The following is a 573955-nucleotide window of genomic DNA, read 5'->3' as shown; positions in this document are numbered from 1 at the left end:
GAAAGAAGAAACAGCAGTTTTTATTGGATTCGGGTGGAATTTGTATTTTTGGTGAATATTTTAAAGAAAAAAGTAGCCATTTTTCATGAAAACCTCGGCCCATTTTTTCAATAGCTTCCAGGTCTTTGGACCGATTGACTCGAAATCGCTCCCAAATGTGGTCCTATACTGGCTGAACGAGACACAGCAGTCCCCATCCGATTCTGGTGGAATTTGTCTTTTTGGTGAATATTTTAAAGAAAAAAGTGGCCATTTTTCATGAAAACCTCGGCCCATTTTTTCAATAGCTTCCAGGTCTTTGGACCGATTGACTCGAAATCGCTCCCAAATGTGGTCCTATACTGGCTGAACGAGACACAGCAGTCCCCATCGGATTCCGGTGGAATTTGTATTTTTGGTGAATATTTTAGTGAAAAGGGACAATGTTTCATGAGACTGGCTTAAGGCTGGAGTTAGGGTTAGGGTTAGGGTTAGGGTTATGGGGCTAGGGTTAGGGTTAGGGTTATGGGGCTAGGGTTAGGGTTAGGGTTAGGGTTAGGGTTCCGCTTGACCGATTGACTCGAAATTTACCACAAATGTCGCTGGTACTGGCGGAAAGAAGAAACAGCAGTTTTTATTGGATTCCGGTGGAATTTGTATTTTTGGTGAATATTTTAAAGAAAAAAGTAGCCATTTTTCATGAAAACCTCGGCCCATTTTTTCAATAGCTTCCAGGTCTTTGGACCGATTGACTCGAAATCGCTCCCAAATGTGGTCCTATACTGGCTGAACGAGACACAGCAGTCCCCATCCGATTCTGGTGGAATTTGTATTTTTGGTGAATATTTTAAAGAAAAAAGTGGCCATTTTTCATGAAAACCTCGGCCCATTTTTTCAATAGCTTCCAGGTCTTTGGACCGATTGACTCGAAATCGCTCCCAAATGTGGTCCTATACTGGCTGAACGAGACACAGCAGTCCCCATCGGATTCCGGTGGAATTTGTATTTTTGGTGAATATTTTAGTGAAAAGGGACAATGTTTCATGAGACTGGCTTAAGGCTGGAGTTAGGGTTAGGGTTAGGGTTAGGGTTAGGGTTAGGGTTATGGGGCTAGGGTTAGGGTTAGGGTTAGGGTTATGGGGCTAGGGTTAGGGTTAGGGTTAGGGTTAGGGTTCCGCTTGACTGATTGACTCGAAATTTACCACAAATGTCGCTGGTACTGGCGGAAAGAAGAAACAGCAGTTTTTATTGGATTCCGGTGGAATTTGTATTTTTGGTGAATATTTTAAAGAAAAAAGTAGCCATTTTTCATGAAAACCTCGGCCCATTTTTTCAATAGCTTCCAGGTCTTTGGACCGATTGACTCGAAATCGCTCCCAAATGTGGTCCTATACTGGCTGAACGAGACACAGCAGTCCCCATCCGATTCCGGTGGAATTTGTATTTTTGGTGAATATTTTAAAGAAAAAAGTGGCCATTTTTCATGAAAACCTCGGCCCATTTTTTCAATAGCTTCCAGGTCTTTGGACCGATTGACTCGAAATCGCTCCCAAATGTGGTCCTATACTGGCTGAACGAGACACAGCAGTCCCCATCGGATTCCGGTGGAATTTGTATTTTTGGTGAATATTTTAGTGAAAAGGGACAATGTTTCATGAGACTGGCTTAAGGCTGGAGTTAGGGTTAGGGTTAGGGTTAGGGTTAGGGTTATGGGGCTAGGGTTAGGGTTAGGGTTAGGGTTATGGGGCTAGGGTTAGGGTTAGGGTTAGGGTTAGGGTTCCGCTTGACCGATTGACTCGAAATTTACCACAAATGTCGCTGGTACTGGCGGAAAGAAGAAACAGCAGTTTTTATTGGATTCCGGTGGAATTTGTATTTTTGGTGAATATTTTAAAGAAAAAAGTAGCCATTTTTCATGAAAACCTCGGCCCATTTTTTCAATAGCTTCCAGGTCTTTGGACCGATTGACTCGAAATCGCTCCCAAATGTGGTCCTATACTGGCTGAACGAGACACAGCAGTCCCCATCCGATTCCGGTGGAATTTGTATTTTTGGTGAATATTTTAAAGAAAAAAGTGGCCATTTTTCATGAAAACCTCGGCCCATTTTTTCAATAGCTTCCAGGTCTTTGGACCAATTGACTCGAAATCGCTCCCAAATGTGGTCCTATACTGGCTGAACGAGACACAGCAGTCCCCATCGGATTCCGGTGGAATTTGTATTTTTGGTGAATATTTTAGTGAAAAGGGACAATGTTTCATGAGACTGGCTTAAGGCTGGAGTTAGGGTTAGGGTTAGGGTTAGGGTTAGGGTTATGGGGCTAGGGTTAGGGTTAGGGTTAGGGTTATGGGGCTAGGGTTAGGGTTAGGGTTAGGGTTAGGGTTCCGCTTGACCGATTGACTCGAAATTTACCACAAATGTCGCTGGTACTGGCGGAAAGAAGAAACAGCAGTTTTTATTGGATTCCGGTGGAATTTGTATTTTTGGTGAATATTTTAAAGAAAAAAGTAGCCATTTTTCATGAAAACCTCGGCCCATTTTTTCAATAGCTTCCAGGTCTTTGGACCGATTGACTCGAAATCGCTCCCAAATGTGGTCCTATACTGGCTGAACGAGACACAGCAGTCCCCATCCGATTCTGGTGGAATTTGTATTTTTGGTGAATATTTTAAAGAAAAAAGTGGCCATTTTTCATGAAAACCTCGGCCCATTTTTTCAATAGCTTCCAGGTCTTTGGACCGATTGACTCGAAATCGCTCCCAAATGTGGTCCTATACTGGCTGAACGAGACACAGCAGTCCCCATCGGATTCCGGTGGAATTTGTATTTTTGGTGAATATTTTAGTGAAAAGGGACAATGTTTCATGAGACTGGCTTAAGGCTGGAGTTAGGGTTAGGGTTAGGGTTAGGGTTAGGGTTAGGGTTAGGGTTATGGGGCTAGGGTTAGGGTTAGGGTTAGGGTTATGGGGCTAGGGTTAGGGTTAGGGTTAGGGTTAGGGTTCCGCTTGACCGATTGACTCGAAATTTACCACAAATGTCGCTGGTACTGGCGGAAAGAAGAAACAGCAGTTTTTATTGGATTCGGGTGGAATTTGTATTTTTGGTGAATATTTTAAAGAAAAAAGTAGCCATTTTTCATGAAAACCTCGGCCCATTTTTTCAATAGCTTCCAGGTCTTTGGACCGATTGACTCGAAATCGCTCCCAAATGTGGTCCTATACTGGCTGAACGAGACACAGCAGTCCCCATCCGATTCTGGTGGAATTTGTATTTTTGGTGAATATTTTAGTGAAAAGGGACAATGTTTCATGAGACTGGCTTAAGGCTGGAGTTAGGGTTAGGGTTAGGGTTAGGGTTAGGGTTAGGGTTAGGGTTATGGGGCTAGGGTTAGGGTTAGGGTTAGGGTTATGGGGCTAGGGTTAGGGTTAGGGTTAGGGTTAGGGTTCCGCTTGACCGATTGACTCGAAATTTACCACAAATGTCGCTGGTACTGGCGGAAAGAAGAAACAGCAGTTTTTATTGGATTCCGGTGGAATTTGTATTTTTGGTGAATATTTTAAAGAAAAAAGTAGCCATTTTTCATGAAAACCTCGGCCCATTTTTTCAATAGCTTCCAGGTCTTTGGACCGATTGACTCGAAATCGCTCCCAAATGTGGTCCTATACTGGCTGAACGAGACACAGCAGTCCCCATCCGATTCTGGTGGAATTTGTATTTTTGGTGAATATTTTAAAGAAAAAAGTGGCCATTTTTCATGAAAACCTCGGCCCATTTTTTCAATAGCTTCCAGGTCTTTGGACCGATTGACTCGAAATCGCTCCCAAATGTGGTCCTATACTGGCTGAACGAGACACAGCAGTCCCCATCGGATTCCGGTGGAATTTGTATTTTTGGTGAATATTTTAGTGAAAAGGGACAATGTTTCATGAGACTGGCTTAAGGCTGGAGTTAGGGTTAGGGTTAGGGTTAGGGTTATGGGGCTAGGGTTAGGGTTAGGGTTAGGGTTATGGGGCTAGGGTTAGGGTTAGGGTTAGGGTTAGGGTTCCGCTTGACCGATTGACTCGAAATTTACCACAAATGTCGCTGGTACTGGCGGAAAGAAGAAACAGCAGTTTTTATTGGATTCCGGTGGAATTTGTATTTTTGGTGAATATTTTAAAGAAAAAAGTAGCCATTTTTCATGAAAACCTCGGCCCATTTTTTCAATAGCTTCCAGGTCTTTGGACCGATTGACTCGAAATCGCTCCCAAATGTGGTCCTATACTGGCTGAACGAGACACAGCAGTCCCCATCCGATTCTGGTGGAATTTGTATTTTTGGTGAATATTTTAAAGAAAAAAGTGGCCATTTTTCATGAAAACCTCGGCCCATTTTTTCAATAGCTTCCAGGTCTTTGGACCGATTGACTCGAAATCGCTCCCAAATGTGGTCCTATACTGGCTGAACGAGACACAGCAGTCCCCATCGGATTCCGGTGGAATTTGTATTTTTGGTGAATATTTTAGTGAAAAGGGACAATGTTTCATGAGACTGGCTTAAGGCTGGAGTTAGGGTTAGGGTTAGGGTTAGGGTTAGGGTTAGGGTTATGGGGCTAGGGTTAGGGTTAGGGTTAGGGTTATGGGGCTAGGGTTAGGGTTAGGGTTAGGGTTAGGGTTCCGCTTGACTGATTGACTCGAAATTTACCACAAATGTCGCTGGTACTGGCGGAAAGAAGAAACAGCAGTTTTTATTGGATTCCGGTGGAATTTGTATTTTTGGTGAATATTTTAAAGAAAAAAGTAGCCATTTTTCATGAAAACCTCGGCCCATTTTTTCAATAGCTTCCAGGTCTTTGGACCGATTGACTCGAAATCGCTCCCAAATGTGGTCCTATACTGGCTGAACGAGACACAGCAGTCCCCATCCGATTCCGGTGGAATTTGTATTTTTGGTGAATATTTTAAAGAAAAAAGTGGCCATTTTTCATGAAAACCTCGGCCCATTTTTTCAATAGCTTCCAGGTCTTTGGACCGATTGACTCGAAATCGCTCCCAAATGTGGTCCTATACTGGCTGAACGAGACACAGCAGTCCCCATCGGATTCCGGTGGAATTTGTATTTTTGGTGAATATTTTAGTGAAAAGGGACAATGTTTCATGAGACTGGCTTAAGGCTGGAGTTAGGGTTAGGGTTAGGGTTAGGGTTAGGGTTATGGGGCTAGGGTTAGGGTTAGGGTTAGGGTTATGGGGCTAGGGTTAGGGTTAGGGTTAGGGTTAGGGTTCCGCTTGACCGATTGACTCGAAATTTACCACAAATGTCGCTGGTACTGGCGGAAAGAAGAAACAGCAGTTTTTATTGGATTCCGGTGGAATTTGTATTTTTGGTGAATATTTTAAAGAAAAAAGTAGCCATTTTTCATGAAAACCTCGGCCCATTTTTTCAATAGCTTCCAGGTCTTTGGACCGATTGACTCGAAATCGCTCCCAAATGTGGTCCTATACTGGCTGAACGAGACACAGCAGTCCCCATCCGATTCTGGTGGAATTTGTATTTTTGGTGAATATTTTAAAGAAAAAAGTGGCCATTTTTCATGAAAACCTCGGCCCATTTTTTCAATAGCTTCCAGGTCTTTGGACCGATTGACTCGAAATCGCTCCCAAATGTGGTCCTATACTGGCTGAACGAGACACAGCAGTCCCCATCGGATTCCGGTGGAATTTGTATTTTTGGTGAATATTTTAGTGAAAAGGGACAATGTTTCATGAGACTGGCTTAAGGCTGGAGTTAGGGTTAGGGTTAGGGTTAGGGTTAGGGTTAGGGTTAGGGTTATGGGGCTAGGGTTAGGGTTAGGGTTAGGGTTATGGGGCTAGGGTTAGGGTTAGGGTTAGGGTTAGGGTTCCGCTTGACCGATTGACTCGAAATTTACCACAAATGTCGCTGGTACTGGCGGAAAGAAGAAACAGCAGTTTTTATTGGATTCGGGTGGAATTTGTATTTTTGGTGAATATTTTAAAGAAAAAAGTAGCCATTTTTCATGAAAACCTCGGCCCATTTTTTCAATAGCTTCCAGGTCTTTGGACCGATTGACTCGAAATCGCTCCCAAATGTGGTCCTATACTGGCTGAACGAGACACAGCAGTCCCCATCCGATTCTGGTGGAATTTGTATTTTTGGTGAATATTTTAGTGAAAAGGGACAATGTTTCATGAGACTGGCTTAAGGCTGGAGTTAGGGTTAGGGTTAGGGTTAGGGTTAGGGTTAGGGTTAGGGTTATGGGGCTAGGGTTAGGGTTAGGGTTAGGGTTATGGGGCTAGGGTTAGGGTTAGGGTTAGGGTTAGGGTTCCGCTTGACCGATTGACTCGAAATTTACCACAAATGTCGCTGGTACTGGCGGAAAGAAGAAACAGCAGTTTTTATTGGATTCCGGTGGAATTTGTATTTTTGGTGAATATTTTAAAGAAAAAAGTAGCCATTTTTCATGAAAACCTCGGCCCATTTTTTCAATAGCTTCCAGGTCTTTGGACCGATTGACTCGAAATCGCTCCCAAATGTGGTCCTATACTGGCTGAACGAGACACAGCAGTCCCCATCCGATTCTGGTGGAATTTGTATTTTTGGTGAATATTTTAAAGAAAAAAGTGGCCATTTTTCATGAAAACCTCGGCCCATTTTTTCAATAGCTTCCAGGTCTTTGGACCGATTGACTCGAAATCGCTCCCAAATGTGGTCCTATACTGGCTGAACGAGACACAGCAGTCCCCATCGGATTCCGGTGGAATTTGTATTTTTGGTGAATATTTTAGTGAAAAGGGACAATGTTTCATGAGACTGGCTTAAGGCTGGAGTTAGGGTTAGGGTTAGGGTTAGGGTTATGGGGCTAGGGTTAGGGTTAGGGTTAGGGTTATGGGGCTAGGGTTAGGGTTAGGGTTAGGGTTAGGGTTCCGCTTGACCGATTGACTCGAAATTTACCACAAATGTCGCTGGTACTGGCGGAAAGAAGAAACAGCAGTTTTTATTGGATTCGGGTGGAATTTGTATTTTTGGTGAATATTTTAAAGAAAAAAGTAGCCATTTTTCATGAAAACCTCGGCCCATTTTTTCAATAGCTTCCAGGTCTTTGGACCGATTGACTCGAAATCGCTCCCAAATGTGGTCCTATACTGGCTGAACGAGACACAGCAGTCCCCATCCGATTCTGGTGGAATTTGTCTTTTTGGTGAATATTTTAAAGAAAAAAGTGGCCATTTTTCATGAAAACCTCGGCCCATTTTTTCAATAGCTTCCAGGTCTTTGGACCGATTGACTCGAAATCGCTCCCAAATGTGGTCCTATACTGGCTGAACGAGACACAGCAGTCCCCATCGGATTCCTGTGGAATTTGTATTTTTGGTGAATATTTTAGTGAAAAGGGACAATGTTTCATGAGACTGGCTTAAGGCTGGAGTTAGGGTTAGGGTTAGGGTTAGGGTTATGGGGCTAGGGTTAGGGTTAGGGTTATGGGGCTAGGGTTAGGGTTAGGGTTAGGGTTAGGGTTCCGCTTGACCGATTGACTCGAAATTTACCACAAATGTCGCTGGTACTGGCGGAAAGAAGAAACAGCAGTTTTTATTGGATTCCGGTGGAATTTGTATTTTTGGTGAATATTTTAAAGAAAAAAGTAGCCATTTTTCATGAAAACCTCGGCCCATTTTTTCAATAGCTTCCAGGTCTTTGGACCGATTGACTCGAAATCGCTCCCAAATGTGGTCCTATACTGGCTGAACGAGACACAGCAGTCCCCATCCGATTCTGGTGGAATTTGTATTTTTGGTGAATATTTTAAAGAAAAAAGTGGCCATTTTTCATGAAAACCTCGGCCCATTTTTTCAATAGCTTCCAGGTCTTTGGACCGATTGACTCGAAATCGCTCCCAAATGTGGTCCTATACTGGCTGAACGAGACACAGCAGTCCCCATCGGATTCCGGTGGAATTTGTATTTTTGGTGAATATTTTAGTGAAAAGGGACAATGTTTCATGAGACTGGCTTAAGGCTGGAGTTAGGGTTAGGGTTAGGGTTAGGGTTAGGGTTAGGGTTATGGGGCTAGGGTTAGGGTTAGGGTTAGGGTTATGGGGCTAGGGTTAGGGTTAGGGTTAGGGTTAGGGTTCCGCTTGACTGATTGACTCCAAATTTACCACAAATGTCGCTGGTACTGGCGGAAAGAAGAAACAGCAGTTTTTATTGGATTCCGGTGGAATTTGTATTTTTGGTGAATATTTTAAAGAAAAAAGTAGCCATTTTTCATGAAAACCTCGGCCCATTTTTTCAATAGCTTCCAGGTCTTTGGACCGATTGACTCGAAATCGCTCCCAAATGTGGTCCTATACTGGCTGAACGAGACACAGCAGTCCCCATCGGATTCCGGTGGAATTTGTATTTTTGGTGAATATTTTAGTGAAAAGGGACAATGTTTCATGAGACTGGCTTAAGGCTGGAGTTAGGGTTAGGGTTAGGGTTAGGGTTAGGGTTATGGGGCTAGGGTTAGGGTTAGGGTTAGGGTTATGGGGCTAGGGTTAGGGTTAGGGTTAGGGTTAGGGTTCCGCTTGACCGATTGACTCGAAATTTACCACAAATGTCGCTGGTACTGGCGGAAAGAAGAAACAGCAGTTTTTATTGGATTCCGGTGGAATTTGTATTTTTGGTGAATATTTTAAAGAAAAAAGTAGCCATTTTTCATGAAAACCTCGGCCCATTTTTTCAATAGCTTCCAGGTCTTTGGACCGATTGACTCGAAATCGCTCCCAAATGTGGTCCTATACTGGCTGAACGAGACACAGCAGTCCCCATCCGATTCCGGTGGAATTTGTATTTTTGGTGAATATTTTAAAGAAAAAAGTGGCCATTTTTCATGAAAACCTCGGCCCATTTTTTCAATAGCTTCCAGGTCTTTGGACCAATTGACTCGAAATCGCTCCCAAATGTGGTCCTATACTGGCTGAACGAGACACAGCAGTCCCCATCGGATTCCGGTGGAATTTGTATTTTTGGTGAATATTTTAGTGAAAAGGGACAATGTTTCATGAGACTGGCTTAAGGCTGGAGTTAGGGTTAGGGTTAGGGTTAGGGTTAGGGTTATGGGGCTAGGGTTAGGGGTAGGGTTAGGGTTATGGGGCTAGGGTTAGGGTTAGGGTTAGGGTTAGGGTTCCGCTTGACCGATTGACTCGAAATTTACCACAAATGTCGCTGGTACTGGCGGAAAGAAGAAACAGCAGTTTTTATTGGATTCCGGTGGAATTTGTATTTTTGGTGAATATTTTAAAGAAAAAAGTAGCCATTTTTCATGAAAACCTCGGCCCATTTTTTCAATAGCTTCCAGGTCTTTGGACCGATTGACTCGAAATCGCTCCCAAATGTGGTCCTATACTGGCTGAACGAGACACAGCAGTCCCCATCCGATTCTGGTGGAATTTGTATTTTTGGTGAATATTTTAAAGAAAAAAGTGGCCATTTTTCATGAAAACCTCGGCCCATTTTTTCAATAGCTTCCAGGTCTTTGGACCGATTGACTCGAAATCGCTCCCAAATGTGGTCCTATACTGGCTGAACGAGACACAGCAGTCCCCATCGGATTCCGGTGGAATTTGTATTTTTGGTGAATATTTTAGTGAAAAGGGACAATGTTTCATGAGACTGGCTTAAGGCTGGAGTTAGGGTTAGGGTTAGGGTTAGGGTTAGGGTTATGGGGCTAGGGTTAGGGTTAGGGTTAGGGTTATGGGGCTAGGGTTAGGGTTAGGGTTAGGGTTCCGCTTGACCGATTGACTCGAAATTTACCACAAATGTCGCTGGTACTGGCGGAAAGAAGAAACAGCAGTTTTTATTGGATTCCGGTGGAATTTGTATTTTTGGTGAATATTTTAAAGAAAAAAGTAGCCATTTTTCATGAAAACCTCGGCCCATTTTTTCAATAGCTTCCAGGTCTTTGGACCGATTGACTCGAAATCGCTCCCAAATGTGGTCCTATACTGGCTGAACGAGACACAGCAGTCCCCATCCGATTCTGGTGGAATTTGTATTTTTGGTGAATATTTTAAAGAAAAAAGTGGCCATTTTTCATGAAAACCTCGGCCCATTTTTTCAATAGCTTCCAGGTCTTTGGACCGATTGACTCGAAATCGCTCCCAAATGTGGTCCTATACTGGCTGAACGAGACACAGCAGTCCCCATCGGATTCCGGTGGAATTTGTATTTTTGGTGAATATTTTAGTGAAAAGGGACAATGTTTCATGAGACTGGCTTAAGGCTGGAGTTAGGGTTAGGGTTAGGGTTAGGGTTAGGGTTAGGGTTATGGGGCTAGGGTTAGGGTTAGGGTTAGGGTTATGGGGCTAGGGTTAGGGTTAGGGTTAGGGTTAGGGTTCCGCTTGACCGATTGACTCGAAATTTACCACAAATGTCGCTGGTACTGGCGGAAAGAAGAAACAGCAGTTTTTATTGGATTCGGGTGGAATTTGTATTTTTGGTGAATATTTTAAAGAAAAAAGTAGCCATTTTTCATGAAAACCTCGGCCCATTTTTTCAATAGCTTCCAGGTCTTTGGACCGATTGACTCGAAATCGCTCCCAAATGTGGTCCTATACTGGCTGAACGAGACACAGCAGTCCCCATCCGATTCTGGTGGAATTTGTCTTTTTGGTGAATATTTTAAAGAAAAAAGTGGCCATTTTTCATGAAAACCTCGGCCCATTTTTTCAATAGCTTCCAGGTCTTTGGACCGATTGACTCGAAATCGCTCCCAAATGTGGTCCTATACTGGCTGAACGAGACACAGCAGTCCCCATCGGATTCCGGTGGAATTTGTATTTTTGGTGAATATTTTAGTGAAAAGGGACAATGTTTCATGAGACTGGCTTAAGGCTGGAGTTAGGGTTAGGGTTAGGGTTAGGGTTATGGGGCTAGGGTTAGGGTTAGGGTTATGGGGCTAGGGTTAGGGTTAGGGTTAGGGTTAGGGTTCCGCTTGACCGATTGACTCGAAATTTACCACAAATGTCGCTGGTACTGGCGGAAAGAAGAAACAGCAGTTTTTATTGGATTCCGGTGGAATTTGTATTTTTGGTGAATATTTTAAAGAAAAAAGTAGCCATTTTTCATGAAAACCTCGGCCCATTTTTTCAATAGCTTCCAGGTCTTTGGACCGATTGACTCGAAATCGCTCCCAAATGTGGTCCTATACTGGCTGAACGAGACACAGCAGTCCCCATCCGATTCTGGTGGAATTTGTATTTTTGGTGAATATTTTAAAGAAAAAAGTGGCCATTTTTCATGAAAACCTCGGCCCATTTTTTCAATAGCTTCCAGGTCTTTGGACCGATTGACTCGAAATCGCTCCCAAATGTGGTCCTATACTGGCTGAACGAGACACAGCAGTCCCCATCGGATTCCGGTGGAATTTGTATTTTTGGTGAATATTTTAGTGAAAAGGGACAATGTTTCATGAGACTGGCTTAAGGCTGGAGTTAGGGTTAGGGTTAGGGTTAGGGTTAGGGTTAGGGTTATGGGGCTAGGGTTAGGGTTAGGGTTAGGGTTATGGGGCTAGGGTTAGGGTTAGGGTTAGGGTTAGGGTTCCGCTTGACCGATTGACTCGAAATTTACCACAAATGTCGCTGGTACTGGCGGAAAGAAGAAACAGCAGTTTTTATTGGATTCGGGTGGAATTTGTATTTTTGGTGAATATTTTAAAGAAAAAAGTAGCCATTTTTCATGAAAACCTCGGCCCATTTTTTCAATAGCTTCCAGGTCTTTGGACCGATTGACTCGAAATCGCTCCCAAATGTGGTCCTATACTGGCTGAACGAGACACAGCAGTCCCCATCCGATTCTGGTGGAATTTGTCTTTTTGGTGAATATTTTAAAGAAAAAAGTGGCCATTTTTCATGAAAACCTCGGCCCATTTTTTCAATAGCTTCCAGGTCTTTGGACCGATTGACTCGAAATCGCTCCCAAATGTGGTCCTATACTGGCTGAACGAGACACAGCAGTCCCCATCGGATTCCGGTGGAATTTGTATTTTTGGTGAATATTTTAGTGAAAAGGGACAATGTTTCATGAGACTGGCTTAAGGCTGGAGTTAGGGTTAGGGTTAGGGTTAGGGTTATGGGGCTAGGGTTAGGGTTAGGGTTATGGGGCTAGGGTTAGGGTTAGGGTTAGGGTTAGGGTTCCGCTTGACCGATTGACTCGAAATTTACCACAAATGTCGCTGGTACTGGCGGAAAGAAGAAACAGCAGTTTTTATTGGATTCCGGTGGAATTTGTATTTTTGGTGAATATTTTAAAGAAAAAAGTAGCCATTTTTCATGAAAACCTCGGCCCATTTTTTCAATAGCTTCCAGGTCTTTGGACCGATTGACTCGAAATCGCTCCCAAATGTGGTCCTATACTGGCTGAACGAGACACAGCAGTCCCCATCCGATTCTGGTGGAATTTGTATTTTTGGTGAATATTTTAAAGAAAAAAGTGGCCATTTTTCATGAAAACCTCGGCCCATTTTTTCAATAGCTTCCAGGTCTTTGGACCGATTGACTCGAAATCGCTCCCAAATGTGGTCCTATACTGGCTGAACGAGACACAGCAGTCCCCATCGGATTCCGGTGGAATTTGTATTTTTGGTGAATATTTTAGTGAAAAGGGACAATGTTTCATGAGACTGGCTTAAGGCTGGAGTTAGGGTTAGGGTTAGGGTTAGGGTTAGGGTTAGGGTTATGGGGCTAGGGTTAGGGTTAGGGTTAGGGTTATGGGGCTAGGGTTAGGGTTAGGGTTAGGGTTAGGGTTCCGCTTGACTGATTGACTCGAAATTTACCACAAATGTCGCTGGTACTGGCGGAAAGAAGAAACAGCAGTTTTTATTGGATTCCGGTGGAATTTGTATTTTTGGTGAATATTTTAAAGAAAAAAGTAGCCATTTTTCATGAAAACCTCGGCCCATTTTTTCAATAGCTTCCAGGTCTTTGGACCGATTGACTCGAAATCGCTCCCAAATGTGGTCCTATACTGGCTGAACAAGACACAGCAGTCCCCATCCGATTCCGGTGGAATTTGTATTTTTGGTGAATATTTTAAAGAAAAAAGTGGCCATTTTTCATGAAAACCTCGGCCCATTTTTTCAATAGCTTCCAGGTCTTTGGACCGATTGACTCGAAATCGCTCCCAAATGTGGTCCTATACTGGCTGAACGAGACACAGCAGTCCCCATCGGATTCCGGTGGAATTTGTATTTTTGGTGAATATTTTAGTGAAAAGGGACAATGTTTCATGAGACTGGCTTAAGGCTGGAGTTAGGGTTAGGGTTAGGGTTAGGGTTAGGGTTATGGGGCTAGGGTTAGGGTTAGGGTTAGGGTTATGGGGCTAGGGTTAGGGTTAGGGTTAGGGTTAGGGTTCCGCTTGACCGATTGACTCGAAATTTACCACAAATGTCGCTGGTACTGGCGGAAAGAAGAAACAGCAGTTTTTATTGGATTCCGGTGGAATTTGTATTTTTGGTGAATATTTTAAAGAAAAAAGTAGCCATTTTTCATGAAAACCTCGGCCCATTTTTTCAATAGCTTCCAGGTCTTTGGACCGATTGACTCGAAATCGCTCCCAAATGTGGTCCTATACTGGCTGAACGAGACACAGCAGTCCCCATCCGATTCTGGTGGAATTTGTATTTTTGGTGAATATTTTAAAGAAAAAAGTGGCCATTTTTCATGAAAACCTCGGCCCATTTTTTCAATAGCTTCCAGGTCTTTGGACCGATTGACTCGAAATCGCTCCCAAATGTGGTCCTATACTGGCTGAACGAGACACAGCAGTCCCCATCGGATTCCGGTGGAATTTGTATTTTTGGTGAATATTTTAGTGAAAAGGGACAATGTTTCATGAGACTGGCTTAAGGCTGGAGTTAGGGTTAGGGTTAGGGTTAGGGTTAGGGTTAGGGTTAGGGTTATGGGGCTAGGGTTAGGGTTAGGGTTAGGGTTATGGGGCTAGGGTTAGGGTTAGGGTTAGGGTTCCGCTTGACCGATTGACTCGAAATTTGCCACAAATGTCGCTGGTACTGGCGGAAAGAAGAAACAGCAGTTTTTATTGGATTCGGGTGGAATTTGTATTTTTGGTGAATATTTTAAAGAAAAAAGTAGCCATTTTTCATGAAAACCTCGGCCCATTTTTTCAATAGCTTCCAGGTCTTTGGACCGATTGACTCGAAATCGCTCCCAAATGTGGTCCTATACTGGCTGAACGAGACACAGCAGTCCCCATCCGATTCTGGTGGAATTTGTCTTTTTGGTGAATATTTTAAAGAAAAAAGTGGCCATTTTTCATGAAAACCTCGGCCCATTTTTTCAATAGCTTCCAGGTCTTTGGACCGATTGACTCGAAATCGCTCCCAAATGTGGTCCTATACTGGCTGAACGAGACACAGCAGTCCCCATCGGATTCCGGTGGAATTTGTATTTTTGGTGAATATTTTAGTGAAAAGGGACAATGTTTCATGAGACTGGCTTAAGGCTGGAGTTAGGGTTAGGGTTAGGGTTAGGGTTATGGGGCTAGGGTTAGGGTTAGGGTTATGGGGCTAGGGTTAGGGTTAGGGTTAGGGTTAGGGTTCCGCTTGACCGATTGACTCGAAATTTACCACAAATGTCGCTGGTACTGGCGGAAAGAAGAAACAGCAGTTTTTATTGGATTCCGGTGGAATTTGTATTTTTGGTGAATATTTTAAAGAAAAAAGTAGCCATTTTTCATGAAAACCTCGGCCCATTTTTTCAATAGCTTCCAGGTCTTTGGACCGATTGACTCGAAATCGCTCCCAAATGTGGTCCTATACTGGCTGAACGAGACACAGCAGTCCCCATCCGATTCTGGTGGAATTTGTATTTTTGGTGAATATTTTAAAGAAAAAAGTGGCCATTTTTCATGAAAACCTCGGCCCATTTTTTCAATAGCTTCCAGGTCTTTGGACCGATTGACTCGAAATCGCTCCCAAATGTGGTCCTATACTGGCTGAACGAGACACAGCAGTCCCCATCGGATTCCGGTGGAATTTGTATTTTTGGTGAATATTTTAGTGAAAAGGGACAATGTTTCATGAGACTGGCTTAAGGCTGGAGTTAGGGTTAGGGTTAGGGTTAGGGTTAGGGTTATGGGGCTAGGGTTAGGGTTAGGGTTAGGGTTATGGGGCTAGGGTTAGGGTTAGGGTTAGGGTTAGGGTTCCGCTTGACCGATTGACTCGAAATTTACCACAAATGTCGCTGGTACTGGCGGAAAGAAGAAACAGCAGTTTTTATTGGATTCCGGTGGAATTTGTATTTTTGGTGAATATTTTAAAGAAAAAAGTAGCCATTTTTCATGAAAACCTCGGCCCATTTTTTCAATAGCTTCCAGGTCTTTGGACCGATTGACTCGAAATCGCTCCCAAATGTGGTCCTATACTGGCTGAACGAGACACAGCAGTCCCCATCCGATTCTGGTGGAATTTGTATTTTTGGTGAATATTTTAGTGAAAAGGGACAATGTTTCATGAGACTGGCTTAAGGCTGGAGTTAGGGTTAGGGTTAGGGTTAGGGTTAGGGTTAGGGTTATGGGGCTAGGGTTAGGGTTAGGGTTAGGGTTATGGGGCTAGGGTTAGGGTTAGGGTTAGGGTTCCGCTTGACCGATTGACTCGAAATTTACCACAAATGTCGCTGGTACTGGCGGAAAGAAGAAACAGCAGTTTTTATTGGATTCGGGTGGAATTTGTATTTTTGGTGAATATTTTAAAGAAAAAAGTAGCCATTTTTCATGAAAACCTCGGCCCATTTTTTCAATAGCTTCCAGGTCTTTGGACCGATTGACTCGAAATCGCTCCCAAATGTGGTCCTATACTGGCTGAACGAGACACAGCAGTCCCCATCCGATTCTGGTGGAATTTGTCTTTTTGGTGAATATTTTAAAGAAAAAAGTGGCCATTTTTCATGAAAACCTCGGCCCATTTTTTCAATAGCTTCCAGGTCTTTGGACCGATTGACTCGAAATCGCTCCCAAATGTGGTCCTATACTGGCTGAACGAGACACAGCAGTCCCCATCGGATTCCGGTGGAATTTGTATTTTTGGTGAATATTTTAGTGAAAAGGGACAATGTTTCATGAGACTGGCTTAAGGCTGGAGTTAGGGTTAGGGTTAGGGTTAGGGTTATGGGGCTAGGGTTAGGGTTAGGGTTATGGGGCTAGGGTTAGGGTTAGGGTTAGGGTTAGGGTTCCGCTTGACCGATTGACTCGAAATTTACCACAAATGTCGCTGGTACTGGCGGAAAGAAGAAACAGCAGTTTTTATTGGATTCCGGTGGAATTTGTATTTTTGGTGAATATTTTAAAGAAAAAAGTAGCCATTTTTCATGAAAACCTCGGCCCATTTTTTCAATAGCTTCCAGGTCTTTGGACCGATTGACTCGAAATCGCTCCCAAATGTGGTCCTATACTGGCTGAACGAGACACAGCAGTCCCCATCCGATTCTGGTGGAATTTGTATTTTTGGTGAATATTTTAGTGAAAAGGGACAATGTTTCATGAGACTGGCTTAAGGCTGGAGTTAGGGTTAGGGTTAGGGTTAGGGTTAGGGTTAGGGTTATGGGGCTAGGGTTAGGGTTAGGGTTAGGGTTATGGGGCTAGGGTTAGGGTTAGGGTTAGGGTTCCGCTTGACCGATTGACTCGAAATTTACCACAAATGTCGCTGGTACTGGCGGAAAGAAGAAACAGCAGTTTTTATTGGATTCGGGTGGAATTTGTATTTTTGGTGAATATTTTAAAGAAAAAAGTAGCCATTTTTCATGAAAACCTCGGCCCATTTTTTCAATAGCTTCCAGGTCTTTGGACCGATTGACTCGAAATCGCTCCCAAATGTGGTCCTATACTGGCTGAACGAGACACAGCAGTCCCCATCCGATTCTGGTGGAATTTGTCTTTTTGGTGAATATTTTAAAGAAAAAAGTGGCCATTTTTCATGAAAACCTCGGCCCATTTTTTCAATAGCTTCCAGGTCTTTGGACCGATTGACTCGAAATCGCTCCCAAATGTGGTCCTATACTGGCTGAACGAGACACAGCAGTCCCCATCGGATTCCGGTGGAATTTGTATTTTTGGTGAATATTTTAGTGAAAAGGGACAATGTTTCATGAGACTGGCTTAAGGCTGGAGTTAGGGTTAGGGTTAGGGTTAGGGTTATGGGGCTAGGGTTAGGGTTAGGGTTATGGGGCTAGGGTTAGGGTTAGGGTTAGGGTTAGGGTTCCGCTTGACCGATTGACTCGAAATTTACCACAAATGTCGCTGGTACTGGCGGAAAGAAGAAACAGCAGTTTTTATTGGATTCCGGTGGAATTTGTATTTTTGGTGAATATTTTAAAGAAAAAAGTAGCCATTTTTCATGAAAACCTCGGCCCATTTTTTCAATAGCTTCCAGGTCTTTGGACCGATTGACTCGAAATCGCTCCCAAATGTGGTCCTATACTGGCTGAACGAGACACAGCAGTCCCCATCCGATTCTGGTGGAATTTGTATTTTTGGTGAATATTTTAAAGAAAAAAGTGGCCATTTTTCATGAAAACCTCGGCCCATTTTTTCAATAGCTTCCAGGTCTTTGGACCGATTGACTCGAAATCGCTCCCAAATGTGGTCCTATACTGGCTGAACGAGACACAGCAGTCCCCATCGGATTCCGGTGGAATTTGTATTTTTGGTGAATATTTTAGTGAAAAGGGACAATGTTTCATGAGACTGGCTTAAGGCTGGAGTTAGGGTTAGGGTTAGGGTTAGGGTTAGGGTTAGGGTTATGGGGCTAGGGTTAGGGTTAGGGTTAGGGTTATGGGGCTAGGGTTAGGGTTAGGGTTAGGGTTAGGGTTCCGCTTGACTGATTGACTCGAAATTTACCACAAATGTCGCTGGTACTGGCGGAAAGAAGAAACAGCAGTTTTTATTGGATTCCGGTGGAATTTGTATTTTTGGTGAATATTTTAAAGAAAAAAGTAGCCATTTTTCATGAAAACCTCGGCCCATTTTTTCAATAGCTTCCAGGTCTTTGGACCGATTGACTCGAAATCGCTCCCAAATGTGGTCCTATACTGGCTGAACAAGACACAGCAGTCCCCATCCGATTCCGGTGGAATTTGTATTTTTGGTGAATATTTTAAAGAAAAAAGTGGCCATTTTTCATGAAAACCTCGGCCCATTTTTTCAATAGCTTCCAGGTCTTTGGACCGATTGACTCGAAATCGCTCCCAAATGTGGTCCTATACTGGCTGAACGAGACACAGCAGTCCCCATCGGATTCCGGTGGAATTTGTATTTTTGGTGAATATTTTAGTGAAAAGGGACAATGTTTCATGAGACTGGCTTAAGGCTGGAGTTAGGGTTAGGGTTAGGGTTAGGGTTAGGGTTATGGGGCTAGGGTTAGGGTTAGGGTTAGGGTTATGGGGCTAGGGTTAGGGTTAGGGTTAGGGTTAGGGTTCCGCTTGACCGATTGACTCGAAATTTACCACAAATGTCGCTGGTACTGGCGGAAAGAAGAAACAGCAGTTTTTATTGGATTCCGGTGGAATTTGTATTTTTGGTGAATATTTTAAAGAAAAAAGTAGCCATTTTTCATGAAAACCTCGGCCCATTTTTTCAATAGCTTCCAGGTCTTTGGACCGATTGACTCGAAATCGCTCCCAAATGTGGTCCTATACTGGCTGAACGAGACACAGCAGTCCCCATCCGATTCTGGTGGAATTTGTATTTTTGGTGAATATTTTAAAGAAAAAAGTGGCCATTTTTCATGAAAACCTCGGCCCATTTTTTCAATAGCTTCCAGGTCTTTGGACCGATTGACTCGAAATCGCTCCCAAATGTGGTCCTATACTGGCTGAACGAGACACAGCAGTCCCCATCGGATTCCGGTGGAATTTGTATTTTTGGTGAATATTTTAGTGAAAAGGGACAATGTTTCATGAGACTGGCTTAAGGCTGGAGTTAGGGTTAGGGTTAGGGTTAGGGTTAGGGTTATGGGGCTAGGGTTAGGGTTAGGGTTAGGGTTATGGGGCTAGGGTTAGGGTTAGGGTTAGGGTTAGGGTTCCGCTTGACCGATTGACTCGAAATTTACCACAAATGTCGCTGGTACTGGCGGAAAGAAGAAACAGCAGTTTTTATTGGATTCCGGTGGAATTTGTATTTTTGGTGAATATTTTAAAGAAAAAAGTAGCCATTTTTCATGAAAACCTCGGCCCATTTTTTCAATAGCTTCCAGGTCTTTGGACCGATTGACTCGAAATCGCTCCCAAATGTGGTCCTATACTGGCTGAACGAGACACAGCAGTCCCCATCCGATTCTGGTGGAATTTGTATTTTTGGTGAATATTTTAGTGAAAAGGGACAATGTTTCATGAGACTGGCTTAAGGCTGGAGTTAGGGTTAGGGTTAGGGTTAGGGTTAGGGTTAGGGTTATGGGGCTAGGGTTAGGGTTAGGGTTAGGGTTATGGGGCTAGGGTTAGGGTTAGGGTTAGGGTTCCGCTTGACCGATTGACTCGAAATTTACCACAAATGTCGCTGGTACTGGCGGAAAGAAGAAACAGCAGTTTTTATTGGATTCGGGTGGAATTTGTATTTTTGGTGAATATTTTAAAGAAAAAAGTAGCCATTTTTCATGAAAACCTCGGCCCATTTTTTCAATAGCTTCCAGGTCTTTGGACCGATTGACTCGAAATCGCTCCCAAATGTGGTCCTATACTGGCTGAACGAGACACAGCAGTCCCCATCCGATTCTGGTGGAATTTGTCTTTTTGGTGAATATTTTAAAGAAAAAAGTGGCCATTTTTCATGAAAACCTCGGCCCATTTTTTCAATAGCTTCCAGGTCTTTGGACCGATTGACTCGAAATCGCTCCCAAATGTGGTCCTATACTGGCTGAACGAGACACAGCAGTCCCCATCGGATTCCGGTGGAATTTGTATTTTTGGTGAATATTTTAGTGAAAAGGGACAATGTTTCATGAGACTGGCTTAAGGCTGGAGTTAGGGTTAGGGTTAGGGTTAGGGTTATGGGGCTAGGGTTAGGGTTAGGGTTATGGGGCTAGGGTTAGGGTTAGGGTTAGGGTTAGGGTTCCGCTTGACCGATTGACTCGAAATTTACCACAAATGTCGCTGGTACTGGCGGAAAGAAGAAACAGCAGTTTTTATTGGATTCCGGTGGAATTTGTATTTTTGGTGAATATTTTAAAGAAAAAAGTAGCCATTTTTCATGAAAACCTCGGCCCATTTTTTCAATAGCTTCCAGGTCTTTGGACCGATTGACTCGAAATCGCTCCCAAATGTGGTCCTATACTGGCTGAACGAGACACAGCAGTCCCCATCCGATTCTGGTGGAATTTGTATTTTTGGTGAATATTTTAAAGAAAAAAGTGGCCATTTTTCATGAAAACCTCGGCCCATTTTTTCAATAGCTTCCAGGTCTTTGGACCGATTGACTCGAAATCGCTCCCAAATGTGGTCCTATACTGGCTGAACGAGACACAGCAGTCCCCATCGGATTCCGGTGGAATTTGTATTTTTGGTGAATATTTTAGTGAAAAGGGACAATGTTTCATGAGACTGGCTTAAGGCTGGAGTTAGGGTTAGGGTTAGGGTTAGGGTTAGGGTTAGGGTTATGGGGCTAGGGTTAGGGTTAGGGTTAGGGTTATGGGGCTAGGGTTAGGGTTAGGGTTAGGGTTAGGGTTCCGCTTGACTGATTGACTCGAAATTTACCACAAATGTCGCTGGTACTGGCGGAAAGAAGAAACAGCAGTTTTTATTGGATTCCGGTGGAATTTGTATTTTTGGTGAATATTTTAAAGAAAAAAGTAGCCATTTTTCATGAAAACCTCGGCCCATTTTTTCAATAGCTTCCAGGTCTTTGGACCGATTGACTCGAAATCGCTCCCAAATGTGGTCCTATACTGGCTGAACGAGACACAGCAGTCCCCATCCGATTCCGGTGGAATTTGTATTTTTGGTGAATATTTTAAAGAAAAAAGTGGCCATTTTTCATGAAAACCTCGGCCCATTTTTTCAATAGCTTCCAGGTCTTTGGACCGATTGACTCGAAATCGCTCCCAAATGTGGTCCTATACTGGCTGAACGAGACACAGCAGTCCCCATCGGATTCCGGTGGAATTTGTATTTTTGGTGAATATTTTAGTGAAAAGGGACAATGTTTCATGAGACTGGCTTAAGGCTGGAGTTAGGGTTAGGGTTAGGGTTAGGGTTAGGGTTATGGGGCTAGGGTTAGGGTTAGGGTTAGGGTTATGGGGCTAGGGTTAGGGTTAGGGTTAGGGTTAGGGTTCCGCTTGACCGATTGACTCGAAATTTACCACAAATGTCGCTGGTACTGGCGGAAAGAAGAAACAGCAGTTTTTATTGGATTCCGGTGGAATTTGTATTTTTGGTGAATATTTTAAAGAAAAAAGTAGCCATTTTTCATGAAAACCTCGGCCCATTTTTTCAATAGCTTCCAGGTCTTTGGACCGATTGACTCGAAATCGCTCCCAAATGTGGTCCTATACTGGCTGAACGAGACACAGCAGTCCCCATCCGATTCTGGTGGAATTTGTATTTTTGGTGAATATTTTAAAGAAAAAAGTGGCCATTTTTCATGAAAACCTCGGCCCATTTTTTCAATAGCTTCCAGGTCTTTGGACCGATTGACTCGAAATCGCTCCCAAATGTGGTCCTATACTGGCTGAACGAGACACAGCAGTCCCCATCGGATTCCGGTGGAATTTGTATTTTTGGTGAATATTTTAGTGAAAAGGGACAATGTTTCATGAGACTGGCTTAAGGCTGGAGTTAGGGTTAGGGTTAGGGTTAGGGTTAGGGTTAGGGTTATGGGGCTAGGGTTAGGGTTAGGGTTAGGGTTATGGGGCTAGGGTTAGGGTTAGGGTTAGGGTTCCGCTTGACCGATTGACTCGAAATTTACCACAAATGTCGCTGGTACTGGCGGAAAGAAGAAACAGCAGTTTTTATTGGATTCGGGTGGAATTTGTATTTTTGGTGAATATTTTAAAGAAAAAAGTAGCCATTTTTCATGAAAACCTCGGCCCATTTTTTCAATAGCTTCCAGGTCTTTGGACCGATTGACTCGAAATCGCTCCCAAATGTGGTCCTATACTGGCTGAACGAGACACAGCAGTCCCCATCCGATTCTGGTGGAATTTGTCTTTTTGGTGAATATTTTAAAGAAAAAAGTGGCCATTTTTCATGAAAACCTCGGCCCATTTTTTCAATAGCTTCCAGGTCTTTGGACCGATTGACTCGAAATCGCTCCCAAATGTGGTCCTATACTGGCTGAACGAGACACAGCAGTCCCCATCGGATTCCGGTGGAATTTGTATTTTTGGTGAATATTTTAGTGAAAAGGGACAATGTTTCATGAGACTGGCTTAAGGCTGGAGTTAGGGTTAGGGTTAGGGTTAGGGTTATGGGGCTAGGGTTAGGGTTAGGGTTATGGGGCTAGGGTTAGGGTTAGGGTTAGGGTTAGGGTTCCGCTTGACCGATTGACTCGAAATTTACCACAAATGTCGCTGGTACTGGCGGAAAGAAGAAACAGCAGTTTTTATTGGATTCCGGTGGAATTTGTATTTTTGGTGAATATTTTAAAGAAAAAAGTAGCCATTTTTCATGAAAACCTCGGCCCATTTTTTCAATAGCTTCCAGGTCTTTGGACCGATTGACTCGAAATCGCTCCCAAATGTGGTCCTATACTGGCTGAACGAGACACAGCAGTCCCCATCCGATTCTGGTGGAATTTGTATTTTTGGTGAATATTTTAAAGAAAAAAGTGGCCATTTTTCATGAAAACCTCGGCCCATTTTTTCAATAGCTTCCAGGTCTTTGGACCGATTGACTCGAAATCGCTCCCAAATGTGGTCCTATACTGGCTGAACGAGACACAGCAGTCCCCATCGGATTCCGGTGGAATTTGTATTTTTGGTGAATATTTTAGTGAAAAGGGACAATGTTTCATGAGACTGGCTTAAGGCTGGAGTTAGGGTTAGGGTTAGGGTTAGGGTTATGGGGCTAGGGTTAGGGTTAGGGTTAGGGTTATGGGGCTAGGGTTAGGGTTAGGGTTAGGGTTAGGGTTCCGCTTGACTGATTGACTCGAAATTTACCACAAATGTCGCTGGTACTGGCGGAAAGAAGAAACAGCAGTTTTTATTGGATTCCGGTGGAATTTGTATTTTTGGTGAATATTTTAAAGAAAAAAGTAGCCATTTTTCATGAAAACCTCGGCCCATTTTTTCAATAGCTTCCAGGTCTTTGGACCGATTGACTCGAAATCGCTCCCAAATGTGGTCCTATACTGGCTGAACAAGACACAGCAGTCCCCATCCGATTCCGGTGGAATTTGTATTTTTGGTGAATATTTTAAAGAAAAAAGTGGCCATTTTTCATGAAAACCTCGGCCCATTTTTTCAATAGCTTCCAGGTCTTTGGACCGATTGACTCGAAATCGCTCCCAAATGTGGTCCTATACTGGCTGAACGAGACACAGCAGTCCCCATCGGATTCCGGTGGAATTTGTATTTTTGGTGAATATTTTAGTGAAAAGGGACAATGTTTCATGAGACTGGCTTAAGGCTGGAGTTAGGGTTAGGGTTAGGGTTAGGGTTAGGGTTATGGGGCTAGGGTTAGGGTTAGGGTTAGGGTTATGGGGCTAGGGTTAGGGTTAGGGTTAGGGTTAGGGTTCCGCTTGACCGATTGACTCGAAATTTACCACAAATGTCGCTGGTACTGGCGGAAAGAAGAAACAGCAGTTTTTATTGGATTCCGGTGGAATTTGTATTTTTGGTGAATATTTTAAAGAAAAAAGTAGCCATTTTTCATGAAAACCTCGGCCCATTTTTTCAATAGCTTCCAGGTCTTTGGACCGATTGACTCGAAATCGCTCCCAAATGTGGTCCTATACTGGCTGAACGAGACACAGCAGTCCCCATCCGATTCTGGTGGAATTTGTATTTTTGGTGAATATTTTAAAGAAAAAAGTGGCCATTTTTCATGAAAACCTCGGCCCATTTTTTCAATAGCTTCCAGGTCTTTGGACCGATTGACTCGAAATCGCTCCCAAATGTGGTCCTATACTGGCTGAACGAGACACAGCAGTCCCCATCGGATTCCGGTGGAATTTGTATTTTTGGTGAATATTTTAGTGAAAAGGGACAATGTTTCATGAGACTGGCTTAAGGCTGGAGTTAGGGTTAGGGTTAGGGTTAGGGTTAGGGTTAGGGTTATGGGGCTAGGGTTAGGGTTAGGGTTAGGGTTATGGGGCTAGGGTTAGGGTTAGGGTTAGGGTTCCGCTTGACCGATTGACTCGAAATTTACCACAAATGTCGCTGGTACTGGCGGAAAGAAGAAACAGCAGTTTTTATTGGATTCGGGTGGAATTTGTATTTTTGGTGAATATTTTAAAGAAAAAAGTAGCCATTTTTCATGAAAACCTCGGCCCATTTTTTCAATAGCTTCCAGGTCTTTGGACCGATTGACTCGAAATCGCTCCCAAATGTGGTCCTATACTGGCTGAACGAGACACAGCAGTCCCCATCCGATTCTGGTGGAATTTGTCTTTTTGGTGAATATTTTAAAGAAAAAAGTGGCCATTTTTCATGAAAACCTCGGCCCATTTTTTCAATAGCTTCCAGGTCTTTGGACCGATTGACTCGAAATCGCTCCCAAATGTGGTCCTATACTGGCTGAACGAGACACAGCAGTCCCCATCGGATTCCGGTGGAATTTGTATTTTTGGTGAATATTTTAGTGAAAAGGGACAATGTTTCATGAGACTGGCTTAAGGCTGGAGTTAGGGTTAGGGTTAGGGTTAGGGTTATGGGGCTAGGGTTAGGGTTAGGGTTATGGGGCTAGGGTTAGGGTTAGGGTTAGGGTTAGGGTTCCGCTTGACCGATTGACTCGAAATTTACCACAAATGTCGCTGGTACTGGCGGAAAGAAGAAACAGCAGTTTTTATTGGATTCCGGTGGAATTTGTATTTTTGGTGAATATTTTAAAGAAAAAAGTAGCCATTTTTCATGAAAACCTCGGCCCATTTTTTCAATAGCTTCCAGGTCTTTGGACCGATTGACTCGAAATCGCTCCCAAATGTGGTCCTATACTGGCTGAACGAGACACAGCAGTCCCCATCCGATTCTGGTGGAATTTGTATTTTTGGTGAATATTTTAAAGAAAAAAGTGGCCATTTTTCATGAAAACCTCGGCCCATTTTTTCAATAGCTTCCAGGTCTTTGGACCGATTGACTCGAAATCGCTCCCAAATGTGGTCCTATACTGGCTGAACGAGACACAGCAGTCCCCATCGGATTCCGGTGGAATTTGTATTTTTGGTGAATATTTTAGTGAAAAGGGACAATGTTTCATGAGACTGGCTTAAGGCTGGAGTTAGGGTTAGGGTTAGGGTTAGGGTTAGGGTTAGGGTTATGGGGCTAGGGTTAGGGTTAGGGTTAGGGTTATGGGGCTAGGGTTAGGGTTAGGGTTAGGGTTAGGGTTCCGCTTGACCGATTGACTCGAAATTTACCACAAATGTCGCTGGTACTGGCGGAAAGAAGAAACAGCAGTTTTTATTGGATTCCGGTGGAATTTGTATTTTTGGTGAATATTTTAAAGAAAAAAGTAGCCATTTTTCATGAAAACCTCGGCCCATTTTTTCAATAGCTTCCAGGTCTTTGGACCGATTGACTCGAAATCGCTCCCAAATGTGGTCCTATACTGGCTGAACGAGACACAGCAGTCCCCATCCGATTCTGGTGGAATTTGTATTTTTGGTGAATATTTTAAAGAAAAAAGTGGCCATTTTTCATGAAAACCTCGGCCCATTTTTTCAATAGCTTCCAGGTCTTTGGACCGATTGACTCGAAATCGCTCCCAAATGTGGTCCTATACTGGCTGAACGAGACACAGCAGTCCCCATCGGATTCCGGTGGAATTTGTATTTTTGGTGAATATTTTAGTGAAAAGGGACAATGTTTCATGAGACTGGCTTAAGGCTGGAGTTAGGGTTAGGGTTAGGGTTAGGGTTAGGGTTAGGGTTATGGGGCTAGGGTTAGGGTTAGGGTTAGGGTTATGGGGCTAGGGTTAGGGTTAGGGTTAGGGTTAGGGTTCCGCTTGACTGATTGACTCGAAATTTACCACAAATGTCGCTGGTACTGGCGGAAAGAAGAAACAGCAGTTTTTATTGGATTCCGGTGGAATTTGTATTTTTGGTGAATATTTTAAAGAAAAAAGTAGCCATTTTTCATGAAAACCTCGGCCCATTTTTTCAATAGCTTCCAGGTCTTTGGACCGATTGACTCGAAATCGCTCCCAAATGTGGTCCTATACTGGCTGAACAAGACACAGCAGTCCCCATCCGATTCCGGTGGAATTTGTATTTTTGGTGAATATTTTAAAGAAAAAAGTGGCCATTTTTCATGAAAACCTCGGCCCATTTTTTCAATAGCTTCCAGGTCTTTGGACCGATTGACTCGAAATCGCTCCCAAATGTGGTCCTATACTGGCTGAACGAGACACAGCAGTCCCCATCGGATTCCGGTGGAATTTGTATTTCTGGTGAATATTTTAGTGAAAAGGGACAATGTTTCATGAGACTGGCTTAAGGCTGGAGTTAGGGTTAGGGTTAGGGTTAGGGTTAGGGTTATGGGGCTAGGGTTAGGGTTAGGGTTAGGGTTATGGGGCTAGGGTTAGGGTTAGGGTTAGGGTTAGGGTTCCGCTTGACCGATTGACTCGAAATTTACCACAAATGTCGCTGGTACTGGCGGAAAGAAGAAACAGCAGTTTTTATTGGATTCCGGTGGAATTTGTATTTTTGGTGAATATTTTAAAGAAAAAAGTAGCCATTTTTCATGAAAACCTCGGCCCATTTTTTCAATAGCTTCCAGGTCTTTGGACCGATTGACTCGAAATCGCTCCCAAATGTGGTCCTATACTGGCTGAACGAGACACAGCAGTCCCCATCCGATTCTGGTGGAATTTGTATTTTTGGTGAATATTTTAAAGAAAAAAGTGGCCATTTTTCATGAAAACCTCGGCCCATTTTTTCAATAGCTTCCAGGTCTTTGGACCGATTGACTCGAAATCGCTCCCAAATGTGGTCCTATACTGGCTGAACGAGACACAGCAGTCCCCATCGGATTCCGGTGGAATTTGTATTTTTGGTGAATATTTTAGTGAAAAGGGACAATGTTTCATGAGACTGGCTTAAGGCTGGAGTTAGGGTTAGGGTTAGGGTTAGGGTTAGGGTTAGGGTTATGGGGCTAGGGTTAGGGTTAGGGTTAGGGTTATGGGGCTAGGGTTAGGGTTAGGGTTAGGGTTAGGGTTCCGCTTGACTGATTGACTCGAAATTTACCACAAATGTCGCTGGTACTGGCGGAAAGAAGAAACAGCAGTTTTTATTGGATTCCGGTGGAATTTGTATTTTTGGTGAATATTTTAAAGAAAAAAGTAGCCATTTTTCATGAAAACCTCGGCCCATTTTTTCAATAGCTTCCAGGTCTTTGGACCGATTGACTCGAAATCGCTCCCAAATGTGGTCCTATACTGGCTGAACAAGACACAGCAGTCCCCATCCGATTCCGGTGGAATTTGTATTTTTGGTGAATATTTTAAAGAAAAAAGTGGCCATTTTTCATGAAAACCTCGGCCCATTTTTTCAATAGCTTCCAGGTCTTTGGACCGATTGACTCGAAATCGCTCCCAAATGTGGTCCTATACTGGCTGAACGAGACACAGCAGTCCCCATCGGATTCCGGTGGAATTTGTATTTCTGGTGAATATTTTAGTGAAAAGGGACAATGTTTCATGAGACTGGCTTAAGGCTGGAGTTAGGGTTAGGGTTAGGGTTAGGGTTAGGGTTATGGGGCTAGGGTTAGGGTTAGGGTTAGGGTTATGGGGCTAGGGTTAGGGTTAGGGTTAGGGTTAGGGTTCCGCTTGACCGATTGACTCGAAATTTACCACAAATGTCGCTGGTACTGGCGGAAAGAAGAAACAGCAGTTTTTATTGGATTCCGGTGGAATTTGTATTTTTGGTGAATATTTTAAAGAAAAAAGTAGCCATTTTTCATGAAAACCTCGGCCCATTTTTTCAATAGCTTCCAGGTCTTTGGACCGATTGACTCGAAATCGCTCCCAAATGTGGTCCTATACTGGCTGAACGAGACACAGCAGTCCCCATCCGATTCTGGTGGAATTTGTATTTTTGGTGAATATTTTAAAGAAAAAAGTGGCCATTTTTCATGAAAACCTCGGCCCATTTTTTCAATAGCTTCCAGGTCTTTGGACCGATTGACTCGAAATCGCTCCCAAATGTGGTCCTATACTGGCTGAACGAGACACAGCAGTCCCCATCGGATTCCGGTGGAATTTGTATTTTTGGTGAATATTTTAGTGAAAAGGGACAATGTTTCATGAGACTGGCTTAAGGCTGGAGTTAGGGTTAGGGTTAGGGTTAGGGTTAGGGTTAGGGTTATGGGGCTAGGGTTAGGGTTAGGGTTAGGGTTATGGGGCTAGGGTTAGGGTTAGGGTTAGGGTTAGGGTTCCGCTTGACTGATTGACTCGAAATTTACCACAAATGTCGCTGGTACTGGCGGAAAGAAGAAACAGCAGTTTTTATTGGATTCCGGTGGAATTTGTATTTTTGGTGAATATTTTAAAGAAAAAAGTAGCCATTTTTCATGAAAACCTCGGCCCATTTTTTCAATAGCTTCCAGGTCTTTGGACCGATTGACTCGAAATCGCTCCCAAATGTGGTCCTATACTGGCTGAACAAGACACAGCAGTCCCCATCCGATTCCGGTGGAATTTGTATTTTTGGTGAATATTTTAAAGAAAAAAGTGGCCATTTTTCATGAAAACCTCGGCCCATTTTTTCAATAGCTTCCAGGTCTTTGGACCGATTGACTCGAAATCGCTCCCAAATGTGGTCCTATACTGGCTGAACGAGACACAGCAGTCCCCATCGGATTCCGGTGGAATTTGTATTTCTGGTGAATATTTTAGTGAAAAGGGACAATGTTTCATGAGACTGGCTTAAGGCTGGAGTTAGGGTTAGGGTTAGGGTTAGGGTTAGGGTTATGGGGCTAGGGTTAGGGTTAGGGTTAGGGTTATGGGGCTAGGGTTAGGGTTAGGGTTAGGGTTAGGGTTCCGCTTGACCGATTGACTCGAAATTTACCACAAATGTCGCTGGTACTGGCGGAAAGAAGAAACAGCAGTTTTTATTGGATTCCGGTGGAATTTGTATTTTTGGTGAATATTTTAAAGAAAAAAGTAGCCATTTTTCATGAAAACCTCGGCCCATTTTTTCAATAGCTTCCAGGTCTTTGGACCGATTGACTCGAAATCGCTCCCAAATGTGGTCCTATACTGGCTGAACGAGACACAGCAGTCCCCATCCGATTCTGGTGGAATTTGTATTTTTGGTGAATATTTTAAAGAAAAAAGTGGCCATTTTTCATGAAAACCTCGGCCCATTTTTTCAATAGCTTCCAGGTCTTTGGACCGATTGACTCGAAATCGCTCCCAAATGTGGTCCTATACTGGCTGAACGAGACACAGCAGTCCCCATCGGATTCCGGTGGAATTTGTATTTTTGGTGAATATTTTAGTGAAAAGGGACAATGTTTCATGAGACTGGCTTAAGGCTGGAGTTAGGGTTAGGGTTAGGGTTAGGGTTAGGGTTAGGGTTATGGGGCTAGGGTTAGGGTTAGGGTTAGGGTTATGGGGCTAGGGTTAGGGTTAGGGTTAGGGTTAGGGTTCCGCTTGACTGATTGACTCGAAATTTACCACAAATGTCGCTGGTACTGGCGGAAAGAAGAAACAGCAGTTTTTATTGGATTCCGGTGGAATTTGTATTTTTGGTGAATATTTTAAAGAAAAAAGTAGCCATTTTTCATGAAAACCTCGGCCCATTTTTTCAATAGCTTCCAGGTCTTTGGACCGATTGACTCGAAATCGCTCCCAAATGTGGTCCTATACTGGCTGAACGAGACACAGCAGTCCCCATCGGATTCCGGTGGAATTTGTATTTTTGGTGAATATTTTAGTGAAAAGGGACAATGTTTCATGAGACTGGCTTAAGGCTGGAGTTAGGGTTAGGGTTAGGGTTAGGGTTAGGGTTAGGGTTATGGGGCTAGGGTTAGGGTTAGGGTTAGGGTTATGGGGCTAGGGTTAGGGTTAGGGTTAGGGTTAGGGTTCCGCTTGACTGATTGACTCGAAATTTACCACAAATGTCGCTGGTACTGGCGGAAAGAAGAAACAGCAGTTTTTATTGGATTCCGGTGGAATTTGTATTTTTGGTGAATATTTTAAAGAAAAAAGTAGCCATTTTTCATGAAAACCTCGGCCCATTTTTTCAATAGCTTCCAGGTCTTTGGACCGATTGACTCGAAATCGCTCCCAAATGTGGTCCTATACTGGCTGAACGAGACACAGCAGTCCCCATCGGATTCCGGTGGAATTTGTATTTTTGGTGAATATTTTAGTGAAAAGGGACAATGTTTCATGAGACTGGCTTAAGGCTGGAGTTAGGGTTAGGGTTAGGGTTACGGTTAGGGTTAGGGTTATGGGGCTAGGGTTAGGGTTAGGGTTAGGGTTATGGGGCTAGGGTTAGGGTTAGGGTTAGGGTTAGGGTTCCGCTTGACCGATTGACTCGAAATTTACCACAAATGTCGCTGGTACTGGCGGAAAGAAGAAACAGCAGTTTTTATTGGATTCCGGTGGAATTTGTATTTTTGGTGAATATTTTAAAGAAAAAAGTAGCCATTTTTCATGAAAACCTCGGCCCATTTTTTCAATAGCTTCCAGGTCTTTGGACCGATTGACTCGAAATCGCTCCCAAATGTGGTCCTATACTGGCTGAACGAGACACAGCAGTCCCCATCGGATTCCGGTGGAATTTGTATTTTTGGTGAATATTTTAGTGAAAAGGGACAATGTTTCATGAGACTGGCTTAAGGCTGGAGTTAGGGTTAGGGTTAGGGTTAGGGTTAGGGTTAGGGTTATGGGGCTAGGGTTAGGGTTAGGGTTAGGGTTATGGGGCTAGGGTTAGGGTTAGGGTTAGGGTTAGGGTTCCGCTTGACTGATTGACTCGAAATTTACCACAAATGTCGCTGGTACTGGCGGAAAGAAGAAACAGCAGTTTTTATTGGATTCCGGTGGAATTTGTATTTTTGGTGAATATTTTAAAGAAAAAAGTAGCCATTTTTCATGAAAACCTCGGCCCATTTTTTCAATAGCTTCCAGGTCTTTGGACCGATTGACTCGAAATCGCTCCCAAATGTGGTCCTATACTGGCTGAACGAGACACAGCAGTCCCCATCCGATTCTGGTGGAATTTGTATTTTTGGTGAATATTTTAAAGAAAAAAGTGGCCATTTTTCATGAAAACCTCGGCCCATTTTTTCAATAGCTTCCAGGTCTTTGGACCGATTGACTCGAAATCGCTCCCAAATGTGGTCCTATACTGGCTGAACGAGACACAGCAGTCCCCATCGGATTCCGGTGGAATTTGTATTTTTGGTGAATATTTTAGTGAAAAGGGACAATGTTTCATGAGACTGGCTTAAGGCTGGAGTTAGGGTTAGGGTTAGGGTTAGGGTTAGGGTTATGGGGCTAGGGTTAGGGTTAGGGTTAGGGTTATGGGGCTAGGGTTAGGGTTAGGGTTAGGGTTAGGGTTCCGCTTGACTGATTGACTCGAAATTTACCACAAATGTCGCTGGTACTGGCGGAAAGAAGAAACAGCAGTTTTTATTGGATTCCGGTGGAATTTGTATTTTTGGTGAATATTTTAAAGAAAAAAGTAGCCATTTTTCATGAAAACCTCGGCCCATTTTTTCAATAGCTTCCAGGTCTTTGGACCGATTGACTCGAAATCGCTCCCAAATGTGGTCCTATACTGGCTGAACGAGACACAGCAGTCCCCATCGGATTCCGGTGGAATTTGTATTTTTGGTGAATATTTTAGTGAAAAGGGACAATGTTTCATGAGACTGGCTTAAGGCTGGAGTTAGGGTTAGGGTTAGGGTTAGGGTTAGGGTTATGGGGCTAGGGTTAGGGTTAGGGTTAGGGTTATGGGGCTAGGGTTAGGGTTAGGGTTAGGGTTAGGGTTCCGCTTGACTGATTGACTCGAAATTTACCACAAATGTCGCTGGTACTGGCGGAAAGAAGAAACAGCAGTTTTTATTGGATTCCGGTGGAATTTGTATTTTTGGTGAATATTTTAAAGAAAAAAGTAGCCATTTTTCATGAAAACCTCGGCCCATTTTTTCAATAGCTTCCAGGTCTTTGGACCGATTGACTCGAAATCGCTCCCAAATGTGGTCCTATACTGGCTGAACGAGACACAGCAGTCCCCATCGGATTCCGGTGGAATTTGTATTTTTGGTGAATATTTTAGTGAAAAGGGACAATGTTTCATGAGACTGGCTTAAGGCTGGAGTTAGGGTTAGGGTTAGGGTTAGGGTTAGGGTTAGGGTTATGGGGCTAGGGTTAGGGTTAGGGTTAGGGTTATGGGGCTAGGGTTAGGGTTAGGGTTAGGGTTAGGGTTCCGCTTGACTGATTGACTCGAAATTTACCACAAATGTCGCTGGTACTGGCGGAAAGAAGAAACAGCAGTTTTTATTGGATTCCGGTGGAATTTGTATTTTTGGTGACTATTTTAAAGAAAAAAGTAGCCATTTTTCATGAAAACCTCGGCCCATTTTTTCAATAGCTTCCAGGTCTTTGGACCGATTGACTCGAAATCGCTCCCAAATGTGGTCCTATACTGGCTGAACGAGACACAGCAGTCCCCATCGGATTCCGGTGGAATTTGTATTTTTGGTGAATATTTTAAAGAAAAAAGTGGCCATTTTTCATGAAAACCTCGGCCCATTTTTTCAATAGCTTCCAGGTCTTTGGACCGATTGACTCGAAATCGCTCCCAAATTTGGTCCTATACTGGCTGAACGAGACACAGCAGTCCCCATCGGATTCCGGTGGAATTTGTATTTTTGGTGAATATTTTAGTGAAAAGGGACAATGTTTCATGAGACTGGCTTAAGGCTGGAGTTAGGGTTAGGGTTAGGGTTAGGGTTATGGGGCTAGGGTTAGGGTTAGGGTTAGGGTTATGGGGCTAGGGTTAGGGTTAGGGTTAGGGTTAGGGTTCCGCTTGACCGATTGACTCGAAATTTACCACAAATGTCGCTGGTACTGGCGGAAAGAAGAAACAGCAGTTTTTATTGGATTCCGGTGGAATTTGTATTTTTGGTGAATATTTTAAAGAAAAAAGTAGCCATTTTTCATGAAAACCTCGGCCCATTTTTTCAATAGCTTCCAGGTCTTTGGACCGATTGACTCGAAATCGCTCCCAAATGTGGTCCTATACTGGCTGAACGAGACACAGCAGTCCCCATCCGATTCTGGTGGAATTTGTCTTTTTGGTGAATATTTTAAAGAAAAAAGTGGCCATTTTTCATGAAAACCTCGGCCCATTTTTTCAATAGCTTCCAGGTCTTTGGACCGATTGACTCGAAATCGCTCCCAAATGTGGTCCTATACTGGCTGAACGAGACACAGCAGTCCCCATCGGATTCCGGTGGAATTTGTATTTTTGGTGAATATTTTAGTGAAAAGGGACAATGTTTCATGAGACTGGCTTAAGGCTGGAGTTAGGGTTAGGGTTAGGGTTAGGGTTAGGGTTATGGGGCTAGGGTTAGGGTTAGGGTTAGGGTTATGGGGCTAGGGTTAGGGTTAGGGTTAGGGTTAGGGTTCCGCTTGACTGATTGACTCGAAATTTACCACAAATGTCGCTGGTACTGGCGGAAAGAAGAAACAGCAGTTTTTATTGGATTCCGGTGGAATTTGTATTTTTGGTGAATATTTTAAAGAAAAAAGTAGCCATTTTTCATGAAAACCTCGGCCCATTTTTTCAATAGCTTCCAGGTCTTTGGACCGATTGACTCGAAATCGCTCCCAAATGTGGTCCTATACTGGCTGAACGAGACACAGCAGTCCCCATCGGATTCCGGTGGAATTTGTATTTTTGGTGAATATTTTAGTGAAAAGGGACAATGTTTCATGAGACTGGCTTAAGGCTGGAGTTAGGGTTAGGGTTAGGGTTAGGGTTAGGGTTAGGGTTATGGGGCTAGGGTTAGGGTTAGGGTTAGGGTTATGGGGCTAGGGTTAGGGTTAGGGTTAGGGTTAGGGTTCCGCTTGACTGATTGACTCGAAATTTACCACAAATGTCGCTGGTACTGGCGGAAAGAAGAAACAGCAGTTTTTATTGGATTCCGGTGGAATTTGTATTTTTGGTGAATATTTTAAAGAAAAAAGTAGCCATTTTTCATGAAAACCTCGGCCCATTTTTTCAATAGCTTCCAGGTCTTTGGACCGATTGACTCGAAATCGCTCCCAAATGTGGTCCTATACTGGCTGAACGAGACACAGCAGTCCCCATCGGATTCCGGTGGAATTTGTATTTTTGGTGAATATTTTAGTGAAAAGGGACAATGTTTCATGAGACTGGCTTAAGGCTGGAGTTAGGGTTAGGGTTAGGGTTAGGGTTAGGGTTAGGGTTATGGGGCTAGGGTTAGGGTTAGGGTTAGGGTTATGGGGCTAGGGTTAGGGTTAGGGTTAGGGTTAGGGTTAGGGTTAGGGTTCCGCTTGACCGATTGACTCGAAATTTACCACAAATGTCGCTGGTACTGGCGGAAAGAAGAAACAGCAGTTTTTATTGGATTCCGGTGGAATTTGTATTTTTGGTGAATATTTTAAAGAAAAAAGTAGCCATTTTTCATGAAAACCTCGGCCCATTTTTTCAATAGCTTCCAGGTCTTTGGACCGATTGACTCGAAATCGCTCCCAAATGTGGTCCTATACTGGCTGAACGAGACACAGCAGTCCCCATCGGATTCCGGTGGAATTTGTATTTTTGGTGAATATTTTAGTGAAAAGGGACAATGTTTCATGAGACTGGCTTAAGGCTGGAGTTAGGGTTAGGGTTAGGGTTAGGGTTAGGGTTAGGGTTATGGGGCTAGGGTTAGGGTTAGGGTTAGGGTTATGGGGCTAGGGTTAGGGTTAGGGTTAGGGTTAGGGTTCCGCTTGACTGATTGACTCGAAATTTACCACAAATGTCGCTGGTACTGGCGGAAAGAAGAAACAGCAGTTTTTATTGGATTCCGGTGGAATTTGTATTTTTGGTGAATATTTTAAAGAAAAAAGTAGCCATTTTTCATGAAAACCTCGGCCCATTTTTTCAATAGCTTCCAGGTCTTTGGACCGATTGACTCGAAATCGCTCCCAAATGTGGTCCTATACTGGCTGAACGAGACACAGCAGTCCCCATCGGATTCCGGTGGAATTTGTATTTTTGGTGAATATTTTAGTGAAAAGGGACAATGTTTCATGAGACTGGCTTAAGGCTGGAGTTAGGGTTAGGGTTAGGGTTAGGGTTAGGGTTAGGGTTATGGGGCTAGGGTTAGGGTTAGGGTTAGGGTTATGGGGCTAGGGTTAGGGTTAGGGTTAGGGTTAGGGTTCCGCTTGACTGATTGACTCGAAATTTACCACAAATGTCGCTGGTACTGGCGGAAAGAAGAAACAGCAGTTTTTATTGGATTCCGGTGGAATTTGTATTTTTGGTGAATATTTTAAAGAAAAAAGTAGCCATTTTTCATGAAAACCTCGGCCCATTTTTTCAATAGCTTCCAGGTCTTTGGACCGATTGACTCGAAATCGCTCCCAAATGTGGTCCTATACTGGCTGAACGAGACACAGCAGTCCCCATCGGATTCCGGTGGAATTTGTATTTTTGGTGAATATTTTAGTGAAAAGGGACAATGTTTCATGAGACTGGCTTAAGGCTGGAGTTAGGGTTAGGGTTAGGGTTACGGTTAGGGTTAGGGTTATGGGGCTAGGGTTAGGGTTAGGGTTAGGGTTATGGGGCTAGGGTTAGGGTTAGGGTTAGGGTTAGGGTTCCGCTTGACCGATTGACTCGAAATTTACCACAAATGTCGCTGGTACTGGCGGAAAGAAGAAACAGCAGTTTTTATTGGATTCCGGTGGAATTTGTATTTTTGGTGAATATTTTAAAGAAAAAAGTAGCCATTTTTCATGAAAACCTCGGCCCATTTTTTCAATAGCTTCCAGGTCTTTGGACCGATTGACTCGAAATCGCTCCCAAATGTGGTCCTATACTGGCTGAACGAGACACAGCAGTCCCCATCGGATTCCGGTGGAATTTGTATTTTTGGTGAATATTTTAGTGAAAAGGGACAATGTTTCATGAGACTGGCTTAAGGCTGGAGTTAGGGTTAGGGTTAGGGTTAGGGTTAGGGTTAGGGTTATGGGGCTAGGGTTAGGGTTAGGGTTAGGGTTATGGGGCTAGGGTTAGGGTTAGGGTTAGGGTTAGGGTTCCGCTTGACTGATTGACTCGAAATTTACCACAAATGTCGCTGGTACTGGCGGAAAGAAGAAACAGCAGTTTTTATTGGATTCCGGTGGAATTTGTATTTTTGGTGAATATTTTAAAGAAAAAAGTAGCCATTTTTCATGAAAACCTCGGCCCATTTTTTCAATAGCTTCCAGGTCTTTGGACCGATTGACTCGAAATCGCTCCCAAATGTGGTCCTATACTGGCTGAACGAGACACAGCAGTCCCCATCCGATTCTGGTGGAATTTGTATTTTTGGTGAATATTTTAAAGAAAAAAGTGGCCATTTTTCATGAAAACCTCGGCCCATTTTTTCAATAGCTTCCAGGTCTTTGGACCGATTGACTCGAAATCGCTCCCAAATGTGGTCCTATACTGGCTGAACGAGACACAGCAGTCCCCATCGGATTCCGGTGGAATTTGTATTTTTGGTGAATATTTTAGTGAAAAGGGACAATGTTTCATGAGACTGGCTTAAGGCTGGAGTTAGGGTTAGGGTTAGGGTTAGGGTTATGGGGCTAGGGTTAGGGTTAGGGTTAGGGTTAGGGTTCCGCTTGACTGATTGACTCGAAATTTACCACAAATGTCGCTGGTACTGGCGGAAAGAAGAAACAGCAGTTTTTATTGGATTCCGGTGGAATTTGTATTTTTGGTGAATATTTTAAAGAAAAAAGTAGCCATTTTTCATGAAAACCTCGGCCCATTTTTTCAATAGCTTCCAGGTCTTTGGACCGATTGACTCGAAATCGCTCCCAAATGTGGTCCTATACTGGCTGAACGAGACACAGCAGTCCCCATCGGATTCCGGTGGAATTTGTATTTTTGGTGAATATTTTAGTGAAAAGGGACAATGTTTCATGAGACTGGCTTAAGGCTGGAGTTAGGGTTAGGGTTAGGGTTAGGGTTAGGGTTAGGGTTATGGGGCTAGGGTTAGGGTTAGGGTTAGGGTTATGGGGCTAGGGTTAGGGTTAGGGTTAGGGTTAGGGTTCCGCTTGACTGATTGACTCGAAATTTACCACAAATGTCGCTGGTACTGGCGGAAAGAAGAAACAGCAGTTTTTATTGGATTCCGGTGGAATTTGTATTTTTGGTGAATATTTTAAAGAAAAAAGTAGCCATTTTTCATGAAAACCTCGGCCCATTTTTTCAATAGCTTCCAGGTCTTTGGACCGATTGACTCGAAATCGCTCCCAAATGTGGTCCTATACTGGCTGAACGAGACACAGCAGTCCCCATCGGATTCCGGTGGAATTTGTATTTTTGGTGAATATTTTAGTGAAAAGGGACAATGTTTCATGAGACTGGCTTAAGGCTGGAGTTAGGGTTAGGGTTAGGGTTAGGGTTAGGGTTAGGGTTATGGGGCTAGGGTTAGGGTTAGGGTTAGGGTTATGGGGCTAGGGTTAGGGTTAGGGTTAGGGTTAGGGTTCCGCTTGACCGATTGACTCGAAATTTACCACAAATGTCGCTGGTACTGGCGGAAAGAAGAAACAGCAGTTTTTATTGGATTCCGGTGGAATTTGTATTTTTGGTGAATATTTTAAAGAAAAAAGTAGCCATTTTTCATGAAAACCTCGGCCCATTTTTTCAATAGCTTCCAGGTCTTTGGACCGATTGACTCGAAATCGCTCCCAAATGTGGTCCTATACTGGCTGAACGAGACACAGCAGTCCCCATCGGATTCCGGTGGAATTTGTATTTTTGGTGAATATTTTAGTGAAAAGGGACAATGTTTCATGAGACTGGCTTAAGGCTGGAGTTAGGGTTAGGGTTAGGGTTAGGGTTAGGGTTAGGGTTATGGGGCTAGGGTTAGGGTTAGGGTTATGGGGCTAGGGTTAGGGTTAGGGTTAGGGTTAGGGTTCCGCTTGACTGATTGACTCGAAATTTACCACAAATGTCGCTGGTACTGGCGGAAAGAAGAAACAGCAGTTTTTATTGGATTCCGGTGGAATTTGTATTTTTGGTGAATATTTTAAAGAAAAAAGTAGCCATTTTTCATGAAAACCTCGGCCCATTTTTTCAATAGCTTCCAGGTCTTTGGACCGATTGACTCGAAATCGCTCCCAAATGTGGTCCTATACTGGCTGAACGAGACACAGCAGTCCCCATCCGATTCTGGTGGAATTTGTATTTTTGGTGAATATTTTAAAGAAAAAAGTGGCCATTTTTCATGAAAACCTCGGCCCATTTTTTCAATAGCTTCCAGGTCTTTGGACCGATTGACTCGAAATCGCTCCCAAATGTGGTCCTATACTGGCTGAACGAGACACAGCAGTCCCCATCGGATTCCGGTGGAATTTGTATTTTTGGTGAATATTTTAGTGAAAAGGGACAATGTTTCATGAGACTGGCTTAAGGCTGGAGTTAGGGTTAGGGTTAGGGTTAGGGTTATGGGGCTAGGGTTAGGGTTAGGGTTAGGGTTAGGGTTCCGCTTGACTGATTGACTCGAAATTTACCACAAATGTCGCTGGTACTGGCGGAAAGAAGAAACAGCAGTTTTTATTGGATTCCGGTGGAATTTGTATTTTTGGTGAATATTTTAAAGAAAAAAGTAGCCATTTTTCATGAAAACCTCGGCCCATTTTTTCAATAGCTTCCAGGTCTTTGGACCGATTGACTCGAAATCGCTCCCAAATGTGGTCCTATACTGGCTGAACGAGACACAGCAGTCCCCATCGGATTCCGGTGGAATTTGTATTTTTGGTGAATATTTTAGTGAAAAGGGACAATGTTTCATGAGACTGGCTTAAGGCTGGAGTTAGGGTTAGGGTTAGGGTTAGGGTTAGGGTTAGGGTTATGGGGCTAGGGTTAGGGTTAGGGTTAGGGTTATGGGGCTAGGGTTAGGGTTAGGGTTAGGGTTAGGGTTCCGCTTGACTGATTGACTCGAAATTTACCACAAATGTCGCTGGTACTGGCGGAAAGAAGAAACAGCAGTTTTTATTGGATTCCGGTGGAATTTGTATTTTTGGTGAATATTTTAAAGAAAAAAGTAGCCATTTTTCATGAAAACCTCGGCCCATTTTTTCAATAGCTTCCAGGTCTTTGGACCGATTGACTCGAAATCGCTCCCAAATGTGGTCCTATACTGGCTGAACGAGACACAGCAGTCCCCATCGGATTCCGGTGGAATTTGTATTTTTGGTGAATATTTTAGTGAAAAGGGACAATGTTTCATGAGACTGGCTTAAGGCTGGAGTTAGGGTTAGGGTTAGGGTTAGGGTTAGGGTTAGGGTTATGGGGCTAGGGTTAGGGTTAGGGTTAGGGTTATGGGGCTAGGGTTAGGGTTAGGGTTAGGGTTAGGGTTCCGCTTGACCGATTGACTCGAAATTTACCACAAATGTCGCTGGTACTGGCGGAAAGAAGAAACAGCAGTTTTTATTGGATTCCGGTGGAATTTGTATTTTTGGTGAATATTTTAAAGAAAAAAGTAGCCATTTTTCATGAAAACCTCGGCCCATTTTTTCAATAGCTTCCAGGTCTTTGGACCGATTGACTCGAAATCGCTCCCAAATGTGGTCCTATACTGGCTGAACGAGACACAGCAGTCCCCATCGGATTCCGGTGGAATTTGTATTTTTGGTGAATATTTTAGTGAAAAGGGACAATGTTTCATGAGACTGGCTTAAGGCTGGAGTTAGGGTTAGGGTTAGGGTTAGGGTTAGGGTTAGGGTTATGGGGCTAGGGTTAGGGTTAGGGTTATGGGGCTAGGGTTAGGGTTAGGGTTAGGGTTAGGGTTCCGCTTGACCGATTGACTCGAAATTTACCACAAATGTCGCTGGTACTGGCAGAAAGAAGAAACAGCAGTTTTTATTGGATTCCGGTGGAATTTGTATTTTTGGTGACTATTTTAAAGAAAAAAGTAGCCATTTTTCATGAAAACCTCGGCCCATTTTTTCAATAGCTTCCAGGTCTTTGGACCGATTGACTCGAAATCGCTCCCAAATGTGGTCCTATACTGGCTGAACGAGACACAGCAGTCCCCATCGGATTCCGGTGGAATTTGTATTTTTGGTGAATATTTTAAAGAAAAAAGTGGCCATTTTTCATGAAAACCTCGGCCCATTTTTTCAATAGCTTCCAGGTCTTTGGACCGATTGACTCGAAATCGCTCCCAAATTTGGTCCTATACTGGCTGAACGAGACACAGCAGTCCCCATCGGATTCCGGTGGAATTTGTATTTTTGGTGAATATTTTAGTGAAAAGGGACAATGTTTCATGAGACTGGCTTAAGGCTGGAGTTAGGGTTAGGGTTAGGGTTAGGGTTATGGGGCTAGGGTTAGGGTTAGGGTTAGGGTTATGGGGCTAGGGTTAGGGTTAGGGTTAGGGTTAGGGTTCCGCTTGACCGATTGACTCGAAATCGCTCCCAAATGTGGTCCTATACTGGCTGAACGAGACACAGCAGTCCCCATCGGATTCCGGTGGAATTTGTATTTTTGGTGAATATTTTAGTGAAAAGGGACAATGTTTCATGAGACTGGCTTAAGGCTGGAGTTAGGGTTAGGGTTAGGGTTAGGGTTAGGGTTAGGGTTATGGGGCTAGGGTTAGGGTTAGGGTTAGGGTTATGGGGCTAGGGTTAGGGTTAGGGTTAGGGTTCCGCTTGACCGATTGACTCGAAATTTACCACAAATGTCGCTGGTACTGGCGGAAAGAAGAAACAGCAGTTTTTATTGGATTCCGGTGGAATTTGTATTTTTGGTGAATATTTTAAAGAAAAAAGTAGCCATTTTTCATGAAAACCTCGGCCCATTTTTTCAATAGCTTCCAGGTCTTTGGACCGATTGACTCGAAATCGCTCCCAAATGTGGTCCTATACTGGCTGAACGAGACACAGCAGTCCCCATCGGATTCCGGTGGAATTTGTATTTTTGGTGAATATTTTAGTGAAAAGGGACAATGTTTCATGAGACTGGCTTAAGGCTGGAGTTAGGGTTAGGGTTAGGGTTAGGGTTAGGGTTAGGGTTATGGGGCTAGGGTTAGGGTTAGGGTTATGGGGCTAGGGTTAGGGTTAGGGTTAGGGTTAGGGTTCCGCTTGACCGATTGACTCGAAATTTACCACAAATGTCGCTGGTACTGGCAGAAAGAAGAAACAGCAGTTTTTATTGGATTCCGGTGGAATTTGTATTTTTGGTGACTATTTTAAAGAAAAAAGTAGCCATTTTTCATGAAAACCTCGGCCCATTTTTTCAATAGCTTCCAGGTCTTTGGACCGATTGACTCGAAATCGCTCCCAAATGTGGTCCTATACTGGCTGAACGAGACACAGCAGTCCCCATCGGATTCCGGTGGAATTTGTATTTTTGGTGAATATTTTAAAGAAAAAAGTGGCCATTTTTCATGAAAACCTCGGCCCATTTTTTCAATAGCTTCCAGGTCTTTGGACCGATTGACTCGAAATCGCTCCCAAATTTGGTCCTATACTGGCTGAACGAGACACAGCAGTCCCCATCGGATTCCGGTGGAATTTGTATTTTTGGTGAATATTTTAGTGAAAAGGGACAATGTTTCATGAGACTGGCTTAAGGCTGGAGTTAGGGTTAGGGTTAGGGTTAGGGTTATGGGGCTAGGGTTAGGGTTAGGGTTAGGGTTATGGGGCTAGGGTTAGGGTTAGGGTTAGGGTTAGGGTTCCGCTTGACCGATTGACTCGAAATTTACCACAAATGTCGCTGGTACTGGCGGAAAGAAGAAACAGCAGTTTTTATTGGATTCCGGTGGAATTTGTATTTTTGGTGAATATTTTAAAGAAAAAAGTAGCCATTTTTCATGAAAACCTCGGCCCATTTTTTCAATAGCTTCCAGGTCTTTGGACCGATTGACTCGAAATCGCTCCCAAATGTGGTCCTATACTGGCTGAACGAGACACAGCAGTCCCCATCGGATTCCGGTGGAATTTGTATTTTTGGTGAATATTTTAGTGAAAAGGGACAATGTTTCATGAGACTGGCTTAAGGCTGGAGTTAGGGTTAGGGTTAGGGTTAGGGTTAGGGTTAGGGTTATGGGGCTAGGGTTAGGGTTAGGGTTAGGGTTATGGGGCTAGGGTTAGGGTTAGGGTTAGGGTTAGGGTTCCGCTTGACTGATTGACTCGAAATTTACCACAAATGTCGCTGGTACTGGCGGAAAGAAGAAACAGCAGTTTTTATTGGATTCCGGTGGAATTTGTATTTTTGGTGAATATTTTAAAGAAAAAAGTAGCCATTTTTCATGAAAACCTCGGCCCATTTTTTCAATAGCTTCCAGGTCTTTGGACCGATTGACTCGAAATCGCTCCCAAATGTGGTCCTATACTGGCTGAACGAGACACAGCAGTCCCCATCGGATTCCGGTGGAATTTGTATTTTTGGTGAATATTTTAGTGAAAAGGGACAATGTTTCATGAGACTGGCTTAAGGCTGGAGTTAGGGTTAGGGTTAGGGTTAGGGTTAGGGTTAGGGTTATGGGGCTAGGGTTAGGGTTAGGGTTAGGGTTATGGGGCTAGGGTTAGGGTTAGGGTTAGGGTTAGGGTTCCGCTTGACCGATTGACTCGAAATTTACCACAAATGTCGCTGGTACTGGCGGAAAGAAGAAACAGCAGTTTTTATTGGATTCCGGTGGAATTTGTATTTTTGGTGAATATTTTAAAGAAAAAAGTAGCCATTTTTCATGAAAACCTCGGCCCATTTTTTCAATAGCTTCCAGGTCTTTGGACCGATTGACTCGAAATCGCTCCCAAATGTGGTCCTATACTGGCTGAACGAGACACAGCAGTCCCCATCGGATTCCGGTGGAATTTGTATTTTTGGTGAATATTTTAAAGAAAAAAGTGGCCATTTTTCATGAAAACCTCGGCCCATTTTTTCAATAGCTTCCAGGTCTTTGGACCGATTGACTCGAAATCGCTCCCAAATGTGGTCCTATACTGGCTGAACGAGACACAGCAGTCCCCATCGGATTCCGGTGGAATTTGTATTTTTGGTGAATATTTTAGTGAAAAGGGACAATGTTTCATGAGACTGGCTTAAGGCTGGAGTTAGGGTTAGGGTTAGGGTTAGGGTTAGGGTTATGGGGCTAGGGTTAGGGTTAGGGTTATGGGGCTAGGGTTAGGGTTAGGGTTAGGGTTAGGGTTCCGCTTGACCGATTGACTCGAAATTTACCACAAATGTCGCTGGTACTGGCGGAAAGAAGAAACAGCAGTTTTTATTGGATTCCGGTGGAATTTGTATTTTTGGTGAATATTTTAAAGAAAAAAGTAGCCATTTTTCATGAAAACCTCGGCCCATTTTTTCAATAGCTTCCAGGTCTTTGGACCGATTGACTCGAAATCGCTCCCAAATGTGGTCCTATACTGGCTGAACGAGACACAGCAGTCCCCATCGGATTCCGGTGGAATTTGTATTTTTGGTGAATATTTTAAAGAAAAAAGTGGCCATTTTTCATGAAAACCTCGGCCCATTTTTTCAATAGCTTCCAGGTCTTTGGACCGATTGACTCGAAATCGCTCCCAAATTTGGTCCTATACTGGCTGAACGAGACACAGCAGTCCCCATCGGATTCCGGTGGAATTTGTATTTTTGGTGAATATTTTAGTGAAAAGGGACAATGTTTCATGAGACTGGCTTAAGGCTGGAGTTAGGGTTAGGGTTAGGGTTAGGGTTATGGGGCTAGGGTTAGGGTTAGGGTTAGGGTTATGGGGCTAGGGTTAGGGTTAGGGTTAGGGTTCCGCTTGACCGATTGACTCGAAATTTACCACAAATGTCGCTGGTACTGGCGGAAAGAAGAAACAGCAGTTTTTATTGGATTCCGGTGGAATTTGTATTTTTGGTGAATATTTTAAAGAAAAAAGTAGCCATTTTTCATGAAAACCTCGGCCCATTTTTTCAATAGCTTCCAGGTCTTTGGACCGATTGACTCGAAATCGCTCCCAAATGTGGTCCTATACTGGCTGAACGAGACACAGCAGTCCCCATCGGATTCCGGTGGAATTTGTATTTTTGGTGAATATTTTAAAGAAAAAAGTGGCCATTTTTCATGAAAACCTCGGCCCATTTTTTCAATAGCTTCCAGGTCTTTGGACCGATTGACTCGAAATCGCTCCCAAATGTGGTCCTATACTGGCTGAACGAGACACAGCAGTCCCCATCGGATTCCGGTGGAATTTGTATTTTTGGTGAATATTTTAGTGAAAAGGGACAATGTTTCATGAGACTGGCTTAAGGCTGGAGTTAGGGTTAGGGTTAGGGTTAGGGTTAGGGTTATGGGGCTAGGGTTAGGGTTAGGGTTAGGGTTATGGGGCTAGGGTTAGGGTTAGGGTTAGGGTTAGGGTTCCGCTTGACCGATTGACTCGAAATTTACCACAAATGTCGCTGGTACTGGCGGAAAGAAGAAACAGCAGTTTTTATTGGATTCCGGTGGAATTTGTATTTTTGGTGAATATTTTAAAGAAAAAAGTAGCCATTTTTCATGAAAACCTCGGCCCATTTTTTCAATAGCTTCCAGGTCTTTGGACCGATTGACTCGAAATCGCTCCCAAATGTGGTCCTATACTGGCTGAACGAGACACAGCAGTCCCCATCGGATTCCGGTGGAATTTGTATTTTTGGTGAATATTTTAAAGAAAAAAGTGGCCATTTTTCATGAAAACCTCGGCCCATTTTTTCAATAGCTTCCAGGTCTTTGGACCGATTGACTCGAAATCGCTCCCAAATGTGGTCCTATACTGGCTGAACGAGACACAGCAGTCCCCATCGGATTCCGGTGGAATTTGTATTTTTGGTGAATATTTTAGTGAAAAGGGACAATGTTTCATGAGACTGGCTTAAGGCTGGAGTTAGGGTTAGGGTTAGGGTTAGGGTTAGGGTTAGGGTTATGGGGCTAGGGTTAGGGTTAGGGTTAGGGTTATGGGGCTAGGGTTAGGGTTAGGGTTAGGGTTAGGGTTCCGCTTGACCGATTGACTCGAAATTTACCACAAATGTCGCTGGTACTGGCGGAAAGAAGAAACAGCAGTTTTTATTGGATTCCGGTGGAATTTGTATTTTTGGTGAATATTTTAAAGAAAAAAGTAGCCATTTTTCATGAAAACCTCGGCCCATTTTTTCAATAGCTTCCAGGTCTTTGGACCGATTGACTCGAAATCGCTCCCAAATGTGGTCCTATACTGGCTGAACGAGACACAGCAGTCCCCATCGGATTCCGGTGGAATTTGTATTTTTGGTGAATATTTTAAAGAAAAAAGTGGCCATTTTTCATGAAAACCTCGGCCCATTTTTTCAATAGCTTCCAGGTCTTTGGACCGATTGACTCGAAATCGCTCCCAAATGTGGTCCTATACTGGCTGAACGAGACACAGCAGTCCCCATCGGATTCCGGTGGAATTTGTATTTTTGGTGAATATTTTAGTGAAAAGGGACAATGTTTCATGAGACTGGCTTAAGGCTGGAGTTAGGGTTAGGGTTAGGGTTAGGGTTAGGGTTATGGGGCTAGGGTTAGGGTTAGGGTTATGGGGCTAGGGTTAGGGTTAGGGTTAGGGTTAGGGTTCCGCTTGACCGATTGACTCGAAATTTACCACAAATGTCGCTGGTACTGGCAGAAAGAAGAAACAGCAGTTTTTATTGGATTCCGGTGGAATTTGTATTTTTGGTGACTATTTTAAAGAAAAAAGTAGCCATTTTTCATGAAAACCTCGGCCCATTTTTTCAATAGCTTCCAGGTCTTTGGACCGATTGACTCGAAATCGCTCCCAAATGTGGTCCTATACTGGCTGAACGAGACACAGCAGTCCCCATCGGATTCCGGTGGAATTTGTATTTTTGGTGAATATTTTAAAGAAAAAAGTGGCCATTTTTCATGAAAACCTCGGCCCATTTTTTCAATAGCTTCCAGGTCTTTGGACCGATTGACTCGAAATCGCTCCCAAATTTGGTCCTATACTGGCTGAACGAGACACAGCAGTCCCCATCGGATTCCGGTGGAATTTGTATTTTTGGTGAATATTTTAGTGAAAAGGGACAATGTTTCATGAGACTGGCTTAAGGCTGGAGTTAGGGTTAGGGTTAGGGTTAGGGTTATGGGGCTAGGGTTAGGGTTAGGGTTAGGGTTATGGGGCTAGGGTTAGGGTTAGGGTTAGGGTTAGGGTTCCGCTTGACCGATTGACTCGAAATTTACCACAAATGTCGCTGGTACTGGCGGAAAGAAGAAACAGCAGTTTTTATTGGATTCCGGTGGAATTTGTATTTTTGGTGAATATTTTAAAGAAAAAAGTAGCCATTTTTCATGAAAACCTCGGCCCATTTTTTCAATAGCTTCCAGGTCTTTGGACCGATTGACTCGAAATCGCTCCCAAATGTGGTCCTATACTGGCTGAACGAGACACAGCAGTCCCCATCGGATTCCGGTGGAATTTGTATTTTTGGTGAATATTTTAAAGAAAAAAGTGGCCATTTTTCATGAAAACCTCGGCCCATTTTTTCAATAGCTTCCAGGTCTTTGGACCGATTGACTCGAAATCGCTCCCAAATGTGGTCCTATACTGGCTGAACGAGACACAGCAGTCCCCATCGGATTCCGGTGGAATTTGTATTTTTGGTGAATATTTTAGTGAAAAGGGACAATGTTTCATGAGACTGGCTTAAGGCTGGAGTTAGGGTTAGGGTTAGGGTTAGGGTTAGGGTTATGGGGCTAGGGTTAGGGTTAGGGTTATGGGGCTAGGGTTAGGGTTAGGGTTAGGGTTAGGGTTCCGCTTGACCGATTGACTCGAAATTTACCACAAATGTCGCTGGTACTGGCAGAAAGAAGAAACAGCAGTTTTTATTGGATTCCGGTGGAATTTGTATTTTTGGTGACTATTTTAAAGAAAAAAGTAGCCATTTTTCATGAAAACCTCGGCCCATTTTTTCAATAGCTTCCAGGTCTTTGGACCGATTGACTCGAAATCGCTCCCAAATGTGGTCCTATACTGGCTGAACGAGACACAGCAGTCCCCATCGGATTCCGGTGGAATTTGTATTTTTGGTGAATATTTTAAAGAAAAAAGTGGCCATTTTTCATGAAAACCTCGGCCCATTTTTTCAATAGCTTCCAGGTCTTTGGACCGATTGACTCGAAATCGCTCCCAAATTTGGTCCTATACTGGCTGAACGAGACACAGCAGTCCCCATCGGATTCCGGTGGAATTTGTATTTTTGGTGAATATTTTAGTGAAAAGGGACAATGTTTCATGAGACTGGCTTAAGGCTGGAGTTAGGGTTAGGGTTAGGGTTAGGGTTATGGGGCTAGGGTTAGGGTTAGGGTTAGGGTTATGGGGCTAGGGTTAGGGTTAGGGTTAGGGTTAGGGTTCCGCTTGACCGATTGACTCGAAATTTACCACAAATGTCGCTGGTACTGGCGGAAAGAAGAAACAGCAGTTTTTATTGGATTCCGGTGGAATTTGTATTTTTGGTGAATATTTTAAAGAAAAAAGTAGCCATTTTTCATGAAAACCTCGGCCCATTTTTTCAATAGCTTCCAGGTCTTTGGACCGATTGACTCGAAATCGCTCCCAAATGTGGTCCTATACTGGCTGAACGAGACACAGCAGTCCCCATCGGATTCCGGTGGAATTTGTATTTTTGGTGAATATTTTAAAGAAAAAAGTGGCCATTTTTCATGAAAACCTCGGCCCATTTTTTCAATAGCTTCCAGGTCTTTGGACCGATTGACTCGAAATCGCTCCCAAATGTGGTCCTATACTGGCTGAACGAGACACAGCAGTCCCCATCGGATTCCGGTGGAATTTGTATTTTTGGTGAATATTTTAGTGAAAAGGGACAATGTTTCATGAGACTGGCTTAAGGCTGGAGTTAGGGTTAGGGTTAGGGTTAGGGTTAGGGTTAGGGTTAGGGTTATGGGGCTAGGGTTAGGGTTAGGGTTAGGGTTATGGGGCTAGGGTTAGGGTTAGGGTTAGGGTTAGGGTTCCGCTTGACCGATTGACTCGAAATTTACCACAAATGTCGCTGGTACTGGCGGAAAGAAGAAACAGCAGTTTTTATTGGATTCCGGTGGAATTTGTATTTTTGGTGAATATTTTAAAGAAAAAAGTAGCCATTTTTCATGAAAACCTCGGCCCATTTTTTCAATAGCTTCCAGGTCTTTGGACCGATTGACTCGAAATCGCTCCCAAATGTGGTCCTATACTGGCTGAACGAGACACAGCAGTCCCCATCGGATTCCGGTGGAATTTGTATTTTTGGTGAATATTTTAAAGAAAAAAGTGGCCATTTTTCATGAAAACCTCGGCCCATTTTTTCAATAGCTTCCAGGTCTTTGGACCGATTGACTCGAAATCGCTCCCAAATGTGGTCCTATACTGGCTGAACGAGACACAGCAGTCCCCATCGGATTCCGGTGGAATTTGTATTTTTGGTGAATATTTTAGTGAAAAGGGACAATGTTTCATGAGACTGGCTTAAGGCTGGAGTTAGGGTTAGGGTTAGGGTTAGGGTTAGGGTTAGGGTTAGGGTTATGGGGCTAGGGTTAGGGTTAGGGTTAGGGTTATGGGGCTAGGGTTAGGGTTAGGGTTAGGGTTAGGGTTCCGCTTGACCGATTGACTCGAAATTTACCACAAATGTCGCTGGTACTGGCGGAAAGAAGAAACAGCAGTTTTTATTGGATTCCGGTGGAATTTGTATTTTTGGTGAATATTTTAAAGAAAAAAGTAGCCATTTTTCATGAAAACCTCGGCCCATTTTTTCAATAGCTTCCAGGTCTTTGGACCGATTGACTCGAAATCGCTCCCAAATGTGGTCCTATACTGGCTGAACGAGACACAGCAGTCCCCATCGGATTCCGGTGGAATTTGTATTTTTGGTGAATATTTTAAAGAAAAAAGTGGCCATTTTTCATGAAAACCTCGGCCCATTTTTTCAATAGCTTCCAGGTCTTTGGACCGATTGACTCGAAATCGCTCCCAAATGTGGTCCTATACTGGCTGAACGAGACACAGCAGTCCCCATCGGATTCCGGTGGAATTTGTATTTTTGGTGAATATTTTAGTGAAAAGGGACAATGTTTCATGAGACTGGCTTAAGGCTGGAGTTAGGGTTAGGGTTAGGGTTAGGGTTAGGGTTATGGGGCTAGGGTTAGGGTTAGGGTTAGGGTTATGGGGCTAGGGTTAGGGTTAGGGTTAGGGTTAGGGTTCCGCTTGACCGATTGACTCGAAATTTACCACAAATGTCGCTGGTACTGGCGGAAAGAAGAAACAGCAGTTTTTATTGGATTCCGGTGGAATTTGTATTTTTGGTGAATATTTTAAAGAAAAAAGTAGCCATTTTTCATGAAAACCTCGGCCCATTTTTTCAATAGCTTCCAGGTCTTTGGACCGATTGACTCGAAATCGCTCCCAAATGTGGTCCTATACTGGCTGAACGAGACACAGCAGTCCCCATCGGATTCCGGTGGAATTTGTATTTTTGGTGAATATTTTAAAGAAAAAAGTGGCCATTTTTCATGAAAACCTCGGCCCATTTTTTCAATAGCTTCCAGGTCTTTGGACCGATTGACTCGAAATCGCTCCCAAATGTGGTCCTATACTGGCTGAACGAGACACAGCAGTCCCCATCGGATTCCGGTGGAATTTGTATTTTTGGTGAATATTTTAGTGAAAAGGGACAATGTTTCATGAGACTGGCTTAAGGCTGGAGTTAGGGTTAGGGTTAGGGTTAGGGTTAGGGTTAGGGTTAGGGTTATGGGGCTAGGGTTAGGGTTAGGGTTAGGGTTATGGGGCTAGGGTTAGGGTTAGGGTTAGGGTTAGGGTTCCGCTTGACCGATTGACTCGAAATTTACCACAAATGTCGCTGGTACTGGCGGAAAGAAGAAACAGCAGTTTTTATTGGATTCCGGTGGAATTTGTATTTTTGGTGAATATTTTAAAGAAAAAAGTAGCCATTTTTCATGAAAACCTCGGCCCATTTTTTCAATAGCTTCCAGGTCTTTGGACCGATTGACTCGAAATCGCTCCCAAATGTGGTCCTATACTGGCTGAACGAGACACAGCAGTCCCCATCGGATTCCGGTGGAATTTGTATTTTTGGTGAATATTTTAAAGAAAAAAGTGGCCATTTTTCATGAAAACCTCGGCCCATTTTTTCAATAGCTTCCAGGTCTTTGGACCGATTGACTCGAAATCGCTCCCAAATGTGGTCCTATACTGGCTGAACGAGACACAGCAGTCCCCATCGGATTCCGGTGGAATTTGTATTTTTGGTGAATATTTTAGTGAAAAGGGACAATGTTTCATGAGACTGGCTTAAGGCTGGAGTTAGGGTTAGGGTTAGGGTTAGGGTTAGGGTTATGGGGCTAGGGTTAGGGTTAGGGTTATGGGGCTAGGGTTAGGGTTAGGGTTAGGGTTAGGGTTCCGCTTGACCGATTGACTCGAAATTTACCACAAATGTCGCTGGTACTGGCAGAAAGAAGAAACAGCAGTTTTTATTGGATTCCGGTGGAATTTGTATTTTTGGTGACTATTTTAAAGAAAAAAGTAGCCATTTTTCATGAAAACCTCGGCCCATTTTTTCAATAGCTTCCAGGTCTTTGGACCGATTGACTCGAAATCGCTCCCAAATGTGGTCCTATACTGGCTGAACGAGACACAGCAGTCCCCATCGGATTCCGGTGGAATTTGTATTTTTGGTGAATATTTTAAAGAAAAAAGTGGCCATTTTTCATGAAAACCTCGGCCCATTTTTTCAATAGCTTCCAGGTCTTTGGACCGATTGACTCGAAATCGCTCCCAAATTTGGTCCTATACTGGCTGAACGAGACACAGCAGTCCCCATCGGATTCCGGTGGAATTTGTATTTTTGGTGAATATTTTAGTGAAAAGGGACAATGTTTCATGAGACTGGCTTAAGGCTGGAGTTAGGGTTAGGGTTAGGGTTAGGGTTATGGGGCTAGGGTTAGGGTTAGGGTTAGGGTTATGGGGCTAGGGTTAGGGTTAGGGTTAGGGTTAGGGTTCCGCTTGACCGATTGACTCGAAATTTACCACAAATGTCGCTGGTACTGGCGGAAAGAAGAAACAGCAGTTTTTATTGGATTCCGGTGGAATTTGTATTTTTGGTGAATATTTTAAAGAAAAAAGTAGCCATTTTTCATGAAAACCTCGGCCCATTTTTTCAATAGCTTCCAGGTCTTTGGACCGATTGACTCGAAATCGCTCCCAAATGTGGTCCTATACTGGCTGAACGAGACACAGCAGTCCCCATCGGATTCCGGTGGAATTTGTATTTTTGGTGAATATTTTAAAGAAAAAAGTGGCCATTTTTCATGAAAACCTCGGCCCATTTTTTCAATAGCTTCCAGGTCTTTGGACCGATTGACTCGAAATCGCTCCCAAATGTGGTCCTATACTGGCTGAATGAGACACAGCAGTCCCCATCGGATTCCGGTGGAATTTGTATTTTTGGTGAATATTTTAGTGAAAAGGGACAATGTTTCATGAGACTGGCTTAAGGCTGGAGTTAGGGTTAGGGTTAGGGTTAGGGTTAGGGTTATGGGGCTAGGGTTAGGGTTAGGGTTAGGGTTATGGGGCTAGGGTTAGGGTTAGGGTTAGGGTTAGGGTTCCGCTTGACCGATTGACTCGAAATTTACCACAAATGTCGCTGGTACTGGCGGAAAGAAGAAACAGCAGTTTTTATTGGATTCCGGTGGAATTTGTATTTTTGGTGAATATTTTAAAGAAAAAAGTAGCCATTTTTCATGAAAACCTCGGCCCATTTTTTCAATAGCTTCCAGGTCTTTGGACCGATTGACTCGAAATCGCTCCCAAATGTGGTCCTATACTGGCTAAACGAGACACAGCAGTCCCCATCGGATTCCGGTGGAATTTGTATTTTTGGTGAATATTTTAAAGAAAAAAGTGGCCATTTTTCATGAAAACCTCGGCCCATTTTTTCAATAGCTTCCAGGTCTTTGGACCGATTGACTCGAAATCGCTCCCAAATGTGGTCCTATACTGGCTGAACGAGACACAGCAGTCCCCATCGGATTCCGGTGGAATTTGTATTTTTGGTGAATATTTTAGTGAAAAGGGACAATGTTTCATGAGACTGGCTTAAGGCTGGAGTTAGGGTTAGGGTTAGGGTTAGGGTTAGGGTTAGGGTTAGGGTTATGGGGCTAGGGTTAGGGTTAGGGTTATGGGGCTAGGGTTAGGGTTAGGGTTAGGGTTATGGGGCTAGGGTTAGGGTTAGGGTTAGGGTTAGGGTTCCGCTTGACCGATTGACTCGAAATTTACCACAAATGTCGCTGGTACTGGCGGAAAGAAGAAACAGCAGTTTTTATTGGATTCCGGTGGAATTTGTATTTTTGGTGAATATTTTAAAGAAAAAAGTAGCCATTTTTCATGAAAACCTCGGCCCATTTTTTCAATAGCTTCCAGGTCTTTGGACCGATTGACTCGAAATCGCTCCCAAATGTGGTCCTATACTGGCTGAACGAGACACAGCAGTCCCCATCGGATTCCGGTGGAATTTGTATTTTTGGTGAATATTTTAAAGAAAAAAGTAGCCATTTTTCATGAAAACCTCGGCCCATTTTTTCAATAGCTTCCAGGTCTTTGGACCGATTGACTCGAAATCGCTCCCAAATGTGGTCCTATACTGGCTGAACGAGACACAGCAGTCCCCATCGGATTCCGGTGGAATTTGTATTTTTGGTGAATATTTTAAAGAAAAAAGTGGCCATTTTTCATGAAAACCTCGGCCCATTTTTTCAATAGCTTCCAGGTCTTTGGACCGATTGACTCGAAATCGCTCCCAAATGTGGTCCTATACTGGCTGAATGAGACACAGCAGTCCCCATCGGATTCCGGTGGAATTTGTATTTTTGGTGAATATTTTAGTGAAAAGGGACAATGTTTCATGAGACTGGCTTAAGGCTGGAGTTAGGGTTAGGGTTAGGGTTAGGGTTAGGGTTAGGGTTAGGGTTATGGGGCTAGGGTTAGGGTTAGGGTTAGGGTTATGGGGCTAGGGTTAGGGTTAGGGTTAGGGTTAGGGTTCCGCTTGACCGATTGACTCGAAATTTACCACAAATGTCGCTGGTACTGGCGGAAAGAAGAAACAGCAGTTTTTATTGGATTCCGGTGGAATTTGTATTTTTGGTGAATATTTTAAAGAAAAAAGTAGCCATTTTTCATGAAAACCTCGGCCCATTTTTTCAATAGCTTCCAGGTCTTTGGACCGATTGACTCGAAATCGCTCCCAAATGTGGTCCTATACTGGCTGAACGAGACACAGCAGTCCCCATCGGATTCCGGTGGAATTTGTATTTTTGGTGAATATTTTAAAGAAAAAAGTGGCCATTTTTCATGAAAACCTCGGCCCATTTTTTCAATAGCTTCCAGGTCTTTGGACCGATTGACTCGAAATCGCTCCCAAATGTGGTCCTATACTGGCTGAACGAGACACAGCAGTCCCCATCGGATTCCGGTGGAATTTGTATTTTTGGTGAATATTTTAGTGAAAAGGGACAATGTTTCATGAGACTGGCTTAAGGCTGGAGTTAGGGTTAGGGTTAGGGTTAGGGTTAGGGTTATGGGGCTAGGGTTAGGGTTAGGGTTATGGGGCTAGGGTTAGGGTTAGGGTTAGGGTTAGGGTTCCGCTTGACCGATTGACTCGAAATTTACCACAAATGTCGCTGGTACTGGCAGAAAGAAGAAACAGCAGTTTTTATTGGATTCCGGTGGAATTTGTATTTTTGGTGACTATTTTAAAGAAAAAAGTAGCCATTTTTCATGAAAACCTCGGCCCATTTTTTCAATAGCTTCCAGGTCTTTGGACCGATTGACTCGAAATCGCTCCCAAATGTGGTCCTATACTGGCTGAACGAGACACAGCAGTCCCCATCGGATTCCGGTGGAATTTGTATTTTTGGTGAATATTTTAAAGAAAAAAGTGGCCATTTTTCATGAAAACCTCGGCCCATTTTTTCAATAGCTTCCAGGTCTTTGGACCGATTGACTCGAAATCGCTCCCAAATTTGGTCCTATACTGGCTGAACGAGACACAGCAGTCCCCATCGGATTCCGGTGGAATTTGTATTTTTGGTGAATATTTTAGTGAAAAGGGACAATGTTTCATGAGACTGGCTTAAGGCTGGAGTTAGGGTTAGGGTTAGGGTTAGGGTTATGGGGCTAGGGTTAGGGTTAGGGTTAGGGTTATGGGGCTAGGGTTAGGGTTAGGGTTAGGGTTAGGGTTCCGCTTGACCGATTGACTCGAAATTTACCACAAATGTCGCTGGTACTGGCGGAAAGAAGAAACAGCAGTTTTTATTGGATTCCGGTGGAATTTGTATTTTTGGTGAATATTTTAAAGAAAAAAGTAGCCATTTTTCATGAAAACCTCGGCCCATTTTTTCAATAGCTTCCAGGTCTTTGGACCGATTGACTCGAAATCGCTCCCAAATGTGGTCCTATACTGGCTGAACGAGACACAGCAGTCCCCATCGGATTCCGGTGGAATTTGTATTTTTGGTGAATATTTTAAAGAAAAAAGTGGCCATTTTTCATGAAAACCTCGGCCCATTTTTTCAATAGCTTCCAGGTCTTTGGACCGATTGACTCGAAATCGCTCCCAAATGTGGTCCTATACTGGCTGAATGAGACACAGCAGTCCCCATCGGATTCCGGTGGAATTTGTATTTTTGGTGAATATTTTAGTGAAAAGGGACAATGTTTCATGAGACTGGCTTAAGGCTGGAGTTAGGGTTAGGGTTAGGGTTAGGGTTAGGGTTATGGGGCTAGGGTTAGGGTTAGGGTTAGGGTTATGGGGCTAGGGTTAGGGTTAGGGTTAGGGTTAGGGTTCCGCTTGACCGATTGACTCGAAATTTACCACAAATGTCGCTGGTACTGGCGGAAAGAAGAAACAGCAGTTTTTATTGGATTCCGGTGGAATTTGTATTTTTGGTGAATATTTTAAAGAAAAAAGTAGCCATTTTTCATGAAAACCTCGGCCCATTTTTTCAATAGCTTCCAGGTCTTTGGACCGATTGACTCGAAATCGCTCCCAAATGTGGTCCTATACTGGCTAAACGAGACACAGCAGTCCCCATCGGATTCCGGTGGAATTTGTATTTTTGGTGAATATTTTAAAGAAAAAAGTGGCCATTTTTCATGAAAACCTCGGCCCATTTTTTCAATAGCTTCCAGGTCTTTGGACCGATTGACTCGAAATCGCTCCCAAATGTGGTCCTATACTGGCTGAACGAGACACAGCAGTCCCCATCGGATTCCGGTGGAATTTGTATTTTTGGTGAATATTTTAGTGAAAAGGGACAATGTTTCATGAGACTGGCTTAAGGCTGGAGTTAGGGTTAGGGTTAGGGTTAGGGTTAGGGTTAGGGTTAGGGTTATGGGGCTAGGGTTAGGGTTAGGGTTATGGGGCTAGGGTTAGGGTTAGGGTTAGGGTTATGGGGCTAGGGTTAGGGTTAGGGTTAGGGTTAGGGTTCCGCTTGACCGATTGACTCGAAATTTACCACAAATGTCGCTGGTACTGGCGGAAAGAAGAAACAGCAGTTTTTATTGGATTCCGGTGGAATTTGTATTTTTGGTGAATATTTTAAAGAAAAAAGTAGCCATTTTTCATGAAAACCTCGGCCCATTTTTTCAATAGCTTCCAGGTCTTTGGACCGATTGACTCGAAATCGCTCCCAAATGTGGTCCTATACTGGCTGAACGAGACACAGCAGTCCCCATCGGATTCCGGTGGAATTTGTATTTTTGGTGAATATTTTAAAGAAAAAAGTAGCCATTTTTCATGAAAACCTCGGCCCATTTTTTCAATAGCTTCCAGGTCTTTGGACCGATTGACTCGAAATCGCTCCCAAATGTGGTCCTATACTGGCTGAACGAGACACAGCAGTCCCCATCGGATTCCGGTGGAATTTGTATTTTTGGTGAATATTTTAAAGAAAAAAGTGGCCATTTTTCATGAAAACCTCGGCCCATTTTTTCAATAGCTTCCAGGTCTTTGGACCGATTGACTCGAAATCGCTCCCAAATGTGGTCCTATACTGGCTGAATGAGACACAGCAGTCCCCATCGGATTCCGGTGGAATTTGTATTTTTGGTGAATATTTTAGTGAAAAGGGACAATGTTTCATGAGACTGGCTTAAGGCTGGAGTTAGGGTTAGGGTTAGGGTTAGGGTTAGGGTTAGGGTTAGGGTTATGGGGCTAGGGTTAGGGTTAGGGTTAGGGTTATGGGGCTAGGGTTAGGGTTAGGGTTAGGGTTAGGGTTCCGCTTGACCGATTGACTCGAAATTTACCACAAATGTCGCTGGTACTGGCGGAAAGAAGAAACAGCAGTTTTTATTGGATTCCGGTGGAATTTGTATTTTTGGTGAATATTTTAAAGAAAAAAGTAGCCATTTTTCATGAAAACCTCGGCCCATTTTTTCAATAGCTTCCAGGTCTTTGGACCGATTGACTCGAAATCGCTCCCAAATGTGGTCCTATACTGGCTGAACGAGACACAGCAGTCCCCATCGGATTCCGGTGGAATTTGTATTTTTGGTGAATATTTTAGTGAAAAGGGACAATGTTTCATGAGACTGGCTTAAGGCTGGAGTTAGGGTTAGGGTTAGGGTTAGGGTTAGGGTTATGGGGCTAGGGTTAGGGTTAGGGTTAGGGTTATGGGGCTAGGGTTAGGGTTAGGGTTAGGGTTAGGGTTCCGCTTGACCGATTGACTCGAAATTTACCACAAATGTCGCTGGTACTGGCGGAAAGAAGAAACAGCAGTTTTTATTGGATTCTGGTGGAATTTGTATTTTTGGTGAATATTTTAAAGAAAAAAGTAGCCATTTTTCATGAAAACCTCGGCCCATTTTTTCAATAGCTTCCAGGTCTTTGGACCGATTGACTCGAAATCGCTCCCAAATGTGGTCCTATACTGGCTGAACGAGACACAGCAGTCCCCATCGGATTCCGGTGGAATTTGTATTTTTGGTGAATATTTTAAAGAAAAAAGTGGCCATTTTTCATGAAAACCTCGGCCCATTTTTTCAATAGCTTCCAGGTCTTTGGACCGATTGACTCGAAATCGCTCCCAAATGTGGTCCTATACTGGCTGAACGAGACACAGCAGTCCCCATCGGATTCCGGTGGAATTTGTATTTTTGGTGAATATTTTAGTGAAAAGGGACAATGTTTCATGAGACTGGCTTAAGGCTGGAGTTAGGGTTAGGGTTAGGGTTAGGGTTAGGGTTAGGGTTATGGGGCTAGGGTTAGGGTTAGGGTTAGGGTTATGGGGCTAGGGTTAGGGTTAGGGTTAGGGTTAGGGTTCCGCTTGACCGATTGACTCGAAATTTACCACAAATGTCGCTGGTACTGGCGGAAAGAAGAAACAGCAGTTTTTATTGGATTCCGGTGGAATTTGTATTTTTGGTGAATATTTTAAAGAAAAAAGTAGCCATTTTTCATGAAAACCTCGGCCCATTTTTTCAATAGCTTCCAGGTCTTTGGACCGATTGACTCGAAATCGCTCCCAAATGTGGTCCTATACTGGCTGAACGAGACACAGCAGTCCCCATCGGATTCCGGTGGAATTTGTATTTTTGGTGAATATTTTAAAGAAAAAAGTGGCCATTTTTCATGAAAACCTCGGCCCATTTTTTCAATAGCTTCCAGGTCTTTGGACCGATTGACTCGAAATCGCTCCCAAATGTGGTCCTATACTGGCTGAACGAGACACAGCAGTCCCCATCGGATTCCGGTGGAATTTGTATTTTTGGTGAATATTTTAGTGAAAAGGGACAATGTTTCATGAGACTGGCTTAAGGCTGGAGTTAGGGTTAGGGTTAGGGTTAGGGTTAGGGTTAGGGTTAGGGTTATGGGGCTAGGGTTAGGGTTAGGGTTAGGGTTATGGGGCTAGGGTTAGGGTTAGGGTTAGGGTTAGGGTTCCGCTTGACCGATTGACTCGAAATTTACCACAAATGTCGCTGGTACTGGCGGAAAGAAGAAACAGCAGTTTTTATTGGATTCCGGTGGAATTTGTATTTTTGGTGAATATTTTAAAGAAAAAAGTAGCCATTTTTCATGAAAACCTCGGCCCATTTTTTCAATAGCTTCCAGGTCTTTGGACCGATTGACTCGAAATCGCTCCCAAATGTGGTCCTATACTGGCTGAACGAGACACAGCAGTCCCCATCGGATTCCGGTGGAATTTGTATTTTTGGTGAATATTTTAGTGAAAAGGGACAATGTTTCATGAGACTGGCTTAAGGCTGGAGTTAGGGTTAGGGTTAGGGTTAGGGTTAGGGTTAGGGTTATGGGGCTAGGGTTAGGGTTAGGGTTAGGGTTATGGGGCTAGGGTTAGGGTTAGGGTTAGGGTTAGGGTTCCGCTTGACCGATTGACTCGAAATTTACCACAAATGTCGCTGGTACTGGCGGAAAGAAGAAACAGCAGTTTTTATTGGATTCCGGTGGAATTTGTATTTTTGGTGAATATTTTAAAGAAAAAAGTAGCCATTTTTCATGAAAACCTCGGCCCATTTTTTCAATAGCTTCCAGGTCTTTGGACCGATTGACTCGAAATCGCTCCCAAATGTGGTCCTATACTGGCTGAACGAGACACAGCAGTCCCCATCGGATTCCGGTGGAATTTGTATTTTTGGTGAATATTTTAAAGAAAAAAGTGGCCATTTTTCATGAAAACCTCGGCCCATTTTTTCAATAGCTTCCAGGTCTTTGGACCGATTGACTCGAAATCGCTCCCAAATGTGGTCCTATACTGGCTGAACGAGACACAGCAGTCCCCATCGGATTCCGGTGGAATTTGTATTTTTGGTGAATATTTTAGTGAAAAGGGACAATGTTTCATGAGACTGGCTTAAGGCTGGAGTTAGGGTTAGGGTTAGGGTTAGGGTTATCGGGCTAGGGTTAGGGTTAGGGTTAGGGTTATGGGGCTAGGGTTAGGGTTAGGGTTAGGGTTCCGCTTGACCGATTGACTCGAAATTTACCACAAATGTCGCTGGTACTGGCGGAAAGAAGAAACAGCAGTTTTTATTGGATTCCGGTGGAATTTGTATTTTTGGTGAATATTTTAAAGAAAAAAGTGGCCATTTTTCATGAAAACCTCGGCCCATTTTTTCAATAGCTTCCAGGTCTTTGGACCGATTGACTCGAAATCGCTCCCAAATGTGGTCCTATACTGGCTGAACGAGACATAGCAGTCCCCATCGGATTCCGGTGGAATTTGTATTTTTGGTGAATATTTTAAGTCAACACAAACACACGTCACCAAACACATTGCCTCCATAGTAACTGCTTTTATTTTAACACCTTTGCTTATGATACTTACATATTTTGACTAAACAGAGTATTTCTGTATAGAGAAGCGAAGTCCTGACCCATTTGATGTGCCCCATGGGACATTATTTCATAATAATTACATGTTTCAGGAACAGAAATGTACAGTAGTCACAGGCGAGATAAGGTATATTTTTGATCCAGTTTGAATTGTGCCATGAATTACACAGATAATGTTTGTCAGGTTAAAAGATCATTTTGCAAGTCAACAAAGTTGCAGTTTGAAGCAAAGATAGTAAAATACCATTTAGTGAACTACAACACCAACGTGACCATCACCTCGGCACAGAAGAAGTATTTAAAAAAGTTTAACCAAAACAAGAGTTGGTCAGTTTTGAGGACAAGCTGATACACGTGTATATACAAGGTTTCAATTATGAGTTTTGGTAAGCGTTAAACGTCACTTACAATATGCAACTGTTGGGTGTGTAGTCTTTCTAATTACTTATTTTCACAGTCTTACACGTGATTAGTTTTATGACAAACTGCAACTTCAAATAATTATTTGTACATCAGTTCACTACTATTCTGAAATAATGATGGTCCGGCTATGACTTTGCCTCGTTAGAGACGCTACAGATGAAAACAGTGTTTTCATGCACTGGTCAGTTTGGATATTTTACACTACTTTGCATCCATAACATGTCATGTTTTAGACTAATGGAAAGAAAACATCCAAATACATATTTAGTTATTTATTTTAGCTCAGATTTCTGTTCTGGACATTTATGTAAGTTAGTGTATATTTAAGTAGATGGCCTACATATTTAAAGAGGGTAATCTGTAGAGTCTTTCCTTGAGTGAAACATCTGAATTTTTCCATGACCAAAAGTTACGGTTTTTCAGCCACAGCAGTTATCATTTTGACTTTTTAGTCACTCACAAATCTCCCAACTTTATGAAAATGTCATACCAAATCTGTTTACAATATAAGCCTTTCATTATACGGTATATCGACTGTATGTAGAGATCAGTGAGGAATCTCCATCAAATGGAGCAAAATGGCTTAACTTTATGATTATAATGTAACATACAACAACATGTAACACATTTTTGATCAAACTAGCCTAATTTGATTATGTTTTTGTCAGAATGTCTCTACGAAGCATAACACAAACAACATGTGGTCTCCGTATTTGAAAGTCAAATGAATCTTGCATGACTGTTTCCTTTAACTTTGCATGCCCTCAGTAAACTCTTGCAGCTATTCCTGATAAACTGCTGATATACTGTTTATGACTGCATTTCTAGCAAGAGCTGCATCAGTGGGCGGCTGTTGTTCACGGGCACAGAGAGGTTCTTCTAACGTCGTGAGACACTGCTGTGATGGTTCACTGATACAAACTGAAGAAAACAGGTGAGCTGATCTTTCTATTCTGATTATATATCATTAAAACACACGTCATATTTTCCTACTAAACACATATATTATGTTTTATACATGCATGCTGTCAAAAATACACAGAGCAGTTGAATGCATTGGCACCTTGTTTTACAGAACTGGTAGCACACATTTCTAACATGTCTCAGCTGTTTTAAAGATTATTATTATTATTATATACATTTTTTCAGCTCAGTTGTTCCTTCTGATTTATTCTAACTGCTGTGACAGATAATATGTTTTTGTGGGAAGCTGAGCTGCATCCTCAATTTTTTTTTTCAATTATGATTTTTATTGTTTCCTTTACAGACAACAGTAAAACCGTGTTACACTGTACAGCTCACAAAAGGATGTTGACAGACACATGGGACAAAAATCAACAACAAAAATAATAAGGATCAGATAAATAAATGAGAAAAATAGATAAATGAGATAATAATGAGAATAAAAAATAAGAAATAACTTTAAATAAGAAGAAAAAAAACATTACATCTCCAAAGTAAGATTAAGATTACAACAAAACCATAAAAATACTACTGAGGTCTATACAGTGGATAAGGATATACATGTAGATACACAAACACAAATCTCCATACACATATCCTCTAAGCGTATATACACATACACCTCTGTATACACAGAAGGTGCCTAAATGGACACTATTTTCTCCCATCCCCTCGTCCTACACCTGCCCCGCCCGTGAAACACAGAGCACTGTGGGCTTGATTTAGATTATATGTATGTCAAATTTAACTTGGGTTATGTTTCCCTAATCTGAGTTTAAAAAAGGGCCTCAATTTTCCACATTTTCCTGTTTATTTTGTATATCAATCTCTCATAAGAAGTTTCTTACCCATTCAGAGTGGGTGGGGTCATGTCCCCCCTGTCCAATGCCGGAGTATGACCCTCTTAGCTGTAGTAAGAGCAACCTTCAGCCACCGAGCCTTCTTCACACCAATTCTTTCATTCCCAAACTGTTGCTGATCTTTTCCATGATGTGAAGATTCTGATAAAATGCACAGTTAACTTGAGTTCTTCCCCTTAGCTTTTAACATGTGCTTTGTGGTTTGGTTGATGCTGTAACATGACTTTTTATTCTCCTTTTGCAATCTCCAAATGCCTGAGGAAAAATAACTAGTGTTACCACACCTGTTAGACTGGGAGTGCTGCACAGTGTATTAAATACTGGTTATTTCAGCTGCTGTCACCAGTCTTAGTTTCCATCATATTCAGCCTATGTTTATAGGTCAACCTATATTTTTACTCACATTTGTGCATTTTGATTGACATGAAACAAAACACATCCCTTTACCCTTTTCTTTTGACAAACACTGGATTAAAACCAGATTTTAGGAAAGTAATGTGTGTCAAAAACATCTTTCCTGCATGCAATGGTTTGATTATTGACACTATAGCCAATGGAAATGTGAACATGAGGGTGACAAAGAGCCACAATCAGCCCACAGGCCTACGTTTTATGATGCTGACATATTATCAGCAGTCAGTGAACAAGCTTTTGTTGAGCACAGGCCAATGCAAATTACTTCTTATGTTATTATTTCCAGGGACAGGATGTGGCTCTTTATATTGCTTTACATCTTGGGGCTAAACATTTCTCAGGTACGTCAGTAAGATAAGATCACCTATTATTAGATCATGGAATTAAAGACTACAACATTAAATTGCTTTTGATTTTTGATCAAGTTATTTTTTCTCTTTTACAGGCTGCTGGACAGGGTAAAATGATTTGTATTTTGAGTTTCAAATTGAGCAATTCAAGCATAACGTTCATCATCTAACATTTTTCACTAAGTTGTCTGTCTGTTTTGAATGTTTCAGACAATTCAACACAAATGTACTATGTCAAACTCATAATAGAGGAAAGTGCAATCGGGAACATAACTGACTTACTGAGACCTTTTGTGACAGACACCAGACTGCATGTTGACGACCTTCAAAAGACAACAAGTAAACACATTTAATGTTTCAAAAACTGAATGTTCTGGCTAATTTTGATTAGAAAAAAATGATTCTTATAAAGTAAAATGACTCTGCTTTTCTTTCTAATCAGCCTGTCAGAGTGACTCGGCCAGCACAGAGTGTACCTGTGAGCCTCAGTACAGATGGAGCGATAAAGTTTGTGAATCTAAACTGAAATGTTGTGGCAACAACAAATGCACCTTCCCCAAAAAACCTCCTCTCATGTGTGTTGCAAACACTGCAGGTATTTGGTCGTTTCGACTGTGTTTGCATCGGCATATACACTATGTGTATGCAAGTGTCCAAAGAGCTGACAACTTTTTTTCTTCGCAGCTACTGTCCAGGGGTTCATTTCTGTGCCAACAAAGTATAGTGACTGTCTGTCAGAAAACACCACTTTGAGTTATAAGACCTGTAATAACAAACTGTTAACAGAGGTAAAAACAATGAATAAGCAGCACATTACTCAAGTACCTTTATCAGATCAAGAATAGTGTATTTGCCAATAATATACTGCTGTGTGTACATTCATGAAGAGTTGTTACCTTTCAGATGAAAACAGTGTACAGCACTATAAGGGGATTTGACAGCTTGACAATTATCAACTACAGGTACTTTGTTTAATAACTAAAAAGATTTCTGTTATTTTTTTCTTCTTTTCAAAATATAACTCACATCTGTGTTTTTCTCTTCAGGGTTGGAAGCATCATCGCAACTTTTGAGATGACCATTGCTTACCATCTCAAGCCCCAAGATCTGGTTGACAAATCCACTGAACTGACCAAGAATTTGTCAGGAATTCTTACTATGGAGACTGCAGGTAAACATATCTATTACCCCTTTTCCACTGGTCAAAAATCCCACTTAAACCTGCTAAGATCAGGCTTTTGTGTGCAATGGGAATGTGCATTTATACCCGGGTCAATTGACTCTGCAGTAGACGCGGGTTTTTATCACCTCGGCTCAGCTGTGATCTAAACCTAAGACCCGGGTGAACACGCTCAATTCCGCCGCGCAAAGTGATGACGCGTTATAAACATCTGGCGTTGGCGCATAAATAAGGAAGTAATGGATGCGGTCTATTGAGGCACGTTTTATTACTGGACACAGTGTTGGTGGAGGAGCCCCGTTCATTCCTATGAAAGCTGCTCAGTTGTGTTTTAAGCCCAAAAAAGCTTGACGTCCTGGCTATAAAAATACGTGAATCGCCGACCAACTTCCGCCAAGCGCCTGGCTAACTTGAAGGCGGATAAAACAATTTAATCGTGCGGCTCTTCTAGACTTTCCAAATGTTATTGGAGCGAATGGCTCAGATTTTGATAGTGAAACGAGTCATTCCACAGGGGTTGTGACGCTCAAAGTAATGCATCCACCGTTTTACAGACGCTTCTTTCACAATGGCTCTATTGTTGTTTTCTCCTCTGTTATTCAACAAAGTTTTTTTTTTGCAGGTGTTGTAAATTTAACGATGCCACCCAACCCTGTGCGTTACAAATCTGAACACGACCTCAGATGCACAGTACAGGAGGATCTGGGTGTCAAAGCAGTGTGGCAGCTGACAAGAGGGGGCCGAGTGTTTGACATAACGACTGGCTCAGAGGCAACTCTGAGATTTCAAACAAAGCAGAGTGATGTCGAACTTCAGAGAATAACAGAACTCTGGGCAGGTACATCTATTTCAGCCACTCTATTTACATTTCAGTACATTCACTTAATTTTAAGGTACTTGTTTTTGCTACTTTACACTTCAACTCCACAGGTAAATGTTGTACTTTTTACTCCACCACATGTATCTGAGAGCTTCAGTTACAAGTTACTTGATAGGTTAAATTGTGATCTGATTTTACGCATCATAGTCTGTTTACAGGTCTTGGGGATTACTACTACATATGTGAAAAAAGATGCATGAAAGTCTTTTGTGGTTCGCTATACATTAAACTACCCAATAGAATATGAAATAGTTAATAGTAGCTCCAACTGGACCAGCTGCAACATTAAAAGTTGCTTAATGCCCTTACTTAAATTAAGTCATCATAAAATGGAAATATTCAAGAAGTACGAGTGCATCAAAATTGTACTAAAGCACAGATAAAATCCCACATAAACATAGACGTAGTGGTTTTAACTCTGTTTTCCTATTTCTTAGGAGAGTACATATGTTTCTACCGCCAAACATCAGAAACATTCACCATAACTCACAAAGCCAGCGCTGTATTGGACGTATGCCTCCTGCCAAACATTGAAATCACAACGCTTCCAAGTTTTCCGCACTGCAAAACGAGTACAGATTTACTGAATCTACAAGTCAAATGTGAGATAAAGATGAGCAGTGAAAAATATGACGTGAGATGGACCAAACAAAACATTGAAGCAAAACTGAGAGACATAACTCGTTGTAAGAACATTTTCTTTCTCCATTCATTTAATGAAACCTTGTGCAAACTTGTTGTGAAAATACATAACATGCATGTTTGATCTTTGCAGATTCTTCTGAAGGAGTAGATGTTAATTCGGTTAGCACAGTTATTAAGTGCGACTCACCCCTGAAGAACTATAATGTAACATGCACCTTTACGAACAGGTGCAATCAAACGAGATCTTCTTCAGCAAATATCAACATTATATATGGTATGTTTATAGCTTCGTCCGACATCCCTCCATTGCCCTCAAATGGACACTAGTATGAAAAATACAGTATCCATAGAATGTGTATTCCTTTTAGCTGAAAATTTCACTCCAATGCTCAGCCTTGGATTGATATGTGAATTATGACACCTGTCAGAAGATGCACAATGATGATGATTCATAAATTAATGAAATCTTTTCTATAATTTTCTGCACACTCTTAATTAAACTGTAGTAGGCAGGGCAGTAGGGTGATTGTCTCGGCCGTGAGCCTTTAAAGCAAAGCAATATTTCTGCCCAGTCGCCAGAATAAATGTTAACAATGTATGTTGCTGCAAACCACAGCTGTGCTGAAACTACATTTCTTTATGTTGCAAGTTTAGTTTCTTAAGGTAACATTTTTCAAAATTTCATCCTGTGACAACGCTATGCTTATGGTCTGCTTAGGTTTAGGCAAAAAACCCACCTGGTTAGGGTTCAGGAAACGATAATGTTTTGGTTTAAAATGCCTCTTTTGGTCAACGCTTACTTGACTTCCCATCAAACATCTCTTTTACTGTCTCCACAAATGCGGCTGGATATTGTCTCAACGTCGCTCTTAAAAATATTTACTGGTGTAATGCTTAAAAATGGTGAAACACCATCTCGAACTGCCGTCGCTGGCTTGCTGTCAGTTCATAAAGATGTAATACGTATCAGTGGTTTGCAGAAACATCAGCTTCCAACATTTTATCCTGGTTACTGGGCTGAATATCTACTAGCTACAATATGTCACAGGTTGCAGGTAATCATGACCTAGGCTGCTAAATTTGTGAATAATCGGTGAGATTGAGATATTGCCATTTCTCCCATGAAGATTTGTGGACGTGCTGCCTTTAAACCTTTTGGCATCCAGCAGTTAGAATTTCAGATTATCTTCTTGTTCAACCGAAGTTAACTTTGTACAGATATTCGTTGTTTCAGTTAACAAATGTAATAAATGATAAATAACATCTCTCTTCACCTTTCTTCAAAACAGGAGATGATAAATTCTGTGAGGCTGAAGGTGACTGGGAGACAACCAAAGCTGGATTCACTGCAGTGTTAAAATGCAAGGATGCGGCTGGAATAAGACGAAGACTCTGCAGAGAAGGGTACAGCTGCTATTAATGATTATTTTCATTGCTGTTCCAATCAAGTCATTAAATGTTTGGTCCATATATTGTCTGAAAAAAGGCATTTGTTATTGGTTTATTAGGCAGTTTTGCTTAAAAAAAGACTTAAATGTTCAATTGGTAATCATATTTGTTGACAACTAACTCTCTGTCGACCCACTAATCAGTTAACTGACCAACTGTTTCAGGGATGGGATATGGAATGACGAGGTCTCATCGTGTGTGAACCAGGACCTGAACAGTGTGCTGGAAAAAGCACTGGTAAGCCTAACTTTCAAAATAAAAGGTCATAATTGAGATCGTCTGAATTAAAAGCCACTCAGACCAAACCAACTTATAGTAACATAATATGAAGCACCAAATTAAAGTAGCTGGCTGTTAAAAGCTGTTCTGTGAAAGAAAGATATATTAAAAATAATATTTTACAGAAAGGATTCTCTAGTTTTTACACAGTGCCTCAGCTTCTTGGAGATGAAATCTTGAAGCGATAACAGACGGACCACACTTTGACACAGTTAATCATCACCCATACACCCATCACTGTTGTTTCAGATTGCTGACATTGGACTTGGCGAACTTGATGAAAATGCTGCACGTGTATTTTCCCTCCTTGATGCTGCCACTAATAACTCAAACACTATCAACACTGACGCCAATGTTAATGCATCTGTTCAAGTGCTCTTTACTTTGAGTGAAAAGAAAATACAGCCAAACAAAACAACAGCAGAGGTAAGCATTACAGTTGTTATTTATATTTATTGAAAGTTATTAATGGGTTTCAGTTTCTTTTTTCTACAAGAGCCATTCATTGTATTTAAATTCAGCAATGTCCTCTTTATACAGTAGTTGTCATTGTTAGTGGCGGAGTCCGCCATTCCTGTGGGTTCAAACTGCCCAAGCAATTTCTTTAATTTGTTAGTCGTTGGCCTTAACAATTGATTGCCAGTTAATCATTAATAATATATTAGTTATGTTGGACATTTCTCCAAAAACAAAAAAAACAAAATAATGACTTCATTTTTAATTGCTTAGCTCCCGTCTTTCGCCATTCAACAAATACAATGTGATAAGCAAGTATTTGTTATTAGTAACAAGATGCTTTGTGATGTATTTATGGCCATCACCGATTGTCGTTTAGCACATTTTTAATGGTTAAATTCTTACTGTTGATTAATCGATTTACACTCATTAACATTCCAAGCTTATGTCCATGAGTTTCCAGCTGCTACTGCTTCACATTCAACTGGTGAATAACACGGTGGCTTTTATTGTTCAGGAGCAACAGCAAATGCAGTGTAGCGCGTTTGCGTTGAGAAATAATTGGACATACCTCACATGACTGAAGCTAATGATGCTATAGCTGCTATTTCACTGTGACTTTAACTTCTCAGCAAGCTGACTAACTTTACTGTGTGCTGCTGTTGTGTAGAAAACACCGGGTTGCTCGCGCCATGATAGAAGAAGGCAGATATGTGACCAACCACAGGTGTCAAATAAACCAGGGCTGAAATCTTTAAAGGATATGTTCAGTCATTCAGAAAATTCAGCCATTGTCCACTCAGCCTCATGCTGATGGAAAGACAACAACTTCACATGAGGCTGAGTGGATAATGACTGAATCTGTTCTTTAACCTGTCAATAATGATTACTTGGAGTTAATATTCATTCTTAACTGTCAAACAGACACATTTTTTTATGTGTCTGTGAATCTTTTTCATTATCAATCAACTGTAATTGAAACAAGCTTCTTTCTTTACAGGACTTCCTGGATTCATCCAGCAATTTGCTGGACAAGTCTCTAAGCAAAACATGGACTAATGACCATGACACAGGCAATGCTTCAATGGCTGAGAGATATCTGACCTCTGTTGAGAGAATAATCCAGATGGCAGATATAAAAGACGTCCCTGAAAAGAATAACATAGAGGTAGCCGTACGCAACTGCTCACAGGAATCAAAATGCACCAACGAGGTATTTGGTGTCACCGTTAATCTCAAAGATCGAGAACCAGGCAGTGTAAAAACAGCTGGGTTTAAAGAACTGGAGAACTATCTGCCAAACGACGATGACGAGTTCAAGCCGAACAGCATTGTCGTGTCAACAACTACTGAAAGGAAACCATCAGATGAAGTTGAGATTAGACTTAACTTCACATTGCACAAGCCTAGGCCTCCCAACGTTGTGATAAAGTGCGTGTCATGGGACAATAGCTCTAGAAGATGGTCAGACAGAGGATGTGAATGGATAGGTGAGGCACAGTGTGTTTGCAGTCATTTGTCCTCATTTGCCATTCTAATGTCAAGGTTTCCCTTGGACATACCTTGGATAAACGAGGTAACCTACGCCGCACTGGCTATATCAGTCGTCTCGCTCATTATTAGCCTTGCCATAGAACTGACCGTCTGGGTCGCTGTGGTTAAGACGAGTACTTTATATTTACGCCACACTGCCCACGTAAACATTTCTCTATGTTTGCTAGTTGCAGATATCTGTTTTTTAGCATCTTCTAAGCCAAAAGATATTTCAGTACTCTGGTGCAAGACCGTTGTGGTGTTGAAGCATTTTTGTTACCTGGCCATGTTCTTCTGGATGTTTTGTCTGAGCACCACGCTTCTCCATCAAGCAGTTTTCCCGTTCCATAGCGTGAGCAAGAAAAACTACATGAAATTTGCATTAGTCGTGGGCTACGTGTGTCCTCTGCTTATTGTTATTATCACATTTCTTGCCAACAAGGGCGGTGCTGAAGGCTATTACTACTCCAAAGAGACCTGTTGGCTGGTTTATACTGGACTCATGGTAGGGTCCATCCATGCATTTGTCCTACCAGTTGGAATAATTGTTTTCATCAACATTTTCTCCATGCTGGTGGTAATCATGAAGCTTCTGGATCGCACTAAGGTTGCAGAGGCATCTCGTGACAAAGAAAAAACGGCTGCCATAACTGTCATGAGGTCAGTTATTTTTCTGACCCCAGTCTTCGGTGTGACTTGGGTCTTTGGCTTCGCTGTGATGCTTCTTGACCTCACAGACGGCCCTATAGCCTTCGCAATCAATTATATCTTTACCCTGCTGAACGGATTACAGGTATAGTCAATATAACCTTCCACTAAACATCTGGAGCAGTATAAGTATTTCTTGCTCAGTGACCTTTGTCATTTCATTTGCAGGGTTTGTTCATTTTGTTAACAACATGCTTGGGGGACAAACTGGTAAGGTGGTTTTATATGTTAAAAGAAAAATTTACTTTGGTAGTGGGCCAGCAGAAAGTATTCTGAATACTTAAGGTCCAGAGTGTAGGATTTAGTGGCCTTTAGTGGTGAGGTTGCAGATTGCAGTATCCCTCCTCTACGTTGGAGGGTGAGATGCAACAGGCCCTCTCTTGTGTCAGTGTTTGGTCTGTCCACTCTGGGCTACTGTAGAAACATGCAACATGGCCGACTCTGATGTAGACGACCTGCTCCCTCTGTAGATACAAAAAGCACAACAGTTCTTAGTTTCAGGTGATTGTACGCTAATGAAAACACAATTATGATTATTAAATTCCATTTCTATGCCCAAATACTCCTTAATCCTACATACTGGACCTTTAGAGCACAGAGAATCAAAGAGGAAGAGCTTTTATTAAAATGCCATTCTGCAATTATATCAACCATACTAAAGATCAGAATTCACTGCAGCCACATTTATAGATGGGTTAAGTTGAGCAATATTAGGTAAAAAAAAAAAAAAAAAACCTAACACACTTGTTCATTGTTTATTATACTTTAATGTACAGATAAAAAAAAAACAAGATGTGTGTTTATTCTGTGATCTTAAGAGGTGGTGGTTGGCAGATTTAGATCTTTTTTGACAGAGTCAGGCTAGCTGTTTCCCTCTATTTCGAGTCTCAATGCTAAGCTAAGCCGCTAACAAGCCACTTGCTTCAACTTCAAACATAATGAACAGATATTGAAGTGCAACAGACATCTCATCTAACTCTTGGCGAGAAAGTATTTCCCAAAATGTCAAACCATTCCTTTAAAGAAACACACTCCAGCTTAAAATGTCCTCAAATATTAGAGTGAAGGCATTTTTTGGTAATTGTAGTGATCTTCAAAACATCAACAGATATCTTGCAGGATTCGCGGTCACTGTTGCCACTGTACACCAAAATCAGGGAGTGTTAGAGTTTTTTAAAGAACTGTGTGATTAAAAATGTTATAAACCACAAACAGGTTGTATAGCATCATTAAAATTGTTTTAATTCAACTTTGACAGACCCGTGAAGCACTGCTGAATCGTCTGAAAACACGTGTAAGTGCAGTAAACTGGGTTCACTCATATGTAAAATACCACATGGGCTGATAAGTGTAATACATCTCTCTCCTCTCCTCTCCAGGCTCCAGCATCCATCTCTGAGAGCTCCACGAAGTCAGACTCATTTACGAAGAAGTGAAACTCATCTCAAACGTGTGCACTCTTCAACAGCGTAGTACTACGCTACATTTACTCTCTGGTTTGATTATTTCTTTGTTGTTTATTTTGCTTCACTAGTTGTGATACAAGTTAAAATCCACTACAATATTGAAATGTTTTGTAGATATCTCTGTTTCTTATAAGGCATAATTGGGAGCTGGAATCTGTGTTTGTAACTTTAAATTAACTTAATATTAATGTCAAGCAAGTCTGTATATTAGATGTTTTTCATTAGTACTAAGCACTGAAATGCCACAGAAATGCAGTCAACAGAAAGTCACACTTTGTTATGTATATGTGAGCCAGGCCTATGTCTGTAAATTGCTTTTAGAGATCCTGTTTTTTTTCATTTTCTTTGCCCTGTTCTGCCCACTCCTCGTCTGTGTCGTCCATTGATATCCCTTTTTGGGCTGCCATCTTGCGGTAGGCCTGGCACTCAATTTCTGCTCTGCGACACACAAAAACAGCCATTTATTCGTTAACTGCTTAATAATAATAATCATAAAAAGCTTTGTATATAAAAGAAAAGGTTGATTGAAGTGTAATAATCTAGAAGGTGTGATTCATAGAATAAAATAAAACCAGTGATTGAAGAATTGAAAATCTGGGCTTCATTTCATACTTCTTAAGGAATCGAACGCAGTCCAGGTGTCCATATATTTCAGCTATTCGCACTGGTTTGTCTCCACAGCAGTCCTCCTTGTCAATAGGCGCGTGGAGGGAGTGCAGCAGCCGCAGCACAGCCAGGCGGCCTGACTCTGCAGCAAAGTGTGCGGGGGTCCATCCGTGCTCCGTCCTCAGGCACGGCCTGGCTCCATGCTCAATGAGGATCCTGACCGTGTCTGTGTGTCCTGTAGAAAAGACATCACAGGGTGATTTGAATTACGCATTTAAAGGATAAGTTCAACCACAAATTAAAATTCAGTCATTATCTACTCACCCTCATGCTGATGGAAAGTCAGGTGAAGTTTTGTAGTCCACAAAACATTTCTGGAGCTTCACAGCGAAACAGAGTTGCAGCATTCTCCTAAACAACTTAAGTAGATGGTGACATTTAAAATGTGAACAAACTGGGAAAAAGCATAAAATGGCTCCGTACAGCTTTTCCTTAGTAATCCACAACCCCTGAAGCCCCGAGATCCTTAAACGATTTGAAAAGACCTTATTAACAGCCTTCGTAAGCCAAAATCTTCACCACAGCTGCAAAGCTACAAGCGTTAGCGCGAACCCCGTCAGAAGTGGGTGAACAAGCTTGACCTCTCAGGGCTTCCAGAGACTTGGATAACGCCGGGTGAGCTGTATGGAGCTTCAGTTGTTTCTTTAGCTTTTAAAGCAAGTCCCCATCTACATCAGTTATGTAGGAGTTGTTCAGGTTGTTTTGTGAACTACGAAACATCACCTGACTTTCCAACAGCATGAGGGTGGGTGGATAATGACTGAATTATTTTATCCTTTGGGAACCTGGTGATGGTTAAGAAACAAATTGCCATCTACTGTGCTAAAGGAAAATCTTGCACCGACAAGAAGAAGCAACAAGAGGAAGCATGGAGGACACAATACAAAAAGCAATAAATTCAGTAAAAAGGGTGCTACTAATTGAAGGTGAATGTTTAGGATATGAGGAGATTTAGGAGCCGAAACAGGATATATTATTCATAATTATGTTTTGATTAGCGTGTAATCACCTTAAACATACAATCATGTTTTTTGGTCCCATACAGTGGGAAAACAACCTTTTTAATCTACAGGGGGAGCAGGTGCTTCACTGGCTCTAGAGTGCCTTTTTTCACCTTTTTAGCAGCCAAGGTATGTGCAGGGTGAGACAAGGGATGTTCAGTTGGTACCGGCTAGATGCCACTAAATCTTACACACTGGACCTTTAAAAGTACAATCTATTACGCGAATTTAAAACAACAGAGCATTAGGGGTTGAACAATTAATCAATTATTGATCGATAGAACATTTTTGGCAAGAAATGCAATAACTGATTAAGGGGTTGTCAAGTAAAAAACCTCAAACATTCCCAGTTTCTCTGATGTGACCAGTTGCTGCTTGTTTTTTATTTTTTCTGTTTGTTTTATGTCAATGCAAACTGAATATCTTTAGGATTAGCCCCGCTGTTCAGACAAAAAGACAACATCTGAAGTTGACCTGTTGAACCCTGGGAACTTGAGATGGACAGCCAAACGAAAATATTTGAATAGTCAACTACAGTAAATATAAAAAAGTCCCCTAGCAGGAAAGAGGGAACATGCAGTACGATACTCTCCACTTTCATTCCTGTAATATTTAAAGCAGTATTTGCATGGCCCCAGGTGTAAAACAACTGATATTTGAGACCTGTAGGTGTTATCAGGAAAAACGATACAACACACTTCCACTGCCCCACACGCTACCTTTAGCTGCTGCCCAGTGGAGAGGTGTCTTGTAGCTCCAGTCGACGTCCCTCTGATTGGGATTGCATTTATTTTGCCCCAGAATCTCCTCAACTTGATCGAAATCCCCCGCAGCTGCTGCCTGGTGCAACTCCGTCATGTTGTTACAAAGGTTGCCTAGCAACAGTATGTCAACACAAGATGGAGCCAAGCGCTAACCTGCACTTTCTGGCAACACACTGACAAAACACAATCTCTTTTTGGACCTGGAACTTTGTATACTGGGTGGCATGTATCGGCACAGTTTTTGTTAATAGCTCTATATGTTGCCAGTAAGTGTTTATCAATAGAGCTGTGCCCCAAGATACACTTAAAGATATGGCAGCATATAAAAAATATAAAATGTAACTGTCCAGCTTTGTAGTGGAACTCTTTTTTTGATGTGGGTTGGTTTCAGGAGGGGTCGGGAATTTTATTTTGTTTGAACTGAATGCAGGATTTTGTGGTTAAAAACACCAGAACTCAGACTATCCTTGAGATTAAACACATACTCGAATTAGATAACTTTCATTTCGACATAAATAAACCAAGTGACTGTATATCTCACCATAAAGCTGAAGATTAAGCAATCTGTTCTTTCCTGGTATTTTTAGAAAAAATTAGTATAGCCGACAAAGCCTGCAAAACAAACTTTTCAACTGTATGTGGACAATCATTTTAAAAAACCCTTCAAGGATAGTGAGTTAGTTTATTGACACAAATTAACAACATGACATACTTAATTTCATTTAGTTTGTAAGAGTTGGTAAAAATTTCCAACAAGACAAACATGCAATTTCTTTTACAAAAAGGTCAAGACTGCAATTGTCACAATTGGATTTCCACGTGGGCGTTTCTGTGTTAAGAGCTGAAACAAACAGATTAGACATTTTCACACAAGAACCTCCATGACATGTAAAAATTTCCCATTGTCCTTGTAGAGGAAAAATTGAATAATAAATAAAAAAAGGAAATAAATCCTACCTTTCATTCCCAACTTTTTGATGCCTTTAATTCTCGAGATTCGTCATCCCCCTGGTCCACTAAAGATGAGAGATCAAATGGCATTAAATTACTAGTTAATATGAAGTTCATTAAAAACAGTAACCAGACCTATAAGGTTTCAAGAGGTGAGTAAAGAAGAGTCTACTTACCCTATCCCACACCTCTACCAAGGTAAGGCTTGTGTCCAGTCCTTTCCAGTGTTTTGCCATCCTTGCATTCACGACCACTCCCTCACACTCTATTTCCACTGTATACTGAGGAACTGCAATCTCTGAATGATCTTCCATGTCGAACACTGTCAGTTCGAGTTGTTTATCAACCAGAAGATTGTAGAACTCATCGTACGCTTCTTCATCCCAGGAGCCCTCAGCCTTAACAAATCCATCCAAAGAGCACAAAAAGGCCTGAGGAGCTGTATCCAGCAGACACTGAGGCACTGGCCTCACATCCTTGATGTCTACATCACATTCATTTCCATAGTCGATAAAAACAACATGGAATGCATCGCCAGCTCTGTGGATTACTTGAGCTCGATACCACTGTTCATCACTGGAAAACAGAGCAAGGCATGGACTGCCGGGGCCAATAGTCTTGGGGAACATTACATCCTGCGGTGCCTGACCTGCTTCCTGAGCAAGCCTCGACAGTTTGTTGAGCTCCTCCGTGTTGGTGTATTGACACCAGAAGAAATGAGGTTCTGCAATACAAGAGGCATATACCATCTCTGTCTTGTGTTTGGAAATGTTTGGGTCCTTGTACATGTCTGTATTCATATGTCCATTGGAAACACTGAGGTGTGTCATGTTGGATGCTTGACCATCTTGGAGAAGAGTTTCTGTTTGAGGGTTTCCTATCAAAACACGTTCCTTGGCAACTGGTTTCCAGTATTTCTTCATTGCTGCATTTACATCTACTCCCTCGCACTCAATTTCCACTGCATACTGAGGAACTGCAATCTCTGAATGGTCTTCCATGTTGAAGACTGTTAGTTGAAGTGGTTTATCAACCAGAAGATTGTAGAAGTCATCGTATGCTTCGTCACTCCAGGAGCCCTTGGACTTAACAAATCCATTCAAAGAGCACAAGAAAGCCTGAGGAGCCATATCCAGCAGACTCTGAGGCAGTGGTCTCACATTGTTGATGTCTACATCACACTCATTTCCATAGTCGATAAAAACAACATGGAATGAATCATCAACTCTGTGCATTACCTGGGCTCGATACCACTGTTCATCACTGGAAAACAGAGCAAGGCATGGACTGTCAGGGTCAAGAGTCTTGGCGAACATTACGTCCTGCGGTGCCTGTCCTGCCTCCTGAGCAAGCCTTGATACTTCGTTGAGCTCCTCTGGGTTGGCGTATTGACACCAGAAGAAATGGGGTTCCACGATACAAGAAGCATATACCTGCTCTTTATCGTTTTTGGAAATGGTTGGGCTCTTGCACATGCAAGTGTTAGTATTTCCCTTAGAAACATCAAGATTTGTCTCATTGGACACAGTTTGGCTATCCTGGAGTGAGTCCTCTGTTAGACTGTTTTCTGTCATAACATGTTCTGTGGTGACTGGTTTCCAGTATTTCAGCATTTCATCATTTACAATCATATTTTCACACTGTATTTGCACTGCATATTGAGGAACCGCAATCTCCGAGTGGTCTCCGATATGAAACGCTGTTACTTTGAGCGGTTTATCGACCAAGAGAGTGTAGAAGTCATCATAAACATTGTCATCCCAGGAGCCCTTGGACTCATCAAATCCATTCAAAGAGCACAGGAATGACTGAGGATCCTTCTCTAGCAGACTCTGAGGCAGTGGTCTCACATTTTTGATGTCAACGTCACACTCATTTCCATAGTCAATAAACAGAACGTGGAGTGTATCGTCAGTTCTCCGAAGTACCTGAGCTCTATACCACTGGTTGTCACTGGAAAAAAGAGCAAGGCATGGACTACCTTGATCCAAAGTCTTGAGGAAAATTATGTCCTGTTGTGTCTGTCCTGCCTCCAGAGCAAGCGTTGATACTATGTTCAGGTCTTCAGTGTTTGTGTACATACACCAGAAGTAATCTGGTCCAACAATGCAGGAGGCATACACCTCCTCTGTCTTGTTCAGAGAAATGTTTGGCCTCTTGTACGTGCAGATTTTTACACCTTCCTCAGGGCAAGAATGAAGGGAAAGTTGTGACGCTTCTGAGTCACTGCTGCCAACTTGTAGGAAAGTCTCTGCCAAGACAGTTTCTTTTTCCTCAAGAATGACATCCAAATCTGGGTTTCTCCTTTCGTACAAAGTCTGTTCATGTTTAATCTCTGCTGCAGAGACATTGCTGATGGATTGTGAACTCATATTTAGCTCATCTCCAGCACACATACCATTGTTGCTATGGACCTCATTTTGTTCCACCTTCTTTAATCCTGATCCATTCATGAGCTCTTGCATTGAACAGTCCTCAGTAGCATGTTTTGAGTTTTTAGAGAGCTGGTGGTTAGTCTCCTGAATGGGACGAGGCATTTTTTGTTGCGTCATCTGTGAAATCAACCCTCTGACTTCTGCATTTACATTTACAGATCCATCAAAGAGTTCAACAATTAGCTTCCCTTTTGCTCCTTTGGTGACCACTGAAATGGTCAAACTATGCTCAATCGCACAATCTGCAAACCACTGGTTGACCTTCTGTGGCACTTCTTCAGGGACACCGAGCAGTCCAAGTGGAACAGCCTGCACAGGAGCAGACCTGGCAATACTTGCTTCACTGGGAAAGGGGCAAATATCAGATTCTCTCACAACAAGGGTTTGACCATAGTCCACAAATTGCACCATAAGTTTTGGAGACATTTCTACTACTTGACCTCTGTACCACTGATTATCAGTGTATCTAGCAAGGCAAATGCTTTTGAGTCCAAGGGGGTGATCTGTGCGCTGTGTCTGGCCAACGAGTTGTTTAACATTGTCCATCACTTTTTTAAATATTTGGGAATTCCTGTCCAGTTGGCAGTAGAAGTGATTGACACTGTCTGAAGAGGTTACCCACACCTTTTCTTGTACACCCACCTCAATATTGTATGTGGAGTAACTGTATGATTGAGCTTCAGCTTGCGCACATCTCTTGAATGCACTGTCAGATGGTGTTTCAATATCTACCACATTAAGCAGCAGACCTTCTTCATCAGACGTTACAGCTTTAACAATGCATTTCAACCCAAGGTCTGAAGAAGCGCCTGAATCCACAAACTTCTGAAACTCTGTTAATGCAGGATCAGACCAATTGACAGCAGTTGGATTGGTGTGATTGTTTGGATTGTATAAGCAACACTGAAAAGCTTGTTCATTCAGCCGTAAGAAAGTTGGGTCAATGGGGTACACATCTCGCAGATTGACCTTTTGAGTTTGGCCATAGTCTATAAATCTCACGTCGACAACAGGGGACTGGTGACTTTCAATGAACCTTGCTCTGTGCCACATGTCATTGATTGGATTACGGGCGACAAAGATGGACTCAATAAGTGGCTGAGGGTGGACGGATGCATAGTGCTCTTGTAGGTCTTGCATGAGGAGTCTAAGAGAGTCCACATTCTCTGTTTTTTGACACCAGAACTTCTGAAGACTTTCAATGTTAGATACGTTGACATTGAAACTACTTCCGACAGTAAACTCATCATCATCACGATCATTTTGCATCTCAGAGGGGAAACCTGATGAAAGATGTCCATTGCTCTGAACTAGAGGGTCTGGATGTTCTGGACCATCTTCGATATAAATATCATCAGCACCAGAAAGAGGTTCCTCATCTGTCCAGCCATTGACTGCCAGGTTCTTGGTGTCTGGCAAAGTTTCTTCTTGTAAACCATCAGCATTAACATTGTTTAGTACATCCACGCATTGTTCATCTCCAAGTGAACTGAGAATTAATGAGGAAATGGGTTCATTCTCGTCATTTGAATCCGTTGTAGAGGGTCTAAAAAGTCCTGCCTTCTGTATAAAACAACTGTTTATGCATGCAGAATCATCATCATCATCTTTGTAGACAGTGATAGAATAGACATCTTGAGATATATTGTGGTGGTCAAACTTTGCAATGACAGTGCGGTGCAGGAGCAGTGATTTTAAGTGATCAGTCTGGTCTGTAGTCCAACCTGTGCCTTGATCTTTTACACCTTCAAGAGAACAGCGATATGTGACAACTGGCATTCTCAGAAACTTTCCATGCAGTGGTTTGATGTCTCCAGCTGGGACTAACTCTGTTATTCCTTCATCCACATGCAAGACTTCAACAGCATCATCGCTAGTCATGTCTTGCTTTAGCAATGAGCGATGCCATCTGCCATTCAAGCCTCTAGCAGCGCATGCATCTCCACAGGTCAGCGGTTGCGCCTCTCCCAAACCAGAGCTTTCTTCATAGTGCTGGTGGATCTGTTCTGACAGTATCTTCACTGCCTTGGAAAAAATTAGGAGTTTGCAAAAAATGTTCTGTGGATTAATTACCTCTGTCACGTAAAGACTTTCAAAAGTGTCAGTGAACAGTTCTGGGTAAAAGTATTGGTCGTGCTTCTCAAGTTTGCAACTAACATTCATACTCTGTTCCTGTGTTATGAGGCAGGCCTCAGAATCCTCTCCTTTGGGTAAATGAAGACATTTCAGTACAAGGGATTTAAACTCATCTACTGGCATCTTCTTTACAACTCCACCCTTACATATGTGCTTGGAAACAATTGGTATGTCGAGGAGAATGATCTTGTCTGGCATCAGCACATCCTGAACTAGTCCCTTAAACTTCTTGCCAGGCAGAGACTTCAAAAACTTTGTGGCTCTTTCAGGCCAGTTATTCTCAAGGGAGACGAGATTTGCGAGTATGCATGGTTCAATTTCAGGTGGAAGGAGAAAACTGTCACTCTGGCCGCATGCTAAAGCTTCACTGGTGGTGGTATGGGGCCGTCCTTGGTCAATTAGAAAAACATTGCAAGTTTCACTTTGAATCGATACAATCCGAGCTCTGTGCCAGGTGTCACTGATGCAAACCAGGCAGAGGTCCCCTGCTTTTCCTTCTGATTCATTAAACTTCCTTTGAGGAATCTGAATTTCCTCTCTCATCTGCTCATAAATATGCTTCCTTCCATCATCCATGTTAACCCACAATTCCACAAGACCACATTTGAGGTTTAGGTTCACCCTCGTGATGAGAACAGGTACCTCTGATCCCGGAGATGGAAACCCAGGAATCGAACACATTTTGAAGCTCAGAGGTTAAATATCCCTGCAAAGAAAAAAATACATAAAATAGTCCATTATCATAAAGAAATTAAGGGTGAAGAATTTCTAGGACAGTTAAAGGTATACTATGTAGGAACTTACTAAAAACAATGTATATACAAACATAATCCTTCTCAATCACCACTGTTTTAAGTGTGCTGTGTGCGGACGTTTCTAGAAGTCAATCTGGAGAAAGATACTTAATCTGTGTTTGTGTTGTGTGTGTGTTTACAAGCAACCGATAAATTGTGACAAACCAACAAAATTGACAAATCCTGCATAGTATGCCTTTAAGTAATTTGCTTGAATTATCATTTAACTGTTTAAAATGGCCGACACATAATGCTAAGACATTAATATATCTTATTTAAGAAGTAAATATATTTAATTGATCACTACTTCAGTTGTTTAGGAGAATTTTGCAACACTGTTTCACTGTGAAGCTCCAGAAATGTTTTGTCGACTACGCAACTTCACCTGACTTTCCATCAGCATGAGGGTGAGCAGATAATGATTTTAATTTCTCTTTGAATCATGTGAACATGTCAAATACAGGAAACCTGCATCTGCACAGTGGAGCACTGGTCACATGTGCACACTCAAACACTAACATACTGACATTTGTGTCATGAGATGATTAAACAGCTCTGTCAGCTTTAAAACAAACATTTTGAGCTTCATTTAATTGGCATTTAGTGCCATCCACTGTCCATCTGCTGAACATGCCAACGTTTTAAACATATGAACTGGAATTTTAACTTCAAGCCGTAACATGTCTCATTAAAACAACCTCAGCATCCAGTTAGTTGGAAAAGTAAATGAATAAATTCTGGTGATTCACAATCATGTCCATGTTGGCCTGAGGTCTTCTTAAATCATCAAAGTAGACTTTTGAGTCTCATTCCCAAATCGCTTTGGGATTGTAGGACGGGTCGGCCGTCATCCCAAAGCGTCATTGTTTGACGAGTTGTGAATGAGACTCAAAAATAGGTCCTTTAACTTCATATTTTTAATGAATTTCTGCGTAAAACACTTTGAATTGCCTCGTGTCTGAATGGTGCTATATAAATAAACCTGCCTTGGTGCTCAGCATGATAAATTAAGTGACAAATGCTTCCTGGTTGACACATGTTGCACTGATTCAGTAATCTTTACACTTAATAATACAAACTTTTGTGCTTCAGAAGAGAAAGATCTTCAATGACTGATTTCTTTTATGCCTAAACAAACTAAATAAACTTTCTTTGTTTTTCATGACTGATAAACTGAAAAAACAAACTGACCTTAAAGGACTTCATACTGTTTTACTTTGTTTATATTTGGCGGACCCTGCCAGCTTCAAACACTGTTATCCTCTGAGGACAGCTTGTTTATCAGTTATGGAGAAAATAAACATTTCTCAAGTTTGAAATCTGTTCTCCAAAACTACTTAGTGCCCCTTTAAATGTGTAAATGTTTTTGTGAAAACTGGACCAATTCAAAAACTATGCAAAAACTTTGCTATTGGTTATATGAGACAAGAATTGATTGATCCTAAAAATAAGTGGAAAATACAGCTCCTTGTACAAAAGCCTGGTGATGAATGTAAACACTCAACATTTCTTTTTCATAGATAGATTGATAGGAAGGAAGGATGAAAGAAAGGAAGACAAATAGAGATGAAGAAAGGAAAAAAGGAAGATAAATAGAAAGGAAGGAAGAAAAAATAGAGGAAGGAAGGAGGACAGATAGAAAGGAAGGAAGGAAGGAAGGAAGACAAATAGAAAGGAAGGAAGGAGGACAGATAGAAAAGAGGGAATGAAGACAAATAGAGAGGAAGGAAGGAGGACAGATAGAAAGGAAGGAAGGAAGACAAATAGAAAGGAAGGAAGGAGGACAGATAGAAAGGAGGGAAGGAAGACAAATAGAGAGGAAGGAAGGAGGACAGATAGAAAGGAAGGAAGGAAGACAAATAGAAAGGAAGGAAGGAGGACAGATAGAAAGGAGGGAAGGAAGACAAATAGAGAGGAAGGAAGGAGGACAGATAGAAAGGAAGGAAGGAAGGAAGGAAGGAAGACAAATAGAAAGGAAGGAAGGAGGACAGAAAGGAGGGACGGAAGACAAATACAAAAGGAAGGAAGGAGGACAGATAGAAAGGAAGGAAGGAGGACAGATAGAAAGGAAGGAAGGAAGAAAGAAAGAGAGGAAGAAAGAAAGAGAGGAAGGAAGGAGGACAGATAGAAAGGAAGGAAGGAAGACAAATAGAAAGGAAGGAAGGAGGACAGATAGAAAGGAGGGAAGGAAGACAAATAGAGAGGAAGGAAGGAGGACAGATAGAAAGGAAGGAAGGAAGGAAGACAAATAGAAAGGAAGGAAGGAGGACAGAAAGGAGGGAAGGAAGACAAATACAAAAGGAAGGAAGGAAGAAAGAAAGACGGGAAGAAAGAAAGAGGGGAAGAAAGAAAGAGGAAGGAAGGAGGACAGATAGAAAGGAAGGAAGGAAGGAAGACAAATAGAGAGGAAGGAAGGAGGACAGATAGAAAGGAAGGAAGGAAGATAGGAAGGAAGGTAGGAAGAAATAAAGAAAGACAAATGGAGAGGAAGGAAGACAAAGGAAGGACAGAAGGAGGACAGACAGAATGGAAGGAAGGAAAATAGAAAGGCAGGTAGGATAGATAGAGATAGATACTTTGACGAGGCTCAACAATGCACACGAGTCACATTTAAAACACATTTTAAAACGTTTAAAAACATTTGAAACAGACAAAAGGGGACTGTCCAAACAACAACTGGTAAAAACATTTGAAGTGCAGTTTCTGTGATACATTGTTCAGGGTGGTTCCTGCAGAGGTAATCAAAGACTTCAACTGAAGCTATCATCTGCAACCAACTGGCCTAAAAACAAACTATCAGACTGTGTTTTCTCACCGTGTTCTCTGCAGACGTCTCATCATCATCACCACCATCTGCCTTCAGGTGCAAGAGGTGCGGGCGGGCGCTCACGTGCGGTTTTAAAGGCGTTGATTGCACGCACGCTCCCCCAAAACAAAACACCCGATGCAAGACAACCAGCAGGGTGTTTTTACTCATTCAAATATCTTACGTGGAGTCAGAGTTAAATGCTGCCGCGCTTTGAACGGCGATTTAAGTTTGCGTCGACAACTTTCCATTCAAAAACAAAACGTGGGCTTTTTACTTGTGGAGGCACGCGGACGCACGCACACGCACGCAGGTGGGCGGGGAGCCAGTCACGCAGCGCAGCACGCTCTCGGTTCCGTGTTTGGGGGAGTGACGTGACACCCGCAACTGTCAGCTCACTTCACCCTCTCAGACCAGGAAGTCTCGCAACGCCTCCGTCTGCTCATGGCCATGTTATTCCCGCAGGCTGCACACTGGTAGGAGAAGTTTCCGACGAGCTTGTGATCATTTGCTTGCGATCCGTGAATAAAGCTAGAAAAGTTTGAGGTAGTTTTTGGATCCACCTGCTGCTCTCTGCTGGCTGGACTTTGTGTGTGTGTGTGTGTTGTGTTCAACAATGCTGCAGAATGGTGGGAAAACCCAGCATGCTCAGCTGAGTTTGAATAACTTGTAGATATCTGCTGGTTTAGAGCTTAATCACATTTAAATCCAATGAGTAGAAGCTTTTGAGGTAGGCTTATGAAGAGCCTGGTGGATCTTAATGTCTGTACGAATCAGTTGGAAAACATTTAGAAACACAAAAAAAGCTGCAGTAATTGTGTGTCTGCTGTTGTTATTACACAACAACACCTGCCGCTGCTGTGCTGTGTAACTGCTGGTTTCAGGCCTGGGCTTCCTGGCTTCAAGACAACAGGCTCACATTTCTTTCTCTGTGCTCACTCTCATTTAAAACCAGTTTTTGTGGTTGCATTTGTTCGGTGCCTTCAGATGTTTCCCTGCAGCAGCTCTGATGTCATATTTTTACACTTCTAAAAAAAGGAGGAACTTGCTGGTGACACTGTGTGACGGACACAATTAGCAGCTGATGTGCCTCAATTTAAAATGTGTTTTTGTGAGTCTGCACATTAGAACTAAGTGGGGATTAAATAGACTTAAGTATGGCTTCCTGAGTCAATATGTGTCAGCTAATTGTTGCACTTTAGTTCAAAAGTATGTTTTTCTTTGAATTAATTCTCTTGTACATTTTATTCACCACTTTTTTTTTGCAGTCCATAGGTGGAAATACCAGAAGGGGGCACTACAGAGGAGCATTAAGGCCCGAGGTGAGAAAAAAAATGAGAGGAGGAAGTTTTTTTTTATTATGCACCTCCAGAAAAAAGTCGAAATGTCGAGAATAAAGTCGACTCTTCTGGTCCATCAAGTCCAGTTAGGGGAGCGACTGACGTCCGAGTCTACGGTCTCTGACATTAGTTCATCATTGGAGTGTAAAGTTCTGTGTGTGGTGTAACAATCTCTTCAAAGTCCTACTACTGATAACTACACTGTTTATGAGCTAAAAGAGAAATAATGTCTTTGTCGCTTAAGCCGATTCATTCATGCATTTCGTTGAGGCAGTCACACACACCGTTTGATGTCCTCTCAAAAGGTCGACTTAAATCTTGAAATGTCAAGTGTATTGTCGATATTTAACGTTATTCACAAAATTGTATTTAAACTTTTTTCTCCACATTTCGACTTTTTTCAAGTGCATAATGAAAAAAAAAGTCCTCTTTTTTTGCACCCCTGGCCCATAAACTCAACCCCAACAACCCCCCCTTTGCTGGGAGAAAAAATATGTGATTAGCTGCCCCCTGTGGGCATGGTTGGCTAACGTTACTTTAAAAAGTAACTTGTTACGTTACAAGATTACTGGCATGAAAAGCAACTTGTTACGCTGCGTTATCTGCTGAGAAAAGCAACACTCAGAGTACTTTACAGTTACCAATGATTACGGTAAAACCCCTTTGCGACTCGTAGATGGTGTGTAGCCAACTGTACATGTACCTTTGAATGTATTGACCCTACCGCCATTTTATAGCCTTCTTTACGGCCCCACTATCTGTAACTCTGCAGCCTAATAACAGGAATGACAGATGCAATATTTTACATTTACAGCTGTTTATTTTGCTAACAATCTGACAGAGGTGTACAGTATTAGGCACAGCTGTTTCAATGAAAACAATACAACACTGCTCTTATAGCCAGTACATGATGTTTAAAAATGCAGCTAATTAACCCATAAACTATGAGTGCTTATATAGAAACCATAATAACACAAATACGATGAAAGTGCATTTAGGCATTAGCTTAATGAGCAGGAACAGCTAAATGTAGCAGTTCACCTCAAAAGTACTTAATTTACTACTTTTATGTTGTGACTGACTGGCACGTGATGTGCATTGTTTTGTGAATATGACTCGAGCACAGTCTCTAACAGTGTATGATTCAACTTTTTCCAACGGTCTAGTGTTGAAAAAGCCAACAAATTAAATCGTAAATCGTGATTTCGAATAACAATACATCTCGAACCAAAACCCAAGCATTGTGGTAATAATCGGGAGATGAACATATCGACCAAGCCCTGAAAACCTCAGAGTTTTTGTTCGTCACAAACTTACAACAAAAACCTACAAGCTTTACAAACTGAACTGTCAACTGTGACCTGTCAGACTCACCTAAAGAGGTCTGTCTGTCTGTCTCATAGTGAGAAATGAAATATGATAAATGATCTGAAAGTACAGGCGTTAGTTCTGAGTCTTCCTGTTAATTCTATTTACAGTGACTTGTTTCAAAATGAGTAAGAGGAAAGGCAAAGCGATCGGTGATGTGACAGCTGTCAAGAGCCGCAGGGTGACAGCTGCGGGTATCGACGACGCGCCAGATGATACAAACCATCAGAGACCCTCCTCCAGCAGCTTCTCTCTCTCTGCCACAGTGAGTCATTCCCCCACCGAGCACTAATTGTTTGTCTTTACTTCTCACCAGCTCATTAACGGCTGAATATTGTCCTCTGTGTGTATTTCCAGGGAGATATCGGCCTCATTGAAAGCGTCACTCTCAAGAATTTCATGTGTCACCATTTGCTCGGTCCGTTCCAGTTTGGGCCCAATGTGAATTTCATCGTCGGGAACAACGGAAGTAAGAACCGGATCTCTGAATGTCATGAGATCCGCTGTTGACTCTGGCTTGTGTTTTACACGTCTCAATCCAGCCTGGGTGACAGATCCACTGTATATGGTCCCATTAAACAAGGCAACAAGTCCAGTGATGTTGGTTAAAGACACAGGACTGTATTTTATTTAATTTTATTATAGAGAGGTGTGCAGTAACTGTAGCGTGTTACCTTTAAATCACAGTAAAATGTAGTTTTGTTACAGACAGACACGATAGATGTACTTTATTAATCTGAGCTGGAAATGGCAGTACTTTATACTTACTTTTATATATTATACAGAGTATATCAACTATATGACCAAAAAATATTTTTATTTTCAATTCATCTGCAGATTTCTGTCTTGATCCTGTGGTCTGTAAAATGTCCTAAAATCAAGGAAGATTGCACATCACAATGTCCTTTTCCTCATTTCCTGTCATAAAAAACTGTCTGTTTTTCACTCAGCACTCTCCGTAACTTGGAAATTGCTTGAAAAATGATAACGGTGAATTGATTATTAAAATAGTTGCATTATTAATTGTTATTAATCATTTTTTAGAGTCAATCAATGAACCAATTATTTGAGCTAACAGCTCCCACCTAATTTTGGTGTTCCCCTCTTTGTAGATAATTAGAAAAATCTGTCTGAATAAGACGTTTCCCTTCATATATATTTATATATCTATATATAGATATTTAAAGTGGCGTCTGTGTAAAGGAATTAATACGGAAGCCCTGAGAGGCAAGTGAGAAAAAACAGTCTTGTGATCCATTTTTGAAGTCTGATTTCAGTTGTTGTGTTAATGACTCTACAATCGGCGGAAACATTTATTCTTTTTCCAGGATAATCTTTCTAAATTCCCTTTTCTTTTTTTAATTTGTGAAAACAGGTGCCTTCATTGGTTGGGTTGGTTAGGTAAAGGCAGTGGTTCCCAAACTTTTTCTCCTGGGCCTCTCTTTTGTAGATTTTCATGCTGATGGGAAGTTTCCTCAAAACATTTCTGGAGCTTCATAAATGAACAATGTTGCAGCATTCTCCTAAACAGCTGAAGTAAGATGGGGACTATTAAAGCTTTAAAAAAACAACTGAAAAAAATATTGAAAGGCTCCAGAAGCCCGGAAATCCCAAATAGATTTTAAAAGGTATTATTTACACCCTTTTTAAGCTGCACTTAAAGCATTAGCACCCACTAAAGCACCCCACATCTAAAGTGGGTGCATGAGCCTGACCATGCATCGAAGCGTGTAAATGCTGTTTTGCTGTGAAGCTCCAGAAATGTTTTGAAGAATTTGTTTATTCAAAGATGACCCTCCTGATTTCTGCGGATGGCTGACTTGTATTTATTTGCATACAATCTTTAGTTCTGCCTGTGAGCCAGCACCTTCTGTTGTATCCTTTCCATGCACTCATTTCCATGAGTTAATCCCTCGTCTTTGCTGTTTCCGATTGAATTCTCAGGCGGAAAAAGTGCCATCCTGACTGCTTTGATTGTTGGCCTCGGTGGAAAGGCTACCTTCACAAACAGAGGAGCGTCACTGAAGGATTTCGTGAAGACCGGTGAAAAGTAAGTCAGTGTACATAATGTTTTATTCTGTAATTTTCTTTACCAGTGGAGCACCGGTCCAAGAATGTCATTACAGTACTGTCTGCTCTCTAGTTCTGCAGATATAATGGTTAAGCTGAGAAACAGAGGACCAGATGCGTATAAAAGGGACGTCTACGGTGAAAGCATCTCAATCGAGCAGCGGGTCTTTTGTGATGGAAGTCGAAACTGCAGACTGAGGAGCAAAGCAGGTACGTTTCCTGAATAACGGATGTTTTCCAAGTCTTATTAAACCTTCACTTGATGTCCAGTAAACCAGACACACTTGGGACTGAAGACAAAGCGCTTCAATCGGACCTGAGCTGTTTACATTCTTTGCTTTTGGACAAGAATTTTCCTCTATAAACTTACACGCGTGTGTTTTATATGCACGGCACTGTTTCACTGTTTTGTACCATCCGTCCAAGTGTGAATACATAAAATGGACATATTTACATTCACACGTGGACTGATGTTTCTCATAAGTTGTAAATGTCACTGAGTCATTTTTAAAAAAGGATGTTGAACTGCACTTGCCAGCGTGCCAGTTGCTGATTGAGCTCACAGAAAGGTTTACCTCTGAACATGGGCAGAAGGACTCGTTCTCAAACTGTGACGTGTGTTTAAAGATGAGGTATCTAAGATGTTTTTTTTTAAAATGTCCTAAAGAACGACGAGACTTTTGTTATATATTTTAATGAGCTGTGTACTTTCATTATCCCAAATGTTTCCAAACGAAACCCACATGTTAATTTTTTTTTAATTATGGTCCCAATATGGGTAAAAAAAAGACATTTAGGGTGTGGCTACCTTGTGATTGACAACTCTCTATCATGGCATGTCCTCAGGTTCAATCGTGATGGAGGCGTAGCAATGTGTATCCTCCCCAGCTCCACCCTGTAGTTCAAATATGGCCACTTCTGGCTCCAAAAAAAACAAGATCGCATGATGATATTGTTATTTTAAGACACTGATACCAGAGAATGTTTTCATTTTAATTAAAAAAAGCATTTTAAATGATGAAAATAGTTGTTTCTTTGCTGCTCGATGAATGTTGTGCCATTGAGTGTCATGCAACATCAGGACAACGGAGCCTTTAACCACATCAGTCATCTCTCTTGTGTTTCAGGCATACTTGTCTCAAACAAGAAGGAGGAGCTGACGGCCATTTTGGACCACTTCAACGTCCAGGTACTGACTGTCATTTCTTTTTGCCCTGCAACTCTTTAACTTGCATTGAATGCACCATTGCTAACCTCTGATGTTTTTAAATGGAGTGATTATTTTAGCTTGTTGAACGCATCCTCAATTATACCTGAAGGCCTCAGCAGCACACTTGTTTCATGTGTTGCAGCTGGATAACCCAGTGTCCATTCTCAACCAAGAAATGAGTAAACAGTTCCTACATTCAAAAAACGAATCAGACAAGTATAAGGTACAACACTGCCTTATTATTTATGAGTTTTAAATATTTAAGATTTGACCCGTATTGTTATATAATATCATTTCCACATGTTGAAATGAATGTTTTTGGCCTCCTCTGTAGTTCTTCATGAAAGCGACTCTGCTGGAACAGATGAAGAGAGATTACATCCACATCAAGCACACTAAGACAGTAACGAGGCAGCAGGTTGAGAGACAAGAGGAGGTACTGTGGATGCTCGCTTACCCACCGTTCATATGCATAGCGTCACATGTGCAGTGTTTTCTTTTGCCGAAAGAAAATTGAATCATTTAAGCTCTCGCACATTTTTGTGTTCAGTGTCTCAAGGACCTGAAACAGGAGTTTCTACAGAAGAAGGAGAGGTACGACAATCTGTCGTCCTTCAGTGAGATGAAGGTGGTGTTGGAGAATCTGAAGAAAGCGATGGCATGGTGTTTGGTAAGAGTTTCTCTGTCGCCATTGTATGAGGCAGACTACAAAAACATACATTTATTTTATTGTTTATCAAGTTTTATCTGCTTTCCTAAATAATTTAAATAAAAAATGTTGAAGAAGCATGAAAGTAAAGAAGAAGAGGAAGAAACAAAACCAAAGAAAAAATGAAGGCATACATCGCCAAACATTTCCTTTGGGACTATAAATCATGGCTATTTTCATATTACTGTCAGGTCCGTGAGAAGGAGCAGTTTGTGCAGCAGTTGAAGGAGGACATTGAAAAGGAAGAGAATAATTACAAACATCAGGACAACCTTCAGCTCTGTCAGGTGAGTCACAAGTGCTCCTATTCTGTTAAATATATACAAGTCTATTTATAAATGTTGGAGCCCTTCAAACTATCACCGCCATATAAACCAACTGTCCTTAATTCACTTGGTGCATTTTAATGTTTACGATAGATGTCCTCGGTTGGAAAAAAACAACCTCTTCTCGCTTCGAGATGTTGTCTCTAAAGGTCCTTTCTCTTATCTTTCACGCAGACGAGGGTCACACAAGTAGAAAAGAAGCTTCAGTGCGTCAAAAGCGGAGTTGACAGTCTGAGAGAGGAACAAGAGTCTCTATCAAGGGACAATCACAAGTTGAAAGAGCAAATGAAGACCATTAGCAAAGCTCACAAGGAACAGGAGGTACTGATTGGGAGTTGTGATGACCTGGTTTTGTGCAAACCTTTTTATTCTGTTCTCTGACTATACATCATTTATATCAGTGAAAGTGACATAATCTTTTCCCTTAGCTCGTTTATTTTCGGGCTCTGAACAAGCTCAAACAATCAGAGCAGGAACAAAACCTTCTCCAGGAGAAAATTAACAAGGCAAAAACAAGGTAGGGGAGTAGAAAGGTTTTTAAAAAAAGCCTCTGAATGACATCTTTACCTGCATACAAGTACATGTGCATTTATGTTTTTCTCCACATTTTAGCGTGAGTCTTAACAGCGATGTGGAGACAGAGTATGCAAAACAGCAGAAGAAAATATCCGATCTGAAAGAGCAGCTCGCAGAGCTTGAGAAAACGTGCTCGCAGCTGAACGAAGAGATCAAGAACAAACATCAGGCACTCTTCAAAGGGAAGGAAGAGCGGGACAAGCTGAGGTACGAGAAGCGATGTTCGCTTTCACATGAGTGGATCTGCATTCCACCTGACATTTCCTGATCAATCTGTCCTTCGCTTTGACTAGACTGGAAGAAAGAAACATCCACGTTTTGTGCGCGTCAAAACTGAAGAGGAAGAATCAGCTCCTCGCCAGTCGATCAAACAAGCTGAAGCGGTTTGGAGAGCATGTGCCCGACCTGCTGGATTCGATTGCTGAGGCGTATGCCAAAGGACGCTTCCTCAAGAAACCTGTTGGGCCAATAGGTAGGCATCAGCGTTATGCTGGAGCTAGCAGACCGACGCCTCTAAAGCTCACTTATTGATATGTCATGTCTTGTTTGTGTGTGTTCAAGCCACACCTTGTGGTTCTGTAGTGGATCATGAGCCGGAATAGTTCTTGTCAGTGACATCCTTGAGTCTGGCTCCATCGCCGGTATTTAATGAGCTGGACAGAGCAAGGCCTGCTGTTTCTCCCTGTCTCCAGTCTTTATGCTATGCTAAGCTACACTAACAGGCTCCTGAAAAATATCGATTTGGATAGTAGCCAAAATGGGCTCCAGACAGGGCCTTTCAGTTTTTTTAGAGGTATTAGCGATTGTTTACAGCTAGTTGCCACTAAATCCTACACACTGGACCTTTAATTCATTTTCTATTTTAACTATTAAAGTATTAAAGAGGTATAAAATGACTGACTGTCCTCTGAAAACCCCACAAAGGACCATTTGGTTTTGGTTTACTCACACAGTCAGTTTACACATGTGCAGTAAAGCAAATAAATTCAGTTGAATTGTGCTGACAGTCTGTGTTTGCTCTCAGGGGTGTGTATCAGTTTGAAGGATCCCATGTTGGCTGTAGCCATAGAGTGCTGTCTGCGGAGCTTCATGAAGGCTTTCTGCTGTGACAACTACAAAGACGAGGCGGTCCTTCAGGAGCTGATGTCTCACTATTATCCGAAGGGCAGCAGGCCGCAGATCATCGTCAGCCCTTTCTCTGAAAAAGTTTACAATATTCATGGACGGTCAGCAGCTGCAGCATGTTCACATTTGTTGTTGTTGTTGTTGTTTCTTTCGAGGCACATTGTAAAACTTTATGTTGTTTTCCTTTTTGTAGGAAAGCACATCATCCAGAATACCCATCAGTGCTGGACATGATCACGGCATCAAACCCGGTCATCATCAACTGCCTGATCGATATGAGGGGGATAGAGTCGATTCTGATCATCAAAGTTAGTGTCGTTATTGAATGTGGAGTCATTTTAGGGATTGATGTTGTAAGTTTTTGTTTCATCACCATCTGATCTGCGTTTTATTGAAAGGAAAAAGACAAAGCGAGGAGGGTAATGCAGCAAGGACGACCGCCTAAAAACTGCAGGGAAGCCTTCACTGTGGAGGGAGATCAGGTGTTTCCAAACCGATATTACACCTCTGAGTTCAGCATGGCCAAATATCTGGGCGGGGATATCGAAACTGAATTAAGGTAACTACGGCTGTTTTTGATGACAGTTGATTTGCAACAAGCAATTCTCCCAAAATACTATTCTTTTAAATTTAGAAATACTGCACGTTGTTATGGACATTTTATATACAATATGCTGCATTTGTGGTAACTTTTCAAGCGTGTATAGTTCAGGTTTGCTGTAAAAAATCGATCCCGTCTGTCACAGTATGTTGGAGTCCGACCTGGAGAATCACAAGGCTCAGCTGTCCAGGTTTGAGCTCCACGTGACCTCTGTGTCCGAGGACATCGTGAGCATGGAGAGCCAGCTGAACAGCACCGTCATGACCCTGAAGAAGACACTGGTCAGTGAACCAGCCAGCAGCAGCTGATACTGTTTACATTTTCTTCTTCTTTTTTTACTTTTTGCATTTTCATTTCTATCCCTCCTGTTCTTGCTTTCTCTGCTTACATCTACATTTTTATGTAAATTGGAAATTATTTAATTATTTTCTTTCATGTTTTTAACTCAGGCCTCCGTGAATCAAATCAAAGCGTCGATAACCGAGCTGGAGACTGCTGGTGAGGACCAAATCGATGACATCAGCTCCTTGGTGATCATTTAGTTTTTTATTTGCACACCTTCTAAACAGACGTAAGTCTTCTAACGGATTATGTAAGTCTGATGTCTTCAAATACTTCTTGCAGGAGGAAGTTGCCCAAGAGAGCCGTCAGAAGATAGAGGCAGAGAAGCAGGTTGTTCATGAGGCAAAGACGGAGCTCGACAAGCATCAGAAAATGGCAGAGGACGTAGAGTCGGAGTACGCTTCTGTTCGAGAACGGATTGATCAGCTTCCTGATCACATGGAGCCACTGAGGGTACAGGAAAGCTTTGTTGTATCACGTTGGTTATACGTTGGTTGTCACGTGTTTTGACCCCCAGGGCCGCCATAGTTTTCAAACCTTTTTCGAACTATGAATCGTCTGATCCAAGGGTGTTGGCTTTTAACCTGTCCTCAAGAAGCAGTGATGGTGAAATTGATTATTGCTGTGTGCTGACCCTCAGGATGAGCAGATAAAGCTGGAGACTGAGTGCATGAAACATGAGCGAAACCTGAAGATTTTAGAAAACAAGCTGAAGACTCATGAAGACAACATCCAGGCTATGAAAAGTGACCTCACCCAAAGAGAAGAAGAGTTACAGGTAACAACAGCTGTACCTAATTTGTTAGTTAATACACCTCATGCATTGAAGCTTTTCTAGATACGCTATGTATTATAGATCACACCCAGTTGTTTCACTTGACCTATGCTAAGCTAACAGTTAGTAAACTCACCCATAGAGAGGATTTACCTCCTCCAGAGTACTGTGGTGTCTTCAGCAAAATGTCACCAGGCTCTCACATGTGATGACAGGAATATGTGGCCAAAGCCACGGAGATCAGTCCCGAGCGGCAGCAGGTGACCGGCAGCACCAAGAGCATCGACACGGAAATCACTCGGCTGAAGAAGAAAATCAAGGTGTACGAGAGCAGCCACGGCCAGCACGAGCAGGTGGTCAGGTGAGAAAAGATTTGAGAAGCGCCCTTCCGTCTTCGTGTACCATTTCTCTGGGTTTCAGCTTAAGTTATCACGTCAGGCAAAAATGTGTTTCTGCCCACTGAGGTTCAGCTCATCCAATCAGATTTCTCCTCCGCACTGACAGTTTTTCACTCTGTCAAAGTCAATCCAATCTGCCCGTTGGCCATCTCTAAATCATCTTCTGGCCTTATTCTGGAATAAGAAAAATTTCGGCTATGTCATTTTCTGTCCTCTGTCCTCATTAGGGAGTACGCTGAGGCGCTCTCTCTGTACAGACAGAAAACCAACCAAGTGAGAGATCTGCGGAGGTTCATCGATCGACTCGATAACATCATGTCAGACAGGCAGAACAGATACAAAGTAATGCGCAGGTAAAAAAAACAAACAAACAAAAAAGGTCTGCTAAGTTTGATAAAGAAGTCAGAAATATATAATTATTGTGGAACGTCCTGTATTTCTTCTTCTTCTTCTTCTTCATAAAGGTCCCTCTCAGTCAGGTGCAAGTTATACTTCAATAACTTTCTGATCAAGATGAACTGCTGTGGCTCGATGGTTTTTGATCACAACAACGAGACGCTCTCAATCTCGGTACGTCTGTTTATCTGTTGTTTTTTATAAAGTACTTAGACGATTTGTTTCTGTGGCAGATTGACTTTGTGAGATATTTCATTGCAATATTCACGTCATATTGAAGTAACAAGAAAGTTTCAATGTCTTGGACAAAAAGCTGTAACCTGCTACAGGCCCTTTCTTTCATATTTATGGAAAAAAACGCTAAATAGAAATAAAAACACACCTCTTCTGGTAAAAGGTGAAGCCTCCGGGCAGGGAGGAGGATGGTGTGAGTGACATGAGGTCGCTGTCCGGCGGTGAACGCTCCTTCTCCACTGTGTGCTTCATGCTCTCGCTGTGGGAGATCACCGAGTCACCCTTCCGATGCCTCGATGAGTTCGACGTCTACATGGTGAGCAGAAATATGAGAAACACAGTGTGATCTTGCACGCTTACACAATTAGTATGAAACTTACACAACGTGTATGAAATTGTGTAAGTGTGACTGACTTGGTGAGCTCTGACTCACTTTGATTGACGCCTTCATTTTGATGTGCAGGATATGCACAATCGCAGGATCTGTCTGGATCTCCTTCTGGAGCTGTCGGAGCGGCAGCATCTCCGACAGTTTGTCTTCATCACGCCTCTCACCACCAGGTGACGCTCTCATTTATGTTTAAAAAAAATGTTATTATTAGCTAATTTTTGTTCGTCCTTTTACCAATTGGATTTAATTAAATAATTAAAATACTCATTTAAATGCACAATATGAAATTTTTCTGCCGCTACGGGTCTCTCAAACAAAACAATAAAAAGTAAAGGCATAGTTCGAAGTTGTGAAGTAGTGTGGGATCATGGGAGTTGAAGTCTTCATTGTTAAAGGGGCACTATGTAGTTCTAGAAAATACAAACTCAGAATTTTTTTACAATAGTAATGAGGTAACGATACAAGCTAGAAGCTAGAAAGATGGCAGGGTCCGCCACATATAAACAAAGTTAATTTTTACGGCGCCCACTGCCTTCTCAACACTTTTAACTCCTGGTGACTCTCTCTGCTTTTATCAAGACTTTGTCCACCGCATCATTATTCACTGATTAGATGTTAATCGTGCTTTGTCTCTTTCAGTAATCTGCCCAAAACCCGCCTCATCAAAATCCATCACCTTCAGGATCCAGAAAGAGTCCGGAGTGAAGCCAGGGAGGAAGACGTTTGAGCTGAGCTGCAGTGACAGAAACATCTGGAATGTTTGAGACCGGTCACTGTGGTGTGACTTCAGTATTACTAGCTGTGCTTTTAAATGTCTTTCAGTCAATATTTTACTGTTGTGGTCGCTTCACTCCGGGGGCTGTTTCTGTACGAGGGAAGACTGAGGACGCTCGATTGTGAATGATGGAAAAAAAAAAACAAATACAGCTCTTAGGGTCGCAGCGATATACCATTTTAAAGGTACACTGTGTCTGCGTGTGGTGTGTACTGTCTTACGGTAATGAATTGTACCGTAGTGTTTTTAAAAAATATCTGAAAGTTTAGATCAAGCTTCACGTCTGTCAGGACACAATATTTTTTAAATTATTATCAAGCGTTTTTGTTCTAACTCACATCCCTTCTGTGTTCATTCTGTCATTGTGGGGTCATTTTAACTGACAATTAAAAATTCGAATGATTGTATACCGTGACACTGATATTCTCTGAGGTAGTTATTGTAAAATCTCATGCAACCTGTTGTAACTCTTATTTTTAAAGGTGCTCTGTGGAGCTTTTGTGTTGTGCTGGAAGCTGGTCTTTAGTTTATGTTAGCAGACTCAATTTCTAACTAATGTTAGCTATTGTTGCTCTCTGTTAGCGGAGCAAAGAGAGGCACTGAGGCGAGGCACTCGAGAACGTACATTAAGTCACATCCTTTGGACTGTAGCGGAAAATCCAATCCGAGTCTTTCACAAAGAAATCGACAGTCCAGCTGCATTAAACAACTTCAACAAATCGTCTACAGGCTTGTAAAAGCAGCCGGGAGAGACGGGGAAGGTCTCATTTTTAACATCGCGTTACAGTCCGCTCACATGTGGACAAAACTGTATTTATCTCATTGGTACTGGTGTAACCTGCAGCAGTGTGTCCTGGTGTTGCAAGGTCACGGGTTGGATTCTCTCCACAGCAAAAATCATGTCATTACAGTTACAGTTTGCGTGCTAAGTGGCGTGTGCGCTGCACCACTTTCAGGATTGTCTTATAATGGTTTTCTGTTTTATGCTCAGCGGGTGTGATGTATGGCACTGACTGGTCGCGTCATTTTAACTTTTACGTGTTTTTTTATGAAATATTCTAAAAAATTGATATGAATGTGTGTTTGAATCTTTGGACTTATTGTCTGTTTCATCTCGTAATGTTGTAATGAGGCAAATTATTCACAATCATATGCAATAATTTGATTTTTTGTCATGTGAGTTTACTAAACATATGTTTTTTTTTAATTGACAGTTTCTTTAAAAGTGTTACAGCCAAACTGTTATAACGGTTAACTGTGTTTGTCTGTCCGTCAGTGTGAATACTAAGTTTGCTTCACTGTAACCACTGACTGAAGATGATCATATTTGTGCGCTGTGACAGCCCAGTCACCAGGATATAATGTAAGCGGTTAACGTTTCTGCAAACCACAGATGCGTCCAAAGTTGACATTTGTACCAAACTTGGCATATCACGCTCACATTATACGCTTATTAGCGGACTTTCACATCAAGCCAGTAAGGCCGGCAGGTGGGGTGACGACAGTTCAGCGAACAAAACGGGCTATTTTTCACAGGAAGATGTGATTGTGGCGACATAAATGGGATTTTAAGCCAAACCCTGATGTTTTCCCAAACCTAACCAAGAACGAAAAATAGAAAATTGAACCGAAACAAATTTAAAGCTGCAACGTAAACGTATCACTTATCTGTGGTTTTGCAGAAACGTACTTATTCTGGCGACTGACTCGGCTGTGATATAAACATGTACACTATCACCCTCCAGTTCTCTCACTTGTAAAAAACGCTCATCTTGCTGTAGTGTCTGTAAATACTGTAAAGAGTCATGACCCTTTGTTACAATCAACTTTGAGAAGAAACACTTTTGTATCTGTCATATTTTTCATACATACAGGGCTTTCCATTCATGCCGTCGTCCCTCCAGCCATATCCAAACATTCACTCAACGCAGTCTTAAAGGGGAATTCTGGTGTTTTTAAACCCAGGCCCTTTATTTACACGTCTTGGTGTGTAAATTATACAGACTTAGCAATGTTTTTGGAATCGGTACGGTAGATTGCGTCAGTCTTTGGGGCAACTCTGACAAAGCAGCGTCCATTAAAAGTGCTTGTTTTTGCCACTGACAGGCTGCGGTTGTGATTCAGAGTGTCTGACAACATTACAGAAAGGATTGTTATGGTGACAGACTTTTTTTGTTCAATCACAAGATCCTTTTTGTCTCGCTGAATTGGAAGTCTCGCTCTGAAATCTCGCAAGAGTTGAGTAGTAGCAGGAACACGACGGTGGAAGTGTGAGTCAGAGTTGGAGAGAGAATTTAATTTCAACGGTCATGGCTGATTATTCAATCGATTCTGACAATCTAGATGATGCAACAACTCACTTCTTGCGAAGTTTCAGAGTTAGACTTTTTCTTGAATGAGACAAAAAGGACTTGCACATTAACAAAAGGTCTGGGTCAGGTTTTAAAAAATACCAGAATTCCCTTTGTAAAAGCAGCGTGGCCTTCGTTTCCATGAATTACACCGGTAGACCGAGTCTTTTGAAAAAGCCTGGTGATGGTTTATTCAGTTTAATCACTACAGAATTATTTTTGGGTGCAAGACATGCCACATGTATAAAAGAATACAGTCACTTGTATTATGATTTTTCATATTTGATATAAACATTTACTAGACAAAGAATCTGACATTAGTGACTGGACTGAAATGTATAAATTAGATAGACATTTATAATAATGTGAGGGGTTGGTTTTCAGTTATGTTATAGACAGAACAGTGAAAAGCTTCTGCAACCTCCACTACTGTAAGTGGACTACAAGCAGACACTCAGTCCGTGCTTGCATAGCCTAGAAATGGGGAAGCAAAACTGTTGAAAGAGAATTTCCGCAACAACTTTAACCCAATCATCATCACCACCATCATCATCATCATCCAGCCGCCGTCTCACACCGAAAAACACTCTTTCAAAAGCTTTGTCGAGCACCTCTCTCGAGGGTCCTGCGTCTTTAATGATTGTTGCGAACGGACTAGATTAGAAGATGAGACCTTTCAATAAAAAGTTTCTCCTTTACAAAAAAGTTTTATACGTAGGAATGCAGTGTGTCCCGTAAACATATAAGAGGCTTTTTCCCTTTTTTTTTTTTTTCATTGCTGCATTGGAAGTGGAGCCCCTCTCGCAAGGTCCCCGGCCTAGAGAGCGAGCTCCCAGCAATAAAGGTCAAAAGCCAAGACTGTCGTCATTTTGCAGTGCTCTTCTTTCTGTAAACATGTTGATATGTACTGAGTTCAGTTATTTAAGTCTAAATCAAATAAGCAGCCTGAAAGAGAAGCCAATTGTGGATCATCGTGGGGGGATAATGAGTGAGTACTGTGCCTAATAATGGAAGCGGTAATTTTGGCCCTTTTCCTCTAGATTAAGCGGCAGCAGTAGAATAAATTCATCAAAGGAATGTTGCTCCGTAAATATATTCCTGCTCATCCCAGAAGTCACTGAAGTGAAACATAATACAATGTTTATGTGAAAGCTCTTCCTCGGAGATTAGCCCACAACCGCAGCCCAAATATAGCTTTCGAAAAAACTCGAAGTGTCACACATACACGTGTATCGAATGGAGGGAAGCATGCTCCCACATTACTGGAGGTGAACTAATGAAAGTCTGATGAGTCACATACTGTACATCCCATGCAACAATACTAAATGAATTTCCGGAGGGTTTCTCTTTTATAACCACCTAAAGATGCAAAAGGTAAGAGATTATATTTTTTGACACATAATATATGCATGCAAAGAACCTACTCTTCTTGGTTCCATCATGTGAAAACATCTGGAACAGACAGGAGCCTCTCTATTCTCCAAGAGCTCAACAAGTCTGGGTAGTAGAGACAGTTACAATTATCATAGGAATTATTGTTTTGTTACTATTATGTAAAGCGTACAGTAGTTGCAGCAGTCAACACTGGGGGATCCTAAATACTGCAGGAACATAATTTAATGCAGTGCTCCACTGATATACAAGCTAGGGTTGAATGAGAATGTATAGGGTTACTGTGCACAAATCACATTGGCATGTTTTGAGATAGAAATGTATGATATCTTATAGCTATATTCAAAATTATTCAGCATTTGACATTCTCATGCATACAACCACAAGAAGCGAGTCCATTGAAAAATAGTCCAAGCATTGTTTTTTTCCTGTGGAAATGGCAGAGAACCTAATGAGACATTAAAACATGTGCTGCTGTCCAGAGTGTGTGGATTACAGACGGGGAGAGGAGCGAGCAGGGAGGGCTCACTTCTGCATGTCACACTGCAACAGGAGCACGATGGACGGGTCGCTCTTCGCCGCCTCCTTGAACTCCTCCAACGAGATCTGGTCGTCGTTGTTCTTATCCATTTTGCTGAAGATCTTGTCCACCCGCTGCTCTGGTGTCAAACCATCCTCGTTCATCTTCATCATGATCACAGTGCCCACCATTTTGTAGATAGCCTGTGGGTGAGGCGCAGCGAGAAATTAGACTGAGGATTGATTCTTATGTAATCCTGTGAAGAGCCCACATGTGTTCATTTGTTTATCGATGTAGATCAGTGGTTCCCGACAGGTACTTGTGACATGGGAGCACTTTTGCTGTTGTTGAGGAGCACAGGGACCCTTAACTAATAAAAAATAGACTATAATTTAATATGTTAACATATTGTTGTAAAGAAAAATAGACAACAGTTTGATGTGATGCTAATGGTCAATTTACAATATAAGCTGCCTATAAACTGAGTCACTTGACACCCTTTAACACCACATGTTGTAATTAAGAGTGCATGAAAATTAGCTAGCAAGCGAGCTGAAAAGTAATGGATAAATGTTTTAAATTCTTTGCTTAAAGTGACGAGTAAACAATTGACATGGTAAGCGAATAAAGTAACGTAACGTTTTAAATTGGTAGTTAATCGATTTGAAACTGTTAGCTAAATGTAAAAACAGTTTAAATTGTTAGATTAAACATTTAATTGCTAAAATTAAGTAACAGTTGACACTGCTTGCTGAAAGTGACAGCTAAATGTGTAAAATTGGTAGCTAAAAGAAGTGGATTAGCTAACAGACTAAAAGTAACAAATAAACGCTTGTCGTTAGATAAAAGTAGCCTGAAGGATAAACAGGGGGAGATTGTTAGCTTAAAGTTATACCTAAACAGTTGAAATACATAACAGTAAAGGCTAAATTTGCCACTAAAAGTAATAATATGAATGTGAACTTGACCAATGTAACCTAAACGCTGACAAACAACTGTAACAGTAACTGCTTTTAGATAATGGAGAGTGTTATATAACATGTACTTTATGATCCATTCATAAGAACATATTAGGAAACCTGACAGATGATGCCAGTAAAAGGGCCAAACAGGCCGGGAACCACTGATGTTGATGCATAATAGTACACGCCATATTTATGAAGACAGGAATTGTCAATATGCTCCAATATCACGAAGACATATCAGATTTACTATACTGATTGTGTTTCCAGAAATGGCACAGTGTAATTCAATACGACTGCAGTTTTGTCGTTATGAAACCGGCTGTGCTGAAGGCATTGCAGGTGTGCAGGAGGCTGATAACAGCGACCATAAAAGCAGAGCCAGTCCCCTGATGACAGCTGCTTAATGACTCGATAATCCCCCTTACCTCGATTATCTCCAGCATCTCCACTCTGGTGATTTTGCCGTCACCATCCAGGTCATACATGTTGAAGGCCCAGTTGAGTTTCTGCTCAAAGCTGCCACGGGATGTGATGGACAGAGCGCAGATGAACTCTCGGAAATCAATGGTCCCGTCTCCGTTCTTGTCAAAGGTTCTGAAGGCGTGTTGTGCAAATTTTGATGCATCGCCGTAAGGGAAGAACTGCAAATGTGGGAGAGATGTGTTCAATAATTCAACCGGGGCTTATGAAAGACTTTGCGGTGATAGCACTGGTTTTAACAGCCGAGGCGATGCAGACAAAAAGGCTCTGACAGATGTGAGGAGGAGAGGCAGGGGTTCACACAAACCTTGACATACAGCTGCTGGAACTCCTCCAGATTCAGCCTGCCAGTGGGGCAGTCTTTCAGGAAGCCTTTGTACCACTGCTTCAGCTCGTGTTCATTAAACTCTGTGCTCTTCACCAGATCCTCCATCACCTCGGGAGTCAGCTTGCTGTTCTGCTTTCCCATGGTTCCTGTGGTGCAAGAACACGTGAATAATGCATTTATCTATGCTTGAGCGATGGCAGTATGAGAATCTCTAGCACTACCTTTTTTTTCTTTTTTACGTCCTCTTCAATGACTACAGAGAGTAAATGTGTGTTTTTTGGGGGGAGGGAGTAGGCAGCAAATATTTCCCTGGTGCTCCTGTTCTATTTCTGTCCACTTCAGCCTGCTTGTGCCAGTCTGTGGCCCCTGTGTTGCTCTGACCTGGATCATCACTGTCACGGCAGATCCAGTTCATCAAATGTTTCGATCGGCGCTATCAAGTTTCCACTGCAAACACTGTCCTATAACCTGACAATGACAACAAAGCCTCGTACTAGAGGGACCGCTGCGCTGAATCCAGAGAGGAGGGATGCAGGAGCCCACAGGAGGCCTGCTGTAATCTGGATCAGAAGGGAATATAGCTTATAACCGTGCGGTGTGTATATAATATAGCGTTTAAGCCAGTTGTGGTGCAATCCACAGACCAAATCAGCCTGGATTAGTTTGCTATCCACACTGAGGGGCCTCAGTAACAATCCTGACAACTTGAGCAGCCTGTCAGAAGCCCCAGATTCATTAATTATTGACTCACGGCGTGGCAAATGACATAAAGTGGCCAAGAATGCGTCAATCCTCAATCCATAATTTAACAAAATGAGACAGCAGAATGGTATTTGCACGTCCAGGCTGCACATTGTGGGAACCTCCACCTCTTGAGACCAGCATATGGTCCACATCTCTGCAGCAGCAGCAGCATGACAGCAGGCTGGACAGCTCCACCACACACACAGACAGCAGCAGCAGCAGCAGCAGCACTGCATTGGCTCGGGCCTTCCACAACAAACAGCAGAAATGTGTGCTGCAGCCAAAATCAGTGCAAACCACTGCCTTTAATGTGCACAGGCTGCTCGGCATATAAGCAATCCCGCCGAGCATGATTGGTAATTATAGGAAGCGACTGTGGGTTTAATCTCTAAAATAGGCTGCAGTGAATGACCTTGAGGACAAAACATTTTGCAGGAAGATGTCATAAACGGGAGCAGTTTTGCGCTCAGAAAAACGGCTCGACATCAACTGCGGTGATTTTTTTTTTTTTTATAGGAACACCCGCCTCATGTCGCTCGGGCCACAGGTACGAGGGGGCTTGTTCGGCCCGAGCAGAGGCCAACAGATGCTGTTTTTATTTCACGCTTTGGGCAATGACATCCCGAGTTAATGCTATTAAAGCTAACCGCCTCCTGTGAGAGCAGAGAGGAAGCTGCTGCTGCTGCTGCGGCTGCATTCCGATGGAAACGACGCAGTGAGAGTATTTCCAGATCAGATCCCACCATCCTGCACCTAATGACATCTCTGCATGCGCATCGGGGCGTAAAACATGTCCAAAACACCAATTTCATAACCAAGACCTATTTTTACAAACAAGACAGCTCCCTCGGTGCCACCGCAGAGCCACATCACAGGCCCATGAAAGCCAATTAAATGCGCAAATCTCGCTGTCAATTCGTCAAATGCTCTCCTCGGCGCCCTTATTTCATGTTTTTTTATCGCTTGTTTCCAGGCAAAAAACGCAGTGGCTTTTATTTTAAGGGATGCGCAGGTGCCCGTTGTGCCAACCCCCCCTTCTTTTTCTCTGCTCGATCCCATTCATTCAAACAGGAGGAAAATATGAGAAAAAATACTGCGTGACACATTCACATAAATCATCCACCGCCCGCTGCACCCATAATCTAAATAAATGTAACACATGACATCTGCAGGCAATCACTTCTTACCTTGTTACAGCCTCTGTGGTGATTCTCTATCGGGATAAATCTGCTCTGGCTTTCTGCAAAGTACAGAAAACCCTCTTCCGATTTGGAAACGTTTGCCCAAAAGGGGATTATTCTCAACACAGCTCGCCTCCTTAAAAAAAAAACACCCCGCTAATGAAATTTCTGGATTTTCCCGACGTTATTCCAGATGAGGCGCAGCAGGGACCGATCCCACGCCAGTCTTTGGTTATGCGACTACAGGAGCGCGGCGTCACCCGTGTGCATCACAGCCTGATCATAAGTTCACTGCTGCTCTGCTTTGGCTTCAGCTGGATCCTGTCACGTTATAACAGCATCCTTCATCGTGATGAGGATGGTCAGTCTGGATTTCTCATCAGCAGGACACGTTTTTGTGGGATTGAGGTGCGCAAATATTGTGTGATTCCTGATCAGTCACTGGAACTAATCAGGGAATCAGATTCAATCAGGGGGGGAATATTTGAGTCACATGGTCATCAAACGTGGCATTAAGAAGAATAGTGGAGGTAAATTGGCCCCTAGAAGCGTCATGTGGGCTTCTAGGATTTAAGAAAGTCGTGAGTCCCCACTCCTCAGGAGGTTTTGAGCACACACCCAAAGGTCAGGAAGATTCAGAAACATCTGCTTACACTTCCCTGAAACATTAACAAAAAAAACAACATGGACTCGTAAATAAACTGGAGTGTTGAGGATGACTTCAGGAGTCTCTGTAGTCTGGTGGTACGGCAGCGGATACTTCTGTATCTCTTGTCAGATGAACAGACCGTGGCCGGGGGGTGGGTGTCATCTTTTCCTTTGTGCTCTGTGCAAAACATCTCACTTCACTGATATCGCTGACGATCAGTAGACTCGGGCTTGGGGAGTAATGGGAGTAATACATGTAACAGGATTACAAAATCGGGACTGTATTCTGGTAAAGTTACGGAAAAAAATATGTATTTAGATTACAGATGCATCAAGTCAAAAAGGGGATTGCTGACAGGTCTAACCAGTGCGCAATACTGTGCAGGAAATGTGTGATCCTGATCAGTCACTGGAACTAATCAGGATTCAGATTCAATCAGGGGGAAAATATTTGAGTCACATGGTCATTAAACGTGGCGTTAAGAAGAATAGTGGAGTTAAATTGGTAAAAAATAGGGCTGGGGAACAATATAGACTCATGAATAAATAATAATCAAGTCAGAAAAATAAACTATTCATGTCAGAGTGTTGAGGATGACTGTAGTGTGGTGGTAAGGCAGCGGGTACTTCTGTATCTCCTGCCAGATGGCAGCAGGGTGAACATAGCGTGATGCTCGGTAGAAAGGCTTGGGGAGTAATACATGGAATATACGTGTAACAGGATTACATAATCAGGATAAGACTGTATTCTGGTAAAGTTACAGAAAAAAGATGTATTTAAGTTACAGATGCATCCAGTAAAAAGAGGGGATTACTGACAGGATTACAATTTTAATATAAAATAATGAATGATATACGAGTCTGTAACCAGGCACATGTGCACACATGACAACAATTCATGAGTCTCACACATCATCGCTGTAGTGTGGCGTAAAAACATATACACACTCATCTTTATTTGCATACGTTTGGTACTGAGGTCATCCAACCATGCCAGTTTGTGATGTTTCCAGTCAGGATGCTTTCTACTGCTCCTTTCTTCAGCCGTCCTAAGTTTCCAATGATCTGCAAGTTTCATCTCCCTGCACAAACGCTTCAAGCTTTAGTCTTTATGCTAATTACTGACTATTCACTGAGCTTTCAACCGTTTCCCCCAGAGGACGTTTTTTCATGTGTGTCTTCAAGGTCAAGAGTTAATCCCGTGCTCTTTCTTCACACTGTAAGGACGTAACATTCTTGTGGGAAAATGCTGAGTCCTTCATTCATTTCTGGTCACGTTTGAATATATAACACATATTGAAATTGTGTATTATGGCAGGCGAACACCATTTTAGACTTCCTTCTAACAATATATAATAATGTCCATTTGTAGAGTGAAGGAGAAATGGTCGCTGCAGCTGTTCCTCCTGTTCATACTGGCTCTGAAGAGACAGGGCCAGGCTAGCTGTTTCCAGTCTTTATGCTAAGCTAAGTTAACTGGCTGCTGGCTCTAGCTTCATATTCGGTGCACAGGTGTGAGGGTGGTATTAATCTTCTCCTCTCACTCAGCAAGAAAGCAGATAAGCGTGTGTCCAAAAATATTAAATGACTCCTTTAATGCCTTTATTGTTACAGCTGATATCGTGGTTAGCTATATGTTGCATATTACCAAACTAATTAATGATACACAGCAAATCTGGGGTGAGGCAACATTCTAGGAAACATTTATCTAATGCAGACAGATGGAGAAAAACAAGGGAGTCATTAAAGACCCACCTGCTCATTTCTGCACCGTTGCTCCTAAGCATATTGATCCAGACATGACTAAAATTAAAACATATTTCACCATGACTCAATCCTGGTGATGATATAAGGGAGGGATCCGATAAATATTTTCATGCCAAGGACCTCTAAATAGATCCACATTTGTTCACACACCTACAAAAGTTTGCTGTGAGGTGTCAGTTTTCCCAGAGTTTATGATATATGCGGGGTTATTGGAGTGAAATCTGTGAAATTTTACAGTAAGTTAAACAGTAAAGAAGTGAATCTGTTCCTGATTTATGGAGACCCCACGAGATCCCTGATACGATCCCCTTGGAGGAAACCAGTTTGGGAGCCGTCGATATGGGTCACCTTTGTTAAATCATTCGTTTTGAAGCACAGATGAGGCCCCCAGCTAAAGTAAGTCTCAGACGTGTGGACCCACATCCAAATCTGGATCCGCTTAAATTTAAGTATGAAAAACAAGCGATAACTTTCACAGCTGCATCCAGAATAGACGCCAAAATTGGGAAATAAAAAGTCTGACTCACACGTACATCTCTGATTACTTGATTTCTTAATTTAATACTCACATACAGTACAGTATACACATAAGATTTCCTTTACATCTCACGAACACAAAGGCAAACAGTTAAATACATAGATAACTTTTAGCACCAGCATAGAGTACTGATCCGCTCAGCTTTCTCTAAAACTCTTATTCATAGTGATTTTCAAAATAAAACACCTCAGCTTGATCTCACTAGGCATGGCTTACATGTAATATCTTTACAGCAGCATTCACTTACAAAGGTTAATTGATTAAAAAAGGATGCATACTGTACACCAAAAGTGGTATACAAAAGCAATACTATATTATATACCCATTTACATGGCCGTTTAGGTTTTCTCAGTGTAACATTTACGAGTTTAGTGTGTTTTGAAAGCTTTTGTATCAACACCGATGCTTTGATAAAAACATAGAAACATATGAATTTAAAAAAACGTCTGTATGAGTATACATGAAGAGCCTATGGAGATAATTGGCATTGAACAATCTTGCATATCGAAACATAAATATATCACGTCCACAATGCTCTCATTTTTCTTTATATATACTAACAAGAGGGCTACTGTCTTTCTATGTATGTTTTGTTTAGGTTATACTTGTTTTTTTAATAATAAATTATAATAAAAAAGAATGACAAATCCAATGGGAACATTACTTTTTTTTTGTTACACAGTAATGTGAAAAAATAGTATCAAAATGATTTTCTACAGTAAATCTCTCAATCAAAAAAGCAATGTAGTATTCAATGCACCATTCTGAAGTACAGTTATAGATATGTTTGTTTTCAGCGAGTAAACAAGATCCTTTATAGTAAGATTTGACAAAGTGAGAGTTTCTTAAGGTATAAAGTGTTTTCTGGTGTACATTTCTCGTCAGATGATGAATATATAGTATACATGTCATGAAATCTGCACGCGGCACACAGATGTGCCGCTCATGAAGGTTTGTGAGACTTTATTCTTACACTGGCCTTCTTTTCTAATTATGTTAACGAGTGTATGACGGATGCAGTCCACAATCTGAGGGTTTTTAGTTCAAAATCTGTGCCAAAAATAGAAGAAGTAAGTAAGAGAAGAGAGAGAAGAAGAAGAGGGGTGAATTTGTGACTATCACTACATGACATCATGGAAATCTTCAGCAAAATGTGACGAGCGTCAAACCGTCGACTTGTGAGCCATCGGGACAGAAAGTCCAGCTATGAGGTGCTTCACTTCCTTCAGTCTCATTTATTAAACCGGATTTGAACATTCAGATTTCAGAGTTACTGTTTTGGTTCATTCTCACTGCTCTGATAGCCAACTGTACACAATCTGCTCAGCACCAGAATAGCAGACAGACACAGTTAGCAACTAGCTTAGTGCAGCGTTCAGAAGCTAAAGAGACAGATATTTCCCTTGGGGGGTTGGTATATATGGAGGACTAAAGCCACCAAAACCAGAAATAAATACATAAATAAATAAATTAGTAAACAAATAAATTAATATGCCATTAAATGACCAAAATGTAGAGTCCAATACATAAGAATATTGGACTTAAATTCACCAGGTGGCCATTAACATGACTCCAAATGAATGATAATGTTATAACATCATATTTTTTGCTTAAAAGGTGGTAATACATCACTTTCAGTGAACGTTACTTTGACTGTCGTAGTTGCCCCAAAGGATTACATTGCTGCTGTGTCGTGGCTGCCAGCTGAGGTGATCTACTGCACCAGTCCCAAACATTTTGGTGAGTATGACTCATTTACACATTAAAATATAGAACCTGGGTTTAAAAATACCAGCATTCTCCTTTAACCCTACAAGAGTTAACTCGGATCCTAAAAGACTGAAGGTAAAGCTTATCTGCCCAGTAACTGAACATTTGATCCCTTGTGTGTCTCTTAGATTTCTATAAAGGATTTAAATTAATCGTGAAGTACTTTCTTATATGCTTTAATAAGTTTGTGACATCTTAATTCTGGGGATCTTGAAGGAAGTGATGCACCACATGCCTGTCGACCCTACCTTCTTCCCATTGGCTCAGAGACCTAGACGTTTCAAATGTACTCTTGGATTCAAGGGGGGAAATTTAAGGTAGAAGACATTCAGAACTTAGTCTGCTTTAGTTTGTCGATGTGGTAGCAAAGCTTCAAGGCCGGCCCCAGCTTGAGTCCGAGGTACTTCATGATCATGTCGCTCTTTAGGAGCAACAACGCGTTTCCATCGATCTCCTGAGGGAGGCAGAAGAAGACGTTGGTGGCAAATCGCCAAGAAATAGCTGGCCAAGACAATAGAAAGTGAACTTACGTGTTTCCTAAAGACGTCTGCGTGGGGCCCGAGAGCCTGGGGATCTGCATCCCTGATGAACCAGACAACATCTTCAACAGACCAGGTGGATGGATCCTTATTGGGTGGAGCCTTGGACTCCTGGGACTCTGAAGATGCGTTATAACCTCCTGGAAGAACACAATTTTAAAATAGAGCTTTACTTTCAGAGAATCAAACACAGAAGCAGTCTTGGTTTTGTCTTTCTGTGACTTCCCACCTGTCCTGTTGCTCTCTGGGAACGTGTTCGGGCTTGTGGCCGACTGCCGGCACATGCTCATGGAGGCCGAGCCGTTGGAGAACTGCTGCGACGAACGAAACCCGTAGGAGGACTTTGGCGAGTAGGACGAGCTTATGGAGCTGAAAGCAGAATCGCCGGGATCCACAGAGTAGCGTTTGCCGTCCGACTGGTCTAAATGGTAGTCCTCGGCCATAGACGTCTCAGCTAAAGACAAGATTAGAGTCAAAATTAGTTCAAAGAATCGGTTGATATTAGCATAGCAGCTTCTATTAGACAAGTACCATCTGATTGGTAGGAGCCACCACTGTGCTGGGTGATGGGCTGATCACTGAAGAGGTTTTCACAGTGCAAGCTGCGGCACAGCTTCTTCAGAAAACGAAGCACATAGTCGATGCTGTTCACCACGGGGAGGCTGAGAAGGTGCTGCTTCCCATCAAACGTGGCTGGAGGAGCAGAACAGGGGACAACACCACCGTTTAGATGCAATTTTTAAGCTTGAATAAGTGATTTCTACTCAGCACCATCTCAGGTGAAGTGGTTACAAAATAAAGCTACTGAACAAATAGAAAGCAACACCTGAGGGAGGTCTTTGTACAACACCTGATATTTTTTCTCCCCCGTAGCCTTGTGTGAGGAGGGTGAACACTGTTTTCTGCTGGAAGGCGCTGTCGATGCAGCCTTGGACGGCCTGCTGGAGCACCACGGAGGGCCGGTCGGGTCCGAAGTGATCAGGGAGCTGCTGGATCTTCTTCCTGTCCAGGTTGGGGCCCGTGTTGGCCTGCTTGTTGATGTAGATACAGACTGAAAACACAGATGGAGAGAAAGTGTCTGTAAAAAAGGGGCCATTGATGCTTCTTACGCTGGGTTTAGAGTGTTTTGTGTCCTACCTGTGAGCACCTGGGGCGTGGCAGAGTGGGGGATGGTGGCGGCATCCTGAGGAATGGAGCTCATGTCGGGCTCAGGGGTGCTGCTGGGTGGAGAGATAGCCAACGGTGTCATCACCATCCTCGGTTTGAGCTGCAGAAGAAGAAGTTTTTACATTCAGGCAGATCGTTTATTTACTAAATCGTGTCGGGAGGGGAATGGTGGAATAATCAGGATCCCAAATCTGTAGTTTTTCTGCTACTTTGTGTGACATATTTACAATAATGACATCCCCTTTCATGATGTTCAACTACAGCAGATCGCAGATGTTAAGTCTCTCTCTGTTACACTGGGGTCCCACAAAATCTGAAGGGCATGGAGCCTGTGTGTCTGTGCCTTTCTGTGTACACATGCATTTTTAAACACACTGCACTCCCAGACAACATCCCCTCGTCCCCCCCCTCTAGAGGCTGACCTTGAAGCCCGGCTTTCTCCCCCTCTTCTTCGGCACTTTGAGCGGAGGGAGCGACTCGGGGTAACGGTTAGGAAAATCCATCTTGGCGACATTGCGGAGCGGGGGTCTCCCTCTCTTCCTGCCCGGTATCTTCCCCGACTGGCTGGGGATGAAGGAGGAGGGAGCCACTGCAGCTGATTGCATCTCACTGTTGTTGTTGCCGTCTGATTTCTGTGCCGTCGCTGCAGGTACACTCATTTGGAGCTGGAGACAAAGGAAACAACCGTTGAGCTCAGGCTACAGAGATGCAAGGCAACTTGCACTTTTCGCCTGCACATGAATCCTCCTCGTCAGCAGCTACACATTTAGGAGCAGCATCAATTTAGAGGAAGCAGAATGGCTTGGCAGAGGCAGCAACATCCAAACACAGAGAGGCTGCAGAATTCACAGCTGAGCTATGCGGTGAGAGGAGAGCACCATAATAATCAAACAACACAAAAGGCAGCCATGCATGAGCTGTGGGGGAAACAGCACCTCCATCCTGCACTGATAACACACCAATAAACCTGAGAGAGGGAGAGAGAGGAGGAGGAGGAGGGTGTCTATTACCTGCTGTCTTCTATTGTGAAAGCCCAAGAGCCGAGCCCCTTTTGTCTTAAATCCCAGGAGCCTAAAGGTGACTACGAAGCTAAATCCCTAACAATGCAGGGAAAGCCATCTTGCTCTCGCTGTGTGTGGCTTTTTCCTCGTCCCCTTTTGGTTAACACACTACTGCTACTGCTGCTGCTGCCGCTGCTGCCGCTGCTGCTGCTGCTCGGCACACAGGCTGCAGACATCTCATTAGACTAATGCATTCAGCAGTGGCAGAGGGAGGGGGGGGGGGGAAATTGACTTCACCATGGCTACCCAGCTATGAATTACCATTACGGTGACAGCTTCCACCCTAATCTTTAAAAGAAATGATAAAAAAACAGCAGCTAGAGGAAAATAAACCATGTGGCACTTCTCCCATCCTGCAGCAGAGCTAACGGCAACAAAACAGCGATTTAAACCGCCATCGTGGATCCCATTTATAAGCAGATTTGTCAAAGGATGCAGCATGTAAACAAACAATAACCGGTCAGCAGGCACTCACCATCCAAAACAGATGTGGAGTGTCCCCCTACGCTCCTGGCTGTGTTTCCTATATTTTTTTCCTGCTTCCTGTAGCAGAGCGAGGATCTCAAAGCAAGGCGGATTCCACTGTAATACTGTATATGTGTGTGTGTATGTGTGTACAACAGAGGCAGACAGACAGAGAGAGAGTGACAGTGTGTGTGTGTGTGTGTGTGTGTGTGTGTGCATTAAAGAGAGACTGAGAGGGGGGGTGGATGGCTCCTCTGTTGTCATGGCAACAAGCCCGTAAGCCCTGTAACACCCTTTCGGTCGTCTGCCATGTTTGGTCTGCTCAGAGCTGTGGAGGTATAATTATAGCGAGGACAGAGTTTCTGCTGTTCATTATGATGAGAATATTCATCAGGAAGTCTCAAAGTATGAACGTTATTTTTCTCGGTTTCTGCAGCAGCATTCCAGCTGTGTAAACGGTGTAAATGCTGTATAGATTTTGATCTATAATTAAGAAATGGTATATTTAGAGGCGGTCAATTAATGAGACGATCGATAGAAAAATAATCAGCAACGATTTTTATAATTTAATGATCATTTTAATAATTTTTTGAGCAAAAATACCAAACATATCCAGGTTAAATCTTCTAAAATATGAGGAGCTGATGCTTCCTTTTGTCATATATGATATTAAACTGAATATATTTGGATTTGGATTTGACGTTTTTATTGATTTTTAATTTAAAGATAGCCACAATCAATACAAAGAACAGTCTAATAACATACTAATATAGACAAAGTGTGTACATATCACAAATGCACTATCTTGTATGTCATTTAATTTCATCACTGCCTTTTTAATGCAATTTTCGTTATCCCTGTGTTTGTGCATGGGAAGGTTCATTCGTTTTTGTATTTTCATTTCAGTGATTTGCATACGTGCAGTGTCTCTGCCATCCTTTATTTCTGCCACATGAAACACAACATGTCATTGTAGTGTTTCCATTGCAGTATTTCATAACTTGGGCGTATATGTTCTAAATTTAGCCTAAAGTAACAGCATGGGGCATTCATTTTTGTTCTTGATACAGAGACACCAGTGGGTACAGTCATAAATCTACATCATGCCAAATCAGGTGTAGTGTGTGTATTGTGCAAGGTTGGGATTAAGACTGCAACTGTATTCGTTTTATTGATTTAACCATCTAATATTGTTTTTCAATTGATTGTTTAGAGTAATAAAATGTAAAAAAAAAAAAAAAAAAGGTCTTTGATTGTGTTGTTTTTTTCAACCAATAGTCTAAAAACAGTTCAGTTTGCAATCATATACAATTGAATCAAGCAGCAAATCCGTCCGTTTAGGATCCTAGAACCAGAGAATAGTTGTCATATTTCAAAAATGTGCATTTTTTTTGCACATCAACGAATTTAATAAGCTCTACTTGAGATAAAATACAATAAAGTACATAAGGTAAAAGAATAATAAAATAAAAAGGTTGAAATAAATACACGGCCTCTCTGGATGCCACTGTGTTCAATAAATCTCAGGTTTATTTCTTTTCTGTTTGCCTTTGACTTTTATTAAATAAAAATCTGGACTTTTCATTCGCATCCTGTTCTGAACTGTAATTTATTCTCCTGTTTTATTCAATTTTATCTTGTGTTTTATAATCTATGTTACCTTATATTTTAGTTATTTTATTAAAAAACACACAAAATAACAAGGATAACATCCAGTGCAGGAAGAGGCAGAAAACCTGGCATATTTGAAGCCTCCATGTAAATAATGTTAAGATATCACTGTTATCATTTAATACCTTTTATGTCCTACATAAAGCACTTTGAATGGTTTGTTGTTTATTGTCTTGCTTTGAATCTATCAGCACAATAACAACACACTTTAATTATCCCATTCCTTATTATAACATTATGATAACACAGTATATGTGTGATATTATGATAATCCTTAGAATAAACATTAGAATAAAACCCAGAATCGTGAAACTGAACGAAACTTCGCCCCCTGCTGGCCGACACCGGGACGCGCTTCTGTATGTTTTGTATTTGTCAATAAAGTTATGTTGATGACATTTGAAACCAAGATGGCGGCGTGCATACCGCTGTCGGTAAAGATGTCACCCTCAGCTTCTCTGGGCTTTCGGTGTCTTTTAACAGAGCAATATTCCTCTAAATGGCTGCTAAAATCTTTGACAGAGCTCTGCAGACGAGGTGAGACGAGTTTTTGGTGAGTCGTGTTGATGGCGAAAGTGTTAAAAGGCGTTTTTATAACGTTACTGAAAAGTCGATGTAGCTAGCTCTAACCTTACTTTGAATCAGTTTTTGCTTTAGCTTACTCTCTCTTAAAGTTAATCTAGTATCACGACAAATATGAAAGCCTGTGGAGAAACTTACCTTTTTATATTCGCTGGTTGTGTCCAGCTCTGACAGCTGTCAAACTAGCTGTCACTTAGCTAACCTTTGGTCTCTGGCCACAGCAACAACATCACCTTAACTTCACACATCAGTGAACTCCTTTAAATGAATCTCTAAATGTATATAAAAGAGTTAACGTGACGTTTCTGTCTTTGTTGTCATCATACCAAAGGTTACTCGGTGAAAGCCCAGCAGGCGGCGGAGGAGAGCGGTGTGAGCGCCGCCGGGTTCAGCGGCCCTCTGGATCACTACACCGGGCTGATCAGAGACGGGTCACTGCGGGAGGACGAGCACCAGAGAGCGGTGCTGCAGACCCTGGACCAACTCCACAAGACACTGAGAGGATACAGCAACACGCCGACATCCATCTTGGCCAAGGTAGAGAGAAACACCCCATCACTGATGATGTTTACAGCCTTTCACTTAAGGGGAAACACTACAGGTGAATATGGTAACTGATAGAAATATAGAAATAAATCAGGCTTTAAAGACATATAAACAAACCGGAGCTAAACGGAGCTATCTAATTTAATATGCACTAATTCAAATGTCCAGAACAGAAATCTGAACCTAAATAAAAACCTTAATGTGTACATTGGTTGTCAGTCTGATTGACAAGTTATTTATTTTGGAACATTTTTTTCTGCCCATCTGTCTTTCAGTTTTTCACCAAACCGAAGCCTCCGAAAGGTTACTACATCTACGGTGATGTTGGTAAGAGAGATTGGCCTCAGAGTTTCTAATACACATTTAATGTTTTAGATGTACTCTTTTCTCATGCTTTTTATCGTTCCAGGCACAGGAAAAACTATGGTGATGGACATGTTCTACACATATGTTGAGACTGAAAAGAAGAAGAGGGTTCATTTCCACGGCTTTATGTTGGACGTGCACAAAAGTGAGTTCTGATTCACTTCCTTTTTTTGTTCCTTACAGCCACAAGGGGGCAAATAATTGACCTCTGAGTAAGGACACGGATGCATGAATGAATAAGTCAAACATGATGGATGATGGATGAGATGTCCTGCGTCTTAAAAGTGGAAGTTGTGCTCAAAGCTGCAAAGGTTGTTTGATGCGGTGGGAAGAAAAGCAACCAAGATACATGTCCCTACATTAGAAGAAAACTGATGTTTTTACACCAGGTTATATGTTGTCAGTGTTTCCAGATTTAGACACCTGTTTTGTATTTTTGTTAGCTGTTTTTCGTCTTATCAGGGGAGAAAATATCAACCCAGGCCCTCATCTAATCAATTTGAACAGTACATTACAACAGAACATTTTCCTTGTAGGCAGAATTCTTTCCACCAAAGTGCAACACTGTCTCTTAGCTAGCTTATATTCACTCATTCATTTATTAATCATTAATTTCTCATGAAATCACCTGTCAGTGGTTACAGACAACCCACTGAAACAGCAGCTCCATGCAGGGTGATTTGGCTTCCACGACACCGTGCATCCTTGTTAATATTTGGGTGTCAACAGCTCAGTGTATTTTCCATTTCATTTCACATGTGACCTACATTATAAAGAAGAAAACCAAGTCTCCATACTCTCCTATACATGTCAGTATTTTATTCTGAAAGGATCTAAATATGTTTCAGTAAGGGGGAACTTATATTTCATTTTATTGGAACACAATGCTCACATGTCAGTTCTGTTGTGAAACCAAAACTTCAGAACAAACTATATTTAACATAGAACAACGCAGTGCTGTGGTTGTTTAACTGAGCTTATACTTCCTGTTTTAGTCACCACATTTCATTTTGTTACATTTAAAGCACTGCTGACATGTTGCTGTATATGCTTGCTGCTGACACAGCAGTTCAGATGTGTCTGGTAAACCTCTTATCTTTCATTACATAGTCTCAACTGTAACTCTGCCAAGTAAATCTACAGTCTTTCAGTCCCAAGTCTTCAATATTATTCTTTTCTAAGATTAAAAAAAACTATATAGGGACATATATCAATATTTAGCAATATTTATTCAGTCTGACTTTAAATTTTGCAAACAGTTTTACCCCAAACTAAATTTAGAGACCTTACATTTATCATATGTGGAGGTTTGTGCTTCACAGGTGATGTTAGGGTTAGCTCAGCAGTTTCTAGTATTCATGTTTAATATTTTGCTCTTATCCTGCAGAGCCACGAAGACTAAATTTATGCTCTTTTTTCTTCTTCAGGGATTCATCGGTTGAAACAGAGTATGCCAAAGAGGAAAGCAGGCAAAATGGCCAAATCCTACGACCCCATCGCTCCTGTTGCTGAAGAGATCAGTGAGGAGGCTTGTCTTCTGTGCTTTGATGAGTTTCAGGTAAAGATCTTTCGATGACGGTACCTGTGGTGGGATCTTATCATTTATCCTAGATAGTGTTGTTCTTTTTTATTTATTTGTAACACACATTTCAGGTCACTGATATCGCTGATGCCATGATCCTCAAGCAGCTTTTTGAGAATCTGTTCATGAAGGGTGTCGTCGTTGTGGCCACTTCTAATCGTCCCCCTGAAGGTACGTAACAAGTGTTAAAACATACCCTAAATATTTTTGTCTGCCTCAATGCCTTCTGAATCTCGCTGTTGTTTGACTTTGTCACAACATTTTATTTCATTAATCTACATCCTGTATCACCTGGTGTCAAAGTATAGAATTTACTGAAGAGGTACTTTTCAGTGGTACCACACAGAATGTTTTGGATGTTCTCAGGATGTCAGCGTTGATGGTATTCAGTTTATCCTTTATGAATTAAAGTCATATACAGTGTGTTTCTATAAAGTCTCAACGATGATGATGATGCATATTTTCAGTGTTCATAGACCTAGGACAGTTTTTGGGGGCAGCTGACTCTCCTGTACTTTTTTTGTTTTTCCTACTCTATTCTAGCAGCGAGCATCAAGCGCCATCATTTGATTCAAGAGAACATAAAGTTTCAGTCTGGCTCATTTAAAATCCCAAATTTACATTTTCTTTGACTGAGAAGGAATGAATTTTACAGAATTTAAATCATAACGGCAGTCAGAATTTGGTGTGTTTTTGTTTTTACTGTGAACTCAGACAGAACCTCAGGAAGTTTAGTGTTTTTTTTAAAGACATACTTGGATGTTTAAGACTTCTGTATGAATTTTTGTCAACATCTGACCTTTCTTAAGCAAGTTACAGCCATTTATTAAAATATTATCCTCAACCTTTTCTATGAAAAACAGGTGTAATCCTGTATTCAATTTACTGTCCATATGGATGTGTCCATAAATGTTCAGAGAGTCAAAGAAAGGTTATTAAATCAGCAGAGGACATTGAAGCAAGAGTGATTCAACTTATGGCTCTCTCTTCCCCTCAGACTTGTATAAAAACGGGCTGCAGAGAGTCAACTTTGTGCCGTTTATCGCTGTGTTGCAGGTAAGAAAGAAGATGTTTTCATTCATTCATTATGCTCACTGTATTTTATGCTAGTATATTAAGAGACAACTATATTAAAATGTCTTGTAATCGTTTGTGTCTCACATGCAGAAATATTGCCACACTCTTCGCCTGGATTCTGGGATCGATTACCGCAAGAGGAACAGACCGTCTGCAGGAAAACTCTACTTCCTGTCAGTAATCCTTTAAGAAAAATTGTATTGTATGCCAGATTTTGATCTGTTGTTTTCATGTTGTGTGTTTTTAACTTTAACTTTTCATTACCTGCAGCTCCAGTGAGCCTGATGTAGAAGCAACACTAGACAAGATGTTTGATGAGCTGGCTTTTAAACAAAATGACAGTAAGTGGACTTTTAATGTTATTACGCAGCTGGTATGTAATTAGGTTTAACCTCCATGATGTAATAATTGTATTATCATGTGCTGTTCTTACTGTCCTGTCTTTCTCCGCAGTAACACGACCAAGAGTTCTGAATGTTCTCAACAGGAAAGTGCGTCTGAACAAAGCATGTGGGACCATCGCGGACTGTACATTTGAGGAGCTGTGTGACAGAGTAAGTCTCTAAGACCGTTACCTTGTTAAAAGTGCAATACGTAAAACATTCCCGGTCCGGCCGTGTTCACTGAGAGGCCACTGACCCCAGTTCCGTTGGCCGCTCATCTGGATCTGGTTCTTGTACCCATCTTGGCGCTGCTCCTCGACAGCAATACCCGCTGCGTCCTACAAACCTCCTCCTCCCGGGGTCCAAAACTCCTGTGGTAGCGGTGTAAACAACATCAACACTCCCCTTGTGCCCTGAACTCCCAGCCCAGATCGCTAGTTGCACAGCTAACTAAGCTATGGATATGATGAGATCAAAACTCCAGCAACACTTGTCTTGTATAGAACAAATTTGTTGTCTAACAAACGAGTTTTGGCATGTGACCTCCGTCTGGATCATCATGAAGCACTTACTTTTAGACTTTCTCTTCATCTTGCACCTTGGATGTAGGTGAAGTTCTGCCAGAAACTCCTACTCTGCTTCTCCAGGACTTTACGATCGATATGATGACATAATCGTGTCTTTGTATTGAACATTCAATTTTAAAACTAAGTTAACCTCCAAGTTCAGGATAACTAATCAGTTTACACTGCAGCAGTCTGGACATGCTTGGTTTGTCTCAGGAATTTCAGATTTGACTTATTGAACATACAAACTTGGGAGTGTTTAGTTTTGAATGTATTGTGGTATCTACATACTGTTGACACAATCCAGCTATACTACCTTAAAATGTCCTTGTACAGTAAGCTTCATAGACAAACATCCACACTGTATGTGTTGGACACTGAAGCTGATAATATTGAATGGAATTTTCAAACAAAATTTAACAGCTACTATTTCCTCAATCATGATCATTTCACACACCTTTCCCTGTAATTTAGCCTCAGTCTGTTTTGGTGTCAGTTGAAACGGTTTGGATCTCAACCAGACGTTAAAGCAAAGTGAAACAGGTTTGAACAGTTTTGGTTGTGTTGGAATGATTCACTCACAGGTGGCTGAAGCAATCCAAAGAAATAGAAAAGTAAAAATCGAAGTAAGGACAATCTCATAAAGCCACAGGTTTCTAATAAACAAGCACTTTCAGACAAAGTGTGGTTTAATTAAATCTCAGGAAATGTAAAATATGCAGCACGTCAATCCAAAGAAGTTTATTACACACCATTTTTTGTGCTTGAATTCAGCCTTTAGGGGCCAGTGATTACCTGGAGATGTCACGGCTGTTTGACACCATCTTTATCCGACACATTCCTCAGCTGACGCTGAACAAAAAAACTCAAGCCAGGCGGCTCATAACACTCGTGGACGCTCTCTACGACCACAAGGTAAACTGCTGTTATCTGCACACATACTCGACCTACAGTCAAACACCAAACTTCAGCTTTTTGTTTGGGATTTTTATAATTATTTGATCGTGTTGCAGGTGCGGGTGGTGATTCTTGCAGACCGTCCGCTGGAGGATGTTTTCATACTCGATGGTGATCACGGTCATGATGAGAGTCACATTCTGATGGACGATCTGGGGCTAAAAAGGGTGAGAGCGCCGACTGTTTTCACATCTAAACCAGTTTTTCAAGTTGGGTGTGTCCTCTCAGTCGTAAAACGTTGATTACTAAGCTGGCTGAGGCTGTTGACTGTTGGTGACTACAGTTTAAAACTCACATCTGAAAGTATGTCAGACTACTTTGTTCATCTTTACCTGTGCGTCAGTATATTACCGACTGCAGTACGGCTATAAATCCATTAGATCTCATTTTGGACTGAATAAACAGTTGTGGGGATACATGAGTTCAATTTTATGTATAGTGAGTGCTTTAGTCTCTCAGTGTTAAAGGATAAGTTCACCAAAAAATGAGAGATCAGTCACTATATACTCACCCCCATGTTGATGGAAAGTCAGGTGTGATAAGTTTCATAGTCCACCAAACATTTCTGGAGATTCGCAGTAAGACTGCGTTGCAGCGTTCTCCTAAACAACTGAAGTAGATGGAGACTTGTTTTTTAAACATAAACAAACAAATGAAAAAATGTAAAATGGCTCAGTAAAGCTGCTCCAGCATGTTACGTACACCTTCAAGCTTGTGCACCAACTTCAACAACGCTTTTAGCTACGGCAACTCCAACATCCCCAGTTCAAGTTCATCTGGGGACCTTTGTTGCATCTCTGTCAGCCTACTTTCTTGTTGCCTCTCTTAAATGTGGAGATTTGCTGCTTTTCTTTGTCATTTATGAGAGTAAATGAAGAGTTTGGGAGTTTTTGACTGTTGGTTGGACAAAAAAAACAATCTGAAGAATTTTTCACATTTTTTGACATTTTATACACAAAAACATGAACGTGAAAATAATCTGCAGATTAAGCGATGGTGAAATAATAGTTGCAGCCCTAATGTAAAGATAAAGACTGTTGTAATAACTCATGTAAAGCCATTTGATTGATGCATGTTTCACTATTCAACTTTTAATATGGGTCTCGACAGGATGAAGCGAGCAGTCTGGCCATCTTCAGCGGAGAAGAGGAGAGGTTTGCCTTCCAGAGGACGGTGTCTCGACTCACAGAGATGCAGACAGAAGAATACTGGCTCGAGGGAGACAGAAGCTTAAAGTCACAGGTGTAACATTTGGAAAAGTCGGCCATGTTACACAACCAACATACTCCATAAACTGCACTCTGCCAAAAAAAAACAGTCCAGACCGAACACTATTCCTCCTACTCATCTCGTCCAGCACAAACCCAGTGGGACTGCTCAACAGTATGAGTGCAAGTGTTGCACAGAGAATATTTATTGAAATCTTAAGGCCTTTATGACTTTATTGTGACGTTGCACTTTACAGATCATTTTTAAGAGAAACGGGAGGGTGTCATATTGCTTTTAACTCTGTATCATATCGTGGTCCAACTGTATTTACTTTTATAAACCTGAGCTGGACGACCTCTGAAAATGGATTCCCAGAGGAGCTTTTATGAAGATTTAAGGGACATTTTACTCACTTTTGTGCTACACAATGTTTATGAAAATATAATGCATCGCAACGAGTTATATATGATTCTCATGCAAGCCTAAATACAATGGCAGCTGAGCGGTTGGGAGATTTAAACTTGTGTGTTTTATTTCTGATTTGTGGATGAGGTTTATGAAATGTTCGTCTGACTGAAAAATAATTTCTGACAGGATTCATCAGTATTGTAAGTAAGTGTTTCCTCCAGGGCACTTCATGTTTATGCATCTGTCTTCGATCAAGTGTCGGGAGTTTGCTTTAACTTTTTTGGCAACTTGCATGAATCTTTTCTTTATGTAAACACTGAGTAATACACGCCGCCTTTCAAAAACAAAGAAGCGTGGGCAGTGAAAGTGAGAAAAACACTTTAAAGTTTAACTCCTATACAAACAGAAAAAGTGTTATTGGTACAGAGACAGTTGGTGGCATTTTATTTAGTGGAAGATATTATTTTTTGCAGAAACTAAATCTCAAGTGTGAATTTCAGCAGGTTAAAGCTCAGATGAAAAGAAAAACAGCACTGTAAAGTAACTCTGTCAGTTTTATTAATTTTCATCACAAATCTTGACCACATCTTCTCTTCTTAAACCCTCAGATGTCTGCTGTGATATAACAGCAATATTGTAGCTTGTAGCCTCACTTAGGACTGGGCATGCGTTTGATATTTCTTTCTAAAATGTATTTATGTATATACATATGGTCTGTGGTTGCAACTTTTGATCTCACAACAACAGACTAAGCGAAAGTTCTGCGGGAAAAAAAAAAGGTAAGTCCTGGAATTCTCCATCAGTAATTCAGTTTTTAAGTTAAGACTATACAATATCTGTATATCAGACTATATTGTTATATTATGATATGACAAGGCCGCATTACAGTAAAGTAATTTCCCTACAATATTGTGGCAACATCGATATCAAAGTATTTGGCCTAAAAATACAGTGACATTTGATTGTAGTCTTCATGAAGTGCTTTAAAAGAGTTTCAAAAAATATTGATCTACATTGTGCATCTCAGTATGGACAAATAAATATGAAAATATTGTTATATCATTATTCCCCATGAAGGGAACTATGGATGGAATATGGGAATATATGATGTCTGATATGTGCAGATATGAATATTTTACAGAACATTGTTTAGCTATAAAATATCCTACCTTTATATTTACCTTTATCACAAGTGTTTGATGACCACACTTTATGATATATTCTATATATTAGCTGATATGATATCGGATCTTTAACTCCCTAATATCGATATCGACATCAGCCCCCCAAAAATCGAGGATCAATCAGGCTCTAAAGGTGTTTTAGCCTCAAATATTGTGATATTATTTCACCCAGTCATGTAAAGTCAGCTGTATTTTGCAGAATTAGAGACTCCCATGTTCATATGAGAGGTGTAAACGGTGATGTCACCGGCCTGCAGACATCTCCACACTGTCACTTTAATTTCAGTGCAGTCCAGGGGGCAGGATCGAGGTTTTTTTTTTTTTTTTCCTTCCTCCTCTTGGACTCGGAGCGTTTGCGCAAAGCACAGCAGCAGCAGATTGAATGAAGTGTTTGCAGGCTGCTGGACGCGCAGAGGAGAGGACACCGTGCTGCTGCTGCTGCTGCTGCTGCTGCTGCTGGCTCCTTCAACATGCCACACATGTACAGCCAGGATGCATGAGTGTTTTCTCCGCGGATTTGAGCCTCGCCACGTTTCTCCACCAGCCCCCCTTTAAGAAGAAGAAAAAAACGCTGCGGGGCCTTGAGAAAAAGGCAAATCTCCGCCTTGATGGTATCTGGACAGCAGCGCAGCGCTCAGGCGGCTGGCAGCCCTCTGCACGGATGATAAAGAACTTGGGAGAGAAGGAAATGGTCAAGATGGCAGCTGTGTGCGGAGTGATAAAGCTGATGTGGAGGCATTAGGTGGAGTGGTGTAATTTTTTTTTTTCTTAGTTTCTCTGGCATGCACGTCGCAGGACCGCGGTGCAGGACGCCTGTGAAGGAACGCGTCTGGACACTCTCCGCGCACTCGTCCTGTCTTTAACTCCACATTTCAACCACATTGCAATGCATGTTGGCCAGGGTGTGGGCTGTGCACGAGAAAAGCCAATGTTTTGTTAATGCTGCGGACTGGACGCCGTGCAGGAGGACAGACGGGGACGGACTGACGGACACGTGTTTGGGACTGGGGCTGCAGGCTGGACATTTTTGCATACCGTGCATAGTAAATAAACTGCCTCTGAAGCCCGCACACAACATTGATGGAATGCGACCTGAGTGATTTTATAACCCTTTGTGCACCGACCGAGATATCGCGATTAAAATGGCTGAGGCGCCGCGCAGCAGCAACGAGCCTCCCTCAAACGTTGAGATCGATCCGGATTTCGAGCCCCAGAAGCGGCCGCGCTCCTGCACTTGGCCCCTTCCCCGTCCGGAGTCTGGTGCGGGCAAGCCCGGGACGAATGACGCTGACGTAATCCCCGAAGAGGAGGATGATGAGGGTGGCAGCACGGGGAGCGGAGATGCGCAGAAAGACAGCGGCGGCGGTGTTAAACCCAGGGAGCCGAGCAGCAGCTCCGTCTCCCAGCCCGTGGAGGTCCAGCGCGGCCCCTGCAGGGAGGAGGCCGCCGACGGCTCGCCCTCCTCGGCGCAGACCCCCTCCGCGGCTCTGGGCGGTTCTGCCTCCCAGCAGCTGAGGAAGTCCTCCGCCCGCAGGAACGCCTGGGGCAACTACTCCTATGCAGACCTCATTACCCAAGCCATCGAGAGCTCCCCCGAGAAAAGGCTGACCTTGTCCCAAATCTATGACTGGATGGTGAGGTCTGTGCCATATTTCAAGGACAAAGGCGACAGCAACAGCTCTGCTGGCTGGAAGGTGAGCGGTGGCATGCTGGCGCTGCTGTCATCATAACAAAGACCATACTGTGGTCATGTAAAGACACACAAGGCATGCACACACACAGATGGAGGAGGAGGAGGGTGCAGACACCAACACGTACAGGATGATTTTATGAATATGTGAATAATAAGCAAGGGGATCTGGGAATGTTTGGCCACCTGACACATGATATGCTGTCACAATATAAGGTTTCAGTTGCAAGAGTGCAATCACACTAATCCAGCAATAACAAGGCAGCAGGTTAGGGGTATGAAAGTCGATACTCAAAAACAGGCGATGCAAAGTTAATTTTCACTTTCAGACAAACTGCTCACACTGCAACAGAGGGGCTTCTTACAAGCCCCGCTTCTGTTTGATTTTAAGGATTAGTTCGGCCTGGAAAACCAATTCATCTGTCATGGAATCAAGTCTGATGAAAGCTTTGAGCTTTGCAGGATTTAGATGTTGTGGTGGGGGTGGTGGGGGGCTAGAAAAACTCTGGAAATAGGTTTGTAATCCTGCACAACTGTGTGGATGTGGGCTGCAGGCTGACTCCAGGAGGTTTCTTCATGAAGGGTCGATGCTTTGACCCTCGTCAGTGTGTTTGGGAGACAAATTGATCCTAATAGCTGATTAATCTGCACAGAATCAGCTGGTTAGTTAATGCATCAGATTAGCGGCGCTCCAGCTTTTCATTCATGTTTGGATGCTGCAGACGGATACAGGCTTGCAGATGCAGAGGAAAGGGTTAACGGTGAGGCTTTCAGAAAGTGCTGACATCAGCATTTCCTGGGAGATGCTTTGTAGCTGTGTGACATTCAGCAATCAGCTTTAAAGGTTGGTCATCTGCATGAGGAGGAACTGTGAGCAAAAAGAAATGTCCTCAGGCATGTTCAGGTTGTAAACCCAGACCTGGACACCAGGATCACACCAGATTTCACTGACAAACGTTGTGTTGTCGCTCCAACGCGAGGGTTAAACGCTCAGATTTCCCTCTCTGATGTGAATCCAAACAAAACACTCGGCTCCTGTATAAATGATGACCATGCAGGCAGGCAGGCACAGCGGCTCGACCTCCGCTTGTGTGCCACACTGTCTTTTCATGTGGCCCGGGCACAAGAATCAATCAGCTGACTATAAATTATGTAGGTCAATGTGTAGCAGTGTGAGAGAAGCTCAGTGTTTTCTCTCTTCGGATCTGGCTCTGGCTAAACTGGCATTGCTCCAGTCCCCGCTCAGAACGAGGCTTTGCTCAAAGGCTGCTGCTGCTGCTGCTGCTGCTGCAGAGCTGCTATGACTGCGTGGGGGAGGGGCAGGCAGGAGTTGCTCTTTGTGATTTATCTTTTTAAAAACGCTGTATGGCTCCTACTGTACGTACCTGTGCAGCATTTGGGAGATTTAACGCGTCCCCGAAGCTTTCAAGATACAATAACGTCCTCGAGATCTTTAATTCGAGATGCAGGCCGGACGGTTTCAGCTGCTACATGTCACACAGACCCAGAATAAAGCAGGAATGTTGTGTTTATGAGGAGACATTTGAATTGTTCGGGGTAGATTATGTTGTATTGTTCTGTTGGACTGCTGTTTTGCCCACCTGCTGTAACATAATACAGTCTAATCCAGCAGCTTTACAATTTACAGCCTCATAAATGTCTGGAGAGTTGATCAAAACCTCTCCGACAGGCTCAACCAGAACTGAAGTGTCACAACGGGTTGGTTATTTATTTATTTATTGCAGGGCTGTTGTATTGGATTTCATGCTTTTAGTGTGTCTGCTCCCTGTAGGTCATGACGTGAGTGATTAATGGCTTGCTTGGCTAATGTTTTTAATCTGTAAATTTTAGCATCTACAGACGGGTACAATTTGTTTCATTTCTCGAGGAAAAACACCTACAAACATACTCTTTCATTCTGATTAGGTAGAAGGGAGCTTAAGTGCTCAAATCCTGCTGAAAATAGGGATGAAAACAATCGTAAATATTCATATTTGGTCCGGAAATCAAAAACCACCTCCGAGTTGCTCCCCCCTGTGTGTTTTATCAACACCTGCGCTGCTCTCAGCTTCATCTCCTTGGCACTCTTCATCAAACAATCAGAGATTTATCTCCTTTTAATTATCAGTCCAGTCCTCTGGTTATAAACCCAGCTAAAGGAAATGGACTCAGTCCAGCTGATGAGGAAATGTGGAGACTTGAGGGTTTTGTTTAAGCCACATTGAAGCAAGATGAGTCAAAGATCAGGTTAAAGGTCAAAGGCGTAGTGCTCAGGATTTGTTGGTTGGTGTTTGCAGCAAGCAATTCTGAAGAAAGATGGTTGATAAGTCTGATTCACAGGTCATCAGATACCAGCGCGTTGGACCTGAAGTGTCAGTATTTGACAACCTGGGAATGAGACTCAACAAATTGTCTTTCGGATGTCCAGAAACGTCCCAAACACAGCAAAACAAAAAAACTAAATACAGGAAAAGGGAAATGTCTCTGCATAATAAACCATTAAGTCTGAGGATATATTACTTTTTCATATTATTGAATAATCCCCTAAAAGGGCCAAAAACGAACAATGAATTGATCCTACTACCAAGTACTGTCTGTGTAGACAAAGCCTGATGTATCTCATTCCTGAGTGCCATAGAGCTCCATTGTTGTCCAAAAGCTATTAAAAACACATCAGTGAGTCACGTGGGTGCACTGGGTGACATGTTTGTTGATAAGGACACCATCCTGCTGCTGTTAATAGGCCCACTCACAGGCGCCTGTTCGCCTATTTTCTGGATAAAAATAGTCCCAAAAAATTCACATTTGTGAAAAACTACAGTGCGGAGCTGTTGTAGGAAATTTCTTTTAATCGCTCCGTATTTTTCCGACCTGATTTAAGAAACAAGATGCTGACGAGGAACTAACCGTTAACTGTTACCCTTGTTTCCAGTGTTTGTCATGCTGGCTTCCCCTGTTTATAGTTCCCACTGCCTCCATTGTTTGCTCCTACTCATCCACATTACTGATGAATACTTATCAAGCTTCGTATTTAACGCACAGACCTGAGAGCCTGGACTGACTGCCACAGTTTAAGGAAGTTGGAAAGTATTGAGAGACAGACGAGCGCACTGTCTGTTCTGGTCTTTTCGTGGGATTTGTTTGCAAGATGTAAACTAAAGAAACACACCACCCTTATCTCAAAAGTCAGAGGGCAAGCCAGACACTCCAAATATAAGAAAATATGCCAAACCAACTGAGTCACTTCATAGTCAGGAACCTCATAAGGAGATCTTTGTTTTTTTCTGAGTAATAAGCAAAAGCCGCCAACTTTCCAGCTTATCTGCGGTGAGAGAAAATAAGAAATAAGAGCAGTGAGGTACTGCTGTGTTATTTCTGCAAGCCACATGTTCTTTGTTGCTGTAAGTGATGAAAGTGTTTGCTTGTTGGCCTAATCCTTTAATTGGCTTGTGGTGAGGGCTTTGCTGGAAGTTTGGTGTCAGCGGGTCACTCCATTGACTCACTGCATCCAGAGGAAAACCGTGGGCGACGCTCGTCTGTGATCTCTCAGTCATCACAAAGCTGGAGAGCAATTTCCCTTCACATCTGCCATTTATAGGATCCATATTGTCAAGGCCATGGGCAGCTGTAGTTTGAATGTTTGTGTGAGCTTGTTTAGTGTTTGATTGGTTTAATCTTCTGAGGATTGGATTTAAATATGACCTCAGTTTACTCGAGTTAATTCAAGCTTAAGTGAATTATGCTGGACCTTCTCCCAGTGAAGTCGGCCTTTGGGCTGCAGAGATCACTGCAGACTTTTTCTCCTTCTGTTACTGCAGTGTGACTTAGTGTGGGCCGGTCACGCTGGCTCCAGCTGTTTAATTTTGTACATGGTTGGGAACATCTCCAGGGAAATCCTGTAGACCTTTCCGAGCAGCCAGAAATAGGTCACACAGTGTGAGGTGCACAGGAGACGTGTCTCTTCGAAGACACTGCAGTGTTAGTGTGGCTCGGTATCTAGTTGTAATAGTTTAGTGTCAGAAAACCCTGAATCTTCTGTTGTGGGAAGCCTACAGTGTTAAATATCTGTTTTTATCTTCAGAGCAGTGTTTATTATCCTCTTTTGGTTTGTGGCCACTTAAAATAAAGAAGTGTCTGCTTCTGACTTGGATCGGGCAATGTGGGTAAAAAGTATCACAGCCTGTTTAATTACGACAAGGGCCACAAACCACGGCCCTTCCAAAACATGCCCACTGGTACACTACACTATGGTGGCCCAGAGGGGCAACAGACCACAGCTGATAAAAGATGAATTGAAAATGTTAATAAAGTTAGAACATTTTAGCAACTGTGAGGCAAAAAAATAACAATAACACCCTAAATAATGTGGTTTTAACAACCAAAATGTAAATTTCCTTAATAAAGTAGGCTATGTTTATGTCTACTTAATAAAATAATGAAAAGAGAAGGTGCCTTAGGCAAACAAAATAATTTGAAAATCTAGAAATGTGCTTGGTATTTTACACTTAAGCAGAAAGCAGGGGGATTAACTGCTAAAATTATATTTTGATATTATAAATTATTTTATTGAGTGGTCTGTTAATAAAATGGTCAGAGCGAACTTAAGAAAACAAGACTACACATCCATTAGCAGTTATGCAGCATATACCGCCTATGACTTTTATTGTGAAAGGTACAAAAACAGAGAGTCTGCCTGCAGCTGTGAGTGAAATAAAAGTTAGCTGTTCAGACTACGGAGACAGAAGTAAGAGGACATTATATACAGTGATCTCTTATAATTGCCTGAAAAGTCGATTGCAGATGCCCTCAACAAAAATCTGAAAAAAATCTACGTGATTTTGTGCGTCAACAGTGGTGATCAGATTACTCAAACAGCTCAAGGTCCATTCAGTAGCTGTTCTGGAGCTTTCAAACGTGTCACATGATCTTCCACAGCAGATGCACAGTTGTCATGGAGTTGTAGATGTCAAATTGTCCATTTTTCTGACGAATTTAAAGACCTTTGTGTCCACGTTGGCTTGAAAGACTTAAACTGATGGTTAAATTAACCCTCAAAATGGAAATCTTGCCGTGACGGCTCGCCACCTGCTGAGGAAGATTATGTGGTTCCATGGAAAGCTCCAGCTCGGCTACTAATTTCTTGACCTAGTTTCCAAGGTCAAGAAATGAAGTTTCAATCTCAACTATTTGTAGTAAACGTCACAGTTTACAGACCAACTTTCTGTCTCAATTTTGACTGACTGAACTTGCCGTACGAAGGAACAACAAGAATTAAACATGTATTTAATTGTTTTCGTTTGTTTTTATTTCAGAATTCCATCCGACACAATCTGTCCCTCCATAGTCGTTTTGTGAAAGTCCAGAATGAGGGGACAGGGAAAAGCTCCTGGTGGATGGTCAACCCTGAAGGTGGTAAAGGAGGCAAAGCTCCCCGACGACGGGCTGTGTCGATGGATAACAGCAAGTACATCAAAGGTGCCCGAGGACGTGCCACCAAGAAGAAAGCCTCGCTGCAGGCAGCTCAAGAGGGCAGCTCAGAGAGCTCCTCCAGCCTCTCCAAATGGACAGGAAGTCCCACCTCCCGCAGCAGTGACGAGCTGGACGCCTGGACAGACTTCCGCTCCCGGACCAATTCTAACGCCAGCACACTTAGCGGTCGTCTGTCCCCGATCCTGGCCAACCTGGAGCTGGATGAGGTGCCTGATGATGACTCGCCCCTGTCCCCGATGCTGTACTCCAGCCCCAGCAGCATGTCCCCGTCCACGGGGCCCACGGGGCTCTCTGACCTGGCAGGTACCATGAACCTCAACGACGGGCTCTCTGACAACCTGATGGACGACCTTTTAGACAATATCAGCCTGACAGCATCCCAGCAGCCTCCTCCTGGAGAGGAAGACAACGGAGCCAACGGTCAGGGGTCAGTGTTTACTTTCAGCTGCTCAGGAAGCAGTCTGGGGAGCCCCTCTGGCAGCTACGGGCCAAACCCTCTTTTCAGCCCTCCGTCCATCACAAGCCTGCGCCAGTCGCCCATGCAGACCATCCAGGAGAACAAGCAGACCACCTTCTCCTGCATCCCGCACTTCAGCGACCACCAGACCCTGCAGGACCTGCTCAGCCTGGACTCCCACAGCCACAGCAACGTCATGCTGACGCAGTCCGACCCGCTGATGTCGCAGGCCAGCACCGCCATCGCCCTGCAGAACTCGCGCCGAAACGCCATGCTGCTCCGCAAAGACCACATGCTGGTGAACCACACCAGCGCAGGTCAGGCCCAAAGCTCTTCAGTGCCTGGTTGGCAAGCTGGCTTGTCGACCTCTGACAACGACGCCGGCCACAACGACGCCAAGCAGCCGCACCTGAAGTCTCCCAGCAAGAACGCCTCTATGCAGCTCGGCTCTGGTTTATCCGGCCAGGACCGCTTTCCCGCTGATCTGGACCTCGACGTGTTCAACGGCAGTCTCGAGTGCGACATGGACTCCATCATCCGCAATGAACTGATGGACGCAGACTGCCTGGACCTGAGCTTCGACTCTCGCCTCACCTCCGCCCAGAACGCCAACAGGAATTCAGGAAGCTTCTCGAGTTCGAAACAGACCTCCCCTCACAGCTGGGTGCCAAGCTGAGAAGCTCTGTCAGAGCTCGGCATGAGTAAAAGAAAAAGAGAAGTGGGGGAAATGTAAATTGGGGCTCATTGTGCAACTAGAGGGAGGAAAGTATGTAAAAGTGTATTCATGTAGTATTTTTTTCTATAATTTCAACGTGAGGCATTAAGTTTGGTACTGTAATCTAAGTGTCTGAGACACACAAAGGTGTGTTCACAGAGGAGAAACAAAAAAAAAACGTCTTTAAAAAGATCAATGCCTGGGCGGTGTGAACAACAGTATTGACTGGAAGTACAGGACATTTTGTTAAAACTATATGAAAAGCATCAACTCGTGTTAGTCTCAGGGAATCACTCGTACAGTATCACAAAGTGATACATGAAACTGAAGATAAAATATGTTTTCACCCTGCTTTCTCTCCTCTTTCACACCCTTTCATACCTAAAAAGAAAAAAAAAACATTTTTGCCAAACCAGCTGTCAGCCTGTTGCGAGTTGACAGCCTGTTTACAGAAAAAAGCTGCAGAGAATGTTACATTATTACGTTCCAGTGGAGGATACTTGACAAGCTTTTTTTTTTTTTTCCTTAAAGTTTCTTTGAGAGACGTAGCCTAAACGGACTAAAAGATTTAAAAAAAAACAGGTGTTACTGAAAAGCTTTTTTTTTTTGTCCTATCGATGCACAGAGTCACGCACCAAATATCAATCTGTAGAGGTTAATAATGTTATCAAGATGTGAACTGATCTACATTGTGTGGTTTTTTTGTATGTAATGTTTTATTTTTATTTAGCGAATTTTACCCTGTGATTTTAGTGACATTACTGTGAATTCTGTTCCTTCTGAAGAGGTGCATTACTGAAGTCTTGATGATATGGTGTTTCTGCTGCAGATCCCCTTTCACCATCTCCCCTCTTCCTCCTCTTCCTCTCCCACTTACTGCAATATTGGAAGTACTGCTCAGTATACAGAGTTTAGGACAGACGTTAGGACCATGTTTAGCTCTAGTCGACACCATTTACATTAGCAAACACTTAGAACTATCCGGATTAAAAATAACCACCCTTTAGAGACTCCACAGCACTCAACTACAATATTTTTGGTGTTTGTTAATTTGAGGGAGTTCTTGGTGCTATAAATAAGAAGATAGCAGGGAGTGGCTGCAGATGGAGCAGCATTAGTAGCCTCCCCCTTTGTTATCAGCACTATAGCAGGTGCTGGGCAAAATAGTGTTTCCAACCCTGTGAGAGGAGGGCATGTAGTATGTTAGAGCCATGTTTGCCATTTGAGGAAAAAAAAAAATCAACCACAGTATTTTAAATATTGCCAAAATATTTCTGCATTTAAACAAGTGGAAATAAGAGGATATACAGTGTATAAATGTAAGGAACCAGTGCTATAAGGGCAAAAAAATTAAATCGTCATCAGCACAGTTTTTGTAGGAACGGCAGGATGATTTTTTTAGTTTACATTTTTATCAACTTGTCCATTTGTCTTTGTTTTAAAATGACATTTTATTTATTTTTTCTTTTCCACATGTACATATGTTACGCTCTTCCATATGACATGAGGAAGAGCTGTGTAAAAGCACTTTTGTTTTCATGGTCTGTTCACCTCCCATCGGGTATCGATCAGGACTGACAACGGACGGCAAATGGTGCCTGAAATAGTGTCCTCCATTAGAGGTGATTTTAACCGACATTAACTGAATCGCAGTTTGCTTCATTTTTCGATTTCACAAAAATAAATTCAGCACAGACGTGCTTCCAAATATCATTTTTGTAGCTTCACGAGGATGATTTAGTCCTAAAAATACACAACGCTGACTTGAAGCTTCATTTTTTTTTTAACACTCACTGCCAATATTCAAACACCATTTCTTCCTATTGCTCCTACAAAAAAAAGAGAGAGAGAGACATCATGTTGACATTGCCAGTTGTAATTCCAACTCCTATCTTGGTTGTATCAGAGATGGTGCATGTAAATAAAGCTTAAAGAACCACTGAAACCTGGAGTTTTGTTTGATATTCCTTTTTTCATGTCTGTCTCTGGAGGAATTGCACAGCTGCAGACTCTGCAGTCACCACGGAGGTGATTTCCTATTGGATAATCACATCATGAGCTAAGAACCAATCACACACTGTATCCAAGAGGACTGGACCTGCTGAGATTAAATGAAGGTTTTTTGAATGCGTGATTGCTGAAGGTATGTGCAGCTCAACGACTGGTGCACCATGCATTGTGTCATATTTACATACCTCACTGTATATTACAGAATTACAGCTCAAGTGGTGAGTATGTAAAAAGGTAAACATTACTGACATCATTATTCTAACAAAAGGAGCACTCCAGTGTGACATTAGAGCCCTCTACAGATCAAATGCAGTCACTGAGTCCTCACGGGGACAGGAAATGGTAGAGGAAGTCCAGCTGCATGGACATTAGTCTCCATGGATACACCCCAACAAGTCAGCATGTGGAGGCAGAGATTTGGCAGGACTTAAGGAGGTGCATTTCTTTTTTTTATGTTGGATTTGGCAGTTTCTAACCCTGTTAACCCTGAGCAGAGAACAGGTCTGCCATGTGTGACGTATACAGAGTGTCCTCCTCTGTTAAAGTGGAGCAGATGGAGGCAGAGCTGTCACATCAACTCTCAGCACTCAGGGCAGAAATTGAAGAAAATGGATTTCCCCACAGAGAAGTGCCCTCCAGATGTTACAGGTGTGGAAGCTTGGCTGATGATTATTTTATGTAACGGTGTCAGATAACAGCTGCAAGTGATTGATTTAAAATGTGAAGTTTGCCAAGTAGGTAAAGTATCTTCTGCTTGGTGTTACCTCAGCTGGATGTTTTAGCTTCATTTTGCAGTTTGACACAAAGTTTTCATTTATATATTACCTTAAAGTTGAAGATGTTTATGTACAAGATGATTTTGTGATGGCATAACAGTTTGGAAGATGATCATGGTCCATCTTTTTCTTCTTCTTCATTTCTTCTATCAAAAGTCTCACTTTAAATGCTTTTTAAATTAATTCCTAGTTTTCTTTTAGCTCTGTTTCACCTCCAAAGGATATTTCCTTCTTCCGTGTGGAGAGGGAAAATGTATTGAGGAGAGGGCTTCAGGTAAGAATTAAAATTGACTGAGGGCTGCAGAAGAATGGTAACTTAAAGATAAATCTTTTTACTAACCTTTTAGCCTTCTCTGGGCTCCTCTCTCCTCCTGGTTGCAGGTGTCTGAAGCTTTGCCAGTCCAGTCTCAGGCTGACATCGTGCAGAGAGAGCTGGACAGTTGCTTGAGTTTAGAGTACACTCCTGAAAGTCTGCCTCCACTGCTGCACCAGGTGAGGACAGCACAAACACTCACAGTGAACAGGAGAATATAAAAGACTGAGTCGAATACAATAGAAACAAGATAAAGATCATTAGAACCAATTTCCTTTTTTGTGTCTGCAGTTCTTTACCGACAGATCGTATCACTTGGCTCAGATCAAATATCTGCTCATGCTGAGATGGAGGAGATTCTGCCGCCACAGTGGTGTCATTGAGACGCTTTATCCTCATTACAAGGTGACAACCTGAGGTCTTTTTAACAGAACTGCAAAAATGACACATCAGGACTCATATGACAGGAGGTGTTTCTTCTGATGGCTCATTGGTGATTTGTTTTGTGGAGTGTGAAGGCAGATAATCGTTCTCTATTTCTCTGTTTATGCCAGAAATATGATGATTATATGATCTTTAAAATACTTTCAAGGAGTTTTTTTTGGCAACTTATCATTTAATTGTTCCAGCTTTACAAAATAGATGAAATACATGACTCCTTTTAGTGCATTTACTCTGCAGGGAGACGATACAAAGATACAGACAAACAAATCTTAACTGAGAAAAAAACAAAAACATTTTGGCACCATGAATATTCAAGGGAGACCTCGATAATCTTACTACTGGAGGAAAATCCAATTAATTCTTAATTCTTGACACACACAACAAAAGGAGCTTAAATATAAGACTAATGACAAAACAATAAGCTTTCCTATCTGCTGTTGAAGTAAAGAAAAGTTAATCAAACCTTCACTGCTGTACCCTAAAGTTTTTAGCTCTTCTGCAAATGTGTAAAAAAATACAAGAGGAGAAACAAAGATTTTTATAATTGTTTGCAGGATATTGCCTTCTCTTCTCTACCAATCACAATAAAATAAAGGAGCGGTGGTGGTTTCATGATCAGTGCTGAGTCTAAATAAATTATGATATTTTTATTGCCTGCACACAATTTTCCGGCTGATTGGTCACATCAGACTTGTTCTCCCTCAGGATCAGGTGTCGTATTTGACGTGCGAGTACGAGGATGCCGTTCAGAGAGCTCGCAGACTGTCGGTGAGCAGAGATAAGATCCTGACCGGCCGAGGAAATGCCGCCAACCTGCTCACTCAGGATGATGTGGTCATTTACCTGCGCTGGCTGGTCTGCCATCTGCACTCTGTTCAGACTGTTCACAACTTCCTCAGGGTACAAAAAAAAAATCCACAGACAGCCAGAGGCTTTTGACTTTTCTGTTTTATTTTTAAGATGTTGATTTCCTTCTTTAAAACAATCTTGGACAGGTGCTGCACTACATACCAGCATGTGAAAGAAAAGAAGAACCACAGTCAAAGGTTTATGAGGGAACTTCACATAAGACTCAACATGCTGCTGGTGAGAATCAAACCAGCTGTGTTCTTTTAATTCTGTTGTTTTGTAGTTTGATGGATCAGACAAACATCTCCATTTACAAATACAGGTGTTTCAGGAGCGGCTGATAATGTTCCCCTGCACACTGTTCACCTGGAGGAGTTTCTACCTGAGCTGCAGGCTTTGATCGCTCACTTCCACCTGTCCCACGACCCTCAAAAACTCAGGACCACTGCAGACGAGATGGAGCTATTCAGCACGGTAACACTGTCCAACGAGCTACTCAAACAACTTGCAATATTTACGCTTGTGCACTTGAATGGCATGAGTCAATCTGAATCCGTCTCCTCAGGTGTGGAGGGAGTTCAGGACGGTTTTCAGACAACAGGAGCAGATGAAGACGTTTCCTCAGTACGATGGTACGGAGGTCAAACAGAGCCAGTGGGGGAGGAAGAGTGCCAGCCTGGCTCTGAGGAAGGAGGCCGACTGGATCCCCTTCATTCAGGTTCGAGTAAATAAATTGGGTTGGAGGACAGTACAAACTGGATTCTGATTGTTTGGATTCTGTCCTGTAGGTGAAGCCCAAACGAGATCCGTGGCAGCAGAAACTCATCATGAAGCTGAAGGAAAAGAAATCTGTCGACGAGCTGCTGAAGATGCACAGCAGGTTTCTTCAGGTATCAGTGACGTCTGCTCTGACACAATGTTTCATTACACATAACTATCATCTATATAATGGCTTATTAAGATATTATTATGTTGATCAGAAAGTATCCAACAGTCATTTTTAGTCCTTTAAGGAGGGACAGTGCAGATGAAAGCACAATTTTTTCATGCACCGCCAATTTTGAGCTCTATTTCATCATGAAGCTTCAGGTTGTGTATCCAGTGTTGTCTTTTCTGTGTCTCATCAGGTCCCTGATCTGCTCCGCGTGGCCGCAGCTTTAAAAGCACACGCTGCTCATGTTGCTGACTTACAACCTGCACCGACTTCCTCCTCACTGTCACAAGGCAGCAAGACGAAACGACACAAAATCTCCGAGATCTGGACGAGTATTTACAGCGCCGTCTCTCTCACTCAGGCAGGTATCGTCCAGTTTTTCTGCTCTCCTCCGAGCTGCCTGGTTCGGAAAAGATGTTATATCAAAAGTGACATTTGTCTTGTTAGGAAACACATGAGCGGTCAACCAGATCTGGAGGCAGAGGAGGTCACGAGAAGGAGAGCTTGAAGAGTCAAACAAAAGAAAGGTGTGTGTGGCTGAGGGAAGAATGTGGCTACAGTATGAGCCATGGACAGTTGACTTTGCTGTCTCTGTTGGCCTCCTGTTTTTATCTTTGGTGACCTCTTGACCACATCATCACCACCAGCCACTTTTTACTCACCTTAGATGTATAAAACATAGAAATACTCCACAAAACTATTTTTTCAATTTTCACGGCCTTTGCTTCCTCTATAAAACCACAGCTACTCTTTCGAGGACAGCCTGCAGCTGCTGGGTCTGGATGAAAGTTTAGAAGGGGGAAGCTCGGATCCCATCGTAACCAGAGGTGCTTACCTGTCTCTGATTCACCTGCGTCATCTCAAACTCAGACAGCTCAAGGTGAGGCAAACAGCACGTCATGATGAAGCAAGATGTGCTCTGGATGATACTAGACATCAACGTCTTTGCCTTCACTTTTCCCGTCCACAGCGCATTTCTCTCGGGCTGCTGAACTACCTGCGCTCTCTGGAGAGGACTTTGACCTTTGACCTGGCGGGTCTGCAGCTGGAGGAAGGAGAGCTGTGCAGCTCAGCGGAGGAAACAGGCTGGATGAACGCAGCCGGAGGAGGAGGAGGAGGAGGAGGGGAGGCAGCAGGCCTCGGCTCGCTCCAGTTCAGCCACAACACTCCTGTTGACTGTAAGGTGAGAGCTGAGATTCTGATTGGTGGGTCCGTCTGCTGGAAGCAGTAAGAGTCACTAAATATGACTAAATATAATACAAAATGTAACAACAAGGAAGGAAATGTAAAAAGCCTTTATGTTAGTGGCTAAATGGTTAAAACAGAAAACATGTTTCGACCACTGTAGGTCTTCAGGTCTTCAAAAAACTACCTTCAATATTTCCTCCCTTGTTTGTTACATATTTGAGTTCCTGGATTGACCTCTAGCAGGTGTATTTTATATGGAGCAACCAGTCATCTCTTTTCCATCACTCTCCTCCTACTTTAACAAAGAAACTAACAAAAACAGGTCAACTTAACCTCTGTGAAAATGTTTATTTTAAAAAGCCTCTTCAAAGTTCTGTTTATGATCTCTGCTGTTTGCATGAATACAGTATATGACGTCTTCTTAATCCAGGTCCATTGCTCAGAGTTCATGGAGTTTGCAGAGGTGGAGAACCTTCATGATTTCTACAGTGTAGAAGGCCGGTTCGTCCACACTCAGGACCAGAGAGGTTTCTATATCGTGTACGACGTCACTCTGAAGGACCTGGAGGAGCTGGAGAGGGAGATTCTTCTAGTCGGCTCATGTTTCATCCAGAGAAACGCCATTAAAAAGATGGGAGATACAGAGACAGCAGACGTCCACTCCTGGGCCGGGACAGAGGTCGACCGTGTCGCAGTGCTCCTCGACTTGTGGACATGTGAGACTGAGTTTTTGGAGAGCAAAGTACAGGTACAGTGACAGAAATGAGGACTGTGGATTTGTTTTTGTCTGTCAAATATCTATTGGACCAGTTTAATCTCTAATCTTTTCCAAAGCTTCCAAAGTTAAATGCCATTAACTGCTCGTTCCTCCTCGCTGTTCTCCAGCTCTTGAACTGTTACTACGAGGCGTACCAGCATGCAGCAGGGACCGAGGAGAGGTTTGAGTTGGCTCGAGTTGTTACCGACATCATGCACAGTCGGCCACAATTGGACCTGAACCAGGATTACTTTGTTCAGGCCTACAGAGCTGAGATAGACTGCCTGCGAAGCCACCAGCAGCTGATCAGAGACATTTTGGACAATCAGGTGAAAACTAAAAGTTTGCAAAGGATTTTATTCATGTGTGAATGTTACTGTTTGACTCAGAGCTGCAAAAATATGTAATTTGTTTGATTATTAGACGATGTTGTGACAGATTGTGTTGTTTGTCCCACCAGATCGACAAACAGCGGCAGTACCTTGAACGCATCTGGAGAGATGACCACAAAGGCTCTGTTCATGATTTCGGCCGTCCACCAAACTACATCCCCAAACATCAGGTCTCACTCGGAGGCAGCAGGCGAGTACATACAGAAGTCTCACTACCGTAGATTTGGTGTCCTCCAAAAATATGTTTACCTTCTTGTGTCCTGTTTGCAGCCCTGCACTGATGAATGTTTTCCTCCTGGAGGTCCATCCGTCCCTCTGCCTGGCTTCTGCAGTCTATCACAGTTTAGTTCAGGCTCACACAGAAATCTGTCAGCTGCACCGAGCCACCAGCACCACCGACAAGCTCGTCCTGCGACAGAAGCTCCTGCAGCGGGCCCTGCAGAGCTGGAACAACCTGGCTTCACCTGGAGCCCCCTACAGCTCTCAGATACAGAAGGATGTAGGTTTGTCTGTCTTGAAAATCTGTCTAAATCAGCTTAAAATAACAAAGCCAGCCTAACCTCTGTTTGTCTACGGCCAGTTGTTCTCAGATGTGTTTTTTGAGGACCCGGTTTTGGTCCAGAATGTGGGGTTGTCGTTAGTGAGACCTGCAGAGGAGACAGACATGATGCAGGGAAGAGAGAAGCAGCTGTACGCCGTGGAGACTTTCTCCAAGCTGCTGGAGCTCGTCACCATCCGCCATCGCCTGCTGGAGTCAGCCTCGGAGACGGCACACCTGGCTCAGTTAAGATAACATTAACCATAGAGAAACACACAGGGAGCAACATGTTGAAGGAAATGTCAAAAATGATTTGCAGAGGTTTGGTTAAATCACTGTGAAGCTGTGACAGACTGTGACACTGAATGATTCTTCACAGGTTGTACAGAAACATGGCTTCAGAGCTCGGCTTCAACGACTTCCACCTTTACCTGAGGCCGGTGCAGTTCGAGGTCGCTGAACAGAAAGACAAAGTAGAGCAGAGGCCTGTTTTTATCACAGCAATACTGGAGGACGACAGCTCTGTAGACAGGTAAATAACTGCAGAACATGTCCCATTTCCAGTGTTCAAACCTGCCTCTGATAATTACAGACAGTCTCTTTCTCCTGGACAATCATGAAGAGACACTGTAAGACCTGCAACAGATGTTAGGATTTTTCTGAAATGTGTACACACAAGCACTGAAGTCTCTCTGCTGCAGGTTCAGCCCGTCCCACCTGCCCCTGAGCATCCAGGAACTGGACGAGAACCAGATCGGGAGGTTCAGCTTCAGCTCAGAGGAGGCGGTTCTTCATGTGAGTTTAAATCCTGGGGCACATTATCTAATGATTTTTCTATTATGGACTGAATTGAACCCTTTTTTCATCTCGTCACAGCTCATGAACAGACACAGTGTGGAGAACCTCCAGGTGACTCTGGCCTGTCAGGTTACACAGAAGAACGCTTTAATCAGTGCAGTGAAGCTGGTTTGTCTTTGTCGTCGGGCGGAGAGTGTGACGCCTTCAGCTGAGGTGGGTGGTGTTCATGATGGAAGTATGAGTACTCAAGTACAAGCACTTCTACTTCACTACAAACAGCAAATATTGTACTTTAAATCCACTGACAGCTGGGGTTACTAGTTATGCTTCACAGTCATATTTTCACTAATAATATAATACATAAGATTTCTGCATTAAAACATCTAAAAAGACTCAATCTTTGTTATTTATTAAGATGAGTTGTGTACCTCAACACTCTTTTATATTTTTATATATATTATATGATATAATATATCAACCACATGGCGCATTTTACTGCAGAACAAGTACTTTTACTTTTGATACTTTTAATGCTTTAATTACATTTTGCATTTACAGATTTACAGATTTTGAATGCAGGACTTTTACTTGTAATGGAGTATTTTTACATGAATGTTTTGATATTCAGAATACTGCCTCCACTTCTGCTTTTGTTTATACTTGAACACAAATAAACTGCAGTTCAGATATTTCAGTTTGTTTTCCAATTTCCTCCCAGTGTGAAGCCGCCCTTCATCCTGATAAAGATTTAACAATCAACTACAAATGTGAAAGCGGCACCGACAAACAGCAGGAGAAATCCAACTCTTTGCCTTCCGAAGGCTCGGCAAGAACTCCCACCACGACCAAGGAGAGGTAATTTCCCCACTCCAGAGAACAAATTACACCGCCGATGATTAACAGCGCCTTTGTTCTGCCTCTTTAATAAACAGAATCTTGTTTTGTAACTGCAGGCTGATGGAAGCTTTTGTGTCCATCCAGCTGGAAAAAGTGGGCCTGCGTGACGAGATGCTGAATTCATTTATGAAGAAGAAACAGGCTGTGGGGGGTCTTATAAAAACCCCAGTGAGTTGCACACAGTGGTAGATGATTCTCAGGCGGTTGAGCAGGATGATGAATGTGATTGGCTGCCCCGTGAAGTAAATTTAATTTCTCTCACACTGCAGGAGGAAGCCGCAGCGATCAAAAGGGGGCTCGTGATCGACTTTCTCAGGATGTACGTCCGTTAAAACATCTGAATCCCTTTTGTTACAAGACAATATGAGATTTCCACACTGTAGAAACTGTGTCTACCTGTTTTTTTTAACAGATTCAGCTCTCAGATATCTCAGTACTGTGTGAGAGCGCAGATTGTTGCTTATTACTTCAGTCTAACCTCCCTTTTGGACAACGTCCCCATCATCCGTCAGTCCCACTTCATGATCGGGAGAGCTGGCGAGCCAAAAGTCTTTCTGGATTCAGGGGCTGACCTTTGCCCCGACCCCAGGTACAAGCAGCTGGAATATTATGTATCATTAACGTGCAGAATAGAAGAATATTTCACCGCACATCACATGTAGACATGATGATGTGGGTCCTTATTGGTCTTATTTTGAATATTTGTGTCAGACCTCTTTGTCTCAGATTTTAAAGGGTGAGGGGTGTTTAAGGGGACATGAATACATCTTCAGACATTGTGGTTTAGAGTCAGTGTTCAGGTGTTACTTACATGCAGAAGCAGAGAAAAACCTGATGCGTTAATCAAACCTTTCTCCCCAACAGGACCTTTCAGCGTCGGCCGCAGCAGCTGCTGTCTGCAGATGGAAAAACTCTCCTCAACTTGTGGTTCATCCCACACTTCTCTCAAGTGCTCCACATGTTCAAAACACTGAGTGTTTCAGTGAGTAAATGTAGCTGCATTCACGTCAATTCATTCAGTTTTCATTTTCTTTGTCAATAATTTGCCCTTGCTCCGTTGATCTGATTCAACAGGCCTGTACCGCAGCTCTCCATCACACTCTGCAGATAGTTTCAGCTCTTCATGACATCATTTATTACCTGGTTAGTTTCTCCAGACTGGGGAACACAGGTGAGGACGTACCGGGCTCCCTCGCAGCTGACTGGGGAGGCACTGAAGGCATCGGTAGGTGGATCACAGTTATTACAAATACCTCACTGAACACTTTCCAGATCATCTTTTCGATCTCAGCTGACCACACGATAAACAGTATCTAACAAAAGACCAGTAGAAACCAGTATGTTGACCCTCCTCTCTACAGGAGCAGAGCTGCTGGAGATCCAGCGTCAGGTCGACCGTCTGCCTGCTCCCAGCAGCCCAGAGACTGTCGGCCGTCTGCTGCAGCTGCGCAGGCAGGTCCTCCTGCTGCAGTTTGATGCTGCAGTCAGACACCTCATCAGGTCAGTCATCATCATATCCTGCTACAGTTAAAACATCTGGTTTGAACAATCTCATCTGTCTCTGCTCTCAGGGACTTTCTATCACACCCGTAAAGGCACTCATTAAACTGTGGATTATTTTATGTATTTACTCTTTTTGTTGGTTCCCTTTGTCATGTCCAATGTCTCACTTTGGCTACTTGCATGAAATTGCAATTTTGTCCCCTAATCCTTTACAAGAAGACAGTTTCCTTCCTGGCAGGCCAAAAAACAAAAGTCTTGCCTAAAATTAAAAAGGAGAAAGAGCTTTTTTTTATGAAGCAGTTACTTCACATTGTCCCATTTTCAATTCCTCAAGTGATCTTCATACAAGACAAGATATTTTTCCTCTCACCTGTAGTGCTATTTACCCATCTAGATTGTTTTGGTGTGAACTGTCGAGTTTATGAGATTTCAGCCATAGAGATGTCTGCCTACTAATATATTGGAACTAGATGGCACTCAGCTTGTAGATATATTAGATAGCAGGCAGACATCTTTACGGCCGATATCTCCAAAACTCACACCAAAACAATCTAGATGGATAAAAAGCACTACAGGTAAGGATTTTGGGGTGAACTGTCCCTTTAAACGCCTGATATTGCATGAAATTTGGTGTCTCTGGTGTTCAGGGAGGCGTTCCTCTCCTCTGGTGATGTCGCCTCTTACCAGAGCGTGAGCGACAACATGGCGACCGCCCTCCCCCTGCTGAGTGACAGCATCCAGCCTGACATGTTCAGTCTCACGCTGCCCGTTCCTCCACCTCTAGAGGCTCGAGGCCATCAGGTTGGTTCAGCTGCGTCATGTCAGCGGACAAATATCATATCACATCAGTTTAAAGTGTAACTCTGCCTGTCAGGTTATTTTATTTGTTGTCTTCCTCTGCAGGCACAGATGATGTATCCGTGGAGAAGCTTCATGGCCTGTCAGGGATTGTTCCCTCTGCCTGTTTGGGACGTCCCTCCCATCGAAGACTGCATGCAGGTTCAACATCTCATACGATTTTACCCGTTGATGATGTGGCCTTAAATGTAACCCAGACAATTTGATTCAGAACATGATTTCTCCCTGAAATTTGAGAAAAATACTCATTTACTTTGTTTCCTCTTGCACTGTTATCAGGACAAATTGAGCACTTAACACACAAATATTAAATTTTCTAGCACACAGATGAACACACAATCATGTTCCCTTGAAGATGAACTTACAAACTCTGAGTTACTCTGCTGACTCTACTGCGTTCGTGAGCTTTTAAGTCGTAATGTGAAAACAACATGGTCGCTAAAACCACTCGAATACTGATTTACCTGACTTGTTGTCAGGATTAATGCTAATAAATAACTTCTCCAACTAATCTAGCTCGATCTGTGTGGACAGCAACTAACAATTACAACCTGAAATCATAGATTCAGATTCAGATCTAGATTGATGTTGTGCAGGGTGTGGAGACTGGCTCCTAATTAATGATTGAGAGCAGCTTGGGGCATTTTCCCTCATAGATGTTTGAAAAAAAAGCCTCAGTTCACCTTAGAAGCTGCCACCTTTGGTAAGTGGAGAGTTTGTTTTTAATACAAACTCTTCGAGAACTTGACATAGTGTGTTGTGTTTGTGTGTCTGCAGCTGTGCCTGAGCGGTCTGAGTGATCGCAGCAGACTGCAGGCCAACGCTGCGGTCCTCGGCGTGTCGCTGCTCATGGAGGACGTCCTGAACAGCGGAGGAGAGGCAGAGCCCGTTCGTCTCCATGGCAACAGAGACGACCTTCTGCATGATGGAAAACCTAATGAAGTAAAAGACTGTTTATAAGTTGTTAAGCCGGTGACAGCTTGGATCATCTTTAAATAATTGAACGTATCAACGAGGCCACAAACACAGTTCTATTATTATCTGTCACGTTGTGGCTTGTTTATGTTTTGTCTTTGCTTCAGCGGGATGAACTCTGTTTGGAAGCTGAGGCAGAAAATACTGGAGTGTCAGACTCCACGTCTCCACACCAGGACCCGATCAGAGTCCAGTCAGTGCTGAAAGGTTTTCTCCTGCTGATGAAGCAGCTTCAGGTGTTCAAGGAGAGCTGGGCACGGAGACGTTTGGGTGTCCAGATGTGCAGGACGCCCAGTTTGTACCAGCAGTTTGTGAAACTCTACAGGTACTGTGTCAAGTCCGGATACAGTGAGGATTTTAGTTCAGATTTATGCTTCATTTGCATATTTAAACATAAGATATCAGAAAACTTAATACAGAAGAATAATTGTCTTACTTGCTAATCAACTGAAGAAGTTATATGTTGATATCTATTAGTTAAAAATGTTTTTCATCTGTAGTGTTTACACAACTCGAACTTGAACATTTAAATATCCTCTATTCAGTAGGTCAAAAATCTTTGCATTCTGTTTACGTTTTGAACACATTATTTAACCCCATATTTGAATTGTCTGTACTCACTTCACAGAGCTGAGATCATTCACCCCAGTATGAGAGCTCTGGCCCAACACATGGGTACAGAGCGGGACTACGAGCTCTTACTCTCTGGCAGCCAGTCTCTCCTGTCGCCACCCGGAGCCTCGGAGGTCGATGTGAAAACCTGGCAGGTACAGTACAAATACTAACTGTATTACACTGTCTTCTGTATTTACACCTTGTAAATACTTTGTCTTCCTCTCAGCTTCACAAACTGCTGGAGAGCTGCGAGTGTGACATGATCAGAGCGACGCAGAGGAGGATCAACACAGAGCTGACGCTGGTGGTGTCAGAGAGGACTCGACAGGACACAGGCCTCCCTACAGGTAATCAGAAAAAACACAAAATATTCCTTTTAAGGAAGATTATAGAAATGCAAAAATATTGTGTGTGTTCAGATCTGTGGAAGAAAGCACCCTTGAAGTACAGTTTGTCTCCTGAGCGGCCACAGATTGTTGAGACGTTCATCCAGCAGCTGATGGAGGGAGCTGAGGAGGCGGAGGGACAGGTACAGTTAATACATTATCTTCATGTAAATACCTACTAATAACATGCTGTAGCTGTATTTTTGAAAGAAGAACTTAGATCTGTTACTGTCCTCATGAGTAATAACCCTCCTGAGTGTCTCCTCTTCCAGCTGAGGGTCTCTCACGATCGCCTCCAGCAGTGTCTCACTCATCTGGGCTGCTCCCTGATGGAGCGAGAGCGTCGCAGCTTCCTGCTTTACTCCCAGTTTTATGAACAGATCCTGCAGCAGGAGACTCAGCTGCTGCATCAGAGAGAACAGGTGCATCACACACACAGTACAGTGTTTCATTTAGCTTTCTCTCAAAACTAACTTGGGCAAGTTTTTAATCCTCCTGCAGGTGTCACCGGGTGTTTTTAGTAGCACGTGTGACCTGTTTCATAGATCTGTGGCTCACAGAATCATCACTATATTGTTCTTTAATGTGTCGTATGATTTCTTTTCCATTTTCAACTTTAGGATCTAAAGAATTTTACCGACCCTAAGACGAGCAACACTCACAACGAGGTATTAACTTTTAAAATGACAAATTAAGTGGTTATTTATGTCATACTGTGTGTTATGCTACATGATTATTATTATACTCATTAATTTAGTTTTATTTTCCCTTTTAAGAAACCTATAGCAAATGTTGTGTGTTTTAAAAATGAATAGATAAATATATAAACATTGAAATAAAGTTTTAGATTTGACATTCTTCTATATTTTTAAATATTTGAAAATGTATGTTAAACATTATTTCAAGTAGGCAGTTCTCTTCTCCTCTGTCTGGGCCACCTTGTGGCAATAAGGCCCAAGGCGACCTAATGTTTAATAAAAAAAATGAAAATATATCTTCAGTTGTGTTGCTGTCTGACAGGTGGCTGCTGTTTGTCGCGGGATGATGTTGGAGGTCTCAGCGCTGCAGGCTCGGGTCGCTCACCTGGAGCAAGAGAAGAGCTCTCTGGAGGAGAAACTCAGTCTCACATTCAAAGAACGCTACGACCCTTTGGTCCGACACCTGTTCTCCACTTGCATCCAGCTAAAGGTGAGAAATAAGATCTTTAATGTTTGACGGCTTCTTATCCAAATAATGGGTGGGATTTTGTACCTCTGACTCATTTTCAAGTGTTAAAGTGCATATGAGACAATTAGTCAAACTTGTGTGTTGCAGGTTCATCTTCACTTTTTAAATATTGTAATCTCTATGCTGAAACTACTGTCTTTTCTCTCTATTGTATGAAATTGCTGTTTGCAGCTTTTATTCTCCAATTTCTAAGTTTCAAATGATGTCCTCGATGCATGTTTGTATCTCAGGCCAGGCTAGACGAGTACCGCCGACAGATGGAGCAGGATGTGAGTGAGATGGTGAACAGAGTCAGAGGCGAGGGAGTGGACAGAATTATTAAACTCAAGAAGACGTACGGCTGCACCAAAGACAACGACGGACTCACCCTCATACAAATAATGGTACGGTAAGGCAGACAGAGCAAGAATCTGGACTTTAATCAAACATCAATCAAACCCCCCGTGATCATTTCGATAAACATCTCAATTTGTTCTGCGTGTTTTATTAGAAAGAAGAAGTCCATGAGTTGCAGCTGGAAAACAGGCAGCTGGATGCTGTGCTCTGTAAGCTGAAGGCACTGAGCAGCTGGAGGCAGCTGGTCAACCAGGAGAAACTTCAGCAACAGCTGCTTCAGACTCAGCAGGTCAGCAGCAGAATCACCAATACTTATAACTCAAATTCATCCTCAGTAGGACGACGACTACAGCAAAGTACTGTAGATTGACTGACACCAGACCACCAATCAAGAAGACCAATAACTGATATTTGTAACTGAATTACATGTACATTAACAGAAAAAAATTTAAGTTTAAGATAGCCAGTGATCGAATGCAATGAAGTACAACACTCAGCAGCCCAATTGTTTTTGATTCAGGGTTTGCTGTTTGGGAATGTGGACATAGTATCTCAGTGAATACGATAATGATAATTACATTTTTCATGGTGTCCAGAGGGAGATTATCAGTCACACCGAGGCTCTCAGAGTGAAGATGACCTCAGAGGAGGAGGTGGTGCTCCTGCAGGAGGAGCTGGAGGCTGTGAGGAAGGTGTTGGCTCGCTGTCAGGCCGAGTGCAGCAGCACCAAGAGGCTGCTTAGCAGGAAGGTACATCGAGTCTCATCCACACTTTCAGATGCCCAAACGTAGACCATACTTACATTTCTAATTTAAGTTCTAAGTTAAAAATTAGGAAAAAATGTGTAAACATGCACCTTCCATTTCCATTTCATGGAAATCTCGACAATTAAGTTTTAAATGATCCTGATATCAAACTCTGGGAGGCTTATAAAGCTGTCGAGTGCAGCCTGGATGTTTTTCCAACAAATACCCACTGATACACAGACAGAGGAGCTCCAGGTGTCCAGGCATCAGTCGGCTCAGGAGGCCCGCAGCAGGCAGGAGCTGGACAGCTATCGAGTGCAGCGGCTGGAACAAATGAAAGTCGACGTGGAGGACAGAGAGAGACAGCTCAGGGAGCTCAGCCAGCAGCTGGACAGAGGCAGCAGGATGAACCAGTTACAGCGACAACGCAGCGCCAAAGAGATCCGACAGGTCTGTAAATGATCTTTATCTGACTCATAAGTGTGAACCACAAAGTTACTGCTCAGGAGAGTGTAACTGCTGTCATTTTGTAAATTGTGGTGCACTTGAAATCTCACTCAAGACCACAAATGTCAACCTCATGGTGGCGCTAGAGAAAAAGTAAAAGAATATCTCCAAAGTCTGGAGTGCTGCTCCTCTGGAAACCATGAATGTCTGTGCAAAATTTCATGGCAATGCATCAAAGAGTTGATGAAAGTTTTGGTGGTGGGCGAACCAACTGTCTGACAATACCAGCCAGAGACACACCACCAAAAAGAAAACAAGAAATGATCAAGTGATAAAAGATTCTTCTGACTTCATGTTTTCTGTTGTGTGGGTGTAGGTGAGGGGGCAGCTCCAACACGAGCTCAGCCTCAAACACGAAGCCTTCCAGCAGGTGGATAAACTGCAGAGCCAGGTGAACGATATGGAGGCGGCTTTCTCCAGAAGCAACTCTACGACAGGTACAAACCAACAGACATACAGTCTGATGGAGACTCCTTGTGCATGTTTCATGAGAGTTTCGCCATTTCAAATGATCTGACTTGACATTTCACTCCTAATTCTCTCTGTATCTGTTCCATCACAGGGCAAAGCAGGACTTATTACACGCTGTCAGTCAGCAGATTGACCACTAGAAGTCCCTCAGCAGGTACTGTACCCACTTTAATCTTACCTTCATCTCAAAGCAGTGAAGTGATCATCTACAAAGAAATCACATCTTGTGAGTTAAACCTTGATTTCTGTCTGCTCATGCGGCAGAGATACTCCTAACTCTTTGTGATGACATTTTAAATTCCATCATAGATTGTATTTTGGAGCTCAGTGTCTGTTCTATTTGTGTCTCAGGTCTACACAGGGCCGGTCGGCAGCAGTCCGCCCCGCAGCTTGGCAGCCTCACAAACCACGCCACACTTCAGGACTTTGCTGCGGAGCCAAGACACCAGAGAGCCGAAACAGCCAGGAGCCGTTCTATCACAAGAATAGACCGGCCGAAAGCAGTGAGTGAGCCTCAGCAGCACAGAGGACCGTGTTTTAACAAGTTCAACTAAAGTTTAAACTTTGAAAAGTGCTGAAGTTAAGTTTAAAGAAAAGAGGGCAACACGAGCACATAGTAAAGTCTTCCATTTCTGTAATATTATGATTGTATTCTTTACAAAACAGATGTAACGTCGTGTTATGAAGTTATAATGTCAGTGAGGCTGCTGTTACAGTGTCCACCATCAACATTCACATCAGCCTTTGTTGTTGTTTCAGGATCCGACTCGCCTGCGTGTCAAGACTGCTGAGACAACCCTACCAGACCTGTGAGCTTTACCCCAGGGCTGTTCTGAAAAGCAACACCAACTTGTTTAACAAGTTCGCTGCCGTTTGACATGCAGAGCGCTCTGAGGTGTCTGGGCCGACTGTTGATTCCACCAGGTCTTATATATGTTACTTTAAAAGCTGAAACACAAACCTCAGACAGGGTTTGACTCGTTTTCATTCATCAAGGCCATTTATTATTTAGTATTTTATCCACCAGCCGTATACTGTACATGTGTCATCTCTTCAAAAGCGCCATGCAGCACCCTTACCATAGTTCAGTCCCACATGTTAACGTAAAATTCAGTAATTATGAGATCATTTCTATCAATTGAAAATAAAATGTTATATTCAGTCTTGATATGTATTGCATGTTTGCCAAATGTATTGCAACTCTCAGATCTCAGAGGCCAGAGTTTCCTAGGAAACAAAATGATACAATAAACTTAGTAGAAAATAAAAGGTCCTGCTTTGACTGTTATTTTGGGATGCTTTGAAAGATTACTCCATTATGATACCTTAGTTCATCCATTATTAATGTGACCTGTAGCAGCATTATTAGTCTGAATCCAGCCCACACTCAGCTCTCCTGCGGCAGCCCGGTGGTGTACAGGTAGGACACGGTGCCTGCCTGGATCTGGAACGTCTGTCCCTGGATGTGGTGGCTGGAGATCTGCTCGCTGGTCTGGCTGATGGAGATGGGCTGGCTGCTCTGGCTGCTGATGTGAATGGCCTGGCTGTGCTGCTCTCTGCTCGTCTGTGAGCTCTCCTGAGTGACGGCCAGCTGCTGGACCGGGTGGTGCATCACCTGCAGCTGCTGGATGGGTCGCTGTGCTATCTGAAGGGGCTGCGGGGGGCCGTGATGGGCCTGTAGCTGCTCCATCGCCTCTTTACTCAGAGTGATGACGTGCATCTGCTCAGGCTGGTGCGTCATCTGGCCCTCCAGCATGCTGATGGTCTGAATCTGAGGGCTCTGCTCCACCACGCCACCCTGAGCGACCAGGGCCACGTTCTGCACGCTCCCTGACGACTGGGTGAGGAGGGTGAGTCTGGAGTGGGCCGACTCTGTTGTCCCCCCCTCTGTGGTGATGATGCTGATCTCCTGGTCCTGAGCCGGCACAAAGTTGATGTTGTCCACGTCTCCGGTCACCACCAGCTGGATCTCCTGTTCAGAGCTGGAAGGCAGCTGGTACTGCTGCAGCTGCAGGATGTTACGCACCTCCTCTGGCGCTGCTGCAGCATCCGCTGCATCTGATGAGGATTCTGTTGATGCAGCTCTTTCCTTGTTGTGAGTCTTCATGTGTGTTTTCAGATTGTCTGCGCGGGTGAATGAAAGGCTGCAGAAGGAGCAGGTGAAGGGTTTTTTTCCTGAGTGAGAGGTGACGTGTCGTCGTCTTGCGCTCGGGTCTGAGAACGATCTGTTGCAGATGTTGCAGTGATACGGCCTCTCACCTCTGCAAAAAGACATTTTGACTTTAAGTTTGTTTTGAATTTGAAGTGGCAAGAATAAATGTTCTCTTAAAGTTTGTGTGTAGGATTTTTTTTTGCATCTAGCTGTCAGGTTGCAGATTGCAAACAACTGAATATACCTGCAAGCAGTGACAATATACTGTGATATGCGATTCACATTCCAGGTCTTTGTTCATTGTCTTGTCTGTAGTTTAGTGTTTTATTGTGTTGTCTTGTCAGTAGATTAGTTAATAAATGTTTGATCCATAAAATCATTGCATTGGTTTTCTGTACTTTGACATTCTCGTTCTTATTCTTTCGTTGCTGTTATCATGCACACCATGAAATATTACTGCAGGCCGACGGATTAAAAGTAGTTTGTGTAATAACTTATTAACATTCCCCATATTTAATCTATAATTTTCCCCATACTGTTCATTTCATTTTGATCATTTTAACTGAATGAAAAATGGGATTGTCAAGCAGACAGACTGACAAATACTGTCATGAAAATGAAATAATCCCCCTCCCAATCCCTGATATATTTGTTTCTTACCTGTGAATTCTTATATGAGTCTGCAGAGTGCTCTTGGTTGTAAAACACTTTCCACAGATCTCACAGGTGAAAGGCTTCTCACCTGTAAGGATATTATTAAAGTCATCAGCTGGCAGTCAGTCATGATCTGTTATAATAGCTCAGAAATGATTTACAGGTGTGTTTAAGCCTCGTCTGATTTTACCTGTGTGCGTTCTCAGGTGCTTTTTCAGCTGAGCCGTGTCCAAAAACTTGTGATGACACTGAGCACACTCTGGTAACGATTTGCCTTCAATTAAAGCAAATAAAAAAGACATTATTCAGCCTTTAGGAGCGACTACATCAGAATTAACCTGCTGCTGTTGAAGTGACGTGATTCTTACCTGTATGAACTCTGAAGTGGCTTTTAAGTTGCCTCTTCTGACTGAACGTCTTTCCACATTTCTCACAGCTGAATGACTTCTTCCCTAAGGATGCAGGTAAGAGAGATCATTTAAGTCCAAGTAGAGAAAACGAAGAGCTAAAATGATGAACTCCAGACAGATTCTACCTTCATGGAGGTTCATGTGCTCCATTAGGGTGTGTTTGGAGGAGAGCGCTTTGGAGCAGACTGAACACACATACGGCTTTTCTCCGGTGTGTATGCGCTGGTGAGACAGCAGAGCGTGCTTCTGGGTGAAACCCTTCCCACAATCCAGGCAGCGAAAAGGCTTCTCTCCTAGAAGAAAAATGATGACAGTTTAGGAACAGTATCATCTATGAGAAGAAACACACTGAGGTTAATTAAATCAGTGACTACGATTACATGCACACTAATATTCCATTCTGAATTTGATACCGGTCATGGAAACAGCTTAGTAGGAGTGCTGTTTTTTTCAGAATAAAGGCAAAGCCAGAAATATTTGTGCATTCAGATGTAGTCAGTGTTGACAGACAGGCGCTCCAACTTAACACTTTTCCTCACAGAGTCCGACATCTGTGATGAATGGTACACGTGTTAATTAAACCCCAGTCAGCAACCTAACTCTGTAACACACAGGTAGATATTTACTCTTTACCTGAGAGCTGCCAGCACAACTTAAGCTGAGCAGCTGCATCTTTCACATGGGCACCTCTGCCTTATTAAAGGGTAATTCTGGTTTATTAGGAATAATTAAGTCAAAGCTACGAAAATAAGATCAAACTTATAATAAACTGAAATCATCCTTTTATGGAGGGGAAGGTGTTTCTCATGATCAGGGATTCAAACCACCCGATTTAAGTCCTAACTAACAGAGCAGATTACCTGTGTGAGTCCGCTGGTGAATCTTGAGAAACAGGTGGTTTTTGAACACTTTGTCACAGTCGTCACATCGGGCCTCAGTGTCGGGGTATTTCCTCTTCCTGCCTCTCTTCTTCTCTTCTTTGCCTCCTGCTGTGTCACTGCCCACCTTGTAGCCCTCGTATTTTACTGGAGGCCGGACTTTGCGTTTGCTCTGCCGGTGGGCTGCTGGGTTATAATCTTCATCTTCTTTAGGTGTCACCAAATCGTCACAGTCTATATCAACAGCTTGGGTCTCTTCTGAACTCTCATATGGTGCACATCTTGCCTCTGGCTCTGTTAGAGGCAAATCCATGTTTTTCTTTGGGCGTCCTCTTTTCCGTTTCAACCGATCTGGCGCCTGGGCTACAGCTGCTTTCCCCTCATCACCTCTGACCTCTGCAGCAGAGTGTGTGAGTTCAGTTAGCACCTTCACCAGGTCGTTGACCTCCATAAGACGAGCCGTGGCCAGTAGCTGCTCTGTGGTGCTCTCCTCCACACACACCTGGGCACTGTAGATGAACTCCAGCACTGATGCAAACATCTCAGCTGCCATACCCTCCAGCCTGTAGGTCGGCTGGCTGATACGATCCTCTGCTGTGAACATGAGCGAGAAATACTCGCTGCTTGCTGCCAGCAGGGCTTTGTGGGCCTTGAAGTGCACGTCCTCCACAACGAGAGTGATGTCACACAGCAGGTCTCTTTTCCTGAGCTTGTTGAATTTGCTCAGGATGCTCTGCTGATGTGAATCTGAATGGACGGCCATGAGTGAGGAAGTTCTGGTTGTTGCTTTCTGTGACATGTCACAACAATCACTTCTGTTCCTGGAGGAAGGAAAAGAAACTCTCCATCAAAACAAGGTTACAGTGCAGAAGGCTTACAAATACCTCTCAGATCAGTTTCAACCTACTTAATGTTGCACAACTTTATTGGTACTTACAGTATTTCTTTCTTTATTTGGGATAAATATATCCGGCTTATAAATTATCTTGAGTATTTGATATGTATGCAAGGTTTTTGTAAGTCTGTTGCTTGCTTGTTTCTTTATGTGAATGTTTTTTTGTATAAGTTTATTGTGTGTTCTTGGTCAGGGCTCCCTTGTAAAAGACATTTTGAGTCTCAATGGCAACACTCCTGGAAAAATACATAAAATAAAACAAGATGCCTTTAAAAAGCTTATCTGAACATTCAAAACCCAACCTAACAATGTAAGTTAAGCAAGAAAGGGGTCAAGGCGTCCTTACACTTTGAAAAGCCAGAAACAAGACTGTTTGGCATTTATTTCCTAATAAATTACTGATTTTCAAATGCTATTATGTCAATGTTTTAATCATTACAGCACTTGTGCATGCTACCATACACACATCTTATTAATCTAACCATATTTTCCACAAATATTGCGTGCAGTGCAAGTATTTTGTACTGTTAACCACATCCAGACAAAGTTTACTGACTGATGTCTGGTCTCTGAACTACACATAAACCTTCTGCAGGGATGTTAGCAAACAAGCTAACTCAACATCGCCTCACACAATGCACTCGCAGCTCGCCAGAAACGGGCCACAACTCGCACAAACAGCAGGATAGCGAGTTAAACGAACCACAGTGGAGTAATATCTATGTTTGTGACAGGACCCGATAGGTTGAAGCGCTCAAAACCGCGGCGTAATTTAAAGTAGTGAGCTTTTAGGACCTTACCTTCTACCACCGTTACACGAAGGACGTGAATGTGACTTATCGCGAGAGATGACGAGATTCACGCACAGCTGAGCTACAGCTGCAGCGGATCGCAGGAGCACCTTGCATGTAAACAGAGCGCATACCTTCACATGTTTAACAGAACAAAACCTGCACGAAATAGACATTTAACGAGCTATTTCTCTGCGGATGTTCATTTTTAAAATGTCAGCACAGTCAGGAGAAAGCTTCAGCACGAAGAGGACATTATTTTTTTTCTAGAGGACTTTTGTTCATTCATTGTAAATAGTAGTTGTCACTGCAGAGGGGACTTTGTTCAGGACCTGTGCGCCCTGTAAACACGGCAGGAGCAAACATTTATCGACCTCTGTGGAGAGAAAGCAGGAGAAAGTCATACACATTACAGGCAGGTGAAGTGAGGTGAGTGAGTTGTACTCTGACTGTAGTGAAATATTCTGTCAGAGGCTAAAAATATCGTGTTTTAATCATATTACACGTGTGGATCAAATCTCACTCCTCACTCACTGCAGTCAGCTGGATCTCACTACCTGTTCTTGCATTGGTTGCACTGACATGCTTCACTGTATATGAACCATAATATGAACCTGAGATCAATAATAACCTCCAAATGACTTAGTTTAAACAATTTGGATGCACTTCACTTGAGTATTCCTATTTTTATGCTGCTTTAAAAATGGAGCAGGCGTACAGAAGGAAATATGGTACTTTTCACTCCACTATATTTATCTAAGATAAGATAAGATAGAGCTTTATTAATCCTGAAGGACATTGTTGTGCCAGAGATTGCTACAAACATTTACAGTACAATGGAAAAATTACTAACTACAAGTAGGTTCAGTTTAAGACAATAAATAAATATATAAATATAAATATTAGTGAAATATACAATATATATAGTGTTTAAGGAGTTATATGCAAAAAACAGTGCCTAATTCTATCTTACAATAGAAGGTAGTACTTGAGTAATATTAAAAAGGTATCTGATAAAAGTATCATAAGTAATTTATTGGATTTGATATTCAGCATTTACCTTAATATCCGCATCAGTTTTATATTTTAATCTGATTGCCAATAAAATAAAACAAATTAAAAATACTGTTTTGGCTCTGATGCAGCATGTAGCCAGCAAATAAAACTAGTAACTGAAGTTATCAAATAAATGTATTAGAGTAAAAGTACAATATTTGCTTCCAAAATGTAGCAGAGTGGAAGTATGAAGTCGCAGAAAATGGAGTAAAGTACAAGTACCTAATTACATTCAGTCACTGTCTACAATATTCTAACAGTACAATGAACAAACAAGAACAATGTACATCAAAGAAAACCTCAAATGAGCGACTGGCTGTGTGTCCCAGTTTACAACGTGTTATGTAATGCATTATTGAAGCAGGCTTTGTCTTACTGATCCTTGGACCGTGCGGTTATTTTAGATGTTAAGGCTCGCAGTTGTGGATTAACTTTTTCATCACAAAGGTTGTCTCGTAGCAGTCGAGCAGCGTGTGACACAGTTCTCTCCTCCAGTTTGAGTCTCAGGCCCGTCCAGGATGAAACGTGTCAGGGTTTGTGTGGTGGGAGCAGGCGTGATCGGCTTCTCCACCGCGGTCTGCATCGCCGAGGCTCTTCCCTTCTGCTCCGTCACTCTGCTGGCTGACGAGTTCAGTCCAGACACCACCAGTGATGGAGCTGCTGGGATCCTGTTTGCTGCAAAGTTTCCAGGTATGCAACAATCTCTCAGATATTAGTACATTTTAACACACATTACATTAGCTTTGCATGTTAAAAATAACAATTTCTCTGTCAGATATTCCTTTGGAAAGACAAAAGCACTGGTTCAAGGACAGCTTTGATCACCTGTTGGCCATTGCTCAATCCCAACACTCACCGGAGGCCGGAGTCATGCTGAGCTCTGGGTAACAATAGTTCTATGATGCTATGAAAAGTGCCAAACGCTCAGCCAGGCAACTCTAATGAAATAGATTTATTTTTTCTTTGTTTTGATCTTCTTCCAGCTGGCAAATCTTCAAGGAGGTTCCAGCCGATAAGAAGCCCTTCTGGTCAGATTATGTGATCGGCTTTCGATTCATGACTGAGGGTGAACTGAAAAGGTTTCCAGATCACAAGTTCGGCCAGGCGTTCACCACCATAAAATGTGAATGTTCCAGCTACCTGCCGTGGCTCGAGAAGAGGTTTGTCTTCTTTATGAAAGTCTCTTTAGCCCTCGTTACATGTACAATATTATTAATAATTACAGTTCAATTTCTGTTCTTACACTGAGGAAGAGGTAAACAGTTGACTTCACCCTTGCTGACATAAACTCTTGTCGTACCTGTTGTGTTAAGGTTCAGAAAAGCTGGAGGCCACGTGGAGCAGAGGAAGATCAACAGTCTTCAGGAACTGAGCAGCAGCTACGACATCATCGTCAACTGCTCCGGTCTGGGCTCCAGAACGCTGGTGCATGACAACCAGGTGTACCCGGTCAGAGGCCAGGTCCTCAAGGTGGAGGCCCCCTGGCTGCAGCACTTCATCAGAGATGGAGACGGTAAGACCTACATCTACCCCGGCATCCACAGCGTCACTGTGGGCGGCACGAGGCAGGAGCAGGACTGGAGACTACAAGTGGACGACGGAGACACCAGGAGTATCCTGGAGCGCTGCGGCAGGCTGGAGCCGTCGCTCAGCAGAGCCAGAGTTCTCAGCGAGTGGGTCGGTCTGAGGCCGAGCAGGAGGAACCCGAGGGTGGAGAGGGAGCTGGTGCAGCTGCGGGGTCGCAGGGTGCCCGTGGTCCACAACTACGGCCACGGAGGCTGGGGAGTCACCCTCGCCTGGGGTACGGCCCTGGACGCACTGGGGCTGGTCAGGCAGTGCCTTGATGAAATGCGGCTACAGGCTAAACTATGAGTAAAATACTTTGAGATAACACTAAATCACAATACACACAGGCAGGGAGATTTAAATCACTGATAAGACAAAAAATCTAAAGATTTGCACTAGGTTTTACATTTAACACAGTGTATGTAAAGAAATTAATTATATAAAAAATGATGTAATGGAAAGATTACAGTGGTGAGCAATTGGTTATGAGAGAATGCTGCTCTTTAATTTCTATGTCGTGCCAATAACAGCTGCTTTAAATACAGAGAAAATTAACTCCGTTCAAACAGACAGTTTATTTTTGTCAACAGAGATTAAAAGCCATGTCAGCATTTTTTACAATGTATATAGAAAAGAAAGCTTTATTAATTAAATTAATGAACAGGAAAACACTGTACACAGTTCACTGATATGAAATAAACAATTTGTAAGACGAATGCTTGCTGGGTGGATTTTTGTTCAGCTGCTAAATTACTCAACTTTCTGGCAACACTTAAAATGAAACTGGTCATTAATTACTATTATGACTCGCAGTTAGAATACGCGGATATATACATGTATAAAAAAGTAACGATGGTCCTGTTCTGACCACGTGACAGTGAACCAACATGTTCTCTACCAGGACCCTGAAACTGAAGCAGCTACATGGAATTCAGCACACAAACTTTTATTAATAACACTATCAAAAAATATGGTAATGGAGATAAATTATACACATATATACTATATACACTTGAGTCAAGTGAATTGACTAATGAAAGCTTTGTTTCTCGGGGGATAAATGGCCACAAGGAGGTTATGTTTTCAACCTGTGTCTGTTCTATAGTTGGTTTGTCAGCAGGATTACACAAAAACTACTGAACGGATTTCCGTGAAACTTGGATGGAGGATGGGTCTCAGCCCAGAATAGACCCCGGTAACTTTTGGTGCTGATCAAGGAATTTTTTCTCACTTTTATTAACATTGTGAGAAAGGCATTTTTCGACATATTGGTGATTTTCTCAGGGACTATTGCATGGATCTTGATGAAAAAAACAGGTGTATTTAGGTGGCTGGTATCTGTAAGTACAATTTGATGCAGATCCTAGATCTGGTGAGCTTAAATTAAGGTTCTCTGTGGTTTAAAATTTAGAGTGATAAGGGCTACTGAGTTTGATATTGGATTCTTGGTGGAGGTTTGCCCTCTAGTGAGTGCATCTATAGCTTCTTGTGTAACTGTTGGACTCTGACCTCTACAGACTGGATTCAGTTGAATGGAGAACGTCTACAATAGATATTACCAATCGATCAAACTGTAAATAGTTAGTAATATAAATCAACTATGTCTAAACTGTAGGTATGTGTCCTTCAATAAGATTAATTCTACTAGACTGATTTTAGTTTGGATGTAATCCACCTGAGCCTACCAAAAAGTGACAATCCTTTATTTATACCCATTTTTATTAAACTTTCTGCAATCAGGCAGTCGGCTGAATAAAGAGAAGGTAACGCCTGCATGCTTACTCCGTGCCAGAGAAGTTTAATAAAGACAATGATCTGAAAAACGTTGTCTTCATTAAACATCTGTGGCATGGAGTAAGTGCAGACGTTACCTTCTCTTCATTACTGTGGGAAACTGCCCCACAAAACACATGAATCAACTTGCATATCCCCCTCAGATGAAGTTTCATGGCACGCTATGAATCCATGCTCACACTTTCAAATATCATTGGTTATCTGGAAGAAAAATAATTCAAACATTCTTAAAGAAATATGGTTTTAAGATGGTCATCATCCAAAAGCAGCTATTAACATCTGTGAAGCGACAGTTCATTGTACTCCTGAGGCTAACGAACCTTGTCAGAAAGTGGCTCCATTTTGAGATCGGCTACAGTCTCTCTTCTATCAGGGAACCCAGATTTACTGAGTTCACTGATGGCTTCTTACTTCTCTTCATTTTCAGCCTGCGGGCTTCAACAGTGGCTGAAACTGAACGACGGCTCGTCTCCTCTGGCAACACGTGGTGTGTGCAGTCGTACAATCCGGCAGTCTGTGTCGTTACGGGCTCTGGCCATGGGTTTGTTACGGACGGTGTAATTAAAGTGTGATTGGGCCTTTCTGCTGGGACTGTGGGTGGCAGCTGGAGGTGTGTGCTTTGTGTTGTTTCTGCTTGTTTAGGGGCAAACACTTTAACTGTGTCTCTGTTGAAAGTGCTGCACACAGACTGGGAGGACGGAGACATGACTTCACACTGTTTCTGAGGATTTACTGTGTCCTGCGTGCTCTCCTCAGTCTTGGTGTGAGGGGTCAGATTCCAGTTTTGAGGGTGGAGTCGTCGTCTCTTCTGCTCTTTGTGGAGGACGGTCAGGGAGAAGCTCCGCCTCGGCAGCACTGCTCCTCGGTTTCTTCTTAGCTCCATGCAGCTCTGGCTCCTGACAATGGCTCCACTGGGATCATGACCTTTCGCTGGGCTTAGGAGAGTTAAGCTGCTCTTAGGGGGCCTTAGTGATGGTGAGATACAGGGCAGGCATGCTGGTGGAGTCTTACTAGAGCCGCTGGAGGTCAGGGTGAGGGGGTGGGCAGGGAGATCTGGAGATGGGAAGTGGCTTGACTCAAATCCGGAGGAGGACCTGCTCATGGATGAAGATGTCTTTCTGTCCCTTCCTGAAATAAACAAGTGAAGTGTGTGCAGATCATGCAGGTGCCTGTGACATGTATTTGACTTAAAGGAACAGTTCACCTGGAAATAAAGATTCAGGTGTTATCTACTCACACTCATGTCGATGGAAAGTCAGGTGAAGTTAAGTCTCCTAAACAGCTTTAGTAGCTGGAGACTTCTGGACCCCCAAAAAACTATGAAATAGCTCCATACTGCTCTTCTGCGTTACCATGTACTCATCTGAAGTTGGTGCACAGGCTTGGCCTCATGTCGAGGGGGCTGTACAGAGCCATTTTATGTTTTTTCCAGTTGATTTTTGTCCGTTTTAAAACAAGTCGGCACCTATTTCAGTTGTTCAGGAGAATGCAACAAAGCTCCAGAAATGTTTTGAGGACTAGGAAACATCATCTGACTTTCCGTCGGCATGAGGGTGAGTAGATAATGACTTGGATGAGCCTTTAAAAACAGAACAGCAGCAGAGCGCTCGGTGTTGCAAAAGAGGAGCTGTTGTGAAAGGATGCTGAAGAAAAATTCAAAACAAAATGAATGATGAACGAAAGAGAAGAAGGAAGCAGTCAAGTCTGGTGAAGCATGGAGCAATTTATTCCTCACGCTCAACCATGACAGAAGCACACCTCAGAAAATGAGACTTCAGACCCTCAACCCGCCACACTTCTGTCAGAAGTGTTAGAATGAGTTTAACTTTTAAACCGTTTTTTTTAAAGGTTGTCCTTAGTCTGCATTTTAGTGCATTTACAGTTATACAAAATGCCATATTTGAACAATAATAGTATTTAGTAAATATTTTAATTCTTCTGCAGGATGCAGCTTTCAGGCACATGATAAAATATTGTGCAACGTTATATTTTACTGGACTAAAAAAATATACACACAAACAGCAACATCTTGAGAGAAATACACTGTACAAGCGTGGCTGATCTGACATAAGTTCTCTAACCACATGACCTTTTGACATTCACAAGAACTCTTTGCATTTTGACAATTTTTAGACTTTTTTTTAAAGACCAAATAACCACAATAAGAATGATATAGCTATGAATAAAGCAAGCGTTCACAGTAGATATGTACTGCAATTACTGAGAAATGTTTTTTATTTTACTATTTAAATCTTATCACACGCTTATTCAACAGTCACCATTTTCAGCAAACGCAAAAAACCACCACACAACTCACAACTGCAGCTCTATTTGTGAGTAGACCTACAAGCGGCTCCACATATAGTTTGCTTAAGGGTGTGAGAAAAAGTCTTTAGAGGTCACTGCTCTGAACGCGAGTGAACTTTCTAGTCCCATAATAACATATAACCTTGTGTGTTATCCCATTTTGCTTGAAAAGAAAAGGCAAGTAATGCTCTCAAAAGCACTGAACGGACAAAAAAGTGACTGCAGAACAGTTTGGTTCAATGATGCAGAAACAGATGAAAGTATGACTTGAAGAAGAAGAAGATGCTTGGGAAAATAAAAACAGAGCACCAGGAGTAAATGTGACGATAGCAGAGTCTGTCCAGAAGAGCATGGAAACTGAATTTTGGCGGCTTGGAATGCTCGAGCATCGAGAAGGACTGAAGACCACACGAGTCTTTTCTAGTGAAGGATGAGGCAGAGGAGCAGGACAGTGTTCACAGGCGACTCAGGCTGTCATTACCGTTCTCCAGGTTCTCATTACTCTCGTAGCAGCCGGAGTCCCGCGGGGAGTCTCCCGCGAGGCCACGCCGGTCCAGGAGCAGCTTCTCCTGGGAGCCTCCAGACTGACTGCTTCGCTCTGGGTCGCTGCTTCCTGCAAGGCACAACACCACCAGCAGGGGGCAGACAGTCACATCTTATGATCTCAAGAGAAAAGTGCTGGGCAGCTTAGCATGTGTTGCTTTGAAGACACATTATTTAACATGGTGACGGTCTGGAATAAGCTTCATCACAGCTATAAATATTGCTAAAGGTTTTTTCATGTTGTGCTGTGCTCAGGTGAGATGTAACACCCTGTTGGTTACCTGACCCACCATCATACTCTTGCAGCAGCTCCACAGCAGTGAGCAGCACCGCTCTGTGCTGGGAATCTCTGATGTTCAGCTCATCCAGGTCCTCCTCCTCTAACAACTTGAACGTGTCCAGATCCTCGTAGCCGTTAAAAAGGAAGGTGGGAAGATGCTCCTGTGGACAGGTGAGGACAGGTGAGGACGGAGGAAAGAAGGCATTAAAACTTGACCGTGCACAATTTGGATAAAATAAGAACAACAACAACAACAACAAAAAACTTGTAGATGAGAAGTGTCCCATCCCTGTTGTAAATCAAAGATTCAGCATTTCTCTCAAATTTCAGATTACAAAATGTCAAAGTATAGTTTAACATTTTGGGAAATATAGCAAGACTGCATGGAAAATATGAGGCTAGAGCCAGCATATGATTAACTTAGTGCCTGGTAGGCTACAGCTAACAAATATTTCCATTGTCTATTATTCAATTTGTTGTCTGGTCTATAAAATGCCAGTAAATGTAAAAAGAAAAGTGGCTCAAATCAGGGAATAATTACTTTTTCCCCAAAAAACGTACTCAAAGCAGTTTATAGTCGTAAGCTAACCAAACCATTGCCTGGTTTTACCTTTTTATAAAGCATACACACATGAAAGTGATAACAATCTTCTAATCTATCTCTCAAGAGACTGAACATGTATAGTTTCCAAAACGTCTCACTATTTTTGTAATAGAGCTAAAACCAGTGTTGTAAAAAGTACCTAACAGTCATACTTGAGTCAAAGTACGGGACTAAAATGTACTTTCACCCACTGGTATTCTTTTTATCTAAAGCTCATACATTTTAGAAATCCATACAGTGACAATCCCAGAACTGGTTTTGTTTTCAGGACAGATGGTGATGACGTGTTGAGTTTATTACTTTGAGGTTGATGCGATCAAGCAGCTCCTCTACAGACGTGGGTTTGGGTTGTCGGGCCTTCCTCCTCCGGCGCGTCTTCTTGGGCTTCACCTGCTCCTCGTTCAGGACGTCCACATAAATGAACTTGAAGGTGCCGACTTTGCCGTTCAGCATCCCCATCCATGTACCCATCGGAGGCTTGCTGATGATGTCGATGACGTCTCCACTCTGCAACGCAGGATGAGAGGAGCTCAAAGAGATATCAGCTCATCTCAACGTCTTGTGTGATTTACTGGACTGACAACACGGTCATACCTTCAGTTTGAGGGAGTCCGTGTCGTAGGGACTGGGGGTGAAGTCAGTATGAACAAGAGCGCGTCCGCAGAAGGGTCCGCGGTAAGGCAGCTCATCCTCTTCCCCGTCCTCAGACTTCACGCTCTCTCTGTTGCTGTTGGAGGAGTCAGTGGTTCCCACTGTCTGACCACCTTCGTAAATCACGGAGAGACACATGAGCCACTTCCAGAGCACAAGACTGCACGGGTGTGTTAGTATGTGAAAAATATCTTTAATACGTCTTTGAGTCTAACTGGGGTCCCACACGGACAAATACACAGAGACCAGAAAGTTTAGACTATCTCAAAGGCGTCCTTGAAACACCTTTCTGATAAACAGCACACATCTGGAGTTCAAGGCCAAGTTAAAACAAACACGAGAGTTATTTGCAAGTACACCCAGATCTGGCACACTGTAAACACGCAGACTTACTCATGGAACTTTGTCCGCTGAGGGAGCTCCTCAGGCTTTCCACAGACCCTCCAGGCTTCAGTTTGGGTTTCTCCAAAGAGTCTGAGTCCGTCTGAGGTGAGTGAGGGCAGCTGGATATGCGGTCTGGGCTTGACTAGGACACAGAGAAGAAAAACAAAATATAACCTTTTTCCTCACAGACTTCCAAACATTACCTTTAGGAACAGTCTATGGTACATACCTGTTCAGAGAGAGAACAGTGGTATCTCTTGGATATGTGTTTTCTCATCGTTTCTCTCACTGACTTGACTTTTTTGCCGAGGGAAATACGAGATGTCGGTGGAGACTTGACGGGATCTTGCAGACCGTCGCCGTCTTTATTCTAATTCACATACACAAGAAGCAGAACAAAGGCAGATAAATAAACAAACTTCTGATTCAGACAATGGAAATTGAGGAGGAATGACTGTTACATACAGTGTTATCATTGTCAGAGATGACCGCGTGCAGTGAGCGGTTGGTCAGGTCAAATCCTCCAAAGCTACAAGCTCTCTGCGGAAAAACAAAAAATAAAAATAAAAAAACCTTCATAAGCGGAGATGCAGAGACGAAGGTGAACTGAATACAGTGAGTCTTTAGAGCACCCAGCCACCACTGGAGTAACTGTGCCTTGAGCACCTGCTACAGCTGCTGGTTTGTTGAGGATATGTGATTATGTTTAAGCTGCAACATGCATCATATACAGTAAGTTCCTGGAGTGAAGGTCACCACACAAACACAAAACAATTCCTAAGAACCACCAAATGATTCATGTGACAAAATTAGGACATTTGTAAAAACAGAAATCTTTTTTAGAGTCTGTGCAGGAAGGACCCTAGCTTGCAAAGATCACATCCTGTGATATATTTGTGTGATGTTGCAAATTCATCGTGCCAGGTTTCAAACTACGTGCATGTGGCCAAACACAGTTGACCCAACCAGCGTCCTATGAGGAGCTACTGGCAGGCACAGGCATGGTTTAGGTGTGACAACTACTGCAGCAAGAGAAGCGACTGTTATATCAGAAGTGGAGAGTTCATTTAATTGAAAGAAAAACAAAAAAAAAACCCGGCACTGTAGGATTTTCTCAATGGAAGATATGTTGTCGCTCTTGTTAAGGCGTGTATCAGTGTGTGTCAGTGTGAGACTGGACATCACTGACATACACAACTTCCTGTGCGTGGCCATCCGTGAGCTGGATTGTGGGTGTTACAGTTCTCTAAATCTCAAGCTGCAGAACGCTACTTGAAATGATTGGTTTTGCTTAAAGAGGTCGAAGGATGCAACCGACACGACAACTTCCTACACTCACCCCGTGGTGGCTGAGCGGGTTGAGGATCCGGTGTCGGAGCTCTCCGTCGGTCACTGAGCGAGCGATTTTGGGTTCCTCGTTGCAACCGTCCATTTCAGAAAAGCTGGAGCCGCTGCCTTCACATGCCTCCCTGGCCTCCCCTGCTACACTTGTCTCTTGATGAACGGGGCTCCCACCAGACTTGCCGAAGGCCTGGAAGATCTTCTGGCTGCTGCAGGTGTCCAGGCTGCTGGAGGAGGGGGAGGTGGTCAGGCTGTCAGAGTCCCTGTCGTAGGTGAGCTGTTCCCGTAGAGCTGAAGCCAGGGAGTCCACAGGGCAAACAGCAGGCTTCTTCTGCACACCGGAGTACAGGGAGCTGCTGGCGTCTCCACAGGGAAGGCCATCTGTGTTCAGGTTATCTGGAGGGGAAAAACAGGGGAATGGAGGGAGGAAATCAAATCATCTTGTTTACAATTTTTTTGTAGTAAAAATGATCTTAGGACTTTTTTTATGTTGGATTGAAGTGTCCCACATCTGTTTCAGAGGAGAACAATCTACTGTCCCATCACTGATAACTTTCATGTTTTGGCTTTCTAATTGTCAAACAGAAAAACATGTTGGAAAAACAGTATTCTTCAAAACATATATTCATGCAGACTACACAACTAGTGAAATCACGAGGTAAATACTGTTATTAAAGTAAATATACTTAGTCAAACAGTAATTACGTCTAGCACAACTACTGATATTTTGTCTAGACTCTGCGTCACATTCATGCTGAATGTGTGTGTTGTCCCAGGTGCACCATTACGCACTATGTCCTGCCTGTAAACACCTGCGTGTTTGTACATCACGGCTGCATGTAGAGCGACATATTTATGGACTTCTTCTGAAACTTCTTTCACACTTTCTTTTTTTAAATCAAGTAGCAGCAAGAGTTTCGATGGCTGCCACATTATAAGATACAGTCTGTTATAGGATTAAGTACCATCAGCTCCGGGCCTCTTAGACTCGTCGATTCTGATCAGCTTCTTCTTCACCTTCCGGGTCGAGTTGACAAGTTTATGGAGTCTCCTGAATGTCACAGATTCCTCTTGTTCAGTGTCTGACAGGTCGCAGGGCTGATGGGAGAGACCAGAGAGAATTTTATCTCTAAAAAAACTTTTGTCTTATTACAGGAGCTTTGCAGCTATGGTGAACTAACACTATGAGTCAGTTGGAAATAGATTATTATTAAGTTGAGATATGACAGGATATTACATGATACCGACACTTTTGATGTCTTTATACTCAGATATAGCACAAGAGTTCATAAAATTGTTTTCCACTTCTTGTAACTTGAAAATGAAAATAAAAAGGTACGTGGTCTGTGTTCATGCTACAGTACTGAGCCTTCTGTAGAAACTACTTGTAGCTTAATATAAATATGTGGTAGGAAACCACAGTGATGAACCTGGGGCCGTGCAAACAGCTGTCCCACAAGCTGTGTGTCACGGCAGACTAGACAAAAGTTTTTTATATGTGGGAAAAACACGAAGCTGAGCTTCTTGGAAATCACCTAAACCATCATATGAAATATGGTTAGTAAAAAAGTCAGCGGTACATTTGAAGACTCAAGGTCACAGTTTGAGGTTTCATCTGGTGGACAAAACATGAGCGGTACGTGTACACCCCAGAATAAGCATCAGAAGACAAAATGAAAGCACATTAGCAGTTTTAAATACACGACAGACATGCAACGAGATAGAGGTGGTTTATACTTATAAATAATTAAAAAAGAAACAGCGGGGGACAGGGCAATGGACCTGCAAACATCACACACTCACACAGAAAGAGAAAGTGAGAGGAGAACAACACACAAACACACACAGCAAAGAGAAATAGTCAGGCCATCCAGACGAATCTGAAAAATGTGGCCTGAACCTGAGCCCCCTAATCACCCCACCCATGCATAAAAGAGCTGTGGCCTGCATAACAGGGCCCTGTGCTGAATCCACCCGCTCACTACAGCACAATAGGGGGTTAGCGCTTTGACAGCGATGAATAGAAGTCCGCCCAGTGGCCTGCAGTTGGGAGAAGGCCCTGAGCTGCAGGGCTTTAGAGGGGCCCCGGTTCATCGGTGGGACAGGGCAGAGGGAAAGAGAGGGGCGCTGTCAACAGCTCAGCAGCCTTGGCACTGGTGGATCGGAGGCCTTCGTGCACAGCGCACCGCCTGGAGTTGTGATTCAGCATTAAAAAAGCAACTAAGATGCCGTCAGACCGGGCGCTTAGACACTTACGTTGCAGTTGAACAACTCATTCGGGCTGGGACTGGAGGGCTCGGTCCACTCGGTGGGATCGGACCTGCACGTCTGTCTGTTTTGTACCTCAAACTCTTTCAGCTGCAACAAAAGAGGAACCTGTTAGTACATTAACCCACCAACTGACCTGTTATGTATCCTTGAGCTGCTGGCACACATAAAGGGAATCATGAAAGCTGCATTATTCAGACGACAACATGCTCTGAATATGAGCCCACATCAGAATATTATCAGAAAATGCTGTTAACAGCTCACAATAGATCAACTATTTTCAGATTTACACACAGATTTTGCTACAACTCAATAAAACCTTTTTGCAAATGATTCAGAATTCAGAAAGGGCTTCTTGTTTGGAGAAACCACCCATATAATATTAAAGAATAATGTGTTTTTTGAATGAACACTGGGACATCATACCCGTGCCAGGGCTTCCTCTATAGAGATCATATTCTCCTTCACCATCATCATCAGCTGGATACGCTCTTCATCACTCATGGTGATTTCACTGGCCACAAAACCAACATCATCACCTGTCAGGTAGAAAAGTAGAGATATCAGCTGATCGGACCGAACAAAACCGAATTTTATCAAGACACATACTGAATGTCAAATCACTTTGTGCTATTCTCTGAACGTACCTTTTGAAATCTGACGCGTCACTCCTTTCTGCGACTTTCGAAAACTCTGCCAAATAGACTTGCTTTTTCTCTTTCCGTCCCATTTTCCTTCATGGTACAATGATTTAGTTTGAGTTAGTGCAGGAAAAACAGCATCACCACAAAAATAAACATATCCATTTTATAAGCAAAAGACGCCCCAAAAAACCCAAATTAGTTACTCAAAATAAGATATTCTCATAATACAATCATTATGTTCACTCTGCATGTCAAAGAAGAAATATGACCTTCAACTAGCAATACACACAAAAACATTTTTAAATGAGCTTTTCTTAGTTTAGTGTAAAAACAGCTGAGACATTTTGATATCAATCTGATTGCACTCTACAATTAAGCCTCAAGTATATGATGCATGTAAATAAGAGTCATATAAAATGTTCAACTCACCTCCTGATCCATCATCAGAACTAGATTTGTGCACAGGAAACCTAAAAACCAGAACAAAATATTAACTTCACCTGAAGAGTTCAACCGAGGAATCACAGCCATGCAGAAACAGACCGGTACCTGTTGTCCAAAGTTATTTTCTTCATTTTCCCTCCTATCCCACCATCTCCCTGAACATATCTTTCTATCCTCTCGACTTGCGTCAGATTTACAAAAAAAAAAAAAAAAAAAAGAATCACAGAAGTGCTCTGTCCATCATGACACTAGCATCATAGTGAAGGGGAAATCAAAGTAGTCAAAACAGATGAAAAAGACTGGCTGCTGTTGGCTGATGAACAGAGGTCAGTGCTCTACGGCCATGGCAGGAACAATAGAGTCTTTTTCATGTCCAGTCAGGGTTTTGCAGCAGCAGCAGCGCAAACGTGGCCTCTGCATTCCCTGCACACTTTCACCCTCCCTCTCTTTCTCTCTCTCCGTCTGTCTCTCACTCTTCATCTCTCTGGGCTGTTTGTTGTCTATATCTGTCTCTCTCTCTCTCTCCCTCCCTCTCTCTCTCTCTCTCTCTCTCTTCACAGTCTCTCCCCTCAGTTGACACTTGTTGCTGGTGTTGGGTCAATGCACTGTATGAGTGAGCAAACAGATCAGATCTGTACTTTTTGTTTTCTAAATGAGATATTAGTTGTCATATCTTCCACTGCTGAAGTGATAGAAGTAACAAAAACTGTTACCTGTAATCAAATATATACATTTTTGTTCATATTTAGATATTTTTTTTTACATTAATCCACAAATAAAATGTCAGTACTCTGGTTTTCGGTGTCTCTATAGCAGGAGTGCCCAAACCTTTTCCCTTAGATGGCCTAAAACTGAACATTAATGGAAGGCTATGGGCCCAAAGCAAGCACCTGCTGTACTGTGTTGTCAAAATGCAAAGTGGGACAAGGATCCCAAGTTCCCTTAATTGACTGACTGGGTGTGCAAGGTGTCTTTCTGCCAGCTGTGCTCAGATTTTGAAAAATAATTAATAATTAGGAATCCTACTCATGTCTGTCCTGGGAGAGGGATCCCTCCTCTGTGGCTCCTCCTGAGGTTTCTTCTATCTTTTTATTTTTTTTCTCAATATGGCAAGTTTTTCCTCACTGGAATCGAGGGACTAAGGACGGGGATGTCGCTCGCTGTACAGATTGTAAAGCCAACTGAGGTAATGTGATCGTGATTTTGGGATATATAAATACAACTGATTTGAAAGAGCATTTTAAATGATTTTTAATGCTGTATTTTTCTGCTTGGAACAAATTTGGACCATATGGTGGCCAGCTTTGGCCTGCGGGCCCCACGTTCTGCAGCCCTGCTCCAAAGGATACACCGAATATATTTAGACCATAATAAAATCTTGAACACTGCCTTAAATATCATCTGTATGAGTGTAAAACATGTCTGTATTGGTTATTATGAAAGAACAATTCATTTTAATACACCTTCACACAGTTCATGAGGCCAGGAGTAGACCATGATGTTCAAACTCGACTCAGGAGTGAGACATCAGCACCGTTTCCCCTCTTTGATTGAAGAATGTGGGAGACAATAAATATTTGAAATATTCTGGCATGAAAATAATAACAATGAAGTTTGTGTAGCTGTTAACAGTAACAATCTCGAAGGTCGGTGCCACGTGAACTGTGATAAGAGCAAGAAAACTTCTGAAAAAGAAATATTGAAAATTGGAAATGTGTGCAAAAATATACAGAAAAGAAAGAAAAAGATTAATTAACACTTTTAAGATATCGATTGACAAATAATGGTGCAAGTCATCAAACTTATCAGGTGCATTTCCCACTAGGGGGCAGTGTAAGTTTCCTGTGAATCCCATCTTATTGAAGGATATTTGTCTGAGCTGTTCCTATCCAGGTTCTGAATAATACAGGCCTGTTTGTTATTATATCAAAATCCTTAAAAATGTGGATATTGCTCATTTTTGAGAGTTATTATGACTCTTTATCAGGCCTAATCAAATCAATATGCTGCGTTATCATTAGTCATCGCCCGACTCCTTCATCACATGACAGAGCGAATATGACTAATGTCCTCAATCTCTCAAAGGAAACAACAGAAGGAAGGAAGGAAGGAAGTTTAGAGGTGACACAGAAATGCCTCATAAATGCGACTGGACGGCAGCAGGAAGCAGAGGAAAAGCACGAGAGGCACAAAGAGATAATACATGAGGAGGAATCACAGGTCAGCTTCCAACAGTGATCTAACTAATAAATGATAATGTGTCTGGAAAGCCACGACACCACACACCATCTGGACAAAATAACTGTTCCAGCCACTTTCATGACTTTTATCTATTATAGTGTTTCCGTGTGCTTATTATTGCCCCTTCAACCACGTATGTCCTTGTCCTACTTATTGTTCACCCCAGCACCTCCCGAGTCAAGAATGCTGGACCTCTCTGACGCCTCAAGTTGTGGATTCTCGACGTCCTTTTAAAAAAATAAGTCATTATTGGGATTTTCTTTTTACCTTCTCTCTGTCTCTGGAGTGGAGGTGTTACTGCTGAGCCCGAGGGATTCCTGAAGGAGATGAGAAACATGTGACAGTTTTGTTCCAGATTCAGATAACAACCCTTTAAATAAAAGTATTTTTTAAGAAACGACATTTTAAAATATGGCATTTTCCTTTCAAGAAAAGCAGACAAATGTGGAGCAGACAAATTATATTATACAGACAGAATCGACTGTGATTAAAGGGTAGCAAAAGAGGAATTCAGGGTATTCCCTTATTTGTAATGTGTTGCCCTTTTAAAATCTTGTTATGTGGTGGCAACAAAACCCACATATGCCACTAGTTACATTTTTAGGATCTATTCCCTCACATTCCAGGACAGTGTGAAGGCCAGCTCTCTGCATCACAGACAGTCATATGATGCTTTTAAATCTTCTTCTTGGGTTTTACTCAGGATAATCATGACAGGGCAATTCCAAGGCCCCTTATCGGCCCGTCTGCTGACGCACACAGCAGGAAGTTGCCTCCTCTTGGGGGTCTCACACACTCGGAGCTGGACACTCACCTGGATCTGCGAGCGGAGCTGCAGTGATGTGGCCGCTGAGTCAACCTTTCCCTGAAACACACAGGCAGGGGAAGCGGAGGAGTAAATTATAGTGTCATCCTAACGCAGAAATAGAAATAATATTCAGCTTGCTGAGTCGGCCAGCACATGTTGTGGAATAACACCAGTTACCAGCTATGTGTTACCTCTGCAGTGACTTTACTACTAACAGGAAAATATTTGACTTTTATGAGTTTTTATTTGACATGATTTAACAATGTCAATAAACCTGCAGGCATGTTTTCATCTGTTCTCCAGAGGCGGGCTATAGGTAGCCTCAGGTTAAAAGCAAATAGTCATAAACTACTTTAACACAGACACTTAACACAGCATGAAGGAAATATAGACCTGTAAGTTAAAGGACCAGTTCAACATGTCAGGAAACTGAAACTTCACTTCCTTGCTGAGAGTTAGAAGAGAAAATCTCACCGGACACACTCATGTCCGACATTAAATATGTACCTACAGCTGTCAGCTGGTTAGCTTAGCTTGGCATGAAGACTGGAAACAGTTAGCTAGGCTATAAAATGTTCATTTGTGAGTTTTAGTGGTGCTGCTAGGTGGATTTTGTCTGCAACAAACGATCGATTGATTAATCGATTCGTATTTGGTTAGTGTTATAAAATGTCACAAAATTGTAAATAAAATCCCAACCAACAGTCCAAAATACAATGCCTCTTCATTTACTGTCATAAATGAAAGAGAAAAACAACAAATACTAACATTTAAGAAGCTATAACCAGCAAATATTTGACATTTTTGCTTGTGAAAAATAGTTGGTTGGTTAATTATTTTTCAGTCAATCGTCTAATCCAGGGGTACCCAAACTTTTCCTTGGAGGGCCCCCACAAAAAATAAAACTGCATAAAGAGAGATTCATTTTATGATTTTCTTTTCATTCATTTCTTTTGCGAGAAACATCTGGCAGAAATCAAACCCAATGATGGGCCAACTTTGGCCTGCAGGCCTCCCTTTGGGCAGCCTTGGTCTCATCAATCAATCGACTCAGAGTTGAGGCTCAACTGGTGTCGATCTTTTAATCTTTCCCAAGAAGCGAGAAGTGAATAAGCATATTATTTAGTTTAACTATTCCTTTAAAGTAATAATATGTTACTTTCCAGAGTAAGATAGTGGATTGTTGAGTCTCATCTCCAGGACATCAGATATTGATGCTTTGGGTTGGTGAATCAGATACAATGGCAACCGAAAGCATCAGTATTTGATAAAGACATGGTGGTAAATTATGGCAGCAGAGAGAGCCTCAATAATTTAACGCTGAGATATTAGATTTTTTGATGAGCCATGGTTTTTACTGACATGAAGAAGACTGATAAGGCTGTTTACCATCTCTGCATCTTGCACTACTTTGCGTTTCCGTAGCTCCTCCATCCTTTCACACACGTCGCTGAGGGAGGTGCCGTAATACTGAGAGTACTCCTGAGCCAGGTCATCAAGGTTCCCCACGGAGCCATCCTGAAAGAGATAAAGAGGCATTCAAGCACTCGACCACAGACCAGAAGAGGAAAACGACACCCCACAGAGGTCGAGCAAGATGCCGAACAGCAGGCAAACACTGTAAACACTGACCACTGTCATGATTACAGCCATTGTCTTAAGGTTTAGTACGGTCACCAGCAAAACAAACAGCCAGGAAACACTGAGATAAAGCACCAGGAGTGTAAAAGCATCGCAGACGTCCAGCTGTGATATTGCCTCTGTCTTCACCAGCTTGTCGTCTTCCTGCCCAGCGACCCCCTCCACCTCTTCAGACCCGACCCCCTGACCAGAGGAAGCGCCGTGTGACGCAGCCACGACTCTCACTCAGCTCTCATACACTCGTCAGGAGTCGACTCAAGAGGCCACAGTTCAGTCGACCGTAAATCACAAGAAGCAGAACCACTCAGTCAGATGAGTCCTGACACAGAGCGAAACCTCCTGGACGTAACCCCTTTTAGTTTCCTACAATTGTGCTACCTGAAGTTATGTGCCTTTTTGCCATGTGGGAAGAAGGAACGAATAAGAGATAAATCACTTCAGGGATTTTTTGCTGAGTTTTATGACCTAAAGTGACCTTTGGGACCACACAGGGCTGGTTTCCTTCTCAGTGGAGTAACAGTTATTTGCAGATGAGTGTACAGGTTTCTGTGCTTTATTTAGACAGTCACCACAGTTTCAATGCCTCTGGATTTACTATTTCTTACATAGATTTACCTTTATATGAAAGTGAAATACATTTTCGCTGCCTGGATTTTGTGTTCTCATTCATATCCAAAAAGTTGAGATTTTCAGGTTATACTGTATGTTCAATCTCAACATTTCCTCTATATGACAGTATATAGCAGAAGTTTTCAATTAAAATTCAGAGAGTGAGCAAAGCGTGAGAAATGTCTCTGACCCACTTATTTTTCTGACTGTTGTCTGTTGTCTGGTCTCTTCGTGTGAGTATCTCTCACTGACTCGAGTTGCAACACTTATCAGACTTGATTAGCTGAGCAGCATCACGTAAGATGATTTACAACGTATTCAACTGATCTGTGAGTTTCCTCGTCTGGGTCTGCACCTGGATCACCGTCCGCCTATTAGCAACCTCGGCTATAATGATAGTTTCTTTTATTTTCGTGTCACCCACACAAGTGCCCAACATTGGTTTAGGAGACACCAAAAGCACAGTTGCAGCAGTCAAACATTTCATTTCATTAAAATTACAGGTTATTTTGAAGCTCTTGATAGATATTCTGCCAAAATAAATCAGCATAAATGTCTATTTCAACTCGCTCACACAACAAACAATGTCTGTCCACCTCTGGAGTCAGACCTCAAATAGCATCAAACCTGCTATTATACTCCTACAGTACCTGTGATGAAAGTAAGCTACATTAACTGATTTTTTGGCCACTCTGGGGCAGAGGAAACAAGCTGTAAAGAGAATATATCATCATATCATCACTTTATGAAGTTTTTATGGCTAACATGTTAGAATCAGTATTTTGACATCAAGCAGACACGGAGCAACATTAGTTTTCATTCGGTGACGTGTTTCTGTCCACCTGAGGTTACGAGCATTCACTCCTCTTTTAGCTCTGTTTTGTTCTCCACCAACTCCTTCTTCGAAATGCTCCTCAGTGTAAACAGCCGCCTGCTGCATTTAGAAATGACACTATGAAAGCAGTGAGGTTTTTTTTCCCCTCGGCAGAGCTCACGTAGACTGCAGCATTCAGGTGGTAAGTATCTGTGGGTTTGTCACCACAAGAGACCAGTTTCACACACACATGTATTCAGGTGAGATGTGGTTAAAATTGACATATTTATTATAGCCATTATTAAGAAATAACTTATGCAAACCTTTTTTTTTTTGGATTGAGTCCTATCCATGCAGTTTGAGGCCCAGTGAAGGTGGCGGTAGAATATTTATTCAACCACAAATATGTGCATTTGTTTCCTAGTCATCCTGTGAGTCGCATTAAATTGGGAAAAAGATCATTTAATTCTGAAAATATATGTTGCCTATTTCACTACTATTTCCTGCTGCTGTGTAAACAAAGAAAGACTTCTATCATGCAGTTAATGAGACAGTTTGAGTCATTCCTGACGCACACAAATAACTAGATAATAAGACAAATAAGATATAATTATATTGTGGGTGCGACAACATGTAAGATACTTCCCCATCATGCCCAGTCATGAGTTAAGACTGGACAGACCAATAAAAGCTGTGTCTCTTCATCAGTAATAGCCATCCAGTATGTCCATAAACTGTTTCACGCATTGTTATTATTGTTATTGTGCTTCGCTCATGCCGTACCCTGAAGGTATGCAAATGTGCCAACTGAAAACAGTCCTCTGCAGTGAAAAGTAATACTGTGGGCTCACTTGTCTCGTGGCATGATGGACTGTGAGTGGCTCAACTGTCCAGAAAAGAGGGCCATTCATTTGGTAAATGACATGCCCCCGGGTGGAAAACGGCCTGAAAATCTGGCTGCTTTTCATACAGTCGAGAAACGAGGCTGAGGCCCGACTGAGAAGCTCTGCACTGTGCCTGGCTGCAGCCTCTCTTCTGTCACTGATCCACATAAACAGCTCATTGTGACACAGGCACATGATATTGCATGGCCCTGAGTGCTTATTAGACACGCAGCATGTATACATCCTCGTCTCAGATGTAGGTAAACACAGCCTACGCACGGATAAAACAAACTGACCTGAATGTTCAAATCAAATAAATAAAGAGTCCAATTCTCGTGCTGAAAATTCAAACAAAATGGGAGTTTGGGAAAATATTCCAGTGTGCTTTATATTTCCCTCTGTCTCCAAATTAATGGCCTCCAAGCCAAAATTGCAGCATGAGACATCAACCACAGAGGCTTGAAAAGGAGAGAGTGGTGTCGCATTTCTGAGGCTCCGAGCATCTCGTAGGCAGACAAAAGATTCACGTGCCCCCAGGGCCCGCAGTGTCTAATGAGTGTTTTTACAGTTCCTCTGTCTTGTCTCAACCTTTCAGGCAACCAGACCTGGGTCACAAAGTACCAGCACATAATTTGTATCACTTTACTTTTGCTTGGAGTCAGAGACGATTTACAAAGAGCATACAGGGAATCAGGTAACAGCTTCTGTGATAACACATTTCCTGAGGGTAAATTTAAGTCACACTCCTTTTAAACCTACTGTGAGTTTGTAAGAAACTGTCTTACACAGATTACAACATCTGACTGATGATGCATTGACTGAAAAGTGTGTTTGTTTTATATCCCATTTGAAGATTTCATTTAAAAACAATACATCCTACATTAACTTATCATACACATGTACTTGTGAGAGCCTTGTCATTCATCTGTCAATCAAATAAGCTGTTTTAATCAGATGTCAGCAGAGAAATACATGTTAAAACCTCCCAGACTGAAAGACTAGTGTCTCAAACAGTGTATATAAGTGATGTTTCAAAAGACCACATGAACAAGCATCGACTTGTTAAAGCTTTTTCTCAGATGCACACACTCAGTTGTCTTTTAAAAGGCTATATAGAATTAAATTTTGCTCTGTTAATCTACAGGAAACTAGCCGCTCTAACCATTAGACTACATTCCAGCGCAAACATAAAAATACACTCACCACAAGCAGGCATCTGGCTGCCAACAGTAGCTACCCAGCACTAGTTGCTCGACACAGTTTTGAAACTTAACTCAGCGCAGCAACTGGAGGACAATACATCCTGAAGAGAAGGGGAGGGGTGTCCGGCAGGCGTAAATCAGAGGGAGTTTTGGTGAAGGGGAGGCTGGCTGGGGGAGTTGCAACCACATGTGACGCTGGTGCTGCAGGGTGGGGCGCTCTACTCTCTCCAGCTGCGGCCCACAGGGACTGGCTGACTCACATGTTCAAATAAACCACCACCTCTTAGTGTGTGAGAGTGTGCCCTGCATGTTTATGTCTGCAGTGGAGTTAGAGTGATGTGTCAAGCTTTATAAGAAAGGTTGACTAAAGGGTCAGATCTGTCTCCCTCTGCTGATATGGAGGCTTCCTTCTGACTGAGTCTTAGCACTTTTTATTTTATAGGTTTTTTTTATAAATTGTTACTTTGAATCTACCATGTAAAGTAGTGTTGACTTGACTTGAAAATATCTATACTTGACACAATGTTTGATGCCACAGGGGGAAAAAAATAGAGGCAACAATGAGGGCGTAGGAATTTTAGATTTTAAAAGATAAATATAACAAAGCTTGCATGCTGTGTCGTGAGAACAGCATCTAATTTAATTTACTTCTGAGCAGAACAGTGGGAGGAGACAGGCCTATGTGGGAATTACAGCAGTGCGTGTGTCAACTCGCTATCGGAGAGAAGAGAGGTGTACTACTGGTGTATCGATACTGCGGAAAATAAGTATTGAACCACTGTGAAGTTTTCTTGTTGACATATCTCACAAAATTGGATTGTGTAACGGCTTGAATATATTTCCTTCCTCATACAAAATTTGCAGCACAGATTTGTGATTGCTTTCATACGTCCATGTTTGATAACTTTCAGTCTTCTTCTTCACTGAGGAAAAAACAGAAATATACTGACCTAAGCAAAAATGTGCATTGCCCTGCGTGTGTGCTTGCACAACTCAAACATGAACCCACTTGTACATAAAACACTGTAACAAACTGCTACAGCTGGTAAAAAACTTGGAAAAGTTTGGTTTTTTTAGTCCCAAATGCACTTTTACCATCAGCCTTTATCACTGAATGATTGGCTGAATGAAAGAAAAAGCATAACAACATATATATTTTTTATATCACAACACCTGATCTATATCTCCATATTTTGAAAACTCCTCAAAAGCACTTTATAAATGTTTTATAGGACTCGGCGACAAATCTCACAATATCTATGATCAAATGTTGAGACTGCGACAATATTGTAGGGTTGACTTTTGGTAATTTCACATAATATTAAAATGAGATTTTTGATAAATAAGAATCAGTAATATGGACATAATGACTAAGTGGGTAAAGGCATCAGAACAAGTAGAACAGTTACATCACTTCAGCCTTTAAAATCAGGAAAAGCTAACACTTTAGATAAGATAAGGATATATACGGATATATTGGCCCGCCCTTAGTGCTGATACCGATTAAAAACTCTACAGGGTCCCAAATGTACTTTCATCTATGGGTCTTTATCTATGAATGAATGACCTGATGAAAGAAAAAGAATGATAACTGGACTAAGTGTTCATCACACTTCATACATATGTGACAGATATACACATGAGCATCATAGAAGAAGACTAAAGTAAAAATTACAACACTGGCAAGATGGTAAATTACAAGGTTTACTAGCTCCCATCTCTCTTGTTGTCATCTTTCATAAAAGTAAAGTAATCCAAACAAAGGTGTAAATGCTGATCAGTCTGGAGGTATAGCAGTCTGTGCACCAGCAGGGGGCAGCAAATAGTAACTCTACATCTCTTACTTACTGATGTGCCCCAGAGTGATGAAGGTAACTGTGGTGAATTGAAAAGCTCAGTGAAGCGCACACACTGACGTGGAAATCAAATATGCCCTCTCAACATAAACAAAGTGAGGTGATGTCAAAGAATTCTCTGTGCATTAATAATCTATAAAATATGAGAGTCAGCTCGCACTGAGCCTCGCAGTAGAAGTGTCAGCAGATCCAGAAGAAGCAGAAATGTGTGATTCCTCCTCTGCTCATTGCTGCTGTCAACATAAAGGCATCTTCACATATCCTCAAGGTATTAAGGATCAAGGGTGGTGACCTCGTTTGTTTGTAGCATTAGTCAGTGAGATTAAGTGTGGAAAAATAACCCTCAGCATCTTTGATTTTCACGGCCCCACTTCCTCTAACCTTCATCTTTAGTAGCTGACGACTGACTCCAGAGCAGTGAGCAGCAGCAGCAGGAGGTAACAATACCAGTGTTAGATCTCCAGCGGGAGGCTGCAGATAACGCTGAGCTGCAGATGGATGGTGGAGATGGTGGACGGCTACGTTCTGCGCTCTGTGCCAAAGGGCCAAGGCAGCTTGCGCCAGAAAGGGCAGTTTTCCGCCTGGCTACACAGCGGCGAGCTGCTCGTCACCTCGGAGCGCAGGGGGAGACGGGAGATAGACGCCATTCCTCCCTGCCAGCCAGCTCCACTCCTATCACCGTCAAGGCTTCTGATTTTGCCTGTGCCCAACCTGGAGCGGCCTGAGCGCTCATCTGAGCTTTGATCCCAGCGGAGATCACTCTGTGTGTGAGAGACGCAGTTCATGTGTCTGTGGAAATAATAACCCATTTGATCACGACTGTGGCCTCGCAGCATCACATCGACTGGAAAATCTGTAATGGCAATAACACAAACTCTGAATTTAAGTCCAGTTCTAGGGCAAAATCTGTCATGGCACAAGCCTCTGCTGAGGGATGGATGGGTTACTTGAGGTGATTTTCTCAAAACCACAGAAAGCCATGAACTCATTCAGCTGAAGTTTAAACATTTAGATCACTGAAACTGCAATCACAAGGCTTTCACATGCTCTGCTCCTCTGACTGGAGCAGAATCAAACCAGGCTGCACTCATTTAGGAAAAAGTGAATATAACAGTGAGAATGTGTATAATTAGTAGAGTTATTACAGTACTTATTCATATTAAAACACTACCTTGTATCAACAATGTCACTTTAATATATATTACATATACAAGTACTGCTTACACTTTTCTAACTAGTGTATATTTTTTTGGTTTTATCTGTTATGTCCCTCCAGCGTATGAATAAACATACATACTGAAACTAGAGCTGTATGATATTGGAAAAGCTCACACTGTAAGATTGTGATATAAACTGTGTTATGAAAAAATGCAAAAAAATGAATTTTCTTTCACCAGATAACTTGGAAATAAGTGTTTTGTAGGGGAGTGCATGATAGTGTTTTTATAGTGTTAAAATCAAACTGTGAGAAAAGTCAGTGTGCCAGAAGGCTGTATATTTGATGTTTTAGAAAATAAAAAGATACCGCCGTCTTTTAAGCTTGATGATAACATCTTTTTTAGATCCTCCACTGTTTTCTGAAATGTTTCCATCTAAACTGCTACAGAGATGTCTAAAACTCATGCAAGTCTGAGAACTGTAAGCAAAAAGAGCTTCAAGTGACAGCAGTGACATGTGATAGATGTGTGAAATGTGAGCGTGTGTGAATTTCTGCTGTTCCAGAGCACCCGAGGGCCCAGTCCAGATCGACAGCCCCGGGGCCCCCTACAGTGAAGAAGAGGATCAGTGGAGGAGCTTAACCATTCATGTCAGACTGGTAAGTGGATTTTGACAAGTCTCAAACGAGGGTCTGATGAGGAGGGTCACACTGTGACATGCATGCTGTCAGTCACAAATACACACACTGCATATACAATACCTGGCCTTGTTTGAACTGCATTAGTAAGGTCTGCGACACACAGCTCCGCTTCATCCTGTCAGTCACTGAGCAAATATCTCTCACTGCTGACAGAGACAAAAGAGCTGCTTCACTGCTGACAGAGACTTCTCAGGCTCTCAGTCTGAATGGTGGTCAGAGGGAACAGAAGTGGACGCAAAACGGGTCCGAAAAATAAAGTACACTGATCACCAGGATGAGTGAGTGGATCGGGACACAAAACTAAAATGGAGACAGTTTCCAAAAAGGCAAATAAACAACCACATTGTTGTCTTCCTTCATGCGGCAATACAGATTCATGACACTAAGAGAAAACAGCCTGCGGTCCAGATTAAAAAACGATGCGATGAAGCTCCAAAGAAGATTAAAAGGGCAGAGGGGAGGCAAAGAGCAAACCTTAAATATGGTAAATCTAATCAGGATTTTAAACATTAGCTAAAAAAAACACAGAGTCCAGATTTAGACACAGGAAACACACAATGCACTCTCCAAAAAAGCCATTGGCTATAAAATGCTGGACAATTCTCATTTGGAGATATCTATTATTACTGTTATTGCAAAAGCACCCTGCTTGTTTTAAAGCAGCTTTTGGATTGTCCCTGTTCCTTGGAGCATGTTTAATTCAGCAGCGCAGAGATCAAATAGAGACTCATCCCCTTTAAATTTCATTTAAATTACATGCATGGAAATTCATCCCCTCTGGATGGCAGTGTGTTTTTTGTAGTGGGGGGCTGGCCCGGAGATCATTCCCATTCCTTGGAGCATGTTTAATTCAGTGGTGCTGAAAACAAATACAGAGACCTCGCTCTAAAATTCAACACTATTCACACCTAAGAGAGGCCGTGTGTAGATGTAAAAGGCTCTCGTGAATGGTTCGGGGTTCGTAGTGAAGCAGCCTGTGGATTGTTCGTATTCCTTGGACCATGTGTAATTCAGAGGTGCTGAAATCACTTCATCTGCCCCTCACCCCTGTGCTTGAGTAATTACCCTTGTGTGACTGCGCCGCGATCCTCTGAGACACGAGTGCCAGCTCACACCGTCTCCGGCTGTATTATCAGCGAGCCAGCTCGCCCTCACAAGACCACAACATCCACCGATCCCTCCAGCGAGACACAACGCAGGACTCAAGGGCAGCTGTCCATCATGCAATGTAAGACCATGGGGCCCCCAGAATGAGGTCATTCTACATGGTGTGAACAACAAGTGAATTGGTCCAATGAGGAAAGAAAATACCCTCTGGACATTTCTCTTTTGAAACTGTCCATGGGAAAAACATGCAGAGGAGGCACTGACTTGACTTTAAAAACAGTGCACAACAATTAGTGGGGTGAAGAGAAGAGAATGAACAGACCTGTGACCTGAGAAGTGACTGATGTAAAAGTGTTACCAACACAGCTGCAATGAATGACTATTCTCGTTATCCATTGATTTCATGACTTGATCGTTTAGTCTATAGGGTTAGGGTTAGTCAAGGGATATCTTTCTTTTCCAACCAACAGTCCAAAACCTAAATACTTTTCATCTACAATCATAAATTACAAAGAAAATTCTCACTTTTAAGAAGCTGGAATCAGCAAATGTTTGACATTTTTGCTTGAATAATGACTAAAACATTTTATTGACAATCAGAATTTTTCTTTTTTTTTTTGTTTCTTCCCTTTTTCACTTTTATTTTCAGTTCCTGTTCTTAGTCGTTGTTTTTACACTCACTGTTGTAGTGACTACTCACCTATGTCTGTTTTATTGTTAGTCTTTACACCTGTAATAGAGCGTTGTACTGTGTGTTTTATTCCTTAAAAGCCTAACCAGGGATGAGGACTGCAAATTAGCTACGGCTAAAAGTCCTATACATTGCATCTGCTGCATTTTGTTTGGATGTTACAAAGCCTACAGGTATTGTTCCAGTCAAATAATCCAATAAAATGAAAACATAAAATTAGCTGGAAAGTAATTTTCTGTCTCGCTTCACTAGAGCAGTCTGAGGTAAAAAAGTAAGAGTGCTAAAGAAAGCTCAACGGCAGCAACACCAAATGTAAGTTAAATGTGATGCCACTCTTCAGTGTTGTAGTGCTACTACAACAATGCTGTACTACATTAAGAACAAGCATCCTGCTGCCATGTCTGAGGACGTCTCACAGACAAAGATTGCGTCGCTGCTAGTTAATTTTTATGGGTGTCGGGGCTGTTGAAAGCAAAATTAAGTGAAATCAACATCCCTAGCTGCAGCTCCAGTTAACAATGGTGTCACATGAATGGCTTTCATGCAGAGTGGGCTTTACTGATGTCAGTATTTCAACTTTATTGAGACAGAGACACCAGACTGGATCTCAGGCCAACAGGAACATATGTTGTTCTGCAGAAACTGAGTGACACTTACACAACTACATTTTCTAAGGGCACAACCAGAACAGTCGTCATTCTATGGGAATTAGTGAGATCGTACTAAGATGTGTCTGACAACACTTCTCTCTGTCGTCTTGTCTCTGCCAGACTTGCCATTTAGCTCTCCCCTCTGGGAGAACCGTCTCTCAGAGAGCTGCATCTTAACACCGCGGATGATGTACTTCGAACGTTCAGGAGACGGTGCTCGCTGATCGCACATGCCCCTTTTGACAACCGCAGACATCCCAGCAGACCTGGTGACAATGTCTCCTGCCCAACTCAATTTGCCTCCTCGTCTGAACTCCCAGTTCCGTCTCCTCCTCCGCCATTCCAAGGACATCCACCTTGCAGCTACTACATCCGTTAATGGATGCTAACCGCAGCTAGCCAAGCATGCTCTGACATCATAAGAATTGCATGAGGATCTATAATGAACCTGAAGACCTGTTTCCAGCTCAGCATCCGAGAGAGGTCTCGCTTTCGGTGTTTGACATCTATTCCGTGACGGATGACTAGCTATTAAACCTTGATCTCTTACGACTCAGATATTCCCCCCTGTAATCCATATACTGGTAAACTGCTAGAAATGCCAATATATAATTATTCTGCTGCAACATCTTATTTCTCACTGCAAAAATGTATTTCACTTGAAAAAAGAAAACTCTTTGAAAGACTTGATGCTTCATGGTGATTAAATATGCATAATCACTAATCAAAAACTATCTCTTAATCGATCAAGCTCATTCTTGAGGCCAGCAAAACTTATGAAATTTATCTACAGAGCTCTGTATAGGTGAGCTTTGAGGGACAGTTGGACTATTTTTTCCTGAAGTGCATTTAGATGATCGGTGGAGGCCATATAGTAAAAATATCACACAAACTTTAATAATGCAGAATGCTTAAACCGTGTTGAGTCAAGCATAAGCACTCAGTAATAAAAAATTCAATAATTAAATTCATGCATTATAAATGCTACAGCAGGCTGTACAATTCACACAAACATACTGTGGCTACAAAAACAAATCAAATGAATCGATACGATGAATTTAAACTGCAAGAGTTTCTTGATTCGGTTGGATCTTGTTCCTGTTGGGTTACATCACTCATCATCGAGAACTCATCCAAACCTGGCCCTCTCCATCTCAGAGGAATGTCAGGCTTCGATGGCTCTTCGATCTGTTTCTTGATTGAAAATCTCTACCTCATCCTCGCCCGTTGTCATCACACAACGGGCTTTAACTGCCGCCTCCTCACTAGCTCTGTATTTGGCTCTGCTTATTCATAACCCTTACTTTTCTTATCTCTTCTGTCCCACTTTTTTTCCTTTACTTGTCTTTATCTCTCTTCCCTCAGGCCTAACGTCTTCTTGCCATTATTTCTTTAGTATCGTCACCCAGTCTGCCGACCACTTCAGACTGCAGGCAGATGCCTCCGAGTTTGCTTGATGATGCATGAAAACAGGCATTATTCTGCATTATGTCATAAATCCTGTTCTTAGAGGGTCTAAATTACGACTGTGCATTTGGACGTTGAATGTGGATAATAAAAATAGATGATTCATACAATGTGGCCTTGTAAAAGCACTTTCTCTGAAGAGGTGAAATAAGGGTCATGGCAGGGTGAGGAAGACATGGGCCAAGAGAGTATAAGAGAAATGCTAAGTAGTGATGAAGTTAGTCCATATAGTCAGTAATGGCTACTGCATGGATGGGTGAGTTGGAAGTAGAATAAAATAAATGTAAATAATCTAACAGTGCTGCGCAAAACCTTAAAGAGAATGTTGCAGAGTGATGAAAGTTTTGTCGCAAGTAAAAATATTGTCAAACATACACACATTTTGATTACATAGGAATATTGCATGTAACGCTCAGCTTGTAGACTTGATTAAATGCAGACTCAGCTGTGTTCTGCATTTGGCAGCGTAATTATGTGTGAGGAGATCTAAATGACCCGGGTGGTTGAGTCACACTGTTTACTTCTGAAATTGGCCATGCACTGACTGCACGATCCTGCTCATACAAGCATACGCTGTCATACACCAGACAGAAATATAATTAGTCTACATACTGCATGACATATTTTACTTTTCATTTTTCAGCACCGATTTACAGTCATGTCATTAATTAGATTGAAGGCGGCACAATTATGAAATAACACCAATAATTGTCATATTTATACTGATGGCATTAAACTAACATAAGTGTGGTGTGAGTATCAATATATCTGTGCATAAGAAACAACTGTATCATGTTTTTATCATGTGTTTATTTGTCTAACTATGTAAACATATAACTAATTAATCCCGACAGGAAGGTTACCTGCCAACTTTGACTTCAGAAAGGTCGCGGGGGACTTTTTCATTTGCCCCGTCCATCCTGCAGGCCGAGCAGATACCATAACTGTCATACAACTTCCCGTCATTCCTCACAGAAATGCACATTGTGCACTTTCTTTGTAGCTTCCCTATCACAGTTATCACCACAACACTCACATCCTCTTTTTTATGTTCCCTTTGTACAAACAGGTAGACTGTTATTAAAAAAGAAACCACCATCAGAAGTATGCGGAGTGTGTTCATCAGCCATAAAACATTTTCCATGTTGAAGGACTTTGTGGTGAAAACATCTCAGCCATGTCATCTACTGGTACTTTACAAGGGTTACCTGACTGAAATCGCACAGCTCAATATTTTATTCTACTGCACCTGTTTAGCTGCATGTTTGGAGGAAAGAGTCTGGTTGCCTGCACCACACCCTGATCAAAAAGTCACCTCAATGTCTGCCCTCCCTCCCTTTGTTGTAATCTGAAAATTAAAAAAGTTACTACTGCAGTCTTGTTTTTATTAACACGGGGCCCAGCTGAGCACATTTTATTTCCTTCCAGTCATTCATCCATTTAATTTTACTTGAGCAGCTGAGGCTGTATGGGAAGGCTGGCAAATCATTGATTTCACTTGAGCCAAAGCTGGGTGAGAAGCCAAAAACACAACAAAAAAAAGGCCAAAATCGACTCCAAGCGGCTCCAGCTCAGACTGACACGACTGACTGGAGCTTTTACAGGTATGAGTGAGCAGCTGTTTATCTGGCACACTGTCAGGGTTGCAGCAAAACAGGCTTAAATTATGTTCTCAGATCAAAGTCAAACAGGCATATCAAGCTTAGTACTGGGCCGAGGACAATTTTTAACAATAATATATGCTATATCAGTCTTAAAACAAAGGTGAGCTTAAAACTAGCACTAAAACTAAGACATAGTGCTGTTTTCAGAGAGAGGATACAGAGAAAGGTACATCACAGTTAAAAGCACATCAAAGATATGGCAAGCTGTCAAACACGACTTCAGTCTGTGGAGCTCAGAGTGAAATTCCACGACTGCTTGCAAATCTGGCAACCAGGTACGATACTGACACAGATGCCAGATTTGCAGTGAAGCTGAAAATAACATCATTAGCTACACTGAAGGTGAGTAACATTTCTGGCTGTTCAGATGTTAACATCAAGGTTATAAAGTGTGTAAGTGATGTTATCAGTTGAACCGGCAGTAATGATCTCAAAGGGAGCTCAGTGTCTCAGTCACTCCTCGGCATATAAGGTGATTTAGGCCAACCGAGCCATCTTTGTTAGAACAGTGGTTTGAATGCAATTACAGACATTGATGCACACAATAAAAGTCCAATCACAGACACAAAGCTCTTTGAAAACTGCGTGAGGACATCTACTGGAACAGTTATCACTATGGTCCAAACACTCCTTTGGCAATATGTCTGGATCTGTGTAAACAGGTCAAAATTAGGTTACGGTCTGATGATCGCAAAATGGAAAATATTTGGCAAACGACTGGGATTTCTACATTATTTCCACTTAGGAGTCATTCTAGTGGGTAAAAAGGAAAATTATTGCTTGAACACAACAACACAGCACTGGAAACACTGGAAATATCCATCAGGTCGGTCCAGTAATAAATTCTTCAAATCTAGTTTTTCTTGAACGATCTGCGCAAAATACATCAGTAACTGGTTCATTAGGTACTTCTAGCTCAAATTAAAACAGTCTTGCAGTCATTCCAGTATTTATTAAGCTGTACAGGTATTACACGGTGTTGAATATATAACTGCGTGGTCATTGTGGAAGTGCTAATTATTTTCTATTGCCTTACCTCGACAGGCTTTTCTGATAAATTTTCCATCCGATTGATATCAGTGGGGTCCACCTGTCATTCTAATCTTCATTAAGGATCTACTGTTTCTGTATTAGACTGCATTAGTTTTAGCTACAGTAGGTTTACCTTATAAACTGGAAACTGAGTCAATTCCTGAAATCATTAAAAACCTATATTCATTCCTTTCGGTGTGATTTTTGTTGTCAGCACAGATCTACTGAAGTCGTCCAGGTGCAATAATGTTCAAAAAGTGGATTTACTCTCTCTTCTCAGCCCGTCTGCAGCAACGAGCCGTGTAATCTACTTTAATTGTCTCTTATTTGAATGCTGAATGGAGGGGAAATGTAGGATAAAGACACTGGAGGATAACAGAAAGATTAGGACTCTCTGATACAGTGCTGGATTCAGTCTGAGCTAAACTGAACACAAATTCAGAAACTATCATACAACTAATGTAGATCAAGGATGTGCACAGATAGCTTGTTAGCTTTAGCCAGATGTTTTTAAAGCATTGTTACTGTCAACATAGCGCAGATCACTTAAAAAAAAGCTCTCAAGACAACTTTATTTTGGTACATCAGACAAAGATTTAACGATGAGACATGCAGAAAATACACGAACATCGTGCGTGTCTTTTTTGGAGGAGAAGCACATAAAACCCCTTCCATCAAGGCCTCCAGGTGCAATCACATGGAAAAGAGAACAAGAGAAGAGACAGCTCCAACTTCCAAAAGGACAAAGAGGACAAGCGGCTTTAGTCTGACTGTTGTAAAGAAAATGTCTACACCCATCGGCAAAGGATGCTTGTCTTTCACAGATAGAATGCAGTAATGCGTTTTTTTCCCTGTACTTCACCCTAAATGTGGATATTGATTTATTTTGTCATCATAATAACACTGAGCTGTGTACATGATCTGATTAAACTTTCTATGGGCACACTGAGTAATGGTGTTATCTACAGCGAGCTGCTGCAGGAGAGCATCTACATACTGTAAATCATGCATGAGGTTAATTTTAAGTGCTGGAGGTTACTCTGTCTTCCCCACAGAACAAAGGAAGCACATTAAAGAACAAAAGAAGTTCTTTCTACAGCGTAATAAAAACTCATTGCGCGCGTGATATCCAGTATGTAAAACTTATATGGGGACGAGCCATAAATATGTCACTCTGCAGAGCTAATGAGATAATAGATGAACACAGTCACGTTTCTCGTACAGACTTTAATGGCCACCATGGAGGCAATTACGTGATAATGTCTAATAGGCGTTTAGAGAAAACTGAGTGAATAATGGATGCAGTGCTTCAGATGTGGACTTAACCTTGACGAATGATATAAAGACCAGACAGGCAGAGCAATCTGTATTTTACATTTTATACACTGTACAGACCTAAGACAAACAGTAATGTATACGTAAAAGACCAATCAATCCACAATTACTCAAAAAAAATTACAACTGAGCCTTTAAATACCAATTTGCTTTAAAAAAACAGATCAGTGTCAACTTCAAACCCTGAAGTACGAACTCCTTATACTATCTGTTATAAATGGCATCTTTGTGGATGTGGATTCAAGCCAAGAAGTTATCTTTTACTCCAGAAATTTTACTTTACATCCATGGTTGAACCTGTCTGTGTCTGTCTCATGTCATCCATGTAAAATGTATTGCACTTTGAATCAATTTTTCTGCCACGATGACCCCAGAGAGGAACTTCAGCGAGCTGAGAGCTAAATGTCAGCGGCTCTGACCTCTCCCTTGTTTACTTCAGCGTTTCATCAAGACTAAATTTTTTTTTTTTACTTCAAGTCAACCAAGTTTTAACAAATGATCGAGTGATAAAAGATCCACAGTCAGCTGGGTAATATGTTCAGACACTTAAGCTCATGAGAATGAAACTTAAAAGCACGTTCGAATGATAAATATTCAGCACGGTGGATTTGAGCCACAAATGGATGCATCCTGCCTGCAGGCAGACCTGAGCTCATCAGGGACAAACAAGACTTCTTCTAGGAATCACTGCAAACTCAGGTCATGCGATGCATTTGAGGAAGAAAAAACACTGTAAAAATGAGAATTGTGAGAGATAAAAATGATTCTGGTACCGATACACTGACTTCGATCCCGCTTCCTAAACAATACTTTTTTCATTACCAACTCTATGAAATCTGTATTCACATAAGATTACATTGCAGAGACACGTGCTAAGCTCGTCTCTGAGCGTAGTCACCAGCACTGCTAGATCTTGGCAGAAAAAGCATGCTGCATGATTATTGGCTCATCCAACAGCTATTAAAAATTAAGATGGAATGCTATTATCTTATCGTTACATCAGTGGAATAAAACGATCTTAAAATTACAATGACATATCGTGCATCGCAATTTTCTGGGACAATGAATCCTCCAACAAAAGTGGTTATCATTAGCCAAATTATGAACAGCATGTAAATATTGTTGACAGCGTGCAAAACTAAATATCAAATAACTAGCAGTTACAGCCACAGGCAGACATTTCAGACATTCAGACAAGTATTTCGAGTCTGTCCTCGTCAGTTGGTTTGATTTGCATTCATGTTTTGACTAATGTAACTGATGCAACCGTCTCCAGCACTGTTGACATTTTCCTCCAAAGGCATGCCCCCGACCTGGCCCTGTGAACGATCCATCCATCTGCTACACAAAGGAGATTAAAACAAACGCTTATTATTTGCCAACAATACTTGACGCAGGTCCAACTGCACTGAGCTGATGTTTTCCATCATTGTTTGACTTCAATTTTTTTATTTATTTCTCTCTATTTTGCTGAGATCGTCACACAGCTACTGCCGAATGTTGTTATGGTCTCCAAATCAAAGTGACATTTTAAAAACACGGAGAGGACAATACGTTAACCTCCAAACCGTGGCACCATCCACAACCTTTTCACTGAACTTAAATCTAAATGCCAAGAATAGCTTGGCATGGTTCCTGACAGTGACATAATAACTATGTGACATTTAAGAAACTTTCTGCAAGATGCAAACTGTCTACTTGGATAATAGTCAAGAAGGGGTAAGCAGGAGGCCGAAAATCAGGACCTTAATGAGTCATATCTCTCTTTTGCCAAGTTCATGATTTTAATATTCATTAGATGCATGACTAGAGGCACTAACACTCTAACTAGTGAATCATCCTGACTAGAACCCACCAGACACGGGGCCAAAGGCCCTGGTGCGGTGGTACGTTGGCCTCATTGTGCCATATGGAATTTTTTTTTAGCTTGTCTGCACTAATCCTCCTGAAAGCCAAGCGTACGCCAGAGGACATGCCAACTTCTGAAACCTGCTAGTGCAAAGGTGAACCCCCGGCTTCAGTATCTACCACAGCTGTCATGTTTGGGTGGATGACTGTGGGAGCCTGCAGCAGAGTGGGCAGCAAGACGAGCCAGGGTTAGTCATGAATGCAATAGCTAATGGGCCTCCTGTCAGTCTGCCAGATCAGACTCCATAAGGTACCTAACCAACACTCACCCACTCCACCCAGAGGGTGTCACTGAGCTAATGACTACCCAAAATGCACTGCTCAAACAGTAGTTGGACAGAAGCAGCAGCAGTAAGAAAACAAAAGAACAGTTTAGAAACAAAAAGCAATATTCTTGATTGAGACGTGCACATATTGTTGGCACAGTAATATGTTTAGACTGAATCCAGCATTACTGATCCAAATAGCTGTATGATCGCAAATTGCCTCTCACAGGACTTATTCAAATCCCTCTGTAGCTTTCCATAAATAAAAGGTTACGCAGAGGATAGGATGGATTTAAAGTGCTTTGATATTATTAGTTTTTTGTATTCTCAGAGGAAGGTGGAACGGTTCACAGCGAGGTGGTGTGTGGATTATCCTGTGTATCCGGCACATTGTGGTTGGAAAGACACATTGCTGCACGGTTTTCAAACATTTTTCACACTTAACGCAACACAAATACAGTTCTACACTACACTGAGCTGCAGAAATTATTTAACTAGAGATCTAATATCCTTGGCAAGTAAAACAGAATCCATCTGCATGATTAGATACTGCTGGATTTTAAGTAGTGAAAAATGTTTTTCCTCTGTGACACTGTTTTCATTACTAAATGCCACTTCAATATGATGATTTTCCACAGTGACTTGAAGTGACCTGCCATCACCATGTTTCTGCACTTTAGGCATGAGCCATTAAGGCCTAAAAAAAGCCAGATACTGTGCATGGATAGGAAAACTGCACTTCCTGGGCCCCTGGTTCTACATGACATTATCAGATCACACATCAAGGTCGGACACAGGCATCGCAGTGCAGTCTCTCCATCACGTATTCTCTGTGACATACGACCTCACACACAGCTCCTAATGGACCCAAGATCAGATCGAGCTGCAGAGAGGAAATTCTCTGCAGTTCTCAGAGTGGAGCTTTTCTGACCAAAATAGGCACAGAATTAAATTATAATGTGAGCGAGTGCATGAATATACAAATATCAAGCACTCTGCACAACTGCACTCCAGGACTTTAACACAATACAACAATATAATTATGGTTAACATAAAAAAAAAGTTATTTAATGACGGCATCTCGTTTCGTTACCCAGAAATAGCCATAAGAAATGAGAGGTTAAGCCTAGAGGAGGTTTATTTGTAAATCCTTAATGACAGGCAACAGGATGCCGCTAGTGTGTGGACTTGCATGGAATATAATAGTTGGGAGTGTTTAAATTACTGTAGTGTGTCAGTTTTGGTAAATTTTCCTTACAATAGCCCGACACCAATTAAGCAGTAACTAACTGGTAAATTATAAAGGAAATAAAACAGGCAAAATGATGTGAAATCCAAGAGGCACTGTCCTTTTAGTCCAGTGCTGCTCCGTTGACTCAATGAGCTCTGGTGCACCACAGAGATCTTTTCAATGTGTTTAGTCACAGCAGCCCTTGTGGCCTAACATAGTCTGGCTTTGAAACCCTCGCCCTCTACCAAACTGATTGGCAGCATATATTATCTCCTCGGACCAGTGCATCACACTGTCTCCGTCCCGCCTCGCAGCGACGTGATCTTTGTGTAGGAGCCATCCTCAGACATGGCAGCAGGGTGCCTGTTCTGAATGTGGTACAGCGTGGTACTAGTATCGGACATATTAACTTCCAGTCCACTTTGTTGCCTTTCTGGAGGAAATGAACCCACACTGAGCTTCATTTAATGTGCTTCTCTCTTAACTTTGCAGAAGCAAAACCGCAAATTAAACTAAAGCATACATGCGTAACTGGTCAAAAATATTCTTGGTGGTTAACCATTGATGTCCCGAGTTTTAACACGCGTATACACCTCCCACTGCCATATGTAATTGCCAAATTTAGCATGAATAATATGTTTACCTCTATCAAAATGAGACCAGGTAAGCAGTTGCATTGCATACTCCTGGTTTTGATGAATAAATCCAGTGAAATTCACTTTGTAAATGAAACAATAATATAAAAACACTTATTTTCTCAATGATCTGGGATGACCAAAGTCATATACATGTAAATGTGTCGAAACACACGGGTTCAAACAGTTGGATCACACCTATTACAGCATGAATGATTCAAGTAGCTCTTCATCTTTTTAAAGACGTATTACTTCCATTAAAAATGATCACTTATGATAATAAAACAGTAAATAATGCACAGATCCACATACTGTGACTTCCTATTAGAAAATATAGATTTCCATTCCTGTCGTGCCTTTTCTGTGCGACAGACTTTAAGGAGGGCAAACAAAAGACTTTCAACACATGAGCAGAAATCCGAGCTACAATTAGACAAAGCGAGTGGGATCAATAAAACTGTGCCAGAGGGAATTCCCTAATCAATGGTAATTGATTGAATTGAGCCAATTAATTCCGCCCTCGTTAAGTGCCGCTGCAGTTTCAAAAAGGATAACACGCAGTGGTTTAATCATAGCCCTTAGTATCTTCCCTCAGAGCTGTCTACATCTATGACAAAATTTAAATACATGCTAATTTATCCAAAAACAAGGCAACCCTCATCAACTGAAGCAAACAAAGCCTTCTGGAAATCATGAATTCCTCTGGTAGGGTAAAGAATGAAGCTATCTACAAATAATCTGTGTAATATCACCCTGTTGGCAGCGCAGGAGAAGGGATTTACCCAAGCTATCACTTGAGTGCCGGGCAGTATAGGTCAGTTCTACCATAAGACATCTCATTTAACATTTAACTGAGCCAGTTGGCAAAAAACGCCAGAGGATGTTTGTAACATTCGTAGCCTGTCTGGCTTTTTTTGGGCTTGCTGCCTGGCTACTGTTCAGTTCCTTCCTTCACTAAAACACAACTCTCTCTGTGGAATTTGGGGAATCAGCACACAATGTCAGACTAAGTGAATATCTGGACACAACCCAAACACACAGTTGAGAGGATGCAGATGACTGGAGCCTGGAGACTTAAAAAAGGCTTTCAACGCTGGAAAGATGGCCATTGCCTGAAACTGGGCTGTCAATGTGGCTGAAACGCAACTTTTTAAATGAAATTGTTGCTGCACCGGACCAACAAACTCCCACGCTGACGGGAGACGCACTTGCGAGCTGGGAGGTGCTTAGTTTCCGTTCATTTTGAAACAGGAAATAGTATAGCTGCCGACTGGCAACACACTACATTGTATTACATCTAAACAGTTCATTAAATGTGTTTTTAAAATACATTCTCAGCGAGAAATAGACAGTGAACAGGATTGTGGTTCATATTTGATCAGCAATGCCTTGTTTTACGGTACGATCTCAGTTTTTCAGCCTCTGTCTTTACATTATAGAGTTCTGGGTGCAGAGATACACTACCAGAATTGTAGTGACACAAAGTTGGCTGAAAATCGCCAAATGTCCTGTTTAATGAAGACGATGCTTCAGTAGTCAGCTGTTTATCTTCGTCGTGTTAGCTGTATACAGTTTTAAACAGACAGATCCTCAGGTTTGTAACACTTCTGTCCAGCTTCTTGACATCTTCTGTGATTTCTTGGCATCATTTTGTATGTATTCAGACTTGGATTCAATAATTGGTTTGGTTTTCCTGATACCTAATGGGATGGGTGTGTGATCACAAATACCTGGCAGAGTTAAAAAAGAGAGACATCCACACACTAAAAAGGCTTCTGTTGGAGGACCTTCAAAGGGGAGCTGTTGGTGTACATACCTCTCTCTTTTCCAAGTACACCGCTCTTTAAAAAAAAACACTTAATCATAGGTTTTACATTTGGAAATACAAGAGCACTGTTTATTGTCCATTTTAGTCTTGGGCCGGAATAAAGTGTGATATGCTTTGGTCTGTCTTGGCTTCGTCTGAGAACTGTTTTGGGCTCAACTCCAACACATCACATTAACAAATCAAGAGGGCGGTTGTGACTACAACTCTGTCTACTCTCTTGTCTTCACACAATGAACAAATGCGTGTTTAATCAGTTGTACCAACTGCATGAAACATCTAAATTAAAGGGGCCAATCCTCTCTAGCATTTAGGATTGGGCGACCTTACTGTAACAAATCCTGGGGAAGAACTTTCATGTTAAAAGTTCAGATTGTGTAACCATGCTCAGTCTGAAAGGTCATGTCTGGAGCAGGTCTGTAGCTCCATGCTGTCGTACCTGTAGGGTTGACGGATCCGTCCTCCAAGAAGGAACAACAAAAACATCTAATTGCTGTAGCAATCTAATCATATCAGATTCAAAGTCACTGCTGTCGAACTAAACAAACTTGATATTCACTCTTAAATCAGGCCTTTGAACCGTGGTTTGGCTCATCTCATGAAGACAACTGAAGCATGCGAGTGACCTTTTCAGCCTTCAACCTTTTAATCTTTTTAGATGGCATTGACAGTCGGTAACCCCCAACTCACTGTACAGGATCCCACTGTACAGTAAGATTAAAGACTAAGCATAGCCACGGCAGCAACCCTTTCACTAAGCCCTCCAAACAAAGACTCTACAATAAACAGTGAGACATAAGAATGTAAGCAAAAGAGAGCAGCACCATGAAACCTCGCGGCACCGCCACGACCACGCCAGCAAACAGGCACCACAAAAAGCAGAGAGGAAACTGACCACAGTCTTCAGCCCCAAAACTGCAGCAGCATCTCGTGCAGATATAAAAAGTGACAATCAATATTTCACAACGGGCACTACTTCTTATGTGGATATGCATAGTCTCACAGAGTGCTAAAATGTTTTTGTTTGCCCTGATTCTTTCAGTTGATAACACAACACCCACCCTAATGGTTTCGGAGACATACTCTAACAGCACTATCACTTTCCTTCAGCTTCTCAGCGTTCACCTTAGGGATACGTCGTAGTCGTACGGTACACGTGAACTATTACTCCAAACATCTCCGCTCGCTGCCATCTACTTTCCCAGGAGGCACAGCCTGCTCCTCAGAAGCTTTTTTAGAGGAAGACGCTTCTTCACAGTCACTGAGGCAGGAAAAACATTGCTATCTATTATTCAGAGAGTTGTCACATGTATTCAGATAAGATGTAAAAGATATGCAGCATGGAAGCTCTTGATGAGACTGATGAGAAGCAAGAGAAGAACAATTCAAAGCTGGTTTTAAACCTTGACTTGAGGTCCATTATGCTCAGTGTAAGGTTTATATTCATATGCCTTTTTCTACCTGGATGTATTTTGGGAACTATTTACTTTGTTCCTCGCAGCAGAGAGTTTTTTTGTTTTGTTTTATTGAATGATATAACAAAGCTTGTGTTCTGTGTGTTAAGCACAACAGCGATCAAAGTTAATTTACTTCTGACCACAACCGAAACAGCTCACGGAGGCTGTGGACCTGCTTTCAATAATGGGCTATAACAACATAATAAAACAGAGCAAATGAGACGATCTCTAAAGAAGACGAGAGCAAGAAAGCATAGAGAGTACCAGAGCGGTTAAAAACAGGATGCATTGAGGGATTGATGGGTGAATCATAATGGAGTCAAATCACGAGGTAAAGAGTCACACCTCTGGTTCGATGACTGAATAAATACCAGCGATGTTTGACGGACAGCTTACAGAGAGTCTATTGTGCTACACAAAATATACAATTTGTTTAAGACTGTCTTAAACTAGCTTCACGGTGCCGGTGTGAAGATACCAACTTGAGAAAAAACGTATTTTTTGTTTTTTGTTTTAAATTGCGTGACATCAGTCCAGCAGATCTTAATGTTTACCTGTTTTTAGAGAAGAAATGCATTTTTGATGAGGTGAAACCTAACACGTCAACAATGTCCGAACCTGTGTGCCACAACAGCACTTTTCGTCATGTTCATCTGAGCATAAACCTCAATTTGACATTTTTGAAATCGTTATCTAACCCAGGCAGATGCTTCCAGCCACTGCCGCCACAGTTAAACATACCATAATATTTACATTTATCAATAACCCCTCACAGCAAATGGGTAGTGTAGAGTGGATGTTTTATTTTCTCAGGTTTGAAATGTTGACTACACTAAAGCTGGATTTATTCAGTGGTCTGTTTGCGTTACTTAACGCTTCAGTGATCCTGCAACCAGAAGGCAGTGGATCAGATATTGTCTGGAAGGTGCAACTGAGGAAGTCTGTGATGCATTAACGCAATCAGCCTTCTTGCATTTTCTACTTTGAGAGAGTTGTTAGTGTTTTTTGCAGGCTCAGGTTACCAGCCTCGCTCTATACAGAGAGGAAGGTAGCAATGTAACAACATACAATATTGGCTGCAAAAACATCCCATAATGTAAATTAACACTTATTATAATAATAGTAGAGATGTCTTCTGTATTCTTACTTTAAACTATATTGAAAAATTCAATGCAATATGAATAATTTTTAAAAAGTGAGTGCCAATAATCTCGCAGCCACAATGTTTCCTATAATCCTTCACATGTGGAGCGAAAAACAGTTCGTAAAACTTATAATAATCCACTGCGACTGAAAAAAGGAGGCTAATGGGTGAACCAAAGGCAAACAAACACGCCACAGCTACTCGATATAACTTCGTTTTCTTGGACTGAATACATCATGTGTGCTGACAGAGTGGCATTAAGAACATTAAATATTCCCGGGGAACCAAATGCAGAACAATGGCGATGAATTTAAGAATCGCATCCTCTTAATTTCACATGGCGTTGAACACAGGAAATGCCATATTTTATGCAAATGGCGCATCAGGGGAAGCAGCTCAGCTAACAGTTTGTTGTGGCTAAATCTATGCAATAGTGTCAGTTGACTTGTCATACGAAATTTATAAGGGAGGAGGGCCGTAGCTGCTATGGAGAGGAGGAGGAGGAGGAGTGAAAAGTGGGTCACCATCTGAAGATACAGTGTTCACTCTACTACAGGCTTGTGACCCTTGGCTTTTTCCCTGTATAAACACCAATAGCCTCCCTGAAAGGTCAGATTCAAAGCTGTTTTTACAGTATGGGCAGATCTTGCAATCTTCCAACCAATACAACACAGCTGGATGGAGACCAAGCCGCGAACGACTGTCCTACAGCCTACCAGTGGACAGAAGAGGCAGCAGCAGACTCTGTGGGGAGCTGGACTGTCACTGGATGAACATGCAAACTAAAGCTGATGTGAGACTGCTCTTTACATCGTATATAAGGTGTATTCCCATGGATTCCCCAGGATATACATGAGTGAAATATCACTTCTGTGACGCTTTTGTCAATGGGTGGGGCCAGTCAACAGAACAAAATAATGCAATATAAAACAATGCATTTCCTTCAGTTAAAAAATAGGTTTGCAGTAACCAGACAGTAAAACCTTGTCTGCGAAAAGTGTTTAAAGAGATGAGAATCATAAACTGATTGAGTCTCCTTAAGCTCTTAAGGCCCTGGCAGCAAAGGCACCAACAGAAGACATCCGATCACATTCAGTTCGATTTATTTTAGTTTTTTTTAGTGTTTTCGTTTCGATCGTTTATCGCCGAACACCCAGCGAACAGACGCACAGAAGCAGAGAACAGAAAAAAGATCAACGCAGATCAACTTAGATGGATACATGTCATCACGGCACACTGTACGAGCTGTAACAGTGGAATATATCTAATCCCTTGGCCCTTTAAGGCTATATCACTAATGGATCAGAACACCACGCGGATGGATTGGAAGCCAGAGATTTACTCTAAGCCACTAAAGTCAAACCACTGAAGCGTCCCATTGACCACATCAGAAACCTTCGCACGACATGAACAGTAGAAACTCAACACTGCACCTGAATACATTCATAAGAGTGCTGACACATGTTTGTGTTTCATCCACGTCAATGAGTTCCTGCATGTTAACTCCAATGAGCCCAAATAGTTATTTCAGTTTGTCTCTCACTCACCCACATGAAACCTCTCTCTTTCTGTCTCTCTTCATGTGTCTATTTTCAGGCCGGTCACGTAGTCAGCGTTAATAATGCTGTTTTAATCAAAAAAGTTTAAATGATGCACCAGTGCCACAATATATCTGACCTAGATTCGAACTGGTTAAGGAAAAGTGTGTGAAAGCAGGTCAGACAGGCCTGGAGAGGCCATCAGGAGCACTGAGAGAAATCCCAGTGACCTGGCAAGCCGAGTGGCCTGGAGTGTCAGGCTAAGGCCAAAATGTTAAATGAAATGTGTAAAGAAAGAAAGAAAGAGAAAACAACACATGGCAGCTCCAGTTACTCAGAACTGTAGACTGTCAATCCCCCCACGCGGTTAGTCACCGCACATACACGTCAACACAGCGTTTAGTCAGTGAGCAACAGACAATACAGGAGAGACAATGAGAGAAAGAGAAAAGGTAGAGCTGAGAGGAAGCACATCAAAAGGAGAAAAGACCCCGAGGAAAGTGCTGCTAAAAGAGAAAAAACATGCTGGCAGGGACGCCTCTCAACACGTCACATCACAGCTACATTTCCTGACTTGATTTTGTGTTTTAAAAAACATCATGTAGGAAAACAAAAGATGCTTTTAGGTCCAGTCAGAGCTCTGAGCTGCCAGCTGCAGAACTGTTACTCCAAAAGTGCACAAAAAATAAATAAATCAATATTTATTATGTTACTGGCATAAACCAGTCAATATAAAAAATAGTTCAACAAAACGCTGAACGTATACGCGGTCTGCTGTGAATGGAGTGACGGTGGAGATTGTCCTGGACTGATGTTAGATTCCCAGCCTGAATCATTATCTCGGCCTGCTCCTGAGGTTAGATAACGTTTGCTGACCTGATAAAGGGTCATTACAATCCTACACAGGAATTCAGTGAGGAGATGCACTGGCTTTGTGCCTGTAAACAGATGACACAATCTGTTCTCAGCTTGCAACGTTTGGTAATATTTTTTATTACTTATGTAGCATCTTCAGTGGGAAATCCATTTACTTGTGTTTGGGTTTGCCTTTAACCAGCCAGCACTCAGACAACCAGATGTTAGGCTTAATTCGGATCTAAATTACGGAGCGTCTTGTTGTCATCGTCGCATAAAACGCTTCCCACACTTCACCGGCTGGTTCGGTCCCCACTGTGACTGCCAGACTCACGCAGCTCGGTGGGTGTTTCCACACTCAAAACAAGTTCACAAGGTTAAATATTCCCCAAACAAGACAGACGGCAAAAACATCCTGTTTGATTTATGAGGGCCTCAAAGAGAAATGCCGCGCAGACTTTAACATTAAAATCGAATGGAAGGCAGAGAGCTTAGAGCTCTGAGAGAAGAATTTCAGCTTCCTTCCATGTTTAACTTCTTATAATTGCTTCTGCTTGATCATCTTCAAAGAGAAACCTGCAGGCCTGTCTGGTTGGGAGCTTTGTTAGATAAAACTGAGATTGTGGAGATGCTAACAGAGCAGAGACACACAAAGTATTAATTTTTAACTTTGAAAAAAAAAAATCTTTATGCCGTTTGTTTGTCAATTAAAGATTTAGTATCTAGCGTCTCGCAGGTGTTCTGACTGGATGCTGCAGTAGCTGAAATAAGCTAAAAGCTTCTCCTCCTGTTGACTGTTGACCTGAGAAGAGTTGAAGCTTCAGTGCCAGACAACCTGAGCGATGCAGTGGGCGTACGACTGCCTGACAGGCACGATTCAGAAAAAAGTATTTCGGTGTTGCGGGATGTTAAGTGCTGAGCTGACCTGCGGAAAACAAGCTTGAAGTGAATTCTAAAGCCGACTGCCAAAATCTGCAGAGATTTGACCTGTCGGGTAATGTGTAGAGTTTTCTTGTTCTCTCTTCCGCCTTTTGCATTTTGTATGAGCTGTGGGCAACTTTTAGCGTTTTGTATGGGGGGGCAGAAAAAGCAGACAAAGTACAGATGAAGACAAAGAAACGGAAATTCAGCAGATTATCAAACAACTAGAGCGGCGAATGAGTGCTAATCAATTTTTTAAATGAGTTTGTGATGCGTCTCCACTTTGTTCTGACTTTTAAAACTTTAACCAAATGACTTGAAAGTGAAGCTGCATTTGTAATTTATTGCATTACATTCCTCTGATCAGAGTTAAATAAATGGGGGGGCATTGTGCATCTCAACACAGTTCACAAATCACAATCTAGTATTCTGTTAGTTCGCTAATTGTCTGAATGTAAAGCCCTCAACTATTCGGCAAAATCAATACTTTGTTCTACAAAACGGTTGCTCTCTTTTCAAATGACCTCAGGCAGTCAAGTGGTGCTGTAGAGTTCATTCAAATGAACAGCTATACAGCTGCACACTATATAAGAAGGCAGTAGAGACTAAATAAATACCAAAACAAAAACACTCACACAGATTGGACCGACATCACATCCTCTCTATGATGCACTGAATCACAGTGAGTCACATTATTAACGTGTCGTGTGGAATTAGCACTAATGTCCTGAGAGAGTCTGAGCATGTAAACAATCTATAAGCTGCAATCCACATATGACCTATATTTCAGAAGAAAGTGGATTGAAATATCTCTAATGATGAGCGATGAGAGCAAAGTCCCTCTTATTGTCCCGTACAGTAGAAATGTGTTTGCATTTGTGGGTGATGGATTAGTGCAGTCGGCCTGAGGGCGTCTAGACAGGTCAGTTAGGCCGGGGCTGGCCACAGTGTTAATGAATCTTCACAAAACATTTAGTCACTAGAAGCAGATGTAAGCAGAGTCGTTATAGTCCAATAATTAGACAACACACACAGAGAAATTACTACATTTTGGCTGTCAATGTGATACAAGTCCTCTACATTTACTCACATAATAAATATATCCTTATATTTGTAAAATGTTACATTTCCATTGAAACTTTCCCACAGTAAAAAAATAAAACCAGAAATGAATGGATTGACTTTTGTGAAATACTAAAATTAAAATTACATTAAACCTTTGCAATATACTAATAGTTTGTACCCAACCATGCAAAATGCAAAACCTAATACATAAATAACGAAAGAAATGTATAACTGCATTAGAGTAATGGTGCCTCCCTTTGAAAGAAAAGCTCTCTAATCTACCTCCAGAAACGAGGTTCCTCTGCTTGACTGACTGAAAATACTTGCTAACCCAGCTGAAATGGCCCACCGTGCACATGCAGTAAAAATAGCCCAGCAGAGAGCACGGGAAGACCTTTGTAATGGAACGTGATCAAGGTCAATGTAGTGTGGCTCAAAGACCTCCAAGTGCCTGGTGGTGACGCAACACACAGAGAAAGAGGGGTCAGGGTCAAGGAGAGGCTCAGAAACAAACACAAGCCAGGGCCGAGGCACAGCTGTACATTAGTCCGGTCAAATGATGAATGTTTTTTGATCAGCTGCCTCAAAGATATTTAGAATTAAAAATAAGAAAGCCATTCAGCTTATGTTTCTGCTTTACTTATTCTTGGAGGACTTGGGCGATGTGGTAGAAAAAAATAAGTAAGACACTTTGAGGATGGAAATGTCTCCAAAGCAGCTTTAAGAACATAATATGATGTCAGAACTGTTCAGTGGAAGAAAAACTGCGACTGACTTAAGGCTCTGTCCACACAAATCCCTAAAACAAATCTTTTTCTATGCCTTTTGGCCTTTCGTACACACAAAAACAGCATTTTAGGTCCCTGAGTTCTTCTGAAAAATTCCCTCCAGTCTGCAGATATTCAGAAACTCAGAGTTCACATCTGGATGACCAGACACATTTGGAAATGATGACGCAGACCCCAACGTTCGCTGCCTAGTGCGGCCTTATAGTGTCAGTGTAGCATCATTGTCATATGTCCCCGAAAAGTATTACTCTCAAATATCAGAGAGGGTCGTGAAGACATTCTGCGCTCGGCGTTCGCTTTGACACTTCAGTCAAGCTCCCCCTCTCAATTCAAACGCCTCTTGCGTGTGTCTGCTACGAAGCGAAAGAGGCTTTCTCTGTCACTTTTCTCTTTAGTGATTTAAATTCAGAGAGCGCCTCATACTTTCAAAGACCTACTTAGCATTGTTATACAATCGCTGAAGCAACAGAGGTAAAGGCTGGAGACTGAAGAGTGTTTCAATAGCGGGGGGTGCTTAAGGGAAATGATTTCACAAAATACTTCTCATTCAAAGAGAGGAGAAAGATAAAGCCCTCCCCTCGTGTGCTGGTGTGTTGCCGGGCATAAACTGAGTGCGTGATGCAGTACTCTTGGTTTCTCTGGGCATCGCCCCTCCAGATGCTCTTCTGAATAATTTCTACTTGAAGGAGACATGAGGGCTATTTTGACATGAAAATAAAATAACTGGAGAGAAGAACACAGAACAATGAGCTACGAGCAACATCTGTACTTAACCTCCAGTCCGATGACCATCTACTGTTCTAATCTTATATTCACAAATATAGGTCAGTGATTATGCCCTGCTTCACACATTGGTTTACATTATACATAGCACAGTATTCCCTGTGTGCACAACATATACATCTCTGATATCGCTCAGCAGTGATGTAATGTGCAGCGGCTGAACGTGAGCTGGTACGATGACAGCTGTCCTTGTACAGTCTTGTTTTGCTGGGGAGACGAACACACTTCTGCATGAGTAAAAAGCCGGACAGGACTTTAAAGGATCTCAAACTATAAGCGACAAGCATGTTCATGGCATGTTAAGCTTTTGAGTGCTATGTGCAATACTGCTCAACACACACACACACACACCCCCTCGGCACCATCGGTCCAATAATCCAGCAATATTTCTGTAATGGCCTCCTGGTTTGACTTAATCTATACTGACATATCATGAATAAAGGCCATAAGTAGGCCCTCCCTACATTACACTACATGATGAGCAAGAGGAGGGCGACAACAGAAAGATCACAGACACAATCAAATGTGAATATATGATTTGTGCACTACTGCATGACTAACGAGGTGGACGGAAATTTACCAAACAGCTTCGGCTGTTTGTGTTCAAACAGGACGGGATACTTCAGACTACACCATGAAGATACGGAGCAAGATTTCTGAATGAAGTGGAAATAACTCCAGTGTGACAACCTAAAAAATATAGCACCATGTACGAGGGTTGGGCAATATATCGATGGTTCCTGGTTTTGCTTACCAGACTGTTCTATCATGACAGCATTATGTAGCCTAAAAATGATTGTATTAATTATTATTCTATTATACTATATATTATTTTAAGCTCTATCGCCAACATTAGGACAAACCAAGTGATTTGATTTTCCATAATTTTGGTATTTCACCAAAAAATGTTCACCAGGCAGCATTAGGAGTGATAATTACACACGCAAAGATCCAATTTTTTCTTTCCATCTCGATACAGATTACAGCACCTCAATCTGAAGGTATCCGCCGACATGGATTACCAACCTGATATCCTTTTTTCCCCAATGCTGTAATCTGTATACATCACTGCGTTGGATTTGTTATACATGGTAACATGAAGCCAGGGATTGCCGTGGTATTAAAATAAATAGTTGGTGCCCTCCTGAGACTGAATGAATGATAGTGAAAACACAGAATTGTAACACAGAAGAAGAATCTTTATTTAATGTGGATCAGTCACATGTGACCGATACTTAATCTGCTTAATACGGATGGAGAGTCTGGCCCGGATAATTCCAATAAGGGCTTTAAAGTTGAGCACATTTACATCACAATATTTTTATTCTACAGATTCGTAGTGGTCAGGGTGCGTCAGTTAGATTACACATTTATCCATCCGTCATATCATCTGTGCTAGTTTATCCTTAACAGGGTAGCCTGAGGCTGGAGCCAATCAACTTATATTAGGCAGGAAGCTTATACAGGCCTGATACATAAAGCATACGACAAGGATCCACACACAAACCCATGGGCAATTCACTGAGCTGAACTCAAACCCAGGAACTTGTTGCTCTGAGGCGACCGTGCTCACCCAGGCCAAGTAACAAGTTGCTTTGTTTCAGAGGTGATAGGGACGAAGCACTGAAGTAAACAGAAGCAAAACTGATTCATGTTATCAATCGTTAAACTACAAAACCACAGCTCCTCCTCCACATCCCGATAGTAAAAATCAGTGCTGGTGTTTTGAAACCAACTTTGTTTGACACAACCAGTTCTATTCAGTGTCCTTTTCATATTGACAAAGGCGGCGACAGCTGTCAGCTGCTGCAGAGCTTGTATTTTGCCAGGCTCTATTCAGACTGGCTTTTCTTCCGTCAAAAGCGGCCTGCTGGTTTTGCTTGTCCTCCGATCCTCTGGCAGAGCAACACAGGGAAATCTTCTGAACAACTAAGATTTGTTCCCATTCTGAGGATGTTTTTCAGGCCGGGCAGTGCGAGGAGGCCTTCGAGGGATTTAGAGCCCTTTTGTTAGGACAGCTATAAAGGGAGTCCTTCCCAACGGGCTCTGTGTGATGAACACTATACTTCATGCTTTGCTGTCTAATGACAAAAGCCGATCATTTGAAGCACAACTTAAAAAGCCTGTTGATCATCTTGATGAGAACTGTTGAGCTTGACAACTACATTTTAAATTCAATAAGGAAAGATTTTTATTTTTATGTTTTAGACTATCAAGAGACGAGGCAGCAGCTGAGAAGAGCTTCTCATTCCCAACAATATTTGAAACTTCTGGTGTGGACTACTTTTTTACAAACAGGAAGTGCCCAATAGAGTGGTGTAGTCTGTAGCTCTAAACCCCAGAAATCAGTTAGCATTTTTGCGCATTTGGTTCCCTCATCTCAAAGTCTATGAGTTTTTTGCATTGGTTTTCTTGCTGAACAAAATGCTTATGGAGGGAACTAGGCATTGCTACACCGATCTGTTGCAATTAATTTTGTGAGCAGAGAGTCTCGACAAAGTTTGGTATAGCGCATTAATCAGCCTGGTAAACATAAGTATCTGACATGCATTTTACAGTTTTACGTTATTTGTGTGTGTGATAACATTTTGAAGCTGCAAACAAGTAAGTGACCCCCTGCACAGCACAACAACGTCTGGTATGAATTTAAGTGCAATTTGTTGTTGTGGATTTGTACCTACAGTCCCTAAAAAATTCACAACTCTTGTTATTCTGACAGCATGACCGGGTCAGTCCAGGTTTGTGTGAAACAAGCAAAACACCATGTACTGTTGTTTCCGGTACAATGAACCCACATCTGGCTGTAAAATGTGATGTGTTTATTTGGGTTATACCTTCGGGAGAGGCAACTTCACAGTTTTATGTTTAGATTGTGCTTTTTCATGCTGTGACTTCTGTTTTATGTAAATCTCTTATACACTTCTGTGAAACACTTCACGGCGGCAGTGTTTAGGTCATTTACAGCTCAACCCGCTTTAATCACATCACTTTTTTCTCTTTCACTCAAAGTCACTAATAGGTCCTCTGGGCCTGAGTGAACAGGAAGTCATGCGTGCAGAAAAGTCAGGAGAGTGCATTGGGAATTAATTGCATTACCGAACCCAGACAGGCAGAGGAATCGTGGGATTAAAGATGTAAACTACTGCAATTCCTGAACTGCAGACAGAACAGGGCCTGAGGACAAACCACACTGTTGTTTGATCTCACATAGATTAAACTCAAACAAGGCAAATGTGGGTTAAACAAGTGTGAATAACAGCGATGGTATGAAGTTGACTTCATAAGTATTCTCACATACGATTCATTAACTAGAGCAGCTGGCTCATAAAGTAATATAACAAGGGTATACTGTAGTGTTTCAGACTTTTAAATACATAGTTTTTATGCTGCAGTATTTGTGTGTGCCAATACCACTGTACCACAAAAATATTGATACTGACAAGTTTGACAGTTTACTCATTTTCTGCAGTATTGATTGCAGCTGCATGCCCTCACTCTCTTCTCTCTCACAGTGAGAATATGCATAAATATACATAAATACTATTTTTAAGGCCTAAGCTAAAGAGAAAAAACTAATATTTTCAAAAAAAGAGTGATATTTATCGTTTCCTATTCTTTCTGCTGTTCTCTGCAACAAGCCAGGAAGGGAATTCATTTTTGAATAAAAATCCAAAATTTGATGCCCCCAATTTTTCCCTTTGGTATCGAAAATGGTATCGAATATCCATATTTTTCAAGAAATTGTATTAAAGTTAGAAATTCCACTATGGTGTCAACAATACCTGTTTTCCAATGTGTCATTTTTGTCACGTTTTATGGTATTTTGTCCAAAAAAACTAGAAAAAGACAACAATAACCAAAATCCCTGACCATATTTAATTGCAAAACACAATATTGATGTGTTAAAATGATACACTGATATTCAGCCTAGTTCTGTACAGATTTACTAAAGGAGTATTGCTTACAGAGCTTGACTTAGCCTGAAGCTGCTGTATGCTATTCCTGGTGAGAAAATGGGCCGCAGTGGCCTACATACCTGCATCCTGCAACTATTTAATGGACTCAAATCAATCTGATGAACCTGGCTCCAAAATGCCGTTATCACACAGCGCTAACCTGTCTCCGCTGATTGTTTTAAATCAACTCTTCTCTGAGGAGCTGCTCCGAAGCAAAGGTGGTAGTTAATATTCATGCAGTAAATAAATGAAATGATTGTGCATGTCCTCTTAATGAGAAGTTTAATTAGTCGGAAAAAAGGTTGGCCTATTTAACACGATGACATAACACGCCGAATGTTAACCACACTGTAAGGCTGGAGAACCACAGTTAAACATAAATGATTTGTAATGACAGTAATGTGTTGCTTTGCACGGGTTCTGCCCTGTGAGTGAACTTGGTTGTGCCGACTCCACGGCTGGTGAAGAAGAGAAACTTCTCGGTTTGACTCTAACTGTGCCACTATTGGCTGTAACCTACAAAAAGGCTGGAAGTGAATCACAAAGTGCCTTTGCACTTAGTAGTTTATAGCCTCTGAATCTTTCATGAACAGCGTATGCGTGGAGCCGTGAAACTGGCCAGAACCATACAGTACTGTTGGTACAGCGCAAATATATTAAAGGTAATGGCACTACAGAGGTGCAACGTTAACCTTTCTAATTAAATTGTCGTTATTAGAATTAATGAAAATGCGCCAAACCCTGCACAATTCTCCCTTTAGATACATAAAAGAGTGCGCATGCAACAGAACGGCTTGTGTAAAGGCAATCTAGCATCTTCTATGATTTGTTTGTGACAAAGATCAGTTCAGTCACACTGGAAACCTGCATCTTTACTCGCCTGTCTCTCAGACCACATTCATTCATTGTTGATGAGCAGCGTTTTAAGCTTGTATCTGCTGAGGAAAGACAAAACCAAGACGAGCATAAATGTGAATTAAAGGAGTGCGTCCGCTCTGGGCTAAGTGCCACTGCTGAGAACACAAACTGTGCCTTAGGTCTGAAAGTGTAAAGATATTCTGGGGCGGCGTCCAACAGTGTTGCTGAGCAGATTCATTCTGACACTCTGTTACAGATGAAACAGATTTATGTCACCAGTGTTCCACGTTTTGTCCGATGATCGGTTTTCTGTGATAAATCCAGGATCCGTCAATCACGCACTCCACTGACAGCGACAGATTGTTGACAATAAGCCAAATGTGACACTCAGCTTTTCATCCGGCCGGCCGCAGACAATTCACTGAGTGTATTAAGGACTGAAGGGATTTTGGTCAAAGCCAAAGCAGAATAACAATCCTCTGCAATTACATTAACTAACAGTCTCTGCAGTCAACACAGACTGAACAGTTGACAGAACAGAGAAGATCCCCAGAAATAAAATGGCCTGCTTCCAGAAAATGTTTCATCCGTGGACTAAACATCTGTCATCGAGACAGACGGATCCATTGTCCTACTGACCTCCGCATACAGAGGTCAGGGGATTGTTAACACTTGTTCATTGATTATGTGTTGACTGTAAAGTACAAGGCTTATGTCACTGTTACCAGCTGAGCTACCAACCAACATATTATGAAACCTAAATGTATTCAAGCAGATATCTCACTGCAGTTCTTTGCCTCTCTGGATCAACAGTATTTTGTTTTGTGGTGTATTTTACAGCTGCATTAACATGGATGGTAATTGGGTAATTGGCTGCATTTATGGAACGACACAGTCCAACCATTGGTAGCAACTGATAATTAGTTTCTTGCTCAAGAACACGTTGACATGTAGATCGAACAGACAACCTTGGGACCAGTGGACGACCTCTTCCTCTTCTATCATCTGAGCAACATCCACCCTACAGCATGACATTCAGGCTTGGGTACCGACCTTGGTACCCATCGAATTACATCAGTACTTCAGAGTACAAATTCAAGTTGAAACGATTTGTGCCAAAGGTCAGTGACTGAGAAAAAAACATACGTATATATATCCCCGGCAACAGCTCACAGTCAATAAAGTCAACACTCGCTGCAATATTTGTAACACAAAATACAAAGCATCTAATCTGAGGAAACAACTGGTCAAACATCAAATACATCCCAAGGCTGAACACTGAGCTGTGTTTGACAGCCTGAAAGCCAGGTCTCCTGCAGCATCCCCAGCTGACTTCAACAAGCCTGCAGCCAGAGCTGCGCTGGTTTACAGAGAGATGAATGCTCCTACATGAACAGCGAGGATTCAACATCATCAACATCAGAGAAGTTGTTGTTGGAAATAACTGAGTTGATAACTGAACTAGTTATTTGTTTTTTTTTATATAGTCCAGTAATTGTGCTGATATTCCATCAGTTCGTACATTTCAGTCCAGGTATCCGGTCCAGGACTGAGTGAAGTGCACAGTCATTGAAGCTTTGCTGGTCGTGTTTGGTGACTTATCTATACAGCCAGAAAGAAAGACAGAGAGACATAAAGACAGCCAGAAAGAAAGACAGAGAGACATAAAGACAGCCAGAAAGAAAGAAAGACAGACAGAGAGACAGAGAGAAAGACAGACAGAGAGACAGAAAGACAGCCAGAAAGAAAGAAAGACAGAGAGAAAGACAGTCAGAAAGAAAGACAGCCAGAAAGAAAGAAAGACAGACAGACAGAGAGACAGAAAGAAAGACAGAAAGAAAGACAGAGACAGGAAGAAAGAAAGGAAGAAAGAAAGAAAGACAGTCAGAAAGAAAGACAGACAGACAGAGAGACAGAGAGAAAGAAAGAAAGAAAGAAAGATGGAAAGACAGAAAGACAGAGACAGACACCCAGAAAGAAAGAAAGACAGAGCCAGAGAGCAAGAAAGAAAGAAAGACAGAAGGAAAGAAAGAATGTAGATCAGAAGAAACCTCAGATTCACTCAGTCAGTGAAACATTTGCCATCAGAACCCAAAACTGATCACACGTCTGCTGACATGAAACAGTCAGTATTCAGAGCAACTCGGGCCGATCATTAAAAAATGATCTGAGCACATCAAACACCACCACACTGAATGTCAGCAGATCCTCGCAGGGGAAACCAGAGCATCCTTGAAGCCATAAAGAAGAATAAATGGACGTCAGCACCATCAAAGAAATTTGTCACACTCTTCACCACAAACACAACAACGTGAGCGTATTAAATCCAACAAGACAACTTCAAGTGCCAGCACCAACACTGTGTGAATGAGAAGGAAGTGATTACCTTGTATGTGTAAGGAGCTTCTCCCAGGTTGATCCCATCTTTTGCCAGTTTATCCCTTATCAGCACCTTGAGCTTCAGCTTGGGGTAAGTCACAAAGTCATTACAATCGGTCAGTCTGGGGTTATGGTTCCCGGGACAGGAGGCCTGGTGCACTCCTGTGCCCCTCAAGTGTGACCCCAAAGTCCTGAGGTCCTCTTCTCTCTTGCAAGTCGAAGGACTCAGAGGCTCCAAGGTGAAGTAGTAGCTCAGTGCTTTCCTCTTGTCCTCATCTATGAGCTTCTGCACTGCTGCGAGCAGCCTGTGTCTGTGGTACTCAATGTGGACCCCGATGGCATCCAAGTCCGGCTCCCCGATCTGCTTACAAACTTCTAAATCATCATACCCATTGTCAATGAACGCCTCCACATACTGAGCCAGGTGGAGCTTGGACAGCCACTCCAGGACGAGGTTTGGCCCTTGGCTCATCTTCAAAACTGGATGTCAGGAGCCTACTTTAAGTGAACACCATCATATCCAGCAGTGTGTGTGTGCAGCAGTCTGCTCCATGCATCTCCAGATCAGACACAGACCAACAGGAAAAACGGTGCAGGCATATTTGGAGACAGCATTTACACATTTACCTTGTCAGGAAGTCTTTACAGAAGTATCTGCCCTGTGTTCTTGTGGCCCCTGACCTCTCACATCTCTCGGAGGAGCTTCTTTTGACTTTGAATGAAACCTCTGGAGCTACTTTGTGTTAACTTGTGAGAAAAACCTCTAACCGAGTTGTCCACATCCCCGAGAAGTTACCCCCTCAGTCAAACCTGGTTAGGGGAGGTTAACAGTTGGCGTCTTCTCCGGCTGCGTCCATCCTCTTTGTCTGCGGATCACAGACGGAGACGCTCCGGTGCGTCAAACATTTACGCAGCGCAAAAAATTTAAAAGCTTTGTGATGTGAAACTCCCGCAGAAAAACGCTCGTAGAGGATACAACGTGTCAAATCGTCCGTACCCGCTCACAGTGCACTTGTTGTGGCCGACTTTGTGTCCAGCTTTCACCGCGTTCAACTTTGCGCTCCCTCCGCTGCATCCGCCGGTTCAGGCGGTGTGAGGATGCTGCTCAGCCCGGGCTGCAGCTGTAGTCTGTGCCCCGCTGGACGACGGGAGTCCAGCGAGCACCTGCGCCACCTGCAGGGGCTTCTGGGTAATGTAGGATAAAATATAAGATGAGATAGAAATTAACATAAAACGTTAATGAGAATTATTTTTTTCTTTAATTTGCATCTTTAAATGTGCACTATGAATTTTGAAGGAGGAAATTTTCATCATAAGAGAAAAAAAGAAAGAAAGAAAGTAAAATAAGGAGGGAAGGAGGGAAGGAAGGAAAGAACAAACCTACCAAGGCTTCAACTAACAATTATCTTCATTATAAGTTACTCTTCCAACTATTTTCCTCATTAATCATCAAAATGGCAGCTTCTTTTGTCCAACCACCAGTCGAAACCCCAAATTTCTCCATTTTCTTTCATAAATGACATAGAAAAGCAGCAAATCATAATATTCAAGCAGCTGAAACCAGCTAAAATATAGATTTTTTTGCTTGAAAAACGATTAATCGATTATCAAAATAGTCTGCAACTTAATTCCTTTTAATCGACTAATGTATTAAACGACTAATTGTTGTATGAATGCTCACTCTGATGCTGATGGATCTTTTTGTCCCTTCCTGAAATGAACAAGTGTGTGCAGATCATGCAGGTGCCTGTGACGTGTATTTGACTTAAAGGAACAGTTCACCCGAAAATAAAAAATTCAGTCGTTATTGTTCGTTCTCATGTTGATGGAAAGTCAGGGGAAGTTTTGTAGTCCACAAAACATTTCTGGAGCTTCACAGCAAAACAGCGTTGCAGCATTCTCCTAAACAACTGAAGTAGATGGAGGCTTGTTTTAAAATGTTCAGACGGGGTGTGCGCTAATGTTTTTAGCTTAGAAGCTATACAGCGAAGATTTCGGCTTTTAAAGGGGCGTAAATAACATCTGTTCAAATCAATTTGGCTTCTCAGGCCTTCAGGAGACTTGCGTTGGACGAGCTGTATGGAGCCATTTTATGTTTTTTAAAACAAGTCTCCGTCTACTTCAGTTGTTTTAAGAGGACGCTGCAGCGCTGTTTGGCTGTGAAGCTCCAGAAACGTTTAGTCGATTACGAAACTTCAACAAACTTTTCATCAACATGAGGATGATTTTTCAGTGAACTTATCCTTTAAGCAAGACGCTTAAGTCTACACCCAACATGGACCTCAGCCCTGAGGAGGGGGGAAAAGCCCATAAACACTTTTCACATGTGAAGAATCAATAAGGAAATACTTCATAATAAAAGTCAGTGATGAAACAGAAAACACGAGACAAAACGTGTTATGATTGGTTTTACATTTATTTTCCATTGCACAATAATATATATATACTGTATCTACAGTCTAAATTGTTTGTGGCAGCAGATTAAGTCAGACATCCATGTGAAATTTATTTTAATAAAACTGTACAAAAATTGCCTACTATGAGAAAATACTGCAACTCCACAGATATTCATCCCAGAAGACAGACAGATGGATGGAAGTATGGCGAGTGAGAAACCCTTGAGCTCTCCTGCACGGCGCTGCGAGCCTACGGCTTTACGCTTTCTACGCATTTCACTACAGCGCAGGGGAAGCAAGAGTTTTCATGGAGCAAACAGTAACATAAACGGATGTACCAATAAAATAAATATATGCTCTCACACTTATACAACTGGCATGATCGAATGAAAATGGGACACGCGCCTGATGTGTGACGAGAACTTCAGCTTTGTTCAACTTGGTGGTAAATACAAATGCCAGAACAGACAATCTCTAAGAGGGATAATACATGGTTGTTTCAAGTTTGTAAACACTTAATATCATGCATCCTTCAATGTGCAATAAGAGACCATTTAGGACATATATGTTGCAAACTGAAGCACTTTAAAGTCGAGGCCACACTTCGTAGAAAGACTCAGCGGCCAACCAAGAGGAGACGACCCCTCCTGCAAGTAGCGAAGCTTGAATCTGAGATGAGCATGTTCAATATATAACCAGAAAATGTTTATTGTCGTGTCTGGATGATGGATAATTATGCACAACCATTATTCTGGACATTAATGTGAGTTATTCTATCCCAAAAATTACATTAAAGGTATTAATTTGATAGATTATTGAAATTAAAAGTATATATATATTTGTTTTCAAATATATAAATATATCATAGTTATCATTAACCTGACGTTGAAAACAAATCTGAGAGTGAAGCAATCAGCAGAATTGGCAAATGACATAGATAAGCATAGGTTCTGTCATGTTTTGGTCCTTTCAAAAAAAAAAACAAAAGAAAGAAAATGGGACAAGAAAAATAAACACTAAAAATTATACTAACAAAATTATTTTAAGTACAAAAAATAGTGCAAAACCCACATAACTGCTCTTTGAAATGGGTTCATCTCAGTAGTATACAGTAGATTAAAATCCAGCCAGCTAAAAAGTGAAGGGTTTGATTCCAAAATGTTTTATCCAACTTGAATAAAAACATTTTGGTGTAATTTATAGCTCAACATCTCCTCCCTGCACGCAGGATTTAATACTCTAAAAATCTAAGAAAAGCAATCAAAACTTCTCACAGTTTTTACGTCATGTCTACAACCATTTTTCCATGAGCTGCATGATTTTCTTTGGTGGACATCTCATTTTGGAATGAAACTCTTCAAAATCCTCTGAACACGTGTACAGCAGTTTGGGTGACGAGGGTGGTATTCCCGTCAGAAGAAGCTTAATTGAATCTACTACCCCCCCCCCCTTACACACAGATGACTTCTTGACTAAAGAGTGCTGTCCAAGATATCCAGACTGACTCTTATCCATTTTGGGAAAAAAAAAAAAAAAATCAAGACAACTCTGTGAAATTAAGCAACTCTTTGGTGTCGGAAAAGAACATGGCCGCAAGCGTACAGTTATGTCACGTTGCCTGAACCTGCACTGTCAGATTTGTGTCCAGCTGTCCCGTTATTTACAACATTTGGCAGCAAATCTGGACCGACAAAGTCTTTGTCTCTCTTTTCAAAATAAAAGACCGACAGGTAATGCTCCTACATTGACACAAATAGCAGCGTATCCTCGCACCTCATGAGAAAGAAATCTAATTACAATAGAATTCTAGTTAATCACATTGAAAAACACTGTCAAGCAAAAACAAAAACCTCAAAAGACCTATTGTAATACACTGTATCTATGTAGTATTATAAATATTGGCGCCCATACACATATTCCTGAATATATGTATGTTCACAAACACACAGACATACACATAGGTAGAGGTTAGCATATATGCGTCATGAGGCAAAGGCAGAAGAGAAACAGTTTTTTTTAAGTGAATGGTTCAGAGAGAGATGACCAATGGCACTGCGTGGAAACACTCTGTGGTGCTTGGTCATTTCTACCGGCAGCTACGAATACAAAGACAGCATGACCATTTTCCATTGTGCTGTAAAGAGACACATGCTTTTTTCCCTACACATTGAGAAACGAGACGAAAGTCAGCTATGACAGAAATGCCGAAAAAAAAAAAAAATCTGAAGAATCGTGTACAGATAGAATCTTTATCACAAAAAACTTAAAATTGTAACCAAAATATACATTTATGCGAATCATATTTCGGACAATCTTTGTCTCGCCCTTCGACGCGTCATCCTTCTCATACGTGACTTCGCTACAGCCCCGTGAAAGCTCGAGGAATAAGAGACCTTCAGGGTTTTTTTTCCAGTGTATCAACTCTTCATTTTTCTGTAAACTCTTCAGCAGGGGGTAAACATTTTCAGCACTTTTTAGCGCAAAAGGAAAAAAAAAATTAAATTAAATGCCCAACATATAAACTTCTTTTACGTTCTATCTCTTTATACTCTTCCAATAAATAATCTAATTTAAAAGTGACTCAGAAAGCATTTGCCGTTCTCACCTAAAACAACCTGGTTGGAAAAACGCTGTAAAAGGATTGGTCGGTGATGAACTAGTGTACTACCAGCCCTTATTCAGTGAGAGGCAATAGATTCATCATCTCCCCGTCTATTCTCTACGGTTCTAAGTGCTTGAAAGGCCCTTTCTGGACAAAAAAAACATAGAGACTGAACAGACTGACGAAAGCTTAGAGATCACACTCTAAAAATAATTTAGACCAGAAAAACAAACATACACAAGTCCTTCACTGATTCAATCATTCATGTAGAAACTTACATCTTCATTTACTTGATTAGATTTGAAGGACAAGGGGGGGTCATCAGACTTTTCTCCTCGTTTAAGTCCACTGTGTTTGGCAGACACCATAAAGGGCAGAGAAAAGGAAACAAATATGCAATCAGGCCTCCACAAGTACATGTTTTGCAGAATTGTCTTTTCCTCTTCCAGAACAAAACAGCAGGGTGTGTAGATATATATATATGAGATATATATGAGTGCATGACTGATGGATATGAAAGGTCCCCTCTCTCCTGTTCTGCGGACTCGTCATGAACACCGTCGCTCTCGACTGAAATGGAAAGAGAGATTCCAGAGGGCTCCTCTTCTTCCATTTCTTTCCATTCTCATTACGTCGGGTCGGCCAGTGTGTCTACTCCGCGGCAGTCCTCCGGTGACTGAGGTAATGCAGAGTGTATGATATTGTGCTGAGAGTAAAAGCATGAGTCTGTCGAGCAGAACCCCCCGTGGAGAGAAATAGAGAAGAGAAGAAGAGGGACCCGCGGCTCCTCGGAGACACTGGTGTTTGCGTGATTACAGAGTCCGATGCTCCACATGCTGCCATCAGAGCTGGTACCACTTCTTATCTTTGTACTTCAGCATCATCTGAAGGGAGGCAGAGAGAAAACGAAAGTCAGACGTAAGGAGTTAACCTAAGAAACAATGTTTTAGTTACTCAAAGTAAAGTCAGGCGCATACATCATGAGCATGTTTGGAAAAGGACTCTGCGCTGGACATCATGGCTGCCGTTCTTTCCTCCAGTTCGCCCAGTTTCTGCCCTCTCTCGTCCAGAGCTATCCGGGCACGGGCCAGGTCTCCCACAACCCCGGATGCAGCACCCTTCATGCCCTCCATGCCCCCTGGGCCAGGGATGTGCTGGGCCAGGCTACGAGAGGCCTTACCTGCAGTTGTTTCACCAACTACCAAAGACAGGAAAAGAGAGTAATCAGTTTAATGTGTTCATAAATTCCGACTGTCTCTTTGCACCTTTGGCGTTTTAGGATATTGTCCTGCAACTGAAAAAATCTCCCGTAACAAAAATGATGATCTGATACTCGGCCCTTAAGTACTCACAGAGATCCTCCCTGTCCAGAGATTGAGCTCCTCCACCGAAAAGGCCTTTGAAGAAACCTCTGTTAGGAGCCTCTGGTGTCTCCACAGGGGTGAATAACTCACTGAGCATCTCCTGAGGAAGACAGAAACATCAGCACGTTTGTATCAATTTACAATATAGATGGACCAATAACCCCATAGGGTAGTATTTATACGTTTTAAGGTATGCCATGCTATACAATATTGTTGGTCATCGTACCTTACACATTTGCTTATCTATAGTACTGAACGTTACTGTATTAGTGTTATTAGAAAATGTTATATTTTCAGTTTATATCTAGTTTCATGTCTCAAGTTTTTTCTCAACCAAATAAAATCTTCTGTTTTCAATCCCTTAATCGTCATAATTACTGGTAATAATATAAATTATTGTGTAATATCATATATCATGATTTCTTGAAACCTTTAAATGATCTGAGATGGTTATTGTGCTGTGAAAATCTCATACCCTACAACCCTAATTCAAAAAAAGCTGGAACACTGTGTAAATTATAATTTACGTTTCACCTCGTCACCATCTTTATTTTTGTAAATATATGCGTATTCCGGATTTGATGCCAGAAAACAAAAACTTTACAGCCGTGGAGTTGAGATGAAAATGAAGACTGAGCTTGGAGACGTGTGTGTTCTGACCCATGTGTACTCATGTAATAATGTCGTAATTATGTCATAATGTAGTAATAACTACTGAGGAGTCATGGGTCAGACCATTGTCGGGCGCCGCAGCTCATGTAATCCCATCGTAAGACGGTCTCTAGTTGCATTCTGTTTTGATTTAACACAGAGTCTAAATGTTTTTGGAATCAGGGTTGTATCACGTTTTGCAAAACAAATTCCCTCGCCAGTGCCAAGAATGGACACTAAATTATATAAAAGATCACAAATGTTTGGTTTTTTTTAAATCTACCATTTAATTATTATTATATATACATGTATGTGTATAGCATGCCTTCTTATGTGTCGATGTTATATCTGAATTTAAAAAAACGACCGAGGATTTCTTCTTGCCCACAGAAGATGCTTTGTGTGTTGTTGTTGTTGTTAAGAAGCCCAAAAGATTCATTTACAAGCACGATGCATAATATTAAAAATGACATTCCACAGAGTCCACAGCGCAGGAAGTACAAAAACTTCTCTGCACCCACACAGTCTAGTGAAGCTTGTTTCCTCACAGCCTACATGGAAAGTCTGTTTCTCCACACATTAAACATGAATACAAATTTCTCCACAACTCATTCACTGACCTGCAGGTTATCGCAGGTCTCCTGGCTGTAGGTGATCCTCTGGATCTCGGTGGCAGAGGTGAGATACAGGGCCTGACCCAGGTTAGAGAAGCAGAACGTTCTGGCTATGCGCATGTCTGTCAGCGGCAGGTAGTTCACATCCAACAGAGGCCTTAGGCTGGGTAAACTGGGATCATACAAAGAACAGACATCATTTCACACCAAGAACTGTTCAACACAAATGTAGTTGTCGTGATTTCATAAGATATTTTGAAAGTAGAAGCTACTATAGATGATACCTCAGAGTCATGATGTGCCCATTAGCACAGAAACAGGCGATGCAGTTAGCTCCGGCCATCACCACGACATCCGCCCTTAGCACAAAGGAGGACTCTGTGATGTTGTGTTTGTAGATGCGGGTGTGGGAGGGCATGGCCACCACCTTGGCCTGTTTCTCTGAGCACAGCACTGCAAACTGGGACTCTGGACCCTCTTGTGATGATGGAGGGGAGGCCGGCCTACGCCTCCTCGTCTTCTCCTTCTCCTCATCTGAGGCGTTTGGGTCATACCATGGCTCGTAGGAAGGGGGCAGCAGAGTTCCAGTAGAGTCCAACAGGGCCATAGTCAAAATGCCTCCTTTGAGACTGACCAGAGTGCCTGAAGAGTGAGTATCACAGAGGGATTGTTTTTCATTTGGATTAGAGGCAGCCTTCAAACTACGACAGATTGAACATTTTGATACTTTCACAGGTTGTACATAGCACCTATACCTGCTTTTTTTAAATCAAAAATAGACATGGAAATCTCACTTTATAGGATTAAGGTAATATGGGCTCCATGTGAGCTTTTAAATTCTCCTTAAAAAGTAACATGAATATACAATGAGAGACTCGATAACAACTTCCCACGCTGCAGACATTTCAGGGACTGAAAACTGATCTATCAGGAAACAAAAATTCTTGTTCAAGTGAACACAATTTCCCTCTGTCTCGCCCCACCAACACTTCCTTCCTTAATTTTAACGATTCTTCACAGTGCAAGAAAACATTAAGACATTTCAGGCCAGAAAGAGTCATTCTGATGTCTGAACCCCTGCTGCAAATAGCTAGTATTCTCCAGTTTGTTAGGAATGAGCGATTTTTAAGAGGCTTGGAGTGGTGACTGCACTGTAGACAGGTGTAGGAGATAAGTCCAGTACTGTTGTTTCTTAACCAAGTTCAGTTCAGTGTCTTACCACAGGAGGAAATGCCAACCGGTTGCTGCAGCCTCTGGTCCCCACCGGGCGGCAGGCTGAGAGCCACCATCATCACAGTGCCCTGTGTGGTCCCCACCAGCAGACAGGGGCTGATCACGCTGTCATTCTTCCTGGGGTAACTCTCACAGAAGTGAAAGGAGGAGATGGCCTCTCGAGATTCTCTGTCTATGCTGGTTACACTTGAACTACGTGAGCGGGTGAATGAGTTATCCTTGGCATCTGGACAGCAGGACAGGAGCACAAAATAAGAGAATGAGGAAACAGTGTATGCAAAAAGAAAGTTTATAAGAGGCAAAAAGCAGAATAACAGCTGTTACTGGCATAAAATCCACCAGCTCAAAGCTCAGGTAACATGTTAGAGCAATGTCCTGCTGCCGTAAGTTGCACCAAAAAGCTTTTTGACATTGAGAAGCTCTTGCACAGTTTCTTTTCTTTAAACTGTTCGCAGAATGTAACCTTTCTGCAGCTAAATTTAACAACAACATTCTCAATGTGAAAAAAAAAAAAATGCTTAAGATATGCTTGTAGTACTACAGGGACTCCAAAGGAAGAGCTGGTATTTAAGGAGCAAGAATTATTCATGCCTCATTACTGCGCTGACGGCAGCTGAAACACAAGCTTTTACCCTCTTTAAAAAAGCTAACGAGGGATCCCGACAGAAACACGAAAAAGATCTGCGACACAGAGAGGGAGGCTAAAGCAAACAGCCCGTCATGTGTGTCCTTCACAAGGAAAAACTGCAAACAAGAAAAGCAGGATTTTTAACACCCGAGTGCAGTCAAAACAGTGGAGCATCCTCAGACAGAATGAAACCGTCACTGTGAGAAGATTAGTGTCACATGTCAACCCATTCAGAATAAAAGCCCCAGCAGTGGTGGGGGTTAGTACCAGTTATCCCACTTCAGACCATGTCAGACCGCGGCCGGTCCACTCACAGGAGTTGGGGGCTGACTTAGTTCTACAAACGGCCGCCTTCAGGCTCATCCTGGCTGCCCGCTTGCCTTCCATCACGTAACAATTTTGCTTCTTATATGTGAGAGAGCGCCATCGTTGGGACCTGTCCTCTGCTCACAGTGCAAACAAAGTTCGACTCAGCGTACATTAAAGCATCCCAAGATAGAAGGAGTCTCATATTTAGACACAACATGCTTGGACAATAAGCAGTTCTTCAAACCAATCGCCAGAATAAATGTTGTCATTGTACACTGCTGCAAACCTCGGATGTGGTGAAACTTTAAGTGTCTTAATGTTTCGATTTCCTGTTGTGACAATGATATGCTTACGATCTCGCTTAAAACACTTGCCACAAAGACAGCTGCAAAATGTACCGTTTTTTTTGCCCTGTAGCCGTCTCACCAAGTGAAATTAAAAACCATCATTCCCTCTGTCTCCTGCCAAGAAAAAAGCTCATATACACGTAAAGTATCTATGAAACGTAACGTATCCATGGTTTGCAGAAATGTACAGTGCCAACATTTTATTCTGGCGACTGGACTGAGCACTCTCACAGATATAATTTTCAGCTGTGAACTGAAAACAAAGCAGCTGCCAAAAGGAAAACCTGTAGAAAAAAATGTAAAGATTCTTGGAAGCTAAAATTCAGCAGTTTTTGGCTTACCCATGTCTGGCTTTTCACTAGACGAGCTAATTTTCCGTGACATCTTGGCTGCAACAGAAACAAATACTACTATTTTATTGTATCGATGGCTAAAAGTGAAAAAAGATACTTTAAATAAATTACAATCAAAGATTCCATAATCATCATTTAAGTAAGCTGTGACATTGTTTGAACTGTGAACTGATTGAGTCATTCTTAAGGGTGGTGATACACACTGAAGGACAACTGTGGAGGATATACATGCATTTTCTACGTTATGCTCACAAGACTTATCTTTATAAGAAGAATATTCTGAGTCCAAAAACATTTCACTTGATTTTTAGCTGTTGCTTTTAACGCTGCTTGCTTGCTACCAGGCTTGTTGCCAATCCAAAATATAAAACCTCAAAAGTTGCCTGTTGCAGTCTATAACCACCCTTAGAGGAACCCTGAGAATACAAATGAGGCTTAGAGGCATCACAGACAACCAGAGGGCCTGTAATGTCAAACAAAGCAAGAGGCAGACAAGAAAAAAAGGTAATTGCAATTCAGTGAACATAGTTATGCCAAGAGAGTGGGAGGAGGAAAAAATCAGTGGGTAGCTAAACAGTTAACACTGAATCCCTGGAATCAGAAACACAGACAGCAAGTGTCTACAGTCGGAGGGAAATAATACACTTAGACATTTAAGTGACACGGTTAGACATTAGTACTGTAAAGAATAAGGCATAACGCAGATTTTCTATGCTTTCGAATTAGTAGGAAAAGTAACATTTGCCAATTTAGCATAATATTTTAGCAGCAGCCCGAGGCTTTCTGACAAAAATCTGCATAGAAAATCTGAGGCCTGAAATTCGAAAAAGATCTCCTGTCATGCATTTGGTAAAGAATCCTGATTAATTTCACAAATCAAACCCCCCCAGAACCATATGATTAGTAAAGAATCCATTTCTTGAGCTCACGTCTTTCTTTCATTGGCACAAGATGCACAGATTGACGGTGGATTAAGGCACAGTGTGGTTAGAACGCTGTCATTCACAGAGAGAGAGAGCGAGCGAGTGTAATCAGAGAGAATAACGTCTGGATGATACACTACCAAAGTCATTGGCAACCGTCTTGGAAAAGCGTCTGCTTTTAGACTTCACTGGAAATGAGGTTCAAAAAGACAAATCAGACAACTGCAGCCATTTTAAAATGCTTAAATGTGAGGGGACATGCAGCTCTTGACTATACAGTACCCTTCTCTATGAACCTCTGTTTTCTTTCATCATCTGAATTGCAAGGTGAGGTAGATCCTACGTGACAGATGGCAGCATTTGAACAAGATGTTATCTAAAATTTAAAGTGTCTTTTCTTTGTATGAAGCACTCAAGCTTTAGGGAGGCTTACCTGAAGTGGGAGATTTGCAGCGATCCTCTGAGGTGTTGGACCCATCATTGGAATCACAGAGAGCTGTGGGAGCCACAAAGGTTGTAATTAAACATGGCAGAATTAGTCCTAAACGTGGACTACTCTTAGCAAGTTTTACTAAAGCTATGCCAACTCCTACGTGGAAATAATTGAGGGTCACCTATCTGAAAACAGGCAGGGACAGCTACCAATGCAGTGTAGTAAATAAGCCACACTTGAGTTCAATGCACAGATCTAGAACAAATCTGTTGACTCAAGCTGTCAGAAGATTTAATCTAGTAAAATAGGAGGCAGGGTTTAAATAAAGGTTTTAGATAAACTACCTGATTTTGATCAAGTGCGCCAAAGTCTCAAAATTCCCCCCCAGTTTACTGCTGATGTTTTTTTAAAAAGCCAACAGTGAGCTTCGGGGCTTTGGGGGCGCTACATCAAAATCAGGGATCGAGAAAAGGGGAAGGCTTGGAGGAAAGAAATGATACTGTAGGGGGAGGAAGAAATCGTGACACAACATAACTTACTGACATGAGATGGGCGAAGTTTTTTCATAGACTCAATATACAAGTTAGAAAGTCTGGACATGCAAGACATCTTAGGTGGAATGTCTTAATCACAGAGAGAGATCGACAGTGAAAAACAGTGAATCAGAAAAATTAATGGACATCAGAAGTGCAAAATTATAAGAAGAAGAGTCTCAGTGGCTTGTTGCTGGATTTCTAATTATTGTTAGGGGAAACACTACAGGTGAATTTTTAGATATATTTTTACTATATGACTAGAAAAAAATACATCTATCAGAAATAAAAATTGCTTTTAATGGCAGAGGATTCAGTTAAGAGTCTTGAATCTAACATCAGACCACTGAGACTGAAAAGAATGAACAGAAACAGTGAACGACAGGATGATAAGACAGAGACAAAAACAAAAGACATGTCAGAAACAGCAAGCAAATAAATGTGAACTATGTGTTGTTTTATCGCAGTAGTCGCTCTGACTGCACGGATCATGAACACGCATGCTCCACTGTCTCTGGTCCGTCCAACTGAACAGATGGAGAATCTGTCAGTGATGCCCCCTGTTGAGGGACAGGAGCTACTGCAGGGGGCGGTGCTCATGGTGTGAAGTCAAGGCTGCTGCCAACTGTCAGCCCTGCCTCCCCAACCCACCGCTCAACAGCCAGAACCAGAGTCAGCTAACTGCTAATTGTACTGAATATATAAAGCATTTATTTCAAGGTTAATAATGTGAGGGCTGGTACTGAGCTACAGAGAGTGACCAACAGTAAAATGTTGGAGTGCAGCTCACCTCCAGAGGGCTGTCTTTGTTTGCGTGGGGAGCGAGGCTGCCTCTGGTAGGGGTCAGATGGGCTGTAAAGCTCCGACGTGCCCATGTTGAGGAGCAGAGTTTTCTGGAGGTAGTCCACCACAGCCAGACCGTTACTGTTTCCAAACACCACACTGAAACACAGGAGGGAAGAGGAACACAGTGGAGTCAGGATTTGGATGCTATTTTTACTTTTAACCCTTTGAACTCTGCAATGGAGAAGGTCCGCGCCAGTGCTTACATTGGTATTTTCGACTATTTTCAAATGCTGCATATTCTTAAAATCTGTACACTAAGTTTACTAAATAAACACAAGAAATACTGACAAGACAAGAACATGATTCTGAATGTGGAAACATAAACAAAATATTTCTTAAACTCCACCAATTTTACACATTTAAGTGTGTTTACAGGTCTTGGAGAGTACTGGAGCATAGGTGAAAAAATTAGTATATAGCCTTTTGTGGCTCCAGAGGAAGCTGCATGTAATCTGATAAATTGGCTCCAGTGATGTCACTCAGCGGCTAAGTTGCACTGTGGGTAATGTAGGTACCAGGTTTTGAAAAGCAAGAAGAATGCATGGAAACAAAAAAGGTGATATCTCTGGTTCTTCCATATCAATTTTATATCTGCTGCCTACATGACCCACAATGCAATTTAGCCACCGACTACCGTCATGATCAGTAAAATTATTAAACTGTGTCAGAAAAATCAACCAGCTTCTCTTCTCCTCTGGTGTCACTCCATGGCACCAGTACATGTAACATAACGACAACCTCACAAGCGTACAACATGATGACGTGACAGGCAGAAGCCTTATCTTTCCACTCTCAAAGGAATTAATGCTCTCGAATATGGTTTTCACCTTAGATTCAATTGAACAGGATCATGCAGACAATATCTCCTGTGGCCACTGGGAGGTCAGTTTTCAGAGCTATGTTACAGGCAGGCTTTATTTACAGTTGCAGGATATAAATGGTTGCTGCTGTCTGTGAGACAGGAAGTAATTTAAGAACCTTGAGGCAACACAAATTTAGCACAAAAACAGCTGCTGGACGGGGATAACCACCACTATCAAGACAAGTGTGGGCATAAAGTGATGTGATCAAGTGTACATGTGGTGTAGAGACTTACAGCCCGTAGGAGGAGTTGATAGCCAGGCTGGTGATTGGCTGAGGTGGCTCCCCGCTCACCCACACCAGCTGGATCACCAGCTCCACCTGGTAGCCCGGAGACTGCTTCAGCGGGGAGCTCCGCACCCTGCATTAAACACACAGCAGGATGAGACATGCTGGAATGAGTTATCAGCCCCACTGACAATATCATCACTTTTTATTATTGTTATTCCCCTTTCCACAATTTTACTGTCAAAACACTCTCATCATTTTTAATATTTTTTATAAGGAGGATTATTTTCCCCTGGTGTGCTGATGAAGGATTGAGCAGCTGACTGAGAGGAGAGAATAGATGACTACATTACTTAGTTTAATGATCTTTTTGCCTTCAGTTTTTATCTGTTCAGTGACAACCTGCTTCACAATGACCTAAATAACTGATCCCAATTCTAGCGAAAAAGAAATTGTCCTTACTGCAGGCATGGTATATTGTCCCGCGGTCCATCAGAGGAGTTGCTGCCTGTGGAGGGTTGGGCGAGAGGCTCGCTCTCCTGAGGGCTGGAGGAAGCTCCCGGGGTGAGCTGGGTGGGGGTCTGATCCCCTCCCGGGTCAGGGGAGTCCCCATCGTTGAACTCGCCCTGCATTCGCACCTCCAAAAGCTACAAACAAGAGATAAGTTGCAGTTTTTTGGCACGTCGACAATCACCTCTCAACATACTTGTATCTCTTCTGGCCTTGGATAAAATCATGCCAGAACTGTTTATTCCCTGAACTTTACAACTATTCAAACAAATTAAATAAAATACAAAGGATCAGGGTCTGTCTGCTGTAAGATAGTTTTCAAGGCTAAATTTGAATAATAGTAACTGTAATTCTGTGTGTTTCTAAACACCCACTGTGATGGATGATGATCGTTTACCCACCTGCACTTCTTCAGTAGTGATTTCCTGTTTGCTGAACCTGTAGGCGATAACGTGAGCAGACACCCCGGCCACACAGAGCATCCTGCTCTCAGGGCACCAGGACAAGGTCTGGATGGCAAATGGGTCCTCCTCTACTATATCTGCACTCGGCTTCTCCTCCTTACCGCGAGCCCTCTCAAACACCTTGGCAGTCTTCAGCTTGTACAGCACTTGAAGCATAACTTTGAGGAGAGTGAAAAAAAACGAAGTTAGAAAGATAAACTACCTTCAGTTAATGTTTCTGTGACTGTGATCAGATCAGAGCAGCATGAGGTTGTGTGCTTAGGTCAATAATATACTGTAGTTCCAGGCAGCACAAGTGCACAACGGTTGTACAACAGTGTCAGAGAGTGGAGATGTTTTTATGCAGATGATACTGTTGTGTATGCACATGCTTCAGCACCATAGCCTGCTACCTAAAAACTTACTATGGCCATGTAAATAATAAGCAAATGTTTGTGAATGTGCCACTTAATGTTATCATTAATATAGGCCTGGACATAACATTGAAAATATTGTAACATTTGATTTTAACACCCAGTTTATGAAGTGCTTTTGAGGATATTTCAAAATAGAGATATGTATTGTACATTGCGATATAGCCTAAAAATTAACCTAATGAGGAAAATAACACGTTCATAACTGTTCCCTGCAATATGACTTCTGAAGGCCAACGTCCAGTGTCCAAAAATATTGTACATACCTCCCTACATATAAATTGAATGAAACAAATAAAAATACTCACATGCAGAAGCATCCCAAAACTTGATCGACCCATCAGCATGTCTATAAAGAAAACAATAGAATATGAGATCATTCGTATGTGACAATACCATGTTTGTATTTGAATAATAGTCGTGAATCAAAATAAACTGATTGATTCATTTATTCATTAATAATTAGTCACTAACCCAGTGATTATGATCTCTGGATAACTCTGAGTGCCTTGACCCCAGTTTCCTCCACTAATGGGCCACTCCTGAGAAAAGGACAAAACACACCTTCAGTTTAGAAATGTATTTATATGAAACTGTTTTTTTTTTTTTTTTTTTTGCAGGCATCTTACCGTTGTGTTACCAGTTTAATAGCATAAAAAGTACATGTACACAGATGAGTCGTTTACCTTCTTGCTATAACCTTGTCTCTTTTGCCGGCTGCCGACAGAGTAAAGTGCAGGGATGAGTTCAGCAGGGCAGTCGGCAAAGTACTCACAGCAGGTCACTGGTGACTCATGGATAGTCAGAGGATATGGGTTCTCAAATATTGGGTACCTGTCAAGATAATGCGCAAGAGGTCAGATCTGAAACACACTACATCTTCAAAGTATCCGCACTTGTCCATCAACTGGAGATGAAAATGACAACTTGCTTGCTGCCAGTCGATGCCTTTGAATATTCTGGCTGACTGACCAATCCGTTTATTAATCCTGTTCATTTATTTGAGTCTGAAACGTCTGAGTCACACATTTCTGACTGAAATGATCATTATCATTAACAATTAGCAGTATTTCTTGCATGCTGCCTATTTATAGCGTGCTTGATCTCCAATACCCATATTCCTTGATGCATACCAACAACGCTCTATATTTAGAAAGCAGAATAATTACCCAATCTGTCCAAGGTCTATTACAACTAAATCCTTCTCGAGGAGGACCACCACAGCATAAGGCTCCTGAAAGTCTGGCATAAAAAACAAAAACAGCATGAAATTAACAAGGATGTCATTTCATTTAGCTAATACTGAGACTAAACCTGCCCAGGGCGAGTGTTGCAGCTCACCATTTGGATATGGAGTTTCACACAGCGTTAGGAAGTCTACAATGGGGTAGTCCATCTCCAGGACGGCAGTGCTCTTCCCATGCATCACAGTCAGACAGGCTCTCCTCCCCACTGTATCGTAAGACAGACCTCCAGACAGGACATGGAATGGGTCCCTGGGTTCAGGAAACACACACACGCATTTTAATTGCTTATTCAATACATTTCAGCTTGTTGTGAGAAGCTACTAGGTCCAGTCAGTGGTAAATGGCTGAAGAGGGACACCAACATTTTTACTGCATTCTCTGGAGATTCTTCGCCCCCATTTCAAGAGCATCTATGAAGGGAGGAGCCTACTTTTTAATTATAATGACAACTATATTAATCCCTGTCCTCTAATACCTGAAAAAATGTGAGGGATAATTAGATCAGCTTCGGTGAAACAGTTAATTTTTTATGTCATGTTTTTATAGGAAAGTTCTGTCTTTTCCTTTATGACCTTGACGTAACAAGCGTGTTCTCTTCAGACAAAGATAATTGGGTTAATAGTGATCATCAAAATGTGATTAATGGAACAACAAATCATTTGTCATGATCATTAACTAATGATCACAACAAAACAAAGCCCATGAGAGCATAGAAATAATTATTAGACAGCTTTCCACCTAATTTCCATCAGCAGCAGGACATAGTCCACAGGACTGGCCTGTTAGACGCATGCTGCTGTTGTGATAGAAAAACAGGAAAGGCCACTTTCAGTACAGGATATGGATTTTAAACCAGAGTCGTTGAGACACAGGATGGGTGTTACCATCACACATACCCAGCCCTTGTTGTTTTGTATTCCACCTTCAGGATAGGCTTGCATGGTTCTGGCTTTTTTCCATCCTTGGGCTGCTTTCCTAATGGAGGTCAAATGGGAAAAAAACAGAGGTCAGCAAAGGAAAGTTCAAATGTCAGACGCCAAAACAACAAAAAAATACCACTCTTCTGGGATTCAATAATTGACAGCAAAAGACAGAAATTCAGTTTGTTACTGAGTTTGGTTTCTCAAATATATCCCAAGTGAACCATTTTCCTGAACATGTCAATAAAGGATCTCTGGCAGTGTTATCAGGCCTGTTCAGCTCACTTTTTCCCTCATGAGACCCTCTCCGCAAACAAATCAATAAAGGGTCTCTGAAAAAGAAAAAGCCCATATTCTCAGATGAGTTACTTCCGCTATCAGTTAGCATTGTGGTTGATGGTTTTCTTTTCTTTTTCTTTCTTGAGACGCACGCGATTAAGTATCACTGATCATGCTTTTGATTTCAATGCTCGAAACTGAAAGCTAATTTTGAAAAAAGCAAGTCTTATCATCTTTAACTTTGTCATCCTCCTCACGGTCGACAACCAGCTCTTGCACGAGAGGTGCTACATTCTGTCTAATAGTACACATCGATAGGGAAGTTGTTCTTTCAGCCATTTTCAGACAGTTGGGCCGTTTATTGATTCATACAGAAAGAGCAGACTCTATTACTTTGAACAGCCACGCTCTCATTGTAGTGTAGAGCATCAACTAGGATTTACAAACGCACCCTTAATTTGCACAAACGCTGCACATATGGTGGATGCTCCTGTACAGGCGTGGACGTGCCGCCACCACCCATCTGTTTTATACACGAGTCACACCTCTTAAGATCGGAGGGACTTTGAGCCACAATATGTGCTTTTAAAGACATACTTGGCTTCTCTCCAGCGTGCCTGCCTGTGCGTGTGTGTATATTAACAATGCTACAGTGTGTGTGTACAACAGTTCCTACCATGTGGTGTGATGATCTGTGCAGCCTTGGCTGGAGCTCTTACATTCCATGTGGTCAGAGTGCCATCGGAGTGGCTGCAAACAAACTGTTTACCCTCATGGTGCCAGGCGACTGAGTGGATCGCCTGAAACACAAACAGCAGCACGTCATTAGTGCGTGGTGGATAAAGCACATGCTAATTTTACAGCTGTTCAACGATAACTAAGAAGATTTGTAGCAGCTCTGTGCGCAACCTGTTTAAAAGGATAATGCTGGATTATTCTATTATGTTTTTCTTACTGTCAACAAATCCCACTGACAAGACCAGAACCAACAGCAGCTTCACTGTCTAGTAAACAACAACAAAAGTCATCTGAAATGGAAGCTCATGAGACAAAATCTAAAAGGGTCCCAATGAGCAGATGTTTCAGGTCAAAGGGTCAACAAACTAACGAATACTCTCACAAGAAGCGAGCAGAAAGGAAATAATGCCTTACCTCATCATAATTGTAGCGGTAGTCAGCTTTTTTGCACTTCAAGTCCCACAACACCACTACCCCACACTCAAATCCAATCAGAAGCTGCAATAACAAGAGGAACAAAGCAAAGCTCAGACCACTGCTGTGAAATCACATTTGACACATGTAACTCAGCCTGGAGTTAACACGACTTTATCATCACTGCCTGTCATGTTCACAGGGACTTTGACAACAAAACAACGTTTACTGAAACTAAACTAAAAACTAAAACATTTTAGTCGACTGAAATAATATTATAGTAACTTTATAATATTATAATTTTATAATTACAATAAACTTATAAAAACTAAACTAAAAATCAAATGAAAACTTAAAATACTTCTAATATGTAAATACCAACTAATTTAATGACTTGCTATGTTTTTACCAGAATACTTCGCAATTTTGTCCAATCATTGCAACATTTTGTGAATTTGACCAATAAATGTAGTGTTACCAATCAAAAGTTGAGTCAGACATGTACATTCTCAAACTCACTTCCTTGTTTCTGGTTGTGAATTTACAGACATCACGCAAATGTCTCACATTTCCAAACAAAAATGTCTGCCTAAGACTGCGCAAGGAAATTCCCTAATGTTCTTCACAAAAGCTGGGGTAAATGGTTGTGCACCACGTGCAATGTTGTGGTGAAGCAAAAACAAAAGTAATTAAGTCAGATGTTTCTACTGCACAGCAGACCTGGAGAATGACTGAAACTTGGAGAAAAAAGACAAAAAAAAAAAAAAAGAGAAGTCACTGAGGCTGTTGCATCCAGATAAGTTCAGGAGTCAAAACTCTTAAGAAAAATGTTTAAAAGACAAGTGTGAAAGCTTTATTCAATATGTCACGTGATGTGTAGTGAAATCTGAGATTGAGAGCATGTTTGTGGGTGATTATACCAAAAAATGTAAAATTAAAAAAATAAAATTGCAGTTATTTTCCACTTGCAAAAAATGATTAAATACATCACAATTTTTTAGAAAAGCTGCTGTGAAGTCAGGCATTTTAGGCCTGCAGAAGTTCAAGTAAATATAATAGAAAAAAGAAAAATAACTTCATGTTAGCAGGATTAACCTGTTGCATTCAATCAAAGAATGGTTTATGGGCATAAACATTTGTCAAAGAATAGTTTGCTACTAGGTCCATTCAGTGGTGAGCATGCATTCTGCATTCATATCCAGTGCTTTCTGGTCTAATGATGCTACTGTCAATACAAAAAAACAATCAGTGTCTCTGTCTCCTCTGCCATGACACTCTCTGTGTAACATTGTGGAACGTTTGTGTAAGCCTTTAGTCGGGGAAGAAACATTTTCTCTTTGATTTTCACACCACATTCTGATGTCTATCATTGATATTTCAATTAGCTGAAGATGTTCCACGATCATTCTCCATTGTAGTTGCACAAGCCGTATTGACATTGTGCCATGTGCACAGGAGCGGTTATCCACAGAGAAGAGGAAAGTACACTGACTGGTTCACAAAACTGTACAGTTTACATTAGAAAAGAAAAGTGTCTGTATCTTTGTTCCACAGCACATGTTGTGGTCAACTATCAGTTACCTTTCCTTCATCCATGGGGTTATCACTGATGTGCACGACAGGCCCTGGGTGTGTCTTGGTGGATCTGTGCAAGTGTAAGACAAACAAGAAGACAGAGTGTGTTAATGTAAGAATATTTGTGCTCTGCTTACTGACATGACGCAAACTTGATAAATAAAATGTATCCCAAGTGGTGTCTAAAACACACAGTCTAGCTTTTACAGGAAGAGAAAAAGACAGTGAAGCAATTAGGGAAGACATCCAAAAAAAAGAAAGCAAGAATATAAGATGAAAATGTGCATCAGTGCACCAGAGAGAGTCATGACATATGAGAGAGACAAATAGAAGAGGAAGAGGGAGAGAGAGCAGGGTCACATGAGGGTCTATGAGAGATTATAGTGTGTGGAGACAGCATCACCGTGGCAACAGAGCAAGGGGCATGGAGGAAGTGAAGGTCTGGCCTAAAGAAAGTGTTGCTGCCTCTGAATGTGGTCTGGCTCCAGTAGCTAATGATCTCATTGCTGCTGATGAGTCGATGCAGTCAGATATGTAGCAGCGAGTAAAAGGCAGGGACGGACTCCAGTCGGTAATCGCCACATGGTAAACCATCAACACAAACAACTGCTCTTATATATATACAATATATATATAGTCATAATACATTTACAGTATGTTTGACAGTCTTAAGAAGAATTGTTTGAATGTAGTTTAAAACTGAAAACATATAGATAGATAAACATTTCCCAAAAACAATAATGAGTTTAAGCTACGTTCAAGGCTTTCCACTACAACACTAAATATGATCATTAAGACCACAGGCTGTTTCTGTCCACTGCAGAAAAACCCAGACTGTGAATTCACAAGTTTGCAGAGACAACAAACTATGAAGCAGAAAGTGTGATGAAAAGATTTCTCTATCAGAGGCCGGACACTTAGTCCACCAAGAAATGAAGTGAATATTATGTTGGAAATTTCACACTACAGCCGAGAGCTCCTTTCTTTAATCATTTTCACAGTCAGACAGACAAAATCATTCCCCCCATCTCCTCTGTCTGTGTCGGAGACATTTATCTGAGCTGATGGCATACTTTGGTGCTCTGACACTTTCAACTCCCAGATCTGAAACGGCAATTTATCAGATTTCACCAGCAGCCTCGCACACATACATACCCACACACCTTTATACTCTACTGCCAATTTTAGCTGCCAGTCACCGTCTGAAATTATTATTTTTTTAGCTTGCTGGTGGGTGCCCTAGAAGAATTACCTAGAAAGTGTAACTCTGATGAGCTAAAGTTTTTCATTTTCCCTTCAAATATTTGTCACACTATTAGTTTCTGTGTTATTTCATGCACAGATTCAGGCATTATTATAACCAAAACATTTAAACGCACAATGTGTCATTTTCTCTCAATCACAACCAAACAAAGCACATACAGTAAGTAGCTTGGGATCATTGGAGTTGTTGTTTTCATCGCAAAACAATCACAACTGCAAATGAAAATCTATCTACGAACTCAGGAAGAGGTGTTCAAGGTGTTTTGATATTATTCAAGTTTCTTTTAGTCTCCTCCGCCGACTTCCTTCCTCCCTCTCGGACTCTCTCCCAGAAATTGTAGCGACCAGGAAAAACTCACTGTTACCTTGAGTGAACTTGTGGATTTGGTTTGGGTTTCAACATTTTTGGAAACATTTGGGAAAATGTAATTAAACAACTCAACAAAATCAGTTTTTAGACATTTTAAAGGGATAACATGTAACATTTCTGCATTTAAATGTCTGCATTTATGTGTACTTATATCATCTCCAAGTTTACACAAGGTAGTTTTGGTTTGGTTGCAACTGTCTAGGAGAGTCAGACAGAGAGTGAGGAAGGAAGACTGCAAACGAGACTACAACGTAACGTGAATAAACTTAATTAAGGTGCAGTATGAAAGAACTGTCCACTTAGTTAGTTCAGTTAGCCATGCAGCTAGTGGTCCTGTCATAGATACTGTATATACTCTGCCCTGCTAGGAGCTAGGAGCACTGGGGGAGAGGTGGTATCGCTAGCACAGAAGCTTTGGAGTGCCGGGTGGCTAACTTTTTCAGGCTCATTGATATTAAGTCATAATTGTTATTTCTTCACACTCTTTGAATTTTACTTAATTTTTGAATGTTTTAAACTAAAATTCTTACATATTGCACCTTCACGTCATCATCAAACATCACCTCATCCATGAACATTTGTGTGTCACATCAGATTTTCATCAGTGCGAGTGTTTATTTAGTCAATAATTGAAGTGTACATTAGCCGTAAGGAAGCTAGCAACAGCACGGACCGAGGGTGTGTGTGTGTCTGTGTGTTTGAATTCAGGTCAACCTCTGACATCATTCAGCACTCACCAGAGACTCCAGTTCTCTCACTTCTTTTTCCCCTCTCCCCTCTGCAATATTACGTTGATGAAGTAACGCACATTTCCCCTCCAGCTCCAGTCGGTAGTCAACATTACAGAACATAAACACCTGTCAATCGAGGTCACTTCCCCGGATTGCTGCTGAAGTCACACGATAAATCCACTTTTGAGCTCTCCTCCCGCTGGTAAATGTCTCTGGTTAGAGCAGAATCCAGCGTGGCTCTGGGTAGTTATTCCTCCAGATGGTCTGGCTCTGCAACTGGCCAGCAGTAAGCAGCTCGGCTCAGCTCTCCCTACATAACACTCATCCAACATATTTTGTTATGTTTTGACTGAGAGACTCCAGAGATTACATATTGTGAGTTTAATGCGGAAACGTTACATATTATATCGAGGACTTTTAGTCAGTGTGTTAGGTGACACTGATTTTACCCATCCAGATCTAATTTTACCTGCGTGTGGCGCCTGCCAAGATATATCTGAAACCTGCAGGAAAGGCAGCGCATCGCTCACCTATGCAGAGGATATGATGTACGATTCCTTGTGATCCTCACAGTGGGTGTTTACACGAGGGAGTGGGTGACACAGGATAAGTCACCGGGGTTATCAGGTGGGCACTTCCTATCACAGATGTTCCGTTAAATCAGGCAGCAAACACCTCCAGAAGTCTCAACAGCAAGTTCTGGCATGGCACAATCACCACCTCCATGCCGCCCTCACACACTGATCAGAGCTACAGTATTCTCAGCGCGCAGGACACACAGTATCTGCTAACACATTCCTTTGCATTTCCGAGTTTGCTGGTTGAGTGTCAACTCACACAAGTGCACAAAGAAGATATGCAAATGGAAAGAAAGTAAGAGAAGAAAAAAAACAAAAAAAAAACAGAGAGAGTTGTGAAATACAGACTCACAGTTCGATGGCTTTGTTCCACATGATGACGTAGCCTGAGAGAGTGAAGGACTCCACGTTGACGATGTGGATGTTTCCCCTTTCTGTGCCAATGTAAAGCCATTTGCTCTGGAAGGGCAGGTGGCAGTATGTGATTCTGCAAGAAGGGAGATCAGGATCCATCACAGCCCGGCTTTTCATTATCTCATGACTCAGTCCCATCAAAGAGTCACCCTTGTCCCTAATCAGGCTGCTCCAACTGGAAGGAGTAGCGAGTGACTAAGATTTAATTACAAAGGCCTTGCTCTGTGTCACACTAATGAAGCCAGACTATATATAGATCTGTGGGGAGGAATAACGGAGTAAACACTGCTGTCTTTTCTCAACTGCTAGGAAGAACATATTTACGATGTCAAATGGACAGGGCTGACTGTCCACACGTCATACGAGACGTCTCCAGTGATAGTTTCTGTGATTTTGATTGAACATGGTCATTTTGAATAAAGCTGGATAACAAACGTATTCTTGCCTTGTACAAAAAAACATTATCCAAATAAAGTTGTTTCAAATGATTTTGTTGGGCAAACTTAAAACGTAACATCTGACAATCATCATCTGAAAAACTTGTTATGATCAATGCCAGGAACAACATGAGCATTCAACTGAAGTCATATATTTCCGTCCGTTAAACTCTGTTTCGGTCTCTCCTATTTTTATGAATAAAAATACCTGGGGGAACTATTTACCAACTATTGTATGTTGTTTGACACCGGACAGCTGGCATGTAGTAGGTTTACATTGTTATTTTCATAATTTATATTTTTAATTTATATTTCAATGTGTTATTATTTTCTTTTTGTTAAGCACTTATTGCATAAATACAATAACAATGTTATTTGCTGACAACAGCTGCTGGCTGTTCCTGAGAATGGGAGCGGTGAGAGGAGAATTTGCAGGGCAGAAAACAAAAACAATGAGCTAAAAGCTAAAACTTGATCCATCAAGTGGTCAGTAATTAGATTTTAGGCCTCATTCAGAAAAAATCGGGCGTTGCAGCAAAGCAGTAGTTCTTCAACTTAGGGAGAAGCGCAAACCTACATCACACTGTGGTGTCTTATCACTTAGGCTGGAAATCAGACTGGCTGGCCGACACTATTGTTGCTCAAGTGATTTACACTTAATTTATTGACCTCATTCCAACTCATCTGGCTCAAATTATGAGTGCAACTTCCGGTGCGTCCCGCCACCGAACCGGAACCTGCATTTCCCATGATAACAGGGCGCTAATCCTGTCTCTTAGAGCGATTGGTACGGCACGTCATTCATTCATGAAGATCTAGGTCAGCAACTTTATTTAGTAAATAAATAGCCTACTTGAAAATGCTGCAAGGGTCATTTATTATGATACTTTGATACCTACGCTAGGCCTGTATCACCCATAATCATTTCCCCAGTAACTTGTGGATGGCATGACACTATGAATACAGTCTACTAATATACTGTTATAATTACAATGGAGGTTTTTCATGTTTAATTTTGTTGGTTGATATGACAGGTTCAGTGTCAGGGTAAAACAGATAATGTCATATAGGCCCATGGATAAACATTTAGAGGTTCGCCATGTTGCTCCAATTTTCTATTTTGCTTGGTGCCTTCAACAACATCACTGCGAGGAGACTGCATCAGCAAGGAAGGAGAAATATTATGCTACTTGTTGCGGTTGAAGAAAGCATCTCTGAAAGAGTTGTTGTTCCCAAGTCGGGAGCTGAAAACAGGACGCTATCCAGGCAGAGTTCACGACCCAAATGATGATAATCTCCCAGTTTTTCTCTCGAGATTTTGGTCTGAATGAGGCCTTGACAAAAAAATATTGGTGGTGGTTGTTGGATAGATGGGTAGAAAAACTTACACGGCCACAAATAAAAAAAATACCAAAAATGGAATATCATCAGCTAGAGAGCTACTTTGACCTTCTAACTTCTCTTTGCCTTTGCCAGAGGAAAATCACTAAGGGAACAACTAATGAGTTACTTTTCCTGACCTTTTCCTGAACAGAGCGGCAGAAAGAAGAACGCGTTACTTTACCTCTCCCTGCTGAACTTGAGAGAATGCAGGATAGCGGGGATTTTTTGCCTCAGGTTCCACAGGTGGATGCTGTCATCAGCTAAGGCACTCACCAGCGCCCCCTGAGGGGAGGGTCAGAAACGATGGGGTTATTACAATCCACAAAACACCTTGTGGCGTGGTACTGCCTGTTTTATATGGTTGTTTCATCAGCACATAACTATGAGGGCATTATAGAAGCATGTGGGTCACAACACCAGCATAACTGTTAAATCAATTGATGAATAAAGCTGATTCATGGCCTGAATAAGTACCAGTGTGTATCGTATCTGCTACAGGAACATGGATAGACGGATACAGGGGACAGTGGTCAAACTCAGAGTTAAGGGAGAAGGAGAAGAGAAAACCAAACAAGGAGCATGTTAAGACAACAAACCTCGTTGATCAGGAACTGGAGCTGGATGACAGCAGCACCGCTCTCATGCTGACAGTAGCACTCCACGCCCGCACGGCCAAAGCTAACAGTCAGTTTGGTCAAAGAAAACTGGACAAATACATGATGTAGATACACAGCAACCTTGTGTCTGTGTCTTGATTGCTTTGGTAAATTATTTCCAAAGCTGACATTTTCAGTTTGCATTCGTTAACAGGCACTGGCAAGAACATGAAGCACATCAAACTAGTTTTAGTTATAAATAAAATGAGTGAGCACTCCCTGCCTTCTTTATTCACATGCATCAGCCAGTATGAGGGCAAAACATTCAGCTTTCTCTCAGCTCTCTCTATTGGACTATTAAGATCAGGTTAGAAACCCCCCCCGCCTGCTTTAACTGTCCATTCAAAAACAGCCGAACCACCCATTCAGCCAGTACATGCCTCGGTTTGAACTGTGTGTGAACTAAAAGAGGAGCCAAAATGAATGCATGTGTGGCAGGGAGACCTGGCCGTGGTGGAGCACTGCCACGTAGGCACCAGGGCTGTTATGTATCCAACAAAAAACCTCAAAATATTTCCACAGACAGCACAGAAATGAGAAGCAGGAGGAGGAAAAGCTTGTCCGCTTCTACCAGCCTTTAATCACTTTTACAGACGGATAGCATGTGCACTGACTCATGCACGCCAGCACAAAGAGAAGGAGGAGGAAGCAGCACGAGATCTAATCAGAGAGAGAATCTCTATGCAGACACAAAGGTGCTTCTTCTTGATGCCATTATGCTGAAGAAAAGCTCCAAAGACAGACAGCTATGTTCACTATCTTGAATCCACTTTGAGCTGACACAGCATTACAAGTCCGAACAGGATTAACTAAGCTGTGGTCAAACAATCCCTCAGTGCCTAAAACAAACTAAGGTGGGGTTGCAGGAGACCATTTCAGGACAGGCGCAACAGTGGGCATCACTTCTGCACAAGGATGGAGGCGAACGCAGACTTTCAGACTGGGAGCCGGCGCCAGTCGAAGCCCGCTGGCAACTGAACTCACATTCACCCGCGACCTTTCTGTCCAGTTTTAGCTCCCGGCCCTGCAAGTTCTGTACAACATTTGTCAGAAATATTAATGGATATCATGTCTCCACAGCTGCACAATGGAGGAGGAAGAGTCATTAAGTGTGTTTCATGGCCCCTGGTCGTGCATAAATAAGAACAGAGCGTTGGTCTAAAGAGCAAGAATGTTAATATGCAACGCTGTTGTGTATTCATGTCGCTAACATCAAGCAGGATCACCTCTAAAGCCTCGTAACTCTTAGCTCAAGCTACTGTCACTGCCTTTGTTAACTAATCAGTGTACAAACAGGTGTCTGGAGTACGAGTCTGATGTAATGTAGGTTAATGGTGCTGCTGAGCCAAGCCACTTTCTAGGCCAGCAGGAAATTGACGAAAAAATGAAACTCAAAACCAGATTTTTATCACCGACGTGAACTCTGAAGTGGAGCATTCTGTAGGTACTTCCTTCAACGCTGCATGATCAAAAGCCACAGGTAACAAACTACGGTAAAGTTTAAAGTCTATCAACGGAAACCGTTTTAGATTACAACACCTTTATCTCATTAGTAGAACATATGCATCAAGGACTGTGTCAGCACAGGAAGTCGAGTCACGCTAGTGAACTCTGCACTACAGCAGAAGGATATATCGATACGATAATGTTTTTGTGACACGAGACTATAGATCATCTTAAATTTTGGATATTGTCGCATCATGATAATGACAGAAGTGTTGTCTTTTACTTGTTTTAAAGGCTGCATTACTATAAAGTGATGTTATTCTCTGAGCTTAGAATTTTCTAAATATTGAAATATATATTGTGAAGTCCCACCCGTACTTTTTGGGGCCGCTGGCGGTATCAATATTGTGGGGGAAATTTGCAATGACCCCTTAACCTTAACCTTCGCCCAGGGCCAACAGTGCTCTTTAATTCAATCAAGCCTAATCAAATATTAAACTCAAAAGCCCTGTATTACTATTTTAAACCACCAATAACTGCTTAACTATCATTTAAACTCACCAGATCTGTAACAACCAGTAGGGCAACAAACAATGTTGTGGATGAATAATATTAGGATCCTCACATTATTCCTTGTGAAATTAACAAACGTGTCAAACACGATCTATCTTGCAAAAGAAAGTGAGAAAACATTCCTGGATCCGTCCCCTTATCCGGATCACACCAAATGTTAATATTCTATTCTGGGCTGAGACCCGACCTCCATCAAAGTTTCATCCAAATCTGCTCAGTAGTTTTTGTGTGATCCTGCTGACAAACCAACCAACAAACATAACCTGCTTGGTGGAGGTAATGAAGACATCTGTAAGCTCCAGCCTCACTTTCCATGTGTCAGATGCAATATATATTATCCATTTCTATTACTGTTCTTCGTACTGGAGAAAAGATGTTTTCAACTTGATGTCATATAAACAGATATGCAACATGTTGCTCTCTGAAGCTTTGTGAGGATCTCCTGATCTCCTGAGAGTTTAACACCTCATGCACTTGAACATCAACACTTCCGCATTTGGTAAACCACTGCGGTTTACCACAGTATTTCAACATCAGCGGGTTTTCTTGTTTAGTCAACTGATACGCATCTCAACAGGAAGTTATCCTATCAAGCTAGCTGACGAATGAAAAAACTGAAAAGGCTCTCTGCAGAGTTTCTTAAACTTAAAGCATTGTCGACGGCTAAAGAAGAGGAAGCTGCAGGCTTGTCTGCTGACCATCTGAACAGTTTACTGCAGTGTAAGCTCATCGCAACAAACTTATGACTTTCAGCATGACTAGTAGGCTGCAAGAGGATATGCAAACTACAATGTTGTGTAATATTTAATCCATTTTGCACAACTTTCCCTCTAAAAAGGTTCAAAACATTTCTGCCTGCCACTGCTGGCCTCCATTCCTGTGTGGTATTAGCCAGAGCAGGCGACGGTCTACAGTAACACACTGATTAAAACACTGTAGTAGAGACAGATCTTGTAAAAGCAGACATTTATTGCTTGTAGACACCTCATTGAGCTTATGTCTACTGAGCTGTGGCAGCGTTTCCAAACTCCGGGGGCAATGAGGTGGATCAATACAGCCTGTCTTTTGATAAATGGACCTATTGCCTGAATGAGAGTAATCCCATCAGCTCCACCTCGCACATTAGGACAATATGGAAGCGGTGTGTGTTCTCCGGGAGTCGCACGTGCAAACACAATGCTCTCTTAATCTGGAGAGTGGATAAAGACGAGGACAGAGCCACTTGTAATGAAAATCTAAATAAAGCAGATGGGCCTCCCGTGCAGGATATCAGCACAAAGGGAAACCCTGTGTTTACACATTAATAGTCCAGCCCTGAAGACATGTTGTAAACAGCATAACCTGGACACAACCACACTATCACATGCAGGGTTTAATTGGTGTGACTCATGAGAAGTTGCTTGGTTAGCTGTAAAAACTAAATTTTATCTGTGAACACAAACAAATACAAAACTGACTCCCAACAGCCCGAGGGGCCACACGGCACTGGAGCAGCTTGATTGTGTATGTGTGTGTGTGTGTGTGTGAGTCCAGTGATGTTTACAGCACATGTGAAGTGGCATCCTGGCACAGGCTGGGCAAGCACAGTTGATGAGGTTGGCTCCTCGGCATATGGCGGAGGAGCTGTTCATGCTACTGCAGAGATACCACTAATGAGCCTGGTGCTCCAGGAGAAGGAGGCTGCTGGCTGCACACAAACACATCCCAGCTAGCGTCTACCTCTGAGCTGGTTGGATGACAGGAGGCGAAGACGGGTCACTTACTGGATCAATCCCCCAGAGTTAGTGCAAGGCTGGAGGGCGACGTTTGCAGAAAGGATGTCAAGAAGTTCGACATGAGCCTCATGTGTGTTGGGTTATGTTTGTGTGGGTGTGTGTGTGTGGAGTAAGAATCAGTGGAATCATCCAAGCTTTACTTTCCTTGTGTGGCTCCCTTCATTTTCATTTTTCCCGTGGAGAAAATAAAAAGGATACAGCCTCATAGCTCCAGCCTGAGTCCCGATGGCCAAGATTTTCTGCACGGGGTCAAAAGCCATTGAGGATGGTTGATATGGGAAGCCATGACGCACAGTCTGCAGGAAAGAGCAGAATTTATATTAGACCTCCAGTCAGCTAATCAATCATGTGCTCCAGTCAAGCTGGCATCAGTGGAGAAAAAAACATTACCATAATCTCCCAGAAATGTAATCCATCAATGTGGAAAATTAGTCTTATTATCAAAATAAATGAGATAAAGCATAAACATTAGCTCAAAAGGGGACTGGAATATTTTTCTTATATGAATCTGACATGTGTGCCAGGCTCAATCCTGTAAAACATCAGTAATAAATTCATTTTCTCCGTCCTGACGCTCACATTTTCAGCCTCGGAGCGCACTTCACTGCCAGGATCTTGCAGTCCCCCTGAGCCACCAAAATGTTATCATCATCAGGCATCTATAACTCAATTGTTTCAAGGTTGGAAACCTTGCCCAGCCATCTATGAGCGCTGTGCAGCTCACAGTAGCATTATGTAACAGGTAATGCCATGGCCCCTGTAACCTGGGGAGCTGACCTGTTCGCTCCCAGCTGGGGCCGAGGCTGGTGGGCCGGCACTCAGAGATGTTCGACACATTTCACACAAGCCAAACCTCTCCAGCCAGAGCTAACGAGCTGGATTATTAAACCACGCTTGATTAAAAATTAGTACGGGGAAATCATTTGTGCCGACCAAATGAGGCTGGGACTTAAAGGACAGGGTCACATATTTTCTTTTTCAATATGTCTATTATTTTCTTGATTATCAGTGAGTTGTTTGGTTTATAAACTGTCAGAAAATGGTGGAAAAGGTTGTTAAGTGTTTCCCAAAGCCCAAAGATGACGTCCTCAGGTGTCCTGCCTTGCCAACAAGCCAAAGACACTCAGTTTATATCTTTATAGCGAGGTACATAAACCAAAAACATTCACATTTAAGAGCTGGAATCAAAGATGATTTTGGACTTTAACGGTTCCTCAAACGAATGAATCAATTATCCAAAAATGCTTGTATGTGCACAAAAAGACTGGGTCGCTTTGGTAAGCCAGAATAAAAGAATTTGGGTTTTTCTTAAAACCGATTATCAAAATAGTTGCAGATTAATTTAATAGTTGACAACTAATCGATTAATCGTTGAAGCTCGACAAAGATTCAGCTGAACTTAGCTGAGCTGGACAGTAGGTACCAAAGTTACGGTCTTTTTAGTACCAAATTCTCTCACAAAAACTCACATTTCGATATATTAATTTGATTTGTCAAACTCAGACTTAACTTAAACTGAATTAAAGGCATTTCTACACAGATGGAGGACTTTAGATTTTGCCCCCGTCTCTAAATATCACATCAGCAGAGACAGCAGCAGCTGTCACAGCAGTCTGTATGTAGATTAAGGCGTGTGATAGCTACAGTAAGACAGATCTGACAACACAGTTTAAATCAAAATGCTCCTTCTTGGGCGCTGATTAGTACAGATAGCCAAATAAAAACAGCGTCTTGAGGCGAAGATTCAGTGCAATGCAAACATCCCTGGTGCTGTGACAGCCCGGATACAACCATGGGACACAGCCAAGCAGGCAGTGAATAATTAAAAAATCATCCCCCCCTACATTTAAAACTTGCACTTTAATACCTGGACTACATTTCTGAGGGTCATTTCATTTCCAGCCGACTGAGCTGCTGCTGACGGATGAAAACAACGCCAGGCGTTTGGTCACGCCGCTGTCATCTGACTGTCAGTGTGCAGAAAACAACCCTGTTAATGTTGAGCTGCTGTTTAACACCAAAAAAACCCACCTTGCAAAGCTGGAAATGCTCCGACTGGAGAGTCTCCTGGATAACATCGTTTTCCCTGGGAGCACCCGGCTGAGCAGTTGCGGAGGAGGAGGAGGAGGAGGAGGAAGAAGCCGCTGTCAAGCCGTCCAGCACCTTCCTAATGTTAAACTTCTTCATTTTCCTCCGGTACAGACGCGACGGATTGAAAAACAGATCAAGCGAGCTACCATAAATTGGATAGAGGGGAGGGGAGGGGGGGGGTAGCTGCTAGCTAGTTAGCCGAAATAACGCACAGTTAATATCTTTCTGTATACATCTCACATGTTACGGAGGGTGTTGCCAGCGCACTCTCCAAAAGCACCCGAGTCACGAACATTGATTTAGCGAGTCCTTGCCGATGTGAGTGTTAATCCGCCATTTGTGTGTCCAGCTTTGGCGTTATTCGATCGGGATCAATCGTTTCCGTGAGCTGTTTCCCCGGCCAGGGCTCAGCGGGTAGCAAACTGGCTACGGAAACGCAGTGAACTGCAGCGGGGATTGCGCCTGCGCACTGCGGTCCCCCGGATGCTGGGCCGGTGTTACGGCGCATTGTGCGACCCGGCTCATTCTGTGACCTCGACGGGGATTTTAGCTAGCAAATGTAGCTTTTTGCAAATAATTCTTCACAGGACACGTATTTTTATAACTATTACTTGTAGCTGAAGGTACATTTACTCGAGTACTGTGCTGAGGTGATCAGTAACTTCTTTTAAACCCACTTTTATAGTATTGTTTTTATGTGAAAGCACCTTTTTTAACTGAATTTTCATGTTTATGTTAATTTTATTGCACATTAGCAGGCCAGAGTCTATTATGTAAATGTGACAGACAGGCTAATTTTTAGCTGTAGTCCCTGGCAGGTTGATGGCATTAATAATATTTATATCATGTAGCATATAGGCACTGATAAAAGCACAAACAAAGCACATCAGCACATTAAAATTAGCACTTAAGCATTTGAACACAGACAAAACATCTTTCCATCTTTCCTTCCTTTTACTGGGCACAATATTTTTATCTGATCTTAATTCCTGTGATGTGACATCGTCTTCCTATCGTCCTTTAATGATTTTATTCTTTATTTATTTCTATTTTTGCATCCCTTGTTTTTCTTCTCTCTCTTCTGATCTGTGATTTTGCCTGTTTTATCACTTTTATTCTTTTTACTTGTAATGACTCATATTGACTTTGTGTTTTCGCATTTTCTGTTCTGCCTCCTTGTTTAACTCACCTCAGACGAGGCTTCCTTGTGTTTGGCTCGTCTGTTTATTCTGTAATACTGTCCTCCTGAGTTTCCTGCTTTTGCTTGTTTGCCAAAGCACTTTGTAAACTCTGTTTTTATAGGTGCGATATAAATAAAGTTTATTATTTACTATAATAATTAAGTATAATTTTGAGGTACTTGTAGCCTATTTTACTTGAGTATTTCCATTTTTTGCTGCTTTATACTTCTAACCGCAACAATTCAAGGCAAATATTGTATTTTTTGTGTTGCACTTTCACTACATTTACTTGACAACTTTACTTAATTTTTAGATTTGGTTTAAAAATACAAAATATATCCTCTTTCACTGGTTCTCAACCTGTCAGTCGGGACCTCCCAAGAGGTCACAGGTTAATTTCCAGGAGTTGCCAGATAGTTGTGGAGAAAAAAAATACAATTAGATATAAAATAAATCTAACATTGATGGGGAATAATTTTCGCTTTACATCTTTACCTGTATCCGTGATATAATTTGCCTTAAAATATACTTTATTGAGTGTCTGGTGAGAGCATTTAAGGATGTGGGGGTCAAGACTTGATGTTGCGAGCCACTGGCCTGATCAACTAAGAAAATCATAATGCAATATTATAGATTAGGGTAAAACTTTATTGATCCCAGAAGAGAGATTCAGCTACCCGGCAGATAAACTACATAAAGTAGTTAAATCACATTTACAAGCCTCAGCTCAACTAACAAAATCTGTTTAAAACATTTTAATAAGGGTAAATGAACAGAGGAATCTGAGGTTTTGTGGCCCCCTGCTGGCTGAGGAGCAACTGTGATGCTTTGTGGCTGGGAAAGAAAAGAATAGCTGCCTTCGTGACAGCTATAAAAGTCTTAAAGTTTAAAACAAAATCAAAAAATAATGCAGGAGAAGTGAGAAAAACATTTGATCAATCCAGAGAACCGTCACAATTGTGCATCATCCTCTTCACTACAGATCTTTGCCACACTCAGAAATTTGATAGGAGGGTAAACCTTTTGTAAACAGTTCAGTTCCCAGATCAGGATTCAAACTATTGTGTGTGCATTGAAAATAGGCTGTGTTTCCTGCTTCCTCATGTTTCCCAAGAAGGAAAAACAAGGCTATGTTACCTCCACAAAGAATTAGAAAACTAGAAAATCTGGTTCGATTAAAACCAGAAAACCTGGTTCAATGGTCACCTCACTGATGTGTCATTTAGGAGGGTCAGTTTTTTATTGGCTGGCGCGTCTTTGGTGATTTTTTCTATCAGGAATTAAGTAGCACTCCTTAAATAATACATCTGAAATATTCTTATAGAAGAGATGTAAGATAGTAGGCTACAGTTAATCCCAATGTTGTTTTATAATGAAGTGAACCACATGTCGCTGAGATTATTATACATTATTTATTCTGTGAGTCACATAGATTTAAGATTTTAAGAAAAACATGGACATTTATTTCTTTGAAAAATAATTTTACCTTCTTTAGTGTTGCCAGATAGTTGTGGAGAAAAAAATACAATTAGATATAAAATAAATATAACGATGGGGAAATAATTTTCACTTTACATCTTTACCTATACCCGTGATATAATTTGCCGTTAGATATACTTTATTGAGTGTATGGTGAGAGCACTTAAGGATGCAGGGTTCAAGGCTTTGAGAGCCACTGGCCTAATCAACTAATAAATTATGATGCAATATTATAGATTAAGGTAAAGCTTAATTGATCCCAGAAGGGAGATTCAGCTACCCGGCAGATAAACTATATAAAGTAGTTAAACCACATTTACCAGCCTCAGCATTAGAGTGGTGAACACATTCATCCATAATTAGGCCTAGTTAAATATATAATCTAATAATATACATTATTTCATTCTGCATAATGAGTACTTATTTTACACCCTCAATGGAGCCATTCTGCATAATGCCTCCTACCATCCTTTTTGTAAGGTTGAATGCTTGTCACTGAGTATTTTGACATAACTACACTGCTAACAAACAAAGTTGATGATTGAGGATGTGTCACCATGCACGTACAGAAAGACAATATATTGTAACTGATTTCCAAACAAAATGTCACTAACAGATTTGCACCAGAAGGCTTTCCTTCCTTTAACTATCTTTGCACATGCACGTTTTGTTCACTAGATGGCATCGCCTACTAATATTATAGCTTCATGCAATCTAACTCCACTTTGTAGTGGTGGAGGGCTTTTCTTATAGCCACAATTCAGCGCCATGGACAGCAACATATGGATTCCTACCTCTGATTGGTTGCCTTGATGGTACAGGATATGATCTGTTTTTTAATGATTAGGTTGATTCACATTCTGGCATTTTGGCACACACTCAGAATTTGCCTTCTTCCTGTACCGGCCTCTTATTTACGTCAGCATTCCACGGACAGTGAATGCTTAATTAACGCAGGCCATCATAAAATGGGTCACTGGAGGCGCAGTAAGAGACACGCACACTGCTTCACTCTTCATCAACCTATTCACAAGTTTGACTAAATTGAAATTTTCATGCAATCATGAATATATGAACGAAGCCACCAGTGATAATGCACACTGGAGGGCAGATAAAATAGGGCAATATCAATAATGCACATGTAATGGGGATCTGTTGCAGAGAGTGCTCCTCCCACTTCGAATGTCGTTTTTAAAAAAACAACAAGTCAGGAGGCTGAGCTTTTGTGTCCGATGTGTGGAAGTAATGGGGCCAGCATCCCTGTCTGACTCCTGAGTTTAGGTCTCTGTATAGTATCTGTGTAGTATCTGGGACATACATCCATAATTAGCAGTTGTGTTTTACTTCTCCCCTCAGTTTCCAGAATTGCCACTTGAGGTAAACTACCTTTCCTGGCTGTTATGTGGTAACTCACTTGATCAGCAAAGTGTATAAATGCTGGTATGATAAAACAGTGTGATGTTTTACACATAGACTATTTCAAGTTTAAAAGAAACACATGATATGTTGCATGACAAAGCAACTGTGTATAGGTACTCGGCAGCAGGATGTGGGACAGTTCCCTAGATGCACAGCAAGGACAGCGAAAAGTAAAACTACAGGACAGCAAAGGACAGATTGGTGTGCAAAAATAACCTGAGTAAAAGCCAACACGTCAGTGAACGTTTAGGACAAGGTTTCACCAGCACCAAATATTTACATGTGCTGAATCAAATCAATGACTGATATGATGATCTAAAAATATGGATTGTTAATAAATCTTATTTGAGAAAGGGAAAGTAAAAAGAAGGGAAGGGAAAGAAGAGTATTTTCACCTGGACTCACGTCATGTCCACAAAGCCTATTTCTGTAATCAGTGTAATCTGATATCAGCTCTTTATGCCACAGAAACCCAGAGGAGGAGGAAGAGGAGGAGCTGAAGAGGAAGAAGAACAAGAAGGGAAATAAGGGAAAAGTAAAGGAAGGGAAAGAAGAATAATGGAAAGAAGAGTAATGGAAGGAAGTGTAAGGGAAAGAAGAGGAAGGGAAGGGGAAAAAGAGGAAGGTGGTGCAGTAGTAAGTATGACAATAAGCTTGTAAATAAAAACCACTCTTTTTGAACGATCTGTCTGTCTCTCCAATCTCATCTCCATCTCTATCTGTCTGTCTGTCTGTCTGTGATCCCTCACATCCCGCTGCCCTCCCTAGATGTTTGCTCCTCTCTCTGTTGGATGGTTGCCCTTGTTTCTCTCTTTGATGCTCTCTCTCTTCCTCACTTATTATTAAATCACGCTAAATGGGACAACTATGCCACCTGCTGCTGTAAATTTGTACCTGTAATCTATAAACCTCCATTCGTTTGCAATGGTTTCCTCCAGGTGCACCAATTTCTGCAGGCGGATTTCTGCAGGTGAGGTGAACTACAGTAGAGACTCCATATTTCCCAAAGCTGTTATTGTTAGTGTAAATGGTTGTATGTCATCCTCTTTGCCTGCAAACTTAAGCTACTGGATGGAGATCTGTGTTTGTCAGTATGCACGTCCTAATGATGCACATGATCCACTGTGGATACTGGAGTTTATAGTGCACTGATTTGGCAAAGCACAGTGATTTTGCAGTGTCCCCATTGAAGACTACATACATTACAAAGAAATGTATAGATGTTTTGAAATAAGCAATCACTCAGAAAGAATGTGTGAGATAAAGATGTTAGTCCCTATTTTATCCCCCTGGTATCCACCATCTGTCCCATCAACATGTCTCTTCTTCTACATCTCTTCTTCTTGGACTGGAGACGTTTTACTGCCTATAATTCCTTGGTGAGGGCTCCTCTCGTGCACTGAGATGTGACTGTGCTGGGGGGAACAATTCATTTGCTCGTGAGGGCATCAGGGGGAGATGTCAGACATGAGGGATCGCTCCTTGCCATGGCAGCTTGACAACAACTCCTACAGTTATACACAACTGTGATATTCTGTAATAAACATACAATTATGTGTGCTTTTATTTGTGAGCATGTTCTTTGTGTCTTCAGTTGGCTGTAGAGGTATTGAGTTCATTTTTTCCCTGTCCTAATTTGGACACTGAATCTTGTTCCACTGAGCATTAACTTCACAGTTGCATGAAAAGCTGTGACATAATTATCTATTACACTTGAATCTGTTGCGGCTTCATGAGTGCTTTGGTCGTTTTGCCGTGGGATTTGAATTATTAACAGTTGTGATCTCATTGCACTAAAAGTCGTCATAGCCAGCTGTGGTCAGTAGGGGGGAGTGTTGCGATATAGATGTTCATTCATGAAGTCATGTCACCTCAATGAAATTCCTTCAATACATCATTGACAGTATGCGCTTTGATCTGTTTGTTAACAGGCTAATTAGGCTCATTGTCTGTTGCTATGTGGAAAAATACTTTTTTCCTGTTCTTTTGACTATATAATGTTTCTTTTTCAATTATGAAAACTAATAAAGAAAAAAATAAAGTGCATTGTTGATACACATTTAAATTCCAAGCCTTACAGGTCAGACAGAGGGGATATAAAAGTCCCCATGACACTTTTTTATCAAATCTGGCCCTTAGTAGTTGAACAGGCCTGATATAGAATGAACCAGGGGTTTGTAAGAGGTCTCTATGGGTTTGAGGTCATGGATCACGTTCCCAGGCCTTTCATAATTTAGACTCTTTCTTGAAATACTTTTTACTAAAGTCAACATTACATTTGGTTGAAAAGTTGTTTTTTCTCCTATCATAAAATATAACACAAACCTTAGCAGAGGTCTCAAACCAGCCCATGAAGCTGGTGTCTTTACAGAAGCTGTCCAGAGAGGACACCAAGCCTCTGTCCCTTCCTGTCATGTCACATTTGTTGGCCAGCAGGACAGCAGGGACTGGACAGCCGCTATCCAGATCCTGCTTCCACTGTGAGGCAGCCTCCGAGGTGGAGCTGTTTGTAATGTCAAAGACCACTACTGCTCCCATCGCTGCTTTGTAGTACACTCTGGGCATCTTCTTATACCTCTCCCGGCCTTGAAGAGAAGATAAATCTGTGTAGTTAAAGCTTCAACACAGCTGAATTCATTTTTGACAGATAGTCTGCTATTACTTGACAAAAGGCTTCCAGTTTATGGACACACAGTCAGTAATGCTGCTGTTTCTTTATTGTGTTTGACTTGAATTACTATATCAAATCAAATTTTACATGCTGTTATTATAGAAATTGCACATTTCTATGACATTATATTTTTTTAAAATGGTAAAGCAGATACCAGATGTCTCTGCCCTATTACTGTGTTTTGGCTTTGAAGACAATTGCAACAGATATTTCCTCATTTTTACACTCACCTGCAATATCCCAAAGCTGCAGTCTCACCACTGTCTTGGCGTCCCATTCAATTGTTTTTAGAGCAACCAATGCTGCTTCCTCTCATGCCTAGATCAACGATGACCACATTTTAAACTGATTCTCTGTCTTCTCCCTAAACCATTGCAAAACTGGATCTGCCTCTCGTCCGGTTTTACAAATATCAGCTCATAAACAAACAAGTTTTTCACAGTTTTGAAGTAATCTGCATTTAGACGTCTCAACCCTACATGTTCCCTTTACGGCTCTTGCTGTAAAATGACAATAAACAAACCTTTACCCCTTTTTTTTGTTTGAACCTTTTTACTTTGAATGTCTTCCTTTACACAAAGCCACAAATCTTTGACCTTCAGACTTGATTTGAAACAATTGATTGAGGCCATGAAACACAGGAGACAACAGCATAGAAAATACTAAATTTACTCCAATCAAACAAGTGTCCTTTTCAATGCTCTACAGTAAGTATTTGTTTAAAATGGCAGACTTTATTTATACTGTGTATCAGACTGCAGGTAGCTTATTCAGAATATTACGTAAAACGGTAACAGTAGCACGTCTTCATCACATTATATGGTTTGGATAGGCTCTTAAACTCTAAAAGAAATTGACTGGTGTACACAACCAATCACACATTAGAAGCATACACAGCTAATAAGTTCCGTCTAATATTGTAATGCATATAGATATCATCTGAATACCAAAATATGTTACATAATCCATACATTTCACAAAACATATGTATGTTTATTTATCTTATACATAAATCCATGAAAGTAGATGTCTAATTATAAAAGTACACACTTCGAACTAGTTGAACTTGCATTTCAGGATCATAGAAATAAGATTGATGTACAAATTAAAAAAAAAAACTTAATGAAAATATGGCACTTGTCTTCTGCTACATTCGTGACACAGTCAGTGCATTTGCCTGGCAGTACTGCATCAATCAAAATTTCACAGATAATTGCTCCAATGAGAACTCATGTTGACACGTCACCTTTTTAATTTCATTAAAAGAACATTTCATTCTGCTCTCCTAGCTCAGAGCAGAAGTTCATTTTGGAAAATATACTAATTCGCTTCCCTACCAAAAGGTCGATAAGAAGATTGGCGTCACCCGTTGAGACTAAATATGACACGACCGCCGGTGGGTGGTTAGCATAGCTTAGCATAAAGGCTGGAAACAGGGGGTGGGAAACAGATAGCCTGGCTCTGTTTAAAGGACACAAACTCCCGCCAACCCACCAGCACCTCTAAACCTAACTAATTAAGACATTATATAACAGTTTAATCAGTAAAATGTAAAAATGTCAATTTATACATGAATTGTCACCTTTGGACAGAGTCAGGCCAGCTGTGCTTCATTTCCTGTTTCAAATGTTTATGCTAAACTAATGATAGTTTTTTATACGTCTTTTCTGGACGTTGTATAGATGTTTATATGTCGTTTGTCGACTAATTCTGGCTGTCCGTGGACGTCCAGATCATAGCCGGTATGAATGTCTCTTCTCAACTAATTCTGGATGTCAGCGGATGTCTAGATTATGGCCTGACTGGACGTCTTTTCTCAACGTCATTTATTGACTAATTCTGGCTGTCAATGGACGTCCAGATCATGGCCTGGCCCGACGGACCTGATATCAACCTGTTTTGGACGTCCACAGACGTTGCCTGCTCAGTGGGAAGCTAATGGCTGCTAGTTGTAGCATTATATTTAGTGGGCAGATGTGAGAGTGGCGTCCATCTTCTCATCAAACTCTCGTCAAGAAAGCAAATAGGTTTATTTTCAGAAATGTCAAACAACATGTGCACATAAAACAGATTTTCTCCAAAAATCTTGGTGACAAATTGTTTTTGCAATACATACAAACTATATTCACCATCGAGTTGCCCTGTTTAAAATCAGCAAACTAATCTGCTTTTTATTTGTCCTATATTTATCAAATAAATCTATTTATATAATAAATGTACATACATAGACTGTCTTAGTTGTTTGTCTCATATTTATCCTAATAGATTATGTTAGTTTATAAATATTTAAGTCAAATTCTTTCACTATTGTAGACAACATCTAAAAGAGTTTTAAAATGTGGCTCCTTGTTGTTCACCCTTATCATGTAAAACCTATTAATTATAGAGTGAAAAATGACCACAGAATGACTTTTTCCTTATATAACATCATCATATACAGCACAAGTCATCATGAACTTTAAAATATTGTACAACTGGCAAAACTGAGTCTGCTCCCTCACAGAGTCGAGGAGCTTTGCTTGAAGTCTTTGAGGATGACAGAGGCGTACGTCACATTCGGAGGGCTGCACAAAATCGACTCGGACACCGGCGAATTGGGGAAGGGCCTCACCGGAGCACCAGCGCAATCTCGGAAAGGAGAAGGAGGCATCAGAGCCAGAGAGTCCTCCATGGCTAATTTGCCCTCAACCAAGTCCTCCTCCTCGTGGATCTTGGCGTTGTTGTACATGTAGCCGTGAAGTAGGCCAAACTGCTCATTCTCCATCTCCTCCTCCTCTAAAGGGGAGGTGGGCTCCTCGTCAAAAGGGTCGAGATGCATAGGCAGGACCGGGTCCTGCTGGATGAGGTGTGCCTGGTGGTATACAGGCATGCCGCCGCTCACAGCCTCAGGCATGCTTATCATATTATTAAGCTCAGGGATGTCACTGGCGAATTTACGATTTACCACCATCTCCCCCTGGAGGTGGTCCATGTTGACGTGCAGGGGGATGACACTATTTGGCTGCAGATGCTCAGGGGTATAGAGCTCCACCACCTCCTCCATGTCTTTCATCAGCCCACAGGCAGGAATCTGCCCGTGGGCCATCATGGGGGGAGTGACGGGGGGATTGTATCTGACAGGGTCACTCTCGTCCTCCTCAGCCACATTGTACAAAGTCTTAGTGCTGAGGTCTGAGAATTCCAGCGCCCTGTTTTGGTACGTATTAGTTAAGGGTTTGATGACAGCCATCTGATTGGAACCTGCTTCCTGTCTCTTCACATGCACTGACAGTCTGTGCCACATATGATCCCCTTTTGGAGGATGTCTTGCACCTGGTTCAGACCATGACACAGACTTTCCATTAGAACTATGAACAAAATAAAGATGGCTGTTACTTTAGGAACCCAGGAAAAGTGGAGAAACATAACAGCATCTCTGGTTCATGTAAGAAAGAAGGATTTTTACTTAAAAAAAAAAAAAATCTAAAAAATATGTATATTGTATGTAATGTTCCAGGGTATCTGCAGGTCTTGCAAAAGCTTAAAAAAACATTGACTTCAGTTTCTACATACAAAAGAGCTGGAGAAGGTATTTAAAGTCTTAAATTCAATTCACAAATGTCTTAAATATTTCCTCTTGCCTGCCATAGATAATAATGTTAGATATACAATGTTTCTGTGTTCTGTGTTGTGATTCTGGCTTGAGTCGGGAGCTGTTACACCCTGATACACTAAAAGTGGGATTGTTTTGACAGTGGATGTGCACACAGGAGGATGTTCAATCCTTCTTTGTGGTGTTGAAACCATCAAATCTGTTGAAATGAATGTCACTACAGTGAGCTAAAGTATCTAAGAAGTTCATCCACTCGTAATGGGCAAGTGCTGACTTTTCATTGGTTAATGTATCCACCTATTTATCCTTCATCTATTAAAGGAGACATATTATGCTCATTTCCAGGTTTCTAATTTTATTTTGGGTTACTACTAGAATAGGTTTACATGCTTCTGTGCTCAAAAAACACATCATTTTTCTGATCCATTTCTGCAGCACTGTATTCCCCCTCTGACTGAACTGCTCTGTTTTAGCTCCTGTCTCTCTAAGGCCCCCCTCCTGATTAACCAGTCTGCTCTGATATGTCAGCCTGAGCCAGCTCTGCTCTGTCATGTTTTCATCTTCCAGTTAGCCTCAATATAGGCGTACATTTTGCAAATGTGTGACATGTTGACGTAGTGTGACGTCAAGAAGTCACTGAATTAAAAGTGGGACTACTGACGAGGAGCTCCCGTTGGTGCAGACTTTGGGCTTTTTAGCTTTCAAGATCTTTTATGTGCACAAGAACCTACATGACACACTGAAGGAAAGAAAAAAACTGACAAAAACATCATATTTCTAAGTTAGTTTTATCATTGGGAATCATTATTTTATCCTGTTGGAAAGTGCTAAGAAAACCAGGAATATAATGCAGGCGTTAAATTGAATTAAATTTAAATGGAAGTTGGTGAATCCTGCAGAAACCCTGCATTCTGTATTTATGATCCCACTTGTCATCCCTTAGCACACAGAGATGCTTGTTTTAATTTAACCGTGAGTTTAAAGGTTAAAATGACTGTGTGAATTGAGCACTGACCTATATCCGTCACACTTTACAACAGGTGTCCCTATGAAAGTGAATACAGTAAGACATCAGGCTCCCTTTGAGAGGGAATTACAGTAAAACCAGCATCCCAGAGGTGCCTCAGGAGCAGGACTCACGGATTCAATTAATGAACCTACCTGCCGTTCCCAGTGTTCTTCTTCCTCTTGAACATGTTGAGCAGGCTGTTGCTCCGGCAGGCAATTTTCCCATCTCCTACGTGCATGCGCACAGCATCGGAGGTGGTGAACGCGCTGCGCACATTTCGCTCTGGTTTGGCGATGATGATGTACATCTTTGGTGTGAACATACAGCCCAGGGCTACAGTCACACTGAGGCTTACGGAGAACGACGTGGTGATGATCTTGTAGTTGCTGCCAAAGTAGATCGGCACAAACGCCAGCCAGATTATACACGTGGTGTACATGGTGAAGGCGATGTATTTGGCTTCGTTGAAATTTGCAGGAACGTTGCGGGTCTTGAAGGCATAATAAGTGCAGCTCATGATGAGCAGGCCGTTGTAGCCCAGAGGGGCCACAACACCCACATTGCTGGTGTTGCAGATGAGGAAGACTTCTCTGATGCTGGGGTAGGATTTGATTGGTTCGGGAGGCTCCATGATGATGAGGGTAACCTCCAAGGTGAGCTGGACGCTGATCAGGATGGAGGCAATGACCACTTGAGCCCAAGCACTCATGAACCTCGGTTTCCTGGTGCAAATCTTCTTCTTGCTGCCGGCCAGAATGCGGGCGATGCGGTTGGTTTTGGTCACCAGGGCGGAGTAGCACATGGCAGCTGAGAGTCCGACAAGCAGCCTCTGGAGGTAGCAGGAGGCCACTGTGGGACGTGCGATGAGGGTGAAAGGACACAGATAGCCCAGGAAGATCCCAGCAAGGATGATGTAGCAGAGCTCCCGGCTGGAGGATTTGACCACAGGCGTGTCTCGATATAAGACAAAGATGAAGGCAACGAATGACGTGACCAGGATGCCCAGGCAGGAGAAAACCACCTGGATAATGGACTCTGGATTGCTCCACTCCAGGTAACGGAGAGGGATTGGTTCACAGCCTGAAAGGGATAAAAACATAAAAAAACATATAAACACAGAAGCCACAGTATACTAAAAGCAGCTCATAAAATTTTCAGCCCTTCAGTGTCAGCTTGGTGGTTATATTTCTGATTATCATGTCGAGAAAAACTGCATAAATAAAAGGTCATTTTAAGGAGAATGAAATGAAAAGTTTTATGTTTTCAAGGCTTTATTTTGTGGACACATTCAAAATTAATCAAATACATTTTAGCCTGAGAAAATACAGTAAGTCTCAAAGTAGGTTTTTAGCTCAACTATAAATAAACCCCTTTCTACTCAGCCATGGCCAGGCTGAGCTGCAGCCAGCAGAGGAGGGGGGCAATGCACCAGGACAAAGTAAATCACTGCGTTTTTCATGGATCCAAATAAGATCTCCTCTCCGCTTCATGTCGAGAACACACTTTAAAAATATCTAATTTATGTTGTTTATTTATTTATTGTATAACAGCTTACAGAGAGTTCAGGTCAGAAAAATGCACAGTAATTTCTATGTCATCCCCTGCACTCCACATTTTCTCATTTCTCTTTATACCCAAAGGTCCTGTGGTTAAAAAAAAAAAAATTAAACAGCATGGAGGCAGGATGATCCTATTAAGAAAGTGACTTGTCTTTGAACAGCACAGAAGGCCTTTGAAAGTGGGCCAGAAGAGCGGTAAGTGAAGTAGGGCTGCTGTCGGATAAAATGGTGAAGATGATGAATGGCTCTCAGGTGTCATGGGAAAGCAATGGAAAATAGGACAGACCAGGTTTGTGAAATAGCGCTGCAGAAATCTTCACAGGACAAACTTTACAGAGTACATGTTGGGGAAGGATGGGAGAGGAACTTAACTTTTTTCCGGAGCCTGAGTTTAATAAGACTCTGATAAGAATCTGCTCTTATCTCTGAAAGCATCAATCATGCAACAGGATCTCAGCCTGTGGCCACGAGAGTAACCTAAATTCATCTAAATTTAGATGTAAAAATTGCAGAACAGCAGAATCTTCTGTTCTAATCAGATCAGATGGGGCTTATTGTCCTAATTTTACAGAGAGACTTAGGTGATTTGAAGCAACATTTTGGGAAATAAGTTTATTCACTGTCTTGATTGGCATTAGATGAGATGATTGAAACCTCTCTCATATGAAGCTATAGTTAGCCTGGCCTGTCCAACAATTAAATCTGCCTTAGAGCACCTCTAAAGTTCACAGATTAACATTATATATCACATTTGTTTAATCCATACAGAGGGTAAACCTACCCTCCAGTTCTTCGTCAGGCCACCAGCCCAGCTCACAGGCCTTGCATGTGAACTCGTCCTGGACGTACTCGTTGTCCTTACAGGCAGTGCAGATCCAGCAGCAGCTCACCTCTCCCTTCCTGATCACCTGGTCGACAGAACGCGACAAAAACACTGCATCAACATGTAGCAAACCAAACTGCAGGATGAAGCCCTCGAGAACTGCAGCTCTAACGTTTTAAGAACAGGGACTCCAATGCTTCAGAGGTAACATGTCGTCACAATATTGTCTAATGGATTTCTCCCTCACCTTGATCTCTCCTTTGGAGCAGGGCTCGCTGCAGACAGAGCGGACCATGTCGCTGCGGTTCATCTGAAGCATTTCCTCGTCCAGACTCAGAATGCCCTCATGCCAGGAACCAATGTTGATATAGTCATAAACACCAGGCTCCACATGCTGGAAGTTCATAATCTCATACCTGAGAGTGGATAGAAAGTCATGAGTTAGGGGAGGACGTGACTCAACAAGGTTTCAGCAGGAGGAATAGTAATAAGAAATATGCTGCCACTTAGCACAAATCTGCATGTTTTATCAGCAGGGGGCTGTCAGGTTATTGATCAGTGACTCAGGGATATTATTTTTTGCCAGGTGTGCTGATGTGTCTGGATTTCATCTCTCTTCCTCTTGGGTTTGGGATAAAAACTCCAAAGTGGAATTCAAGACCCAACTCGACCCCGCCCGAAGATGTAATTGTAGTTGCTCGCTGATGTTAACCTTGAAACAGCAGATGTATGATTTTATAGTGCAGCTGTATATTCAAAAGAGATCCTGTGACTTTGGCAGGATTATTCATGGGAGTTTTAAGTACAGTACATGAATAATTTAAGTGACCAGATCATTTCTCATTACAGTAGGGACATTATTCTTCGAATTTAAAAGTACCATAAAATGACCAACTGAAAGCATCCATTTAAAAAGGTTTAATTAAAATATATACATGTATATTGATAAACATGAATAATGCAAACATGTTTTTAGATGCAGCCCCAATTGTTGTAATAACTTGTCCACATCCTCATAAAATGACTGGAGTGTTACAGTATTTTTACATTGTTGTATTGGTACTTTTACCTCAGTCGAGAACCTGAATGCTGCTTTAATCACAGTATTTGGAATAAAATCACCTAAGAATCTGAAGAATTACTGCACAGTATTTCTAGAAGAACGTAAGGGAATTGTGTTTTACCTTCCAGGTGAGTCGCCGTTCTCATCAAACCAAATGTCCTCTCCAGAAACACCCGCGAAGGTCGTCTTGAGAAGAAAGTCCAGTAGGTGGCTGCCATCAATGGGCTTCATGTTGTCACAGAGCCCCACGTGACCGGGGCAAAGATGAGTGTGCATGTCATGCAGCCCGTGGGCCATGGCATAGATGGCGTTGATGACGAAGCCCATCTTGCTGTCTTGAACGTAGTTGTCCTCCAGACTTTCATAACCTGCCCACACATGAGAGAAGGGTGAGGACTCGCCTCCAGGACAGATTTCATTTTAATGGAAAGCCTTACAGGAGGGGGCTTCATTGCTGCAAGCGGTAGCATGTTATGCTTTAAAAATTCATTCCTCAGTTTCAGGTCACTTTACAGGTGTGTCTAGCATGATGTAACATATTACAAAGGAGTGATAGGGTGCTCACAGATGCATTGTTATAATTATTCTCTGAATTCAGGCAGCACGCCTCCTTGCCTCTGTGGGAGACTTCTTTAAAAGAACTGGAAGCCCTCAGAAAATGGCTTCAAAGAAACCTTGTTACCATGGCAAGACTATCCGTTTCAGCATTCATGAGTCAGGATTAAATTAGAGGCGGTCTAAAGTACTGTGAGATTGTGTCTCCTCAAGCAGAAGAATTAAGCAACTGTTCTCACGGAGTCTGTTGTTGTTGTTTTTCCTCAGACAAACACGATGAGACAACAACGATTAATATTTGGAAACAAACAGCGTGTGATGTTCACACACACCCTATCAGTTCAGTGTAATGCAAGCTAGAAGCAGAGTGAGCAGGTTTTTTAGTTGCTTTGTGTCAGAGTAAGATGTCAAGTTAGTGTCGTTACAAAGAGCTTCATCATGCATTCAGTATATTTGGGTAACACATGGGGGCAGGTGCAGATGTGTTGGCTGTTTTTTTTTGGTGAAAAGCATCTTTTCCTACAGCACAGACACCTCTTGTAATATCAGCACTAGGTAACAAGGCAAAACTAAATCTTTCTCTCTACCAAATAACTGTGGGTCCTTACAAAGGTACAGCACCTTTCACCTTAATCCACACATGTACATTAAAAGGATACTTACTGAGACAGAAAGATCACGTTTGTTAACATACTTTAAATTAGCACTCTAAATGATCACAGTGGAGGAATTGTAATCTAAACAATGGAAACTTATTGATTATAGGAGTAAAATTATGTGTGAGCTGCTCTCATTCACTTCACTTTTACCTTCACGTGTGTGTAGTGTGATCAGTAGCAACTATTTTATCAATGATGCAATAATACTGTGACAGTGGCTTAACTTTACGTTTTAAAGCAAGACTATTGTTAAAATGTCAGCTAAAAGTGAATGAGTCTATCCTCTTCATAGCTTTATTTGTCATCAATAAAACAAAATAAAATGTAACAGCAATTAATTACACAGTTGTCTATGCAATCCAGCAACTCAGATTAGGTCAAATTACCCTTTGTTAGTATTTCTATATGTGTACAATAATAATCTTAGACACATTGTCAGATTGTTTGTTTATGGTTTGTTTTGCAGAATATCTAAAAACCTGTTTAATAATAGTTTTTTTTTTAAAGGATTTCTTAATTTTGCAATGCAGGACATTTTTATGAACCTTGGTAACACTTTAAATTAGTGAACACACATTGATAATTAACTAGTTGCTTATCAGAATCAATATTAGAGGCTTAGACGCTCTTTATTAGTTGTTAATGCCTTATTCTGCATGATCATATTCTAGTCTACAGCTTCTAGGCCATTCAGCGTTTTGGTGCCTTATAAGGTGGTAGTACCACAAAAATACTCCTTATCCTTTAATAACACTTAATAACAATGGTGTAGTCTTATGTAACGCAGCACAAAAAAAGTAGCTCCAGCTATGAATTAATTATTTTTCAACACAGAATATGCTCACCACTTCCAGTGAGGTCTTGCTCATAACTAATTCACTAGTCGTTTAACTCTTATTAACCCCCACAGGCTAGTCTAGTGAATAAGTTATGAGAAAAACCTCACTTTAGAAGTGGGAACATACTCTGAGGTAGAAAGACTTCAGCAGGAGTTATTAACACTTGTAGTTTTGTTTTACTACATAAAAATAGACCATATTTTTTACTTGTTATTAAGGGAGAATGACAAATAAGTGTGGTATTACCACCTTAAAAGCCCCACACTGAGCAAAGCATATTAAGATAGTAGTTCATGAACAACAACTTCCTTATTTGCAGAGTAAGATATTAATATATTAATGTTTTAATTAATGTTTTAACTGCCAGATGGACCGCAGTCAACTTTCCACCTACAGCATGTGGACATTAAAGCTGTATTGTATTCTATCATATGATTGTCTGTCACAATGTTTTAGTTGATGCAGATACAGATTAAAAATCTAAATATTTTTTCTTGCATACTAAAATGTTTGAAGGACTGTGCAGGCTTGACAGAGATCTTACTCACATAACTTGTCATTTACATTGTCAGTTGCTACAACTGTGTAAAACAGGATTCACCGGCTTCACACAACAACATTTATCTGTAAGATACACGAGGCTGACGGGCTTCGTGAGCATCACCCCCATCGCTTGTGTGTTTTTTCCTCTCCGCTTGTGTTAAATCAAGTAATGATCGTTAAAGAGCACTGCTGGGAAACTGACTGCCTGCGCAAACAAACACATAAACAGTAAATTCAGTTGGGTAGCAGCTGGCTGAGCGTCCGATGGGAGCTGCTGGTGATGACCTAGTTTAACAGCTCCTTGGCTTTGACGCTCGCTGAGCTGTGCGAGCTTCAGTCATGATGAAATGATGCCGTGATGTCAGCATGCAAGCAGAGGACCTACTGCTGCACGTCGGGATTAGTCGGCTGCATGACAACTCAACCTTCTCTGTCCAAATATGAGTAAGACTACAGTATGATGCTTCTGGAAAAATCTGTTGCAACACGGCTTCGCTATTTTCTGGGGCTACATGCAGGTTAAGCCGGAACAGCCAGTTACCATCTCACTCAAAATGTTATTGGGCTGTTTCATACGACTGTCTTACGGGTGTGAGAGAGCACAAAGTGAGAGCAGATCAAGAGTCAATTGTGAGGCTCTCTCTGCAGTGTGAGAGAAACAAATACAAACATCCCAATAGCTTCATATATTAGAGGTTAACTGAGATTAATAGTACAAAGTCGAGATGATGAAATAAATCCTTAATATCAGTCAACCTCTATGTATATTCCTAAAGTGAGGAGCGTTATGGTTCCATTCAGAGGGATTCACTCACCGTCTTGGAGTTCTACACCAAAAAAATAAATACAAAATAATAAAATAAAAACAATAGAAGTGACAGGACAGCAGACAATAACTCTATCTCCAGAGCTTTTATGAGCCAAAAGTAAAATACTCTAATGAGAGCTTTAAAATGTGATGCTTTGTAGGAATGAATAAAAAAGCTTGAGGTATGTGCGTAAGAAAGAAGAGAGGCACTATTCTTTTAAATAATGTGCAAATGCTGCGAAGAAATTAAAAAGGGAAGTGAGGGGCTTTGGAAAAAACAAATTTACTTGAAGAATCTTGAGCGCTTTCAACTGAAACGTAAAAAATAATGGTTTTGTTTTGTGCTGCATGCATTATTTTATATTTACGTTCCACAATATGATTAATTTGAAATAATTTAAAGGTTGAGTTAAAGGGTAACACCACCAATTTTACACACAGAAGTGTGTTTACAGGTCTTGGGGTCACTACTGCGCTGCGTGTAATCTGACAAAAAAGTGACTGACAAACACTGTGAAAGTGAACAGTACATCTTAAACCTCATTGCTGGATAAGGGATTTAAATCTATAGGCTAGCTGACAGGCTAACCTCGCTAGTTAAAAACACCTATGGATCATCTAAATAATCAAAAAATGTTAAAAACACTGAATTCAAAAACAAGTATTTTAACTAAGTTACAGATAAAAACTGAGATAGCTATTGACTTTATACTGTCGAGTTGGCACCAGAAGCAAAAGGACATCACACTACCTGTACATTGTGCAAGTGGAGAATTGCCTCAAGTGATGTCACTGAGTGGCTAAGATGCATTGTGGGTAGTGTAGGCACCGGGTTTTGACTGCTGGACTCATTGTGGACAATTTAAAAACAAGCAATCAAATCGATACAGCAGAACAAGGGATATTGTATTTTTTATTCCACACAGTCTTCTTCCTTTTCAAAACATGGTGCCTACATTACCCACAATGCAACCTGAAGGCAGTTTATCATTAGATGCAGAAACAAAAGGCTTTGTAGCTATTTTTTTTCACATATGCAGTCATACTCCCCAGGATCTGTAAACACACTTTAATGTGTAAAATTGGTGGAGTTACCCTTTAATATTGAAAACGTAAATATATATTCTGTAAATGTATCTTCCACAGAAATATGTATGAGCAGTATGTAAAAGTATATTTTGGAAACGTGCTTGTTGAGCACCGTTTCAGGAAACCAAGACGTTAAGCTAATGCATTGACTTTGTTCCTTTGTAAAAGAAAAGGATTTAATTTACCTAGATCATCATCCTCTGTAAGGCCGAGTGTCACAGAAATGAACAATATGAAACAAACGTTATTGGATTGACTCAGAGAGAATTCTACCCGCTGGCAGTCCAATTCATAATTAAAGAGTGTGTTCCAGTTTACGGGGCCTTTTGGCATCCTCCTCTGGGCATTGCACACATCAGAACAGTTATAGAAGACAAGCTGATGTGCACACTGGTGTAAAAAATGTCAACCAGAAAAACTGCAGGAGAAACAGCATAATTGCCTGTCGAAATTGTTTAGCTACCTGAGCAGTTTCGTGCATAATTCAGGTTCTCCAGCGGGTGTCCGGGAAGGCGGCACTGAAACCGGTACTGCCAGAACTCTGGGAACCATGGGTTGCGGGTGTTGGTGCTGAGTTTGAGCTTCAGGAAGTAGTTGTCAAAGGAGGAGACCTCTTCGGACTGCAGCTTCACAGTGAGGCCACCCACAGCCTCCTGTTCGTATCCCTCCACCACCTCGACCCGGTCTGCCCAGCCGTCACTGCAGAGAAACACAATGCAAATAGTACCACTAGAACCAGATTGTGCCTCTCATGATTTGAGTTACAGAGCTAAGCATCTGTTTGTCTGACAAAATAAACATCAGACGACCTCTGAAAAACCCTGAAGGTCACTTTCAACACTTGCAATTTTTCTGAAGGGATTTCCAGAATCCTCAAAGGCTTTTTTAAACATCTGATCAATAAATATTCTGTCTGCATCATGAAAAGAAACACTCAGTTTCAAATTCTGACTCTTAATTCCTTATTCAAACAAAAAATGTTGCCAGAATTGGTGAATTTAAGGTGTCACACAGATTATTATATCAAAATTACCACAGTGTGAAACATGAAGGGTTTATTTGCAAAATATTTATCTGTTTTGATTTATTTTCCTAAATTGTGTTTTTATTGCGCACTCCAAGGGTAAATCACAGCCCAGTCGCCAGTATAATTATAATTTTAACATTTCTGCAAAGGTTCTAGTTGTTTTTGTGGCAACCAAAGCCGGCTATTTTTCACGGGAAGTCGGAACATCTCCATCCGTTTTTGTGGCGACCAAAATATCTATTTTGAGCCAAACCATGACGCTTTAATAAAAAGCTTTACCTCTCGTTTAAAGGAATATTTCACTCTAGAACGAAATTCAGTCATTATCGACTCACCATCATGCTGATGAGAAGTCCGTTGTAGTTTCTTAATCCTCAAAGTGCAGCTGGAGACCCACGGGGGTACGCACCTGCAGCAATAATCCATATAACGGCGTAAATGGTGTCCGAGACGAAAAGGTCCATAAAACTACACAAAAACTTTGTAATATTCCTCCATACTGCTCGTCCGCTGCAATCCAAGTGTCCTGAAGTGGCGACACCCAGAATTTACTCGAAACAACGTCATTTAGTACATTTTTCTAGCCTAAACAGTCACTATGCTATATTTGGGTCAGTGACAAATAAGGATTTGCATTATGAGCAATTCAAAAATGTTTTAAAAAATTGTTTGAAAAGCTTCCATCAGGTTTGCTAAAATGTATATTTTGTATTTATGTTGGTTTCATGTAATTTGAAAAGGCATTTGAACTATTTTTTACGAAAGGTAAGACTGATTGCCCCTGAAAATGTCAAGTGGTGTAACCACAACAAAAGGAGGAATATTAAATATTTCTTTCCACCTAGAGTGTATGCAAGTGTACTTATGAAAACAGTTAGTTAATTTTAAAATATCACATGAAAATAGATTTTATTAGAATTATTTTAAATTAAAATTGTATGCGTTTTTGTAATATAGAGCAGGACAAATGCTGAAAACACTTTGTGTTTTCGAAATAATATTTGACAAATTATGTATAAACTGTTGAAAAATAGGGCAGAGACCATTGTTTCCCACAATTTTGTCTGAGGGCAGGTGAATCTCTCCTGGTCTCAGGGCAGAAGTTGTATTTTTCTGTTTTAAGGCAACGTAGTTGGACAAAAGGGAGTCAACTGTCTCCTCTGGTCTCAGGGCAGAAGTTGTCTGAGGGCAGGTGAATCTCTCCTGGTCTCAGGGCAGAAGTCGTATTTTTCTGTTTTAAGGCAACGTAGTTGGAAAAAAGGGAGTCAACTGTCTCCTCTGGTCTCAGGGCAGAAGTTGTCTGAGGGCAGGTGAATCCCTCCTGGTCTCAGGGCAGAAGTTGTTTTGTAGGATTTTCCTCATGGCTGTTTAGTATCATCTGGTCCCAGGGCAGAGACCATTGTTTCCCACAATTTTGTCTGAGGGCAGGTGAATCCCTCCTGGTCTCAGGGCAGAAGTCGTATTTTTCTGGTCTCAGGGCAGAAGTCGTATTTTTCTGTTTTAAGGCAACGAAGTTGGACAAAAGGGAGTCAACTGTCTCCTCTGGTCTCAGGGCAGAAGTTGTCTGAGGGCAGGTGAATCTCTCCTGGTCTCAGGGCAGAAGTTGTCTGAGGGCAGGTGAATCCCTCCTGGTCTCAGGGCAGAAGTTGTCTGAGGGCAGGTGAATCTCTCCTGGTCTCAGGGCAGAAGTTGTCTGAGGGCAGGTGAATCTCTCCTGGTCTCAGGGCAGAAGTTGTATTTTTCTGTTCTCAGGGCAACGTAGTTGGAAAAAAGGGAGTCAACTGTCTCCTCTGGTCTCAGGGCAGAAGTTGTCTGAGGGCAGGTGAATCCCTCCTGGTCTCAGGGCAGAAGTCGTATTTTTCTGTTTTAAGGCAACGTAGTTGGACAAAAGGGAGTCAACTGTCTCCTCTGGTCTCAGGGCAGAAGTTGTCTGAGGGCAGGTGAATCCCTCCTGGTCTCAGGGCAGAAGTTGTCTGAGGGCAGGTGAATCTCTCCTGGTCTCAGGGCAGAAGTTGTCTGAGGGCAGGTGAATCCCTCCTGGTCTCAGGGCAGAAGTTGTTTTGTAGGATTTTCCTCATGGCTGTTTAGTATCATCTGGTCCCAGGGCAGAGACCATTGTTTCCCACAATTTTGTCTGAGGGCAGGTGAATCCCTCCTGGTCTCAGGGCAGAAGTCGTATTTTTCTGGTCTCAGGGCAGAAGTCGTATTTTTCTGTTTTAAGGCAACGAAGTTGGACAAAAGGGAGTCAACTGTCTCCTCTGGTCTCAGGGCAGAAGTTGTCTGAGGGCAGGTGAATCTCTCCTGGTCTCAGGGCAGAAGTTGTCTGAGGGCAGGTGAATCTCTCCTGGTCTCAGGGCAGAAGTTGTATTTTTCTGTTCTCAGGGCAACGTAGTTGGAAAAAAGGGAGTCAACTGTCTCCTCTGGTCTCAGGGCAGAAGTTGTCTGAGGGCAGGTGAATCTCTCCTGGTCTCAGGGCAGAAGTTGTCTGAGGGCAGGTGAATCCCTCCTGGTCTCAGGGCAGAAGTTGTCTGAGGGCAGGTGAATCTCTCCTGGTCTCAGGGCAGAAGTTGTCTGAGGGCAGGTGAATCTCTCCTGGTCTCAGGGCAGAAGTTTTTTGTAGGATTTTCCTCATGGCTGTTTAGTCTCATCTGGTCCCAGGGCAGAGACCATTGTTTCCCACAATTTTGTCTGAGGGCAGGTGAATCTCTCCTGGTCTCAGGGCAGAAGTTGTCTGAGGGCAGGTGAATCCCTCCTGGTCTCAGGGCAGAAGTGGTATTTTTCTGGTCTCAGGGCAGAAGTTGTCTGAGGGCAGGTGAATCCCTCCTGGTCTCAGGGCAGAAGTTGTCTGAGGGCAGGTGAATCTCTCCTGGTCTCAGGGCAGAAGTTGTCTGAGGGCAGGTGAATCCCTCCTGGTCTCAGGGCAGAAGTTGTTTTGTAGGATTTTCCTCATGGCTGTTTAGTATCATCTGGTCCCAGGGCAGAGACCATTGTTTCCCACAATTTTGTCTGAGGGCAGGTGAATCCCTCCTGGTCTCAGGGCAGAAGTTGTCTGAGGGCAGGTGAATCCCTCCTGGTCTCAGGGCAGAAGTTGTCTGAGGGCAGGTGAATCTCTCCTGGTCTCAGGGCAGAAGTTGTCTGAGGGCAGGTGAATCCCTCCTGGTCTCAGGGCAGAAGTTGTTTTGTAGGATTTTCCTCATGGCTGTTTAGTATCATCTGGTCCCAGGGCAGAGACCATTGTTTCCCACAATTTTGTCTGAGGGCAGGTGAATCCCTCCTGGTCTCAGGGCAGAAGTCGTATTTTTCTGTTTTAAGGCAACGTAGTTGGACAAAAGGGAGTCAACTGTCTCCTCTGGTCTCAGGGCAGAAGTTGTCTGAGGGCAGGTGAATCTCTCCTGGTCTCAGGGCAGAAGTTGTCTGAGGGCAGGTGAATCTCTCCTGGTCTCAGGGCAGAAGTCGTATTTTTCTGTTCTCAGGGCAACGTAGTTGGACAAAAGGGAGTCAACTGTCTCCTCTGGTCTCAGGGCAGAAGTTGTCTGAGGGCAGGTGAATCTCTCCTGGTCTCAGGGCAGAAGTTGTCTGAGGGCAGGTGAATCCCTCCTGGTCTCAGAGCAGAAGTTGTTTCGTAGGATTTTCCTCATGGCTGTTTAGTCTCATCTGGTCCCAGGGCAGAGACCATTGTTTCCCACAATTTTGTCTGAGGGCAGGTGAATCTCTCCTGGTCTCAGGGCAGAAGTCGTATTTTTCTGTTTTAAGGCAACGTAGTTGGACAAAAGGGAGTCAACTGTCTCCTCTGGTCTCAGGGCAGAAGTTGTCTGAGGGCAGGTGAATCCCTCCTGGTCTCAGGGCAGAAGTTGTCTGAGGGCAGGTGAATCTCTCCTGGTCTCAGGGCAGAAGTTGTCTGAGGGCAGGTGAATCTCTCCTGGTCTCAGGGCAGAAGTTGTCTGAGGGCAGGTGAATCCCTCCTGGTCTCAGGGCAGAAGTTGTTTTGTAGGATTTTCCTCATGGCTGTTTAGTATCATCTGGTCCCAGGGCAGAGACCATTGTTTCCCACAATTTTGTCTGAGGGCAGGTGAATCTCTCCTGGTCTCAGGGCAGAAGTCGTATTTTTCTGTTTTAAGGCAACGTAGTTGGACAAAAGGGAGTCAACTGTCTCCTCTGGTCTCAGGGCAGAAGTTGTCTGAGGGCAGGTGAATCTCTCCTGGTCTCAGGGCAGAAGTTGTCTGAGGGCAGGTGAATCTCTCCTGGTCTCAGGGCAGAAGTCGTATTTTTCTGTTCTCAGGGCAACCTAGTTGGAAAATAGGGAGTCAACTGTCTCCTCTGGTCTCAGGGCAGAAGTTGTCTGAGGGCAGGTGAATCCCTCCTGGTCTCAGGGCAGAAGTTGTCTGAGGGCAGGTGAATCTCTCCTGGTCTCAGGGCAGAAGTTGTCTGAGGGCAGGTGAATCCCTCCTGGTCTCAGGGCAGAAGTCGTATTTTTCTGTTTTAAGGCAACGAAGTTGGACAAAAGGGAGTCAACAGAACCCGCGATATTTACATCCTGCTGTGAGTTTCAAAGTTTCAAATCACTAGTGCAGGCAGATCCCTCTTGTGTTTGTGTGTCGCTTGGTCGCTCAAAGCAGGATGTAAATACCGGTGTGTATCTATCGCAAGTTCTAGTTGATCTTGTCTGGCGCGGCTTCCGTAGTACAAGTGGCTGTGAGGGAGACTCGCATGCATGCGGGAGCGTGCCTCCAGGCAAATATAGTATAGTGACTGTTTAGGCTAGAAAAATGTATTAAATGATGTAGTTTCGAGTAAACTCTGGGTGTCGCCACTTCAGGACACTTGGATTGCAGCGGACGAGCAGTATGGAGGAAAATTACAAAGTTTTTGTGTAGTTTTATGGACCTTTTCATCTCGGACACCATTTACGCCGTTATATGGATTTTTGCTGCAGGAGGGTACCCCCGCGGGTCTCCAGCTGCACTTTGAGGAATAAGAAACTACACCGGACTTCTCATCAGCATGAGGGTTAGTCGATAATGACTGAATTTCGTTCTAGAGTGAACTATTCCTTTAAGCTGGGAGGACATTTTCAAGGGTGTTGGTACTGCAGTGCAACCAGAGGATCATTTCTGGCACATCAGAGACTCTGTCTGTTGAGGAAATTACAACGACTTTCTAACAGCAAAGACAATTCTACTGCACCACTGTAAACATGTAAAACAAGTCCATGTAAAGTCAAATGATCTCTTTTTTCTCTGCCAGCTCTTAGGAGACGGTCTGGAGTGGCATCCAGTTAGAGTTGTGGGTTTTTTGACCTCGTACACTGTGTTCACTACATGTTCTTGTCAGTTCACCACAGTGTTCTCCTGTACTGGCTGTAATTTGTGTGGAAAACAGAGGCATGAAGAAGATGGACAACAACAGATGTACGTCAAATGACGGTAGCTGAAAATGAAAATGTCTCCTGACTTCAATTTAAACCCACTTTAATTTCTATCACCAGGAGTCTCTCGATCAAAACAAAAGAGTAAGCAGTGTGGGATCATGGGAGTTGTTTTCATTTTTAACAACCACCACTGCTAATGAAGATCTATCTGAAGTGACTCAGGCAGAATTGTTTACCGATGAAGAAATGTTTTAAAGTTTTATTCACGTTATTTTTAGTCCTGTACGCCGGCGTCTTTCCTCACTCTCTGAGTCTCTCAGAAGTTATAGCGTGATCTTTTCCTAACCCTAACAAAGTGTCTTTTGTGCCTAAACCTTACCATACTAGTTTCGACATATCTGTGGTTTGCTGAATAGTACATTGCCAACATTTCTTCATGTGACTGGGTTGGTATAGGCTGAGAGGTCTGCAAGATTTGGGGGGTAATACAGATTTTCAAACATTTATTTGCTGCAACTCTAAAAATTGTATGACAGGTAACAAACAGTAGTCAGTATCAGGCAGAAGGAAAGTCTGTGACAATGTGGCGTTTGAAGCTCCATGCAGCCTCACTAACGAGCCTCACACTGAATCCTGCAGAAACCTTCTCCCTTTTTGTTGCCCGAGCTTTATTTCTCCTTCAGCCTCCCCGCTGAGGGGCGTGGAGTGCTCACTGTACTTGCCGAAAGAAGAAAAAAAAAAGTCAACACAACACAATCACAAGTCCGGCGAGAATTCACAGATTAGTACTGTATCAGTACAATCTGCCTGGAGAGAAGCGAGCTCCCACCTTCCACACAGACTCAGACTCTTAAGTGTGATTCTGCATCTCTGCTGGTCTTAGTTTGTATTTATAGTTTACATCCTCGGCTGCTTTTTGAAAATCCATTCTGCATTGAATCTCACACAAAAGACGACGACGATGAGAGTGCTTTTGTTTGACACTTCAGATTTGAATCATACGCAATAAAAAAAATTTAAAAAACTCCCTTCATTTGAGTTGCAAATGCAGCTTGAGGATTTTCAGAGCAGCTTTCGGCAGAGTGGGATGAAATCTGTGATGCATATATGTGACTCTGCATGAAAAATGAAGGAAGAGAATAAGGAGTACGGAAAAAACTCAAAAAGCATCTTTCCAAGGATTACAAGGATATATATATATTTTTGGCTCCAAACTCAGATCTTTATGTGCAGAATGGCAATACTCGAATACCTTTATGAGCCAAAAACTAACCTGTAATGACTTGAACAAACAGACACATATATTTGTACTGGCAACAGAAAAAAACAAAAACATGTGGAGAACATGCTCAAACCATCTTTTTATACATTGGTGCTATTGAAAGAAGCTACAACGGTCAGATATAAGATCAATCAGGTCTTCAGAAATCAATTTCGGCTTATGGAGACCTAGATTGTGCTGGACGAGCTGTATGGAGCAATTTGCTGTTTTTTCAAATGCTGCAATGTTGTTTTGCTGTGAAACTCCAGAAATGTTTTGCGGACTACTAAACTTCACCGGACTTTCCATCAGCATGAGGGAACTGAATTTTCTTTGTGTGAGTAACACTACATTAGGAAGCTACTGAGATTTTTCTAAAACAGTTAGCTGCTTCACAGGCTTTTCACCCTGCAGAGACAAGTGGATCTGGGGCAAAACAATGGATCTCTGTATTCTAAAGAGAGTCATTTTAAGACACTGAATATGGCACAAAATACAGTTTATCCGCAGTACAAAAATACACCAGCCTAGTACAAAAACCCACATTTGTCGTAACTGAAGCCAAAAGCCCGTTTGGCCTGGCTGGCACTTCAAGAATGAGCTGACAATGGCTGTCCAGTGTGACAGGATCAACAGTACCTGGCCATCTGCTTCTCAGCATCACACTCCCTCCAGTCCAACACTGAGAGTGCCAGGAACCTACAGCACTGACGTCAACGCACGGACACACTGGACAGATTCATACCACGGCTCTGATATCACACACTCATGAATCATGTGATTTAAGCAACGGAGGCATTATTGGAAGAGCAAGCAGAGAGTGTTTATGCAAATCTGAATTATGTTTTTGTGAAATTAATCATGGAGGGAGAGGCCAGACACATTATGAGTCAAATGTTTGGGATCGTAAAACTGATATATTCTTTAATCCAAAGCGATGGGAGTTGATCAAGTGAGTTGTCTGTTGTGTGTGTGTGTGTGTGTGGGGGGGGGGGGGGGTGGGGGGGGTGGGGGTGGGGGGTGGGGGGTGGATGGGTGGTTGGGGGGAGAACAAGCCATTTCTTTCATCCACCACACAGCAGAAGACGGATGGCTGATGACCAGCACCTCAGGCATTCTCCATTGGCCCGTTGCACATTGCCTGCATGTGTTCACTTACTGCATTGCTCTAAAAAAACATTTTCCTTTCCTTTTTCAGTAGTCTCCTTGACCCAGAAAACACACGCACAGACACACACACACACACACACACACACATACACACACACACACACACACATGCACCGCTCTCCCAAACTCACGCCCTCCTTATCTTTCCGTGGAGACTTTAGCTCAGTGCAAATTCAAGTGGAAGGGGTGAGAGCAAGTTTAGGCTTTATAACACCCAGTTTTTTTCATCATCATCTGGGTCGAGCGGGAGGGTTCTGACTCCTTCCCTTCAGCTGCACATTAATGAACTGCTCTCAGTAAATTAACCATAGCGAGCTTTTGTGGCAGCCTCGTTTTCAGGTGCTGCTGAACGGCTCCTAACAGGACTTGAGGTGAGCCGAGACTCCACACAGAGGGAGTGTCTGCTATAAGTGCTGATATGAGCTTTGATGTTCACGACTCCACACTCCCCAGCTTATGCTGGAGGTGCTGTCCCATATTAGCCCATCCTGCCTGTGATCTGACAGGGAGAGGGAGAGCTCGCTGCGTGGATGCATTATTCATTACCGAGCCTGACTCAAAGCATCTTCTGCTTTCAGAGGAACTCAAATCCCAGTAGGAGAAAAAAAAAAAGAAGATTTCGATTCCATATGAACTCATAACATCCATCCTGAGTGTGACTGAATATTATAACGTGTATTTTATAATTCAACTGTGTTTTCGTCACAGAGTTATGGAGTCATTTGCATCAAAGATTTACTATTAAGTGATTATCTCATTTTATATTTTAATGTGTTGTCTTGTGATTTTAGCAGGATTAGTAGGATTAGGATTTTATTTCAAGAGTAGCAGGAACCCAGCTGCAGGGATATCACTGCACTGAAGACTTTTTTAATACATTTTGTCCTAATGATGGCTTGATACTTGCACAAAAACTTGTTCTGTTAGGTGGATGGTTAAAATTGGAAAAGGAGTGTTGATTGAAGTTGATTTCAGCTCCTTATTGTTTTCCTTAAATACAATTTCCGTTTGTTTGATTGTTTTTTATGGAAAAACCAAAAATTTGAAGACTGACTTTGGTTTGCATGTTCCACATTTTAGCGCAAGGCCTTGGTCTCAACACACTCTGGTCTTCCTCATGACTTGGTCTTGCTTTAGGTGGTCTTGACTGCAATAGTTTATAATGATAGAAACGTGATCATCCACAACTATCAACGTTCTGGCACCAAACACACATTGCGCTCTCCAGATGAGTCAGCTGCTTAGGAAAATGGTTACTGATGATATTTTACTGCTATAAGTAGCAAAAAACACCCAGAAGGATATGGGTTCATCAAAGATGAGAGGAGTTAGAATAATCCTGGAAGCCCAGAGATGCCAAATTGATTTGAAAAGATGTTATTTACACCCTCACTTCAGAAGTGGTGTGCGCTGATGCTTTTAGTTAAGCAGCAACAGTAAAGATTTCAGCCCCCCAAAAAGGGGCAGTGTGAACAACATCTTTTCTAATCACCTTAGGATCTCAAGGCTTCCAGATACTTGGATTATGATTTTATGCTTTTACACAGTTGTTTTTTTGACGTTTTTTTACGTACGACCCCATGTTCTTCAGTTGTTTGTGAGAATTCTGCAACTCTGTTTTGCTGTGAAAAACCAGAAATGGCTTGTGGACTATGAAACATGACTGAATTTTCACTTTTGGGTGAACTGTTCCTTTAAATTAAAGCTATTGATCAGCTTCTAAATGGATCTTGTGGAGAGATTAAAACTGACACTTACTTGTCTTCATTATTACCACAAATGTCATGAATCCATGTGGCACAAATAGCTGAAGTTATGAAGAAATGTGAAAACAGAGTTTTATTTATCTTCATCTATAAAGCACTGAGAGAAAGAATTCTTTTCATCCTTCGTCTTTGCACTTGTGTGCTTTTCACTCCCCCCCTTCCCCTCCAAAAAAACCTGACGGACAAAACAACATCTCCTGTGGGAAAACAAACTCTAACAAACCTGCCAATTAGGAGGAACTCTCCGGCTACTCCGAGCCGTCTCATGGCCATGAGCAGCCCGCGGACTGTCATGCCTTCACAGAAGCAGACGACGACTCTGGCTTTAGGCAGACGCTCGCGCAGCTTCCTCAGCAGCCTGTCAAAGTGCTTCTCCCCGGCGTTGCTGTAGATCTTGTCTGAGTGGGCGATGCAGAGGCCGTCCTGTGAGGCGAGCTCTTTGAACACTTCCATCCCGCTCTCGCCGTAGTTACCTGAGAAAGACAAGAGGAGCTGTTGAGTTTCATTCAAGAAAGAATCGGTGGAGTCTGATTCACAGCTTCATTTCAGATTGTTTAATCATCTAAACATGGTCTTTCATCAGGGAGAGTTTGCTGCGAAAACACATCGCCTCCTTTAGTATTTAAGTGGCCCGTTACGATTTCTTTTTATGGAATCAAGAGCAGAACAACTAGAGCAAACAGGGTGACCTCGACAGCTGTATCTGAGGACGAGGGGAGCACTATTAGGTTACACCATCGCTGATAAACCTGAGAATTTATCTGACAGGCTTCAGCATTTATGCAGAAATACATCTGCTTATAATGACATCTTCATCTCAGTAAACACAGATGTCTTGCCAGGTTCTGATTGGATTTTTTATCAGCTTATCACAAGTACAGATGAGATTCCAGCAGCTGCTTTATGTGTATTTCACGTATGCATATCACATTTCTCCTTTGCTCAGCACTGTGGGTGGAATCTTAATTATTATGATCTGTATCCTAATTTATATACTCTAGATAATGTAGTTTTCATATAATCTGTTAATCTTATGAAAGATTTGTGGAAAAGTAATGCCAAAGTATGTTTTTTTAAATTTTAAAAGAGCAAAAAGCAGCTGGGTTTAGTACAAAACAGCCCAAAGACACGACTTTACATGAGACACGTGCATTTCTTCAGTATTATATATATACATTCCTCCCCAGCCCTGGATAAAATGTTGGCAGTTAACCTTTCTGCAAACCACGTGCACGCTCACAATTGTACGTGCCATATTGACATTTCTGCAAATCAAGTCACATCACGTTCACATTACATGTTTGTGACCTTACTTGTATCTCAGGAGGTGGAGGGGGATGGTGGTGGTGTTACTGGCAAGAAGGCTGTCAAGCCAGTGACCGCAGTTCAAGACGAGTTTCAACATTTGTAAGCAGGACAGCACTGGATATTTTTGAAGACCTTTGGGTTTCCAGCCTTGTTTGTGCCGACAAAAAACAGGTATTTCTGACAGGGAGCTGCGTTTGTGGTGAGCAAAACAGGTATTTTAAGCCAAAACATGATCCCTAACCATGTGTTTTTTGTGCCTTAACCTAACCAGATCATCAGCACAGTCAAAAGACAAAATGAAAAAGCTAAAGAAACACAAGTTGCAGCATAAAGACATGTATAGTTTCAACATATCTGTGGTTTGTAGAAACATTAGTAGCATTTGAAGCCAGTGAAATATGGCCAATGAGGAAGGTACTCGGTACATTTTAGCTGTAAATTTATTATGTTATCTTATGTTTGCTTTGTCCTTGTGAGAAATGACAAAACAAGTGAACATAACATAACAAGTAAAAGTGTCATTTTTCATACTTCCATTGTTGTTATTGTCTCAACTGGACAAAGTGTGATTTTGAGACTGTAAAAGCAGAGGAAAATAAAATACTCCTTTGGATAAGTGAGATTGAAAGTGTTTCTTTTGTTTCTTGTACTTTGACGTTTCTTTATCTTGCTCGGGTCTTTCTCTCCTTTAAGCTCTTGATTTTGTTGTGACATACAGCACATAAGTCAAAACTGGTTCTTGATTAACTGATTATTCAATCTGTTCAAGAAAAGAGCGATGGATCATCTTGAAATTGTTTGCTTTGTCATATAAAACAGAGAAAAGTAGCAAATCCTCACTTACAAAAGGCTGAAAACATGTTTGGAATTTCCATTAATCAACTAATTGTTTGAGCTCTACTTACAACAGCAGCTGACACCTGCAGAAGCCACTAAATCAAGAAGAGAAAAGAAAAGAAAAGAAAAGAAAAGAAAAGAAAAGAAAAGAGAAGAAAAGAAAAAGGAAAAGAAGAAAGTCTCTTGATGATGTGCAACCAGTCTTCATGGGTTTTGATGCATAAAGACGAGCCCTACATTCTCCACAAAGCCAGACCTCACAAAGCGAGCACCCAGGACACCATTTTCTCTCCTCCTCTGAAATTGCTCTCTATTTATACTGATATCATGTAGATGAGCCCAACACACAAGATCAAAAATGTCTGCAGCCATCTGCTGTTAGAACAGCAGTCTAAATATGTCATTCACAGGATAAAACACTGCATTATTGCAGCAAAACACAGCAGTGCTCAGCTGGTGGAGACGGCTCAAATCTCCTGCCTCTGTGCTGAGATGTGCTTTTTTTTGCCCTCTTGGTGGATCAACAGGAAGAAAAAACACTAAGTAAACAGGACTCATTCATTAAAGTGGTATCTACTGATTTTACACATAAAGTTGAGTTAACTTGTCACGATGATTTTCTAAGATGATGAAGTACTATAACGATGCTATCAGGGAATCAGGTGACTTAGTAAAAAGTACATACACCCAGACTTTCACTGCTGTTTGTGTCCCGTGTAACATCGAAAGTACTTAAGTTAGCTGCTCAGTTGTTTTAGTCCAAACCTTGATTTCTTCCTAATCGTCTCCTAAACCTAACCAAGCAGTTTCGGTGCTCACCTGGACACCAAAGATGCTGCTGTTCATGTGTCATTTGAAACCAAAAGTACTTAACTTACATCACATACGTCAAATAACTTAACACAGTTATTTCAACCCAAACTGTGATCTTTTTCTAAAGCTAACCCAATTATTTTGGTGCCTAAACCTAACCAAACACAACCATATGATGATAAAGTTCCAGTAAGACGTAGGTCTGGTTTGGCAGCCGATGTATTCTTCAACATTCAGTTATTAGGCCCAGCACACCAAACCTCAAAGAGCTAGCAGCAAAAAAGCTGCACTTAAACACACCACAAAGACTATAGCCAGAATCAACGAAAATTTAAGGTTTTTTTTTAAGCTTTAAGTAAAGTAACAAAGTTATTTTAGCCCAAACCGTAATCTTTTACTAACCTTTTCCTAAATCTAACCAAACCTGGTGCACACCAAGAGTTTTAACTGAACTGCTGTTCGTGTCCCATTTGAAACCAAAAGTAAGTTACTTATGCAACTTTTGTAACATTATTTTACCGTTTAAAGCCTTTTCCTAAACCTAGCCAAGTACTTTTGGTGCCTAAACCTAACCAACCACATGATGACGGAGGTCTGGGACGCTTGTCACTGTACTTTTCAAAAGTCATGGGGCCTAGACATGTATATTCTGCACCTGCATGAGAGGAAATAACTCTCCATACCACCAGGTAGCGCTAGTCTGAATTTGTCAATCATTAAAAGGAAACTGAAGGGCTCAGGACTGCTGATGTACTAACTGTTGTTACGATAAAGCAGCAGTTTTCACACCACTCTTGCACATATAGACATTTCTAATCGAGAACATATCTTATAATGCAAATGTCAACGAAGAGATGGAGCCGAAAAATAAGGATAAACTGAAACAAACTGGTGAAATCATGGATGCTAAAGTGACAGGCTCGAGGGGCTTTCGCTTTTCAGCTTCCACGTGCTCAGTCGGCCTTAAAGCTGCCGACAAGGGCAGACTAGTGCCAATGATGCAGGAAACATCACAAAAAGTAGAGCCACAGACACTTAACGACGGCTCGGATATCTTCAGCCTTGTGTGTCGGGGCCTTTCAATGATAAGCTATGTCGTTTTGGAAGTAATTGTGACATGTATTCAGTCGTTTAGGTTCATGGCACGTTGATATGAGGGATTAAAAAGTCAGGATATGGCTTCTTTTCCTGCTTCACCTGCTGACTCTCTCTTTTAATGTGTCTCTTGTGAGTCTTGTTGTTATATGAGTGCAATAAATCACTGAAGCAAGAGCGATGTGTCTTACCCTCTGTGTGCACTGCAGACACATAGGTCCAGTTGTATCGTTTGACGATGTCCAGGAGGGCCCTGGCCTGAAGGGTGTCTGAGGGCACGACCCTGAGGAAGTACTTAAATAAGGTCTTATCACTGAGGTCAATACTGGTGGCAGAATATGCGATCTGCGGGATGTTGAACAGCTGCAGGAGGTTTTGAACTTGAATTGCGACTGAGCTCGAGCCGGGCCCGATGACCCCTGCGATGGGCTTCTTGGTAGGCGGCGGCTGACTGGAAGGTACCCCCTCGATGCACCACCTGGAGCCGTCCCTGTCGTCCCTGATGGAGATGAGAGAGTCTCGTATGAACTCGATGCTCTGCTCCAGAGCCACCGAGGAGTGCCAGCAGGAGTCCCTGATCTCACAGCCCAGGGTGATGTTGGGCAACAGGTTCGGGTCCGAGTTAATCCGATCCAGCGTGTGGAACATGGCCTCCACTCTTTGGATGCCGTACTGCTCACGAACCTCCCCACATTTCCTCTCCGCCACCTTCTCAGCTGAGGGTTGGTGGTGCACAGAGAAGAGGGCGCCGATTATAACATCCCCGTCCATCCTGGCCACCAGACGAGAGGCAGAACTCGGCACCACCGACCTCTGATACTTGCCGTTAGACAACACAAAGGCCTCAAACAGCAAAACGGGCAAGTACAGAATGCTGATGGCAGTCAGGTAAATCATATTCGACATTGTGCCACAGGTGCTGAACGTTGAATCATGTCCACTTGGCCATAATGGAGGTCCATCAATCCACTTTGGGATGAAATGTTGACTAAATCGGCTGTTTCTTCATCAGTGTTGTCGCCCTAAATGTGAGACATGGAGCATTAAATCCTGTTTTTCACACACACTGCACTGGATCTCAAGACTAGGAAAAAGACTTTTTGTTAGAAATCTTACATACTGCACCTTTAATGCTTTTCTTTGTCTAGAGAATGAATTCGAACTGTCACGTTAGGCTCAGAGAAATAGTGATTTTTGATTTTTAATGTTAGTTTAAGTAATCATATAATAGAGAAAACAATCAGCAGATGAATCAATATTGAGTATAATCATTACTGTATTTGCAGCCTTGCATGTGACAGTCATTTGACTTCTCTAACTGTTGTTTCATTGGGTCAATTGCATCAACGTTTATGAAATGTTGACTGATTTAATCTTCCTTCTTCATTTTCTATCAGAAATCATGCAAAGGAGAGTGAAAGCAGACATTAAAGTTCACGCAAATAGGCAAAGTTGTGAGACTCTTGTTGTAATAAAGTATGAAATGACCTACATGATAAGATTTAAGGACACTAAATGCTCCATTTGAGGGATAAAAAGTCCCTTTAACAGGAATCCTTCAGAGTTTCAGCACCACGGACAGCTGCCTCTGTGGAGGCTCTCATTCATTCAAGCTGATCTATTTCAACATGCGACTGTTTCTTCAACTTTTACCCCTGATAGCATCACATACAGACACTGGGATCAGTTGAATCCTCTCTTTTTTATTAAAAAAAAAACAAAAACTGTCTGACAGCTGACTGGAGCTGCTTGGTCTCAGCTCTGCAGCCGGTGTCATTTACAGGACAACATTTCCAACATCGTCACCTACATCCACATGCATCCCAATTAGAGGGTGAGGCTTAACAGCCTAACAGAGCAGACTGAATATTCAAGCATGTTAAGCAAACGCTCCATATTAAAGAGGCAGTGTGTGTCTGCAAAGCACCGAGTCTAGTAACTGGGAATGACTTCACCTACCTGCAGCAGGCGATTCGAGACATATCTGGTCTGTGTCTCTGGTGAAGCAGCCAGACTGGACTCCAGCTCTTCTGCTGAGAAAACACTGAGCAACTGACTCACTCTCTCTCTCTCTCTCTCTCTCTGTCTCTGTGTGTGTGTGTCTCTCTCTCTGCACTGATCATGAAGTGCCCCCTTCTTCTCCTCTTCCTCACTGCATCTTGTAAGCGGGTCACACTCACTGCAGTGCCCCTGTTTCGAAGCCAAAATCCTTCCTCACACGTCAGAGGGATGTTTCAGACAATCAGTTCATGGCATTTTTTTTTTTGACAGAATGTATTCAAGTGCACATGAGGGGGGGTGGAAGCAGGCAATTCAAGAAATATGTCGCTTGAAAAGACAAGGTAAAGATATCAAATCCATGTGAAGAACAAGGTTGTTTATTCTGCTGATGAAAACTGAAGGGACTGGTCAAACTTCACATAATCAGTCCAGCATCGTCGTGTCTGTCAGAGACAGATGTGATGCACCTGCAATTCACCGCTGCAGCCTTGAGAAGATCAAACTCTGCTGCCACCGTGCGGCTCATTCACAGTATTGCAGCTGCACCATGATTTTTAAATACAACGAGAAGGTCACAAAAAATCTTCCCAAGGCTAAAGAAGAATGGTTTAACTCACTAGTAGAGCCATCAATATGAGGTTGACCTCTGTTGTTTTTATTGAACATCTTTTCTATTTGGAAAAAGCAAAAAACCCTCTTATAACTAAATAACTTGGTTATTTGATGAGTTTAAGGATGATTTTTCTTGTTTATAAATACAAGCTGATACTATCAGCCAATGATCATCTAGCTGTTGATTGGTTCCCCACTATATTAATGATGCCTGACATGATTATTAATTTTAGTTATTTAATTTTATAATCTGAACTTGATCTATTGACTATTTAAGTGTGAACTTATTCTATTTAACTATATTTACCGAATTTAAGTTTATTTTTGTGTTCATTCATTTGTTAATGTATTTATTTTGTGGTTGTTGTAGCCTGATGGTTGTTTAATTTGTGCTATTTTTCTCTAGGAATGCACTGTAATTTCCATGATTTTGTATCATAAGATTAAATACTTTTTTTTTAAAGTTGCAATGACAGCAAAGCTTATAAAGTGCTGATTAAGACATACTTCACTTTGCATCAAAAATATTGCAAAATGTATTTTTAAAGTAATTAATCTGTCTTAAATTAATTAATTACTCTTTCTATAGCTTATCAGAAAGGGATAACAAAAAACGAGAACTATTATTTAATCAAAACAAACAAAATTGAATCAGAAAAATACGATAAATTAAGAAATATTACTACAAAAATATTGTTTATAAAAGAATGCTCATTATAACAAATTGATATAGTATCAGTCCACAAATAAAATTAGTGAGTAATTTTTATTTTAGTGGCAGTGGTTAAAGCGCGAGTAGTGCCGGAGTTACGCCACTTCCGGTGGGATCTTATTTCAGAAAAACTTTGCGACTTTCTCAAGTTGAAAAATTATCTTTTAAATTAACAAACATCATATGTGACATTCATGACACAATTCAAACGGGATCAGAAAAATATCTCTCTCTCCATCCACATCTCATCCACTACAGTACGGAAGTTTATTCTGAAATAAGATCCCGTGCGGAAAACCGGAAAAGGCGTGACGTGCGTTGTCCCCAGCCCTGACGTCACTTCCTGCATTTAAAAATGGCGAACAGCAACATTGGGGCATGAATGTATTATTTGGGGTCGGTGAACGTGTGTTTTGGTGCGTGTTAGGCGGATTATGTGGAGCTGCTGGGACGTGAAACGACTTCGGGTGCGGCGATAGAAGCCGGAGCGCTTTGTGGGAGGCTCGAAGAGTAAATGTGCTTGTTTTTATTCGCTTGTTTACAGTCAGACGATAAAAATACGCAGCCGCACAGCCTCAAAGTGTTCTCATTTTGTAACAGGGTTCACGCACTGCACACCTGCTGCCAGTTTTCTCGGATTAAAACTTAATCTAAACTAATTAGTGTATTTAAAAACGGTGTTGTGTCAGCCAAAAATGAACTAACACACTCGTTAGCTAGCTAGCAGTCGCTTTACTGAGAGCTTTGGTACCTGATTAATACAGAAGATGAGATGTGAAGTGAAAGAAGTTAGCTGCTCCACCTTGTGTTAACTCATGTACATCAAATACACAATAAGTGCACAAGCATGTCGTGAAATAGTTAGTTTGCCTTGTGGGATATCTGTTATTCACACACAAGAACACTTTACTACTTCTGCTTCTTCTTCACTACTTTGACTACATTACTTCATTCTTCCAGTCAGCTTCATTTTGGAGGCGAATATTGTACTTCTTACTCCACTTTATTTGATTATGATTTGTGATTGTAGTTACTAGTTACTTTCCAGAGCACATTTTCATTAGGCGAGGCAAGTTTATTTGTATAGCACAATTCAGACACAAGGCAACTCAAAGTGCTTTATGGGGGCATAACATTACATTAAAAGGCATTTAAAAAATTGCATTTAAAATACATCAAAAACAAGTAGGAAGACATCAAGAAGCAAAACATTAAAAGCAAGTTAAGAAATAGGAAAGTAAGCTAAGGTAGAATAAGTTTAAAAGAGACAAGAAAGAATAAAAGTCACAGTGCAGTTCAAAGCCTTGAAACTGCCTCAATGAAAGGATGTGGCAAACAAAAAGGTCTTCAGCCTTGATTTAAAAGAGGTGAGAGAGGAGAAAACACTGACTTTAAAAATCAGAAAAACACCGAACATCAGATCAGATAATTGGCCAGGCAAGTAATCGATCACACTTTCCAAATTGAACAGGTGTGGACCGTAGTATACAGTATATACATGTAAAAAATGTAGGAAAAATGTAACCATCAAAACCACAAAAAATGAAACCAATGAGTGATTGGTGGAAAGGTTGAAGGTTAGATATATGTAGAAAGGGCTGGAGTTGGTTTGTTAATATTGGAATATTTTGTGATGATCATTTTCAATTATGATTCAATATTGTCCTCATGACTTAGCCCTTAGACAGAAACTAGAATTTTTTGGTAATTAACACTTCATTTGCTTTTTGTGCAGAGTTTAACCATGAGTAGCCGAAGAAAGAGGGCCCCTCCCGTGAGGGTGGACGAGGAAGACAAGAAGAGGTTGAACTGGAACATGCTGGAGGACCGCAAGAACGAGACGATTCAGGAAGATGACCAGATACCAACCTCCTCCGTTCTTCCTGTAGACCCGACTCCCAGTAGCACCTTGCTCTCGACCGCCGAGGACGTCACAGAGACGGCCTGTACCAGCACTGTCCGGTTTACAGAGGAACTCCCTGGTACGTCGTCAGATGGCGTCTCTGCCTCAGCCTCCCTGGCCCTCACCGTGGAGCCAGCTTCGAAGCTGGGCCACATCTGGAAGGCGCTCATTGGGGAGTTCAGCATCCGGCCGGCTTGGATCCCATCTGACTGTGAACAGAGAGCTTTCATCCTCCACAGGATGGGTGAGCAGCTCTGCGTCAGTTACAGTAGCTGTGATGAGAGTTCAGGACTGCAGTGGCGGCCTGATGAGGACACTTGTACAGCGGAGTACAGCCTCAGTGTGATCCCACTGGAGGACTTCGACTGGCTGCAGAAGAGGAGGGTGGTGCAGCTCTGCCACCAGACTAAAGGGGAGTCAGTCAAGGTATGAGATATATGAGATATAAGATATTTCAAAGAAAAGAGAATGAGATTAGAGCCCAACTAATACTTGATATTTGGGGTCAATGCTGATATTGGGAAGTAAAAAAATTTGATATCGATATATCTGCCAATATACACACAATATCTGCATATATGTGGCTATCAAACACCCTGTTACAAAGATATGTAACAGTAGCAGGATATTTTAAAGTTTAACAATAAACATAATTATCTTAAATTATATCAGTGCACTGAAGCAGTAAACATCATTGGGAGCCAAAGCCTTAAACAGTCAAATCCACTGTCATAGTTTTTGTTTGGAATGAAGAAAACCTTCATACCTGCTCCTTATGTTGGCGAACAGTCAAAGTTCTTCCCTCCAATAGCTGTTGTCTTTGTGTGTCTGGCAGGTGGGGATTTACTTGCTGGAAACAGGGCTCGGGAAGCCCGAGTTCCTCAGTGAGGGAAATGCTCGGATGAAGAAAGCAAATCAACTCATGCAGAAGTTAATGGAGTATTTCTACGATTTTATTATCCCCGGTAAGTGTCTGCTTTAATGCATGCTTTGATCCAAGTCATCAAATACCACGACTGCCTCACCATTAAATTCATGTAAAGCAGTGTGAGGCTTGAAGCGAGTATAATCCTAAACAGTAATTATAATAAGAAACATTCTGTCTGGAAAAATAAGATTTCTCTGCTGTGTTTTTCATGTAGAAGTTGTAGAGAATGATGAGGAGGAATGCGACACCGACCTGGAGAGGCAAAATGTCGAGGAACTCTACGACTACGTCAGACATCAGCACCAGAGAGAGAACCGGGAGGTGACATACGACGTCCAGCACAAAGCTCTTATTCCTGTTCTCAGACCCTATCAGAGCCAGGCTGTCAACTGGATGCTGAGGAGGGAGAAATTCAGGAACACTTCACCTAAAGGTACTCACTTTTGGTCTGGTACACCTGAACATTGCCACCCTGATTCTTTACTGCACTCTTGACTGATGGTTATACTAATTCTTTTCTAGTTAAAGAGGACTATTATGTAAAAGCAACCTCTATGTTACAGGTTATTAAGCTTCTGTTGTGGAAAAGGCCCATTAGAGGCTCATTAGAACAATGAGGACTGTTAAGATTGTCAATAATTCCTATGTCTTTGCAGAACAAATGCTGCATTTCCTCTGGAGGGAGATGATCACCTTGTGTGGAAAGAAGTTGTTCTATAACCCTTTTACTGGCTGGTAAGAAATTGAATCCCCTCACGGTAACAGGTCAATTCACTTAAATCACAAAAACATATTTCTGTTTTACTAACAGTTCTAGCTACCTAGAAAGATCTAAAATCTTTGCTGCCATCACTGAGCAAAAGGGATGAATGGATTTATTTAAGGTGCCCAAAACATAAAAAAATAACATTAGAAAAGCTTAAGAGCAACTTATTTTTCCAGAAACAATATTTTTATTACTCAAAATAATCTGCTGACTTTATTGTTAACAACTTTCAGAGAAATGTGTTCTTCAATTTGACCAGCACAACATTCACCTCCATTGTGGTGGGTCAACGGCAAAGATGTCATAAACTTGTATCTCAATAACTCAACACCTCAAACCGAACCAACATGGAAGTATTTTTATTTTTTTTATTTTCAGCTTAATCCGAGAATTTCCCCTGGCGGGTGTTGAGTGGCCTGGTGGGATCCTGGCTGATGAAATGGGGCTGGGAAAGACGGTGGAAGTTCTGGCTCTTATCCTGTTTCACACTCGACAGGGCCTGGCGCAGGAGACCCTCACCCTGCCTGTGGTGAGGATCAGTAGGCAGCAACAGTTTAAAAGACAGAATATCAACTTTAACTTAACTTGCAGTGCTATTTATTTGTATTATTTTGAGTAACTTGTTTTATGACTAAGTAAAGTCATGATTTCTTCATTCAAATGTATCTTTTTGGCGCTTTGAATTCCATTATATTCAAGATAAGGCAGACATCTCTATATCCTCAAAACTCAGCAACAGTTATAGAAATATTCGTATAACATTGGACATTTTTCTACTGTTTTATTTTTTTTAACGTGCTCTGTATAGGAGGCATCAACTAACCTGTGAAAATGTAAAATCTCTTTTGTTCTTGCAGGGAAAATCTGTAAATTTCTTCGTACCTCCTCCTCCCCTTGAAAGACAGAAAGTTAACCGCTGCAAGACCGAAGTGCAGCCGAAAATAAAAGCATCATACCCAAGTATGTCACTCACAATCCTTTCACACATCGCAGCTTTTATTGCCACTGCAGTTTGATTGAGATTTTTTCTGTGCAGCTGTGCGAGTCATGCTCCTCACTGCAATCAAGGAGATGAGAACTGGCAAAGGGGCCTCCGTCAACGCCATCTTCACCTACATCCGTGCCACTTATGGTTATGACCTCTTAAAGAACCGTAACCACATCAAGAAGACCCTGGTGAAGCTGATAGATGAGGGGCTGGTTGATCGGGTCAAAGGTCGAGGCTTGGCAGGGTCGTTTAAGCTGGGAAAGAAATACAAAGAGACAAAGAAGATGTTAGCAGGAGCATCCAAGACTGTAAGAATAAAGAGCTTCAAATATGAATGTTTTGTGTGACAAATATTACTTTGTTGTATTATCTAATTGTGTCTGATTTCTTTTTTTGCTAGACTTATAAAAGCACAGAGAGCACGCCCAGGAAGATGTTTCAGAGACGAGCAAAAGAGAAGGCAGAAGCAGCTCTGCAAAACTCTCTGACAGAAGATCAAATGGATCTGTACTCTCCTACATCTGAGTGTCTGGCACAGAAGGAAACGGAAACAAAGAAGCAGTGGGATGAAAGTCTGAAGGAGAGGGCAGATCAGTCAGACAACATGCTGGATACGTCCACGACAGCCTCACAGACGTCTCAGGATAAGTCAGACACACAGGACATTTCCAGACTGGTTGATCTACCTGAAGAAGCTCCTCAGCTTGACTCGCATGAGGAGACAGAAACACCCACCAGAGCATCTGTTTTCCCTTTCAACACCCCGGATTACCGCTTTGAGTGTATCTGTGGTGAACTGGGTATTGTTGACTACAAGGCTCGCGTCCAGTGTATGAACTGCCAGCTGTGGCAGCATGCAGACTGTGTAAACTACAAAGAAGAAAGCCTTGAAACGACACCTTTCTACTGCCCTCACTGCCTGGTCGCCATGAAACCCGTCTCCACCGGCGCCACCCTCATCATCTCCCCGAGCTCCATCTGCCACCAGTGGGTGGAGGAGATCAACCGGCACATCAGGTCCTCCTCACTGCGAGTGCTGGTGAGAAAGTAGATGGATGTAGATGTTCTTTTATCCACAGGGTTGAAATGTTACATGTTACCATCTCACACTTCTGCGATAATTCAACAGAAATTAGAGCCAAATGTTAGGATGTCTTTTGTCTCTCAGGTTCCCAAATGTGACTATTTTTCCTGCTGGTGAAGCATTGAAATAAAAACAGCTGCATTTTCTATAGAATGATCAGCCATGTTAGCCGTTAACAAATAAAATTGAGTACCAATGTTTTAAAGCATCACAACTACGTATGTTTCTATCATGGATGGTGGAACGAAAAAAGTCAGATTCTCACCCTGACACAGTTATCAGAACCTCTGCACACCAGCAGCACGTTTGGAAAGTGTCTTTATTTGGTGTGGTGGGTAGATGGGTACATTCAATTGAAAAGTCTAAAGTCTAAATAACATTTAAATTTAGCCTTAGTTGCCATAACTACCTCTAACCTCTTCAACTTGTGTGTTTTGTCAAGCCTGATGCAAGTTGCACAGTCACACATTATTAAGATGGCATTACTTACACGCAGCCTTTTGTCTCAAGTGTTAGTTTTACACAATTAAGGCAGATAAGTGTGATGTTAAGTTCTCTGTAGCTGTTGCTGCGTTTACGCTCCATCTGCTGCAGCTGTTGTGTCTTTACACACAGTCAATTCCAAGACAGAATAAGAATTATAAATGTTGAAGAGACCTCTGAGGCACACTTGACTTGTGTTCTTCATTAATGCGCCTACACACTTCTCTTATCAATTATGGCTCTCTCACATTTTAATTAGCATTCTCTAGCTCTTCCAAAAACCACTCACTGACAAAACTGTAAAGCTCGAAGTACTTTGCTAATTAATTTGACCTCTCCGTCTCAGGTTTATCAGGGTGTGAAGAAGCACGGATTCATTCAGCCTCATATGCTCGCTGAGCAGGATGTGGTCATCACCACCTACGACGTGCTGCGGTCAGAGCTCAACTACGTTGACATTCCCCACAGTAACAGCAAGGACGGACGCCGCTTCCGCAACCAGAAGCGTTACATGGCCATACCCAGTCCTCTGGTGGCTGTGGAGTGGTGGCGGATCTGTCTGGACGAGGCTCAGATGGTCGAGTGTCCCACTGCGAAGGTCAGTCCAAAATAAGTACCTGTAGGTTTTATTGGATGGGTAGTTACTGTCTGTATAACCTTATTTCTATAGTCTGTAATACTTTATTGATCCTGTCCACAGAGTTATTTATGCTCGCTTTTATTTTTCTGTCAGGCTGCAGAGATGGCACTACGTCTTGCATCTGTCAACCGCTGGTGTGTCAGTGGCACTCCTGTCCAGAGAGGCTTAGAAGGTAATAACAAAAAAAAGGATTGCATAATACCCAAGTATTAAAGCAGGCCTTGAATGAATGTTTGCGAATCGAAGAGACGATGGTATTCAGCGTCCTCTTACATCCGTTCTGAATAGTAAAATATCAATAGTAAATAATGCAAAGTGAGTTATAGCTACTAACACGGTGGATGAGGAGCTTGTGAATTATTTTAATTATTACAGTATTGTGTTGTAATGTTGCAAATGGAGTAATTTAAAATAATTAAAGTGTGACTATGGTCTACAGGGCATTTCAAAATTGAGAAAAAGAATGCAAGTTAGATTGTGCATCGTAATTGCGATTAAATAGATTGTGATATCATTTGATGATTCCCCCTCCAATCTGGTTGTCTTTGCAGCAGCAGCGACAACAATAATACCACTTGAAAACGCAAGTGTTTACGTTCCTCTGAATTGATATTGTTTTGTGTACAGATCTGTATGGCCTTGTACTTTTCCTGGGAGTGGACCCGTACTGGGTAAAACACTGGTGGGAGCAGCTGCTCTATCGTCCGTATCGACGTGGAAACACGGAGCCTCTTTACTACGTTATTGCTCAATTATTGTGGCGATCAGCGAAAAAAGATGTCATTGATCAGGTAAATTTGTGACTATTTGATTCTCAGTTACAAAACTTTGAACACAATTTTTAAAGAATCCCTTATAGACAATTAAATTGACTTAATGTTGTAGTTGAGGTGTGTTTGATGATCTTGTCTTTGCTTTCCAGATCCAGATTCCCCCACAGACAGAGGAGGTGCACTGGCTGCACTTCTCGCCCGTCGAGGGTCACTTCTACCACCGTCAGCACGAGGTCTGCTCCCAGGACGCACTGGTCAAACTCAGGAAGATCTCTGACTGGAGCCTCAAACTCGGCAGCCTCGACCGCCGCACCGTCAACACCATCCTGTACCCGCTGCTGAGGCTGCGCCAAGCTTGCTGCCATCCACAGGCTGTGAGGGGGGAGTTCCTGCCTCTGCAGAAAAGGTAGATGACACTTAATGTTCTCAAGCTGCTCGTAGACAAGAGGAGAGGTCTTTATCTGAAGGCAGCTGCAAGCTGCAGCGGTTAATTAACAATCTTTCTTGACTAAATAGTAGCGGTAATAGACTGCAGCGACCTTTTTGTCAATTATACATTGTGTATTTGTGTTTATTTAAAGTTGACCCATTCTGTGTCATTTGCATTGGAGGGTTTTGTTGAGTGGTTTTATCTGCCGTGCCTCCCTTCCCCAGCACCATGACGATGGAAGAGCTCCTGAAGTCCCTGCAGAAGAAATGTCGAGTGGAGTGTGAAGAAGCTCACAGACAATTGGTGTGCGCACTCAATGGCCTGGCTGGAATCCACATCATCAGAGGTATAAATCCCCACTTCTGTCCTTGTGCTTCATCTGCTCCCAGTTTCCCATGGGAATCAGTTCACACAAAACTCAAGCCCCGATCTCATCTTTGTGTCCCCCAACACTTTTTTGTACCGAGATGTTTTGTTTCAGAAAGGAGATATATGTGTATATGTGTCTTGGGAGTGCTGGGGTCGGTTTGTATAGCACGCCTCATTAGCTCCATATGTGGCGGACATATTGAGTGTCACTAATCATCAACGGTTCTTTCGACACCTGCAGATGAGTTTGCAGACGCAGTAGAGCTGTATAGAGAAGTGCTTCGTTCATCAGAGGAGCACAAAGGCAGACTGAAAACTGATTCATTACAGGTATACAGCCTCATCCCATTCATGTCTTTGTCCTAATTAACATATGAAGGGTCTCATTTCTCAGACAGCCTCCATCTGTCAAGAAACAGCCAACAGAATTAGGTTTAAATTGAATTAGGTTCAAATACAGTTGCCTTTTTAACTATACTGACATTGAGTCATGATGCACATCAGATTTCCTTTTTTCCCTCTTACCATAAGTGGATACTGTGAGTTTATATAAACATTTCTGATTACTCTGTCTTTTTTACTGTTGCGTTAAAACAGAGGCTTCATGCTACCCACAATTTGATGGAACTGCTGAGCGCAAAGCATTCTGGGATACCTCCTACGCTGAGAGACGACCGACTAAGTGATGAGGTAATTGAGCCCGGACAGTCATTGAAAAGTTCTTGTATTTGATGTGTTGAAGAAGAAGATATGGGAAGAATGGCAGCTGCAGTTTTCTTTCACTCGTCTTTGTGTCTGTGCAGGCGGAGCAGCTTCGACAGCACTACATGACCAAATACGACTCTGAGGTAGCAGACGCTCTACAGAGTCTGCAGCCGGTGCTACAGAATATCAAGGAGCTGAAACGCAAAGTGAGAACTCCTCTTACATCTACTGTTAGGCTGTTTAGTATCATTGTTTGTATGCATATATATTGGGAGATGACTTTTAATAAAAACTTAATACCAAGCATAAACCTGAATTTAAACTTGAGTGTGGCTCCCAAGATCAGAATATCCAGTTGTGTCCCCAGACTGCAGTAATTAGCAGTTTAATTGCTCTAATTTTGCTACGTTCAAATGGAATTTCTTTTATGGAAGCACTTGTTGTTAATATTAAAAGTTGAAACCCTTTTTTTAAAGATGATAAGAATATATTTGTTAAGACAGAACCAAAAACATATTTTCTTCATATATCAAATCTTAAAGATCAGATTGTATTCATTCAGAAAGGAAACTTAACACGATTAACTTCTTCCTCCAGGTCAAGCTGAACTCTCCCTGGTGGCTGGATGTCATCCAGAAGGCGATCCGGTGCTCCAATGACGACGATCTGGTGTCCCGCGTCAAGAACGAGCTGACATCCAGCTACAAACAACAAGCACACAAGCTCTCCATGGCAGACAAGTAAACAAATTATTTAATTTAAAAAAAATAGGACAATAGTTCATCACAACGCAAATGTGTTAAAAGCACTTGCGACCTCCTGCAGGTTCCGTGATGCCTGTGGTCTGCAATTCATACTCACATCCCAAATGCAAGATCTGATGAAATCCCAAAAGACGGTTCAAGACGCGGTGAAGAGTCTTGAAGGCCCGGCTTCACAGAAAGTGATCGACGAGGCCACCGTCTGTCACCTCAGGCCTATGAGACTGCCGCTCAATAAGTAAGACATCAAGCTTGATTTCAGGAATTGTGGCCAAATTTTCTCTTAGTGTAACCTCAGAAATGTGAAAATCTGCTTTTAAAATTTGGACAGTTTAACTTAATTTTTGTTGTAACTAATATTCCCCTCATGTCATATTCTAGTTGCGTTTTTTGCAAAGCGGATGAACTTTTCACAGATTATGAGTCCAAGCTGTTTTCTCACACGTAAGTAGAGCTACGTTTTGTACCCGACTATCACTCAAATTGCATGAAAACTGAGTTGCTGATTAATGAGAAAATTTCCCTGACAGGGTGAAAGGTCAGACGGCCATCTTTGAAGAAATGATCGAGGATGAAGACGGGCTGGTGGACGACCGTCTCCCCACCACCAGCCGAGGTCTGTGGGCAGCCAGTGAGACTGAGCGCACGCTGAAAGCCATCCTGTCCTTCGCCAAATGGAAGCGCATGGACCCGGAGCTGGTGGAGGAGGGCAACACTTTCATGGAGCTGTTTGAGAACTGGAAGAAGGAGTACAAGGTCTGTACACACACTTTGAACCCATCTGTGGCTTTTTAGAAAGGTTGTGCTTGAAGATGAAGAGTTTGGGAAACAACAGAATCCTTTCCAGCAATTAAAAAATCTGTACATTCTCCTCTGTATTGTGTGACTGTTCTAAGTGCTGATATTAATTAGAGAAACATTGTAGTGAAAGCTTCCTCTGTCCCTTCTCAGGTGCTACATGAGTACTGGATGGTGCTTAGGAATCACGTGTCAGCCATCGATGAGCTGGGTATGGCCACTGAGAGACTACGTGTACGTCTGCCCGATGAACCAAAGCCCAAACTGCTGCACATCATCGAGCCTCATGAGGTGAGTTACAGACAATAAAACAACGCCATCCACGGTCCATTAACTTGTGGACAATCTCCCCTCACTCTACGGCTCCGATCTACTGAGAATCACAGACATGCTTAGCAGAGAAGCAGAGCGATAGATAAGACTCTCGTAATAAGGAGGATATGAACAAGATGTTTCTTTTATGCTCTTTAATAACATAATGCCACAAAACCAAGAGAAAAATTGAGAGAAAGCAGCCTGACTCTCACCGAGTGTTGGGCACAATTGTTTTGTTTTTGTTGGTGAAAGTTTCTCAGGATGTAATATTCTGCCTTAACTATTTTTATTGCATTCCTGACCTCTGCCCCGGTTGCTTTGCCTGCAGGTGGAGCAGAACAGAGTGAAGCTTCTGAACGACCAGGCGGTGGCCAAGTCTCAACTCCAGAAGAAGCTCGGCCAGTTTCTGTACCTCACAAATCTGGAGAAGGTAGTTTACGTTTGATAGTAACTAAACAGCACAAAGCACAAATTGTGTCCCACTTCCTTCAGAAGCTTTATCTTAAACTGTGTGGTCTGAATCTCAGTCCAAATAAAGTAAATTCTTTTGTTCCAGTCCCAGGACAAGTCAACTGGAGGGCTGAACCCAGAGCCATGTCCCATCTGTGCCCGGCCCCTGGGACAGGAGGTGAGTGTTGTTAAGATGGTGGTAGATTTTAAATGTCTCAGAGATTGTATTTATATGTGAAACATCTTTACCACTTACAGATGTGACTGTCTTAAGCTTTTTAACCTGACTGTTAACTGATTTGAATGATTTCAATTGATTATTTACAGTTTAATTGTATCATTGTCTCTCTGTCTCTTTAAGCATTTTGTCGCTATGTTAAGAAATGTACTCTGCAAATAAAATGATAATTTTTCCAACCAAAAGTAGTGTCTCATTTTGTTCTGATCGTCTCGTCTAACTCTCTTTTCCAGTGGGCAGTGCTGACCTGCGGCCACTGCTTCTGCAACGAGTGCATTGCCATCATTGTGGAGCAGTACAGCGTGGGCTCGAGGCGGCGAGCCATCAAATGTGCAATTTGTAGGCAGACCACGTCGCACACTGAGATCTCCTACGTGTTCACCACCCAGTCATCCAGCCAGGACCAGGACATACCTGTCAAGGTCAGTCAGCAGCACTCTGCCTCAGATCTGGATTTATTTTTCTTATGTTAGTTATGACTAGATCCAGATCTTGTTGGATGTATTTTGTTGCTCACCTGGTGGGGTTATATATTTGATTCATGCCTTATAATGTATGTTAATTATAATTTAACACAGCTTTATTTGGCCCATATTCATTAATTTAAACACGTGAGTCTAATTTTCCTCCTCCTGTGGTTGTCAGGGAAGCCACTCTACCAAAGTGGAAGCAGTAGTGAGAACGCTGAAGAAGATTCAAGTGACTGACCCCGGGGCCAAGTGTCTCGTCTTCTCCACGGTAACTGTAAACCATCCCCGCTCTGTGAGATTTATATTGACGATATCGAGTTTGGATTTGACCCAGTTTGTTTTCGTGCACAGTGGCTCAGCGTCCTGGACATCATCGCGAAGGCCTTGTTTGACAACAACATGGAGTTCTCTCAAATCAATGGGATTCACAAATTCCAGGTTTGAATTTTCATTTCAAACATTTCCCCACTTCTTTGTCCAAACACAACATTACCATGAGCATATTTTTGGTTTAAGAGATTATTGCTGTAATGAAACCCAAAAGTAATCCCACACATGTTGTACTCGAACAAATTAAGCACAAGCCAAAAATGAAGATATCCTTTGACTTGTGTGATTGTAACTAGAGCATTGACTTGAATTTTCCAGGAGAATCTGTGTTCCTTTAAATACGAAGAAAAGATCAACATCCTCCTCCTTCCTCTCCACACCGGATCCAACGGTCTGAACATCATCGAAGCGACTCACGTGCTGCTGGTGGAGCCGATCCTCAACCCTGCTCACGAGCTCCAGGCCATCGGCAGAGTGCACCGGATCGGTCAAACCAAGTAAGAAGCAGGGAGTTAAATCTGTCAATAGACAACAGTATTTTAGATCTGCAAATATACATGTGTAGATGTTTTGATCTATATGTAATTACAGTAATAAATGCTGCTATTGTTAATCTGAGCCACCTGCAGGTAACAAGTGTTGCAATGGTTTAAATAATTCTCCTTTATCAGAAAAAGTCTACCCTAGATGAAAAGTTTTGTACATTGGGTGTAATTTGTGTGTTTTTCTCTGTCCACCAGGCCAACGTTTGTTCACAGATTTTTAATCAAATCTACTATTGAAGAGAGGATGCAGGCAATGCTGAAGACAGCAGAGAAAAGGTGAGAGTCACAGAATACTAAGTAGTTAAAACCAAGTAATTCAGGTGGCTGAAGGGACTGATAAAATCTGTTTTTTTAATTCTAGTCACACCAGCACCACCATGAAGCACTCGGAGGCAGCCGTACTGACAGTAGCCGACCTGGCTGATCTGTTTACTGAAGACACAGAACATCTGGAGTAACACCTGGATACACCTGCTGAAGATACACAGGCAAAGAGAGCTCACTCTTTACACAGTGGTTATAGAAATACTCTGATTTTGCACATTTAACTTTTTATACAGACATCTTAAAGTTATCGAATGCATTCCCAAAAAGATATTTTAGCAGATCACTGACGACAGACTGCGACATGTTTCTTAATTGTATTTCATTTTTAATCTCTTTTAAATATTTGTGTAATTGGCTCACTTGTCGTCATGGATGTAACTGATTCAGTAACTACTAAGTAAATGTTTGATGATCACATTTGTACAGTAATGTTGCTTGTGTTAATCTAATAATAAGTATTTGCATTTATACACGACTTCACTGTAAGTTAAGACGGATGGAAATGGAGGACTTCAGATTGTGATTGAAGGATTCTCACAGCAGTCAGGAAATAAACGACTGTCGATGGCCAGAGGGTGTCGGCCCGTTATGACCAGCTCTTTTTGTTCGGTGCTTTTCTTGTGGTTTATTTTCTGTGTAGTAAAAATGGAAGCAGGAAGGAGGCTATTGACCTTTACAACAGAAGTGAGAGATTTTGGTCCAGCAGACAATCTTATTTAAGCTATTTGTCTGCTAAAACAATGCCAGACAATTCAGCCAAACACTTACGCCTGTCTTATTTGCAAGACAAAAACAGCACAAGATTCAGTGTCTTGGAAACTAATCTTGTAAATTAAACTCATAAAAGAGTGAAAATGGTCTTATCTTTCTCTTATATTGCCACTCACAGACTGTCTGGACAATTTTAGCAGATATGTGGCTGCTTTAGTCCATTTCTTCTTTTTCAAAGCTTTCTTAAACGTGATCAAAATAATCTTTCCTTCCTTGTGTTTGCATGCTGAAGTATTTTATGGTCTGTTCCACCACACACGTACACTCACAGGTCTTTGGCATGGTGTCTGAATTGCCCTTGACTCGTAATGACTTTCTATTCGCCTGACTGACTGGGATTCCCGCACCAGTAAAGATTTTAAAATGTCCAGACAAAAGATGTAGACAACAAAGAGGGCCAGCCCAGCTCTGTTGTTCCTCTTTACATGGTTACCAGCCTTCTTGTTGCTCCCTGTAGTAAGAAACAGTTGTAAGATGTTTACTAAGAGGACATCACCGCAGTAGGCGGTAACATACGTGTTACCTTGGACTCCCCTCAGTTCCCTCTATTCATGTGCGGAATCTCATTGTTGGTGGGGACATCATTCAAGCTGGTGTTTTAAGGCCAGAGGGAGGCTCCCAGTTCATTAGAGCCGTGTTTCGAGGGTTGGAGTAAGAAGAGGGGTACTACGTCTTGTGGTGACAGCGAGTTCCCCAGGAGATTCACAGAGTTTCAGGGGGAAAGGGCCAAGAGGTAGTGGTAGTGGAGTGGCTGAGCTAAGAGAAACCGGAGGGAGAGTCCTTGGAAGATGGCACCTGCCAGTTTGGTTTTTGCCTGGTTACTGTTCACCATGAGGATGGTCACCTCGGCAGTGTATCTGGAGCCTGAGGAGGAGGGTGAGCTCACACCTCACATCACACAAGCAGGAATCAAAGGTCAAGTGTCAAACTAACTGATTTTTAAAGGAGTCGTTAGAGAGAGATTTTTCATATTGACAATTGTTGGTTTAACTTGTTTGCAAGGGCTTTGTAGTGTTCTCTCAATACTTGGAGTCGAGTAAAACATTTCTTGAGGTGTTGCCAGTTTCTTTCACATCAGCTGCAGTCAGATATGGTATTATGCATTTAAAATAGGTTACAAAATACAATACAATTATAAATTATTCAAAATCGTACTAAATGCAAGGTAAAAAGTATCAAGAGTATAAGTACTCATGCAGCAGAATGACCCCTGTCAGACTTCAGTTACACATTACATTTTTTAATCATAATTTTTATTTTTATGTAGCTGGTCAACGTAGAGCTAATTTTAACTACTTGATGTACTATTTGGTATTTTATTTGGTATTTTAAGTGTTTTGTGTGTACAATCTTATTTTGCAAAGTAACTAGCAGTCAGATAAAAGATGTAGAGTAAAAAGTATACGGAAATGTAGTGGAGCGGAAGCATAAAGGAGGAGAAAATTAAAATACTTGAAAGTACTTGAATGAACGTTACTTTCCACCACTGACTTTTATATTTTGTATTTTTTATATATTATGTTAAATATATGGATTATCTGAGAATTAACATTAAAGTATGTAATTATGCACAAACTAATGGAAATATTTGTGTTTGGAGTCTAATAGGACAAATGACAGAGGACCAAAAAAATCCTCAAAATCTCCTTATTTGAAACAATCCCTTTTTGTGCTGGATTTAATCTGTTTTGTCTTCTTTCTATTAGAGCTCAATGAAACTGTCATCTGTACAAACGACCATATGGAGGTTGTTATTCCCAGCGCTTTTTTCCTCAACAAAGTGCCTCCAGTTCATGTAAGTGAGCACCAGCAAAACTCGAAAGCTCTGACATTCCCACACACTGATATCCTAAATTGTTTGCAGTGCGATTTTGCCTACAATTGATTTTTCTTGTATTGTGTTTTTCATGTTTAGGTTTGGGATTTGCATTTGAATGACCCGGAGTGCCGCGGCGTCGAGGTCGGAGACGACTACGTTTTCAGCATAAAGACGAACCTCTCCGACTGTGGGACCATAATGGTATCACCTTTGATCTTTTGCTCAACATTTGCATTAAAGTCAGTGAGGACTTGTTAGTCAGGACGTGTCTGCGGGAGACAAACTAATCAAACGTTGCACGTGAACTCAGACATTGAGAAGAACTCTGAACAAAAGATATGAAGACAAACTACCAATATTGACAACATACGATCCCCATCATAATAAATCAGCTATTTTACGATGTCTGCGGTTGTTGTGGGAACTGGCCCCCCAATCAGGATCCTTTCACTGCTTAAAAAAAAAAGCTGCTTCAGTCAGTTTATGGCACTTTACATAACAGTTGAAGGTAACGCACACACCACTTTGTCTATCGCTTTTTTTGTGGTGCAGGGAACCAAATCCACAATAAAAGAATAATCCTGCACACACTTTTCACCCTGCATTAATTGATTTATTAAAAAAGGTCAACAATACAGTCACAAAGATCTTTTTAAGCACTAAACGTCATCAATGGAATCACTTTAAATAGCACTAAAAATAGCTTGAATAAAACCAGACTCTCTTGACACTTTTTCCCCCCTATCTGTGACGTAAATGTGGACTGTGAGGCTCTGTGTTCACGTGGAATTAGCTCATAGCAAAGTATAATAAGATGGACAGAGAAAGGCACATACATACAAGGAGTGAAGAGAAAAGAAAGGAGGGGGTGTGGCGTGTATGTCAAGAAAGAAGGGCGGCGTTGTTCCTTTTGCCTACAACAGCGCGGGACCTTATTCAGAGCAGGAAGGGGACCCTGAATGGCCTTGCGGTTCTAAATTATCAGGATTTACATGGAAATGATGATTATTTGTTGATGTTCAATGAATAGGAAGGCCTTAAATCATCGGCCAACTAGCCCCCTCGTTATCTTAATCCAGCCACTCTCATGGATTTAAACCTTGGCGAGGTTTAAATCCATGCTTCAGCTCCACAAGTGTCCTTGAATTATTTGCTTGGAATGCATTTATTTTTTTCTTGTAAAGCAAGCAAAAGGTTAAAAGAGCTTTCCACTGGGAGGAAATCTCCCAGTTCTCCACCTCAGCAGTTTTTACAAGGTTTTTGCTCATAGCGGCTGAGGAAAGTAAGCCTGCTCCGGATTAGGTGGCTGTTGCTAAAGAAGAAGAATGCCAGAGCTGTCAATCTTGCTTTCACCTTGAACTTTGAGCGTTTTAAACCGGCCGTCAGAGGAGAGGTGAATGAATTGTTGAGTTTAAAGGTCAGCCATTTTTATTGAAACATGATGGCGTCCTTGCTCATGTTTCAGTGATGGTTTGTGAGACAGTGATAAGTGCAAGTGCCAGTCATGAAGACCTGCTGCTCGCTGAGACCTGTCAGTGGTGCTCATAGTGTCGGGGGTGGTGTGTTTACCCAGAGGCAGTAAAAGATGTCTCGAGTGGCAATTCATTCTGCTCAGTGGCTACAGAAGCCACCATCTGTGCTCAGTGGGAGTCCAGACAAACTTTGGACGCAACCTTTTCACCCGTCCACATTTTATGGTTTCTCCTACGTCAGCTGCCAACGCTTGAATATTGAGCAGCGTCGCTCACATTTACAGTGTGTGAGAGGATGATGGCTGTAGAGGTTACAGCTGGGGGGGAGAGGTTATGTAAAGGAACCTCCTGTTGCGTTTTAATGTGATTCTCACAACTGGAAATGACTGCAGCTTTCTCAGCCCATCTTACGTCATGTTTCCCTCTGACCACATTCACACATACTGTATACAGGGGACTTACTGTCTCTCCTTTATCCTGGACTTTTGTGCTGTATGTCAAGTAGAGCTGCAACAATTAGTCAATTAATTACTTAGTCGATAGTAAGAAATTATATCTGCAGCTGTTTTAATAATGAATTATTCATTTAACACATTTTTCAAGCACAAATATCAAAATTTTGATTGTTTCAGGTTCATAAATGTGACAATGTGTTGCTTTTCTCTGTCATACATTGTAGTAAACTAAAAAAACTAAGTAAAGAGTCAGTTAATCAGATAATTTGATAATGAAAGTAATTATTTACTTGCAGCACTTTTTTAATAATAATGATAATTTATGTAGCACATATCAAAACTTAGTAACAGAGTGCTTTACAAACCAGAAATACAGTTAACCCATTAATATATAATTATATATTTTTTTATGTTGTTTATATGGAAGGCCAAGAAGATTTTTTTTCTGTCAGAGGTGAAAAACTAAATTTACTGTGAAACTGTCAAAATCAAATGTTCACATATTTATTATGTCTCAATTGGTGGACAAAGTTAATTTTCTTTTAAAAACGAAAAAAGAAAAGAAAATTAATAGAGAAAAAATAGTTACAGAAATGAATTGCACTTAGAGATTACAACATCTCTTACATGATTCTTTTTCCACTGACTTTTACATTTCTCTTTCCCTCCTCAGGCATCAGATAATACGCACATCATGTTCATAAACACTATACACAACAATGATTCAGACATCATAACAAGAAATTACATCAACATAACATTTGTGTGCCGCTACCCCATCAACTACATGGTCCAACAACCAAACGGAGAAAACATGATCAGAGTTGATGTTAAGTAAGTGTTCCTTTATAAAATAATGCAGATTCACTGCTGAGCCGACAGCAAGATTTAATTCCTCCTTTAATCTTGTTCTCTCTACAGAACCATCACTCTGAACACAGAGGACGGGAACTTTTCGGTGTCAATGTTACTGTACAAGGATGAAGCCTTTGAGGACAGATGGACCACTGTGCCATCGCTGACACTGGAAGACGACATCTTTGTGAAAGTTTTCATGGTAAATAATCGTCACAGACAAAGTCCATTACTGTGTTTATTTGAACTTCATGCCTACACCTCACACTGACCTGATCATTGTGTATGCTGTGCTAGGGCTGGGTGGCATGGCCTCAAAATAATATTGCTGTATTTTAAAGCTGTATCACAATACATAATTTATTCTTGATATATGGAAATCTCCTCAAAAGCACTTCATAAATGCAAGGACTGGATGAAAAAAGCAAATATCACAATTTTGTTTGCCAAATGTTTTGATATCAGTAGTAATCTAAGATGATGTATTCTGTATACTCACTATTGACAGTTATTTTTGGATGAGGTTAAGCACGTTACACGATCTTAAGCAATATGTTATGCTGCAGGATGTTCCAAGAGATGGCTGAAATCCAACACTCCACCCGTGACCAGACAGTAATTTGAGTGTTGTCACAACCTCTCTGTACAGCTGTTGTTTACGTACTATGAATCATCATTTTGTGTCCCAGTGTGGAAGGGTATTAATTGTCTGACTTGCCTTACACCCAACCCTGTCCGTCTGTTTGGTAGATACCGGCTCACCTGATGCTGCGGATAGAGAGATGCTGGGCGACACCGACCAGCGATCCTTACAGCAACATCCAGTACACCTTCATCAGTGACAGGTCAGAACAGTTTAAACAAATGTTTATTTTGTAATAAGAGCAAAAAGGGGGGAAAAACACATCTCATAATGGAGGTTACGCTGGCAAAACCTAAAAACTAAACAAAGTAAGAATATATATAGGTCAAGACTCCCATTTTGCACAAGATACTTCATAGATGGTATGTTGAAACCTGCTTATGGAAAGCTCTCTGGCTCTGTTGTTTCACCACACTTGCAAACAGCTCTAAGCCCTCTTAGGGGAGCTCTGTTGAAATCTGAAATAAGAGAATTTGTTGCTTAGAGAGCGGGGCCAGACAACAGCTCTCAGAGGCTGGTCATGTGACTGCTGTCTGAGAGGCCATATGCGTTTCAGTTCAACAGCTGCGCATGTCCTTGACAACCAGGCAGTATTTGGTACTGTTAGCAACAGCGGGGCAATGAAATGCCAGGGGGAAAAGAAAATACTCAAACAAATCTGTCTCTCACTCAGAGAGTGTTGACATTATTTCTTAGCTTTGCACTTCATCACATGAGCTGAGATCTGCTCCCTTAGAGTACAGTATTTCATTATAGATTTAAATCTCACTACCACCACCTGGCTGCCCTGACTACTTCTTTGTCTCCCTCCCGTAGCTGCCCGGTGTTGTCAAACAAACAGACCCTGAGCGTGCTGAAGAACGGTGAGGGTCCGGAGGCCACGTTCAGGATACAAATGTTCAAGTTTGTCGGTGGCTCTTACACCAACGTCTTCCTCCACTGCAACGTCCAGATCTGCCACAACAGCGTGGGGCTGTGCCAGCCTGTGAGTGAGCACATTCCTCCTACAGGCAGTCAGAGGCTAGTCCAGACAAGTGGCCTACTATATGTGCAGCTTATGTCCTTAATATAGACCCCCATGAGTCTGGAAATGTTTTACAGCCACATGAGCTTGTAGGTAAAGGGGTCCTCATTTTAAATGTGCACTGCCTGACCTCTCTTTCTTTAATGCTTTACTCATCTCTTTGCCAAACAGAACTGTTCCAGTGAAGATGGATTAATGAGGACACGGAGAGACGTCCCTCTGTCCCATACAGTGTCTTATGGACCAATCAGACGACTACTAAACAACAGCGAAAAGCCCGTTCTGAGTATGTTTTCACCTTTTGTGTTACCTCTGTAACTCATCTGGATATTCAGGCTTTAGCTTTTAAAACTTCAAAGCTTAAAGATTCTAGATAAGCATGCTTGGTTCATATGTAAATTGTGTAAACCTTTGTCCTCAGATGCAGGCGGAGTCCCTCCCGTGGAGACCTTTGTTCTTGGGGGGCTGCTGGTCGTCCTACTGCTGATCACAGGAGTGTTCGGGAGGCTGTGGCTTCGCTCCAGGCGTTTCTACCCGGCGCGAGAGGCCCAGCTCACCCTGTCCAACATTCACCACATCTCAGAGGTGGCCTCGTGAATCAGGGAAACTGGGACCTTCTTGAGCAAAGAAATGGACATTCAAATACATAACGTGTACATGATTTAAACATTTATAATAATTATGAAAGTCTTGTTTCTTTTCATAGAATTTCTAAAATTGTAGGTAATCGACTTAAATAATAAAGGTCTCTCTCTCAAGTGTTGTCCCTGATTTTTTTCTGAATGGTGAAAAAGTGCTTTTACACTATACTATGGTTTGATACTCAAACTGGATAGTTTATAGTAAATAAAGAAGTTGCTGGGGACTATTTTACTTGTGGAGTCACACAAAATGAACCACACTGCCCATGTTTGTGGTATTGAAGGAGCATGTCACTGAGTCAACGGTGTGGCCCACTGGTGTGTTATTAATACTTTCGGACTGTGGCAAAGAAAAATATGCTGTTTCATGCTTTGATGGGTATATTCAATGTTAGTTTTGTACTTTAAATTGGATTATACGAAGGAAAATATTATAATTATCAACAGCCTTGCAACTTAATCCACCATTATTTTATCCTGTATGTATTTGTCAGTACTTGGCGTTGCCTGTTGTTAATAAAACTAAAAGCAAAGACACTTAAGCAGTGAGTACAAGTTAAACTCCAGTGCCCTCAGCTCAGGGGTATTCCCCATCTGTCTATTTCAGTGCTCTCATAGGTCTGCGTCCATAAACCTAAATATGACTGGGACGACGTGCTGACGTCTGACGCGACGTGATGACGTTGCACTGCGGCGTCCCACTCCAGGATCAACACAAATGCCGACCGACTCAGACCAGCGAAGGACTCACAGCCGGAGAACCAGCTGCAGCCAGTTCATATCTTAAGAAGATTTTGACATTTAACACTGTGATTATGTCGCTGTAGTTTCCGCGTTACTTGATGTCGACGGAGACGATTTAAGTTAATAAATAGTGATAAAATACACCCGGAGAGCCCCGAAACTCGGGTAAGCAGTTTCTAGAAGCTACTCAGGCTAGGCTAGGCTAGGCTAACGAAGTGTAGCTGCTAGTGCTAACAGGCTGGCCATGTTGTTGTTGTTCTTTTGTTTAACTTTAAAGTTTTGTCACTTGTCAGTTCACATTTTTACGTTGAGATGTTTTCGTGGAAATAGGTTATTGTAGTACAATAGACGATGGCGACATTATTGGTGATGAAACGCCAACGTTAAAGCAAATTGTTAATAACTATTTGAACCGGCTGTTTGTTTTTAGCTGTTTGCTATCCTGCCAGCTATGCTTGCGTAATTTAGCTAACTGTTGCTGGCCGTGGCTGTAAAGACTCAAACAATAGCTCTCCTGTGTGGCTTGGCATTGTTGTGCTTCTTTTAAAATGCCGATTGTGTCACTGTAGCCAGCAATCCTATAAGTCCCTTTGCAAAACTAACACTGCCAAATAATCCCCAGGCTAATTATTCAGATTTTTTCACCTTGTGTCACCTTTCCTGCTTGCAGGCAAGCAGTTTGCATAATATATTGAGATTCTTACTTGTCACCAAGCTCCATTAGTGAAGGTCAGTTCGCAGAGCCTAAAGGTGAGAGGTCAGGTTTGCCCTGAAGTCCTGGAGGAATCAGTGTCACCATGAAACCTAAGATGGGTGTTGTGAAATGTTACCGAACAGCCTAAAGATTTAGTAAACACTTGTGAGACTAACTTAAGGAATAGTCTGAAGGAATGGGACGCATGTGTTATGTTGGAGGGTTGCATTAATGTCCGTCGGATAATGTTACACTAGCATGTTCTGTTCCAGTCGACTTCTCCATGTGCTTCCATAGAAACAATGTTGTTACCTTAGACTTGTGAAATACATTTCTTTCTTTCTGACTTTGTTCCAGGGTTGAACTTGTCGCCCCCTTTCCCTTGCCAGACCCATTTGGGCGAGGATCAACACACTAAAAATGGAGACCCTCCACTCCCACTGCCTTAAGTGCATCAACAGAAGATGCATGGTAAGACCAGAGACTGGTGTTTCCTGCGACCTCATCGGCTGTCCTCTTGTATGTGGGGCAGTTTTTCACTCGTGCAAACTAGACGAACACCGTCTGCTGTGTCCATATGAACGGTTGCCATGCCTTAACAGCGGATTTGGCTGCCCGTTCAGTATTCCAAGAATCAAGATGGCGCAACACCTTGAGACGTGCCCGGCAAGTATAGTATGTTGTACTATGGAGTGGAATCGCTGGCCTGTGAGCTACTCTGATCGCAAGTCCTATGAAAACTTGAGCAAAGACTTTGATGAGGTGGAGCAGCTAGACATGGCCTTGGCCCTTCAGGATCAGAGGATGTTGTTAGAGTCTCTGAAGGTTACAACCACCGTGTCAAAGAACGGAGCCAAGGAGGTAGACGAGAGTGACAAAATGGCCACAGCATCAAGTCTACCAGAGACAGTGTTAGGCAATGGGACAGTGGAAATGGAAGATGAGCCCTACAATGAGTTGTATAGAGCCTCAGTGGAGACGAGCAGAAGTTTAGCAGTGGCCTTGGACATCCTCTCTAATTCCAAGGATATTGGTGCAATTGTTGGTAATTTAAATGGGGAAAAGGCTGACAAGAATGGAGCCCTCCACAATGGAGAAAATGGTAGTAGTCATAATGTTTATGTTGCTGAGGGCGGGAAGAATGTAGATATGCAAGGTAGTGACTCTGATTCAGAGTGTGAGCTTGGGGCAGTAGGTGGAGTGGATTGTGCAGTGGGGACAGATGGAGAAGAAGATGGTATTGGCTGGGCAGAAGAAAATGATTTTGTAGAGTTGTTTTTTGAGGAGAAAGAAGATGTTATCGAGGAGCCAATAAATGATTCCAACCCTGTGTGGCCTGAGATGCCTCAGGATTACATGCCTGTTATAGCACTGGAACGTCCTTTGCCTCAACAAGCACAACTTTCACCTCCAATGCCATTCCTGCTGTCTGATCACGTGAGAAATAACTTCTTACAACAATTACCTACTGAACTCAGGTATAGGTGTTTGGAGCGTAAACTGCAGAATGTAGAAGTACTGAGAGGAATAAGTATGTTTACATTTAATGGCCGTCGAGCTCTGCTGTCAGACCCCTACTTATTTCGAGCAAAGATGGAGGACAAAGCAGTAGACACGTCTGACCTGGAAGTAACAGATGACCCCATGGGCCTCCATGGCATCGATCTCATCACTGCAGCTTTGCTCTTTTGCCTCGGCGACTCTCCGGGAGGCAGAGGGATCTCAGACAGCCGGTTTGTCGATGGCTACCACATTGACTTTGGTACTCAGACTTTCTCCTTCCCCTCAGCCATTCTTGCAACCAACACCATGGTAGGAGATATCGCTTCAGCCTCAGCCTGCGATCACGCCAGCCCACAGCTCTCCAATCCAAGCCCCTTCCACACACTCCGGCTGGACCTGGTGCTCGAATGTGTAGCTCGATACCAAACAAAGCAGCGCTCCATGTTCACGTTTGTGTGTGGGCAGCTGTTTCGTCGAGACGAGTTCTCTTCTCATTTTAAAAACGTTCACGGGGATATTCATGCCGGACTCAACGGCTGGATGGAGCAACGCTGCCCATTGGCCTACTACGGCTGCACCTACTCCCAAAGACGATTCTGCCCGTCTGTGCAGGGCTTCAGAATCATCCATGACAGGCACCTCGGCTCGTTTGGGGTTCAGCCTGGTTTGCCCTTAAAAACTGGGGACAACCTTCACAGAAAACCCCGCCACTTTTGCTCTCAGTACGATCTGTTCAGCAGTCTTCCATTCGAGGTGTTGCAACATGTAGCAAGCTTCCTGGACAGCTTTAGCTTGTGCCAACTGTCCAGAGTGTCCCGCACAATGAGGGATGTGTGTGCCAGCCTGCTGCAGATGCGTGGCATGGTCGTCTTGCTGTGGGAGAAGACACTGCGTGCTGATGGCACTCCTTCATGGCAGATCACAGACAAGGTAAGTCATTTTTTTCCTATTTAAAACATTCAATAATCAATTTAACTTAAAAAATGTAAGGGTGGGAGAATTTCCTGGACTCAGATTAAGTTTGTTAGAGGTGCTTGTTGGATAGGGATACATGTAGACTTAAAAATCAGTCAATCACCAACTGTTTTGTTAAGTTATTTATTGTTTCAGTCATTTCCCAAGCAAAAGTGTCAAACATTTGCAAGTTGCAGCCACTTAAATGTGAGGATTTGCTGCTTTTCTTTGTCATTTCTGGCGGTAAATGAAAGAGTGTTTTGGTTTTGAACTGTTGATTGGGCAAAAGAGGCACTTTGAAGACGTCTCTTTGGGCTCTGGGAAATTCTGATGAACATTTTTCAAAAAAAATTTGTTTTTGACTTTTCATAGCAGACCTATTAATCCGTAATTAATTTCGTTTGTCATTCAGGTGTGGAGATTCAGCACAGCTTTCGGTACAGTGAATGAGTGGAAGTTTGCCAACATCGCCAGCATGGCCGACCACCTCAAGAAGTGCAAGTTCAATACGATCACTCGTCGGGAAGAGGCGATCCCTCTGCCATGCATGTGTTTCACCAGAGAGCTCACAAAAGAGGGAAGGTGTTTACGTTCAGTTCTCAAACCAGTAGCATAAGTGTTTTTTTCAAAGATGAAATCATCTTTTGGACATTTCTGAGACCATTAGAACTCAAATACACGTGTGTTTTCCTCCAGTGTTTACAGACACGAGTCTCTTCCAGCCTCGAAAAGATAGGAAACTCCCGATTGAACGTTCTTTGCTTCACAGTGGGAAAAAAATCCTCACCCATCAGTAAAACAAAGCCGATTTATACTTGAGTGGAGGCTGACGTGCTCTCTAGCCTTGTATCTTCCCCTCTGATGGATTTATTAATACCAGTGTACTGAAGTTGTTCCCTCATCTACTCTGACATTGTGTAAATAATCAGATGTTTTGATGTAGAATCTTTTTATTTTTATATCAGAAGTCAGTACTGTGCTACATCGGAGGTAAGAGTAGAGCCTTAACTTATGATACACTTGATTTTCTAGTCATGAGGTTGTTCTAAACAGATTGTTCATTGAGATTTCTCTGCTGCTTCTAGCTGGAACAGCGTACTGGTATAGTGGACAGTTGTATATCTTCTCCTGATACCTAGAGTGACCACCACTTAGAGCTCATAGATTTCAAGGCTTTAATTCTACATGTTACGGTCCTGTCCACACGTACACAGGTATTTGTTTAAACATAGCCTTTTCTATGTGTAAACGGCATTTGAGCTCAATCAAAATGGTTCTTAGGAAAACTCCTTCCTAATTGGGCGTTGTTAGTGTGTAGCATCTTTGGCAAGTGTGAAATCGGAGTATGTGTTATGATATTGTGGAGTATTTGAGTTTGTACATTGAACGAATTGATGTCATAGGCCCATTGTCTGTATTTGAAGAGAAGAAGAGACACTAAAATACAGTCAAGGAAGAGGGGGACAAAAATAGCTGCTGACGGTGTCTTTTATTGTTTTCTTGTCCCGCCCAAATAAAGGGATAGACGGTATTATCTTCTTACAGCAAAGACGACATGTAGCCTCATTCAGATCCCTTGGCTCGCTATTTTCTCCCACTTTAATCCCAAAACATTGCTAAAACGGCAGAACTGGCATTCTCAGAAAGCAAGGCATCCGTGTCTGTGTGTTAAAGCACTGTGAGCATGCCTCTACAATAGGCCAAGTGACCTGTAGTAACCTTCGCCAAAATAAAATCCTGTAACAGCTGCTAGATATTCGATATTGTCAAAAGATTTGCAAATCACTGCAAATATTTCGATAATGTTGTATTTCTCCAAGCCTATTGAAAAATATTTTTTTCTGCCTCATTTTTGTCCTGTTGTCAGGAAAAATTGCCTTAGTATCTCCCCTAATACCTGTAACATATAGGCTGTAATAGGGTTAGACAATCTGCTTCCTGTTTACACTAATAGGCACATGCCAGGTGTACGTGACTGGAAAGACAATGCAACAATGCCTAAACACTCGTCTGGACAGAGATTGTTTTTGCTTTAAAGCCCTGTTTCCAAAAATACCTGTGTACGTGTGGACTGGGCCTAAGACTGACCAAACATCTGTAGTAGCTGTGCACAATGTTTGCCATCTTACAGGATGGTCATACTGAATTCACTGTGGGTGTTTTTGTTCACCAGCACAAGACATGTCACCATCATCACGTGTGGTGTTTTTAATAATAGTGTGTTTTGTGGTTTGGCAGGTTATATCCGTAACAAAGGTGGTCCAACCTTTTTTTCTTAACCTCACCTCAGACTAATGGGCTGGCGTGTTAGTCAAGTGAGAGATGAAAAACACTACTCATATTTTTAGCTGTGGTTGGCTTGTGGTTTGACTGTTCTACCAGCTATTTTTACAGATAACCAGCAATTGTTTGTGGGCTGTTTTATAAAAAAACATGTAGCAATTCAATCGATGAATGTACTCAGTTAATATTAGAATCCATCAGTCAGCAGAGCAGTCAGCGCCAGACCTCATGAAACCCTGCAGGCCAGGTGTTAAGAAGTACAGCGGGCACACGCTTCCCTCCAGTAACGAGCATCACTAATTATGTTAATCTTCATTATTTATCACGGTTGCGTGTCCACTGTGTTCAAATGTTGTTGGCGCCTCAGGGTTGTAGCACGACGCTTTGTTGCTTGTGTGTAGACAACAGAATAGCAGATCACAGTGCAACGACTCGTCAGCTACTTGATTATTGTGGGGTCTTAGAACTGACTGGTGTACCACTCAGTATTATAACATAACGGTGTGTGTTGCAGTGCTGGACTAATGAGATGTTTTCAAGTTTGTCATCTATCAGGGTCGTGTTTATAACTGAAAAATGCTGTTTTAATGGAGTGATCAGACTGTTTTAGTTTGGATTAAGAGGTCTAACAACACATGACTGTATTTCTGCTCCCTTTTGTGAGAAAATGGCTTCTGATGTTTTATGATGTGGAAAGCAAATTGGTTGAAAATGTCACAGAAAAGTACAAAATGGGTATTCCTTTGAGAAAAATGTGTGTTTTTGTTGATTTTTTTTATATTTAAGTTTGATGTAAAGCCCTAAGCGATTTCAGAACTAAGCTGTCTTTTTAATCTAATAAGTCCCAATTTATGTTTGGTTTATTTCTTATTTTTTTGTACTGGTACTTTTATTTGGAAAGAAGAAGAATCTGCCTCTAATGTCTAGATTTGTATTTGAATTGATTTGCACATGAAGGCATGTACTGTAAAATTGTAATCATGATGCTGAGGGATTGTCTTTGCTCACGTAGCGGGAATTTTTTCTCCCTCATGTTTTTGCATGTGAGTTTGATGTATTTGAAAGAAATGTGTCAGTTTGGTTCCAAACTCATTTACACAGTTTATTTCTCAGGCACGGAGCATTTTCATACATCAACTGTTACAATTTTTTTTAAAAACTTGCATCATAAAAACTTTATCCAGATCTGATCACATGCTGTCATTCTTCGGGTTTAAAGGATGACCTGAGCATTAAATCAGTCTTCATATAAAAGTGAGACATGTATTTTATTTTCAGCACACCTTTTTTTAGTAATGTGGTCTTTGCAGGCACCTGGTGTGTGAACACTTTCATCAGCATTTAAAGTTTTGTTTTCACTCCTGCTGAAGTGTATTTTTCACCACAATATGCCAGCTTCATTTGTTTGACTTTTGAAGCATTTTAATAAAGAGGCTCAGTTTTTAAATGTGGATCATTTGTCCTTTTATTGCAACAGTTCTCAATTATGTGCCTAAATGTAGAGCCCGGCCGACATATCAGAAATCTCTCTATAATCAGTATCAGTGTGTACTGTTTTCTTTTTTGCGATTATTAATGTCGATAAAGATGCCTGAGATAACTCAAATTTATTCCCAGTGAATTTTACTTAGTACACTGATGTTTTGGACAATAACGTTTATGGTAAAACAGTAAAATATCCTGCCTCTTACATATCTTGTTACAAAAGCTAGATTATAACATTTCTGGGATCATTGGGAAAAATTAGTGCATTTTGGCTGATATATCCAGATTTATTGCTTCCTTATATTGGCATCAACCCTAAAAAGTGAGGATCTGTCTGGCTCTGTTACACTGATCAACTGCTCTGTGGTGCTTTGTTTAATGGCTTACATCTGACAGTGTTAACAGTGCTTCCTGGTCAAGGAAAAAGAAAAATGTAGACTTTCTAGTTGTGTGCACTGTCAAGTCTGTATTTAGGTCAGATACAGGATAAGAAATTCAAGGGAAAAGTGGTATTTTCATACTGGATTAAAGCTCCCAGAACTTTATTGGACTGAAAAAAGGCAACCATTCAATCCTACTGGGTCTTCAACAGGCCAATATAAAGGAGCAAAAAGTATACAAAGTGCTCAAACAAATGTATTTTTCAGGCTAAGTTTTAGGAACCTAAATGTAATGTGGATACTCTTACCAGAGGAAGACAAGAGTGATCCACAGCTTTACTACAATCAGAGAAAAGTTAAATGGTCATTTTTGTGACATGTTCACATATTTTACTGCTAGATGGCGCCAGAAGTTTCCTCTAGTGTGATGAACCAGTATCTGTGTGAAATACTTGAAGGATTGTATGAGAGGTTAGGCTGATTTCCTGGTAATGTGGTAAACACTGGATCAGGCACAATGAAACGCAGGGAGGAGGATCCACTTCAACTGAGGTTTATTGTAGACCCGCAGGTGGAAACTGGCACCAATGGAAGCTGGTTTTATCAAATATCAGGCTGCTCTGCTTGTTGAACAAACAATTCTGTTTCAGCTTAAATGGTTCAAACACCAAGCTACTGGCAACATAAATGTACAAGGAACACATAACTCACATTTTCACTCAGACAAACACTTGCTGCGAGCAGGGAGGCCCAGGTTCTGCTGCAGGTGGTGAAAGGGCTCACACCTGAACTCGATCCTTTAAATACAGGTTCTGATCAAGTCCTGCTCAACAACAATGTGACTTAGCTCTGTCTCATTTTAATGAATGTGTGCACTGTGAATAGGATAAAGGCCACATCATTTTTTCACCCTTATGCAACTGTTGATACATTTTATGTTTTATTAACGTTCATTTTTGCATCATTTTGGCTGTATTAATGCATAATGCATGTTTTTCATCCCACTGCCCCATAAGCCAAAAACATGCTATTTCCCTTGTGTCCTATAGGGGGCTTTGCCTCATAATAACACTTCATAAAACTCTCATGCAACTGATAAAAGACCACATTTAGTACCAAAAAAATGTTCCATGTCAAAAACTGCCACTAAAATACTAAATATGAAGAAAATGGTAAAATATTTTTTGTGTGTTTTTTCATTAAAAAACAAGCAGTGGCATCATGTAAATAAACTGGTATTTAAAGGGTTAAAATCCTGAAAATGAATCAATATTTTGTCGTTACTATCAGGACAACGTCAGGACTGACAGTGAAAGTTGAAAATAATATGTCAAGTTTTTGACATGGAAAATCGTTTGTACTAAATGTGTAGTAACATTTTTGTTGTTTACAAATGGACCAGATTGTGTGTTGATTTTTACTCGGAGTAACGCAGTGTAGTGTGCTGCCTATATTTACCCAAAAATCCCCGTGACAAAGGGAAACATATAGTCACTGCCTGCAGTTCATCAGCTGAGTCACGGTGTTTCCCCATCTCGGTTCCTTGTGGCTTTGAACTGAACATAAAGCAATTACTGCGCAAGTTTTAGAGTCAAACAAGCCTGGCTGCAACTTTTTTTGTTACTAAAAAATCTGTCCACTCCTCTCCAGGGACGTTATGCGCCATACGGTGGCTATATTTTGCCGATTCGACCCACATTTAGATAGAAATGGGTTTTAAATTACGATATAATATGACTATTTTATAATGATGGTTAATAAAACTATTCAAGTGTAACTTCACCTTAATTTTAAATAATAATAATAATAAAAAAGTCGGAATGAAAACAGAAAACACATCTGTCCACTCCAGGACGTTACGCGTAAAACCTCCTTTTACGCGTAACGTCCTGTAGTGGATAGATGTGTTTTCAGTCACAAAAAAGAAATGACAGGCAAAATGTAATAAATATTTGGGTACAAGTGTTTATTCCACCTTATGATCAGTGTAGTTGACACAATGCATGCACAGTGGGAATGTTTGTGTAAGCACATGAAGGCCTATATTGAGTGCAACAACGCAAAGTGTCCGGATGTTCTCGTCAACCTGTCGGTCACAGCTGATCTAATGATCTTATTCATTTATCATAACTCGTTTCCAATTAAAATATCCGGTCCTACCAGGAGTGGGGTTCGAACCCACGTGGACATATGTCCATTGGATCTTAAGTCCAACGCCTTAACCACTCGGCCATCCTGGTGCGTGATCGTGAGGGATACGTCATTGTTCCGATCAAACAAAGGCAAGACCAGCACAACAATGTCAGGACTCCAGGTGGGTCAACCTGTGCGCCCTCATGACGTCACCTCGTAAAGTCACGCTGCCAGTAAGTGCCCACCACAGACCGCACAGCGCTGCTGAGGAAGCGCCATCATCAGAGCCCTGCATCATTTCAACACAGCAGCGTTGCTGTAAACACCCACTGGTGTCTCTCAGGGACTGTAAGAGCAGCCATAGTTGTGTCAGCTTCACTTTAACTGGTGACCACTGGGAATCCCCCAGTAGGTGATGGACTGCCACACTCACAGGAAAATAAAGCTCTATTTAATTTTACTATCTGTACACTTAAAGGACAAGCAGATAGGCCGGCTGTGCAAACAGAACGCACTCTGACCTGATTAGTTTCTCATTCACTATTGTTGTCAGGCTGCCTGAGCGAGCACCCATGTGTACATTGATTTGTTGGCTGTTTTGTATGGAGCAATCTGAGTCAACCTGCCCTATGATTCAAATCTGATTGACTCTGGTTGTGTGCCAGTGAACCAGTGAAACATGGGACTGTAATGACACTGATTCATCTCTGAAAATGTGCATGCAATATAAAAGGGTCTTAATTAATCCCTGGCTAAACACAGGGGGGAGGCTGATGTATAGTTGCACAATCTACACTAATCTATCTGTTTCCCCAGCCGACCACAGTCTGACTGTGCCGGGCTCAGTGTGTTTCGTAGCACTTCTTAAGCAATGGCTGCAAAAAGAAAGACACCTACATTCAGGCTGTGAAAGTTAGTCTGTATATATTAAAAAGCCACTCTCAGGCATTTATTTACATTACTTAAATATCTCAAACAACATTACAACATTTAAAGCTGAAATAGGAAGGACAAAGCTGAGCGTTGTGCATTAAATTATAGCCCAGCTGTCTTCACAGTTATCATGCAAAACGCAGTTCTCACTCGCAATCAGGAAGTGTAACACCCATATCTGAATTTACACATTTGCATATGGATGTGTGGTTTCATATGCTGGCCTTTTCTCAGACCAGCTCAGTGAAGAGTGTGAAATTTGGACACGATTTTATCTTAAAGGTACACCCCACCCAAAAATAAAACAATGTCATTATCTACTCACTCCAATATTGATTTAAAGGGTGAAGGGTGAAGTCCACAAAACATTTCTGGAGCTTCACAGCAAAACACTGTAGCAGCATTCTCCTAAACAACTGAAGTAGATGGGGGCTGGATTTAAAATGTGAAAAAACAACTGAAGTAAAACATAAAATGGCTTCATACTACAGAAGCCCTGAGGGGAGTCTGACCTAAATTGTTTTTGTCCTGTATTGATGACTTGAGAACTGGTGGGGGGAAAATTTTTGCCAGGATAATGTTTCTTCCTTATTTTGTTTTTCCATCTGCGAAAACGTGGAGAAAAAAAACTTGAAAAAAAAAAATTTCTCCTTGCAAAAACGTGTTTTTCCGGAAAAGTAGAAAGTGGAAAATCCTCAGGATTTTTTTTTTTTTTTTTCACGTTTTCACAGATGGATTATCCTGGCAAAACTTTCTTCCCCGACCAGTTCTCAAGTCATAAGGAGAGGAAACAATTTAGATCAGACTTAGAAGATGGATCACGGGAATAAAAACATTTCTTAACTTGTCCCTGAGGGCTTCCGTACCATACAGCTCATCCGGTGTAAACAGAGTCTCTGACAGAGATTTTAAAAAGATGTTATTTAAATCCTTTCTTAAGCTGAAATCTACACTGTAGCCGCTAAGCTAAAAGTTTAGCGTGCACCCTGTCTGAACTGGGTGCACAAACTCGACCATGCATTGACTTGTATTTAGCAAGACAAGCTGTAAGGACCCATTTTATTTATCCCTGCACCAACTTCAGATAAGGTACATGCTAACAAAAAAATTGTGTAAATATTGTCTCAAATTAATTTGGGATCTCCGGGTTACCAGAGACTTGGGTTATGCTGGACAAGCTGTGCGAAATTTTGTGTTGTTTTTTTTCAGTTGTTTTTTTACATCTACTTCAGGAGTTTAGGAGAATGCTGTAACACTGTTTTGCTGTTTTCCTTTAGAAATGGAGCAAATGCTTCATTCAATCTAAATAAATACTCAAACTAAAGCAGAGATATTACAGGCATCTTTGCACAGGAAGCTGATCTCGATATAATCATGACATGGAGAAAACATAACACTGATGCTGTCTCATTTGCAGCAAGGGAAGCAGCAACAGAACAGTTTCTTGCACGGATTGTTCTTCTTGTATTTCACAGCTTTCTTGATCTGAACTGTGGCCTTGACAACATAGTCCTGAGTCGCACACACGTTTGCCTCTATGTTATCCACCATGCAGCCCTGCTCCTCCACCAGATGAGCCATCTGGAAGAAAAGCTCATGGATGTCCCTGATGCGGCTCTCCAGCTCCAACAGCTCCTTGTGCCGGTTCTCGATCTCATTGAGAGCCATTTTGGCAGTCCTCCCCTCCAGGAGGAGATTATCCGAGAAGACGTTCCACCTGCCCGTCTCGATCATCTCGTCGATCTGCTCCCTGGTCACCTCCTTGCCCATGATCTCGGCTTGTCTCTGGATGCGGGTCTTGCAGTTCTCCCTCTGGACCATCTCGGCCTCGTTGTACTCAGACATGGCATCGTGGAAGGCGCCGGTCAGAGAAACGTACTGTGAACGCACCATGCGAGCCACAGCTGATGTAGGCCCGTGCTCCTCCTCCAGCTCTTTGCTCAGCTTCGCCAGCTTCTCCAACCGTGCATAAATGGCCTCCCCTCTGGCCTTGATGTCTCGCCCAAGTGCGTTGGAGTCCCGCTTGATGCTGCTGATCCTCCTGACGGACGTGAGGAACCTGGTGTTCTGCTTCCCAAGACGCTTCACGTCCATTTTGAGCAGCAGCATCTCCTTCCTCAATGCCTGTGCCTCTCTGTAGAGGCCGTCCATCACGTCCTCGCCCTCAAACACGATGGCTTGTTGCTCCAGGTGCTCCTCACCATCCTCAGTGTCATGGTTGGGGTTCTCCTCAGGTCTGTGCTCTTCCCCTGCAGGTTTGGAGGTCTGCATCTCAAACAGTCGGTCCCTCATCTCACCTGCAAGAGGAGTCAGGAGCCTTTACAAACCTCGCACTTAGCGTATGTCATGTCTCTATTGTAAAGCACTTTGAGCAGCTCATTATGTGTCTATTTCCACCGAATCACCGGTCTAAATGTTTGCAAAGTACATTTCTGTAAAACATTTTAAAACTTGAAACATTTCTTTATGATGCAACTTTCCCTTTTTTAGGTTAAATTTTTAAATTTATGTTGTGACAACGCTGTACTATGGTCTAGTTAGGTTGAGGTGGAAAAAAACACTTGGTTAGGGTTAGGAGAAATTATGTTTTGGTTTAAAATACCTGTACATGTCCGCACTTCTCATCAAAAATATCTGTTTATTGTTGCCACAAACAGGGTTGGAAATTGTCCCGAGGTCTCCTTAAAAATATCCAGTGGTGTACGCATGTGAATTTATCAGTGGATGGCAGAAAAGTTAACTGCCAATATTTTATTAGCAACTGGGCTGCTCAGAGCAATTATTAGACAACCAGTGGAGACACCAGGAAATTATTGGTCCCAGTTGTCAAAAAAGTTCAGAAAAATTTGCGAAGGAGAACCTTTTTTTCTTTCCTACATCATCTCTCAAACCCTAAGATTTATTTTGTGAGCTGTTGGAGGGACAACATTTTCTCCAAAGATGATTTCCTAAGCTATTTTTCAATGAAGGCGAAGAAAAAGGTGCCATTTTAATGTGAAAACTACACTTTTATTCCCATCAAGAAAACATATCAGACACACATTAGAGAATTTTATGTGTGCCTGAATTCATGCGTGAACTTTATTTTACAAGTAAATGTCCTGAATTTAAAACCAAAGTAGAAGTACAGACGTATTATCAGCTAAATGTACTACAGCAAAAGATCTGACTACGTCCTGCTGCACTTTTAATACTTCAGCAAACTCTTTATTCTCATTAAACTCCCCTGTTTTAAGTATTGATTCATTAGTAGTTTATTAACTTTATGAGGACAGATAGATCAGTACGTGTGAACTCCTCGAGAGGAAACTGCTGGGTTATTTCCTCAGCTGTGACGTTTTCAGTGCAGACGCTCATTAATCACAGGGCGTCGACTTAAGACTCAGTTATTTCCTATCGAGAAAAAACTGTACCACAGCTTTAACCTGATGTATGTACGTTAAATAAATGATGTTTCAAGAAGGAAATAAATCACATTAACAAACACCAAAACATCATTTTGCCCTGACGGATGAAAATCAGGAGGAAAGAGAAGCTGACAACAATAACAAGCTGTGACAGAAGTGAGCCTGTATTTTACCCCATCTATCTGAAACACATAATAAAACACAGAGTACACATACCTCACTGTGCTCTCCTCCGGAGCTTCTACACTATCAGAGTCGCTGAAGCAGAGGAAGCAACCACGAGCAGACTCATTTCCTCTTTTTCTCTCCCTTATATCACCAAATTTCAACATGCACAGAAGTATGTCTGAGTGTCATGAAGGAGGTCTCGCTGCAGTCACACACACACACACACACACGTTCTACATCACACTGACACACTGACACAGCCTGCAGCTGCAGGTACCAACACGGAAGATCACGCCTTTCCCCCCCACACTTCAACGCTTCAGGAAGGAGGGGGCCCGTCACACTCATCTGAGGGTTGTATGGTGAATATCAGAGCGAGCACGTCTTTTGATGGCCTATTTGCACACAAAAGTGTTTAATAAAGAATAAAGAGATCAGATGTTTGTGTGGCATCAAGTCTTTTATTGTCAGCATGAACTATGAGAGACACAAAGTTATTAATACTTGTTTAGCATCACCAAACAACTTAAAGTCTTCCATTAAATGACTATAAAACAATGAAAACATCAGACATTATTATCCTCACATAAAATTTAAATTGCACGGTTAAGGTTAGGGGTCAGGTCAGGGAGTTTAGTTAAAGTCTCCCTATATTTTACAATGATTGAAAGCTGATAAATGAACCTTGTGGTAAGTTTAACTGAAGAGAAAGCAATCTCTTTAAAGGAACACACACCCAAAAATTAAATTTCTGTCCTTATCTAGCTGCTCACTCCCTCGACGATGGAAAGTCGGGTAAAGTTTCTTAGTCCACTAAACATTTCTGGAACGTCACAGCAAAACAGCGTTGCAGCATTCTCCTAAACTACATCAGTAGATGGGAACTTGTTTTAAAACGTTAAAAAACAACAGAATAAAAAACTAGCTAAAAGAGTTAGCGCACACCCCGCTCACTTTTTGGTTGTTGTTTTAATTTTTTGTTTAGGAGAATGTTTTTATGGACTACGAAACTTCTTCTGACTTTCAATCGACATGAGGGTGAGTACATAATGACTGAATATTCATTTTTCAATTTTCAACTCTTCCTTTAGACTTGTTCATTTACTTTGTAGTGCAGTTTTTATCACATGGACCAGTGGACCAAAACCTCATCAGACTTAATCGTAGAAACATGGGAAGCAGCCACAGAACATTTTCTTGAAGGGGTTGTTTTTATCAGAGTCCTTGGCTCTATCCAGCTGGACTATAGCCTCCTGAGTGATCACTTCAGTCTTCTGAACATTTTTCTGGATGTTATTGACGACTGCCCCCTGCTCCTCTGTGAGCACAGCCACATCCAGAAACAGCTCCTGGATCCCCTCGATCCTCTTCTCCAGCTCCATCAGCTCTTTCTGTCGGCTCTCGATCTGCATTAATGCTGAGCGAGCTGTTTTCCCCTCCAACTGAGGGGAGAACACATTGAACTCCCCGCTCTCCATCATCTCCTCCACCTCCTCCGTGCTGACCTCCCTGCCCACCACCTCCATCTGCCTCTGGATCTGCCGTTTACAAGCCTCCCTGTGGCTCAACTCTGCGTCGTTGTAGCTAAACATCACCTCCCGCAGAGCACTGGTGAGACACTGGTACTGCGTTCGAGCAATGCGAGCTGTGGGGTCAGAGCTGCCACGCTCAGCCTCCAGCTCCCCTCTGAGGTTATTCATCATGTGCAGCTGCTGCAGCACAGCTTCTCCCCTATGTTTAATATCCGCCCCGATTGCATTCGAGTCCCGTTTTGTTGCAATGGGGTATGAGGTCTTGTTTAACGTCTGGTAGTTCACATCTCTCAGCTCACTGATGTCGTTCTGGATCTGCTGGATCTCCAGGCGGATCTTTTGGGCCTCCTGAAGGACTCCATCCAGATCCTGGTCAGGATGTGATGCGGTCGCTGCCTCACGCTCTGACAAGTTGTCCAGCTCTATCGTGCTGAAACCCTCAGGGTCCGTCTGCACCTGATGGAGGTGTGTCAGCCTGTCTCTCATGTCTGAAAGAGAGAAAGAAAAGAAAACATTCATTCATCCATGAGCGTGAGAATCTGTCCGTCATGCCTATAAAATGGAGCAATGTTTCCCAGACCTTGAGGTCATAAGTTCAGTTTGATAGATCACAAGATGATTAAACCTTATTAGCTGATCCACTTAGGGGCCAGTGGAAACAAGCTGTAAACACAATACCGGCCACACAACATCATCATTGTTATAGTGTGTTTAGGCTGCAGCGGTGCAGACTGCAGGTGCCAGGAGATAATGTGAGGAGTTAACTTTTCTGTAAACCACAGATACGTCCAAGTAGCAAACGTGGCATATCACATGCACCTGAGGATATTTCCATCCTGTTTTTGCAGCAATCAAAACCAGGAAACCAAACATTTCCCATAACACACCTCACCTTTGCAAGACGTCGGTGCTCTCTACCAACTCCTGAGGCAAATATCTGCCTCTTTAGCTGCTTAATGCTTCAATATGTTCACCACAACCACTTACTGAGGCCTTAAACAACCCAGATGAGTGAAGTTTTTGGACTGTAAAAAAACCCCACAATGAGCTGAAACACTGGAAATGAGATTGGGAAAGAAAGACAAACAAAAAAAAAAAGATCAGCTGCAACAAACAGGCTTGTACTTGTGTGAAATACTTCCTGAACATGACAAAGGACTTCAGACGTGCCAGAGCTCAGTAAGCACATAACAATCTAACACATTTGTCATCGAGATGTAGAACAAGTGTGAGGATTTTCTACCTCTTCAGTATCTTATAATCTAAGATGAATGCTCTTGCTCTGCCAGGACATATAATCTCCCTCCAGGACCTGCCAAACAAGTTTTAAAGCCGAAAACTATCGTATAAAAGTATTCTAGCATGTATGTCATTTGTTTTACTTGAGGTTTTTAAAGTGGAGTTCAACAAAAACAGCAGAGGACAGAATCAATAATCACAAACAGCCTGACAAAAAACAATTGTTTTTACAAAATATTAATTTTTCATGATTTTCATCACGCTTTTGATGAAAGAGGCCTCCATTTTAGGTTTCCTTACCTGCTGGATTTTCTGTTCAGAATTTGTAAAATCTCAGGCAAGCACAAAAACATATGTAACATATAAACCTATAATGAGGAAATACATTTTTCTTACTTGTTTGTCAGTTTGTAGTCAGTAGAAGGTTTGTAGTCTCGTCTCCCTCTGCAGCACAGGCCAGTCATAGAACAGGTAGTTCAGTCCAACAGGCAGTATGAAAGAGTGAAGGATTTTTTGGAAAACATTGCCCATCATCACACCTGTTGAAGAGGAAAAGGTTTTCAGAAACAAAACTTTCTACATTCCTGTTGTGTCACATGGAGGCACGGCATGACGTGCAGTAAGATGACGCGAAGACTCATCATAAATGACAACTGATACATCTGTCTACATTTTTTTGTACATATGCTGTTGTTTCTTATATGTTTATATATATTTAAGTTGTTTTTCATGTTTAGCGACACATAATGTGATGAAAGGTTGTGGGGACAGACTTATGTTGAGCTGGGACCTCAGTATAGAGCATAGAAGAAAACATGTATGATAATATCAAGGACAGAAAGTCAGCACACACTGGCAGTGTGCTCCAAGAGCAGGTCAAAAATAAAGAGGAAGTCTTTCAGATATGTTATCTCTCAAAGGGGCGGGACTGAAGTGTTCGTATGATAACAAATTACTGAAGAAGTCTTGCACAAACTTTATGAAAAATAAGTTAATTCAAGTGTGCTCAAGTGTACTTCTTTTAAACTAAAAAGAACAGCTTTCAGTTTACTTTTTATGTACTTATCAGAGAGAAACCTAACAAACGTACACTTTAAGAAATGTGAAATCTACTTAAAGTACAGTTAAAGGTATATTTCAAATATATACCTTTAACTGTACTTCACTTCATTGTATTTCACGGCAGCGTGCAGTGAAACCACCAGCTGTCAGGTGATTATCAGTCATGCTGAGAGAAACAGAAGCTCGAGTATATTTGAACCAGGAAAATGGGTGTTTCAGTGTGGGAAGATGTGCAACACTCATAGTCATTTCCACAGCCAGCAGTGGTTTATATTTGATAAGTAATTTCCACCAGCCTCCATGAGTTTGAGTCATACTGTCTTTTTTAAAAAGTGTTTTTTCTTATCTGGAAAGCTGATGTGCGACTGAGCTGTAGATGAATCCTCCTCCAGTAACTGACACCCGATTCTGGAGAAAAAGATACCAGCATGAATGAGGCTGAAAAATCCCCCCAAAAACCAGCATATACAGTAAGCAGCAAGATGATTGTGAAGACACTGTCTGTTTCAACATCCCCAGACTCCCTTAACAAATTATGCAATTTTGTGAGTTGTTGAGTCAGGAGAAACTTTAAAAACTTTGTGAAATACTGTCAATGAAAAATTCTTAAGTATTTGGACCTTCTTCTAAATTCTGCAAGTGTTAATCACTCTCTCTTTCTTTGTGTAAAAAAATATCATGTCCGTTAAATTCTGTGATGATTTTATCAGACGACATGCAGCTTCCTCACAAAAAAGCTTAACACTACTTTTTCCACATATAGTATGCAATGGTACTCCCGTAAACCTGCAAACACACTTTATTGTGTAAAATTGGCGGAGTTCCCCTTTAAAACTGAGGCCTGTGGGCATTGGTGGAGTATTTACTTTGCCCAGCAGATGTCAGTGGTACAACAGGACCTTCTCTAACATGCAGTTCATGAACTTTTCTAAGGATGATCATCTTCCCGACAGCTTTTTTCTATGCATTAGTTTCCCTTAACAAACCATGAGTAACAAGGTTATTCAGGAGGAAATGTCTCATCAACACGCAACGAACACACAAGTCTTTGGTTGTGTTTCTTTCACTGGTGTGAATGTAAAGAATGATGTACTTACATACATTACAGTTTTCTTAACTTTTCAGTCAGTTTGACACGTTCTGAATATAAAAGAAGACAAACGTTTCCTGGTTTTGCAAAAAAACACCTCATTCTTTTATTTTTAAAAAAATCAATAAGCACAACCCCAAAAAACACTCCATGTTAAAGGTTCTACTTGAAATCAAGTTATCTCTGCAGTCAGCTGGCTCTGATTTGAGCTGCATGTTTGTTTTTTATTAAGAAACCGTGTTACATGAGTTTCACATGTGAGATTGCCAGTTCACCAGTCAGAGACTGAGCATGTGATCAGGTGAAATCTAACTTGGCCTTGTTTTTCTCTCCTCAGTGATTATCTGAGGTTCAGAGCGAGACTGAGGTACAGAAACAAATCATTGTGAATGCGCCAGGAATGTTTTTTTGATTAAGGATTATAAAAAAATCTGCTAAATTGAGGACAAAGGTCTATTTCGTGCCCTCGGAAAAATCTAAAGTAGCACATTTAACATCCCTCCACCATGTCGCCATGACAGATCTGTTCACAGCTCCTCGTTTTTGTGGAAATAAGAAGTTTTATATGTTTATTCTCATCAAAAGTCACCTGTTTCTCTCTTCCAGACTCCCTGAAAACATTAAGCATTACTTGTTGTCAGTATTAAAGTGACTTGATGTCTCCAAAACTTCTATCTCCGATTGAAATATGAATATCTCAGTAACAAAACACGTTAAACCTAATTTTTGATGCTTTCTTGCTTCTTTTTTTAAGATGGAGCAAATTACAACAGTCACATTATTATAATATAAAATCTTTGGTAAATGTAGAATCATTATCATCATATCAATCATTATATATTACTATACACTGTAAAAAATATATTTTACAGACATGTGCTGTAAATAAATCTTAAGAAAATATACATTTTCAAATAAATCTGCTGTGAAAGTCAGTCAAAGTATGTAACTATAAATAGGACTTTATTTATTAGTTATTTTTAACTTTAAATTGTAATTCTTTTCATGGTTTCAAGTGCTGATTAGCAGTAATCAGTAAAAAAAACACAGCGTCCACTGCACAAACCTGGTTATCACTGTGAAAACATGATTACCACTGTACAGACACAGTTATCAGTATAAAAACAGTGTCTACTGCACAGACCTGGTTATCTCTATATAAACACAGACCACAGATAATGTAGACAAAGACGGCCCTCTTTTCCCATCATGCAATGTGCTGAGTGGTTTGTTATATAGTAAAATAAGTAGAATAAAAATGTGAGAAAGAAAATATCTGGTGATCCATTTTCTAAATTGTTGTCTCTCGTGTTTATGACATAAGAAGCATTGTGAAGATTTTGTTGCAAGGATAACATTTTATTATGTTTTTCCACTTGCAATTAACTGACATCCGTGCTCAGATCATAAAGGATAATTGATGATTAGTGATCCTACATATTTAACCAACATGTTTACCACTAACAGCATAAACAGCAATTCAACTATAATTCTTTTCAATCTTTTTAATTGTGTTTTTTTTTTTAGAAACATCTGGCAGGCCAAATTTAACCTAATGGCGGGCCAACTTTGGCCCACAGATTGCGGCCCTTTAGTAGACTGATTGAATAATTCTGTAAAACAACATAATTATGCTGTGATTTAAAGACTGCAACCTTCGAAATGTAGATTTTAAATGTTTGTATGGAGTGAAAATGTGTACAGATAATGCAAACAGGGAAAAACTGCGATTTTACAGTCATTTATTGTTGAATTATGTATTTTACTGTGATTTTATGGGAACTGTTTGGCAACGTTTCAATTTTTTTTTTCAACAGTGGCACAGCTGCAGAAGCACACAAAGAGAAACAAAAAGATGACATCAAAACTCTGCTGACCTTTGTGTTTTCTCTTCCATTTTAAAATGAAAAGCAAGACACTGTGGCTAAGCATAAAAAAAGGACTCATTCGTCAGATTTGAATTTCAGTTGCAGCGCTGATATTCGATGCCCTGAAACTACTAGGCACGAAAATGAAGAAACATGCCCACACATGAGACCCCCTGCACCTTTCTAACATTATACTGCATCAGGTCTCAGGAGGTGGGTTTGCTGTAATCAGTGTGGAAAACATCAGCTGTTTCCAGTTACCCCAAAGTTGTGACTCTAATTGATTCAACTTATTGGCTTCAAACTGAGTTTCACATAATAGCACCAGTGTCCGCAGGCATCTGATCAAATTAACATGAATGTCTGTCATGGGTTTGGAGATTTCTCTCTGCTCTAAGATTTCCCAAGGTCTGACTTTGTTCAGCTTTGGTGACACATCAGTCTGGTTTTATGTAAGACTGTACTCGGCTTCGCAGTGAGGTAATAAGGTAGACATGGCATGTAAACTGCAGCACACGGGCTTCTTATACTGGACTGTTGCTTTACTTAAATATAGCTTTGTTACACAGGATATCCATGTGTATCCAGGTATAAAGTCATACAGAAAAACTCACTAGATTGTCTTGAATAAAGATATTTCTTCTGTTAAATGACATCTGCTCTTATATTTAGTCAGCGACATGAAGACAAAGAGATGATGGAGTATTGTTAAAATTATGAGCTAACTTTGTATGAGCAAGCAGCTCCTTCAAATAACACTATTTATTCTAAAATGAGTTGGAAACAGCAGGTTTTGTTTAATTGCCTTTGCTCTGAGGCTGTCTGGGAGCCAAAACTCAACTGAAGGACGTTATACGAAAAACATCACATGTCCAAAATTCTTTACAGAGTTTATCTCAGGCAAGGCAGGTTTTTAAAAAATGGAGCTGTGATGAGGTTTTGCACCACTAACAATGTTTGGTTTTTTGCCTTCTTGCCAGTAAAATGGTCAACATTAATGAACTGGAAATCACAGAAGATTACTACAAGAGCAGATTTTAAAGACTTCAGTTAACTCCCTGCACATAGATCATATACCTCATCAGACTGCATCCAGAAGACGTCAGACTTGTTTTAAAAAGTCTTAATCAATAATATTCTGAAACAAGATGAGAGCTCATACAGGGAGGAAATCAGAGAACAGTCTGCTGCTCAACATCAGCAAAAACAAGGAGCTGATTGTTGAGTTTAGAAAAAACTGTCTACATCAGTGGAGCTGAGGTGGAGCAGGTGAACAGTTTTAGGTTTCTGGGAATCAACATCAGTGAGAACCTATGTTGGTCATCACCACACTGGTTAAATGAGTGGGAAAACATGACAGAGTTTGAAAATGATGATCTCACTTTAACAACATTACATTTACATTACATTTTGGGAAATGCGCTTATTTGCGTTCTTTTTGAGTAGATCTATTGTCATAAATACAAGGCTACCACAAGCAAGTAGCTTAGCTTAGCATAAAAACTGGAACTAAGGGGAGACAGCTGGCTCTGTCTGAGGGAACGAGCTTTTCCTGCTGTGCTTAACGTCTACTTCAAGTCTGACGGTTTCAAATGTCGCCGCCCACGTGTCTCAATTTAATCTACAAATCACATTAAATCTGTTTTGCTCCAGACTTCCATTTAATCAGCTGATTTCCATTTAAAAGACATTTTATTTATTTCTAATCTTTGAGAATTTCCATAAGCTTTCAAACTGTTATGATATAATTTTACTACAGTTACATTACTCAGCAAATCCATCAAGTTTACAGATGAAAAGCCTGAAATTTCGGTATGATTTACAGCAGGAGTGTCGCTCAAATGTCCTGTCCTGAAGTTTCTGCTTTCTGAGACACCGTTTCCACAATAATTTAATCCAAAGATTATTAAATCATGCAAATATGCCTTTGAATGTCAAAAATGAAAGCTCTTTATAAACCATTCATATGAACATTTTTTGGGTCGGCAGGAAATGTAATATCCCACAGGTAGATGTTTTTTGTCATTTTTTTTGTATATTTGCTAATACTGCAATTATATTGGTCAGTAATCCATTAATAAATGCTCACAGACTTTAAATGAGGCACCAAGTCTGTTGTTTTAAATATTAATAAGTAGATAATTAAAGGTTTCATCCATCAGGTCTACATTTTTAAGTGTTAAAGGATCATTTAACCCAGATATGGAAATTCGGTCATCATTTACTCAGCCTCATGCCGATGGAAAGTCAGGTGCAGCACAACAGCGTTGCAGCATTTTTTCCGGCACAACTGAAGTAGATGGGGACTTATTTTAAAATGGAAAAAAACATAAAATGGCTCCATATGTCAAGTCTCTGGAAGCCCCAAGATTAATTTAAAAAGATTCACACCCTCGACACATGGAAGCTGTGAACACTTCAGCTTAAAAAGTGTGTGAATAACATATTTTCAAATCAATTTTTTGGAGCTTCTGGAAACCTTGATCACGCTGGACGAGCTGCATGGAGCCATTTTATGTTTCTTTCCTTTTTTTTTTTTAACGTTTTAAAACAAGTGGACTATGAAACTTCACCTGACTTTTCATTGGCGCGGACGTGTGGAGATAAATGACTGAATTTTGATTTGTGGATGAACTGTTCCTTTAAGAAGTACATTTAGTAAATGATGTATTAAGCATTAATAAAGTTATTAATTTCACCGTGTCATCCCTTTATGAAAGGTAACTTACTAGAAAATTGCAGTAAAAGATTGCATGCTCAGTTGTCTCTGACGTTTCATACAACTAGACATCTCGCTCACATCCAGGAGCTGTTATTTTTACAAAACAAAAATCACATTGTTTCCTCTGTAATGTTGCACATCAGGACCACAGCACAGTCCACAAACTGGACAACATGTGCACCTTGTTCACAGCGAGGACATCGGATGTCCCAGGAGCAGTTACATAACACACTGATTATCCATGAGGGTGGTGACTTCTTCCCATGAGACTGACGGACCAGGATCCAGCAGCATCATCAACATCCAGTTTTCACTGTCATGAGCCGACACGGCAGACCGTATAATGAAATTTACTCGCTCATTAGTCAGACTAAATGTACAGCTCCAGACTCCCTGTCAAAAGGAAAGTTCAAGCTACACGAGATGACCTGAACATGATTTAGATACCAGTACAGTTTGGAGGTACTAAGTGTACTTGAGTATTTCCATTTTCTGTTACTTTATACTTCTACTCCACTACATTTACACAACTTTGCCTTGATAAACAATAATATTAAAAAAATCTCATGGTAAGTCATATTTATTAGATACAATTTGACTTTTTTTCTCATATTTGTGACATTTTTATCTTATAATCATGACATTTTTATCTCCTATATGTGAATTTTTATTTAATATTATGACATTTTTCTCATAATTTTGACTTATCACATTTTTATGACTTTTCACCTCATATTTCTGACTTTTTATCTCATATTTAAGAACTTTTATCTCAGAATTTCAACTTTTATCTTATAAATTTGACTTCTTATCTCATAATTAAGACCTTTAATCCCATATTTATGCTTTACCTTCGTAGTATTGTTTTCATCAAGCTTAGTTTCCATCCTTTTTTTCTTTAACTGGTGGAAATGGTCTTGCATATCTATGCAGAGCCAAAATAGCACATTTTTGTTAAATTAAATTAAATCAGTTTAACAAACAAACACTGATTCAGAAAATAAAAATGCTGAATATCAGATCAGATAATTGACTTATATATCAGTTGACCCATTTATATACAGTGTACATTCATGTTAATACATGTAGAACATACTTTTACTTGTACTTTTAACACTTGAGTAAATTCAATGCCAGAAAATGACTTTTGATGCTTATTTCACTTTTACCAAAGTGATATTTTTACACAATATCTTGTGTAAATACGTTTTCTTTTAAAACAAAAGGAGAACAACTTGGTTTAATTTAAAGTGCAGACGCTTTCTTTACTGTTTGTTTATTGTGCAGTCTGGATGCATCATCTGCTGCACTGTTTGTGAAAATATCCTTCAAACCTGTAATACTTGATATTCACCAGTGATGACTTGTGTCTGTGCTTGTTGCTCAGACTTGTGCTTCAGTCATCTGAGGACAGGCTGTGTTTTTCTCTGCAGGTCTTTTTTTTTTTTTTTTTTTTTTGATGCAGCGAGAGGCGTGCCGAGCCGAGCCGGGCCGGGCCGGACCAGGCTCGACTCATAGGCTTCATGTGATCCTGCAGGGAGGTGTTTGGCTAAAAGGACTTTTTCCCAACATCAGGCTGCAGCATTTCCAGAGCTGAGCGCCTCTCACGAAGCCTCGCTTCTCTCTCTCGCTGCACATTTGGGATATTAACATCACTTGTGCGGCTCATTCCGGACAGTGACGCGCTGCAGATCCGACGATGGGAGACGCACAGTCTGCGCAACGGGAGGGCAAGAAGGATGCAGCAGCTGAGGAGGAGAGCGGAAAAGTGGATGATGCTCTGACCGAGCAGGCTGTTGAAGACAAGGTATCGTCTCATTTCCCCGCACATCCACATTGTTGACATACTGCAGATAACTCCTGTCACGTGTACAGGCAAACTTATCCACAATAGGTCCGCATTAAGGATCTTCACTCACACATTCTTAATAGAAAACCCCTTCGGTGTTTGTTGTGGGTGAGGAAATGCTGAGGCTGGGTTTTCTTGTTGCTTGCCAACAAATCCATCCAGATGAAAAACAGTCCCTGTCTTATATTGAGCCGCATCATCCAAGTGCAGAATTAAGCTTTTGCCAATTCCTTCCTTGTTGAAATTGTTGAAAATGTGTTTTATTCTGACTGAATATTAGGAACTGTAAATGCCATTTTGGTTGTCCAATAATAGAAGCTGGTTTGCCCTTCTGAGGACCTTGTCTTCACTGTTGCATTGATGTTGCAATGGTCGGCATTTACTGTAGATGAAAAGTAAACTGCATGGAGGAATAATGACCTTTCATTCTTAGAGGAACCTAAGTAAAGCCCAGGGGAGGGATGGAATTTCCCCTTTGCTGCACTCAGCAGCAGGCAACATCGATTATTTGTGTACAACATCGTCACTGGTTCGCGCAGAGCAGGAAGTCCATTAGACTTGAGATATAAAAATGGCGATTAATGTCTTGTAAGTGATAATGATCTTTTTATGTTGGTTTATTGGCACCTTTGAACTTCGTGGCTTGGGTCAGTGCGTGATTTGGATGAAATATGGGCCAAAGTATTCTTCGTTTTGAGTCTAATGTAACTTCCTTGACTCAGTTAAAACAGAATGTAACATTTTGTTAATCATTTCTGACATGTACTCAGTTGAAAACAGTACAAAGACGATATATTTAACAGAGAGAAAGAGGTGGCAGGAGCGCTACTGGTGTCACGCAAACCACCAGTGCTCATGGAAGGGGAAAAAAAGAGAGAAAGACTTACAACCAAAAGAAAAAAAATGGCAGAAATTATCCAGCTCCAGATACTTAAGGTGCTTTGACAAATGTAAAATGCCTTTATTTGTAGAAACATAGAAAAATACACCAACTTGTACAGGCTTGCCACCCTGAAGAAGGTGCAAGCAGATACGCGTGTATTCTTATGATATATTTAATGTTTTACCTCACCAGCTTTATCGATTTCTATAAATATGTCCTTATTCTTAATTTGACGCCAGCAACAGGGAGAGCTGTTGAATGCTAAAAAAAACCACCTGGCACAGTCTTCAAGTAAACAAGTTAATTTCTAACAGGTGACAGTATCATGATTGGGTATGAAAGGGGCATCCATGAAAGGCTCAGCTGTTCACAAGCAAGGATGGGGCGAGGTTCACTGTGAAACATATGATTGTATGAAAGATATTACGACATGAGCTCCAGCAGACTTTGTAAAACCGTTGTCAGTAAACACAAATTGTTTGCATACTGTTTTTATTTGCAATTAACACGGCGTCCCAACTGTTTGGTGTCAGGGTGAACCATTTTAGTTCAGGATGACTGAAAACAAAGCGATGCCTGTTCATAGGTGCGTGCATGTGAAGTGAATAACTTTTGACTGGGAAAATCAGCTCACACCCACCCATAATCATATTACGCAGTTTGATCTTGTTGGCATACAGTCGTGTTTCAATTCACAGTCTGTGTTGTTTTTATCTCAACATTTAGGGGATTAAAAGCTGGTTCTTGGGTCACTCATAATCAATATCAATATTTAATTAGTCATCAAATTAGTCTACTTAATGACACACTAAAAAAATAAATATTTACTTCAGTTATACATATAAAAAGTGTGCAACACTGCTCTGTGTGTATGAAGAAATGGCAGCACTGAGTGGAAATTAATCTAACAATGTCTTAGTCAGTATTAGCAGATGGAATATGACCCTTTGAGGTATTTGTATAGTTGATTATTAAGTGTGTTACTCCGCTCTAGTTTAAGGACATGAGTTTCTTGCTCTGATTCCACTTCTCAGACCTTTCCCCGGCTAATCTGACTCACGGATTTGAGATTGGGACAATTAGAGTTGTTTAACTGTAAGACTGCCATCGCTCCCACCCAACAGTGGATGGACTGTGTGGTTTGCAGACAAAATAGGACTTTGGATCTCCAGTTAATTAAAGATTGAAATTCTTTGCTGGCTTTAAGGGAAGTACACATTCTGATGCTATGAGCATATAAGGAAATGGTTGCTGTGCATTTCTTTTAACTGAAAATAGTGCTTGGAAATGTTTAAAGATGGGAACTAGTTTGATTGACTATGAGTTGACTACCCTACCATCTCGCTTTGTCTAAAGGTACACTATATGTTATGTTTTTGTACATTCAATGTTTTGTTGTTGTTTTGTTTCAGCCTCTCAAAAACACTGAGCAGATCTCTGAGATCATTGGGAAAGCAGACGGCTCTATAGCAGAAGTTAATGGTCACTGTAAGGATGAGATCGCTGCTGAGGGTGGGTACTCATAATTTGTTTTACTGCTTATTGGCAGACAATGTCAGCATAATTGAACAGCTGCAGAACCTGTTGGACTTCAGCTGATAGAGTTTCATCTTTCATCAGTCTTGTTCAGTTCTTGCAATCAAAGTGTTTTAATATTTAATTTCTTTCCTGGTTTAGCGATCCTTACGCCAGACGAAGATGTTTCAGAAACAGAGAAGCCTCTTCAAGAAGAAGTAAAACCATTAGAAAATGATGAAATTAAAAAAATTAATGAAAAGACATCACCTGATGACGCTGATGCTAATGAAGACGTGCCCTTGGAAATGACTGAAATGGATGCCAAGCAGAATGACATCAACGATGGTTTTAGAAGATTTTTCAGTAACATTGGTTTGAAATTAACAGTAAAGAGGGGCTCAGTTGATACAGCAACGGATGTGCCTGATAAGACCAACAACGAAGAACCAAGCATACCAGAAGAGGTTGAGGATGCTGCAAAGGAGTCCAAAAGTGAGAATGCTGAACAGAATACTGATGTGAACATAGCGCAGGAGACTTATGACAATGATTCAACAACATGTCCTACTATGACAGACGCTACATCGGAAGATGCTGTAGAAAATGCAGAGGAGAAAACATCAGAAACCAAAGAAGAAGTTGAATCTCATGATGCAGACGCAGCAACATCATCTGCAGGCGAAGATGCACACCAGGAAGCCACACCTGAACAAGAGCCACATGAAACATCTCTGTCTGGTGCTGATGTAGATGCAGTATCTCCAATTAAAAGATTTTTTACGACTGGAATATTTTCTGGACTAGGTAAAAAGAAAAAGAAAGCCGCAGAAGATGAGACAACTGAGAAAGAACTTGTGGACATGGGAAAAAAGGAAGTCATAGAGACTACAGAACAAACTGTAGAAGACCAACAACAGGATAAAGAGGAGTTTAGTTCAGGTGTTGAGGCAGCTGCAGTTGAGGCAGAGCATAAAGAAGCCCAGATGACAGATGAATCAGAAATGAGCCCTCAAGAGAAGGAAAAAGTTCCATCAAGTCCTCTAAAAAGGCTGCTGTCAGGGTCTAGTTTCAAGAAACTCTCCAAAAAGCAAAGAAGCAGGCGGTCAAGTGATGCAAAGCTGTCCGACTCTGGAGAACATGTTTCAGACCAGCTCCTGTCATCTACTGAGTCAGCTGAGAATCAGAAGCAAGAAGGTCCTGCACAACCCTCTGCAGAGGCAGGAGAGGAGGATGGTGCATGGGCTTCCTTCAAAAAACTTATGACTCCAAAAAAACGCGTGAAGAGACCCTCCTTGACCAATGAAGAGACACAAATCTCAGGTCCAGTGGAACCTAAGCCAAGTGAAGGAGAGCAAATATCAGATCACAGCACAGAGGAAGGCAAAAAAAGAAAGGACTCGTCCGTTTCATGGGAAGCTGTTTTGTGTGGATCCGGAAGAAGAAGAAGCCGTAAAACATCTGACTCCGAGGATGAAACACCTCAAATTGATAACACAGATCACAAACAAGGCGGTGGATCTAAACATGGTGCAGAATCTCCCCTAGAAAGTTCAAATGAGCCTGATATTGTCGCCTCTTCACCCAAACAAGCAGGAAGTCCTTCAGAGAGTGATGGAGGGTCAACATGGAACTCTTTGAAAAGACTTGTCACCCCGAAAAGGAAAGCGAAGGATGAGGATGAAAGCAAAGACATCATACAGTCTGATAGTGAAGTTACTCAAGACGAGTCCTCCTTTTCGTTAAAGAAACTCCTACCAGGACGAAAAAAGAGGAAGTCTGCCGAAAAGCAAGACCGAGCATCTTCAGATGAGGCTGATAGGGATGTAGCTTCAGGTGATGAAGACTCTGAGACACCAGCTGTTGTTCCAATGTCTGAGTTTGATACAGTTGAGACAGAGGTTCACATACAAGCACAGGCAGAAATAGAAAGTCAAATACCTGAGGAAGCAAACTATGAACTCCAAAAAGACCTTCTTGATCAGATAGCCGAACCAGTCCTACCTTGTGAAAGTCTGCAAACAGAAGCAAACAAAGTCCAAGACAATTATGCTGCTTTAGAAAAACAGGTACCTACAACCCCTACTGCAAAAGCAGAACCTGATGATGAAACAGAATCAACCAGTAGTCATCAACAACTCAGTGACATTCCAGAGGAGGGCATAATTACAGACACCATGGTCACTCCAGCTTCAGTCGCTGAGGAGGCAGCTAGAGATGACACTTTAGCAGAGGACCTGATAGAGATCACATCTGAGGCCATTACTGCACCAGAACCTGCCTCGGGCATTACTCTTGCAGATGAAACTGAGATGATCTCTGCCGTTTCCCAGTTATCTTCAGAGTCTTCAAAAACATCTGGCAACACAACACCAGTCCCAGCAGAATATGAGGTTGTGGAAACCGATGAACTCCTGTATCAGGTTGTTGAAACCATCTCAATAAGCCCAAAGTCCATCCCAGTGTGTTCAGATGAGCCAAGCTCTGAACAAATAGTTGGTTCTGCCTCACATCAAATACTGGAAAAATTTGAAATAGAAGAGCCAACAATTCTGGAAATACACAGGAGATTAGATGCAACAGCCATTAACACAGGTCTAAATGTTGAAGAACTGGATGCAATTAATGAACTTGCAGCTACCTCCCAAACAGAGAGCACATCTGAAGTTGTGTCTGAAGTTCCTACTGAGGAGTTTTACACTGCCGAAATTCCTGTAGACAAAAAACAGGAGGTCGGTGTTTCACATCAAGAAGAAAGCGTGGAAGAATTTGAACAGATTGATGAGAGCCATCATCTGGTCAAAGGCCTATCTGAGATAAATGCTGCTGTACCTATAGATAAATTACCTGAAGGTGAAGAAACTGTGCTAGATGTAGGGTCTGTAGTTGAGGCACATCAAGCTGAAACAGAGGATTCAGCTGCTACAGTAGCAGATGAAATGGAGGGGGCTATGGAGCAGGAAGTCCAAATGGTGACAGAAAAGGAAGATCAAATTCAAGTTGAGGACACAGATCAACCACCAGTAGAGGTGGGGGAGTTGCGTGAATTAGCAGCTGTACAAGGTGACATATTAGATTCAGAGGAGGGTAGTGTTCGATCACCAGAAGTAATCTCAGAGGACATACTGGCAGCCAAAACTGTTACTGATGAACTCAAAGAGGAAACAGAGCCAGAAAAGGAAGATGAACAAGAACAGGATGCTGCCAAAACTGAACAAGGTCAAGTACCCGAAGAATTAGGAGCTGTGCAAGCCTCCACATTAGATTCAGAGGAGACTAGTGTTCAATCACCAGAGGAGGAAGTAAAATCAGAGGACAGTCCACCTGCAGAAACAGTTACAGACAAACCCAAACAGACAGCAGAGCATCTCACTGAAGTCAGTGTTGAGCCAGAAAACAAAGAACTACCAGTGAATGTTGTCAGAACTGAACATGTTCAAGAACCAGAATTATTAGAAGCTGTTCAAGAACCCATATTCAATTCAGTGGATGGCAGTGTTCAGTCACTTGAAAAAGAAGCAATAGTGGACCTTCCCAAAGCAGAAACAGTCACATATGAACCCAAGCACGAAACAATACCTCTCACTGAGCCAGTGGATGCTTCCAAAACTGATCATGTTCAAGAACCGGAAGTATTACAAGCTGTACCAGCCCCAACATCAGAGGCGGCACTTGAAAAGGAAGTAACATCAGAGGAGGTTCCAGGAGTCGAAACAGTTGCAGATGAATCCAAACAGGAAACCGATGTGAAGGTTGAGCCAGAGGAAAAACTACCAGTGGAAGTTGCCAAAACTGAACATATTGAGGAACCACAAGTATTAGAAACTGTTCAAGACTTCACATTAGAGTCAGAGGATAGCAGTGTTAAATCACTTGAAAAAGAGGTAATATCAGCGGTTCCAGAAGCTGAAACAGTTACAGATGGACCCAAACATGAAGAAATACCTCTCACAGAGCCAGTGGATGTTTCCAAAATTGAAGATGTTCAAGAACCAGAAGTATTACAAGCTGTACGAACGCCCACATCTGACGCTGGTAGCCTTCTATCACTTGAAAAGGAAGAAACATCGGAGGATATTCCAGCAGAGGAAATGGTTACGGATGAACCCAAACAGGAAACCGAAGTGGAGGTTGAGCCAGAAGAAAAAGTAACATTGGAAGCTGCCAAAACTGAAGAACAAGAAGTATTACCATCTGATGTAAAAGATATTGTGACTGAGACCAAAGAAGTGGTATTAAAGTATGTGCATATAGTCACAGAAAGTTTTAAGGGAGGAATCTCAGAGGACATTCCCAAACCAGACACTGACAATTTAATTGCTTCTGTAGCGGATGAAATCAAGAGCAAAGTTTTGCCACAACTGGGTCAGGCTTTAGAGAAAACAGAGGATCAGAAAACTGAAAGTATCACGCATGATGTTTGGGTTAAGCAGGAGGACAGCATCCCTGAGGTTGAAGATGAATTACAAACACTAACAGCAGTTCACGTATCTTCTGTCAATGAGGAGGCAAGTAATGTTCAAGAAACCGCAGCACTTTGTGTAGAAAATTCTGCAGTTACAGATGAACCCAAACATGCAATGCAGCTTAGTGAAGTGCTAGAAAGTGTTGAACAAGAAAAAGAAAGGAAAATTCCAGACAGCGAGATAAAGACTGCAGTGGTTGAACGTACCTTAGTGGCTTCAGTAGTTGTATGTGATGTAAAAGACGTCTCAGTTGCAGAACCTGATGTTTTGATAGAGAAAACTTCAGAAATGACTGAACCCTTGATAGAGACAGTTGCAAATGAGGTAGTGCTTAAGGAGGAAGTCGAGGCTGCTGTACCATTCGTGAAAGAAGATACGGCTGAGACAACAGGGGAGATTGAAATGATGCATGTGCCATCAGTAACGCTTGAGGAGCAAGTGCAGGTGGTCGATGTTGATTTAAAATCTGCAGGGACAATGGACTCGGTGCTAGAGGGAGGGCTAACAGACACCAAAGAAGTCATAGATGTTTGTAATGAAATGGGTAAAAAGGTAGACAATCTCTCCGCAACTCCAGAGATTGAACAGGAATTAATTAATGAGGAACACAAGGTGACAATTCAAGAAGTAATTCAACATGTTGAGGAGGAATTACCAGAGACAGCACCTGAATCAGTGGTTGTAAACTTTAAACAAGAAGTGATTCAACAGCCAGATGCTGTGACGAAAGTAAGTGAGGTGGTTGAAAGTGAATCAAATGATGTGGAGGATCAAACAGCAGTGGAGGAAAGTATTGAATCATCCAGGGAAAGACAGGATGAAGCAACTGCTGTCATCAGTGATGACTCTGCAACAGAACAGCAAGTGTCCAAGGATCTCATGCAAACCCCTGATCTTCCAGAGAGTCTAGGCGTTTCTATCCATGATCACAAAGAGGATTTGGAGCAAACTAAAGCTGAACAGGAAAAATTGCGAGTAGGTATCACAGCCGAAGAGGTCAAATCGTCATCACAGGAAATTCTTGAACAAGCACAAATTACACAAATGTCTCAAAGTACGATTGTAACGCCTAGCAACACTGGATTAGTCATCCCACAAAACACTGGAATCATCTCGTCAGTAGGTAACGTGGAGTCCCCGTCAAGTCTTTCTTTAGAGTTCAAACTTAACATACAGTTTGGGCAAGCAAAGGCACCATTTTCCCCACCACCTGTAACAGAGAGAATTGCACCTGTGATACACACAGACATCCCTGAGGTTGGAGTTCAGGCAGCAAATGCAGAAGAACCCGTAAAACCAATAAATCCAACACAAAGACCTGAGAGCCAGAAACAGGAGTTAGCGGAGTTAGCTAGCGTCACAGTTCAGGCAAGAGACATCACAGAAGCAATGGCAAACTTAGATTCAAGAGAAAATGGCGTGATTATGCCTCAACCTGTACTGCAGGATGTCGGCATCCAAGTGATGGAAACAGTAGAACCAGTGGAACAAATCGAATCAACAGAGACAGTAACATCCAGTGTTCAGGCAACAGAAACAATACATCCAATTAGACCAACAGAGCAAAGAGAAGTCTTTGTGAGTCACGCAGTACTCTGTAAAGCTCATGACCAAGACACAAAAGTAGAAGAGCCAGTTAAAAAAATAGAGGAGGAAAATGACCAGGATGAGTGGATGGATGCTGAGGAAGTCATCTACACTCAAGAGAAAACAGAGATGCTCCTTGAGGTGAAGGAACCTCTAGAACCTCAGACAGGAAGTGAACAAGAGGAAGAGGCAGGACTTGGACGTGAGGCTCCTGATTCCAAAACTGCGGAAGAAGAGAGTCAACAGGAAATGCACAAAACAGAAGGACCTGTAGAAATTGAGAGTGACGGTGAAGATTTTGCTGTCGCACTTGAGGACCTGGAATCTGCATCTGTGAGCGTCACTACGATGGACTTTGATTAATTTCAATCTCAACTTCAGTGTCACTAACTGGTAAGCCTTTCTCTTCACTCTTGTCATGATCATTGCATGATCTGATAGCGCTGTGTTGGTGTGGTTCCTACAACATATTAAGGACCATCGTTGCAACTGAACAATCACGTATATTTTGACCCAAAACCATGATCGTTTCCAACCCAATCACCAGAATATATGTTTCTGCAAACCATAGATATGTTGAACTTTACATTTCATTATGTTTACATTTTTCCATTTTATATGGTGCCAACACTGTGATTATGGTCTGTTTAGGGTTAGAGTTAGGGTTTGTGTCAAGTTAGGATTAGGGGTGTGCACAAAAACCATTTGGTTAGGGTCAGAAAAAAGATCATGTTTTGGCTTAAAATACCTATTTTGGTCAACACATTATTTTTGTTGTTGACCAAAACAAGACGACAAATTGACCTGAGGTCAGAATATCCAGTGATGTGACGCTTCCAATATGAAAGCTACCTATTCGTACAAGACGACCTGCTCCCTCGGTGGGTTTGTTTGCTTTTTTGTGACCTGCAATGACAATCCTCTAGCAACATTTACTATGATGTCACAGGGATGACACCAACATGGAGATATCAGATAAATCTATTTTTTTGCCCATTTGTCAATTTGCTCTTACACTAAAATTGTTCATCACATTCATTGCAATATCCACAGTAATTAATATAATGTTACATTTTTTTTTCTTTCTTTCTTTCAGGGTTTGGACAATCAAAACGGAAGTCACTCAAGTTTGTAAGAAGTTTCCAAAAAGCCATTAGTGTGTGTGTGCTTAATGAGAGATCTGGCAAGAGAAGCATCAACTGGAAAAGTGATCATCTTCTCAGGGGAACGCAGAGTTTGAACTACGAGTGAACTACATCCATTAAGCAATGACGTCTTTCAATACATCTGAGTGGTTTGCTATATTGTGCAATTTTTATTAGTAATCTTGTCAGGTCTTGTCTATCATAAGTGGTGTTTTTGAAAAGGATCTAACCCGATCTGTTTTAATAGATTGCAGATGTCTGAGAGAGTGAGATGGCATTTTTGTTAAGTATTATCCTTAAAACACATTTCTGGATGATTTCTTTTGCTTTTTCAGAAGCAACATTCATTCTTCTTGGCACATGAGGATGTTTCTAGTATATCAGTTTATGTAGATATTTCACAGCCGTTACAATGCATCATCTGTGTTCATAAACTCTTCTGTCTTTCTGTACTTATTTTATCATTTCATTTAAATACATGTTCCCACGGGATCTATGCAGATAAAAATAAAAGGCAGAATTAAGCATGCTATTATTACTGTATATTATCTTGTACATAATGACAGTTTTAATGCTTATACGGGCAAAAAATAGTCCTCATTTTGAATCTACAAAAATTTCTACTCAGACAGGTTTTCAAATAAGTGCATGATGATCGCATGGCACGTCTTTGTTTTTTGTTTTAAAGTTAGAATTCACTTATTTTGATTATATGTTAAATTAATCTTTACATATATAATTATAATCAGCAAAGCCTTAAACTTCAGCAATCATGGCAGCTTTACATGTGCATCTATTTCCAAGCCTTAAGCCTCAATGAGCTAGCACTATCACTGATACAATAGATTCAGTAAGCAAGTGTGTGTGAAGGGTGAGAGGAAAATAAGGTTATGACAGGCTGTTGTGTCCTCTTTGAAATGTTTTCACATATACTGACTTTTATGAAGAATTCTTCCTGATCTGTGTATATGTCCACTGATGACAACATGCAGAATATAAACCTGAGTTACCTGTGTTTATATATTTACATATATATATTTACCAATGTTTTATTAATAAAATATAATTTTATTTGAATAAATTCATACTTGTATGTACATCTTGTATTGCGGAATCTTTTATATTGACACTTCTGGTGATCGTAAGCTATCTTTAGACAGTCTACTGAACCAATAATCAATCAATAAGTTGATATTTCACATGCAAACACTGAAACATAACTGACAAACATTTAAAACAAATATTTTATTTCATCTTCTATAACTTAGCACTCACAGTTGGAGTAAATTAAATACCATTATTTATATTTCCCCATCTTATTTTACTGCTAGTGTTTCAGTCACAAGAATAATGTCACATGTCGAGGTCACACAGGGTTGAAAACCAGCATTCTTCACACTGAAAAAGATTCAGACTTTTGCACATAATGTAAAAAAAAAAAATGTACAATTGTATTACATTGTAAAGCATAAACTCAGAAAACAAAACTAAAAGTCCTCCACCACCCTTGAGTTAGGATCTTCAGCACAACAGTAAATAAATGATAAAAAAGACGGATTTATTGTGTGTTGTTGAAATGTTGATACTGTACGACAGGAACAGTAAGACATTCGAAGATATTTAGGTCCACTTTACGATTTCAGTCACTTCCAGAAAAGATCTTCACATATGAAGTACCTTTGTATAGAGCAGCATTCTTCCTTTGGAGCTTCTAGTACCCTTTTTAGATTTGTGCATTGTTGGAGCAGCAGGTTAGAAGATCATTTTTGCAAGTTCAAACAAAACCTACAAGAGAAACAAGCGATAGATGTAATTTAAACTGGCAATAGACACGTTTTTTGCTTTAATCCTATCGTTATGAAGTGAATGTTGATTACACAATAATAATGACCCTATCAGCGTTTACATAAGTTCCCTTTACACTTTGCTTACACTATGCAATTTGGCCTGCCACCGAGCATTGGGTTAGGCCGCCGGACGATGTTGATGGCTGACAGTCATCCACTACTGAGCCCTGCAACTTCGCAGCATCGTGATTTTAAAGGCATCCCACCAGAGAACACAAAAAAGTAGCATCTCCAGCCAGAGTTGCCGGCGTTTCGGATATGTGGTGGAGAAAATGAAAAGGCGATTGTCTCCGTTTATTATGTAATAGCTGGCTCACTTTGTTTTAAGCTTCTGAGGGTGAACACAGCCAAGTTACGGACATGTTGTGCGGAGACAAAGACCCTTTTAAACCCGGCTTGGGGGATGTATATCAGACGCTTGCCAGGTAGGGATGTGAATAGTTGATCCGACTCCCTTCGACCGTTTTCCAGACTAAATGAATAAATTAACACATTTTGCTCTGTGTTGTCGGTGGCTGCTACAGAAAACAAGAAAACAGAGAGCGAGTCGGTAGTGGGAGAAAAAGTCGTCCTTTGCCACTTTAACTCGAAAAGGTTGTATGTGTTTAAAATAAAATTAAACAAAAGAGCTAAAAACTGAAATTTACAGCAGAATGTTAATGAATTGCATTCTTTTATGATTAAATAGCTTTTAACTAACTAATTACTAAGTAGTCTAGCCAAAGTTCCAGAGCTGTAGGTCTGATGTGATCAATAAAGATTGGAAACAAAAGGCACAAAACACATTTTTAAACATCTGGCACAAACATTTCTTTTAGATCCTTACCTCAATCGTAATGAGGATGACTATCATCCACTCCAACCTCAAGCTGTGCTTCTCACTCAGGTGGCTTCTCATCAGATCTGTTAACTGTGTGCAATGTTCCAGCTTCTCGTTCACAACCTAAAAACATACAAAATATTGGTAGCTCAGATCAAAAACAAAGCATTGGCTTCTTACTATAATGTGTGAGAATGAGTCTCTGTATTACAACGAGGATGTCACATATGTTTGGAAAAAAACTTTATTTACATTGACTCTGCGGTTGATGCTGAGGAACTGGCAGGTCTTATCATAGAGCTTCTCCAGGTTTTCTCGGTCCCAGTAGAAATCTGGTGTGATGAGCAGGTCAGACCTCAGGTTTATACAGTGTCTATTAGATGAAGATATAAAAACAAAGGTTTTAAACAGATTGTGTCATCCCAGAGTTTAATAACACAATGGCAGATCTACAATAGATTGCAATTGCCCAGCAGAATTACTTTAAGATTGAGCTGTTAGATATAGTAAACTGACCGAAGAAACTGACAATGAAGAGAGCAAAAAAAGGAGGATATCAGTTGATCTGTTACTGCTAACTTGGTAAACACAAGCTAAAATCTGACATTCCATGCTGTTTGAAACAACAAGAAAGTTTTGTCTTCCTGGGAAACTTGAAGACAAAAATAGAAAGGGCACAGTTCCCTCTGAATGAACTTCTATTTAGAGAAAACTGAATTTACCTCAAAGTGAAAAGCTCGCCTATCTTCTTCATAACCTCTGCAGAGGACAACTTAACTCTTTTACCAGACTTCAGCGTCTGAGGAGAAAAAACAGATTACATTAGGATGAAGGGGAGCACTGATGCTTAGCCTGCCTTACAGACGAACAACCATTATAGATAATCAATTATTCAGAATTTCGTGCTGCCTGCTGTTAAGTGTCCACTGTACCTCTGGAATTGATTGAATTGACTCTACAAAATTATCTAACGCCACCTCCCATATCGCCAGCTTCACTGGAAAAGAAAGCAAGAGGTTACACTCTAATGAGAGGCTACACAGTGTTACTACAGAACAAGACCCTTCTTTATGATTTATGGGTTCTCACCTGACAAACACAGTGCGTTTGAAAATGCAAATTTCTCCAGAACAGCTTCATCTTGATTCATCTGATCATTCAGAATAAAGTCGCCGCGCTCGAGCTTTGTATTTCCCCTGAAGAAGTAAAAAATTGAATTTAAAAGGGAGTCTGAACATACAAATAAACAAAACAACACTAGTGTGAAGATCAACATACTCTCCAACCCTGTAGTTAATCTCTTCATTTTCCCAGTGGACTAAAGCTACTTCATAGGGCTGGATCTCATGATGCTCCAGTATTCTCATCACTCTTTTCAACTGTAAAGACAGTGAAAAAAATTAAGTTATCGAAGATGGATAAAACATGAGAGAAGTAAACAAGATTTAATTTAATATTATACATTACAAAATACAGTTAAATATAGTTGTGTTTACCGTTTTCTCCTCAACATTCCAGAAAACTACTGAGCCTTCCCTGAAATATCAGATAAGGAAAGTTAGTCCATCATTTGAGGAGGAGAAGGAGGAGAAGAACAAGCGCAGCGCGCTGTTGTCACGCTCATGAAGTTAAAACTGCTGCACCAGGATAGAGCCACGCAGACTAGAGTGCCAAACACGTCGTCGAAAATGTGAAATGTTCAGATATCTTATTAGTATCAGCGATGAGAAGCAGGAAACACAAAAAATCCATATTGTGCGTCCTTAAATGGAGCATCTGATAATTCATATCCAAGACAAAGCGTAAACAAAGCAGTTTAAAATACGTGTACTCTATTTGTACCTGAAGAAGAACATTACAGCGTCGTCATCTTGTTTCGCAGTCATGTCTGTGCTTATCACCAGCACATTTGATGCATCTGAAATTAAAATATGAATGTCATAAAACATGTTAGTTGTTCCCAACACATGTAACTCCCTGGGAAGTTGTAATATATGAATACTTTTGAATCGTACCTCTTGGCAAATCTATCTCTTGGAATCCGTGGCTCATCAAGTCGTGGCAAAGTGTCGGTAAATGATACTGATCTGCTGTTGCAAAGGCAATACACTGCATCATATCCTACAGAGAAACACAGGGTTTAATTATTCACTAAAACAAAAACATGAAGCGTATAAGATCAGTCATTCATCTGATGAATCACCTTGTCCTCAGTCTGGGAAGGCTGATTGGCTCTTGAAGGCTGTTTTGTTCTTGGTCCTTTGGGAACCCTTTTCCCAGGCACTGCTGCAGGTTTTACACTTGACTTTAAGATCGTCTTCACAATGTCGGCTGAATAAAGACGCTTCTGTTCGCTTCTACATTTAGACAACATCCCAGGGTCAGTTAACAAAGTGCTGCTGAGACCTAAAGCAGGAAGAACATGTCTCAACTGCTCCTGCTGTTGGTGAAAAGTGTTTAAATAACAGGTTCTCGAGAAGATCCCTGAGCCAGAGCAGCTGGAGTGAGTCCTGGGTTTGTATTCATACTTGTGTGCTTGGACAGACTGGGAGAAACTGGCTGAGGCACACATGAAGACTGGTTTCCTCTCCACAGGCCGCTGAGCGCCCAATCTGGACCACAAGGTCCGGAGAAGCATCTTTCCTTGGACAGCTGCACAGGTGAGCTACAGGACAGGAAACAGCTATAACGACATGTCATGCTCTGATTTACCAGTTCAATCATCACAGCACTCTGTAAATCCAGCTTCATCTATTATCAGGTGGATATTCACTTAAAATTTCCATTCATAACATCTTAAATTCAAAAGTAGGTGCCATAAACAAGCAAGTCTGACCTTGACTACATTAGCTTTCGATATCCTCACTGAGAGAGTCGTTAGGATTGACACATAATAAATAAACAGTGTGATTAATACACGAAAAATAAATACAGTTCTACACCTACAGTACAGTACAAGTCAACAGAAGTGGTAACATGCTACTGTGCGTCAGTGTGTCTGTTAGCTAATGTTTGGTGGCTAGCCAGTGGTTAGCTTACCAGTAAATGAAAGAGAAGTCATTCAAAACGAGTCTATTTTAAATCTTCTTCAGCGCGACAGGAACAAGAAGTTTCAACAAGTGTTGTGTTGAAATGTAATTGTGAAGTTAGCACACGTAGCTACATGTCAGCTCGCACGACAGAGCTGGGAGGCGTGTTTGTTTTTGTTAATAAAGTTTTGTCGCCGCTTATTTCCGGGTTGAGGTGACGTAATGACGTCTCACGTTGTTTTTTGCAGGCCCGATCTTTGACTGCCAGGCTTGAAAAACATTGAACAGTTGAAAAATGTTATTTAGGTTATGTTACATGAGCTTTTATCTTTAAATAACAAATGTGTTATCATTGTTAAATGCACCTAATAATCCTAAGCAGCAAACAAAAAACCCTTATTAAATACTTTTAATTAACTTACATTAACGTAAGGGGGTTTAATCAATACTGTAGCCTATATAACACTATTTTTTCAGTATTTTTTAAAAGACTTAAAGAAAAGTATTTGTCAATGGCGACAAAAACTTGAAGCAATTTTAAAAAAAAATCTACATTTGTGTGTATAAAAAATCCAAAAAATCCAAAATGTTTTGACACAGAAATTCAACTTCTTGGTACATGTTTTTTGCTTTTTCTTCTGATGTTATGGATATTTTCACCTCCTCAGAGTCCACACTGAGGCGATAATAATCTATGATAAGGGGCCAAAAGTAGACATTGCCTCATTTCAGGGAGGTTCAGGTGAAGGTTTACAATCACTAGGCTCCTGATTATACTCCACTCTTTACTTCATTTCACTAGTCATTTATAAGTGTTTCCTCAGCTATTACATTATTACATTATTCTGCAACACAATGCAAAAAGTAATGAACTGATCAAGTGACGACAACCATGATCTGATAGAAGACTGACAGTAACATGCCATAAAGTGTACATGAAATCCCTGAATTTTGAGTGGTATCTACTTTAAATTGTTGCCTTGGAACGATGGCAACCTGAAAGTCTGAACTCAGGGCAAACATATGAAGGTCTCCATCTGATGTGACCTTCACATGCATCTTCATCAGCTTCTTTCTCTTGATTTCTTCTGTAATTTCACACATGTTAAACAGAATTAAATACATTTTAACTATAAATTACACTTGATTTCCATCCAAGGATCTATTTTGTGTAATTGATAAAGTCTCTAGATGTCAGATGCCCCTTTAGCATCCCCTCTGGTGAAGCCTGGTATTGTCTGTGTTTGGTGTTGCCAGGAAACTTCTTAAAACAGAAACAAGTCTCTGCTGTATATTCACTCCCACTGCAACACTTCTAATTATGGAAGTCATGGAAAACTCTGATGAGGTATGTTAACACAACAGAAATGAATTTTACCTCTCTGTATGATACATGTTGTTATTGGACATAAACTAAATTACACTGAATGTTGGCAGCCAGACATAAAAGTAAAAATGTTCTATAATAGAATTTATAATAAGTCTTTACTGCTGTTTTGAATGATCAGGTGGACCAGTCTCATGAGAAGGAGAGGCTGAAGATGAGGATTGTTGTGTTGGAGGAGAGTGTGAAGTCCTGTGAGCTGGAGTGTAAAGCCAGCAGAGAGACGGTGCTCAGGCTGGTGGCAGAGCTGGACCGAGAGAGGAGGAAGGCAGCCAGCAGTGCAGCAGCTCTCGATTCAGTCAAAGTGGTACTTACATGAACTTAAAACACGAGTACATAGTTAGTACAACCACCAAAAGTTGGATTTTTCGTGTATTATTTCCTGTTCCAATGAAATCCCCCCAAAAGTACAGCGAACAAGGCCTCATTGTCTTCAGCTACACCTCTGTGGCCAGAATGGATTAAAAATGCATACATACAAAACTTAAATTTTAATAATTTATTTACATTTAAGTCAACGTGTTTGTCTCTTTTTTAAAAAAATCTCTTTTAGGAGTTAGACGGCCTGGTGGTGGGAAGAAGGAGTGTTGAGATTGAGAAAGAAACCCTGACAGAGAGGCTTGAGGCCGGCAAAAGAGTCATCGAGGCAGCTCGGAGGGAGTCGCACTGTTTGGAGAAACAGGTGGAGGAGCTCGAGAGAAACTTACAGTCGAGCCAAAGGGAGACGGAGGCAGCTGAGGAGACACTACAGGTGTTCCTGAAAAAGATGGCCGGCCTGCTGCAGGGGAAGTCTGAGAACGTCGTCCTGCCCACAGAGAAAGATATTTTACACCAAGTGGATGATCTCTGTAATACGGTGAGGAATGAGATCCTTGACCTTTGACCTCTTTTGTTTTTTGCAATAATGTTAACATTTAAACTTCTGTGTGCCTGTCTTAAAGAGGCACTCCTACTCCTAAATAAACACTTAACATCCTTACTACAGTTGTGTCACGTCTCCGAGGAGCTGAGCGAGCAGAGGGAGCTGCAGCTCAGCGCTCTGCAGAGGGCTCAGCTTGCAGAGCAGCAGGTCCAGGACCTGAGGGAGAGACTGCAGGGTCTGGAGACTGAGCTGTTAACAGCGGACATGCATCGAGACGGGCTGAGACACAACAAACAGCACGTGAGTACAGGAAAACATGTTAGTAACATGACAGAGTTATCTATTCAATATAATACTTGATTAAAAAGATCAACATTTATCATTATTTCAACTTCTTTTTTTTTATCATTAAGTTTTTTATCTCATAATTTAGCTTCCCTTTATCTCAGAATTATGACATTTTGCCCATAAATATGAATTGTATCTAATATATTTTGACTTTCTATCACATTATTCACTTTTATTTCAAAAATCCAACTTTTTATCACATACTTTTGACTTTTTAAATCTGATAATTGACTTTTTATCTCATCATTTAAACTTTTTATTTCATAATTAACTTTTTATTGCATAATTTTGACTTTGCATCACATAATGATAAATAAGCATGGGAATATTTTTTCATTTAGCTTAGTTTTCATATTATTTTTTTTGTCTTTAACTGGCGGAAATGGGCTTCCACAGTTAATCCATGTTACTCTGTATCTGTTTTAAACAGTATGAAGAGTTCCTGGAGCAGCTGTCAGAGACGATGAAGGTCGACAGTATTGCTGTGGATCTCGGCTTCGACATGAGGCTGAAACTCATCCTGTCACGCGTAGAGCAGCTGGTGAAACAAGAGGCAACTGCTTTGGTGGAGAGCAAAAGTCTGACCTACAGTCTACAGAGAAAAGTAGGCTACGGGAATAAAAAGTGGTCGTATTAGTGGCATTTGGAGTGGAATTATTCTCAGTGGGCCTTTTCTTTTCGCAACAGTTAAAGTCACAGAAAGACCAACTCGAGAGCAAAGGACTCCACATCCAGCTGCTGAGGAAGAAGGTGTCAGAGCTGGAGGAGGAGAGGAGGAGCCGATCAGCGCTGGCTGTTGAACGAGATGATGCCCATCTGGAGGTCAGGAAGCTGCAGAAGAAGCTGGAGCGTCTCCAATGCGAGCTGAAGGCCACCAAGCTGTCCAACACTGAGCTCAAGGCCCAGCTGTCCCACACCAATGAGCTCAAGGTAGAGGGGAGAGGGATTCAGTCCAGAATTCAATCCAGAGGCAGTTTCTCTGCTTAATCTATTGTGTATTTGTGTTTAAATCTGTGTATGAGTGGATGAATTGTGCAACAAGTATGTAAAGAGCCTTAGTTCTGAAAATAAATGTATATATATTTTTAAATGTCAGAGTATTTGAGAGCAATAAGCCAACTTGAATAAGCCACTGAATAACTCCGCTGAACACCTCTGTCTGACGTGCCAAGTTGAAAGTGATGGAACAGAGTCAGACCGTGCAGGAGCAGAAAAAAAGGCTGGATCAGCTGCTGGATGGGAAGGCAAAGGTGGAGAAGAAGCTGAACACAGTGAGCTCAGACCTCCAGAGCCAAGAGACGAAGAGCAGAGAGGACCACCAACAACTCAACGCCCTCAGACAGAGCCTGGCTCAGCTGTCTGACAGGGAGAGAGAGGTGAGGGAAGCCTCACACTGCTTTTCTTGCTAAGACCCGCCCTACTGTGCCTTTGACTGGTTTACCCCGATATTCTACCCCAACCCCGACCAATCTCAGTCCTCATGCCTAAACCAGAGGGTGCCTTCCACTGACTGTCTTTATCTTTATCTTTTCCTGTTTTCTGTGTTTACCTGCTTTTCCTTAGTAATTTAGTCCCTGTGTATTTAATCAGTCTGTGTTTCCCTCTTACAGTTGCCAGTTTGTCCATTTTAGCTCCTAGTTTTTGTATTTATCTTTAGTATTTTTGGATTTACCTCAGCTTGCTTTGAATGTGTTGATGTCTGGACTTCAGCTTTACATTAATTAAGCTCGCTGGGTGTCTTGCATTTGGGTCTTTTTGCTAGGTGGCCAGAAACATAACTTCAAAATATGTTAACAAGTTTGCCACAAAGTTTTAATTGTTTTGTTTTGCTCCCCCCAAGTGGCCCAAAAGTCAATTATGGCTTTAAATAGCTTTTGAAAGACCTAAAACTGGTCAGAAGTCGTAGGAGGTTCAACTCATATTTACAGATTATTACAGATTCCGCTTTAAAAATGAAACTCTTTCTTTTCTCTCTTGTTCAGTTGCTGGATTTCCGGATGGTCGTCTCCCAGATGTTGGGACTGGATGCCACAGCTGTGGCTCTTCCAAATTATGAAATCATCAAATTACTGGAGACCCTTCTTCACCCTCATCATCACCATCACCACCACCTTCATCATGTTAATGCACCCTGGCACTGCCCTTCTCACCAGAGGCCTCATCTCCACCAAATCCAGGACCTCCCTGACAGTTCCTCGTTCATCCTCTCTACCTCCAGGTCTGCTTATCCAGATGATGCAGTTTCCCTTAAAGAAGCTTAGATTTAAACATTATACATACGCCAAACTGCACTTAAAATGTAAAGGTAATATTGTTGTCTTAAAGTATATGAGAACAGATCTTATACAGTATGAAGTGATCTATCAAACACAAATGTAAAATCACATGAAAAAGGAAATAAAAAGACAAATATAGAAATTAGGATTTGGCATTCATTGTTTTTGATAGTCGCATATACATACATTTTTCATCTTAATTTCTTTACCATTATATACACATGTTACATAATCTCGGACTGTTATACATTTGATACTGAACTGACAGTCATACAAAATATACAATAGTTCTATATGTCATATGTCTCCATCATAAAGTCGTATCTCATGTTTTGTTTAAAAAATAAAACAGCAAAATGTACAAAGACCATGGATGATTTATGTTAAAGGTTAAACTCTTGAATTGTGTCCGACTCTGATATTAAAACACACGACTTGGCTTAAATGAGTCTTACATGAATCATGATGTAATTCAAGTTAAAAATGTTTTGCACAGACACAATGAAGGATGTCAGTAAGTAAAAGCAATGATCAGAACGGCATGCCAAAATACGGGTAAAAAAATAAATGCAATGTCAGATATATTAATGTTTTTGTTTGCTTACAAATTTTTTTTTTTTTTGTTACAAGCAATTTCACAGGCTAAATTTCAGCATTTAACTTTGGTGCTATCCACTGACAGATCTCCTCAGAGAAATACAACATGTATATTAAGCCACTGAGTTGATCTTCAGTTCATTCGTCCAGCAAAGTCCACTGTGGGCAGAAACCGTTTCTTCCGCTTTGTTGCACCAAGGACGCTCCGTTATCGACACAGCATTACACAGAGTAACATAGTGAAATGCTTGTTCCTATGTGCTACACACAAAGATATTAACTGTAGATGGCAGCTGTTTTTTTTTGCAGTACAGATGGATGAAGATCAGTTTCTGTGATGCAAGAATACTGAAATGCTCTGACAGTCGGCCTACACAGGAGGTGGTCCGTTAGTGTAGCTGAGCATCGGGTAGAAGGAATGAGCGAAGTTGTTGGACTGGGAGCAGTAGTCCTCCTCAGACATTGGCAGCAGGAAGGCAAGGACCACTAACAGGAGCAGGAAGAACTGGAGAGGCAGCGCGACCCAGAGGACGCGCCGCAGGAACGAAGACCTTTGACCCGACGCCATTTCTGCATCAGAAGGGAAGGAAGCGGATCCAGCGCCGCGAGACCTGCTCACACACACATTCACAACGCAGCACAGGCTGACGTTTAGTTACTCACATCGATCACTGAGAACACACACAGTCCTGCTCTCTGTTGCATCATCTGAATCCCTAATTGCATTATAATTGCAACTGTAAACGTGCTACATTTAGTTTCTTTGCTGTTCACAAAAATAACCCACAAATTAAATTAGTCTAACTCAATAAACAAACTTCCCTTGAACTGTTATGAAATCTGATACTGTTATCTTTTGACACTTTGATCTTGACGACCAGTTTTCAATCCAAATAAGATCTCAGTTCAGTGACAGGGGAACTGCATGACTGTGCTTGACCTGAAGCACCATGCTGAAGGACAATCACCAACACAAAGCAATGTTGGGACAGTGTTTCACATCGTGATCTACATGCTGACTGAGACTGGGTGGATCGACACAGTTACAAAGACGGTCACAAAACAGTTTTCAAGGCATACATACTGTACAAACCTGCACCAACAAATACATTTAAGATGTAAGCTTGCATTCTTTGCAGAGGATGTTAGGATAAAAGACAAAAGGCATGCTGCAAGTGTCAGCTGAATAGTCAGATATTTTTTAAAAGGACTCTTTGAAAGTTTGTGTCCTGTTGAAAAATGCAAAGCATGCCGAGGCAAGAAGAGCGTAGCAATTAGGAACGGCCTCTTTGAGTTTATGTTAAGCTAAAGCTAAGTTAAGGGAATAGTCTGTGAAATATGTTAAAGCGACAGTTCACCCCAAAATCAAAAATACATTTCCTCTTACCTGTAGTGCTATTTATCCATCTAGATTGTTTTGGTGTGAGTTGCTGAGTTTTGGAGACGTCTGTCTTCTCTCAAATATAAAGTAACAAGATGGAGTGTTAAAAAAATACGGACGATATCTCCAAAACTGAGAAACTCACAAGAGAAAAAATTTAGATGTCTAAATAGCACTAAAGGTAGGAGGAAAAATATGTGTTTTTGATTTGGGGATGAACTGTTCCTTTAATTTGCTTTCTTTCTGAGATTTAGATGAGATTGATACCACTCTGACAGCCTGTGTGTTAAATATGAAGCTAGAGCTAGGTGGCAGTTAACCTAGTTTAACATTAGGGCTTTAAAAAAGAAAACACATTTTTCCTAAATACAATTAATTTAACTGCATCGTTTATAGTCACCATCACCCTCGGTAATAACTGTCTTCTTTTGGCCTCAAACGTTACAAACTATGGTCCGCTAAATGATATTATTATAAAGAAGCTTTCTTAAACCCACCTACTGTGAAGTCTTTGAATTAGGAGGAAAAAGGTCTACAGTACTCTCTTGATGTATTTCATTAAAGTGACTCCAGGAATGGACATTGGTGATGTACAGTGTATCTACACTCTGGTTGCCCTGTGCTGTCACCAAATGTGCCCCCTTACCCCTTAAAGAAATGGAGACCTGAGAGGCAAGACTCACAGATGACAGACTGAGGGGGGAGGAGATGGTGGATAGTCGGTGAGATAGCAACAGCAGAAGAAGAATAATGTGACACACGATAGAGAAAGAGAGCGAGAGAGAAAGAGAAACTGCAGCCTTTGCATTGTTCATTGCAGACAATTACTGGCTCGGCAATTTGAGAGAAAGGGTGTGTAGTGCTCGGTGTTAGATAAAGAGAAGTACTTGTGTGGAAACGGAAGAAATGCCCTCTGGTTAGCGATATTAAGCAGCCGAGGACACTGGCGGAGAAGAGGCCTTGCACCATTCCTTGTGAAACTCTTTTATCAAGGATGTGTGGGGCTGCATCTCACCTCATCGCCTAGCCTACACAGAGCGTCTAGACGTACAGAAGATGATGGAATTCACTATCATGAGCTGCTAATCTGGCACTAGTGTTAAAAACTGGAATTGTTTTATTCTTTCAAACACAGCTGTTGTTAAAGGGGGAGGATTAGAAAGCATGAATCGGCCTCCAAGAAGTGCATCATGGGCTGATGAGTTCCATTATCTTCTGGGTGTGCTAGAAACCAACAGAAAGGTACCTGTGGTGTGGACTGCTCACAGAGGGTCCAGGCTGTGACAGACTACATTTGCCCCGTTGCTGTTTGCAATGAACAGGGGGAGGGGGGGTAAAAGAAAGAAAGTGTGTTTAAGTCCAGGCAAATCAAGACAAAGCTACCGATGAAAAGAAATCCCAAAATGAAAGAAGAGCAGCGACAAAATCATACGTGAAGGCGATAGATTTTGTAACCCCTGATAACAAGGATTTCTGGCTTTTCAAAGTTTCAAACGACTACTTTGAAGTGCTTCGGCTTGTGACTGCAAATAGGAAGCTACAATGTGATGCATGAATACCACATTTAATAACATACACATAATATAAGCAGCGACATGCTTATTTGGACTGATATTTAGATCAATAACGAATCAATAAAATAATTATTTCTCATTCTAAAAGCCTACAATATAAAACAAATACGACGTCATGCTTTCTAAGTCATAAAATCACATTTTCTACACTTCTTTTAGCAGGTTATGATCGCCAGTATTGCTAAGAATAACACTATAGGGATCAAACTAGAGTGAGAAGATATTAGAGGAAAGTCTAGAGGGAGAAAAGATTTGTAGGACAGAAGTTTTTTAGAGTGGAAATGCTGGAAGAGAACTGAAAAATTCATCCGAGAAAAAGAAGGGGGAAATATAAAAGTTAAAAAAGAAAGAAAAAAAAAAGGAAAAGGATTCCCTAGTCTCTGGCAGGGCTCGCTCTGGGAATAACATGCGAGAAGAGAAAAAGGTTGGAAAACAGTTCAGAGTGTTCAGAGTCCAGAGGGAGGGAGTGTAAAGCAGGTTGTGGAGGTAAAGAAAGGTGTGACTGTGAGGAGAGGTCTTGGGATGACAGGGGTGAGTATGGCCTTCAACGGGGGGCATTTGGGGCACAAGTTACTCTATGCGTTCAGAGGGGTCACCGAACACCTGGCTTCTCATAGAGCAGCATGTACAGGGAGGTGTATACGTTACCGATCGTCGCCGGCTCGGTGTGCTCCTTCCTGATACAGGACTGAGGGAACCGGACGTGTCCAGCTCATCGGCAGACGACCAAGACGAAAGATCCTGACAGAGGAAACGTTTACACAGAAGAGAGAGATGGTAAGAGACTGTGACAGGTAAATAGCAGCCCCTCGACAAAAGTTGTCTATTTCACAGTTAATATCAAAACTGTTATATGACCTTTTTAGACATCTACTTAGTGAAGAAATATAACGGTACTTGTACTATACTTGAGTATTTCCATTTTCGGCTCCTTTATACTTCCACTCCGCTGCAACACTATGGAGAAATTGGCTGTGATCCCACCCTCTCACTTAAGTTACATAGTGCAGAAACAAGTGATAGGGGGCAGGAGTGGCTGTGACTGAGACACCATTCACCCTATTACAAGATACTGTACCATCCAAATGATTTTGAAGCTGTTATTTTAAGGTAAAAGAGTTACAAAATGTTGCTTTAAGTTATTTACTCTGCAGATTGCAAGCTGCTCAGTGCCACCGCAGGCGCTAGTAGTTTTACAACACTGAATCTACTTTAGGAACCAAGGTCAAACTCATGTAAATCCACAAAAACATGACTTTGTAGCTTCTAATACTGCTTCCAAGCGCAGTGAAACATGAAGCTGTGACTACTGTGCTGGAGAATAACACAGACAAAGAATCCACTTAATTTAAACAAAGCAAGAATCCCTTGAAGGATTAGGGCTTTAGCATTTACTGTTAACAACAGTACTTTCATTCAACCATAAGACAAGAGGTCGATTCAATTACATCTCTTGTCTCGTTGTGCAACATGCTATTCATTTTGACTAATCAAAAATATTGTAAAAATAAGTTGCTGTAATTCTGTTAGCCCTCATTTGCTGAGACAAATACATCCGTTCTGAGAACAGTTCTGTTGTTCTGTGCCTGTAAATCTTCAATGCTGGGAAAAAAGCTCATAGTTTGACGTAAATGCTGACCTCTAACGTTCTGAGGGAACCATTTATTGTATTTATTAAAATTAAATAAAATCTCTAAAACAAATATCAGCGCTGCACAGATAACAAAGCACAGATCTCTAGTGAGTCAAGATCTACCTGCTGACTGCTTGTGATGTCCAGAATCTTGGCCAGCTCTCTGAGGTCTCGGGTCACTTCCTTTAGCAGCAGCTTGAGGCGGTTCCCAATTACATGAACCTTCTCCTTGGCCTCCAGGCAGTCGCTGCCCTGAGAGTTGACCAGCAACTGCAGGGACATGTCCTGGAGCGAGGCCACTTTGAGCTGGGAGTCTAGCAGCTCCTGCCGGATTTGCTGTGGGGATTGTGAATTTGAGACGTGAATTCTAAAACTTAAAACTAAGAACCAATCATAGGCCTACTTATATTTATATATTAGTTACAGTTTTGTACCGTGAGTGTTTTATGATGCTCGTGGAGAGTGTCACTGTCCTGGATGGGGTCAATGGGAACCACCTCGTTCCTCCGGCGGTCGATGTTTTCCAACCAGAGCAGCAGACCATGGCTCATCTCATGGAAGTCCTGTTAATCAGATGTAGAGCAGGAAAGTAGAAATGTAACTGTATGCACAATTACAACTCTATAAAACCATCGTAGATTGACTGGCACCTACTTGACATTGCATGAGAGCCTCCTGTAATGAAGACCTCCACTCCTCCAGTGAGCTGCCCAGTTTGTCCCAGTGGTTGTTCATGTCTTTCAGTTTGGCCTGTAGCTCTCGGGACTCCTCTGTGTCCGTCTGCACAAACTCAGCGCTGCACAGGTTGATGGACAGCACGATGGCCTTGCGCTTGTCATACGCCTTCTGCAGCTCCTGTGGACAAAGATTTACATTTCACAGTTAATGAATGCAGTCATCCAGAACGCGGTACAAGAGTTGTCACAAAGAGAAGAAATTAAAAATAGAAAACAAAAAAAATAAATACAAAAAAAATACCTTGAGCTTTTTGATGCGCTGCTCAATCGTCTGGATGTCCGTGCTGAGGTCCAGCCTCCGCTGCTGCTCCAGCTCCTCCTCCGTCTCTCCCAGCCAAGTCCAAACTTTGTTCAGGTCAGAGTTCAGCTGCTGCCACTGCTGCTGGTTCTGCTTTGTGCGCATCTCTTTGCTGAGGTCCTGAGCTTGCAGGAGCTCCCAACGCTCAATCACTCCTAGATTGCAGAGTGTAAGAGAAAAAGCTGAATACGCCATTTCATATACAATAAATCAACCTCATGGTATTGTCTGATATATGCATGCAGGACAGGTTGTGGTGTAACATTACCTGACGTCTGGGACTCAGAGCTACTGGGATCTGCCAGTCCAGACACTGTGTCTTCATCCTCCTTCAGCTCACAGCCCATCCTCTTCACTGTGTCAATACTGCCGCGACACTCTCCCAGCAGCCGCATCTACAGAATGAATTTATTCAGGTTATATAACGTAATCCAGGATAGGACGAAACATTTTAACCCGATTACAAAGATTTTTAAAGATATAATCATGTAAAAATCAAGTGTTTTTCTCAGAGTTGTCATAACATACATATCCCATGTATGAGGTGTCCAGTTCTGTGCTTAAGGGTGTGCGACTGCGGCTGCTGTCCAGTTGTTGCAGGTGGAAGCGGCTGGCATCCAGAGGGTGAACATGTGAGTCTGACGAGGCAACCTCCCCTGTAGACATGACATCAACTTGTCAACTTTGCAGATTATGATCAAATATTTGATCATAATGATTATTGAAGAGATGAGGCCCCGTTCAGACAGAGACGTGGAGAGCAAAAAGTGATGAAAAAGTATAATTTTTCCCACCTCACACACTTAAAAAAACAGCCTTGTCGCAGAGCTCTCCTGTCCTGCTTGCATTAGGAGTCACATCTATCATTTGAAATCCAGATTTGAAACATGATGTGTCTCTGTCTGAACTGAGCCCATGAAACGTCTACTTAAAACAAATCTGCAATCCCTTCACCAAGAAGTTCAGACTTGTTCACTGTGACAATAAAACAACATGCTTTTCTGAAACATAAAATGCACATGAAAAAAATCCATAGAGGTTAGCTACACAGCACACTGCAAACAAAAGTAAGAAAGCCAGTTAGAAAAGAAGGGTTAGGCTGAATTCCATTTCAGTTCTGGTGAATTAGACACCAAAGCAGAACCAGTGTTGAAGAAATCAAAATGGAATTGACCCTATCCCCCAGTGTTAGAAAGTGCTGCCGTCTGTTACAGTGTGCGCCCAAGGTGAGGAAATCAACACAAATCAAAGTCAAAGCTGGTGAATAGGCTACAAGTGTGCTATCACTCAGAGTGCAGCTGTTAATCTGGCCCCCGAACACTTGTGGCATGCTGGGGTCTGCTGTTGCCTACCAGTGGAGGACCTCAGTGTTTGTTCTGTAAGTTTAACAAAGGCCTCAGGGCTCTCTGGAATCACTACATCTGGAAGAAACATTATACAGTAGACACATTCAGCAGCGGGCATTTCACTCGTTGACTCCATGAACTGATTAAGCTGGCATTCATCTGCTGTTTGATGCAGCAACAGATGGAGTTTCCCACACACAGAGAAAATACACTGTATTAACAACAGAGGTCAACTGATTGACTGATTGATTGGCTCCATACACAAAATCAAGGTTATGTTATTGTGCACATGAGATAATTCATGATTTCCTGTTCTATTCTCATGTGTCGTATTTTACTTTCCACTGTCTGTCTTTGCGTTTCTTCCCGTCTTTTTTGATTGCCCTACTACTGTTGTTCCACCTGTGTCTTATTAGGCTTCTCTCCCTTGTGTATTTACATCTGTGTCTTTCCCTCAATCTTTGTCATTTTGATTATTGTCGTCCTCACGTCAGTCCTCGCCAGCCTTTTGTTTCATTTTGGATTTTGAATTTATGGACTTTTGATCTCTTTGTTCTTTACCTTCCTGTCTCTGTGTGTCTTGCTTTTGGGTCCCTTTCTGATATCCAAAACAATAAGTCGTTAAAGTAAGTCCTAAAATATTATCCTGCTACACATTTGCAGTCATTTTTTCTAACAATTATTGTGAAGTAAGAAAAGAAAACCAGTGAAACTGCTTACAACTTGAAGACTTGTGCAACCTGTGAAAAGGGGTGGTAACATGATACTGCATCAGGGGTCACGAGTCAAAAAGGATGGAAAGTATCTGATTAAAGGATGCTCTCCCTTCTTGCTTCTATGTTTTCTACATCTCAGAAATAGCAACCATACCTGATACAATGTCATTCTTATCTTATAATTATACTTGAAGCAGAAGGGTGTGTGTGTTTGATAACCTACCTGACAAGGCTGAAGCAGGCCGCTGGAGGAAGTCTCCCTCCTCATTCTGCTGCTCTCTCAGGGCCCTGCTGGCGCTCTCCAGCCCGCGGCTCAGGTCGTAGTCATGATCCCACTCCAGGGGGATGGAGTCCACGCTGGCTGGGGTGTCTCTGCCTGAGCGCTCGGTCCGGAGCTGGGCCGCCAGGGAGGCTGAGCGTCCAGAGGAGGGTAGAGGTGACAGGAAGCCGTCTCCTAAACGCTCGTTCCATGGTAGACTGGACAGATCGCCAGGCTCGTCCAGCTCCAGCTCACGGTCAGAGAATGACACCTCGGTATCATCGTCTGCGAGCTGAAGAAAAAGTTTATGACATTGATAGTTTATACTGAGGATGTGAGTGACAAAAGATGACACAATTTAGTGCCTTCAGATCATAAATAATAGAGGAATAAGATAAAAGGTTCTCAGGTCTTACAGGAAGTCGAATGAGCTTTTTGTAGTAGCGCTCCACTCGACCAAACACTTCCTGACAGTAGCGCTGCAGCTCCTCCAGCTCCTCCTCGATGACAGCAGCATCCATAGGCTCGCTCTTCTCTATCAGCGCCTCTCCCTGGTGGAAGATGTGCTCGATCTTGGCTGTAGTGAGGGAGATTTCCTGCTGGAATGACTGTGGGAACAGATAAACAAGTCCTCATTCATTACATTTTTAATGCTAAACACAAAGCTTCTTTCACAATTTCAAAATGCATGACCTTTTCTAGATGATCATTTCTTGATTTCATTAAACAATTTACATTCAGTTAACTTGTATGAGAATCATCTTGCAATATTACTTCAACGTCAGTCTGGCTGCTCTTCACGAAATCAAATAAAGGAGGTAACAGGGATGTTAAACCTTCAAAAATGTGTAGATAATTAAAGTACAATATATTTTTCCACATACTGAGTTCAACACATCAATTTATCAATACATATTTCGGCTTTCTACACCATAGTAAGAATACAAGTAAGAATAAGAGATTGTCATGTTTGAAATTAATCAGAAGTAAACCTTTTATTGTTCACTTACTCAGTCTGCTATGGTAATAAAAAAATCTTGTGTGTGTGAAGACAATCTCAAGTGACAAAATGTTCAAAAAGTCTGAAGCTACAATAAATCTAAAAATATAAACACACAAATAGTCGATATCAAGTAAAGAGATCAGTTATGAGGGTCTGTGTGGGTCTAAAATATTGTGACAATACTGTGGGGTTGTTGTGTCCACTCTTAGTCAAACGTACCCTGAGTTGTTTGATCTTGGCCTGAATGTCACACTCAGAGAAGTGCTCGATGTTGGTCAGCTGCAGGTCCATCTCTGTCAGCCACACCAAGATGCCGTCTCTGGCCGTCTCAAACTCCTCTCTCTGACTAATAAAGTGCTGCGTATTTGAAACAGAGTTGCTGCTGTTAGAATGATGTCTGTGACAACATTGATTTAACATTCAGTCAAACAGGCAGAACACACAGATGCTATCATCCTACATAAGAGTGAGAAGAAAATTCAGAATTGCATGAATAAAATACCATGAATGTAATGGACATACCTTAAGCCTGCGGAGGATTGATGCCACCCTCTTCTGCAGGTTGTCCCATCGCTGATTGGCATCATGAGCCATCTCCCTCAGACGACAGGAAGAGTCAGTGCGGTTTTCTCTGGCCAGGCGGCGGTATTGCTTGTTGATTAGCTCCAGCTGTGTGAGGCTTTCATGGACTTGCCTCTGGAAGGCCTACAGAAACACAGAATTTCATTAAAATGATGATAATCAACAGTGCAGTCCTTTTGAGTCAAGAAAAATGACACAGAGTTCTTTTGCAATACCTCAAATTTCTTAAGTTCCTCCTTGGCTACAGTGTACAGGACACCAGAGGAGTTGGGCAGAGCAGCAGTCTTTTCTGAAGTGGCCAGCCACTCCTCAAATCGTGCAAAATCGTCTAGGAATTTCTGCCATAAGCGCCACGTCTCCTCAATCCTAACAGAGGGAATATGAGTGAAAATGTAGTTTTTTTATATCCATCCGGCTTCCATGCATACAATTCTGTTTTCATCTGACATCTTACTTGAGTCTCCTCTCCATAGACAAGGCACAGATGCTCCTCCAGCGGCGGTCAAGGCTCCGAGTTGCCTGCTGGATGGAGTCGCACTCTGCATCGGTGGCACAGGCGTCACAGTCGTGCAGAAGCACCTCACACAGGTTCAGTACAGATGCCACTCCTGTGCTGTGCTTCTCTATGTCACGCTGAAGCTCCTGAGTGGTGGGAGAAGACAAACAGGGAGTGGGTGTGTATGAGTTTGTGTAATAATAAAGTGATACACAGGGAGGGACAGAAAGAGAAAGGGAAATAATAACAACGACTTTTTGATTATGGCCTTTCCACATATAGAAAGTAAAAAAGGATGCAGATTAAGAGTGAATTGCTCCAATAATAAATAAAATGTATAATGTAGCACTGTACACTATACTACCTGCTGCAGATCGAGCTTCCTCTGAATCTCCTGGAAGTCACATGAGTCGTAGGCGATGGGTTTGGACAGCTCGGTCTCGATGTGGGCCAACCAAGAGCGAAGGCTGCTCATGTTCTTATCCAGCTGTTGCACGGCCACCAGAGTCTCTCTCAACTTCTTCACTCTATGAACATAAGTCATAAAATTCTGTCAATACAATGTAATGCAAGAAACTCAAGCAAAACTGGAAAAAGTCAAGTGTTGTTGTTTGTGTTATTTTGCATGTGCTGGAACAAAGTACAGGACTTAGTATGTCTTATCACCTGGCTCCGATGAGATCGAGGAGGTGCTGCCAGCGGTCGCTGACTTTGTTGAGTTTTTGTTCGATTTCAGCTGCCTTGCTCTTGTGACTGGCTCTGGCCAGGCGCTCTCCCAGCTGGTGCAGGTGCAGCTTGTTTTCCTCAGCCACAGTGATCTCCTCCTGGTAGTCCTGAGACACAATGCAAAGCAATCAAAAGTTTGAATACTGTACCTAAAGGAAGAAAATGTTGTTATGTGTAATGTTATTTGATTTTGCCACGGTTAGCTGGTGTATGAAATGAAAATAAAAAAAAGTAGCCATGAATTTGTCGGACTGGTTTTGTGACCAATGGAAAGGCAAAAAAAAAAGAAAAAGCTAATTGAAACAGCTACAGCACAATCAGGTTATACAAAAATACATCTACTTCCTCAGTAGCAACATATCCCCCTCCCAAATTCTCACCCAATCAATCTCAGCAGCAGAGTGTGACTTTAACTGAGGCGACGTATAAAGAGAATGAATGAACGGTGCATCACTGGCTGCAGTGCACCCGAAAGTTTGAAAATGGCATAAAGAAAATAATGAAGAAAATCAGATATCAACAAGTCAGATTTCTCTTTTCCGTTTACCTTGCGAAGCTTCTCGATCATCTCCTCGATGCTGATGTCTCCGTTTTGGGACACCTTACTCTCCATGTTGGTGAGCCACTCGCAGAGCTCCTTGTACTTTTCGTTGAAGACGGTCCACTCGTTCAGCTTCTCACTCACCTGCTGCCTGCGCAGCGACAGCTGCAGAGCAGTGACAATATTTATATTCAGTTAAATGCATCACTGTTCACACTGCATGAGTGAATGTTTAACATCAGTAGAGTTATGTCAAAGTCTGAAAAGGAAGCAGAGATCAGAGAGATCACTGCACCATGACTGATTAATTTGCATCAAGCAGCAAGTGCATGTTTCTGTGTGTTTCCTGTCTGCATGTTTAATCTGCTCTAAACAGGATGCAACCCTGAAAAAAAATGTGACCTTGAGGTTTCCTTGCACGCTAAAGCAACGGCTGTAGAAGTTCCTTTTTAAACTCTATAGTGAAATGCCATTATGAGTTATATTTAAGGAATCTGAGGAACAGTGCACACTGTGTTCATAAGTTACAGGTATTTTTTTTAGAACTGTGAAAGTCAATGTGAGAAAAAAACAAAGAGGAAATGCTTTTGTTTGAACAATTGTTGTTATATTATGTAATGAAAGTCTCAACACTCTCCTGAATGAATCCAACATTCAGTTGTATTCAACACTCATCATTCATGCAAATATTCTCTAGCATTCTTGTAAGCTGTATTTGACATTGGCTAACTGACACATCCAGACCAAACTGTAACAGTCAGATGATTTTGTTGACACCAGCACCACCGTTTGGTATCTCAAGGAACTGCAGAGACAAGACCAGTGTATCAGACAGTGACACCTACGAGTGCCACTAGTAACAGCAACTGATCAGATTCACAGTATACAGAACATTCAGTTAATCAGCAGCTATGCACAAGCACTGTATACTAGTGCGCTGTACCTGGTGGCAGATTTCATCCCACTGTCGATGCAGCAGCTCGATTCGCTCCTGCAGGACGGACAGGTCCTCAGCACTGATGTAGCAGGACAGGGACTCTCGCAGCACAGTCAGATGGGCCAGATCCCCGGTCCAGCCATCAAATGTATTCTCCAGGTCCTGAAACAAAAGTAATGTTGTTAAAATATTCATGCATTAATCTTGTGTACACCTATTGACCTGAACAACAATGTCAACACATTTCTTAAAGTAAACAGATGGGGTAATTTATTAAACTCCACTAATTCTATAGTTTTTAAGTCAAGGTCCCCAAAGCAATGTTGAATTTCAGCTCTAAAGTTTCCTTTGCACTTAATTAATTTCCACTTAATGAAATTATGAAAAAGGTCTGTCACCTTGCAGCGCATCTGCTCAGCTTGCAGGTCCTCGTGATGATCAGGAAGAGGCTGGGAGAGCTGCCGTTTGAAGGCTCGAAGTTTTTCCAGCGATCCACCGATTCCTCTCTCACACCTCTCCCAGTCCTGTACATGACAAAAACAATGGTTGCAGCTGCATCAATGATATAAACAACAAAATAATAGTTAATTTTTATTTCTCTATTGTGACTTTTCTGGTATTCCATAAATCAAAAAGTACAAACTGGTTGTGCCTCTTGGTCTAAATTTTGAAATAAAAAAAAGAAAAGCATTCAACTTGCACCTTCAAAGCAAAAGCATTTACAGTATCCTTTTAATGTCCCCTGAGGTTCCCTGCACTCCACAAGCTGCTGGCAATTCGCCTGGTTTACCTTTAACAAGGTGGCAAGCTCCTTCTTCTGTTCGTCCAGGCAGATGCTGGCATACTTCCAGCGCTCCTGGATCTCAGTAAGCTCTGCCTGCAGGGCCACCTCGGCCCGGGTATCAGCTGACAGGAGCAGTTGTCTGCCAGCCTCCACTGTCAGGATGTAGCTGCCCTGCTGACGCTGCAGCACCTTTTCCTTCAGCTGAGCCAGAAAGCATAATCACTCAGATAAAATCATTCTTAATTATCAAGCTACAGACCTGTTAGTCTCCTGCCAAAACAACGTATGTAAATCTGTTCTTAAAAAATCTGTTTTTAAAGACCCTTTTGCACCTGACCTGCGTCATTCTCTGCTGTAGCTGTTTTACTTTGTTCTCCGAGTCATTTTTTTCTCTCTTCATTGATCTAGCTTTTGATTTTTTTGCTAGGATCCACCGCATTTGTTTTAATCATTCTGACAAAAATCCATTAGTACTAAAACATTAATCAATTTGGGAGAATATATGCCTGTTCTGGAGAGATCTGTGTGTCCACTAAACACAAAATGTGCGTCTCTCTGTCCAGCACCATCTTAATAAATCTGAGCTGTGTACTCTGAAAGCTTTTACATTATGTACCTGGACAGCGTCCAGCATGGAGCGGGCTTGTTGCAGAGGCACTGTAGTCCCTGCCTGAAGGGCTTCTGCAGGGTGGGAGACCTCCACCAGCCACCTGCGCAGCTTCTCCACCATTTCTCTGTAGCGCTGCCACTGGCGAATCAGACCGTCGATGATGCCCCGCCTCTGCTGAGCACGCCGCACTACGCCCTGCCACTGGTTACTCAGGAGTGCCAACTTCAGGTTGAACTCGTCTCTGCATGAGGGAGAAGCGATGTCATTTTCAAGGATGAGTTTTTAGTCAACAAAGACCAATGGATTTACTAGTGTAGTAATGTGTATATACTTTATAAGATATTAAATAGTGTAATGAGGTTAGAAACAGTGTTTACCTGTCGTCCACCTGACCTTGCTCCAACATCCTCTGTCCATCACTGATAATAGAGTGGAGGATCTGCTGACGACTAAACATCTCGGCTTGGAATAACTGGAAGACAACAAATTGATGATTAATGATTAAATTAAATACAAAAGGAAGCTGTTGTAGGGTCTTTTGTTTTGAAGGGACTCTAACCTCATGAGCCTTTTGCTGCTCCATCAAACTCTGGTAGTTCCCAGAAATTTCCACTGCCAGGTTCTCCTCTGTTTGGACCAAGAACTCCATCCACGTTTCACACTTCTCCAGGAAGGTCTGCTGCTGCAGCAGGAAGGACTGGAGTTTGCTGTAGGGAACCAAAAAGCCAGTGAGCAAATAAAATCTGTGCCAACTGTTCTGATAATAATAATAAACATCTGTGCAGTTTTTGATACTATTTGTGCCTGTTCATCATTAATCTGTTCTCAGATGAAAGACTCTGCAGAATCTCATTTTTTATTTTTAGAAATGGATACTCAGCACTTTTAAATCCGTTTGGGAAAGGTGTGCACATTTTTTGTTTTGCCCTGTACCATATATTTTATGAGTCATACCTGAATCTCTCTGTGGTCTGAGCTGAGGCTGTTGACCAGCTCCTGTTGAGGTTCTGCATGCGCTTGATCTCCGAATCATTGAGAGGGAGCCGGTAACCAAGCTCATTAAGTCGCTCCAGTTCAGGAGCCATACTGCTGAACTTCAGCATGAGCCTCTGTAGGAGTACAAGAGGAAAATGTTACAAATCTCAATTTCAGGACAACCACTAAAATGGATTATCTTATCTTAACTATCTTAAAAACCTTGAGCTCCTCCATGCGGTCTTGGATGACCATCAGATCTGTGGAGCCGTTGGGATCTTGCACCTTCAGAGCCTCCTCAGCTTCAACTATCCAGCAGCCCAGGGAATCCAGCTGATCATTAAAGGTTTCATAGTCTTGAACTCCAGTCTGGTGTGGAAGAGAAATGTCAATAAGTGTAAAATTAATTTTAACAGGCTGGACAACTAGGAGTCAAATGTATTTATCAAGAATCGTTTCTCTACCTGCAGAGTGGTGAGCTGTCTGGTAAGCGCTTGTTCCACAGCAAAAAGCCGTTGGGTGAGAGAGAGGTGATCTGACTGGATGGCAGAAGCTGCTGATGTGTCCACCTGCTGTTTCAGCTGATCTCCCAGTTCATGGAGAACCTGCAGGGAGGCCTGCACTGGAGCTTGGGACCGGAGCACATCCTGAGACAAAGCAACCATAACATTAAAAAAAATCTGCTGAACTCTACTGAACAGAAATGCTGAGCATTTAGACGTAAAAATTACAGCTGTGGCTTCACTCACGCTGCATTCTTGGATCCAGTCGGACACCTCTTCGTCAGCGATGTCCTTGCTGCAGGCGAGTTTGAGGAGCTGGTCTGCTTTTTCCTCCTGCAGCTGGATGCTGCGGCAGCTCTGCTCATAAAGCTCTTTGTAGCGCTGCCACAGCTGCAGCAGGGCTTTGCTGCTTCTCAGACGCTCCGCAATCTCCTCGAGTAAGCCAGCCCATCTGAGTGCAAATACGACATGGGTTAATATAAATTAAGAGATATTGAAAAGAATAATAGAAAATGGCTGCACATCAGACAGGTGTCTTGCCTCGACACCTCGGCTAAAGTTTTCCCAATAATACATTATATATCTATTACAGTTAATAGAGATCACCTTGCATTGACATCCTTCAGGGCGTTGTTGAGAGAATCTGAGACTGACGGGTGACACTCCCTCAGCAGTTGGTGGGTCACGGCTCCAAACTTCCTCAGACTGCTCTCCTGTTTCTCCAGTTCCTCTTGCAAATCCTTCACAGATGACAAAAAAGCACAGAGCTTAATTCAGCAGCAAGATAAACAGTGTATAAGACTACATTAAGAAATATTCCCCTGGTAAAAACTATACATATCAACTTCATCACAACAAGAATTTTAGAAACACATACTAACGCAATCGCCTCTTTGTCCTGACATACCTGCAGACTTTGCACCTGCAGCTGAACAGCCTCCAGGGAGCCGGTGAGGAGGCGGAAACGGGATACAGAGTACCTTCCCTCCATCAGGTAGCCATTGATCTCCTCTGAAGCCTTCTTGTATAGACTCCACTGATCCTGCACTGACTTCAGGCTGATCTTTAGTTGCCCGATCTGTTCAAGGTGGAGTAAAAACACACAGTTCAGACATTCTGTAAATTTTAAAGACAACGCTAGAACAGAGCAGATTAGATGGGTGTAACCGAAATAGCACATAAAACCGAGTGGAAAGTAAACAGGGGAGCTTACCAAGTGGTCCAGGTTAGCCCAGGTGTGATTGACACCCTGGAGCGTCTCCATGACGATAGCACAGGCCTCATCGGTCTTGTTCTGGACGAGGGCACAGCCCTGCTCCTCCACCCTCTCTAGTTCTTTCTCTTTTTCTTTCACTAACTCCTCCATTTCCTAAAAGTTTTTACATGATATTAAAACATAGACCCAGAAAAGTGTGACCATCTCTTTTTGATAAATCAGTGTTGTCACAGTAAGAGCAGCATACCTGGCAGTCTTTGAGAGCATTCTGCACAGATGTCAGATCCTCTATTCGATGTTTTCTCTTTAATCGTTCTTCTTGAGTTCCCATCCAGGACTTCAGGGCCTGAACGCTGCTCTCATACTCCAACCACATCTCCAGAAGGCTCTCCAGGAATTGGATCTGCACATGATTTATACAAATTAAACTGTGACATCCTGTTTTTGCACTTTTAAGCGACTCCAGTAGTCACAGTTTCATTGACAGTATCAGTGGCCTCACCCTCTCATTGATGCGGCCTTGTAGGATCTGCCAGCGTCGATTCATGGCTCCCAGTCTCTCAGCAAAGTCTGTCTTATCGCTGCGCTTGCTCTCCACATCCTGACCGCTGATCTGCAGCACTGACTGGTTGACAAAGTCCACAGTCAGCTGCTTACAGCTTAAATCTACTCTGAAGCCCTGAGAAGGAAAGAGCAGTAGATTTACTATTAAAATGGCAGTCACAGATTCATAGTTAGACTCATGGACTACATCAACATAATAATCATTTAATATGAATTATTGTTTGGATATCTATATATCATGATATGACATCAGTGTTGTCTTTTCCTGGTTTTAAAGGCTGCATTACAGTAAAGTGATGTAATTTTCTGAACTTATGAAACTCTTCTTCTTGTTCTAATACTTTCTAATAGTTTTTTAACACTTAGTCATTACATCTACATTACTGATGATTATTTATCATAACTATAATTTCAATCACCAGTAGTCATCTCTACAATATTGTCGCAATATCGATATCAAGGTATTAGGTCAAAAATGTTGTGATATGTATTTTGGCGCCCAGTTCTAGCATTTTGAAGAGATTGTAAAATATCGAGATATGTATTTATGTATCCCGATATAGCCTGAAAATATCACAATATTATTGTAAGACCATATCGCCCAGCCCAACTAAGCGTCCTTACAGATATACTCAAAAATGCAAGACAAAAGAATGTGTTTAAACATCTAAATTAAAAATTTGCAAACCCTAAAAAATATAACTGTCATATATTGTTCTTCTATCAACAATTCACTTTGTAAACAAAGTCAAACATGCCATGAAAGTCCACTACCTTGTACTTTTGCAGGTAGTCTTGAATCACATTTGATCCCACTGCACTCTTGAGGTTTTCTTCATCCTCCTCGATGACATTCTCCATCAATGATATCCAGTTAAACAGCTCAGAAATGGCATGACGGGAGGCCAGCTTCTCCATTTGGATCTGGACACACATTACACCCATTGGATCAGCTTATTACACATTCAGGAAGCTCCCAGTTTGAGGGCAGCCCGGTGTGAAAACTTGTGTATAGGAGTGAAGCAGCAGAAAGAGGGGTAATCCTATTTGCCCCGGAGCAGCTAAGCCTGTTCAGTCGGGATGCATGTGACGATACCTGATGCAGCTTCTCCTGGACCACTGGGATGCGTGTGAGCAGCTCAGTCCACTGGGAGTCGATGCGTGCCAAGTCGGTCCGCAGCGCCACAGTGTCCACTTTCTTCAGACGCAGCAACTGGTTGCCCTCGGTTACCACTGAGCTCTTCAGGCTGGACTTGCCTTCGACTTCCTTTGAAAACTCCTGAGATGGACAGTGACAAGAATCATCAGCTGTGTTTTATGATCATACTACACATGAGACATAACACTGCGCAATTTGAATGAATAATTATACATTTTTCAAAATTGGTATTATTTTACAGAAAAGTGACTTACTATCTTCTACACCAACATATGTTTTAAAAATATGAATACTGTCCATTAGGGCTGCAACTAACAATTATTTTCATTTCATCAATCTGCCAATTATTGTCTCAATTAATCAATTAGTGGTTTGGTCTATAAAATGTCAGAAAATGGAGAAAAATGTCAGTCAGTGTTCCAAAAGCCCAAGAGGACGTCATCAAATGTCTTGTTTTGTCCACAAAAGAACAAGAAAGAAACGACAGATGTAGATTATTTCAACAAAGGAAAACAGTTTTAAGCAACCTGTCTTTTTACCCAAGCCCTACTGGCGAACAGCCCAAATCTCTATAGAGCTGAAAAAAAACAAGAGAAAAGAAAAATAAATAATTTGTGTCCTCACAAGGAAAGCAGAGAGGTGGTCTCTGACAGTCTCCAGCTCCTGTGGGACTAAAACCGCCTGCGTATTCCAAAACTCCAGACGCTCCAGAGCCGACTGCAGCCACTGGCTGAGCTCTACACACTCCCTCTGATACCTGCAGGACAACCGCAATTCATTCATGAGTTCAGAAATCACAGGTGCAATCTATTTGCTTATGAATCTTAATCCTTCATTTGGTCAAACTGAGATCTGTGCAGTTACTAAATATTGCTAAGCTCTCCACGTTAAAGACCCTTACTAAAGGAAATGGTTTTCAGTCATATGCTGTGTTTTGAATGCCTGTGCATGTGTTTCTGACCTGGTCCAGTGTTTCAGGATGGCCTCCAGGCGCTGCAGTTCCTTGTTGACCTTGCTGGTGTTGTTGAGCCAGTGTTCCCCCAGCAGTGCGAGCTGGTTCTCCAGAGCAGGACAGCACACCGACAGCAAGAGGTGTTTGCCCTCATCCAGCACCTGGTATAACTTGTGCTGGTGTTCTGTCAGTCTCCCCTTTAGACCCTTTACAGAGAGTGGAAGAGGACAACAAAATCTGAGAAAAGTGATACTGTAGCTGGAGTCGAATCCATCAGAAGGTTTGACAAGTAGTGGGCATATGTGCTGGCCTTTGAATGTCCTTTCCTTATTCCTTTTCCTATTTTGGATCATTATACATCCTAAAATCTGCATTGATGTCTTTTTGTACCTGATACAATGAGATTCTGTCCATGAGCCTTTCTTCAGTCTCCTCCACCAGGCCAACAGTGGGGATACTTCCTTCAACTGCCTCCAATTGGCGGTTCAGACTCTGGTAATCCTGCACCAAGCGGCACCAAGTCTGATGAAAAAAGAAAAAAGAATTTGTAGAACATTTCCTACCTTTCTTTTTAATAGAGGCTTTGCAGTGAATACTAGTGTGCCCACTTTTTTTGTGCAGAAAGGTAAGCAGGTAAACAGAAAAAAATATTTGTTTTGTTTGTGTGTTTAGCTTTGCAATACCCTGAATATAAACTAAGCTTCTTTAGCTTTAGTTGTCAAGTAGAAGTAACTTCAGGTTTTGTCCAAATCAAAAAATATTGACTCCTTTAAAGGTAGAAACATAGTCTATTAACAGTTAATTCATTTTCCCACCATTTAGAATTAAAAAAAAGTCTTTTGGATGAACATCACATAATGTAAGTGATTCAAATAAAGACATTTTCAGATGTCCAGTGACTGTATCAGTATGGTTTCATTAGAAAAATAATAGTTAACACAAATACTATTTCCTCTCTCACCTCCAGGATACACTCCAGCTCCACTCCTTTACTGTGAGCCTGTTTGAGGACGCTCTGAGCCTCAGCCAGCGTCTCCTCCAGGGCCTGACTCTCTTTAGGAAGCATCAGACCACTAATTTTTCTGAAGTACGTTTCTGTTAGGATCATATGGGACTCCAGACCCTGGAAGAACTCCTGGAAAACACAACCAGACACACAATCGGATAACTGAGCCAATTTTTTTCACAATATTGCTTCAGCCTTTCCAGCTTTACAGAGCTCAAAGAGGACCAAACCTTATGTTTGTCCAGGTGATTCTGGACCTCATCCACAGAGCTGGCAATGATCCTCTGATCGGCAGCCATCTTGTCTTTAGCCGTGTCCACCAGGTCAGTCAGGTCCTGCAGAGCTCGCTCGTACTGCTCCTTCAGAGCCATGTTCTGGTTCAGCCCGGTGCGCCGGGAGCCCACCGTCATCACCAGCTCCTCATAGGAATCCTGAAAACACACAGGAAGAACATTGTGTTTTTTACTTTGGTTTGCTTAAATTACTCCAACAATTTCATGTTGTGTATTGTTTTTGACAAATTGCCAAAGAGTACTAGAACTACTACAAATAAATAAATAATGTGGTATATACAAGGTCCCCGTTAGGTGTAATAATGCCATGTAATGGCAAGTGTACAACATAAAAATGCAGCAACGATAACTCATTTTCCTTCACCTCTACCACACGTCATCAGAGTCACATGACTGCAAACAACGTATTGCTATCATTGCGGTATGGCCTGGCTCAGGTTAAACCCTTCGCAAAACATGAGGAAATTCATACAAGATTGAATGCCATAGAGTTTTCTTTTATTTTCGCTTGCTGTTCAAGATTATTGGCAACTTGTGCAGTAAAAAAATCGGTTAAGTTGCATACAGTTGTACATTTCAGGTATAATAAATTCCGTGGTATCTGACCGGTGGATAGATTTGCATCCTGCTACTCAATTCAGCATCTTTAGGCTGTATTTGGAGGTATTTCTGATACTGGTATCGTATGGGAACAACCCTACTTGTATTAACTTTTTCACAAGAACATTTAAGTTGAAAACAAGTAACACCTACACTTAACAGTTTTGCTACATGGTTTTCAGACTAAGCAGATTCTAGTGAGAGCAGTCAGTGAAGTTACCTGGAGCTTTAGTATTTTGTTAGTTGATATCTGATCCGCCTGCAGTGTTGCTCCTCTGCTTTTGAGCTCTGTAATCCTCTGTTCAAAGTCTTTCAGGCTCTCTTCTGCACTGGCAATAACCTGAGAGAAAAGACAGTGCTAATGAACAACATTCACAATCATTTTTTGTTCTCTATAAGCATTGTTGGATGTGTGTGCATGCATGCCTATGCCAAAGTGTGCACTACCTCCAGTTGTTTTGAGGCTGGTCTGTCCATGGCTCCAGCTAAGGCCTGCAGGATCTGGCACTTGGTCTCAATGAAAGCAGTTTGGAGAAGTTGCAACTCAGTCTGTATTAGAAAAAAGATCATTTGTAGAACATTTATATTAAGGTATGTGGGTTTATGATATATGGATACAGAAATGTTCATGTTGTGTGTTGTGCAACTGTGATTAAGATCAATAAAAAACAAACATTATTTAACATAAAAGGAGGAAAGATTTCCTGAATCTGACTATACAAGTCAGTGTTAACTTAATTTTTTTTACAGAGGACATTCATCAAGAAAGATAAAATAAAAAAAGGTACTTGAAATGCAAAATATCAAGCAAACCTGGTAGGCTGTGAGCTCATGTGCTCTGGTCCTCATGTTGTCACAGCGTTGCCCCAGAGCACAACCTAGAGCACCTAATCTTTCTTTCAGGCAGTCGAGGTTGTCCTCTAGCAGCGCTCGGTCCTCTTGTCTCAACACTGAAGACCCGGCTAGCAGAGCCTGGCTGAGCTTCACGTCCTCTGTGACACGCCTCACATCGTTCTCTAAGGTCTGGAGGAGAGTTCAGGATAGTTCGTACAGATTTATATAGCTCTCAAATAAAAAATGACAAGATTATATCCTGAGTGTATTATCTTATTATTAGCTTCAGCTGACAGACCAAGCTCTGTGATTTGCTGTTTAAACCTTCTGCAATGATTAAAGAAATTGCACAAATAGGCCTGATTGTACCTCTTGCTCTTGTAGCTGCGTCTCTGCATTTTCAGCCAGCAACACTGAGCCAGAGAAGACGTTGTTCTCCACACCATCCAGCCAGGAGGAGGTGGATGACACAGCTGCGTAGAGCTGCTGTTCCATCTGCGGCACCTGTGTTTCACCACCGCCGGGCTGTGGACACACAAGAGTGTTGCAAATTTCCTTTGACAAATGTTGTAAAGTAATGAACTCAAATGTGCATGAATGTTACAGAAATAGTAAAACCTGAGTGGTCATGTCCTCTATTGTTTGTCTGAAGCTGTCATACAGAGTCTTCAGGGAGGATTTGTCAGCCTTTGTTTCTCCTTTGAACAGTGATCCAGCTGTTGTGACACGAGAAGCTCTTGAGTATACCTGCAAAAAAACAAAGACAAAAAACAGAAAGTCAACAACAGTCCCCGGTTTTATCAACACACTTTACTCACAATACAATAAGGTTCGTACCGGCTGTTTGTGGTCCTGCTCCAGGGTTTTCTGCAGGAGCTGCAGTTTAGTTTTGAGCTCCAGTCTCAGGCTCTCCCATCTCTGCCTCATCTGCTCTTGAGCAGCCTGAGATTCCCTCTCAACCAAAGCTGCTGGTGAAAATGGCTCCGTTGTACTACACAGTGACAGAAACACGAATCAGTTAGTGTTTCATTTATAATGAACCTGCTAACATTGACATTTTTCCTGTGTGTCTCCTGTATTTCAATTTCAATCTCCCATTTTTTTTTCTTCTTCTGGGAAATTCCCATAATTTGCATGGCACTCAAACTATATTATCATTATGGCACGACCAGATTGTCCCTGAATCACACAATCTACACAATAGAAACAATTTTAACCCATCTGTCACCACAATCTGCCAACCCGCAACCTGTTTCAAGGGTTTTAGCTGTTGACAAAGTGTCAGAGCACGACACAATGAAAAAGCCTCCTGTATTTTGAAACCTAAATGACCGCAGGTAAGATTTATAATCTGCCACAGGAAACCTTAACTTAACATTTTATTATTTGATTTGAGTTCTATCTCTTTATATGTGGTTTAATACCTGACACTGATGGGCGAGGCCTGCTGGATGAGGATCTCCTCTCCTCTGCTTGCAACCGACTGGAGCAACTTTTTCTGTTCGGCCAGCTGCTCCTCCAGTTCCTGAAAAGCAAACATGTCAGACAGTTAGATTGAACTTTGTATGATATAAGTAAAGTAAGTAAAAATGTTACTTCCAAATGCAAATGTGCTGCAATATGTGAAAGCAAAAAAAATGAACAACAAATAATTTCAGAAAGGATATTTCAGTTTTATTATCAGTAACCATTGCATTGTAATGAAGACTGAGTACTAAAACGAGGAAAAAAAAAAGTGAAAATATACCCTTTGTCTCTGTAGACTGTCCTGGTGTTGTTGGGATCGTGTGGTCCGGGCCTGAGCCAGCCAGTCCTGCACACTGGGACTCTGAGAGAGGCTTGAGTCTGATTCACTGTCCTCCTGCTCCTGCAGAGAGCCCTAAAAAAAGCAGACACTGTATCAGAAAACATTCAATGAAACACACTTCAGCAAGGGAGTGGGACTGTGCTTAGCGAGAAAATGCGTACGTGATGTTGAAAAATGTTTCTGTCTATATAGTTAGTACCCACAGTGTAGACCCAACATCATGTGGTATTTTAAAAAAGCTCATCATTACATATATCAGCATTCAAAGCATGTAGCCCCTCACCTGGATGTTAGTCTGCTTGTCTTGTAGCATCCTCTGCAGCTCCAGCAGGCCGCCCTTCAACGTGCGTAACTTTCTTGCCAATTGCTCGGCTTCCTGTCTCGTCTCTGTCCGGCCCTCGAGCAGCAGGTTGTCACTGTGCATGGACAGCTCTGACAGGGCCGTCACCTTCTCTTCGATCTCCAGCAGCATGTTCTGCAGTAGCAGGAGGAGAGAGGCCATCTCAAACATGGTGACAGCGACAGACCCTCCAGACAATCAGGGGGCCAGGCCCGTGCTGAACCCCCTACGCCTGCAGCTTTTCCAAGCCACAGGACAGGGAGCGCTCTCCCTTTGCTGTCATCCTTGGCCAACCTTTCCCGCCTCGCCTCCTGTGCAACATATAACCACTAATCCTCCATGCTCCACGCTCTGCAGCATACGTGCTCACGCTTAAATTCAAAAGTAATTCTCCTGTGCAGAACAACATTCTCAGTCCAGACTGGTTACCGCTGCATATCAGTGAGTGCTGTTCCCATGTTTGAAGAAGCATTTGTCCACCATTGGCATTGCCACGACTCTGCGGTCAGCTTCAGCAGGTTATTCTGAGGCTGAGAGTCACTGTCCGTCCCTCCCTCCTGCCTTACCCTCGCCGTGCTCTAGGATTCCCCTACTTGGATATCCGAGCAGCTTTGTCACCAACACCAATCCCAGCAGCGGGATCTATTAATCGTCTGAAAGCCACAACCCCTGACTACTCCGCCCTATGCTGCTAACAGGCCCCTCTCACACAGAGCCATCTGCATAATCTGCTTAAGACTAGTGCTACAGTCGCTTAGGAGCCCAGCCTCCTGAATGCCCCTCTAACTCCTCTAATGCTCTTGTTTACCAACTGAAAGGTTCCTGCCCCCCTGGGATGATCCACATGTGATAAAGGAAACAAAATATTGAATATTAAGACGGATGTAAATAATCCACTGGCGAATTTGCATTAATGTCCTGATCAGGGACAATGGCTGAACAGCTAGAAAACACTACTCCAGGACACATTCCTCACAACTTGCTATGACATATGTTAGATGTAACCTCATGTACATAACTTCATTCATAGTCTTAAGTAATAACTGTAATTAACACGTTTGCATGCATTGTTCTGAATGGACAGCAGGGGGAGCTCTTACCTGACATTCGGTCAGCTGATCCTCCATATCTGTCTCCTCCAGAGGGCTCGGTTCAAGGATGAAGGTTACAGCGCCGCGCATTCTGATCAACCACTGGTCCAGTTCATCTGCCTGGTTGTGATAGAGCTGTATGGCCTGTTCCTGAAGCTGACCCTCCAAACGGTCACTCACACGCTCCTGGGACAGAACACAGCACATTTATGAATTAAGTAATACAGTAATAAAATTGTACTATTTATTTGTCTTATTATTTTAACTGTGGTTGCTATTGCCTATTGTTGTTGGCTGTTTAAAGTGTATTTGTATTGGGGACCTGATTATTTAAACAATCACCTGAAGGCTGCTGAGCAATGAGCGAACTGATGAAGAACATGCAAAACATTAAGTTCGCTCATTGATTTTTGTTGTTGTTCTAAAAATGTCAATCGCATTCTGGTGTGGACTGGAATATTAATTCCTTTGGTCCACAGTAATAAAATTATTTAACGATAAAGCACAAAAACTAGCTACTATTAGTAGTAATATATTTTTACAATCTTCACCTCCAATAGTTGCTGTTTGCCTGACGCCTTCATGTGGATGGTGGCCATCCTCTCAGCTAACACAGCGAGGGAGGACTGCATGGCCAGCTGGTCAGCCATGTCTGAGTCCACAGCATTCGAAGCCAGATCCTCCGTGAAGCTCGTCTGCAGCCTGTTTATTTCCTCCTGCACGCTCTGAATCTCTTCTATCAGACCCTGAGGAGGAAAACAGTTGTAGAGAAGTTAAATACTGCAGATTGACGGACTTCAGATTTTATAGATAGATCGATAGACTAGATTGATTCAATCCAAACTTTTCTTGAAGTTATAGAAACAATGATGTTAAAAATAATGTTTTACTGTACACTACAAAAACATAAATACAATACAAGGTGGGGTGAGAGACCGAAACATATTTTCCACAGACCTCCAAAATATTACTTTCAATATCGTTCAATATATTTCAAGTACACTTCGCATCACCATAATCATTCTAGAAGTATGACAACTCCCTTTCCTGTCAATGTGAAAGCTCTCTCTCCATCAAACTATGCAAAAACTTTATTTCCGTTATAATGACTCACCTCATGTGCCCTAATGTGGCTATCTGGGCTTTTATCTGCCTCCAGAGGCTCGCTCAGTTTGGCCTCCAGAGCCTCCATTTTAGAAGAGATCGACTGGAGTGAACTCTGATAATGCTGTTGCTTTTCCAGAGCTTCATACAGAGACCTCTGCTTCTCGCTGATCTGTTGGAAGACAAATTGGACGATGTAAATGTGCTAAGTCTGAAAACATGATAACGGTCACTGAGAATCAAACCACCAAGCTGACGTCTTGTATTATTCACATACCACATTCTTTAATGTCTCCCATGAGCGCTGTAAGTCATCTAAGTTGGCCACAGACTCAAATGTCGGGTCGTATAACTCTTGGATTGGAGCTCTTGTGAGTGTTCCTCTTCCCATCTTAAAAAACACATTCGAACAGCGCCGCCATCAGACAAATTAGTTATGGAACAGATGGTAAACAGAGAGAAAGACTGTAAAGCCCCCAAATTCATCAAATACAAGTTAGTCATGATGAATTGCAGGTGCAGGCGGACTTATGGATTAATACTTCCCTTGATTTGTTTTTACCTTTTTTAATTTATCAATTGAATTTAATGATATGATTTTATTTAATACAAGGAAGATTACATAAAATTTAGAGAAAGATTATTTTGCTGAAAAACTAGAGTGACTGGGAAAAAAGTTATCAAGAGGAAGAGATAAGGTAGATACCTTGCTTATAGCGACTTCAGTGTGAGTGATGGGAGAAGGAGAGCGACAGACAGGAGGAGAAGATACCTCGCTGTTAGTGCCCTCCTCCCCCGACTCCTCAGTTACAGGAGACAGGAGGGTGTGACAGCGGCCAGCCGTCATCTGACACGCCATGCAAGACACATTAACAGAAGAGCAGACATGCGAGGTGGATTGGGAGAGATTAATCAGAGACGATGTGTTAGATAAAGCGGCACAGCGCACACTTTAAACTAAAGCCAGAAATAGCAAAATGAGTCAAGAGGTTTATCAATTAGGCAAAGCAATTACTGATGATGCAGAGTGCTTTGTTAGCTTTGGTATATGAAGTTCTCTCACCATGACAGCTTGTGCTGAAGATTTCTTGGATTTCTCCTCCTCCATCTCCTGCAGCCCCTCGGGCAGTCCCTCCACATCACTCACTGTCAGCAGCATGGTGGCGTGTTTGGCCTTCACAGCCAGCATCTTGCATTTTGAGTTTAGTGAGGCGATCTGCTCCTGGTAACCTTTGATCTTCTGGGCCAGTTCCTATTAAAAAATACAAAATTTGCAACTTAATATGCAAAAAAAGTTTTGTGTACTCTCACCTGACTTTCAATCGTAGATAATGACTGAATTTTTATTCTTGGGCGAACTTATCTTTTAAGATCTATGTTATTTATGGTTTTCTGTAGATTTATAAACAAATGCATTTGCAAACACTGATGACTTGTCCAGGGCTCCTTCCCCCCAGTACCTTCCTTCCCTGTACAGGAAAGGTGGGCTAAGTAAGTAAATGAATGTATTGTACTTCATGGTGAAGAATCTGGGCCTGCAGCTCCTGGATGTTGTTTGTGGGGATCTCTCGGTCCTGAATGACACGGTGTGCTTCCTCTATCAGCCCCTGGAGGTCTCTCACTTCCTGTTCATACTGCTCGTACTGCACCACTGCCTCCTGGATAAAGAAAAGAAATTGCTTTGTTAGTGTTAAATGAATAATTCTCCAAAATGTTGAGTACTCCACTAAAATATGCAGAGAATCATGTGAATTATTTGGTTTAATTAGAAAAGAAATTGGTGTCATTGATTTGCTTGGGGCCTTTAAATCCATCTTAGAGCCTGTTTACTCAGCAGCATTCAGTTAAGTTTGCCTTTCTACAGACACCCTGCATTGCATATTGTGTCAGAATGCAGGACTGACAGCAATATGATTTCACTGTGTTGCAGAGATAGTGCCCCCTACTGTACCTGCAGGATGTTGCATTGCTGAATGGCCACGTGCTGCAAGTGACTGGCCTCTTGCTGCAGACGCAGCGCTGTGCGGCAGATGGCGAGATTCGGCATCACCTCCTCTGGGACCTGCAGAGCACTCTGACACAGCTGCACTGCCTGCACCTGCTGCTTGAAGCTCTCCATATCTGCCAACAGTCGCTGTAAAAACAGGGAAAGTTTACATTGTGTGGAACTATTAACAAGCTACAATGTACAAAGTAAGCAGCCAAGGTGCTTTAAGACGAATTAGAAGTCATATCATGGATTATTTTGAATATGCTGTGGTTACTTGTCTCTGAGCCAGCTGTTCTTTGAGGCTCTGGCGGGCTAACTCTGGTGAGGTCAGTGTGGCTTGGACCTGCTCCAGAGCAACATGCAGGGCCTTAACTTCATACTCCAGGGCTTCCATACTCTGAGGACATATAGCACAAGGTATGAGCTACAAGTACTAACACTCCTTCAGGGAAATTCTAAAAGTCAAAATATAATAAAAACAGGAAGAAAGGGGATTCATAAATGGTCAAAACAAGTCAAATTGTACCTTATTTGCATCCTCCAAGCTCTGCAGCCGAATCTTGATGCTTTGCTGAAGCTCCTCAGTGTGTCGACTGAGTTCACAAACCTGCTGGCTCAAAGTCTCGACCTGCAGCACCTCAGACAGAAGCTCCACTTTCTCTGCCATTGATTCCAGGTCTCCATGGAGCTCTCGAGACTCACGAAGGACAGCCTAAACACAGGACAATGAGGGAGTGAATGAAAGGCATGTGTAGAATGGTCTCCTAATGTGTCTGTGAACTGTGCATGGATAATCATAAATATAGCTGAAATGTGGAGGAGGGAGGATAGAGAGCCCAATAACAATTCTTAAAAAGGCAAATGACTGTATTTGAATATCACAATAGAACCTCTGAGGATACCCTTCTGGACCCCAAACCCACCTGATACATTCGTATCTGCTCCTGCAGATGAACAGAGGAGTTCCAGATGATGTTTGCCCTCAAGAGGCTTCTGGCTTTCTCCGACCACCTCACAATGAAGTCCAGCATCTCATTATATTCATCCAAATAGCAGACAGCCTGGGGAGCCAAGGTAAGAATGTTATAGCAGAAAAAATAACATTTTAGGAGCACAACAGCTGTACTATGTACAGTAGACCTGAAAAAAGGTAAACCTTTTTGAGCCAGTTGTTCCTGCAGTCTGCTAGCCGTGATGTGTGGTGATGCATCTCTGATAGCTTGCTGATGGCGTCGCCAAGCTGTTTGGCCAGCAGGGGATTTCTGCGGCCAAATTCTTGCACAGCAGCATCCAGTTCTGAAAGGGTGCGACCACAACTGTCCAAGTCCTCAGCCAGGCTCTGAAAAAAAGAAATGAAACAAGTCTAATTTTACATCCTGATAATATGTTAAGTTATAGTTTATCGTAGTATTTCAAACCCAACCGTATTAACAACTCTTAGACAGTGAGACCAAAAGAGTGGACCCACCTTGACCTCCTCTTTGGCATGATCAACATCAGGAGACTTTTCCTTGAATTTAGCGGAGATTGCTTTGAGTTTCTCAGAGATGTCATGGAGTCTTGAGCTGAAGTCCTCTTTAATTTCTCTGGTTTTCTGAATTTCTCTCTCTTTCGAAAGAACCTAGAAAACGCCAAATGTAGAAATGTCAACAAATGCCACATGACTACATTCTGTGAAGTGTTCCCTTGCGGGATCTTAACATATTTTAGATGATACAGTACCTGATCTTCAATCGCACCCAATGCGAGTGAGACCTCAGCCAGCTGCATGGAGATTTCAGAGGGCAGTATGGTGTAGAGGTCCAGGTACTTGCTCTGTTGTTGCTCTGCCAATTTATCCACATTCTGACGATACGTGATCACTTCTCCATGTACAACCTAAACGTAACAAATGGATGACGCATGTAACTTTTCTCAGAAACAATAATGCTCTTGGGGGTTGACTGTAAAATTGGGAGATGTTTTTCTTTTTAAAAGGTACAGTGTGTAGGATTTAGTGGCATTAAGCAGGCTTCTAAATGCCTCTGTAGATATAAAAGACTCATTCTAAGGTAACAAAAGCAAAATAATTTTGAAATTTCTATTGTAACATGCACCTAAATCCCCCTAACTTATATACTGGACCTTTTAATGGGAGATATACCTCAAGCTCCTGCAGCAGAGAATCAATGTCTGGTGTGGGATTGAGAAGAAGCTCCCTGGACTCCTGAATCCAGGCTTTTACAACACTAAGTTCCTTCTCCACTTCCTCTCTGTCTCTGAGTTCCTGAGCTGCTTGAGCCCGCTTAGTCCTGGACTGTGTCAGGAGGCTGGACGCGAAGAGAAAAATGACTCAATTTATTCAAAAACATCTCAATTAAACAAAACAACTGATGGCATCAGCTTTGTAGGTTTGTCTTCTACCTTTCCATGTGGTCTTGTACAGCTCTGATCTCCTTCAGACTGGGCAGTTCATCCTGCTCACTTGTTGGTGAAGGCACTTCCACGTCATGCAGCAGGCTGAGAGCATACTGGCGCAGCAACATGAGGGAGGAGAGCTCTCTCTCCAAATCCTGACTCAGCAAGTCGTGTTGGTCCAACAGAGACTGCAGGGTGGCTTTGGAGGCCTTCTCCACGGCACTGTCAGGGAAACGACTCTGGAGCTCATCACAGACTGCTCTCACCTTCACCATCTGTATGAAATGGTTATGAAAGTTCAGATGCAGGTAAAAAGCTATATCTTTATTTATTAATGAAATCAGTCTGTGTACCTTTTCTCTAAAAGTCCTCCATTCCTGCGCCGTGTCCTCTAGTACTCTCTCCTGGCCTCTCGCTACGCTTCGCAGGCGTGTCCAGCGCTGCCACACAGTGGTCATCGAGCGACTGATGGTGGCCTTGCTGGCATCACTCCCCACCAGCTCAAGCTGGGCAGCTTGCTCCTCCAAACCACTCAGCTTCTCTTGGAAGCCACTCACCAGTGATACAAGCGACTGACAAATCAAGAGACAATAAACAAATTAAGTGCATAACATTCCAAGAGGCACCACCCGTTTGATGTATGGAAAATTACTTTGTTTTGGTTTCTCATACCCGATGACTGCAGAGCTTATCTTCAGCCTCTTGGCTTGTGGCTGCCTTTGCAGTTGAGAATTCAGTCAGCTTCTTTTCAGCCTCATTCATGAGCTCAATGACAGTCTGCCTCGCCTCCTGATATGATTTCCACTGAGCCACACAGCTAAGAAAAACAAAAAACAAAACATTAGAGGATGAAACGCCATTATTGACAAAATGTCCATATTGTCACTGTGCACCATTACTCATTTTGTTTTTTACAACCTGTGAAGGACATCCTGATGACACTGCAGCTGATCTCGAACCTCCACACCTCTCTGCTTCGCTGACTCAATGCTCACACGGAGCTGCTCTTTAGCTGTGGGGTTGACCAGGTTCTCCAGCTGAGGCAACAGAGCCTGCAGCTCCTCCAAGTGGATGAGGAACTCTTGCTCCGTGGTCATGATGTCCACCTGCTGCCGGAGACACTCCTCGTAGTTCTCCACGTCCACACCCTGGCTTGCCTGCTGCAGGAAGGACACGGCATCCTCCAGCCATTCACAGGCTGACTGCATCCTGAAGTGGTACTTCTGGCACAACACCAGGGCGTCCTCCAGAGTGATCTTTACATAAAAGCAATGAAGACAAAAAACTTTAAGACCTTCTGAATACTAAAGATTCTGAATTCACTAAAATGAATGAATACAACGTTTTTTAGATTATTGAACGTAGCAGTACCTGTTTGGAGCTGAGTGCTTTCTGAACGTCTGCCTGCAGCTTTGCCATTTCTTCTAAGCTTGTATCTACGTGCTCTGGGACGAGCTCATTTGCACTGATGTGCTCCTGTTTCTCCCTGCTGCTCAGAGCAGCCACTATCCTCAGTCGTGATTGTACTTCCTCCTGCATGATTTGCTGCTTTCTGATCTCCTCCTGCACCTTCTCCACCCTCACATCAACAATCACAGCACAGCCCAGTTCATCCCTGACCTGCTGCAGCCAGTCCAGCGTCCTTTTCATCTCCGTCTCAAAGTCTTTACTTTGGACAAACCTGACCTCACACTCTTCAATCAGTTCCCCAACTGCAGCCTGCAGAGATCGCAGCTCGTCCTGCCACAGAACCACTTGTTCTTTGGAGGCATCATGGGCTGCTTGGTCCACGCGGGGTGCAAGAGTGTCCATCTGCTCCATGAGCCTTGACAAGTGAGAGTTGGCACTCTGCAGACTCCCCGCCAGAGCATGATAGTTCTTCAGCCTCTCCTCAGCTGACTGCGTCTCCGCATTCACTTTTACCAGCTGCTCTTTTGTGGCCTTTAACTGAGAGTCAACCTGCAAAGCCATTGCCTTGTGGTCTTCAAATGACTCCAAGGTCTCATCCAGATGTTCTACTTTCTGTTCAGTCAACCTCTTCAGGCCGTTGTACAGGCTCACAAGCTGGGTCATTTCCTCTGGGCGCCATGGTTGACCGGTGCTACGAAATCCCTCTTTCTTCTGGTTCAGCTCACTCACAGCTAGACCCAGGTTGCTCAGGTCTGCTTGGATTGCTTTGTAATCACTCTGCAACCTGAGTACCTCTTCTGTTTGCAGCCCGACAGGCTGTGTACCCAGATTATTGAACTGTTCTTCGAGCTCTTTTAGTGCTTTATGAGTTACATCTATGAAGGAGGTGTACTCATTCCTCGTGAGAATGGCCTGCTGGATTTTCTCCTGTTTTTCTTTGGCTAGTGCTAATATGCTATTATACTGCTGGGGGAGGGTGTTGAGTTTCTCATCCAAATAGCAGTGGTCTACTTCATTCAAACTAGGCAAGATTTCTTGGCCAGCTCTTTGTACAATCAGGAGGAGATTCTCGTATTCAATTGCCTGCTCGACTATATGTTGATACTTTAGCAGCTGCGCTTCCAATTCAGCATCTCCAACCATCAGATTGATTTCAGGGAAGGTGACGATGTCAGCTTGTTTAATCCACAGGCAGATTTTCTCCAAATCAGTCTTGAAATACTTTCTAGAGACAAATACTTTTTCCAGCTCCTGAAGTTTCTGGCCACATCTATGTAATGTTTTGTCAAAGATGTTTTGTAACTCCTGCAACTTTGTGAGAATCTCATTCCTCTCCTCCTCGCTGGCGTCCCTCATCAGGTCCCTCCCCTGAGACCACAACGAGGTCAGCTCGCTCTGATAGGCTTTCAGACTGCTCTGGATGTTTCGACATGTTCTGACCTGCTTGGCCAGGTCATCAGGTAACAAAGCGATGTATTCCTCTGACTGGGCCTTCTTCTCATTCTGCTGGACCCAGGAGATAGACTGGTTCACAGCCATCAGGAACTGTGTCCTCTCTGTGAAGGCCTTGCTGAGGTGTTTCCTGCGCTGCACAACCTTCTCACTCAGAGATTCCACCTCACACTGAGTGTCTGTAATAAGCTGCTGCAGACGTTGCCGTTCACTGAGGCCCAGCCGGGCCAGCACCCTGTCAGCGTCAGCCATAGCCTGTGATAACAAGAGCTGCTTGGCTTCCAACTCGCTGCAGATGCTAAGGTGGTCAAACAGGAAGCTTTGAGCCAGCTCTGGAGGAGGACTCATCTTCATGGCCTCAGACAGGGCAGGCTGCTGCTCCTCCGCCCAGTCACGAGCCTCTCTCAGGCGGGCCTCCACTTGGCCCATGTCTTCAAGGGTCACCACTGAGTCCTGGATTTTCTTCTCAATGAGGTTTTGCATCTGAGACCATCGCTGCTCAAAGTGGCTGATCTGCTCTTTCACCAGCTCCTTGTCATCCAAGTTCAAATGTTGGATGACTTTTTGTTTCTGTTCCTTGAGGTCTTCAAGAGTGCCCTTTTGTTCCTCCAGAGTTACGGCAAGCTTCCGTAAAGCTTCCAAATGCTGAGATGAACTTTCAGCATCCGTTCTGTGACACAAAAAGAAAAGAAAAGGAATTACACCAGTGTTGTGTGGGAGATGTGACTTTTTTGGCATCGTTCCTGTCAAGAGATTATTAGAATCACAGCACAGCGGTATGTGATAACTAATTTTAATGTATACTTGATGTACAAACACACCTGGCCAGATTGTCCCACTCTTTGGACACCTGTTCAAACAGCGCCTCCACTGCAGTGATACAGTCGTGGTATTCTTTCGACCTCTGCAGGTCCTCCTCTCTCTGGCTCTGCAGCTTGTTCGCCTGGTGACAGAGCTCCAGCCAGGAATGGCTCAGACGGTCGAGCTCTGCGTGTTCCGGAGAGTCCTGGCCGCCAGTCAATCTGCTCACAGTCTCTGTCATCTTGGTCAGGACACTCTGTTTAGACTGCAGTTGCTGGCTGCATTCCTGTGTGAAAAGCAATATACTGGATGGTAACCCAAAATACATCCAAACAGTAAGCAGATCCCTCTTTAATCCCTCAAACCAGGGACAAAATGTTGGATTAGATAATAATAACAAAATCACCAATAGAACCATGATGAGACTGCACTGGATAGTTAAGACTGGATAGACATATAGTGTATATTGATGTGTGCCTTGTCAAGGGGTTAATGGTTATGATACTGTTCCCTACCTTGGCTTGTGACAACATATTTTGAGCTATCTTGGTCTCCAGCTCTGCCGGCCGTCTTGAGAAGCTGAGGAGCTGCTGCTCCATGTCCTGGAACAGGCTGCTCAGATCTTGCTTCTGTTCCTTGATCTCCCTCCAACCCTCTGAAAGCTCCTGGGCGCTGGACATCCTTTCCTCTATCTGCAAAAACACATGTTTGCCTTCCTACAGTCAATATTTGCAGAACTGTATATTAAAAAAAAGCCAATCAGTAAAGATTGTACAGGTCAATCTTTGCTGGGCTGAATCAGAAACAATAGGTTTGTTATGGTATATGGTCAGACTTTGTGAAAAAGTTTTATATCCAGAAAGAGATAAAAAGCATATGACCCAAATTTTAAACCAGCGCCTCAAGGTTTGAGACACAGACAATGATAAGACATGGTATCAGATTATATTCTTTCTTACTAGAGGATAAAAATATGGTCGAGAGAGATAAGATTTTCTTCTTGCAAATGCAGCAATACTATGTAAAGATGGTGAAGGGACTGGGCAAGGAAGAACTGTCTGTTGTTACTGATGTTTATTAAAGCATACACTTCAGAACCCACCAGACAGATTATTGGGGACTCATATCTAAGGATGTTTTTGAAGAAGAGGTACTCAGCAGACTACATAAAAACTCCCAAAACTGGGAAAGAGAACTTGATAATAAAATCTCTCTGATGGAATCGGCTCTCATCATCCAAACCCAGATGACAACTATGAATTCACAAAGTTGGTGAAACTTTTGCTGGAAATAAAACCAAAAGAAACAAAAATTGACCAAAATCCTCATGGTAGCAAGCAAAAGGGCAACTACAAGACATTATCCAGCATTAGTTGGACTGTGTGCCAGCAGGGCACCGAGAAAATTAGCATTTCCTCATGTAATTAAAATCAGTCAATTCACCAAAGAGTCCTTATTATGACACACAAATAATCCCAGATTCATGAAATTAGTCTTTCATGTTGTACAGTGGACAAGGAGGTGACAAATTACTGACCGTGAGTTTGATCTGCTGGACCTGAGCAGCTGCCACTCTCACAGCATCATCAGACAGGTCACACACAGAACACACCAGGTCCAGGTAAGTGCTGGCCTGCTCCTGAAGGGCCCTGTAGTGCTTCACCTGCAAAAGTAATGAACCCATGATAAGTGATAGAAAAATACTTTATCAGCATCACTGCATTTCAAGAGTAGTGAGTAGTGTCAGTTACCTGCTTCAGTGCTTCCTGCAGACCAGATGGTCCCTGATCGTTGAGCTGAAGCTCCTCCTGCACTGCGGTGAGCCAGGTTTGGCACTGCTGAAGAGTGTCCTGATGGTTAACGTGTTTCTGCAGCTCCCGGTCCAGACTCTGGTACACCTGTTCAACAAGGTGAGGTAAGACCTTAGTTAACTTTATATCATACCATAAAGAGCCTTTTTTTTGAAAATGATCAAATGTAGGGGTCTCCTAGTTAAAGAAAAATAAAAAGATAAGAGATCTGTGGTTGTAGTCTTGTATTACTCACACGCTGGGCAGTGCTGCAAATGGCAGAGTAACTGTCTCTGGTTCCCTGCTGGTGAGCTTGGACTTGTTGACTGATCTTAGCTTGAACTTGGTCCGTACAACTGGCTACGAGATCTTCTCCTTTCTGCTTCAAGCTGGTAAGACGCTCCTCAAAACTGGCTATCTCCTCCATTATTGCCTGAAAAAGAACAGTCAAGTGTTCAAAATACAGACTGGAACCTTCCACGCCAACTCATCCAGAATTCAGAGATTTTCTTAGGTAATAGGTATCAAACAGAGATAGAAAACCTGTGGTCTACACCTTACAAATATCTACCTATGGAATAAAACCATTGAACACATACATACATAATATTACATAGAATATAATAATACAACAATATAACTGCACCACTAATATTACAGGACAAATTGTAAACTCTTATAACACAGTATGGTCCAGGTCACCTTGTGTCGGGCAAGTTGCTGAGTGGCCATCTCCATCCCGCTGGTCTGCATGGAGTCTGAGGTGACCAGTCTGCTGGACATCTGTAAGAGCCACTTCTCAGCTTCCTGCAATTCACTGTTGTAAACCTCGTGCTCCTTCACCCACTCCACAAGGTTCTGGACCTGAGTCTGAAGCACAACACACAGCCAAACACAGAGATTCAAGTAGCTGTGTGACATGTTGCTCCATCATGTGTCTGCTAATATTCCAGATGTTTGTACTACATGTTTGGATGAGAAAGGTGCTCTACTCAGTGTGAGTATGGATGCTTCATCAGTGAAGATGATGATAAGGGAGTTTTCTGATTGTATTGGTCTGGAGATTAAGCAATTAAGTACAAAAACTGCTGCCTCACTATATAACACCTCATTAGAAACAGCAGAGTAATGCTCATACCTTAGCTGCCAAGCAGATATCTTGGTAGTCAGCCTGCATCTTTTTCATCTTGTCACTTATCGTGGCGTCGTGGACGATGTCGAGCAGGGCCTCTCCTTTCTCAAAGACAGATTTCACTGCTGACTCATGCGACTGCACTGTCTGCTGGATGGTCTGCACATATGGGAATTGAGCAAAACATCACAGATAAAATTGTTTAGTTTCCTATCACTATTTTCACTGCTTAGGAAGAAAAGCTTAACTGGTGTTAAATTACCTTGTACTTGGCTAGCTGAGCCTTCTTCTGGTAGAGTTCAGCTTTGGGCTCTACGCTTGATGCTAAAAGGTTCTTGGTCTCCATCAGCCACTGGGCCTGGCCCTTGTATTTGTCCATGAAGTCTTTAGAGAGTGAGATACATTTCTCGAGGGAGCTGTGCTCTGTGCGCAGAGCTTCCATCAACTCCTTTAATTGGAGGAGACGCGTGTCCACCTCCTCCTCCAGCTGCTTTGCTTCAGGTTCCTCCAAGAATGCCATGGCTCGCTCTGTCTTCTCCCTCATCGTCTTCAGATAAGTGTGACCTTGCTCCATGTCTGCCTGAAGAGCCTGAAAGGTAAAGAATATGTTGGTACTTTTATTATTGCAAAAAGACAAGCAAACAATAATTTACAGAAGGAATGTTGGAGAGTGCACCTCTAGTTTTTTCATTTTTCTCTCCATAGCAAAGCGATCCACTGCATCAACACTGATGGCCACGGTGCTGAAATTATTCTGAGCTGTGCTAAGCCAGTCTGAGAAGGTGCCAAAGACACACTGAGCCTCTTCAATGCAAGACACCTCCTCCTGGAGCTGTTTAATCGTCTCCTGCAACATAAAGGAAGAGGGTGAAGAGTGCTAGAGTATTTGACACCTTTACAATTATCTGTCAAAATACAGATTTATAGAAAAGATTTGTGTTACCAGTAAATGGAGAAGCAGCACGTGGTAGCGGGCCGTAATCTTGGTGGCTCTGGTACTGATCTGGCTGCTAATATGAGTCTCATCCAGAACCTGCTGAGCCAAGAGACTGAGGCCCTCCATCTCCTCTTGATAAACCAGCACTTCCTCCTGCCAACTCTAAATATACAAGGATGATTAGAGATGTCTGAATAAACCCTAATTATATTCCAACATATTCATTAGACTGACATTCTAAATTTATTAAAATTACAGATGAAATCAAATTAACTGTTGCAAGATTCTTCTTTTGATTCTGATGAGACTGAAGTGACCCACATTGATTTAAAATGCAGTCACAGCAACTGACAGAGCATTGAAACTACACATAGCGATGCATGTTTGGGCATAGCTTCTGTGCATGTAACACTAACCTTTATCAGCTGGAGTTGAGCATCTTTGGTGGCACGGTCAGACCGCCGGTGGCTACGCAGTTGTGCTTTGGTCTCCATGCCCTTTAACCAGCTGTCAAGACGCTGAAACTTCTGCTCCATCTGCCGGAGTTTGGCCAGCGCACTGTTCAACTGAGCCCGAGTGTCGGCAAGCCGGGCCTGGTACAACCTCCACTCCTGCTGCAGGGTCTCCAGTGCTCGGTCTTCGATCTGAGGCAGGCCCCAGGGAATGACCAGCTCTCGACTGACCAGCAGGGTGTTGAGCAAAGCCTGACCCTCTGTGCAGTGCAGCTGCAGTTCCTATAGTTACACAGATGTGGTTGTGCACTTTTAGGCAATATACTGAATACAACTTCTGGTTATGTAGCAGTAGTAGTTATAGTAATAGCATTATACATTTCATGTTATATTTATTTATACATTTTCAGACCTGCAACTTCTGCAGAGTTTCCTCCAGCATATCAACATCTCCCTCCAGTTGAGTGTAGCAGCCGAGCTTCTCTTGTTCTTGTTCCAGCCAGTCCTCAAATGCATGAAGGCCCCTCTGATACTCCTGGTGCGATTTCACCAGCTCCTCTGCTTTGCCTACTGCCCTCTATGGAAGCAATAAGGACAAGGACAGTTACAATGGATCATTATCATAAGAATGGGTCTCATTTGTGACACTACAGTTCACTTTGGTAACTCCTTTAACACAGCTACACAAAAATAAACTGTATTCATTCACTCTTTGACACTAGGCACAGTCTGCTTTTATTACCATGGCGTTGTCTTTGATATTGTTATAGCGCTCTTGCAGATCTTGGAGCTCCAGCTGAGTGACAAAGTTCTCGGAGATACTGACACTCTTTGCAGTAATGGTGTCCAGCAGGGCGTTGTGGCTGAGCACTTCTTCATACAGCAACTGCAACAGAGAAGGGGCGTTTTTTAAGTTAATACCAGTTATAGTTCGCTATTCATTTGATAGTATGCAGTATGACTGAGAGGATTGCAGAACCTTGGCTTTGCTCAGATTAGCAGTTTTGTCTCTCATCTCTGGGCACTGTTTATCAGTAGGGTCAAGACTCTCCTCCACACGCTCCATCCATGCCACAAACTGGCGCACATCCTCCTGGTAACTGGTCCACTGAGATAAGGAGCCTTCCAGCTGACTGATGATTTTAAAGAGTACAGTAAAGTCAGACAGTGTTGCACATGACATGGCAAAAACAGAAGCAGCAGCAGGGAGATGCTGTGCACACTTTCCTCTTCTGAGTTTGGAAAAAACCTTTTGTGGAAGCTACGAAAATGTTTCTTGAAAAACATGCTTAGATGTTGTTAATTTTCGCTGAGAACAAACCTTTTGCATTGGATTGAGGCAGAGAGGAGGGCATCCCAGGAATCTTTTAGGTCCTGAATTTGCTTCTGGACTGCAGGCACTCCCTCAGCTGAGGTGTTTCTCTGCACTGACTCTCCTCTCGTGATCAGCATCTTCAGCTGGATCTCCTTCTCCTGACGAGCTGTCAGCAAGGCCTAATGAAGCAATCACACGTGCATTTATTAGACTACAATAATTGGTATTCAAACTAATTAGGGAAAACACCAGTGACTTTTTATACCTCCAGCTTGATCATCCTGCTATCAAGAACGTTTTTGTCAGCAGTGGGAGCGCAGTAAGTCTGCAGCATGTGGCTGGTGTCAACCACCCAGTTCTGCAGCTCCTTCAACCCTTGGGAGAAAAGCTGGTGCTCAGTGACTATCCGGTCAATCCGTGATGCCTTCTCCTGCAGAACCACCAACCGGGACGTTACCATTTAAGTTTTTTGTGAAATGAATCCACAGTAGGCTTAAAATGATAATTTCATGCAGATTCTTAAAAGATTTAGTACAAAAGACATACAGTAAACAAGCTAGTATAACAAATGTATAAGACTTACAGTAACAAAAGAAAGAATTTAGTGTTTAATCATGGTGAGTTAGTACCGTCACTGTTTAACATCGGTAAAATAACGTTAAGTCTGAGCTCGATCCAGTCTAGTGCCTCTGCCTCCTCTCCAGCTCTACCCCCAGAAAAAGCCCCAGTGCACAGTAGGCATTACTGTACCTTGGTCAGGTTGGTTAAAGCTAGGTACTGAGCAGAGAGCTGCGAGACACGGTGCACAAAACCCTTGCCGGCCGCGTGTTCATCCCACAACAGCTGGGCCTTCTCTTTCAGCCTGTTCAGCTGAATCTTGTGAGAGGCTAACTCCTCAAGCACAGACTGGAAGAGCACAAGCAGGTTATCAAAGAGGCATGCAAGCTGACACACGGATAAAAGACAGTTGAATTCAGACAGGCTGAGGGGTTAGAGATGGCAACATGGCAAAAAGAAAAGCAGATGAGATATTTGGCTGATGTTACTGTTGGTCAAGCTCTTGGTGGTCATGACGTGCAACCAAGGCGTCTGGCAATAGCTGATAGACAGTTTTAAACAATTAATAGATTCTCAAAGCCGTTCCTCTGTAAATGAGCCAAGTATTAATCTTTATGATAGACACTGTTAAGAGGACATGTGAGAGTAGCAAAGAGGAGCAGAAATATGGCAGTATTCCAAAAAGTAAGCAACTGGCAGTTAGCATAAGCAGAAAGATTAGCAATGCTAAAACACGGTAACACAGCTAAAATGGTGAGTTTCTGCAAATGACGAGAATAGTCTCGAGCACTGAGTGGTGGTTGCAGTTGAACATGGGTTGTCTTGAACATGACGGATGGATATTAGTACCTGTAGCTTGTGAAGCTCTTGCTTCTTGGCTGTGAGATCATGGAGCCGTGTGCTGCTCTCCTGAACAGCCAGCTCTGTGACATTCAGGCACTCCTGAAGAGGCTCAGCACTCGCCTCAAAATCTTTCATCTGGGACAAAAGGTTCTAAAACACACAGGATATAATGATGTAACGATATATGATATAGAGAAACTGTTTAGATGTTTCCTTGACTTAGTTCTACAAATTTTATACATTAAAGTTTTTTTAGGTTGCGAAGCCAACACCAACCAACCCACCCTTCCTGTGTTGTCGCGACTTGAAAAGTGTCAATACACTTTTGTTCAATAACAGACTCTGATCAGTGACAACAGATGTTCAGGTGCTTACTTGTAGACTTGTCTCTCTGTTGTGCAGGCTGGACATTATATTCTTCCAGTCCTCTCTGGCAGTGTTCATTTTCGCCCGAACTGCATCAACTTTGTCTTTAGCTGCGATACTGGAGATGAGCTCACCATTCATAACCACAGCGCTCAGCTTTGACTGACCTTGCTCTCTATCAATAAGAAACTCCTGAGGAGAGAAGAAGAGATGAGACGATAACTCCAGCATGTAGCGTACGTGCCTGAATGTTCCACAATAGTTGATTTTTCTGTACTGTACCTGAATTTTCTGCAAGCTAGACGAGGCCTCATTGAGATTTTGAGGAGCGTCGAAGCACTTGGCCGTGTTGATCTTGGTATTGACCAACCACTGCTGGAACTCTCTGAAGGATGAGCGAAAGCCTTGTTCAAGCAGCTTCTCTTTGCTCTGGCACTCCCTGGATGCTTGGAGACTCAGACTACAAACAAGTCAAGAAGACAAAATCAACAATTTTTACTCTACATTATGTATCATCAATTTGTAGATCCATAGATTTTTGTAAGTTGTTTTCTCTCAGACTTGTTTGTTTGACCATTAAGGAGGCATTTAAGCTTGTTTCGTTGTACTGAAGTGTATCATATTGTCAAGTATTTCTAGTATGTTTTCTTCTCTATATATGTAAATGGAATGGACAAAATAATAAAATAAAAACACTGTCAATTATTTTCTTGATTTTTTTTTTAGATACATAAGATATTCAGTTTGTTGTCAAAGAGAATTAAAAAATCCAAAACAAATATTGACATTTAACATGTTGGAATCAGAGAATTTGACTTTCTTCCTCACCTGTTGTAATCTTTAATGAGAGCAGACACTCTCTCAGACTGAGTGCCCATGTCTCTGGAGAATCGGCACAGATCATTGAGTTGAGTCTTCAGACTATCAGAAATCGGCTCAGCTTTGACAAGCTCCTCCAAAGTGTCCTGTGTGGAAAACAGCCACAAAATTCATTATCATAAGCATCTCATATTGCTTGTTTCCCATTGACGGTGGCTTATTATTTGAGCTAACCTAAGCCGAGCCCTACCTTTGCTATCTGCCAGCCTTTGACAGCCTCCTCTCCGTCGTTTTTCCCCGCCGCTTGAGACAACCGCTGACGCCAGTCCTGTAGCTGACGGTTGAAGTCCCGCAGGTCCTGCTCCAGCTGTGTTGACCGGCTGCTGAACTCTTGTTCAGAGCTGGCTATCTGGGATAGTGCGGTCTCCAGACTAGCCCGTGTCTGCAGTGCTCCTCGTTCCCACTGTTCCCATGATGACAAGAGGGCTGCCTCCTCTCGCTCCATAGCCTCGTAGCCCCCTGAGCCGGTGTGATCTCTTGCCACCGCCCCACTTCTTTGAACCCGGCTCAGTCTCTCTCTACCTCGCTGCTTAGAGTCAAGCAATTCCTGGAAAGGTAAAAGAAATGGAAATTGTCACAGGGAAAAAAAATCAGGTAACTCTTCTCCACTCCACTAGAAGTCCTGTATTTAACCCTTGCAACAATAAAACTCATATCTGACAGTCAACATTGCAAAGGAAATGAGCACACAGACAGCTAGACAACAGTCTGAGCAATACCCTGTATTCTCCTGCTGAGTCAACACATATCTGACTTTAATATTAAAGCTCATGTGTGGGGTGTCACAAAAACAGCATTTTATCACTTAACAGCTGACGTTCCTTACCTGGACCTTAGAGAGCTTTCTTTTAATGGAGACTGAGTCTCCTGACAGGTCTGACCAGCGCTGGAGTTCCTCTTTTGCTGAAATCAGCCAGTCATTGAAATCTCTCAGAGCATCGAGGTACTGCTCATGCTCAGACACAATGGTTTGCATGGACTGCACTTTACCCTTTGAGGAAAAAAAGACAATGTAAACGCCAACCACCAGATGTGTATGTGTCAAATAGAGTCTGCAAGTATTTTATTTTATGTTTAAGCATAATTCAGCTCAGGGTGACTGGGATGGGAGTTTGCAGCCTTGAATGTTTGCATGGTCAATCACATTTAAAGTCAATTTAATATACTGTATTAACTTTTTGTCTCAATTTGTTTCAACTAATCTCTGTGGCAGACCCTGTTTCATTGGAATGAATCATGTAGTATACAACAATTACTATTTCAGCTAGCATGTATTTAGATCACCTTGACAACAGCTGAGATATCAGCAAAGTGTGCATTTAGCTCTGCCCTCGACTCTGGTCCAAAGGTCTGGTCCCCAGTTTTTTCGTGCATCTCCACTGCTTTGTCCGTCAGGCGTGACAGTGCAGCTGCATGAGCGTCCACGTCAGCCTGGATGGCCCTGAGGCGCTCTAGCAAAACGGACTTCTCTTTGAGGCCTGGCTGCTGAGGCAGAGTCATCCCCAACTCCTGCTCTACCGACTCCATCCACTGCTGCAGTTGGCTTTTATTTTCTTGGAAGCTGGTCCACTGGGCCACTGTCCACTCCAGACGACTGTGGACAATAATAACCCGTAATAAGAAATGAAGAAGTGCATTTAGCCTCGATATGACCTATGGTGTCAGAGGGAGTTTACCTGTGGCAGCTCATGGAAGTCATCAACATATTTGCCCAGGCATCCTTCAGGCTCTGTAGCTGTGAACAAATAACCTCCTGCCCCTGCATTCTGTTGTGCTTCAGGACCTGTTCTCCTTTCCCTACAGTCATGTTGAGCTTCACCTCACCTTCTCCCTTCATTAGCAGAATATCCTGCATAAATAAAAACAGCATGAATGAACTATGGGAAAACTATAAAATAATTTCTATGATTCAAAATGCTTCCAAAAAACATTCACTGACCTGTACAAGACCAAGTCTTTTCTCCAGAGTCTCTTTATTGCCGACCGTACTGTTGAGTGACGCCAGGCGCTCCTGGACTCCGTTAAGCCAGGTCCAGGTTGTCTGCAGAGTCTCTTCAAAGGCCTGTTGCTCCTGTAAAGTGAGCTGGCAGCTGCGCAGTCTCTCTCTCACACGTCTCAGCAAGGCCTGGTGCTGCGACTGCAGCTGAGCTGACACTCTCGTCTCACTACCATCACCTCGCCCACCTTCATTCAGCGCCTGTCCCTCTTGACCTAAGCGCTCAAATGAATCTCTGCATGGAAGGAAGAAAAGCATTTAAAATTGCGAAAAACATTATCAGGACATTGAGGACATTTGGAGACAATTAAAAAATATTTATTTTCTTAGTAAATACACAGACCTTTCTTTAAGCACTTCCTGCTGATATTCCTCCACTTGCTCGAGGACAGCCTTCTCAGGACCACGCTGTTTGGCTTCCAGCAGATCTGTGGTCATCCTCTTTTCCATGTGCTCCAACCACCACCTGAGCTTCTTAAGGCGACCCTCAAAGCTACAAGGAATTTACAATGCACTGATTACAAAATGGCTGACTTACAAAGTCCTAGAACTAGTTTGTTTGTGAGAGTCTCTTACCCCTTCATGAGAGATGCGCTGTCTTCCAGGATCTGTTGGTTCTGTCTGCAATGCTCCACAAAGCTGTCCCAGTCCTGCTGGATGGAGGACAGGTGCTGCTGGACTTGCCCAGCGCTGGCTTTGGGAAGATGAAGTAGGAGCTTCTCTCCTTCCTCACAGACCTGAGTGAGACGTACCTCACCCTCCTCCACACGATCCATGGCGCCCTGACAGATAGACAGTTTTTCTCATATTTATTCATCTCACCAGTTGGAGATAAGAGCATGTTCCAAATTCTACCTTCATCCCCATCACAGACTATGATTTAGTGATTCCAGTTTTACCTTTAGTTTCTGTAGTTTTCGTTCCACAATTTGAGTGTCTCCAGATCTGTCAGAGCATTCTTTCACTATCTCCCTCTGCTCTGAAAGCCAACGATGAAACTCCTGAACCAGATCTGAGGAGGCAGGAGAAAAGAGAGAATTAATTACCACGTTGAGGGACAACTCAAGAGCAAAATTACACATTTCAGTCAGATTTGTTTTTTTAAATTTCTCACCATTGAACTGCTGCTGAAGACAGTTCTGCAGTGACACCAGCGTCTTGGCAGAAAGCTGGTTCACAGACTCGTAAGTCTTGATGAGGTCAGTGAGAGCTGAACCCAAACCAGCCAGCTCCTCAGACGGATATTTTCTACACAGGGTGTTGAGGCTCTCCCTGGTGGAGTCAATACTCCCCTGCTGATTTTGCAGCTCTTTCTGGAGGTCCTTCAAAACATGTTCAACAATGGTGATTAGTTTATTAGCTTGCTAACATTCTCATCTCTGTCTTCTATAAGAAACGAATGGTTGCCTATCTATAACACCAACAACTCAAAAACCAGTGACAGTGTCAAGAGCTGTATATTTCTAAATTATTGTTATTTGGGCTGCACCTTCACTCTGCAGATGTCCTCGGGATCCGATCCAGTAGGAGAAGAAACGAGGGAATCCTCCATACTTTTGAGCCACGCAGACATCTGTGAGATGTAGTCTTCCAGCTGTTTCCTCTGGAAAGTGAAGTCCATGAGGTTTCCCCTGGCCTGCTCATGGAGCTTCTGGACTGTGCTGATCTTTTTACGAAGGTCATTCTCCAGCACCTGATGAGAGTACAATGTATTGTGAAATACAGTATAACAACAGAAAAACACAATACACAGATGATAATCATCTTTTGTACCTGTAGTTTAGCAGGGGTCTCTTGACTTTGACTGCACTTTTTCAGTTCTGATACTTTGCTCTGCAGGGTTTCAAGTTTCTGCTCCTTCTCGACCATTTCTGCCTGTGGATGTATAAAATGAGACAAGCATATAGTATACACATTCTCAGTTGCTTCGTTTTGTTTTGAGATACAATAACCTGTGATTGTGGCTTCACTTACAGTACTATTGATCATCATGAAATCTTACCTGTAGCTTAGAGAGCCTTCCCGACACCTTCTGACTGTCATTGAGGTTGTTCAGGCTCTCATTTAGTTCGATCACACAGCTGCTTGTCCAACTCTCAATGTCCTCGTTGATTTTACGCACGTCTTCCCACAGTGTCAAACTCTGGTTCAGGCGTTCAATGTTGTCATCAATCTTCTCAGACACCTGGGAAGTGGATCAAATCAGTCAGAAACGTTGAGTGTCTGTAGTGTATCTGGCACTTTTGTCTGGCAATTGCAAAGCTCTATATTGAAGTTTTGGTAATTAATTTCCTAAACCAACAAATACATTTGTATTTGGCAATTACATGTATTCTGATTCTGATTTTGTGAGGTGCTGAAGAGTAACATCACATCTAATCTTTCCCAGCTGAGAACTGTGCCACAAACCTCTATGTGCAAAAAACACATCAGGTGTGTTTTGTGTGTTTTTTTTTTAATATCTAACGCCATATCAAATTTGGTGTGAGGACATGGAGCAGAAACCATCAGTTGGCAAAAATGCTTACTACTCTCTGCCTCCATTGTATTTCAAAACTATTAAAAGCACATTATTGACTCAGCTCAGTCGAACTTACATCCAGCCACTGATCAACAAGTGTCTCCATGTCATTTTTCAGCAGTTGAGCATCACAGTCAGGGATCTTCTTCAGTTCAATCACCAGTTGCTTTCCTTTACTGGAAAACTCGTCCAATTCATGTTGCTTGCTGGCCATCTCGATCTTCACTGCCTCGTGCTACAGGTGGTGTAAAGACAGCAACAATTTAAAGCGTTCTGATGAACAGGCATACAAGCAAAACCCAGAACTAAGATACTGTTTTCTGGATTTGTGTAATAAACAGTTTAATAACATGAAAGTGAGATGAGGCACATTCCAAAAAAGATTACACAAAAAATTGACCTGACCTTTGTCAGTGACCTCCTTGTTTCCTCATGGTCCTTCAAAACAGAGCTGATGTCCACCAGAGGTTCGGTGCTCTCAATAATGCTGCTGATGGAGGTTTTCAGGGTTTGGTATTCTCTCATAAGCTCAACAAGAACAGTGCACTGCTCCTGTCTGTCACAGAAAGAGATTGACATTAAACATACAATAAACTCCATAACAAAGGATATAAAGGTGAAAAAATAAATACGAACTGGCAGAGAAGTCATTTTTTCAGCCATTTGCAGATTAAGTGCTGTGAGATTTCAGATTGACACCATTTTTTCCAAGTGCAACAAACTGGACAATAACAATGTTTTTCTGCCAAACATTATGTTTCATAATCCTTTAATTAGTGTAAGTGAGAGCAAAGGGAGTTAAAATCTTTAAAAGCTGGTTCTTGACTCATTTACATCTGCAACAAAGGCAAAAATTATTTTAAAAAATACCACCTCCACATCAACTCGTTCTCCTTGTTTTTGTGGAGTGTTATACTGTATCTCATTACTGAATAGCAGCTATTGTTTTCAGTATTATCTTTAGCTTTTACCATGCACCTCTTATAAAATTCAACATTCACTGACTCAGTGGCATGAAAAACCCTCTTCCGCTCCTTCAGTACCTCTCTGTAATGAGTTTCTTGGTGTCCTCCCATGTAGTCTCCAGCAGACTGATTTCCCTCAGTACCTCTCCAGCCAGCTCAGCATCTCTCTGGGCCAGCTGGTTGCCCTTGTCCCTCAGCCACTGCTCCTCATGCTGGTGTGACTGCAGCTCATCCTCCATCTGATTAAAGAACCTGAGCCTGACAAACAGCGGAGGTCATATGTTACTACTGCACATGTTCTCAAAATATAAATAGCCCCAAGTTTTGAATCATAACATTGCTCTAAAACAGACATTGCTCTGATTACACTCTTTACCTCTGCTGTAGTGCATGCAGGCTGGGCTCTTTGAAGCTCTGGTGGTCGGCTTTCTCTTCAATGTCCTCCACAGCTTTGAGCAGCTGTTCTTTCCGCTGTCTAAATGAGGTCCACAGAGCCCCCAGGGCTTCTGCTTCACTCTGCTTGGTACCAAGCAAGTTCCTCACAGCATCCAGCTCAGCACTCAGTGAATCAGCCAGCATGCGGCATGACTTACGGGAACCCTCATCTGCACCAATGTGTAGATGGCTTTTGCACAGACTGCTGTCTAGATTGACAGCTAGAGTCTCGAGCTGGCTGATGTCTGGGATAATTGTGGCCAGTTCTTGCTGCAGCTCCTCTACTTTTCCACGGTCCCAGCTCCCAGCACTCTCCACAGTCTGCTTCAGACCCCGCAACACCCCTGCAGCCACACCGTGGGTCTGCAGGAAAGCCTCAAGCCTTTCAAGGCACTCTAACTGGAGCTCCGCTATGTGCTGGGCCTCCTGGTGGGGCTGCAAACAGCTGTCTGCTCTGCTGCGGAGGAGCTGTGCATCACTGGGCTCACAGAACTGACAGAGCTTCTCAGTCTGCTGCTCCAAGCTCTGTCTCACACTGGACTGCTTCTGTAAGGCCACCTGGGTCTCCTGTCAAAGGCAGTTGATAGAGGATCAGTTGTTGCTCTGAAGAATGATGCTATTTGTTTGCAAACTGACTAAGTGGCTCTGAAAGGAGAAACATCTTGTGGGTTGTGTGGCTCTTACCTTTACTTGTGTGGTGGCAGACTGCAGGTTGCTTATATTGACTTGAGAAGCTGAGTGCAGATTTGAGAGCATGGTCTCACTCCACTGGGAGAATTTGAGCAGCGCCTGGTCAAACTGCTCCACCAGAGAGAGGTGGTTCTGAAGCTCTTTGATTCTGGGGGACAAAATGGCAGCATGATGAGTAAAATCAGTAAAGAAGGGACCTAGTATTTCTACTGTATAACCACCTTTGGTACGCCTGCAAATGCAAACTGTTGTAATCAGGCTGAACTTCCTTCCTCAGACACACCATGGCATGTGTATGTTTAAATTTTAATTTATCTAAGATTATCTTACCTGTGAGGAATGACTTCATTTTGAACATGCAGTCTCTTGTGCAGGGTCTCCAGCTCGTCTTTCAGCTGCCTCACTCTCTCTTCTGGTGCAGTAGGGCACAGGGATGTCACCAAAGATGCCAATTCAGCATGAGCAGGCTCAAGGGACTGGACCTCAGAGTGTGAGGCCTGCAAGGAACACGTAATTTTCTTACAAACTTAAAATATGTTCTCCAGTTAGCGTCATGTAAATGTGTATTTGCGTATCTGCCTTTTGTTCACCATGTTGTGGGGGCAAAAGTCTGTTCAAATTTTAGATATGGGGACAAAAATCTGCTCTCCACCAAGGTCCATTGATTTTAACCATTTAATTATTCGGTTATTTAAACATTTGCAAATCATTTTTAGGGGTAAAACTTGATTTTAGATGTGTTATGGAGGACTATGTGTGTATGTACTGTACCTGCAAATCTTGTATCTCTGTGCGGAGCTTGGATTTATCAGCCGACAGACACTGACTCTCCGGTTTGGAGGCAGATTCACTCCTCTCCAAGCAGGAAACAAAGTTTGAACGCTGTTTCTCGTACCTGAAACACACCAATAGAAACACTCTTGTCTCAAAGAGTAAAAATTCGATATAATAAGAGAAACGTATTAACTAACAACACTCCTGTCCAGGATCAACCAGTGGTCCTATTAACTGGCTTTAATTGTGAAATGAATGGTCTGTTTAATAGCTCTTACTTTTGCCAAAGAGAAAGCAGGTTTTCCAGAGAGCTCTGTTTGTCCTTTGCCTCCTGTGTGTATTGCTCATAGCTGGTGTTTAGCGCTGTCACAGTCCTCTCAGCTTGCTCTTTGTCACTGAGTCTTCGTGCACCAGCTGACAGAGACAGCAAGGTTCCCTTCAGCTTTTCCAGATGCTGACAGACATCCTGGGGGACATCAACACAAGACGGTGACTCACATAACCTGTCAGCTGGAAGACTTGCACAGTAACAAACGGCTGGTACTGTGCTAAGCTTTGCAGTTCATTTTCAAATACTGTTGGCATGTATAATTTTTAAAATTAGCAATGCAAAGCGAATGAAAACAACTGTTTCCTTTCAGGTATTTTTTTTTTTAATCAAAAGTGAACACACCATGTAGTTTTGAAGGGCTTTGTAGGTCTCTGATGAGGAGGTGCAGGATTTGATAGGATGCTCCAGTTTTGTGTGCAGCTCACTGAGAGATGCTTGTACCTAGGAGAGAAAACAGATCAAAATTGTATGCTCTACTCTGTACACTGTCGTGATATCTTAAGTAATAAGTCTATTTACCTCCTCGAGGCTACTCTTGAACTTCTGCTGGTGAGAGGAGCTTTCCTCCAGCTGTCCATCAAGCTGCTGTAGGCTCTCCTTCAGCTCCTCCCAGTACCTGCCGATTTGGGTCAGACGGGCCTTAATGCGAGCTGCTTCCCCTGAGGATACAAACTGGGCCAGTGCCTGGGAATCTGCCTCCAGCTGAGAAGGAACCTCAGACCGCTCCTGAAGCTCTACACCAACAACCTGGATGCAAAAAAATAAAAAAAAAACAGCAAGACTGAGATAATCCCTTATCCAACATTTGCCGTCAGCAATTCACAAAAGTTTATAAAGTTTATCCTAATGCAACAACTCACAAAATGTAGCGATTTTCTTATGGGAGTCTGGTGACTTTCTCCACGGGTGGCAAAGAAGTAGCCTGTATTGGTTACTGTTTACTGTAAATGTTGTTGTCTTTCATACGTTTTTGTTTAAATGGTGGTATCAATTGAAACAGACATCAGCTAGCAGACAGGCTGTCACAGCGAAGCCACAACTTGACACTTTTTAACAGGAAAGAAACAACTTAATGTGTTGCATTTAATGTCAAATGGAAACAAAAGCATGAATGATTTACAATCTGCCATCGACATTTTGCTTTTTTTTTAAATTTCTCCTCACTCAACAACTCTTAAAATCATGCAGTTTGTAAGTGAGTCTGGGCATATTGTGCTTACTAGTTCAGTGATAAGATCAGTTGAAACAAATAGCGTGTTAGAGTTACACATCATCCTAACAGGAAACATTCATTTCACTAGCATTTCGTGACAGCTTGAGGTTGTCAGCACCGAAACCGCTTAGTCAAACACGAACCACAGACTTCATGAACAGTTACTGCTCTCCATTTGTGACAAAGACAAAGGAGGGAGGCAAAAAGAGACAGTCTGTCAGCACTTCAGGAAAAGGAGGCCTGTGTTGTTGCATTCTAACACTTTAAGACAGCTTTGCTGATTGGCTAAGATTGCTGCTTTATCATGCACCATACTGTACCTTTACTGTGTTGATCTGTTGCTCAAGAGGCGAAGCAGAAGATTTGAGTGCATCTAGCTGCTTTTCTTTGTCAGATATCCACAAGGAAAAGGCTTCAAATCCAGCTCCAAACTTATCCCACTGACTTTTCATGTCTTCCAAAGTCTTGACACTGAAACACAAGAGCATGAATTATAAATTGGATCAGGAATAGTTGCAAATAAAGCTTGACAATCAAGTACCAGATAATTGGGTTTACTACAGGGTCCTTGAGATAGTGTTTAATCATAACTCATCTGGCATCATAATGTATTTTGAGTCCATCCTCTTACTCTTTTTTTAGTCCAGCCTCGACTTTGTCCACTTGCTCACTGAGGGAACGAGCTTGTTGTAAAAGCAGAGTCTTGTTCTTCGGACCGAGCTGGATTTCTGTCGCTCTCTTCAGCAAAGTGTTCATGTGTGAGGCCTCTGCTTCACACTGCTTCAGCAACACCTATTTACAAAGTAAACAATATTGGTGATATTTTCCATGTAGCTAACATACAAACAATAGTAAAAATGTCAAGAATAAACCAAAGTATACTTTACTCACTCTGGCCTGGTCGAGTTCAACAGCGAGGCTCTCTGGGCTGCTGAAGTTCAGGTCTCTCTCCATCGATGAGCAGGCCTTGTTAACAAACTCGTGCACTGCCTCCTGCTGGCTGTCAAACTCCTGCCAGGCTGCCAGTGTGACCTGAGGATGACAATGCCAAGAAATCATTGATATCAAATCAACTTCATATGGCACAGTTCTATAACAACCTCCTACTTGGTCCACTGGCCTCAAAATTAAAGCCCTCGGCCAGAAATCTTAGTGTTATATTCGATTCAGACCTTAAAATAGATTATAAAATGGATTGTTTTAAGTCTGCACAATGCTATGTGCATTAATTTGCACTAATATCAATACTATCTAAAATGATGAAGGTGAAAATGAATGCTTTTGCAAAACAAAAATAGCAAAATGTTACAAAAAGAATGACTTTCTAATGGCAGTAATCCCAGATCAAGTTCACTACTAAAAGCCCACACTGACACATGATACATGTACTGTCAATCCGGCTCCAACCACTTCATTACGTATGCAGACGACACCACCATGTTTGGCTCTATCAGCGGTGGTGATGAGTCAGCATAATGACAGAGGTAGCACAGCTTATGTTCTGCAGGCACCTCGCCCCACTGGTGCTGCAGCAGAGGTTCTGCCGCAGCGTCAGAAACATCAGATTTATTGATGTGCACCCTTCTGAGAATCTTTCACTGTGATCCATAGAGCATCATAACACAGCACAGCAACGTTTCCATTTCAAGGCTCCCTCCTCCATCCCTGTATGCGTTCTATAAAAGCACCATCAAGGGTGTGATGACTGACTCACTGCCTCGCTATCTTCGAAAAGGAACAGTAAAGCCTCAGAGGGCAAGTCCTTCCAACAGAAAACATCAATCAGACCTCTCTACCCTCCATTCAGGACAAGTTTCCACAAATGCTGCAGCTCCAGCACCTACTGCATTGACAGGAATCCCTCTCCTCCTTCCCATGGTGGAACTCTTTTCCATCCACAGAACATTAGGAACATCTGTCAGGGTTTACTTTACTTTACTTACTAGACTTTTCTTTACTTTATGTGGCAATCAGAACTTTACAGTAAAAATACATGACTAAACATCCAACACAACTACACAACTACAAATGCATATTATAGCAGAGGTAAAATAGTGTCTGCGTCAGAACAAATTCTTACACTTAACTGACATAATATTAACCTTCAGAAGAAATGGCCAGAGGCGCTGATTCTATATTTAGTGGATGAGGAAAGTCTTGATGCTGTCAGGATTCAGCTTAGAGGCTGACAGTGATTGACAGACACAATATCTTCATTTCACACTAATTAAACAGAGACGTTTGTTGCTAAAAAAAGATAGTGGTCTGAGTTTTTAGAAGATAGAAAAAGTAAAGGCAAATAAGTCAGTCAGTCAGTTCAAAGTACAGAAGCCCTGAGAGGCAAGCAAGAAAAACATTGTTATCTCGCCTGTATTTCTGATTGAAGAACAGGTGAAAAAACACCTGTTTTTGCCAAGATAATCTTTCTAAGTTCCATAATTTGTCTTTCATCTCTGAAACAGGTGGAGGTATAAAATGTTTTTCCAGATGAAAAAGAAAGCTTTGCCAAAATCTTTTATCAAAGTAATTTTTTTTCCATCTGTGAAGGCAGGTGCAAAAAGAAGTTTTAGAACATGATGTGGTGATCCACTTCAGTCTCTTCAGAAATGATCCTGACAAAAATAACTTAGAAAGAAAAAAGGTTTTAACCCACTGTGATATGTTCTTCACTAACACTATCTCAAACGTTTCCTGACTCACTGTGCTAGTAACACTGCTCACCTCAAGGCTTTGCTCCTGTGAATCCATATTCTGCTCCATTTTGCTGACTGTGTTCTCTAAACTCTGTAGGTCCTGCTGCAGAGTCTCTCCAAGCCCCTCCTCAGCCTGGAGCTGCTGACCTCTGGTGATCAGCTGCTGGACATCCTTTCTCTTCAGCTTCAGGCGTTTTAACAGTTGCTATGGGAAACAGGACACATTCAGAGCGTTAATCTAAAAATTCATTTATTTCTCTATTATATTCATTTTTTGTGAATGTCCAACAGTACCTGGTGAATGAGAAGTAGTTGCTGGCCTTCTCTAACAGTTGGACAGTCCAGTATTTTGGTGACTTCAGCCTGAGCCTCTTTCTGCCCCTGGACGAGATCCTCCAAAGTGGTCTGTACCTCTTCTCTGAACTGCACACAGTCCCCCACAGCCAGTACCATCTTCTCAGCCTGAAAGATGTAACAGAGAAAAATCCAAATAATAAATCTTATATCTCACCTCGAAATGAAAATGTAGGTCCCTTGGATAACATCAGCATTTTTAAGCAGTATACTGTAGATTCCCAAAGGAGATATGACGTCTGTTTGTGTCTGGCACCTAAAACATTGAAAGCTTCACCTACCTCTGAGAGAGAAGCAAGAAGACCTTTAAAATCAGTAGAGAGCTTGCTCAGTGCACTTGCTTGCCTCTGGCCATCGCTGTCGGCACAGATCTCGATAAGTACGGCCATTCGGGCTTTCAGCCAGCCGAGATTCCCCTCCTGTAGCTCTGCATCATTCCTCAGCTCCTGCACACAACAAAAGACAGTGATACAGCACATGTGGTGAGAAGAGTCACCTGACACAAAGTATTTTTACAGATTTGTCTTCTCAACAGTGACACTGACAAGTCATCAGCACATCACAAGTGACACATCCCAGAGAAGGCGAGGAGGGGACCGTCAGAGGATAGCTGGGCTGTGGGGTGTTTGGACTAACTCACCGTGATGGTAGTCTTCACCTGGCCGTATTTTCTGGGGTCATTGGCTCGGTTCCTCAGCAGCCTTAGTTGGCTTTCTTTAGATATAAGCCAGCAGGAGAGCTCAGCGTACCTGTTTCACACCATAAAGGGAAATCTAATTTTAACTTTAGGATTTCAGGAATAAGTGCTTGTATAAGAACATTTCTGTTCTGATTGTGTCTGTTGACAATGAAGTCAGCATGGAGTAGAATAAAGAAACTGCGCCTCTTCAGTAATGCTGAATAAACTTTGTATTTTGTAAGCTATCGGAACAGTAAGCTTTGCAAGTCCTCTCCTCATCTCAACTTCCGCCTCAACTCGTGAAAGAATTTGAACATGATTACTTTAGGTATGTAATGAATGTAGGAAGCTGCCTGGTTAATGAAGAACATATCCTTCAGAAATAAGAAGTTATTGCACCTTGAGTTGTAGTCCTTCCATTTATCTGGGTGCTGCATTAGCTTCTGATGGGTGTTCTCAATCTCCTCTTGGACCTCAGCGAAGTCTTTTCTCGCTGTTTCAAGGGTCTGGTGGACGGGGTCGCCCTCAGGGAGCTTTTGACAAAGTTCCTCCATCAGCTGCAGCCTTTTCTCACAGATGGACTGGGGGCCCTTTTCCCTAAAGAAGGCCTAAAGTAAAGAAAAACACATTATTTACTTGTGTGAAAAGTCAACATCATCAACAAAGGATAGCAGGGGTTTTACTTCTGTGCTAGTCCTTTAAGTACAGTTTCTTGACACTGGACCAGCCTCAGTTATTTTGGACCGAGTTAATCTTCCCATGCCTCAACACATCAGTGAATTTGCATTGAATTATTTTAAACTGTGTGAATCAATACATGAAACTCAGCCAGCCGGCCAGCCACTCTGTCCTCACCCTGTGCTCCTTGATGAGCCTCTCGCTCCCCATGTTAGCCAGGTGGCGGTTCTCCCTGGTCACCTCAGCCTGGCACTCCTGCAGCAACACCGTCAGCTTGCTCCTCTCCACCTCCACTTTAAGATGCAGAAGGTGAAAGGGGGCGTCTGTCTGAATGTCCTGGGAAATGAGAAATATGACAATTGTGAGGCCAGATTCAGAGCAATTTGTGAGTTCCTTTCAAGCAATGTTGATTATTGATAATCATTACACTTACAAAACAGTGCAAACATTTTGGTTTGGTTAAAATTATAAGTCGAGGACATTTTCCAATTGTAATATATCATAAAATGACAAATAAGTGCAAAGTCATAAACTAGTCTAGAATTTGCCACTTCTATGGTATTCACTTCACTGGTGGTATGATAATTAATTATTATTATACCGTTAACATCTGCTTATCTATGATTCTAAATTCTACCATATTAGTGTTTTGATACTTTTGATACTTAAAGACATGTAATATCTGATACTTTATGACTTTTACTGAAGTACTATTTGTATGGGTGACTTTAACATTTACCAAAGTAATATTTTAGCATGATATTTTACTTAAGCATGACTTGTGGGTACTTTTTACAACAATTTGTCTTAAATATAATATGTCCGATTATAAACATTTCATAATGTCGTCGTAATCTACTTGGAGCTGCATCTTAGCATTTGAAAAACGACAGTGTTCCAGCCACTGACCTTCCAGTGTTTGTGCAGCTTCCTGACAGTTTCCTGGAGCGACTGCTGCTCCTGCTCTGGTAAAATGTCCGTCAGCTCATCACAAGCTTTCAGAAAGGCATTCAAAACCCGCTGGTCCAGCTGACCAAAGAACTCCTGCAAAAAAAAATCAAGACCTCATCATCATGTGTCACACTTTGACCAGTACAAGTCATGTCTTATTTACATGCATTCTATTTTCTCTATGTTAATTACATTCAATACCCCCCTTTTTCTGTAACATCTGTCGTTTTCTTCTGTACCAGCACTGACAATTATTTAACAAAGTATTTAAATTTACACAAGTTACACTTTATTTACAGCTACATCTCGTCAACCTAGAACTGATGATGTTTGAGCATACTCGCACAAAAAAAAGACTGAGAGGTTACAATGATGATGTTAAACTGTACTGTTTTGGGTCTTGCACAAATTTCAGAGGCACTTGTACCGAATTCTTACTGTGTGTTTTTTGAGCAGCTCCTCTGGGTTGCCTCTTTCTGTAAGACAGCTCTGTGCCATTTTAAGAACCTTCTCCAGCTCCACCCGTGACTCATCAAACCTCTTCATGAGGCTGCTGTTTGCCTCCACATGCTTCCGCCACTCTGTAGACTCCTTAATCATGGCCTAAACACACAAATGAAACAAAAATACACTTTATAAATGCTAACACAAGTCTAAAAGCCAAACAGAATATAAATAGGCCTTGAGGTTTACTTTACCTGAGAGGAAGCCTGCAGGTCTGCTACTCTTTTCTGCAGGAGGCTCATGTCCATGTGCTCCAGGGTTTTACTGCTGTTCATTATTTTCTGGATGGTCTGGTGGTTTCTCTCTATCACTGTCAAACACTTCTTACAGCTATGTGTGAAGGTCGCCAGTTCCTGCAGTATTCAATGACAAGCAGGGTTAGCCATTATTCATTTATTCATATCTTGAGGTTATGGGTTTCAGTGAAAACGATAGTTCTTCAAAAATAACAAATCTAAAAATATTAGTTACCTGGCATTTCTGTTTAAAGTCTACTGGTCCCTCAGAGTCGGGGGTGCTGGTGATATGACTGGCCTTCTCCAGAGCCTGGTAAAATCCTGTGATGTTTTTCTCCATTTCTTCCAGTGGAGGTAAAAGAGATTGGGACTCCCTCAGCAGAGGCAAACATCTCTCCCTTACCTTAATGAAAGAAAGCACGTTGATTAAACTGAATCAACGGTGACTGATATGTCGTGTTGATCTTAATAAGATCAAAACAAATGGCCAAAATTGATACAGTAGAACCAGAAATATCGCCTTTTTCATTCCACACTTTCTTCTTCCTTTTCAAAACCTGGTGCCTACATTACCCACAATGCAACTATGCTAATAAGTGACATCACTGGTGACAAGTGGATGACACACAGTATAATGACACGCACACACCTTGCTCAGCTGCTCTTTGATCGAGGCCATCACAGCTGTCATCTGTGAAACCTCCTCCTGTGGAGTGTCTTTGGTCAACAGCTGAGCGGTACGGCTCGCTGCCTTACAGGCGGCTTCCATCGCTGGCACTTTGTGCTTGATTTCCTACGGTAAATAGGGATACATAGTATAATGAGTTTTCATTATGCAGAAGAGGGACAAAAAATCAGGATGAGCATATCAGCTGTTTACCTCAACATCTTGTGCGAAGGCTCTGACGTTCAGGAAAGATACTTGGACAGGAGCAGTCATCTTCTCATTGGTTGCATCCATGAACATTTTCAAAGTATTAATCCCATCCTGGTAGTCTTGCCTCAATTTATCTACCTCGTCTGCTCTTGCATACTGCCAATGACACAGAGGAAGACAGCAAATGGATCATTTTTAACTTTTTTTACAAACTCAAGCTGATGTGACAGAAGGTATCATTATATTATTTCGAACACTGCATTGTATTTACATGTTTGACTTTGACAAACAGTTCCCTCCATCTCCCGTTCAGAAGGAGGAGCTGCTGCTTCAGATCTCGTGAAACTGTGTCATCGCAGGTCTCAATGAGGAAGTTCCCAGCGTCGTTCATGTCCATGTGCTGCTGCATCCAGTGAGAGAGGTTTCTGAAAAAATCCTGAAAGAAAAAAGGAAAACAAACAGTTTAGCAGCAGAAATATAATCTGTATGATACAAATAATAAATAAATATTTATCATTACTTGTATCTGTTGTACTTACACGTTTGGCATTCTCTGACTGATTGAGCATCTGCTCGGCGTCCTCTAGCCAGGCCTGCAGACCTGCCACGGTGCTACTGTACTTCTCCCAGTTAGAGATCACTTCCTCCAGCATGCTGCGAACACTCCGCACCTCCAAAGCCAGGTTCTTCCACTGAGCTGTGGCATCACTCAGGAATTTACTTACCCCCTCTGCTTCATCAACTGGAAGCAAAATATATCATTAGTGCAGAAACCACGATGGATATCAACTATGCAGCTATGAAAAAAAACAGCGTTTGATTATGTCTGCTGATCATTTGGCCCATTGGTGGAAGCTACATGATGTTAGGTCAGAGAAGTCGTGCTAAAACAGCATTCCATGTAATGCGATTATTGTTACGTTTCCATGCATAATGCAATGTCATGATTGTCCTGTGGGTTAACAGAATGTTAGAAAAGAAAAGTGCAGCCCCAAGTTTACAGAAAGAAACAGCTCAGGAGACAGGCAAAATTAAGGTTTTAAAGGTTGTCAGACTGTTTTTAGACTTACCTTTGTTACAGGTCTTAGACCCTGTAACATGAAATCAATAATAAGACTGTTTGAGCCCAGACGAACACAACAGTAAAACAAAATGCTTCAGACAATAAAAAATACACCCCCCACCCCACCATACAATACACAAATAACTGGAAAGTAAAATACTTAAATGAAACCATTATTATTAAAATACAAAAACAAAACGCTATCATCAACAAAATACATAAATAAACAGACAAATAGAAGTTAAATTAAAAGCCAGTACAGCGGTAAGGTCTTGAGTTTGCTTTTAAAAAATATCAACATTCTCTGCAGCCCTCAGGTCTTCAGGAAGCCTGTTCCAGAGATGTGGTCCATAGTAATAAAACAATGCCTCGCCATGAGTTTTTGTTCTGACTTTAGGAATAATTATAAGACTACGAGAAGACCTGAGGGTTCTGGAGAGTTCATTGTTTAAAAGCAAATCTGATAAATAAGACCGAGAGCTCTATAAACCAATACAATGATTTTAAAATCAATTCTGAAGCAGGCAGGTTGCCAGTGGAGGGATTTTAAAACTATACATATAATATAAATATATAAATAACAGACAAATTGGTGATAAAAGAGAAAGGAGTCTTACTTGAACTGTCAGATTTGACATAAACTTCTGCAGCTTGCTTGAGGCCCGTGTAGATGATCTCATACTGCTCAAAGAACCTGTGGCCTTCAACAAAAGTCTGGAATAGAAACATGAAAATAAAATTAAATAGCGTGAAAGACACAGTCAAATCCTGCAACTACAACTCCAATGATTTTAACTTACAAGGTAGGTTTGCAGCAGGAGTTCAACTGAGTCTCGTCTGCCGTATTTGATGATCCAGGACTTGAGCTTTGACTCAGCCAACATAAGAAATGCCATCAGTCGATACTTCATCTCCACGAATTCCAGTTTAATCAAGTGAGCGTATGATGACGTCGACACAAAATTGAACCTGCAAATTAAACAAGTGTCCAGTATTTGTTTAATTAGAGACCACAAACAATGTTTTACTCAATTAAAAACAGAAGAGAACATTTTAAAGGAAAGATCATAAATATTACTTTATGCCACAGATTAACACAAGTTAATACTCAGCGTTGTTTTCTGAGAATTAAAAAAACATTTCAGCTCCCCAGCAAAATGACCATTGAATGAAAATGGTCTATTATTAGAAGACACTATGGTATAACTATAGTGATTCAGGTGAAGATCATACCGTTCAGCCATATCTTGTAGCTGCTCAGGTGGGACAGGTACCCCATTCACTGATCTGTCTCTGTGGATCTGGTGGAAGGGTTGTCTGTGCGATTCCAAGTTTTTTAATACCTCCTGCAAAATGTCACATATAATTAATCATATAAAACAGCTTGGTAGGTATCCAAATACTTTGAAAATCAAAGATTTGCTGTGTTACCTTATGCTGCTCTAATTTTCTGTGAAGTATATTGGCTGTCTCCTCATGTGCATGTTGGATGGGAATGTCCTCTCTCAGAGCCATCTCTGCCCTGTGAAGCCAGGCTCCAATCACACCCAGAGGACCAGGCAGGGACTTGTCCAGATGGATGTGCCAGTCCAGCAGCTGCAATTGACATCCATTAAAAAAAACACTCGACTAAAGCAAGATGCCACCATAGAGGAGGCGATGCTGATCGAAACATTTCCACATGTTCACAAGCTTTCGGGCTACAAAAGAGTTTTATGCCAGTCTAGACAAGCACTGGATGTCCAGAAGAGCAGACTGGCCAATGAACAAAACCTCCTCTGTTCTCATCTCCTCCCCTCTGAACAAACTCTTGATTCAAATGCTTGCACCCCACTGAACTTTCACTGGCAGCCAGAAAAGAAGAGAGGAGCCCTCAGTTGTGTTTCTCTCTCATTATGATTACTTTCAGTATGTCAATGCAATGTTAAAGCTAAAATGATAGCAAATAGCAAACGGACAATCTATTATTCATTATCAGGTTTTGTTTATTGTAGGTATGATTAATTAGCGTAATTAATTCTGGTCGGCTCGGTTATAAATTATTCATGTTGTGCAGAAGTATGCAGTAGACTCACCCTGGCAGACACACGGTCCCACGCCTGTTTGACCAGAGCTTGATCCACCGACAGCTTTCCGTCTCTATTCACCGGCTGAAGCAGCGGATCTGTCTGCTTTTTCTTCATTTCATACTGTACACGGAAGCTCTTGAATGCCTGCAAAACAAAAGGATAAAATGAGAAAGACAAGTGGTGAGAGTTGATAAATGTCTGTTATGTAACAGTGCACTCTGTCTTTCCAGGCCTGACTCACCTGATATTTGTCAGTGAGGTTTCCCTCTGCTCCCTGAGCCCGCAGCACATCTCTCTCCAGCTGATCTAAAAACACCTTCAGCTCTCTCAGCATCTTTCGCTCCTCTCTCTGTCATAATCAGTGGACATTCAGCTCAGACTCACAGGGACAAACCGATTTCAATTTTGCTTTTAGTTCATAATCAGCATGCAAATGTGTTGAGAAACTCATACCAAACTGACAATCCAGAAAAACCTCATTAATTCAGTTTAAAGAGGAAAAAAGGAGTTAAGATTTAAGCTTTTTCGTAAGTTTTACGAGTCATATTAGAAGGAAAGAGGTATGGACAGTAGTTCAAACCTCTGATTTAGTCTGTTAAGTTAGAGAAACATACCTCAAGCATTTGCTCTATATCTTGGGGACCGAACTATCCCGGAAAGCAGCAAGGCACACAAAGAGATGCAAACACACCACAGAATGCATTAGATGCATTATTAAAAAGAAGCAAAGAAGATGGGAAATGGGACGAGGTCGAGATGGGAGCACACTCCAAACAGAAGGCATGCAGCATTATGACCTGATCTCTCACCTGGAGTACTGGCACTGACAGTGCAAAAGTTGGAATTGAGCCAAGAAGCAGCTTAATGTGCACAAAAAATATGTAGATGGATAAATTAAATGAGTCTGATGATGGAAAACATATCTGTGATGATTTTATTTTCACTGTGTTCATGCCATGATTATTTTGATTCATGAGAACTTCATGTGATAAAATGACAATTGTGAAAAATTGCATGCAAAGGAATAAACAATTAAAAACAATTAAGCTCAGCAGCACGTAATGATGTAATTTGTCAAATACAGCCAGAATACAAAGGATGCTCCAAAACTACAGGTGCTAGCTAACATTAGCTAATAAGTTCAGTTAGCCCTGGAGCTATGTGGCCGCCTCCCAGTGACCACAGCTGGACACCAGACTGGGTGTGTTTTACAGCGCGTCTTAGTTCAGTAAAAGTTCATTCAGAAGGTGTACGGTTGAATTTTTCTGTTTAGTCAGAAAAAAAGGCAACTGTACGTGTACTTGCCTGTCGCATACATCGTCTCACTAAAATTACGAGGGCTATCGGACTATCTTACGGTACTAAGTGGTATTATAGAAGAGGACAGGGCTAGCTGATTAGCATGCTGACTTCAGTAGACATCTCTGCATCACAGTACATAGACACCTTTGACATACTGTAACATCAATACTGTTGTTTCTTCACATTCTGTTGCTACTATAGTTCATTTTTCCCGTTTATTGTTTTAGACTTAAATCTGGCCATATCTTACAAATTGCACCTTTAAAGCATGTTTTTTCAAGCATATACTGTTGTTTTGATCTCTGTATGGAGTCATTCTCTATACATCATGATACACTAGGTGATTTGTGTGGATAGTAACAATATATACACCTTAAAAGAAACAAAAACAAACAACAAAAACATATATATATTATATACTTCATATATAAAATCATAAATTTTCCAAACAAAAGTACCTCATCCTGCTGTCCATCAGTCTCAGAGTGGTGGGGGTTTGGGTAGTGCTTGAGAAACTGAGCCACATATGTCATGATGGATTTCTCGTCTGGCTTGTCAACATCCACATCTACAGAGCAAAACAAACATTATCTGACAAACTTCGAATGAAACTAAACATCTAAACATAGGCAGCAAAAGTGACTCAGAACTCTAAAAATCACCTCCGTGCTAAACTTAAAATATGATCTCATTCCTGTAGAAATAAAGGGCTGAAGGGGGATGGGGATGAAGTCAATATGACATTAAAAAAAAGAAAAAAGAAAAAGTATTTTGCGACCTCAAGGGGATAAATCTCCTCAGGCTTGACAGCTAATTATACATGTCTACTTTCATCTCCAACCTCGGCCTGATGTTTCGAGAAATCAGGGTCAAGCTCCTGTAAAAGCAGAGACGTTTGAGTGCAGCTCTTCTCGCAATAAAGCATCACGACTCTGCCAGTGAAGACAGGACTGCAGAGCTACTGCAGACTGCTTCACTTCTACAGAGCCACGACACAGAATTTTAATCCTCTGCTGGATTTCAATGATCTTTTCAGCACAAATTTGTCCAAAAAAACGTCTACAATGACTGGGCGATATGCACAATAGACGATGTATCCAGATATTTTAAAATCTCATCAAACACTGTAACACTGTATATTTGCTGATTCATGTCTGAAACACTGGCAAAAACTTCCAAATACTTAACCATGTCACACAATCAATGCTAGCTTGTCTGAATCGTCTACTACACTGAAATATTTAAGGATAGCAGCAGGAAAAGGTCATGGGCACCTTCTGGGTCCAGCAGACGGGGAATACCCAGCTCATTTTCTGCAAGTGAAAAGGCTTCCTCCAAATTCTCCCTGTTGCCCCTCCTCCGCACCACCTCCATGTCCACCAGGTCTGGCCTGATGGCGTGCACCACCGACTGGAAGGCGACACCATCGCGCCAGCTGGGACCAAAGTCCTTCACCTCAATTCCATGATACCTGAAAAACACAAATGTTACTATATACTGCATCTTAGACAGTACATAGAAAATGTATCTATAAACATATTGTAACACATTTGAAAGTGACTTACTTGGCAGCTGTGCACTGCACCCATCTGAGCAGGGCCTTCTTGGCATTGCCCTGAAATTTGTTGACCACCTTTCTCTTCATGGGGGGGCTTCCTGTTTCAGAGCTGGCTAGACTCTCCACTGAAGAGTTGCTGTTGGACAGGGCCTGGAGGGCTGGCAGGTTGCTTGTTAACTCCTCAATCTACATGAAGAACAAGAACGAGAAGAGAAGGAGAGGTTGCATTGTGTCCAACATTGGGGATAAAGTAATCCATTATTTAGTTACGTTTTCAAATTGCTTATCCATTACTGTAAGAATTTTGCCATATTTCCCTGTTCCTGTTTCTGTTCCTGTTTCTGTTCCTGTTCCTGTTTCTTGGCAGGTAGTACGCAGCCACCTTCAGACTCAGCTAGCAAGATGCCAGAGCAGAGAGGGCAGGCTGTGGTCCATCAGTCGCATGTTGAAACATGATGTACTGTCGGCTATATGAGTCCATGTTGTCTTGTTTTCACTGAAGCAGCTGCTAAAACTGTGCATTAGCAGCCAAATCGCTACGCAGCTGCTACCTGTCAGGTCCCTCTGTTTCTGTTTATTTTCATGTACATCAAATAATTCAACCTTTTTCACTGCAGTTAAATTGCATCTTTTTAATGGCTGAGTTATTAAGTTATTATTATAAGTAATGCAATCCATCACTGATTGTGACCATACATGAAAACATGAAAAGCAAATGGCAGTATGTCTTTGCATCTGCAGTTTCTCACATAATGTATCCAGTAATGTCTGTTCTATGGTTACATTACACTATTTAAAGTTTAGACAAAACGGAGATCAACAGCGTTTCAAAATGCTGAGCAAAAAAACATTTGGTCCAGTTTGAGAATGGATTTATTCATAAGAGCATTGAGTAAATACAGTTATTAAACTCTCAGGGATCAGATGAAGTATTACCTGGAAGTAGAGGATAACGGTCCATATCAACCCAAGGACAATTGATGGTCGTCCATCTGCGATGTCAGTGGCATGAATGTTAACGAGTTTGATCTGAAACAAAGCACAGCAGAGGATTATTCAGAGAAATATGTCACATGCAGACAGTCTGGAGGTGAGACTTGTTTTGCATTTACACCCACAGAACCCCTCAAGTTAATTCTCTCCAAAAGAAGGCAAGCTTTTATTTGCTTAGTCATCAAAGTCAGGGCTTTGATGAAGGTAGGAACTGTAATATAGCCAAACCAGGCAGAGACAGCCACAGTGAACCAGAAGGAATAAAAGAAAAGAGAAGATAATTGTGTTCAACTAGGCTTTAAAGGAAAAGCAGAGATATCACAGCACTGCAGAACTTGCATTAGAGAACTGCCACATTCTGCCATGTTTACATCTCTACATTTGAGCACATCATAACTAGGGAGCCAGACTCATCATTAACTAGTGTTTGAGTCAAAATGCATCAAAATGCATGTCAGTAGAAAAGCGTAATGACTACATTTATAGAAACAGAATGGCTGTATCCAAGCATTGCTTATCGTGCATCAAATGAAAAGAATGCATACAGTATAGGATCACACAGGGCGTTTAATGGCGACTGACCGGAGATCCTCGATACACAGACTGAGGGCAAACATGATGGGAGAGAGATCACAACAATGTAAGTCTCAGTCCTCAGGGAACCCAGATGAAAGTGGGACGCAGGCTTCATGAAGCCAAGGATTTAGAGATGGGTTATGTAATCAAGAAGTCCAGTTTTTATATGCTGCTCATCTGAAAATAGTGCATGTTGTACAGCCAGGGACACCTGATGTGCACTGACACATATAAAATCAACAGCTTTTTATTATCGAGTTCTTAATCATAGCCTTGACTTCCTAAAGGATGACATCACCCGAAAATTAAGTTCAGTCGTTACTTACTCACCCTCATGCCGATGGAAAGTCAGGTGAGGTTTTGTAGTCCCGACAACATTTCTGGAGCTTCACAGCAAAACAGAGTTGCAGCATTTTCTTAAACAACTGAAGCTCTTGCTGCATAATCCAAGTCTTCGGAGGCCCCGAGATCCCAAATTGATTTGAAAAGACGTTATTTACACCCTCGAGGCGAGGTCGAGCTAACTCTTTCAGCTCAGCGGCCACAGTGAAGATTTCAGTTTTAAATCAAGTTGGGATCTAGGAGCTTGGATAATTCCAGACAAGCTGTGTGGAGCCATTTTCTTAGTTGATTCTGTTATTTTTTTGCGTTTTAAAACAAGTCCCCATCTACTTCAGTTTTTTAAGAGAATGCTGCAACACTTTTCTGCTGTGAAGACACTACGTAACTTCATCCAACTTTCCATCGGCATAAGGGTGAGCAGATAAGGACTGAATTTTCATTTTTGGGAGAACTTCCCCTTTAAAACATGCCACTTTTGTTTCCTAGTATGGTATTAAGCATGGAAATGCATAGACATGTCAAAGGTGAAACTGCTGTTATGACTGAATGCTTACCTTTCTGCCTTCAAGGAATTTGAGCGCAGTACCAATGTTGGAGACCCAGTGGATCCTCTTCAGCTGGCGGCCTTGCTCACGTGGCTGAAGACAGAGAGGGCAGAAACTGAAAATCAGACAAAGCTGAGGATACTTTCATTAAACCATTAATAATACATTTGAAACATGCTGAGAAATTAACTGCAGATTGTAATTTTATCTACTGTAATAACCACTCAAAATCATTACAATAGTTGCAGAGTAAGTATTAGCTGGACTTTTCTTACATAGATTAATTAGCGAGTGCCAAAGCTGCTTTAAGAAATACGTATAATCCTGTGCTCGTAAACATGAGACAGAACTGACTTCAATGAGATGTGTGTACGTAAATTCTTTTGGCTCATATAAACCATCAGGGAAGCACTCCTGAAAGCAGTAAGCAGTGCAGGCGGTGCTCATCGTGACGTGCAACCGACTCATCTGCCAAGTAGCAGCTTTACAGATGACATGGCAGTTTGTTTCAAGACAGGTCTGTTTACTAAATCCCTATCGCAGTCTGGGCCAGTTCAAGTGCTTGTGTGTGAGCCAACAGCATCACACAGTGGGGAGGATCAGATCTAAATTAGGGCGCTGCAATTTCTGTGCAGTCATCCAACACTTAATGTGAGCAACAACAATTTTATCTTAACTTGGGATTTCTTAAGACAGAACAGATAAATACGGTCTTCATTTAGGTTTGTGTGCATCCTGATTCAATTGTGTTGTCAAAGTTGAGTGAGTAGTTTTGATTTTCAAGATATATGGAGAAGGATATAAAAGATATATATAGACCAATAAGATTTTGACTTTCATAGACATATATTTTGTCAATTTACACATCAACATTAAAAGGTATCAAGGTAAACAAACTTTTAACTCATTATCAAAAAAACTGATGTTTGACCTACATAAGCAACAAGGAAAGAAGCTGCTCTGCAGTCTGGAAACTGTCAGATATTCAGAATTCATGTTCGATTATCAGAATCGATATTCGATATCTTTGACAACACTACACCGTCATCATCTTTTTCCACAGGGGCCACCACAGTAGTCCAAAAAAGAAAGTTCCATGTTGAAGCTTTACAACTGAATAATTATGTGACATCAACTGGCTGCATTCATCGTCATGTCTGCTGATCTCCTTAAACTAAACTAAGCAGACAACTATCAGGCAAACTCTTTACTGCTTAACTGATAAGAAATGGCTTTGCAAAGTATTTCATTGATTAACAGCACAGCTCAGAAGAAGAAACGTGACTCAGATTGCAGATTTTTAACTTAATGAAATAACTTAAACCACAAGATGTTACATAATGAAGGGAATCCACACATAAAAGTGCACGGTGTAAAGGCATGCCTTGATTTACATACTCATTATTTCTAGTTGATATTATACAAGGTGACTCTTCCCCTTTAGAAAATGCACACTTGATCAAAGGTAAGATTTGAGCCCAACATGTGTGAATGTGCAATGTTATGCAATTCATGTGCAATAACGATCCACGAGTACTACTTACCAGTCTTTGTCCAGACAGCACCTCCAACAGAGCCAAGAGCTTCACCCCATCTTTGATGTCCTCAAAAAGGTCGTTAACCTCGAGTGGTGGTTTATACTGAAGGAGAGAAAGCACAGATTTAACAACACGGAAACATAACTATAACTTGTTGAAATTAGAAATGACTCAGTGTTGTGAACTCACACATTTATAGAGCCATTAATGTCACATTGTTAATTTGCATACTGTGAAAGGATATTGGTATTCTAAGCCATTAGCAGGGATGAAGAGAAACCAAATGCTGCTTGTGAGAAACAGGCTTGTTAGCAACAACCACAGAGCCTCCCTGCAGCTGAAAAGATGGTGCCTTTTCCTCAGCAGTGGCTTGGTGCCCAGTCCTGAGGCGATGCTACTCATTTAACCCTAATGGGGTTCTGTCTCCTGATATCATAGCCACACATTTACAGAGCTGCACGATCACCGAGATGAATGACAGTGTTGTAACCTTCTGTGTACAGAAGCATCACCGTACAAGTAAACGAAACAGATGTGTATCTATTCGGCCGAGTGATGCTTTAATTAAAAGGAAAGCTCAGCATGGGAATTCTTTATTTGGCACCATATACAGGTCATTTCACAACTCAACATATTCCATGACAGGATGCAGTTGGCTGCCTATTTGGGGCAAAGCAGTGTGAAGAGGCGAGCGTCTGTCCTGTTATTCTGTACATGGACACCTCGCTTCTTCCTGTCACAAAAGTACTAAAGAGAAAAAACACGCTGTTCAATTACCATTGAAGCTAAAGGTCAATTAGTATTGTATGACTGCACACACAGTTATGTGTTGAGAGATTCCAGTTCAATATACTACTCCACTATCAGAATGAATACTATTGTCCAGATTAAAACAAAAAATAAATCTCCAATTTTCCAATTAAACTGCTAATATGTACAATCAAGCAAAAATAGCTTCTGTAATTTGGAAATCATTCACACCCTGGAAAATGTGCTGACCGACAGAGTCACATGAGACCTCACAGTGGAAAACTGAGAAAATCACTGGAAAACTGCTTAGTGATACGATATCAGAGGAAACCGACAGGAAAGGCTGAAGGGAAAGTGTGACAACTGGAGGAAGTTCAAACTTAGATAATCACACTTTCACCCACAAAAAGGAGATCCCATTCAGGCTAATACTCATCATTTATTCACACACACACCAAACTGTTGCAAATTACTGAAAGACGCTGTTTGTGCACTGACAAATAAAGTCACCGTAAACTCCTCTGAAGCGCACTCAGACAGCAGCGGCCCACAGTGTAAATATCACAGTTTGAGAGCTCTTTCATGATGGCTTATGCTACATTAGTCCTATTGGTATGCACACTGAGTGAGCTTGGGTGCAGTGCATGAATAATGAAGAATGGAACAACAGAGTGTCTCTGCGTTGGCCCACCACATAACTGAGATTCTTCTAAAGTTTTAGAAGCCAAGATTTGATCGAATGTGGGCATATCAGGCTCAACAAAAGACCCCTCCAAACTAAATGTCTCTGTCCAGACTTAAACCCTCTAGCATCTGAATATGCTGTGTCATCAGTAGGACAATACTTCTTCAACCTGATTAAAACTATTCTGATCAGAGATTCCAACTTAACTGTTTACATGGAGACTAAATAAAATGATCTGACCAGCTGTGCATTAACAAAGTATTTAATCAGAAGATAACTTTTTTGACCTGTGCAAAGTGGTTCCACCTGCTGTAAAGCATCTAATCCACCAAGACATATAAACTATGCAACATTGACTTAAAAGATTTAGGATTGTTTCATGCCTCGATGGTTGAAAGGCTCAAAACAAGGATTTGTTCAAGTGTTGGAAAAGATTAACAAAGCTGGAGTCGAGTGAACCAGAAACGTAAATATTGTCCCCGGGGAGAAAACTTGGGTCTATCTTAAAAACTGTATTAACAGGCATCGTGAATAAATTAGTTACATTTTCTTAATAAGGCTGGAAACTTCTTATTCTTCTTGTTATATTCCAGCAGATTTGAAGCTTTACGGCAGGCGGAAATACTTCGAGTATGTCCAAAAAGTTCTAACCCTCATGTAAATAGTCGATTCTTAAAGTTGGGATCTCAAATCTGAATGATTTTAATCACATTGAAGAAATATCGTCCATGTAACCACAGACCTTTCAGACTTATTCTGAATTCACAACACTTCTTCAGGAAATGCTAAATTTCTTATATTTCATAGTCTCAGGGTTGACTTTAATGCAGCGTGCATAATCTAATACATTGTGTTATTTAAGGGTCACAGCGTGATGTAATACAGCATGTGTTATTTATTGTGCACTCCTTGTTATTTACATGCAAGAGCCTCAGAAGCAGACGACTGCCTGCAGGGAACTGTCCTCACCCCCTTGCTCTCCATCTGCACACCTCGTCACTGTCCCTGCCAATCCCGTCCACAAATACACACACTCGCATAAAGAACAAAACACCCACGCACACACCTACACACACACACACAAACACCTCATACACGATAAATCCACATAGCACACTTCACTAGTGGTACAAAAGCTCATCCAAATAGTAAGCATCTTTAAAATGCTCTGGACTGCAAAGATGCCTCTGAGCTCGGTCATGTCTCTCATCTTTCCTGCAAAGCAACAAGCAGCATGACCTTTTCAATAGTTTGCCTCTCAGTAAAACAGAAGACTCATATGTGTACTGTACAGTGAGCATGTTCCTTCCCCACTATTAGGTCCAGCAGACTGTCAATATAAACAAACTCTGTCCTGTTAAACATGACTTGTTTTCAAATGCGAGGTAAATGACGTCATTTTTTACAGTGAACCGCATGAATTCAATTCAATTATCTTCTCCTATTAGGAGCCATCATTGGTGCAGCAAGTTCCCTCCACAGGCATGACGGGTCAGTAGCCTGAAACACCACTGACCGAGGAGAAGCTGAACAATCATGACGAGCAGTAAAACATCACGAGTCTCTGACAATAAAGGTCGGCGTAGCTTAACAGCCAACTTCCAACAGATTTAATTGCCACGACGATATGTTTCACATGAGCGTGATGAGCTTATATAATCCAACAATATCCCCACTGTCAAGTCATTTACGGGAGCCATGTAAGCAGCAGAGAGCATGGATGGAAACTCACACTTACCTTTGCTAAATGAGAATTTATCCATTTTGTGAAGGTTCTCTTCTGCACCGCCTCTTGCTCATCTGAAATTTTAAAGGCACAAACACATGTCACATGTCAATACATGATAGACACCACATGCTCTTCTGACAGTTTAACCATACTTGAGACTTGAGGAGCTTGTGATATTCATAGAGGACACACGACCAAATGGGGAGAACATTAAAGATTTGCTCTTTCAAAGAAGCAGCTGTTAAGTGATTCTAGACATGGATATGGTTGGATTTATGTCTACCACAGAAACATAAAATGCATAAAATTCTTCACTGTAGCTGCTGAGCTAAAAGCGTCTTATCTTGTTTTAAGGTTGTTTTATTATGTTTTTAAAACAAGTCCCCATCTGCTAGGCTTGGGCCGATATTAGATATTATCGAATATCGCAATATTTGCATGTCGATATTTGACAAGGTGGGAATAAGACTGGGCTGGCAGAGGTCACTACAGGTCAACTGGCCTGATTTAGCGGCATGCATGCAGACATGGAGGACTTTGTTTCTAAGAGGAATGCCAGCTCACCAGTTTGGGTATATTTCGTGGGAGAAAATAGCGAGCCAAGGGATTTCGAATGACACTACCTGTCGTCTTTGCTGAAAGATAATAACATTGTCAATTGCGATATTTGAGCGGAGTAATGACGTGATTTAAAACTTTGGATATAACCCAAGCCTACAATCTACTTCAGTTGTTAAGGAGAATCATGCAACGCTGTTTCACTGTGAAGCTCAAGAAATGTTTTGTTAACTGTGAAACTTCACCTGACCTTCCATCTGCATGAGGGTGAGTAGATAATGACTGAATTTTCCTTTCTGGGTGAACCTGAACTTTAATCCCCTACTATAACTTCGTCACTACAGCCAGAATCCTACTTTATCCAACCTCATACTACATTCTTTTTCCACTGCCTCTGGGACACTAGTAGCATTACAGCAGCCCTGAAACAAGCATGTTACAAAGTACGACTCCTGCGTAGATGTGTGCAAAGCTAGTGCGAGTATTATAGATACTCCTGAGAAGTGCTCTCAAAAAGAGGTCATATGAGGAGATTAGAGAATGAGTGGATAGAAAATCACTGCCAGCACAACTCCCATGCCACCTCTGTGTTCAGTAATGACATGCATGATTGTTTAGGTCACCTCACCCCCAGCCTCTTTTGTGGTCTATTAATATATTCAGCCACGCTGCCTCATGCATTATGCAGCACGGATAACAAAACAACTGATTTCTTTGCCTTAGTGGGTGCTGTCGTTGCGTCGAGGACTGATTTCTTACACCCTGTCACGCATGCCGGTAGGCTAGTGCAGCACACTGCACAGAGTGGCCATTTTTAAACATCCACCCTTAGAGATATAGACAGCGGTCACGTGTTGAAGGAAGCACTGCGAACACTATACAGGGAGCAAAGACGTTGTGTTGACCCACAGGCAAATGCTTCATCACTGATGCACAGGGGATGCCCACTGAAGCATAGCACACATAAACACACACGCAGATGCAGTACACTTACAGCTGTTTGTGTAGCATTACACTGTAACTAGTGCATGTAGCAGGGATTCACCCACAAACCATTAGCATATGTTATATTTCCATTTATATCCCAGATTAGCTGTGTATGTGCACACAGATGAGGGATGAAGGCTGCTGCTGCCCTACTTACCACGGAGATACTGAAAAAATCCTGTCACCAGATTTAAAGAAGTCTTCCTGACAGATACATCCTTATAGTGAGCCATTCTACAACCCACTCTCCTGCTCGCTCCCTTCGCCTGTCATGAGTTCCACCGCACATATATGTATGTGTGAAGATAACATCCACAGTGGACAAACAAAATGGCACAAAAAGAAAAAATCACACGGCTGTCCTTTTTTCCTTTTTCTTTCCAGCAGGAAGCAAAAAAACAGATCTGGCTGCCTGGTTTCCCTGGTGAAAGCAAAAGCTGCTGGAGGCTGTGATGAAAACGTCCCCTCCTCCCTGACACTCTCACACACAGACACACTGACACACACAAACGCACAGACACACACGCACACAGGCGGCAGAGGAGAGAACTCTAGCAGAAAGGGTCATTTACAATCCCGTCCTTCCATCTTCCTGTGTTTTTCCCATCCAGAGGAGCCATGCCTGTGTGGATGTGCACAGCCCCCCGCTGCACTGCCTGCTCGCTGTATCATCGTGCCGTCTGAGGCTGGAGAGAGATCAGCTAGAAGCATGGCTCCACCAATCAGCACGAAGGGGGCGGTGATGTCACAGCCCTGGCTGCATTATCCTATGTGTGTGCCTGTGTGTTTGTGGGCCTGTGTTTGTCAATAAGATTTGTCTAATCTTCTATGAAAGTGATTACAGCTCAGTGTCCAAGACAATCATGAAACAAATCCATTTCAATTTTTTTTGTTTTTGTTTTTTAAAATGTTGGCTGTGAAATCAAATGGAGTCCCCCACAGGCCCATTCATTAAACAGACCAGATTAAAAGCCTGCCACACAAAGCTCACCATGGTGCAGCAAATCTTAATAATTAATGCTGAGGCCGGTGACATCTACCACCTGCTCTCTCTCTCTCTGTGTCAATGCTATTGTGACAACAAAGCAGACACACCCACCCAGGGATTCCCACTGCACACACAGTATCATGTAAAAGCTCTAAAGCGTATCCATTTTTGTCCTGTATGGACCACTTCAGCTTCGACCACTCTGTTTTTCTATTGGACCACTACTCCACTCCTCTCAATATAACACACAATAGTGAATGAGTCTGGTACTTGATAGCTTATCGTCTCCTGCAGAAAAATCCCTTTATACTTTCAAGACCACCGGCAAACTAAAAGCTTTTCTGATAGACTAAAAATAGTCCTGAGCTTGTGTTTCTATTATTACTGCTCTGTACACTGCTGGTGGAACTGGCCCAGAAAAGCTATTTGGGTGAAAATGGATTTTTCCCCCCTCCCTTTTACGTCAAAACAGTAAAAGGTTACAAGTAGGACCGTTAAAATGATGTTGACAGCTTGCGTGCACAGAAAACAATGAGCTTTTAGAAATGCTACAATTAATGTTCATAATTATTTATGGCTAGTACCAAACAAAACAAGGTACTCAAATTTGTATGTCAATGAGGACAAATTAAAACCAAAAACATTATTCTTGTAATTAACCGTATCATTTAAATAGTGTTAAATAATATTTTAAACCCTCCAACAGACACCCACCTGGAGACAATATACTGTATTTTGAGGGTTTCAGTAGTGAACTGTGCCTGCATATTTTTTTGAAAATGAAGACAAGAGTCTAATCTGTCTAATCTAACACATATAATACATGTTCTTAATTCATGTAACTTTACAGAGTACTCCACAGAGCTTGACTAATATATCAGTTAGCCAATATTAGCATATACTGTATGTTGTCTGATATGCACATATGAGAAAGTTTTCATTTTTATACAACAAAAAGGGAGAAAAAATGCTTGGAGCAGTTTATCTAACTATAAAACAAGGACTCTCTAGTTGTTTTTCTATCTGTCTGTCTGTCGGTCTTTATGTCATTCACATGTTCAAGAGTTTATCCGATCTGCTTTACACTTTGTTGCTGAGGACCCAAGAAAGCAAATTTGGATGCGAATTGGACACACAACATGTTAAATTTAATACATTTTTATTAAAAAACCGTGCTGGGTTCACACGTGATCCCTTTCACATGATCTCATGGGTATGTACAAGTAATCAAAATGGAGATTAGCTCGGTGCAACAACTTGCTGTGGTAACACATTGCAGTGAGAGAAAAAAAGTATATATAAGCATATGAGCCAATATATTGATATCAGAATTGTATTTATCTCCCCAATATCTGCATCGGCCCAAAAAATCTGGTGTAAGTCGGATTCTATTAGTCCATGAAAGTCCTAAAAATAGTGGCGCTGTTCCACAAGCAGAACAGTGGATGTTAAAGGTTACGGTAAAAATGTTTTTGCAGAGTAGTAAATCAGGCTTTTTCTTTAACTAAAGGTTTTGCTTTTTCTATTCTGAAGCCAAATGGGTCCAACCCAGGAAAAGTCCTCTGCTGCAAAGGAAGTCATGTGTTTTTGTTCGCACAAGGGGCATCTAGGGCTAGATATTATCTGCAATTTTTCATTACTAGTGACAATAGCTGCATTTTGGTCCTGATAACAAGACAATATGGTGTAACCAACATAAACCAAAGTTCTCAAATGTTGAATGTTGTCTAACACAAGCAGCAACAACACAAGGTCCAACTTGTTTGCTTCTAAAGCTGAGCAACTCCACCTGCTGACTGAAAGCCTCAGAAACAAGTAACATATCAACTATCTGATTCAAAAATAAGGAAACAAGACTTCAAATCACGACAAAGCATTACCTGCTAATATTTGGGCAGTTTATGAAACTCTGTAATACAGACACAAAAGTACTGACGTTCAAAACCCCGCCCAAATTTGTAAGAGATAACTTCAAGTCTGTTTTGATATTCCAGCTGCTCAATCTCAAATCAACTAGCTATTAAGGAGCTGTCTAGAGTCCTGAACTCAGCTAGACGGCTCACTTTGTGTAATAAGACGTACGTATGTAGGTCAGGTTTGGATATACTAACTCTGACAAGCATGAAATCCTTACGTAAAACAGCTCCCCATTATTGAGTCATTACGTCCAAGTCAACTGATTTAATTAGGCCTGATGTAGTACTAGCGGCTAAGTGCCAATTAAAAGTGGATATCCCCGGCAACAAACACCACGCACAGCATCAAACCACTAAAGCATCTGCAATTCTCATGAGCGATGGAGTACTTAAGGTGATCTTAGGACAGATGATACCTTTGGCAATACTGCGCTGTAGGTGCTTGGCTTCATTGGCCTGTGTTGGTCACCTGGGAGCACTGTAAAAGCCCACGCACTCTGCTGTTGTTCCACTTAGTCAAGAGCAGGCCTACTTTAGCTCTGCCAGGCAAACAATAATCAGGCAGGACAAGAAAGGATTCTGTCCATGCAGAGATGCTTGACACTGAGGATCTATTACCAACTGAATGGTTCACAACATGAAGGTACTGTAATCTAATGTATAAGCAGGGATAGCAAATGAAAGCAGCATGCCCCAAAAAATAAGACTTGTCGTCTGTTATCATAACTATTCAGTCAGTCTGAGGCAGCCTGGCTCAGTGTAGAGCGGGAATTAGGCTCTCTGTTCATGAGATTATATCAGTGTGATCATGGCTGTGTGTCCCTGGCAGCTGCTACTGACACTGTAGAGTAGAAGCATCGCTTACAGCTGACAACATGCACGCTTGTCTTTCTTGTACTTAGCTTTTACTCCGACAGTGATGTAACTAGTCCACCCCCTCTTGGAGAGCACTGACTTCTAACGATGAGTGAGCTCTGCCAAAGTGGTTTTCAATGTTTTAGTTTGTGACCTTTTATAACAATGCTGCAATCTAGTTTTTGCTGGCTGCAGTGGGGAGGCGTTTTACCAAAAAGCATGACCTTAAGAGCTGAAACAATCGAGTAAAGGTCCCATATTATGCTTATTTTCAGATTCATTTTTTTTCCTTTATTTGCAAGAAAAACAAGCTTTAATGTTCAAAAAACACATTATTATTCTCATACTGTCCACGTCCGTTCACCCTCTGTCTCTGCCTGCATCTTTAAGGACCCCCCTCCCAAAACGCCCAGTCTCATCTTATTGGTAAGCTCTCACAGGCCTGAGCAGGCATTGTCCACCTAATCAGCTCTGCCAGTGTTTTTGCAACCAAGACCACTCCGGCGGCATTGCTGAGAAACAGTGACTGTATAGCAGTGACACCACAACCTGACGTAAGTCCTGTTTGTAGGGGCAGTTTCTGAATATTGATGGCACTATGCAAATAGCGTCGATTTAGGTGTTTTGATACTTTCACAATAGCTATATAGCATCCAGCCTCGCTTTATAATAAAAGATAAGACAGGAAATTTTACTTTCTACAATACTGACCCCTTAATCAATTGATCTATTGACTGAAAATTAACAACTAAATTCCTTAATTGAACTTTTATGATGACTGATTGATCGTTTCTAGCATTTTCTTAAATATAAGGATTGCCTGTGTCTCAGTTTTATATCGATTTAAAGGAGCTCTATGTTACAATTTGTATCTATCTTCATGTATTAATCACTTTTTTATTGCCCATATGTGAGCAAATTGTAATGTGACATGAAAAATGAGACCTTCTCTCTAATGATTTTCACCTTAATATTATGTCACTTGATTATTTATACAGCAAGCAAAGAGGCCAAAAAAACATGTAACCTTTTACATTTAATAGCCAAAGATCAGAGACAAACTTGAAAAAGTGATTATGCATTTTTAAAAAAAGCTATATTAATAGGCTTATATCTGTCAGTATGTACCCAGGAAGAGGATTCATCACACTATTAGACGTCACCACAAACTCTTCAGCAACTGTATTTCATCATATCCTGTTTGACACACAGTCTCCACAAGAGTGAAACCCACATGAAACCCACAAGAGGAGCCAAGGCATAAAGAGAGCAACACGCTTGTCATGCACACCCCACCAGGAACTTACAGGCTTATGGTACCCTGAGGGCATTTAAGGCCATGAGATGTTGGTATACTATGATTGTATGGCGCTGAAATCAAACAGACAAACAGAGATTTCTTCATTTATCTGCTTTAATACTAAATACCAGCAAGATAATCAGTGTGCATTCACAAGACTACATATTTTCGGGTGTCAATAATTCATCCACCCAGATGGACCATTGCTCAAGTCAAAGAGAGTCTTTGCAGGATGCCTTTAACGACAGGAAGCGGCGTTTGATCACTAGTGAAAAAAAAGCCCAGACTACGTTGCTGCCCGCCACCTACAGAGCACCTATAACCACTGGCACTATTATGTCTTCCAGATGTGACCTGACACCAAATTCCACTTCCTGACATGAAACACGCAACAGGCTGGCACTTTGCATTGCAGATTAAGCCATTTGTGCAACGTTCAGGGGAATTTCCTCAAGATAGTAATAAAGATAACTGTTTTTTCTGTGTTTGTATGACACATCAGAAAGTTACATGAAATTATAACATCACTTTGAATTCTAAGGCTGGGCGATATAAAGATATTATATCGTTTTCGTGACATGAGACTGGATATCATCGTAAATTTGGGATATTGTTAATCATGATAAGGCGTAAGTGATGTCTTTTCCTGACTGATGACTGTTCTACTTGTTTTAATATTTGCCTTTACCCACTTAGTAATTTTATCTATCTTATTGGAAATTATTTATTAAAATACCAATAGTCATCGCTACAAAACTGTCGCAATTTTGATACTGGGTAATGCTTTATAGGAAGGTCCTTGCAATAGGCGTCCTTCTAAGATCCTTATAATAAGGCGTCATTATTGGTTTACATTCGCTAGCTGCAAAAAGCACAGTTAAATGTCAATGAGTGCAGTGTTAACTGATAATAAATACATAGTAAAGTATGCCATCATCTAGGTAAATCAATAAAAAAGTTTAGTAAAGGTTTAACAACTCAGTAAATGTGTTTGTTATGTTATTATAAAACTCGAAAGGATTCTTTTTATGTTCTTAAGCAGTTTCTAATGTCATCAAGTTTCTTATGTGTAAGTGCTTAATAAATGTCTTATAATCTCACAATAAACATGGTTATGATGTTTCGTCAATGCTTATATAGTTTAAATAATAGCGAAAAATCATGATATACATTGTGTATCACGATATAGCATAAGAATATCGTGATAGGAGTTTAATGCTATATCCCCCAGCCCATTGAATTTTGAATGAAGTTTAGTTAGTGTTTATGACTTACACTATACATCAATAACAACAGAAAGTATCTACTTAGAGAGATTTAAACATGCATTAATTCATTTTGTGTTAGAGCATGTCTGAGCCGGTATATGGGTGTTTAAAACAAATAGATAAAACCCTCACGGCAGGTGTTTTTTTCATGACACATTTCAATCTCATTGCGGTGAGAATATGCATTAATAGGAAGTGAATGGAAATAGCGTTCACAGGAAACTTGGTCTTTCTAGAGCAGGAACTGGGCAGCACTGGCACAACCACAGAAAATGTTTCATAACAGTCGCTATGGTAACTAGCCGTAAGGTGTTAAGTTTCCTGGTATACTGTACGTCCAGAAATACATGTGAACCGAGCCAAAGCGGCTGCCAGAATCGACCAAACTTGTCAGTGATGGTAGTGGCCCAATGCCCTTGCAACAAAGGGGGACACCAACAAAAAGAGACTCCTGCTATCGATCTGCTCTTCACCAAGGGCAGACAGGGTGTCAGGTTTTAGTCTTGTTCAGTGCATTGTCTGTGCATTCATGAAGCCGCGGTTGTTTTGACTCAGTATTCCATGTCAAGACCAGATTAAATGTTCCTACTGATCCCTGGCCCGCCTCAGAAAAAGTAATGAAATGAAGGAGCTACCTTTTAACCAACGACTCGGATGAAAAGATCTCTTTCTCAGAAGTGATTAAACAAAAGGGCAAAGATTAGTCTATTCCTGGGAAAAATTATATGTGTCCCAAAAGTTATTTTTACTGGCTAAAGACAACTACTTGAATAATGTAATGACATGAAAATGCATGCCTCTTTGCAACTAATGAGGCTTACTATTTTTGACAGGAAAATTGGATTTAAAAATATGAAGACAAACCAGAGCCCTGATCCATGTCTTGAGATCAGGAGTTGCACAGTATATCACTGAATAAAATAATTCCTTTTCCTCTAAATACCTTCTTAATTACACCATCCAGGCCACCACACAATATAGTACCTTTTTGTGGTTTGGTCACAAGATATCATAAGAAATGATTTCATTATTCCGAATGAGATTATGTGCTTCTTTGGAAAAAACAGAAGAGACCATGTGCATATTTAAATCAAATTAAACTAAATTCAAGTTTGATTATACTATGTTCTCAAAGGCTACAGAACAAGCCAGTTATGAAAACAAAACCATCCTTTATTTTGCTAATTTTCTGCATTAAGTTTTAACCGCAACACGCTGCAGAGAGATGATAAAAATGAGGCACCCATGATCATAATCACATTGAGGGAAAAACTTAATTTAAATGATACATCTTCCAATTGTGTGCCTTAATTCTGCTATGTGAGTAAGTGTGTGTGTGGGCGTGTGTGTGTAAGCATGTGAGCATCCTCCCTTGCAAGAGCTGGCAAACTTCAGATGGGCACGCAGCCCAGGCATTGAATCAGCACAATGTTACTGTGCAGCAGCGCAGGAGGAGAGAATGTTTTCTCCGTAAGCCAGCTGAGCTAAAGAGTGACACTTACCCTGCAGTTTTTGCATCACATTAGCGATGTCCACAGACGTGCGGCCCAAGTGCCTTGGAGAGGCCATGTTGTCTCGCCGCAGCTGTAATGACAAGGTGTGTCACTGATGTTGGGAGAAGAAGAACCTTCACAACTGTCCTGAGTGGGACATCCCCTCTGCCCCTCCCTCTCTCTGCTCCTCTCTCTCTCTCTTTCTAGTTTCACTGCAGGACCAGGTCCAATTGAATCTCAGGTTTCATGCAGGGACAAGCAGGTTTACTGTCCAATGGAAGCACTTCTTCCATTCATTGCCTGCAGAAGAGAAGTGTATGTCAAGAGGGTTTCAAATGAGGCCACACCTACTGTCAAGAACTTACTTAACTGTTTAACTTGTTCATGCTCATGTTGCACGCCTACAAGATTACCCAGCTGCACTTTTCCTCCTTTTATCACAAAATGTCTTCATCCAAATCTCAAAAGCTATGAGTGCTGGAAAACAGGCAAATCACACAAATTAAGACTATAAATGATTTCCCATATAAATCAATTGATTGCTTACATGGCAAATAAGATACTTTTTACATATTCAGAATCAACTTCATTGGCTTGACCAAGTACACTGACAGATATAAGGGATTTGACTGAATTTGATTGTCCTTAGGGCTGCACAATTAATGGCAATATTATCAAAATACCACAATGGCCAAGTGAATATCCACTTATGTGTGACAAAACAGCATTATAACAAAGTACTGTAGTGCTGCAGAGATGCACTGGCCTGAGAAATCTTGTTCTCCAGAGATAAGAAAGCATGTTTGTTTGGTACAGACTCCAACAAATGTCACATCATCAGAAGTATCATTCCAGCTAATCATGACTCATGTCACCATTTCAATGTCTGTGTCAATAACTGCAATACCCTAGCTGTCATTATCTCTCAATGAGCGCCAAGAAGAAATTAACAGGAAGACACAAATATAGAGACATGCGGCTGCACAAAGATGACAGAAGATAAGAGACCATAATCACAAACTTATCATTTGCAGGCAAAACCTGGACAATTGTGAAATGTTTAGTAAATGACTACATATAAATGTGAGTGAAACTGTTTATCGTCTGAGTGCATACTACTTACAATGTGCATACTACTTACAAGCACATTTGCATTTAATGACAGTCAAAAAGGGAAGTGTGAAAATGTCTGAATTAGCCCCAAGAAGTGTAAAAGTTAGCTAGCTTTGCACAACATTTTCCCTCCAACGGGTTCATCTTATTCATGCATGTAATGCAGATATTATATTACCATCAAAACAAGTTATTTAACACTTAACTACTACTTATCAAAGTTGTGGACTGAATGGTGTGGAGGCAAGGTGCCACTATCACCAGCAGTCAGTTCAACGCGAGAGGAAGTCACTGAAGCGCCACAAACTCAGACAACAAACTAGCTTAAATGCGTCAGAAACAGCTAACGCTTCAGTAAACACGAGCCTAACAACCGACAGGCAAACATCAGACTATCAGTGACATTTAAAGCGACATTTTGTCTTACCACTTTCGGGACAGCAGAGACTGAGAAGTTGACACAGGAAGTGTCTCGGTGTGTGTGTGTGTGTGTTCCCCTGTTGCCTATGGTAACGGTGAGCGTGAAGCATGGGTGGTGCAGAAGAAGAAGAAGAAGAAGAAGAAGAAGAGAAGAAGAAGAAGAAAGAGAAGATGATGATGAAGAAGAAGAAGATGATGATCAACAACAACAACAACAACAACAACAAGGGCTTCTGGCAGCAAACTACACAAACTAGAGGTGGAGGAGGAAATGTGTGGTGTAGTTCCTGTCCTCCTCATTTTTAGGGACAAAGGGGTTCATTCTTTGGCTGAAGAGAGAGGAATTCTGGGTATCCCCCCCTCCATCTCACTCCCAAAGTTTGTTTGTGGCCCTTCACAGTGACTGACCTTACTGTCAGTGTAGCTAGCTAATAGTTAGCTAATATCCTAAATACTTTATTGATCAAGTACAAGCCATAAATAAGAGCAGGTTTTGGGTTGTCAGGCTGTGTGAAAACTTACTCCAGCGTAACAGTCTTTGTCTTTTTAGCTTGGTCGTTAATTAATCAGGAGGGGCTGCCCACCATCTGGACCACAGTCCCCTTTGTTAAAGGGTGACTCCAGCAATTTTACAGTCATAAAGGAACAGTTCACCCCAAAATGAAAATGAAGGCACCAGGTTTTAAGAAGCAGTCCACTGGTCCAGCATTTAAACCTCCAACCTCAGTTTTAAACCTGCTCCCCCACACTTAAATGGTCAATTAGAAAACTTAAATAACTCAATTTAAATGAAACCCTTATAAGCCTGCAGCTGGATTAATACATTTCTTGTATGATGTTTCTGGGAAACCTCCAGGCTATTTTATTATGCAGATCACAGAGACCGTGACAGTGCTCAAAGCTGCAGCTTCCCATCAGACTCTTCATTGAAAGTACTGTGGCACCATCTGCTGGACATAGTTGAGCAATGAATGTCTTAATTGAATTTCCTGGGACTTTTTCCTTTCATAAAACCTTCCTTGGCCTGTACCTTGGGGTTTTTGGAAAGTTCAATCCTAGAAAAGTGTTTCTGCTTATAAAGATGTATAAATATTTCAGAGGGAATAATTGTACCTGTGTATGTATCAGCTGTTGAGCTGCAGGAGGCTGGCGTGTGGGAAGGTCAGCCTGAAGACTCTGAGGGCAGAAGTGAGTTGGGAACAGTGCAACAATTGAAGGAAATCCCCATAGAGACTCTGAGCATGATAGACTGCAGACTCTCTAGTGGGTGGTTGGATTTTAATTTTCAGTTTAGATTATCCAGAACCCTGTCAAGACACTTGGAAACATTGCCAACACCTTTTACGTCATACATATGGTTGTATTTTTGATGGTTCTGATTTCATTTTATTTAACCGTGTATCAAGAACCTATGCGTAGCAAAGTTGCAAGAAAACACACGAAACATGCCTTTTCCTAAGCCAATAAAGCCATTGTTGGAAAGTATTGATCCTAAGGAAATGATGCAAAAGGAAACAACCCTGTTTCCCAGTGCTATGTCCCACACAGATAAGCAATGCATTTGCTAATTTTAAAGCCAGAGAGGGAAGGAAGCATGACAGCAAAGTTTCCGCCACACCAAACACTGTAGAGAGAAAAAAAAAGCAAAAAGCCTCTCAGAAAAAGCTCAGTGTTCCTCTGTCTGCTCAGAGTCCGTGTGGAATCAGTCGGTGGAATTATGGCACATAATGAAACACATCCCATGTCGGAGATACTTCAATCATTTAATTTTGGTGAGTGTATATCTAGTTGTTTCCTGTGAAAGCTAGGGTGTAAGAGTAGCATTACTGTGGAATTCAGGTGTGATAGTTCTTAAATTGATACAACAAATTACATTTTCACATAACTGTCTGTTTCATCTCTGTAACTGGCTTACACTTAGAAATAACTTGCCTAAAACAGTGCCTTTAAGTCTTTAAGTTCAGTGTAAAGGGTCACATTTAATGCAAAGTTTTGTCTGTCATGTTGAGGCAATGTGTGAATAAATCAAATAACTAGATGTGTGATTTTATAACAGGAGACAGAATGACCAAGTTGAAATGCTTTCTCTTTCGGTTTATTTCTTATGTAGACTATTATGTATTAGGAAAACAAATCAAGGAACAAAACTCTCAGTTCTTACAAAAAGGGGCTCCACGTAACAGTTTGTAGCAGTTTACATGGATTAATCACTTATTTATTGTTCATATGTGGGCAGATTGTAACGTGACGTGACAAATGAAACCTTCCCATCTCTTTTGGTTGCCTGTACAAGCCTGTGAACAATGTTCGTAGAAGTTATTAAATGCTGCTGGGCTGTGGATTTCTTTATGAAGGACTAATGTTGGTTGTGACGTTATGCACATTCTCGTGTGCCTCGTCTCAGTGCCTCTCTCCATTCTACTAACAGAGAGCAACAGCAGCTAACGTTAGTTTAGAAATGGAGTCTGCTAACGTAAACTAATGACCGACTTTCACAGCCCCTTTAAGTTCAACAGCCCAAGATTATTTATAGTGTAGAAATATGTTCGTCTCTGGAACTGCAACTGAAACACACATTTATTTTTAGACTGATGTCTCTGCATTGCGAAAATTGACAAATGAGCTCTGAATAGCCACTCAATAAGTTGAGGGGCCAAAATGTATTAAATTAAAATGTAAAAATACACCCCCCAGACCACTCTGGTCGACTAGTATTATCTGCAGCATCAAAACAATTAGTATGAACCACATATTAGAAAAAAAACATCAGAAAACAATTGTCAGTTCTTCTAAAACCTTCCTGTTTGCCACTACCTTTTATTAAGTTAACTTTGGAGCTATTTATATGTGTCTTTCCACTGTACAGACACTGTAACATTGTGTTTTCAGTTTTACTCAATATATCCTATTTTTTCATTTCTGCCTAAAGTTGAAATATGTCAGAATATTGGTTGAAATGTTAAAAACTTATTTTATCTACCGAATGTGAATAAATAGGAGTTTTTGAAAGTTGGAGGGGGCCATTTCTTACATATTGCACCTTTAAATTATTCTTTTAAAATCATCATTTTACTTTTACATCTTATCTTAGTCCTTGTGTATTGAACTTTGAATTGCCTTGTTGTGGAAAGGTGCATATGAACTTACCTGACCAAACTTTAAGTTAGAAATCAGTAAACTTTTGCAGTCGACATACAGTCCTGTACGGCCTCATTTCAGGAACAACGTGACAAATCAAGTTATTTTTTGATGCTTCACGCCAATGGTACGGTCAGTCTGTTCTTCAGTGCAATGATACATAGACAGTGAACCCACATGCAGGTGTGATGTAAGATTTTATATAACGTTGAGCCCAGTATAGCAGCAATAGAAAAATCAATACACAGAGCAAAACTTTCTGGAACAAATCTGGCACATATGGGATGCATTTTCTTAGGCTGGTGCAACTGCTCCTCGTCTATGCTAATAAGATTTTGTATTTCTAACCTGAAATGCAGCAGAAAACATCCATCTGGGGAAATAATCTTCCCCCATTTTTAGAACAACACGACGCATCCTGCCTCACGTTCTACCAAACATTTCCAGTCATTATTTTGATCCCTGAGTACTTCCCCTTTTCTGACACTCTGCATTGATTTCCTCCTTTCCAGGCGATATGATTCTAGCCTTCTGTTTATCTGTGCTTGTTGGCCTGCTGCTGGGTGCTTTGGTCTATGTGCTGTTGACCTGGGCATCCAGGCGCAGGGCCACCGCCAGGATCACCCAGCGCTCCAAAAAGAGATCTGGCACTTCACAAACAAACAACCCTGCGAGCAGCCAGATGGGGCTCTACAGAAGCACTTTCCTGAGCGTCTACAGGCAGCCCTCTCTGGAGCCAGTGGGCCCTCTGGGGAGCAAGCCAGGCTTAGAGACCTCCACCTTCCGCCCGGTGCCAAAGAGAAGCAAGGCTGGCCTGGACATGGGAGAGGACACTCAGGTCAACATGCCCGAGGACACAGCAGCTTCAACCTCATTGGATTCAGCATCCCTGGTGCCAAACAAGAGGCACTCATTCTGGTTGGGTGGCAATGGACTTAAAGGTTTCCTCCCCTCACAGACTCCCCCTCCTGCATATGACAGTGTCATCCATGCCTTTGAAGAGACTTGCACTTGAGTCTTAATAAAACAAGAACTGAAAAAGGAGAACACTGTAGGATTACACTGGACTTTCTGGCTGTTTTCTGCTCTCTAGGGACAGACTTTCAGACCTTCTCTGACACTTTTAAGTCTTAAAGCATTGTGTCCTTTACAGCAAAAAGATGCTTCCACAGCCATCAAGTCTGAGCTCAGTATTATATTGCGAGATATGCATTAGTGGTGCAACTAATTGATTCATTTGCATGTTAGTCTCTTCATTAAAACAACAGTTGTTTTCTTTACAGAGTGTTACAAAATAAGGGGACTCCTTCAAATTGTTTTGTGCTAAACTCAAAGATATTCAATTTTAATAATGTAAAATACAGACAAGCAGCAAATCATTCTACTGGGCAAGATGTACCAAGCAAGAGTTTGGCATTTTTGCTTGAAAAATGACTGTTTGATGATTAATCAACTGATCATTGCAGTTGCAGAGCATCTCATGAACCATGATGTAGAGACACTGGCAGTAGAGAGAGCTTGAGGGTGGATTTGACCGATCTCATGAGGATGAGGGGAACACTGTGTGTCACAGAGTTATATTATCTAACACTACAATAAAGATTTAATGATGATTTTATCCAGGTATGCTTGTAGTTTTTTGTGTAAAAAAAAAGAAACAACAGAAATCAGTTTATTGACCTGAAATGGGTGAATCTGATGTCATGTGAAATGGAGGAAAGTTATAATGAAGCAGTTACCTAATTAATAATAATTACAGGACATTCATCACATCAAGGTCTTGTGTCAGGATGTCACTTCAACTTACAGTACAAAGATGGGGTGCGCCGTGTGAGGTTGCCATTATAAAAGAAACCCCCTTTTCAGGTGCAGAAATGAATCCCTGTTTGAGTGTGGTAGCCTGTGGACCAGACTCCATATCAGAATGTATCAATTTAAGGTTAAATTGTACATATTTATCTTCACTGACTCTTGACAGGCTCATTATGTGTATTGGTGCTTTCGTTTTCACTGGCTTTGAAGTTCGGGGTCCATTTTCCGTGCTACCTGCCTCATGGCAACCCGTTTTTAAAGCCACAACCCCAAAGTGCGCCAGCTGAGGAGTGCTCGGCAACACGACCGCACTGTGCGCCGCCTGCCTCTGGATTAACGTTGTTATAGCGGTGTCAGGTACGTGCATCTGCATTATGTTTGTCCGTATATCATATTCAATGATTACACACATGTATTTATCACAGCAGCTCATTGGTCTGGTGAGCATCGTCTCATCCAGACTGCTGCATGCGGTCCGATGGGCTGCAAGACGCCTCTGAATGAGAAATCTAATTGATGTGATGTAGTGAGAGACCTTCACAGAGGAGATGATAGCAGGTCTTAGAGTTTTAATGGATGCTGTTCATCTGCATTCTTCAATTTTATCCTCAGAGGCTAATTATTGTTTTTTGTAACCCTGTGTTTGATTAGAATGCGACAATTATATTCCTATTATCCGCGTTAGAAAACGTCCAGTCATTTGTTTTGTCATGTAGATATTCAAAGAGGAGTTCACATCCTCCCCTGGCTGCTCTGCTGTTTGACGTAAAATAGGAAGCACGGACAGTATCAGTACCCATGGAGACAGCGAGTGCACTGATCTCCAATGCAGTGATGCTGTTGCATAGAGACTGAGAAAAACTGAATTTCAAGGTTGATGCACTGAATGACAACACGGCTATTTTAAGCAAGAGCCACCTTTTTTTCCCTCTCTCTCTCTCTGCCTGTCTCTTAGATTACCTTACTTGTTGATTTTATTCGCCTTTTTCCTTCTTTTTTTCCATTGCAACAGGATTACACAACTCTCCAGAGCCACATCAAGAAAAGACATGGGGTGGGCCACTGAAGCCTCACATCATTTCCAAGGCAAACTCTGAAGTGCAGAGCCGCTTGATTTATTAAGTGGATGTAGAGCTGGACAACATCTGGCTGTATGATGCATTTTACCTCCCCTTAGATTTTATTGTAAGCACCGAGAGCAGAGCAGCCATTACCCTTCAGTGCATCATCTGAATGGAAATATGGACACCTTCAATGGAGGAATTTTAACTCAACATGCCCAGGAACTATGAGGTATGTTGGATTGTTGTCACCGTCAGAAATTCTGCATGAACTCATCCTGTGCAGCCACAATGTATCCAGATTTGCAGATCTTAAATTGTAGAGGAGATCCAGAGGTTTTCAAAGATACAGAGTATGTCAGAATATCTATTGTGAAGTGTGCTGTACATGATGCACAAGACATGAAGAATATATTTAATGGCATTGTGCAGCTGAGGACATGGAGTCCTCAGTTTGACTACTTCACTCATAAACATGATGTTGCTGCAAAGAGGAGATGGAAAAAGAAGATGGAGATCAGGGAATACTGTCAGGCAGCAGATAAGATGCTTTCAACGACGTAAAGCCACTTCAGGGGGAATAGAAATGCAAAGCTGTTTGACAGAAGTAGAGCATGACAGATATATAATGATATTATATATCGGTTGGCCGATATGTAATCCGCTTATATTGGTACGCTCAAATACAGATATATCGTTATTGGTGTATATGTTGTATGAAAACTTTCTTATTATAGATTAGGATGCAGATAAAGATGCTTGGGGTAATTTATAATCAATACGTTTCCTGTTTCAGTTTAAGTTTATTGTATAACTGTAAAAAACTAAATGGCTTCAATTACATCCCTTCAAGTTCTTGAGGGATCATTACAAAAAATCTGTGCATATCAGCCGTTATATCGATGTCCGGATTTTTCACTCGCTGATATTGCCATCAGCATCGGCCCAAAAAATTGAGTGTCCTTCGAGCTCTTGTTAAAAGTTTTAAAGGTTTGAGTCAGCGATTTGAGGGGGGATACGAGGGGATTTGATTCCCCGTGTTAGCAAAATCACTAAAATGCATCCCCCTCGTCCTTCCTGTGGCAGAGAGTGTGCAGAGGCAGAAGAGTTGTTGAGTTGAATATGTAAGTCTGACTCATTGATCCTTTATCTGACTGAGGTAAGAACTGTGCTGTGTATTGATCAATCCACGACGCTGTCCATGGATTTGTAATTGGGCCTTTTCCTCTCAGTACCGCCCTTCTCTGTCTTTTGTCTCGGATCTATAATTTATTCTATAAACTATTTATACTATACTGTGTTGTAGCCTGTGTTTTATATAGAGTCGTGCCATCGTCATGATCAAAGTCAAACGTGTAGTCGCAGAAGAGCGAGAGGATGATAGAGACACTCGACTGCCTGTAGTACTCCAATAATATTCCTATCAACATCAAAAGTACCAACGCTTAGTCATGGAGGAGTGTGAGGGTCATAGGCACACACTGCTGCCTGTAGTATTCCTATTATGTTCCTTTAATATTTCTATGATCATTCAGTCGCATCTGTGCTGCTGAAAAAACACCCAGACCATCCCACCTCTGCAACAAAATATGTAAGGCGCCCTGCAGTAATGTCCTCTGGGAGGCGTACATGGGTGTGTGTGTGTTGGTTGGTGGTTTGGAGACAGGGTGGGCGCTCCCATTGGGCCATCCCTAGAAAGTCACAGACTGCTTACAGTAGATATTTCTGTTGGTAGATGTAGCTTTTTCTCTACTTCAAAGTGTACATGTGAGCCCTGTAGGACATTTTGTTTCCAGGCAGTGTCAGCCCAGTCTCAGCAGATTTAGACAAGGTTGGAAATGGATGCACTCACTCTGAGATAAAACTAACCTAAGTGAACAAAGCCAGTACTGGGCAGGCCCCTAAAACTGAGCATACATATGTGATATTTCAATAATATTTTCAGTTTTTAGTTTGTGAATCTGTACAAATAATAGACAGACTGAAGTGATGATGTCATCTGGAGCGGCTCCATAGACAGTGAATAATAGAACAACAGCCAGAACACTATGAGCGGCAGCCATGGTGATTTTACTGCTATAAGGGCACATCTAGTGATTCACTGTTGAGCTCTATTCGGGAAGCTCATTTACATGAAAGAGCGCACAAGCCCCTTGTTTCAGTCTCTAATGATGTCTGTGAACTAGCTCGGTAAGGTAAGGTCCATTTGGATCTGTGTGTACTGTAGCTGTTGCCTTTACTCTGGTGGTTACCTAAGCTTTTAATGTTAAATCCAATCTTATGCTCTTCACTTGGTCACATCGCTGACTCATCTTGATGAGCCCTGTCTTGGTAACCAGCAAAGCTATCTGTCTTATTATTGACAGAATTTTCTCACCACAAGGTCTATTTAGTGGGTGTTTAGATCATATCACAGTTTTATTGTAGAACTGAACTGTAGATGTGAAATTACATGTTTTTTTAGCACTTAAAGGACTATTTGGCAGAAAAATCTCACCACAGGATGTTTTGTTTCACTGTACTCTTCCACAGCCAACAGTGTACATCCCAAAATGTCCTGAACATCAACAGTAGCCAGTGTTAGGCTCACAGACAGACACAAACATGCATTGAATCTGGTTTTATGATAAGGTCAAAAAAGCTGTATATTGTAGCTTGAACTCTGCTTCTCTCTCTCGCTTTTACCTCCCAGCCTGGTCACTCAGTAGGGATGTTGGCTGCCGTGGAACATGGTCCCATCCTCTGCAGTGACTCCAACATCCTCTGCCTTTCATGGAAAGGCCGGGTCCCCAAGAGCGAAAAGGACAAGCCGGTGTGCCGGAGACGGTACTATGAGGAGGGCTGGCTCGCCACAGGGAACGGGAGAGGAGTTGTTGGGGTGACGTTTACATCGAGTCACTGCAGGAGGGACAGGACTACACCTCAGAGAATCAATTTTAACCTGCGAGGACACAACAGCGAGGTGTGGTCTTGACTCTAGCACCATCACTCTCATTTCAATTTTCTATATTTTTTAATTGAAAAAATCTCTCATTTTCCCCCTTTAAAGTAATCTCCTTCCTTCTCTGAGCCCTCTCTGACAGAACTCATTGTAAATGAGGGTCATCCTTCAATTGTCTATGGAGTATAGATAAAGGTTAATTAAACTGATATTGAAATGTAGTTTAATATGTGCAGTAATCGCTGTTTATTGAGTTCTGTTGTATGCAGTATGAATAGGATGATAAGTAAAAAGAAGAGATAAAATCAGAGCACATGTAGATGTGTAACACTTGCATATTGTTTAGCTCATCAAATCCAAATTGCAATTTCAGATAAAAACGACGTCATCTCTCTTTTTTCTCTGCATGTGACTCTTCTTCCAACTGCAGCGGACTTTGAAATCACATTCAGACAAAAAAAGCTTTTTTTAGCATTGTGCTCCTGCTGCGTATTAATCATGAATGTCCCTCTGTGCAGAGAGGCACCTGTATTTGCAAAAAACAGTAAAAGTGTTTTTGCACTTTTTTGCAGGTTGTCTTGGTGCGTTGGAATGAACCCTTTCAGAAGCTCGCCACCTGCGATATGGAAGGAGGTATATTTGTGTGGATCCAGTATGAAGGAAGATGGTCTGTAGAGCTGGTGAACGACAGAGGAGCCCAGGTAGACACTTTTTTTCTGTGTCTTGAAAAAAGTCTTTACATATACAAACATCTTGATGGGGGAACATTTCTTTCCCGCAGGTGAGTGACTTCACTTGGTCACATGATGGAACTCAGGCCCTCATCGCGTACCGGGACGGCTTTGTGTTAGTTGGCTCGGTCAGTGGGCAAAGACACTGGTCCTCCGAGATCAACCTGGAGAGTCAAATCACATGTGGCATCTGGACACCCGATGATCAACAGGTACACATTATGTGGATGAACTTTCTTTCATAAAACATAAAGGAAACTACATCGGGGTGAGGATTTCCCCTTGCTTTAAATGCCTCCCTCAGTACAAGCTAAAACGACTTAAGTAATGGGCTTCTTTGCAGCACTGTATGCCAAGTGTTTAATGCTCCAGAGCATTTTCATCATTAAAGTGTAATGTGCAATGCTCCCTCAGGTCTTGTTTGGTACCGCAGATGGTCAGGTGATAGTGATGGACTGTCACGGGCGAATGCTTGCCCATGTTCTGTTACATGAGTCCGATGGGATCGTGAGCATGTCCTGGAACTGCCCTGATTTTCTGGTGGAGGACAGCACAGAGAGCGACACCGACTCGGATGACAATATTCTGCCTTTAGGTACAAACACGGTTCCCCCAGCTGCTCATAAGACAGCCTGCTGCCTTCTGTCAGCTGTGGAAAGCTAATGTACTTACTTTTGTTTGTTCCTCCAAGTGCGCAGAGTCAAGCCTTTGCTGACGGTCACCTTCTTATCAGGAGATATCAGTTTGATGAACAACTACGATGACCTCTCTCCTGCCATAATTCGCTCAGGGCTGAAAGGTAGAAAAACCCATGTTTCACAAGTATGATTTGAACTGTGTTGATCATATGAACCATAACACACACATTTTGTGTACTCCTTCCTTGCACAGATGTTGAGGCCCAGTGGTGCTCCCAGGGAGACCTCCTGGCTGTGGCCGGCATGGAGAGACACGGGCTTCCTGCAGAGTCGGCCTGCGCGTCCATCATGAGGAACGCCCTCGTTAAGTTCTATAATGTCCAAGGAGAACACATCTACACTTTGGAAACACCGGCACAGGTTAGTACTGCATAGACTGAGGGATGCAGTAGATATAAACTGAACAACAAATGTAAATAAATATTACAATACCCATAAGACTTCCAGCATTTAAATTACCTATTGATTTGAGTTGGTGAAAACAATCCATGTTGCCCAGAATAGTCCTTGATATTATCTGAATTATGCACACCATGTCTGAAATGCAAAAGAAAAACAGAATTGGAAAAGATTAACAGCAGATGAATCAGTACTGTAGTCATGTGAGAGAGAGATGTGCTGAAATTTCCTCGTTATATGAGCGAGTGAAGGCTACACTGCCAGTGACTGCAGGACTTGATTGTGATTGATTGTTTTCCAGAGACCCATCACGACCATCTGTTGGGGTCACAGAGACTCTCGTCTGTTCCTTGCATGTGGACCAGCGCTGTACGTGGTGCGTGTGGAGCACAGGGTCGCCAGCCTCCAGCTTTTATGCCAGCAGGGCATCGCCAGCGCCCTGCGAGAGGAGAAAGATGTGGGCAAACTGAACATGCCCTCGCTGCTCTGCTCTTATGTCACCACCGCTTTCATACCCACCATCAAGGTGCATTGATCCTTCATTAATCTCTGTACAGTAGCAGTCATAGGCAGCTTCTTACCAACTTGTCTTTCACTGTTATAATGTAAAACTGCTGACAGAGACATGTTTTCATTTGAGCATCCAGCAATTCTACGGCTCTTTTCCTCTCTTTGTTCTAGCCCCCAATCCCTGACCCCAACAACATCCGTGACTTTGTCAGCTATCCCACAGCTGGGAATGAGAGGCTCCACTGCACCATGAAGCGAGCAGAGGACAGCCCTGAAGCCGGCGGACCCTGCTACACTCTCTACCTAGAATATTTAGGAGGACTGGTGCCGATTCTTAAAGGAAGGCGCATCAGTAAACTACGGCCCGAGTTTGTCATAATGGATCCAAAAACAGACAGCAAAGCAGGTGGGCCTACACCCTACAGTGCCTTATACTTTTCATAGGAACTATTTCTTTGGTAGAAAGTAGTTTCAGTAGAAACTGTTAACAGTTGGGGTCCGTGGATTATTCAGATCAACCACATAGACTCACATGGCAGCCATTTTCCTTTGACATCACACTCAGGGGGGAAGCTCAAATGGTTGGAAGCAGTGAAATGATAACAATGTGTCAGATTCCCTATGTTTATACGACTGGTATCCTGGAAAACAGCAGGAAACCATTATCCCAACATTTGAAATGTCAGAGGAAAATGGCCGCCATGTGAATATGGTCAGAAATGTTTTTTGAGTAAAAAATAACACCTATCAAATTGACTAATTAACATGCTGTACCTTCTTTGTTCTCGTCATTTTGCTTCACTGTGTATTTAATTTCAGACAGAGGCAGGCTCGCTGTTCCCCCTGCTTCCGCTCTTAATGCTAGGCTTTGCTTATCGGCTGGGACAGACATGAGAGTAGTATCCATCTTCTCGTCTAAATATTGGCAAAAAAGCGACTATTTCGCAAAGAGAGGTGAAGTGAAATACTGCTGAATATACAGAAGCAACAATCATTTTCTTGTCATCTTGAAATTAAAATCTGTGCCTGGTTCATCTTCTTAAACTTGTGCTCCATTTTTAAAATGACCAGATAATCACATTCACCTTGAGTAACCAACAACAAATACACTCTGGTGATGACTACTTTGGTCTGATGTAACAGTCTGAGGCTTGATACAGAAATAGCCCTGTACATGACCTGACTGCAGTAGGGTTGCCTTTAGCCTGTGGTCCGACCTAACATTACCTTACTTTTGAATGATGTTCTTAATGCAGGGGTGCTTTAAAGCCATAATGAGGACTGGGCTCAAACTCCCCTTTTCTGTTTTGTGTATTTTATTTTCCAGAGGAGGTTTGTGTGAATCCCATGATCTCGTACACTGACAGCTGCAACTGCTCTGACTCCAGTGACATTGAGCTGAGCGATGAGTGGGTTGGGAAGAAGTCACCAAAGTTGTCCCGAGGAAACAGGTCACCCAAGCTCTTCATGTCAGGAGTTATATAAATGAACTCTTTTTTTAACACGTCAAACAAGCCTGAACTAGATGATTGAATATTTAAATCTTTGTTTCAAAGGTTGAACATGGAATCGAGAAAATCCCCCAAACTTTCACGTGCCAATCAGGAAGGCCAACGATCGCCACGATTGCCAACAAAGAAGCCTCCAGCTCGGTCTCCAAGTCTGACACGTCGAGAGTTTTCAATGGATGGGATCACAGAGGTAAAAACCTGCTCGTGATACTGTCGTACCTGAATTGGTATTTTGTCCCATATGTCAAAATAATCCAGTTTTTCACAATAAGTTAAATACATTTTCATGTGGATGTTTTAATAAGCAACGGTTCCTATAAAGTACATGTTCCTCTATTTGTTATTATGTAACTTCTTAATAACATTTTCTGTTTCTTACTACCTGATATATCACACCTGTAGGCGGATGATTCATTTCCTTGTCACACTGATAACTCTCATTTTCATTTCCATATCTCCTGCCTCACAGCACAACTACCTTGCTCAAGTCACGTCCAACATCTGGGGGACGAAATTCAAAATTGTTGGACTCGCCTCTTTTCTCCCCGCCAATCTCGGTGCAGGTAAATGTTGCAAAAGCCACACAAACGTATCACGAGGACCGTTCTGCTGATCGATGAAACAGTCATCGTGATTTTCTTCTGTGTTTCAGTCATCTATAAGACGAGTTTGCTTCATCTGCAACCCAGACAGATGACAATCTACCTTCCAGAAGTGCGGAAGATTTCTCATGACTTTATGAGCCTGCCTGTGTTTAACCCCAATGTGTTCAGTGAGGATGAGGATGATTTACCAGGTATGAAAGAACAATATTTCACAATATTTCAGTTCATTAAGTTTCAATGCACTGACTCAGTTTTTGTATGTGTTATTTTTTCTAAGTGATGGGGCCGTCTGGAGTGGCAGGCGACAACCCTCCGTGTACTGTCAACATTCCCATCGCTCCCATCCACAGCCCGGCTCAGGCCATGTCTCCAACTCAGAGCATCGGCTTGGTTCAGTCACTTCTGGCCAATCAGAATATTCAGCTCGACGTCCTGACGAACCCTACAGCCACGGCAGCAGCTGCGGCTGCAGCGGCGGCAGCTTCTGTCCCTGTGACCGATCATGGGCAGGATGCAGTTGCGTCACCATACCCAGTGCCAACTAGGTACTCAAACCCTGGTCAGGTGATCTTCAATGGGCTGGAGATGGGTCCTCTTCTTCCTGGTACTCTTCCTCCTCCACCGCCACCTCACCATCTGCCACCGCAGCCTCACCCGCAGCGATCTCATTCAACGCAGCCTCGCCAACAGCAGTCCAAACAGTCACAACAAATGCAAACACAGCAGCTGCAGCAGCAGCAGCAGCAGCAGCAGCACCAACAGCAGCAGCAGCAGCAGCAGCAGAAAATGCATCATCATCAACAACAGCAGCAGCAGCAGCAGCAGCAACACCATCTGCAGTCCCAAGCGCAGCAGCTGCAACATCAGCAATTACAGCAGCAGCAGCAGCAATTACAGCAGCAGCAACAGCAATTACAGCAGCAACAGCTTCAGCAACTGCACCACCAGCAGGCGCTACATCAACAGCAGCAACAACATCAACAACAGGTTCAGCAACACCAACAAATGCATCAAAATCAGCCGGTGACACCCCAACAACTTCAGCAGCAACATCAGCTCCAGCAGCAGCAGCAACAGATGCAGCTGCAGCACGAACAGATGCAGCAGCAGCAGCAGCAGATGCAGCAGCAGCAGCAGCAGATCCGCCAACAGATCCAGGAGATGAGGCAGCAGCAACAGCAGCTCCAGCAGCAGCACCAGCAGATCCAGCAGCAGCATCAACAGATGCAGAGGCAGCACCAACAAATGCAGCAGCAGCTGAAGATGCAGATGTCGCTGCCCCCTCCTCCGACTGGCTATCCTACCATTTCTTTACAACAGATTCATCTGGCTCTGCCTCAGATTCCTCCTCCCACCACTGAGCCTACAATCAACAGAGGGGATCATGTACACACTCTGACTCTGAAACCAAGTATGCCACGGACTTTACCCCCCTTCACTGACATGGATGGAACTATGGAGATGCAGATGAGGAAGGCTAATCCTCCTCCTCCATACCCGGGCACCGTAGCGTCTGCAGCAGCTGCTACAGCCGTCACTACGCCTCAAACCCTTGTCACAAACTGTGACAGCCCAAGTGTCCTGGCGCCTGACCCCTGCCTCAAGAAGGATGAATTTTTGCTTCACCCTGTCACTTTGCAGTATCCAACACCTCTGGGATATGAAAGGATCACAACCTTTGACAGCAGTGGCAATGTGGAGGAGGTTTGTCGGCCACGGAGGCGTCTCATTCGCAACCAAAATGCATATGCTGTCCACGGCTCGGCCACGCTCAAAGTCACGTCATCAGAGAATAAAAAGATTCAGCTTCCCTACAGCTCAGCAACACTGAGCCGCCTCTCCGTCCCTCGATACTCAATACCTAGTGGAGACCCTCCTCCTTACCCAGATCCAGCCAATCAAGTGAGTGCTACACTCCCTCCACCGCAGAGAATTGATAGCAGTCTGATTCATGCCACTCTACGTCGTGACCGCAGAGACGTGGGACTTAAAGTGCCACAGATGATGGAGAGCTCAAGAACCCTTCCCTCCAAGGCTAAAATAAACAGTGCACTAGCCCTTAGCTACCAGCAGAGGGTGCCCACTGCATTGTACACATGCACACAGTGCAGCAGTAACAACAGCAGCACCAGTGTCAGTGTTAGTGGTGGCGGCACTACAAGTAGTGGGATTGCAGGCGGGACGGTGGTGAGGCAGGACTTCCCACCAGGGAAAGGAGCACATCACAGCACTATCATCGTGCACTCTAAAGGTGCGTCACCGCTGGCCTCTCAGTCCTCTTACAGTCTGCTGGGTGCTGTTGATAACAGCAGGGACAGAACAGTGTATGTTAACTCCGCCTTCACTGAAGATGAGACTTTAAATCAGCAGTGTCACCTTGAAAAATCTGTACGTCAGCTGACTCTCGGCGATGTCAGCTTGACAGTAAAACGCCCTCCGCCTTATCAGTGGGACACCTCCACCACAGAGGAGTTCTGGCTTACCCCAGAGCAAACAATGTTAGGTCCTCCACCGGGACCTCATAAACCGCCTCCTATCCTCATCAGTCAAGCTCAGCACTTGGATGTGACCCGGCTACCGTTTGTCCTCACGACTAAACCTCCAACCAGTCCAAGCACAAGCACTCTTACTTTCCCATCAGGTTACCAGATATCCCTCTCGCCTTTTCCTCCGGGTGTGGGTCACAGTGGTCCTCCACTTCAGACCTTACAGAACCCTTCACCTCAGTGCTCCCCTAATGATGTGGTTACTTCAGTCCCTTTTGCTCAGCAGGACCCCAACTTGGTCTTGCCACCGGGATATCCTCCCAATCTAGCTAACTTGGCATGCTGCCCTCTCCCTCCAATGTACCCAGGAGCCAGCTCATGTGCCGGACTCCAGCTGCACCCCGTCAACCTTCACCCTTGGAACCCTTACCCGTGCCCGCCTCCCATGCAAGACCCTCCAGCACCTCCCCTCCCTACCAAAACTCATCAGATTTTAGAGAAGCCGATTCTGTCCCCACCTCCTCCTACTGGGCCGCCTCCTCCACCCCCTCTCCCTCCCCCTCCTCCACCTACTGAGCTACCACCATCCAAAAGTGCCACAGAGGATCTAGCAGAGTCTGCCAACAACTTTCCAGAGCCATCTTCCCTGAATGAAAGCCCCGTGCCACAGGAGTCAGAGCGCTTCAACAAGAAGAGCCGCAAAAGACTGGACAGCAGAGCTGAGGAGGCCAACATGCCCAACGTCTCTGAGGGCAAATCCAGAAAGGAAGGCCGCGCACTGTCTGACTTCAACACTCTCATTTCCAGCCCAAGGCTCGGCAGCAGAGAGAAGAAGAAGCCCAAGGGGCAGAGAGAGCAGCTCAATAAAACCAAGAAGATGGGCAGGACCACAAACGAGTTCCAGGATAGTTCAGAGAGCGAGCCAGAGCTGTTCATCAGCGGCGATGAGCTCATGAACCAGAACCAGAGCAGTAAAAAGAGCTGGAAGAACAAGCGCAGCATGCGCATGGCGAGTGAACTGGAGGAGATCAAGTGCCGCAAGGCGAACGAAAGAGAGGACCGTAGTTTGGGAAGCCAAGGATTTGTCTACGTCATGGCCAATAAACAGCCACTGTGGAACGAAGCCACCCAGGTCTACCAGCTTGACTTTGGAGGACGAGTCACGCAGGAGTCAGCAAAGAACTTTCAAATTGAGCTGGATGGTAGACAGGTAACGTGAGAAGAAATCCTAAAGAATGTAGAGCTGATTAGTCAACTGACAAATAATGTACATGCAATGTATTTTATTAGGGCTCGACCTATATATCACAGATATCTGAATTTTCTTACTCCCTAATATAGGTAACAACATTGACCCCAGTCAGTCAGGGCTCCAATTTTTACACATTAATATTCATTAGCTTTCCAATATAATGATATTTTTCCTTTATATTTTTGTATTTTTACATTTATGTGGGTTTTGGACTGTTGATATAGCGAAACAAGCAATTTAAATATCTCTCCTTGGGCTCTGGGAAATGTGATCTGCAATTTTCATTATTTTCTGACTTTTCATAAAAAACAAGATGGTCAATACATGCTTTCTGAAATGTCTTCCTCATTCCTGTCCTTTTATAGGTGATGCAGTTTGGGCGAATCGATGGGAATGCCTATATCCTGGATTTCCAGTATCCTTTCTCAGCAGTGCAGGCATTTGCTGTTGCCTTGGCCAACGTGACTCAAAGGCTGAAGTGAAGAGCTTACTTTGTGTTGTTGTAGACTAACTCAAAAGGAGCCACACTGGTCTTACCCCCCCCAAAGTGTGGGGCTAAAGCTGAGGAAATGTCAGTGTTGTGGTGGTTCTTTTTTTGAAAGATGAGATTCAGTTGGTCTCGGACGTGCAGATCTTTAGCGGTCAGTCTGTGAACGCAGTCGAGGTCAGTGGTCATGGAGTCTAGACGAGCTACTCCATCATTTCTAGTTCATATGTTGAATGTACTCGAGCTAATTTTATTTATAATTTAAATGTTATTTAGTGAAGTAAAAAAAAAATGTCAACCTTCCCTGGATAAACAAAAGGTTTACTAAGTACATGTTTGAACGGATTTTAAAAACAGTTTGAAGGTTTAGTAACATGTGAAGTCAAATGACGGCTAATTTAATGTATTTAAAATGAATAAATATTTCATATACGTTTGTAATGTCAGGGTTGCCTACTTTGTGAGGTGTGGTGGCATTCAAAATTGCAAATACATTTTGATGAAGCCATACCATACTGACACAAACACTGTTTTAATTAAGTTTTAAGAAGGTGTTATCATGAAAATCAAATTATGTTATTTTTTTCAATACCTTTATCTGTATCTTTATTCATTATTCAAACCTCATTTATTCACGGCTATGATTTGATCTTTAGTCTGTTTACTTTGCAGTATGTCCTCTATGTTATGTGCAAATTGCTGAACATGCAATAGAAGAATATATTGATTCTGTAACTGCAACGTGAGGAGTTGAGTACAGTTTAACATAGTTTGTATATTTTCTATTCATGATACTTCTATGAAGTGGTGCAATGAACATAAACACAAGTTATTTTGGCCACAATACTGCGAATCATTGTTCGGTCAGAGCCGCTATGATCTGACGATGTATTGTTCATTTTTTTTCACATGTAAATTTACATATTCTTTTCCATTTTCCAAAATTCCCCTCTATAACTGTCAGATATGGTCAACAGTACATTTATGTGTGACAAATTCAGTAAATACTCGGATGCATTTGGCTCAAAGTAAGAGGGGAAGATGGTTCAAAATGGTCCGATCCCCACAAACAAATTTTCCTCTCAGTGAATCTCAAAACTTGGTTGGCTCTGTGTTGTTTTCAGTGGGTATTTATGATGCTACTACATCAGTAGTTTGCCTTGTTGGAAATCAGTGCTGCTTTAGATAGATAGAGCTTGTGTGCAATAATGCTACTACGTAGAACTGATGTTGTACTTGCAAAAAAGAAAATACAAAGCTGCTTGTGTATTAGTAAATGACCGAACATCATTATATGCTTAGAAAAATGTGCTTATTTGTTGCTAATTTCAGTAATTTTGTACTTCACCTTTGCTTTAACATGGTACCAAGAGTTTTTTGATGTTACACTTGTAGAAAAAAAAAAAGAATGAGAACAATAAAGCTGCAAAGGTATAAAATACAACATATTCAGATTAACTGTTAGTAAGAGTGAGATTCATGTAGATTTGGTGCTAATGTATAAAGAAACAAATGTGGAAAATGTCCGGACATTTTTTCATTTGCTAACAGAAGGTTATTTTAAAGTATATGAAGAAAGTATTTTGAGAGAGGATAAAGGACATTTAGTGCAGAGTTTTCATTTAACAGCTTTTTATTTAATGCAGCTTCAGAGACGTCAGTTATCAGCAATACTGCCTAATGAATAGATGGTTGCCTGATTTTTTTTTTTCTCTTATTTTGTGAAGGAAACAAATATGATATGACCATAGGTTTACATGGACCTATAGGCTGGCCAAAATCTAATAAAAATACATTGTTCCAAATGTGTTTGTTGTTTTGTTTCATTTCCAGTCTGGCTCCGACGCAAAAGTTAGTGATCCGTGGAGCCCACGCCACAGTTTCCTCTTTAGTCTGTTTGTGTTGGAGTTATGAAGTGATCAACTGAAAAACATTTAAAGGATGAAAGAAACAAATGTTTATTTGTTAAACCATTTTTTTTTTGTAAATAAAGGTTTCGAGAACAACTGCATTATCATTATATGAGCACTTACAGCTTGTTTGTGTCGGTAAGATTTTGTAAATAACTTAATGTTACAATTTGTGTCTCTATTATTTAATATGGGGAAAAAAAACATGTCACTAAACACAATGTGTCAGAAAACAGAACAATATGTCACTAAACACAACATTTCAGGAAACACAACCTGTCACTAAACACAACATGTCACTCAATACACAATATGTCACGAAATGCCCCATAACTTCACAAAACACTACAAAATACAACAAAATTACCCCTATAAAATCATTATATGCTCAGAAAATTGTGCTTATGTGTTGCTAATGTCAGTAAATGTGTTCTTCACCTTTGTTTTAACATGGTACCAAGTTGTTGCAGCTGCAGAAAGTGTTGTGTGTTATGAAATGTTGTGTTTTGACTCTGTTATTTCACTATATATTGGAAATAACAATATTACAATTGAAAGAGTTTAGTTCTAACACACAAACATACATTTATTCAAGCTATAAAATAAACTCCCAGTATTAAAACGCACATTTAATCATTGAAATTAGTCTACTCTGATCGCAGGGGGTGGGTTTAATAGCTGCACCCACCGGAAGCAGCTTGTCGGTGCTTTTATTTTGAAATACGCACAGGAAGTAGTGTGTGTTTTGAGAGCGGACGCTAAACGTCGTTGAGGAAATACTCGAGGCAGCCAGACTGTGATAAGACAGAGGTTTGTTGTCGCTGAGGAGCTGGACTACTGTCTCCTGTTGGTGTTTCCGGGACTCGTCCTGTCCTCCGTGTGTGTTACCGTGTGAATGTCCGTCCTGAATCCCGGTGACTGGATACAAAAGCCTGGGAATTAAAAATGGACCCGCACGTTGATCTTCAGCAAGCAGGTTGGTCACTTTCATAACTTGTCTAATAAAAGTCTGATAGTCTCAATTAATGGCAGTGAATTAACTTCAAGGTTTTATTCGTCAACGTCAGAAATTAACATTTAACTTTCTGCCAGATGTTTAACAGTCATGTGTCATTATCCTTATTTCTGTTCCTTAACTTTCCCTCATTTCCCTTTTTTCTCAGCAGATAACAGCCCTCCAGCTGAGTCAACAGATCCTCCCCCGAGGATGACAAGACACCAGATCCTCACCTTAATATCATTAGCGTCTGTCAACTTCAGTTCAATGATCTGCTACTCAATATTAGGACCATTTTTCCCCCATGAGGTGAGTTAAAGAAATCATCACAGGGCACCAATAACATGACAAGGTGCAGGAGTTTGAAGGTGAAATATGTACATTTTAGCAGAGAAATATCTTCATTGACTGATATTTAATGCCTAAACTGAATAAACAAACTGACCTCAAAGGACAACACAATTTCATACTGTTTCACTTTGTTTACATGTGGCGGACCCTGCCACCTTTCTAGCTTCAAACAGTGTTCTGGGGACCCTAATTTCCTCTGAGAACAGCTTGTATGAATAGCTTTGTATTACTATCTCATTAACATTGTAATTAATACAATTCTGGGTTTAAATTTCTTCTAATAACAGATAGAAAAGTTTTAGTTTTAGGTTATATCGCGATACGTGATGTATATCTCAATATTTTTTGAATCTCCTTATAGCTGCTGTATATCTTTGTAACAAGTGTTTGATAACCACATTCAGAGATTATTGGGAAAATTGTTTGTAAATTGGCCAATTTATCAATTTATCAATTTTGTACAGCCCTCAATATCAAGTATAGGTCGACCTCTAATAACTATATCCAAAATAAGACACTATATACTGTAGTCTCAAATCATGTTAACAATATTTATATATTTCCCAGCCTTAGTTTAAACTACTAAGGTTCATAAGTGATAAAAGACATCCTTACACAATCAGGGCCTTTGCTGCTGCAGCCTCACTTGGTCTGGTATGACCAGTATGGTGAATAATTTTAGCTAATGTAAATTTCAGATATTTGGTTACACTTTATTATAACCATCATTAATAAATGATACATTTCTAGTTAATTACAAATAATTAACTAGAAATTAGTTAATAACACTAAGTTTTAGTATTTTTCCTTTTATTTGACTTTTGAGGCGTCTTTATGATCTTTGTCCCTAATAATAAACCAAACTGAACTAAAGCACTGACTCCCAAACTCCCACTGTTCAGAAAAACGAACACAGGCTAGCTTTAATAGCTTAATAGATCAGTTATAGGTCATTGTCAGGTCACTACTCAATATCATATCGTTGCTATGGTAACCGGCATTAGTATTTTGTTGCTGTCTTGCTTAATGTGGACTCGAGTCGTGAGAAAGTGCAAATGAACGAAGTGATGTCTGACATCAAACAACAGAAGCAAGATAAAATCAAACAGAAACACTGCACACAGTTGAGACATCGGATAACCGCAAAGCAGTGAGGCAATGTGTCTTAAATCAACAGTAAAACATATAATGTGCCTTCTCTAAATGAAAGATTACATATACACCAATCTGCCACAACATTAAAACCACTGACAGGTGATGTTACACAAGCAGAAGCATCTTAAGGGAGGAAGAAGCTGAGAGGTGAAGACAGCGGAGGGAGAGGATATCAAGATGCCCATCTTAGATAAACTGCACAGCGCAAAGAATAAGAATCTGATGCTCGAGGCCACAGGCAAGGAGACAACAGCTTTATTTGGTACTGAGTATGCAGTCATGTATGAGTTTATGCCATTGCATCAACCTCAGGTCAACAGCTTTCAAGCAGAAGCTGTATCTGATGTATGAGGTTGCGCGAAAATGGTGTAGTAACACTGATCATCTTGGCACAATGCAATGCTATGCTGGGAAACCTGGGGTCCACCACCCACCCAAACACGATGGCAGTGACCCCCCAGCACGACAATGCAACCTGCCACAATTCAAAAAAGCTCAAGGTGTCAACCTGGTCTCCAAATTCCCCATATTTCAATCCAACCGAGCATCCGTGCATCACGCTGGAACAAGTCCAATCCAAACAGGCCCCATCTTGCATCAACACGACTCAAAGCAAACACCATCACCACCGTGGTGCCAGACACAAACAGGCACTACCAGTTTGAGCATTCCTCAGGTCACTCACTGTCCTGCCGTCAGGGAGCTGTTGCCACGAGGGGGTGTACTTCGGCGCAATCCCATTTACAATTTGTACCCCTACCCCTCGTTTTCAGGTGACTCCAAGTCTGAAACATAGGACGTAACCTAGGTCTTGTAGTGACTCAAGACAGGGTAAAAATAATAGGGTAAAATAAGGTAACATTGTCGTATTTTTTTGTATATTTACAGAGACAGATCATTAAAACTGGTAAAAGATCTTAAACAACAGCTGATAACTGCTACCAGGGAAGTGAAAACCCCTCTGTTTCAATCAAAGATCATTAATTTAATGATTGATGGGTTGATGGAGGTGCTGATAGCGAGACCAGAGAACAGTTTGAGACAGTGTGGATGAGGCCCATAACTCGTGATGCTCATTCATGCAACTCATGTCACTGTGAAGCTCATAGATTAGACAACCATCAACAACTGAGGAGTAGTGTCTCCTCAGTGGAATGAATGAGTGATCATTTGCTAGACATCAGAAAGCCTTCCTGAAGGCCAGTGAATGACTGGCTCTGTTAAACTTATCTGACTGAAGGTGTCAGGTACCATCAGCTGACGTCATGTGTCTTCACTGCCAGACAAAGGTCAGGGCAAAGTGCAGCAATAAATATATGCTGATCAGATTATAGGCACAGCTCTGTTATCTCGATATATTTTCACCTTTTTGACCCTTTGTGTTATTGAGTTTGTTGCTTGTTGGTTGTTTGATTAGACGTCTTAGTGATTTCTCCTCAGACCTGTAATAGATTACATGGATTTTTCTCCACAGGCAGTGAATAAGGGAGCCAGTCAAACTGTCATTGGCCTCATATTTGGCTGCTACGCTGTCTGCAATTTAATTGGGTCATTGATAATGGGGAAATATGTAAGTATATGGAATTATTTCTTATCAGTTTCATGGTTTCTGAACATTGATTTGCAGCACAGTGATCTATTCTCCACTATGTTGTTGTTTCAGATCGTCCAAATTGGTGCAAAATTCATGCTCGTGGCGGGGCTCTTTGTGTCCTCAGGCTGCACCATCATGTTCGGGTAAGCGTTGGTCGGGTGTAAACAAAAAAAAATCCAGCTTTTTAAATGTTATTATTATATGTAATACTGAATATCTGTGGGCTGTGGACAAAAAGAGACATTTAAAGATGTCATCTGGGGCTTTTCACCATTTTCTGACATTTTATAGACCAAACAAAAAATCTATTGATCAAGCAAATAACTGACAGATTAACTAACTAACTAGTTAGCTTGGTTAGCTCTGCAGCTAGCGGTCCTTAGCTGACTCTGCCCGGACTTGGAGTGCAGTGCGCAGGGGGTGTGTTTGCGTTTACACCGCTGGCAACAGGAACTTTTGACCATTAAGACAAAACTGTTCAGTCTTCACATTCTGTTCTGAATAGTTTGAACTAAAAATCTTACATATTGCACCTTTAAAAAGGTGAAACGATATATTTGTGGCCCATTATTTACAGATTTACAAATTCAGCAGGATTGAATGGAGTTGAGGCTGAGAGCTGCAGACAGGGTGGGAAAGATGGAAAGTATTTAGAGACGGATTAATGCAGACATTGTTTCCTGGGATTTGCTGACAGTAAGAAAAATATAGAATCACACAAGCCTCACCATTTAGACACTTTATGTAATTTAATTAATTGTAGGACTGCAAGGGCACAAAATGACAGAGCCTGTCATATATAGCACATGTACAGGGGCGCTTTTTAATTCTTTATTTAAATGTGGATAAATGAGCATTTGTGTTTTAATCTGTGTGTAAAAATGATTAATCTAATTTGTACTGACAGCCGTTGTACATGTAGTCAGTCTGAATTTGTTTTAATCCTATTCTAACATGAATTTATTGTTTTTTCTTTCTCTTCTTGCAGATTACTCGATCGGGTTCCTGCAGGACCCCCTTTCATTATTCTGTGCTTTGTTGTGAGGTCGATCGACGCGCTGGGCTTTGCTGCTGCGATGACCTCCACTTTCGCCATGACAGCAAAAATATTCCCAAACAATGTGGCGACTGTTTTGGTGAGTGTAGACAAGTCTTGTGCGACAGGCATGTTGTTTGGCCATTAGAATCATGAGCAGACAAGAAAAGCATTATAGTTAGGGTTGTTTTCCTGTTTCTCCCAACGCCATGAAAAATAATAAATAACCTCCGGTTTACAGTTTGTAGAAAGAGTGGTGAAGCTGCAGAAATGCTCTGATTCTTCTTGCTTGTAAATATACTGCACTGTTAACACAAGTGCATACTTTAATGTGCTGCTGTTCTCTGTCTTCAGGGTAGTTTGGAGATTTTCACAGGACTCGGGCTCATCATGGGGCCTCCAGTCGGAGGATGGTTCTACCAGTCTTTTGGATATGAAGTCCCTTTTCTGCTTCTCGGATGTTTCCTGTTGATTATGGTTCCTTTCAACATATACGTCTTGCCAACCATTGGTAGTAGTTGGAGATTTCAACATATTAATCGTTCCTTTTCAGTAATTTCAAAAAATGTAATTGTGTTTTTGTGATTCTGTCCACCCAGAGGCCGATCCCTCGAAGGATTCATTCTTTCGACTTCTCACCAAAGCGAAAATCGTCCTGATCTGCTACGCCATATTCACTCTTAGTGCGGGTCTGGGCTTCCTGGATGCCACGTTGTCCTTGTTTGCTATGGAGACGGTAATTTAGTTTTATATATATATTTATATATATATAGCACCTTTAAAGATTATAAAGTGCTTTGACAGACAAATTAAAAGCAGGAAACTCAGGAAGACAGTACAACAGATTTAAAGCCACCAGAGGCAGGGTATAAGAATACTACAAGCAAGTTAAATGCAAATAAAGCTGGATTTAAAGTACTTGAAAAAATCAATGTTTGCAAATGTTTTATAAGGAAGTGCACTTTACACATTTGCTAGACCTCAAAGAGTCACACACTGAGTTATTGTTTACAAGAAAACGCCACATAGCCACATTAAGAGAGGCTGACGTGTAGTGAGCAAAGCATATTAAGATCGTTCTCATGTAGAACAACTTCCTTTCTTAATATCTACAAGCCGCAATCAGGAAGTTATTGAGGTAAACTCTTATTTAATGGCCTAGTTGTATATAGAAATATGTTGAATAAGGCATTGATAAGCACTTTATAATGACAAAGAGCCAATACTCTACAGATATGCATGCTAATAAGCAGCTAGTTAATGGTTAATGTGTGTTCCCGAATCTAAAGTTTATTGTTCCTCTCTGTTGTGTCTAGTTCGGTCTCTCAGCCGGCTACGTGGGACTGGTCATGCTGGGTTTGTCCTTGCCGTACTGTCTGGCGTCACCACTGATTGGATATTTCACTGATAAATATCCTGTGAGTACTAAAGCAAACATGGATAACTCGCAGGCTTGTTATTCTGACTTTAAAGTTAATCCCTTGTGTGTGTTGGTGTTCATCAGGCCACCAGGAGTTGGTTCATGGTGATCGGAGGTCTCGCAACTGCGACCGGCTTCTGTTTCCTCGGCCCCGCTCCCTTCCTTTACGTCCCGAGGTGATACTATGGAGACTCTCTACGTTAAAGGAACAGTCCCACATTTCTGAGACTACACTTACTCTCTATCTTATTTCTGTTTTTGTTTGTCTGTATGTGCAGCCAGCTGTGGTTGCTGGTCCTCATGCTCGGTGTAATTGGGTTTTCTCTGGGTATGACTGCAATCCCTACGTTCCCTGAGATCATCGGATGTGCATAGTGAGTGGCTTCACATGTTGTGCCCCTACATTCATGACCTGAGTATGAGGTGAAACACACGCTGCACATTCTTTCCTCTTTGCAGTGACCTTGGATATGAAGAGGGACTGAGCACTCTTGGAATGGTCTCTGGACTGTTTGGGGCAGTTTGGTCAACAGGGTGAGTTCAAGCCGGTGGATAATACACTAATTATGAAATTAATTGTTGCACTGGTTTCCTGTGATTTGATTTTGAATGTTTTCCTCTGGGTTTTAAAATGTGTATTCTTTCAGGATGTTTTATGGCCCAGTAGTGGGTGGCCTTATCACACAACATCTGAACTTTAAGTGGGCAGCTGCAGTCCAAGGAGGCTTGGCGTTTCTAGCTGTAAGTATCGGTTTGTTCAGACGTCATTAGCATTTTTATTGTCTTCTTGTGATTTGAAAGCTCCCATTTACACTTTAGGACCATATATCATCAAGTATAAACGATTAGGTAATCCTGCCAGAGACAGCGGTTTTTCAGTTGCCAGTGTGACAGAGAAAGTATGAGACCGTGAAAGTCGTCTCTTTAGTTGCACGTCATTTATTTGAGCGATGGAGAAAGTGATTCCAGGCCTGTAAGTCATTCAGAAGTTAAACACACCATGAAGATTGATAGAAAAAGAAGCGTGTCATTCTGGTTTCTGAGCAGTCACACATGAAACTCAACGAGCAACTCTGTCCTCAGGCCCTTCTCCTCGCTCTGTGTTATCTCTATGAGCGCCCGCGGCAGCAAAGGTAATCATTAACCTCAGATTATCACATTTAAAACACATGGAAGGCTATCTGAATGTTATGCTGCTTGTAACACTCGCTTCTGTGTTTGAATTCAAGCACTCGAGAAGAAAGTCGGCGAAAAGATGAAAGCACTCCTCTCCTGGCTGAATGAAGCCCTCGCAGCATGTGTGAGGACGCCTGAAAGAACAAAGTGTCAGCTACTACTCGAGTTATTAATTACATTTTAATATTTTTGATAAATCATTTTTGGTGTGAGATGATAATGACGTTACAGAAATATTTTGCTTATTTTCATTGTAATCATATTGTCACTTTTTCAAGAAGTGCCTGAAAAATTGTTTGTAGTCATAAAGAGAGCTCAATTCCTTTTTGATACCTCATGTTCAACATTATTGAATGTACTGATGATATTAAAAAAAACAGGTCCACAGATGAACAGATATGCTGCACACTCCGCACAGAAAAATAATAGTTATCCTGTTCTGTGCCTTAAACTTATTTTTCGTTTTGCAGTGGCACCAAAACAGTTTAAAATCCTGGTATTGTGACGTCAGTACTGAGTAACAGCGGTACGACAAGGTTACTGATTTAAAGTAGGTGCATTTAGATTTTAATAGATTATTTCATATGTGCACTAATGTGTAAGTTGCACTCGTGATGATGAATGTAACATGAATGCATAAAGTTAACCACTGGAAATCACAGGACATTTTAAGTCCAGATCACAGACTAAATGTGCCTTTTGTTCTGCTGCATTAATGATCTAATTTTTCTACATCACGAGGTGGATTTTATGTCGATGAATACCGACCACAGTCATAGTGACATGACAGAAATGAGCGTGATAAGTGTTATACAGGTGATAGTGGACCTCTCATGGTACACGCACATGTTCACTGTGGTCAGTGATTTTATATGTTTTTGATGTGTTAAACTGATTTGAATAAAAACAGTGAATATATCAATGTCAGACCTTTCTATTCATTCACTCTATCAATGACATTCCTGTGTAGTTAAAATGATATCATTATTGATTTGTGTATGTTTGACTTCACTCTCAGAGTTTTAGATATGAAAAGTGAGACTTTACATGATGTATAGAAAGATAAAAACAAAACATTTAGAAATGAACACATTTTACTTTTACAGTTGTGAAAACGTGTCACATACAAACTTCAATCTCTTACAGGCTAAGAAAATATTACAGAAATGTTGTTTTCTATATCATCTGTAAAAATGTACATATTCAATTTGTGCTTACATCAATCAATATTTACATTTAACATACAAAATAAACTCCTAGAAGACATTTTTTCATTTACAAATTATACCATTTCATTAGTCAATCTGTATTAAATACAATACAGCATATGAACATACCGACTGTTAAATATAAAAAACTCCTGCAAAGTTTATCGTCGTTACAAAAATGTATTTCATATAAATAAAAGAATGAAGAGCACACGAGTTGAAACAAATCATGTGACCGTGGGTTTATGTTTCAGGCTCAAAGGCACCGTTAGTCCGGCCTGTCGGTCTCTTCGGGAGAGGTCTGTCTGTTGATCTGCCTCTCCTCCTGCTCGACTCTGAGGCATCTGAAAATGAAGCCCCTCCCGACTTTTTCACCTTCTTTTTCCTTCTCGCTCTGTGGGGAAAAAAACATGGTTCACCATCAGCATTCATTAGTTCTAAACCATAGAAGAGTCAGTCATAAACCCTTTGTAATCTTGCTATTCTTACTGAAAAACAACACATGGGACCTCATGCAGTGATAAGGAGGATTTACTCCACTTCAGTAGCACCTACATACTCTAAACTGTCCAGTTTTATTCCTATCTATGTTCTGAAGTTTTTTACAGAGGGGTGTGTTCATATCCCCAGGTAAAGGTGGCATGTGGAAAAAAGACCCAGCTGATGGAGGAGGCAAAGAAGGCGAAGAGGTGAGAGTGATGGGAATTGAGGTTAAACAAGAGTGAATGGACAGGCATTCACTAGATGGAGAGCGCTCAGGTGCTGTGTCAAAGTCTGTTCCCTTGCTGTTTCTTCTTACCAGCAGGATTTGAGACAGATCAAAACCAGCATTCTTTCTGCTCGATCAGTAAGTAATAAAACCTGCCTACTTATTAATACAACCTTTTTTATCCTGCCATTTCAAAGCACTGAGATCAGATTTTCTAGGTCAAATTGGGATTGTTTTTTGGTCTGGACAGTAGCCAGGATGCTTGCTGTAGCCATGTTGCTAACACCATCTTTGCAATAGCACCAACAGTAATACCACAGGAAATCACTAGGAGGAGGGAAAGATGAAAAGTAGTCTAGTTCCTCTTTTACCTTGCATCAGTCAACTCAGGGTCGGTGTCAGAGAGGGTCGGCTCAGAAAGAAACATAAGCTCCCCCGAAGAACTGACCGCAGCAGACACCTTGTAAAAGTCGGGAAGGAGAAAAAAATGGAACAGAACTTCTCTATGAGAAGACAGGAAAGGAATCGTACCTTACAGATATTGTACGACAGACCACAACCATCATGCGTTTTTAAAACATGAAATCATTCTCCCTCACCCACACTGAAGGCTAATTAGTGGCTCATGACTTATCTTAGTTTTACCAGAAAATAATAGAGGATGGAAGTCGTAATTGTCACAATGTCAGCTGTTTGGAACATACTGAACATTTACAGAGCTATAAATACTGACACACTGCTATGTCTTTCACAATCCTTCTTTTATTCAGGACATGACAAAGTCTCAACCGCAGATGATCTTCCTGAGGTGACTTGAGGTGATGCATGCGTGCACAAAAGATGCTGTGTATTATGTACAATAAAAGAAAATTGGGAAGACGACAGCAGTTTGCAGGCATTTTTGTTTGGCATTTAATCTGTAGCTCACATCAATTCAAGCTGACCACTGGTAAATACCATCAGACCTTTAAAAGCCACCATTCAGACCTTCAGAGGGTGTTTTTACGGCCAACAGAAAGACGGTATCACCATGAAGTATCACTTTCACCAAATAGAAACAGAGAACACCACAGACACTAATCCAGCCACATCCTTTGACTCCTTTTAGCCGAAAAGGAAACTGAAAAAGTTATGATTCACAAGACAGATGCCAGTTTCACTCTTCTTACCCTGCTTGGTGTTGACCTCTCCACAGTCCCCTCAGACAAGGCTGTGTTAGACTGACTCGCCTCTTCATTGAAATCTACTACAATAAAAAAAAAAACTTTTTAGTTTTAGAAGTTTTATACATTAAATACATGAATCAAAACCATCAAAGGAAAATATAATCCACTTACTCTGATCTGCTACATGAGAAGCCAGAAAATATCCCTGCTGCCCATTGGCCAGACGCCCGAACCACCATGACTCATTGTCTTTGTACAGCACTTGGATGACATCACCGCGGCGTACGGTCAGTTCATCCGCTCGATTCGCTTTGTAGTTAAAGAGCGAGACAACCTAAAAGAGGAACACAGAGGTGGAGGGACTGAATACGAGGAGGGGGGGGGGAGACTGCATGTGACCGAGCTCACAGCCTCAGTGGATACTCACGACTTGTTGAACAGGAGGAGAGTCTGTTTCCACGCGGAGGCCTGAGGGAAGGGAGTCAGGCAGAGTCTGAGGGAGAAGAGGAACTTTAGTTTAATCCTGGAGTAGCCATTTAAATGGATGTATGCTTTGTGGCAGACCCTATTAGCAGTTGACTGATTCAGTTAGAGAAACATTCCTAAAGCAAAGGTCCAGAACATCATATATCCTCCAGTTGCCCCTTTATCAGCCTTACCGACTGCTTGTAAGATGAAGCTCCTCTCAGACGTTGACCGACTGGACTGAACCCACCTGAAACAACAAGACAAAGAACAATGAATATTTTATCTTGAACTGTATCACGAGACAGTGACTTGTGTTTACAGAGATCACTTACGGACACATGTGAACATCACAAGCGGTCCATCTTTCTCTCTGTGTATGGTGTACATGCTTCAAGAGACTCTACACCGAAATGCTAGAAGCATTTGGTCACCACATGCTATACCTTGTGCAGCAATAATCTTAGAAAATATTTGACCTCACAGTATCAGGGAGCTGTAGTTAAACCATTCATTGGTCAAAGACACGTAACAGTGCGATTAACTGTACAAGCCACTCACGGTTTTGGGTGCTAAGAGCCGCCTGGGGGATAAGCTGCTCCGCCAGAGAACCAGACAGCTGCAGCTTGGAGTGCGGCGACAAGAGAGACGGAGGAGGTAACGAAGCGTTTAATCCCGTCTTAAAAGAAAAAGCTGGACGTGAGTTGCATACCACTTTGGTTTATTTTAAAAACGGCAGTCATGTAATGACTACTTTCTGTTTGGTGAAGACCTTCACGGGCTTCCTAATGCAATTTTTGTGTTAAGTGCTTCATGTACAGTGCAGAAGCCAATTTAAGGTCATGATTAAATTGAAGGCAGGATAACCTGAAAAACAAAAAGCACTTCTGTAATGCTGTGCTTAACAAATAATTAATTATTAAAACACAGTCTACAGACTTATTTTTGTGGCATTTCCTTCCTCAGCACTCGAGGAAATCCAAAAACAAGCTGGTTAACAGATTAGAGAACAAATTCAGTGTTGGCATGAAGAGCCCGACAGGTCACATCACCATCTATGACCTGAATAAAGACTGAGTATACAAAGGTGTGTTTAAGGAGGACTGATCAAACACTCACTGTGCCAGAATCTAATGTCAGACTCCTCCCTGTGTGAGTAATCCCCATTTTGTCTGCAAACCAAACACACAACAGACAGATTGTTTAGTGTGTAAATAAAGAGACAGCGTGAGATTAACGTGGGTTGGTCGAGATGTAATGCAGCACATTATGTTTGTTATGCTAAACTGTACAAAGGATAAAAACATACAGTACCCTGCTCATTCATGTATCCAGACGTTGAAAACCTTGGATGTGGTTCCTAAAAAGGACAGAATGTTTAATTTCTTTATTTCTATGTATACTCATGTTAAAGCAATAAAGGAGGAGTACTTACAAGTGCAGAGTCCAGCTGCTCCTTCACATACTGCATTTTCAGTGAAAGTCTTGTTGCTTGGGCAAACTGATCCAGGGCTGAAGTACCAGATGTGTCCTGTAACGCGGGGGGGTCAGGTGTTTGTCTGACGGTTCTGGTGTCCACAGACGCTGCTCTGCTGACAGTCGACGCTGCTTTTACATTGTGCAGCTCCAGCTGGGACACTGCGTGATACAGCATGACACAGTCTGAGCTAACACTGTGAGGTCTGAGCACATTGATGAACGATTCAGATGTTTTCACAAACCTTTGCGGTCGTACAGGTACACGTGGACGGGCTGGCTCTGACCGTAGGCGCAGAAAGCTACCATGTTTTCGTGGGGGTGGAATGCCACGCTGTGGAGAGCGGTGCGGTAACAGAGCTCCGAGTAGACTGCAACTTGGTCACCTGAGAAGACAACAAGGCTTACAGCTGGAGCAAATGCACAGAATACTGGGAGGAGACACCTGGCTTCTTTGTTACAGAAAAATAAACATGATTCCCACCTGTGTATGTGTTCCAGACATATGCCATCCCGTCCTCGCTGCCAGAGAAGAGGAAGTTCCCACATGGTGTGAAAGTGCTGTAGATGCGCTCTCTGTAGTTTATGGCTCCACTGTACTTCTTCACAGCCAGACTGAAAGGAGAAGATGAGTCACATGGTTTTATATAGTATCCTTTTTTCTCTCCTATTTGAGTTTTATTATGTGGAGCACCAAGAGCTGATTGCCATCTAGTTCTATTGTATTAAAGAGAAGGAACCCATCGCTAATGAGTTATCATGTACTCACAAAGGCTAAGATGCACCGATTCTCTCCAGTCATAACAAGTGACCGTGCCTTTTTTTCACACAGTGTAATTCAAATGGCCGTATAGCATAACATGAAGTCAGCAGCAAAAGTTACAGAAAGTTTCCTGTATTTACACATGGTGCTTCTTATTATATTTACATTCTCAAGTCCATCATCCTCAGGACGCTGCCCTTGGCATGGATGAGCAGGCACCGCCCATTCGGATGGAGCTGCAGCATGTTGATGGAGATACCTCTGAGGTCACTTTCCTCGATTTTCTGCAGAGAGAAAACATGCACAATTTCATATTTCTTCACGTTTCAAATTCTACTGTATGTGTATACATGCACGTCAAACATTCAAATTATTATCTCCTGTACCTTCTCTATGCACCAGCGCTGACATGGCTGATGCTGCCTGCCGTCATTAGTTTTAGTTTTCCACACAATGATGAGGCCTGTGTAGTCTGCAGAGAACATTCTTCTACCTAATTACACCAAAAGGAACATAAACTTCAATGAGCGACAAGTACAACACTCACAAGAAGTCAAGCCTAAGCCTAATAAACAGTGCACCACAGTTTGTTTAATCGTGGATGGTAACGCATAAATAATAAATATAATTCGTACCTTCAGAGTCAAAACAAATTGTGTTGATGAAACTGTTGTGACCCTCGAACTCCTGCAGCAGCTGGCCGTTCACATCATCGACATCAAGCCTCCACACTCGTATCACTGAGTCATAGCCCCCACTCACCACCAGGTTCTGGGCTGCGGGGTGGTACTGAGCACAGTACACAAAGGACGGATGAGGAAGCACCTTCTGGGCTGTTGTGAGAAGCCTCTCCACATTCCACTCTCTGAGGGAGGAGAGCAATAACAACTGAATAATGCAGACACTCCTTTGTGCGTCGAGGAATGTTCTTTAAATAATACTTTTGAGTCAGTGTGTCACCACTTAGCCCGAAACATGCTGTGTCACTGCTGACGTAAAGACACAGTGAGCCATTTACTACAAGGAGGACTTGCTCCCCCGAGAGGTGCTACAAAGAACAGCAATTCATTCACCAGCAGTGACAATAGACAATCGTACACTCGCTGCTTTTTTAAAAACATAACAAACAGAAACTTACCTGACAGTTCCATCAGAGGAGGCAGACAAAAGGCTCCGATCATCTCTGGACCAGCAGAGATCGTAGACTATTTTCAGATGGCCACGAAAGGCAGCCAGAGCTTTGCCAGAGGGAATCTCATACACTGAAACAATACGACAACAGATTATTTTTTGAGTAATTCATTTATATATTTTTTTGTATATGCTAGATGTCTCCTCCTGAGAGCCGTTCATGACTACAGCATATAAACAGCGAGTTAATGAGCTGTATATTTCTGCTGAGGTGTCAAGAGGCACATCAGCAGGGGCAGTTTTACACAGATGAGGTGTTGCTTACCTACAACAGGGAAAGTGTCTCTGTCAGCACACGCTGCAGCCAGTAATGTCCCAGCATGAGAGAAGAGCACTGTGAAGCAGCCCATCTGACCACCGCGGAATGACAGCATGAGCTTGTTTGGAATCTGACAGGCCTTTAACAGAAAGAGTCTGGTGATGCTCATGCAATCATGTTTCAGTCTGGGTCAAAAAAATACGGACATTTCATATTCATACCTTCCCCGACAATATTTCTTAAATGTGATTGAAGTACTTCTGCTTTGAGATGCTAACTAAGCTCCATGGATGCCAAATAAAGTGTATTTGTGTTTACCTGCCCCTAAGTATTTAATCAGAGTATAACTTTTTGGCATGTATAAGTGGTTCCACCCACAGTGAAGTGTCTAATCTTACAGTAACATGACAGAAGACGAAGAATAACTTTATTGAGGAAATACAATTTTTAAGATGGACCCACAATGTGTCCTAGAATGAATATCTGAATTTCTGGTTTGTTGGATTCCAGCTTCATTCATCTTGTTTGAGCAAATCGTGGTTTCCTTAATTTTTTAAAGATCTCCAGCCACCGCCACATTTCTGTCCCTCCCAGAAGCAGCGTCACCTATTGTTACCCCCACACGAGGCGTCTGTTATAATCAAATAAAAATTCTGAATTCCCCCAACCTGTCCAGGCAGCCTGCTCCATCTCAAGACTGGCGGCTTGCTGTCTAGCGGCTGTGACAGGCTTCTCTTGGTGACTTCATTCTGCAGTTCACTGTAGGAGGTGCTTCCCCTCTCCTCCTGTAAAGCCATCATGGACCGAATACTGGGGTCCACCTGCAGAACAAAAACCATTAGAGCTTCAACATATTACTGAATCTAGTGTGTGACACAGAAGTATCCATTACAAAGATAAATAAATCATTACAGCTTTAAAGCAGCAACTAACTCACATGCTCAGGGAGTTTAATTCCTTTCACCGTGACATAAAGGGTGGATGCGTATTTGTTTCGGGGGAACTTCCTCCACCACTCGACCACCTCAATTGTTTTAGGTTGTCTTTTTGCCCGAGGTGGAGGGCAGAAGAGCTGGAGGCGAACTTTCCTGTCGATATTCAGCACACTATTCGCGCCAACAACCTAAAAGATGCAGGAAATAAGTATTAAAAAGAGCAATTTAAACAAATTCAGACTTTCTTTCTGATTGACCAAACCAAATATAGTACCTTGAGAAATGCCCATGCAATCTTTCTAAATCCTCGCTCGTGCTTGTCAACATCAACTTTGGCTTTTGCTTCTTCCATGGTCATGAAGTCCAGGATCTTACAGAAACGTTTAAATAAACAGTTACTCCCAACTACATTAAAATTGGCCAAATGTGACTTAATGAAGTGTCTCTTACTTCAAAGAAGAGCAGAACTCTGGGGCTTTCATCGTTTTGCTCAACAAAATAACCAAAGCGTTCATTGAAGATGATCTGTTCCTGCCACTCGGGGATGATCGATTTGTTCTTCTTGAAGTCAAAAGGTTGAGTCATGATGGGAAGAATGTGGTCCACGTTCTCTTTCTCATAAAACGAGGAGACAGGCCGATGGCTATGAAAAACAAAGACAGACATTTCATTTCAAAGCAAAAGTATAAAAATACTGAAACTGAAGCCACACAGTTGGGAAGTTACTAGAATGTATTGTGTCCACTCAAAGGTTTTACCACCTTCTTCTGCCTTTGAAATCAGACGTTACAATAACTGTAGACCACTCCTTGATTTATCTAACATGAATAACTGTGGGCCAGATGTTACAATTAAGCATCAAAAGAGAGAATGTACCCAGAAATTGAAACACAACACTAATACGAATGTGTAAGCACAATATAAAAGTGTAATTAAAAAGTGAACTGCAGTAATGTAGGTGCCACTGTGCCCATTCTCACCAGTCTTCTTTCTTCACATACTGTCCAGTGATTTCATCCACAACATGGATCTTCACCATGGGGTGTGAGATGAGCAGGTTGTTCTTGAGGCGATCTGTTCTGTGGACGTACACTCCCAGCACGAGGCTGTCATCGAATGTTGGCTTCTGTGGAGCTTCTACATCAGTTTCACTCTTTTCTTCGACAACTGAAAAATGGGAAATTGAAATCATCATCATCATACATTATATTGACTTTGAAAGGGAACTTTGCTGACGACTAACATCCCGTTACCATGTTTCTTCTTCATCTTTTTCTTCTTTCCCTTGGATTCTGTTTCGTTTTCCACATCAGCATCCTGGTCAGCATCGTCATCATGATCCCTAGTGAACCAAAAAGTATAAAAATCTTCAAAATGCTGCTCAAAACTGTAGCCTGTAGCTTTATTACTCATTTAAAAATCATATTAGCAGAAATACACACCCAATTTCCGGCTCTGTGATTACAGATTTCAGCTTTTTCTTTTTCTTCTTCCCACCTTCATTATTTAGTGTAATTTTTTGGGAGACAACAGACTCTTCCTCAGACTTTGCCTTTGTCTTCTTTAAGGTCCTCTCCTCCTCCTGTGCGATCTGCTGCTGGTAATCATGCAGCAGCTTGTCCTCTGCGTCCTCCACTTGACGCTCTGCCTTGGCCTCTGTAGCTCCTTTGCCTTTACCAACACATTTCCAGACAAATGTTAAAGCTGAACAAAATACCCAGTACACTGTTTGCATGACAACTAGACTGACATACTGTAGGATGACAAGGGTGACAATGCAACAATAAATCCTTCTTACTTTTTCGCTTTGGTTCCTTTCCACCACCTACATCATCTGGCTGCAAAGCAATCTCAGACTTGGAAGTATCCACATCCTCCTGGATGTAACTCGAGATGTCCTCAGGTACAGGGGGAGAAGGAAGCTCCCTCTTACTCTTCTTCTTGCCTTTTGGAGTCCGAATCTCCTCTTGATTTTTACTGTTGTTGGCATTAACCTTTTCCACTGTTTCCCTCTCTCTTCGTTTATTTTTGGTGTAGCGAGGGCTGCCCTCTTCGGGGTTATATGTGTTCTGGAGGATGGTCTCGTCATCTTCCGTGTCCTTCTCAAGATTTTTCTTTAGATCCTGAAGCTAAAAGAAACAGGGGAAGAGGGAAGCAAAGAGATGTCAATATACAATATGTGTGGGTATTTCAACCTTAAACTGTACAGATCATTAAAGTTTGATATGATGTTTGCAGATATTAGAACACGTACTATTATCGTCTCCCGTGTTTCAGCCTTTTTCTTCTTCTTCACCTTTTTCTTCTCTGGCTCAGTGTATTTCTTGAACACTTCATTGAATCTTTCCCGGGTCTTTGCCCGGTCATCACTCTCACCTGTAAAAAGGTGAGACCGTCATTCATGGGCAAAACACAGAACATTTCATACGATCACTCAGAAGGGTCAATGATCAGCCGATCCGTGCTGCTGTGGTGAAGGGTAAATTTGCTTACATAATGCACTCCAGTACAATCCTGAGGTAGTTGTATTTCCATTTGATTTCTACTCCACCACATTTATTTACATACATACAAAACATGATCGACAAAGTAAAAGGTGTCTTTTTGCAGATTAAACCACCAAACAGCACATACAATACTGCTTATACTTACTTACTTACCATAATAATAATAATTCACTAATATGACATATTGTATGATAATATAAAACTCTGAAAAAGTATTCTGTATTGTAAGAACTATCACTTTTGATACTTAGAGTATTAACTAAGTAGTAACTTTTTATACTCCTGTACAGTTTTGTTATTGTAGGACTTTTACTTGCAATGTGTTATTACTAGCTACTTTCAGACACTCACCTGCTTGCATTGTCAGGCACCGTAATGTCTTTTAGTGCAAGAGGAGAGTAATCCAGGGAAGAAGGCTTTCATTCTGAAAATACCAAACATTGTTAAGGTTAACGTTGCACCATAAAATATCTACTACTGGCTCACACTTTGCTTTATTTTACCGTCAACAGTTGGTTTAGCAAACCACTATGTGTTTCATATGAATTAAGAAATTGAGATTAAAACACTGGAACAAAACTGCGTCGTATACGAGTGGATATCTGTTCAGCTGAGGCTAACACAATCGGAAAAGCAAACCTTTGTGAGAAGCTAGGCTGATAAGAGTTAGCTACGTTAGCTTGCTAGCGTTAGCTAACCTAAGCGGCATTGTTTACTTGGTCCAGACAGACTTAGCTTCTTCAACAAACAGTCTGAGCTTCGATATAAAGCAAATCCTACATACATGTGTCTATAAAGCCAGGTAGGGGTACGCTAAGGGTAAGCTAACTGCGTGTATTTCGCTGCAGTGATTATCCTCCAACTACACCAACGACGCTGAAACGGTTTCCAAGTCAACCACAACAAGCTCTAGCATGAGGGCGGGTCTTGTGACATTAAGCGACTCCTCATTGGTTGATGTGTACTTAAAATAACATTTTTAACCAATCATCAGCCGTTGTGTCGCCAATGGCGTGACGAAACTAATGATACCTTCATGTACTCCCCGGAATCTTTAGGTTTCATGTAGTTTGATGAAAGTCCATGTAGTTTTTTTTTTGTATTAATATTTTGGTTTATTTTTTATGATTATGAACTTCTCTTGTCCCCTGAAGGATTAGAAGAGTATGGTTAAGTTCAAGTAGTAGTGGACAAACAGTCAGTTTCCTCTTTTTCTCTCTTTACTACTGCCAGTCCAGATATATCATTCATATTTTGTCCATCACAATATATGCCACTCGGTCTTAAGCTTCTTAAGTTGTTGAATCTCTTGCCAGAAGAAAGAAGGAGTTAATTTGTTTGTAGGGTGGAGGTAGATCACACACTTGGGAGAGAAAGAAGGGGAAACTGCTAATTGTTGGCATTTAGTTGTATATATGTGCTGTACGTGCATGCATGCATACACACTCTTTCCGTCAACATGACTGGGGAGTGATGGACTGTAGGGGGACCTCTTGCACCACTTTTACTCCCATTTAAAGACTTGCATACAGAAGCCCAGCGGTTCACATCATACAATCCAGTGTCACTCCCACCTGCAGCTCTTTATATCCTTGTATCTGTTAGAGACTCTGGCAGTTTATTTAAACACAACATGGATATTCTCATCATTCATAACGGCCTCCTCAGATTATCAATCATTGTGCTGTGGACTACAGGTAATTTACAATTAAACCAACTGTGGAAAGTTTAAATAAACTGATTTTTGATCATGTTTTTCACTTGTTAAATGGACGTTATGTCAGAAAATAACATCCAAAAGTTGGTTGATTATAAAGATTTGTTTGTTTAATCCTTCATTGTTAATCACACAGGTCTAATATATGGGAATGATGTCAACCAGACTGACATGCTGTGGAAAGACGAGGGTGACAGTGCAGAAATTAAATGCAGCCACACGAAGGGTAACAGCTATTACCAGATGTACTGGTACAGACAGCTGCCAGGAGAAACAATGAAACAAATAGTGTTGGCCGTGGCAAACTCCAATCCTGTCTTTGAACCCAACTTCAACGAGGAGAAATTCTCAGTCACCAAACCTGACGCTGACAGAGGGACATTCACAGTGAAGAATCTGGAGCCAGGAGATAAAGGCTTGTATTTCTGTGCTGTGAGTAAACACAGTGATACAGACACATGAGAACGCTGAACAAAAACCTCAGTGCACTGTTGGCATGACTGTTACAGTTATCTCATGCACTGTAGGGGGACCTCGAGGACCACAAATGTACCAAGTTACTGTGATCAAACGGCTCGTATCATACTATATGACACTCCCACCTGCAACTCTTTGTCTCTGTAACTTCACTGGCAGTTACGTGTTTGACTCTGACTTTCTGAACATGGACATCACAAAACATGGTCTCTTCAGCTTGTTGTTATTTCTGCTCTGGATAAATGGTGACGTACAAAAAGATCAGTACACCGCATTATTGATTTGAATGTTGCTTATATATCTAATAAGCAAAGACTACAAAAACAGTAAATGTTCTGCTGTGTGCAAATTAAAATGTTCACCTCAGGTAATGTTAACTGTTTTTCACACAGGTCTGACTGATGGAAGTGAAGTTCACCAGACTGACATACTGTGGAAAGACAAGGGTGACAATGCAACAATGAACTGCAAACACACCAAGACTGTGGCCTATACCCAGATGTACTGGTACAGACAGCTTCCAGGAGAAACAATGAAACTTATAGTGTACACAACAACCAGCAAAAATGACTTTGGAAATTTCAGCGAGGAGAAATTCTCAGCCACCAAACCTGACACTTATACTGGGACATTCACAGTGAAGAATCTGGAGCCAGGAGATAAAGGCTTGTACTTCTGTGCTGTGAGTGAACACAGTGATACAGACACATGAGAGCGCTGAACAAAAACCTCAGTGCTCAGGAGTTTCTCTAAATCAAATACTGCACAAGCTTGAGAAAGATATGTAACTCAGGAGGAGACCAGTGCACAGAATAATTAGACCCTCCCACAAACTGCAGCAGAGTAGACAGATCACTCACTTGGGAGAGAAAGAAGGGGAAACTGCTAATTGTTGGCATTTAGTTGTATATATGTGCTGTACGTGCATGCATGCATACACACTCTTTCCATCAACATGACTGGGGAGTGATGGACTGTAGGGGGACCTCTTGCACCACTTTTACTCCCATTTAAAGACTAGCACACAGAAGCCCAGCGGTTCACATCATACAATCCAGTGTCACTCCCACCTGCAGCTCTTTATATCCTTGTATCTGTTAGAGACTCTGGCAGTTTATTTAAACACAACATGGATATTACCATCATTCATAACGGCCTCCTCAGATTATCAATCATTGTGCTGTGGACTACAGGTAATTTACAATACAATCAACTGTGGAAAGTTTAAAAAAACTGATTTTTGATCATGTTTTTCACTTGTTAAATGGACGTTATGTCAGAAAATAACATCCAAAAGTTGGTTGATTATAAAGCTTTGTTTGTTTAATCCTTCATTGTTAATCACACAGGTCTAATATATGGGAATGATGTCAACCAGACTGACATGCTGTGGAAAGACGAGGGTGACAGTGCAGAAATTAAATGCAGCCACACGAAGGGTGGTCAATATTACCAGATGTACTGGTACAGACAGCTGCCAGGAGAAACAATGAAACAAATAGTGTTGACCGTGGCAAACACCAATCCTGTCTTCGAACCCAACTTCAGTGGGGAGAAATTCTCAGTCACCAAACCTGACGCTGACAGAGGGACATTCACAGTGAAGAATCTGGTACCAGGAGATAAAGGCTTGTATTTCTGTGCTGTGAGTCAACACAGTGATACAGACACATGAGAACGCTGAACAAAAACCTCAGTGCACTGTTGGCATGACTGTTACAGTTATCTCATGCACTGTAGGGGGACCTCGAGGACCACAAATGTACCAAGTTACTGTGATCAAACGGCTCGTATCATACTATATGACACTCCCACCTGCAGCTCTTTGTCTCTGTAACTTCACTGGCAGTTATGTGTTCGACTATGACTTTCTGAACATGGACATCACAAAACATGGTCTCTCCAGCGTGCTACTACTTCTGCTCTCAATGAAAGGTGAAGTACAAATGCACCAGTACACTGGCGTATTGACTTAAATTTTCAAGGGATAATAAGCAAAAAGTCAAAAAACAATAAATGTTCTTCTGTATGCAAATTGAAATGTTCACCTCAGGTATTGTTAACTGTTTTTCACACAGGTCTGACTGATGGAAGTGAAGTTCACCAGGCTGACATACTGTGGAAAGACAAGGGTGACAGTGCAGAAATAAGCTGCAGCCACACGAAGGGTGCTGGCTATTTCCAAATGTACTGGTACAGACAGCTTCCAGGAGAAACAATGAAACAAATAGTGTTCACTACGGAAAACACCCAACCTAGCTTTGAACCCAACTTCAGCGAGGAGAAATTCTCAGTCACCAAACCTGACGCTGACAGTGGGACATTCACAGTGAAGAATCTGGTACCAGGAGATAAAGGCTTGTATTTCTGTGCTGTGAGTCAACACAGTGATACAGACACATGAGAAGACTGAACAAAAACCTCAGTGCACTGTTGGCATGACTGTTACAGTTATCTCATGCACTGTAGGGGGACCTCGAGGACCACAAATGTACCCAGTTACTGTGATCAAACGGCTCGTATCATACTATATGACACTCCCACCTGCAGCTCTTTGTCTCTGTAACTTCACTGGCAGTTATGTGTTCGACTCTGACTTTCTGAACATGGACATCACAAAACATGGTCTCTTCAGCTTGTTGTTATTTCTGCTCTGGATAAATGGTGACGTACAAAAAGATCAATACACTGCATTATTGACTTGAATGTTGCTCAGAGATCTAACAAGCAAAGACTACAAAACAGTAAAGGTTCTGTGTGCAAATTAAAATGTTCACCTCAGGTATTGTTAACTGTTTTTCACACAGGTCTGACTGATGGAAATTATGTCAAACAGGCTGACATACTGTGGAAAGACAAGGGTAGCAGTGCAATGATAAACTGCAGTCACACCAAGACTGCAGGCTATACCCAGATGTACTGGTACAGACAGCTTCCAGGAGAAACAATGAAACTTATAGTGTACACAACACTTGGCAAAGATAATCATGACTTTGGAAATTTCAGTGAAGAGAAATTCTCAGCCACCAAACCTGACTCTTACACCGGGACATTCACAGTGAAGAATCTGGTACCAGAAGATAAAGGCTTGTACTTCTGTGCTGTGAGTGAACACAGTGATACAGACACATGAGAACGCTGAACAAAAACCTCAGTGCTCAGGAGTTTCTATAAATGTTGTGACAACACAGTCATTAAAACACATACACGTTATGTAAAATCCAGTTTTTAAGACCTTTTAAAGCGTCATAATAAAGGTTGTCAAAAGTATTGACCATTGATTTAATGACAGTTAATTATTCAAGACAAATAGGCATGATGGGCCCCAACCTGTAAGTTAAATTTGAAATTGTGATTAGCATTTTTCTCCTTTTTTTTGATGATTAAAACCTAAACGATTAACCGTGAAAATAAATGGCTTAAGTGATAATGAATTAAATATTCGAAAAGCTCGAGAAAGATATGCAACTCAGAAGGAGACCAGTGCACAGAATAATTTGAAACTCCCACAAACGCAGCACTGAACTAATTATAAGACAAAGTTTTTGTACATTTTATCTGCAAAATGGAAAAACTACTTTTAGACTCTATTAGTGAGTACAGTATTTTTCACATCAGCAGGGGGAAACAAAACTCAACAAATGAAATGAGCATGACAACCTTCACATCCATTGACTACAATATCAAGATAACACTCCTCCCGCCCTGCTGATGAAGCTGAAGTAATGATGTAGACCCCTCTCTGACACCTCCCTGTTCATTGTACTCTAACAGTGATGCAACGTAGGTGCAGGGAAGAAAATCTGCATGCTGTTAACATGATCTTCACTGTCTTTATATTTAGTTTTCTTCATCTTCCAGGAGGTAAAGGTGAGAACACATAATATTCCAGAAAGAGTAGGACGTTGAACAGTTCATGATTTCTGTATTTCAAATCCCGTCTGCTTCTTCCACAGGTGCCTCCAACAGCAAAAGTGTCACCCAAAATCCACCTTTCATCATAAAGAGACCTGGTGAATCTGTCGTCGGTGGGATCAGCTGTTCACACAAAATACAAAATTATGACGTTATTCTCTGGTACAAACAAGATGAACACAAAGCTCTAAAGCTGCTGGGATTCGTGAATGTGAACTCCCCGTACCCCGAGAACGACGTGAAGGGAAAAATCAGCTTCAATGGAGACGGCCGTGAACAATCCAACTTCTCCATTTCTGATCTGGCATTAACTGACAGTGGGGTGTATTTCTGTGCTGCCAGTAGGCACAGTGCTGCAGATCCCCCTCATGCCAATACAAAAACTCTCCTATATGTTCAGGCTCTTGAGCACCTGCAGCCAGACTTCATCTAAAGCAGCCTTTGAAGACTGTTTTGACTCCGGTTTGACCTCATCTGACACGGCACTCTCTGTGACACTGTATGAAATAAAGCTTGTTTAAGCAGTTTACTGCAATCTGATGTGGTTGTGACGTTTTCTCATAAACAGCAGGATTTCCGTTCTGAAAAGTAAAGCCAGTGCCGAAGCGCTTTAAACCTGCGTTCTTTCTAATGGCCAGCTGTATGTAAGCTTATGAGAAAATGACCCTACTTCTCACTTGATTTATTACCTCAGTAAACAGTTTTCTTTTGAGTTTATGGTCTTAATCTCTAGTTTCAAGTCTTCAACGAAGCATGATGTTCATTTACTAAATAATGGTCCAATTTAGAGTAAAATAGACGATAAAGCAAGTCTGTTTTTGAGATCTGCACATCGAAAAATGTCATTGCTACTGATCTTAAAGCACAGATAATCTACAGGGTAGTGATGAGCTGTAGGGGGACCTCCAACACCGCTTATATTTGTACATAGCAGTTTGCAAGATCACATCACATAATGCAGTGACACTCCCACCTGCAGCTCTTCATGTCGTTGTAGCTTTACGAGACTCTGACAGTTTCTGATTGAGAGAACATGGACGTTCTCATCATTACACGAGGCCTCTTCAGATTATCAGTCGTTTTGCTGTGGATTACAGGTAATTACAATAAAATCAACTGTGGATCATTAAAATGAATTATGTTTATATTTCAGGTTGGGTTCAGGTTGTTCTGTGGTGACCTTTACTGCTTTACACACAGGTCTAACTGATGGAAACTTTGTGACCCAGACTGACATGCTGTGGAAAGACGAGGGTGACAGTGCAGAAATGAAATGCAGCCAGACGAAGGGTACCAGCTATTACCAGATGTACTGGTACAGACAGCTGCCTGGAGAAACAATGAAACTAATAGTGTTCACAACAACTGCCAGAAAAAATCACGACTTCGGAAATTTCAGCGAGGAGAAATTCTCAGCCACCAAACCTGACGCTAATACTGGGACATTCACAGTGAAGAATCTGGAGCCAGGAGATAAAGGCTTGTATTTCTGTGCTGTGAGTAAACACAGTGATACAGATGCACTCAATAGCTGTACAAAAACTGTTACCTCAGATACTCCGGGTTACACTTCGATTCATCATGTGGGTTTTCATACAGCAGCTGACAGAATCAGAGAACGGCACAGAAGATACCGACACTCCCACCTGCATCTCTTTACATCTCTGCAACTACACTGACAGCTGAGACTCTCACCTTCAGAACATGGACGTGCTCAAACATGACCTCCTCATGTTTTTTTTATGGCTGTTTTGGATAAAAGGTAAAGTAGAGGAAAATATTACTTCATCACAATCTATAATTATTTCAGGAAAGACAGAACACAACGTGTTCAGCTCTATAAAAGTCTGCGTATGTCTCATGTATACAGGTTTGACTGATGGGAGTGATGTCACCCAGACCTCCATACTGTGGAAAAACAAAGGTGACAATGCAACAATACACTGCAGCCACACAAAGGGCGAGCTTCACTACGAGATGTACTGGTACAGACAGCTGCCAGGGGAAACAATGAAACTAGTGGTGTTCACAATACTCGGGACCGAAGATCACAACTTTGGAGATTTCAGCAAAGAGAAATTCTCGGCCACCAAAGCTGACGCTCACAGTGGGACGTTCACAGTCAAGAACCTGGTGCCAGAAGACAAAGGCTTGTATTTCTGTTCGGTGCGTCAGGGACCACAGAGGAACAGTTAACTTTAAACACTGCTCCAAAACCTCCGTGCTAGAGCCTGTATTTATACTGTATTACAAGACTAACAGTTACTGATTTATATGCCAACATCTTATGATTGTTTAAAAACTAAAAATGTAATGGTTGATATCTTTTGTAAGCATCATTTAACATTTAAATTTATGATATTTAGCTTCTTCTGACTAAAACATATGGACCATTATAACTGAAAAACCATTATAACTGATGAAAAAGAGGCATGTATGGATCTATGTCAATGTAACATTAATAGGGCCTCAAGTACGGTTATTTTCTATGTCAGTTAATCTACTTATATTCTCGATTAGTCGACTAACGTACAAACAAATGTCAAAAAATGAAAAAATGTCCATCACAGTTTCTCTGAGCGAAAGACATTCCTATTTAAAACAAAGAACAACAGATATGTTCGGTATTCATGCTTGAAAAATTACTCAAACAATTAATTAATTATCAAAATAGCTGCAGATGAACTTTCTGTCGATCGACTAGGCTTCATTAAAACCAAATTGGACGTTGCAGTGATTAGCATGGGGCTGTGCAGAGGCATTTTCTTCATCAAGGACTCAGGTCAACGACTTAAAGATGGCTCTGCTTTAAAAAGCGCAATGTGAATAAAGAGTATTGCTTAATTTGTTAATTCATTAAGTTCCTAAATGTGTCTGTGGCATATACAGAAAATACAGCCATTGTTTAATCATCAATTACATTGCTAATGTCTGTGAAACACTGAAGATGACTCTGATTATCTGCTCAGCAGGAGAGAGCTACTGTTTTAGATACATAATATATATAGAGAAATTATTTATAGGTCCAACTTCACATAACCTTCACTTACTGTCTCCTGCAGGGGGAGACAAACCTCAGCAAATGAAACAGTTAAATCCTTCCACTTCCTTGGATTACAAAGCTTATAAAGCTGTGATGAAGATAACTGACACCTCCCCTGTTTGTTGTGTTGTAACAGTGATGTGCTCTGGAGCTGCAAGGAGCTGGAAGGAAAGCTGAGAGAGTTTCACATTTAAACTTCTTTACAACGATGCTTCTGGTCTTCATATTCTGTTGCCTTCATCTGCCGGGGAATAAGGGTGAGTATTTATAACAGAGTAAAACAATGTGCAGCCCAATTTTCTTTTTTTTTTGTATTTAAAAAAGCATCTGTTCTTTTCCACAGGTGCCTCCGACACCAAAAGTGTCCTCCAAACACCTCCTTTCATCATTAGATCAGACGGTGAATCTGTTGTCAGTGGGATCAGATGTTCACACAAGATACAGAATTATGATCGTATTCTCTGGTACAAACAAGACGAACATAAAACTCTGAAGCTCCTGGGAATACTGAATGTAGATTTTGTAAATATCGAGGATGACGTGATAGGAAAAATCTACTTCAACGGACATGGCAGTGAAACATCGAGCCTCACTATTTCTGTTCTGGCGTTAAACGACAGTGGTGTGTATTTCTGTGCTGCCAGTAGACACAGTGCTGCAGATTCCCCTCATGTCAGTACAAAAACCCTCCTTTATCTATGTAGCTCTTCTTCTGACTAACAGAATAAATAAAGCATCTAACCTTCACTTTCTGTCTCCTGCAGGGGGAGACAAACCTCAGCAAATGAAACAGTAAAATCCTTCCACTTTGGATTACAAAGCTTATAAAGCTGTGATGAAGATAACTGACACCTCCCCTGTTTGTTGTGTTGTAACAGTGATGTGCTCTGGAGCTGCAAGGAGCTGGAAGGAAAGCTGAGAGAGTTTCACATTTAAACTTCTTTACAATGATGCTTCTGGTCTTCATATTCTGCTGCCTTCATCTGCCGGGGAATAAGGGTGAGTATTTATAACAGAGTAAAACAATGTGCAGCTCATTTTTTATTTTTTTGTGTTTGAAAAAGCATCTGTTCTTTTCCACAGGTGCCTCCGACACCAAAAGTGTCCTCCAAACACCTCCTTTCATCATTAAAACAGACGGCGAATCTGTTGTCGGTGGGATCAAATGTTCACACAAAATACAGAATTATGATCGTATTCTCTGGTACAAACAAGACGAACATAAAACTCTGAAGCTCCTGGGATTACTGAACGTACATTTTGTAAACATCGAGGATGATGTGAAAGGAAAAATCAACTTTGACGGACATGGCAGTGAAAAATCAAGCCTTTCCATTTCTGATCTGGCGTTAAACGACAGTGGTGTGTATTTCTGTGCTGCCAGTAGACACAGTGCTGCAGATTCCCCTCATGTCAGTACAAAAACCCTCCTTTATCTGTCAGCCATACAAACAAGACGTTTAGACTCATGAGCACCTGCAGCTTTGAAGATTTTATCAACCGTTTCAACTCGGTTTTGACCCCGTCTGAGGTCGAGCTGTAGGCCCACAGTTCAACAACACATAGTGTCTGTAATACTTGGATGTGCAGAGTGAAATATTTGGGATTAATGGTCTAATCTAAAGCTCCTGTGCTTGCAGTGTAAACACCAACACTCTCCTGGTGCTCCTGACTGCTAGCTGCGCCGCTAACTGAGCTAACTAGCTAATGGCAGCCACAGCTGACAGCAGCTATTCCTCCAGTAATAAGCTGCCTCGTATTTGTTTTTGAGTATGAATTCAACAGGTAGCTAATTTTCACATTTTGCGCCTTTAATTGCTAACTTTTTTGATAATCAGTTAACCATTTTGAGTAATTTTTCAAGATAAAAAGTCAAAATTCTCAGATTCCAGCTTCTTGGATGTGAATATTTTCTGGTTTCTTTGCTCCTCTGTGAACAAACAAATGTAATATCTTTGATTTGGGATGAAACAGGACATTTGAGGCCGTCATCTTTGGCTTTGGGAAACACTGATCGATATTTTTCACCACTTTTTAGTATTTTATAGACCAAACAATTAACTAATTAAATCGAGAAAACAATTGACAAATTGATCAACAATTACTTTTTCATTAGTTGCACCTCTAGTACAGATTTAAATTGTGCATCACATCATAAAATCTGTCGACCTCGTCCATGTCAGTGTTACTGATCTGAATAAATGTGACGTGATAAAGGTGACGTTCATGACAGTAATGAAATGTAGGCGGGCCTACAGAACCGCTCATACACCCATTTACAGTTAGACCAACAATCTATATGCAGTTACACACCTGCGACTCTGGCATAACATGGATGTTATCATCAAACAAGACCTCCTCATACTGTCAGTCTTTTTGCTGTGGACTACAGGTAATTTACAATAAAATTAAATGTTATACTTCTGCATTATTGTTTCATGTTTTTACTCTCATTTTAATTGATTGAATGGTTTCAGATTAATCCAACATTTACTGTTATACACACAGGTCTGACTGATGGAAGTAATGTCACCCAGACACCCATATTGTGGAAAAACGAGGGTGAAAATGCAACAATAAACTGCAGACACACAATGGATCAAAACCATTACTATATGTACTGGTACAGACAGCTGCCAGGAGAAACAATTACACTAATAGTGTTCACATCACTTGGCTCAAATAATGACTTTGGAGATTTCAGCAAGGAGAAATTCTCAGTCACCAAACCTGACGCTAACAGAGGGACATTCACAGTGAAGAATCTGGAGCCAGGAGATAAAGGCTTGTATTTCTGTGCTGCAAGTGAACACAGTGGTGCAGACACATGAGAGCGCTGAACAAAAACCTCAGTGCTCCGAAACTCTATCTGTACAGTAGGGGGACCTCAAGGACCACAAGTACTCCCACTTACACTGTGATTCACTGACTGAATAAACACATTTTCTCTCTCATCTCTCACATGTGGTTATCAGACAAAGACAAAGACATGTACATAATGGAGGCAGGATATTTTACAGCTTAACAATAAACATTATCATCCAAAATGATATCAGTGCACTGAAACAACAAACTTTACTTGGACAATTAAAATAATAAATAAACAAACCACATTTTTCTTATTAAGTGCCAATACAGATATTTCAACGATGGGCCAGAATTGGCCAATAATTGATGCGTCTGTCGGGCTCAATTATGAACAATCAAATGTCGTTTGCCTTAATGGTAATACTAATGGTCAGGACAAAAACTTCTTCGCAAAAACAAACATGACAATAAAATGCATGCTTCCTCTAGAATCCAGTCGCCATGTCAGCTAAGTATGTTTCTGCAAAACCAAAGATAAATTCAAACTTAGCGTTTCTTTATGTTGCAACTTAACGCTTGTTCAGGTTAAATTTTCTATTTCTCACACTGTGCTTATGCTCTGCTTAGGTTTAGGCACAAAAAACACTCTGTTATGGTTAGGAAAACATTATGGTTTGGCTTAAAATTCTTGTTTTGGTCGCCACAAAAAGACTTGAAATGTCAACTGGTCTCCACTGGGCTTTAGTTAAGGTTTGAGGGTTCATGTCAGGTCTTTGTTATTTTGTTTCTGAACGTAAGGTGGCAGTACAGTACGTCTGTGGTGTGTAGTGACAGTTCATGAGGAGGAGAATTCATTAAGAAACCCCCCAACTAAAAAAAAAATGGTTCCTGATGGGAGGGTTACCAGCAGTAGGAGTGTGAATAGAAGAGCTCCACATACAGAGATGAATACACAGAACCAAAAACACAGATGTTCTTGGATGTAGTCATGAAACACATGATGATCACTGTCCTCTGTATGGCCCTTATCCAAAGAGAACATTGGATAATACCATTTTAACCAATTACAGACCCATCTCAAATCTTCCCTTTATAGCCAAGATCGTTGAGAAAGTGGTTTTTAATCAACTCAGCAACTTCTTGAACTCCAGTGGACTCTTCGACAAATTTCAATCAGGCTTCCGACCTCACCACAGTACAGAAACAGCTCTTATTAGAGTGTTAAATTACATAAGGCTGAACACTGACTCAGGCAAGGTGTCAGTTCTGGTCATGTTGGATCTCAGTGCTGCGTTTGACACTGTGGATCACAGTATACTGCTGGACAGGTTGGAAACCTGGGCAGGACTCAGCGGGACAGTCCTAAAATGGTTCAGGTCCTACTTAGAGGAACGGAGTTATTTTGTGACCATTGGTAGTTACCAATCCGATCGAGTGGCTATGACGTGTGGAGTTCCTCAGGGGTCAGTCCTTGGACCCCTTCTGTTTAACCTGTATATGCTGCCTTTGGGTCAAATTCTACAGAACTCAAATGTCAACTATCATAGTTATGCAGATGACACACAGATATATCTTGCACTGTCTCCAGATGACTGCAGTCCAATAGAGTCATTATGTCACTGTTTAGAGCAAGTCAAAAATTGGATGAGCCAAAATTTCCTTCAGTTAAATCAAGAAAAAACTGAGATCATTGTTTTTGGAAATAAAGAGAAGAGGGTTGCTGTCAGTAAACATCTTGAGTCACTGTCTCTAGAAACTAAAGACCAAGTCCGAAACCTTGGCGTGCTGATAGACTCAGATCTGACCTTCAACAGCCATATCAAATCAGTCACCAAATCAGCCTTTTATCAACTTAAGAACATATCCAGAATTAAGGGTTTTATGTCCCATACTGATCAGGAGAAGCTGATTCATGCTTTTATCTCCAGTAGACTAGACTACTGTAACGGTCTTCTGACTGGTCTCCCCCAAAAAAGCATCAAACAGCTGCAGCTCATTCAGAACGCTGCAGCTCGAGTTTTAACCAGAACAAAGAGATCAGATCACATCACCCCGGTTCTTAAGACCTTACACTGGCTCCCAGTCAGCTACAGAATAGATTTTAAAGTTCTGCTACTGGTTTACAAATCACTGAATGGTTTAGGTCCAGAATACATGAATGACATGTTAGTAGAGTACAAACCCAGTAGAGCTCTGAGATCTACTGACTCAGGTCAGATAGTGGAGCTCAGAGTTCAGACCAGACATGGTGAAGCAGCATTTAGCTGCTATGCTGCACACAAGTGGAACAAACTACCAGCAGAACTGAGATCAGCCCCAACTGTAAGCACTTTTAAATCCAGGTTAAAAACATTTCTCTTTTCACGTGCTTATAGCTGAGAACTTAAAACTTTATCTATTTTCTTTTATTTTACTTTTATTTGCTCTTGCTTTTAACTCTGTTTTCAGTGTTTTGTTTGTTTGTTTTTTTTTTCTGTCTTATGCTTCCTTTTTTATGTAAAGCACATTGAGTTGCTGTGACTTTGGTTTTCTATTATTGTGAATAGTAATTTTTGCTGGATTTCTATTGATCATTGTGATAGTTGGGCGACTCGGACCAATTCAGGGCAGAGTAATACCGGGTTCTGGGAACGTCGGAGCTAATAGGAAAAAAAGGTGTTTTTTCCTATTAAGCTGTTTTACCGCTGGATTGGGGGCCAACTCAGGGCCGAGTGGAACCAAGTGGAGACAAGGGGTCTCTTAAGGTTATTACCGCTGGTTGGCTGCTTTTTCAGAATTTGTAGCGTAAACAAACTGAATTCGCGGTGACGACCGGGTCTTAAGGATAATTATAAAGTGCACTGGAATGAGTGACAAGTAGAACAATGGGAGGTAAATCCAGCAGGAAACCTATTCTATTTTAGCATACTTTCCTATTTCTTAACTTGTTTTAATGTTTTGTTTTAATGTTTTTTATTTCTTAACTTGTTTTAATGTTTTGTTTTAATGTTTTTTTAAATGCTTTTACTGTAATTGTATGCACCTGTAAAGCACTTTGAGTTGCCTTGTGTCTGAATTGTGCTATACAAATAAACTTGCCTTGCCTTGCCTGCCTAATGTCATGCTGGTTTCAGGTAACGAAAGTTTTCACAATTATTGTCAGACTGCTGATGAGGACTGGCCCTCGTACCTCACGACTGTATATTGTGCGTTTTTGATGATTTTCCAACAGGTTCCTCTCTCAGCGACCAAGTCCACCAGACTCCACCTGATATATACATCAACAAACGAGGAGAAACAACCACAATAAAGTGTTCACACAGTATTGACAGCTACGATCGAATCCTCTGGTACAAGCAAACGGACGATGGACAACTGCTGTTTCTGGGATACATGTTAGCAAACTTTCCGAACCCGGAGCCTGGACTTGGTGTGAAGATAGAAGGAAGTGCAAACAAAGGCCAGACCTGCACATTAACGACTGAGAAACTGAACAGCAGTGCAGTTTACTATTGTGCTGCTAGATTACACAGTGCTACATATCACTGCTCCTTAATACAAAAACCTCCTCATCACAAATGTTTTCATCTCCATAGAACAGCACACAGCGGCTCACACCTGTGTTCCTTCATCAGGATATCATGAGTCAGATCTTTGGTCTCAACCAGGAGCGCGTCAGAGATGGTTAATGGCACCACCCACCTCATGACTTGGGAGGGTTTATTAAAAACAAAAAGGAAATACTCAGTATGTCTGTTTCATTCATTGCAACGACAAACTGCTGGTGATGATCTTAATTTGACTGAGTGAGAAACAAACAAAATGATAATTCATTCAGTCATTTGCATTTGCATGGCTTTAAACTCTATTCTGGTGTCAGGTAATGTCTTCAAAGCTGTTTTTAAGCCTGTGTATAGCCAGTCTCATGCATGTATACTGCTGCTATTTCAGCTGTTTTTTGCTAATTGTATATTGTGTAAGCTTTGGCCTTTTTAATATACTGTACACACATCCTCCTTTCCATATACTATTGTACGGTATTGTTCTGAACATTCAATATTATCATTATCATACATTATTTGTTCAGTTTTCTGTTGTCCTCGTCACCTGCTATAAGTCTGTTTCTGTGTAGTATAGTGAGAAAAAGCGTGAACCACCGACTCTGATTCTCTTGTATTTTAATGTCATTACGTTTTTTCAATTAACCAGCGTCTATTTTTCAACAGGTTCCTCCCAAGTCCACCAGATTCCAGCTGAAATGTACCAAAATGTTCGAGAAGAAGCCAAAGTGACATGTTCACACAATATTCAAAACTATGATCGATTCTTCTGGTACAAGCAAGCAGACAAACAACTTCAGTTCCTGGGATACATGCATTATAGCAAGGCATATCCAGAGGATGGAGCGGGTGTGAAGATGGACGGGGGTGCAGACAAAGGTCAAAACTGCACACTGACAGTTGAAGAACTCAAACTGAACAGCAGTGCAGTTTACTTCTGTGCTGCTAGTTACCACAGTGCTACACATCACTGATCCCCAGTACAAAAACCTCCTCTTCACATTGTTATCTCTTTACAGCTCACAGCCTCTTGCACCTGTACCTAGAATATCTTTAATCCGGCCTTTATACTGAACCAGAGCTCTGTAGTGGTAGTTGCAATGATGGATATAATGTTAAAGCAACGACAATTTCATCTTAAACTGTCCCTACAGTTCATGTGTAGCATTTCTGAGGATGTGCACAACCACAACTCCAAACGGACACAAGATAAACGAGGCAGCCATCATGCACGCACAAACACGTTCTTAAAAGCAAGCATACCTCTAACCTTAAGGGCAACTTGACTTTTTTTGGGGGGTGTAGGGTGCTAGCTCGGAGGTTGTTGTTGTTTCCTGTAGCAACAGAGATTTTGAAAAGACTATGACGTTAAGAGGAGGAGGAAACACTATGGCACCACCTACCTAATTATAGTAGGCTATAGGAGGGTTAACTCAAAGAGGAGGTTGGAAAAGATTTATACAACTGCTGATACACTGAAGAAACAGCAGCAACAAGATTATGATCTTATATTCAATAAAACCAAACACTCACCAGAACACAACATGATCATCTTATTCCTCTGCATCGCTTTTAACACAATTCTGGTCTCAGGTAACGTACAGCCTGGTTCCTACACTGCTGACATCTCAGCTGGTTTAATAGATTTCTTTAAATGTTTTTATGTTGTATTTTGTCTGATTGCTTTGCTGATCTTTTCAACAGGTTCCTCTCTCAGCGACCAAGTCCAGCAGACTCCACCTGACCTGTTCAGCAAACAAGGAGAAAGAGCCAAAATCAGCTGTTCGCACAGGATTAACTCTAAACAAATCCTCTGGTACAAGCAGACAAACAGAGAACTACATTTGTTGGGAAACATGTTAGTACGTCTTCCGACCACAGAGAAAGGACTGGATATAAAGTTGGAAGGAAGTGCAGACAAAGGCCAGAACTGCACATTAACAACTGAGAGACTGGAGCTGAACAGCAGTGCAGTTTACTTCTGTGCTGCTAGTTACCACAGTGTTACACTTCACTGATCCTCAGTACAAAAACCTCCCCGTCACATTGTTATCTCTTTACATCTCACAGCCTCTTGCACCTGTACCGAGAATATCTTCAATCTGGCCTTTAGAGTGAGCCAGAGCTCTGTAGTGGTAGTTGCAATGATAAGCAACAACAATTTCATCTTAAATTCCTTCACTGTCCCTACACGCAGATGGCAGAAAGGGAGGAGAATGCTGCCTGAGATAGGCACTGAATGGCTGAGTTATACCATCAGTCTACATCCACTGAGTCAGACTATGATGTTAAGAGGAGGAGGAAACACTATGGCACCACCTACCTAATTATAGTAGGCTATAGGAGGGTTAACTCAAAGAGGAGGTTGGAAAAGATTTATACAACTGCTGATACACTGAAGAAACAGCAGCAACAAGATTATGATCTTATATTCAATAAAACCAAACACTCACCAGAACACAACATGATCATCTTATTCCTCAGCATCACCTTTAACACAATTCTAGTCTCAGGTAACATACAGCCTGGTTCCTACACTGCTGACATCTCAGCTGGTTTACTCGATTTCTTTAATTGTTTTTATGTTGTATTTTGTCTGATTGCTTTGCTGATCTTTTCAACAGGTTCCTCTCTCAGCGACCAAGTCCACCAGACTCCACCTGACCTGTTCAGCAAACAAGGAGAAAGAGCCAAAATCAGCTGTTCGCACAGTATTGACAACTATAACCGAATGCTCTGGTACAAGCAGACAAACAGAGAACTACAGTTGTTGGGATACATGTTCGCACGTCTTCCAACCCCAGAGAAAGGACTGGATATAAAGTTGGAAGGAAGTGCAGACAAAGGCCAGAACTGCACATTAACAACTGAGAGACTGGAGCTGAACAGCAGTGCAGTTTACTTCTGTGCTGCTAGTTACCACAGTGCTACACTTCACTGATCCTCAGTACATAAACCTCCCCGTCACATTGTTATCTCTTTACAGCTCACAGCCTCTTGCACCTGTACCTAGAATATCTTTAATCCGGCCTTTATACTGAACCACAGCTCTGCAGTGGTAGTTGCAATGATAAGAAACAACAAATTAATCTTAAAATCCTTCACTGTCCCTACAGTTCACGTGTAGTGTTAACTTCTGACTCCAAATGGACACAAGATAAACACGGCAGCCATCATGCATGCACAAACACGTTCTTAGAAGCAAGTATACCTCCAACTTTAGGGTAACTTTGCATATTTTGTTTGGGTGTAGGGTGCTAGCTCGGAGGTTGTCGTCGTTTCCTGTAGCAACAGAGATTTTGAAAATGCTAACACGCAGATAGCAGAAAGGGAGGAGAATGCTGCCTGAGATAGGCACTGAATGGCTGAGTTATACCATCAGTCTACATCCACTGAGTCAGACTATGATGTTAAGAGGAGGAGGAAACACTATGGCACCACCTACCTAATTATAGTAGGCTATAGGAGGGTTAACTCAAAGAGGAGGTTGGAAAAGATTTATACAACTGCTGATACACTGAAGAAACAGCAGCAACAAGATTATGATCTTATATTCAATAAAACCAAACACTCACCAGAACACAACATGATCATCTTATTCCTCTGCATCGCTTTTAAAACAATTCTGGTCTCAGGTAACGTACAGCCTGGTTCCTACACTGCTGACATCTCAGCTGGTTTACTAGATTTCTTTAAATGGTTTTATGTTGTATTTTGTCTGATTGCTTTGCTGATCTTTTCAACAGGTTCCTCTCTCAGCGACCAAGTCCACCAGACTCCACCTGACCTGTTCAGCAAACAAGGAGAAAGAGCCAAAATCAGCTGTTTGCACAGTATTGACAACTATAACCGAATGTTCTGGTACAAGCAGACAAACAGAGAACTACAGTTGTTGGGAAACATGTTCGCACGTCTTCCAACCCCAGAGAAAGGACTGGATATAAAGTTGGAAGGAAGTGCAGACAAAGGCCAGAACTGCACATTAACAACTGAGAGACTGGAGCTGAACGGCAGTGCAGTTTACTTCTGTGCTGCTAGTTACCACAGTGCTACACTTCACTGCTCCTCAGTACAAAAACCTCCCCGTCACATTGTTATCTCTTTACAGCTCACAGCCTCTTGCACCTGTACCTAGAATATCTTTAATCCAGCCTTTATACTGAACCAGAGCTCTGTAGTGGTAGTTGCAACGATGGATACAATGTTAAAGCAATGACAAATTCATCTTAAAATCCTTCACTGTCCCTACAGTTCACGTGTAGTGTTAACTTCTGACTCCAAATGGACACAAGATAAACGAGGCAGCCATCATGCATGCACAAACATGTTCTTAAAAGCAAGTATACCTCCAACTTTAGGGTAACTTGACTTTTTTTTGTTTGGGTGTAGGGTGCTAGCTCGGAGGTTGTTGTCGTTTCCTGTAGCAACAGAGATTTTGAAAATGCTAACACGCAGATGGCAGAAAGGGAGGAGAATGCTGCCTGAGATAGGCACTGAATGGCTGAGTTATACCATCAGTCTACATCCACTGAGTCAGACTATGATGTTAAGAGGAGGAGGAAACACTATGGCACCACCTACCTAATTATAGTAGGCTATAGGAGGGTTAACTCAAAGAGGAGGTTGGAAAAGATTTATACAACTGCTGATACACTGAAGAAACAGCAGCAACAAGATTATGATCTTATATTCAATAAAACCAAACACTCACCAGAACACAACATGATCATCTTATTCCTCAGCATCACCTTTAACACAATTCTAGTCTCAGGTAACGTACAGCCTGGTTCCTACACTGCTGACATCTCAGCTGGTTTACTCGATTTCTTTAAATGTTTTTATGTTGTATTTTGTCTGATTGCTTTGCTGATCTTTTCAACAGGTTCCTCTCTCAGCGACCAAGTCCACCAGACTCCACCTGACCTGTTCAGCAAACAAGGAGAAAGAGCCAAAATCAGCTGTTCGCACAGTATTGACAACTATAACCGAATGCTCTGGTACAAGCAGACAAACAGAGAACTACAGTTCTTGGGAAACATGTTAGCACGTCTTCCAACCCCAGAGAAAGGACTGGATATAAAGTTGGAAGGAAGTGCAGACAAAGGCCAGAACTGCACATTAACAACTGAGAGACTGGAGCTGAACAGCAGTGCAGTTTACTTCTGTGCTGCTAGTTACCACAGTGTTACACTTCACTGCTCGTCTGTACAAAAACCTCCCCGTCACATTGTTATCTCTTTACAGCTCACAGCCTCTTGCACCTGTACCTAGAATATCTTTAATCCAGCCTTTATACTGAACCAGAGCTCTGCAGTGGTAGTTGCAATGATAAGAAACAACAAATTAATCTTAAAATCCTTCACTGTCCCTACAGTTCACGTGTAGTGTTAACTTCTGACTCCAAATGGACAAGATAGACGAGGCAGCCATCATGCATGCACAAACACGTTCTTAAAAGCAAGTATACCTCCAATTTTAGGGTAACTTGACTTTTTTTTGTTCAGGTGTAGGGTGCTAGCTCGGAGGTTGTTGTCGTTTCCTGTAGCAACAGAGATTTTGAAAATGCTAACATGCAGATAGCAGAAAGGGAGGAGAATGCTGCCTGAGATCGGCGCTGAATGGCTGAGTTATACCATCAGTCTACATCCACTGAGTCAGACTATGATGTTAAGAGGAGGAGGAAACACTATGGCACCACCTACCTAATTATAGTAGGCTATAGGAGGGTTAACTCAAAGAGGAGGTTGGAAAAGATTTATACAACTGCTGATACACTGAAGAAACAGCAGCAACAAGATTATGATCTTATATTCAATAAAAACCAAACACTCACCAGAACACAACATGATCATCTTATTCCTCAGCATCACCTTTAACACAATTCTGGTTTCAGGTAACGTACAGCCTGGTTCCTACACTGCTGACATCTCAGCTGGTTTACTAGATTTCTTTAAATGTTTTTATGTTGTATTTTGTCTGATTGCTTTGCTGATCTTTTCAACAGGTTCCTCTCTCAGCGACCAAGTCCACCAGACTCCACCTGACCTGTTCAGCAAACAAGGAGAAAGAGCCAAAATCAGCTGTTCGCACAGGGTTAAGGCTAAACGAATCCTCTGGTACAAGCAGACAAATGGAGAACTACAGTTGTTGGGAAACATGTTCGCACGTCTTCCAACCCCAGAGAAAGGACTGGATATAAAGTTGGAAGGAAGTGCAGACGAAGGCCAGAACTGCACATTAACAACTGAGAGACTGGAGCTGAACGGCAGTGCAGTTTACTTCTGTGCTGCTAGTTACCACAGTGTTACACTTCACTGATCCTCAGTACAAAAACCTCCCCGTCACATTATCTCTTTACAGCTCACAGCCTCTTGCACCTGTACCTAGAATATCTTTAATCCGGCCTTTATACTGAGCCAGAGCTCTGGAGTGGTAGTTGCAACGATGGATATAATGTTAAAGCAATGACAAATTCATCTTAAAATCCTTCACTGTCCCTACAGTTCACGTGTAGTGTTAACTTCTGACTCCAAATGGACAAGATAAACGAGGCAGCCATCATGCATGCACAAACACGTTCTTAAAAGTAAGTATACCTCCAACTTTAGGGTAACTTTGCATATTTTGTTTGGGTGTAGGGTGCTAGCTCGGAGGTTGTTGTCGTTTCCTGTAGCAACAGAGATTTTGAAAATGCTAACACGCAGATAGCAGAAAGGGAGGAGAATGCTGCCTGAGATCGGCGCTGAAGGGCTGAGTTATACCATCAGTCTACATCCACTGAGTCAGACTATGATGTTAAGAGGAGGAGGAAACACTATGGCACCACCTACCTAATTATAGTAGGCTATAGGAGGGTTAACTCAAAGAGGAGGTTGGAAAAGATTTATACAACTGCTGATACACTGAAGAAACAGCAGCAACAAGATTATGATCTTATATTCAATAAAAACCAAACACTCACCAGAACACAACATGATCATCTTATTCCTCAGCATCACCTTTAACACAATTCTGGTTTCAGGTAACGTACAGCCTGGTTCCTACACTGCTGACATCTCAGCTGGTTTACTAGATTTCTTTAAATGTTTTTATGTTGTATTTTGTCTGATTGCTTTGCTGATCTTTTCAACAGGTTCCTCTCTCAGCGACCAAGTCCACCAGACTCCACCTGACCTGTTCAGCAAACAAGGAGAAAGAGCCAAAATCAGCTGCTCGCACAGTATTGACAACTATAACCAAATCCTCTGGTACAAGCAGACAAACAGAGAACTACTGTTCTTAGGATACATGTTAGGAGGTATTCCAACCCCAGAGAAAGGACCGGATATAAAGATGGAAGGAAGTGCAGACAAAGGCAAGAACTGCACATTATCGACTGAGAGACTGGAGCTGAACGGCAGTGCAGTTTACTTCTGTGCTGCTAGTTACCACAGTGCTACACTTCACTGCTCGTCTGTACAAAAACCTCCTCGACACACAGCGCACAGACTTGCACCTGTAATAGACCACTCTAACCAATGTTGGTGTTTAGCTTTACTAAGATCAGATATTATAATAGGATAACGGTTACAGCGGTGTGGGACTTTCATGGTACGATTACCATCTCAGAAAATATCACAGTTGCATGGTATTAGTGTGTATGGTATAACACAATTATTATTATTGTTGTTGTTATTAATGTTATCATCATCATCATCATCATCATCATCATCATCATCAGTGATAGTGTCATGGTCCTAGGGGTTTTGGTTCAGTTGATTTCCTGTTTTATGTGGAAAGTTTATCCTCACGTGTCTTGTTTTACCTTCCACTTCCTGTCTCTGTCTGTTTTCCGACCTTTTACCATGTACATACTGAAAACTTTAAAAGTTGACTTTACTTTAAAAAAAGAAAATCAGGAAACCAATGACCTCAGAATTACAAAGTAAAGTAGATTATTAAATTTAAGTTGTACGAGCTAAAAAGTTTGAACAACTTAATATTATTAGTCTACTTTACTTGGTAATTTTGAGGTAATCAGTTCCCTCGATTTTTTTAAGTAACGTCACTTTGTCAGATTTTAAATTGCACCTGTGTTTTCAATTTTGTATTTCTCTTTATTATTTATTTGCCTGCTTTTTCTTGTTTGCATTTGGGATTTTGAATTGTTCAACTTTGGATCTCAGCTCATCATTAAAGCCCACTTTTTTTTCTGCCTGGCTCTGTGTCTGTGTTTGGGTCCATTTTTGAAGAACTGTGACAAAATGAAAACGAGTATTTTTTGGTTGAATAAACATTTCATTTATCTGTTATTATTTCAATAAATATTATGTCCTGACAGACCTGAAACTTAACATAAACTTGTGTAAATACAGTGTGATAATAGTCAGTTTTATACCTTGAAACCAGTATATTGTTATAACTCTAAATGGGAGGTTCTGTCTGTGGAGCATTGTCTTCAACGTCCCACCTCCCATCATATAAAGCAGCATCAGAGCTTCAGTATGTCTGCGTCTCACTTTAGGACGATCACTATGATGACTCAATTTCTCATCACGTTGGTAGTCTCATCTCTTTGGCTTCAAGGTACAAGAACTAGACAGTGAAATAGATGTGTAGTTTTATAGATATTATAATTATCAATTATAAAACCTAGAAAAAGGCAGACAGAGATTTACACTGGCAAATCATTTTGTAGCATCTGTATTATATTTTTTTTCATCTTTCATGTGTCTGTATGTAATTCCTAAAACAAGGCATACAAACTATAATAAGTGTTGTATTTTCCTCTCACAGTTCACTGCCAGGTTGTGATCCAACACCCCGTCATCAGCTGGAGTTATGTGTCCAATTCTGCAGAGATGAACTGCAGCCACAGCAAAGATGTGTCTCATAACCAGATGTACTGGTACAGGCAGCGTCCAGGGGAGACCATGACCCTCATTGTGTACACGGCCTTTGGTGGAGATCCAGACTACGGGGAGCTCCCTCAAACCAAATATTCAGCCCTCAAAGACAGCGTATTTAACGGGGCTCTTACTGTGAAAGACTTGAAGCTTGAGGACAGCGGTGTGTACTTTTGTGCCGTCAGCAAACACAGTGATGTGAGAGGCTGGGGAGCTTGACAAAAACTGGTTGACAATTAATTTGATGAGTATTATTACTTTCATATCATTCCAGTAGGTGGAGCTGGAGCTCCATAAATACTGTTCGGTCCTACCCATGCAGCATACGACATTAAATGCATCATGTATAGATTTGATAGGAGCACGTTGATAAAGCAGTGTTCATTCAGAGAGGAGGTCAACATGCCAACATTAATCTTTCTTTCCTGGCTCATTGGTAATAACTTTATCCGTTCAAGAACACCACTTCATCCACTGTCTCTACACAGTTCATTCATTGTCTTTCTTTTTAGGTGTTTGTCTGGGTGTTGAAATCCACCAAACTCCTTCAGCTCTCCTCAGAAGACCTGGAGAAAATGTCCAGCTCGTCTGTAGCCACGAAAAGACCGACTACACGCAAATGTACTGGTACCAGAAATCCCCTGGAGACCGAGCTCTGAAACGCATTGGACATGTGTATTATGCCAACAAAGACCATGAGGAGTCTTTCAAAGAACATTTTAACATCACTGGTGATATGAGTGGAACGACAGCAAAGAACGGCTCTCTGTTTATATCCAACCTAAAGGCCCCTGAGCACAGTGCAGTGTATTACTGTGCAGCCAGCTCTGCACAATGACTTCAGATCCCCTCTCCTCCATACAAAAAGTCTCAACCAACTTTTATCAACATTTATGGTTTTGAATCAGAGCCTGAACAGGCCCCTCCCAGACAGCTGCTCTTGGTGATGTTTGCTGTCTCATCTTCACTTCTTTTTTAAACCTCAGTCAGCTCAGGAGAGGCATCATTTGGATCTCCATCACCCAAAGTAACAGTCAGGTTGATCTCAGTGTCTTAAAACCCTAAAACTCTGTGATACAAAGTTTGTTAACTAAATGCTTTTGAATAACAGTTTTATTCTGAAGGCATCAAAATGATCGTTTTTTTCTTTTTCTGTTGCCTGGCAGGTAATAACTTTTAGATTACACTAGTTTGAATTGATCATCTATCGCAATGTAAATATGTGCTTTATTTTCTCCGTCCAGGTGTTTGTCTGGGTTTCGAGGTCCGTCAGTCTCCCTCTGCTCTCGTCACAAAATCTGGTGTCAGAGTGCAGATTTTCTGCAGCCATGATAAAACTGACTACAGGGTGATACTCTGGTACCAGCGGTCACCTGGAGACACAGCTATGAAACTCATTGGATACTTGCACTACATAGCTGTCAACATGGAAGAGCCATATAAAGAGAATTTTACTATGTCTGGAGATCTGAGTGGATTTGCAAAGAATGGCTCTCTAATCATCCAAGTCACAGGACTGCAGCACAGTGCAGTTTACTACTGTGCAGCTAGCAAAGCACGTTGACGAAAAACCCCTCTCAACCTTACAAAAACTCTGCACTATTCAACAGCGGTTGAATTGAATGAGAATTGAATTGAAGCTCCCAAACACCTGCGTTTGTGGTTGTATTTTGGTTTGATGCAATCATATCAACAATAACTAATGTTATGTGATGTCATGTCTTTTTCAGTCAGAAAGTTATTTAAGTGCAATTTGTTTATCCAGAAAAAAAATATATCCAACATTTATTCTCAGGATTCTAGAGTTTTCTGATGTGTTTGGTGAGGTTTAGAAAAATATGGTTTGAGTATAAATAGACTTTATCTGTTTGTTTTGCATCCTGCCGAATAAATATATTTTGCATTGGTATGTGTAGATTAAAACACTGTTAATGCAGTGCCACTGGTCACAAAAATGAAACTCCTCCCAGCCAGCTGCAAGTACTTTGAAGTTTTCATCTTCACCAACTAGTGAACAGTGACGGTGTTTCTTCATCACTTCCCTTTCCTCTTTAACCTCAGTCCTCTCAGTAGTGAATTAAGTTGCTTCTCGACACGAATAGCGACGCGAGATTTCCAGAAACTGACGTCCACAGATTTGTTAAAAACAGTTTTATGTGTCATCTGAAGACTTATTCATCTGTTCTACAATGTGTGACAACGCCTGTATCATCTGCCTTCTGGTTTTCTGCTGCCTGTCAGGTAATAACTTTGAATGAGGGAATATTTTTGTTTTCATTTATCATCTATCACATTGTAAAGAATCTCTCTTTCTGTCTCTGTCCAGGTGTTTGTCTGGGTCTCGATGTCCGTCAGTCTCCCTCTGATCTCGTCACAAAACCTGGTGACACAGTGCAGATTTTCTGTACTCATGGAAAAACTGACTACTGGGTGATGCTCTGGTACCAGCGGTCACCTGGAGACACAGCTATGAAACTAATTGGATATTTGTTCAGCAAAGCCGTCAACATGGAAGAGCCATATAAAGAGAATTTTACTATATCTGGAGATCTGGGTGGGAATACAGCAAAGAATGGCTCTCTTATAGTCAAACCTGTAGGACAGGAGCACGGTGCAGTTTACTACTGTGCAGCTCGAGAAGCACACTGATAAAAATCCCCTCTGAACAATACAAAAACCCTGCACTATCTTTCATCATGCTTTTTGAATGAGACAAAAAAAATGCTCCCAGACACCTGCTGTTGTGGTTGTATTTTGGTTTGTTGAGTCATATCGTCATCAGTAAATGTTTCCATCTCATTGGTTTATTCTAATTAAACCAAACAAGACTAAAATATGATAAAATCTGTCAATAGCAACACATTTTTGTGGGGGAATCAGGTGAAAGGAGGAGTGTATATAGATATGTTTGATATGCAGCTACATGAAGCCACTCCTCCTCTCTACATCATGTCTGCTTCCTACTTAAATGTGGCTCAGTTTAGAGAGAAAGCTCAAACAGCAGCACCCTGTCTTCACTTAACTAACTCTGCATTTTATCCAGGACTTTAGAGTAACTCAGTGCTCCATGTCATGATGATTCGGCTTCTCTTTTACTATTTCTTAACAGGTAACAACTGCTTCGTTCTTAAATAAGCCATACTCTACTGTTTACCCTCACATCTAAAATTAATAATCTGTCCATCTCTGCTCACTGCAGGTATTTCTCTCGGGGTTCAGATCCATCAGTATCCCTCTGCTGTCTTCAAAAACGCTGGAGATAAAGTGCAGCTTTTCTGTACTCATGGAAAAAGTGACTTCAGAGTGATGCTGTGGTACCAGAAGTCACCTGGAGACACAGCTATGAAACTAATTGGATATTTGTACAGCAACTCTGTGAACATGGAAGAGCCATATAAAGAGAATTTTACTGTATCTGGAGATTTGAGTGGGAATACAGCAAAGAATGGCTCTCTTATAATAAAAGTTGTAGGACAGGAGGACAGTGCAGTTTACTACTGTGCAGCTCGAGAAGCACGCTGACAAAAATCCCCTCTGAACAATACAAAAACCCTGCACTATCTTTTATCATGGTTTTTGAATGAGACAGAATAAACTGCTCCCAGACACCTGCTGTTGTGGTTTTATTTTGGTTTGTTGAGTCATATCGTCATCAGTAAATGTTTCCATCTCATTGGTTTATTCTAATTAAACCAAACGAGACTAAAATATAATGAAATCTGTCAATAGCAACACATTTTTGTGGGGAATCAGGTGGAAGGAGGAGTGTATATAGATATGTTTGATATGCAGCTACATGAAGCCACTCCTCCTTTCTACATCATGTCTGCTTCTTACTTAAATGTGGCTCAGTTTAGAGAGAAAGCTCAAACAGCAGCACCCTGTCTTCACTCAACTAACTCTGCATTTTATCCATGACTTTAGAGTAACTCAGTGCTCCATGTCATGATGATTCGGCTTCTCTTTTACTATTTCTTAACAGGTAACAACTGCTTCGTTCTTAAATAAGCCATACTCTACTATTTACCCTCACATCTAAAATGAATAATCTGTCCAACTCTGCTCTCTACAGGTATTTCTCTCGGGGTTCAGATCCATCAGTATCCCTCTGCTGTCTTCAAAAACACTGGAGATAAAGTGCAGCTTTTCTGTACTCATGGAAAAAGTGACTTCAGAGTGATGCTGTGGTACCAGAAGTCACCCGGGGACACGGCCATGAAACTCATTGGATATGGATACGTACAGTTCAAAAACGACAGCGTTGAAGGGCCGTTTAGAGATCACTTCAGATTAACTGGAGACCTGCGTGACGACAAAACAAAAAATGGCTCACTTTCCATAATCGATCTGAAAGCACTTGAACACAGCGCAACGTACTTCTGTGCTGCTAGTCAACCACAGTGTGTCAAACACCCATCTGCTCCTGACAAAAACCTCCTCCCCTCTGAAAGTGGGTTAAAGAGTAAATTACTCTCCAGTGAGTTTTTGGGACGACACATATTAACAGCTTGTTGTCACAAAAAAACCTTTACAATCAACAACAAAACACCTCAAAACTTAACGTGAAAAGAGCTTAAATAAACATCCAATTAGAGTTTATTTTAATTTCTCAAAGCCACAGCCTTAAAGGCTCTAGGGTTCATCCAATTTAGATTTTTATTCTCTCAAAGAGTATAACCCAAGTTTCCATCTTTTCAGCTCAGGAGACTGATCTTCAAATAGAGCTGTTTGTTGATTGAAAATAAATTAATTGCCAACTATATTCATGATCAATTAATCATTTCGGTCATTTTTCAAGCAAAAATGTCAAACATTTGCTGTTTCCAGCTTCCTAAATGTGAGGATTTGCTTCTTGTCTTTGTCATTTATGACAGTAAATGAAGAGACTTTGGGTTTTGGACTGTTTGGACAAAAGAAGCATTATGAACACGTCATTTTGAGGTCTGGAAAATTGTGATGAGCATTTTAATACCCTAAATGATTGATCGTGAAAATAATCAGTCAGAATCAGAATTGCTTTATTGTCACGCACACAAGTACAGCAAAATTGAGTAAAGAAATAGTCATAAAAATAAAGACACATTAGGACTATGCGCGCCGCCATCCAACAGTATAATCGATAATTTAAATAATCATTAGTTGCAGCCCTGTCTTCAAACTCTGCACTCTATTTTTCTAGATGGCGATGCTCAGTTTTACAAGCTTAATGCAGAATAATTTACCTTGTTGAAAGCTTATATCAAAATCACCACAATGAGTGAATGGTCAAAAACCCTTCATATTCTTGAAGCGAAGCACCCTTTAGTGAGCAGGCAGTATTTCAGTGCAGCAAACAGTTATTGTACACCATGACAGAAAAGCCTCAATACGTCCTATGTACGCATGAAGCAAAAACTAGGGTTGTTCAAATACGAGTATTGGGTATACCTGATTAAAAAATGCTGGAATTCGTATCGATGAGTCTATTTTGTTGATCAAAAACAGGATCTTGATACTTCCCAGCAACGTCCTGTACAACAACTCTTTTACTACACAAGTAGCCACTATCCATAAATGGCAAGCAGGGAATCAGAATGGGGGTGAAAACATTATCCTGATACATCTTTAGCAACCTCCTCCTATTAGTCAATAAGAGGAAATGACAAAAGGAAAGGCAGATTGTTGCTCCTGAAAGACAAACAGACTGAATGAAAGAAAGTTTCTCGGAGTCAACATCTGCTCTGATTTCTCTACATCACTTCCTGCCCCTCCTTCTGATCCACAAAGCACAGCAGAGACTCTGACTGGTTCTCCACATTCAACATGAAGCCATCTCATCTCATCGTTTCCATCCTTACTTTGTTCTGGATTAAAGGTATTGAACATTCATGAAGACACTTTTTGGAACTGAGTTGACACTTTCTACTTTAGCACTGCTTAACATCGTGTCTTCATCTCTTTACAGGAGTTTACCTCGATACAGAAAAGCAAGTATCACAGACTCCATCTGAACTGTTCATGTTTCCAGATGGTGAATTCAACCTGAGCTGTTCACATCAAATCTCGAACTATGACACTATTCTCTGGTACCAGCGCTCACCAGGAGACACTGCCCTAAAGCTGATTGGATATGTGCGTTTTACAAGTCCTACTGTTGAGACAGCATTTCAGAGCCACTTTAAAGTGAGTGGAGATGGACGGAAAAAAGCGTATCTTCACATCCTGAAGGCGAGACATCCTGAAGACAGTGGAGAATATTTTGCAGCAGCAAGTATGCACAGTGATAAAGTCAGTGACTGTCTCGTACAAAAACCTCCATAATAACCCAGCAGATAACAGCACACCTACAGGAAACCACAAAACTCTGAGACTCTTCATTATTATGGTTGATTCATTAGAAAGTGTTTGTTTCTTTGACTGTGTACATTGAGGAAGGAAAAGATTAATGAAAAAAATCAAGAAAATATTTGAAGTGACTGTTCAGAGAAGTCTGAGAATTTTATTTAAGTATATTTTGTAAAAAAATAGTAGGGCTTCAACTAACAATCATTTTAATTGTCATTCAAGCTATTTATTATTTTTTCAAATTATAGATTAGTTGTTTGGTCTACAGAATATCAGAAAAAGGTGACATTAGACATTTGTGTGAAATGTTGTGGTGAATATCATTTGAACTGTTGTTGTAAAACATGTTTTGTGAGGTCACAGTGAATTTGACTCTACTCTCTCTACTCTAGAAAGTCACAAGGATATATTGATATATTTTACAGTCATAGTAATATTAAATTCCCTCAGATGATCCTTGTATGACTCAGAATAAAAACACTGAACAGTAGAGAGCAGTGAAAGCACAGACATGAAGACAGTTGTAAGCTCCTCCTTCCTCACTACAAATGTAGATATATTAATAACTCTGCATGTCTGTTTCAGTCACACGTCAGACTTGAAGCACCATGACATTGTGCCTGCATGAAGATTTTTTTTATATCCAGTGAAGATTTTGCTTAAAATGTTTGCCATTTGTTTTTTGTCTCTGTCTTTGCTCACAGGTAAGAGTCATTAGATGCTGTATGTGTAATCTCTCATGAGACCAATGAATCTGTGTTTACCTTCAGTCTGTTTATCTTCTAGATGTAGTGGTATCATCGCTCCTGATCAAACAATCTGTAAATCTTCTGATAAAGCCTGAAGAAAAAGAAGCCCGTCTAGATTGTCACCATGGAGACACCAACTATCCCTACATGCTTTGGTACCGGCAAAAGTCAGGAGGCCAAGGGACCATGGAGCTGATCGGACAGCTTCAATATGAAAACCCAATCCTTGAGAAGAACTTTGAAGCACGTTTCACCATAACGGGCCACGCAACTCGCCAAGCTCAGCTTATTATCTCCAACATAACCTCAACAGACAGTGCAAAGTACTTCTGTGCAGCTAGGTAGCACAGTGCTTCAGCTCCTCTGACTCCTTTACAAAAACCTGCTGGCCCAGTATCAAACATGCACCTGCATCAAATCTAAATGAAGTAGTGATGCTTGTATTTGAGAGCCAAGAGTATTTTTCACACAGTAGCTGCTGTAGTTTTCTATCCCTGCTCTATCAGGACATAACATTTTTAAAAAAAACACTAATACTATAGATGCACCGATTGATTGGGCAGAGACCAGAATCTTAGGTTGAGAACAAACAATAATTTTAATGTCAATTAACCGTTTTTTTTTTTTTCCCCAATTATAGATTAGTTGTTTGTTCTACAGAAAACCAGAAAAAGGGGAAAAATGTCAGATGACTCAAATGTCTTATTTTGTCCACGACTCAAATTTAGTCAGGTTGCTGTCATCGACGAAAAAGAAATTAGAGAAAAGAAACCAGAAAATATTCACGTTTATGAAGCTGGAATCATCTTAAAAACAGACACAACATTAAAAACATAACATTCTAGATTTTAGGCTATAAAATGCTGAGGTACAACTTCTCCTGGCTAGGAGCAGAGACAGTAAAATGTCTGTTGTAAACATTTAACATCACACCTTTTTTAAAAAAACATTTGTTTGAGTTTAGATCCGGCTGACTCCACACATGGCCAGAACATTTTTTGCAGAATATAATGATGTCACAGTGAAGTTGACCTTTTGGATATAAAATGTCATAACTGCATAATTTTATCCCATTAGACATTTGTGTGAAATGTTGTGGTGAATATCATTTGAACTGTTGTTGTAAAACATGTTTCGTGAGGTCACAGTGAATTTGACTCTACTCTCTCTACTCTAGAAAGTCACAAGGATATACTGATATATTTAACAGTCATAGTAATATAAAATTCCCTCAGATGATCCTTGTATGAATCAGAATAAAAACACTGAACAGTAGAGAGCAGTGAAAGCACACAGACATGAAGACAGTTGTAAGCTCCTCCTACCTCATTACAAATGTAGATATATTAATGACTCTGCATGTCTGATTCAGTCACACGTCAGACTTGAAGCACCATGACATTGTGCCTGCATGAAGATTTTTTTTATATCCAGTGAAAATGTTGCTTAAAATGTTTGCCATTTGTTTTTTGTCTCTGTCTTTGCTCACAGATAAGAGTCATTAGATGCTGTATGTGTAATCTCTCATGAGACCAATGAATCTGTGTTTACCTTCAGTCTGTTTATCTTCTAGATGTAGTGGTATCATCGCTCCTGATCAAACAATCTGTAAATCTTCTGATAAAGCCTGAAGAAAAAGAAGCCCGTCTAGATTGTCACCATGGAGACACCAACTATCCCTTCATGTTTTGGTACCGGCAAAAGTCAGGAGGCCAAGGGACCATGGAGCTGATCGGACTGCTTCATTATGATAACCCAACCCATGAGAAGAACTTTGAAGCACGTTTCACCGTAACGGGCCACGCAGAGCGCCAATCTCAGCTTATTATCTCCAACATAACCTCAACAGACAGTGCAAAGTACTTCTGTGCAGCTAGGTAGCACAGTGCTTCAACTCCTCTGGCTCCTTTACAAAAACCTGCTGGACCAGTATCAAACATGCACCTGCATCAAATCTAAACTGCTTGATCAAGACATAGAGATGCTTGTATTTGAGAGCCAAGAGTATTTTTCACACAGTAGCTGCTGTAGTTTTCTATCCCTGCTCTAAGAGGACAAACAAAGATTTAAAAGACACATCGGACACTAATACTATCACTTCATTTTGAGATTTGTGTGAGTGAGAGTGAGAGAAGGTCCTGTAACCTTCAAAATATAGAGATATAAATTGTGCTTGGAGTTGCAGACTAAAAATGTCGTGATATCATTTTAAGGCCATATTGCCCAGCCCTTCTCTGCTAATGAGTCTGGTCGACACCCATGTGTAGGTCCTCCCTTTGGTCTATTTAACACGACAGAGATTCTGATGTCATTTCCTCCAGTCAGATCTGAAGTGATGGCTCACTGTATTTTCATTCACTTAACTTCCTCTTCATAAGTCAAAATGATCGCAGGCTTCACCACCTTGACTTTCTTTATACTCTGTGCTGCAGGTAAAGTCCTGAAAAAAAATCTGTCTTCCTCTCATTAAATCTGTGATGAAAATATTTCTGGTTGCTTTGAAGCAACTTTTGATTTCACCTGTTTTACAATAACATAACAAACAAACAAATATTGACATGATTTAGTGGACATTTGTTAGTAAAAGCTTTCCTGTTTTACTTGTCTTTCAGATGTTTCTCAGTCGGTGCTGATCACTCAGTGGCCCGACTACATCTCCAGTGTTCCCGGTGGCTCGGCAGACATGCACTGCTACCAGAATGACACAGATTATGACTATCTGTACTGGTACAGAAAGCAGAGAGGAAAAGCTTTCCAGTTAATAGTGGTCATAGTAGCAGGCAATGTAAACTTTGAAGAAGGATTCAAAACTGGTTTTCAGGCAGTGAAATCAACGGAGAAGCACTGGTCTCTCACAATACCCAGCTTTCAGAAGGAGGATGAGGCTGTTTATCTGTGCGCTGCCAGTCTACACAGTGATGTGGCAGACCTCAGGACTGTGACAAAAACATACAGCGAGGAGGCTGCTCATTGTTCTGACACCTGACTCACATGAATTATAATCAAATACAGGAAGGAAGATCATATTTACCACACACATTGTTACATTTATATTAATGGGTGGAATGGAAGGTAGAAATAATGGGAATAATGTAATTTGACCTTTGGCTTCTGAACTCTAAATTTTAAATCAGTTCATCCTTAAGTCATCGTGGACAGAACTTCCATCAAGACGTTCTTGAGATATCGCTTTCACAAAAATGGGACAGACAGATGGACAACCCAGGAAAAAGCAGAACTGAAGCAGAGACTTAAAAATATCACAACTCCTCAGTCTTAGATGAATGTTATCTTCTGCTGCTCAGCTCTCTACTCTAGAAAGTCACAAGGATATACTGATATATTTAACAGTCATAGTAATATTAAATTCACTCAGATGATCCTTGTATGAATCAGAATAAAAACACTGAACAGTAGAGAGCAGTGAAAGCACACAGACATGAAGACAGTTGTAAGCTCCTCCTTCCTCATTACAAATGTAGATATATTAATGACTCTGCATGTCTGTTTCAGTCACACGTCAGACTTGAAGCACCATGACATTGTGCCTGCATGAAGATTTTTTTTATATCCAGTGAAAATGTTGCTTAAAATGTTTGCCATTTGTTTTTTGTCTCTGTCTTTGCTCACAGGTAAGAGTCATTAGATGCTGTATGTGTAATCTCTCATGAGACCAATGAATCTGTGTTTACCTTCAGTCTGTTTATCTTCTAGATGTAGTGGTATCATCGCTCCTGATCAAACAATCTGTAAATCTTCTGATAAAGCCCGAAGAAAAAGACGCCCGTCTAGATTGCCACCATGGAGACACCAACTATCCCTACATGCTTTGGTACCGGCAAAAGTCAGGAGGCCAAGGGACCATGGAGCTGATCGGACTGCTTTACCGTGAAAACCCAACCCTTGAGAAGAACTTTGAAGCACGTTTCACCATAACTGGCAACTCCCTGCGCCAAGCTCAGCTTATTATCTCCAACATAACCTCAACAGACAGTGCAAAGTACTTCTGTGCAGCTAGGTAGCACAGTGCTTCAACTCCTCTGGCTCCTTTACAAAAACCTGCTGGCCCAGTGTCAAACATGCACCTGCATCAAATCTAAACTGCTTGATCAAGACATAGAGATGCTTGTATTTGAGAGCCAAGAGTATTTTTCACACAGTAGCTGCTGTAGTTTTCTATCCCTGCTCTAAGAGGACAAACAAAGATTTAAAAAGACACATCGGACACTAATACTATAGATGCAACGGTTGATCGGGCAGAGACCGAAATCGTCACTTCATTTTGAGATTTGTGTGAGTGAGAGTGAGAGAAGGTCCTGTAACCTTCAAAATATAGAGATATATATTGTGTTTGGAGTTGCAGACTAAAAATGTCGTGATATTATTTTAAGGCCATATTGCCCAGCCCTTCTCTGCTAATGAGTCTCGTCGACACCCATGTGTAGATCCTCCTTTTGGTCTATTTAACACGACAGAGATTCTGATGTCACTTCCTCCAGTCAGATCTGAAGTGATGGTTCACTGTATTTTCATTCACTTAACTTCCTCTTCATTCATCAAAATGATCGCAGGCTTCACCACCTTGACTTTCTTTATACTCTGTGCTACAGGTAAAGTTCTGAAAAAAAATCTGTCTTCCTCTCATTAAATCTGTGATGAAAATATTTCTGGTTGCTTTGAAGCAACTTTTGATTTCACCTGTTTTACAATAACATAACAAACAAACAAATATTGACATGATTTAGTGGACATTTGTTAGTAAAAGCTTTCCTGTTTTACTTGTCTTTCAGATGTTTTTCAGTCGGTGCTGATCACTCAGTGGCCCGACTACATCTCCAGTCTTCCCGGTGGCTCGGCAGACATGCACTGCTACCAGAATGACACAGATTATGACTATCTGTACTGGTACAGAAAGCAGAGGGGAAAAGCTTTCCAGTTAATAGTGGTCATAGTAGCAGGCAATGCAAACTTTGAAGAAGGATTCAAAACTGGTTTTCAGGCAGTGAGTTCAAAGAAGAAGCAATGGTCTCTCACAATACCCAGCTTTCAGAAGGAGGATGAGGCTGTTTATCTGTGCGCTGCCAGTCTACACAGTGATGTGGCAGACCTCAGGACTGTGACAAAAACATACAGCGAGGAGGCTGTTCATTGTCCTGACACCTGACTCACATTAATTATAATCAAATACAGGAAGGAAGATCATATCTACCACCCACGTTGTTTCACTTACATTAATGGATGGCATCGGAGGCAGAAATAATGGGAATAATGTAATTTCTTAATATTAGAGATTAGTTTATGCCTTATTATTCATTTGTGTCAAACTTAAAACAATCTAATCAGTAATTTTCCATAAATATAACACAATATTTTACATCAGATCTTGTTTATTTTATGTCCTTTTAATGTTTAATTAGAATACACAGGCATAAAAACAATGCATGAATTTACTTTTTATTATTTCAGTGTATGTTTGTGTTTTTCTTACATTTGACTGCCTACAGTTGTGCAAATTACTGTCCTGAAGAGATTCAACCAATAGGTGGAGGCACTGCACATGAAATAAAGTTTTATCATGAGAATGTGATGATGAATTCACACACACACACACACACACACACACACACACACACACACACACACACACACACACACACACACACACACACACACACACACACACACACACACACACACACCGTCATTACCCAAGCCTTTCTTTTCTCAGGGCAACACTTTCCTCTCGTCGGTGCTCGACAATGTCTTGCACACCACTGCACACATTTATCTTCTTCTGGTTTACATGTAAGATCTCAAATTTCATTCTAAGTAACATTAAACTACTTATTAGTTAAGTTTAAAATGCAATAAGAATAATATAAATATCCTGTTAAATACATGATATAAACACTGCATCTTCTTGTCTGTTGCTTCAATAACATTTTCTTAATCTGCTTTTTCCACAGGTCAGGTGAGCGCCGTTACATTTCAACAATCTCCTCCTCAGATAGTGAAGGAGAACAGTGAGGTTCACATTGACTGCAGCCATGATGATAGTAACCTGGTAATGATGTTCTGGTACCAGCAAAGAAAGGACCAGTCTATGACCCTCATCGGGTATGGGTATGAAACTTCCCCCAACTACGAGGGTCAGTTTGAAAAACAATTCAAGCTGACAAGAGAAAACACAGTGAAGGGGAGGCTGATCATTCTCAGTGCAAACCTGTCAGACTCGGCTGTTTATTTCTGCGCTGCCAGTACACAGTGATGTGGTTGAACGACACTCCCTCACAAAAAACCCTTCAGCTTTGTGTCTCTTTTCATACAGGCTCACTGAAGGCAGCCCGTTTCTCCTGCAGCAGACGACCAAACCTGAACGATGTCTCCATTTGTGATTGGATTTCTTCTAATTTTGCTGCCATGTAATGAAGTTACTTCCAAAAATACTAATTTAAATGTGTTTTTATGTTTTTGGCTTCTGAATCAACCACTTCTTTTAATCTGTTTTTCCCATAGATCGAGCTACCGGCGTGACATTTCAGCCATCTCATCCAAAAATAGTCACTGAAAAGGCCACAGTGGACTTACAGTGTAGTCACAATGACAGCAGTCTTACTGGCATGCTCTGGTACCAGCAAACAGAGAGCGGTCTCATGAATTTAATCGGATACAACTTCTTCGGCAGTGTTGCGGTCAATATGGAAGAGTTTGAAGATCGGTTTGAGATTACAAGAGCAGACATCCAAACAGGAGCTCTGATTATTCAGAGCGTGAATCTATCAGACTCGGCTGTGTATTTCTGTGCAGGCAGTACACAGTGATGTGGTTTATTGTCACCCCACTACTAAAAACCCTGCTCGCCTTTTATTTGTTGTTTTCTGAGGGGCAGGCTGGTTCTCAGGTTCTCAGTAGCTCTCTGTATTCACACATAGAGAGCAAATTTGAATATGGATACACTAGTTATTGGAAAATATAAGAAAACAGATTATATACAGGCAAGAGCTGCCCTTCAAACTATAGACAGTGTACACAGAACAGTTTGTTAGTTACTATGTGATGTACGGGCAGTGCAAGAGTGTAAATCCTGTAGAGAACGTATATTCAGAAGGGTTATTTGTATATAAACACAGTATTAAGAGTATGTGTAAAGAATAGCGTTAAAAAAGTTGTAAATAACGTCTTTTTAGATCAATTTGTGATCACTGCTTCCAGAGTCTTATTGAGATATATGAAGCCATTTTATTTATCTTTAAGTTGTTATTTTGCTGTGAAGCTCCAGAAATGTTTTGTGGAGTACAAAACTTTACCTTATTTTCAATCAGCACGAGGGTGAGCAGATAATGACTGAATGTTCATTTTTGGGTGAACTTGTCCTTTACTTACTTGAATCATGGTGGTTCAGGTGCTGGTTCGGAGCCATTGCCATCTATTTGCTGGTCAGTGGTAGAGTTTTCATGATCAAGAACCAACTACAACCACTTATGACCGCCATTTTTTAAAACCAGAGCTAATTTAACGTGTTCTGACATATCCACGGCAGAATAATCAAAATACTTTTTCACTATGGACGCCAAATTGAACAGTGGTCAGAAGACCAGTCATGTTTGGATGCCAATGTAGGCATGCAAAGCCAGGAGCAACACTTGTAAAGAGTTGATGCAGTCCGCCATAGTTGTTCCTGGCAATGCTGGGAATTTGGAGACATGTACAGTGACTGCTCTCATCCCTGTGGAAAAAAAACAAAACGTTGAACCAACCTGAACCAGCACTAGCATCAGCCCAGAACCAGCACTTGGTTCACTCTGGTTGAAAGGGCATATAAGTGCTACAAATTCAGCCTAAAACACTTTAATACTCACACATGAGAGTTCATATTTTACCCTGTCACCACCATCCAAACTAAATGAAAAATATGTTGATGAATCACGACAAGGAATCAACTCACAATGTCAATTTCACTACTACACAACAGTCACGACATCAACTACAAGACAGCAGGAGAGCGAACATGTTAGCCAGCAGCCCCATGACCTTTAAGTTAACCAATTGTTAGCTTAGCAAAGCGAACACCCAATGAACAATGTCTAAACTTCAACTCATGATAGCCTACATGTTAGCACAACAAAAAAAAGGTTTAACTTGGTAAAGAGCACTAACTTTTGGCATCTTAGAGAAGTGAAGTATTTAAGAAGAGTCCTACTCTGTTAAACCCAAATTCAGACAACAGCTGAACGGACTTCTAGCGATAACAGCTGGACAGGAAGGTAAGCTTCAAATGCAATGTGACAAGGGGAGAAAAGAGTGTTCACGGCGGTCTTACAACTCACTTTAAGTCCAACATGCCCAGGGATGCACAGGTAGGCGCAAGTACATTTGCACAGGACGTGAAAATGACGTTGCAGATGCTGGTTCAGATGCTTTTCCGCCTTGATGATGCTTGATGTCTGCAGCATTACATTTATTAAAGATCAACATCTGGCACTGGAAAAATCATGTGACCTCCTGGTTTGTTTGTGCTGAACAGATTCAGCCTCATTCAGGTGGAAGAAAGCTCATCGCTGACATCATGCTGATCTCAGTCCTTCATCTGTCACTTCTCTTACACTCAGGCGGGTTTTATGTATTGTCTTATAATGGATTTTCTAACTAACGGGTGCTTGAATGTGCAAGTTCCCATCGCATTTGCACGTCAATTATCTGTATGGATTTACTGTTTAGCACATCGATGAAACATTATCCTTCATTCTCTGCAGGTCTCACAGTCGTAGTCCTTCAGTCTGGAGATCAAGTGTCTAACCCAGGAGTCTCAGTAACGTTGGAGTGCAGCATGGGTCCTGAGATCAACATGGGCAGCTACACCATGTTCTGGTACCGACAAACCCACTACGGAGCTCCAGTGCAGTTTCTCATCAGAGAGTACGACCAAACTGCCGGGCACTTCCAGTCCTCTATCAAAACAACGGAGAACAGCTTCACTCTTCAAATAACTGAGCTGCTTCTCAATGACAGCAGCACCTACTACTGTGCTGCCAGTCACAGTGATGCACACAGAGCAGACAGTCATACAAATAACAAGTGTGACTGTCACAGATGGTACACAGGCAGGAAGGAGCTGTGGCTTATTTGGTGTTTATACTGAAGTGCAGTTGAACAATAAAGAAATGATATCATTTATTCAGCCCTGAGAGTAGAGTAAGACACACTCTCCTCCACTCCTTCTACGCTACTATTTTCGCAGTGTCCAAACTTTTTTTGGATTTGAGGTCAAAGCAAAATGCATCAATCAGAGGTTTTTGTCCGTGTGTTTCAGCAATCAGATTGTTTCACGTCAAATCGGTTACGAAAGCAACATTTGATATCAAACATCCGGTGATTGCTTTTCTCTTTACCAAGGAACTCAGAACTTGCAGTTGCGGCTCAGCGTCCACTAGGAGATGGAGGCTGTACAGAGAAACTTGTACGAACCCGTGAAACTATATGAACGTATGAAAGAGCTCCTGGTTAGAGAAACACAGCTTTGATTGTAGCAGTGCAGTCAGGTCTGATTTTTATAAAGTCTGGATAACTCTGTAATCACTGTGGCAATGATCGTCTTCTTGGCTGCAGTTCTGATCTTCTCCAGTAAGAGCATTTCTAAATCAGCTAAGAGGATTTTAACCAACAGACTTTCTTGCTCACGTTATTGTTTGTTCCCTTTTTTTTCTTGTTTTCCAGATTTCTCCTTCTGTGTGAAACTTCACCAGCCTCCGTTTGTAATCAGCCGTGAGGGCGACCCGGCTGTAACACTGCAGTGTGAACAAGATGACGATCAGCATTTCTACATGTACTGGTACAGACGAAGCAGCAGTGGGGAAATACAGCTAGTGTCATATTCTCTTGGTAAAAATGCGCAGGCCATTGAAGCTCCCTTCAGCAAGTCCAAGTACACCATGTCCCGGCCTGCAGTGCAGACTTCCTCTCTGCGTATTCACCCCGTTCAGGCTGCAGACTCAGCTGTGTATTACTGCGCGTCTAGTCGAGCACAGTGGTTCAGAAAGCCTCAGCAGCTAAACAAGAACCTCAAGAAGAAACCAGAAGGAGAAGACGAGTAGGAGGAGGGATGAATGAGGAAGGTTATGAAGGGCAACTTACATTAATGCGAGATGAAAATAAAAGCTGGGACACCAACTAAAAGAGAAAAAACAGAACTGCCTCAGTTCAGTGATGTTCCTGCGACACCACAACGCTGATCGGTTCAGATAAGTAAGCAGGTGGTAACACTGTAAGGTTTACAGAACATTATTGCCCTGTACAGTGTCTCATCTGTGTCACTCAAGTCTGCAGTGTCTATTATTTTTTAATTCTGTTTGCAACCTGTCAATATCAAGGAACAATCACACTTAAGAGGTTAGTATACACTGACCTCTGCAGGGTTCATCTGAGATTACACGTAAGTGTAGTAGTTAAAAGTGGAAACACAACTTTCCCCTCTTGCTCTTCCAAGTGGTGTTATTGTCGGTGCCAAGAGTAGCAACTACGAGCAACACAGGTTCAAAGCATGAAACGAGTCTATAATGGAGATCAGAAAATGTAGAAAAAGTAAAGAAGACTAATTATTTTAAGTTGTTAAAGTTTACAGTGTAAGGTGTCCTTGAGTGCTCTGAAAGGTTCCTATAGTGAAAACTGAAATGTTTAGTAAGTTAGAGGATATTTTGTTCAAGCATGTCACAGCATCTGGTCATGTTCTGAATATCTTTAAAATATAATAAATATAATAAAAACTAGATCAAAGTTGTACTAAAATCTGGTGATGCAATACGTTCGTAGGTAAGGGAACGATATCGTAACATTAGCCATTATGACTTCATGATGTGTGCAACACATTTTTAACTAATGATGCATTATGATAGATGACATTTTCCTTCATCTCATTAATTATGCAATCGTTAGTTATATAATTACATAACTTAAAAACATGTTATGCCTCTTACATGTATGATTTTATAGACTGGACAGATTTTTTGGCCACTTGGGGGGCAACAGAAGAGTTACGCACACATTCAGTAGCTGCAGAGCAACATCAGTATTAATTTGGAGTTGCGTCTCAGCCTCTGTCTGATATTTGATTTCTTTTAGCTCTGTTTTGCTCTTCACCAGCTGCTATGGGATAAATCTGGTTCTTTAGCTCCATTGTGTTTACCAACTAGATGCAAACATTGTCTGCCTGCTGTTTAGTGCTGCTAAGAGACACAGATAAGGAGCTAAGAGGATACAAAGGTAACGAAAGTGCTGTAAAACAAAAATAATGAGCTTAAAGACGTTAAAATGCTTCATAGAATTGAGAGGGACTTTGGGTTTATCACGACATTGGAAAGTCGTTAATGAATGTTTGTCTCCTCTCTTCTCTGAGAACTGGGAGGATAAAGAGGTGTGACCAGCAGTGATGTCACTTCCTCTGAGGAGTGACAAACAAACCCAAACAAAGACCAGTTTATCTTTACCTCCCCTCTTTTCTTGCTTCTTTTCTTAGCCGTCACAGAAATAGCAGCAGTCAGGTTGGAGCTCGTTCAGCCGTCACCCAGCCCGACCTGCACAGCTGCTCCCACAGACACACAGAGATGGAGGCTGAGATACGGAGGAGCTGGGTGGGGGAAGGAGAGGGGGGAGAACGAAAGCAACCTCAGGTTTTTGTGTGACGGTTTTTCACCGTGGGGACAGGGGGCCACGGTGATACATTCCCATAGAGCCGTCGTACAAAAACCTCCTCCCATTAACACCCATTGTTTAGACGGCTACATGCTGCCTAGGAGCAGAAAAAACAGTAATATGAGGGTTTATGAGATGCAGGAACACTTTGATAGTGAAAAGTCAATTAATATAAAGGTAACTGGATAGAAAAAAGTTAATAAAATGACTTTCAGGTCCCATGTGGAGCATTTGAAGGGCTCTTTTATTAATCTTCACAACAAACAGAACAACTTTGGACATAATGAAGCTCCTCCTGCATGTTTGAAGCTTCTTCATCCTCTGGATTATTAGACTGTCTCAACATGCTGATTATGGAAAGTTGTGTGACTTTTTGTTGGAGGAGACATTCAGTGTGACACTGGAACTGAAGCTTACTTTGGAAAGGGAACAAAACTCACTGTTCTGGGTAAGTTGAAGCTTTTGCAACTTCAGTTCACTGAAACAAAACTTAAATAGTCAAACTGTTAGTATGAAAGTGAACTAAAAGCTGTTTGTATATAAAAACTAAAGTATTGAGCTGAAGTGAAAACACTGTGACATTCACTGATCCTGCTTACTTCGGCCAAGGAACCAAACTCACTGTTTTAGGTAAATATTTCACATCACTACTGTATTTTAATAGTATATTTAACTGTTTTTGGTAAGTTAAAGCCTTTTGCAATTTCAGTTCACTGCAACATAAATAGTCAAACGTATTGTATAAAAGTGAAGGAATAAAAACAGCTGAAATATTGAGCTGGAGTGAAAACACTGTGACATTCACTCAGCCTGCTTACTTTGGCCAAGGAACCAAACTCACAGTTTTAGGTAAACATTTCACTTCATTACTGTATTTTAATAGCTATGACAGTGCTTTAGAGCTTCAGTATTCACTTTCTAAAGAAAACTGTGGTAGAGAAAGACACAAGAGATTCATGCAGAGTATTTCTACACTGTGGCAATGCAGGAAGCATACTTTGGCAAAGGAACAAAACTCACTGTTTTGGGTAAGTCAGTAATGAAAATAAATGTGGATGTATGTAACAACCTTTGTAACATAAGTAGTGCCTTAAAAATCATAATGTATTTGGGTCTCCATAGCTGAGGTTAGGTTAGGTTCGATGCTTTTTGATGTTAAGCTGAAGCGCTGTGTCAATTACGAAGCCTACTTCGGCCAGGGAACAAAACTGACTGTTCTTGGTGAGTAAAACATTAAACATAGTTCTGATTAATTTACCCTTTAAAACATAATAAGTAAAAAATGTTAAAGTATGTCTAGGGCAAACGAAGCAAAGTAAAAGTAGCATCTGAGGCTGTTTTCAGCACTGATAAAGTGCACTGTCTATGGTGGTTTTGAGGCTCATTTCGGTGGAGGAACAAAACTGTTTTAAGTAAGAAATCATTGTAAGGTTCATTAAATATTTCTCAGTTGTGATTTTGAATGATGTTTCTGACTCTTAATTTCACGCCAAGGCTCCACTGACTTCTAACAACCAATCATTAAAGCACAATTAAAGCTGTTACTTGGCTAAATAATCATAAAATAGCCACAAAAGCATGTGAATGTTTAAGATGTGAAGGCTAGTGAAGGAAGATTTGACTCTTTTGCGAAACAAAGGGAGATTAAAGTTTTTACAGTCAAAAAGTGACAAAGTTGGAATAATCTCAAAGTGTCAGAGACAAAGAGAGGCTGTAGGAAGAGGTTTTTTCACGGTTGAAAGTCTCTGTGCTCCTACACTGAGGCACATTTTGGAGCTGGAACTAAACTCACAGTTTTAGGTAAGAAAACCTGCCGCAAAAACATCTCAGAGCTTCAGTCACAGGTTGTTTGTATGTTAAGATTATGGGCAATTTTAAGATTATGTTTATTAAACACTTTATTTGATAGTGAACAAACTGTACTAAACTTGAAGTGTGAAAGACGTTCTTGGAGAAGTTAGTTTGTGTCAGTAAAATCAAGCCTTCTCATAGTCTGTTCTTCAGTTAAAGTGCTGCAGCAATAAAAAAAAAAAATTGGCCCTACGCCCAGATTACTACTCTCACATCGAGTTGTGATCATGTCTGTGAAATACTGTGAGTTACCAGTCAGAAGCTTACTTTGGACCTGGAACTAAACTCACTGTTATAGGTAAGACGGTAAAGATTATTGGATATATACAAACATAATATGTCAAAAGGTAGCAGTGCAAAATATATGGAATTATAAGAGTTTTTTGTTTGATTTATGCTCTTGAATGGACGTTAAATCAGCATTTTAATAGTGTCGAGAAGAGATTCAGTTTGGTTAGAGCTTTTCCTCAAATGGAAATGTATGTGTGCACAGCTAAATGTTTGTAGTTGATTTGAAAAAATAGTCGGTTTATAGCTGTCTCTGCTGAGAGGTTGAGTAGTTTTTCTATAGTCTTGTATCAGTGTGAGCAGCTACCAACATGCTCACTTTGGCAGTGGAACCAAACTGACTGTATTGGGTAAGAAAACTACAAAAATCACATGCATTAATGTTTGTTTCTGACCTTCATTTAACCCAAATCTGCTAAGTTAGATAATGTGTTTTCATAATTATTAGCGATTATGTTATGCATGTGTTTGTTGTCAAACGTGCCAAGAAAATAAAATGTATAGATTCAGTTCAACAGCAGAAAAGTCAAACTTAATCGATTACTATTATAGTTATCTATTTTAAAAAGGTGTTTGATGACATTTGTCTTCAGCAGTAAAACTATTCAAAACAGTCAACATCATCTAATCTGCAAAACAGTATTTCTCTACTTGCATTAGTCAAGAAGAGAAGCGACAAAAACTGAAAACTTAAAAAGTAAAACAATCTGTCGGTGAGATAAATGATGGATTGCTTCCATGTGAGTCAGTGTTGTGCTCTGGAAATTATCCTGCTTATTTTAAAGAAGGAAGATCACCGCAATAACATAAAATCAAACATTTATCGATAAGAAAAGAATAAAGAGTGAAACCTGTGATGTTGTTTTTGTCGCTATAGCAGGTAAAACTGTTCATGTTTCACTGCGGATGTGGTAGATTTTGACAACGCAGCTTTAATTTTGTGATTTCTGTCTTTTGTCTTTGCAGAACCAGGTCTTAATGTCACTGCACCAACAGTGAAAGTGCTCAAGCCTTGCAAAAATCAAAAGGGGAATAAGACCTTAGTTTGTGTGGCCAGTGGATTCTACCCAGACCATGTCAGTGTGTCCTGGGAGATCGACGATGTCGTTGTCACTAAAGGTGTGGCGACCGACAACGCAGCCCTGCGGAATGGCAGCTATTACAAGATCACCAGCAGGTTGAGGGTCACAGAAGAGGTGTGGTACACAGAAGGCAAAAAATTCCACTGCGCTGTCCGTTTCTACGATGGAACAGGTTACATCTATCAAAATAAAACAATTAAGGGTAAATAATCGACATTCTTTTCAAACTCAGAAATGATCTGAATCTTTCTGCTGTGGAAAACATCTGTCCTGATCTAATCTGATTATTCTTCTATTAGGTAAATGGAAGGTCGTGCTGACCACAGGTAAATATATTATTATCACACACAGAAGAAAACATCCAAGAAATGTTCTTTTTCACATGTGAATTACCTAAATTACTACATGGCTTCATTTCACATGTGAATCTGAATTTCCAAATGTGGCAACAGCTAAGTCTTAAGTGCGTTAACTATATCAAATCTTGTCACTCATCGTAATGTTTTAACTTTCTGCAGATCAATATTTGTGGATTAGTCGGGCTGCCGAACTCTCCTACAGCGTTTTGATCGTCAAGAGCTGCATCTACGGAGCCTTCGTGGCGTTTTTAGTGTGGAAGCTTCAGGTTTGTCCTTCTCTAACCCTGTACTTGTTATCCAACATGCACAGATTCCTTTGTGTTAACTCTCCATGACATTACAACATTGTGTCCTTTCTGTCTGTTGCAGGGTTCAACTGGAAAGCAGGACGACTGAGAGCTGAGAACTGAACACATGATCTTCAGGAGATGGGTCGCGCCAACAACAACAACAACAACAGCCACTTCCGGGTAGAAAATCGGCGGTTCGTTTGCATTACGCAGATATGTGAAATCAGCAAACTTGTATATTTCTGTTGTCATTCCAAGCCATGATTGTAACATGTGTTTATTGCACGTACTATAATGCTTTGCGAGCATCTTTGATATCTACACAACAAGAACCTCTCAGACTAAGTGCTTGTTTTGAGTAAACTCATGCTTCCTTACTTTTCTTTAACAAGTACATTAGCTCTCCAACCTAAAGTTGGTGAAAGTGTTTTTTATGTGATATGAAAGCATCAAACATACATTTTAGATGACTTACACATGGAAAAAGACAATTGAACTGTATGTAAGTTAATATGTGGTGTAGGGGTTTTCTGCCGTAAACAAACATTGTGATTCGGTCTGTACATATTCTTATTACAAAATGAAAAGCATATAAGAAGATTTAGCATGAATTTCTTTCACCAATTCTGTTTGCATTTTTTGAACTATTTGATGCTTAATTTCTTTCTCAATAAAAGTATATCAGAGGATCTCGTCACTCATGCTATTTCATTCCCTCTCTTTTGCTCTGAGTATCTGCTTACAGATTATGATAACCTGTCCTAGGAATGACACACAATGTGGATATGAACCAGAAAAGTTTAAAGTTCAAGCTGGTATGTTACGATATCTTTTAGCTGCTCGGAGTTGTGCAGATGTGCAGTTTGGACACCACCCCCCATCCCACCATGCTGTCACATGTCATTTCGACACTGAACATCACTTTTTCCAGAGATAGTGAGGTATTTTTAGCTGTTCACCCACCAGCTTCTTTTCTGAGAAACCAGTTATTTCTCACCAACATGATGGTGAAACACCGTCAGAAGCTGTTTGTTTAGTCATAACATTTTCCGATAAGCAAACTGAGAGGCGCCTCAAGTTTCTCTGAAAGCATTCGCTTGATAAATTAAATCAAAATGATAATAAAATGGGTTTAAAAATCATTTGAACTCGTGAAAGTGGATTTATCGGAGCTGTATGCGTTTTTTCCACGTTGCATAAATGGCAGAAGCTTATGATTCTGTTTACATTCTGTTTATGATTAAAGTTATAACTTTAGTTCAAACAGTGTCAGAAGGAAAATAAATGTGTGTGAGAGTGAGTCTATCACACAACAACAACAGGAAGTCAACCGTCTCATCTGTGCAAAGAAGAAGGTCAAAGCTGTTGTTGGCGAGGGTTTGAAACCCTGCAGGGGAGCAGAGAGCGGCAGCAGAGGAGAGGATGTGGTCACACAGCAGCCTGCAGATCGCTCTCTGTGCTGAGAAATGACGAAGGTGCGACCTTCCTCTTCACCGCAACCTCCGGCTCACACCTGCATCTCTGCACCCAACAACCCCGCACTGCACATCTCTGAGCAAACAGCTGCTAACACTTCAGTTTCTGTGTCAACTGAAGCTAAACAATAGACATAAGTGTGTAACATATTATATAGAGTCATAAACATACACAACAGCTGTTTACTGTGATCTGGTGCAGAAATTTGCATTATTTCTTTATGTCGCAGATGGAAGATGTGAGATGTCTATGACCAGTAATGAATAATTAACAAAATAATAAAAAAAATGAGCCTGTTTTAAAGTAATTTCTATAAATCATCATGATGTGAGTCACTATAAACAATAAGACAAAAAATATGACTATTTGAAGCAGATCACGGTCGTTAACTAAATGCTTCTGTCTCAGCTGCTCTCCATTCACATTTGATCTTATCAGTAAAGCCCACAGGTGGACTCGCACTGAAATAACACTTCTACTTTTGTCTGCCATTTGTTTGAAAAACATGTTTGTCCTTAATGAAGTCACATAAACAGGAAACAGTGTCTGTGAGACCGCAACAGAAACATGGCGTGTCTGACATCTGTGAGCTAGATTATTATATCACCTCCTTCAAACCCTGAGCCTGCATTACTGTTCAATTCTGAGAAAAAGCTAAATCACCAGTAAGCTTAAAGACTGTCTCCTAATAAAACGGTGATAGTGAATGCGAGGCTGAAATGATAGTTACTTTTTCATAAACATGTTTAAAGATGTTAACTGAGTGAGCAATCTGAATACAGCTATGCTTTTTAATAAATTTGACATTTTCCACGTGGGTGATTTTGTATTTGGACCTAAACTAGACTGTCGATCAGAACCACGTGGAAACACCAGAGCCTGAAGACTTCAGCTGGCCGATCGTCAGGGTGTCATCAGCTGGATAAACCTGCAACACAGCCGACAATGAGAGCTGCTGTACCATCAAGGTACAAACCTGTGAACCTTCATTTCAAGTACACCTGAATCACGATCAGGCAAATTTAAGACTTTTTTAAGAGCACAAGAATTATTTCTAATTCTTACATGCATCTGGAGGCCCAGCTTCCCTTGTGCTGGTGATAAAACTGCATATTTTAGAGAGGCCAGTCACACCTGTGCAACAATCATGTTGTTTAGTCAATACAGAGAAATAATTATTTTCTGTGCATATAAAAGCATTGAAGAGCTAGCTCGAAAGGCAAATCCAGCGATCCATTTTACATTTCAGAATGATCTGACAGCCCACAAACTGCCGCACTCATCTGAAGTCACCATAAGCCTTAATGTGAAATAACAACTTCTCATGGTTCAACTTCTCAAAGTCTTTACTCACTGAATGTACCAACAATACTTCTCAAACCAGCAGGGGGAGACACACTTCAACAAATGAAACAAGGAAAACAACTTACACAAAAAATGTAAATGAAAACAGAAATCACTTTGAGGTTCCACTGATGCAGCATGTAAAAAATAAATAAATGATGTATGGGAGTGTGCCGATATACACACATTTTTTGTGACCCCTCAAATGTGGTTATAATTTCACAAAAATATGTCATGGAGGCAGAATATTTTACAGTTTAACAATAAACTTTATTGTCTATGATGTCAGAGCACTGAAACAGTAAACGTCAGTCAATGTATGTCAGGCTCTACGTATTTTTACACTATATTAATTTATATTGAAACCGGGCATCATTTCAAACCCAACAGGTTCGGTTGTCCAAGATCTAATAAAGACACATGTGAAAGCTGAACATAAACCCCAGGTCACTGTTTGCACCACTGTTTCCAAAACTAATGATCTCATGTACTGCAGGAGGACCTCGAGGACCATGAATGTACCCAGTTACTGTGATCACATCCCACAAAATATACTGTCTGACACTCCCACCTGCAACTGCAACTCTGTCTCTGTTACTACACTGACTGTTATGTGTTTGACTCTGACTTTCTCAACATGGACTTCACCAAACGTGGTCTCTTCAGCTTGTTACTATTTGTGCTCTTGATAAAAGGTGAAGTACAGAATTATCAGCTGTGCTGTGCAGTACTGACCAGAACGTCTATTAGAGGGATAATAAGCTAAAAGTATAAAAACAATAAATGTCCTGCTGGATGCAAATTAAAATGTTCACCTCTAACTGTTTTTGACACAGGTCTGACTGATGGGAGTGATGTCCACCAGAAGGACATACTGTGGAAAGACAAGGGTGACAGTGCAACAATGAACTGCAAACACAACAAGACTGTCGACTATTCCCAGATGTACTGGTACAGACAGCTTCCAGGAGAAACAATGAAACTAATAGTGTTTACAACAACCAGCAAAAATGACTTTGGAAATTTCAGCGAGGAGAAATTCTCAGCCACCAAACCTGACTCTTACACCGGGAGCTTCACAGTGAAGAATCTGGAGCCAGGAGATAAAGGCTTGTATTTCTGTGCTGTGAGTAAACACAGTGATACAGACACATGAGAGCGCTGAACAAAAACCTCAGAGCACTGTTGGCATATCTATCAGTGAGTGTATGTAGCAGCTCTACTGTAGGGGGACCTTGAGGACAATCAGACAACATCACATCACACAGCAACACTCACACCTGTAACTCTTCATGTCTCTGTTGTAACGTCACACCTCCCATCACACACACTGACAGTGACTCTGCTCTCTGAGTTCATTTAGCTCACAACACAATAATGATCACAGCTGGTCTGATCACACTCTCTGCAGCTCTGCTCTGCATTATAGGTACTGTACATTATGATGCTGAGGACTGACAGGAGAAATTTTCACTTAAGCTTTGATTATTCCAATTTCATTTAATTAAAAAGCAATAACAGATTATTTGAGTACATGACAAGATTTTTATGTTTGCAGGTCGAATTAATGGGAATGATGTCAACCAGACCCCTCTGCTGTGGATGAACGAGGGTCAGTCTGCCAAGATGGACTGCAATCAAACTAAGGACATTACTTTTTTCCAGATGTACTGGTACAGACAGCTGCCAGGGGAGGGGATGAAACAAATAGTTCTCACAACAACAAGTCCCCCACATACATATGAAAGTGGCTTCAGCGCTGACAAATTCCCAGCAACGAAGAAGGATGCTCAGACTGGATCTTTGACAGTGGAGAGGCTGCTGTTCAGTGACAGTGGAGTGTATTTCTGTGCTGTGAGTAAACACAGTGATCCAGGTGACTGAGACAGCTGTACAAATACCCAACTGTTGGTGTCACAGTGAAAAGCAGACAGCTGTTCTTTTAATGAACTGTAGAGGGAGCTACACACTCATCTTCAGACAAAGATGAAGAATATATAATCCATTAAATTTATCTTTTAGTTTCAATTAAAAGTACATTTCTCCCTGTGCATGAGTAACTTTACAAAATAAAAACATATAAACCACCATCAGCTCTGCCAAAGACGATGACTAGTACCTGAACCCAACCACCATCAACAATAATTTCATCATTCTCTGTTTAATGTTTATAAATGATCAACGAATGATAATAAAGACACATCCTGCAATTGTGTGTTTCAATATTAAAACTGATGACATTTTAAGATTTTAAATTTTGCATGTGCAGCCTGATCTTCTGTCATTTTGAAAGTTGTGTTAAACTCAGCACATTACACATCATCAAACCTGTCCTAAACTTAAAATAAATTAAACTTTAGTTGATACTTATTTAACTGTTAAACAATGAGATGGTTTATAAACCATTTATTAAGCAACTGCAACCTTATAATGGCTATCAGAACAATCTTTATAGATGAACTGAACAGTATTACAAGTATCTTACATACTGTAGGGGGACCTCGAGGACCACAAATCATCCCAGATATGTACACCAGGTCTGAACGTCACACATATGACACTCCCACCTGCAACTTTTTAGACCTCTAACTACTCTGACAGTTGTGTTGGACCTGTTGCAGTCTTTAAACTGAAGAACATGGACATTATCAAACATTGTCTCCTAATACTTCTGCTCTGGATTACAGGTGAGATCTCCCCACAACATTACAGCCTTTAACCTTTGTGAGCAAAAACATGAAAATCACTCGTGATAACTTTTGCTGTTATACACACAGGTCTGACTGCTGGTGATGATGTGACCCAGGATGAAATACTGTGGAGATACAAGGGTGAAAATGCAACAATAAACTGCAGACAAACAAAGGGTGGTAACTACATCTACATGTACTGGTACAGACAGCTTCCAGGAGAAACAATGCAACAAATAGTGTCCACTATGGCAAACTCCAATCCTGACTTTGTACCCAACTTCAGCGAGAAGAAATTCTCAGTCACCAAACCTGACGCTAATACTGGGACATTCACAGTGAACGATCTGGAGCCAGGAGATAAAGGCTTGTATTTCTGTGCTGTGAGTAAACACAGTGATACAGACACATGAGAGCGCTGAACAAAAACCTCAGAGCGCTGTTGGCATATCTATCAGTGAGTGTATGTAGCAGCTCTACTGTAGGGGGACCTCGAGGACAATCAGACAACATCACATCACACAGCAACACTCACACCTGTAACTCTTCATGTCTCTGTTGTAACGTCACACCTCCCATCACACACACTGACAGTGACTCTGCTCTCTGAGTTCATTTAGCTCACAACACAATAATGATCACAGCTGGTCTGATCACACTCTCTGCAGCTCTGCTCTGCATTATAGGTACTGGACATTATGACGCTGATGATTTGATTTAGTCCATTCAGTTTTCATGATGAAGAGGAGTCACTGGTGGTTCTGTAACATGACAAGATCTTTTTCTTTCACAGGTCTTATCGATGGGAATGAAGTCAACCAGACCCCTCTGCTGTGGATGAACGAGGGTCAGCCTGCCACGATGGACTGCAGTCACACTAAGGGCGATGCTTTTGACCAGATGTACTGGTACAGACAGCTGCCAGGGGAGGGGATGAAGCAGATAGTTTTCACAACTGCATACAGTGATCATCAATATGAAAGTGGCTTCAGTGCTGACAAATTCCCAGCAACGAAGAAGGATGCTCAGACTGGATCTTTGACAGTGGAGAGGCTGCTGTTCAGTGACAGTGGAGTGTATTTCTGTGCTGTGAGTAAACACAGTGATCCAGGTGACTGAGACAGCTGTACAAATACCCAACTGTTGGTGTCACAGTGAAAAGCAGACAGCTGTTCTTTTAATGAACTGTAAAGGGAACTACACACTCATCTTAGACCAGACCTTAGAAATCTTTACTCTGTTTTACTTTCATCATATTATAACTTTTACTACACTTTACTACATTTACCCTCATTTGTCCAGTCCATGAATTATTTTTTAACCTCAAATAAAATGTTCATTTAATCTTCAATTCATTGTATTTTGTAATGAAAGTTTTTGATTCTCTCCTTTTTAATTTGTGTTTCTCATTTCGCTCCTTTTTCCTGTAATTCATCTCGAATTATTTTACTGTTTCTGTCAAAGCTGACTTTATTAAAATTGGGTTTTCCATTTTTCCAAAACTGTGTGGAGCCCTACTTGGTGATTGAAGTGACAGAACTGTATTCTGTAACAGACTCCAACACGTTTAACTGCCTGAATATTGAAAATAAAATCATATAAACCACCATCAGCTCTGCCAGAGACGATGACTAGTACCTGAACCCAACCACCATCAACAATAATTTCATCATTCTCTGTTTAATGTTTATAAATGATCAGAAAGTGATAATAAAGACACGTCCCGCAAACGTATGTTTGAATATTAAAACTGATGAAATTTTAAATTTTGCATGTGCAGCCTGATCTTTTGCCATTTATTAAGCAATTGCAACTTTACAATGGCTATCAGAACAATCTTTATAGATGAACTGAACAGTATTACAAGTATCTTACATACTGTAGGGGGACCTCGAGGACCACAAATCATCCCAGATATGTACACCAGGTCTGAACGTCACACATATGACACTCCCACCTGCAACTTTTTAGACCTCTAACTACTCTGACAGTTGTGTTGGACCTGTTGCAGTCTTTAAACTGAAGAACATGGACATTATCAAACATTGTCTCCTAATACTTCTGCTCTGGATTACAGGTGAGATCTCCCCACAACATTACAGCCTTTAACCTTTGTTAGCAAAAACATGAAAATCACTCGTGATAACTTTTGCTGTTATACACACAGGTCTGACTGCTGGTGATGATGTGACCCAGGATGAAATACTGTGGAGATACAAGGGTGAAAATGCAACAATAAACTGCAGACAAACAAAGGGTGGTAACTACATCTACATGTACTGGTACAGACAGCTGCCAGGAGAAACAATGCAACAAATAGTGTCCACTATGGCAAACTCCAATCCTGACTTTGTACCCAACTTCAGCGAGAAGAAATTCTCAGTCACCAAACCTGACGCTAATACTGGGACATTCACAGTGAACGATCTGGAGCCAGGAGATAAAGGCTTGTATTTCTGTGCTGTGAGTAAACACAGTGATACAGACACATGAGAGCGCTGAACAAAAACCTCAGAGCACTGTTGGCATATCTATCAGTGAGTGTATGTAGCAGCTCTACAGTAGGGGGACCTCGAGGACAATCAGACAACATCACATCACACAGCAACACTCACACCTGTAACTCTTCATGTCTCTGTTGTAACGTCACACCTCCCATCACACACACTGACAGTGACTCTGCTCTCTGAGTTCATTTAGCTCACAACACAATAATGATCACAGCTGGTCTGATCACACTCTCTGCAGCTCTGCTCTGCATTATAGGTACTGGACATTATGACGCTGATGATTTGATTTAGTCCATTCAGTTTTCATGATGAAGAGGACTCACTGGTGGTTCTGTAACATGACAAGATCTTTTTCTTTCACAGGTCTTATTGATGGGAGTGAAGTCAACCAGACCCCTCTGCTGTGGATGAACGAGGGTCAGCCTGCCACAATGGACTGCAGTCAAACTAAGGGCGATGCTTTTGACCAGATGTACTGGTACAGACAGCTGCCGGGGGAGGGGATGAAGCAGATAGTTTTCACAACTGCATACAGTGCTCATCAATATGAAAGTGGCTTCAGTGCTGACAAATTCCCAGCAACGAAGAAGGATGCTCAGACTGGATCTTTGACAGTGGAGAGGCTGCTGTTCAGTGACAGTGGAGTGTATTTCTGTGCTGTGAGTAAACACAGTGATCCAGGTGACTGAGACAGCTGTACAAATACCCAACTGTTGCTGTCACAGTGAAAAGCAGACAGCTGTTCTTTTAATGAACTGTAGAGGGAACTACACACTCATCTTAGACCAGACCTTAGAATCATCAAACCTGTCCTAAACTTATAATAAATGAAACTGTAGTTGATACTTATTTCACTGTTAAACAATGAAATGGTTTATAAACCATTTATTAAGCAATTGCAACTTTACAATGGCTATCAGAACAATCTTTATAGATGAACTGAACAGTATTACAAGTATCTTACATACTGTAGGGGGAACTCGGAGGACCACAATTCATCCCAGATACGTACACCAGGACTGAACGTCACACATATGACACTCCCACCTGCAACTTTTTAGACCTCTAACTACTCTGACAGTTGTGTTGGACCTGTTGCAGTCTTTAAACTGAAGAACATGGACATTATCAAACATTGTCTCCTAATACTTCTGCTCTGGATTACAGGTGAGATCTCCCCACAACATTACAGCCTTTAACCTTTGTGAGCAAAAACATGAAAATCACTCGTGATAACTTTTGCTGTTATACACACAGGTCTGACTGCTGGTGATGATGTGACCCAGGATGAAATACTGTGGAGATACAAGGGTGAAAATGCAACAATAAACTGCAGACAAACAAAGGGTGGTAACTACATCTACATGTACTGGTACAGACAGCTTCCAGGAGAAACAATGCAACAAATAGTGTCCACTATGGCAAACTCCAATCCTGACTTTGTACCCAACTTCAGCGAGAAGAAATTCTCAGTCACCAAACCTGACGCTAATACTGGGACATTCACAGTGAACGATCTGGAGCCAGGAGATAAAGGCTTGTATTTCTGTGCTGTGAGTAAACACAGTGATACAGACACATGAGAGCGCTGAACAAAAACCTCAGAGCGCTGTTGGCATATCTATCAGTGAGTGTATGTAGCAGCTCTACTGTAGGGGGACCTCGAGGACAATCAGACAACATCACATCACACAGCAACACTCACACCTGTAACTCTTCATGTCTCTGTTGTAACGTCACACCTCCCATCACACACACTGACAGTGACTCTGCTCTCTGAGTTCATTTAGCTCACAACACAATAATGATCACAGCTGGTCTGATCACACTCTCTGCAGCTCTGCTCTGCATTATAGGTACTGGACATTATGACGCTGATGATTTGATTTAGTCCATTCAGTTTTCATGATGAAGAGGAGTCACTGGTGGTTCTGTAACATGACAAGATCTTTTTCTTTCACAGGTCTTATCGATGGGAATGAAGTCAACCAGACCCCTCTGCTGTGGATGAACGAGGGTCAGCCTGCCACGATGGACTGCAGTCACACTAAGGGCGATGCTTTTGACCAGATGTACTGGTACAGACAGCTGCCAGGGGAGGGGATGAAGCAGATAGTTTTCACAACTGCATACAGTGATCATCAATATGAAAGTGGCTTCAGTGCTGACAAATTCCCAGCAACGAAGAAGGATGCTCAGACTGGATCTTTGACAGTGGAGAGGCTGCTGTTCAGTGACAGTGGAGTGTATTTCTGTGCTGTGAGTAAACACAGTGATCCAGGTGACTGAGACAGCTGTACAAATACCCAACTGTTGGTGTCACAGTGAAAAGCAGACAGCTGTTCTTTTAATGAACTGTAAAGGGAACTACACACTCATCTTAGACCAGACCTTAGAAATCTTTACTCTGTTTTACTTTCATCATATTATAACTTTTACTACACTTTACTACATTTACCCTCATTTGTCCAGTCCATGAATTATTTTTTAACCTCAAATAAAATGTTCATTTAATCTTCAATTCATTGTATTTTGTAATGAAAGTTTTTGATTCTCTCCTTTTTAATTTGTGTTTCTCATTTCGCTCCTTTTTCCTGTAATTCATCTCGAATTATTTTACTGTTTCTGTCAAAGCTGACTTTATTAAAATTGGGTTTTCCATTTTTCCAAAACTGTGTGGAGCCCTACTTGGTGATTGAAGTGACAGAACTGTATTCTGTAACAGACTCCAACACGTTTAACTGCCTGAATATTGAAAATAAAATCATATAAACCACCATCAGCTCTGCCAGAGACGATGACTAGTACCTGAACCCAACCACCATCAACAATAATTTCATCATTCTCTGTTTAATGTTTATAAATGATCAGAAAGTGATAATAAAGACACGTCCCGCAAACGTATGTTTGAATATTAAAACTGATGAAATTTTAAATTTTGCATGTGCAGCCTGATCTTTTGCCATTTATTAAGCAATTGCAACTTTACAATGGCTATCAGAACAATCTTTATAGATGAACTGAACAGTATTACAAGTATCTTACATACTGTAGGGGGACCTCGAGGACCACAAATCATCCCAGATATGTACACCAGGTCTGAACGTCACACATATGACACTCCCACCTGCAACTTTTTAGACCTCTAACTACTCTGACAGTTGTGTTGGACCTGTTGCAGTCTTTAAACTGAAGAACATGGACATTATCAAACATTGTCTCCTAATACTTCTGCTCTGGATTACAGGTGAGATCTCCCCACAACATTACAGCCTTTAACCTTTGTTAGCAAAAACATGAAAATCACTCGTGATAACTTTTGCTGTTATACACACAGGTCTGACTGCTGGTGATGATGTGACCCAGGATGAAATACTGTGGAGATACAAGGGTGAAAATGCAACAATAAACTGCAGACAAACAAAGGGTGGTAACTACATCTACATGTACTGGTACAGACAGCTGCCAGGAGAAACAATGCAACAAATAGTGTCCACTATGGCAAACTCCAATCCTGACTTTGTACCCAACTTCAGCGAGAAGAAATTCTCAGTCACCAAACCTGACGCTAATACTGGGACATTCACAGTGAACGATCTGGAGCCAGGAGATAAAGGCTTGTATTTCTGTGCTGTGAGTAAACACAGTGATACAGACACATGAGAGCGCTGAACAAAAACCTCAGAGCACTGTTGGCATATCTATCAGTGAGTGTATGTAGCAGCTCTACAGTAGGGGGACCTCGAGGACAATCAGACAACATCACATCACACAGCAACACTCACACCTGTAACTCTTCATGTCTCTGTTGTAACGTCACACCTCCCATCACACACACTGACAGTGACTCTGCTCTCTGAGTTCATTTAGCTCACAACACAATAATGATCACAGCTGGTCTGATCACACTCTCTGCAGCTCTGCTCTGCATTATAGGTACTGGACATTATGACGCTGATGATTTGATTTAGTCCATTCAGTTTTCATGATGAAGAGGACTCACTGGTGGTTCTGTAACATGACAAGATCTTTTTCTTTCACAGGTCTTATTGATGGGAGTGAAGTCAACCAGACCCCTCTGCTGTGGATGAACGAGGGTCAGCCTGCCACAATGGACTGCAGTCAAACTAAGGGCGATGCTTTTGACCAGATGTACTGGTACAGACAGCTGCCGGGGGAGGGGATGAAGCAGATAGTTTTCACAACTGCATACAGTGCTCATCAATATGAAAGTGGCTTCAGTGCTGACAAATTCCCAGCAACGAAGAAGGATGCTCAGACTGGATCTTTGACAGTGGAGAGGCTGCTGTTCAGTGACAGTGGAGTGTATTTCTGTGCTGTGAGTAAACACAGTGATCCAGGTGACTGAGACAGCTGTACAAATACCCAACTGTTGCTGTCACAGTGAAAAGCAGACAGCTGTTCTTTTAATGAACTGTAGAGGGAACTACACACTCATCTTAGACCAGACCTTAGAATCATCAAACCTGTCCTAAACTTATAATAAATGAAACTGTAGTTGATACTTATTTCACTGTTAAACAATGAAATGGTTTATAAACCATTTATTAAGCAATTGCAACTTTACAATGGCTATCAGAACAATCTTTATAGATGAACTGAACAGTATTACAAGTATCTTACATACTGTAGGGGGAACTCGGAGGACCACAATTCATCCCAGATACGTACACCAGGACTGAACGTCACACATATGACACTCCCACCTGCAACTTTTTAGACCTCTAACTACTCTGACAGTTGTGTTGGACCTGTTGCAGTCTTTAAACTGAAGAACATGGACATTATCAAACATTGTCTCCTAATACTTCTGCTCTGGATTACAGGTGAGATCTCCCCACAACATTACAGCCTTTAACCTTTGTTAGCAAAAACATGGAAATCACTCGTGATAACTTTTGCTGTTATACACACAGGTCTGACTGCTGGTGATGATGTGACCCAGGATGAAATACTGTGGAGATACAAGGGTGAAAATGCAACAATAAACTGCAGACAAACAAAGGGTGGTAACTACATCTACATGTACTGGTACAGACAGCTGCCAGGAGAAACAATGCAACAAATAGTGTCCACTATGGCAAACTCCAATCCTGACTTTGTACCCAACTTCAGCGAGAAGAAATTCTCAGTCACCAAACCTGACGCTAATACTGGGACATTCACAGTGAACGATCTGGAGCCAGGAGATAAAGGCTTGTATTTCTGTGCTGTGAGTAAACACAGTGATACAGACACATGAGAGCGCTGAACAAAAACCTCAGAGCACTGTTGGCATATCTATCAGTGAGTGTATGTAGCAGCTCTACTGTAGGGGGACCTCGAGGACAATCAGACAACATCACATCACACAGCAACACTCACACCTGTAACTCTTCATGTCTCTGTTGTAACGTCACACCTCCCATCACACACACTGACAGTGACTCTGCTCTCTGAGTTCATTTAGCTCACAACACAATAATGATCACAGCTGGTCGGATCACACTCTCTGCAGCTCTGCTCTGCATTATAGGTACTGTACATTATGACGCTGATGACTGACAGGAGAAATGTTCACTTAAGCTTTGATTATTCCAGCTTCATTTAATTAAAAAGCAATAACAGATTATTTGAGTACATGACAAGATTTTTATGTTTGCAGGTCGAATTAATGGGAATGATGTCAACCAGACCCCTCTGCTGTGGATGAACGAGGGTCAGTCTGCCACGATGAACTGCAATCAAACTAAGGACATTACTTTTTTCCAGATGTACTGGTACAGACAGCTGCCAGGGGAGGGGATGAAGCAGATAGTTCTCACAACTCAAAGTCCCCCACATACATATGAAAGTGGCTTCAGCGCTGACAAATTCCCAGCAACGAAGAAGGATGCTCAGACTGGATCTTTGACAGTGGAGAGGCTGCTGTTCAATGACAGTGGAGTGTATTTCTGTGCTGTGAGTAAACACAGTGATACAGGTGACTGAGACAGCTGTACAAATACCCAACTGTTGGTGTCACAGTGAAAAGCCGCTGACAGCTGTTCTTTTAATGAACTGTAGAGGGAACTACACACTCATCTTAGACCAGACCTTAGAAATCTTTACTCCATTTTACTTTCATCATACTACATTTATCCTCATTTGTCCAGTCCATGAATTATTTTTTAACCTCAAAGAAAATGTTCATTTAATCTTCAATTCATTGTATTTTGTAATGAAAGTTTTTGATTCTCTCCTTTTGAATTTGTGTTTTTTCATTTTGCCCCTTTTTCCTGTAATTCATTCAGAATTATTTTACTGTTTCTGTCAAAGCTGAGTTCATTAAAATTGAGTTTTCTAGTTTTCCAAAACTGTGTGGAGCCCTACTTGGTGATTGAAGTGACAGAACTGTATTCTGTAACAGACTCCAACACGTTTAACTGCCTGAATATTGATAATAAAAACATATAAACCACCATCAGCTCTGCCAAAGACGATGACTAGTACCTGAACCCAACCACCATCAACAATAATTTCATCATTCTCTGTTTAATGTTTGTAAATGATCAACGAATGATAATAAAGACGTTGGTCGATATATGTCAGGCTCTAGTTATTTTTACACTATATTTATTTATTTTTACACTTTTTTTTAAAGAAAAGTATTTGAAAGCACAGTGTCAGCTGATGTTACTGAAACCAGGCATCATTTCAAACCCGACAGGTTCGGTTGTCCAAGATCTAATAAAGACACATGTGAAAGCTGAACATAAACCCCAGGTCACTGTTTGCACCACTGTTTCCAAAACTAATGATCTCATGTACTGCAGGAGGACCTCGAGGACCATGAATGTACCCAGTTACTGTGATCACATCCCACAAAATATACTGTCTGACACTCCCACCTGCAACTACAACTCTGTCTCTGTTACTACACTGACTGTTATGTGTTTGACTCTGACTTTCTCAACATGGACTTCACCAAACGTGGTCTCTTCAGCTTGTTACTATTTGTGCTCTTGATAAAAGGTGAAGTACAGAATTATCAGCAGTGCTGTGCAGTATTGACCAGAACGTCTATTAGAGGGATAATAAGCAAAAAGTATAAAAACAGTAAATGTTCTGCTGCATGCAAATTAAAATGTTCACCTCTAACTGTTTTCACACAGGTCTGACTGATGGGAGTGATGTCCACCAGAAGGACATACTGTGGAAAGACAAGGGTGACAGTGCAACAATGAACTGCAAACACAACAAGACTTTCGACTTTTCCGAGATGTACTGGTACAGACAGCTTCCAGGAGAAACAATGAAACTAATAGTGTACACAACAACCAGCAAAAATGACTTTGGAAACTTCAGCGAGGAGAAATTCTCAGCCACTAAACCTGACACTTACACCGGGACATTCACAGTGAAGGATCTGGAGCCAGGAGATAAAGGCTTGTATTTCTGTGCTGTGAGTAAACACAGTGATACAGACACATGAGAGCGCTGAACAAAAACCTCAGAGCACTGTTGGCATATCTATCAGTGAGCGTATGTAGCAGCTCTACTGTAGGGGGACCTCGAGGACAATCAGACAACATCACATCACACAGCAACACTCACACCTGTAACTCTTCATGTCTCTGTTGTAACGTCACACCTCCCATCACACACACTGACAGTGACTCTGCTCTCTGAGTTCATTTAGCTCACAACACAATAATGATCACAGCTGGTCTGATCACACTCTCTGCAGCTCTGCTCTGCATTATAGGTACTGTACATTATGATGCTGAGGACTGACAGGAGAAATGTTCACTTAAGCTTTGATTATTCCAGCTTCATTTAATTAAAAAGCAATAACAGATTATTTGAGTACATGACAAGATTTTTATGTTTGCAGGTCGAATTAATGGGAATGATGTCAACCAGATCCCTCTGCTGTGGATGAACGAGGGTCAGTCTGCCACGATGAACTGCAATCAAACTAAGGACATTACTTTTTTCCAGATGTACTGGTACAGACAGCTGCCAGGGGAGGGGATGAAGCAGATAGTTCTCACAACTCAAAGTCCCCCACATAGATATGAAAGTGGCTTCAGTGCTGACAAATTCCCAGCAACGAAGAAGGATGCTCTGACTGGATCTTTGACAGTGGAGAGGCTGCTGTTCAATGACAGTGGAGTGTATTTCTGTGCTGTGAGTAAACACAGTGATCCAGGTGACTGAGACAGCTGTACAAATACCCAACTGTTGGTGTCACAGTGAAAAGCAGACAGCTGTTCTTTTAATGAACTGTAGAGGGAACTACACACTCATCTTAGACCAGACCTTAGAAATCTTTACTCCATTTTACTTTCAGCATATTACAACTTTTACTGCATTTACCCTCTGAATCAATTCTCCATTCCATTAAAAAATTTTAAACCTCAAATAAGAGTTTTATTTCATTTTCAATTCATTGTATTTTGTGATTCAATTTTTGATTCTCTCCTTTTAAATTTGTGTTTTTTTCATTTCGCCCCTTTTTCCTGTATTTCATCTAGAATTATTTTACTGTTTCTGTCAAACCTGAGCTCATTAAAATTGAGTTTTCTAGTTTTCCAAAACTGTGTGGAGCCCTACTTGGTGATTGAAGTGACAGAACTGTATTCTGGAACAGACTCCAACACGTTTAACTGCCTGAATATTGAAAATAAAAACATATAAACCACCATCAGCTCTGCCAAAGACAATGATTGTTACCTGAACCCAACCACCATCAACAATAATTTCATCATTCTCTGTTTAATGTTTATAAATAATCAAAAAGTGATAATAAAGACACGACCCGCAAACGTGTTTCAATTTCAAAACTGATGACATGTTAAAATTTTTAATTTTGCATGTGCAGCCTGATCTTCTGTCATTTATTAAGCAATTGCAACTTTACAATGGCTATCAAAACAATCTTTATAGATGAACTGAACAGTATTACAAGTTTCTTACATACTGTAGGGGGACCTCGAGGACCACAATTCATCCCAGATACGTACACCAGGACTGAACGTCACACATATGACACTCCCACCTGCAACTTTTTAGACCTCTAACTACTCTGACAGTTGTGTTGGACCTGTTGCAGTCTTTAAACTGAAGAACATGGACATTATCAAACTTTGTCTCCTAATACTTCTGCTCTGGATTACAGGTGAGATCTACCCACAACATTACAGCCTTTAACATTTGTTAGCAAAAACATGAAAATCACTCGTGATAACTTTTGCTGTTATACACACAGGTCTGACTGCTGGCGATGATGTGACCCAGGACAAAATACTGTGGAGATACAAGGGTGAAAATGCAACAATAAACTGCAGACAAACAAAGGGTGGAGACTACTTCTACATGTATTGGTACAGACAGCTGCCAGGAGAAACAATGAAACAAGTAGTGTCCACTATGGCAAACTCCAATCCTGACTTTGTACCCAACTTCAGCGAGAAGAAATTCTCAGTCACCAAACCTGACGCTAATACTGGGACATTCACAGTGAAGGATCTGGAGCCAGGAGATAAAGGCTTGTATTTCTGTGCTGTGAGTCAACACAGTGATACAGACACATGAGAGCACTGAACAAAAACCTCAGAGCACTGTTGGCATATCTATCAGTGAGTGTATGTAGCAGCTCTACTGTAGGGGGACCTCGAGGACAATCAGACAACATCACATCACACAGCAACACTCACACCTGTAACTCTGCATGTCTCTGTTGTAACGTCACACCTCCCATCACACACACTGACAGTGACTCTGCTCTCTGAGTTCATTTAGCTCACAACACAATAATGATCACAGCTGGTCTGATCACACTCTCTGCAGCTCTGCTCTGCATTATAGGTACTGGACATTATGACGCTGATGATTTGATTTCGTCCATTCAGTTTTCATGATGAAGAGGAGTCACTGGTGGTTCTGTAACATGACAAGATCTTTTTCTTTCACAGGTCTTATTGATGGGAGTGAAGTCAACCAGACCCCTCTGCTGTGGATGAACGAGGGTCAGCCTGCCACGATGGACTGCAATCACACTAAGGACCATTCACATGGACAGATGTACTGGTACAGACAGCTGCCAGGGGAGGGGATGAAACAAATAGTTCTCACAACAATACGTCCCCCACATACATATGAAAGTGGGTTCAGTGCTGACAAATTCCCAGCAACGAAGAAGGATGCTCAGACTGGATCTTTGACAGTGGAGAGGCTGCTGTTCAATGACAGTGGAGTGTATTTCTGTGCTGTGAGTAAACACAGTGATCCAGGTGACTGAGACAGCTGTACAAATACCCAACTGTTGGTGTCACAGTGAAAAGCAGACAGCTGTTCTTTTAATGAACTGTAGAGGGAACTACACACTCATCTTAGACCAGACCTTAGAAATCATCAAACCTGGCCTAAACTTATAATAAATGAAACTGTAGTTGATACTTATTTCACTGTTAAACAATTAAATGTTTTATAAACCATTTATTAAGCAACTGCAACCTTATAATGGCTATCAGAACAATCTTTATAGATGAACTGAACAGTATTACAAGTATCTTACATACTGTAGGGGGACCTCGAGGACCACAAATCATCCCAGGTACGTACACCAGGACTGAACGTCACACATATGACACTCCCACCTGCAACTTTTTAGACCTCTAACTACTCTGACAGTTGTGTTGGACCTGCTGCAGTCTTTAAACTGAAGAACATGGACATTATCAAACTTTGTCTCCTAATACTTCTGCTCTGGATTACAGGTGAGATCTCCCCAAAACATTACAGCCTTTAACCTTTGTGAGCAAAAACATGAAAATCACTCATGATAACTTTTGCTGTTATACACACAGGTCTGACTGCTGGTGATGATGTGACCCAGGATGAAATACTGTGGAGATACAAGGGTGAAAATGCAACAATAAACTGCAGACAAACAAAGGGTGGAGAATATGTCTACATGTACTGGTACAGACAGCTGCCAGGAGAAACAATGAAACAAGTAGTGTCCACAACAACCAGCAAAAATGACTTTGGAAATTTCAGCAAAGAGAAATTCTCAGCCACCAAACCTGACGCTTACACTGGGAGCTTCACAGTGAACAATCTGGAGCCAGGAGATAAAGGCTTGTATTTCTGTGCTGTGAGTAAACACAGTGATACAGGTGACTGAGACAGCTGTACAAATACCCAACTGTTGCTGTCACAGTGTCTTTAATCGCCTGTAGGGGGAGCTCGATTGGCAGCATATGGTTGGAAAAATACATTATTCACAGCATATGTACTCCATACTAATGCACATTTTTTCTTTTGTCCTTCCAGTGAAATTCTATAGGCTTCATCTTAAATGTTCCTCTTTATTTTTGAAATAAAAATTAGGGCTGCACAGTTGATCAAAATATCATCTAAGTCGCAACATCCAAAGTATAGAAGCTGCAATGTTTTGATAAAACAAAACAGCATTAGAATGAAGTCTAATCTTGGAGATTTTAGCCAGGACAAATTCTCAGCAGAAAAAACTGAAGCAGTGAGAGGATCTTTCACAGTGAAAAATGTGCAACCGAGTGACAACAGATTGTATTTCTGTGCTGTCAGCACCCTCACTGTGCAGATAGTTGTCAAGTTGCACAAAAAAAAGACACATGATTGACTTGATTAAACACACTGATAAAGTGGAAAAACCAACATGAGATGCAGTATCAAAAGGCAACCACCATCAACAATAATTTCATCATTCTCTGTTTAATGTTTATAAATGATCAACGAATGATAATAAAGACACATCCTGCAATTGTGTGTTTCAATATTAAAACTGATGACATTTTAAGATTTTAAATTTTGCATGTGCAGCCTGATCTTCTGTCATTTTGAAAGTTGTGTTAAACTCGGCACATTACACATCATCAAACCTGTCCTAAACTTAAAATAAATTAAACTTTAGTTGATACTTATTTCACTGTTAAACAATGAAATGGTTTATAAACCATTTATTAATCAATTGCAACCTTATAATGGCTATCAAAACAATCTTTATAGATGAACTGAACAGTATTACAGTTATCTTACATACTGTAGGGGGACCTCGAGGACCACAAATCATCCGACATACATACACCAGGACTGAACGTCACACATATGACACTCCCACCTGCAACTTTATAGACCTCTAACTACTCTGACAGTTGTGTTGGACCTGCTGCAGTCTTTAAACTGAAGAACATGGACATTATCAAACATTGTCTCCTAATACTTCTGCTCTGGATTACAGGTGAGATCTCCCCACAACATTACAGCCTTTAACCTTTGTCAGCAAAAACATGGAAATCACTTGTGATAACTTTTGCTGTTATACACACAGGTCTGACTGCTGGTGATGATGTGACCCAGGATGAAATACTGTGGAGATACAAGGGTGAAAATGCAACAATAAACTGCAGACAAACAAAGGGTGGAGAATATTTCCAGATGTACTGGTACAGGCAGCTGCCAGGAGAAACAATGAAACAAATAGTGTACACTAGACTCGGCAAAGATGATCTTGACTTTGGAAACTTCAGCGAGGAGAAATTCTCAGCCACCAAACCTGACGCTAATACTGGGACATTCACAGTGAAGGATCTGGAGCCAGGAGATAAAGGCTTGTATTTCTGTGCTGTGAGTAAACACAGTGATACAGACACATGAGAGCGCTGAACAAAAACCTCAGAGCACTGTTGGCATATCTATCAGTGAGTGTATGTAGCAGCTCTACTGTAGGGGGACCTCGAGGACAATCAGACAACATCACATCACACAGCAACACTCACACCTGTAACTCTGCATGTCTCTGTTGTAACGTCACACCTCCCATCACACACACTGACAGTGACTCTGCTCTCTGAGTTCATTTAGCTCACAACACAATAATGATCACAGCTGGTCTGATCACACTCTCTGCAGCTCTGCTCTGCATTATAGGTACTGTACATTATGACACTGATGAATTGATTTAGTCCATTCAGTTTTCATGATGAAGAGGAGTCACTGGTGGTTCTGTAACATGACAAGATCTTTTTCTTTCACAGGTCTTATCGATGGGAGTGAAGTCAACCAGACCCCTCTGCTGTGGATGAACGAGGGTCAGCCTGCCACAATGGACTGCAATCAAACTAAGGGCGATATATATCGAGAGATGTACTGGTACAGACAGCTGCCAGGGGAGGGGATGAAACAGATAGTTCTCACAACTGCATACAGTGCTCATCAATATGAAAGTGGCTTCAGTGCTGACAAATTCCCAGCAACGAAGAAGGATGCTCAGACTGGATCTTTGACAGTGGAGAGGCTGCTGTTCAGTGACAGTGGAGTGTATTTCTGTGCTGTGCGTGAACACAGTGATACAGGTGACTGAGACAGCTGTACAAATACCCAACTGTTGCTGTCACAGTGTCTTTAATCGCCTGTAGGGGGAGCTCGATTGGCAGCTACTAATGCACATTTTTTCTTTTGTCCTTCCAGTTAAATTCTATAGACTTCATCTTAAATGTTCCTCTTTATTTTTGAAATAAAAATTAACATCACAATATTTTTGACCAAATATCAATGTCACAAAAATATTGTAGGGATGACTATCGACACTTTTCCCAAAATATCCGGCCAGATCTTGGAGATTTTAGCCAGGACAAATTCCCAGCAGGAAAAACTGAAGCAGTGAGAGGATCTTTCACAGTGAAAAATGTGCAACCGAGTGACAACAGATTGTATTTCTGTGCTGTCAGCACCCTCACTGTGCAGATAGTTGTCAAGTTGCACAAAAACCAAAGACACATGATTGACTTGATTAAACACATTGATAAAGTGGAAAAAACCAACATGAGATGCAGTATCAAAAGGCAAAAGTAATGTGCAAACTTAAGGATTGGCCCCATGTTATTAACCATGACAAAGGTCCCTCAACACAACAAATCTCTGTCTCCTCCCCCCTGAGGTGATCCTTTAACATCCGTTCAGTCTGTCAGTCAATGCAGAAAGAGAGGAGGATAAAGACATCATGATCAGAAACATCAACAGGATCACTCTGCTGCTTCTCTGGCTCTCCTGTAGGTTCAAATTCACGCCATTTGCTGAATCCTACATTTTTTGCAACCCTTTTTCTTCACTCACTGTATTTCTCTTTAAATGCAGGTCGTTCACTGAGTGTTCAAGTCGATCAGGGTCCATCATCGATTTTAGGAAGCCCTAATGGTTCAGCAACAATCAGCTGCAACCATTCACACAGTTTATACAATGTTATACTGTGGTACCAGCGGCCGATGGGGGACTCTGGCCTCAAACTCATTGGATTAACTCAATATAAGAACCCGACCCTTGAGGAGCCGTTCCAACAGCATTTCAAGGTGACAGGAGATGGCTCAGCAAAATCTGAACTTCACGTACAAAAACTCAGACTGCCAGAAGACAGTGGCATGTATTACTGTGCAGCTAGTAGCACAGTGACTCAATTTCAGTCTTGTCTATACAAAAACCCTCTCTGATAGTCAGCCACATACATTCACAGTGAAGAGCACACCTGCATCTAACTGCAGCCTGTGGCAGGAAATCACCATTGATATCAACCTCAAAACAGTCTTTTTCTGTGTTAATGTGTCGGCCTAAGTCTGGTATTTTCCAACATGGATCCTATTTTCCCATGTTTTGTGTCTAAGTTACTCATCGGGACAAGAGTTTTTGATATTAGTCCAAATATTGAGGGAGACGGCTGCGGTTGCAATGTAATCCCTCCTGACAATTACACACCGTCAAAGTCTGTCCACTGTAATTGTGTTGTTATTCTAAGTGTCTGACAACATAATGAAAAGGATCCCTACACAGGTTGTTATTTTAATTAAAGATTAAGATCCTTTTTGTTTACCCAGAAACAGACACGTTTTCTTCCGCCAAAGCCACCAGACTCCATTTGCAGAAACAGTTATTTAATTGTCTTGATGTCGTAATCGTATGACTTCATTTAAACTGGACAGAAATACAAAATAAATCTTAACAAAACAATCCTCGCTTGTCTTTCTGCTCTTCAACAATCACCAACTCTGTTTAACTGTCACTCCTAAGTTTCACAAATCATCCCAGGTACGTACACCAGGACTGAACGTCACACATATGACACTCCCACCTGCAACTTTTTAGACCTCTAACTACTCTGACAGTTGTGTTGGACCTGTTGCAGTCTTTAAACTGAAGAACATGGACATTATCAAACATTGTCTCCTAATACTTCTGCTCTGGATTACAGGTGAGATCTACCCACAATATTACAGCCTTTAACCTTTGTTAGCAAAAAGATGGAAATCACTCGTGATAACTTTTGCTGTTATACACACAGGTCTGACTGCTGGTGATGATGTGACCCAGGATGAAATACTGTGGAGATACAAGGGTGAAAATGCAACAATAAACTGTCGGCAAACAAAGGGTGGAGACTATATCTATATGTATTGGTACAGACAGCTGCCAGGAGAAACAATGAAACAAGTAGTGTTCACTATGGCAAACTCCAATCCTGACTTTGAACCTAACTTCAGCAAGGAGAAATTCTCAGTCACCAAACCTGACGCTAATACTGGGACATTCACAGTGAAGAATCTGGAGCCAGGAGATAAAGGCTTGCATTTCTGTGCTGTGAGTAAACACAGTGATACAGACACATGAGAGCGCTGAACAAAAACCTCAGAGCACTGTTGGCATATCTATCAGTGAGTGTATGTAGCAGCTCTACTGTAGGGGGACCTCGAGGACAATCAGACAACATCACATCACACAGCAACACTCACACCTGTAACTCTTCATGTCTCTGTTGTAACGTCACACCTCCCATCACACACACTGACAGTGACTCTGCTCTCTGAGTTCATTTAGCTCACAACACAATAATGATCACAGCTGGTCTGATCACACTCTCTGCAGCTCTGCTCTGCATTATAGGTACTGTACATTATGACGCTGATGACTGACAGGAGAAATGTTCACTTAAGCTTTGATTATTCCAGCTTCATTTAATTAAAAAGCAATAACAGATTATTTGAGTACATGACAAGATTTTTATTTTTGCAGGTCGAATTAATGGGAATGATGTCAACCAGACCCCTCTGCTGTGGATGAACGAGGGTCAGTCTGCCAAGATGGACTGCAGTCACACTAAGGGCAATACTTTTTTCCAGATGTACTGGTACAGACAGCTGCCAGGGGAGGGGATGAAGCAGATAGTTTTCACAACAACAAGTCCCCCACATACATATGAAAGTGGCTTCAGTGCTGACAAATTCCCAGCAACGAAGAAGGATGCTCAGACTGGATCTTTGACAGTGGAGAGGCTGCTGTTCAGTGACAGTGGAGTGTATTTCTGTGCTGTGCGTGAACACAGTGATCCAGGTGACTGAGACAGCTGTACAAATACCCAACTGTTGGTGTCACAGTGAAAAGCAGACAGCTGTTCTTTTAATGAACTGTAGAGGGAACTACACACTCATCTTAGACCAGACCTTAGAAATCATCAAACCTGTCCTAAACTTATAATAAATGAAACTGTAGTTGATACTTATTTCACTGTTAAACAATTACATGTTTTATAAACCATTTATTAAGCAGCTGCAACCTTATAATGGCTATCAGAACAATCTTTATAGATGCACTGAACAGTATTACAAGTATCTTACATACTGTAGGGGGACCTCGAGGACCACAAATCATCCCAGATACGTACACCAGGACTGAACGTCACACATATGACACTCCCACCTGCAACTTTTTAGACCTCTAACTACTCTGACAGTTGTGTTGGACCTGTTGCAGTCTTTAAACCGAAGAACATGGACATTATCAAACATTGTCTCCTAATACTTCTGCTCTGGATTACAGGTAAGATCTCCTCACAACATTACAGCCTTTAACCTTTGTTAGCAAAAACATGGAAATCACTTGTGATAACTTTTGCTGTTATACACACAGGTCTGACTGCTGGTGATGATGTGACCCAGGATGAAATACTGTGGAGATACAAGGGTGAAAATGCAACAATAAACTGCAGACAAACAAAGGGTGGAGACTATTTCTACATGTACTGGTACAGACAGCTGCCAGGAGAAACAATGAAACAAATAGTGTCCACAACAACCAGCAAAAATGACTTTGGAAATTTCAGCAAAGAGAAATTCTCAGCCACCAAACCTGACGCTAACACTGGGACATTCACAGTGAAGAATCTGGAGCCAGGAGATAAAGGCTTGTATTTCTGTGCTGTGAGTAAACACAGTGATCCAGGTGACTGAGACAGCTGTACAAATACCCAACTGTTGCTGTCACAGTGTCTTTAATCGCCTGTAGGGGGAGCTCGATTGGCAGCATGTACTCCATACTAATGCACATTTTTTCTTTTGTCCTTCCAGTGAAATTCTATAGACTTCATCTTAAATGTTCCTCTTTATTTTTGAAATAAAAATTAACGTCACAATATTTTTGACCAAATATCAATGTCACAAAAATATTGTAGGGATGACTATCGACACTTTTCCCAAAATATCCGGCCAGATCTTGGAGATTTTAGCCAGGACAAATTCTCAGCAGAAAAAACTGAAGCAGAGAGAGGATCTTTCACAGTGAAAAATGTGCAACCGAGTGACAACAGATTGTATTTCTGTGCTGTCAGCACCCTCACTGTGCAGATAGTTGTCAAGTTGCACAAAAACCAAAGACACATGATTGACTTGATAAAACACACTGATAAAGTGGAAAAACCAAAAAGAGATGCAGTATCAAAAGGCAAAAGTAATGTGAAAACTTAAGGATTGACACCATGTTATTAACCATGATGAAGGTGCCTGAACACAACAAATCTCTGTCTCCTCCCCCCTGAGGTGATCCTTTAACATCCGTTCAGTCTGTCAGTCAATGCAGAAAGAGAGGAGGATAAAGACATCATGATCAGAAACATCAACAGGATCACTCTGCTGCTTCTCTGGCTCTCCTGTAGGTTTAAATTCACGCCATTTGCTGAAACCTACATTTTTTGCAACCCCTTTTCTTCACTCACTGTATTTCTCTTTAAATGCAGGTCGTTCACTGAGCGTTCAAGTCGATCAGGTACCATCATCGATTTTAGGAAGCCCTAATGGTTCAGCAACAATCAGCTGCAACCATTCGCACAGTACTTACAATGTTATACTGTGGTACCAGCAGCCGATGGGGGACTCAGGCCTCAAACTCATTGGATTAACTCAATATAAGAACCCGACCCTTGAGGAGCCGTTCCAACAGCATTTCAAGGTGACAGGAGATGGCTCAGCAAAATCTGAACTTCACGTACAAAAACTCAGACTGCCAGAAGACAGTGGCATGTATTACTGTGCAGCTAGTAGCACAGTGACTCAATTTCAGTCTTGTCTATACAAAAACCCTCTCTAATAGTCAGCCACATAAATTCACAGTGAAGAAGAGCACACCTGCATCTAACTGCAGCCTGTGGCAGGAAATCACCATTGATATCAACCTCAAAACAGTCTTTTTCTGTGTTAAGGTGTCGGCCTAAGTCTGGTATTTTCCAACATGGATCCTATTTTCCCATGTTTTGTGTCTAAGTTACTCATCGGGACAAGAGTTTTTGATATTAGTCCAATATTGAGGGAGACGGCTGCGGTTGCAATGTAATCCCTCCTGACAATTACACACGGACGTCAAAGTCTGTCCACTGTAATTGTGTTGTTATTCTAAGTGTCTGACAACATAATGAAAAGGATCCCTACACGGGTTGTTATTTTAATTAAAGATTAAGATCCTTTTTGTTCACCCAGAAACAGACGCGTTTTCTTGCGCCAAAGCCACCAGACTCCATTTGCAGAAAACAGTTATTTAATTGTCGTGATGTCGTAATCGTATGACTTCATTTAAACTGAGCAGAAATACAAAATAAATCTCAACAAAACAATCCTCGCTCGTCTTTCTACTCTTCAACAATCACCAACTCTGTTTAAGTCTAAATAAACTTCTAATTCACCGTGATTGATGTGGAAATATTGGGAGAGGATGGAGAGAGAAGGCAGATGTTAGAAAAGCAGCAGGGAGGAAAAAGTGTGCAGAGGCAGAATATTTTCATATGTAATGCAGTGAGATAAGGATTTATTTTGATCTAAACAAAATTGGTGATTCAGTGGAGACTATTTTAATAGTATTTCATCTAGAATTATTTCACTGTTTCTGTCAAACCTGAGCTCATTAAATTTGAGTTTTCTACGTTTCCAAAACTGTGTGGAGCCCTACTTGGTGATTGAAGTGACAGAACTGTATTCTGTAACAGACTCCAACACGTTTAACTGCCTGAATATTGAAAATAGAAACATATAAACCACCATCAGCTCTGCCAAAGACGATGACTAGTACCTGAACCAACCACCATCAACAATAATTTCATCATTCTCTGTTTAATGTTTATAAATGATCAACGAATGATAATAAAGACACGTCCCGCAATTGTGTGTTTCAATATTAAAACTGATGACATTTTAAGATTTTAAATTTCGCATGTGCAGCCTGATCTTCTGTCATTTTGAAAGTTGTGTTAAACTCGGCACATTACACATCATCAAACCTGTCCTAAACTTAATAAATTAAACTTTAGTTGATACTTATTTCACTGTTAAACAATGAAATGGTTTATAAACCATTTATTAAGCAATTGCAACTTCATAATGGCTATCAGAACAATCTTTGTAGATGAACTGAACAGTATTACAAGTATCTTACATACTGTAGGGGGACCTCGAGGACCACAATTCATCCCAGATACGTACACCAGGACTGAACGTCACACATATGACACTCCCACCTGCAACTTTTTAGACCTCTAACTACTCTGACAGTTGTGTTGGACCTGCTGCAGTCTTTAAACTGAAGAACATGGACATTATCAAACATTGTCTCCTAATACTTCTGCTCTGGATTACAGGTGAGATCTCCCCACAACATTACAGCCTTTAACATTTGTTAGCAAAAACATGGAAATCACTTGTGATAACTTTTGCTGTTATACACACAGGTCTGACTGCTGGTGATGATGTGACCCAGGATGAAATACTTTGGAGATACAAGGGTGAAAATGTAACAATAAACTGCAGACAAACAAAGGGTGGAGAATATTTCCAGATGTACTGGTACAGACAGCTGCCAGGAGAAACAATGAAACAAATAGTGTTCACTAGACCCGGCAAAGATAATCTTGACTTTGGAGACTTCAGCAAGAAGAAATTCTCAGCCACCAAACCTGACTCTTACACCGGGAGCTTCACAGTGAAGAATCTGGAGCCAGGAGATAAAGGCTTGTATTTCTGTGCTGTGAGTAAACACAGTGATACAGACACATGAGAGCGCTGAACAAAAACCTCAGAGCGCTGTTGGCATATCTATCAGTGAGTGTATGTAGCAGCTCTACTGTAGGGGGACCTCGAGGACAATCAGACAACATCACATCACACAGCAACACTCACACCTGTAACTCTTCATGTCTCTGTTGTAATGTCACACCTCCCATCACACACACTGACAGTGACTCTGCTCTCTGAGTTCATTTAGCTCACAACACAATAATGATCACAGCTGGTCTGATCACACTCTCTGCAGCTCTGCTCTGCATTATAGGTACTGTACATTATGACGCTGATGATTTGATTTAGTCCATTCAGTTTTCATGATGAAGAGGAGTCACTGGTGGTTCTGTAACATGACAAGATCTTTTTCTTTCACAGGTCTTATTGATGGGAGTGTTGTCAACCAGACCCCTCTGCTGTGGATGAACGAGGGTCAGCCTGCCACGATGGACTGCAATCACACTAAGGACGCTTCTTATTTCCAGATGTACTGGTACAGACAGCTTCCAGGAGAAACAATGAAACTTATAGTGTTTACAACAACTAGCAAAAATGACTTTGGAAATTTCAGCGAGGAGAAATTCTCAGCCACCAAACCTGACTCTAACACCGGGAGCTTCACAGTGAAGAATCTGGAGCCAGGAGATAAAGGCTTGTATTTCTGTGCTGTGAGTAAACACAGTGATACAGGTGACTGAGACAGCTGTACAAATACCCAACTGTTGCTGTCACAGTGTCTTTAATCGCCTGTAGGGGGAGCTCGATTGGCAGCATATGGTTGGAAAAATACATTATTCACAGCATATGTACTCCATACTAATGCACATTTTTTCTTTTGTCCTTCCAGTGAAATTCTATAGGCTTCATCTTAAATGTTCCTCTTTATTTTTGAAATAAAAATTAGGGCTGCACAGTTGATCAAAATATCATCTAAGTCGCAACATCCAAAGTATAGAAGCTGCAATGTTTTGATAAAACAAAACAGCATTAGAATGAAGTCTAATCTTGGAGATTTTAGCCAGGACAAATTCTCAGCAGAAAAAACTGAAGCAGTGAGAGGATCTTTCACAGTGAAAAATGTGCAACCGAGTGACAACAGATTGTATTTCTGTGCTGTCAGCACCCTCACTGTGCAGATAGTTGTCAAGTTGCACAAAAAAAAGACACATGATTGACTTGATTAAACACATTGATAAAGTGGAAAAACCAACATGAGATGCAGTATCAAAAGGCAACCACCATCAACAATAATTTCATCATTCTCTGTTTAATGTTTATAAATGATCAACGAATGATAATAAAGACACATCCTGCAATTGTGTGTTTCAATATTAAAACTGATGACATTTTCAGATTTTAAATTTTGCATGTGCAGCCTGATCTTCTGTCATTTTGAAAGTTGTGTTAAACTCGGCACATTACACATCATCAAACCTGTCCTAAACTTAAAATAAATTAAACTTTAGTTGATACTTATGTCACTGTTAAACAATGAAATGGTTTATAAACCATTTATTAATCAATTGCAACCTTATAATGGCTATCAAAACAATCTTTATAGATGAACTGAACAGTATTACAGTTATCTTACATACTGTAGGGGGACCTCGAGGACCACAAATCATCCGACATACGTACACCAGGACTGAACGTCACACATATGACACTCCCACCTGCAACTTTTTAGACCTCTAACTACTCTGACAGTTGTGTTGGACCTGCTGCAGTCTTTAAACTGAAGAACATGGACATTATCAAACATTGTCTCCTAATACTTCTGCTCTGGATTACAGGTGAGATCTCCCCACAACATTACAGCCTTTAACCTTTGTTAGCAAAAAGATGAAAATCACTTGTGATAACTTTTGCTGTTATACACACAGGTCTGACTGCTGGTGATGATGTGACCCAGGATGAAATACTGTGGAGATACAAGGGTGAAAATGCAACAATAAACTGTCGGCAAACAAAGGGTGGAGACTACTTCTACATGTATTGGTACAGACAGCTTCCAGGAGAAACAATGAAACAAGTAGTGTCCACTATGGCAAACTCCAATCCTGACTTTGTACCCAACTTCAGCGAGAAGAAATTCTCAGTCACCAAACCTGACGTTTACACCGGGAGCTTCACAGTGAAGAATCTGGAGCCAGGAGATAAAGGCTTGTATTTCTGTGCTGTGAGTAAACACAGTGATACAGACACATGAGAGCGCTGAACAAAAACCTCAGAGCGCTGTTGGCATATCTATCAGTGAGTGTATGTAGCAGCTCTACTGTAGGGGGACCTCGAGGACAATCAGACAACATTACATCACACAGCAACACTCACACCTGTAACTCTGCATGTCTCTGTTGTAACCTCACACCTCCCATCACACACACTGACAGTGACTCTGCTCTCTGAGTTCATTTAGCTCACAACACAATAATGATCACAGCTGGTCTGATCACACTCTCTGCAGCTCTGCTCTGCATTATAGGTACTGTACATTATGACACTGATGATTTGATTTAGTCCATTCAGTTTTCATGATGAAGAGGAGTCACTGGTGGTTCTGTAACATGACAAGATCTTTTTCTTTCACAGGTCTTATTGATGGGAGTGATGTCAACCAGACCCCTCTGCTGTGGATGAACGAGGGTCAGCCTGCCACAATGGACTGCAGTCAAACTAAGGGCGATACATATCAAGAGATGTACTGGTACAGACAGCTGCCAGGGGAGGGGATGAAGCAGATAGTTTTCACAACTGCATACAGTGCTCATCAATATGAAAGTGGCTTCAGTGCTGACAAATTCCCAGCAACGAAGAAGGATGCTCAGACTGGATCTTTGACAGTGGAGAGGCTGCTGTTCAGTGACAGTGGAGTGTATTTCTGTGCTGTGAGTAAACACAGTGATCCAGGTGACTGAGACAGCTGTACAAATACCCAACTGTTGGTGTTACAGTGAAAAGCAGACAGCTGTTCTTTTAATGAACTGTAGAGGGAACTACACAATCATCTTAGACCAGAGCTTAGAATCATCAAACCTGTCCTGAACTTATAATAAATGAAACTGTAGTTGATACTTATTTCACTGTTAAACAATTAAATGTTTTATAAACCATTTATTAAGCAACTGCAACCTTATAATGGCTATCAAAACAATCTTTATAGATGAACTGGACAGTATTACAAGTATCTTACATACTGTAGGGGGACCTCGAGGACCACAAATCATCCCAGATATGTACACCAGGACTGAACGTCACACATATGACACTCCCACCTGCAACTTTTTAGACCTCTAACTACTCTGACAGTTGTGTTGGACCTGTTGCAGTCTTTAAACTGAAGAACATGGACATTATCAAACATTGTCTCCTAATATTTCTGCTCTGGATTACAGGTGAGATCTACCCACAACATTACAGCCTTTAACCTTTGTTAGCAAAAACATGGAAATCACTTGTGATAACTTTTGCTGTTATACACACAGGTCTGACTGCTGGTGATGATGTGACCCAGGATGAAACACTGTGGAGACACAAGGGTGAAAATGCAACAATAAACTGCAGACAAACAAAGGGTGGAGGCTATGTCTACATGTATTGGTACAGACAGCTGCCGGGAGAAACAATGCAACAGGTAGTGTTCACTATGGCAAACTCCAATCCTGACTTTGTACCCAACTTCAGCAAGGAGAAATTCTCAGTCACCAAACCTGACGCTAATACTGGGACATTCACAGTGAAGAATCTGGAGCCAGGAGATAAAGGCTTGTATTTCTGTGCTGTGAGTCAACACAGTGATACAGACACATGAGAGCGCTGAACAAAAACCTCAGAGCGCTGTTGGCATATCTATCAGTGAGTGTATGTAGCAGCTCTACTGTAGGGGGACCTCGAGGACAATCAGACAACATCACATCACACAGCAACACTCACACCTGTAACTCTGCATGTCTCTGTTGTAACGTCACACCTCCCATCACACACACTGACAGTGACTCTGCTCTCTGAGTTCATTTAGCTCACAACACAATAATGATCACAGCTGGTCTGATCACACTCTCTGCAGCTCTGCTCTGCATTATAGGTACTGTCCATTATGACACTGATGATTTGATTTAGTCCATTCAGTTTTCATGATGAAGAGGAGTCACTGGTGGTTCTGTAACATGACAAGATCTTTTTCTTTCACAGGTCTTATTGATGGGAGTGTTGTCAACCAGACCCCTCTGCTGTGGATGAACGAGGGTCAGCCTGCCACGATGGACTGCAGTCACACTAAGGGCGATACATATCGAGAGATGTACTGGTACAGACAGCTGCCAGGGGAGGGGATGAAGCAGATAGTTTTCACAACTGCATACAGTGATCATCAATATGAAAGTGGCTTCAGCGCTGACAAATTCCCAGCAACGAAGAAGGATGCTCAGACTGGATCTTTGACAGTGGAGAGGCTGCTGTTCAGTGACAGTGGAGTGTGTTTCTGTGCTGTGAGTGAACACAGTGATACAGGTGACTGAGACAGCTGTACAAATACCCAACTGTTGGTGTCACAGTGTCTTTAATCGCCTGTAGGGGGAGCTCGATTGGCAGCATATGGTTGGAAAAATACATTATTCACAGCATATGTACTCCATACTAATGCACATTTTTTCTTTTGTCCTTTCAGTGAAATTCTATAGGCTTCATCTTAAATGTTCCTCTTTATTTTTGAAATAAAAATTAGGGCTGCACAGTTGATCAAAATATCATCTAAGTCGCAACATCCAAAGTATAGAAGCTGCAATGTTTTGATAAAACAAAACAGCATTAGAATGAAGTACTGTCGTGCTGTAGCGATGTCCTGGTCTGTAAATCTTGTTCTCCAGACCCCAGCAAATGTCACAGGATGATTTTAATAGCTTTTCAGTGAAAATGAAAATTGTGGCACAAATAATGATAATTTCCTCTCATTTTGAATCATATCACAACACAGTATACGTTTAAATAATCTCAATATGATTGCAGCCCTAATACAAATATTTGATTAACCTTTGTGACCCTTTAACTATAAAATAAGCCATTATAATGCCAGTGCTATAAAAAACATTTTATCTGTTAACCTTAATCACCTCTGTGTCTGGAAGCACCAAGATCCATGAAAAATGTCTCATTACACTCTCTTTCATGTTGTTTGACTGCCAACTAGGACTGAGCGATAATGCTTTAGAATAATACTGCAACATTTTTAGGCTATATTGCGATAAATGATATGTTTATATTTTGAAATCGCCACAAAAATCAAACGTCACAATATTTTTGACCAAATATCAATGTTGCAAAAATATTGTAGGGATGACTATCGACACTTTTCCCAAAATATCCGGCCAGATCTTGGAGATTTTAGCCAGGACAAATTCTCAGCAGGAAAAACTGAAGCAGTGAGAGGATCTTTCACAGTGAAAAATGTGCAACCGAGTGACAACAGAGTGTATTTCTGTGCTGTCAGCACCCTCACTGTGTTGCAGATAGTTGTGAAGTTGCACAAAAACCAAAGACACATGATTGACTTGATTAAACACATTGATAAAGTGGAAAAAACCAACATGAGATGCAGTATCAAAAGGCAAAAGTAATGTGCAAACTTAAGGATTGACACCATGTTATTAACCATGATGAAGGTGCCTGAACATAACAAATCTCTGTCTCCTCCCCCCTGAGGTGATCCTTTAACATCCGTTCAGTCTGTCAGTCAATGCAGAAAGAGAGGAGGATAAAGACATCATGATCAGAAACATCAACAGGATCACTCTGCTGCTTCTCTGGCTCTCCTGTAGGTTCAAATTCACGCCATTTGCTGAATCCTACATTTTTTGCAACCCTTTTTCTTCACTCACTGTATTTCTCTTTAAATGCAGGTCGTTCACTGAGCGTTCAAGTCGATCAGGGTCCATCATCGATTTTAGGAAGCCCTAATGGTTCAGCAACAATCAGCTGCAACCATTCGCACAGTACTTACAATGTTATACTGTGGTACCAGCAGCCGATGGGGGACTCAGGCCTCAAACTCATTGGATTTACTCAATATAAGAACCCGACTCTTGAGGAGCCGTTCCAACAGCATTTCAAGGTGACAGGAGATGGCTCAGCAAAATCTGAACTTCATGTACAAAAACTCAGACTGCCAGAAGACAGTGGCATGTATTACTGTGCAGCTAGTAGCACAGTGACTCAATTTCAGTCTTGTCTATACAAAAACCCTCTCTGATAGTCAGCCACATACATTCACAGTGAAGAGCACACCTGCATCTAACTGCAGCCTGTGGCAGGAAATCACCATTGATATCAACCTCAAAACAGTCTTTTTCTGTGTTAATGTGTCGGCCTAAGTCTGGTATTTTCCAATATGGATCCTATTTTCCCATGTTTTGTGTCTAAGTTACTCATCGGGACAAGAGTTTTTGATATTAGTCCAAATATTGAGGGAGACGGCTGCGGTTGCAATGTAATCCCTCCTGACAATTACACACCGTCAAAGTCTGTCCACTGTAATTGTGTTGTTATTCTAAGTGTCTGACAACATAATGAAAAGGATCCCTACACAGGTTGTTATTTTAATTAAAGATTAAGATCCTTTTTGTTTACCCAGAAACAGACACGTTTTCTTCCGCCAAAGCCACCAGACTCCATTTGCAGAAACAGTTATTTAATTGTCTTGATGTCGTAATCGTATGACTTCATTTAAACTGGACAGAAATACAAAATAAATCTTAACAAAACAATCCTCGCTTGTCTTTCTGCTCTTCAACAATCACCAACTCTGTTTAACTGTCACTCCTAAGTTTCACAAATCATCCCAGATACGTACACCAGGACTGAACGTCACACATATGACACTCCCACCTGCAACTTTTTAGACCTCTAACTACTCTGACAGTTGTGTTGGACCTGTTGCAGTCTTTAAACTGAAGAACATGGACATTATCAAACATTGTCTCCTAATACTTCTGCTCTGGATTACAGGTGAGATCTACCCACAATATTACAGCCTTTAACCTTTGTTAGCAAAAAGATGGAAATCACTCGTGATAACTTTTGCTGTTATACACACAGGTCTGACTGCTGGTGATGATGTGACCCAGGATGAAATACTGTGGAGATACAAGGGTGAAAATGCAACAATAAACTGTCGGCAAACAAAGGGTGGAGACTATATCTATATGTATTGGTACAGACAGCTGCCAGGAGAAACAATGAAACAAGTAGTGTCCACTATGGCAAACTCCAATCCTGACTTTGAACCTAACTTCAGCAAGGAGAAATTCTCAGTCACCAAACCTGACGCTAATACTGGGACATTCACAGTGAAGAATCTGGAGCCAGGAGATAAAGGCTTGCATTTCTGTGCTGTGAGTAAACACAGTGATACAGACACATGAGAGCGCTGAACAAAAACCTCAGAGCACTGTTGGCATATCTATCAGTGAGTGTATGTAGCAGCTCTACTGTAGGGGGACCTCGAGGACAATCAGACAACATCACATCACACAGCAACACTCACACCTGTAACTCTTCATGTCTCTGTTGTAACATCACACCTCCCATCACACACACTGACAGTGACTCTGCTCTCTGAGTTCATTTAGCTCACAACACAATAATGATCACAGCTGGTCTGATCACACTCTCTGCAGCTCTGCTCTGCATTATAGGTACTGTACATTATGACGCTGAGGACTGACAGGAGAAATGTTCACTTAAGCTTTGATTATTCCAGCTTCATTTAATTAAAAAGCAATAACAGATTATTTGAGTACATGACAAGATTTTTATTTTTGCAGGTCGAATTAATGGGAATGATGTCAACCAGACCCCTCTGCTGTGGATGAACGAGGGTCAGTCTGCCAAGATGGACTGCAGTCACACTAAGGGCAATACTTTTTTCCAGATGTACTGGTACAGACAGCTGCCAGGGGAGGGGATGAAGCAGATAGTTTTCACAACAACAAGTCCCCCACATACATATGAAAGTGGCTTCAGTGCTGACAAATTCCCAGCAACGAAGAAGGATGCTCAGACTGGATCTTTGACAGTGGAGAGGCTGCTGTTCAGTGACAGTGGAGTGTATTTCTGTGCTGTGCGTGAACACAGTGATCCAGGTGACTGAGACAGCTGTACAAATACCCAACTGTTGGTGTCACAGTGAAAAGCAGACAGCTGTTCTTTTAATGAACTGTAGAGGGAACTACACACTCATCTTAGACCAGACCTTAGAAATCATCAAACCTGTCCTAAACTTATAATAAATGAAACTGTAGTTGATACTTATTTCACTGTTAAACAATTACATGTTTTATAAACCATTTATTAAGCAGCTGCAACCTTATAATGGTTATCAAAACAATCTTTATAGATGAACTGAACAGTATTACAAGTATCTTACATACTGTAGGGGGACCTCGAGGACCACAAATCATCCCAGATACGTACACCAGGACTGAACGTCACACATATGACACTCCCACCTGCAACTTTTTAGACCTCTAACTACTCTGACAGTTGTGTTGGACCTGCTGCAGTCTTTAAACTGAAGAACATGGACATTATCAAACTTTGTCTCCTAATACTTCTGCTCTGGATTACAGGTAAGATCTCCTCACAACATTACAGCCTTTAACCTTTGTGAGCAAAAACATGGAAATCACTTGTGATAACTTTTGCTGTTATACACACAGGTCTGACTGCTGGTGATGATGTGACCCAGGACAAAATACTGTGGAGATACAAGGGTGAAAATGCAACAATAAACTGTCGGCAAACAAAGGGTGGAGACTACTTCTACATGTACTGGTACAGACAGCTGCCAGGAGAAACAATGAAACAAGTAGTGTCCACTATGGCAAACTCCAATCCTGACTTTGTACCCAACTTCAGCGAGAAGAAATTCTCAGTCACCAAACCCAACGTTTACACCGGGAGCTTCACAGTGAAGAATCTGGAGCCAGGAGATAAAGGCTTGTATTTCTGTGCTGTGAGTAAACACAGTGATACAGACACATGAGAGCGCTGAACAAAAACCTCAGAGCACTGTTGGCATATCTATCAGTGAGTGTATGTAGCAGCTCTACTGTAGGGGGACCTCGAGGACAATCAGACAACATCACATCACACAGCAACACTCACACCTGTAACTCTGCATGTCTCTGTTGTAACGTCACACCTCCCATCACACACACTGACAGTGACTCTGCTCTCTGAGTTCATTTAGCTCACAACACAATAATGATCACAGCTGGTCTGATCACACTCTCTGCAGCTCTGCTCTGCATTATAGGTACTGTACATTATGACGCTGATGAATTGATTTAGTCCATTCAGTTTTCATGATGAAGAGGAGTCACTGGTGGTTCTGTAACATGACAAGATCTTTTTCTTTCACAGGTCTTATCGATGGGAGTGAAGTCAACCAGACCCCTCTGCTGTGGATGAACGAGGGTCAGCCTGCCACAATGGACTGCAATCAAACTAAGGGCGATATATATCGAGAGATGTACTGGTACAGACAGCTGCCAGGGGAGGGGATGAAGCAGATAGTTCTCACAACTGCATACAGTGCTCATCAATATGAAAGTGGCTTCAGTGCTGACAAATTCCCAGCAACGAAGAAGGATGCTCAGACTGGATCTTTGACAGTGGAGAGGCTGCTGTTCAGTGACAGTGGAGTGTATTTCTGTGCTGTGCGTGAACACAGTGATACAGGTGACTGAGACAGCTGTACAAATACCCAACTGTTGCTGTCACAGTGTCTTTAATCGCCTGTAGGGGGAGCTCGATTGGCAGCATGTACTCCATACTAATGCACATTTTTTCTTTTGTCCTTCCAGTTAAATTCTATAGACTTCATCTTAAATGTTCCTCTTTATTTTTGAAATAAAAATTAACATCACAATATTTTTGACCAAATATCAATGTCACAAAAATATTGTAGGGATGACTATTGACACTTTTCCCAAAATATCCGGCCAGATCTTGGAGATTTTAGCCAGGACAAATTCCCAGCAGGAAAAACTGAAGCAGTGAGAGGATCTTTCACAGTGAAAAATGTGCAACCGAGTGACAACAGATTGTATTTCTGTGCTGTCAGCACCCTCACTGTGCAGATAGTTGTCAAGTTGCACAAAAACCAAAGACACATGATTGACTTGATTAAACACATTGATAAAGTGGAAAAAACCAACATGAGATGCAGTATCAAAAGGCAAAAGTAATGTGCAAACTTAAGGATTGGCACCATGTTATTAACCATGACAAAGGTCCCTCAACACAACAAATCTCTGTCTCCTCCCCCCTGAGGTGATCCTTTAACGTCCGTTCAGTCTGTCAGTCAATGCAGAAAGAGAGGACGATAAAGACATCATGATCAGAAACATCAACAGGATCACTCTGCTGCTTCTCTGGCTCTCCTGTAGGTTCAAATTCACGCCATTTGCTGAATCCTACATTTTTTGCAACCCTTTTTCTTCACTCACTGTATTTCTCTTTAAATGCAGGTCGTTCACTGAGTGTTCAAGTCGATCAGGGTCCATCATCGATTTTAGGAAGCCCTAATGGTTCAGCAACAATCAGCTGCAACCATTCAGACAGTTCATACATTGTAATACTGTGGTACCAGCAGCCGATGGGGGACTCAGGCCTCAAACTCATTGGATTAACTCAATATAAGAACCCGACCCTTGAGGAGCCGTTCCAACAGCATTTCAAGGTGACAGGAGATGGCTCAGCAAAATCTGAACTTCACGTACAAAAACTCAGACTGCCAGAAGACAGTGGCATGTATTACTGTGCAGCTAGTAGCACAGTGACTCAATTTCAGTCTTGTCTATACAAAAACCCTCTCTAATAGTCAGCCACATAAATTCACAGTGAAGAAGAGCACACCTGCATCTAACTGCAGCATGTGGCAGGAAATCACCATTGATATCAACCTCAAAACAGTCTTTTTCTGTGTTAAAGTGTCGGCCTAAGTCTGGTATTTTCCAACATGGATCCTATTTTCCCATGTTTTGCATCTAATTTACTCATCGGGACAAGAGTTTTTGATATTAGTCCAATATTGAGGGAGACGGCTGCAGCTGCAATGTAATCCCTCCTGACAATATTTTTAACCAACACAGCAGGATACTATGCAGTCCACTGATGAAGACATGTGACGATCCATAATGTTGACACCTCCTCCTCCTCCACCTCCTTTACATCCAGGCAGCTCTCTTCTGTTTGCAGACACCACCCACCTCATGCCTTCATGTTGGTTTGCTGATAAGAGGGTCTACTCACAGAGGAGGTTGGAAATAATCAGTATAACTACTGATAGACTGACAATACCTTTCATATCAATACAATTATTACAAAACACAAAAGACAACATGATCCTCCTATTCCTAAGCATTCATTTGAACTATATTTTGGTTTCATGTAATATCATCAAGAGTTTTTAACAACATCTGTTTATAGTATATTATTTTCAGCTATTTTCAGCTCTTACTACATTTAACTATGTCTTGATTTTGGTATTTTTCAACAGGTTTGTCTTTAAGTGATCAAGTCCACCAGACTCCAGCTGATGTGTTCAACCACCCAGGAAAAGAAGCCAAAATCAACTGTTTTCACACCTCTTCAACCTTTGATCAAATCCTCTGGTACAGGCAGACAAACAGACAACTACAGTTCCTGGGATACATGTATGTTAATAAGGAATATCCAGAGACTGGTGCAGGTGTGAAGATAGAAGGCAGCACAAACAAGGACCAAAACTGCACATTAACAATTGAAGAACTCAAAGTGAGCAGCAGTGCGGTTTACTTCTGTGCTGCTAGATTACACAGTGCTACATATCACTGATCCTCCGTACAAAAACCTCCTCATCACATACAATAACAGCTTTCAGCCCCTTACACCTGGAATAAGCCAGTCTAACCAATGTTGGTCTTCCCTCTCATCCAAATCAGATATGATAATAGGAGGTTTCTTATGTGTAGCTATGCAAAACTTTACCTCCCACATGCAGCCTCATACAGGGCCTATAAAAACGATTCACCCCCTTAATTGTTTTCTCTTTTTATTGCTTTTATGAATATAATCCTGGTCAATATAGAAAAAATATACAAAACAAAAACCCTTTAATGTGGAAGTGAGAACAGAAGTTCTACAATTTAATGTAAATTAATTAAAATTATACGATTTAAAATAAGTGATTGCATAAGTTTTCACTTGATTTAAAGTGACTGACCCAATTCAACAGAGGTCCATCCAATTGGTGCTAGTAGTCTCACAATTAGAGAAATGGAGATGACCTGAGTGCAGTGAATGTGTCTCAACTGATTGTAGTATAAAGACATCTGTGACTGAAGGTCGGAAAAATATAGGAAAATAGAGTCCAGGTTAAAAAATAACTGAGTTACCCTTTAACCAACACAGCAGGATCCTGTACACCACCGATGAAGACATGTGATGATCCATAATGTCGACTCCTCCTCCTCCTTTACATCCAGGCAGCTCTCTTCTGTTTGCAGTCATCATCTGCGTTACCATCATGATTAGACTCCTCGTACATTTAGCAGCTCTTCCGTTCTGTTTAACAGGTAAAATTCCATTAAATCCTACCTAAATATTTTCAGTACATTTTATTTTCGTCACTAAAGCTGTTTATTTTAAACGTCTCTTGCAGAACTCTCAGAAAACAGTGTTCAACAGACTCCCACTGCCCTGATCAAACATGCTGGAGAAGAAGTCCTGATGACCTGCAACCATTCAAACACTAATTTTAACATGATCCAGTGGTATAAACTGACTGCTGGGAAAAAAGATATGGCTCTAGTTGGCCATGTACGTGTCACTGCAAAAGTTGAAGATCAATTCAAAGACTTTTGTGAAATTACTGGTAACGGGGGAAGTCTGTCAAGTCTTAAGTTTGCAAAGAGTCGATCTGAAGACAGCGCAGTGTATTTCTGTGGTGCCAGTAGAGCACAGTGGTACAGAAATCCTCCTCCCTCTACAAAAACCTCCTCAGACATAGCAGGTTACACAAAAACACAAATTACCACATGAACAAAAAACTAACCACACTGTGAATGTTTGATATCAGACAGCTGGTTCACCACCAGGCAGTCAGATTCTTATTTTATCCGTTAGGGTGCAGTGTTTCTCCACAGATCTGTTGATATGTGATCATTTCCTTTCTGTCCACATCCAAGTTTCGATAAAGACACATTACATAGAATAATAAATATGAACAGACAACATGTGTATTTATTTTATCATTTGAACATGATGTAAAATATGTTTTGCATGAATGAATTAAAGCTTACATCATTCTGGTGTTCTTTGTAATAAAGTTAACAGCCTGTTATTTCTAGTTAGACTTTTTTTGTGGAGCTTTAACAACATTTAGTGGATGTGATGAGCAGCTCAGTGCGTCTCTAAAAAGGAGGGACTTGGACGTTTTTCTTCACACCTCCGCCACCCACCTTGGTTTTCTGATTGGAGGACTTACTTACATAAAATGAGGAGGGAATCATCAGCATACATGCATGGATATTGATGAAAACAGCAGCAGAAACAAGACTGAGTTTAAATTCAGTCAGAAAACACAACATGTTGATCGTTGTCTGCTGCATAACCTTGAATGTTATACTGGTTTCAGGTAATGGAATGAAATGTCTGATGTTTGTTCTTTCTCTTTACAAATAAGCTGCTGTTAAGCTCATTTACAACTAGGGTTCAATGCAAGCACCAAGGTTATAAAGTATTGAAAGACAGGACAGTTTATTGCACTTGTTTCCATTCATCCTTAAGTAACTGTATCCTGATCTGTTTTGTTGATGCCTTTCACACAGGTTCCTCTCCAAGTGACAAAATCAAACAGATTCAAGCCCAGACGTTCTACAAACCTCAAGAAACAGCCACAATAACCTGTTCCCACAGTATTCAAAACTATAATGTAATCCTTTGGTACAAGACGTCAAAGAACAGACAGCTACAGTTACTGGGATACATGGTTGAAGGCAGTGCATCTCCTGGAGAAACTGGAGTGGAAGAGACTGTGAAGATAGAAGGGAATGCAAACAAAGACAAGAACTGCACATTAACAATTCAAGGACTCAAACTGAACAGCAGTGCAGTTTACTTCTGTGCTGCTAGATTACACAGTGCCACATATCACTGATCCTCTGTACAAAAACCTCCCAATCACATGACACCACCCACCTCATGCCTTCATGTTGGTTTGCTGATAGGAGGGTCTACTCACAGAGGAGGGTGGAAATAATCAGTAGAACTACTGATAGACTGACAATATCTTTCATATCAATACAATTATTACCAAACACAAAAGACAACATGATCCTCTTATTCCTAAGCATTCATTTGAACTATATTCTGGTTTCAGGTAATATCATCAAGAGTTTTAAACAACATCTGGTAATAGTATATTATTTTCAGCCATTTTCAGCTGTTACTCCTTTTAATCATGTCTTGTCTTTGATATTTTCAACAGGTTTGTCTTTAAGTGACCAAGTCCATCAGACTCCAGCTGATATGTTCAACCAACCAGGAGGAGAAGCCAAAATCAACTGTTTTCACACCATTTCAACCTTTGACCGAATCCTCTGGTACAAGCAGACAAACAGACAACTACAGTTCCTGGGATACATGTTTGTTGATGGAAATCCAGAGACTGGAGCAGGTGTGAAGATAGACGGCGGTGCAAACAAGGACCAAAACTGCACATTAACAATTGAAGGACTCAAACTGGAGAGCAGTGCAGTTTACTTCTGTGCTGCTAGTTTACACAGTGCTACATATCACTGATCCTCCGTACAAAAACCTCCTCGTCACAGACAATTACAGCTTTCAGCCCCTTACACCTGGAATAAGCCAGTCTAACCAATGTTGGTCTTCCCTCTCATCCAAATCAGATATGATAATAGGAGGTTTCTTATGTGCTGCTATGCAAAACTTTACCTGCCACACCCAGCCTCATATAGTGCCTATAAAAAGTATTCACTCCCCAATCGTTTCCCCCTTTTATTGCTTTTACAAATATAATCCCGGTCAATATACAAAAAGTATACAAAAAAAATATACAATCAGACAGCTGGTTCACCACCAGGCAGTTAAATTCTTATTTTGTCAGTAAGGGTGCAGTGTTTCTTCACAGATCTGTTGATATGTGGTCATTTCTTTTCTGTCTGCATCCAAGTTTTGATAAAGACACATTATATAGAACTGATAAATATGGACAGACAACATTTGTATTCATTTTATCAACTGAGCTTGATGTAAAATATGTTTTGCAGAAATGAATTAAAACTTAGATCATTCTGTTGTTCTTTGTAATAAAGTATCAGTCTGTTATTTCTAGTTAGACTTTACCTCCATAACTTTCTTTTGTGGCGCTTTAAGAACAACATTTAGTGGATGTGATGAGCAGCTCAGTGCGTCTCTAAAAAGGAGGGACTTGGACGTTTTTCTTCACACCTCCGCCACCCACCTTGGTTTTCTGATTGGAGGACTTACTTACATAAAATCAGTAGGGAATCATCAGCATACATGCATGGATAGTGATCAAAACAGCAGCAGAAACAAGACTGTACATGAGCAGCTCAGTATGTCTCTAAAAAGGAGGGACTTGCACGTTTTTCTTCACACCTCCGCCACCCACCTTGGTTTTCTGATTGGAGGACTTACTTACATAAAACTAGGAGGAATCATCAGCATAGATGCATTGATATTGATGAAAACAGCAGCAGAAACAAGACTGAGTTTAAAGTCGGTCAGAAAACACAACATGTTGATCGCTGTCTGCTGCATAACCTTGAATGTTATACTGGTTTCAGGTAATGGAATGAAATGTCTCATGTTTGTTCTTTCTCTGTTCAGCTCATTTAAACTAGAGATTCAATGAAAGCATCAAGGTTTTAAAGAAATGAAAGACAGGACAGTTTATTGCACTTGTTTCCATTCGTCCTTAATAAGTGAGTGTATCCTGATTTGTTTTCTTGATGCCTTTTACACAGGTTCCTCTCCAAGCGACCAAATCAAACAGATTCCAGCCCAGACGTTCTACAAACCTCAAGAAACAGCCACAATAACCTGTTCCCACAGTATTCAAAGCTATAATCAAATCCTTTGGTACAAGACATCAAAGAACAGACAGCTACAGTTACTGGGATACATGTATGGAGACAGTGCATCTCCTGGACAAACTGGAGTGGAAGAGACTGTGAAGATAGAAGGGAACGCAAACAAAGACAAGAACTGCACATTAACAATTCAAGGACTCAAACTGGAGAGCAGTGCAGTTTACTTCTGTGCTGCTAGATTACACAGTGCCACATATCACTGATCCTCCGTACAAAAACCTCCCAATCACATGACACCACCCACCTCATGCCTTCATGTTGGTTTGCTGATAGGAGGGTCTACTCACAGAGGAGGTTGGAAATAATCAGTAGAACTACTGATAGACTGACAATATCTTTCATATCAATACAATTATTACCAAACACAAAAGACAACATGATCCTCTTATTCCTAAGCATTCATTTGAACTATATTCTGGTATCAGGTGATATCATCAAGAGTTTTTAACAACATCTGTTTATAGTATATTATTTTCAGCTATTTTCAGCTCTTACTACATTTAACTATGTCTTGATTTTGGTATTTTTCAACAGGTTTGTCTTTAAGTGATCAAGTCCACCAGACTCCAGCTGATGTGTTCAACCACCCAGGAAAAGAAGCCAAAATCAACTGTTTTCACACCTCTTCAACCTTTGATCAAATCCTCTGGTACAGGCAGACAAACAGACAACTACAGTTCCTGGGATACATGTATGTTAATGGATATCCAGAGACTGGAGCAGGTGTGAAGATAGACGGCGGTGCAAACAAGGACCAAAACTGCACATTAACAATTGAAGAAATCAACCTGAAGAGCAGTGCAGTTTACTTATGTGCTGCTAGATTACACAGTGCTACATATCACTGATCCTCCGTACAAAAACCTCCTCATCACACACAATTACAGCTTTCAGCCCCTTACACCTGGAATAAGCCAGTCTAACCAATGTTGGTCTTTCCTCTCATCCAAATCAGATATGATAATAGGAGGTTTCTTATGTGCAGCTATGCAAAACTTTACCTCCCACATGCAGCCTCATACAGTGCCTATAAAAAGTATTCACCACCTTCATTGTTTTCTCTTTTTATTGCTTTTATGAATATAATCCTGGTCAATATAGAAAAAATATACAAAACAAAAACCCTTTAATGTGGAAGTGAGAACAGAAGTTCTACAATTTAAGGTAAATTAATTAAAACTATACGATTTAAAATAAGTGATTGCATAAGTATTCACTTGATATAAAGTGTCTGACCCAATTCAACAGAGGTCCATCCAATTGGTGCCAGTAGTCTCACAATTAGTGAATTGGAGATGACCTGAGTGCAGTGAATGTGTCTCAACTGACTGTAGTATAAAGACACCTGTGACTGAAGGTCGGAAAAATATAGGAAAATAGAGTCCAGGTTGAAAAATAACTGAGTTACCCTTTAACCAACACAGCAGGGTCCTGTACACCACCGATGAAGACATGTGATGATCCATAATGTCGACTCCTCCTCCTCCTCCTTTACATCCAGGCAGCTCTCTTCTGTTTGCAGTCATCATCTGCGTTACCATCATGATTAGACTCCTCTTACATTTAGCAGCTCTGCCGTTCTGTTTAACAGGTAAAATTCCATTGAATCCTGCCTAAATATTTTCAGTACATTTTATTTTCTTCACTAAAGATGTTTATTTTAAATGTCTCTTGCAGAACTCTCAAAAAACAGTGTTCAACAGACTTCCACTGCCCTGATCAAACATGCTGGAGAAGAAGTCCTGATGACCTGCAACCATTCAAACACTAATTTTAACATGATCCAGTGGTATAAACAGTCTGCTGGGAAAAAAGATATGGCTCTAGTTGGCTATGTACTTACCACTTCTGCAAAAGTTGAAGATCAATTCAAAGACTTTTGTGAAGTCACTGGTAACGGGGGAAGTCTGTCAAGTCTTAAGTTTGCAAAGACTCGATCTGAAGACAGCGCAGTGTATTTCTGTGGTGCCAGTAGAGCACAGTGGTACAGAAATCCTCCTCCTTCTACAAAAACCTCCTCAGACACAGCAGCTTACACAATAACACAAATTACCACATAAAAAAAAACTAACCACACTGTGAATGTTTGATATCAGACAGCTGTTTCACCACCAGGCAGTTAGATTCTTATTTTATCCGTTAGGGTGCAGTGTTTCTCCACAGATCTGTTGATATTTGATCATTTCCTTTCTGTCCACATCCAAGTTTTGATAAAGACACATTACATAGAATAATAAATATGAACAGACAATATTTGTATTCATTTGATCAACTGAACGTGATGTAAAATATGTTTTGCAGAAATTAATTAAAACATAAATCATTCTGTTGTTCTTTGTTATAAAGTTAACAGTCTGTTATTTCTAGTTAGACTTTACCTACATAACTTTTTTTGTGGAGCTTTAACAACAAGATTTAGTGGATGTGATGAGCAGCTCAGTGCGTCTCTAAAAAGGAGGGACTGACATTTTTCTTCACACCTCCGCCACCCACCTTGGTTTTCTGATTGGAGGACTTATTTACATAAAATAAGGAGCGAATCATCAGCATACATGCATGGATAGTGATGAAAAACAGCAGCAGAAACAAGACTGAGTTTAAATTCAGTCAGAAAATACAACATGTTGATCGCCGTCTGCTGCATAACCTTGAATGTTATACTGGTTTCAGGTAATGGAATAAAACGTCTGATGTTCAGTCTTTGTCTGTTAAGATCATTTAAACTAGAGATTCAATGAAAGCATCCAGGTTATAAAGTAATGAAAGACAGGACAGTTTATTGCACTTGTTTCCATGCATCCTTAATAAGTGAGTGTATCCTGATTTGTTTTGTTGATGCCTTTTACACAGGTTCCTCTCCAAGCGACCAAATCAAACAGAGTCCAGCCCAGACGTTCTACAAACCTCAAGAAACAGCCACAATAACCTGTTCCCACAGTATACAAAGCTATGATCAAATCCTTTGGTACAAGACGTCAAAGAACAGACAGCTACAGTTACTGGGATACATGCTTAGAGACAGTGCATCTCCTGGAGAAACTGGAGTGGAAGAGACTGTGAAGATAGAAGGGAATGCAAACAAAGACAAGAACTGCACATTAACAATTCAAGGACTCAAACTGAAGAGCAGTGCAGTTTACTTCTGTGCTGCTAGATTACACAGTGCCACATATCACTGATCCTCCGTACAAAAACCTCCCTATCACATGACACCACCACCTCGTGCCTTCATGTTGGTTTGCTGATGGGAAGGTCTACTCACAGAGGAGGGTGGAAATAATCAGTATAACTACTGATAGACTGACAATACCTTTCATATCAATACAATTATTACCAAACACAAAAGACAACATGATCCTCTTATTCCTAAGCATTCATTTGAACTATATTCTGGTTTCAGGTGATATCATCAAAAGTTTTTAACAACATCTGTTTATAGTATATTATTTTTCGGCTATTTTCAGCTCTTACTACATTTAACTATGTCTTGATTTTGGTATTTTTCAACAGGTTTGTCTTTAAGTGACCAAGTCCACCAGACTCCAGCTGATGTGTTCAACCAACCAGGAAAAGAAGCCAAAATCAACTGTTTTCACACCTCTTCAACCTTTGATCAAATCCTCTGGTACAAGCAGACAAACGGACAACTACAGTTCCTGGGAAACATGTATCTTAATAATGGGAATCCAGAGACTGGAGTAGGTGTGAAGATAGACGGCGGTGCAGAGAAAGACGAAAACTGCACATTAACAATTGAAGAACTCAAACTGAAAAGCAGTGCAGTTTACTTCTGTGCTGCTAGATTACACAGTGCCACATATCACTGATCCTCCGTACAAAAACCTCCCTATCACATGACACCACCCACCTCATGACTTCATGTTGGTTTGCTGATAGGAGGGTCTTCTCACAGAGGAGGGTGGAAATAATCCGTATAACTACTGATAGACTGACAATACCTTTCATATCAATACAATTATTACCAAACACAAAAGACAACATGATCCTCCTATTCCTAAGCATTCATTTGAACAATATTCTGGTTGCAGGTGATATCATCAAGAGTTTTTAACAACATCTGTTTATAGTATATTATTTTCAGCTATTGTCGCAGCAAATGAGCTTTACATTTTTGGTATTTTCAACAGGTTTGTCTTTAAGTGACCAAGTCCACCAGACTCCAGCTCATATGTTCAACCAACTAGGAGGAGAAGCCAAAATCAACTGTTTTCACACCATTTCAGGCTATAATCGAATCTTCTGGTACAAGCAGACAAACAGACAACTACAGTTCCTGGGATACATGGTTGGTAATGGAGATCCAGAGACTGGTGCAGGTGTGAAGATAGAAGGCAGTGCAAACCAGGACCAAAACTGCACATTAACAATTCAAGGACTCAAACTGAACAGCAGTGCAGTTTACTTCTGTGCTGCTAGTTACCACAGTGCTACATATCACTGATCCTCCGTACAAAAACCTCCTCATCACACACACAATTACAGCTTTCAGCCCCTTACACCTGGAATAAGCCAGTCTAACCAATGTTGGTCTTCCCTCTCATCCAAATCAGATATGATAATAGGAGGTTTCTTATGCGCTGCTCTGCAAAACTTTACCTGCCACATCCAGCCTCATACAGTGCCTATAAAAAGTATTCACGCCCTTAATTGTTTCCCCTTTTATTGCTTTTATGAATAGAATCCTGGACAATATACAAAAAAATACACAAAAAATATATAATCAGACAGCTGGTTCACCACCAGTCAATTAGATTCTTATTTTATCCATTAGGGTGCAGTGTTTCTCCACAGATCTGTTGATATGTGATCATTTCTTTCCTGTCCACATCTAAGTTTTGATAAAGACACATTATATAGAACTGATAAATGAGGACAGGCAACATTTGTATTTATTTTATCATTTAAACATCATGTAAAATATGTTTTGCAGAAATAAATTAAAACTTACATCATTCTGTTGTTCTTTGTAAACGTTGTGTTATTTCTAGGAAGACTTTACGTACATATCCGTTTTTTGTGGACCCTTAACAACAACATTTAGTGGATGTGATGAGCAGCTCAGTGCATCTCTAAAAAGGAGGGACTTGGACGTTTTTCTTCACACCTCCTCCACCCACCTTGGTTTTCTGATTGGAGGACTTACTTACATAAAATGACGAGGGAATCATCAGCATACATTAATGGATAGTGATGAAAACAGCAGCAGAAACAAGACTGAGTTTAAATTCAGTCAGAAAATACAACATGTTGATCGCCATCTACTGCATAACCTTGTATGTTATACTGGTTTCAGGTAATGGAATGAAATGTCTGATGTTTGTTGTTTTTCTTTGCAAATAAGCTGCTATTAAGCTCATTTACTTCAATGAAAGCATCAAGGTTTTAAAGTAATGAAAGACAGGACAGTTTATTGCACTTGTTTCCATTCATCCTTATTAAGTGACTGTATCCTGATTTGTTTTCTTTACGCCCTTTACACAGGTTCCTCTCCAAGTGACGAAATCAAACAGATTCCAGCCCAGATGTTCTACAAACCTCAAGAAACAGCCACAATAACCTGTTCCCACAGTATTCAAAGCTATGATCAAATCTTTTGGTACAAGATGTCAAAGAACAGACAGCTACAGTTACTGGGATACATGTATAGAGAAAGTGTATTTCCTGGAGAAACTGGAGTGGAAGAGACTGTGAAGATAGAAGGGAATGCAAACAAAGACAAGAACTGCACATTAACAATTCAAGGACTCAAACTGGAGAGCAGTGCAGTTTACTTCTGTGCTGCTAGATTACACAGTGCCACATATCACTGATCCTCCGTACAAAAACCTCCCTATCACATGATACCACCCACCTCATGCCTTCATGTTGGTTTGCTGATGGGAGGGTCTACTCACAGAGGAGGGTGGAAATAATCAGTATAACTACTGATAGACTGACAATGCCTTTCATATCAATACAATTATTACCAAACACAAAAGACAACATGATCCTCTTATTATTAAGCATTCATTTGAACTATATTCTGGTCTCAGGTAATATAAAGAGTTTTTAACAACATCTGTTTATAGTATATTATTTTCAACTGTAACTAAATTTTACCATGTCTTGTTTTTGGTATTTTTCAACAGGTTTGTCTTTAAGTGACCAAGTCCACCAGACTCCAGCTCATATGTTCAACCAACCAGGAAAAGAAGCCAAAATCAACTGTTTTCACACCTCTTCAACCTTTAATCAAATCCTCTGGTACAAGCAGACAAACAGACAACTACAGCTCCTGGGATACATGTATCTTAATAAGGGATATCCAGAGACTGGAGCAGGTGTGAAGATAGAAGGCAGCACAAATAAGGACCAAAACTGCACATTAACAATTGAAGAACTCAAAGTGAGCAGCAGTGCAGTTTACTTCTGTGCTGCTAGTTACCACAGTGCTACATATCACTGATCCTCTGTACAAAAACCTCCTCCTCACACACAATTACAGCTTTCAGCCCCTTACACCTGGAATAAGTCAGTCTAACCAATGTTGGTCTTTCCTCTCATCCAAATCAGATATGATAATAGGAGGTTTCTTATGTGCAGCTATGCAAAACTTTACCTCCCACATGCAGCCTCATACAGTGCCTATAAAAAGTATTCACCACCTTCATTGTTTTCTCTTTTTATTGCTTTTATGAATATAATCCTGGTCAATATAGAAAAAATATACAAAACAAAAACCCTTTAATGTGGAAATGAGAACAGAAGTTCTACAATTTAATGTAAATTAATTAAAATTATACGATTTAAAATAAGTGATTGCATAAGTTTTCACTTGATTTAAAGTGACTGACCCAATTCAACAGAGGTCCATCCAATTGGTGCTAGTAGTCTCACAATTAGTGAATTGGAGATGACCTGAGTGCAGTGAATGTGTCTCAACTGACTGTAGAATAAAGACACCTGTGACTGAAGGTCGGAAAAATATAGGAAAATAGAGTCCAGGTTGAAAAATAACTGAGTTACCCTTTAACCAACACAGCAGGATCCTGTACACCACCGATGAAGACATGTGATGATCCATAATGTCGACTCCTCCTCCTCCTTCACATCCAGGCAGCTCTCTTCTGTTTGCAGTCATCATCTGCGTTACCATCATGATTAGACTCCTCGTACATTTAGCAGCTCTGCCGTTCTGTTTAACAGGTAAAATTCCATTAAATCCTACCTAAATATTTTCAGTACATTTTATTTTTCGTCACTAAAGCTGTTTATTTTAAACGTCTCTTGCAGAACTCTCAGAAAACAGTGTTCAACAGACTCCCACTGCCCTGATCAAACATGCTGGAGAAGAAGTCCTGATGACCTGCAACCATTCAAACACTAATTTCAACATGATCCAGTGGTATAAACAGTCTGCTGGGAAAAAAGATATGGCTCTAGTTGGCCATGTACGTTACACTTCTGCAGAAGTTGAAGATCAATTCAAAGACTTTTATGAAATCACCGGTAACGGGGAAAGTCTGTCAAGTCTTAAAATGGCAAAGAGTCGATCTGAAGACAGCGCAGTGTATTTCTGTGGTGCCAGTAGAGCACAGTGGTACAGAAATCCTCCTCCTTCGACAAAAACCTCCTCAGACACAGCAGCTTACACAATAACACAAATTACCACATGAAAAAAAACTAACCACACTGTGAATGTTTGATATCAGACAGCTGTTTCACCACCAGGCAGTTAGATTCTTATTTTATCCGTTAGGGTGCAGTGTTTCTCCACAGATCTGTTGATATGTGATCATTTCCTTTCTGTCCACATCCAAGTTTTGATAAAGACACATTACATAGAATGATAAATATGGACAGAAAACGTGTATTTATTTTATCATTTGAACATGATGTAAAATATGTTTTGCATAAATGAATTACAGCTTATATCATTCTGGTGTTCTTTGTAATAAAGTTAACAGCCTGTTATTTCTAGTTAGACTTTTTTTGTGGAGCTTTAACAACAAGATTTTGTGGACGTGATGAGCAGCTCAGTGCGTCACTAAAAAGGAGGGACCTGGAGGTTTTTCTTCACACCTCCGCCACCCACCTTGGTTTTCTGATTGGGGGACTTACTTACATGAAATGAGGAGGGAATCATCAGCATACATGCATGGATAGGGATGAAAACAGCAGCAGAAACAATATGCAGACACCACCCACCTCATGCCTTCATGTTGGTTTGCTGATAGGAGGGTCTACTCACAGAGGAGGTTGGAAATAATCAGTATAACTACTGATAGACTGACAATACCTTTCATATCAATACACTTATTACCAAACACAAAGGACAACATGATCCTCTTATTATTAAGCATTCATTTGAACAATATTCTGGTCTCAGGTAATATCATCAAGAGTTTTTAACAACATCTGTTTATAGTATTATTTTTGGCGATTTTCAGCTGTAACTAAATTTTACTCTGTCTTGTTTTTGGTATTTTCAACAGGTGTGTCTTTAAGCGACCAAGTCCACCAGACTCCAGCTCATATGTTCAACCAACCAGGAAAAGAAGCCAAAATCAACTGTTTTCACACCTCTTCAACTTTTGATCGAATCCTCTGGTACAAGCAGACAAACAGACAACTACAGTTCCTGGGATACATGTATGTTAATAATGGATATCCAGAGACTGGAGCAGGTGTGAAGATAGAAGGCAGTGCAAAGCAAGACCAAAACTGCACATTAACAATTGAAGAACTTGATTTGAAAAGCAGTGCAGTTTACTTCTGTGCTGCTAGTTTACACAGTGCCACATATGACTGATCCTCCGTACAAAAACCTCCCAATCACATGACACCACCCACCTCATGTCTTCATGCTGATTTGCTGATAGGAGGGTCTACTCACAGAGGAGGGTGGAAATAATCAGTATAACTACTGATAGACTGACAATACCTTTCATATCAATACAATTATTACCAAACACAAAAGACAACATGATCCTCCTATTCCTAAGCATTCATTTGAACAATATTCTGGTTTCAGGTAATATCATCAAGAGTTTTTAACAACATGCGTTTAAAGTATATTATTTTTGGCTATTTTCAGCTGTTACTACATTTTACTTTGTCTTGTTTTTGATATTTTCAACAGGTTTGTCTTTAAGTGACCAAGTCCACCAGACTCCAGCTCATATGTTCAACCAACTAGGAAAAGAAGCCAAAATCAACTGTTTTCACACCTCTTCAACTTTTGATCGAATCTTCTGGTACAAGCAGACAAACAGACAACTACAGTTCCTGGGATACATGTATGTTGATGGAAATCCAGAGACTGGAACAGGTGTGAAGATAGACGGCGGTGCAAACAAGGACCAAAACTGCACATTAACAATTGAAGAACTTGAACTGAAAAGCAGTGCAGTTTACTTCTGTGCTGCTAGTTTACACAGTGCCACATATCACTGATCCTCCGTACAAAAACCTCCTCATCACACACAGTTACAGCTTTAAGCCCCTTACACCTGGAATAAGCCAGTCTAACCAATGTTGGTCTTCCCTCTCATCCAAATCAGATATGATAATAGGAGGTTTCTTATGTGCAGCTATGCAAAACTTTACCTGCCACATCCAGCCTCATACAGTGCCTATAAAAAGTATTCACCTCCATAATTGTTTCCCCTTTTATTGCTTTCATCAATATAGTCCTGGTCAATATACAAAAATATATAATCAAACAGCTGGTTCACCAACAGGCAGTCAGATTCTTATTTTATCCATTAGGGTGCAGTGTTTCTCCACAGATCTGTTGATATGTGATCATTTCTTGTCTGTCCACATCTAAGTTGTGATAAAGACACATTATATAGAAATGACAAATAAGGACAGGCAACATTTGTATTTATTTTATCATTTAAATGTGATGTAAAATATGTTTTGCAGAAATGAATTAAAACTTACATCATTCTGTTGTTCTTTGTAATAATCTTGTCAGCCTGTTATATCGAGTTAAACTTTACCTCCATAACTTTTGTGGAGCATTAACAACAAGATTTAGTGGATGTGATGAGCAGCTCAGTGCATCTCTAAAAAGGAGGGGCTTCGACATTTTTCTTAACACCTCCGCCACCCACCTTGGTTTTCTGATTGGAGGACTTACTTACATAAAATGAGGAGGGAATCATCAGCATACATGCATGGATAGGGATGAAAACAGCAGCAGAAACAAGACTGAGTTTAAAGTCAGTCAGAAAATACAACATGTTGATCGCTGTCTGCTGCATAATCTTGAATGTTATATTGGTTTCAGGTAATGGAATGAAACGTCTCATGTTTGTTCTTTTTCTGTTAAGATCATTTACAACTAGAGATTCAACGAAAGCATCAAGGTTTTAAAGTAATGAAAGACAGGATAGTTTATTGCACTTGTTTCCATTCATCCTTAAGTAACTGTATCCTGATCTGTTTTGTTGATGCCTTTCACACAGGTTCCTCTTCAAGCGATCAAATCAAACAGATTCCAGCCCAGACGTTTTACAAACCTCAAGAAAAGGCCACAATAACCTGTTCCCACAGTATTCAAAGCTATAATCAAATCCTTTGGTACAAGACATCAAAGAACAGACAGCTACAGTTACTGGGATACATGGTTGAAGGCAGTGCATCTCCTGGAGAAACTGGAGTGGAAGAGACTGTGAAGATAGAAGGGAATGCAAACAAAGACAAGAACTGCACATTAACAATTCAAGGACTCAAACTGGAGAGCAGTGCAGTTTACTTCTGTGCTGCTAGATTACACAGTGCCACATATCACTGATCCTCCGTACAAAAACCTCCCTATCACATGACACCACCCACCTCATGCCTTCATGTTGGTTTGCTGATAGGAGGGTCTACTCACAGAGGAGGGTGGAAATAATCAGTATAACTACTGATAGACTGACAATACCTTTCATATCAATACAATTATTACCAAACACAAAAGACAACATGATCCTCTTATTCCTAAGCATTCATTTGAACTATATTCTGGTTTCAGGTGATATCATCAAGAGTTTTTAACAATATCTGTTTATAGTACATTATTTTTGACGATTTTCAGCTGTAACTAAATTTGACTTTCTCTTGTTTTTGGTATTGTCAACAGGTTTGTCTTTAAGTGACCAAGTCCACCAGACTCCAGCTCATATGTTCAACCACCCAGGAAAAAAAGCCAAAATCAACTGTTTTCACATCATTTCAACTTTTGATCGAATCCTCTGGTACAAGCAGACAAACAGACAACTACAGTTCCTGGGATACATGTTAGTTAATGGATATCCAGAGACCGGAGCAGGTGTGAAGATCGAAGGCAGTGCAAACAAGGACCAAAACTGCACATTAACAATTGAAGAACTTGATCTGAAAAGCAGTGCAGTTTACTTCTGTGCTGCTAGTTTACACAGTGCCACATATCACTGATCCTCCGTACAAAAACCTCCTCATCAGACACAATTACAGCTTTCAGCCCCTTACACCTGGAATAAGCCAGTCTAACCAATGTTGGTCTTCCCTCTCATCCAAATCAGATATGATAATAGGAGGTTTCTTATGTGCAGCTACGCAAAACTTTACCTGCCACATCCAGCCTCATATAGTGCCTATAAAAAGTTTTCACTCCCATAATCGTTTCCCCTTTTATTGCTTTCATAAATGGAATCCTGGTCAATATACAAACAAATATACAAACAGACAGCTGGTTCACCACCAGGCAGTTAGATTCTCATTTTATCCATTAGGGTGCAGTGTATCTCCACAGATCTGTTTATATGTGATCATTTCTTCTCTGTCCACATCCAGGTTTGATAAAGACACATTATATAGAACTAATAAACAGGGACAGACAACATTTGTATTTATTTTATCAGTTGAACTTGATGTAAAATATGTTTTGCAGAAATGAATTAAAACTTAGGTCATTCTGTTGTTCTTTGTAATAAAGTTATCAGTCTGTTATTTCTAGTAAAACTTTACCTCCATAACTTTTTTGTGGAGCTTTAACAACAAGATTTAGTGGATGTGATGAGCAGCTCAGTGCGTCTCTAAAAAGGAGGGACTTGGACGTTTTTCTTCACACCTCCGCCACCCACCTTGGTTTTCTGATTGGAGGACTTACTTACATAAAACTAGGAGGAATCATCAGCATAGATGCATTGATATTGATGAAAACAGCAGCAGAAACAAGACTGAGTTTAAAGTCAGTCAGAAAACACAACATGCTGATCGCCGTCTGCTGCATAACCTTGAATGTTATACTGGTTTCAGGTAATGGAATGAAACGTCTGATGTTTGTTCTTTCTCTGTTAAGATCATTTACAACTAGAGATTCAACGAAAGCATCAAGGTTTTAAAGTAATGAAAGACAGGATAGTTTATTGCACTTGTTTCCATTCGTCCTTAATAAGTGAGTGTATCCTGATTTGTTTTCTTGATGCCTTTTACACAGGTTCCTCTCCAAGCGACCAAATCAAACAGAGTCCAGCCCAGACGTTCTACAAACCTCAAGAAACAGCAACAATAACCTGTTCCCACAGTATTGAAGACTATAATGTAATCCTTTGGTACAAGACGTCAAAGAACAGACAGCTACAGTTACTGGGATACATGTTTAGAGAAAGTGCATCTCCTGGAGAAACTGGAGTGGAAGAGACTGTGAAGATAGAAGGGAATGCAAACAAAGACAAGAACTGCACATTAACAATTCAAGGACTCAAACTGGAGAGCAGTGCAGTTTACTTCTGTGCTGCTAGATTACACAGTGCCACATATCACTGATCCTCTGTACAAAAACCTCCCTATCACATGACACCACCCACCTCATGTCTTCATGTTGGTTTGCTGATAGGAGGGTCTACTCACAGAGGAGGGTGGAAATAATCAGTATAACTACTGATAGACTGACAATACCTTTATATCAATACAATTATTACCAAACACAAAAGACAACATGATCCTCTTATTCCTAAGCATTCATTTGAACTATATTCTGGTTTCAGGTAATATCATCAAGAGTTTTAAACAACATCTGTTTAAAGTATATTATTTTTGGCTATTTTCAGCTGTTACTACATTTTACTTTGTCTTGTTTTTGATATTTTCAACAGGTTTGTCTTTAAGTGACCAAGTCCACCAGACTCCAGCTGATATGTTCAACCAACCAGGAAAAGAAGCCAAAATCAACTGTTTTCACACCATTTCAACCTTTGATCGAATCCTCTGGTACAAGCAGACAGACAGACAACTACAGTTCCTGGGATACATGAATGTTAATAATGGATATCCAGAGACTGGAGCAGGTGTGAAGATAGACGGCAGTGCAAACAAGGACCAAAACTGCACATTAACAATTCAAGGACTTAAACTGAACAGCAGTGCAGTTTACTTCTGTGCTGCTAGATTACACAGTGCTACATATCACTGATCCTCCATACAAAAACCTCCTCATCACACACAATTACAGCTTTCAGCCCCTTACACCTGGAATAAGCCAGTCTAACCAATGTTGGTCTTCCTTCTCATTCAAATCAGATATGATAATAGGAGGTTTCTAATGTGCAGCTATGCAAAACTTTACCTGCCACATCCAGCCTCATATAGTGCCTATAAAAAGTATTCACCCCTTTAATTGCTTTTATGAATGGAATTCTGGTCAATATACAAAAAAAATATACAACAAATATACAATCTGACAGCTGGTTCACCACCAGGCAGTTAGATTCTTATTTTGTCCATTAGGGTGCAGTGTTTCTCCACAGATCTGTTGATATGTGGTCAATTATTTTCCGTCTGCATCCAAGTTTCGATAAAGACACATTATATAGAACTGATAAATACGGACAGACAACATTTATATTTATTTTATCAGTTGAACTTGATGTAAAATATGTTTTGCAGAAATGAATTAAAACTTAACTTCATTACATAGAACAACAAAATGATCTAACAGCCTGTTATTTCTAGCTAGACTTGCCTCCATAACTTTTTTTGTGGAGTGTTAACAACAACATTTTGTGGACATGATGAGCAGCTCAGTGCGTCTCTAAAAAGGAGGGACTTGGACGTTTTTTTTCACACCTCCTCCACCCACCTTGGTTTTCTGATTGGAGGACTTACTTACATAAAACTAGGAGGAATCATCAGCATACATGCATGGATAGTGATGAAAACAGCAGCAGAAACAAGACTGAGTTTAAATTCAGTCAGAAAATACAACATGTTGATCGCTGTCTGCTGCATAATCTTGAATGTTATATTGGTTTCAGGTAATGGAATGAAACGTCTCATGTTTGTTCTTTTTCTGTTCACCTCATTTACAGCTAGACATTCAATGAAAGCATCCAGGTTATAAAGTAATGAAAGACAGGACAGTTTATTGCACTTGTTTCCATTCGTCCTTATTAAGTGAGTGTATCCTGATTTGTTTTCTTTATGCCTTTTACACAGGTTCCTCTCCAAGCGACCAAATCAAACAGATTCCAGCCCAGACGTTCTACAAACCTCAAGAAACAGCCACAATAACCTGTTCCCACAGTGTTCAAAACTATAATGTAATCCTTTGGTGCAAGACGTCAAAGAACAGACAGCTACAGTTACTGGGATACATGTATAGAGAAAGTGTATTTCCTGGAGAAACTGGAGTGGAAGAAACTGTGAAGATAGAAGGGAATGCAAACAAAGACAAGAACTGCACATTAACAATTCAAGGACTCAAACTGAACAGCAATGCAGTTTACTTCTGTGCTGCTAGATTACACAGTGCCACATATCACTGATCCTCCGTACAAAAACCTCCCAATCACATGACACCACCCACCTCATGCCTTCATGTTGGTTTGCTGATGGGAGGGTCTACTCACAGAGGAGGTTGGAAATAATCAGTATAACTACTGATAGACTGACAATACCTTTCATATAAATACAATCATTACCAAACTCAAAAGACAACATGATCCTCTTATTCCTAAGCATTCATTTGAACTATATTCTGGTTTCAGGTAATATCATCAAGAGTTTTTAACAACATCCATTTAAAGTATATTATTTTTGGCTATTTTCAGCTGTTACTACATTTTACTTTGTCTTGTTTTTGATATTTTCAACAGGTTTGTTTTTAAGTGACCAAGTCCACCAGACTCCAGCTGATATGTTCAACCAACCAGGAGGAGAAGCCAAAATCAACTGTTTTCACACCATTTCAACCTATAATCAAATCCTCTGGTACAAGCAGACAAACAGACAACTACAGTTCCTGGGATACATGAATGTTAATAATGGATATCCAGAGACTGGAGCAGGTGTGAAGATAGACGGCAGTGCAAACCAGGACCAAAACTGCACATTAACAATTGAAGGACTCGAACTGAACAGCAATGCGGTTTACTTCTGTGCTGCTAGATTACACAGTGCTACATATCGCTGCTCCTCTGTACAAAAACCTCCTCGTCACACACAATTACAGCTTTCA

General features: G+C 41.5%; 28 protein-coding genes, 1 non-coding gene and 6 gene segments (V, D, J or C); 21 read left to right on the top strand and 14 right to left on the bottom strand.

Annotated features, from left to right (window-relative positions):
• The first annotated feature begins 62655 nt into the window (after positions 1-62655).
• Positions 62656-71311, top strand: adgrf3a (adhesion G protein-coupled receptor F3a). Its single transcript, XM_073483112.1, has 16 exons — positions 62656-62703; positions 62808-62820; positions 62923-63051; positions 63155-63190; positions 63397-63500; positions 63616-63674; positions 63759-63883; positions 65210-65458; positions 65548-65691; positions 66707-66821; positions 67031-67103; positions 67395-67583; positions 68602-69927; positions 70011-70052; positions 71101-71136; positions 71222-71311. The coding sequence occupies exons 1-16, from the start codon at positions 62656-62658 to the stop codon at positions 71276-71278; spliced, it is 2745 nt and encodes a 914-aa protein (XP_073339213.1). The 3' UTR covers positions 71279-71311.
• Positions 71312-71614: 303 nt separating this feature from the next.
• On the bottom strand, positions 71615-73843 carry LOC141009989 (ankyrin repeat domain-containing protein 66). The gene is made up of 3 exons (XM_073482739.1): positions 73695-73843; positions 71921-72149; positions 71615-71746 (listed from the first exon to the last, which is right to left on the bottom strand). Exons 1-3 carry the CDS (start codon positions 73831-73833, stop codon positions 71626-71628), a joined length of 489 nt encoding a protein of 162 aa, XP_073338840.1. The 5' UTR covers positions 73834-73843; the 3' UTR covers positions 71615-71625.
• Positions 73844-74401: 558 nt separating this feature from the next.
• Positions 74402-83182, bottom strand: tdrd6b (tudor domain containing 6b). The gene is made up of 4 exons (XM_073482738.1): positions 82871-83182; positions 74867-79967; positions 74697-74755; positions 74402-74580 (listed from the first exon to the last, which is right to left on the bottom strand). The coding sequence occupies exons 2-3, from the start codon at positions 79940-79942 to the stop codon at positions 74723-74725; spliced, it is 5109 nt and encodes a 1702-aa protein (XP_073338839.1). The 5' UTR covers positions 79943-79967; positions 82871-83182; the 3' UTR covers positions 74402-74580; positions 74697-74722.
• A 79-nt stretch (positions 83183-83261) lies between these two features.
• smc6 (structural maintenance of chromosomes 6) lies at positions 83262-96733 on the top strand. Its single transcript, XM_073483679.1, has 28 exons — positions 83262-83337; positions 84130-84183; positions 85680-85834; positions 85927-86038; positions 87514-87619; positions 87713-87849; positions 88767-88828; positions 88992-89072; positions 89184-89285; positions 89400-89519; positions 89750-89845; positions 90059-90205; positions 90313-90401; positions 90497-90667; positions 90754-90932; positions 91485-91686; positions 91779-91893; positions 91984-92144; positions 92332-92467; positions 92636-92716; positions 92811-92981; positions 93169-93306; positions 93519-93664; positions 93929-94054; positions 94166-94271; positions 94495-94647; positions 94795-94892; positions 95362-96733. Exons 3-28 carry the CDS (start codon positions 85694-85696, stop codon positions 95447-95449), a joined length of 3264 nt encoding a protein of 1087 aa, XP_073339780.1. The 5' UTR covers positions 83262-83337; positions 84130-84183; positions 85680-85693; the 3' UTR covers positions 95450-96733.
• Positions 96734-99765: 3032 nt separating this feature from the next.
• vsnl1b (visinin-like 1b) lies at positions 99766-103528 on the bottom strand. The gene is made up of 4 exons (XM_073483945.1): positions 103465-103528; positions 101513-101679; positions 101151-101366; positions 99766-99963 (listed from the first exon to the last, which is right to left on the bottom strand). Exons 2-4 carry the CDS (start codon positions 101672-101674, stop codon positions 99766-99768), a joined length of 576 nt encoding a protein of 191 aa, XP_073340046.1. The 5' UTR covers positions 101675-101679; positions 103465-103528.
• A 4981-nt stretch (positions 103529-108509) lies between these two features.
• Positions 108510-110546, bottom strand: LOC141011156 (sex comb on midleg-like protein 4). Its single transcript, XM_073484401.1, has 7 exons — positions 110310-110546; positions 109858-109987; positions 109571-109771; positions 109252-109413; positions 108950-109174; positions 108712-108857; positions 108510-108635 (listed from the first exon to the last, which is right to left on the bottom strand). Exons 1-7 carry the CDS (start codon positions 110544-110546, stop codon positions 108510-108512), a joined length of 1227 nt encoding a protein of 408 aa, XP_073340502.1.
• Positions 110547-113476: 2930 nt separating this feature from the next.
• On the top strand, positions 113477-120720 carry afg1la (AFG1 like ATPase a). The gene is made up of 13 exons (XM_073484338.1): positions 113477-113621; positions 113998-114203; positions 114488-114539; positions 114622-114723; positions 116006-116136; positions 116232-116331; positions 117158-117216; positions 117328-117410; positions 117508-117578; positions 117691-117791; positions 118961-119101; positions 119200-119310; positions 120254-120720. The coding sequence occupies exons 1-13, from the start codon at positions 113477-113479 to the stop codon at positions 120389-120391; spliced, it is 1440 nt and encodes a 479-aa protein (XP_073340439.1). The 3' UTR covers positions 120392-120720.
• A 1602-nt stretch (positions 120721-122322) lies between these two features.
• foxo3a (forkhead box O3A) lies at positions 122323-130697 on the top strand. Its single transcript, XM_073484336.1, has 2 exons — positions 122323-123638; positions 128947-130697. The coding sequence occupies exons 1-2, from the start codon at positions 123087-123089 to the stop codon at positions 130255-130257; spliced, it is 1863 nt and encodes a 620-aa protein (XP_073340437.1). The 5' UTR covers positions 122323-123086; the 3' UTR covers positions 130258-130697.
• A 1986-nt stretch (positions 130698-132683) lies between these two features.
• Positions 132684-148660, top strand: LOC141010237 (uncharacterized). Its single transcript, XM_073483109.1, has 46 exons — positions 132684-132701; positions 133303-133356; positions 133464-133574; positions 133687-133800; positions 134545-134739; positions 134835-134925; positions 135020-135162; positions 135254-135406; positions 135477-135578; positions 135816-135983; positions 136070-136149; positions 136367-136502; positions 136593-136805; positions 137241-137558; positions 137696-137896; positions 138028-138149; positions 138230-138458; positions 138582-138742; positions 138877-139029; positions 139199-139292; positions 139374-139508; positions 140014-140150; positions 140249-140360; positions 140462-140511; positions 140605-140781; positions 141057-141174; positions 141267-141417; positions 141554-141692; positions 142343-142496; positions 142599-142694; positions 143331-143495; positions 143636-143853; positions 144157-144295; positions 144370-144490; positions 144563-144672; positions 144802-144951; positions 145150-145197; positions 145550-145717; positions 145987-146139; positions 146247-146381; positions 146689-146841; positions 147079-147288; positions 147662-147782; positions 147908-147970; positions 148168-148319; positions 148576-148660. Exons 1-46 carry the CDS (start codon positions 132684-132686, stop codon positions 148627-148629), a joined length of 6285 nt encoding a protein of 2094 aa, XP_073339210.1. The 3' UTR covers positions 148630-148660.
• On the bottom strand, positions 148434-155062 carry zbtb24 (zinc finger and BTB domain containing 24). Of its 3 annotated transcripts, none has more exons than XM_073482967.1 (7): positions 155029-155062; positions 151893-152731; positions 151158-151325; positions 150991-151074; positions 150813-150896; positions 150629-150710; positions 148434-150077 (listed from the first exon to the last, which is right to left on the bottom strand). In XM_073482967.1, the coding sequence occupies exons 2-7, from the start codon at positions 152707-152709 to the stop codon at positions 149204-149206; spliced, it is 2109 nt and encodes a 702-aa protein (XP_073339068.1). In that variant the 5' UTR covers positions 152710-152731; positions 155029-155062; the 3' UTR covers positions 148434-149203. The 3 variants fall into 3 exon arrangements, with proteins under 3 accessions (XP_073339068.1, XP_073339067.1, XP_073339069.1); XM_073482966.1 differs by lacking the exon at positions 155029-155062 and adding an exon at positions 153606-153796; XM_073482968.1 differs by lacking the exon at positions 155029-155062 and adding an exon at positions 153438-153453.
• Positions 153702-156934, top strand: ddo (D-aspartate oxidase). Of its 2 annotated transcripts, XM_073482969.1 has the most exons (5): positions 153702-154025; positions 155148-155342; positions 155428-155536; positions 155636-155812; positions 155966-156934. In XM_073482969.1, the coding sequence occupies exons 2-5, from the start codon at positions 155171-155173 to the stop codon at positions 156522-156524; spliced, it is 1017 nt and encodes a 338-aa protein (XP_073339070.1). In that variant the 5' UTR covers positions 153702-154025; positions 155148-155170; the 3' UTR covers positions 156525-156934. The 2 variants fall into 2 exon arrangements, with proteins under 2 accessions (XP_073339070.1, XP_073339071.1); XM_073482970.1 differs by lacking the exon at positions 153702-154025 and having other exon boundaries at positions 155065-155342.
• sash1b (SAM and SH3 domain containing 1b) lies at positions 156775-210020 on the bottom strand. Of its 2 annotated transcripts, none has more exons than XM_073482964.1 (18): positions 208954-210020; positions 171917-172045; positions 170534-170584; positions 169987-170036; positions 167464-167504; positions 167038-167124; positions 166817-166929; positions 166379-166480; positions 165088-165220; positions 164121-164518; positions 163247-163321; positions 163011-163151; positions 162791-162923; positions 162341-162510; positions 162047-162253; positions 161144-161303; positions 160801-160932; positions 156775-159140 (listed from the first exon to the last, which is right to left on the bottom strand). In XM_073482964.1, exons 1-18 carry the CDS (start codon positions 209416-209418, stop codon positions 158365-158367), a joined length of 3363 nt encoding a protein of 1120 aa, XP_073339065.1. In that variant the 5' UTR covers positions 209419-210020; the 3' UTR covers positions 156775-158364. The 2 variants fall into 2 exon arrangements, with proteins under 2 accessions (XP_073339065.1, XP_073339066.1); XM_073482965.1 differs by having other exon boundaries at positions 161153-161303.
• Positions 210021-211343: 1323 nt separating this feature from the next.
• On the bottom strand, positions 211344-241961 carry stxbp5b (syntaxin binding protein 5b (tomosyn)). 3 transcript variants are annotated; one of them, XM_073483250.1, is made up of 29 exons: positions 241485-241961; positions 239652-239749; positions 235600-235681; positions 235185-235285; positions 233122-233256; positions 229834-229897; positions 228253-228336; positions 227777-227900; positions 226798-226876; positions 225996-226150; positions 225824-225896; positions 225341-225488; positions 225129-225196; positions 224963-225003; positions 224179-224399; positions 223730-223914; positions 223275-223400; positions 222123-222274; positions 220800-220862; positions 220649-220705; positions 220507-220554; positions 219432-219479; positions 218749-218880; positions 217793-218032; positions 216858-217215; positions 216580-216745; positions 215297-215408; positions 214922-215142; positions 211344-214828 (listed from the first exon to the last, which is right to left on the bottom strand). In XM_073483250.1, the coding sequence occupies exons 1-29, from the start codon at positions 241638-241640 to the stop codon at positions 214787-214789; spliced, it is 3579 nt and encodes a 1192-aa protein (XP_073339351.1). In that variant the 5' UTR covers positions 241641-241961; the 3' UTR covers positions 211344-214786. The 3 variants fall into 3 exon arrangements, with proteins under 3 accessions (XP_073339351.1, XP_073339353.1, XP_073339352.1); XM_073483252.1 differs by lacking the exons at positions 218749-218880; positions 220507-220554; positions 220649-220705 and adding exons at positions 219844-219877; positions 220106-220122 and having other exon boundaries at positions 217793-218056; positions 219435-219479; XM_073483251.1 differs by lacking the exons at positions 218749-218880; positions 219432-219479; positions 220507-220554; positions 220649-220705.
• An 8830-nt stretch (positions 241962-250791) lies between these two features.
• Positions 250792-276384, bottom strand: grm1b (glutamate receptor, metabotropic 1b). The gene is made up of 8 exons (XM_073483820.1): positions 275670-276384; positions 271649-271898; positions 261297-261532; positions 256462-256708; positions 255525-255693; positions 255236-255362; positions 253048-253975; positions 250792-251641 (listed from the first exon to the last, which is right to left on the bottom strand). The coding sequence occupies exons 1-8, from the start codon at positions 276382-276384 to the stop codon at positions 250792-250794; spliced, it is 3522 nt and encodes a 1173-aa protein (XP_073339921.1).
• A 2802-nt stretch (positions 276385-279186) lies between these two features.
• Positions 279187-292703, top strand: shprh (SNF2 histone linker PHD RING helicase). 2 transcript variants are annotated; one of them, XM_073484095.1, is made up of 30 exons: positions 279187-279313; positions 280539-281132; positions 281542-281671; positions 281849-282067; positions 282291-282369; positions 282779-282929; positions 283258-283360; positions 283437-283696; positions 283789-284427; positions 285302-285553; positions 285689-285767; positions 286223-286386; positions 286518-286774; positions 287023-287144; positions 287409-287497; positions 287765-287857; positions 287971-288078; positions 288470-288612; positions 288698-288871; positions 289015-289077; positions 289164-289389; positions 289585-289722; positions 290075-290176; positions 290303-290374; positions 290668-290856; positions 291080-291172; positions 291256-291342; positions 291553-291731; positions 291975-292055; positions 292141-292703. In XM_073484095.1, exons 2-30 carry the CDS (start codon positions 280548-280550, stop codon positions 292235-292237), a joined length of 4974 nt encoding a protein of 1657 aa, XP_073340196.1. In that variant the 5' UTR covers positions 279187-279313; positions 280539-280547; the 3' UTR covers positions 292238-292703. The 2 variants fall into 2 exon arrangements, with proteins under 2 accessions (XP_073340196.1, XP_073340197.1); XM_073484096.1 differs by having other exon boundaries at positions 279187-279319.
• Positions 292704-294504: 1801 nt separating this feature from the next.
• LOC141010236 (alpha-tectorin-like) lies at positions 294505-297749 on the top strand. Its single transcript, XM_073483108.1, has 4 exons — positions 294505-294672; positions 294793-294897; positions 297297-297457; positions 297545-297749. The coding sequence occupies exons 1-4, from the start codon at positions 294619-294621 to the stop codon at positions 297747-297749; spliced, it is 525 nt and encodes a 174-aa protein (XP_073339209.1). The 5' UTR covers positions 294505-294618.
• Positions 297750-298028: 279 nt separating this feature from the next.
• LOC141011155 (pancreatic secretory granule membrane major glycoprotein GP2) lies at positions 298029-299860 on the top strand. Its single transcript, XM_073484400.1, has 4 exons — positions 298029-298323; positions 298938-299106; positions 299317-299431; positions 299567-299860. The coding sequence occupies exons 1-4, from the start codon at positions 298244-298246 to the stop codon at positions 299740-299742; spliced, it is 540 nt and encodes a 179-aa protein (XP_073340501.1). The 5' UTR covers positions 298029-298243; the 3' UTR covers positions 299743-299860.
• Positions 299861-300538: 678 nt separating this feature from the next.
• Positions 300539-307415, top strand: fbxo30a (F-box protein 30a). The gene is made up of 3 exons (XM_073484026.1): positions 300539-300695; positions 301582-303657; positions 304094-307415. Exons 2-3 carry the CDS (start codon positions 301645-301647, stop codon positions 304295-304297), a joined length of 2217 nt encoding a protein of 738 aa, XP_073340127.1. The 5' UTR covers positions 300539-300695; positions 301582-301644; the 3' UTR covers positions 304298-307415.
• Positions 307416-309780: 2365 nt separating this feature from the next.
• Positions 309781-314606, bottom strand: stx11a (syntaxin 11a). Its single transcript, XM_073482824.1, has 2 exons — positions 314519-314606; positions 309781-313192 (listed from the first exon to the last, which is right to left on the bottom strand). Exon 2 carries the CDS (start codon positions 313185-313187, stop codon positions 312303-312305), a length of 885 nt encoding a protein of 294 aa, XP_073338925.1. The 5' UTR covers positions 313188-313192; positions 314519-314606; the 3' UTR covers positions 309781-312302.
• On the bottom strand, positions 309987-310069 carry trnal-uaa (transfer RNA leucine (anticodon UAA)). Its single transcript has one exon. It is a non-coding gene; the product is annotated as a tRNA-Leu (tRNA).
• A 1021-nt stretch (positions 314607-315627) lies between the features above and the next one.
• On the bottom strand, positions 315628-316488 carry LOC141011129 (syntaxin-11-like). Its single transcript, XM_073484365.1, has one exon. It carries the CDS (start codon positions 316486-316488, stop codon positions 315628-315630), a length of 861 nt encoding a protein of 286 aa, XP_073340466.1.
• Positions 316489-336654: 20166 nt separating this feature from the next.
• On the bottom strand, positions 336655-341261 carry rmnd1 (required for meiotic nuclear division 1 homolog). The gene is made up of 12 exons (XM_073483551.1): positions 341135-341261; positions 340299-340760; positions 340111-340216; positions 339938-340013; positions 339592-339631; positions 339374-339474; positions 339185-339291; positions 339028-339092; positions 338818-338894; positions 338348-338468; positions 338102-338218; positions 336655-337213 (listed from the first exon to the last, which is right to left on the bottom strand). Exons 2-12 carry the CDS (start codon positions 340731-340733, stop codon positions 337181-337183), a joined length of 1278 nt encoding a protein of 425 aa, XP_073339652.1. The 5' UTR covers positions 340734-340760; positions 341135-341261; the 3' UTR covers positions 336655-337180.
• Positions 341262-342445: 1184 nt separating this feature from the next.
• Positions 342446-345979, top strand: ccdc170 (coiled-coil domain containing 170). Its single transcript, XM_073483107.1, has 8 exons — positions 342446-342472; positions 342633-342815; positions 343062-343371; positions 343489-343670; positions 344149-344322; positions 344406-344648; positions 344891-345094; positions 345701-345979. The coding sequence occupies exons 1-8, from the start codon at positions 342446-342448 to the stop codon at positions 345977-345979; spliced, it is 1602 nt and encodes a 533-aa protein (XP_073339208.1).
• Positions 345980-346132: 153 nt separating this feature from the next.
• Positions 346133-419805, bottom strand: syne1b (spectrin repeat containing, nuclear envelope 1b). Of its 2 annotated transcripts, XM_073483418.1 has the most exons (147): positions 419730-419805; positions 418037-418098; positions 414870-414965; positions 413335-413418; positions 411806-411898; positions 410877-411055; positions 410586-410782; positions 409770-409879; positions 408819-408869; positions 408624-408656; positions 408251-408358; positions 408016-408153; positions 407372-407536; positions 407174-407286; positions 406741-406909; positions 406558-406654; positions 405948-405968; positions 405417-405619; positions 405149-405313; positions 404881-405033; positions 404650-404793; positions 404236-404403; positions 403959-404117; positions 403699-403863; positions 403219-403353; positions 402487-402645; positions 402031-402239; positions 401593-401701; positions 401234-401398; positions 400893-401060; positions 400627-400803; positions 398797-398937; positions 398537-398697; positions 398226-398376; positions 397212-397439; positions 397035-397133; positions 396640-396827; positions 396359-396482; positions 395918-396084; positions 395582-395735; positions 394839-395464; positions 394541-394720; positions 393903-394053; positions 393574-393732; positions 392979-393161; positions 392750-392851; positions 392466-392669; positions 392091-392298; positions 391876-391988; positions 391553-391758; positions 391320-391469; positions 390920-391211; positions 390657-390829; positions 390265-390574; positions 389807-389971; positions 389171-389527; positions 388930-389066; positions 388384-388561; positions 388111-388293; positions 387742-387885; positions 387085-387240; positions 386600-386764; positions 386341-386513; positions 385999-386152; positions 385762-385905; positions 385432-385596; positions 384984-385301; positions 384574-384729; positions 384307-384477; positions 383893-384219; positions 383637-383789; positions 383201-383368; positions 382755-382931; positions 382460-382606; positions 382246-382371; positions 381224-381400; positions 380729-380994; positions 378417-380577; positions 377964-378301; positions 377718-377862; positions 377399-377617; positions 377052-377320; positions 376792-376957; positions 376371-376526; positions 376117-376269; positions 375805-375987; positions 375572-375709; positions 375175-375360; positions 374923-375045; positions 374610-374792; positions 374173-374316; positions 373722-373910; positions 373365-373505; positions 372936-373049; positions 372669-372830; positions 372106-372300; positions 371564-371740; positions 370407-370598; positions 370064-370195; positions 369741-369841; positions 369154-369307; positions 368935-369063; positions 368686-368841; positions 368296-368505; positions 367930-368031; positions 367703-367822; positions 366820-367020; positions 366545-366718; positions 365974-366105; positions 365593-365789; positions 365256-365388; positions 364569-364751; positions 364247-364396; positions 363411-363587; positions 363156-363311; positions 362906-363061; positions 362600-362770; positions 362299-362432; positions 361939-362143; positions 361654-361836; positions 361412-361558; positions 361169-361323; positions 360774-360921; positions 360592-360686; positions 360221-360455; positions 359611-359805; positions 359219-359344; positions 358827-358982; positions 357890-358048; positions 357283-357449; positions 356981-357143; positions 356575-356762; positions 356336-356486; positions 356061-356243; positions 355758-355895; positions 354952-355143; positions 354500-354827; positions 353567-353635; positions 352743-352870; positions 352483-352609; positions 352158-352369; positions 351834-352034; positions 351614-351742; positions 351303-351515; positions 350195-350287; positions 349219-349277; positions 346133-347202 (listed from the first exon to the last, which is right to left on the bottom strand). In XM_073483418.1, exons 1-147 carry the CDS (start codon positions 419803-419805, stop codon positions 346962-346964), a joined length of 26436 nt encoding a protein of 8811 aa, XP_073339519.1. In that variant the 3' UTR covers positions 346133-346961. The 2 variants fall into 2 exon arrangements, with proteins under 2 accessions (XP_073339519.1, XP_073339520.1); XM_073483419.1 differs by lacking the exon at positions 408624-408656.
• Positions 419806-430615: 10810 nt separating this feature from the next.
• myct1b (myc target 1b) lies at positions 430616-433681 on the top strand. The gene is made up of 2 exons (XM_073483908.1): positions 430616-430697; positions 432576-433681. The coding sequence occupies exons 1-2, from the start codon at positions 430643-430645 to the stop codon at positions 433076-433078; spliced, it is 558 nt and encodes a 185-aa protein (XP_073340009.1). The 5' UTR covers positions 430616-430642; the 3' UTR covers positions 433079-433681.
• A 3965-nt stretch (positions 433682-437646) lies between these two features.
• tulp4b (TUB like protein 4b) lies at positions 437647-448326 on the top strand. The gene is made up of 16 exons (XM_073483106.1): positions 437647-437898; positions 438450-438578; positions 438659-438820; positions 439023-439242; positions 439300-439407; positions 439500-439666; positions 440007-440231; positions 440387-440621; positions 441543-441684; positions 441772-441916; positions 442196-442289; positions 442379-442522; positions 442609-443036; positions 443409-444462; positions 444541-446027; positions 446435-448326. The coding sequence occupies exons 1-16, from the start codon at positions 437647-437649 to the stop codon at positions 446549-446551; spliced, it is 5109 nt and encodes a 1702-aa protein (XP_073339207.1). The 3' UTR covers positions 446552-448326.
• Positions 448327-449223: 897 nt separating this feature from the next.
• On the top strand, positions 449224-457225 carry slc18b1 (solute carrier family 18 member B1). Of its 2 annotated transcripts, none has more exons than XM_073482909.1 (14): positions 449224-449442; positions 449630-449772; positions 452444-452539; positions 452633-452706; positions 453552-453699; positions 453954-454110; positions 454199-454335; positions 454916-455017; positions 455104-455195; positions 455298-455393; positions 455479-455553; positions 455667-455760; positions 456103-456152; positions 456249-457191. In XM_073482909.1, exons 1-14 carry the CDS (start codon positions 449412-449414, stop codon positions 456301-456303), a joined length of 1350 nt encoding a protein of 449 aa, XP_073339010.1. In that variant the 5' UTR covers positions 449224-449411; the 3' UTR covers positions 456304-457191. The 2 variants fall into 2 exon arrangements, with proteins under 2 accessions (XP_073339010.1, XP_073339011.1); XM_073482910.1 differs by having other exon boundaries at positions 449275-449442; positions 449633-449772; positions 456249-457225.
• A 46-nt stretch (positions 457226-457271) lies between these two features.
• On the bottom strand, positions 457272-484909 carry ahi1 (Abelson helper integration site 1). Of its 3 annotated transcripts, XM_073482908.1 has the most exons (29): positions 484827-484909; positions 483907-484118; positions 467226-467298; positions 466622-466743; positions 466166-466496; positions 465810-466038; positions 465621-465709; positions 465348-465534; positions 464818-465010; positions 464642-464737; positions 464370-464555; positions 464101-464253; positions 463439-463571; positions 463121-463244; positions 462618-462847; positions 462369-462475; positions 462148-462266; positions 461704-461834; positions 461465-461605; positions 461179-461381; positions 461058-461103; positions 460863-460915; positions 460305-460422; positions 459938-459993; positions 459706-459771; positions 459450-459612; positions 459282-459358; positions 458484-458572; positions 457272-457797 (listed from the first exon to the last, which is right to left on the bottom strand). In XM_073482908.1, exons 3-29 carry the CDS (start codon positions 467233-467235, stop codon positions 457647-457649), a joined length of 3603 nt encoding a protein of 1200 aa, XP_073339009.1. In that variant the 5' UTR covers positions 467236-467298; positions 483907-484118; positions 484827-484909; the 3' UTR covers positions 457272-457646. The 3 variants fall into 3 exon arrangements, with proteins under 3 accessions (XP_073339009.1, XP_073339007.1, XP_073339008.1); XM_073482906.1 differs by lacking the exon at positions 467226-467298; XM_073482907.1 differs by lacking the exon at positions 467226-467298 and having other exon boundaries at positions 459282-459355.
• On the top strand, positions 483918-514575 carry LOC141010098 (M1-specific T cell receptor beta chain-like). Of its 2 annotated transcripts, XM_073482912.1 has the most exons (8): positions 483918-483966; positions 487256-487557; positions 494395-494406; positions 510826-510865; positions 513122-513439; positions 513537-513563; positions 513756-513862; positions 513966-514575. In XM_073482912.1, exons 1-8 carry the CDS (start codon positions 483918-483920, stop codon positions 513990-513992), a joined length of 882 nt encoding a protein of 293 aa, XP_073339013.1. In that variant the 3' UTR covers positions 513993-514575. The 2 variants fall into 2 exon arrangements, 1 of the variants encoding a protein (XP_073339013.1); XR_012180175.1 differs by lacking the exons at positions 483918-483966; positions 487256-487557; positions 494395-494406; ... (2 more) ...; positions 513756-513862; positions 513966-514575 and adding an exon at positions 509865-510464 and having other exon boundaries at positions 513122-513210.
• Positions 514576-519644: 5069 nt separating this feature from the next.
• On the top strand, positions 519645-520515 carry LOC141010233 (T cell receptor beta variable 24-1-like). The segment is given in 2 exon segments: positions 519645-519783; positions 520190-520515. Coding segments are annotated over 2 exon segments (465 nt in total).
• A 1209-nt stretch (positions 520516-521724) lies between these two features.
• Positions 521725-522595, top strand: LOC141010232 (T cell receptor beta variable 24-1-like). The segment is given in 2 exon segments: positions 521725-521863; positions 522270-522595. Coding segments are annotated over 2 exon segments (465 nt in total).
• A 729-nt stretch (positions 522596-523324) lies between these two features.
• LOC141010231 (T cell receptor beta variable 24-1-like) lies at positions 523325-524195 on the top strand. The segment is given in 2 exon segments: positions 523325-523463; positions 523870-524195. Coding segments are annotated over 2 exon segments (465 nt in total).
• Positions 524196-525404: 1209 nt separating this feature from the next.
• Positions 525405-526275, top strand: LOC141010230 (T cell receptor beta variable 24-1-like). The segment is given in 2 exon segments: positions 525405-525543; positions 525950-526275. Coding segments are annotated over 2 exon segments (465 nt in total).
• Positions 526276-537425: 11150 nt separating this feature from the next.
• LOC141010229 (T cell receptor beta variable 29-1-like) lies at positions 537426-538318 on the top strand. The segment is given in 2 exon segments: positions 537426-537564; positions 537993-538318. Coding segments are annotated over 2 exon segments (465 nt in total).
• Positions 538319-549540: 11222 nt separating this feature from the next.
• On the top strand, positions 549541-550433 carry LOC141010227 (T cell receptor beta variable 29-1-like). The segment is given in 2 exon segments: positions 549541-549679; positions 550108-550433. Coding segments are annotated over 2 exon segments (465 nt in total).
• Positions 550434-573955: the final 23522 nt, after the last annotated feature.

The sequence above is a fragment of the Pagrus major genome, chromosome 16 (genome assembly GCF_040436345.1).
Source record: "Pagrus major chromosome 16, Pma_NU_1.0".
Classification (NCBI taxonomy): domain Eukaryota; kingdom Metazoa; phylum Chordata; class Actinopteri; order Spariformes; family Sparidae; genus Pagrus; species Pagrus major.
This window is presented reverse-complemented; position numbering and strand designations above follow the sequence as displayed.

Coding starts and splice junctions, on each gene's coding strand:
- LOC141010237 (XM_073483109.1), top strand. Junction 136,806..137,240: donor ACACTCCTGTTGACTGTAAG/GTGAGAGCTGAG, acceptor TTCTTAATCCAG/GTCCATTGCTCAGAGTTCAT. Junction 145,718..145,986: donor CCACTTGCATCCAGCTAAAG/GTGAGAAATAAG, acceptor TTTGTATCTCAG/GCCAGGCTAGACGAGTACCG.
- foxo3a (XM_073484336.1), top strand. CDS start 123,087: ATGGCTGAGGCGCCGCGCAGCAGCAACGAGCCTCCCTCAAACGTTGAG. Junction 123,639..128,946: donor ACAGCTCTGCTGGCTGGAAG/GTGAGCGGTGGC, acceptor TTTTTATTTCAG/AATTCCATCCGACACAATCT.
- fbxo30a (XM_073484026.1), top strand. CDS start 301,645: ATGGAGACCCTCCACTCCCACTGCCTTAAGTGCATCAACAGAAGATGC. Junction 303,658..304,093: donor CATGGCAGATCACAGACAAG/GTAAGTCATTTT, acceptor TTTGTCATTCAG/GTGTGGAGATTCAGCACAGC.
- LOC141009989 (XM_073482739.1), bottom strand. CDS start 73,833: ATGACGGAGTTGCACCAGGCAGCAGCTGCGGGGGATTTCGATCAAGTT. Junction 72,150..73,694: donor CCACTGGGCAGCAGCTAAAG/GTAGCGTGTGGG, acceptor TCTTTTCTACAG/GACACACAGACACGGTCAGG. Junction 71,747..71,920: donor TGCGTTCGATTCCTTAAGAA/GTATGAAATGAA, acceptor TGTGTGTCGCAG/AGCAGAAATTGAGTGCCAGG.
- zbtb24 (XM_073482966.1), bottom strand. CDS start 153,772: ATGTCTATTTCGTGCAGGTTTTGTTCTGTTAAACATGTGAAGGTATGC. Junction 151,075..151,157: donor GCACATGAACCTCCATGAAG/GTAGAATCTGTC, acceptor CTGCATCCTTAG/GGAAGAAGTCATTCAGCTGT. Junction 150,711..150,812: donor GCACCTGAGAACGCACACAG/GTAAAATCAGAC, acceptor ATATCCTTACAG/GTGAGAAGCCTTTCACCTGT.
- ccdc170 (XM_073483107.1), top strand. CDS start 342,446: ATGGAAGTCATGGAAAACTCTGATGAG. Junction 343,372..343,488: donor TCTCTGTAATACGGTGAGGA/ATGAGATCCTTG, acceptor TAACATCCTTAC/TACAGTTGTGTCACGTCTCC. Junction 344,649..344,890: donor CCCACACCAATGAGCTCAAG/GTAGAGGGGAGA, acceptor TGACGTGCCAAG/TTGAAAGTGATGGAACAGAG.
- syne1b (XM_073483418.1), bottom strand. CDS start 419,805: ATGGCTCACTATAAGGATGTATCTGTCAGGAAGACTTCTTTAAATCTG. Junction 394,054..394,540: donor AAGAAACTCATTACAGAGAG/GTACTGAAGGAG, acceptor TTTCTGTGACAG/ACAGGAGCAGTGCACTGTTC. Junction 377,618..377,717: donor ATAAGCTCTGCAGTCATCGG/GTATGAGAAACC, acceptor TTGATTTGTCAG/TCGCTTGTATCACTGGTGAG.
- afg1la (XM_073484338.1), top strand. CDS start 113,477: ATGACATTTGAAACCAAGATGGCGGCGTGCATACCGCTGTCGGTAAAG. Junction 114,540..114,621: donor CTACATCTACGGTGATGTTG/GTAAGAGAGATT, acceptor TTATCGTTCCAG/GCACAGGAAAAACTATGGTG. Junction 116,137..116,231: donor TGTGCTTTGATGAGTTTCAG/GTAAAGATCTTT, acceptor CACACATTTCAG/GTCACTGATATCGCTGATGC.
- myct1b (XM_073483908.1), top strand. CDS start 430,643: ATGGCACATAATGAAACACATCCCATGTCGGAGATACTTCAATCATTT. Junction 430,698..432,575: donor ACTTCAATCATTTAATTTTG/GTGAGTGTATAT, acceptor CCTCCTTTCCAG/GCGATATGATTCTAGCCTTC.
- shprh (XM_073484095.1), top strand. CDS start 280,548: ATGAGTAGCCGAAGAAAGAGGGCCCCTCCCGTGAGGGTGGACGAGGAA. Junction 287,858..287,970: donor ACGACCGACTAAGTGATGAG/GTAATTGAGCCC, acceptor GTGTCTGTGCAG/GCGGAGCAGCTTCGACAGCA. Junction 290,857..291,079: donor ACCAGGACATACCTGTCAAG/GTCAGTCAGCAG, acceptor TGTGGTTGTCAG/GGAAGCCACTCTACCAAAGT.
- slc18b1 (XM_073482909.1), top strand. CDS start 449,412: ATGGACCCGCACGTTGATCTTCAGCAAGCAG. Junction 452,540..452,632: donor CATTGATAATGGGGAAATAT/GTAAGTATATGG, acceptor TTGTTGTTTCAG/ATCGTCCAAATTGGTGCAAA. Junction 452,707..453,551: donor GGCTGCACCATCATGTTCGG/GTAAGCGTTGGT, acceptor CTCTTCTTGCAG/ATTACTCGATCGGGTTCCTG.
- sash1b (XM_073482964.1), bottom strand. CDS start 209,418: ATGAGCCAAGGGCCAAACCTCGTCCTGGAGTGGCTGTCCAAGCTCCAC. Junction 170,585..171,916: donor TAGTGCAAGATGCAGAGATG/GTAAACAGCCTT, acceptor TGTGTGTTTCAG/GGAAAGGTTGACTCAGCGGC. Junction 162,924..163,010: donor ACTGTTCTCTCTCTGAACAG/GTATGTACCATA, acceptor TCTGTGTCCTAG/TCAAGCCCAGACCGCATATC.
- stx11a (XM_073482824.1), bottom strand. CDS start 313,187: ATGAGGGACCGACTGTTTGAGATGCAGACCTCCAAACCTGCAGGGGAA.
- LOC141011156 (XM_073484401.1), bottom strand. CDS start 110,546: ATGAGTGTACCTGCAGCGACGGCACAGAAATCAGACGGCAACAACAAC. Junction 109,988..110,309: donor GGAGAAAGCCGGGCTTCAAG/GTCAGCCTCTAG, acceptor CTTCTTCTGCAG/CTCAAACCGAGGATGGTGAT. Junction 109,772..109,857: donor CACGCCCCAGGTGCTCACAG/GTAGGACACAAA, acceptor CTGTGTTTTCAG/TCTGTATCTACATCAACAAG.
- ahi1 (XM_073482906.1), bottom strand. CDS start 483,940: ATGCAGAGGAATAAGATGATCATGTTGTGTTCTG. Junction 459,772..459,937: donor CTTCATCTTACAAGCAGTCG/GTAAGGCTGATA, acceptor CTTCTCCCTCAG/ACTCTGCCTGACTCCCTTCC. Junction 458,573..459,281: donor AGAGGTCAACACCAAGCAGG/GTAAGAAGAGTG, acceptor GACTTTTACAAG/GTGTCTGCTGCGGTCAGTTC.
- stxbp5b (XM_073483250.1), bottom strand. CDS start 241,640: ATGAAGAAGTTTAACATTAGGAAGGTGCTGGACGGCTTGACAGCGGCT. Junction 225,489..225,823: donor ATAGACCTTGGACAGATTGG/GTAATTATTCTG, acceptor TTATCTTGACAG/GTACCCAATATTTGAGAACC. Junction 225,004..225,128: donor CCAGAGATCATAATCACTGG/GTTAGTGACTAA, acceptor TTTTCTTTATAG/ACATGCTGATGGGTCGATCA.
- rmnd1 (XM_073483551.1), bottom strand. CDS start 340,733: ATGCTTCTCCGGACCTTGTGGTCCAGATTGGGCGCTCAGCGGCCTGTG. Junction 340,217..340,298: donor CTTCCCAGACTGAGGACAAG/GTGATTCATCAG, acceptor GTTTCTCTGTAG/GATATGATGCAGTGTATTGC. Junction 338,469..338,817: donor GGCGAGCTTTTCACTTTGAG/GTAAATTCAGTT, acceptor TTCATCTAATAG/ACACTGTATAAACCTGAGGT.
- LOC141011155 (XM_073484400.1), top strand. CDS start 298,244: ATGCTGCGGATAGAGAGATGCTGGGCGACACCGACCAGCGATCCTTAC. Junction 299,107..299,316: donor GCGTGGGGCTGTGCCAGCCT/GTGAGTGAGCAC, acceptor TTTGCCAAACAG/AACTGTTCCAGTGAAGATGG. Junction 299,432..299,566: donor CAGCGAAAAGCCCGTTCTGA/GTATGTTTTCAC, acceptor CTTTGTCCTCAG/ATGCAGGCGGAGTCCCTCCC.
- LOC141011129 (XM_073484365.1), bottom strand. CDS start 316,488: ATGAGAGACAGGCTGACACACCTCCATCAGGTGCAGACGGACCCTGAG.
- adgrf3a (XM_073483112.1), top strand. CDS start 62,656: ATGTGGCTCTTTATATTGCTTTACATCTTGGGGCTAAACATTTCTCAG. Junction 67,584..68,601: donor CAGCAGAGGTAAGCATTACA/GTTGTTATTTAT, acceptor CTTTCTTTACAG/GACTTCCTGGATTCATCCAG. Junction 69,928..70,010: donor CCCTGCTGAACGGATTACAG/GTATAGTCAATA, acceptor TTTCATTTGCAG/GGTTTGTTCATTTTGTTAAC.
- ddo (XM_073482969.1), top strand. CDS start 155,171: ATGAAACGTGTCAGGGTTTGTGTGGTGGGAGCAGGCGTGATCGGCTTC. Junction 155,343..155,427: donor GTTTGCTGCAAAGTTTCCAG/GTATGCAACAAT, acceptor TTTCTCTGTCAG/ATATTCCTTTGGAAAGACAA. Junction 155,537..155,635: donor GGAGTCATGCTGAGCTCTGG/GTAACAATAGTT, acceptor ATCTTCTTCCAG/CTGGCAAATCTTCAAGGAGG.
- grm1b (XM_073483820.1), bottom strand. CDS start 276,384: ATGTCGAATATGATTTACCTGACTGCCATCAGCATTCTGTACTTGCCC. Junction 271,899..275,669: donor GTCTGCAGTGCACACAGAGG/GTAAGACACATC, acceptor TGTCTTTCTCAG/GTAACTACGGCGAGAGCGGG. Junction 261,533..271,648: donor GAGTTCCTCCTAATTGGCAG/GTTTGTTAGAGT, acceptor GTTTCTCTGCAG/TGACGGCTGGGCAGACCGGG.
- smc6 (XM_073483679.1), top strand. CDS start 85,694: ATGAGTAAGAGGAAAGGCAAAGCGATCGGTGATGTGACAGCTGTCAAG. Junction 85,835..85,926: donor GCTTCTCTCTCTCTGCCACA/GTGAGTCATTCC, acceptor GTGTATTTCCAG/GGAGATATCGGCCTCATTGA. Junction 87,850..88,766: donor CAGACTGAGGAGCAAAGCAG/GTACGTTTCCTG, acceptor CTTGTGTTTCAG/GCATACTTGTCTCAAACAAG.
- LOC141010098 (XM_073482912.1), top strand. CDS start 483,918: ATGATCATCTTATTCCTCTGCATCGCTTTTAACACAATTCTGGTCTCA. Junction 513,440..513,536: donor TCAAAATAAAACAATTAAGG/GTAAATAATCGA, acceptor TTCTTCTATTAG/GTAAATGGAAGGTCGTGCTG. Junction 513,863..513,965: donor TTTTAGTGTGGAAGCTTCAG/GTTTGTCCTTCT, acceptor TGTCTGTTGCAG/GGTTCAACTGGAAAGCAGGA.
- tdrd6b (XM_073482738.1), bottom strand. CDS start 79,942: ATGTGTTCGATTCCTGGGTTTCCATCTCCGGGATCAGAGGTACCTGTT. Junction 74,756..74,866: donor TGGTAGAGGTGTGGGATAGG/GTAAGTAGACTC, acceptor TCTCATCTTTAG/TGGACCAGGGGGATGACGAA.
- vsnl1b (XM_073483945.1), bottom strand. CDS start 101,674: ATGGGAAAGCAGAACAGCAAGCTGACTCCCGAGGTGATGGAGGATCTG. Junction 101,367..101,512: donor TCCAGCAGCTGTATGTCAAG/GTTTGTGTGAAC, acceptor CCACATTTGCAG/TTCTTCCCTTACGGCGATGC. Junction 99,964..101,150: donor AGATGCTGGAGATAATCGAG/GTAAGGGGGATT, acceptor CCTCACCCACAG/GCTATCTACAAAATGGTGGG.
- tulp4b (XM_073483106.1), top strand. CDS start 437,647: ATGTTGGCTGCCGTGGAACATGGTCCCATCCTCTGCAGTGACTCCAAC. Junction 438,821..439,022: donor GGACACCCGATGATCAACAG/GTACACATTATG, acceptor ATGCTCCCTCAG/GTCTTGTTTGGTACCGCAGA. Junction 442,290..442,378: donor CCCCGCCAATCTCGGTGCAG/GTAAATGTTGCA, acceptor TCTGTGTTTCAG/TCATCTATAAGACGAGTTTG.
- LOC141010236 (XM_073483108.1), top strand. CDS start 294,619: ATGGAGGTTGTTATTCCCAGCGCTTTTTTCCTCAACAAAGTGCCTCCA. Junction 294,673..294,792: donor ACAAAGTGCCTCCAGTTCAT/GTAAGTGAGCAC, acceptor TTTCATGTTTAG/GTTTGGGATTTGCATTTGAA. Junction 294,898..297,296: donor CCGACTGTGGGACCATAATG/GTATCACCTTTG, acceptor TTCCCTCCTCAG/GCATCAGATAATACGCACAT.